Raw genomic sequence first — 576716 nt, 5'->3', positions numbered from 1 at the left:
TCCATCGAAAATAACTTATGGACCGTTCAAGATACCTCATAGAATGGCGCCAATATCCTCTGAGGTAATGCTATTAACTTTGTTTTTAAAATGGAACTACACTGTTTTCTACACCTAGCCTTAAATCTACAAGCATTACAAGTTCAAAACTGTGATTTTTCCAATAATCGATCCAAGTACTTCGCGAGAAAATGTAATGTATTCAAACGTGCTTCAATTGCCAGCTGGGGACTGCTCTGTTCGATTCGCGCTACGTGTGAAACATGAGCCAGCTACTGTATTTACATGCAGATTGCTTAACCTTTTCCTGACAGCTACGTATTCGCTCTGCTGTGCTCATAAAAGCACAACGACCAAATGTATTATTTTACACTTTTAATATCGCCGTAGGTAAGAGCGTCCGTGGCTCAGGAGGCATCGCACCGGCCTCTCACCGCTGGATACCGTGGTTCCAATTCCTGTCACTCCATGTGAGGTTTGTGCTGGACAAAGCGGAGTCGGGATAGGTCTTAATCCGGGTACTCCGGTTTTCCCTGTCATCTTTCATTCCAGCAACACATATTATTATTATTATTATTATTATTATTATTATTATTATTATTATTATTATTATTATTATTGTTACCGTTATTTTTGTGGTAGGTAGAGGTGAAAGAAGGTGCGGGTGTGAACGGGTCTCAAACTACGAAATTAAAGTTAATGTAAAATTTAACAAGGTTATATTTTCTTAGCAAAAAACAAGAAATAACAATAATGGCAGGTACAGAGTAGCAAAACCACGAATCGAGAATGTACAATTACAGGATTTGGGCTCCGAGAGCCAGACACACAATTCTGAGCAATTAGCCCAACTTTACGATATACAGAATTCAACAAAGGGGCAGAAGACCCCAATCAAGCCCAGGAGCACTTGCTCCAAATTACACAGTAAAGCCTCCTCGAGGCATACAACACTCAATTTTCGAAAAAGAGCCACTCGCTCTCAACTTTAAGCCTATCAAAGGCCACACCAAACTCCACCTTCAAGTTGTCCTCTAAGGACATATACACAGGGGTAACATACCAAACCTACTGAGGTCTATTAAGTGAGAAAAGGTTAATTACTTGACCTCTAAAATAACAATTGAGAGGAGGCGATCTGCACTCCTAATACACTTGTTTAAAACCCTAATCTGGCACTAGGCCGCTAATGCAAGGGCTAATCCCATACTAAAGAGGTGACTTAAGAAAGAAACAATTTACATTACTGTTACGGAAGAATCGGTTGAGAAAAATAAGTTCACCTCAGAACAATATGAGTGGGAGATCGAGAGGGTTAAGCACTCTCTATCCCAATATGTAGTTTTGAAAAAGAATAAAGGCTAAGAGTCTTTACATTTTAGGGAAAGTTACATGGTAGAGACGCTTCGGACCCGCCCCGAGAGTTAAACTGCTGAGCTAGCAAGAAAAGAAGTTATTAAAAGGCCATTACCTTGGTGTTGAACTGCTCCCCGAAGAAAGAGGCGCTTCCCGCCTCCTGCTATGCACTTTACACACTGAAAGATGGTACTGAAGTGGCGCAGAGACCCTAAAATCAGCAGTTTATATACTCTCGCGGAAAGTTCGAGGCGTTTTTGAAATGAGAACACCCTCCCACAAGGATTTTATTGGTTCACCAAGAAACCCCCTACACAATACGAGGAAGGAACATATTATTGGTTGAAAATTAATTCGAGAAATTCGGGATTGGCTAAATTCAAAACAAGGGGAAAGAAAGGGTTAATATTGCCAACTTAAACAATGACTGAAAGAAATTTAGCAAAGAACAAACTTTTGAAATTAAATTTTCTCAATAAAAACAGTTCTTTCACTTCGCACTAGGGTGCACCGTTGTAGTTCTTCAGTAGTGTCCTCTAGAAGAGAATGTTCACACTTCTTACTACAAGCAAAACAAAAATACATCGAAAACAACACAGTTCAGAAACTTCAAAATTTCCAAGTAGTAGCATCTTCAGGGTAACTTGAAAATTAACACATAAGACAAAGTTCAGACTTCTCCCAGTAGGGGAGTTTCAACTGGCGCAAAGTTTAAATAAGCAGCGTGGAGGTGTACCGCCCGGTACAATTATTATTATTATTATGATTATTATTATTATTATTATTATTATTATTATTATTATTATTATTATTATTATTATTATTATTATTATTTTCCTACCGCTTTCTTCCCCGCACCTGAGGGACCACAGGTGCAAACTGCGTCGCACATGTGGATTTAGCCATGTTTTACTGCCGAATGCCCTTCCTGACGCCAACGGTATATGGAGGGATGTAATCAGTATTGCGTGCACCTGTGGTGGTTGGCAGTTGTGGTATGTTATCTAAATATGAAGAGGAGAGTGTTGGGACGGACACAAAAACCCAGTCCCCGAGTCAGAAGAATTAATCAGAAGCGTGTAAAATCCCCGACCCGGCCTGGAATCGAACCCAGAACCCTATGAACCGAAGGCCAGTATGCTGACCATTCAGCCAACGAGTCGGATTCATTCCAGCAACACTTTTCACTATCATTTCAATTCATATGTCAGTCATTAACCATTGTCCCAGAGGAGTGCGACAGGCCTCGGCAGCCGGCACAATTCCTATCCTCGCCGCAAGATGGGGGCTTCATTCATCCCATCCCTGAACCGGTCATTGACTGGAAAACAGGTTGTAGGTTTTCATTTTCAGTATCACCGTAGGTAACAGAAACCGTAACGAAAAAACGGACATGCTGTATGTGACAATTTTTATCCTGACGTGATATTAAACCACACAAGACCGAACGAGCTAGTGCCACTAACTAACTGGGCATTCACTCCTTCTTAACACTAATCGATTCTTTAAAGAATGAATAAAAGAAAAAGGACGGCCGCGAAGGCCGTGAAAATGAAAGACTCATTTGGCTTCTCAAACCTAATACCGTCGGGAACAGAAAAAAAGCAAGGGTTGACTGAGGGAAGTCGGATATTCGTTTTTCCTTCACCTGTGTTCGCTGCACGAAAAGCATATATCAAGAAATTTCAGTACATGCTACAAACGACATTCATTTGTCGACACTGCTGGCTCAATCCCACCATTTAAGTATTATCCAACGGGCAAAGCTATTTCATTTGTTTTGCGGTGTTGCAACGTCCACTTTTCTGAACTCCGATTACATTTGAACTAGCCTACACATGTGTAAACCGAGTTCAGTTTTGTACAAAGCGACGAAGTCGTAATCTCAGTTCATTTTCAGAACTAAGTTCTGCCGGGCTGAGTGGCTCAGACGGTTGAGGCGGTGGCCTTCTGACCCCAACTTGGCAGGTTCGATCCCGGCTCAGTCCGGTGGTATTTGGAGGTGCTCAAATACGTCAGCCTCGTGCCGGTAGGTTTACTGGCACGTAAAAGAACTCCTATGGGACTAAATTCCGGCACCTCGGCGTCTCCGAAAACCGTAAAAGAGTAGTTAGTTGGACGTAAAACAAATAACATTATTATTATATTATCAAAACTAAGTTCTAAATTGATCTCCGGTCAGATGTCTTCATGAAACCGGCCCGTTATGTGTTTTCTTACAAGTTGCTCTGACAGAATAAAGAAAGCGTATAGTTTAACGTGGCTGCTAATGTCGTGGTTTTAGAGGGGAGACCTCCGGTTTTACGAGGACACGAACAAGATAGGTCTAATGTTACTATCGGTGTTGATTAGGAGTGTGATGGGTAGCCAGTTTCGATGTCACCCGTCAGTCTGCCTCTCCTCCAGGAGAATTAGGTTACCGTGTACGTAGCAAAAAGCGAAGCAAAGCGAAGCTATCTCCGAACAGGACATGAAGGCCTTCGGAGGAGTGGAATATAACGGCTTCCTTAATACGTAACTAAAGGAGATGTGGAAGTTAGCTCTACAAACGTCTGAAAAATATTAAGCTTTTATTTCATTCAGAACAAAAGTCGCAAAAATAATGTGAGGAAATAGGAACTTCAGAACCCTTTTCTATGAACGTGGGAATATGAGTAAGACAGCACATCACACTCTTCTTTTAAAAAATAAAATAAATAAGAAAAGCACCGGGTAAGTTGGCCGTGCGGTTAGGAGCGCGCAGCTGTGACCTCGCATCCAGGAGATAGTTGGTTCGAACCCCACTGTCAGCAGCCCTGAAGATGCTTTTCCGTGGTTTCCCATTTTCACACCAGGTACATGCTTGGGGCTGTACTTTAATTAAGGCCACGGCCGCTTCCTTCCCATTCCTAGGCCTTTTCTGTCCCAACGTCGCCTTAAGACCTATCTGTGTCCGTGCGACGTAAAGCAACTAGCAATAAAAAGCGCTTGCTGATTGTGTAGGGAAAGAAGACGGATTTGCCCTGTATATATATATTGAGTATGTTATAATCATCTGTTAGTAGGGTAATAATAATAATAATAATAATAATAATAATAATAATAATAATAATAATACCCGTGTGGGGATTTACCGGTTACCTCCATCGGGCGCGTCCCATTGGAATTGGGGAAGCTCGCTGGCTCTGCCGCCAGCAGAGTTAGAGGGTAGTACGGACATAAAATACCACCGTGAAAAAAAACTGGTCCCTTGCCAGGGTTATGGCGAAGACTGGTAAATGACCAGAAGCCAGAAAACATCTTGAGGCAACCTCTAGGGCTAACAACCCTAGTTGTAAAAGGATGGGTACCCGTCCAAAGCAAAGTCAAGTCAAAAAGCATGATGGCACAACATTTCAAGAAACATACCCCAGGGGGTAAATCTTCGGATAAATCCCTCGTCGTGAACGCCAAGACGCACGAGTCTCGTTCGGATTCTGGGGGAGACTCGACATCATGCAAGACACGAGTCGGAGCGTCTCGGTGTACCCCGAAGTGTCAAAAACTCAGGCCAAAATCTAAAACCTTTCTAGCAACTTTCAACATAAATTCACTTACACAAACTGGCAAGCTGAAAATCCTCACCAAAGCTCTTCACGAAAATCAGATATCCATAGTGGCCCTACAGGAAACAAGGTACCCAGATGAAGAGATTTTTGAATCTGAAGGCTACTGATTTTTCAAGAGCAAAGCGCAAAGAGGAATCCTCAATGGAGCTGTGATGCTTGGAACCGCGTTTGCTGTTAGAACCAAGATCCTTAAATCGGTTGCAAATTTCGAACCTGTGAATGACAGATTGTCTATTCTCACAATTAAATGCGCGAACAAAACCTACGCCCTAGTTAACGCACATGCTCCTACAAACGATAAGAACAAGTCTGATCCAGACGAAGTTGATAATTTCTGGGACCTACTGGATGAAAAATTGAACAAAATCCCCAAACACCATGTCAAGCTTCTTTTGGGTGACTTCAATGCCCAATTAGGTCGTGAGCAGAAGTACAAGAAAGTTATAGGAAATTACCCTGCTCACAAAAGAACCAATCCCAACGGCAAGAGACTGGTGACCTTTTGCGAAAATCACAACCTGCAGGTCATGTCGACCCACTTTCGCCATCTACCCAGAAAGCAAATGACTTGGCGTTCTCCCGTCCAAGCTCTCGGAGAGTTCCAAATTGATCATGTTGCGATCTCCAGGAGAAACAGCCCTCAGATTATGAATGTCAAGGTAAAGAAAGGCATCAATGTGGCCTCAGATCATTATATGTCTCTTATCAAGTTCAAACCAATTCCCGCAAACACAAGGAAGACAACCAAACAGATCACACGCTTCGACAATGATAAACTTCGGCAAAGGGTAGAGAAGTTCCAGGAGAAGGCTAGACGAAATGACTGTGACTTTAACAACGTCAAAAGTCTCCTTGTTGAGGCCGCCAAAGACGTTGCAGAAATCAAGAGAAGCAAAAAGCATGCCTGGTGGAATAGTACCTGCGAATCAGTCCTCCAAGAAAGACTCAATGCGTGGAAACAGTACAACTCTACGAAATCAGAAAATGATTGGGAAACCTACAAAACCCAACGTGCCCAAGCAGCTAGGGTGTTCAGAACTGAGAAGCGTAAATACGAAAAATCTCGTATTGAAAAGATAGAACAAAACTTTAGGAAGAATGAAAGCAGAGAGTACTACAGAGCCTTCAAACGCAAACTCACTGGCTATAAACCACCAGCTCTATGCTTTGAGCGAACGGCCGGCACACTGGCGACGTCAAATGAAGAAAATTGCAGCATTCTGGCAGATTACTTCAAGAATTTACTTAATTGCTCTAAACTGCAAAGCGCCATTGAGACCAAGGAACCCTTACTCAGGTACCCAGATTCCAGACCACCCGACAGAGATGAAATCAAGCGCCACATTGCCCGTCTCAAAAATAACAAAGCGCCGGGGGAAGACTCAGTAGTAGCAGAACTATGGAAATATGCCCCAGAAGAATCACTTGATATCTTGCAAGAGCAAATAGAAGAAATTTGGAACAAGGAGACCCTACCCGAAGATTGGAAAATAGCTTTGATCCATCCATTACACAAAAAAGGCAGCATTAAGAACATCAACAACTACAGAGGAATATCTTTGCTACCCGTGACTTACAAAATTCTATCACTTGCCATCCTGGAGCGTTTGGAAGCACAAGTCGAACATCAAATAGGTGAATACCAAGGAGGGTTCAGAAAAGGTCGCTCAACAGCTGAACAGATCCAAAATCTAAAAACGATCATCAGATATTGTACACTAAGGTCCAAGCAGTATGTGTCTGTCTTTGTGGACTTTAAGAAAGCGTACGACTCCATTGACCGGGAAGTCCTGCTAAACATCTTAAATGAATTTGGAGTTGATTTGAAACTGCTGGCATTAATTAGAGCCACCCTGACCGATACAAAATCCAAGGTGAAGTTCCACGGATTCCTCTCGCATTCCTTTGACATCAAAACAGGAGTCCGACAAGGTGATGGGCTATCCCCGATACTCTTCAACTGTGTTCTTGAAAAGATCATCAGAACCTGGCGGGCGAGATTACAGGAAACCAACTACAGTCCATTGAGAATAGGAACCAAATCTAATGGGATCGCAACAGACTGCTTAGCATTTGCCGATTATATTGCTGTTCTCTCAAACGACATAGAAACCGCTAGAGGTCAAGTTGAAATTTTAAAGGAAATTGCCGAACAAACTGGTTTGCAGATATCGTTTGAGAAAACAGAAGTAATGACTAACATCAAAGAGGCTCCACCAAAACTCCATACAAAATACGGGGACATCACCCGAGTAGACAAATTCAAATACCTGGGTGAGATCATCATGAAAAATGGACTGGACAAAGAAGCACTTCAGGAGCGAGTACGCAAACTGGAAATAGCCTACCAAACATCCCGCACAATCTACAACAAAAAATGCCTTTCCCAAAACACCAAGATACGTCACTATGAAACAGTTCTGAAGCCAGTAGTTCTATATGCAGCCGAAATCCTGTCTCTAAATGCCAACAAAGGACTCCTTGAAGAACTGGAGAAAAGGGAACGCAAAATTGTGAGAGGAATCTTGGGATCAAAGTACAGAAATGGAATCCATCAAAAGAGATCCAACAAGGAAGTCTACAGCAAAATAGAGAAAATTACCGACACAATCAGAAAAAGACGGGCATGATTTTACGGTCATCTGAAAAGAATGGACAGAAGAAAGTTAACTAAAGAAATCTTTCACTTTTTTTATTCAAACCCCAAAATCACAATTCCCTGGTTTAGAAATACCAAAGAAGACCTGAAAATGCTACAAATCTCAGCTGATGACGCCCTCAATAGAGATCTATTCCGCAAGAAAATATTGACGAACGGGCTAAACCGAGACGAGCAACCGAAGAGAAGACACGGTGCCCCTTGGACAGAGGAGCGTAAGCAGGCCCACTCACAAAGAATGAGGGAAATTTGGGCTCTAAAGAAGGCCAAGTTCAGTGTCAAATGCAACAAGACTTAACGTGGTCCTTGATGGCCCCAGCGAATTATATATAATAATAATAATAATAATAATAATAATTCCATGTGGCTATTTCTAGCCGGGTGCAGCCCTTGTAAGGCAGACCCTCCGATGAGGGTGATGATAATGAACATATTGGAATTTAAATCAAACACCTTCAATGTGAGACAAAACCCAGTCACATTGTAACTAAACACAGTCAAATTGAGACTAAATACATTAAAATTGAGAATGAAGTTTTAAGACAGGGAATAAGTATAAATTCAGAAAACTTAACCAGTTGCCATTATTGAAAGAGGCAAAATTTAGCAAAATGAAAGTTAGTATAGACCTACTGATTTACATAACCTTATCCATTCAGTTTAGGGAATCTGGAATAAATATTCGGACGTTAGCCGTATACCTCGCACTATTGTTAGTATTTATTGTGTTTATGGTTGCAATCACAATTTGTTTCTACCTGACGAATCTGAAACTCAGTTTGGAATATATTTTCCTTGTCTGTGCAGCTAAAATTTTTGGTAAGCCGGGCTGAGTGGTTCAGACGATTGAGCCGTTGGCTTTCTGAATCCAACTTGGCAGGTTCGACCCTGGCTCAGTCGGTTGGTATTAGAAGGTGCTGAAATGCGTCAGCCTCATGTCGGTAGAGTTACTGTCACGTAAGAGATCTCCCGTGTGACTAAATGCTGACACTTAGGCGTCTCCGAAAACCGTGATTGTAGTTAGTGGGACGTAAAACAGATAACATTATACACATACATTACACACATTATCATTATAGACCGTTATGCCTTTCAGCGTTCAGTCTGCAAGCCTCCGTGAATTTACTAAACGTCGCCACAATCCTCTATTTGCAACTAGTGCTGTGGCCTCATTTAGTTCTATACCTCTTATCTTTAAGTCGTTAAAAAACTGAGTCAAACTATCGTCGTCTTGGTCTACCTCTACTCCTCTTACCCTCCGTAACAGAGTCCATTATACTCCTAGGGAACCTATCCTCCTCCATTCGCCTCACATGCCCCATTGTCGAAGCCGGTTTATGCGTACAGCTTCATCCATCGAGTTCATCCCTAACTCAGCCTTTATCTCCTCATCCCGAGTACCCTCCTGCCATTTTCCCCACCTGTTTGTACCAGCAATCATTCTCGCTACTTTCATGTCTGTTATTTCTAACTTAGGCAAAAGATATCCTGAGTCCACCCAGTTTTCGATCCCGTAAAGCAAAGTTGGTCTGAAAACAGAACGATGTAAAGGTAGTTTCGTCCCGGAGCTGACTTCCTTCTTACAGAATACTGTTCATCGCAACTGCGAACTCACTGCATTGGCTTTACGACACCTTGATTCAATCTCACTTACAATATTACCATCCTGGGAGAACAAACAACCTAAATACTTGAAATTATCTACCTATTCCAGCTTTGTATCACAAATCTCACATTAAATTCTATTGAATGTCTTACCTACTGACATCAATTTAGTCTTCGAGAGACTAATTTTCATACCGTACACATTGCACCTATTTTCAAGTTCCAAGATATTAGACTGCAGACATTTGGCACAATCTGCCATTAAGACCAAGTCGTCAATATAGGCCAGACTGCTTGCTACACTTTCACCTAACTGAATCCCTCCCTGCCACTTTATACCTTTCAACAGATGATCCGAGTAAACTACGAACAGCAAAGGTGAAAGATTACAGCCTTGTCTAACCCCTGTAAGTACCCTGAACCAGGAACTCATTCTACTATCAGTCCTCACTGAAGCCCAATTGTCAACATAAATGCCTTTGATTGATTTTAATAATCTACATTTAATTTCATAGTCTCCCAGTATGGCGAACATCTTTTCCCCCGGTTCCCTGTCATATGCTTTCTCTAGATCTACAAAACATAAACACAACTGCCTATTCCTCTCGTAATATTCTTCAATTACCTGGCGCATAATGAAAATCTGATCCGGACAGCCCCTCTGTGGTATGAAACAACACTGGTTTTCATCCAACATACTCTCAACGACTGATCGCACCCTCTCTTCCAAGATGCGAGTGAATGCTTTGCCTGGTATACTAATCAATTAGATACCCTTGATAGTTCTTGCAATCCTTCCTGTACCCTTGCTTATAGATAGGTGCAATTACTGCTTTTGTCCAATCTGAAGGTACCTTATCAATACTCCATGCTAATCCTATTACTACCGAGCGCGATAGCTGCAGTCGCTTAAGTGCGGCTAGTATCCAGTAATCGGGAGTCAGTGGGTTCGAGCCCCACTGTCGGCAGCCCTGAAGATGGTTTTCCGTGGTTTCGCATTTTCATACCAGGCAAATGCCGGGGCTGTACCTTAATTAAGGCCACGGCCGCTTCCTTCCAATTCCTAGGCCTTTCCCATCCCATCGTCGCCGTAAGACATATCTGTCGGTGCGACGTAAAGCAAATAGCAAAAAAAAAAAATCATATGACTCTATGAAGCCATTTCATCCCTGACTTCCCACCATACTTCACCATTTCAGGTCTAATTTCATCTATTCCTGCTGATTTATGACAATGGAGTTTATTTACCATCCTTTCCATTTCCTCAAGCGTAATTTCACCAATATTATTTTCCTCCTCCCCATGAGTTTGGTTATTCGCGACACCGCCAGGAAAATTTCCTTTTACGTTGAGAAGATGTTCCAAACATTCCCTTCACCTCTCCAGTGATTATCTGGAATCTATTATGAGTTCACCTGAATTACACGAAACAGTGTTAATTTCCTTTTTCCCTCCCTTCCTTCTTTATTACTGTCCAGAAAGTTTTCCCTGCTGCTTGACCTAGCCATTCCAGGTTATTACCAAAATCTTCCCATGACTTCTTTTTGGATTCAACAACTATTTGTTTTGCGCTGTTTCTTTCATGTACTTATAACTCCCTGTCTGCATCGGCCCTTGTTTGGAGCCATTTCTGATAAGCCTTCTTTTTACATTTACAAGCTGCTCTCATTTCATCATTCCACCAAGATGTTCGCTTTTTCCCTTCTTTACACACAGTTGTTCCTAGGCATTCCCTTGCTGTTTGAATTACAGCATCCTTGTATGCCACCCATTCCCTCTACATATATTAAACCTGCTTACTGTCTACTGTTTGAAACTTCTCACTGATCATATCCATGTACTTCTGTCTAATTTCCTTCTCTTGGAGATGTTCTACCCTTATTCGTTTGCAGACAGATTTCACTTTCTCTCTCCTAGGCCTAGAGATACTTAGTTCACTACAGATCAGATAGTAGCCTGTATCATCGAAATATCCCCGGAAAATTCGTACATTCGTAACAGACTTCCTGAATTCGAATTCGGTTAAGATATAGTGTATTATGGATCTGGTACCACTAGCCACCTATGTGTAGCAGTGAATGGCCTTATGCTTCAAGAATTTAATCATAACAGCTAAACTCTACTAGAAGTCCAGCAAACGCTTCCCATTACCATTAGCTTCCATATCTTCCCCACATTTACCAATTGCTCTTTCGTATCCTTCAGTTCTATTCCCAATTCTCGCATTAAAATCGCCCATTGGCCCTATTCTATCCTTGCTGTTGACCCTGACCACGATGTCACTCAATGCTTCATTCATCTTGTCAACTTCATCCTCATCTGCACCCTCACATGGTGAATACACGGAGACAATTCTCATCCAAATTCCCCCAACTGACAAATCTACACATATCAATCACTCATTTACAGTACATGCCTAACAGAAACTATTTAGCGTGCAATGGTATTCCCGATAAACTGTCCTACCCCATACTCTGCCCTTTTCTTTCTAACACCCGTCAAGTACACTTTATAATCTCCTATCTCTTCCTCGTTATCTCCCCGTACCCGAATATCACTTTCTCCTAGCACATCCAGATGCATTATTATTATTATTATTATTATTATTATTATTATTATTATTATTATTATTATTATTTCTTTTTTTCTTAATCTGCTTACCTTCCAGGGTTGGCTTTTCCCTCGGACTCAGCGAGGGATCCCACCTCTACCGCCTCAAGGGCAGTGTCCTGGAGCGTGAGACTTTGGGTCGGGGATACAACTGGGGAGAATGACCACTACCTCGCCCAGGCGGCCTCACCTGCTATGCTGAACAGGGGCCTTGGTGGGGGGTGGGAAGAGTGGAAAGGATAGACAAGGAAGAGAGAAGGAAGCGGCCGTGGCCTTAGGTTAGGTACCATCCCGGCATTTGCCTGGAGGAGAAGTGGGGAAACCACGGGAAACCACGGAAAATCACTTCCAGGATGGCTGAGGTGGGAATCGAAACCACCTCTACTCATTTGATCTCCCGAGGCTGAGTGGACCCCGTTCCAGCCCTCGTACCACTTTTCAAATTTCGTGGCAGAGCCGGGAAACGAACCTGGAACTCCGGGGGTGGCAGCTAATCACACTAACCACTACACCACAGAGGCGGACTCACTCTACCATTACCTTTGCAAAAACATGTACCGTATGCGACAGGCATTTACACAATGCATCAAACTGGCATACGGTTATGTAAAAAGTACGTGTCAATTATCAGCTTTCAGTAGGGTATGAAATGAACGCTAAAAGCGATGGCATACTGATAGAAAACGTGTGCACATTTGTGAAGCGGTAGTAGTAGTCCATCTAGTAGGCTTACTGGAAACATACTCGGTGGATTCCCCGTGGAATTATACGTTAAGTGCGGTGCTGATAATACAGCTCCGTTTGGTATGTGGGTTCGAATCCCACTTGAGCCTGTAAATTCTATTCGCAATTTGTTATTCGAGAATCATCCACAGAGCCAATGTATTCGAATGCCCTCACGTCGTGGGTTATTTATTTATTTATTTATTTATTTATTTATTTATTTATTTATTTATTTATTTATTTATTTATCATCATCATCATCATCATCATCATCATCATCTGTTCACCCTCCAGGTTCGGTTTTTCCCTCGGACTCAGCGAGGGATCCCACCTCTACCGCCTCAAGGGCAGTGTCCTGGAGCTTCAGACTCTTGGTCGGGGATACAACTTTGGAGAATGACCAGTACCTCGCCCAGGCGGCCTCACCTGCTATGCTGAACAGGGGCCTTGTGGAGGGATGGGACGACTGGAAGGGATAGGCAAGGAAGAGGGAAGGAAGCGGCCGTGGCCTTAAGTTAGGTACCATCCCGGCATTCGCCTGGAGGAGAAGTGGGAAACCACGGAAAACCACTTCCAGGATGGCTGATGTGGGAATCGAACCCACCTCTACTCAGTTGACCTCCCGAGGCTGAGTGGACCCCGTTCCAGCCCTCGTACCACTTTTCAAATTTCGTGGCAGAGCCGGGAATCGAACCCGGGCCTCCGGGGGTGGCAGCTAATCACGCTAACCACTACACCACAGAGGCGGACTATTTATTTATTTATTTATTTATTTATTTATTTATTTATTTATTTATTTATTTATTTATTTATTTATTTATTTATTTATTTATTTATTTATTTATTTATTTATTTATTTATTTATTTATTTTGCCACTGCTCTAGGCCATTACGGCTGCTTATGTGGATGTTTTGTAAGGAGGGCTGGACGAGGATAGAATGATTGGGGGTTTGAATCCGCTTGACTGAGCAACAGCCTGTTAGCTCTGTAAGTGTTCGAATAGATGGCCTTCTGCAGTAATGCACGTTTCAGCACGCCGTCGAACTGCCATTCTGGCTCTTTTTAGCATTGTAGGTGTTACGGATTCACAGGCTTCCATAATAAGGTTTCGAAGGCTTTCAGGATTTTCCGGCTGCTGAGCGTACACTACATCCTTCAAATAGCCCGATAGGAAGAACTCCAGTGGCCTCATATCGGGCGGTCTAGCAGACCGGGTAACAGATCCTCCCCTTCCTATCCATCGACCGAGATGTGTAACATTCAAGTAGTTGCGAACACCTGCTGATATGTGAGGAGGAGCTCCGTCGTGTTGATACCACAAGGTTACACACTCACCCAGGGGCACATCCTCTAGCAGCAATGTTAGTAGGTCTTGAAGAAAATGTAGGTACCGGGCTCCTGTCAAATGACCCTCGAAAATATGGTCCAATTAGATGATCACCCAGTATACCACACCAGACATTTAGTCCCCATCGTGCCTGAAATGCTGCCTGCCTTACCCAATGGGGATTCTCAAAACTGCAGTAGCGTATACCGGTATCATGACGATTCACAGAGCCATTGTTATGAAATCATGCCTCGTCCGAAAATAAAATGTGAGATACAAACACTGGATCATTTGCCACTTGCGTCAGTATTCACGCACAGAAATCAACACGAGTTTCGAAATCCCGTCCGTGGAGTTCTTGATGTAGTCGCAGGTGATACGGGCGAAGAAAACTGGAGTCCAATATCCTTACAACAGACGACTGGTTGATGTTGGCCTGTTGTGCTACTGCCCGGGTACTCCTGTGAAGATCCTCCCGGAAAGTGTCCAAAATCATCTCAGCAGTTTCACTGGACGTAACTGGTGGCTCTCTAACAGGAACTGTTCGGGAAAGTGACGAAGATATACACAAACGTCACTCCAACCTCCTAAACGTATTTGCGTTTGGTTGTTGTCTGTCTGTGCTTCCTGTGCGTTCTGTCTTGCTTCGCCGTAGATGACGAGCATGTCGACATACTCATCTGCTGAATACATAGCGAAGAAGTGACCAGAACTGCTAGGCTACACCAAGTGTCATGCCACTACACATTCAACATGCATGCTATTGGTCGAATGTGGCACGAATGGCCTCTTATTTGATCCTCAAAGTTTAAAATGTAAAAATAAATATCGCTCGTGTAATTCGAGCACACCTACGAACGGAACATGCATCAAAACGTCTGCGATTAGTCCACTACACCACGGTGACTACTGCCTGCATTTTATCAGAAAGCTTACTTGGTGTAAAACTACGTCCCGCTTCGCAAATACACGCACATTTTCTATCAGTATGCCATCGCTGTCCGCCTCTGTGGTGTAGTGGTTAGCGTGATTAGTGCCACCCCCGGAGGTCCGGGTTCGATTCCCGGCTCTGCCACGAAATTTGAAAAGTGGTATGAGGGCTGGAACGGTGTCCACTCACCCTCGGGAGGTCAACTGAGTAGAGGTGGGTTCGATTCCCACCTCAGCCATCCTGGAAGTGGTTTTCCGTGGTTTCCCACTTCTCCTCCAGGCGAATGCCGGGATGGTACCTAACTTAAGGCCACGGCCGCTTCCTTCCCTCTTCCTTGCCTATCCCTTCCAGTCGTCCCATCCCTCCACAAGGCCCCTGTTCAGCATAGCAGGTGAGGACGCCTGGGCGAGGTACTGGTCATTCTCCCCAGTTGTATCCCCGACCAAGTGTCTGAAACTCCTGAACACTGCCCTTGAGGCGGTTGAGGTAGGATCCCTCGCTGAGTCCGAGAGAGAAGCCGAACCTGGAGGGTAAACAGATGATGATGATGATGATGATGATGATGATGCCATCGCTTTTAGCGAAAATTTCATAACCAATCGAAAGCTTATAATTTGTACGTACGTTTTATATAACCGTATTGCATTTTGATGTATTGTGTAAATATCAGTCGCATACATGTTTTTGCAAAAATCGTGCAGTGATGACGCAGTAAGTGCTTTAAAGACGACGGTAGCTTGGTATACGGCAAGGGAAAATCGACCATCATCCCACTGACGTTCGTTGGGATGCCTGAAAGCAGAAACGTCAGGCGCGGCTGACTCACCCGGTATATCGAACTGGAAAGGCCCGATGTTCCTCCGTTCAAATTGGTTTTGATTTTTCACACACCGATATGCGGTAGCTTTGTTGACTCCTACCGCATTGGTCAGTTCTATCCAATCGCAATTATTGTTAACGATGGCTCATATTTTGTGTTTAAATCTTTATGTAAGACATATTAAAACAAATTTCTCGTTCAATATTGAACAAGGATTGTTGCACACCAATAAGAACATTGAAAACAAATGCAGATTAGACACCCATAATTCATTTCCGGATTTCAGAGTATTTAATACCGATATGAAAGTGATTCATCTCAATTTGAAATTGTTTGGTCCTAATTTGAAATTGTTTAATCTCGATTTGCAGTTATCCGTTTTCATTCTGAATTCAAAAAGGTGTAGTGGAACGCTTACAAACTTAAAGGAAAATTTGGTCAAAAGGTTTCAGCGAATCCCTGTTTGGAAATGAAGCATATGCTAATGGCTATAAATAATCAAAATGCAACGAGCAAGGACATGAGCAATTAGCCATGGGACTATGAAGTTGAAAAATCCCCATCTGTATTGTTTATTGCTATTTTCTTTACGTCGCACCGACACAGATAGGTCTTATGACGACGATGGGACAGGAGAGGCCTAGGAATGGGAAGGAAGCGGCCGTGGCCTTAATTAAGGTACAGCCCCAGCATGCGCCTGGTGTGAAAATGGGAAACTACGGAAAACCATCTTCAGGGCTGCCGACAGTGGGATTCGAACCCACTATCTCCCGGATGCAAACTCACAGCTGCACGCCCCTAACCGCACGGCCAACTCGCCCGGTCCATCTGTAATCACACGCCAACGTAGTGTTGTAAGACTTCCTATAAGGAAGCCATGAAACACCGTTGAAATAGTCCCTGCTATGGATAGAATACTTCTTGGATAGACTACAGTATATATCGCGGAGGGAACAATTGAGCAAAAAAAAAAAAAAACAACGCATAACCCAAGGATGAGACTGAGACAGGTCAATGAATATAACAAACCTGACCTAGCCCATAATAGAAGGAAGAGATGAAAGTGAGTAGCCTGGCACACGTAAGTGGAAGGAACGCCTGGACTCAGCTAAGGGTCCCGTGTTCACCAACCCACTCTCTCCTGGCCCCTGGAGCCAAATTGAGTCGCCTATTACGACAAGCAGGGGACACCATGAGTGTTATTCTACCACCCCCACCCACAGGAGGAGCTATCTGGTGGAGTAAAACAGAATGTCGAGATGGACATATGGACGGCCTAAATTTCATCAAATCAAAAAACACTGGCGGAAAAAGTATTCAAACACCAAGAAGGGATAGCACTAGATTAACGAACGTTGGTAAGCCTGTTTATACATCTGAAAGATGACGTTGATTCAAATGTTGCGCAAATCGCATTAGCATGACGCATGTAGCCGCACCGGGCGAGTTGACTGTGTGGTTCGGGGCGCGCAGCTGTGAGCTTGCATCCGGGAGATAATGGGTTCGAACCCCACTGTCGGCACTGTCGGTTTTCCGTGGTTTCCCATTTTCACACCAGGCAAATGCTGGGGCTCTACCTTAATTAAGGCCGCTTCCTTCCCAGTCCTAGGCCTTTCCTATCCCATCGTCGCCATATGACTTATCTGTGTGGGTATGACATGCAAATAGCTTGTAGCCGCCCCATGACGCTACACATCAGGTATGCTTTAAATACTGGCTGTACTGTGAGATTGAACGGAGGAACTGTGAGTGGGTCATGAATGCCTTTACGACGACGAAGAGGCCGGTATCAACAGCTCACTGCGGTTGAACGAGGCCGTATAATAGGGCTGCCTGAAGGTGGGTTTGCCTTCCGTGCTATTGCAGAACGACTTGGCAGGAATGTCTCCACTGTGCATGTGTGCTGGCAGCAGTGAAAGCGAGAGGGTAAGCTCGCTAGAAGACCAGGCTCCGGAAGTCCCCGTGGTACCTGCGAGAGTATTCGGCGTATGGCTGTGGCGCTGCGGACTGCGTCTGCATCAGCAATTCGAGCGGCAGTTGGCACCACAGTGACGCAACGAACTGTTCGAAATCGGTTACTTGAAGGACAGCTCCGAGCCAGACGCCCTGCGGAGTGCATTCCATGTACACCAAACCACCACAGTCTGCGACTTCAGTGGTGTCAAGCGAGAGCTCACTGGAGGATGGAGTGGAGATCCGTTGTGTTTTCCGATGACAGTCGGTTCTGACTTGGTGCCAGTGATGGCCGTGTGTTGGTTAGGAGGTCAGGTGAATGCCTGTCTGCGGCGTCGACACACTGCAGGAGCACTCTCGTGGTTATCCCACTCGCCCTGACTGCAGATGTTCACGTCCGTCTGGTGATTCGACCTGTTGTGCTGCCATTCATGAACAGCATCCCCGCGGGTGTTTTCCTACAGGATAATGCACGCCCCCATGCCACTGTTGTAACTCAGCGTGCTCTACAGTGTCGACATGTTGCCTTGGCCTGCTTGATCCTCCGATCTGCACACAATCAAGCACGTATGGGTCATCATTGGCCGACAACTCCAGCGTCATCCACAACCGGCATTAACCGTCCCTGTATTGACGACCAAGTGCAACAGGCATGGAACTCCTTCCCACAAGCTGACATCCGGCACCTGTACGACACAATTCATGAACGTTTGCATGCCTGCATTCAACAGTTAGGCGATTACACCAGTTATTAATGGGTCAACGTGGCACATTTCCGATGGCTTTTCTCGCGCGGATATTAACCTGTACTCTTGTACATTTAGCCAATTAAACATCTTACCTCGAAAAATATATAGCCAAAATTTCCGTATTCTTCATTCCTTATTTCACGGTGTTTGGATATTTTTTCCGCCAGTGTACCTGCATACGATTATTATTATTATTATTATTATTATTATTATTATTATTATTATTATTATTATTATTATTATTATTATTATTATTATTATTATTATTATTATTATTTATTCATTCTTCCTTAATCTGTTTACACTCTAGGGTTGGTTTTTTTTCTCGGACTCAGCGAGGAATCCCACCTCTACCGCCCCCAGGGCAGTGTCCTGGAGCGTGAGACATTTGGTCGGCGTTATAACTGGGGAGGAAGAACAGTGCCTCGCTCAGGCGGCCTCACCTGCTATGGTGAACAGGGGCCTTATGGGGGATGGGAAGACAGGAAGGGATAGACAAGGAAGATGGAAGGAAGTGGCCGTGGCCTTAAGTTAGGTACCATCCCGGCATTTGCCTGGAGGAAAAGTGGGAAACCACGGAAAACCACTTCCAGGATGGCTGAGGTAGGAATCAAACCCACTGCTACTCAGTTGACCTCCCAAGGCTGAGTGGACCACGTTCCAGCCCTCGTACCACTTTTCAAATTTCGTAGCAGAACCGGGAATCGAAACCGGGCCTACGGGGGTGGCAGCTAATCACTACACCACAGAGGAGGACATTATCATTTATTTCTTTATATATTTACATCGATGCAGTTATTTACAAAAAACTACCTGCCTCTCTTTTTTAGGGTGACACCTGTTTGTTGAAATTGTAACCTCACGCAACTTTTCAGCCGTTCTTCGGCCGATATGTTCCGCGGTTCAGCAGGTTCTTTCTCTGTATCATCCCTCAACCCCGCAGATGGTCCTCTCCATTATGTCCTCTGGTCTTATATAACTAACCGCATGTGTGCGTGCTCCTCATCCAGCCAGCGAGATTATTATTATTATTATTATTATTATTATTATTATTATTATTATTATTATTATTATTACTGTTCCGGGGATTCTGTGGAACGCGGAGGTATAAGGAGGTACCGGGATGAATAGGCGGACAGAGAAAATATCGAAGCATAATTTAAAACATTAAATTGTAACATTTCTTTCTTTCCTTTCATTTCTCTGTCTTTTAATTGGATAGAACAATGGTGAGCTTGTTAGCTCTTATAGCAATAGTGATTTGAAAACCTAGAAACAATCAGGTACTGTAGACATAATGATTTCGAAGAGATAAGTTTATCTCTCAAAGTTACACAATCATCGAGTGCACTTTTGTTCCTCTCAGTTAAACTCTAGGAGACCGAGCTCCAGTATCTACAATATGCCAGCCTCTCAAAAACACAAGTTTCTAATCCAGATTTTACATTAGATTCCTTTGACCACAACGTCACTGTCATTTCGCCTCAACAGTCAGGTCCACAATAGACTATGAGTAATTAAAAATTCACAGAGGCAACAAGTACCCATTCCACATGGCCTTAGTGATCAAAAGAGAAGGTTTAAGAAATCAGCCATAAACAAAATTCTAGGAGGCGAAACACATGCGCTCGTTTTGAAATATACCTAGAAACACTTAAGATCCTATGTGGGCTTAAGGCCCTAAGTTACAGAGGCTAAGCCTATACTACAGAGGGTGACTAGATGGAGAAAAATATTAAGTTCCAAAAGAAGACATGAAATTTAAAGTTTTACAAAATCATAGTCACCTCAATACCAAGTGGAATGGGAATTAAAAGAGGAGGATCACTCTTTATTCCCTAAGTATCATATTTCCCTGCAGGGACTTGAATAGAGTTCTGAGATTTGCTTGACAATTTACATTTAGAAATTTACATCAAGAATGAATTTTGAAAACTTCCCCTCAAGTCAGCTTTCTGAAACTATCACATGAGTAAGAGACCTTGAGCTGGTGGGCCTTCCGTCTAGTATGAATGCACTCTAAACCAGGGTCAGCCAACTGCTTGTACGTGTGATGTCAGGTAACACGTCACACTCTCTGCTCGGGCAGCGAAACGAAGTACTTAATACTGAAACTGAGAAGTGAAGGCTAGAGGGGCGAGGGGAAACGCAACTTCATTCGTAGAGGGAGGCCCAAGGGCTGCAGGTAGTACACTGCGGTATGTGTAGTACATATTTCTCTCCACATAATTTATTGCAACGTAACTTTGTTATGAATTTACATAAAAGTTATAAAGCAACTTTATTTCTACATATACAAACTAAACTAGCTTTTTCCGGTGAATCTTCGGAACTGATATTGAACACAAAATTGCTGTGTTTTACAATATCACCCACTGTAAAAATAGTGCTAATAGTAACAAACAGCACAGTTTTACAACGCAAATAGTACAGAGAGTAATCTGTAAACTCAAAACATACGTTTTATCTCATGATATCGATACTCAGTTGCCACTGGTGGGTTTCTTTGATTTTTGTAGTCTTGTTTCATTTACTAGTTTTGCAATATTTGGAGTTAATGTGTGAGGAAACACTAAGTTTAAGAGCACACTTCAAATCGCGATCTGACAACTGGCTTCAATGTTTGGTTTTGTTGATTTAAAATAGAAAAGATTCGTTCACAGGCATACGTGGAACCTAATATACTCAACCTTCTCGCTGCAAACGTATGCATTTGGGGAAACCTTTTTTTAAAAATATTATGAGCCCAACTACTCCAGAATTGCGCCCTACCATAGAAGGTGCACCATCTGTTGCTATTGAAACTAGTTTGTTCCATGGCAAGGAAGAATTTTCAACAACACTTACAATGCAGTTGAAAATGTCGATGCCTTTCGTGGTATCCTTCATAGGCACTAAATCCAGTATTTCCTCCCAAATTGTAAAGTTTTTGTCAACCCCTCGTATGAAAACGGCTAGCTGGGCCGTTTCAGAAATATCTGTGCCCTCGTCAATTGCTAAGGAGTATGCCCGGAAGATTTTTGACAGTTCTAATAATTGTAGGTGGACATCATCAGATAGGTCTTGAATTTTTGTCGAAACTGTGTGCGCGGACAAGCTGGTAGCTTCGAACTCATGAATGATATTTAGGAAAAACTCCTCACCTGCTAGAATTAAACATTCCTTTACGAATTCTCCACCACTGAACGATTTAAGTTTCTTTGCAATTAAATATGAAATTTTATAACTCAGTCGAACTGCTGACTCACTGATCGAATGCTCGACATGGTTATTTAATTTACCTTTTAGTTCTGTAATTACACGTACCCTTTCCTCGCCTTGATACCGATCATAATCTGCAGCGTGACATAAACTGTAGTGGCGTTGTAAATTATATTTTTTTACATACTATAGCTCTTTTCTACAAACTAAACATTAGCTGTAGCAATCCTATCATTTTCAACAAATAAATAATAATCTTCCCGTAAAGATAAAAAGATCGGAGGCGTAGATAGCTTCTCGCACCGTGATGTGCCCGGTTCGTCCATACTTATGTACTGTACTGTACCATTAACACCATACGGCTGAGGATATTGATAGGTATTGTACCGGTAACGGCGGTACCAAACTAAGTCCCCGTAATAAAAATTTTAAAACTTACGTGTTACGCTCCGGGCCGCCTACGAAAGACTGACTGGACGACGAGCAACAGCTGTGTGCGTGTGACGTAGAGAGCGGGTGACGTCACAGCATGCCTCGCCGCAATACAGAGCCTAGACTGATGTGGAATGTTCTTCGAGTTTCTATGGGTAATAACTTTCCCCACAATAACAATTAAACAAATTTAACAACATCACCATGTAACTCGATCCCTTATCTATGTTCCTGCCGAGTTTCGCGTAAATCTGACATGAGGCGATAATGTTATGGAACGAGAGGTGAAGGCCCGGATCAGATATAAATACGTACTGCTTCGCTCAGCAGACCAGTGTGTTGCCAGAGTGTGTACGTACACGCTAGGCAGTGGAGTTCACACAGTCGGTTCGCGAGCACCGTGATCGAGCGTGAAGCAGATATTAATCTTCGAGTCCGTGGACTTTAACCTAATCGCGTCGAATATAGACTTGTACGGATTTCTTTATACTGTGAGTGACAACTTTTTACTCCGACGGGACGTGATATGAATTGTGCTTCGTCTGAACATTATCAAGTGACTGTTATTCTACACGAGTGTCTAAGACTTGCGAATGTTTTCGAGTGCTCGTAATTTGAAGTTTCATGTTATGGACAGGACTTAGAACAGTTTGCTCCTTACAGAGTACTAAATACTTCGAGTTTATGAGACTGTGTTTGAATCCAAATTTACTTTACCATTTCATGAACTGTGTAAATATTTTAGGTCATGAACTGTGAACTGTGAACTGTGCATATGTGAACTGTGCATTTCAATTCTACTAAACAGCACATTTCAATTCTACGAACATTCAGTTTACGAACAGTCGAACCGAGGACTGTCAATACTCGATTTATTTTATCTTTTGATTTCATGTTGTTATCAATACGTGAATGAGTTCTAATTCACGAGTGGAACATTTTTATTTTCAATTAAATTATGTTGAACAGTGCTTCAAAGAACTAAGTCGTGCGGCATTACTTTACATTGTACCAGGTGCCACAAACTTTAAGTGACTCTGTTAAATTCGACGATAAGTTTCGAGTGGACTTTTATTTTTATGAGTATTAACTTACATGCTCATTCGAGTCTAGTGGCCTTCTTTCACTTAACACGGGACAAAATTTAGTGACATTTCACCGTGTGATAAACTCTCAAGGATACATTGTTATGTGTTTGAACCTTGTTAAAACATTAATAAACTTTCCTCTCATCTGTGCAGAAGCAGTCTTTGCATTAACTCGCCCCAAGGCTTAACGATGTTCATTCACGTTCATCATTCACGAGGACTACCTCAACGCCCTTCATCAGCATCGTATGGATCTTCAAGACGTCGAATGGATTTTCTAGAACTTCCATCGGGGGATGAATGGTGGTTCACTGGTATGGGGAAAGGAGCTGCCGGAATCCAAGGACATCGCCAGCCCTAGGACGAGGAACGTTTTCTACTGTATCTGCTGTACAGAGGTGACATGACTTTGAATTTATTAATAAACTCAGAGGAAAAAATTTTAAGATTTATTTCTAAACAAACCCTCTCCCTCTGTACGCACTTCAACGAATGGTACACGCCCTGCGTCTCATGTCTACCGAAGTACCACATTTACTGTTACAGTATGTCAAGATCATTAAAAAACCTTTATTAGGAATTTGATCCTAGATTTAACACTTTGGAGTGTCTGGAAACTTATATTCAACTTTTAACCACGCCATTTTCAGTTGTTGCAGATAACGTTGATCTAGACCTACAGTTAGAGTTATTAGATTTACAGTGTAATAGAGAACTAAGAGATAAATTTTTAAGAAGGATTTGTGTGGCTTTTTATGAAAAGTGTCTATAAAAGCCGTAGCCACCAGCATGTATGACACTTCACGTGTTTACTACAAAGCGAGGCTGTCTCTTTGTCTCTAGTCTACGACAGCGGCTTCCCACCTTCTGCGCTCTTACGTCACATGGTCTCTCCGACGTCACGCGGTCTCTCTTACATCACACGCCAGCCAGTTGGCCGACTCTGTTCTAAACCTCTAGACTAGAGCGATGAGTAAGACAAGATGGCCCAAAAGCTCCCAGCTTTTATAGCAGAGGAGAAGGTTTCAGAACTCTCTAGTCTGAAGACCTTTACTGAACCCTTGACTTACCGTTTCATCGTTGGTCGGCCACAGCTGCTACAGTAGAGCAATGCATATAAATCTTGGGGTCGTTACGGGAAGAATTCGGTCACGATCTTAACCAAACGATGGGGTTCAGAAGAGAGCCTAACTACTTGAAATGAGGAGCAAATACAGGGTGGCCCACTTAAACTTTTCACCTATGTTGTTCTGCATCTGGTGGCTTCAATTATCTGAAATTAACAACTGTCTGCAAAAGTATAAGTTGAAAAGAAATAAATGGCAAAAAGATCACTTCTTCATAAGTTTCGAATAATTTGCTGCAGCAATATTAAATCTTGGAAAAAAATAGAAATACCAAAATAGAACAGAACACAGCGAACAGTGTAAATTTTATTCCACTTTTACACTTGCTCAGCGAAGAATTTGCCAACGGGGGAAACTGTCATATCTGTGCGTGTAAACAAAAACTCAGTACGTTGCCTTTTCAAGTTCCAATTTCGCGGAACATTGTTAATTTCCTAATGAAGTATGTTAGTTGCCGTGTGATGTGTGATCATAATTCCCTATTCTAACATCCCCTGGTACATAACTCGTTGTATAAATTTACTAACTTTAAGTTTGTCTAACTTGCTAAATATTAGAATTCTTCTAAGTTAAAAATGGAGAGGATGCATATTAAGTTAGGACTACCTTGTATAGTATATTGTAGTAAAGCACCAATTTCGGTAGTTTAAGGGAAGTACGTTTCAGCATTTGCTGCATGACCGATTATTATCCATCCGCTCAAAGAGTTTCGGCCCTTCTCATAAATGGGACTTGGACCACATCGCGCCGTGCCTGCTAAGCGTAGGCCTATTGAAAATTTAAATCAGCAAGTGAAATTCACAAGAAATTGGCATAGCATGGAAAGTTACTATATTTTATTACCTTCTTTAAGGTCCAACAAGAATGCCAATGCTTTCGGTGGCGAAGTAAGGAGAAGACTGGAGAAGTCGTAGTCGTGGTTCTAATTAAGGTTCATTTCCTGACAATTTCTTGACAATTTATTCGCTAGTTAATGTGTGGCGGTTTATCCACACTTCTTCTTCTTCTTAATCTGTTTACCCTCCAAGGTTGGTTTTTCCCTCGGACTTAGCGAGGGATCCCACCTATACCGCCTCAAGTTGCAGTGTCCTGGAGCGAGTGACATTGGGTCGGGGATACAACTGGGGAGGATGACCAGTACCTAGCCCAGGCGGCCTCGCCTGCTATGCTAAACAGGGGCCTTGCGGGGGGATGGGAAGATTGGAAGGGTTAGACAAAGAAGAGGCAAGAAAGTGGCCGTGGCCTTAAGCTAGGTACCATCCCGGCATTTGACTGGAGGAGAAGTGAGAAACCACGGGAAAACACTTCCAGGATGGCTGAGGTGGGAATCAAACCCACCTCTACTCATCTGATCTCCCGAGGCTGAGTGGACCCCGTTCGATTACTCGTACCACTTTTCAAATTTCGTGGCAGAGCCGGGAATCGAACCCGGGCCTCCGGGGGTGGCAGCTAATCACACTAACCACTACACCACTGAGACGGACTTATCCACACTTTGCGTACAAAATCGGTACAAGTTTGCACTTCTTCGCTTTTAGAACAATTTTAAATTCACTACAAATTGATCTAAACGCCGTTAATCACTTTCTTGACATTGTAGTTGGCTAAGTGTGTATTAGACACATTTACAGTATGCTAAGGACTAAGACAAGACCATAACATGGGACAAGTTATGAAGAAATTGGTGCTGATTCTTGTGCACAAGAGTCCACTCAGTTTCATGTATCAGGAAGTGAAAAGTTCCAACACTTTTGGGATGTAAAAATGGGAAACCACAAAAGCCCATCTTCAGGGCTGCCAACTGAAAACTGTGAACCTACCGTAAGTTCTTAGTCACCCGACACTTACCGCGCAGCCATCTTGCACAGTAATCCTTAAGCACAGTGGTCTTTCTTGAGAAGGAGTGATTAGGCAACGTAAAGAAAAACAACGTACCTTTTTATAATAATTTTTCTGTTCATCTTTGTAGAAATAGTACTAGCTAGTTCATTGATGGTAGTATATCTATTAGATTAGAATTTTGTTGGCAATATTTCCATTCTTCTTTCCTATGGGTAATGGTAGTGTAGTTACATTGTGAGAGAATGATTTGTTGAACTCTATTTGTGTAGTTAGTCAGTGAGTGTCTTCTGATATTGTTTTGAATGTCCCTCCGAATGCTTAGAATGCTATTTAAAAATAATAGACCTCTTCGATAAAAGATAATTTTATGTGAGATTAATTTAAAATGTGTGAACTCGTGTGGGACAAAATTACGTCACATTTGATATGTTGAATTTCAGAGTATATTCCACCTTACGCATTTCATTGGATTTTATGCGATTTAGTGTCATCAGATTCAGTGTCGAATTCAGATTTTGTGAAATTAATAGTCAGCAATAATAATAATAAAGTTGAAAACCGAGTTAAATTGAAATGTAATGGTCATGAGTGGTATATGTTACTTGCTATTGTTGTGTTATGTTTGATGTGTGCTCTATTAGTGGATTATGAGCCTGGAATACGGCGGATCCTGAGGGATTAATTGTATAATTTATTTAGGAAGTATGTGTCTAGAGAACCACGTCTTCTACGAATTTTGGAGCACGTGTTAAATAATGTGGATGAGATTTAAAGGTAATAATAATTTATCGCGACTCATGAACCTCATGTCCGATGATGTTAATGTTTAACCAATATTTATGTGCGAGTTATTAGTCGACTAATTCTTCTGAATATTGAATCACTGATTTTCTCGATGATCAACGTTGTAATAACTATGTTATTTTTTTTAACAAGTGATTGCCCAGATTTAATCACATTTCTATGAGTGTCGTGTGCTACTATTTATCTGATACCGTCATCTGAATATTCCATGGATAGGGGATTAAAAATCGAAACTTAATATTCATATTTCATGATCCGATTGTAATATATGTAAATAATAATCGTGTATCATTTGTGTGATTGTGGAATGAGTGCAGTAGTAAATAATATTTTTCTGTGATTTATTGAAATGTGGTTCTGACCTGGCCACGTGTTCATCATGTTGGACGCAGGTTATTCCAGCGTTGTTTGTGATGATTTATTTTGAGATGGTTAACACCTTTAGTAAATTTTATTTGAATTTTACGTAAAGTTGATGTTAAGGAACAAGCCAACAATGAAAAAGTGCGTAGTATTTCCAATGATATGAGCAAAGTACCAAAATTGTAAATATTGTAAAATTCATTTTCAAGGCGTCGAGTAACATTAATTAATGCCATATATTATTCAAAGCAGTTTAGAAGGATTTTCGTGGAAAATCATAATTCTTGTGAATGTTATTAATTTTGGCGAGGTGTGGAATAGACATGATTCAGTAAAATTATGTAATAAAGATATTTCAAGAGTATAGTTCAGTAGAATTCACACCAGAATAACGAAATAATGCTATTGGAATTTATGCACGAAGAAGGAATATAATTATGTAATATTTATGATATTATTTGCGAAGTTTAATGACGCCGTTATTGATTAAATTCCTCATGAAATTAAAATTTATAAATTAGTTTTGTGTAAAGTTAGACGCTATCGCGATAGCCTAGGATAGTTTATGAAAGTATGGAAAAATTTATTGCCGTTTAATTTCCTGATTTGCTAATAATTCAACCAGTATTAGGAGGAGGTTCTCCCACAATAATTGTTATTCAAGCCAAATATGGGCTAATGGTTATTTATTTTATATTACAGTAAAATGCAGGCTTCAGTATGGTTGGAGAATGAAGGTGTAGTGTATCAGACAACTTGTGGAGAAGAATCTGAACTAAAACCATCAAGATTTATTTGTAAAATTTTGTTGTTTTGTGTGCTAGTCGTAATAAATGCCAAATCTATTGTTTTTATGTTTTTTTTCTTTTCAATTGTCGTCAGTCCTTATATCTTACCTGCTCTTTAAAATAAGCAAAGCCCGACAGCGAACGATCCACATCTGAGACGCTCGCTCTCCGGCTGAGCCGACCGGGAATAAAGCGGGCAATATATATATATATATATATATATATAACGAAGACAATTGTAATAAAAACAGCTCGTTGAAGATTTTAACTGTATATAGAAAAATACTTACCGTAATAAAATTCTAATAAAAAAGCTCCTTTAATAGAAGAATTATTGTACATAATTGATTAGCGGTTTTTGATCGCTAGTCAAATTTCCATATGTTTTACAGTTATTTTTCTAGAGTTTTATGTGTTTTAATATATTTTAATATTCTCTAGAGTTTTATATATTTTAAGATATTTTTGTAGAAAACTAGCTTATGTACCCGTGCTTCGCTACGGGATTCTCAGAAAGGCTGACTTTGTGGCTTTCCTAACTGAAGTTAACATAGGTCATTACAAAAACGGCAGTAGGAAAGTAGCGATTAAAAGCAATGTTATCATATAAAATATTCGATCAAATAAAAACTGCACATTTTCTCACTTCTAAAATAATAGTACTACGGTGCCGATCTAACAGTCCAAAGTTCCAGAGCTGGAATGACCAGGATGCTATTTTTTTGCTACTTGCTTTACGTCGCACCGACACAGATAGGTCTTATGGCGACGAAGACCAGGATGCAGACAGCCGTGGACACTCCTTTGACATTATTCCATTAAATATGCAAACTGCCCATTACAGTCAGTGCCTCAGAGTAGGGATTGAATACCTCGAATGCTATGATGAACCAGTGTGTTATGTACCAGTAGTAACAGAAAATTTATGAAAATGATAATTTATGCTAACGAAGAACGTTATCTAGCTCCCCAGCCACTTCCCGCCAACATTCAGGTAGACTGTTACACTCGGTACGACCGGGCGAGTTGGCCGTGTGATTACGGGCACGCAGCTGTGAGCTTGCATCCGTGAGATAGTGGATTCGAATCCCACTGTCGGCAGCCCTGAAGATGTACTCCGTGGTTTCCCATTTTACACCAGGCATATGCTGGGGCTGTACGTTAATTAAGACCAAGGCCGTTTCCTTCACACTCCTAGCCCTTTCCTATCCCATCATCGCCATAAGACCTATCTGTGTCGGTGCGAAGTAAGGAAAATTAAAAGAAAATACTCGGTACGCAGCAGTAGTACTATGTATCGGAGATGAGTGGCAACAGAAGACACAAAGCACGTCACAACAAACAACGGCCAATATAATGTTATTGTTGATAAATTTTATGAGCTGTCTGTATTGTAGGCCTTCACATTTAGTTTTCTTCCGACTCTGTGATATTAGGGGGTCTTATAAAATTGCGTTGACTGTAGTTCCTTATTCTCCGACTTTACATATGGATTTTCATTAAACCCTGTTTACACATTTCCTCGTGACTCGGCACTGATATGGACTTAGTAACAAAAGTCCAAATGCATGAATATCTCTGTGATTATAGCCGGTACGGTAACAATGTATAAGACATAAATGATTGGAAATTTAATACCGGTACTATATAATTTTAGTTATGTAGGATTTATCGATATGACCACTAATAACATTATTATTTGGTAAATAAATGTTAGGCCTCCCCCTAAACTACCATTCCACTCAGCGCGAATACAATTATTTATGGCCTAGATTATAGCGACTTATTCCCCGACTTCACCTACCGATTTTCATTAAGATAGGATCACTAATAACAAATATTTGAAAATTCCATTTTAGGCCTTCCACTAAACTATCATTTCTCTCAGCGCGAATACATTTATATATGGCCTAGATTGTAGCGACTTATTACTCGACTTCGGCTACTGATTTTCGTTAAGATACGCCCATTAATAACATACTGTAAATATTTGAGAATTAAATGTCAATCCTTCCCCTAAACTACCACTTCACTCAGCGTGAATAAATTTATTCATAACCTAGATTATAGTGACTTATTCTCCGACTTTTCATACCGATTTTCATTAAGATACGACTACTAGTAACACACATATTCGAGAATTAAATTTTAGGCCTTCCCCTAAACTACCATTTCAGTCAGCGAGAATAAAATTATTTATGGCCTATATTGTAGCGACTTATTCTCCGACTTTGCATACCGATTTTCATTAAATTCTCTTTAGCCGTTTTCTCGTGATGCGTGTACATACATACATACATACAGACAGACAGACAAAAATTACGGAAAAGTAAAAAGTGCATTTGCTTGTTACTGTGGACACGACTGATACAGAAATACCATCCTTTTCAAATTCTGAGCAATGTACAGACAAAACTCTTATTTTATGTTTATAGATTAATGATATTTATAATAACATACTGGGGGTCGCGTTTTGCGACCCCTCAATTATGTGCAAAATACAACGAAATTTATTAACAAATTGCAAAAAGAGGTAAGGTTTATATTTTGTTCTATTTTATAAATAGATAAAGACACTAACGCCGAGATTATAGATTTAATCTGTAGCAACAAGATGCATTACCAAGATACAAGAGAAAAATTAAATACTTTATTAGACGAAGAATACCAAGTAGAATCTCTGGATTTAATTTTACTTAAAAATTGTTGTGTAAAAATTACAGTTTACGATAAAGAGAATGATAAATTTGTAGAATTAACAGATTTAAATACACGTAAAAGAAAGATTTATAAAAGAAGGATTCTTAAAGCAATTAACGAAATGTGACATAGAAGAATAGAGTTAATTGAAGTTTAATTACAGTTTGTTTGATTGAGACTTAAGAAATTGATTTAACTTCTATTATAGGAATATTCAGAAACAGGTAGTGATGTGGTTCATACTTTTCCAAGTACATATTCCATAACATGTTAACACTTAAATATGAACTGAGGTACTTGAGATGCCTAATTATCTTACCAGTTTTACCATAATCGTCTACTTGGAATGGAAACGACATACGTACGTTCCTTTGTCTGGTCTTTCTGTCTGTCTTCTTAGCAGCTTATCTTCTTCCTCCACGCTTATCTGTAAGTGACAAATCACTTTTAGATACTGGGAAAGTGATACGTCATAGTTTGGAAGCTCGAATTCCGTACAGTGCAAGGAATACTTACGTGCAAACAACATTCTCGAAATCTCCTGTTTTAATTTGAAATATTGGAATATTGCATAAGAAGGATTTAACATTCACATAACAGTAGTACAGTAAAAGCTATTGTTAATTACCGATTATTTAGGCTTAAATCATTATATGATATCCAACTACTGTATTTTTAAATGAAACAAAAATACAAAATGATTACAGAGCTTACTCTATAATGAAAAACTGCGGCATGTACATGTATCTTTATGGCTGATCTGATCTTCATCTGCTTCTTTCTGGAAGAGAAAGTTATGTTGGGCCAGCTATATAGGTGTCTATGCATTTGCTGGCGCGATCTAGTGTTTACAGGGCACGCATGTCTAATAGTATGAGCTAGAACAAATTTGTTACTTTCATTGACTTGTCTCAGTCTCATCCTTGACTTTGACAATATGAAAGTGACATAAGCGATGCTAGAAATGTCATTCCTTATGCAGCAAGTCCCTGTTATGAATGGTGCAAAAATGCCACTCATAGAGTCAGTTGGGCTTGGCAGACTGATATATAGCACCTTCTGGTTCGGTGAGGATAGCAACGGGAAACAACCTCACTCCTCATTTCCCCAGAATGCCTATTCAGTGACACCTAGGTCATCGTAACAACTGATGGCGGAGTTGTTGAGGATCAAACCAAACTTCAGGCTGAATACCGAGCATACATACTTGTGTCTTGAGCATTTTGTGATAGAATTGCATTAAACTGGGTGACTAGAATTTCCTTAGATGCACAAGATGTCTACCATGCATTTACGTCTGCATCTGCAAATATAAAAATATAATGTTGCAAATTACCTGCTTTGTATTCCATTTTGCATCGCTAGTGAGTCTATTGTGCTGGGTAATATTTATTCATTGTTCAGATTTGTAGGTTATGTCGTAACTCTGCCAAAACTAGTAAGACGTTTAACTTTATAAAATGAGACATACATACTAGATTCTTGTGAAAACTACGCTTTCAAATTATGATAGAAATAAACACATACAAATATAGTCTATTGAGGTAATTGCAGTTTTCAACAGTTATTCTTCCAGGCTTATGAGTTCCAGCAGCATTAACATATGGTTTGCCAGTTAAAAGATTATTCTTAAAATCAAGTATTTTCCATGATGATGGCTGTCATTTTAACTGTGGAACTGGGACATCATCATCGTCACTAGATATTTATAGCATTTACTAATATATTCAGATGTCAATACAACATACATACATACATGATCGTAGCGGGTAATGTTAATTCACAAAATGTCAGTTGGGAAGGAAATGCGAATCACTGGAAAAACGACCAACAAATTATAAATAATCGAAACAAACTTTCACCGTATTAGGTCATGTTCAGGTGCCTTTGGTGAGATATAAAGTTTTAGTTCGTCTCACGAGGCTGAGCCCTCACTCCAGAAATATAATATGTGGACAGACTGGGAATCGAACACCGCACCTCTGGGTAAGATGCAAGCATGTAACCTCTATATCCAGCTCAGAGTTTCTCAAACTATTGTGATATTGTACCCCTCACTCGTTGCTAAAAGTTCAATGTAGCCCCACGAAAACAATCCCTAAAACATAGATTTAAAGATATGCGTACCTGGCTAAATATTGAGGTATTTTTAATTGATTATAAACCATTCGTTTAAATATTCTTCTTCTTAATCTGTTTACCCTCCAAGGTCGATTTTTCCCTCGGAGTCAGCGAGGGATCCCACCTCAACCGCCTCAAGGGCAGTGTCCTGGAGCTTCACACTCTGGGTCTGGGGATACAACTGGGGAGGATGACCAGTACCTCGCTCAGGCGGCCTCACCTGCTATGCTGAAGAGGGGCCTTGTGGGGGATGGGAAGATTGGAAGGGGTAGACAAGGAAATGGGAAGGAAGCGGCCGTGGCATTAAATTAGGTACCATCCCGGCATTTGCCTGGAGGAGAAGTGGGAAACCCCGGAAAACCACTTCCAGGGTGGCTGAGGTTGGAATCGAACCCACTTCTACTCAGTTGACCTCCCGAGGCTGGGTGGACCCTGTTCCAGCCCTCGTACCACTTTTCAAATTTTGTGGCAGAGCCGGGAATCGAACCCGGGCCTCCGGGGGTGGCAGCTAATCACACTAACCACTACACCACAGAGGCGGACATTCTTTGAAATACGGGCCGTAAATAAGACGCGATTGTGAAATTAAATACATTTTATAACACATCACAAGAAATGTAAGAGTTTGTGTCCGTATCATAAACACAGTGGCTCAGACGGTTGAGGCGCTGAACTTCTGACCCCAACTTGGCAGGTTCGATCCTGGCTCAGTCGGGTGGTATTGGAAGGTACTCAAATACGTCAGCTTCGTGTCGGTAGATTTACCCGCACATAAAAGAACTGCGGAACTAAATTCCGGTACCTTGGCGTCTCCAAAAACCGTAAAAGTAGTTAGTGACACGTAAAGCAAGTAACATTATTATTATTATTATTATTATTATTATTATTATTATTATTATTATTATTATTATTATTATTTACTCACTACTTTTCACCCCCGCCCCCCTTTAAGTGGATTTTCCGTATACACAAAATACGTGTTTCCTTATTTTTAAAGAAGATTCTAAATAACAATTTTCACAGGAGATTCCAAATAACAATTTTCACGTCTGAAATCTATTCCGTTTTTGAAACATATGTATCCGCATAAAAAGGAATTCAACTCATTTTACGGTCATTTTTACCCCCTTAGATGGATTTTCCGAAAAAAAGATAACAAGTTCCTTTATTTCTAACGAGATTCCAGATACCAATTTTCACGTCTGTAATCTATTCAGTTTTTGATGTATAAGTATCCCAACTAAAGGACTCCACCCCATTTTCAGTCCCTTCCCCTAAATTTTCCGCAAACCAAAAAAATACGTGTTTCTTTATTATTAAAGGAGATTCCAAATACCAATTTTCACTTCTGTAACATGATAAGTTTTTGACATATACTCATTTTAAAAATTCACACCATTTTCACTTTTATCACTTCTTAAGTAGATTTTTCTGAAAAAAAAATGTGTTTCCTTATTTTTAAACTAGCAAGACACCCGTGCTTCGCTACGGTATTATACTGAAATTTATAATTGAATGCTTAACGTTTTCTATATAATCCGCCGAAATTCGCGATCTGCTTCGTTTTCTGAGAGAATCCGCCAAAATTCGCGATCTGACTCGTTTTCTTAGAGATTAAGGCAATGTTCCTTCCATTTTTCAAACTTTCTTTCTAGCAATCGGTTTCGTATTTCCAGGGCTAGGTCCACGTATTAAATAATAATAATGTTATTTGTTTTACGTCCCACTAACTACATTTTTGGTTTTCGGAGGCACCGAGGTGCCAGAATTTTGTCCCGCAGAAGGTATTTTACGTGTCAGTAAATCTACTGACACGGGATTGACGTATTTCAGCACCTTCAAATACCACCAGACTGAGCCAGCATCGAACGTCCCAAGTTGAGGACAGAAGGGCCAGCGCCTCAACCGTCTGAGCCACTCAGCCCAGCAAGGTCCACGTATTCCAACCGGTCAGTTGGGTCCCTAAATCTTTGCCATCTTTTCCTATAAGCATTTATAATATGGATCAAATCCATGAGGAGATTCGGCGTGGTGTCGTCTTGGGTGCCTTGGCGGTACTGAACCTGCGGCCGGACTGCATTCGCAATCATTACTCGGCCAGGACCCGTTTCTAGCGCGGTCCGCACATTTTGACGACGGTCCACAACATTATTATTATTATTATTATTATTATTATTATTATTATTATTATTATTATTATTAGTATTGTTATTGAACCCTTTTGGTACCTACCTTTCTCACCTATCAGCAAAGTTCATGAGATCTGTCTCTTGGGTCACATCGGGTTCTTCGTCACTTTCAGAGGTAAAGGTAGGGTTCAGTTATTCTAATCTATCTACTCAAATGAAAGGTTGGTTTAAAATGTTCCTATTTATTCAATTTCTTCATGTAGCATTTCTGCTATATCCACGGTATCATTTAACACACTTGTGTCCACTGGACACCACAATTACTTTACACAGAGGGTCATAACACTGGTGTGAGCCTTTGACGAAACTGCCTGATGGGCATTCTTACTAGAAATCATTGTCTCAATTATTAATTAAAGAAAGGAAATTCTGGATATCCTTAAATTCGGCTTCTGTGTGAGACTACATGTACCACCATAGTGATTCTTTATGGTCCAGACCTCGTAACACGAACTCTGGACTCTGGGTATAATTAAGGCAGTCCAATCGGTGTGTGCCACGCAGTGGTTATACGGCATGGACACTTAATTGAATCGATGTGACCTGCGACTATGTCATGGACCGACATCTAAACTTCTAAGTTGCTTTAAAGTCATTGTGGATGATGACCGCAAGGAAATGACGCTACAGTGGCATATGGCCCTAATCTAAGTCACTGAGGTTGATGACCCCGAGACCATCCAAGTTTCTAAGCTGAAGGCTAAACACAATTAAGTTACATCGGTTGATGACCGAAGTTTCCACTTTACTATCCCCAGCACATTCATTGCTCAATCAATCAAAGGTAAATAATACAACAATAGCAATGCTCACAATACTTTGTGGCAGTAAAATCCATTACCTTCGGATATGTCCCCTTAATCGTTATGTTAACATTTACACATTCCCCAGAAAACAAACTAAGATTTCCAGAATGCATCTCCAAGTTATTCGCTTGATTTAAAGTTATTTCAAAATGCGGTTTCACTGAATTTAATAATTAAATAAATTTAAATGATTTAATGAAATCTTAAAGAATAACAAATTATATCTCCGCAGACTAATGGTTTCTTTACAACTTCTACGCAGTTGTGATGTAAAATGTTTATCCTATGATGTTTATCTGTTGATTCCGATACTTGGAAAAGAAGTATTACATCATTCATGTCGTTATATCTTGTTTCATGACCTCACACTTTAAATCTAATCTAACCCTAGCCATTATTAACACTTGGATAACCCTAATAATCTACGTACAAACCAAAAGCAACTCGCCATATAATTACGATGTCATATCTCGTCATAACATTTTATCAAGTTTGCGCACCCCTCACAGGCAAACAATCATCACTACGATCGCTCTATATTTTGGACAACCCTGAATTTGGCTAATCTTGTTCATTATACTCTAAGTCCGTGGCATCAAATGCACATTACGTCCCCAATTAAACAAATTTACAGTATCTAATAACACTCAGGTTATTCCCGGATGAAAATTTCAACTAAATCCAACATTTAACGTTATCCCTGCCGAGAAATACAATCTCAATTCCACGTAACACACTTTGCATGTCTCGTTATCCCCGCGGTGAACCCCTATCAGCGGACGGCATTTCGCCCCCAACCCGCTTAGCAGTGACACGGGACATCTGGTCCGTTCTACCTGACTGGCTTCTCAGAATGCTTCCTTTAAATTCCGCCGAAATAATTTAACAAATACGATATTTCTAACCAACAAAATGCACGTAGATTATACTTCAAAATGCCCACAATAATTTTACACGTCGCAAATTAATACCGCCGTGGATTCCCTACTTCTACTTTTCATCCCCAAACATTATGCAAAACCTTCCTCGGGCTTCCACAAGTCCCGGCTTCATTGACAGGTCTTCAACCTGATTCACAAATCTCATCTCGACTCACACGACAAAACTAGCCTCTGTTTCCCAGCTCACGACTATCACCGACAAAAGAACTGGAATAAAATCCTTACTAGAATCCACGACGTCTAATAACGCACTGCTTTAATAATGAATAACTTCGCATAAAATGATATCGTATTTTTATAAGTGGATTTTCACGAAATGACAGAAAATTTCTACTAAATCTTTTTATTGTCAGTCAGACACAGTTTAAATTGGCCTAGAAAAACGTTTCACTCCGTGACCAAATTCATCACACTATACTCTCACCCGACAGCGCGCTGCCACTCGATTGAAAATGAGTAACCATGGATTTCTTATATTATTTACGTCAAAATTTCAGACAGAAAATTTTTACGTGGAATGAACATCTTAATTTGACATCACAAAATATAGGCAAGTAACACACGGAAATTACGATCTACATTGGACGTGATATCACTTTGAAACCCTATTTAAGAACTTTTTACAACATGATACGGCACTCGCAAGACTTCAAAAATTTATCCAAGTGGTAAATAAAACAAATGACCCTTTTTTCGTCGTATTCTGACATTTACAAAAACCACATAGGGGCGACCAACTGCGTCGTATATACCCCTTTCAAATACACATATTTTAGAGATCAAGAAACAAGATATAATAGGTGGTAAGATGGTAAGTCACATACCTTACGTGGTCACGCCAGTATTCATCATAGGGCTCACCTGCGACCCTGGCATTTTTATTTAGCCATTTTTACATTTCTGGCTTTACAGATCACTTTACCCTTCCGGTTTCCTGGAAATAAAGCATAAAAAAGCAAAATGCCCTTCACTTGTTCTTGTTGAGCGCACACGATGGACTGTAATTATTTCCGCACACGAATTACTTTCTTTATCACATAAAAATTTATTCGGTACTTTGACCGTCCTATCTGGTACAATATTTCCACTCAAGAAAACTATCTCCACATGGAGTCAAGACCCCAACCACAATGGCTAAAATCTGTGGGTTGGACTTGGTCTACTTTTGTCGTTCGATTTCACAGAGCAGCTCAACCCTCTGTCGTCAGCTTCGTAACACAAAATGCAGGGGCTTCGTCAAGGCATCATTTCTTATATATAGAAACTACCCGCTCTCTCCGGGCATCTCCCTTTTGCCGCCAAGAAAATGCTGTAACTTTCTGACTTAACTAAACTGTAATTACAAGAGTTCTAAAGGTGACTACATACTCGCTACATTTCCGGCGGTAGTGTTCATGGACATTTAAAATTTATACATGTTCAATTAGTTGGATAAATGACCTCATTTGATAGGCACTATATTTTCGACTTGGCTTGGGCACGCAATACACACACGCGCTCTGAAATAGTTCACAAAAATGACTTAAGATTTTTCCGCCGTTGACACGTGCGAATGACGTCACGTATCCCAGAACGTGGGACCGAAGGTAATCACCCCCTCGCCACGTGTCAATTCCATGCTATCAAGAATCGAACTTCTTATCCAATTGACAATTTAATACATAATATTCTTAGGGCACAAAGGTCATGGGTTCATTATTATTATTATTATTATTATTATTATTATTATTATTATTATGGTGGGGGATATTAGTTGAATTTATGTTATTATTATTATTAATATTATCATTACTACTGATATTCTGGTCCCCACAGCAAGATGCAAGACCGCTACTTGGCGGTAAATTACATCTGCTGCTATTGTAATTGCTGACAATATGACCACCACCATTGTCGCGCGTAAGCAGGTGCGCGCGGGATTTCTGGCGATACGAATGATATACTTCCGTACATTATTGACCTTATTATAGAGGTGAACACTTGCAAGGTCAATTTCATTCCTATCGTTTATTTAGAATGTGTTTTAATTTGTATTTATATGCCAGGAGAATCTACTGTAATCAAACTTTAAGTTCTCAAAATTTAAAAAATCGCTCTTGAAAACGAACTGAGGAAAGATTAAAATGATCGGTTTATGATCAGAATAAGTACATTATGAACAGTAAAATCAATTGGACTCAACTCCTTTTTCACACCACCGCCGTTAAGTTATTTACCTTTCCAATCAAAAAAACGTAATAATAATGTTATTTGATTTACGTCACACTAACTACTTTTACGGTTTTCGGAGACGCCGAGGTGCCGGAATTTAGTCCCACATGAGTTCTTTTACGTGCCAGTAAATCTACTGACACGAGGCTGACGTATTTGAGCATCTTCAAATACCACCGGACTGAGCCAGGATCGAAACTGCCAAGTTGGGGTCAGAAGGCAAGCGCCTCAACTGTCTGAGCCTCTCATCCCGGCCCAAAATAGAAGGCGTGGTTCTTTATGTTTAAAGGAGATTCCAAATACCAATGTTCACGCCTGTTACCTTCAGGTTTGAGATATAAGTATCCCCTTATAAAGAATTCACTTTTTACTTCCTTTCACACTTCCCCCTCCTTACCTTAATTTTCCGGGAAGAAACTTGTTTCTTTAATAATAAAGGATCTAAGTATATCACGACTCTAACATCTTCAGTTTCGAGGTATGTGCCCTCATAAAAGGAAATCAACTCCATTTCACCCCACCCCCAAGATCATTTCCCCCAACAAAACGCGTTTTTATTTGTTTTTAAAAGAGATCCAAATACCAATTTTCACGTCTGTAACAACTTTAACTTTTCTTAGATGTAAGTATCCTCATACAATTAATACAATTAATTTTTCAATTCATTTACCTCCCCACCCCCCCCCCTCATTGGATTTTCCGAGAATACGTGTTTCTTCACTTTTAAAGCAGATTCCAAATACCAATTTTAACGTCTGCAAAATCTTTCGTTTTTGAGATAATAGTGTCAAAATACAAAAAATCAACTTATTTTTAAAATCTCACCCCCACCCCGTAAGTGGATTCCAGAAAACAAAAAAATACATATTTTCTAATTTTTAAAGGAGATTCCAAATACCAAATTTATCGTCTGGGACATCTTCATTTTCTGAGATATCAGTATCCTAAATAAAAGAATTCAACCCCATTTTCAGTCACTCAAGTGTTTTTTCCGAAAAATTTACATATTCCTTTATTTGCAATAGAGATAAAAATACCATTTTTCACTTCTGTAACAGGTTAAGTTTTTGTGATATACTGTAGAAATGCCCATTATAAAATATCATCCCCTTTTTAGTTCCCTTTAGGTGGAGTTTCCAAAAACAAATCATCTATGTTTCTTTAGTTTTACAGAAGATTCCTAATACCAGTGTTTACGTCTGTAACATTTTACGTTTCTGAGATATACGATAGATATAGTCTTTCTAAAACTTCACCCCAGTTTGTCACTGCCGTTGAACCCCCAATAATTGCATTTTCCAAAAACAAAAAATACGTGTTTATTTTTTTAAAGGAGATCGCAAATAGCGATTTTCAGGTCTGTAATATTTACAGTTTCTGAGATATAAGTATCGTCATCAAAGGCATTCAACCCATTTTTCACCCTTTTTCGCCCCTCCTATTGGGATTTTCCGAAAACAAAAAGTTATACGTGTTTCTTTATTTTTAAGGGGGATGCTAAATACCATTGTTTACATCTGTAAACTTTGAAAGTTTTGAGACTTTTTAAAAATTCACCCTGTTTTCATCCCCCATTAATTGGATTTTCCATAAAGAAAAAATTCGCATTTCTTTATTTTCGAAGGAGTTGCCAAATAACAATTTTCACGTCTGTAACATCTTCATTTTTTGAGATATCAGTATCCTAATTAAAAGATTCAACCCCATTTTCAATCACTTTTACCCCTCCACTCAAGTGGCTTTACAGAAAACAAAAAGTACATGTTTCTTTATTTTAATAGATATAAAAATACTATTATTCACTTCGGTAACATGTTACGTTTTTGAGATATACTGTAGAAATGCTTATTTTTAAATATCATCCACATTTTAGTTCCCTTAAGTGGAGTTTCCAAAAACAAATCGCCTATGTCTCTTTACTTTTAAAGGAGATTCCAAATACCAATTTTTACATCTGTAAACCTTAAAAGTTTTGAGTTATAGATACACACAATTTAAAAATTCACCCCCTTTTCACCGCCAATTAATTTGATTTTCCTAAAACAAAGAAATGCGTGTTTCTTTATTTTTAAAGGAGATTCCAAATACGAATTTTCAGGTCTGTAATAGCTTCAGTTTCTGAGATATAAGTATCCTCATTAAAGGCATTCAACCTCTTTTTCACCCCTTTTCACCCCTCCTCTTGGGATTTCCGAAGAAAAACGAGTTTCTTTATTTTTAAGGAGATACTAAATACCAAATGTTACATCTGTAACCTATTAAAGTTTTAAGATATAAATACACTAATTCTGAAAATTCACCCCCCCCCCCCACTTTTCACCCTCTAATTAATTGGATTTTCCAAAAAATACGTGTTTCTTTATTTTTAAAGGAGATCTCAAGTATCAAATTTCAGGTCTGTAATATCTTCAGTTCTGAGATATAAGTATCCTCATTAAAGGCATTCAACCCCGTTTTCACCCTTTTTCACCCTTCCTATTGGTATTTTCCGAAAACAAAATTGTGTGTTTCTTTATTTTTAAAGCAGATTCTAAATACAAATTTTTACATCTTTAAACTTTAAAAGTTTTGAGCTTTACATACACTCATTTTAAAAATTCACCCCCATTTTTCACCCCCATTAATTGGATTTTCCAAACACAAAAAATACGAGTTTCCTTATTTTTAAACGAGATCCCAAATACCAATTTTCAGGCCTGTAATATCTTCAGTCTCCGAGATATAAGTATCCTCATTAAAGGCATGCAACCCCTTTTTCATCCCATCTATTTTGATTTTCCGAAAGCAAAAAAATACGTGTTTCTTTATTTTAAAAGGAGATTCTAAATATCAATTTTTACATGTGTAAACTTATAAATTTTGAGATATAGATACACTCATTTTAAAAATACACCCCTCTTTTCACCGTCGGATTAATTGGAATTTTCAAAAACAAAAACTATGTGTTTCCTTATTTTTAAAGGAGATCCCAAATACAAATTTTCAGTTCTGTAATATCTTCTTTTTCTGAGGTATATGTATCCTCATTAAAGTCATTCAACCCGTTTTTCACCCTTTTTCACCCCTCCTATTGGAATTTTCTGAAAACAATAAAATACGTGTTTCCTTATTATTAAAGGAAATTCTAAATACCAATTTTTACATCTGTAAACTTTAAAATTTTTGAGATATAGATACTCTCATTTTAAAAATTCACCCCCCTTTTCACTCCTTTAGCGACGGTATATCCAAAAATCCTCCCTTAGCGAGCACCTAAATTCTACTATAGTTGTATCCTCAAAATTTCATTTCTTTATGTCCAGTAGTTTTGGTAGTATGGGAAACTTCGGGATGTCGTGTGGTTTCATAATAGACCTCTGCCAAAATTCCAGTTGTTTACAAAATGTTAACGTGTGGAAAAATACGCGATCATTGGATTATATAACAACTATAGCTTCAGCACGCTCACTATGTACGCAGAACCCTCACGGGGGATTCTGTAAAGGCATTATTTTGATAATAAATTTTAAGTAAACGGCCGATCGATGCAGTTCCGCACATAACAAGACTACTTAATAGTCTCAGACACACATTTGAGCGCATTACCGATGTCATACGACATGTAGAAATATTCATTTAAAAATGGTGGGGGACTGACCGCCCTCTATTGTGCTTGTAGGGCATAGGTTATAAAAAGGGCGGCCATGTTGACACGACATCCACTTGACGCGAAAGATTCAAGGCAGACCCACGGTTCGCTCGTGTTCTGACCTCACGTGTATTTGAGGATGAAAAGATACATTTTGCATCTTCAAAACTATCATAATGTTGTACAAATGATTGTATTGAAAGCGTTTAAGTAACGTGACCGCAAGAACTCTGTTACAGTATTTTTTTTGAAAGTGACGCAACATATGTCAACATCATTAAAGTTGTTATAGTGCAAAGAGGTCCTGGGATTATGAACGTGCTCAGCAGGAATAGGAGTGGATACGAACCTGTGACCAACGTCAGCGCCATGAGAGCTTAAACGACGATAAGGGCCTTTTCCTAGGCCCGAGCCAAGGATTTCGCGACATGACGATAAGGTACAAAAATATAAAATTTTATCTCAATAAATGCACGGTTATATAATATGCAGATCACATAAATTAGGTTAGAAATGTAAATTGCATGTATTCTTGAATTAGAGAGAGAACTTGTGAGTTGTCTTCATATCGTTTATATATTTCTAGATGGAATTGAAAGTCTTATTACATGGCTAAAATTTCGGACATGAAAAATATATCTAATGTAATGCATGTACGTGATTTTATTAAAAAATGAATTAGTCTGAGAGTGCTTAGATTAGGTGAAGAAAATGTAGATTGTATTATTGATAATTTCAAACCGTGATATGTATATTTTATTTACGGGATATTCAAGCCTATTGTGGTAATGCATGGTGACTATTTCTTCAAAATGAACTATCGGCTGATACCATGAAGATAGGAAGGCACTCTTATTTTCACGTAATTTGCATGATAAAAATATGTAGATGGCTGTATTAATTATATGCGTAACTTGTGACAAGCCTGGACAACGAACAAACGCCCTTCCATTGAGATAAGTGTTTTCCTTTAATGTTAAGTATTTCCCTTTCTGTATATGAGAATAACATTATGGATATGTTTAAATCCATATTTGATTTTTTTTAGTTCAAGCTGTAGGAAAACATAGGCTGTGATAATTTCTGTAATCGGATGGATGTGAACCCGGTTATTCTAAGTCTATGGATGTGAAATTGAGAAGATGAATAGTGGCTTGATATTGAATTAAAGAATTGTGTTAGGGCAGTGAATTAATAAGCCAATGGAGCTTTGGAATATGATATGAGGATATCAGTTGAAATGAGATTATTTACCAATGATGGATTCTAAGGGAGACGATTAGCTCTCGCCTTGAGCTGTTGACAAGAAATGTTCTGTCACACCCGGCCATTACTTGCTGTGGCTGGACGTTGTAGGATTTATGACTAAGAGGGGAGCGAGTGAGCTTGTCCCTTTGTAAAGGGTCACTGCCAGGTGTATTGTTCAAGCCTGTCCACTAAGACTGAATGCAGGGAAGTCCGCAAAAAACCGATTATATTTTAAAGAATTCTTTTAACTCTTTCATGTTTAATTCTATAATGAAATTAAATAACTGGAACGCCAGTATTATTATTGATTCGTTGACCTTATGAATAACTGAAAAAGGGAGTTTTTATAGACCCGTTTGTCGATGCCATCCTGGTTATGATCGGTTCGAACTCTGAGGCAGAACTTGGATTTTCTTTGTCACACAATTGATTTTTCTTTTTCATTATACAGCCAGTTGCATGCGTATATTGTTTATAGTTCCTTTTAAAATATGTGTACATATTTTTTTAAATTCTCTCTTTAAGTTGTGTTTTACATTTTCATTTGGATGAAAAAAACGAGCTCTATCTCGTTATTTTGTCATTGGATTCATTGTGATGTGGGTTCAATTTCTGGACCCGACATCAGTCATTTTTATGATTATGATTTTATCGACTAGTATTCACTTATTCTTTTGTTTACTTATTTGTAGTATAATTAATTTAGCTAGGCGACCACTCCAAGTTATCTTCAATTTTTTGTTGTATAGATAATTGTTTCTTCTGATAGTGAAGAAAGTTCGTAATGATCTTCGATATTTCTTTAAGGCACTCGGAATAGCGTACTAAATTGAGCTGGTCATGAACTTAGAAGCCCTTAGGAAATGAGGAATAGGCCAAGAGTCAAAAGATAAGGCCCGTAATAGCATGACGAATGAAGGCCTAAGTTGTAATCTGATATTTGGGTGTGCCAGTAAGAGCACCAGTGTGGATTTTAATAAATGTTGCAGTTGTATTTGAGTTATACGTAGATGAAGTGCTGAACATTGCACTATATGGAATGAATAGACATGTGGTAATTACAAGGGAATTATATAATTAAGAGGGCACCACAAAGTATAGATCAATGGGCTAATTTGCGAGTGAGAGTCTTCAAATGGGTCTGTTTACCAGTTGTCAGTCGAGCAAAATTTATGGCTGCAAAAACATAGCTGCTCAATTTATACAAAAGAAAAAAAGGTATGTCGTTCTGTCGTCACGGCAGGGAAGTCTGCGTTTGTGGAACAATACGGTTTCTGTCAAGGGAAGAAGAGTGCGTTGACCTATTTGTCTTGCTGTTTGGAAGATAAATTTATACACGACTGCATGTGTCATTTAAAGGTGTACGTAACTATTCATAATATGTCTGCACCGTGTAAATAATGTGTTTTATATCATACTATAAGTTGTGTTGTCGCTGGATTCGGTATAGTCTCAAGTTCGATTCCAAGGCGGCTGATTGTGTATTGCGTGTTTAGTTTTAGAGCCTATATATATCACGAGTCCTGTGGCATAGATTCGTTTTAGGAATATTTTATGTTGTTTGTAGATATGGTTTGGCTATGCGGTAACTTACAATTTGATTCTTTTTGAGGGAGCCATTATGCTGACTGTTGCAGTATCAATGGGATACGATGCTAGGAATCTCCTACACCAGGAAACGACCTCAGACTATGAGCCATCCTTTTTTGTATTAAAATTTTATATTTTTCTATGACAAGGTTGTCAATTATGAAAATTTCACATATTAATTTTGGTTTATATCCGATCTTCAACTATTATTGAAATAAAATGGCATTATGTAAGCGAACTTGCAGCTCATTTATAATTTCTTATTTGGCTTGAGTTAGCTTATAACCTGTGCGTATATTCCTCTTCATTTCTTCGTTACGGTGACCCATATTCACCCACCTTTCCCTGTTGACGACTGTGTTACGCCGAGCTTAAGAAGAGGATATTAACGGACAGGTGAGCTACGTGCCAAACGGCACTTACCACTTGGTGAGTGTATTGTCCACTATAATGAACTTGGTCGGATCTCAGCATTTGCTTGACGGCGGCCATGGGCATTATAGGGCAGAGTACAAAGTTCTAATTTTACGAGAAGAGTTTTCTTTTATGTCCTACAAGTAAAATATCTTATACTTCAAAATATTTCTCCCCAATGGGGTTTAGATGGTGATTGACTCCAAAACCTCTACCGCACCATATCATTTTATGGTACGTTTACTTTTTCTGACGTCTTCACGTTCCTAACGAACTCTAGTATCTATGAACTATTACTCTTTCCCACCATGTGTCGTTAGCACTATGTAATCCTTCTCTATTCCGACAGATGGCGTCTTATACGATAGGATAGGTCAAAGCATTTATTTTTGTCCCGTCTTTTTGGATTATCTTTCTGATGGACTTTTTTGAGATCTTTCGACTTGAGAAGATGGAAGGATTCGATTTTCAAGTCGCCTTTATGGCTTATAAAAGATATTTTAAGAAATTCAAGATGTCTTTGTGCACATCTCAACCTTTTGAGTATGCTGTTTGCTTATATAATCGAGGTATTTATTGTTCTTCAATGTCCTTTTAGTTGGGTTAGAAAGGCTTCCCTCATTACGCATTTTTCTGATTTATTCGTGTGCTAACGTTGATTTTCGTTTACTGATCCACTATGTTTATTTTGAGAATAGAAGGTAACACGGATTCATGTGTGTGTATGAGATTGTTTGCTGTGTGCTTCCGAGACCTTTTACCCATGTCGCTTCATTAACATTCCGCTTGAGCTCATGTCGTATTATTTTATCGCGTGTTCTGTATAATTCATATCCATTTCATTGGTCTGGTATGAATTCAAGCTATCTACGCGATTTGCCTGCTTCTGTGTGTTTTGGTGTTGGACACACTCCGTCTCTTTTGATGGACCACTTTCTGGTTCATATTATCAGAGCTCGAGAGCGGTTGTTTATATATTATGTACTGTACGATGACGCTCTTATGCGTCCCTTTATTTGCGACAACCAAGCCTCTTGGCCTCTGTGTGAGCGTGGGTGGTTCCGACTTTTGATTCGTGATACCTTTTGTGCTTAATTTACCTGTTTATTGATCGTTTCATATCGCCGTCATTGGCTTTCCTTACTTATTTTCTAGTTTAATATGTTTTATTCCTTGAGGGTTGTCTTTCCATATTTCCTTGTTGTGTTGCGTGAAACCATGGTATCCGCCCCTTTTCCTTTTTCTCTCTGGTTGAATTTTAAGAGCTCGGTGCACCCTTCCCTCTTCTCCATTTTATGCTCCTTTGACTTAATGTTATTGTATTCTCGGGGGATATGATTTTTATTGTTGAGAGTCTTGATGCCTTGACGGTGGAATCGAATGAGAGTACGTTATGATGTGAGGCTATTACTCTCTAATCTTATGACTGCCTTGACCTGATGTGCTATAAAGAAATGTTTTGTACCGCCTAAATTCATATGCTTCAGCTAATTTATATATATGCCATATCTTTATGCTAAACTGCTTCACGTCCTTTACGAAGGTAAGCGTTTGTGAAAGTACTTTTACCATTGAGTCTGGTGTATTTTAATCACGGGCCACATATTATTTACATTACCCATTTGATTTTTGGCCCCCTTGTTTTACTTATACTATTTTCTTTTGATTTTCTCTCCATAATAAATTTATGTTCTTACCCTTATCACCGTTATGTTTCTTTTTTATTTCTTTGCGTCTCTTATATGTTTCTTTTATCTGTAAGAGGCCCGAGTCTAGTTCCTAGCAGTTTTCTTTTCGCTAGTTTTGACCAAATCCACTGCACTGGGTCTTCATCGTATCCTTACTGTCAGTTCAAAACACAATACTCATTCTTCCGAAACGGTTTCAGGCACGAGCATAGCATTTTACATGAAGGGTGGTCTTCTACATCCTAGAAGTTAATAAATAATTAAAAACATTCACCCCTTAAAAATATTCATTCATCCATTACTATTCGAAGTACAAAATCAAAATTTCACACGTTGGTCGCTTTTACATCCTAGATGTTAAATAAGATAGGGTTTAAAACATTCAAATTCTTCCATATGTGGTTCAAATGAGTGTTAGATCTGAAAATAAATAATCATTCCCCAAAACCGTTTGACGTACGAACTGAGTGCGTATTTTACAGGCTCAGCCGACAGTGAACTCTCCAAAATGTAAAACTCTGAATAATAACTTTCAGTTTAAAACTGTAGCGAATCACGGTTATCTTGCTAGTTAATCTACTTATACATATAAAATAACATATACTGACTGACTGACTGACTGACTGACTGACTGACTGACTGACTGACTGACTGACTGACTGACTGACTGACTGACTGACTAATCCGTTTATCCTCCAGGGTTGGCTTTGCCCCGGACTCCCACCTCAAGGGCAGTGTCCTGGAGCGTGAGACGTTTGGTCCGGTATACAACTGGGGAGTAGGGCCAGTTAGGCTGCCTCACCTGCTATGCGGAACAGGGGATAGGCAAGGAAGCGGGAATGAAGCGGCCGTGGACTTATGTTAGGTACCATCTTGGCATTTGCCTGGAGAAGTGGGAAACCACGGAAATCTACTTCGAGGATGGCTGAGGTGGGAATCGAATCCCCTCTACTCAGTTGACCTCCTGAGGCTGAGTGGACCCCGTTCCAGTCCTCGTACCAGTTTTCAAATTTCATAACAGTGCCGGTAATCGAACCCGAGCCTCCGGAGGTGACAGCTAATCACACTGACCACTACACCACAGAGGCGGACTTAAAAGGTAAATATCCATGAATGCCATTTACTATGCCCATATTTGTGGCTCATTTTCTGTAACATCTGATTTTCATTATAATCATTGAAATACTACTGATGATATTCTCATGAAATGTTGCGCAGTATTGCTCATTTATGAGAACACCACTCTCACGGCTCTTTACTTTGACACAAAAAATGTTATACTTTAAAATAATTAGTAGCGAAATACTTAGGAAAATGCATATAGAAGGTAGGGATTAAGAATAATTTTCTGAAGAAATATCTTTGAGTTCTTAAAGGTGTTGTTTTGAAATAATTTCAGCAAAAAAATCATGCCAATATACGATGCGTTGTAATATTTACAGTACAAACCCCGATTTAGCTGACAAAGATAATATGCAAATTTTATTAAGGTTTTACATGTAACTGCAGGGCTTTTCTAAATATGTGAAAATTATTACATGAATGTTAATCATACACCATTTAATTTAAGTAGCCTTAGTAGTTGCTAAGCTGTCAGAGTTTGAATGTCCCTTAATTTAAGGTAGCGAAAGATGTAGGTACTGTAATTTCCCACCCCCCTTTTTTAAAATAATTACTGGGTGTGCCTCATTTCAAGCATGTAACCCTGAGCACAGATCCAATTGGCATCACTGCTGGCTATATCGCTTTCAGGCCCAAGAGTACCGTATTTACACAAAAAAAGTGATGAATCCTACATATTTCATGTTGGAAAATAATGACAAGTGAGAGGAAGGATGTCAACAAAGAACATTAGCACTATTCATTTACACAATTTTACGACCTACACATTCGTGTGGTTTGGGTTATAACCATTGTTAACTTTTCAGTTTATTTACCTTCACTGTAGATTAATTTTAACCGTAATTACACAACTTTCCTTATTTAGTCAGTCCACAATCCAGGTTTGGTTCCACCTCCAGACTCATCGAGGTATCCCACCTCTACCCCTTCAAAGGGAGTGTCCTGGAGCATCAGATATTTGGTCAGGGATACATCTGAGGAGGAGAACCAGTAACTCTCACCTGCGATGTTGTACACGGGCCATGTGGGGAAGGGGATGATTGGAACGGATAGGCAAGGAAGAGGGAAAGAAGCGGCCGTAGCCTTAATTTAGGTACCATCCCGTCATTTTCCTGGAAAATAAGTGGGAAACCGAGGAAAACCTCGGAAAACCACTTCGAGGATGGCGGAGTTGAGAATCGAGCCCCTGTGCTCAGTTGCTCTCCCGAGGCTGAGTAGATTCCGTTCGAGTCCTCGTAAAACTTTTCAAATTTTGTGGCCGAGTCGGGAAACGAACCCAGACATCTGAGGGTGGCAGCTGATCACATTAACCACTGCACTACAGAGGTGGAACGCAACAATTACTTCTCACTTAAATTATGCACTTATCGGACGAGTTGGCTGTGCGGTTAGGGCCGCGCTGCTGGGAGTTTGCATCCGGGAGGTAGTGAGTTCGAACCATACTCTCTGTAGGCAGCCCTAAAGATGTTTTTCTATAGTTTTCCATTTTCAAACCAGGCAAATGCTGGGGCGGTACCTCAATTAAGGACACGGCCGTTTCCTTCCCAGTCCCATGCCTTTCCTAACACATCGTCGCCTTAATACCTATCTCCGTCGGTGCGACGTAAAGCCAAATGTAAAAAAAGTTATGCACTTTGGATAAGTCCTCCACTTGTAAGGTAGACACACAACTCTTCTTCCCTTCATGAGTTATTCTAAATCCGCTCGTGTTCTTCCAAAGACTCAAATACACACCAATTATAAAATACTAGCAAGATACCCGTGCTTCGCTACGGTATTATACTGAAATTTATAATTGAATGCTTATTGTTTTGTATATAATCAGCCGAAATTCGCGATCTGACTGGTTTTCTGAGAGAATCCGCCAAATTTCGCGATCTGACTCGTTTTCTAATAGATTACGACAAGTTTCCTCCCATTTTTCAATCTTTCTTTCCAGGAATCGATTTCGTACTTCCCGGGCTAGGTCCAGGTATTCCACCCGGTCAGTTGGGTCCCTAAATCTTTGCCATCTTTTCCTATAAGCATTTTTTTTTTTTTTGCTAGGGGCTTTACGTCGCACCGACACAGATAGGTCTTATGGCGACGATAAGCATTTTTAATATGGATCAAATCCTTGAGGAGATCCGGCGCCTTGGCGGTACTGAACGCGCGGCCGGACTGCATTCTTAGTCATTACCCGTCCAGGACCCGTTTCCAGCGCGGTCCGCACATTTGGCGACGGTCCAGAACATTATTATTATTATTATTATTATTATTATTATTATTATTATTATCATTATTATAGATGTTCTGGACCCCATAGCAAGATGCAAGACCGCTACTTGGCGGTAAATTACATCTGCTGCCATTGTCATTGTTGACATTGTGACCAGCACCATTGTCGCGCGTAGGCAAGTGTGCGGGATTTCTGGCGATACGAATGACGTACTTCCGTGTATTATTGACCTTATTATAGAGGTGAACAATTGGACGGTCAATCTCATTCCTATCGTTTATTTCAAACGTGTTTAAATTTTTATTTATATGCCGGGTGAATCTACTGTAATCTAAGAACGTTCTTCGAAGAAAAATAATGCTCTTGAAAACGAACCCAGGAAAGATTAAAAATGATCGGTTTATAATCAGAATAAGTACATCGAAAATCTACAGCCTGTTTCCAGTCATTCGACAGGGTCAGGAATGGAATGAATAAAGCCCCCATTTAGTGGCGACAATTGGAATTGTGCCGGCTGCCGAAGCCTGTCGGACTCCTCTGGGGCAATGGATAATGAATGACAAATGAAATGAAATGATATTGGACAGTGTGCTGGAATGAATGATGACAGGAAAAACCGGAGTTCCGGAGAAAAACTGTCCCACCTCCGTTTTGTCCAGCACGAATGTCACGTGGAGTGACCGGGATTTGAACCACGGAACCGAGCTGTGAGAGGCCGGCGCGCTGCCACCTGAGCAACGGAGGCTCCTTATAAGTAGATTATGAACAGTAAAATCAACTGGACTCACCTCCTTTTACACCCCACCGCCGTCAAGTTTATTTACCCCCCCCCCCATAAAAATTAAAAGAAGGCATGTTTCTTTATGTTTAAAGGAGATTCCAAACACCATTGTTCACGTCTGTTACCTTCAGCTTTGGGATATAAGTATCCCCATAAAAATAATTCACTTTATTTCACTCTTTTTCACACTCCTCCCCCCTCTCCCAAGTGAATTTTCAGGCAAAAAACTTGTTTCTTTAATAGTAAAGGATCTTCTAAATACCAATTATCACGACTCAAACTTCTTCAGTTTTTGATTTCTGTGCCCTCATGAAAGGAATTCAACTCCATTTTACTCCCGCCCCCCAAGATGATTTCCCCCCAAAACGCGTTTTTCTTTGTTTTTAAAGGGGATACAAATACCAATTTTCACGTCTGTAACAACTTTGGTTTTTATTAGATGAAAGTATTCTCATACAATTAAGTCAATTAATTTTTCAATTTTTTCACCTCCACCCCCCCCCCCACTTCATTGGATTTTCCGAGAATACGTGCTTCTTTACTTTTAAAGCAGATTCCAAATACTAAATTTCACGTCTGTAACATCTTCATTCTTCAGATATCAGAAGCCTAATTAAAATAATTCAACACCATTTTCAGACACTTTTATCCCCCCCCCTTCCACCCAAGTGGTATTTCGGAAAACAAAAAATACACGTTTCTTGATTTTTAATAGAGATAAAAAATACCATTTTTCACTTCTGTAACATGTTAATTTTTTTTGAGATATACTGTACAAATTCTCATATTAAAATTTCACCCCCTTTTTAGTTCCCCTTAAGTGGAGTTTCCAAAAACAAATCACCTATGTTTCTTTACAGTTACAGGAGATTCCAAATACCACTTTTTACGTCTGAATACTCAGGTATTCTGTAGATATAATCTTTCAAAAAATTCACCCCAATTTGTCACTCCTGTTTAACCGCCATTAATTGGATTTTCCAAAAACAAAAAACAAAAAACGTGTTTCTTTATTTTTAAAGAAGATCCCATATACAAATTTTCAGTTCTGTAATATCTTCAGTTTCTGAGATATATGTATCCTCATTAAAAGCATTCAACCCATTATTCACCCTTTTACACCCCTCCTATTGGGATTTAGAGAACACAAAAAATACGTGTCCCCTTATTTTTAAAGGAGATTCTAAATATCAATTTTTACATGTGCAGACTTTTAAAGTTTTGAGATATAGATGCAGACATTTTAAAAATTCACCCCCTTTTCACCCCCATTAATTGGATTTTCCATAAACAAAAAAAATACGTATTTCTTTATTTTTAAAGGAGATCCCAAACACCAATTTTCAGGTCTGTAATATCTTCAGTTTCTGAGATATATGTATCCTCATTAAAGGCATTCAACTCGTTTTTCACCCCTTTTCATCCCTCCTATTGGGATTTTCCGAAAACAAAAAAATACGTGTTTCTTTATTTTAAATGAAGATACTAAATACCAATTTTTACATCTGTAAACTTTCAAAATTTTGAGATATAGATACACTCATTTTAAAATTCACCCCCCTTTTCACCCTCCCATTAATTGGATTTTCCGAAAACAACAAAATACGTGTTTCTTTATTTTTAAAGGAGATCAAAAGTACAAATTTTCAGATCAGTTTCTGAGATATGAGTACCGGTATCCTGATTAAAGGCATTCGACCCCTTTTTCACCCTTTTTCACCCCTCCAATTGGGATTTTCTGAAAACAAAAAGTACGTATTTCCTTATTTTTAAAGAAGATTCTAAATGCCAATTTTTACATCTGTAAACTTTTAAAGTTTTGAGATATTGTTGCTACTCTGACCACTACTCTTATACTTACATCTCCTTCACACAATATACATAACATTTGTTTGAGCGCCAGTTGCTTTTTTAAGAAAAACAACAAAATTCGGTAGAGCATACCTCTTATATCAATTATCTCAAGGCGTGAGGTGATAAACTCACATATTTGGCAATATACAGGGATATGGATCAGGAAAATATTAAATTACTATTGCATTTCCACAATTGAGGATTGTACATGGAACTGGAATCACTTATTATAATTAAAAATAAAACTGAGTTTATGACTAAATTTACGTCACATTGAACAATCATTTACGTCTTTTAATTTAACAAAAGAAATATATTGTGAGATTTGCGGTACAAAGAAAAGGAAAATTTAATCTAAACAAAAAAAGCTATTGGCATGAACTTGAAGTGCGATATGATATCGCCGCTGATTACACTCTTCTTCATGTTATGAATGCATAACATGTCTGATGCTTTAATTACCTGTTGTCTGCATACACCGCTGTTGAACTTGAAATTCTTGGGAAAACCTGTGAGCTGAAGTCGGGAGCCGTCTGTTGTTATCTTCTTATATAACAAGGAGTTGGCCTACATACCATGTACGCGTGTAGGGAGCTCCAATGTAATTACGTCCACTCAATATATTATAAGAGATTTGAAAATATTATGGAGACATCTTGTGAAGTCCATCCTCACAAGAAGATGATGTTTCTTTATCAGCATAGTACCCGTCTCTGCTCGGATACAAGCACCACTTGTAGACCTCCTCGATTATTACCGGACCTCTTGAAAACACAACTCGTAGCTCTTACCATCACACTAAGACCACTTCTTCCATTTGATACCTCTGACTGTAACATACGATCTGCACGATATCAACTGCTTATGAACTGAGTAAGAACAGAATACCTCTCCACCGTCGCCTTGACTTTATATAACCTCGCGATGACGACTCATCTCCCCACTCACTGTTCATCCCTTCCACTTCAACATACAGTAGCTAGCGAATACTGACACTTGGTCGCAATCACGTGTCCACGCACTGATGTCATCAGTCATGTGTCGTCTAAGCGTACCCAAGCGGTCCGAGAATGACTATACCGAATGCGTCACCGGGAAATCTCCTTGTACACAACATTCCCAGTTAAACATAGCCTCGATTGCAAAATACTATGCCAGCTCATCTAGCCAAAGTTACAAGCCACAGCATGACAATATGAAGCCAACAAATCTCACTTACTACAATACAGAATAATTACAAACATATTCACTTAACCTATGATGAAATACAATAATATACGTGATACCTAATTATTACAGTCTAAATGATGAGAAACAGAATATATAAATCTAATGAATCGGGTTAATAATGATAATAATAATAATAATAATAATAATAATAATAATAATAATAATAATAATAAATACTGAATGGAATCTGTAACCTAGTTGTACGGTTACAGAACGCCTCCCTCATGAAATAATCGATTAAATGAATCGATTGATTCATGAAATATATACATAACATGTCTGAAATCGAGTACACCATAGATACATGTATAAAAATGACCTTTACAAATTGGGTACATATTTTCATCCATCAGGATGTTTGTTGTTACACATATAAAACATTTATCAATTATCATTTTCACTTTGATTATACAGTATTATTTACATACAGATTACATTTCTTTCTCACTTCTGTCGTTTCAAACGTTCATTGAGTGTTCAAAAGTAATTCTCGAAGACATATCCTTATATACACTGTCTCCAAGCACTGGAGTTTATTGCACTGCCGTGCTTCACTTATTATCACAACACACGCTAATTTCACTGAAGTCCTGTTCTCAATGCCAGCTTCATAAAATATGGTGAATTAACATAATAATGAAAATTAATCAACAAACTCACATGATATATTTCTTAAGATTTCTTATATTATATGTGCCTACGATATTTCCTTCCTTGTCTTCTAGTGAATAAGCACATTTCCCAATCCGTTTCACTACGGTGAAGTATCCCTGATATAACAAGAAAAACTTAGAAAATTGACCAGCTTCTGCTGATGACGGGAGTGGCACTCTGAGTAAAACCTTGTCGCCAAACTCAAATTCATCCAATATAGTCTTACAAAAATTATCATGCACAATCTTACCGTGTTATCCTTCTTAGGTATAATAACAAGTGGATTTAAATTAGGACTACATGATGGTTCAATTATATTATAATCTAGCATAATGTCAATCTGCTCTTCAACAGCGCTAGCGTATTTTAACGGAATGGGATATTTCGGTCCTACAAAAGTTGAGTTATCAATAACATTAAATTTGTGTTCGTAAAGATGTGTTCTACCAGGCCGATCGCTAAAAACATCACTATGTGATATCAATAATTCACACAATTCGTCCTTCTGACTTTCCGCTAAATTACATTTCTCCACTGTCTCATACAATTCATCTCTAGAATCTCTCTGTATGGACACATGGCAGACATCAATATTTTTCCTAATATTAGGAATTTCACAAGATCCTTCCGTACTAGAACACACTTTATTCGCACTAATTTCTGACAAAACATCATATGGTAAACTGACTTCCCTGCTACTCTTTCCCCAAATAAGATTGACATTACACAGATCAAAATTTAATTTAGCCTTGTGACACGTTAACCAGTCGGTACCTAAAATAACGGCATAAACTAAATTAGGCACAACTAAGCATGGTTGGAAAATACATTCTCCACTTATGCTAATGGGGACAGCTATTTGTTTATTCACTCTTTGAGACTTGTTTCCAACAGCTGTTACGATGAACGTATTCCTCACTGGAATTTCCACTACCTCATACTTCTCTCTCAAAACTTCCTCATACAGTTTGGAATTTACACATGACTTCTCACTACCAGAGTCCAACAAAATCTTAACTTTTCTGCCCCATATCAGCAGTTCAATCGTCGGTGTAACAGTAACACTACTTAAATTATCCTCATTACATAATATAAGACCACTTAACAAATCTTGCCTTATATCTAAATTTAAATTACACTTATAAAATTTATTGTCTACGATTAAGTCGTCACTTAAAACATTTGAATTATTGCTACTTAGGTCACAATCATGTTCACTTACAACTATAGGCTGGTCGACATTAACATACTTATCTACCTTATACGTGAACTTACCATTTACGGACTGTCTCAGTGACCTGTTTATACAGTCCGTTGCGCGTTTAAAGTACTTGGTTCGGTTACGACTTGTTGGTTACACACCTCAGTCGGCCTCCCCTGTTGCCTATTTCCTCTAGCGTCATTATTATTATTATTATGGCCTGTATTCTCCCGCCTCCCAGCTTCTGGTTGATTACCATAATCACGCCTCCCAGTCCTGAAATATTCCGAACTATTTTGATAATTTCTCTCCCTGTGGAAATTATTATTAGGTCTCTCCTGATATTCTCTTCTGTAGTTACGATTATTCATAGGCCTGTCCTGATTATTAGATTGGTTACCCCTTCCTTCTACATTCCTATTTAGTGTCCTACTATTATTCAAGCTACTACCTAAAGCATCAAAACTTTCCAACAAAATCTCCATTTCCTTAATAGTCTCCACTCTTTGCATACAAACAGCTTCTCTTATTCTATCGGGATAGTGCTTAGCCATAAGTCTAACTATATCAGCCTCAGGTCCAATACATTCTAAATTTCTCCACACCAAAACATGAGCCAAAAAGTATTCAGTCATTCTAACACCCTCGTTAGAATTATACCTGCCAAACATTACTCTCTCTCTCTCTCTACTCTGAACACCTTCACTCCAAAATTTAGCCATGAATTTCTCCTTAAATTCAGTTAGACTAGACATCGAGCTTTTATATACTTGAAACCAAGACTTAGTCTCTCCTACGAAAGCATTAGATAAGATCTCCAATACAGTTTCCCAGCTAATAATATTGTCTCTTAATTGAACAGCAAATTTCTTCTCTACTACTCTCATAAATTCCATCGGGTTAAATTCTTTCCCAGAAAACTTAGGTAAATCATGATCTCTAGTGATTAAACCATTATTTACAATTATCTCACGTACATTCTTACTATCACGCACTTCTTGCTGGAGTACTCTCTGGCAACTCAGAAATTTTTCTTCCACTGTTTCCTCAGTCTTTTCTTGAATTTTTCTTAATTCCTCCAACTTTTTTTCCGATTCTCTCACCTTCTGTGATAATGATTTCTGCTCACTCCCTAGATCACCCACTTCTCCAAGTTTTCTTTCCACAAGTTCTACCCTACTAATACATTTCCTAGTTTCTTGCCCCACTGTATTGGTTATCTTTTCAAACCTTTCTTCTACTAACTCATTGATTTCTCCTTTATTAGACTCGATCTTGGCGCCTAATTCATCAATCTGTTTGATGCATGTCTCACTAATTTGTTCTATTTCCGCATGGAGATTGCTCCGACCCAATTCCATCTCAGCTCTGATGTCACTACACTCCCTATTTACCTTACTTTCTAAATTATTAATTTGCTTACTTATTTCTAACACCTTATGATCTATCTTATTACTAACATCATCAATCTTCTTATTAATACTATTTATGGCATTACTCTGAGCTTCAATTTTCTCACTAATGACCGCTTCAATTTTCTCACTCATAATATTATTCTGAAATTCAATTTTCTCACTCATAATATTATTCTGAGATTCAATTTTCTCACTCATAATATTATTCTGAGATTCAATTTTCTCACTCATAATATTATTCTGAGATTCAATTTTCTCACTAATGACCGTTTCAATTTTCTCACTCATAGCATTATTCTGCTCAGTCATTTTGGACATCAGCAAATTAAATAAACCCAGGTCAATCACCCCTTTACTTTGATCTTGCGTGACAGCGTTTTCCTCAGTTTCTACTATTTTCTGACTTTCAGCAGGTCCCACCTTAGTCACCAACTTCCTATTTATGTTACCACCTTGGATTTCCTTGGACACAATAACCTCAGCCTCATCACCTGACTGCATATTGCTATCCTTGTCCATCTTCGGTTTCCTACTAATTTTTCGCGATCTCAAAGCTATTTCCCCTTGCACTTCCTCTGACATTACCCTTTAAATACAAACTTCAACAAAATGACCTTCCTAACATTACTCGGTGAATTTAACATGCGCGTATTTATTAAAAGAACTGATCCATGTATATTGCCATTCAGAAACACTTTTTCTGAACCTTTCGAGTCCCACGTTGCTGGCGACACTTTGTTGCTACTCTGACCACTACTCTTATACTTACATCTCCTTCACACAATATACATAACATTTGTTTGAGCGCCAGTTGCTTTTTTAAGAAAAACAACAAAATTCGGTAGAGCATACCTCTTATATCAATTATCTCAAGGCGTGAGGTGATAAACTCACATATTTGGCAATATACAGGGATATGGATCAGGAAAATATTAAATTACTATTGCATTTCCACAATTGAGGATTGTACATGGAACTGGAATCACTTATTATAATTAAAAATAAAACTGAGTTTATGACTAAATTTACGTCACAATGAACAATCATTTACGTCTTTTAATTTAACAAAAGAAATATATTGTGAGATTTGCGGTACAAAGAAAAGGAAAATTTAATCTAAACAAAAAAAGCTATTGGCATGAACTTGAAGTGCGATATGATATCGCCGCTGATTACACTCTTCTTCATGTTATGAATGCATAACATGTCTGATGCTTTAATTACCTGTTGTCTGCATACACCGCTGTTGAACTTGAAATTCTTGGGAAAACCTGTGAGCTGAAGTCGGGAGCCGTCTGTTGTTATCTTCTTATATAACAAGGAGTTGGCCTACATACCATGTACGTGTGTAGGGAGCTCCAATGTAATTACGTCCACTCAATATATTATAAGAGATTTGAAAATATTATGGAGACATCTTGTGAAGTTCATCCTCACAAGAAGATGATGTTTCTTTATCAGCATAGTACCCGTCTCTGCTCGGATACAAGCACCACTTGTAGACCTCCTCGATTATTACCGGACCTCTTGAAAACACAACTCGTAGCTCTTACCATCACACTAAGACCACTTCTTCCATTTGATACCTCTGACTGTAACATATGATCTGCACGATATCAACTGCTTATGAACTGAGTAAGAACAGAATACCTCTCTGCACCGTCGCCTTGACTTTATATAACCTCGCGATGACGACTCATCTCCCCACTCACTGTTCATCCCTTCCACTTCAACATACAGTAGCTAGCGAATACTGACACTTGGTCGCAATCACGTGTCCACGCACTGATGTCATCAGTCATGTGTCGTCTAAGCGTACCCAAGCGGTCCGAGAATGACTATACCGAATGCGTCACCGGGAAATCTCCTTGTACACAACATTCCCAGTTAAACATAGCCTCGATTGCAAAATACTATGCCAGCTCATCTAGCCAAAGTTACAAGCCACAGCATGACAATATGAAACCAACAAATCTCACTTACTACAATACAGAATAATTACAAACATATTCACTTAACCTATGATGAAATACAATAATATACGTGATACCTAATTATTACAGTCTAAATGATGAGAAACAGAATATATAAATCTAATGAATCGGGTTAATAATTATAATAATAATAATAATAATAATAATAATAATAATAATAATAATAATAAATACTGAATGGAATCTGTAACCTAGTTGTACGGTTACAATATAGATACACTCATTTTAAAATTTCACCCCCATTTTCACCCCCTTAACGACGGAATATCCAAAAATCCTCTCTCAGCAATTACCTACATGTTAATATGAATGTATCCCCAAAATTTCATTTCTGTATGTCCAGTAGTTTTGGCTCGGCGATGATGAATCTGTCAGGACAAGCTACTTTATATATACAGGGTGTTAGGTGTATACCTGCAGATATTTCTTCTAGCAATAGAGAACGATGTGACGAACCACTATATATCAAACTTTTAGTAATTCTCGGAAGTTATTTTCGAGAGCAAAGAGATACGATGTTTTTAGAATAGGTAGTATGCCTTGTTCTTGTGAATGAATAGCTTCCCTTTGAGAACAGGCGAGTCACGCGCCATGCGTGCCAAACTGGTTTCTGTTTATGTTTACGTACAACAGCTGAACGCTACCACGAGATGTTACGTAACATCCTTGTCAAACTGGTTTTATGTTTAAGAGCAACTGAGCTACGATAACAGCTGAAGGTGGCTACTACAGTAGCGTATGCCTTGTTACGTTACATTCTCGCCAGGCTGGTTTCGTAGTTGTCAGTATTCAGTTTCCGTCTTAGGGGCTTCAGACAACCCTGGTCATCGGTTTCGGACCCTGGATGTACCGAATTCTCAGTGTTAATACTGGTTCATTTGCTGTTATGTCCTTTAAGGGATTGGGATACGTGTGGTCATCAGCCCCGTGGTCTAGTGAGTATGGAAATGACCTGAAAACCTGAATCGGTGAGGGACCTGTACGAGCGTGTGATATAATTATTGGTTGGTATAGGCGCGCCGGGACGTGAAATACAGTAGATCCCCGTTGTGCATTGCGTAAAGGTACAAGAAAGATGGCAGGTCCTTACGCCAACGAAAGCAGTTATGGGATGCCCAAATGAGTAGGATCGGAATTGAATTATCGAAACACATCGAACGTTTAGTTTCAAAGGAATATTGGACATGTTATACAACTACAGTAAATAAATTAAACGTACCTACATTTCGTGCCTCCTTCCGGGCTGAGTTGCTCAGACGGTTGAGGTGCAGGCCTTTTGATTCCAACTTTACAGGTTCGGACCTGGCCCAGTCCGGTGGTATTTGAAGGTGCTCAAATACTGTAGGTCAGCCTCGTGTCGGCAGATTTTCTGGTACATAAAAAGAACTCGTGCGGGACTAAATTCGGGCACCTCAGCGTCTCAGAAAACCGTAGAAGTAGTTAGTGGGACGTAAAGCACTTAACGTTATTATTATTATTATTATTATTATTATTATTATTATTATTATTATTATTATTATTATTAGGTCATTAAAAGCTGAAATACGTGGAAGAAAATAGTAAAATATGCGTGGTTTAAGAGGAAACAAGATGAAATGTATGTCACGTGAGTTAGCATCGTTCGCAGTAGTTACCTACAGATTACTATGCGTAAAACGAGAACCAGGTCAAGCTCGTGGGGATGAGTCAGCTGTAATCTCGTATTGTGTATAAACATCAAACATACACATCAATAAATATAAGAAACATAAACAAGGTTACACGTTAGAGACATGTAGCTATTAACCTGAACGCCAGGCCGACGGTCGCTTTCATGAGTACAGATGAGTTATCAAATTATACACAATCTACAGATGTCGAACTTATCTAAGAAGATTCCGCCACAACTATATTACATTTTACTATGATGGTGCTAATAACAAATCGCAGCAGCTATTGGCTTTACGTCGCACCTACACAGATAGGCCTTATGGCGACGATGGGAATGGAACGGGCTAGGACAGGGAAGGAAGCGGCCGTGGCCTTAATTAAGGTACAGCACCAGCATTTGCCTGATGTGAGAATGGGAAACCACGGAAAAACATCTTTTGGGCTGCCGAGAGTGGGGTTCGAACCCACTATCTCCCGAATAATGGATACTGGCCACACTGAAATGAAATGTCGTATGGCTTTTAGTGCCGGGAGTGTCCGAGGATAAGTTCGGCTCGCCAGATGCAGGTCTTTTGATTTGACTCCCGTAGGCGACCTGCGCGTCGTGATGAGGATGAAATGATGATGAAGATGGCACATACACCCAGTTCCCGTGCCAGGAAATTTAACCAATTAAGGTTAAATTTCCGACCCTCCCGGGAATCGAACACGGTATCCCTGTGACCAAAGGCCAGCACGCTAACCATTTAGCCATGGAGCCGGACTTAAGCGACTGCAGCTATCGAGCTCGGTAAATCGCAGCAGATTACGCTACAGCGTGTTGAGATGATGTCGGTAGAATACAGTATACCTGTTAAGACATAAGGCTGCAGTAGAAGAAGAGGAAGAAGAAGGTAACGAGAGCCACATAGTCAAGCAGCACACAGCTGAACAAAGTGCACATTAGTGACACAGACATAAGAGTGGCGTGGTCGCGGGAACTACAGTCGTATTCGTAACACTCTGTTGTAGAAAAATAATGAACTAATATACAGTACGGGCTCCGTAATTCCAGGTGGACGGTAACAAGACTATCTCGAATAGAAAAGTACGGATTTACGAACGTACACGAAAACGCCTGTGAACAACATAATGTACCTATGTTAAACATTACAGTACAACAGTTTAAAAAACAAAAACATACAGATTGCATTAAAAGAAATGTTAAACTTTCTTTTGTAAATTAACAAAACACTCTAGGCAATCTTCTTAAGTTAAATGTTAACTTATAGTTCCTATTTCAGTAATGATGAATATAAAACGATTATTTTATTGAATATTTATACGTGACGACGACGACGATGATGATGATGATGATGATTGCTGCCTTAATGTCATCGGCCCTTAAAACGCAAAGTGTCCTCTGTTTTAACTCGTAGGGAATAAGAAATATAATATAAATTGCTGGAAGCCTTTCCCGATAGATTCATGAAGGGCGACCCGTGTTCTGTTCTGCCACACGATACACTAGCAGCATATAATGGTATTCGTGGTATTCATACACTGGCATTATTCAAATACTACTACTGATGCTACTTCTACGAAGTAACTCGCGTACTAGTGCGGACGATAATTCGCATCTCTGACAGCTGTTATTCAGGTCAAGGTCAGACAGACCGGTTTCATGTAGGGGTGGGGAACCCGTCCAGCGACATCTCCGTCGCTAAGAACAGCAGACAACCGGCATGTGACAGGTCTAGTGCTTTTGTCGAACTGCTTACGTGGAATATTCTCCCACAGTGCGATTTCAATATCATGGTCTTTTGGGAGTCTAACTCGCCGTATGCAGAAACAACCCGTGTTGACGTGTACGTAAATAAAGTTTATTACGTCAACGAAAGAATGCATGGGATAGAATTTCAAAGTGAGTAGTATCGGAATTGAAATGTCAAAACACATCGAACGTTTTACTTCATAAAGTAAGGGACATGTTATAAACATAAATTAATTAAACGTACCTTCCTTTCGTGCTTCTAACCGAAGAGAACATGTTTAAATGTAAATGAGAACCTTCTAGCTTACTGCTGATTTTGCAGTGCCTATTCAACGTATCAAAATAAACGTTGCCAGGCTGAGTGGCTCAGACGGTTCAAGCACTGGTTTCATGAACTTAGCAGGCTCGATCCTGGCTCAGTCCGCTGATATTTGAAGGTGCTCAAATACGACCGCTTCTGATCGGTAGATTTACGGGCACGTTAAAGAATACCAGTGGGCAAAATTCCGACACCGCGCGTCTCCATCGGCACGTGAAGATTTTTGATTATTATTATTATTATTATTATTATTATTATTATTATTATTATTATTATTATTGGGCGAGTTGGCCGTGCGATTAGCTTGCATCCGTCGAAAAGCAACTAACAATATTATTATACAAACTGTGTTAGTCTATTATTACTGACTATTATGAAAATAAAAGTTAATCGCCCCAGTCAAACTTCGTAGCTCGTAATCTGTAGGAAAACACTAAAGAAAATTGTGAACTTTTAACAGGTCCGAATTATTATTAATAATATAATTGCAGACATGTCTCAGAAATTACCGAAGCATGTACTTACAAATTGTTTTACGTCGCACCGACACAAATAGGTCTTACGGCGACAGTGGGAGAGAAAAGGTATACAAGTGGGAAGGAAGCGTTCGAAGTCTAATAAAGGTACAGTTCCAGCATTTCCCTTATGTGAAAATGGGAAACTACGGAAAACCATCTTCCCGGGTACCGACAGTGGAGTTCGAACCCACTATCACCAGAATACAAGCTCACAGCTGCGCGCCCCTAACCGCACGATCAACTTACTCTAAGCCCCATTGCCGGTCTGCGTAGCTCGGACGATAGAGCGCTGGTCTTCTGATCCCACCTTGGCAGGTTCGAAGGCGGCTCAGTTCGGTGGTATTTGAAGGTGCTGAAATACGCCAGTCTCGTGTCTGTGGATTTACTTGCATTTAAAAAAGTACTGCTTTACAAAATTCTGGCACTTCAACGTCTTCGAAAACCGTGAAAATTAGTTAGTGGAACGTAAAGATAGTAGTAGTAGTAGTAGTAGTAGTAGTAGTAGTAGTAGTAGTAGGAACATTATTATTACGGACGTTTTAATTAAACGGGTCCGTTACATTACCTATCGGCACTTACTGTCCGGTAATTAGCCTTCTGTCCACCTCTGTGGTATAGTGGTTAGTGTGATTAGCTGCCAACCCCCGTAGGCCCGTGTTCCATTCCCAGCTCCGCCACGAAATTTGAAAAGTGGTACGAGGGCTGGAACGGGGTCCACTAAGCCTCGGGAGGTCAAATGGGTAGAGATGGTTCGATTCCCACCTCAGCCATCCTGAAAGTGGTTTCCCGTGGTTTCGCACTTCTCCAGGCAAATGCCGGGATGGTACCTAACTTAAGGCCACGGCCGCATCCTTCCCTCTTCCTTGTCTATCCCTTCCAATCTCCCCATTCCCCCGCAAGGCCTACACAAGACCCCTGTTCAGCATAGAAGGTGAGGCCGCCTGGGCGTGGTACTGGTCATTCACCCCAGTTGTATCCCCCGACCCAATGTCTCACGCTCCAGGACACTGCCCTTCAGGCGGTAGAGGTGGGATCCCTCGCTGAGTCCGAGGGAAAACCAACCCTGGAAGGTAAACAGATTAGGAAAAAGAAGAATAAGCCTTCTATTAGAAATGCCCGGCGGCAATTCCATAGTAGACCGAGCTCGATAGCTGCAGTTGCTTAACTGCGGCCAGTATCCAGTATTCGGGAGATAGCAGGTTCGAACCCCACTGTCGGCGGCCCTGAAGATGATTTTCCGTGTTTTCCCATTTTCACACCAGGCAAATGCTGGGGCTGTACCTTAATTAAGGCCACGGCCGCTTCCTTCCCACTCCTAGCCCTTTCCTGTCCCATCGTCGCCATAAGACCTATTTGTGTCGGTGCGACGTAAAGCATCTAGCAAAAGAAATCCACAGTAGCTATTGTTCCTTCGAGCAATGTTCACGCATGGTTGCAACTACGGTTTTTGAAATCTGTCTCATTAATAACAATATGACTGAATACTTACAGCCTTTTCTTTCAGTGTCCACCGTCCTTTCATTGACCTGAAAAGTTTATGAATAAGCATAGACAACTCGCATTGTCTATTGTCAGAAATTCATCGTAGACTGTCGCAATACGCTCATTTTTCATTTACTTATTAACTATTTCCTTTCATTTTGTCAGGTTGGATCACTGAGTAATGCCATTGACGTCTTATAAATCACACACAACTACACAATACTTTATTCGCACGTATGTGCTGGTGCGTATCTTCGAGGTCACTGTAAGGATCCTGTGTACATTTCACACAGAGTACCCTAGACCGGTTTTCGAGTACAGCAAGTGGCCTGGCACGTGAGTCATCCTCGCCTACTTGCCAAGCCTTTAGGGGAAGTGCACAACAACATGTGTTGGCCTGCGATAAGAAACAGGTTCAACAAGCCCTAGACTCTGCTACTGTACTTCCACTACGCGTGGACAGAATGACGTAACCGGTATATCCTGCTACGGCCGTTCAAAACACATTAGGTCCTGAAATATTTGGCTCAGTTATGGGCAAACTAATAGGACAAGATAAAAAGTACATAGCATATATTGTGAGATGTCTTTCTCTTTGCCGACTAGCTTAATATCTGCACGTATACACCTAACACCCTGTATAGATTTTAACAGTTAAATAACGTACTTCATCAGAATTTCTAAGACAGTCTGCATCCCTTGAGAGAAACAGATACACTTCAACATTTCAAAACCAAGTACTGTAGTTCCTTATTGATTACTGGAACATTAAAAGTTGAGAGAACAAAACCTCTCAAAATAGGTATTTCAAAGCCTAACGGGAAATATGAAGCCGGAAAGATACATGTTCCTGCCTACGGTGTGCAGAGTCTTAAATCGACATAACAGTACAACTGGTGTTACAGAATTATTCTATTTTTATGGGATGTAATTGGAGTTTATGACATGGTCAAGTACTATTTGCTAGTTGACACCATTCTCACAGTTCAAAGTGATCCTCTATGTTGTAATGTAGGCACTTCACAAGACTTGGATATAAGCTGCTAAATTATTTTTAGTTGTTACTATATAATGGCCCAACTTTAACTTCCCACAAATAACAATGTTAATGGCTTTACGCCCAACTAACTACTTTTATGGTTTTCGGAGACGCCGAGGTGTCGGAATTTAGTCCCACAGGTTTTCATTTACGTGCCAGTAAATCTACTGACACGAGGCTGAGGTTTTTGAGCACCATCAAATATCACCGGATTGAGCGAGGAGAGAACATACCATTTTGGGATCAGAAGGGCAGCGCGTCAACCGTCTGAGCCACTCAACCCAGCTTTAGTTTCCCCCTTAGAACATGTACTTGCCTTATTTTCAATTTTCATTGGACTATCCTGAAGAGCCACCATAAATCCTTCCGTTTAGAATAATTGCACACTTTTGTTTAACAACACTGCGTGTTGCTTTATCATTTCCAAGGAACTGAGTGAGTTAGTATTTCCAGTGAACTGTTATTTCTTCCATACCTCTTCCATGGCATCATCGAATCACCACTGGCACAGTTCCCAACCATTCATTGAGCCTTGTAGTTCAGGAAGTTCTATCGGATAATGTACCCGAGAACTGGCGTGCCTTATTATTATTATTATTATTATTATTATTATTATTATTATTATTATTATTATTATTATTTGAAAATTGGTAAGAGGGCTGGAACAGGGTCCATACAGCCTCGGGAGGTCAACTGAGTAGAGGTGGGTTCGATTCCAACCTCAGTCAGCCTCGAACTGGTTTTCCGTGGTTTCCCACTTCTCCTCCAGGCAAATGCCGGGATGGTACCTAACTTCAGGCCACGGCCACTTCCTTCCCTATTCCTTGTCTATTCCTTCATATCTTCACATCCCCCACAATGCCCCTGTTCAGCATAGCAGGTGAGGCCGCCTGGACGAGGTACTTGTCATTCTCTCCAGTTGTATCCCCGACCCAATGACTCATGCTCCAGGACAATACCCTTGAGGCGGTAGAGGTGGGATCCCTCGCTGATTCCGAAGGAAAAACCAACCCTGGAGGGTAAACAGATTTAGAAAGAAAGATTATTATTATTATTCTTATTATTATTATTATTATTATTATTATTATCTGCCCCCCCCCCCCCCCGCCCGCTCTCGGTTATTTGAGGTCAGCACTGAAGTAGCGTAAGACAAGTTTTACGGCCGGATTCAATTTCTGACGCCAACCCTATATGCATTCACTAATGCATATGATGTAGTGGTTGGTTCCAGGGTCCTGCAATGGGTCGGCCAGTCCAGTGCCGCTTCATTTGCGTGCATAAAGTAGCAGTCGGGATGGACGACTCACCGCATTTCTCGCTGGCAGTCGCCCCAAGTATAGCTAGTATCTCAGGGGCACGATCTACTGTATTATGCTACCCTCGTAGCAGAGCAAGCCGTGTCAGCGTGGGTCGGTAAGAAACGAGGAGTGTCTCCGCACTGCTTGCTAGTTGCGCAGGGCTTGAGCTAAAAACTAGTAGTGGCAGTACTATTCATACAATCTCTGCAGCAGTTATCCGTCCACCGAGCTCGATAGCTGCATTCGCTTAAGTGAGGCCAGTGTGCAGTATTCGGGAGCCCTGAAGATGGTTCTGCGCGGTTTCCCATTTTCACACCAGTTAAATGCTAGGGCTATACCTTAATTAAGGCCACGGCCGCTTCCTTCCCACTCCTACCCCTTCCTGCCCCATCGTCGCCATAAGACGTACCTGTGTCGGTGCGACGTAAAGCAACTTGTAAAAAAAAAAAAAAAAAAAGTTAGCCGTCCGGGAAAGATCATGTCCGAAATTCATATCTGTTGCTTCATGTTCACATATTCACGATGCTTGGGGAGAGAAAATAACACAAGCAGTCTGTAACCAAGAAGTAGAAATACTTATATTCTGACCGCAAAAGCAGCAGAAGGATAAAGCAGATGGTGTTCTAACTAGCAAATCTAGAGAATTAGACTAGAACAAAAATCTCTTTCGAAAGTCCTTGGCTGAATGATCAGCGTTTGGGCCTTTGGTTCAGAGGGTTCCGCGTTCAATTTCCATTGGGGTCGGAGATTTAATCGCTTTTGATTAATTCCTCTCACTCGGGGATGGGATTTTGTGTTTGTTCCAACGCATTCCTCTTCATGTTCACACTATATATAACACTATCAACGAATAGTAACAGTGATTACATTATTACACCAACCAAATGTGACACGTAGTTCACGCCTGCGATCCCACAGGGGTATTGGACAAACGATATAGGTCTTGATAATGGCCTTCAACAACAAAATCGTCTGTGGAATTCCACAACATGTACGTAAATCAACATAATCTCAGATTTATTTTTCTTTTACAATTTGCTTCACGTCACACCTACACAGGTAGGTCTTATGGCAACGATGGGCTAAGGAAAGGTTGGAGTGGGAAGGAAGTGGCTGTGGCCTTCATTAAAGTACAGCCCCAGAACTTGTCTGGTGTGAAAATTGGAAGCCACTGAAAACCATCTTTAGGCCTGCCAATAGTGAGGTTCGAACCTACTATCTCCCGAGTGCAAGCTGGTAGCTACGTAACCCAAACCGCGCGGCCAATTGCTCGGCTTAAAATGTTTAAACAAACCGTCAATTACATTCAAATGTCTTCATAAAATACACACTAAGCATTACAATTTTCGGAAATAACAATATTTTATATTTATAATATTTTATATTTATATTAAATAATAATATTATATTGATAGCTCCCCATCGAATTCCATTTCGTTCGCCAAGTTGTTTCCAAGGAGACCCTCGCCTGTCAAATGGGAGTGGGACTCCGTTACTCCCATAGGTCCGAGGCGTGCTTAAAATGTTCTGAGCTTGGTAAATTCATGAAGCAGGATGCTGCCCTACTTGCACATAGTCCAAGCGAGGATCTCTCCTCTAACGGGTCATGGACCACCGGTGAATTGTATAGTCCTAACCGCCTGAGCACAAGGAGGGACATGACTCAGACTATGTCCGAGATGCCCACTCCCATTCCATAGCAACTGGTATCCCGGCTCTCAGGACCACTTACTAGGCCACTCAGCCGTTGCCCATGGTTCACGAACTAGGACGTGACTACAGTAACCCACACCATGAACCATCAGCAAAGAGGATGCATCTGGATGTGCTAGCAGTAAGTGATATGGCGGTAAGAGGAGATAACGAGGAAGAGATAGGAGATTATAAAGTGTACTTGACGGGTGTTAGAAAGGGAAGGGCAGAGAGTGGGGTAGGGCTCTTTATCAGGAATACAATTCCACGCAACATGGTTTCTGTTAGGCACGTAAATGAGAGAATGATGTGGGTAGATTGTCAGTTTGAGGAATTAGGACTAGAATTGTCTCCGTGTATTCACCATGTGAGGGTGCAGATGAGGATGAAGTTGACAAGTTTTATGAAGCATTGAGTGACATCGTGGTCAGGGTCAACAGCAAGGACAGAATAGTGCTAATGGGCGGTTTCAATGCGAGAGTTGGGAAGAGAACTAAAGGATACGAAAGGGTGATCGGTAAATATGGGGAGAATATGGAAGCTAATGGGAATGGGAAGCGTTTGCTGGACTTCTATGCTGGTATGGGTTTAGCAGTTACGAATACATACTTCAAGCATAAGGCTATTCACCGCTACACATGGGAGGCAAGGGGTACCAGATCCATAATAGACTATATCGTAACCGACTTCGAATTCAGGAAATCTGTTAGGAATGTACGAGTTTTCCGGGAATTTTTCGATGGTACAGACCACTATCTGATCTGTAGTGAACTAGTATCTCTAGGCCTAAGGTAGAGAAAGTGAAATCTGTCTGCAAACGAATAAGGGTAGAAAATCTCCAGGACGAGGAAATTAGACAGAAGTACATGGATATGATTAGCGAGAAGTTTCGAACAATAGACAGTAAGCAGGTTCAGGATATAGAAAGTGAATGCGTGGCACACAGGGATGCTCTAGTAGAAATAGCAAGGGGATGCCTAGGAACAACTGTGTGTAAAGATGGGAAAAGGCGAACATCTTGTTGCAATGATGAAGTGAGAGCAGCTTGTAAACGTAAAAAGGAGGCTTATCAGAAATGGCTCCAAACAAGGGCCAGGCAGACAGGGATTTGTACGTAGATGAAAGAAACAGAGCGAAACAAATAGTTGTTGAATCCAAAAATAAGTCGTGGGAAGATTTTGGTAATAACCTGGAAAGGCTAGGTCAAGCAGCAGGGAAACCTTTCTGGACAGTAATAAAGAATCTTAGGAAGGGAGGGAAAAAGGAAATGAACTGTATTTTGAGTAATTCAGGTGAACTCATCATAGATCCCAGGGAATCACGGGAGAGGTTGAGGGAATATATTGATCATCTTCTCAATGTAAAAGGAAATCATCCTGGTGGGGATGCGAACAGCCAAGCTCATTGGGAGGAGGAAAAATATGTTGGTGAAATTACGCTTGAGGAAGTGGAAAGGATGGTAAATAAACTCCATTGTCATAAAGCAGCAGGAATAGATGAAATTAGACCTGAAATGGTGAAGTATAGTGGGAAGGCAGGGATGAAATGGCTTCATAGAGTAGTAAGATTAGCATGGAGTGTTGGTAAGGTACCTTCAGATTGGACAAAAGCAGTAACTGCACCTATCTACACTGACTGACAGAGCAAATGCAACACCAAGAAGGAGTGGTCAGAACTTTATGCCAATTGCAGGGTAGACTGACGTCACTGAGGTATGCTCATGATGTGAAATGCACCGCTGTGCTGCGCACGTAGCGAACGATAAATGGGACACGGCGTTGGCGAATGGCCCACTTCGTACCGTGATTTCTCAGCCGACAGTCATTGTAGAACGTGTTGTCGTGTGCCACAGGACACGTGTATAGCTAAGAATGCCAGGCCGCCGTCAACGGAGGCATTTCCAGCAGACAGACGACTTTACGAGGGGTATGGTGATCGGGCTGAGAAGGGCAGGTTGGTCGCTTCGTCAAATCGCAGCCGATACCCATAGGGATGTGTCCACGGTGCAGCGCCTGTGGCGAAGATGGTTGGCGCAGGGACATGTGGCACGTGCGAGGGGTCCAGGCGCAGCCCGAGTGACGTCAGCACGCGAGGATCGGCGCATCCGCCGCCAAGCGGTGGCAGCCCCGCACGCCACGTCAACCGCCATTCTTCAGCATGTGCAAGACACCCTGGCTGTTCCAATATCGACCAGAACAATTTCCCGTCGATTGGTTGAAGGAGGCCTGCACTCCCTGCGTCCGCTCAGAAGACTACCATTGACTCCACAGCATAGACGTGCACGCCTGGCATGGTGCCGGGCTAGAGCGACTTGGATGAGGGAATGGCGGAACGTCGTGTTCTCCGATGAGTCACGCTTCTGTTCTGTCAGTGATAGTCACCGCAGACGAGTGTGGCGTCGGCGTGGAGAGAGGTCAAATCCGGCAGTAACTGTGGAGCGCCCTACCGCTAGACAACGCGGCATCATGGTTTGGGGCGCTATTGCGTATGATTCCACGTCACCTCTAGTGCGTATTCAAGGCACGTTAAATGCCCACCACTACGTGCAGCATGTGCTGCGGCCGGTGGCACTCCCGTACCTTCAGGGGCTGCCCAATGCTCTGTTTCAGCAGGATAATGCCCGCCCACACACTGCTCGCATCTCCCAACAGGCTCTACGAGGTGTACAGATGCTTCCGTGGCCAGCGTACTCTCCGGATCTCTCACCAATCGAACACGTGTGGGATCTCATTGGACGCCGTTTGCAAACTCTGCCCCAGCCTCGTACGGACGACCAACTGTGGCAAATGGTTGACAGAGAATGGAGAACCATCCCTCAGGACACCATCCGCACTCTTATTGACTCTGTACCTCGACGTGTTTCTGCGTGCATCGCCGCTCGCGGTGGTCCTACATCCTACTGAGTCGATGCCGTGCGCATTGTGTAACCTGCATATCGGTTTGAAATAAACATCAATTATTCATCCGTGCCGTCTCTGTTTTTTCCCCAACTTTCATCCCTTTCGAACCACTCCTCCTTGGTGTTGCATTGTCACTGTCAGTCAGTGTATAAGCAAGGGAACAGGAAGGATTGCAACAACTATCGAGGTATCTCATTGATTATTATACCAGGCAAAGTATTCACTGGCATCTTGGAAGGGAGGGTGCGATCAGTGGTTGAGAGGAAGTTGGATGAAAACCAGTGTGGTTTCAGACCACAGAAGGGCTGTCAGGATCAGATTTTCAGTATGCGCCAGGTAATTGAAAAATGCTACGAGAGGAATAGGCAGTTGTGTTTATGTTTCGTAGATCTAGAGAAAGCATATGACAGGGTACCGAGGGAAAAGATGTTCGCTATACTGGGGGACTAAAGAATTAAGCGTAGATTATTAAAATCAATCAAAGGCATTTATGTTGACAATTGGGCTTCAGTGAGAATTGATGGTGGGATGTGTTCTTGGTTGAGGGTACTTACTTGCTGTTCGTAGTTTACATGGATCATCTGCTGAAGGGCATAAAATGGCAGGGAGGGATTCAGTTAGGTGGAAATGTAGTAAGCAGTCTGGGGTATGCTGACGACTTGGTCTTAATGGCAGATTGTGCCGAAAGCCTGCAGTCTAATATCTTGGAACTTGAAAATAGGTGCAATGAGTATGGTCTGAAAATTAGCCTCTCGAAGACTAAATTGATGTCAGTAGGTAAGAAATTCAACAGAATTGAATGTCAGATTGGTGATACAAAGCTAGAACAGGTAGATAATTTCAAGTATTTAGATTGTGTGTTCTCCCAGGATGGTAATATAGTAAGTGAGATTGAATCAAGGTGTCGTAAAGCTAATGCAGTGAGCTTGCAGTTGCGATCAACAGTATTCTGTAAGAAGGAAGTCAGTTCCCAGAGGAAACATATCTTTACGTCGGTCTGTTTTCAGAATAACTATGCTTTACGGGAGCGAAAGCTGGGTGGACTCAGGATATCTTATTCATAAGTTAGAAGCAACAGACATGAAAGTAGCAAGAATGATTGCTGGTACAAACAGGTGGGAACAATGGCAAGAGTTTACTCGGAAACGAGGAGATAAAGGCTAATTTAGGAATGAACTCGATGGATGAAGCTGTACGCATAAACCGGCTTCGGTGGTGTGGTCATGTGAGGCGAATGGAGGAAGATAGGTTACCTAGGAAAATAATGGACTCTGTTATGGAGGGTAAGAGAAGTAGAGGTAGACCAAGACGACGATGGTTAGACTCTGTTTCTAACGATTTAAAGATAAGAGGTATAGAACTAAATGAGGCCACAGCACTAGTTGCAAATCGAGGATTGTGGCGAAGTTTAGTAAATTCACAGAGGCTTGCAGACTGAACGCTGAAAGGTATAACAGTCTATAATGATAATGTATGAATGTATGCATGTATAATATTATATTGTGGAGTTTACTTCAGTCACTATTTGGTGTTTTTTGACATTTCGATATATTCCTTTCCTTTGGCCAAATGTAATCTCTCTTTAGGAAATAAAGAACATTCTATTATTCATTTAAAATAAATCAAACTGAACTAATCTTTAATTTAAGAGCAGGCTGTTAGGAAATAAAGGAAAACTTATCAACGATGTGAGGACTCCGGTAACATTGACAATAAACGCGTGCCAAGAAACGAAATAATATCATCAACCTTGTGCCTGCAGCTAGAAATACTCCAATCGCATGCATAGAAGACACATACAATCAACATAATAAAATAATTATCCATATGCTAACATCTCGAAGAAACTTTAACATAAATAAAATAAATAAAATGCCGCTGGTTGTCATTTCGAAAATCAATAAATGTAATTAAATAAAATACTCGCCTCAAGCTTGGGCGTCAATTGAATTCTTAATGTACAATTACATATAATAAACATGGTCCACCTGTGTGGTATAGTGGTTAGCTGCCACCCCCCGAAGGCTCGGGTTCGATACCCGGCTCTGCCTCAAAATGTGAAAAGTCGTACGAGGACTGGAACGGAGTCCACTCAGAATCGGGAGGTCAAGTGAGTAGAAGCGGGTTCGATTCCCACCTCAGCCATCCACGAAGTGGTTTTCCGTTGTTTCACACTTCTCTTTCAGGCAAATGCCGGGATGGTACCTAACTTAAGGCTACGACAGCGTCCTTCCCTCTTCCTCGCTTATCCCTTCCGATCTTCCCTTTCTCCCACAAGGCCCTTGGTCAGCATAGCACGTGAGGCCACATGGGCGAGGTACTGGTCCTCATCCCCTGGTCTCACGCTCCAGGACACTGCCCTTGAGGCGGTAGAAGTGAGATCCCTCGCTGAGTCAGAAGGAAAATCCAACCCTGGAGGGTTAACGGTTTAAGAAAGAAAGAACGATAATGAACATACAATAAATAAATGGAATTATTAACTGAAATTAACTGAAATGTCCTCTCTGAAAACGATTATAAAAGGTAGGGGAGTGAGGGGATTGTTGTGAACCCTGCTTTTGTCCGTTGGAGAGGGGAGGGTTATGTTGCTTCTTCAGGCTATAGTGTATTTTTATGTAATAGGGAGTACCGTTAAATGTAAGTTAATGATTTTCATTAAATAAAGTATGGAACTGAATTAGAGAGTATCTTGTAAGACATTATTGTTAGAGGTAAATAATAACCTACGTTGCAGTTATGTTATAGGGTTATACGCGTTATAATTAATGTTTTCGATAGAGTGAAGAGTCTTAAAGTTACATTAACTAAGTCGACACTTGAAAATACGACTTCCTTATTAACAGAAAGAAAACTTCAAATTAATGAATTATTTCAGGCTAGTCAGTCAATAGACGTGGATAACCATTTAATAGATAATTAAAAGCTAAAATAGCAAAACGACTTCTTCGCAGTATTAAGGCATCTGAATTATTTAAGGTATGTGTGAATTTGTATATGAACGTGCTGTATTTACAATGATAAGATAATAGATAATAACTGGACCCCACAATCTACTGTGGAGTCATAGTCCAATATTTTGAAGTAGTTAAGGTACGTGTGAATTTGTATATCAGGGTGTTGTAATGTTAAGCTAGTAGTAAACTCAACCCATAGTATTTTAAGCCATAGTGTTAAGCACTGGAAACACTTAGGTTGTGTGTGAATTTTTATATGATGATACTGGATTTAGAATGTTAAATTAGAAGTATTTCTTGTAATATTTCCTTCCCATAGAATTGCTTGTTCTACTCTTGTAGTAGTAGTAGTAGTAGTAGTAGTAGTAGTAGTAGTAGTAGTAGTAGTAGTAGTAGTTGCTGTTATTCTTGTTAATGGGTACCGGTAACTATATTTTAACTTTATTATCACACTACTGTAAGGGATCATTACCACCGGGATATTTGCCAATGGCGATGTCTTTGTTAATAATAATAATTCAGGACCCTGGGGAACTGAGTAGTAAAGGTTTCCACTATCCTTAGACTCAGCACTAAATGGGATTAGCCCCATGCCTGACTGCCTTTGCACACCGAAATAAATCTGGTAGGGCTTTCTCATTTCTGGTCTAGGGTGATTGAATGCTTGGAATCTGTCCCTTTTCAGAAACAGGAGTCTCGCTTCTAAATTTCTCGACTTACTAATGGGAAAACCTTCTTATTCTTATTCTTCTTCGTCTTCTTCTTCTCAATACTTGAAGAAAGGTTCAATCTAGTGCACTGATTCGACCAGACACCTCTCTTAATACATAAATGTGCACTTGAGATCTGAAGCTAGAGCTAAGAAATCTAGGATAAAAGTTTTCATTCCATACCCGGATAGGGTACGGCGGGCCTTGTAGACGGTTACGTCGTCTCTCAGGCCAGGGAAATCTTTCTTGGTGATGTGATTTATGGAGAAGGTGAGGAGGGTGCGGTCGTGGCTTATAATGTACGGTAACTGTCCCAGCATTCGCCTTAGTGCAGGAGAACGGAAAACCACGGAAAACCATTCTCAGGACAGCCGACGGTTGAGACCAGCCCCTTCACCACCAAACATAGAGCCGTAAGACTAGTCAAAACTAGCCGCTGTTAAGCCGAAGGTAATCTACTCTATGAGAAAGCTAGTGCGGAACGCAGCGAGTAAGCTAACAAACACCATAAGCTATCAAGTAAATCGAAAGTACACAGCCGGGATTCAGTATTCAGTGATAGGTCAGCTTTCACATTGTGCAATATGTCAATTGCAAATATCCAAACTATAAATTTTGAACACAGGCAATATTATGATATCATTTTCAAACATTTGTGATATGAATCACGCAGTTAGTCTGTGTGGACACAAATGCTTGGAAAATCTTCATTTCTAAACATCCATTAATAATAATAATAATAATAATAATAATAATAATAATAATAATAATAATAATAATAATAATAATAATAATAATAATAATAATAATAATAATACGGGGCAAGTTAGCCGTGCGGTTAGGAGTGCGCACCTGTGAGCTTGCACCCGGTTGACAGTGGATTCGAACACCACTGACGGCAGCCCTGAAGTTGGTTTTCCGTGGTTTCCCATTTTCACACTAGGCAAATGCTGGGGCTGTACCTTAATTAAGACCACGGCCACTTCCTTTCCACCCCTATGCGTTTCCTATCCAATCGTCACCATACGACCTATCTGTGTCAGTGCTACGTAAAGTAAATTGAAAAATATAATAATAATAATAATAATAATAATAATAATAATAATAATAATAATAATAATAATAATAATAATAATAATAATAATAATAGTTACCGAGTGAAGTGGCCGGGCATTTGAACGCAGTACGGCTTTGAAACTAAGCTCTGCATTCGTGAGACGAGTGGGTTCGAACCCCACTGTCGGCAGCCCTGAAGATCGTTTTCCGTGGTTTCCCATTTTCACTTCCTGGCAAATGCCGAGACAGTCCTATTCATAGGCCACAGCCGATTCCTTCCACCTCCTTACCCACTTTCATTCACCATCATCCATTTCATCTTTATTAGCTCCTCAACTGAGCTTGGCGTCAGGAAGGGCATTCGGCCATAAAAGATGGCATATAATTTCATAGCACCTCATCCCCGATCCCATATCACCGAGCTCGATAGCTGCAGTCGCTTAAGTGCGGCCAGTATCGAGTATTCGGGAGATAGTAGGTTCGAACCCCACTGTCGGCAGCCCTGAAAATGGTTTTCCGTGGTTTCCCATTTTCACACCAGGCAAATGCTGGGGCTGTGCCTTAATTAAGGCCACGGCCTCTTCCTTTCCAGTCCCATCGTCGCCATAAGACCTATCTGCGTCGGTGCGACGTAAAGCAACTAGGAAAAAAAAAGAACCCATATCAGAAAATGGGACTAAGGGGTAGATATACATACAATAACAATGTTGTTGGTTAGACGTCCCACTAACTATTTTTGCTGTTTTGGAGAGGCCGAGGTGCAGAAAGTGCCGGGTTCGATTCCCGGCCAGGTCAGGGATTTATCTCCCGACCTGACGGCTGGTTCGAGGTCACAGCTTTAAAATTCCTCAGCTCCATATTCATCATGATCCTTACTTTCCTACAACAGGGCATTTTGGTTAATACTTTCACAGTCTTTCTTCATTACGATTATATGCGGACTGACCTGTTTAAAAGTCTCAGGCTAAAAAATATCAGGCTTGGACATCAGTTTAAGGGGGGTCACTACTGAGTTTTCTAAATCTTGCAATTTTCATTTTCATTCACCAAATTTTGAGAGTTAATTTATGACACCAAAATTAAGATTTTTCCAACATCTGGAACAATTTGGTACAATAGTTTCTGATTAATAGCACATTTTAGAGAAATAGTTTGGATAATTTTAAAATATCCCTTGCATGCCATTTTTTGAGTTATTCATTTTAAACATTTTTTGTGGTAGTTCTTAGGGGTATATGAATAATTATTGGTATTGTTATTTGAATCACATTAGTAATGTTATTAAACTACTTTTTCTCTCACCTGTTTGCATTTTTCTTAGAAATTCTCAAATTCTCATATTTGACTGGAGATATCTCTGCGAGATATCATTACTTTTTTTAATGGATACCAACTTGTATGCATCTCGCCTGGTAATATAGGCATGCCAAGTTTAAATACAATCAGGTAAAAACTGTTACACTTAGAGCATTCTGAATACTGAAAAATTCAATTTTGAGAAAAAGCTAATTTTGTAAAAAATATTAGTTTATCTTACAGTAGCTGCATCAAAACTTCCCAGCACCATACATTTCTCCTTCCTTGGCCTTTTTCCTCTCCTCGGCAATATCTTTTAGCATTCTACTCTTCTTTTTTGCAGTTTTTCTCTCCACTTAATCCTTGGTGGCACCTTTCCTTTTCCTTGTTCTGTCACGCTCCACATATACGCTGTACGAAGTGACACACAGTTCTCTTTCTTCAGTTGCCATCTTGTGTTTATTGCAAGCAAGTGCGCCCATATTGAATTCCCCTACAGCATTCACAATTGCCTTATCAACTCTGAATTTGGAAACAAAGGTTTTCTTAGCGCACTTCTGCCAAAGTATAGAGTGTAAGCTCTCATTTAGGTTCTGACTCTTGCCCCTTGCACACTTTTTCAAGATATCATCATTTGCCAGTCTCGAATACAAGGGAATTAGTTTTACAACCAACTTAGGGGTCAACTTAACATGCATTTTATCATGACTCTGTTGTGTTTCGCCTTTCGCTATCGCTTTCCTATAGAAGCACCACGAGTTGAACAAACACATCAACACACGACTGAATATAAACATCGTCACATGCTTCCTGTTAGAGTTCCAAGAACCCAAAACTCATTGATAAATAAACAATATTTTTAACTAATAATACTCTAAGTATCAACAGTAATTAGGCTTCAGTTTATAATAAACATGAAAGTCAGCACAGCATTTATGCGCAAAATTGTCACGTGAAAAAGATTTTAATTTGACTATTTCTAGTGTTTCTCTGTACATATAGCTGTATAAACTGTCCACAGATGGCAGCACAGACCACTACTCCAGGAATAGGTGGGAATTCAACAGCGGAAATACGAAAAACATTGAAATTTCGAAGGTATTCTTCAAGGTAGTGGGCGTGGCCTTTCGAAGGGATGTGCTTGCGTCATTTAAATGCCCCAACAGGACATTTAAAAATGGCCGTACACTAAGAAAAATATACCACCATGTGCCCCAAGTTATATGTATATATATATAGTTTTTTTTGTCGCGCTGTTACACACAAGTCTTGAATCAATGTGTGAAGATGGGAAAATGCAGAAAACCATCTTCAGGAATGCCGACATTGGAGATGGACCCCCTGTCTCCCAATTCCATCTCCGTAGCTATGAGAAGCACATTGCATAGCGGGCTCGCTCTATAGATAAATCATATTATAGTGAAAAAACTTGTTTTCAAATAAAACATCTGTCCGGCTTTCCGGGCGATCATGAAGGTCCAGAAGGAAAATACTTTCATTGGCATTCTTATTTATGTGTTCACCCCCCTAGTAGGCTTAACATGAGTGACAGGGGTTTAATGTAATTTGGAAAGAATGTTTTGCATATGATATATCATTCGGTGGGCATTAGTGAGTTAACACCCCCATGGTCTACCACCCGAGGACATCCGACCTCAGTCTCATTCCTGATGGTCTCGAGAGGGATGTGCGCCTTGGTTATTGTTCCATCAGACCTCTGTGCATTATGGGAGGCTGTGCAGTGGTTGTGGATTAGGATGACTTCCCAACGTTTCCAGTATATTTTTGAACCCTTGCCACTCCGTATCGTCACATTCATCAGGGCGAAATTTGGTCTACATGCTACCAGCCAGGTATCACTGATTCAATTGTTCACTAGTATACGTATTAATCGGAGAAGATACTCTCCTTTAGTCATACCACCTCAATTGAGAATCTGCTATGAGATTGTTCGAAATGTCGGTTCATATTACACCACCTCCATTACATACATGCTCAGTTAAAGGGTACAATCTCAAGAACTTAATTCTTTGAAGCGGAGTATTCGCTCAAAAAAGTTTAGTATAATTATACTCACGTTAGAGGCTGTGTGGCAGAGGCTGAAAAGGCGTGCTGGGATCGTCCACCCTGAAGGACGTGGGTTCAATTCCTCGTCAGGAAGTCGAAAATTTTAAGAAACGAGGTTTCCAATTCCGGAGGTGCCCATGTTGGTCTGGATAGGTTAGGGTAGGGTCTGGACAAAACCAGTGATATGAAGACAAGCAAAGCGGGTCTAGGGGCGTAAGCCCCCAGGTTAGAGCTGCGAAGCGTCTTTAGGCCTCTAGTTACTTGAGGAAACACCCTTGTTCTGCACTGGTTAGGGTAGGGTCTGGACAAGACCGTGTTTTTTTACTTCACGGGTTGGCTTCGCTATGTGCTTCTAATCACTAATGGCAATGACTTCACTCAGCCTACACCAAAAATGAGTACCAGGTTAACTCCTGGGGGCTAAGGCGGTCGTGCGTTATGACAACGTTATGGATAGTGGAAGCCTTCACCTTCCACCCTTCCAATGTCCTTCATGGTTTGTACGAAGATGACTGCTTTCTGTTTATTATGTTTGTTTATTCAGCTGTGGCTGTACCTTTATTAAGGCAACAATCGCTTCCTTTCATTCCAGTACTAGCCTTCTTTCCTATCCCATTCTTCCCTTACAGCCTGTCCTCAATTAGTGTGATTTAAGCCAATATATATATTTTTAAATCTGGTAATGTTGTTTGACTCATTAGTGTCCCTGTACATTTCCTTGGGTTCCCTGATGTGGTGAGCTTGAGATCAACTTGCAAGTTGAAAATATGTTTAAAAACGCCTCTCCCCTACTGCTTATTGAAGAAAGAAGAAAACAACATCCAAGGAAAAGGAAAGACAGATAGGTCCTATGAGCTAAGTCCTTGAATTTTCGGAAATTGCAATAAATTGTACAATTTCTCTCCCTCTCTTTTTAAGAATACTTTTATAGTAATGCGTACATCAAAATAAAGGCAGGAAATGTTAAAAATTAATTTAAACGAGTGAAGTAAAGAATGTATGACTAGCTCAGATGGTAAGCGGTCAGGTTAGTGGGTTCGAGCCCGGCGGTATTTCAAGGTGCTCAAATACGTCATTCTCGTGTCTGTAGATCCACCGGTACGTAAAAGAATTCTTGAAGGACGAAGTTCTGGCACCTCGACGTCTATGAAAACCATAGAAGTAGTTAGTAGAACATTTAACCAATACCATTGTACCGGGAGGTACACCGCAACTCCGCACATTCAAAAGAAGCGCCTTAATGAACTCTATCTATCCAACAAAATGTGAAACTGCTACTACATGAAGTTGGGACTTTAATCAGATGATGTCACTACTGAAGTATTGAGTAATTGTGTTATTGTGAAGTTGCCTAAACTGACTGGATTTATTTGCTTTGTGCTTGTTTACTTCAAGAAGTTTGGACATTTCTCCATAGATGTCACTACCCTAAAACTGTGATCATGCACTCCGGTGCAAGGTAAAATAAGTTGTTATTGAAAGAAATTTCGTGTTCATGGGTTTTCTCTAGTAAATCAACTTTCATTAGTTTTTCTTATATATTTCAAAGGTTTGCAATACTTCTTTCTCATTCTGCCAGTTTTGAAGCTAGCCAATAGGAATTTTCTGTGATTATTTTTCAGCCTATCACAGGCTTCATGTTTGTTCTTTGGGTGTAACTTTTGATTCAACCAATAAAATTAGAAGTTGTATCCGGATTAGTCCAGAACCCTCTAGAACCATCCCCTCGCGTATATAAGCTGCGGCTTTTCTGGCTACTTTGTCCCTTGATGGCCGTTTTTCTGAGTGTGTGTGTGTGTGTTTTAAGACAGGAGGCGGGGTGCCTCATTCTTCGCCAGGCAGACCAGCAGACTTATTTTTCTGTAGCTACCTCCGCAGACTTACACGAGGGGAAGGTCCTAATTTCTAACTATGTAACCTGTTTTCTAAAATGTAAACCTTCTTTCGGCTAATGTAAATGTTCATAAATTCTTAAAACGGTAAATCAGGGATAGAGGGTGTGTTTCCCTTTCAAGTTCCCCTTCAACTTGGTTTGAGGTAACTACGATTTTGTATCTTTCCTGTAATGTATTAAATTTACCTTCATTCGAGTCACCGCAGTAGCTTGGGATTAGCCTCTGTATCATTGGGCCGAGAGCCCCGTTAGGATTTTATTCTTCATTATCTAGGAGTGCAAGCATATGCCTCCATTCATTTTGTGTTCGGGATATTAATTTAACCTATTATTCTTTTTCCACGAAGGCCCAGTAGGTTGGGTACTAGATACCCCTGTGTACTAACTTTTGTTAAGTGCAAATTGCGCCTAGAGAAGCCAGAGATGGTAAGGTTTTGTAATGTTGCCTTGAGCGGGCTGGAAGGAATTTGTTAAAGTTGGAGAGCATGTAAGCTCTTTTCTGTGTTTTCTAAATTCAGCTGCTATACTGAGGTGCGCCTCTGGAAGGCTGTAAAGTTGTTGGAGCAAAGTGATCTTAAATTGGGATATTCCCGTCCTTGTCCAAACATTGAGACTTTGTAAATTGTGTAAACTGGATCTTCTAGCTCAAAATTTGTAAATCAGGGGGTTGAAGCCCAAAATTGTTAAATTCCCTATACTAGGGTTCTCTATTTTATTCCCTAAATTTGTTATTGTTATTTCACAAAGTGAAATATTGTAAAGTTTTTAAAGAAATATAACCTTTATTCGAAGTTTAATTCAATTTTGATATCATAATTAGACACATTCAAGCCCACACCTTCTTTTACCTCTTTCTGCTCCACGGGTTTCTCCGTAACAACCATTATTCTGAATTCCGCAGTGAGCTTGAAAGCCGACCTAATTTCCGTTCACGAAGCTTGAAGGTACAACCAGCCTACAAGCTGAAAATATGCCCGATAATCTCTCTCCTTTACTGTTTATTGAAGAGAGGAGAAAACGTTCGAGCAAAAGAAGGCCATTAAGTACCCTAATTTCTGGAATTTTCGAAAATCACACTTCAAAGACTTATGAAATAAATTGCATCGTTTAGGACATCGCTCTTTTCTAGAATACGGTTATAGTGATGCATATATCAGAATAAAGGAAGAAATGTTGTTGTTTGAGTCATCAGTACACAGAATGGTTTGATGCAGCTCTCCATGCCACCCTATCCTGTGCTAACCTTTTCATTTCTACGTAACTACTGCAACCTACATCTGTTCTAATCTGCTTGTCATATTCATACCTTAATCTACCTCTACTGTTCTTATCACCTACACTTCCTTCAAAAACCAACTGTACAAGTCCTGGGTGTCTTAAGATGTGTCCTATTATTCCATCTCTTCTTCTTGTCAAATTTAGCCAAATCGATCTCCTCTCACCAATTCGATTCAGTATCTCTTCATTCGTGATTCGATCTATCCATCTCACTTTCAGCATTCTTCTGTAACACCACATTTCAAAAGGGTCTATTTTCTTTCTTTCTGAGCTAGTTATCGTCCATGTTTCACTTCCATACAATGCCACGCTCCACACGAAAGTCTTCAAAAACATCTTTCTAATTCCGATATCAATGTTTGAGGTGAGCAAATTTCTTTTCTTAAGAAAGCTCTTCCTTGCGTGTGCTAGTCTGCATTTTATGTCCTCCTTACTTCTGCCATCGTTAGTTATTTTACTACCCAAGTAACAATATTCATCTACTTCCTTTAAGACTTCATTTCCTAATCTAATATTTCCTGCATCACCTGCCTTCATTTGACTGCACTCCATTACTTTTGTTTTGGACTTATTTATTTTCAACTTGTACTCCTTACCCAAGACTTTGTCCATACCATTCAGCAGCTTCTTGATATCTTCTGCAGTCTCAAACAGAATAACAACATCATCGGCAAATCTCAAGGATTTGATTTCCTCTCCTTGTATTGTGATTCCCTTTCCAAATTCCTCTTTGATTTCCTTTACTGCCTGTTCTATGTAAACATTGAAGAGGAGGGGGGACAAACTGCAGCCTTGCCTCACTCCTTTCTGGATTGCTGCTACTTTTTCAAAGCCCTCGATTCTTATCACTGCAGACTGATTTTTATATAGATTGTAGATAATTCTTCGTTCTCGGTATTTGATCCCAATCACCTTCATAATCTTAAATAGCTTGGTCCAATCAACATTATCGAATGCATTTTCTAGATCTACGAATACCATGTACGTGGGCTTGTCCTTCTTGATTCGATCCTCTAAGATCAGACGTAAAGTCAGGATTGCTTCACGTGTTTCTACATTTCTTCTGAAGCCAAATTGATCTTCTCCCAACTCAGCTTCAACTTGCTTTTCCATTCTTCTGTAAATAATTCGTGTTAAAATTTTGCAGGCATGAGATACTAAACTAATGGTGCGGTAGTTTTCACACCTGTCAGTACTGGCTTCCCTGGGAATAGGTATAACAACATTCTGCCGGAAATCGGATGGGACATCTTCTGTCTCATACATCTTACACACTAAATGGAATAACTTTGCCATGCTGGTTTCTCCTAAGGCAGTCAGTAATTCAGAAGGAATGTCATCAATTCCAGGTGCCTTGTTCCTATTTAGGTCTCTCACAGCTCTGTCAAACTCTGACCTCAAAATTGGGTCTCCCATTTCATCACCATCAACAGCTTCTTATTGTTCCACAACCAAATTATCTACATCTTTACCTTGATACAACTGTTGGATACGTTCTTGCCATCTTTCTGCTTTGTCTTCTTTCCCTAGAATTGGCTTTCCATCTGAGCTCTTAATATTCATACACCTATATTTCCTTTCACCAAAGGTTTCCTTGATTTTCCTGTATGCAGCATCAGGACCATACAACCTTCGTCATCCTTGTACTTCTCCTTTAGCCATTCTTCCTTAGCTACCTTGCACTTTCTATCCCCTTCATTCTTTAATCGCCTGTATTCTTTTCTGCCCTCTTCATTTCCAGCATTTTTGTATTTTCGTCGTTCATCAATCAGGTCTAGTATCTCCTGAGTTATCCACTGATCCTTAGTTGATTTTTTCTACCTTCCTAACATCTCTTCAGCAGCCGTACTCACTTCATTTTTCACGAATATCCACTCTTCCTCTATTGTGTTTCTTTCAGCCTTTTCATTTAGCCCTTGTGCCACATGTTCCTTGAAACAATCCCTCACACTCTTTCCTTTCAACTTGTCTAGATCCCATCTTTTTGTATTCTTTCCTTTCTTAAATTTCTTCAACTTCAGATGGCATTTCATGACCAACAAGTTGTGGTCAGAGCCCACATCCGCTCCTGGGAAAGTTTTGCAATCCAACACCTGGTTTCTGAATCTCTGCCTAATCATAATGAAGTCTATTCTTGATACCTTCCAGTGTCTCCAGGTCTCTTTCACGTATACAGCCATCGTTTGTTGTGTTTGAACCAAGTATTGGCAAGGACTAAATTATGATCAGTGCAGAATTCAACCAGCCGAGTTCCTCCTTCGTTCCTTTGTCCCAATTCGAATTCTCCTACTGTATTACCTTCTCTTCCTTGGCCTACCACTGCATTCCAGTCTCCCATCACAATTAGATTCTCGTCACCTTTTACATATTGTATTAAATCTTCTAACTCTTCATATTGTGCCCTTTTCAAGGCAACAACTGCGGTGACTTCTTCCTTCTTCTGTGCGCCGGCTGCTCCTGTAATAAATGACATTTAAATGATACTCACCGCTGCATGTAGACTCTTCTTCCTCAGTCGTGGACCGTCCGGATATCCCCGAAGATCAGGGAGTGAGGAAATGAAAAGTAGGGGTAAACTAACTATAAATGACTGTACCCAAAGACTGAATTAAAATTTAAATAACAAACTGATTTATTGAATAAAGTGCAAAGTGCCAAGAAATGAAAGTAAACTGAACTGGTGAAAATGTAAACAAAGTGTAATGAAATAGAAATTTAAAAAAAGATTGAAGATCTGCCTTACAATAACACAAATGTCTGCCTAATAAAACTGACTGAAAGTCGATCAAAATAATTATGTTCCAGAATATGTTGACACTGTCTTCAAGACGATGACGTGAATAAATTAAAAACTCTGGTCAGAAAATACCATCACATTTGAAGTATAGAATTGTATTACGTAGAAAATGTCTCTCAAATATAAATTAATGTAGTTGAATAATTAATTAATTAATTACGTCATCAAATCAACACTGACTCAGAGGTGTTTATCAAATCTTTAAAACATGTGGCTAGTTGGGAAACACCCAGCTTTAAAATAATCGTGGACTGCGCTAACCATGTGTAACAAGTAAGGAATAAATCAAAGAAAACAGCCATGAACATCGTACACCATTTACCACATAATCACTGTCTTATTCAAACACCTCGTGATTAAAAGGAAATTACTGAAACATGAACCTGAGTGTTACACCACTCATCTAATTATTTAAACTTCACTTGCATGACTGTGATAGCCTGGACTTCTTAAAATAATCCAAATGATTAGGCCAAGTGCCTCATGTTTACATTTCAAATGAAAGCGATCCTTGTACATTAAAATTTACTTAATTTGCCGCTGACTGTATTTCATTATGAATTCATTATTTGTGGTGCCACTATTAGATGGAGGCAGATGCCATCTTATTTACCTCATTCATTTGCGGCAATTTCTATACACCTGGTTTATTAAAGATCGCTTCATTTCCTAATTAAAATGTAGTGGATTTTAAAGGTTTGGTAATTACTGAATGCCTGGGATGAGCATACCACTACTATGGTTTTGACTGTGACCTAATCGATGATCCGTTATCCTAACACATGAAATCTTATTTACATAATTAAATCTGTTAATGGAGAAACACTGCTCCAACCAAAAGAAAACACAGAAATCAAAACTAGCCTAACTACACCTATCTATTTACATCAAATCAAATATAAATAATTCACATACGATCACATCCAACAAAATTACGGTAATAAAAGGTACACACCGAAAGAATAACAAATAAACAAAACTAGATCCCAACAACGCTGCCTACTAAATTAAATAAAGATGAAATGCGCAAAATGTCGGAGCCTACAGGAAAAATTTACCCCGCTACGAGTAGCAAAAAAATATTGTGAGTTTGACGGCAATCTCTAACCTCTGATGACAAATGTCTGGCCATGATACTATTTAACCTTTATGGGCAATAATTACTGTTATTCCATGTCATCCAGGACACTACATGACTATTCAAAAATGCACATTGATTCGTCGCTCTGCTCACATTTACTACGGCTAGCATAAACTGGCCTATTTGCCGAACATCTACTTCCCTGGAATTATTTGAAACAAAATACAGGCTCCTGCCTACAATCATAACCCATGTCGTAACATATTTAACACTCTTGGTTAAATTATTCATCTCTCAATTCTATTTACTCATCATTAATCTCGACGTAGTACTTCATAATACGGCCTCGCTCGTATCCGGCGGGCGAAATATCTGTCGTGCACATTTCTATTTCTTACGACAGTTCATGACATGGTCCAAAATATCACATTTCCATTATCAACGTAGATCATCAGGGATATTGTTCATTTAGCTCGATCTCTAGATCATTCTCTGCTTCACATATCACAAAATATCAGAGCTGACTTATCAACGGCTTCCTGGCACTACCTGTTTACTAAAATGACGAGATTGCTCCTCAAAACACAGCCATTGAAAAATGTGTAACCGCAACTACACAGAAATAAATACTCGCGTCTACAAAAAAAAATATCGCAAAATAAACGGGATAAGAGCTACCAGAAACGGTCATCTGAAGGATGATTCCAAAACATAAAACAAGCTGAATGCGCAAAATAGCAAAATAAGCATTTAAAAATCAGCAAGGCGGCGTCTACAAAATCACAACTCCAACAGAAATATCACTCAAAACCAACGATATAATAACATGATGATTATTACAATTACGAATCGGCATTACACTCATTGAGATCAAATGATATAACATCCTAAACTCTCAAAGTGACATACTACAGAATAATCCATAACAATACGCAAACACATCTACATAAAGGAAGTGCTCAAATAACCCTAGCTAAAAGTACAACATATTATTATTATTATTATTATTATTTATTATTATTATTATTATTATTATTATTATTATCATAACGATTATTAAAATGTGAATTATTTACAATCCTACCTAACAGTCTAAGCTACATTTGATCATCAATTAGGCACGGTCCTACATATTTATTTACATTATTTATTGATGCTCATACCTGGGTGATGGAGGCATGTTGGCTCACCCTCCGGGCCCCGTCATGGTGAATTAGAATTCCATCTTGAAGCTGATGTGGTATTCCAAATTTTCACACACGCAAATTTGACACATTTTTATCATGGCGTTACACACGCTTACATTAACATAAACACTCACACTTTCTCGCACTCCAGTGAAGATTAGACGATAGCAGTGCACGGACTCCTGACGTGAAGACGGAAGTTCCTCTCCGCTACCTGCCTGGAAAAAAAATCACCTGCTGGTCTGCCCACCGCTCTCTCAGCCTTTGTTTACGTACAGCTTACCGATCGTTCACCCCTTCGGACCATAACAGTTTGCTCAAGGTCTTTACCACTGCGGCCTTCATTAAAGGAAAGTCATTCTCCTCCCTGTCTGCCTTAACTAGTTTCTCCCCGCAAACATCTCGCTTGCCAAAACAGTTTATTATAAGTGGTACAAGCAAGCTAAAGTACAGTTTCCAATGATGTGGAGAAATTTATGCTGATCGTCCTCCCAAAATGAAGAATAAAATAGCTTTCCAACAAATGTCAAACTACACGTGGGTTAGAGAGGTTTTATGCAGCTAGGCTGAAAAACATGGACTTGTCCCTCTCGATTCGTATTGTGAGTTCAATTAAGCCAAGTGTTGAAAGTGTAGCTATTGCCTGTCATCTCTGCATAAATTCAAAGTAAAGTAAAGTTTGTTAAAGTGTTCATTTCTGACATTGTTACTCTCCCAAGTAAAATACATGGCTCACTCAGATGCCAACGAGTGTCTCTGATCGCTTTCTTACCATACAAAAGTAATGTTCAAAGCTGACTAACTGAATTAGCTGACATACTCTAAACACACTGAAGATTCAACTAACCCACGAATACAGGATACACAGTGAAACACAGAGTCACACCGTTACACTCTAAACACACTGAATACACTGAGGATTCAACTACTCTGCTCGCTGGTTATGTAATGAGTTCTCCCTCCACCTTGAAAATAGTTCTGTGGAAGGGATGTGGCGTAGTGATCTAGCCCTTGGGAGCGCTTTATCATACATCCGTAGGTTAAAGTTTCAAAATTTCTGTACACAATCTTCCTAATTTCGGTCTGACTTACTTGTTATGTTGCGCCGTGGGAAACGATCACAGGATAATCCACACGACGGCGCGCGTCACCGGCGTTATTTTCTTCCAGCGGATGGCTCCTTCCCGCCATGACAGTTCATTTTCCTGGGCGATACTACACTTCCGTGTGAAGTTAAAATTTTGTTACTCAGGCACTAATTAACCACACCTTCGCACTGATAAATTTTCCAATATTATTAGGAAGTCAGGACACTGTTTTTCACCACTACACCGGGCTTCAGATAGCGAAATACTGACTGTAGATTCCCGCTATGACCGGACATTCAAATTTAGAATTTTGTGATTGGCTGAGACTTTCGCGCTCTTCGCAGAGTGGATGCTTCCATTTCCTCCCGAGGGTTGGTGGGTGCTATCGTTGTCTCTTTGTCCTTGTTAAGTAGGTCAGGCCTCAACGCGTGATTTTCTCGTGGGAAACAAGTAGAAAGTCGCCACTCCTAGGCGGTACCATAAAATTTATTGGATGCAGTACTCAGGGCGGTTTACAAGTTGCTCGTGCTCTAAGAAGAGTTTCGAAGATTTTCTTTGCCGACAGCCTGGCGCCAGAAAGTTCCTTTGTGACTGCTAGCTCTCACAGCCTACTGTAGTATTCGATATGCGAAATATTCAACTTTTAATTTGTAAATTAATTACGTAATTTCGCTTATGGGTGCAAAATATTCTTTCGATTTCCTCATCATCCACTGAACTAGTAGGCATATAGACCTGCACTATTGTGGTGGGCATTGGTTTGGCATCTATCTTGACGACAATAATTCTTTCACTATGCTTACCCTCTGTCCTATTTTTTTATTCATTATTAAACCAACTCCTGCATTTCCCCTGTTTGATTTCGTGTTGATAATTCGGTAGTCGCTTGACCAAAACTCCTGTTCTTCCTGCCAACGTACTTCACTTATACCAACTACATCTAACTTTAGTCTATCCATCTCCCTTTTCAGATTCTCTAACCTACCACAACGATTCAAACTTCTAACATTCCACGCTCCGGCTCGCAGAATGTCAGTATCCATCTTCCTGATGATCGCTCCCTCTCGTGAAGTCCCCACCCGGTAATCCGGATGGGGGACTAGCTTACCTCCGGAATATTTTACCCGGGAGGAAGCCATCATCAGTACATCATTCATACAGAGAGAACTGCATGTCCTCGGGAGTGAGTTACGGCTGTAGTTTCCCGTTGTTTTCAACCGTGTAGCAGTATCAACACAGCTAAGCCATGTTGAGTATTATTACAATTCCATATTAGTCAATCATCTAGACTGCCGCCTTTGCAACTTCCGAAAGGCTGCTACCCTCTTTTCCAGGTCGATGAACCTTTTGTTAGTCTGGTCTCTCAACAGATACCCATCCGATAAGGTTGCACCTGCGGCTCGGCTATCTGCATCATTGGGACACGCAAGCCTCCCCACCACGGCAAGGTCACATGGTTCATAGAAGAGGAAGGAAGAAATATATAACATTAATTTGAGTGAAGGTGAGAAAGTGTGTTTATTTACTTAATTTGAATATCTGGATTATTACATCTTAAGTTTTGTCATTTTACTTGGGTAAGGGAACGTTCATTATCAATGCTTACATTGAGGTTTAGTTATGGTTTTGTCTGGTGATTTTAACATTTAACTAGTCAAGTGATGAGCCATGAAAAATAAAGAACAGGGTGGGGATATTTACTTTCTAGTGTATGGTCTTACGTGACGATTAGCCTACTATAATACTGTTCCCTTATGCCACTTTTTCTTTCTTTCTTTTGTAACCGTCCAGGCTTCCCCAGCCCTACTAATTTAATATAATATCATTTTACGCGATATCATTTGATATCAAGTTTATCCGCCATCGGCAATTATTTGTAATAACATATTTATTCAACGTCAATCATTTGTAATCAAGGCTTTTTGGGAATCATATTGTATATATAATAACATCGTTTTAGTATTTAAATTATTATATTATGTAGGATAAGACTTCATTATGTTGTAAATACGGTCAATATGTTGAGACATAGTTGTTTTCATTTCATCTCATGTTTGTGTATACGGAGGATTATTCTTGAAGCTTGGGATTTTGCGTGAGTCATGGGTTTATTTTATGACCAAGGCTAGTAAACAGCGACCCGTGCGCGAGGCTTGCAAGCTGGTCAGCTATATCATCGCCACGCCTTCTGGACTTGTCCAGGAAGAAGAAAGGGAGTTGATGCTTCGATCTATCGAATCAGATACTTCGTTGTATATTAGTTTTGAGGTTGAACTGTTACCAAGAGTGGGGGTGAACCCGGATATATACTGATTCTCAACACGAGAACGGGACCTTAGGACCTTACAACCTTACAACCTAACTACGAGATACTCCATCACTAGTATTTCTACTGTGAACATCTACTTTGTACGACGTGATTTGATTTTTGAAACAGTGTGTGGTCGCTCCGCGACATAGTTATTTTTGCACAATGTGTTATCGCTTCGATACAGTACTTAGTTGCGGTAATGTTATCGGATCTGCGTGAAACGATACAAGCTTATGGCTTGTGTTATTTTCAGTAAATATTCTGGACGAAGAACTATGTTTAGTTCAAGTCTACGGAAATTTGGTACAAGTCTGTACCGTATAAATAGTATAGCTCAGTTGGATTGAGATTTCTACTAATATGGAAAAATTCATATCTCTGAATTTTCTCCTCTTACGATCAACGCTGATCAGTTATTGCAAGTATAGGGCCAATGTATAATTTAAAGACTAGGCATGTAGGGAGTGTTAGTCCAGATAGCCCGTACCATATCAGAGAAGGAAGGAAGGATGTCCATGGAGCAAAGTCTACATCGAGAAGAAGAGAACGAGTAACCACGGAAACCAGATGACGTCAACGAAAGCTGCAATTGGTGAGCTTCAATTAGATAAAGCAAGCAATTAGTAAATTCAGTAAATTCTAAATCCCTCCACGCTTTAAGGAAACTTTTCCGATTCATCTCATTTTTTTTTTGTATAATAAATTCATTTGTATTTTATATTGCGTTAATTTTCTTTCTTAAGCGATACTTAATGGTTAATTATTTAAAATCCTACCCTTGTGATTTAAGTATAAGTCTCTATGCTAGTAAATATGGCGCCCAAACATTACATAGAGAAATGGGGAACCATGGAATGTTTATTGTTTCTATTTGAGTGGCAATTTGCGGGCAAGCCACAAATAGTTTATTTAATACTCATGTGTCCCAAGACAATAACTTTCATCTTCCCAAGTGTTTTGACGAGAGGGGACAGTTACACTTTCTTGAAAACTGTGTTTGGTGTAATATTTTAGGGTAATAGATTCTAAACCTCGCTGTGTAGGAGTAGCTTGTCTCTTACCCGGAGGGTCCGTGTTCGATTCCCGGCCAGGTCATTGATTTTTACCTGGATCTGAGGGCTGGTTCGTGGTCCACTCAGCCTACGTGATTACAATTGAAGAGCTCTCTGCCGGTGAGATGGCAGCCCCAGTCTAGGAAGCTAAGAATAACGGCCGAGAGGATTTGTCGTGCTGACCACACGACACCTCATAATCTCCAGGCCTTCGGGCTGTGCAGTGGTCACTTGGTAGTCCAAGGTCCTTCGGCGTTGATGAGCCATGTGTTTTTTAATAACTTCTAACCTCGAAGTACCAGCAACCAGAAAAAAATAGGTGATGTAGACAAAGCGTCCTTCCTTCTTGATTTTACAAATCTGGCAACCCTACTTATAAGTAATAGCACTTATAGCTCATCGAGGAAAGCAGCGAGAAACTACATCACTCCTTTCCCTAATACGCTTCTTCAGTGATGCCCGGCCAACCTGTGACAGTTGATACTGGAGCTGTTCGAGGTCCAGTCTGCCTTCGGGGTGTAAATTAAGCATATAGGCTATACAAATGTCAGTAGAATCTAGAAGTAACATGTTGTTTGACTCTTCTTCAGAGTATATCAAGACATTATAAAATAAATACTGTTGTAATTTCCTGTTTAACAACGTATCTCTCTAAATAAATTCAGGGAACTCGATCGTAAATTTATTTAGCTATCTCAATCGGAAGCCATAATTTTTGGTCAACTTACCTTTCTTTTTGAAGTGATTTGTCCTATTTTTCAGAAAGGAATCAGTTCATAATTGCGTTCACTAATCTAAACCCAATGTTACACAATCCGTTCTGTCACTCACATGAGATTGGAAATGCGATAACGTCACGTACAGGGAAACGTAGATAAACGTTGAATTGAGGAGATAACTAATCAGCACCGGCCATCTTCATAAGAACTACATCAGATAGCATACATTACTTATTCAAAAACAGTATATTCGTCACGAATGATGCAGGTTCGAATCCCGGCTCCACCATGCAGGACTTTAAGGACACGTGGTAGAGTTGGAACTAGAATTAAGCACAATAAATGTTTCTATGATGCCACCTTATTTCTATCCTGTTACACATAGAACAGTCAAATTTTACACATGCACTATATAGTTCTGTTTTAACCCAAAACAAAAATATGGCATGATTTATGCATTCATTTCCAGAAAAAATTAATTTCATGTTAAAAGGTAATGTTTTGATGTATTTTTCTCTAAAGGTGCACTTTCCTCAAAATGTGGCGCAGAGAGACCAACTAAACTTCATACATATAATTTATAGACTCAGAGATTTAGATTCTAGGTGAGATACTATATTAATTATATTAACAACTTGGTCATAAAAATACGTAAAACTGGAACCACCATATTTTGGTAAAATTTTAGTGTTTAATATTTTTTTGTGTTCAACATTTTACTTATTTTCAAGATATCTTTCACCTTTTATCCCTGTGAATACCACAAACAAATATTACTTCAATTGGTTCAACGGTTTGCGATAAAAGTGTACCTAGAGAGAAAAATACATTAAATAATAATATTTTACACATGAATTTTTCTTTTTTGGAAATGAATGCATAAATCATGCCATATCTTTTGTTTTGCGTTAAAGAAGAACTATATATTGCATGGTAAATTGTGAGTGTTCTATGTTTAATAGGAAGGGAACAAGGTGGCATCATAAAAATATATATTGTTGTGCTTAGTTATATTTCCAACTCTACCATGTGCCCTGAAATCATAGTATGGATGTTGGAACGTGGGCACTCACTCTCATAAGGATAACTAAGCAGACAATTGGCTTTCAGTTTCAAACTTGGCCATTATAAAATGAGGTTTCTGTTGTTTCTCCCTTCATCCCAGGGAAAGTGCTGGAGTGGTTCATCATCCTTGTTTTACAGTTCCAGTTTTCCTTGTGCTATTGATAAGCCTCTTCCACTGTCCCCTATTGAATATTTTGTTTTTCATGACATCATCCAGTGCCTTTACCCTAGCTGCAGTGACAGTCTTGACCATATTCATCCAGCGGGTTTTATGTCTTCCAACCTGACGTTTTCCTTCTATCTCTCCTTCCAGGCGCATTCGGACTGTTCTTGTAGACTCCATCCACATCACGTGTCCGAATCACCGTAGTGGAAATGTGCTGACTCAGTCTAGTAGAGTTATATTAATCCCAGCTTCCTGTCCGCATGTCCATCCTCGTCTTCTGGAGAGTGACCCAGGAACTTCATCCCTGATGCTTGCAATCTGGGTAAGTCTTCCTTAGAGAGGGCACAAGCTTCGATACTATAGGCCAAGATAGTTCCTAACAAATAACGTAAATTCGCTTTCCTCCTAATCCTATTCCTAGTTGAATACTAAACGGTGTTACCTGTTAATGTTGTTCTAACATATGATTGCTTTTAGGGACTCAGAGGAAGGAGAGGGCCTGGACTGGGAAGAAAGCAGCCGTATCCTGAATTAAGGTGCTCATCAAGTGCCTAGTTCACTAAGGGTCTTAGCCAAAAATGGTTCAGAACAGCAGATTTATATAATCAAATCAAAAACAAAAAATTGACGTAAAATGAATAAATTCCACACTTGGAGACCGGAAAGGAGCGACGTATAAATGGCAGATTTATAACTCAACCAAATTTTAATGGAGAAAGTTCTGTGCCTTAAAAATTTTGCGTATAAATGTGTAAAACAGAAGTAAATCATGTATAACTGAAGTTTAAATGTAATTGTAAATAAATGCACAGGAAAATACAGGAGAGGGAGCGGGTGGACCTCGCCGAGTTTCAAAATGCACACACAAATACGATGGGGGGGGTGGGTGAGGGACACCTAGTCAAGTTTTACTGTTATTGTAAAAACACACACAAATACGGAGGCCATACGTACGTACATAGGCCTACTCACCCAGCATTCTACGACCGCGTAGGTCACGCTTTGCCCTGCAAATTTTCCGCCTTCCGCTACCCTCACTATATCAATCCAGTCTTCAATTATCCCTGTTTCATTCTGATCGTTCTCTAGTTCCTCTCTCCATCTTGCTCTAGGTCTTCCCTGCGCGTCTTCCACCATTACTACCCTTTCTGAGATTCTTGCGATATGATCGCTCCAGAAATTAGACACGCGATTTTCTCTCATTTCGTGTCTCTGTATTCCTCATAATTTGTCCTTTCCCTCGCAATGCTATATAATTCCACTAACTCCGTTACCTTCCGCATTATTTTTCCTTCAAATATATCGAATATTTGCAGCCACTTTTCTTGACTGCCCATACTTCAGAGCCGTAGAGAACAATGGGTCATTTGACGATATCGTAGATCTTTATTTCGGTGTTCTTGGATGCAGATTTTGTTTCTAAGGTGTTTCGGAGAGAAAACTAAAGAATTCCCTCTTACATTTCAAGACGTGACTTGTTCTAGTTAGTTAATCAAGTTATGAGGTATTTAAATTACTGTAATAATAATAATAATAATAATAATAATAATAATAATAATAATAATAATAATAATAATAATAATCAACGGGCAAGTTGGCCGTGGTGTTAGGGGCGCGCAGCTGTGAGCATGCAGCCGGGTGATAGTGGGTTCGAACCCCAGCCCTGAAGATGGTTTCCCATTGTCACACCAGGCAAATGCTGGGGCTGAAGGCCACGGCCATTTCCTTCCCACTCCTAACCATTTCCTATCCCAACGTCGCCATAGGACTTACCTGTGTCGGTGCGACGTAAAGCAAATTTTAATAATAATAATAATAATAATAATAATAATAATAATAATAATAATAATAATAATAATAATAATCAAGTAGACGATCTAGGCATTGCCCCAGCTGATCAGTCATCCTGAGCAGGAGTTAACTTGCAGAGGGAGAGTGGGGAGGAGTAGTTCCTTTCCGTTCCTCCTCCAGCCAACAGCGGGTGGGCTACCCATACAAGTGGTGACGACCCCCATGTTGCTCAACTTTGGAGGCCTCACGTTAACCGGTGTTTCAACACGTCTACACTGCTGGTCATAAATTGCTGTACGGACTCGAAATGCATTCCATCAGCGAAGAATGACTCCTGTTCTTCGTTTCTGCTTGATAACATCATTTATTTAGTTTTTTCTTCACTATTATCAGGCCTACTGTAGATGCTTGTGTTTTTATGCTTGCTGTCATTCACCGTGTTTCTTGGTTGACAAGGTCGTCAACATATGCTAGTCATTCATTTCGACATCCTTCCATTGCGAACAGTACTTTTGCCTTACTGTCCACTCTAGAAATAGCTTAAATATAAAGAAGGTGGAACACAAAAGATTGACTGTTAAAATAAACATTACAAAATGTTCGAGGAAAAATTGCATCACCATGAAGGAGACATGCAGGCAGATAAAAATTATTGTACTGTTTAGATGATTCATTTCTGCCGTATTCCAATGCATTATTATTATTATTATTATTATTATTATTATTATTATTATTATTATTATTATTATTATTGGAAAGAAAACGAGAAATACAGTGGCCAGCGACGATGCCACTCGGATAAAACGCCTCTTTCTTCTCCTAATGCGAGGGGTTACATAAATGAAACACTGAGGCGAAAGGACCTTGGTTCAGTCCAATATGCATCTGAAAGCTGGACGACTTTTTCCCTCCAGACAGCATTGATACTTGTGATTCTGTAGTGTACATTCTTGTAAGGTTAACTAGTTTCTTTGGTGTCGAAAGCATGCCATTATTCTGTATAGAATTTTTCTGTGGACACTATCGCATGCTTTTCAGGTGTCTTTTAAGCAAAGAACTCACGTTTGATAGTGTGCGACGTTAAACCACTAGCAAAAGAGAACCTCACATGTAATACGTATACAGAACCAGAGGCGTGCGCAAGGATTAGGGGGCGGGAGAGAGTTCGGTGTCTACCCTCCAGCCAGATTATTTGAACTTCTATTACTTTCATTGAAACGTGAAACGATTTATGATAAATATTATTAATTGAATCTCTGTGTTAATTTCTCATATTCAAAGTAACACCTGCGGCCAGAAATAATACTACCCTAATACACAGATAATGACAGTCAAAGTAAATCCATCTCACTAAAGGCCATGAAGGATGAAGGAGTTGAAGGTAAAGGCTTCCACTTTCCGTAACCTCTGCAATTGGTGGGTGAGTGGTTAGCCATATGCCCGGCCGCCTTTGCTCCCAGGAATTTACCCTGTGGTCACTTTTGGTGCAGGCTGAGTGAACCTTAGGGCCATACTGCTCCAGAAGTGGAAATCTTGTTAATTAATTTTTTCAACTTCCTGACGTGAATAGAACCCATGTCCTTCCGGGTGAACCAATCATGTATTTACTGCCTCGGCAAGGCAGCCCCTCTAATAATGACAGGAAGAAGAAGAAGAAGAAGAAGAAGAAGAAGAAGAAGAAGAAGAAGAAGAAGAAGAAGGGCACTTTCAAACATACGAGTAATAATGTTATTGGTTTTACGTTCCACTGACTACTTTTACGGTTTTCAGAGACGCCAAGGTGCCGGAATTTAGTCCCGCAGGAGCTCTTTAACGTGCCAGTAAATCTACCGACACGAGGCTGACGTATTTGAGCGCCTTCAAATACCACCGGACTGAGCCAGGATCGGACCTGCCAAGTTGGGGCCAGAAGGCCAGTGCCTCAACCGTCTAACCCGCACAGCTGAGTTACCGTGGCCGTACTGAAGGAATGTGTGCGTGGAGTATTTACGCACTCCTACAGTATACACATCCGCAAAGGAAAATGAGCCCGACGAAAATTGTTCTGCATATTCTACGTGGCTGGGAGGCGTGACCATTGTTAAGGAGATACGAGGTATTAGAACTAGGCCGTCGATATATTACGCAATAAACATCCCTTTCTCGCTTAAACTAACGGCTAAGTAATTATTGCAGTCGAAGGATGCACCGATCTTGGAACCGACCGTCAAACATTACAGACATGGCCCACTGAATGGGAGTAGAAGTATTAGTAAACCTGTGCAAAATACCGAAAAACACCATTTAATTGCATTTTAATAACCATTCATTCACTCTCTCTTGGCGGAATTCTGCATACACCACTCTGCACAGGACTGGTGGTCGCAATGGCCCAGCATCAACAGCAGGAGCACCCTCTGAGCGGAAGCCAGTTTCCTCTACCTAATTGTTTATTATTGGCGTAGGCTATGTATATACTGCCGATAAGCTAGGCCGATACTTTATCAGTGTGTGAGAGAGACAGCGGCTAGCAGGTGAGGCTCGCAGACAGCTGTTCCAAGTTCTACTCCCCTTCAGTCCGCAGTCAGCCACCATGAAGTGGAGGTCTCGAGGAGATCGCAGTGAAGAGGTAAGTCATGTTGAAGTTATTACGAGAACACTTCTGTATAAAAGTGTGGTGGTTTCAAGTGTGCAATTATGTGACGAAAATGATACACGACCCATGGATGAATGTTTCGTAATGACTTGTGTGTGAATAGTGCTCTGCGCTAAGGAATTTTTTGGAGAGGCCGTTAAGAGCTGTCAGATCCAAGGAAGAATCTGAACACAACTGTTTGTTCCTGGCTTCATCGTTTCCTAGGATATTACTTTTACTTCCTGCGAAACGTGTGTTGTTATTCCATAGAAAGTACCTGATAATAATCAGAAGACGTTCTCCTCTCCATTTGTGAAGTATGTTAGAAATGTTACTCCTCAAAGTACTGTACACGCGTTATATTCATATTCTGTGTCTGAGAAATAGATTTGTTTTGTATAAGAACTATCTAGTTCACCGGCTACTCTTAATTATGGTTTACAATATAACTCGGACAGCATTTTCCGCTTCACTTTTGTTGATGTGGACAACTCTGCCTCTTCGAACCTACAATACGTTACTATCAAGAGGCTGAGTGCTCTCCGTACAAAGACGATGGTTCAAAATTCTACGCTGTGTAATATGATTGAAGTGACATCCTCAATGGCGTTTTCCATATCTTGACAGTAACTTAGAATAATCTAAGATAACGAGTGGTAGTCTTTAAATCAACTTCGGTAATGTTATGCAAAAAGATAAAATAAAATCTACAAAAGTAATTCTCATCGTAGGTGAACACCATCACTCTGTTATACTCAGCCTTATTGTAAAACCTAATAGATGAGTTTATCGACAGTCGATTGATTACCGAGTGAGTTGGCTTCACGGTACGAGTCGTGCACCTGTAAAGCTTGTATTCTGGAAAAGTTGGGTTCCAACCCCACAGCTGGCAGTCCTGATAATCGTTTCCCGTGGCTTCCCTTGTTCACACCAGGTAAATGGTGGACCGTATTAGCCGTTTTCGCTCCAAGTGCCGCCGAAAAAACCTGGGTATTGATTGTTTCATAGCATGAGCTAGAAATGTCGAAATTACCAGCTCAGTGTGCTATAGGAGTGTGTTTGAAACCTGCCAGATAATTTGTGTTATCACGATTTATATCCCGCTATATTTTTTTCGGTGAGTAGTAAAAATGGTTGCAAGTACTACCCCTTGGCTAAATGGTCAGTATACTGGCATTCGGTTAAGGGGGCCCCTGGCTCGATTACCGGCCGAGTTGAGGACTTTAACTGCGTGCGGTTAATTTGTCTGGTGCCAAACTGAGTGGCTCAGACGGTTGAGGCGCTGGCCTTCTGACCCCAACTCGGCAGGTTCGATCCGGTGGTATTTGAAGGTGCTCAAATACGTCGGCCTCATGTCGGAAGATTTACTGGCACGTAAGAGAACTCCTGTGGAACAAAATTCCGACACCTCGGCGTCTCTGAAAACCGAAAAAGTAGTTAGTGTGACGTAAAGCTAATTACAATATTAAGTTAAAAACCTTCTCTGGTCAGGGGACAGGGTGTTTGTGTTCATCTTTATACACATACAACACACCATACTACCAATCACTACGGAAGTACATACCGTAATAGTAAATACACCCCCTATATCCGGTCGGCGTTGGAAGGGCATACGGCCGTAAAACTGCGCCAAATCTACAAGTGCCGATCCCAGTAAGTTGGGAAAAAAGGTCAGGAAGTAGAAGAAGAATAAAAATGATTTCAAAATATTTTGAGAGGTGCCCAAGGTTTTTTTTCTGGTTGTTTAAAGTCGCACTAACACAACAAAGGTTTTTGGCGTCGGAAGGATCCGAAAGGGCTAGGAATGGGAAGGTAGCGGAAGTGGCCTTAATTAAGGTATAGGTTAATCCCAGCATTTGCCTGGTGTGAAAATGGAAAACCACGGAAATCCATCTCCAGGCTGTCGAAAGTGTGGTTCGAAACTACTATCTTCCGAATACAATCTCACAGCAAAAATGACCCAAACCACGGAGTAATAAATTATTACAGAAATGAAGTTCACTTGTACAAAAGTGCAGACCTAAGTGGCGTGGTCGATTAGTCATTGTCCTATTTCCAGATAGCGGGTTCGATCCTGGATGAATTCGGTGATATTTTGGGTGTTTAAATATGATAAATTGTGTTGTTCATTTCTGGCACGTTAAATGACTCACGTATGGTACACAATCTTCCTCTATTGAAATCAACAGTGACTTCCAACATTCTTAGTCCGGTTTCCAACCGACAGCATATAAGTATTGTAAATATTGCTTTTCTCTGTATTAGTTTTCAAGTCCGAAGATATTGGATTACAAAACCATCTACCATTTCACCAACTCTCACCGCAGCCTGATAGCTCGAGTTAACATACTAGAAAATAAAACAAGACTACATGCACCCTTCTCCTGTATTCCCGGTTTACATTTACAACATATTAGTTTTAGAAGTATTAAAGGCCGATTATTATTTGAATACAATAAATTCACTAATTTTATACTATTATTACAGAAAATGTTAATAGGTGCATTCTATTCTTGATTGTCGTCTGTCATGAAGTCTTTTTTTTTTTTTTTTTTTTTTTTTTGCTATTGGCTTTACGTCGCACCGTCACAGATAGGTCTTATGGCGACGATGGGATAGGGAAGGCCTGGGAGTTGGAAGGAAGCGGCCGTGGCCTTAATTAAGGTACAGCCCCAGCATTTGCCTGGTGTGAAAATGGGAAACCAAGGAAAACCATCTTCAGGGCTGCCGACAATGGGATTCGAACCCACTACCTCCCGGATACAAGCTCACAGGTCACGAAGTCTTCAGATATATGTGTTATATGTATATATATATATTACAAATTGCTTTACGTCGCACCGACACAGTTAGGTCTTGAAGCGACGATGGGATAGGGAAAGGTTAGGAGTGGGAAGGAAGTGGCCGAGGCCGTAATTAAGGTACACCCCCAGTATTTGTCTGGTGTGAAAATGGGAAACAACGGAAAAACCATCTTCAGGGCTGCCGACAGTGGGATTCGAAACAATTGTCTCCCGAATACTGGATACTGGCCGCACTTAAGTGACTGCAGCTATCGAGCTCGGTCAGATATAATAATAATAATAATAATAATAATAATAATAATAATAATAATAATAATAATAATAATAATAGCAGTTACAAACACTGGAACTGCTGACCTCAGAGACGCCGTGCAGTCGTGGTCGGGTTTTTTTTTTTTTTTTTCGATATAACGGGTTGGATCCCAGTTGTCATCGGTGGTATTTGAGGGCATTTAAATGCGGCAAACCTGTGTCATTGGTTCCCAATGTGTTAGGCTTTAAGAATGCCAAATATGACCTAACTGTATCTTTAGCTTCCCTAACATTGCTCTCTCGTTACAAGTCCAAGAATTTTGTAGCTGTGTCTTGACACAGTAGAAGGTTCAAGCACATTTTCTAGATCGTTGTTTTGCAGACTATGGAATAAGATAAATGAATATATTACCGAGAACTATCCATGACGAAAGTAAACTAACAATGGCGTACAGTGGTAAGCAGCTTCAAAACAAGGGAAGTATGCATATTGTCCGACTCGTTGGCTTAATGGTCACCGTGCGAGATGGCCGTGCGGCAGGGGCGCGCAGCTGTGAGCTTGCATCCGGGAGATAGTGGGTTCGAACCCCACTGTCGGTAGTCCTGAAGATGGGTTTCCGTGGTTTCCCATTTTCACACAAGACAAATGCTGGGGCTGTACCTTAATTAAGGCCATGGCCGCTTCCTTCCCACTCCTAGGCCTTTCCAATCCCATCGCTGCCATAAGACCTATCTGTGTCGGTGCGACGTAAAGCAAATTAAAAAAGACTTAATGGTCAGTGTACTGCCCTTTGGTTCAGAGGGCCTCGGGTTCGATTCACGGCCGGGTTAGGGATTTTAATCGCTTCAGATTAACTCTTCTGGTTCGGGGACTGGGTGTTTGTGCCTGTCCAAACACTCTCCTCTTCATAATCAGACAACACACCACACTACCAATAACCATAAAAACATGCAATAGAGATTTCATCATTCCATCTAGGGTTGGCGTCAACATGGGCGTCCAGCCATAAAACAGGACTTCCACATGTGCGACTTAGTTCGCACCCGTGACCCCACAGGTGTGGGAAAAAGCAGTAGAATAAGAAGATATATTTTTTACGGCTTGCTTTACGTCGTACCTACATAAATAGGGCTTATGGCGACGATGGGATAGGAAAAGGTTAGGAGTGGGAAGGAAGTGGCCTTGGCCTTAATTAAGGTACAGCCCCAGCATTTGCCTTGTGTGAAAATGTGAAACCACGGAAAACCATCTTCAGGGCTGCCGACAGTGGGGTTCGAACCCACCATCTCCCGAATGCAAGCTCAAAGCTTCGCGACGCTAACCGCACCGCCAACTTGCTCGGTAGAGGAAGTATATATATCAGATCTATGCATTTCCACACACAATAGCTCGGGAAATTTTGTAGGGGAATGTGCATGATCGGCCGACACTAGAAAGGTTCAAGATCTGCTGTTGGACAAAACTAACCTGATGCTCTTAAAATCCCTACTAATTGAATGAATGGGTGTTAGAACTAACAGCATTGTCAAACACTATTAAGAACTAGATGTTTTATCATTTTATACTGATTGAATTAGAATAGTCCGCCTGTGTGATGTAGTAGTTAATGTGGTAAGCTGCCACCCTCGGAGGCCCGAGTTCGATTCCCGGCTCTGCCACGAAATTTGAAACGTGATACGAGGCCTAGAACGGGGTCCACACAGCTTCGAGTGGTCAACTGAGTAGAGGGAGGGTTCGATTCCCACCTCAGCCATCCTCGCCGTGGTTTTCCGTGGTTTCCCACTTCTTCTCCAGGCAGATGTCGTGATGGTACCTAACTTACGGCCACGACCGCTTCTTTCCCTCTTGCTTGCCTATTCATTCTAATCTCCCCATGCCCCCACAAGGCCCCTGTTCAGCTTAACAGGTGAGGCTGCCTAGGCGAGGTACTGGTCCTCCTTCCCAGTTGTAACCCAGACCGCTCCAGGACACTGCTCTTGAGGCGGTAGAGGTGAGATCCGACGGTAAACGGATTAAGAAAGGAAGAAAATGAAATTAGAATAGCTGTCCTTCCTAGGATGAAATTAGCTATCCTTTCGATGCAACTTTTAAATACAGGAAATATTTAAAGAACTATGTGCTGTAAGACTGCTCAGATTCGTGAAATAACATTATTTTCTTACACAAATAATGTCAGTGGATTACTAATAGAGAAGACACCAAATTTGTTCGAATTGCAAAATTTACAACAAACAGTTATGAAGTCGCTTGCTTTCGCATCACTACCACTAAAGTGTTGTGGAAGTAGAAATCAAGTTCTTCTCTGACGCGATGCCGCAGGCCAGATCATAATGCGTAATACCTCAGGGCATCGTGTCTCACGTAACATGTAGGCGTGGGAATTCTGCATTGGTGAGGGGGGGGGGGGGCGGGAGGGGAGGTCAAGGAGACTACCTTGAAGAGCTTCCATCTACGCGCACGACCTTCGCAAAGATTTTATTCACGTGGGAGCAACCATTGAGCTCTCAGGGAATCGCACGCGTCGACGACTCGGGGGGGAAAGTTTATTCGTTATTCTCTTGCCACCGGTATCTTGCGAATTAAACTACACTCATTAGTTAACCGCTTTTCTAATTTAGGTTCCTGTTACTAACCAGCTCGGAAGTGTTAATATCAACAGCAAAAAGTATAAATAGTGGTCTACGCCAAGTTGTTACAGTAGGATGAGACAGAAAGTAACTTCCTAGTGATTAATGAACAGGGAATCGAGCCTGTAATATTTTCAATAATAATAATAATAATAATAATAATAATAATAATAATAATAATAATAATAATGCCCGGCTGCATGGCTAAATTGTTAGCGTGCTGGCCTTTTGTCTCAGAGGTCCAGGATTCTTTTCCCGCAAGGGTCGGGAAATTTAACCATCACTGTGTAGGGGTAGCGTGCCTGCCTCTCACTCCGAGGCCCCGGGCTCGATTCCCGGCCAGGTCAGGGATTTTTACCTAGACCTGAGGGCTGGTTCGAGGTTCACTCAGCCTACGTGATTAGAATTGAGGATCTATCTGACGGTGAGATAGCGGCCCCGGTCTAGAAAGCCAAGAATAACGACCGAGAGGATTCGTCGTGCTGACCACATGACACCTCGTAATCTGCAGGTCTTCGGGCTGATCAGCGGTTGCTTGGTAGGCCAAGGCCCTTCAAGGGCTGTAGTACCATGGGGTTTCGTATTGGTTAATTCCGCTGGCACGGGGGCTTGGTGTTTGTGTCGTCTTCATCACCATTTCATCCTCATCACGACACGCAGGTCGCCTATGGGAGTCAAATCAACATACCTGCACCTGGCGAGTCGAACATGTCCTCGGACACTCACGGCACTAAAACCATAGGACCGGGCGAGTTGGCCGTGCAGTTAGGAGCGCGCAGCTGTGAGCTCGCATCCGGGAGATAGTCGGTTCGAACCCCACTGTCGGCAGCCCTGAAGATGGTTTTCCGTGGTTTCCCATTTTCATACCAGGTAAATGCTGGAGCTGTACCTTAATTAAGGCCACGGCCGCTTCCTTCCGATTCCTTGGATTTTCCTGTCCCATCGTCGCCATAAGACCTATCTGTGTCGGTGCGACGTAAAGCAAATAGCAAAAAGAAAACCAAAGCCATAGACCATTTGAATAATAACAATACGAAGGCGAAGCATAAGTATAAGGAGGCGATGACGAAGAAGATAGAGAGATTTTGAGAAATATCTCGGGGTCCGATCAACGAGAACGGTAACCACAAAAGACGGCACAGCCACGTAGAAAATATGGTACAATTCGGAAAAGAAGGACCGCTTTTCATAGGCACGTGAGATGAATGAGCCCTGTTGGAATGGCCAATCAGATCTTCACCTACCTTGAGTACAAGAAAACCATTGGGGACCTGGAAAGAGAGTTGAAGAAACTGGGGATCACATACAAAGGCATCCAGAAGCTTAAGAAGAAACTTCAAGTACCCCTGGATTCCAAGAAAAGCCGAAGCTAAAAACAGGAAAGATATGGGCTTAGGAGAGAGACAGGGGTGGGTGGCTGGGGGGTGGGGGGGGGCAACATCGAGAAAGAATGCGGTGCTAGTGGGTAAAACTGCAGCCCTAAGAATGAGACAGTACAAATTATGCGGTCCATACCTGGCTGAAACGAAAGGAAACGAATTGAATGAATTAGAATGATTAATATTAATAACATTTTCATTATAGACTTTTCTGCATTTAAGCGTTCCGTCTGTATGCCTCTTGAATGAACGCAATGCCTTGATAATAATAATAATAATAATAATAATAATAATAATAATAATAATAATAATAATAATAATAATAATAATAATAATAATAATGGTTTTACGTCTCACTAACTACTTTTGTGGTTTTTGGAGACGACGGGGTGCCGGACTTTTGTCCCGCAGGAGTTCTTTTACGTGTTTGTAAATCTACCAACACGGGGCTGACGAATCTGAACACCTTGAAATACCACCGAACTGAGGCAGGGTCGAACCTGCCAACTTGGGCTCAGAAAGCCAACGCCTTAACCGTCTAAGCCACTCAGCCTGGTGACAATCGTACAACACTATGGCACACTATTTCTACACGTCAAAGCTTTAAATTATAAAAATCTTAATCTAACAAACGTCGCATATATATCATATGTTTTTCTTGTCCACAAAGTCCTAGTCCATTATTATGGAGAAAACCTCTTCTCCTCCGTTCCCCTCGCATGACCCTACATACTATTTCATCCATTGAGTTCATTCCTAACATAGCCTTTATCTTTTCGTTGTTGAGTGTCCTCTTGCACGTTCCAGCAATATTTCTTACTACTTTTCTGTCTGCTGCCTCCAGTTCATTAATACGATATTCTGAGACCTCCCAGCTATCAATCCCTTATAATAATAATAATAATAATAATAATAATAATAATAATAATAATAATAATAATAATAATAATAATAATAATAATAATAATAATAAATGGCGTATGGTTTTTAGTGCCGGGATATCCCAGGACGGGTTTGGCTCGCCAGGTGCAGGTCTTTTGATTTGACACCCGTAGGCGACCTGCGCGTCATGATGAGGATGAAATGATGATGGTTAAAATTCCATACCCTGCCGGAAATCGAACCCGGGACCCCTGTGACCAATGGCCAGCACGCTAACCATTTAGCCATGTAGCCGGACATAATAATAATAATAATAATAATAATAATAATAATAATAATAATAATACCGGGCTGAGTGTCTCAGACGGTTTAGGAGCTGGCCTTCTGACCCCAGCTTGGCAGGTTCGACCCTGACTCAGTCCGGTGTTATTCGAAGGTGCTCAAATACGTCAGCCTCGTGTCGGTAGATTTACTGGCACGTAAAAGAAGTCCTGCGCGAATAAATTCTGCCACCTCGGGGTCTCCGAAAACCGTAAAAGTAGTTAGTGGGACGTAAAGCCAATAACATCATTATTGCTAATAATAATAATAATAATAGCTACGTCATTTTCTTTATTTCTTTTTTCTTTCGTTCTGTATTTATTTATTTAGCTTATGGTGCAAGTTACACCGAGCACAGATTGAAGAAGACCGTGATGAAAATAGGATGAATAATTTGCAAAACAAAATAAATATAAAAATTGAAAGAAAACCCAATATAGAATACAATACAGAAAAGAGAAGGAAACCAGGCGAGTTGGTCGTGCGGTTAGGGGCGCGCGGCTGTGAGCTTGAATCCGGGAGATAGCAGGTTCGAACCCTACTGTTGGCAGTCCTGAAGATGATTTTCCGTGGTTTCCCATTTTCACATCAGGAAAATGCTGGGGCTGTTCCTTACTTATGGTCACGGCTGCTTCCTTCACACTCCTAGCCCATCGTCGCCATAGGACCTATCTGTGTCGGTGCGACATAATAGCAAGTTGTAAAAAACAAAATAGAAGTTTTAATCAACTAATAGGCCTACTTCAATAGAAATACCTTCACGCACTTCAAAGAAGAATATAACTGGTCGTTCTCGCTACCAATCTTATTCTTCTTATTCTTCCTCTACCATTTTTCCCCACACCGGTGGGGTCGCGCGTGCGATCTGTGGATTTGGCACTCTGGCAACTATGGGATAGGAAAGGGCTAGGAATGGGAAGGAATCAGCCGTGGCCTTAATTAAGGTACAGCCCCAGCATTTGCCTGGTATGAATAATGGAAACCACGGAAAACCATCTTCATGGCTGCCGACGGTGGGCTCGAACACACTATCTCCCGGATGGCCCTGTTTTACGGCCGGATGTCCTTTCTGACACCAACCCTATATGGAGGGATGCAATCACTATTGCATGCTCCTGTTGTGGTTGTTGGTGTGATGCGTTGCATGAATATGAAGAGAGGAATGTTGGGACAAACACAAATACCCAGTCCCGAGCCAGAAGAATCAACCAGACGCGATTAAAATCTCCGACCCGGCCGGGAATTAAACTCGGGAACCGAAGACCTCAACACTGACCATTCAGCCAAGGAGTCGGACGGTCGTTCTCGCTACCAATCTGTGTGAACAATTTACTACGGATTTTTTTTAGCTGAGACAAATTAGGTTATAGCACTGCACTCCAGTCAAGTAACTACGATGACGTTCTTAAGCATGGCATCATGAGAGTATAATGCCGGCGTGATTCAAGATGCAGCGTACTCTTACTTCTTCCAGCGCTTTTCCGTCTGGCTCCTTGGCGCGATAAATCTACGACTGTTCAGTTAGTCAATTGGTTAGTCCTCGGTGATACAGTGGTTTCTTTCGCCCTGAAGTCACTAGCCCCCGAACATCAACGATTTATTTATTTATTTATTTATTTATTTATTTATTTATTTATTTATTTATTTATTTATTTATTTATTTATTTATATCACTCAAAAATTATTCTCTAAAATTGCTTATATTTTTTATTTGTTTTATGTCGCACCGGCATAGACAGGTCTCATGGTGACGGTTGGGTACCATAAGACTAGGATTGTGAATGAAGTGACCGTGGCCTTAATTAAGCTACAATCCCAACATTTCTCTGATCTGAAATTGGGAAACAACGGAAAACCATCTACAGCATCGTCAACTGTGGAGTTTGAATTCACTATCCAGCAAATGCAATCTCACTACTGCGCGCTCCAAACCCGGAGCCAACTCACTCGGTCTCCCTCTAAATGAATACATCTTGTCCAGGCGGTAATGCGACTCGTGATGACATGCCCGTTGCTCGCTCCGTTGTTGTCTGCTAACTGCGGTGAACAAACGTTATTGACGCCTCGCCCGAGTGCAATAGTATTTTGAATATGTAATACTCCATTTCGTTGGAATACAGAATGTTTATATCATCCAACTACATTTGACTTCTTGTTTCCAACACTAAAAAACTATTAACAAAAGTTATTGCCCTTACTCAGTTTTCCTGCCCTTGTCCTCGGCCACGTTGTCACAATAAATCTTGTGAGTGCGCAGAAATATTACTTTCTCAGGCATATGAAAAATAAATTCTTATACAGTATATCATGTTTGTTGCACTGGTTGGTTCTTCAAAGTACGATCTAAAAATTGTCCATTCTCTGACAACTACTTCCAAAACATCTGGAGTGTCAGAAGGGTATCCATGAGGCGTGCTTTTGTTGATATGATTGCTGCATACAAAAATAACTTATTAGAGGCAAACCATTCAAGAGAAGAATAACCTTAAAGTGAGGCGTTTGCACGCTATTTTAAATCTGTGTGTACAATGTAAGAATCAATTCTTATTGAATATAAAATTAGAATTATAATATAATGTCCTGTTATTCAGATTGTAGCACGTCTTTTGTCATTTTAATGTTTGTGGGCTTTGTAATATTGAGACTATAGCCTCAAAGATACCGGTTTCTCTAATTGTGAACATATGTTCCAACTTGTAGTTTTAACTTGAAAGAATAACTACTAAATAATACTTGATTCAATAACTCATGATAGTGAAACTATTACAAGTCATTAATGAGGATAAACCCTTTGGAAATAAGTGTTGCGTTGAAACTCGACACTTGACGTCAGAACACTTGCATTTCCACTGTAGACGTGGAGTTACTTTATGGTGTCCGGTTGTTGGTGTTGTTTTTGTTGTTGTTGGCAACTTCAACCACCTTGTATATGGGTGGATTAATACATGCTTGCTTTCATCTTTGACAACCGAAGGTCAAATCCCGGTTACTACAGGGTGAAAAATTCTCCTGAAAAATAATGCGGTATATTGCCTTAAATTTGAAAGCCTCCGTGGCTCAGGTGGCAGCGTTTCGGTCTCTCACCGCTGGGTTCCGTAGTTCAAATCCCGGTCACTCCATGAGATATTTGTGCTGGACAAAGCTGAGGCGGGACAGGTTTTTCTCCGGGTACTCCGGTCTTCCCTGTCATCTTTAATTCCAGCAACACTCTCCAGTATCATTTCATTTCATCTGTCAGTCATTAATCATTGCCCCAGAGGAGTGCAACAGGCCTCGGCAGCCGGCACAATTCCTATCCTCGCCGCAAGTTCGGGGGCTTCATTCATTCCATCCCTGACCCGGTCAATGACTGGAAAATAGGTTGTAGTTTTTCCATTGCCTTAAATTACGCAGGAAATTCACATAAAGGCTCCATGAACGCCAGAAACAACTGGAATGAACATACACAGCACTGTAATAATACACTTGTTTCATTATTTCTGATGTAGAGAGGATAATCCCGGTCTTTGGATGTGAGAATTTTGCTGCACAAAGCGGAGGTAAGACAGGTTTTTCACCGGGTACTCCGGTTTTCCCTGCCATCTTTCATTCCAGCAACACTCTCCAATACGGGGCGAGTCGGCCTTGTGGTTAGGGTCGCGCAGCTGTGAGTTTGCACCCGGGAGATAGTGGGTTCGAACCCCACTGTCGGCAGCCCTGAAGATGGTTTTCCGTGGTTTCCCATTTGCACACCAGGAAAATGCTGGGGCTGTACCTTAATTAAAGCCACGGCCGCTTTCTTCCCACTCCTAGGTCTTTCCTGTCCCATCGTCGCCATAAGACCTATCTGTGTCGGTGCGACGTAAAGCAAGTAGCAAACAAAACACTCTCCAATATCATTTCATTTCATCTGTCAGTCATTAATCATTGCCTCATAGGAGTGCGGCTGACTTCGGCAGCCGGTAGAGTTCTTATCATCGCCGCTATATGGGGGCTTCATTCATTCCATTCCTGATCCGGTCGAATAACTAGAAACAGGCTAAGGATTTTCATTTTATGAACTTGAGAGGACATGATCCGTGAGCGACATCCTCATTGGCTCCTCTCCAGGGTGACCGTGGTTCGAATTCAAACAAATACAAGTAGGATTTCTGAAATGAAAATTCTCCTTGAAGTGGACTTCAGGCCCCATGGCTATGGCCACTATACGAACAGTCATGTAAAACAACAAGCTTTCTTCCTTTAAGACACACTAGTCAGGAAATGAAACTAGAAAGAGCCCATTTAGTTTTGCCCCAAATCCATTGAAAATGTTAGTATGACTATGTATTAAGCAGGTATAGTAATTATAATAACGTTGTTGTTTTTACGTCTCTCGGAAACGCCGAGGTGACAGAACTTTGTCCCGCGAGAGTTGTCTTTCGTGCCGGTAAATCTACCGACACGAGGCTGTCTTATTTGAGCATATTCCAATATCATCGGATGAGCTGGGGCTGCAGTCGCCAACCTGGGCTAAGAGAGCCAGTCCTCTACCGTCTGAGCTACCCACTCCGACTACATATGTGTAGTAATGAACACTAAACGTTCCTGTGATTCACGACATGAGAAATATAAGTTGCACGGTCCAGATTGTCATTTATGATCGAAGGTCGAGAATTTTAATAAACATCTGTTGGATCCTCTGTACGAAAGTAAATGAAAAGGAATGTATCTCAAAATTGCCACTTAATTACCCTAAACATTTTATTCTGAAAGAGAAATTAATATTATTTTAAACTAGAAATGTTAATTAAAACCAAACCCCATGGCACTACATCCCTTGAAGGGCTTTGGCCTACCAAGCGACCGCTGTTCAGCCCGAAGGCCTGCAGATTAGGAGGTGTCGTGTGGTCAGCACGACGAATCCTCTAGGCAGTTATTCTTGGCTTTCTAGACCGGGGCCGCTATCTCACCGTCAGGTAGCTCCTGAATTCTAATCACGCAGGCTGAGTGGACCTCGAACCAGCCCTCAGGTCCAGGTAAAAATCCCTGCCCTGGCCGGGAATCGAACCCGGACCCTCCGGGTAAGAGGCAGGCACGCTACCCCTACACCACGGGGCCGGCAGAAATGTTAATTAATGTACAAAATTTAGAAAGAGAAATAATTTCTAAATTTATCCTAAACACTTTCACTATAATTCGACTCTTAGAATTAATTAAAAGCTCGGTAGATTCAACAAGTGTGGTTCCTACTTGTGTTCTAATGAATTCACTCACGAATTCATGTTGCAAGGCGGTAGCGTCGGTTACATTACTTTAAAGTTCGGTATTTGCTGTCTAATAGAGAAGTTTATAACTGAAATTGACTATGTATGGAAGATATTTTGTGAAGTGTGGTGTTGTATAGAAATGAAATATGGGCAATAACTAGTGCAGAAAGAAAAGAATAAGACACATTTGAAATGTGGTGATACAGAAGAATGTTGAAAATGATATCAAATTCCAGATGTAGAGATACCGAATCGATGTGGTAAGTGGAGAACAATGTAGCGAAACTTCACCAGAATAATAGATAGATTGATAGGACACATTTTGAGACAACCAGGACATGTTCGGCTAGTATTTGAAGGAAGAGTAGTTGGAGAGAACAGCATAGGGAGGCTAAGAATATAATAAACAGATTAGAGTGAAAATTTTAGCTCAAGATAGTTTACTGGCTAGTTTATGGACCGATGAACCAAACAACGACGACGATGACGATAAGCCGGTCCATGATCACCGCAGTGGCCTGTCTGCTGGCTTTCTGCCTACATGGTTGAGATTCAGATGACGAGTTGAAAAATCACGTGGTGTCAGGAAGAATATTCAGCCCCTATCCTTCAGCTAAAACCTAAAATGGGACGCGCTGAAGAAATGTGTATATTACTGTATATTAGCTGGAGTATATAGTATATGGCACATAAATCTTGGTTTAAATTATTAATTCACCGTTAAGAAAATAAAGATATAACATTAGGATTAGTAACGAACACAGGGCTAAAGTTGAATGTTTAAGTCGGCTTCGGTGCCAGGGTGAATAAGGTGTATACTGTAGAAGAGGATGGATGACATAGGAGGATAATGGACTTTGCTGTGGATGGTAAGAAAAGCTAATGGACATTTACCAAGCAATGGTAAGGTCCTACGTTTAATGATTTCAGGATAAGAAGTGCGGCAGCAGGTGCAGCCGCTGATGACCGCCGGAAGTCATTGTGACCTGGATTGAAGCCACTTACGAGTCGTCTCGTGATACATGAATTAATATCGACATCTATTAAGGCCATTTAATAATAACTATTTTTAGGGTTATCGAATTAACCAGATGTGGTTAAAATATCCGACCAGGTGGGCAATAGAACCCGGCACCATCTAAACTGAAGGCCTCGCCGCTGCCCATTAATCTGAAAAGCCGGACAGTCAACGGCACTGTTGTGACCTATACATTTGCGAGTTTTCGTATGTATTTGTGAGTCAAAATGAGGAGGCCTAGGGAACAAGAGCACATTGAAGACAACATTGTAGCTGTACCAGCAACCAGCGGAAATACTGGACAGCACATAGAACATACGGGTAGCCTATCTTAAATAGCCAACGTGACCACGTCGCTCCTGGAGTTGAACTGTGCGAACAGGCTGTTTATGTCTCACTCATAAATCTCAATACAAAGCGAGCCGATGACTAACCTCCATCGTCCAGGCTATGCCTTAAAGTGTGGAAATATGCTCGCTTTTCTGCCACCAGTTTGTTTTCATCGGCCAGTCTTTCGTTTAAGTGAGAGAAGATACTATATGAAATTTGAATTTTTATTTATTCACTTTTTTGGCGTGTAGTCTCCGCAGAGGCTCGGTGCAGATCTTTCGAGTTGACGCCTGATAGGCGATCTGCATGTATGTGAGAATGGGGCCCTACCTATGACGAATTCTAATACTGAAGACCTGAACACACACCCAGCCCCCGAACAATCGGAATTAACCAATGAAGGTTAAAATACCCGTCCGGCCGGGAAACGAATCCGGAACCCCTTGTACCAAAGGCCAGGACGATAACCATTTGGCCATGGGACCGGACAAATGTAAAAGTGACCCTTTGAAAAACATGGATTTTTCATTGAGCACCTTCCACACTTAATTTGAGACCTTTACGAGACTATTTGGTTGCTCTGTTCTTTTTTTCTAGTGGCTTTACGTCGCACGGACACAGATAGGTCTTATGGCGACGATGGGATAGGGAAGGCCTAGGAGTTTGAAGGAAGCGGCCGTGACCTTAATTAAGGTACCGGTACAGCACCAGCATTTGCCTGGTGTGAAAATGGGAAACCACGGAAAACCATCTTCAGGGCTGCCGAGCTCTGTTCTTTAAGACGAACTGTTAAACAAAAATCAGAACTCTTGATGCTTCACATTTGTATGTAGTTCGTTCATTCTCATGAGCGGTGAATGACTGTTAAGAGGCTGTCAGCGAAATATTGTTCTTAAGCTCTGTAATATAGTGATAATTTACATCGTGAGGAATACTAAACATAATGGGAAATTATATTTCAATTATGGAAGGTGCAATATTAAACTTCAGAGGGCCGGTTCTACCACCTACTGGTAAAGTAGCGCGTAATTTGCCCTCGGCGTAAAAGGATGTTTCCGTCCGACCACTCCCAGGTAGCGCTATCGGCAGCATAAATCGTCGTTACCCGGCGCGTAATTTATCGGCCACTTGGAGGGCCCGGTAAGACTTTACCTGCCGGGCAAGTTTTGAGAGCTGAACATTATTAGCTGTATTTCTGGTGATATGCAACTCAAATTAGCTTAGTATACTGAAAAAAGCAGTATACTGTAACAGTGATCGATATTGTAGTGCAGGATTTTGAACATTAATGCTTCCCTTTAGTTGCAACGGTCACACCAGCCTCTCGCATCGGTAGCGCAGGGAACACATTTTATACGCCAAGCTTTCGTAAAGAAACTCTAAAAGGATATAAAATCAAAATATATTTGGAAATCATTTCAAATGGGCTTTAATTTTCTACTTTTTCAGTTTTCGGACACGAGATATATATTACTGTATGTATCCCACCTAATTCAAGCGTTTTGTTAGCGTAATGGTTAACACGCTCGCTTCGTAATACGAAGTGTGCAGGTTCGAATCTTTATTATGACGAATATTTTTTTATTTCCATTATTAGCGTTGTGTTAATCTGTATGCCTCTTTTCATACGTTCTTATCACGATATTATGTCTACTAGGAAAATTGCTTTATATGTATGCTACTTATAGCAAGTGATGTCATGATTAATAGCACATAGGACTGTCGCCCAGGTAGCAGATTCCCTATTAGTTGTTTACATAGTCTTGTAAATTATTTCGAAGAAATTGAAAACTATTCCATTCCCGAATTCCTCTTCCTATGAATGGATATTTATCCCGATTAGTTCTTTACATTTACAGTACCTTCCAACTTTATCTTCATAAAGTTAAAAATTAAAATGAAATGCTTTATCAATAAATGGAAGCATCTGGAACTAAACGAGGTCACAGAACTAGTTGCAAATAGAGCATCGCGGAGATACTTAATCAATTCGTAGAAGCCTGCAGATAGAATGCTCAAAGGCAGTAAGTCCGTAAAGAAGATGTGTGTGTATATACGTATATGGAAGCGCGTAAAAGAGAGTTAAGAACAACGGCAGGGAACAAAAATACATTTTAAAATGTAAATTAGAAATACGATGAAAACCTGCGTACCTTCTATTACGGAGCAAGCGACTTGACCAATCTACTACGAGAATACTTTTCAAAAACGCTGCCTTACATGACAGGTTATAACTGGCGTAAGAAAATGTAATCTCGAGATTTTAATCCCAATTAGGTATTGATATTGAAGATCATAGATTAAAATCACGAAAGCTTGACATGAATCGTTGTCCATAACTCTTAAGACTCCCCTTATTAGGCTTTTTGGTGATAATCAGCAGACGCAAGCACAGGGAAATAAGACAATCGAAATGGGTTTCATGCATCTGACGATAGATAGCACTACACTCGAAAGCGAGAAATCGCTGAAAATCAGTCTAGCCAACTTCGTATATCGGTGTCTAGCTCCGGGTAGCTACCTAGCGCTTGCGCGGAGGTGGTTGGACGCAAGCCAAAGTACCAGCCGATTTACACCTCCAGGTAGTTTACCTCCCGGGCAGCTGCCAGCCACTTTACCAGCAGATGGTAGAGCCGGCCCAGAGTAGAAAGTCCTTATCTACAAAGACATTTAAGTATGTAAATTTACCTATCCTAAATAAAGGTGCTAAGCTCGGTGGAAGGTGTGTTCGCGCTTGTACAAATGTCCCACCAGACACCAGAAACCAGCCGCAGCGACAGCAGGTAAATGGTGAAGGCAGTGGACTGCGTCAGCTCCCACACCATTTCAGCAATGGCGTTGGGAAAACTATCTTTAGAGCTACTGACAGTGGGGTTCTAACTAGAGAACTATACCTAAACTGGTTTAGCCTCGGTTGGACTTCTATCGGTCAGCGATCATAACGCGACGCTTTTAGGCCTACTGCCCAAACCTTTGATAGCAGACTGGTCGGCTCCTCAGTAGCCCAAACCATTGCTTAAGAAACAACACCACGCTGCTACCTGAATACAGCCAAATACAGTGGTTTAACATCGCGTAACTAACATGGACAAATACGAACAGAAATGATGTGTTTTCCCTTACACATTAGTTGAGCTATTACATTATACGAGACTTCTGGAGGATTTTTACAGTTTTATATGCTTCTTTCCTTCTGGTGTAAAATTAGAATTTTATCCTTACGTGGTAGGCCTGTTGGTTATTTGGAAACGACATAGATTGCGTCCAAGGTTCTTCCCATAACTAACTTACAGCCATTGGCTGTTCGACTCTGACCTCAGACTCTGACCTGCTCCTTGCAAGTCGCCCGCTTCTGATCGCAGGAGAGCTTCCCAATGAAGTTCAGAGATTGTGATATGTTTTAACCAAGCAATTATTAGCTCCTGTGTTTCCCTCATACCTCCTAAAACTTTGAAAATAGTGAATGTCGAACATAATAATGTACAATACAATGTACAACGTACAATACAATACAGCTAATCGTATCACAAGACCTTGGTTATAGCTAATAGGAATTCAGTGGACACACTGCGCTACTGAAAACTAAGAAGGCGTTCTGAGTAAAACAAAACAGAGTCATAAATATTACCAATAAACAAGCAAGCGAACGAGATAACAAACAAACAAACAAACACTGTTATTATTATAAAGAGGATCTTATACCAACTGGTAAGTCTTTTCGTCTTCTTGATCTTCTTCACTTCATCCTCCATAACGTAAACCTGTTTGCTTCCACTTTGCCTCACTTTTTTAAAAACATTTTATACGAGCATATGTCCTCATTTACACAAACGTGGCTACCAGATCACACACAAATTAAACTTCTGAGCAGATTAAAATTAAAGAAACCAGGTTCTGTAACACTTCCGGTCCTTTTCGGACAGTAAGTCCGTGATAAGAACAGAAACGTTCCCCCACTGTGACCACTGAGTTGTCGGCTCTGTAAGACCACCATATGACAGGCTTCGAATCCAGGCCCCGAAAACTACGTATTGAGATCTCTTCCTCCTATGTCTGTTTGGAGACCTACCTGTAAATGTGGATGAGTGCTCTTGTAACTTTTAGCCATCTAACCTGTAATGTAATTCAAACCTTTGATATCCAATTTAGTGTCAGTTTCACCGGCAAATGTTGGAAGAGTATCACAGTGTTTTCTTCAAAATAGCTTCAACAGAAGAATCATCTAACTCACGACGTATGACTCAGCACTTCCGTAGCATTTGTGATAAGAGATATTCGTCACTGGTTTCTGTTCGCGTATTCTTGTGTTCGGCATTAAATCAGAAGACGATTAGGAAAGTTCAGCGAAGTATGATGGTTGTGTAATCCTCCTAGAGAAGTGATCTGTGGAAACAAATTATCGAGTGAACCTTGGTTCAGTTTGTGAGTTAAAATGTACTTCATTTCTAGATTCTGAACTTCTAAGATCAAATGTTTCAAGGTGGAGATAGTCACAAGGATACCTTTTTTGGAACACTTGCTTAACTTTTCCCCCTAGCATGCCATACAGTTAATAAGGCCACAAATTTTACTTAAAATTTCATTTTGTTGTTTTAACTGAAGACCATGCATATTTTTGCTATATCCAGACTGTAAAAAATCGTGAGATCGTAACGTGCATTTTTTTTCAGTTTTTTTTTACGTCGCAATGTCACAGTGTTTTCGACTTCTGTTCATCGCGTATTTGGAAGGGTTGAAAAGAAGCTGCGGAAAAATGAAATTGCTCTTTGCCTGCTGAGTATGACAATATTTTTGGAGTTGTTGTCACTGACATGTTCTTAGAAGGGACTGTCATTTCTACATGAGGAAAACCTCAGCTAGGGAAAATAGTAAATCAAAATAGGTTTTTAATACATCAGAGTTGAAATCTATGCAGTTAAATGGAAACCAAATGCTCATCAAATCTACATTTTCAGGGCTGTCAGGATGTTTTCGAACATTGTTGGAGAGGGTTAAAGAAAATGGTTGTCTCTTAAGCCGAGACAAGAACAGTGATACAGGAGAATATAAAAGACATAAAATTGCTTCCAAATAAACTCGGAATTACGGAGGACCAACCTGCAATGCTGTTATCAACATGTGTTAGCTCCAGCTGGCAATATATATATATATATATATATACAATTTGCTTTACGTCGAACCGACACAGATAGGTATTATGGCGACGATGGAACAGATAAGAGCTAGGAGTGGGAAGGAAGTAGCCGTTGCCTGGTGTGAAAATGGGAAACCACGGAGAACCATCTTCAGGGCTGCAGACAGTGGGGTTCGAACCCACTATCTCCCGAATACTGGATACAGGCCACACTTAAGCGACTGCAGCTATCGAGCTCGGTCTGGCAATATTCATAACGATAGTGACAGTGACGGCGATGATTGAAGACAATGTAATGTATTCTATGTTTTGAACGTTATTTTAAAAACGTATTTTGCTCATGAAAGTAATTGGTGTACTTTCTTTATGATCAATATTTGCAATGTAGGTAATCATTGTTATGTTTAAGCCATTTAAATGTTCATAAATGTCACTCAAAACATATGTCAATACATGATTTAGTCCCCAAACTCCAACTTAGACGAGATGATTACTACCATTTCCACTGATAAGAAATTTTTAAAACACAGTGTCCAGATGTGTCTAGTAGCTTAGTACTCAACGAAGCTACATTATATTAATAATCATATCGGAAATTAATTATAAGAAAATAAAATACTTTGATTTCTGAAGTTTTTTACTTTGAAAATAAGCTCTTCAAATTGACTCGGCCGGATCTTTCATAATATGCCAATTGCTTCACAGAAACGATTAGTGGTTTGACGATATATCCGAAGGTCAAACTATTTAATTTAACCTATTGTCTTCACAGTCGGTCATACAGGACTCTTGTTCGAACCCACGATTTCCCGAATGTAAGCTCACAGGTACATACCCCGTACCGCGTAGACAACTCGCTCGGTTACGAACATTTCTGTCTGCGTATATGAAGGTTAATACCGTTATTTTAATGTTGATAAATCTAAGTCCAAGATCAAAAGTCGTGTTTTAGGTAATATACTCGTACATATCCGTAGCCCTGAAGATGATTTGCTGTATTTTCGCATTTTCACACAAGGCAAATGCTGGTGTTTTATCTTAAGATCGCGGTCACTTCCTTTGCAGTTTTTGGACTTCCCTATCCGATAGTCCCAAAAAGTCTGTTTTAGTTTGTGTGACGTTAAACACTAGCAAAAGAAAAATCTTATGAAATCGAGACCTTTCTGACAGCCTGTGTCATTTGGCGATTTAAAACTGTAATTACGCTCTTACTATCTCGTGTCGGTTCATGTGACGTCCAGTTCCATGGCTAACTGGTTAGAACGCTTGGCTTTGGCGCAAAAGGTCCCAAGTTCATTCCCGGCCTAGTCACGGATTTTAACTTTCATTGGTTATTTTTTGGCTCAGGGACCAGGTATTTGCGATGGTTTGAACATTAGATTTCATCCTCGTTAGGACCCCATGCTTACAGACGCGCAGGTCATCCATAGGCGTCAACTTGAAAGACCTGCACCGTTCCTCTCCGAAGGCTATACGCCATTATTATTAGTTCGGCTAACACTTGTTAATTGGTATTAGAGGTTTCACAGTGAACCTGAGTGTGCGGAAATTGTCTAATTATCTGTTACAGGATAAAGTGTGGTTTGTGCAGTTCTACTTATTTGCATGAAGTTTTGGTATTGAACCAGCCCCGTGGTATAGTGTCTCTGTTTCTTACATGGAGGCCCGCTGTTCGATTCTCGGCCTGTCCGAGGGCTTTAAATTCTGCTCTAAGGTTTGTAACTCCGCCTTCACTCAGCCTCCTGAGATCAACTGAAGAACTTCCTGATAGAAGACTGCGAATATGTTAAGAAAGTTGACAAGCGAAGTCCTTGAGGTGTTACACTCAGTCGTTCAAAGTATACATGCTGGTAGCTGAGCTAATGTACATTCCAAATGTGCAAACCGTACGTCCTCGTCGTCGCATCATCACCATCATCACCTATCCGAGTCGGTGCGATGTAAAGCAAATAGCAAAGACACTGTGGTTCAGTTGTAGAGTGTCGGCCTCCCGACCAAGTCTCGCAGATTGTGCAGATTACGAATCAGTGGGGAGATTTTCAATTATAGCCTTATTTATGCACCAGAAGAGAAAGATGATGGATGAACCATCATCCTAAGAGAGCGGCTTTAAATCCGGCAGAAGTGGCAGGATTTTTGATGGGCGGAAAAAAGTCGTACGATGTAGGCTTGCAAATGATTTCTCGTGACACTTTTGGTGTTCACCCAACAAAATTAATTAAAACTCAGCCGTAGACGCGCAAGAGAGATTAGCCTGAAAATCCATGATAAGATGTTTTCTTTGCTTATTGGCAATAAAACCTGCACCCAATATGTGCTCTTTCCTATGACAGCTGTAAAATGCTGTAAAATCTATCCTTTCTAAACCTCCTTGAACTTTCCACCTAATCTCTTGGATTGCAGTGATGTCTATTCTGTAACTATTAATCTGGTCAGCGAGTGAATTGGACGTACAGTTAAGGTCACGTAGGTGTGAGCTTGCATTCGGGAAACTGTGGGTTCGTCCTATCGTCGCAATAAGACATATCCAGTCGGTGCGATGGAAAGCAAATAGCAAAGACACTGTACTGTGTAACATTTTATACCTTGGGAAATTCTCATTTACCGCATAAACATCGTACTGCAACCTTGTCAACTTACGGATTTTCCCACGTAAATGACTAACTTAGCTCACGTGTGGTGACCGTCCTTCAGATCGACAGCCAGTGAAAGCACTTAGTTATCGTTGTTGCTGGAATGACGGTTCTCTCCAATAACATGTATGTTTGTTGGGTCTACAGTGAAGTGCGTAATTGTAATTATTTATATCCCCGGATTTTTAGTCAGTAATATGTTGGAATGCAAACTACAAGGGCACTACGAAAGTTTTGCAATGTGAGTGAACGCTTTAGACTTTTTCAAAATAATTTCCACCACACTCAATACACTTCTCCATACGTCGAAACCAGTCACTGAACCAACTCTGCCACTTTTCTTCGGTTACATTTTCACACTCTTGATCCCATGCTGCCAGAAGCTCTTCGTCGGATGCAAAACGCAGCCCTTTCAGCTTCATCTTCACTTCTGCGAAGAGTGCGAAGTCGCATGGGGCAAGATAAGGACTGTATGGAGTGTGATCAAGCACAGTCAACCCTGATCTGGCAAGAAAATCCATTGTTACATTAGCACGATGTGCTGGAGCATTGTTGTGATGCAAGAGCCAAGTGCTGAGCCGTGACCTTGGACGGAGCTGCTTGAGAGCCTGGATGACCTGAGGCAGACAAGTCTCACTGTACAACTTCGCAGTAACTCCCCTTTGTGTTTCTGGCACAACCCGAGTCAGGATGCTCCGTTTAGTGAAGAATACTGCAGTCATCCTTTTCTTCACTGACTTTGACTGACCCTCATCTTCAAACAGCCACACCGTGTTCTGGGAATTTGTTGGGACATCGTAATAATAAAGCCAAATTTTGTCACGTGTAACGATGCTATTGGTGTTACGCAAAGTCCCATTTTCAAACTGTTTTACCATTTTTCGGCACCATTTCACTCATGTGCCCTTTGTTCCTCAGAAAGTGATTGGGGCACCCAAAGGGAACAAACCTTTCTAACATGGAGATATGTCAACTGCCGATATGTCAACTGCTTCTCTTGCTGCAACATTTTACTCACAGCTTCAATGTTTTCCTCAGTCACTGATTCAGACGGTCGCCCAGAACGAGGATCGCTTACAACCCCAAAATTTTCCCTCTGGAACTCTTTGTACCAGCGGAAAATTGTTGTCCGATGTGGACAGTCTTTCCCAACCACAGGAGTCATTTCCTCCAGGCACTGGTCAACGGTCAATCCACGAGCAAAATTATAGCGGATAATTGCGCGATATTGACCTTTAGAACACACTGACATCTTAACTTACTTTCAATCCCACTGCTTGGTAACAACTGATGTGAGGGTCGCGCCTTGCAGTCTTCTAGACCGGTTTCCACCCCTCTTTTTATCCCTCACCATAACAGGGGTGTCCAGCCAACCGTTTTTGCGTATTGCAAAACTTTCCTAGTGCCCTTTGTAATTTGCTTATTAGGAAGTGTTGTCTAGTCCAGTGGTTTTTAAAGTGTGGTACGCGTACCACACGGGGTGGTCTCAGTGTGTACGCAAAATGATGGTAGGTTCTGTTTTCGGTGAGCAGTTCAGAAAAGAGTTGATCCAACTCATTTTCAATAAAATCTTGTTTTGATTTAGTGTTTTTATCTATCACTACAGAGAGTCCCCATTCCAAACTATTCATTCTAAAATATGTCCGACTCATTGGCTGAATGGTCAGCGTACTGACCTTTGGTTCAGAGGGTCCCGGGTTCGATTCCCGGCCGGGTCGGGGATTTTAACCTTCATTGGTTAATTCCAGTGGCCTGGGGGCTGGGCGTTTGTGCTGTTCCCAACATCCCTGCAACTCATACAACACACAAAACACCTGCTCCACCACAATAACACGCAGTTACCTACAGTTGGCAGATGCCGCCCACCCTCATCGGAGGGTCTGCCGTACAAGGACTGCACTCGGCTAGAAATAGCCACACGAAATTTTAAAAAATTCTAAAATACGTGTTAGTCTGTACCTCCCATTGATTAGGTATGTAAAAATGTTGACTTAGGCTGCACTGATCTTTACTCAGTTGTGTTGCCTGATACTCAGTGTACCACGTTGCAGTCAGATATAATAGCCTTAAATCTGTCGCAGATCCGGGAATCGAGAATGCGTTAGTATTACAGTGGAACCTCGATATCTCGAATCTCCTCGGGAGCTAAATTTTATTTCGAGATATAAAGAATACCGTTTTCGAGCAGTATAGCACATAATTGGACCATACGTATCTTTTCTTTAGAATTGACTTTACGTCCTACCGACACAGATACGTCTTATGGCGACGATTGGATAAGAAGGGCCTAGGAATGGGAAGGAAACGGCCTTGGCCTTAATGAAGGTACAGCCCCAGCATTTGCCTGGTGTGAAAATGGGAAACCATGGAAAACCATCTTCAGGGCTGCCGACAGTGGGGCTCGAACCCACTATCTCCCGGATGCAAGCTCACAGATGCGCGCCCCTAACCGCACGGCCAACTCACCCGGTACCATTTGTATCTACTACTGAATACATTATTTTAACAGTATTTAAAAATATACAAACAAACTACTTTACGGCATCACTTTAATTTTAAACCTTATTATAGAAACTTTATAGAAGACAGGATACAGTACATACAGCAGTGAAACAAGAAACATACCTAGGGGTTAATCTTCGGAAAAAATCCGTTAGTCTCTTCTGTTTGTTACTGTTTACCCTTCCTCCGCATTGAGACTTCTCGTCAATACCACGCAGCCGAAATTCGTAAATGGAGCTTGCCATCCGTGACTCCGGGGGTTGCTTTCGTACGTGGCCGGTATTTAATTCACACCCGAGGAACAGCAAGGCTTCGCCGATTTTCCGATCATAAGACGTTCTAGTTTTTCGGTTCCTATCATATCAGTTCCCAGCATCACTGCAAACCTTTCTTTACTTGTTAACTGTTCCTCACAAACCACAAATGCCATATTGTACAAATAATATTGCAAAAAAATTCGATTTACAGAGTATTTCTTGCTTCAGGGGAGGAAATGTTTCCTTGGAGAAATCGATAAATTCATGTAACCGAATTTCGAGTAATAGAGAAATAAATACACGAGTACGACTCGTTGGCTGAATGGTCAGCGTACTGGCCTTCGGTTCAGAGGGTTCAGGGTTTGATTCCCGGCCGGGTCGGGGATTTTAATCGCTTCTGATTAATTCTTCTGGCTCTGGGATTGGGTGTTTGTGTCCATCCCAACACTCTCCTCTTCATACTGTATTCACACAACACAACACACTATTCTACCAACCACCACAGAAACACGCAATAGTGATTGCATCCCTCCATATAGGCTTGGCGTCAGGAAGGGTATCCAGCCGTAAAACAGGGCCAAATCCACATGTGCGACGCAGTTCGCACCCGCGGCCCCACAGGTGTGGGAAAAGCGGTAGGAAAAGAAGTAGAAGAAGAAGAAGGAGAAGAAGAATAGGACAAACGGCCGGGGAATTTAAGTTACTTCGAGATACTGCAAATTCAAGTAATGGATGTTCGAGATATCGAGGTTTGGCTGTATTACTAGGGAACAGGATGGTGTAGCTGCTTATCTGCTTGCCTGTCATCCCGGCGACATTGGTTTGATTCCAGGTGTTGCTGGGGAGGAATTTTCAGTAGAAAATCCTGTGGTGGTGTCAGAATGGTCATGCGACCTAATAATTATCCCCGGCCACAACTCTTTCATGCCTAAGTGCGCGCAGGGATCCTGAGCAAGCGGGATAAGCTGTGGAAGATGATAATTATTAAAAGGTAATATTATTTGGCTTCCAGCAACAATAATTTGTTATTTCTGGTATAATGGCAATATACTCGTACTTCAGAGGGTACGAAGGTAAAAACAATTGGATTTTGGGGGTACGGAAACCAAAATGTTTGAATACCACTGGTGTACCCGTTCTCCCGTTGTGTAGCGAGAGTAACAATGTTAGGGGTTCTGATGGGCCGTACCCCTGATGTTCATGCAAGACCCATAGCATATCCGTTGTGTTGTCCGCTTCAGTAAGTTTGCCTACTAATGAGAGTAAATGCTAACATTGATGAAAGATTGTTTGTGGCAGGAGAAATGATTGAAGAGGTTAAAACATCTACCTACTTGGGAAGTGTAGTGGCAAGAGGAGGAGGGGCGGAAGAGGATGTAAAAGCCAGAATAAGGAAAGCAAAAACAATTTTGCTTTACGTCGCATCGACACAGATAGGTCTTATGGCGACGATGGGATAGGAAAGGCCTAGGAGTTGGAAGGAAGCGCCCGTGGCCTTAATTAAGGTACAGCCCCAGCATTTGCCTGGTGTGAAAATGGGATACCACGGAAAACCATCTTCAGGGCTGCCGAAAGTGGGATTTGGACCCACTATCTCTCGGATGCAAGCTCACAGCCGCGCGCCCCTAACCGCACGCCCAACTCGCCCGGTCTATAATTTATTATGCTTGTATATATTCCTATATGACATTTGAAGGAATAATAATATTGACGAAAGTAAAGGACTCAGATGTTCACACGGTATTGTACATGTCGTCTCTAAATTGTAAAATCTGGCAAGGTATGAATGCTACACGCATTGTACGAAGTGAAAGCCGCAAACTGTATATACAGAAAATATATTCAGTATCTTTTAATACTACAAATACGCACAAAAAGTGAAAAAACGGAACACAATTCCAGGCCGTCATGCACATATTTTCTTTTTCTTTTCTTTCTGCCAATTTGCTTTACGTCGCATCGACACAGATAGGTCTTATGGCGACGATGGGACAGGAAAGGGCTAGGAGTGGGAAGGAAGCGGCCGTGGCCTTAATTAAGGAAACAATCTTCAGGGATGCCGACAGTGGGAGTCAAACCCACTTTCTTCTGTATGCAAGCTGATAGCTACGTGACCTAAAGCCTGCAGCCACTCGTTCGGTATCATGGACATGACTTTTCTGGATATTCGCTTTCAAAGGCATGGCCATTCAGTGAAAGGAAAATGTCATCCCTTATATTTCATAAAACATTACTTTCAATCTTCAAGGTAAGATCCAAAGAATCTCATTCACGCCGACAGGGGAATTAGTCGCGAAGTCATCTCAAGTAGGCCAATTCACATGACACTAAGTGGCACGCAAAATACAGTTTTACACGCACAGAAATGAATTTCAAGAGAACATACCTGTAAAATGATACGCCTTTGCCCTTTACAAACCTCTTTATGCAGCCATAAACTGCACAGGAGACTGCCATTTTCCTTCAGAGAAGTATGTACTACAACTTATCGGGAAGCTCCAGTAGTGACAGTGCTAAACAATCCAGCTTTTGCCAAACAGCGCGCTCGCTCAACTTTGCACGCGACTGCAGCGCCAATGTTACCTCTAGTGTATTATTTACTAACTCTATGGGATGAATCTCCAGTGAATTACCAGAGCCAAGCTGAGTGGCTCAGACGGTAGAGAGCTCGCCTCATGAGTCCAAGTGGGTGGGTTAGATCTCCGCTCAGTTCGCCGGTATTTATAAGAAATCCGTGGCGCTATAGCCCTGATAGGCCTGCGAAGTGATCGCCGCTCAGCATTAAGGCCAGCAGTCTACGAGGTGCCGCGTGATCGAAAACCACTAAGATCCAAGTAAAAGTCCTTGACCAAGATGGGAATCGAACCCGGGGTCTCCAGATAAGAGGCAGGTTCATTAAACCTAGACCGTGGGGCCGGATCGGTGATTTTTCAAGGTACTTAAACAAGCCAGCTTCATGTTGCTAGATTTATGTGCACGTAAAAGTAGCCCGTCGAGACAAAATTCAGGCACCTCGGCGTCTCCAAAAATCGTAAAAGTAGTTAGTGGGAAATAAAATTGTCATTATTATTAATATTTTAAAAATTCATGGCACCTTAGCGCTGATGGACCTTGGCCTACCATGCGACTGCTGTTCATCCTGAAAACCTGCAGATTACGACGCGACGCATGGTCAGTGCAATGGATTTTCTCTGCCGTTATTCTTGGTTTTCTAGAACGGGGTTGCGATCTGACCGTCACATAACTCCTCAACTGCAGTCACGTAGAGAGAGTGGACCTCGAACCAACACTCAAATCCAGGTAAAAAGTCCTTGACATCGCCGGGAATCAAACCCGGGACCTCTGAGTAGGAGGTAAGCATACTACCTCTAGACCGCGGGCTAGCCATTATGATGATGATTGTTATTATTACTATTATCAATTTAACTACAGAGGCGATATTTCAGTGTTAGTATCCTTAATGTTTAAATTTCCGGCTCCGTGGCTGAATGGTCAGCGTACTGGTTCAGAGAGCCCTGGGTTCCGATTTCTGGCCGAATCAGAGATTTTAACAGTGTATTGTTAAGTTCTCTGGTTCGTGGGCTGAGTGTGTGCACTCGTCTTGATACACTATTCTTCATTTACACACAACACAGCACACTACCACCCACCACAGAAACACACAATAGGATTGGCGTCAGGAAGGGTATCTGGACGTAAAACGGGGCGAAGTCCACATCAAGTTCCAATCCCGATACATTTGGAAAGGCCAGAAAGAAGAATTCTTGATGTCTAATATTTAAATAAAATGCTGTACACGCATTCAAGCAATTCGAATTTTTAGATAATTATGCTGAACTACGCCAAGCTTTACTTGAAAGGCATATAATATCGAAGTGTATCACTGTTTGTATCACAGCAATAAACATTCTTTCACACTGCGTAGTGTGTCCGAACCACATGTGTAACTTTCTTCTATTGCCATGATACAGTCTATTTCACTGCAGGCTCGGAGCTGTCAAATGAGAGCAACGTGTCCATAATGCGTGCACCAGATGGCCGTGGTAGCGACCAGAGACAGCCGACTGTCTTCTTGCTTTCGTTCTGGAACGTCCACTGCTTGTCGTATCGTACTGCGAACATGGACATTCTCTGGTCGGAACTATTACAGTATCTTATATCGTGTCAAATCTTATTGAATGTAATTATAATTACTATATCGTCCGGCTCCGTGGCTAAATGGTTAGCTATCAGCTTGCATTCGGGAGAGAGTGGGTTCAAATCCCACTGTCGGCAACCCTGAAGATGGTTTCCCGTGGTTTTCGATTTTCACACCAGGCAAATGCTGGGGATATACCTGAATTAAGACCACGGCCGCTTTCTTCCCACTCCTAGGCCTTTCCTATCCCATCGTCGCCATAAGACCTATCTGTCTCGGTGCGACGTAAAGCAAATTATAATTTAAACAATGGTTAGCATGCTGGTCTTCGGTCTAAGGGGTCCACGCGTTCGATTCCCGACCGGGTTAGGGTTTTTAACATTTAACGGTTAATTCGTCTGGCTTGGAGACAGGGTTTTTGCACCCTCTTCAACATTAGAATTCAACATACGTAGGACCCCACCTTCACAGACGCGCAGGTCATCTATAGTCAGCTCGAAAGACTTGCACCAGGCCTCTCCGGAGGCCGGCGCCACTATTATTATTATTATTATTATTATTATTATTATTATTATTATTATTTCACTAGCTGATGTGCCCGTGCTTCGCTACGGAATTCTACATTGTATACGGAATTCTAGGTTGGGTAGTGTAAACGTTGTGAGCAAGATTGTATTAAATTGCATAGCTCTTAACGTTGCCCTAGAAACACGACGGGACAGTCACCAAACGTCTTTTCTCGTATGAAGACTCGGTTAGGAAATTTTCATTGCAATGGTAGACCCGCTTGCCCACCAACAGTCACAATCAGGTTGGGGAGTTTTCATTCTAATTGCAGACACTCACTCACCGCCTGCATTTATAGATTCTCAGAAAGACACTTAGTGGTTTTCCTAACCGAAATGAACATGGGTCATTACAATGATGTCAGTAGGAATGGCGCGATTAAAAGCAATGCTTTCATATGACATGACTAACAGTCCAAAGTTACAGAGCTGGAATGGCCAAGACGCAGACATCCGTGATCCGTGAACACTGTTCGTCTTTCTTCGGCGGGGAAGTGGGGGTTGAATAGTGGATAGTCCCAGGGCAAAAACTATGCCCGTTTACTTATCTGTTTCCTGGGAGTACCCGATGAATCGGAAAATCTCAATTCACTACACTGGCGGGGGAAAAACTATCTGACGTGGAGGCAATTTTTCCTCCAAGCCAGAGAAGAACCACATCTTCGCTGCTAATTTGGAATAGAATGAATGTAAATTTAATAAAAGTGAAGAGGAAGAAGCTTTTCTTAAGAAAAGGTTCTTTTCTGGGTTGAATTTTGAGTTATTTAGTGAATTGTGGTACTATAATTTGGAATAGGCCTAAGTTGTAATTCTAGACCAGTTCACACTTTTACTCCTACTAACTGAGCCTCTGTCTTAAGTGTGAACACAGCTCATTCAAAACAGCGCGTTGTAGTAGGTATCGAATTGCTGGAATACCATGATGAACCAGTGTGTTACGTACCAGCAATATTAGAAAATGTATGAACCAGAGGAATGGCATGCTAAAGTTATCTAACTCCCCAACTATTTCCCGCCAATATTCAGTCAGGCTGTTATACTCAGTACGCAGGAGTTGAATGTCAGCAAAAGACACAAAGAACATCACAACAAACAACGGTCAATGTAATGTTATTGTTGATCAATATTACGCGCTTTCGATATTGTAGGCCTTCCCACTCAATTATCTTCCGGCTCTGAAATACCACTCTTATCATAGTCGGTATAGTAAAACTAAATGAAACATAAGTGATCGGAAATTGTATTCTCTATAACTTTTGTTATACTTTGTAGTACTTTTCGATTTGACCAATAACATAGGTATTTCAAAATTCAATTTTTGGTGCCTTCCCCTAAACTACCATTTCACCCAGGGTGAATAAATTGTTTATAGATTAAACTGTAGTTTCTTAATCCCCGACTCTACATACGGATTTTCACTAAATTCTGTTTATCCATTTTCTCGGGGCTCGCGCTGATATGGACTTAGCAACGAAAATCCAAATTCATGAATATCTGTGTTATCATATCATAGCCGGTACAGTAAAACTGTATAAGACATAAATGATCGGAAATTTAATTCTATATAACTTTAGTTATGTAGTATCTATCGATATGACCACTAATAGTATAAATATTTGAGAATTACATTTTAGGCCTTCCCCTAAACTACCATTTCACTCAGCGTGAATAAAATGATTTATAGCCTAGATTGTAGTAGCTCATCCTCCAACTTTACATACCGATTTTTATTAAATTCTCTTCAGCCGTTTTCTCGTAATGCGTGTACATACAGTACATACATACAGAGACAGACAGAAATTACGGAAAAGAAAAAAAGTGCATTTAATGCATTAATTAAAATCGGTATGCAAAGTCGAGGAATAAGTCGCTACAATCTAAGCCATAAATCATTTTATTCACACTGATAGATATGGTAGTTTAGGGGAAGGCCTAAAGTTTAATTTTCAAAAATTTATGTTATTAGTGGTCCTGTCTTAATAAAAAATGGTATGCGAAGTCGGGGAATAAGTCGCTACAATCTAGGCTAAAAATAATTTTACTCACGTTGAGTGAAATGGAGTTTAGGGGAAGGCTTAGAATGTAATTCTTAAATATTTACGTTGTGACTGGTCCTATCTTATTGAAAACTGGTATACAAAGTCGGAGAATAAGTCGCTACAATCTAGGCTACAAATTATTTTATTCACGCTGAATGAAATGGTAGTTTAGGGGAAGGCCTAAAATGTAATTCTCAAATATTTATATTATTAGTGGTCGTATCGATAAAAACTACATAACCAAAGTTATATAGAATAAAATTTCCGACCATTTATGTCTTATATATTTTTACCGTACCGACTATGATAACACAGGTATTCATGAATTTGTATTTTGGTTGCTGAGTCCATATCGACTTCGAGCCACGAGAAAATGGGTTAAAAGAATTTAATTAAAATCGGTAGGCCTATATAGAGTCTGGGAATAAGAAACTGCAGTCTAAGATGTAAACAATGTTATTCACCCTAGGTGAAATTGTTGTTTAGGGGAAGGCGCCTAAAATTTATTTTAAGTACCTATGTATTTGGTCCTATCGAAAAGTACTACACAACAAAAGTTACAGAGAAAACAATTTCCGGTCTTTTGTGTCTTATTCAGTTTTACCGTACCGACTATGATAAAAGTGGTATTTCAGAGTCGGAAGAAAACTAAATGTGAAGGCCTACAACATCGAAAGCGCGTAACATTGATCAACAATAACATTACATTGACCATTGCTTGTTGTGATGTTATTTGTCTCTTATGCTGCCTCTCAACTCCGATGGATGGGATTACGCTGCGTACCGAGTATAGTAGCCTGACTGAATATTGGCGGGAAATAGCCGGGGAGCTAGAAAACTTTCTTCTTTAGCATGCCATTCCTCTGGTTCATACATTTTCTGATACAGCTGGTACGTAACACACTGGTTCCTCATAGTATTCCAGTTATTCGATCCCTGTTCTGACGCGCTGTTTTGAATGAGCAGTGTACATACTTAAGGCAGAGGCTGACTTAGTAGTGGTAGTGGTAGTATGGCCTGGTCTAGAATAACAATTTAGGCCTATTCCAAATTATAGCACCACAGTTCACTAAATAACTCAAAATTCAACCGTGAGAAGAGCGTTTCTTAAGAAAATTTTCCTCCTCTTCAATTAAATTCTACATTAATTTTATTCCAAATTATCAGTGAAGATGGGGTTTCTCCTCTGGCTTGTAGGAAAAATTTGCCTCCAAGCCAGATACATTTTTCCGCCGCTAGTGTAATAAATTGATATTTTCCGAGTCATTGGGTACTCCTAGGAAACAGATTAGTAAAAGGGCATAGTTTCTGCCCTGGGAGTCTGCACTATTCGAACCTCTCCCCGCCGAAAAAAGATGAGTGTTCACGAATCACGGCTGTCTGCGGCTTGGTCATTCCAGCTCAGCAACTTTGGACTGTTAGATCGGCAGTGTAGTCCTGTTCGTTAAAAGTGAAAACTATGCGGTGTTTCATTTGATCGAGTTTTTCATATGAAAGCATTGCTTTTAATCGCGCCATTCCTACGGACGTCATTGTAATGTATATTCATTTCAGTTCCGAAAACCACTAAGATAGTCTTTCTGAGGATGTAAAAAGGCAGGTGGAGAGTGAGTGTCTACCATTATAATGAAAACTCTCCAACTTGATTGTGACTGATGGTATGCAAGCGGGTCTACCATTACAGTGAAAATTCTCTAACTCAGTCCTCATATGAGAAAAGATGTTTGGTGCCTTTCGGTGGCGTTTCTAGGGTAACGTTAAGAGCTATGCAATTTAATGCAATCTTGCTCACAGCGTGTATAGTGGAATTTCGTGAGCAATGCAGCATTCCGTAGCGAAGCACGGGTACATCAGCTATTTTATATATACCTATGTATAGATGTACATTATTCTTATTTCTCTAGTTCCAGTCGTTCAACACGTGATAAAATTAATAGACCTGTTGTGTGAGCGATCAGTTTTAACAATGTTAAATAGAAAGTACTTCTTCCGCTTGCCCTACATCCTGGTGGGGTGTTGGGTACGAACTGTGTGCACATGTAGACTTAGCCCTCTTTTACGTCTGGCTGCCTTTCTTGACGCAAATCCTATTTGGTGGAAAGTATTCATTATTGCGTGTTTCTGTAAGGTGGTCTACTGAAGAGGCGTGTAAATGGACAAACACGAACCCTAGTCCCCGAGCCATAGAAATTAACTGATTGCGGCCAAAAATCGCCGACCGGCCGTGACTGAAACTCACGACACTCTGAACGCTGCAAATTGAGTCAAGGAGCCGGGCAGATAGAAAATAATATAGAATTAATCATTTGTGTTGTAAAGATACTGCAGTGACTCGAAACTGAAATGAAAGAAATAAATGGTTATGAGAGATTAAATAAATAACTGAAAAATGGCAAGTTCCTTTTTTTCTTTTTTTTTTTTTCTATTTGCTTTACGTCGCACCGACACAGATTGATCTTATGGCGACGATGGGACCGGAAAGACCTAGGAATGTGATGGAAGCGGCCGTGGCCTTAATTAAGGTACAGCCCCAGCATTTGCCTGGTGTAAAAATGGGAAACCGCGGAAAACCATCTTCAGGGTGCCGACAGTGGGATTCGAACCCACTATCTCCCGCATGCAAGTTCACAGCTGCGCGCTCCTAACCGCACGGCCAACTCGCCTGGCCCATGTGAGATTTATGCTGGACAAAGCGGAGGCGGGACAGGCTTTTCTCCGGGTACTCCGGTTTTCCCTGTCATCTTTCCTTCCAGCAACACTCTCCATTACCATTTCGTTTCGTCTGTCCTTAATTAATCATTGCCCCAGAGGAGTGCGACAGGCTTCGGCAGCCGGCACAGTTCCTATACTCGCCGCTAGATGGGGCTTCATTCATTTCTGACCCGATCGAATGACTGGAAACAGGCTGTGGATTTTCATTTTCTTACGCTAAGGTAGAAAAGGTGAAGTGAATGTGGGGTTATATGTTTATATTTTCAAAGACAATCACCTTCAGAAGCAACGAAATTAATTCTAATATTAGTTATTAAATAACTCGTAAAATTGTTATTTACAATTTGTTTAATACTGTAGTTACTGTCATGTGGATTTTTTACACTCTTAATTGCTGAACTATATTCATATGATTGAGTGTTAATAAACAGGCAATAACATTACAGACAGACTCGAGTACTCTCTTCGTTAACGAGTAGTGCATCATGCGATTTATGTACGCATCAGATAACGATTTCGGAAGAATGCGCCGTTCCCAGATTTCCTTATACGCTCGTGTGATCATGCGGTTCTAAATCAACACGATGTTCTACAAGAAAGGTGCTCAGCTGGGCGCCCGTTGTTACAATCTACAAAGGTACAGGTTTTAAGCTACGATTTACAATTCCTTGGATGGACATGTCAGTATTTCCATTTTAAAGAAAGTAAAATTCCTGTTATTCATTAAGCAAAAAGTAAAATAATTACATAATTCAACAAGTTTACTGCACAGTGTTGTTGTGTTATGTTGTGTGACTTTCTCTGTTTACTGAATTTCTGAAAATAGTATTTAAAATTTAACAGGTAGCCTCTAAATGGCGAGAGGGAGATTCATCATGAGTGAGGACATATATCGTTTACTATCAAAGATTAAAGTACAACAACAACGTAAATACAGATAGATGTACAGTGTGCCTTCAAATAAATAACCTAAATGATGTGATTCGTGGTAATCACGATTGGATTATTGGTGAGTTTATCAGATAATTTAAACCCAAACAACCACAAGCCGCGGCGTATCCACCTTAACTCCGTATTATATTAGAAATATTTCTAAAGCACCTCTTAAAATTTAATAGTGAAAATTGTAATTCATTACGTACATTATAAAAATATTTGAGGTCGTAGGCCTAACTCTTTATTGTATCCGGTCCAAATACATAAACTTCAATGAACGTAAATAACTTGTTTGTTACAACGTAAATTGAAAATGACATTGATTTCTGTCCTCTTTCTTTCATTATTTTCTGCCTCCCTTTCAAACTGGGGTGTCGCCGCAGCAGTCGAGAGTTACTGGGAGAAATTCGCCCAACCTTCACGTAGCCGCCACGTCACTGTGGTTGAATAGCATACGCTGCGCTCATTGACTGCCAGGCCTCCCACTTGCAGTGCTGGGCGCTCGTGGGACAGAATGCCCAGCGTGAGCACCTCTGGACTATAATCTGACGTTGTTGCTAACACCGCTATAAGCTCCCTGAAATATTGCAACGTTCACTCTTCGTGGAGTAGACATGCTCCATCATTGGTATTGTAGAATGAGACAGATAAACGCAGCTCATTAGTGCAGTGAGAAACAGGTTCCGCTACTCTGCTAACATTGTCGCTTGCTGCTACTGGGCATCAACGACAGTAGTACGCCTATGTTGTATATGACTTACACCAAGATATTCACATAGCCGAAAAATACGATTGCACTTGGGCTAAGTGTTTGCTTATCGTGGTTGATAGATGACAGCGGGGCGTATAGCGTGCACATTAGTGGACGCTGTGCAATCACTACATGAGTGATTACCGACGGGGCAAGATGGATTCGAGGGAACGATTTTCAGTGCTACAAAAACAATACGGCGAATTCAGAAAGGAGTGTGATCGTTCAGGGGCAAGCGACGTTACAGGGAAAGGACAAACTGACTCACTGACTGAGCAGTCATATAGATTTAGCGTGCTACTCTACTTATGACGGAGCCGGTCGTAAAAAATCAGTAGTTCCTGGCAGAGCCGAGTGCAATCATATCTTGGAAGAGTCTGGCCCGCCTTTGTGGTGTAGTGGTTAGTGTGATTAGCTGCCACCCCCCCCCCCCGGAGGCCCGGGCTCGATTCCCGTCTCAGGCCCGAAAATTTGAAAAGTGGTACGACGACTGGAACGGGGTCCAATCAGCATCGGGATGTCAACTGACTAGAGGGGATTCGATTCCCACCTCAGCCATCCTCGAAGTGGTTTTCCGTGGTCTCCCACTTATCCTCCAGGCAAATGCCTGGATACTACCTAACTTACAGCAACGGCCGTTTCCTTCCCTCTTCCTTGTCCATCCCTTCCAATCTTCCCATCCCACATAAGGCCCCTGTTCAGCATAACAGGCGAGGCTGTCTGGGCGAGATACTGGTACTCTTCCCCAGTTGTAACCCTGACGAAACGTCTCACATTCCAAAACACTGCCCTTGAGGTGGTAGAGGTGGGATCCCTCGCTGAGTCTGAGGAAAAAAAAACAACTCTGGAGGGTGAACGCATTAAATAAATAAATAAATAAATAAATAAATAAATAAATAAATGAACAGAGTACCAGCTATTTCGGTACTACATTTTAGAAGAAGTTTGGTTTACGTTACACCGGCAAAGATAGATAGATCTTTTGGCGACGTTGAGATAGGCACGGGCTAGGAGTGGAAGGAAGCGACCGTGGCCGTAATTAAGGTACAGCCCCAGCAGTTGTCTGGTGTGAGAATGGTAAACCACCAAAATCCATCTCAGTGCTGCCGACAGTGGGGTTCGAACCCACTACGTCTGGAATGCAAACTGAACGTTATGTAACCTAAACCGCGGTGCCTGGTACTACTTATCTTGGAATAGTTTTCAACAACTGCCGATATCTGCAGCAATCAATGGGCAGTTATATAGTGTTAAACCGCGGTGCCTGGTACTACTTATCTTGGAATAGTTTTCAACAACTGCCAATATCTGCAGCAATCAATGGGCAGTTATATAGTGTTGTTTCTTATTGTGTCAACCCACATCGTGTGGCACGTTATTGCGTCGTAGCATGTTAAACTACAGGCATAGCGTACGGTCTTTTTCTAAAGCAAACCCATCATATTGCATTATAGAACTGGATCATATTGTGTGATTTCACATTAATAATATAATCGTATTTTATCACGTCTACCGTGTCGAATGTTATCATTTTCTTTTATGCAATGGTCTGATAATAATAATAATAATAATAATAATAATAATAATAATAATAATAATAATAATAATAATAATAATAATAAGCATATACTAAAAGAAATTGCGTTGTCGCTGTAGCCACATCTGACGATCTTCTGTTAGCCTCTTCATGAACCACATGCCAGTACACCGATTGAGTTCCTGATGTGTCGTCCCTTGGATCTCTTTCCTAGTACTTTACCCTTAATGATGTCGGGCTCCATGGCTAAATGGTTAGCGTGTTGGCCTTTGGTTACAGGGGTCCCGGGTTCGATTCCAGGCAGGGTCGGGAATTTTAACCATAATTGATTAATTTCGCTGGCACGGGGGCTGGGCGTATGTGCCGTCTTCATAATCATTTCATCCTCATCACGACGCGCAGGCCGCCTACGGGAGTCATGTTTTACAATTGGCTTTACGTCGCATCGACACAGATAGGTCTTATGGCGACGATGGGATACGAAACGTCTAGGAGTGGGAAGGGAGCGGCCGTGGCCTTAATTAACGTACAGCCCCAGCATTTGCCTGGTGTGAAAATTGGAAACAACGGAAAACCATCTTCAGGGCTGCCGACAGTGGGGTTCGAACCCACTATCTCCCGGATACAAGCTCATAGCTGCGCGACCCTAGAATTTAGAATTTTATTACTAAGTTTGTCTACGGTGAGGAACATTCACTTGGAAATAGTATTCATTCGTTATGGAAGGAACTAACTAGCAGTAGTGGTGATTGTTTATATAAGCTGATAAACCACAGGTGATTAGTACATATTCATCCGGAAGGAAATGAAGTTGACTGTATATTGAAATGAGAAGAAAACATGACTGAATGATCACTCGAAAAATAAGAAAAAAGATACCGGGGATGGGAAGTAAATGTGTGATGGCCAAAAATGTCTTAATCTGCAAAGAATTCCGTCCTTAAAGGAGTACGGCGGGCCTGTTAGAGGGTGACGCTCTCTCTCTGGCGGGAGATGTGAAGCGGTGATTTGAGGTGTGGAGAAGAGTGATGGGGGAGTGGCTGTTCGGGCATTCGCTTTAATGAGGAGAGAACAAAAAATACGGAAACCATTCTCAGGACAGCCGACGATTGGACCGGTCCACAGTTTCCCGAATGCAGAGCTGTAGAGCCACGGCTGGCCGTGGCCTCACTTAAGCCGAAACCTTCGCCGCTCGGTGCCAAAGAACGATCAGTTGTGAATTTATGCTGACAGAGTATTGTTGTTACATGAAGTGTGCACTGCCTCTTCTGCCTCCACTTATCTCCGTTAGATGGAATCACTGCCGAAATTACAAAAACTAACCCGGCAACTACAAGTACACAAGAGCAAATCATAGTAAAATATGTGATTATTACCACGATTTTCATTAATAATAATAATAATAATAAATATCACCATCTTTTTTCTTCTTTCTTAATCCGTGTACCTTCCATGGTTGGTTTTCCCTCGGACTCAGCAAGGGATCCCACATCTACCGCCTCAAGGGCAGTGTCCTGGAGCGTGAGACTTCGGGTCGGGGGCATTTCCCTCGAGAAGTGGAAAGCCACGGAAAACCACCTCGAGGATGGCTGAGATTGTAATAGACGCCCCCCCCCCCCCCTCTACTCAGTTGACCTCGCGAGTCTGAGTGGACCCCATTCTAGCCCTCGTACCACTTTTCAAATTTCGTGGCAGAGCCGGTGATCGACCCGGGCCCCCCGGGGGTGGCAACTAATCACCCTAACCACCACACCACAGATGCGGACAAAATCATGAAGTAAAGAGTCAAACATTTCTGTGAAAGACGCCTGCTAAATATGACATTGGGCACAGGCTAGCAGTTTATAACCCTCATGGTGATAACTGGAAGCTGGGATCACTTACGTTCAAAGATGCCTGCAGAATATAAGATTGAGCACAGGCTATCATTCTGTAGTCATAAACGAGCTAAAGGCTGAACTCATTGAGGGTCTGAAGGTAACATTGAGTAATGAGAAGATTTCATGGCTCAAGGGCGATTTCTGGCGTGTTACACGGTAAGTGTGTTCCAAGGTCTACGTGTGATTTACAAGACCTAAGCGCATGTAGAAGTAATTGTACTCAAACCACCTGACTTTCAGCTAAATATATCTTGAAACTGGTTAGCTGCTTGACTTTTCTTCCTGGGGTTCCGAATCGAACCTTGCCCGGGCGGGTTCTAATTACATGAAGCCTAGGGCTAGCAGTTTTTTTGGTACATTATAGAACAGTTTTCTCAGGATGATATTGTGATTTTCTCTGAGACTAAAGAAGATCTGAAGAAATTGCTGAATGGTATGGACGGCGACAAGGGGATGGGAAAATCCTAGGAGAGTTACGATATCGGCCGTGGCTTTAACTGAGGTACATCCTGGTCTTGCAGAGCGTTGGAAGAAGTTCACTGATATTAATAAGGACTATTTTAGATCTCTAATTATGTTTAACTTCAAGTTACGGCATTTCCCTTTGTAGGGTGATAATTTGACAGAACTATGCTACTTACCTTATATTTCTATCAACAAGTTACTTTACGTCGCACCGACACAGATAGGTTTTATGGCGCCGATGGGACAGGAAAGGGCTAGGAGAGGGAAGGAATTGGACGTGGCCTTAATTAAGGTACAACCCCAGCATTTTCCTGGTGTGAAAATGGAAAACAACGGAAAGCCATCTTCAGGGCTGCCGACAGTGGGGTTCAAGCCCACTATCTCCCGAATACTGGATACTGGCCGCAGCTATCGAGCTCGGTTGGTATATTTCTATCGATTTGGGTTCGTTGATATCAACATTCTTTTCCTTCTTCAGTCGATCTAGCTTTTCCAAAACTAACAATTACTGTGAAGCAACATTTAAATCCTCTGATAAAGGGAGGCTCTTTAAGTTCAGAAGACAAGGAGAACACAAGCAAACTTGTAGTTTTATGCGACAGTTGATATCATGACTTGCAGTTTTACATCGAATCCCAACCAAAATGACGTATCTGTAAGAGAAGGAGAGCTCTCCCAAAAGCGTAATAACCGAATGACTTCGTCGATGGCTTCACAAAACGGCAACCGCGGTTCGAATCCCGACTGACGCATGTGAGATTTTTGAAATGGAATTACATATCCTTGTTGTTTGGATTCCACGAAAAATTGGAGGTCTTGTGGATATGATTACGGCATCAAGAATAACAGATTTTTCTTTCTTTCTTTCTTTCTTTCTCTTCTGAGTGCTCTCTCTGTGTATAAGTTTGCGGTTTCTAGTGCATATGTTGGAAATGAATGTTTCTAAGGTCAGTGGAAACGAAGCTAGAGATAAGAAGTTAGATTCACCACATTCGAGTATATTACGTAACTTCCTCAGTGCTACGTAAGAGAGAGCAAAGTGTTTCAGGGAAATGCAGGAATAGGTCATGGCTATTGTTGGGACGATATGACTTGTCGTAAGACAGCTTCATCAGTACTTGAGCACGCAAATTCTCTTATCTGAGTGCATACCGTACGTAGTCCTACAACCGAGCTCCATGTGGATGCAGTGGACGCTTCTCCTGCATACTTGTCGCTCATTCTTTAGTCTAAAACTGATAACACGCAACAATCAGAACCCTACCAAGCTGTACTGAACTTAACTGTCAACCGCGTAAAATATGTCATCCGTCCGGCGAATATCATGCTTTCCATCATTTGTCCGTGCGGCCGATAGGAATTGAAATTCCTTTATAATTGTCCGGCATTAAATAATAATAGTCATAAAACTTTCGAGTTCCTTAGGCTTTCTCAATCATGAAGCTACCAGCGTTTCGCCCCAGAGTAGCAGTGGGGTCGTCAGTTGGATAGCTACACCTTTCCAAGTTGCTGGCGGCCAGTGCGCCGTTGAGACACCACTACAAGCCTCCTTTGTAGCACATTGCAGTGACAGTGCGCTTGGGGCAGTATGTACCTCCACGTTTATAAATGCCTGCTTTTATATAAAAAATAAATTTCCCAGAAAGAAACAACAATTGATTTTTTTTGTAATAATATTCATGTTTATTGTGCATTTTGAGGTTAGATCCCAAGCTGAACTGGTCTTATTGTAACGTTGGGTTCAGGTCGTATCTCGCCAATCAAAATCAGTAATACTTTATGATCTGAACCAATGTCCGACTCGTTGGCTGAATGGTCAGCGTATTGGCCTTCGGTTCAGAGGGTACTGGGTTCGATTCCCGGCCGGGTCGGGGATTTTAACCTTCATAGGTTAATTCCAGTGGCTCGGGGGCTGGGTGTTTGTGCTGTCCCCAACATCCCCGCAATTCACCAATTCACACACCACACATAACACTATCCTCCACCACAATAGCACGCAGTTACCTACACATGCCAGATGCCACCCACCCTCATCGGATGGTCTGCCTTACAAGGGCTGCTCTCGGCTAGCGATAGCCACACGAAATTATTATTATCTGAACCAATGTGTTGTGGTGAAAGTAATCCGATTATCCCGCAATATCTAAAGAGAATGGCTTTACGTCGCGCCGACACAGATAGGTCTTATGGCGACGATGCGATAGGAAAGGCCTAGGAGTTGGAAGGAAGCGGCCCTGGCCTTAATTAAGGTACAGCCCCAGCATTTGCCTGGTGTGAAAATGGGAAACCACGGAAAACCCTCTTCAGGGCTGCCGACAGTGGGATTCGAACCTACTGTCTCCCGGATGCAAGTTTACAGCCGCGCGCCTCTGACCGCACGGCCAACTCGCCCGGTAAAAGTGAAACTAGAACTGATGGTCTAGATTTTGATTCTGATGAAAGCAGAAGGAAATAAACAGATTTTGCTTAGGCGTCATAGAATTGTAAGTGAAGCAAAATCGTCCGTATAGAGAAATAAATAAATTATAGGATTGTGAGTAACTGCAGAAGGACGTAGACAATGTTGTGAGATGGAGAGCAGAAAATAGTATGATGGTAAACGGGGTGAAAATTCAGGTTGTGAGTTTCACCAAGAGGAGAAACATTCTGCATCAAGTGCGGCAAGGTATTGCACGCATTTCTTAACAAATGATGAAATAATTAAGCTACATTTGTATTCTTCAGTACAAGCTCCTGCAAAGTAAACATCAACACAAAATCGAATTTATCGAGTTGCTTTATGAGTGACAATGTCTTTTCTATCTAACGATTTCTGGCTATGGATTGCTACAGCATTCAGACATTTCATAACAGAGGGGAAATTACTTCCAATGGCCAAGCCTCAGTGAAAACGCGATTACCGTCACGCATAATCTTTATCTTTAAAGTACCACACACACACGCACACGCACACACACACACACACACACACACACACACACACACACACACACACACACACCTTTAATCTCAGCTAAAGTTCTGCTGGTAACTGTTGCCAGCGGGGCAAGCTTCCACTGAAGAAAACGTACACACGCTTAGTGACAAATTGAATTGCCGTAATTCAGAAATGTCGCAAACCGAGTCATTTATCATCAGATACAGACAGTGGTTACAGTCTGCATTTGGTACCAGGTTCTTTATCCTAGCTTGACGTCCATCACACTTTCCAATCATGTTGAGCGCTCGATCGTAACCGGGCCCTCTACATTTGCTTATGTCAATCCCCATTTTACCTAGAATGTCTAAAATCATGCGCTCAAAGCTTTTGCTACTCTGGCTGGTCATTTCCGTAAACCCAAGAAATGTTTAACTTACTGAGTCGGTTTCCACCATTGTTCCAAACTGTGATAACATATCTGATAACTACACTTACTGATCTCTTTTGAAGATGTCTTGTACGGTATCCAAGATAATAATAATAGTTTTACGACCCACCAACTACTTTTACGGTTTTCGGAGACGCCGAGGCGCCGGAATTTTGTACAACAGAATTTCTGTAAAGTGCCAGTAAATCCTTCGACACAAGACTGGTGTATTTGAGCATCGTCAAATACCGCCGGACGGAGCAATTTCGAACCCGTCAACTTGAGCTCTGAAGGCCAACTCCCTATCGCCTGAGCTACCCAGTCCGGCACATTACAGAATAAAATGGTGTCGATCTAATTTCAGCTATTGAACACTTAAGAGGAGACATATATAACCGAGCGAATTGGCCGTGCAGTTAGGAGTGCGCAGCTGTTACCTTGCATTCGGGAGATAGTGAGTTCGAACCCTACTGTCGGCAGCCCTGAAGATGGCCTTCCGTGGTTTCCCGTTTTCACTCCAGGCAAATGCTGGGGCTGTACCTTAATTAAGGCAACGTCAGCTTTCTTCCCACTCCTAGCCCTTTCCTATCACATCATCGCCATTAGACCTATCTTGTGAAATGAAATGGCGTATGGCTTTTAGTGCCGGGAGTGTCCGAGGACATGTTCGGCTCACCAGGTGCAGGTCTTTCGATTTGACTCCCGTAGGCGACCTGCGCGTCATTATGAGGATGAAATGATGATGAAGACGACACACACACCCAGGCCCCGTGCCAGAGAAATTAACCAATTAAGGTTAAAATTCCCGACCCTGCCGGGAATCGAACCCGGGACCTCTGGGACCAAAGGCCAGCACGCTAACCATTTAGCCATGGAGCCGGACAGACCTATCTTGTATCGGTGCGACGTAAAGATAATTGTTTAAAAAACCGAATATAGAAAGCAAACCAATAATTTCCTTCTGGATATCATGATGAAAGTATTTTGAACGTACTTGAGTGTTACATTTCTTACATTTGTTGATGTCCATCCCCGAGCCTCCATGGCTCAGGCAGGAGTGCGCCGGCCTCTCACCGCTAGGTTCCGTGGTTAAAATCTCGACGAAACGGAGGCGGGGAAGGGTTTTCTCCGGGTACTCCGGCTTTCCCTGTCATCTTTCATTCAAGTAACACTCTCCAGTATCATTTACATTCATCTATTCATTCCATTCCTCACTCGGTCGAATTACTGGAAACAGGCTGTGGATTTTTATTTTCATGTCCATCCCCATTTTACGTATAATTTCTAAAATCGTTCACTCAAAGCTTTTGCTACGGTCGCTGGTCATTGCCGTAGACCCAAGAAATGATTCATTTACTCTGAGCCTATTTTGCCATTGCTCTCAGCTATGGTAACATAGTTGAGTAGAGAATCATACCTAGAAACAAGATGTACAGTATAATGTTTCCACTTTCTGTTCCGATTGTCCGTTCACGTTCTCTGTGTCCAGGCAGCTATAAATAACAATTAGTCAAGGTTCGAATTACATCGGTTATGGGAACAGATGTATCTTTCCACTTCTGACGTTCTTCTGAAATTTGATTCTCGATTGTTCTCTTTTTAATCCACGCAGAGTAAGAAACACAAACTTGTAGGTGGCGATAACTATTTTTACAAGTTGCTTTACGTCGCAACGACACAAATAGGTCTTACGGCGACAATAGGAGAGGAAAGGGCTAGGAGTAGGAAGGAAGCAACCGTGGCCTTAAGTAGGGTACAGCCCCAGCATTTGCCTGGTATGAAATAGGAAACCACGGACAATAACAAACGACGTAATTATTTTTATTTTTTGTTTTGCTAATCACAAATACAGCTATCATGCCAGTATTGTCCACCGTTGTCATCGAGAAGCCAGCACGGTCTTTGGGTAATAGCATAACTTGAACTAGTCTAACTTCTGATCAGTTGTTGAGTTGCAACAATAATAATATATGCTAAACCTTTTGCTTGTCATTGTGTCCTTCGAAAACGGTGCACTTGGTCTCCTGGGTTTTGAAACCAGGTTACGAATGTTTCTTTCACAGTTAAGAGGCTCTTTGAAGAGCCCTCTGTCTGTTTCAAAGAGTATGTCAGATACATAAACAGTTATTTTAGAATCATGCGTTTCAATTTTATTGATATTTGAGCTATGTAAATCAATTTCGTTCTCTGTTACCTCTATAATTTTGCTCGGTTGAGGTTCGTCTTGAGTCTGTTCACAATCACTCTCGCAGGTTTTTACTGAGTTTCTTATATTTTATATTTTATCAGTCTACCAAGCAAGACATATCTGCAACTCTCTGCAACTACTTCCAAGAATATACAGTATACCACAGAACACTTATGTACGGCAAAAATGATTTCAAACTTAAGTGTGTTTATAATTCTGTATTTCCCACAAGTCGTTTCTGATGGAACAGTTCTTTTGAAAAACGCGTTGATTTCTGTTAATTTATTAGAGAATTCTTGTTTTTCGTGTTGTATTTTTCGCTTTTCACCTCACTATTTAAATATTTCGGCTTATCTCTCCTAATTAATTACAACACCTAACAGCATTGAAAGAGTCACGCCGAGAAAGAGAAGACGGAGTTGTAAAGCATTGCAGAAACACAACTGGTCTTCGCTTTCCGCCGAACGATTTATGTATGTAGGGTCTATGTATGTATGTATGTATGTATGTATGTAGTTCAGTCCTCAGCCTGAAGGCTGGTTGGATCCTCAACAGCTCCACCATTAGTTCGCATAGATGGCTTAGGCATCACTGAAGAGGCGTATAGGGAAACGAGGAGTGATGGAGTTTCACCTTGCTTTCCACACTGAGCCAGAAGTTGCTATTACATATCAGTCTGCCAAGGCCACAAAAAATTAATTAAAACACTCACTGTAAAGAACTAAATGTTAAAATTCAAATGAACAACAAACATACTGAGAAGGAAAACACAGAGTCCTACAGCAATGCGGACCTGATCTTTCTGTCACCAAGATCCAGTCTACTGTCGGCAGCTTTAAGCAACACACCAGCACTGGCTCATTGCCTTTTCAAATAATGAAAACATTTCCTAGAAAGAAAGGTACCCGCTCCCTGTAGTGAGGAAGTCCCCGCGTGCAGTCGCAGATGGTTAGGAGTCCTTGCTGCATTTCACACTAATAAGCAGGGCATTTCATCTCTTAACTGGTGAAAATGTCGTATGGCTTTTAGTGCCGGGATATCCCAGGACGGGTTCGGCTCGCCAGGCCTTTCCAATAGACACCCGTAGGCGACCTGCGCGTCGTGATGAGGATGAAATGATGATGAAGACAACACATACACCCAGCCCCCGTGTCATTGGAATTAACCAATTAAGGTTAAAATCCCCGACCCGGCCGGGAATCGAACCCGGGACCCACTGAACCGAAGGCCAGTACGCTGACCGTTCAGCCAACGAGTCGGACTCTTAACTGGTATATCGTACACATTGCTAACTTTCTTTCTTCCTTCTTAATCTGTTTACACTCCAGGGATGGTTTTTCCCTAGGACTCAGCGAGGGATCCCACCTCTACCGCCTCAAGGGCAGTGTCCTGAAGCGTGAGACATTGGGTCGGGGGATACAACTGGGGAGGATAACCAGTACCTCGCCCAGGCTTCCTCACTTGCTATGCTGAACAGGGGCCTTGGTGGGGGATGGGAAGACTGGAAGGGATAGACAAGGAAGAGGGAAGGAAGCGACCGTGGCCTTAAGTTAGGTACCATCCCGGCATTTGCCTGGAGGAGAAGTGGAAAACCACGGAAACCCACTTCCGGGATGGCTGAGATGGGAATAGAACCCACTTCTACTCAGTTGACCTCCAGAGGCTGACTGGACCCCGTTCCAGCCCTCGTACCACTTTCCAAATTTCGTAGCAGAGCCGGGAATCGAACCCGGGCCTCCGGGGGTGGTAGCTAATCACACTAACCACTACACCACAGAGGCTGGCCATTGCTAACTTATATACAGTATGTAAAACCTGATCGTGGCCCCTTGATTACACAAATGCGTATTCATTTAGTATGTTTCCATCATTTTCGCCAGTTTTTACTTTTAGATCATTTATTCAATTTTACCTCATTATGTTGTTTTTCGGCAATTCGTTACATTAAATTCTTGTTTTTAAGCGTTACTATTTACTCATTCGTATGCATTTACTTGGGTAATCAATCTATCTGAATATTAACCGAGCGTTCAATATACGAGAATACTCAAACATCAAAAGGTTCCGTACTCAGCTCGAAAACTGTACAATGAAGTAAAATTCTACAACTCTTTGGAAATCTACATCCCAAGAGAGCGTAGGGACATTGCTTGTAATCTGGATGGGCTTGCGATGAGAGTGGGAATCACTGAAAAAAAAAAAAAAAATAATAATAATAATAATAATAATGCATTTACATCCCACTAACTACTTTTTTACGGTTTTCGGAGACGCCGAGGTGTAGTAATTTTGTCCCGCAGGAGTTCCTTCACGTGCCAGTAAATCTACCGACACGGTGCTGACGTATTTGAGCACCTTCAAATACCATCGGATTGAGCCAGGATCGAACCTGCCAACTTGGGCTCAGAAAGCTAGCGCCTTACCGTACAAATTCACATTTCATTCAGGTTGTTGAAATGCCTGAGCAATAACATTTTGAATTTGTTTTACGTCGCACCGACACAGATAGGTCTTATGGCGACGATAGGATAGGAAAGGGATAGGAATGGGAAGGAATCGGCCGTGGCCTCAATTACGGTACAGCCCCATCATTGTCCTGGTGCGAAAATGGGAAACCACGGAAAACCATCTTCAGGGCTACCGACAGTGGGGCTCGAACCCACTATCTCCCGAATACTGGATACTGCTCGTACTAAGCGACTGCACCTATTGACCTCGGTATATCATGATTTCAGAAGCTACTTGCGCCGTATTCGGAAATGATGAGATTCCAGGTCCCACGTGAGTTATTTTAAGTGCTGGTAAATGTACCGACACTAGGCTGACGTATTTGAGTATCTTCATGTATCATAAATACCACCGGTCTGAGCGGAGATCGAACCCGCTAGAAGGCGAGCGCTTTACTGTTTGGACCTCTTAGCCCGGCTGAATTTCTTTCATAAATACTGTTCCCATATAAAAATGATATAGTGTTATGAGCCTCATTCCACTGTAAACTGACTGGGGAATGGGAGGAAAGTGTACTTGTTATGACAACTAACTAACAAAGGCAGGAAGCGAAGGAATAAAAAAGGAAGGTAATTAAATCTGGGACATTCTTTAAAATTTCTTCTACGGATAACGGAAGTGATCTTCATAATTAATGGAAATGCATGTAAGGAAGTCTTATAAATAAGACAGTGTTAGATAGAAATTACAGTCGTTCTTATTACTGTTGTGTGTTTTGTCGGAGATAATGCGATCATCAGCCCTCTGCACTTGATGAGTATTCAAAGTGTCAGCTTGTCTGTGTTTTTGTCTTTTCTCTTTCTTATCTGTTAAACGTTGCATTCATAGGTTATCGACGTCGCTGGGAGAGGAAGGCGCTAGTATAGTACGGGGAAGTTAGGAATTTCTAAATCCCCGAGAACAAGTACGACAGAAAGGAAGAAACAAGTAGCCCTAATCGTAGAGATTCCTTGAACATTCAGTACTCGCAGATATGTCTAAAACTTTGCAAGTAAAGGATAAAGTGTGCGTTCCGTTCCTTGTCAAGCCAAAAAATTATAAGTCTGTCTTCAACTTTCAGCGAGGAACACGGTCCTGTGGTTCACTCAGCCTGGATAAAAAATTAGGCAAATGTGGCCGGACATACAGGTGACCACTCTATCCCAGTTTCTGCCGAGATAACGAATAAATCGCCGGGCTGATTGGCTCAAACGGTTGAGGCGCTGGCCTTCTGACCCCAACTTGGCAGGTTCGATCCTGGCTCAGTCCGGTGGTATTTGAAGGTGCTCAAATATGTCAGCCTCGTGTCGGTAGAATTACTGGCAGGTAAAAGAACACCTGCGTGACTACATTCCAGCATCTCAGCGTCTCCGAAAACTGTAAAAGTAGTTAGTGGGACGTTAAGCCAATAACATTATACTATTAACGAATATTTCAGTAGAAGCCTTTACCTTTCACTGCTCCGAAGGACATTCAAGACCTGTACAGACAAGCAATGATAACATTAGTACGAAACTGCTCGAAGAGCTACCCGTCACTTTCCCTTCATAAAGTTTATTGGCAAAGAAGTTGGCGTTTTTTTCTTAAGTACATGAGTATGCTCAGTCTTTGTTTTAGTAAGTGTACAACCAAGCGAATCGGCCGTGGGATAGGGTCGCGCAGCTGAGAGCTTGCATTCAAGACATGGTGGGTTCGAATCCCACCGTCGGTAGCCCTGAAGATGGTTTTCGGTGGTTTCCCATTTTCACACCAGGAAATGCTGGGGCTGTATCTTAATTAAGACAATTAATGCATGCTAACAGCTACACGCTTCGAACAGCGTCGCAAACTCGCTCGTTAACCCGTGGCTCGGATCACGATACTAACAGTCTCGTAAAACAACAAGCTGACTAAAGATAGAACTGGACACTGAAAAGAAAATTGTAATGGGTTTTCAGAAAGAAAATACTTTGAAGATAAAATGAGGAACGATTGAGTGTATCTACGTAGGCTGATAGGAAAATTTCAAGGCTGAACTTTTTATTATTCCCCAATGTGAGATATCGCAGCACTGTGATGAATAGGGGCCAAATGTTTATGACATGCCATATTTTTTCTTTATATTATTTCCATATAAAATACAAGTTAAGCATGACTTTTTCTACGGTGACTAAAATTATCCAATTTTCACATGTCATATAAAGTCATATTTTGGCTTTTTAACGTTTTTTGTCATTTTACGGTAATTTTTCATGGTATAGTCATATTTCTGCGTGAATGTTCGTATTTTTGTCATATTTTTATATTTGTATTGCATTTTCGCATACCTGCTTATAGTCGTCTCAAAGACGGATTTTTCACAACTCCTAATTTTTGTATGTAATTTCTTACAATTATCTTTATTAGAAATGTATAGTTATGTGAATTAGGAGGGTAAGCCGTATAGAAAGAGACAGATGAATAGAAAAGCGACAGAAAGTTGAGCCTCAATGGAACTCTAATGATTTGACTTAGGCCTATTTCAAATATGCCCCAATAACATTATGCGATGTTGAGCGGTCTCTTTTCCATTAAAAGTAAATGTTGCGTGAAAATAGAAGATCATTCCTATTTGAAAACTTTCAAATATATGTAATTTTCTGTTGTAATTCTTTCTGATCGTCGATCAAAACGTGACATTTATTTCATTCTTTGCAGAGTCAAAAATTACCTCTGGATTGAGTAATTAAATAAAATCAAAATATAATAGATAATAATTAATATATTACTTATTTCGCTCATAGGGTCGGATGGTGCATGCATTTCAGTGGGCTTGGTGGATTGATATGTAATAACAACTTCTGGCCCAGTGGGGAAAGCAACAGGAAACTTCTCGTTTCCCTAGTATGCCTTTCCAGTGACACCTAGGCTATCTATGACATCTGTTGGCGGGACTGTGGAGGATCAAGCCAGCCTTCGGGCTGAATACCTAACATACATATGTATTTGTCATTGAATGTGCTTGATTTTAAAAGTATATTTTCAATTTCATGGTAATTTAAACAGAGGCAATATTTTGAAGATTTCGAAAATGTGACCTAAACATTTTAGTTATATTTCTTGTCATATTTTAATACTTTTGCATATTTCTAACATTTTTAGGTCATAAACATCCGGGCCCTAGTGATGAACGTAGTACGTCGACAGGCGCTTCTGAAGTTGGAGAGTTCGACATTGAGTACGTGAACACAGCGCAAAGAACTACTTGGTTTTTTTCTTGCAAGTTGCTTTACGTCGCACCGACACAGATATATCTTATGGCGACTTTGGGACAGGGAAGGGCTAGGAGTGGGAAGTAATCAGCCGTGGCCTTAATTAAGGTACAGCCCCAGCATCTGTCTGGTCTGAAAATGGAAAAGCACGGAAAACCATCTTCAGGGCTGCCGAGAGTGAGGTTCGAACCTACTATCTCCCGAATACTGGATACCGATCGCACTTAAGCGACTGCAGCTATCGAGCTCGGTAGAACTACTTGCAATCAGTACGTATTGTTATGTCGGACGAGAAAGACGTGTCTGTAAATTTATTTATTTATTTATTTATTTATTTATTTATTTATTTATTTATTTATTTATTTATTTATTTATTTATTCCTTTTTTCAGTGGCGAAGTTAGGGCTCGAGACCCTCTCTTCCACTTAACCACATACTAATCAAAATCATAAATAAAATACTGAGATACTTAAAATAGTTAAAACCAAACAAAAATTAATAGAATTGAGAACAAATTTAAATACATTACTAAGTTAATAATAAAACTAATTAATAGTAAAAACTCTTAATAATCACTAATCCTCAGGCGCGCACACATTCATACTTCAGCCATTCAGTTAGCTGTCCTCAGCAGGTAGTTTCGGCAGGTGACCTTAAATCTTTGTAAAGAGCTAGTTTCTCTGATCTGAGCTGGCAGGGAATTCCATATTCTGGCGCCGGTCACTACAAACGATCTATTAATTTTATTTGTGCGGTGCACTGGAATAGAAAGTGAGGATCTGGAACGTGTATTTAAGTTGTGAAATTATGATAAAAATGTGAATTTAGAAGAAATATACAGTGGCTGACTTTCAGCTAGTACTCTAAACACATAGTTAAAATGTGTAGCTGCCGACGTTTATCAGGCTTCAGCCATGAGAGAGCCTTATAGTACGGGGTAATATGAACATCGTACCCGATATTGTAAATAAATCGTAGGCAGGAATTCAGTGCTCGTTGAAGTTTACGTGTTTCTTCTCTTGTCATATCAACTAGACAATGTCACAATAATCAAGAATAGGGAGAACCAGTGTCTGTATTAGTTTGGCCTTAACCTGAAATGGAAATACATCCCTTTGCCGTTTAAGAGGTTGGAGCGCTCAAAAAATCTTTTTACAGATGATTTTCGTGTGATCAGACCAATCAAGTGTTTCATTTATAATTACGCCGAGATTTTTAACTGTTTTACTGTAGGGAATAATGTTACCATTCAGTAGGATAGGCGGGATTGCAATATTCTTTGAGCAGTTCAGTAATTTTCGTGTTCCAATTATGATTGCCTGAGATTTTGTGGAGTTTAGTATAAGAGAATTTCGTTGTGCATATATACAGAGTCGTCGGAGGTCATTGTTAATATCTTGTACTGTTTCATCTAAGTTTGAAGTCTTGCAGTGTCGATAAATCTGAAGATCGTCAGCATAGAGGTGGTGTGTGTTATTTTCTGTCACAGATGGTAGGTCATTGATATAAATACAGAAAGTAAGGGCCCTAGAATACTGCCTTGTGGGGCACCACTAAGTTTAATTTTCCATTTAGAGACCTTGTCGTTTACTGTTACACGCTGTTGACGGTTACTCAAATAAGAACTAAAAAACTTAAGCGCAGCCAGGTCAAAATTTAGTAGTTCCATTTTCTTTATCATAGTCTGAATGTCTATAGTGTCAAAGGCGCTACTGAAGTCAAGAAGGATAAGTATAGTAAGCAGTCGTTTGTCCATAGCATTTCTAATGTCTTCAGTAACGTTTAAAACTGCTGTCGCGGCATTGTGCCCTTTCTTAAATCCAGACTACAAAGGGTCCAAAAGAGCATTTTTATTTAGGTAGGCCTACTCCAGAACCTGCTCGTATACTAAACGTTCAAAGGCTTTAGAAAGCGCAGGTAGTATGAACACCGGACGATAGTCAGAGGGTGATTGCGGGTCTAAACTCTTAGGTACCGGTATAATATTGGCTGTTTTCCAGCCAGTTGGGAAAGTTCCGTTTAGTAAACAATAGTTCAGTATGTGCGTCAGTATAGGCAGGACAGCACCCATAATGTTATGCATAAAACCAATGGGAATATCATCTACACCAGTGGCCTTTGATTTAATCGAGTACAAAGCCTTTTTAACCTGATTTTCTGTGACACTGTGAAATGTGAATACACCAGAGATGTGTTACTGATTTCTGCGGTAGACTTTGGAAGAGTGATAGTGAAACATTTGGAATGCTACAGTATTTCATATGTTGAGGAACTTGCAAGGATGACAATGCGCAAGTTATTGATAACGCGATCCGATTCTGCAGTTGCGGACGTCATTACTGCTGGTTGAATGTGATCGAAGAGTACGCAAGTTTCCGCTTCATTGAACATCTCTTTTGAACGCGCTCAAACACATAATGGGATAAAATGTACTCCAAAGGTGTCGTGTTTGCTCCAGCTTGGTAGCCAGGCAGCTCTTAGACGAGAAGCAACGACGATTTCAAGTGTGCACGAAAACTAATTGCAAAGTCTCAGACAATACCGCCATTCCTAACCTCGATTGTGACATGCGACGAATCGTGGACACATGCGGATTCTCCTCCGCCCAAAAGAATGTGAACGGCTCCTTCGGTGGGTAAAATGATGCTTCTGCTAATCTTTGTTGCGCAGAGGATAATCTTTCAGCACTGGATTCCCAGCGGAATGACTGTGAACTCTGGTTATTATGCAAACGTCCTGAGGAGCTGTTGGCATAAATCCATGAGGAAGAAAAGACCGGAATTGCTCAAGAAATAGTGGTTCTTGCTCTAGGATAACGCCCGCCCACGTGTTGCTGGTGATCCAATGCAGACACCGACAGGGAATAATAATAATAATAATAATAATAATAATAATAATAATAATAATAATAATAATAATAATAATAATAATAATAATGCTATTTGCTTTACGTCCCACTAACTACTTTTAAGGTTTCGGGGCCGCCGAGGTGCCGGAATTCTGTCCCGCAGGAGTTCTTTTAGGTGCCAGTAAATCTACCAACACAAAGCTGACGTATTTGAGCACTTTCTAATACCACCGGACTGAGCGATGATCGAACCTGCCAAGTTGGGGTCAAAAGGCGAGCGCCACAACCATCTGAGCCACTCAGCCTGGCGCACCGACAGACATGTTTATTGTCTTTGTCCATTCATATGCAGTATGGATAATGTTACGGTATATACTATGTATTGGGTATATAACACATATTTCAAACAGTATTGTAACATTTCACGAATTGGTATACCTTTGATATTTTGTAGTACTTTCAAAAATAACTCCGTGTAATAATTTAGATTACAGTAAACGCGTAGGCCTACTCTCTCCCTGATCATCCGTGACTGGGAGGAAAGAGTATTCATTCATACATTCACTGACAGACATTGGTGGGACAGCACTGAGACATAGCCTACTCCATACAGTGCGGACTTAGTGCCATGCGATTTGATTTCCGGGTATTCCCAAACATGAAAAGAACAATTACGCGGCAAAAAATTCCCTTCAGATAATGCAAAAGCCTCATCCACAGTGATAAAACCGATGTAACAAAATGGACTAGCGGTATTTCAATGTCGGAAATGTTAAAACAGGCTTTTGGTTTTCCTTGGTTTCCCATTTTCAGACCAGGCAAATGCTGGTGCTGTACCTTAATTACGGCCACGGCTGCATCCTTCCCACTCCTAGCCCTTCCCTGTCCCATCGTCGCCATAAGACCTATCTGTGTCGGTGCGACGTAAAGCAACTAGAAAAAAACAGGCTTTAAAAAGGTATTGTGTGTGTGAAGGACGGTACCCGTGTTGCCAGGTCTGTAAATAAGGAATCCGTAGATTGTACATAATAACTTCGAGAGTTTTAATGAAAATTTCGGTAGTTTAGCTAGCACTGAAATATTATAATATAAATTAAAGAATTCAATGGTCATTTGAAGTTATTATGAGAAAAGTATACATTTTCACTCACCCGAACACTTCTCCGCAATCTTCCTTCAGGCGTTGAAATTGTGTGCACATTCTCAAGTCGTAACAGGATGCAGATTTTGTATTCTATATGCGTGTCGGTGATTTCCCTTCGAATGATGCAGTCAAGCCTGAGTTTTGAGTTCATTAAGAGGGGAGAGATTACGTAATTGAAGCCTAAATTGAATCCGGGGAAATACCTAACGAGTGATGTTATCGATATAACGTCACGCTGTGAGGCGAGGGAAGAACATTTCGGCACAAATATATTATGCGCCATTAATTATTATTATTATTATTATTATTATTATTATTATTATTATTATTATTATTATTATTATTATTATTATTATTATTATTAATCTTTTTACCCTCCAGGGTCGGTTTTCCCTCGGACTCAGCGAGGGATCCCACCTCTACCGCCTCAAGGGCAGTGTCCTGGAGCTTCAGACTCTGGGCCGGGGATACAACTGGGGAGGATGACCAGTACCTCGCCCAGGCGGCCTCACCTGCTATGCTGAACAGGGGCCTTGGCGTGGGATGGGAAGATTGGAAGGGATATACAAGGAAGAGGAAAGGAAGTGGCCGTAGCCTTAAGTTAGGTACCATCCCGGCATTTGCCTGGAGGGGAAGTGGGAAACCACGGAAAACCACTTCCAGGACGGCTGAGGTGGGAATCGAGCCCACCTCTACTCAGTTGACCTCCCGAGGCTGAGTGGACCCCGTTCTAGCCCTCGTACCACGTTTCCAATTTCGTGGCAGAGCCGGGAATCGAACCCGGGCCTCCGGGGGTGGCAGCTAATCACACTAACCACTACACCACAGAGGCGGACAATCATTATTATTCATTTTCTTTAATTTTGGATTATAAGAATTTTTCGGGAGATTTTATTTGTTTTTTCCGGTTTTCTGGCGTCTTGCAAAAAATAATCGGGAGTTCTCCTGAAATTTCGGAAGGCAACACTGGACGGTACTTTCAAAGAGTCTCCTGGTTCGGAATTAAAAAATCAATCTTGAAACTTTTCATTCAGTCTAGGTACATTTGACCCCAACAGTTTCTAAAAGGCTCAGTCTGGTGTAAAATAACACAAAACTGCAAATTAAGGGCCTGCATAATGAAACACAACGGTGTTTTCCGCATAAGAATATAATCATGCATTCCGGAGATAAATGGCTGTGTGTAGAATGCTTTGACGTCACTTCTACCAATCATTAGCTCAGCACCAAGCAGCGTGTGAGTAAATACTGATGGCATTTGCAAGATACCTCATTCTTGTCCAATGCTATTTGTAATTATTTCAATAAAAAGGATATTAAAAGTGAGCTCAATAGAAATATTTATTTACTTTTCAGAGAGTGGTAATACCGAATGTCTTCATTTTACCTAATTTTCGTGGTTTTAAATTTATTTATTTGCGGAAGGACAAATAATATATATATATTTTTTAAATCAGTAGGCTACTTCATATTAATCTTATCTGTTACAGTACCCACTGACTAGCAAGGAAGTACTGATTACTTGCAGACGGGAAAACGTATAACATACATTTGGTTCAGTTATTGTAGATAGTTCTGTAGTTTCTGACATGCCGCTATGTAACTTGTTGGTAACCTGTCCCGAGCACATTTCGTTCATTCCGTACCCTAATTCTTGGTACAGAGGTGCTCAGTATAAGACGACACAACTTAGACGTAAAAGCGACCAATTCTAAACAGACGCTTGCCGTAACCCGAGACATCACTGTTCCTAAAACATAGAGATAACAATTCGTGTCCTCATCCCGAGTGGCGCAGCTCCTAGGTACACCCCGCAATGGAGGTGAGCTGCATGTATTAATCACACCATAGCCCTCCTGCCAATTTGACATTTCTAGCAGTTCTAGGAATCGAAGCCGGGCCTCCGAGGACGGCAGCTGATAATGCTGGTATATTCCGAAGATGCAGATACGTAGCATTGAACAGTTAAGTTACCGAGCGAGTTGGCCGCGCGGTTAGGTGCACGCAGCTGCGAGCTTACATTAGGGAGATACAAGGTTCAAACACCACTGTTGGCAGCCCTGAAGATGGTTTTCCATGGTTTCCCATTTTCACATCAGGCAAATGCTGGGGCTGTACCTTAATTAAGGCCATGGCCATTTCCTTCACACTTCTAGCCCTTTCCTATCCCATCGTCCCTATAAGAGCTATCTGTGTCGGGGCGACGTAAAGCAAGTTGTAAAATAAGCAGTTAAGTTGGATTAATTCATGGACTGCAACTGGTCGTAAAAATTGTATTGTTATACCATAACGTGTAGCGAATTTGATAAGAAACAAGTCCCTGAACTTGATAAAATTTGGGGTTGCTGAGGATGTTCTACCGGCCTAAGCTGATGTTTGTTTGCAATTGGCAGGTAAAGACAGGAATACCCGAATGGGTTACTAACCTAACATCCCATCCCTCAAAACCTGCCTCATTTCTCTAGACAATCTAGAATCAGTGTCAGTTTTCAGACAGTCTCAGCGCAGTGCAGTACTAGTAGAAGTGTACAGTGTTTTCTGGGTTAAGTGAGAGGGGCTTTAAGCTAGTCGTTTATGAGGGATTTAAATTTTCAAAAGGTGGCAAGACACAATGTGGTCAAAAGTGGCGAACCCAACCTAACGGAAAGACCGCTACATATACAGTGGGTAAAGTAAGTATCCATACACGTATTGTTTCAAATGGTGAACAAGCGGGAATTATCGGCAAGCGATTTATACTAACACAAAAAATGAACTATTGTTTTACATAATTAATTGTGACGTACATTGGGTGTACGCACTATATTCCTTGATTTGTAAGACAGTATTGTTTAACGGCATACAAAGAAAGGTTTCGTACAATTAGATTGTAGTCATGCATGGTATGTGAACGTCGTCGACTGACAGCTGAAAACAAATCGTTCATCGTGTATCTAGTTTAACAGTGAGTATTACTGCCTGAAATAATGGTGTACAGGTATAGGACGTCGATCGTGTGAGTTGAAGACTGTTGTGAAGGAAACTATTAGTTTCCTTATGGCAAGAGGGACTTAGTTACCGAAACATTGCTGAAAAACTGAACTTCTCGCATGCTGCTGTCCAGTATGTTGTGAAAAAAATACAAACCAACAAGATCTACTGCGAATGTGCGAAGGTCTGGACATCCTAGAGCTCTAACGGGCCGAGAATCGTGGTAAGTAGTACAAAAAGCGCGCAAGAACTCGGGTGTGAGCGCCCGAAGGCCTGCTGAAGACGCCGTAACAGCAACATGCAAAGAAGTAACACCTCAAACCATAAGAAATTATATTCAAGAAGCTGGCTTAAAAGGCAGAGGGGCAAGAAAAGAACCATTCATTAACCGGTGCAATAGGGTGAAATGACTGGAGTTTGCTCGCGCATATCTCAACAAAAGAAGGTTGTATTCTCGGATGAGAGCAAGTTCAACATTTTCAGATCTGATGGGCGAAGTTATATGTGGCGTAAACCAAATCAAGGATTTGACCCTAAGAACATTGTACCAACTGTCAAGCATGGCGGAGATCATGTCATGGTGTGAGGATGTATGAGCTACGCTCGGGTGGGAGAACTGGTTGTTTTTTAGGGTAATACGACTTCTACAGCGCATGTGAACCTACTCCGTGATAATTTTCTGGACAGTGTCGCGAAATTAAATTTTGAAGACACGTTTGTTTTCCAACAAGAAAACGATCTAAGCATATTGCTCGTATAACAAAAGAATTGCTGCTCTATAATGTTCGCGTGCAACTTCCAATGCTTCCACAGTCCCCAGACGTCAATCCCATAGAAAATCGGTGGGCATTGTTGGAACTGAAAGGAAAGAAACAAGACTTCATCGATAATCTGAAGAAGGAATGGTCGAAAATTGATGCCGAAATCACATCAAACCTTGTAAGCTCCATGTCATGAATGCTTCAAGCAGTTACAGATTCCAAGGTAATGCATACGAAGTACTGACTGTCAAACTGTGCGGGTTTGGGGACAGAATTTCAACATGTATGAATATTAATTTTGCGGACGGAAAATTATATTCGTCTTGTTTTGTTGTAAAGACAGCATATTTTCTATCCGTAGGTGGTCCTTCACACTTCGTTAAGAAATATAATGAATGTACTAGTGCATGAAGTATTTGTGTATTTATGAAAGATAAGTGACAAGCCGCACATGCAATGTATAAATATTTATTTTAACCACTGCATGTAGGTTATTTGACAAGGCCGAAAGGCCGCTGCATATATTTACTATATTATCCTGTGTAAGTTTATTGGGACGGTTGGTATAATATATGAGAGAACGATAAGGCTTCTTCGATCCAAGGAAGAAGTTATAAGTTATTTGACAAGGCCGGAAGGCCACTACATGTATACATATATTTAATTTATTGTCCTGTGCCATTTTATTGGGACAGTTGGTATAATATATGTGGGGAAGGCTTCTCGATCCTTCGTTTTGATATTTTAGCGTCGGACCAGCTCGACCTCCCTCCCTGTGCTAACCGTCGGACCAGTTCGACCCCACTAAGAGGTTGAGATCCAAATTCCTATAACCGTTGGACCAATTCGACAACACCCAATTTCCTACACTAGTTGTGCTTTACCGGCATGCTTTAACACTCGGATGTACAATTAAATTCCTCTACTACGGATGCAGCCGACAAGTAAGTATTTCCTCAAGCTCTGTTTTTCGTTTCTCGTAATAGCATCGAATTCGGACGTAACCAGCATTCTTGTATAATTCTTTCTCCCATGTTTTAGGTAATTATGATAACTAGTGATTTTAGACCGGACTTTTCATTTAAGCCATTAGTAAGTCGAGAGATTTTGGAGAGCGGGATGTGCCACCGCGCCGGCAATTAGATCTGAGGACTAGTGTGGTATTTCGAGAACTATACGACATGAACTCTGTAGGATTTGTGTTTTGCATCGTGGCCTTAGGCATCATTTTCCAATTTTTTCAACAGTGGATTTTACATTTTCACTTGAAATATTCAGATACACATCTTGATCGATGATCCCGTCTAAAATGAATATACACTGCCTGACAGTGACAATGCAACACCAAGGAGGAGTGGTTCGAAAGGGATGAAAGTTGGAGGAAAAACAGAGACGGCACGGATGAATAATTGATGTTTATTTCAAACCGATATGCAGGTTACACAATGCGCACGGCATCGACTCAGTAGGATGTAGGACCACCGCGAGCGGCGATGCACGCAGAAACACGTCGAGGTACAGAGTCAATAAGAGTGCGGATGGTGTCCTGAGGGATGGTTCTCCATTCTCTGTCAACCATTTGCCACAGTTGGTCGTCCGTACGAGGCTGGGGCAAAGTTTGCAAACGGCGTCCAATGAGATCCCACACGTGTTCGATTGGTGAGAGATCCGGAGAGTACGCTGGCCACGGAAGCATTTGTACGCCTCGTAGAGCCTGTTGGGAGATGCGAGCAGTGTGTGGGCGGGCATTATCCTGCTGAAACAGAGCATTGGGCAGCCCCTCAAGGTACGGGAGTGCCACCGGCCGCAGCACATGCTGCACGTAGCGGTGGGCATTTAACGTGCCTTGAATACGCACTAGAGGTGACATGGAATCATACGCAATAGCGCCCCAAACCATGATGCCACGTTGTCTAGCGGTAGGGCGCTCCACAGTTACTGCCGGATTTGACCTTTCTCCACGCCGACGCCACACTCGTCTGCGGTGACTATCACTGACAGAACAGAAGCGTAACTCATCGGAGAACACGACGTTCCGCCATTCCCTCATCCAAGTCGCTCTAGCCCGGCACCATGCCAGGCGTGCACGTCTATGCTGTGGAGTCAATGGTAGTCTTCTGAGCGGACGCAGGGAGTGCAGGCCTCCTTCAACCAATCGACGGGAAATTGTTCTGGTCGATATTGAAACAGCCAGGGTGTCTTGCACATGCTGAAGAATGGCGGTTGACGTGGCGTGCGGGGCTGCCACCGCTTGGCGGCGGATGCGCCGATCCTCGCGTGCTGACGTCACTCGGGCTGGGCCTGGACCCCTCGCACGTGCCACATGTCCCTGCGCCAACCATCTTCGCCACAGGCGCTGCACCGTGAACACATCCCTATGGGTATCGGCTGCGATTTGACGAAGCGACCAACCTGCCCTTCTCAGCCCGATCACCATACCCCTCGTAAAGTCGTCTGTCTGCTGGAAATGCCTCCGTTGACGGCGGCCTGGCATTCTTAGCTATACACGTGTCCTGTGGCACACGACAACACGTTCTACAATGACTGTCGGCTGAGAAATTACGGTACGAAGTGGGCCATTCGCCAACGCCGTGTCCCATTTATCGTTCGCTACGAGCGCAGCACTGCGGCGCATTTCACATCATGAGCATACCTCAGTGACGTCAGTCTACCCTGCAATTGGCATAAAGTTCTGATCACTCCTTCTTGGTGTTGCATTTGCTCTGTCAGTCAGTGTATTATACAGGGTGTTTCAAAAGTACTCGGCATCATTTCAGGGTTAGATTCCTCCAATATACAGAAGGGAAAAGGTCCATATAAACATGGGTCCGAAATCGCGTACTTTTCGAGATATCAGACTGTCATGGGCTAGAACCTTAAGTGCTGTGGGCTATATTGCATGTGGTGATGTAATCCTGTCATTACCTTACAAGAGGAGTTAAAAATGCCCACCTCCTACCACACTACAGGCTTATGCTCGACATCGCACGCAGTTACGTACACACTCGAATATGTCCGATGTTGTAAGTGCTGTTTGAAAGGACCTTACAATTCTGCTGTGAAGTGTTGCTTCATCCTCCACAACAGTCGTGTACACCAAAGACTTCGCTTAAACCCACACAAAGAAGTTCAACGGGTTTAGATCAGGTGATCGTGGAGGCCAACAAAGTGCTCAATTCCGGACCCATGCTCATATATTCTTTTTCCTTCTCTGAATGTGGAGAATCCAAACCTGAAATTACGCCGAGTATTTTTGAAACAACCTGTATGCTCCAACTACCAAGATACAGCCGCAGACTAACACAGTAAGCCGACAATGACACAGACGGTTGGCTGTTGACTTGTTCCAATAGTAGTAAGTTAGATACCGCTGAGGTTGGTGACATTTGAGAGTGTTTAAATGTGTCGCTGGCCTGCAGCACATTGAACAATATAGTTAGCTTGTAGTTTGTTTGTTTTACCATTTGCTTTACGTCACACCGACACAGATAGATATTACGGCGGCGATGAGATAGGAAAGGGCTATGAAGGGGAATGAAGTGACCGTATCAAGGTACTTGATCAAGGTACAGCCCCAGCATTCGTTTGGTGTGAAAATGGGAAGCTACGGAAAACTACCTTCAGGGTTGCTGATAGTGGGGATCGAACCCACTGTCTCCCGAACGCAATCTTACAACTACGTGACTCAAACCGCGCAGCCACTCACTCGGTCTTTAAGCTCTTAGTCCATTTAGTCCAAAGTGATTGATCTCGGTTCGATACGCAAAGAGAACAAGATTTTTGTATTCAAAATCCATAAACTATTTACTGTATTGGTGTGTTGTTGAATGAGAGCTTCCTTCATCAGAATTAGCGCTCGATGGGTCTCACTCAAACTACTCTGTCATATTAGTAATATTTCTTCAATATACCTTTCACTTCCGTGATTTCATATGAAAATGAAAATCCACAGCCTGTTTCCAGTCAATTAATCGCGTCAGGAATGGAATAAATGAAGCCCCCATCGAGTGGCGAGGATAGGAATTGTACCGACTGCCGAAGCCTGTCGCACTCTTCTGGGGCAATGATTAATGACTGACAGATGAAACGAAACGATATTGGCGAGTATTGCTGGAATGAAAGATGACAGGGAAAACCGAAGAACCCGGAGAAAAACCTGTCCCGTCTCCGCTTTGTCCACCACAAATCTCACATGAAGTGACCGGGATGTGAACCACGGAACCCAGCGGTGAGAAGCCGGCGCGCTGCCGCTTGAGGCTCGGAGGCTACTCATTTCATACACTTTCTCAAATTCTATCTTCGGCTTCATAAATCAATTCTGGAGCATTTCATGTTCAAGGGCCTCAACGTGGCTCTCTCTCCTTAGTGAATACTTTCTTGTTCTATAAATGACTTATTTTCTTTTAGTTATGCACATCGGGAACCTTAGATTGAGGTTTGATTACAATTTTAACGGTTCCCCTCAATCATTTCCCTTTACACTCTAATGTACTAGGAATTCTCGTTCTTGGAGGTTTGTTTACCCTCTTCTTTTACAGCCTTATTGTGTACACAACTCAACAGTACCGTACCACAGTGAACAGTATTGTACTGCACGCCAAGGCTGTAGGAAGTTCTTTACGATTTGGTTATATTATTCTTAACTCACGTGTTTTATTTCATCGTGACATTAAGCTGCAAGGACACTTGCATAAAACTGTAGTGTGCCTTATAAGAAGCGAATGATTATCTGTTGAATAACATGATGATAATAATCCACAGCCTGTTTCCAGTCATTCGACCGGATCAGGAATGGGATAATAAAGCCCAACCTAGCGGCAAGGATGGGAATCCTGCCGGCTGCCGAAACCTGACGCACTCCTCTGGGGCAATGATTAATGACTGACAGATGAAATGAAACGATATTGGAGAGTGTTGCTGGAATGAATGATGACAGGAAAACCGGAGTACCCAGGAAAAAATATCCTGTCCCACCTCTGCTTTATCCAGCACAAATCTTACGTAGAGTGACCGGGATTTGAACCACGGAACTCAAAAGTGAGAGCAGGCCGCCTGAGCCACGGAGGCTCTTTGAATATCCTGACCGAGTTCGATAGCGGGAGTCGCTAAGTGCGGCCAGTATCCACTATTCGGGAGAGAGTGGGTTCGAACCCCACTGTCGGCAGCCCTGAAGATGGTTTTCCGTGGTTTCCCATTTTCACTCCAGGCAAATGCTGAGGCTGTAACTTAATTAAGGCCACGGCTGCTTCGTTCGCACTCCTATCCCTTTCCTCTCCCATGGTCGCCATAAGACATATCTGTGTCGATGACACGTAAACCCTACCGTGGCTTTACAGCTCTGCATTCGGGAGGCGGTGGGCAGTTCCCACGGTCGGCTAATCTGAAAATGATTTTCCGTTGTTTTCCATTCTCCTCCCTAAGGCGAATCCATCTGTTTAAATTATTGCCCCTACACCCATCAGGTGGGTGGAGTGAGGGATTGTTCCTTTACTGGTACCGATGCGCAAGTTGCGCTTCTCGCCCAGTTTTTTAATTTAAAAAATAATTATAAAGATGTAAGAATTTGAGTTTTGCTTTGGGATTTTTTGGATTACTTTATTATTGCAATAATACATTATTAAATGTTTTCATTAGAGTAGTTGCTATTGAGATGTGGTATACTTTTTGAAATTAGTTGTATTTATACTGACTGAAGTAGGAAATGTAGGTGTTTCATTGATTTTATTTTTTTTATGGATTATCAAATATCCTTTGTAGGCTAGATGGTCGTTAAATCGTGATTGACACAGCATAAATTCCAACGGTGTGTGGTAGACCTGAGCGGTCATCAATCCAGTTATTAATCACGCTCAATATTGCTTAATTTATTGGCAACGGCTGTACCGCTGGCTTTCGCAAACTTATTGATTTATTAGGTTTTCAAGCTTGAATTTCCAGATTCAGTCGAAGAAGAGGCGATAAACTGGAATGTCTGAATTGGCTATGAATGTTAACATATGTTATGCAAAAATGTGCAACGTTGTGTAACAGCATATCTCGAATGCACCGCCTCGGCTTCTTCCCTTAGTTCGAGCGCTTAGCGAGGATATTTAACGGGATTAGCTGGATTAGGCTGCTTGTATATTAAATGAAAGAATGAGAGCATGTTTGACTTGGCGGGAGTAGTTGGGCATGACGGAATTTGAAGGGAGAATGGTTTGGTGGCTGAGAATGGTGGGATTTCTAATCGATTTTGATTTAGTGTTGCTGGAAGTATGTTTATATGGATGTTTTATGCTATAGTGTTCTTTATTTGCCCTTTTTGTCCAGCTCCGTGGCTAAATGGTTAGCGTTCTGGCCTTTGGCCACAGCACTACCGGGTATTCGATTTTCGGCATGGTCGGGAATTTTAACCATAATTCGTTAATTCCGCTGACGGGGGGTTGGGTGTATGTGTCATCTTCATCATCATTTCATCCTCATCACGACGCGCAGGTCGTCTACAGGTGTCAGATCAAAGACCTGCATCTGGCGAACCGAACATCTCCTCAGACACTCCAGGCATTTCATTTTTTTCATTGCCCTTTTAATGAATGGGCAGCCAGGGAACGAAGCGTCATGGCTGCTTTTGCAGTTGGCACACTTCGCCTGGTCCCGCAGCACTTTACAATCAGTGTAGCGGTGAGCACCCCAATATATGTTGCAGTGGGTGGTTTCTGAACAAGAAGCTGCAAAATGACGCAATTTTATTCAATTAAAACAGATGCCTGGAGGGTTCTCTTATAGGCCACGGCCACGGCCACGGCCGCTCCCCTTTCACTTTCTCCGCACCTCAAATCACCGCAACAAATCTCCTGGCCTGCGAGTGGACGTCACTCCCTAGGAAGCCCGCCCTCATCCATTAGGGTAGGGAATTAAAACATTTTAGTAGTAGTAATATAAGTGATACAGAACATAGGCACTCACTTAATAACATACACTACATTTCGGATGATTTGTTGTTTATTTATTACCCGATTTTGCGAACCTATTAAATATTTACTAATACAATAGAAACTTAGAAATAAAGCCATAAACACCGGTGTAAGTTGGTATTTTTACGTGAATATTGACTTCGTGATCATGGCCACGAAAGCTCCAGTTTTACGTGGAATCCCAACGGGGGCGGGGGAGGGAGGGCGTGATTCTCATGTCAAAATCCCACATATATTGGCTAGGATTCGACCCTCGACCGTCTTGGTGACGATGCCGCCCTTTGTCTTGGTAAATTATTTAAGAAAATAGTAATAATAATGACATGTGACCTCCGAAGAGGCCTGGTGCAGGTCATTCGACTTGACGATGGAATGTCGTATGGCTTTTAGTGCCGGGATATCCCAGGACGGGTTCGGCTCGCCAGGTGCAAGTCTTTCTATTTGACTCCTGTAGGCGACCTGCGCGTCGTGATTAGGATGAAATGATGATGAAGACAACACATACACCCAGCCCCCATGCCATAGGAATTAACCAATTAATGTTAAAATCCCCGACCCGGCCGGGAATCGAACCCAGGACCCTCTGAACCGAAGGCCAGTACGCTGACCGTTCAGCCAAAGAGTCGGACAGACTTGACGATGAAGACGGCACACACACCCAGCCCCCGAGTCAACGGAATTAAACTATTAAGGTTAAAGTTCCCAACCCGGCCGGGAATAGAACACGGGATCCTCTGGACCAAAGGCCAGCACGGGAACCATTTAGCCCAGCAGCAGGAGATTTAAGTAAACGATCCACCTGTATATGAAGTCCCAGTCAAGAAAGCCAAGCAATACGCCTGAGAAAGTCGTTACGTTGATTACGTAACATTCGTCTTGACAAACCAAGTCTCCAATCGAAGTGCCACAGGGTTTGTGAACGCACCAGAAATACCTCGTTCTCGCCAAATGGATGCCATTTTCTTTCACGATTGTGGTAATATCTCTTCTCCGACTCACTGGCCGAATCAAGACCAACTACAATATATCAGACCTTAATTGCAGCTATCGATATAGCTAAAATGGCGCCCCGATCGGTTTGTTCAAATGTAAACATGAGCATATGCGAAGCATCTGTTTAGTTCTTTCTGTTGGTTTGGTTTGATTGGGAAACGTTAGTGTAGTGATGTTTTTATTGAAATTTGGTTTTAAAACTATTTTGATATATTAGAACGTGTCGATCGTATTTCATGCCTGTATGTAATTCATATTACAGTAGATGCACTTACATTCAGATCAAGTGTACTTAATGCATCGTGACGATTTCGTTCTTACAAGTAATTTATTAGGGTGCATAAAAACATCATCATCATCATCATCATCTGTTTACCCTCCAGGGTCGGCTTTTCCCTCGGACACAGAGAGGGATCCCACCTCTACCGCCTCAAGGGCAGTGTCCTGGAGCTTCAGACTCGTGGTCGTGGATACAACTGGGAAAAATGACCAGTACCTCGCCCAGGCGGCCTCACCTGCTATGCTGAACAGGGGCCTTGTGGAGGGATGGGAAGATTGGAAGGGATAGGCAAGGAAGAGGGAAGGAGGCGGCCGTGGCCTTATGTTAGGTACCATCCCGGCATTCGCCTGGAAGAGAAGTGGGAAACCACGGAAAACCACTTCCAGGATGGCTGAGGTGGGAATCGAACCCACCTCTACTCAGTTCACCTCCCGAGGCTGAGTGGACCCTGTTCCAGCCCTCATATCACTTTTCAAATTTCGTGGCAGAGCCGGGAATCGAACCCGGGCCTCCGGGGGTGGCAGCTAATCACGCTAACCACTACACCACAGAGGCGGACGCATAAAAACATTCGAGGACAAATTTGTCAATAGAGAGGATGTGTTCCGTGTACATGATGAGCTGTTTTCTTCCGGATAAGGCCAAAACTCCGGGGTTGGTGCCACTCCTAGTACATTTCTCAATTACTATACCCTTTGAGGATTTTAAAGATGAGGTTATAAAAATGTTAAAGCTATTTATTTTATCAGTGAATGAATATTATATTCTCTTTGTTAAATCAGAGGACAAAGTATCAACTGATATACTGTCACTTACAGTACGTTCAGAGGGTCCCGGGTTCGATTCCCGGCCGGGTCGGGGATTTTAACCTTCATTGGTTAATTCCAATGGCCCGGGGGTTGGGTGTTTGTGCTGTCCCCAACATCCCAGCAACTCACACACCACACATAACACTACCCTCCACCACAATACACGCAGTTACCTACAAATGGCAGATGCCGCCCACCCTCCTCGGTTGGTCTGCCTTACAAGGGCTGCACTCGGCTAGAAAGAAATATAGCCACACGAAATTATTATTACGTACAGTACATGTTTACGTTGCCAACGATTTGGGTGTTAAAGTGCTTTATACGAAAATGCATATGCTACCAGAGAACTTCAAATTCATTCTCCTATTGATTATCTGAAGTGAAACATATGTAGCAATTTGGTGCATCATTATCAGAATCATTGTTATGAGATAATTGAAATTCGCGGCAAGGTGATGCCTAAAACAAATTTCTTGAACGAAGTAGGCTATTATATTTAAAAGCGTATGGTAATAGAAAGGTCATTGAAATAAAACAAGTACTGATTTAAAGGAAGAAGAATTACGGTCTGGAATAATTTACCAAGGATGCCCCCTACTGTATCTACACCAATTAGATACATTTCCAACTTCTTTGAAATCACTTAAGAAAAGGCTAGGTAGACAGTTGATATGTAATCTGCCACTTGGACGACAGCCCTAAATTCGTATCGTTGGTGATTGGTTGATTAATTAATTGACTGAATTGAAACGCATCAAATATTCCCCCAGGATTGTTATTTTAGAATGCAATCCTATATTACCTATTTCCTTTGCCATACTAGTTCATAGAAAATGTTTATATTTTTAGTTATCCACATATTGCTTATCTAAAAATAGGGTATTTCTAGATAGTATTGGTCTGTTACCTAAAGTAAATTATTACGTTCGTTATTGTTGACAGTTTAGCAATTCAATACGATAATCAAAAGGTTATGTTTATCTATCACAGGCATGTTTACATTGAACCGATGCGTCGGCCATGTTGATTTTGAATTAAGGGCTGATATTATTGTAGATGGTCTTGGCTGAATGGTCAGCGTTGAGACTTTCGGCTCAGAAGGTCCCAGGTTCGATTCCCGGCCGTGTCGGAAATTTGAATCGCCTCTGATTGATTCTTCTGACCCGGGGACTGGATGTTTGTGTTTATCGCAAAACTTTCCTCTTCATATTCATACAACACACTACACTACCAACCACCACAGAAACACGTAATGGTGATTACATCCCTCCATATAGGGTTGGCGTCAGGAAGGGCATCCGTCCGTAAAACAGGGCCAAATCCACATGTAGTAATCGGGAGATAGTGGGTTCGAGCCCCACTGTCGGCAGCCCTGAAGATGGTTTTCCGTGGTTTCCCATTTTCACACCAGGCAAATGCCGGGGCTGTACCTTAATTAAGGCCACGGCCGCTTCCTTCCAATTCCTAGGCATTTCCTATCCCATCGTCGCAAAAGACCTGTGTGTGTCAGTGCGACGTTAAGCAAATAGCAAAAAAAAATTCCACATGTGCTACACAGTTCGCACCCGCGACCCCACAGGTGTGGGAAAAGGGGTAGAAGAAGAAGAGGATTATGGTAATATCTCCTACCGAACACTTTACCTTGCTGTTTATACCCACAAAATCCATAGCTGTTGTTTTCATTTTTCGGGATTTGGGAGATTGTAGTCATTAGTGGTATGTACTTCTTGCAAGCATTCTATTTTTCTTATAATCTCTGTTTCTGGTTTGGGTATTTTGAAATTCGTTATGACTAGGGTTAGGAAGGAAATGCTCGTGGTCTGCAAAAATGTTGTTCAGGAAATTCAGGCAAGAATTTCAAGGATTGCTGAAGTGGGATTTGAACCCACTTTTCTCCACGTCCGTGTGAAAAATGCGTAACTATATCCCTGGTTTCCCTTAGAATGGAACCAATGATAACGTCATTGGCCTCACGTCCCAAATCAAATCAAACCAAACCAAACCTAATGCCGCGACAACCTCGAAGGGCCTTGGCCTGCTAAGCAACCACTGCTCAGCCCGAAGGCCTGCGGAGGTATCGTGTCGTCGGCACGAGTAATTCTCCCGGCTGTTTTTCTTGGCTTTCTAGACCGGGCCCGCTATTTCACCTTCAGTTAGCCCCTCAATTTGTAATAACGTAGGCAGAGTGGACTTCGAACCAGCCACCGGATCCGGGTAAAAATTCCTTTCCTTGCCGGGAATAGAATCCGCGGCCTCCGGGTAAAAGGCAGGCACGTTAACCCTACATCGCGGGACCAGCGCCCTCATGTCCCAATACCGGAAATTTGTCCCGAAAAAGTTCGTTTACGTGCTGGTTAATCTACTGAGACGAGGCTGGAGTGTTTGAGCACCTTCAAATACCATCGGACTGAGCCGGGATCTAATCCGCCAACTTGGACTCGAAAGGGCAGCGCTCTCCTCTCTGAGTCTCTCTGCCCAGAAACTTCCTTCAGCTTATGACAGGTCCTTCTTGGGTCGCTGGATCTACCAAGGTTCAGTTTGGTTTTGGCCGGGAGTTTTAAGATCGGATTACCATCCTGGCGCCAGGTGATTTTTAAGATGAGAATCTCAACCCAGGATAAACCGGGATTTGAACTTCAGCCTTCCGGATAGGAAGTCAGCAACTGAGGTAATCACGCCGCCCTGAGCCTCTCAGCCCAGCGTAAAATGCAATCACTTAGAAAGAATGTTTCAGAATTACAGGAGTCATTTAGTGCCCGTGGTTACCAATCCAAAACTAGATTATTGACATTATCTTCATTTCATTACCAAATGCATTAACATTTGCATAAACAAAGCAATAGTTTTCGCTGAACGGGTGTGAAAGCCAAGTGATGCTGATACTGACTTCCAACCTAGGTGATCGCAGTCCGTAACCCAACCAATGTTCGTGATTTGAAAAATAAAAAGTCACGTACCTGTGGTTTAGATTCCTTCTTATCTAATATCGGATATGTCCACTTTCACTTTTAAATACATTATATTTGTACGCATTAATACACAGTAATGATAGTTACATAGAGTTAGTTTCATTTATATCCTCCATATTTCTCTTACTAACATTTAATCCTAGAAGTTAAATAATGTTCTATTTTTCAGAATCATTTTACGTAGATCTCAGACTTCTTGTTTAATAATTTGACAATAGCGTCGAATTCGTTACGGTTTCGATTTTAATTTTTGTCTTCATATTACATATATTTAGCGGATCTCTCTTCCTTTCTACACCCCTTTATTATCTGGCTCCATTTCGCACACAATGATTCTCACTACGGGTGTGAAAGCCAAGTGATGCTGATGCCGACTTCCAACCTAGGTGATCGCAGTCCGTAACCCAACCAATGTTCGTGATTTGAAAAATAAAAAGTCACGTACCTGTGGTTTAGATTCCACATGAAACTACAGATTCCGTGGTTATGGTCACGATATCAACATCATCATCATCATCATCCTAGGGCAGTGTCCTGGAGCTTCAGACTCTTGGTCGGGGGATACAACTGGGGAGTATGACCAGTACCTCGGCCAGGCGGCCTCACCTGCTATGCTGAACAGGGGCCTTGTGAAGGGATGGGAAGATTGGAAGGGATAGGCAAGGATGAGGGTAGGAAGCGGCCGTGGCCTTGAGTTAGGTACCATCCCGGCATTCGCCTGGAGGAGAAGTGGGAAACCACGGAAAACCACTTCCAGGATGGCTGAGGTGGGAATCGAACCCGCCTCTACTCAGTTGACCTCCCGAGGCCGAGTGGACCCCGTTCCAGCCCTCGTACCACTTTTCATATTTCGTGGCAGAGCCGGAAATCGAACCCGGGCCTCCGGGGGAGGCAGCTAATCACGCTAACCACTACACCACAGAGGCGGACTCACGATATCAACAACAACCTAAAAAATAAAATTTAAGAAACTTTAGTTTAACGAAACCCAAGCAATACAGCTGAGGATGTCGTCACGCTGGGTTGTATGGTAAGTTGTCAAACTTTAAACTCTAATTAATAATAAAGACCTGTATCTATCCAAAACGTGCTGCAAATTGAAGAGAAAACTATTGCTAATTTTGGGTAAAGAACAGAAGTCCGCCTCTATGGTGTAGTGGTTAGTGTGATTAGCTGCAACCCCAGGAGGCCCCGGTTCAATTCCCGGCTCTTTAACGAAATTTGAAAAGTGGTACGAGGACTGGAATGGGGTCCACTCAGCCTCGGGAGGTCAACTGAGTAGAGTGGGGGGGGGGGGGGGGGTGACGATTCCCACCTCAGCCATCCCCGAAGTGGTTTTGCGTGGTTTCCCACTTCTCCTCCAGACACCTGGTACCTAACATAAGGCCACGGCCGCTTCCTTTCCTCTACAGCGCTGTCAGGGATATAGTTAATTATTTACAGATCAATTAAAACAACATTTCAATGATTTGGTACGCACATCATCCAAGCTGCGATGTCATTGTCTTCCCATGCTGTCCCGCGGGCACCTTCCTTGTGAGAAAAACCATCTTAAATATTAACGTTGTCATGGTGAAGACTGGTGTATATCCAAATTGGTACATTATTTAAAAACCGAGCTCGATAGCTGCAGTCGCTTAAATGCGGCCAGTATCCAGTAATCAGGAGATAGTGGGTTCGAGCCCCTCTGTCGGCAGCCCTGAAGATGGTTTTCCGTGGTTTCCCATTTTCACCCCAGGCAAATGCCGGGGCTGTACCTTAATTAAGGCTACGGCCGCTTCCTTCCACTTCCTAGCCCTTTCCTATCCCATCGTCGCCATAAAACATTTCTGTGTCGGAGCGACGTAAAGCAAATAGCAACATTATTTAAACACTGATAATACACGTCCGCCTCTGTGGTGTAGTGGTTAGCGTGATTAGCTGCCACCCCCGGAGGTCCGGGTTCGATTCCCGGCTCTGCCACGAAATTTGAAAAGTCGTATGAGGGCTGGAACGGGGTCCGCTCAGCCTCGGGAGGTCAACTGAGTAGAGGTGGGTTCGATTCCCGCCTCAGCCATCCTGGAAGTGGTTTTCCGTGGTTTCCCACTTCTCCTCCAGGCGAATGCCGGGATGGTACCTAACTTAAGGCCACGGCCACTTCCTTCCCTCTTACTTGCCTATCCCTTCCAATCTTCCCATCCCTCCACAAGGCCCCTGTTCAGCATAGCAGGTGAGGCCGCCTGGGCGAGGTACTGGTCATACTCCCCAGTTGTATCCCCCGACCAAGAGTCTGAAGCTCCAGGACACTGCCCTTGAGGCGGTAGAGGTGGGATCCCTCGCTAAGTCCGAGGGAAAAACCGAACCTGGAGGGTAAACAGATGATGATGATGATGATGATGATGATAATACACGCCTTATTTTTGCACACGCGCTTAACACTTTTCTCCAAATTAATTCTATGTTCTAATGCTGATTGTTAACCTAATACACTCTCGGTGACAGTTTTACTCTTTTATGGTGCTGTGGCTGCCTGCTGTCATTTCTTGATGGATACAGCACTTTTGCATCCATCTCTTGGCACAGGCCAGAGTAAAGTGTAAAGTGTAAAGTGCTGGGGTATGGGTAGTGCTGAGTAATGACATTCAGAGCACGACTAGTGCTTCTGAGTGTTATGAAAGGTGCTGCTCACAGGGTCAGTCATGCTGCAATAGTACTTTCTGACCCAGTGAGGAAAGCAATGGCAAACGACCTCACTCTTCATCTTGCCTAGTACGCCTCATTTTGGTGCTGCCATTGGTTTTTGGGGTTTCCTTATAATACCACAACCTTTGGTGGTGCTATTTGAGGATCCAACCAGCCTCTGGGCTGTTGACCTAACAGACAGACATGGTGCTGTGACGTTGTCCTGCAGTTACATAATTTCCTATCAGCTGGTCAGCTCTGCTGGAAAAGAAGTGGCCCTTTAAAATCTCGGTCAATGGAATACCTGTCCTAGAAGGTCGGCTAGCAATTGTTTACAATCTTGCCTTCTGATGCATTGTCCTCCGCCTGTCGGGTTAACGGAATATTCTTAATGATCTCAAGGACAGGCTAGCGAACTTGAAGACTGGTGAATACATAAGAGAGGGTGGTATTTACCAATATGTTCCCTCTACTACCTGCTAAGCCTTTCCCCTCAACTGTTTAAAAACAAACTGGCTACTTTTATCTCGGCTCTGTATTTGCATATTGTCTTACGAGATCGTACATTGTCCTAGGCAAAGGCGCATTATTAAGCTAAGAAAGGCATCTGCTTAGAGCCTATCCTCCTAACTGAAAGTAAGTAAATATAGTTTGTGAGTATTCACTTAGATTTCCAAATTACAGTACAGTCTCGATTATCCGACGTAAACGGGACCTGGAGTATGTCGGATCACCGAAAATGTCGGATAATACAGAATAACTTTGAAAATGAACTGAAACCAACAGGAAGGCTAAAATAATGACATGTTTTACGGTGCTCTATTTATTAAATTACCAATTCAATTGTACAGTACATGCAGTATTAAACGAAAACATTCCAGATGTCTTACGAAAAGAAACTTTTCTCCACAGATATTAAGCTACCTAATACCGTACCGTTTTTGCCACCGATCACGCCACCCAGCACTGGCGGGAAAATTAGGGTCCCCTTCATTAAACTCCTTCTGGAAATACACATCCTTTTACTGCAGAATGGTGCCAGATATTGGCAGGCCCTTTTACCGGTGTTGAGATACCAAAGAAATAGTGCTTCACTTACTTTTTCGTACTGACATTTTTCATTGTTTTTCTCTGCTCTGGTAGAGCACAACTTTTCAACTTTTCCCTCTGTTTTTTCCAGTCTCCCACTGTAACACGTCCAACACCATAATCTGAAGCCACATTTTGAAGAATTTCCCCTTTGTCCAGTCTCTTTAATGCACTCAATTTGTGTTCCATAGAAACAATCACTTTCTTCCATTTACTCGCCATACTCACGGAGGATATGAAAACTATAACATCCACGCCCAACCAATACAATGACTGAAGACTTACTGCACCTGTCCTTGAGGAAAACCCAGTCCTACCGCCAGCGTTCAGGCCAGTGCTTGTCCCATGGTCGCACCCTCCACAGCGGGTGTGTCTGAATTTACTCTCCACCAAAAGTTGAAATTAAGTCTAACAGTGTCGGATAACACGGAATGTCGGATAAGCGAAGGTCGGATGAGCGAGACTCTACTGTATATTGATGTAAGTCCTGAATAGTCGGTCGCAAGGCGCTCACTCGAAGTCGGTTGGACACAATTCTCATCACATGGCCACACCACGCATACAGAATCATTGAGCGTTTTGGGGACCGCATCTGATTAAGATACCACAGAAACACGAATGTTTTTACTTTAATTTTTTACACTTTTGCTTTACGTCGCACCGACACAGGCAGGTCTTATGGCGACGATGGAATAGGAAAGGGTTAGGAGTGGGCTGTGGCCTCAATTAAGGTACAGGACCCAGCATTTTCCTGATGGAAAAATGGGAAAACCCGGAAAACATCTTCAGGGCTGCCAACACTGGGGCTCAAATACACTATCTCCCGAATGCAAGCTCACAGCACGGCGAGCTTACCCGGTGAAACACGAAGTAGTGAATACATCTTTCCACATAGGTTGGCATCAGGAAAGGCATCTGACCGTACAACTGGGCTTAATCCGCATATAGTGTCGACCCTAAGCAACTGGCAAAAGGCAGGATGATGCCATATAGAACTCGTCATCTCTTTTTCCGGTACTAAATCCAATTTGTTAGAAATACTTACATCAGTAGGCATAAATACACCACAGACACGCAGATTATATGACAGACTTCACATACATTCAGTAAGCACAATATCGTACAAACATTAACCCAAGACGCTTACACGAATTAGTAGCAGCAGAAGAGGATTTTTTCACTTATGAGGAACATGTGGATTCAGTATAAGCCTACATAGTATAGACTACCAGTATGGAAAGTTTAAAATCGGCAGATGAAGGTCAAATTGCCACTGACAGGTAAAGCTCTTTCGTTCAGTCAGAAAGAACTATTTTTTATATACCTACAGTACACTCATCCTGCAAATATGACTGATATAGTCAACCATTTATACCTCATAATAATAGAAGTGAATGATTCCTACAAGAATATGATTACATTAGCTTTTTTATTGCTTTAAAATTAAAATCGTATGTTTATTGCAGACTATGTTGTATTATGAAACTCCTAGAAGCCTGGATCATATAATGCTCATTTTGCTGTATACGAAATCATTCTGCAAATATAATGGACATACGTGTCAACCCTCAATACCATAGAATAGCCGTTAATGTCTCGAGACAATTATAATATTGCATTTGATTTATTTTCTTCACGTTTTTGTGGGTACAACGGTATCCGAATTAATTAATTAAATGTCCGCGTCTGTGGTTCAGTGGTTAGCGTGATTAGCTGCCACCCCCGGAGGCCCGGGTTCGATTCCCGGCTCTGCCATGAAATTTGAAAAGTGGTCCGAGGGCTAGAACGTGGTCCACTCAGCCTCGGGAGGTCTATTGAGTAGAGGGGTGTTCGATTCCCACCTCAGACATCCTCGAAGTGGTTTTCCGTGGTTTCCCACTTCTTCTCCAGGCAAATGCCGGGATGGTACCTTACTTAAGGCCACGGCCGCTTCCTTTCCTCTTCCTTGTCTATCCCGTCCAGTCTTTCCATCCCCAACACAATGTCCCTGTTCAGCATAGCATGTGCGGTAGTCTGGGCGCGGTACTGGTCCTCCTTCCCAGTGTTATTCCCCGACACAAAGTCTGACGTTCCAGAACACTGCCATTGAGGCGATAGAGGTGGGATTCCTCGCTGAGTCCGAGGGAAAAATCAACCCTGGTGGGTAAGCGGATTAAGAAAGAAAGAAAGAAAGAAAGAAAGAAAGAAAGAAAGATTTTTTTTTTGCTAGGGGCTTTACGCCGCACCGACACAGATAGGTCTTATGGCGACGATGGGATAGGGAAGGTCTAGGAGTTGGAAGGAAGCGGCCGTGGCCTTAATTAAGGTACAGCCTCAGCATTTGCCTGGTGTGAAAATGGGAAACCACGGAAAACCATTTTCAGGGCTGCCGATAGTGGGATTCGAACCTACTATCTCCAGGATGCAAGCTCACAGCAAGAAAGAAAGAAGATGAAGAATAAATTTAATAAATAAATAAATAAAAATGCGTAATAAATACAATCTTCTAAATTATGTGTTCCTGTACTTCTCGATCAATGTCCTTTAAATTCTGATATCATACAGAAATGTTCGTACGTTTACTTGTACAATTATGCCATCCGCATTCCTACAAACTCCGAGACCCGAGAAATCAGTAATACGCTGATGTCTCAAATCGTTATGACCTTCATTCGTATTTACGTACCTGGATAGAAAGTATGTTATATATTGGCGTATACTGATTATATGTAAACTATTCTTCTGTCTGCATTCAGTGCGGTAGTTTTAGGTAAGAAGAAAGGCCTGAACGACCTTAGTAAACTGTTCCATTATCACGACCAGTGGACATGTCAAGGTATCTCCGGCCAGAGCGGCTAGTGTCTATCAATATATTCTAAAGTGTATGTCATTTCATGATAACAGTCTTCACTGACTGAAGAAACATCTTTTACCCAGAAAGTGTTATTTGACACTGACTGAGAAAGTTTGTTTTAAGTTAATTGTTGGCCGTCAAATTCACTTGATCTTATTCTGATCGAACATGCATTATAATGTTCTTTTTATTCTCAGGCTTAGTTACATCACACCTAATATCAAAACGTACAGCATATTTCGTCTTGATTAAAAAACCAAACCCCATGGTGCAAACTCCCCAAAGGGCCATTGCCTACCAAGTGGCCGCTCCTCGGCCCGAAGGCCTGCATATTATGAGGTGTCGTGTGGTCAGCCCCTTAATGTTAATCACGTAGGCTGAGCGGAACCATCCCTCAGATCCAGGCGCAAATCACTCACCTGGCCGGGAATCGTACCCGGGGCCTCTAGGTAAGAGGCAGGGACGCTACTCCTACACCGCGGGGCCAGTATTTCGTATTGATTGCATAGGGATAATTAATAGTATTGTCCGGCTCCATGGCTAAATGGTTAGCGTGCTGGCCTTTGGTCACGGGGGTCTCGGGTACGATTCCCGGCAGGGTCGGGAATTTTAACCATCATTGGTTAATTTCGTTGGTACGGGGACGGGATGAATGTGTCATCTTCATCATCATTTCAAGCTCATCACGACGCGCAAGTCGCCTACGGGAGTCAAATCAAAAGACCTGCATTTGGCGAGCCGAACTTGTCCTCGGACACTCCCGGCACTAAAAGCCATACGCCATACGCCATTTCATTAGCAGTATTAACAATTCGGTCATAATGTTCTGCCTCATAGATTACATGAGAATTTTGAGTGGTCTTCTTGCCTCTAAGGGGCTGCCTGGCCGAGGCGGTAAAGGCGTGCTCGGTTCGCCCGGAAGGACGTGGGTTCGAATCCCCCTCAGGGAGTCGTAAAATTTAAGAAACGAGATTTCCACTTCCGGAGGTGCACATGGCCCTGAGGTTCACTCAGCCTACACCAAAAATGAGTACCAGGTTAATTCCTGGGGGCAAAGGCGGCCGGGCGTAGAGCTAACCACTCTACCCCATCATGTGCCGAGGTTACGGATAGTGGAAGCCTTTACCTTCCACCGCTCCAAGGGCCTGCATGGCCTGTACGGAGATTACTTTGCTTTGCTTTGCTTTTGCTTCTTGCCTCTAAGCGATGGTTAAACGACTCCCGTGATGTATTGTTTTCCTTGTAAGAAACAATAAACTTAATATAATAAGCACAATCGTGCGTCGTGCTATATCGATATTGCACTTGTTTACTTATCCTATCCTCCGAGGAGAAACTGCACAAAGTATGTGAGCTCATTACGTTACTATCTCACACTCCTTTCTCCAGCGGATACTTTTATTTTCCACTGAGAAATTTAAATGAGACGAAAAATGAATTGTAATGTTAGGTAAGACTCGTTATAATTATGAGATTAAATCTGTTCCATTCAGTGTGAGTGAGAAATATTTGTTGCTTTGCTGACATAGTTGCTGAGTGTTACAAGCTCCGGCTGTTGACCCGCATACAAGTCTGATATACTGACCTTATCCTGCCACTCATCATGGGAATGATATCTGACCTTGTGCAGTACTGTGCGACATACTTCGTAACTTAGATTAACACGGCAGTGACACAATTTTCTTTCTAAGCCCTGGTTCCTGCCCAACGTTCAGTACAGTATTGGATCACTATAGCTGTGTGAATTTATTACGTTGTATAACATGAACGGATCTGAAAGCCAAACTAAAATGGATCCTACCCAGACTGTGATAGCTGTCAGTGACACTCCTTTCGTAACCATGCATGTTTGTACACACCTATGGACACTGCCTTAACATATGGTCTCTTTAATCTTGGAGGACTGTCCATGGAATATAATGCAGGAAGAGACAACCAACGTATGGCATGATTACTGAGTTACAAATAGTAAAAATCATTGCAAATTCTTATTGAAAGTATCTTATGATAAATATATGAAATTTATTTCACTTCCACCTATTCAATACAATTCCTTCATTCTTTCAACTCAATTAATTATGGATTTCTCCTCCCTTTCAGAGCTTATACTGTATACGTTGGACAGCTTAACACTGATTAAATCATACCGCAGTTCGACCGCCCCTTTCAACTAATAAACCAACATCCGAATACTCCAACAACAGAAGCACACTATCAACATTATAATACTAGTCAACAGCAGAAAATAATTAATGACACTTCAACAGTCCTCATCAAGTTATTAACTTCATTATTCAACATAGGTTCGATGTGAATTACGACATGAAACCACCGTCTTTCTGCGCCAGGCACACCATTAATACAGAGAGTGATCAACGGGGGTGGATGGCCTAATGACATTTCGGCGAACTCATTTGGTTATTCTAGAATAGATTTGCTCAACGTAAGTGCTCGGGTTGAACACGACTTGAATGCAACGTCTTTCTGGGCTAGTCACAAACTAAAAAACTAAAAAATTATAACTTGTTCGCTATTTTTTAATAGACTACATCAAGTACGACGTGGCAAGGTCAAACCTTACGGAAATTGGCACAGTATTGGAATGCCTTTCCTCATCTCGCACATAAATATTTGCATTGTTCTGTACTCACTTCCACAATTTTGTAATAATACTTTTTAAACTTTCATTAACATTCAGCATCAACCATGGCTCCAGGCCATCAATATTGTTAATTTTACTTATATGACGGCTTATTTAAGCGAAGTTTGTTCGATATATTCATTAGTGCAGTATATCTTTGATCAATTTTATACAAGGTAACGATATAGTTTGTGACTTTTTTAATGTATTCAATTTCGTAGCAGATTTTAGAATAATTTTTAACCAGGTACCTGGTAGGGTTTGAGGTATTGATACGGCTGATGATGCCCCATAGGAAAGTGCGAAACATGTCCCAACTCTCATTTTAATAATGTTTTAACTCAAACTTCAACATTTTGAATTGTATTGAATAGGTGGAAGCGAAATAAATTTCTTACATTTATTATATGATTACTGAGGTTGGCTATACAGGGCTCGGATTTTTTATGACCTAATACATAACAAAAATGACCAACAAAGTGATGAAAAATCTTCAAAATGATATAATGCTGATAAAGAATGAACCAAAATTATGAAGGAAAATATTTAAATATTCAAAATAGTGAGCATGAACATTGACCACATTACCTTTGTTTTTTACACGTTGCTTTACATCGCACCGACACAGATAGGTCTTATGGCGACGATGAGGCAGGAAAGGGCTAGGGATTGAAAGGAAGCGGCCGAGGCCTTACTTAAGGTACAGCCTGGTGTAAAAATGGGAAAACCGTGGAAAAACGTGTTCAGGGCTGCCGACAGTGGGGTTCGAAACCACTATCTCCAGAATGCTGGATACTGGCCGTACTTAAGCGACTGCAGCTACCGAGCTCGGTGTCCACATTACCACTAATTCCTAACAGAGTGAATAAGATTTATAAGTATCTCTAAATAATAATAATAATAATAATAATAATAATAATAATAATAATAATAATAATAATTGTACCGGGAGGTACACCTCCACTCCGCTAATTTAAAATGTGCGCCAGTTGAAACTCCTCTGCTGGAGGAAGTCTGAACTTTATCTACGCTATTAATTCTCTACTTTCTCTGAAGATGTCACCACATGGAAAACTTTGAGTTTTTGAACTGTGTCATTTGTGATGTGTTTTTGTTTCGCTTGAAGTAAGAAGTGTGAACTTTCTCTTCTAGAGGACACCACTGAAGATCAACAATAGTGCAACCTAGTGCGAAGTCAAAGAACTATTTTGTTGGAGAAATTTTTATTTCAAATGTTTGTCTTTGCTAAAAAAAATTTTCAGTTATTGTTTAAGTTGGCTGTATACCCCTCTCTTTCCCCTTGTTTTGCATTTAACCAATCCTGAATTTCTTTGAGTTATTTCCGACCAATCCGATGTATCTTCCCCCAACTTGGATATGTTTCTGTACCCGAGCCAATAAAAAGTTTGTGGGAGGGTGTTTTCATTCCCCTAACGCCTAGAACCTTCCGCGAGAGGATATAAACTGCTGATTTTAGGGTCTCCGGGCCACTTCTGTTCCATCTTTCAGTGTATAAAGTACATAGCAGGAGGCGGGAAGCGCCTCTTTCCTCGGCAGCGGTCATCAATAAGGTAATGGCCGATTAATAAATTCTTTCTTTGCTAGCTCAGCAGTTTAACTCTCGGGGCGGGTGCGAAGCGTTCCTCCATGTAACCTTTTCCTAAAATGTAACGATCTTTTCTTCTATTCTCTTTTAAGCTGCATATTGGGATAGAGAGTGCTAACCCTCTCGAGCTCCCACTCACATTGTCTTGAGGTGAACTTATTTTCTCAACCTATTCTTCGTTAATGTAAAACAAATTGCTCTTTTCTAAAGTCACCTCGGTAGTATGGGATTAGCCCTTGCATTAGTGGCCTAGAGCCAGATTAGGTTTTTTAAAACAAGTGTATTAGGAGTGCAAGATCGCCTCCTCTCAAATTGTTATTTTAGAGGTCATGTAATTGCTCATTTTTATTTAATAGACCTCAGTAGGTTGGGTATTTTACCCCTGTGTCTATGTCCAGTGAGGACAACTTGAAGGTGGAGTTTGGTGTGGCCTGGGAGAGGCTTAAATTTTGAGAGCGAGTGGCTCTTTTGAAAATGGAGTGTTGTATGCCTCGTGGAGGCTTTTCTGTGTAATTTGGAGCAAGGGCTCCTAGGTATGAATGGGGTTTTCTGCCCCTCTGTTAAAACTCGTGTTTGGGGTAAAACTGAGCTGATTGCCCAAGCAGTGTAAAATCAGGGCGCGAAGCCCAATTCCTGTAAATATTGTAACTACCCTTTTTGATTTGCTACTTTGTACCTGCCATGCTTGTTATTTCCTTGTTTTTGAAAAGAAAATATAACCTTGTTAAATTTTAAATTAATTTTGCTTTCGTAGCTGGAGACCTATTCACGCCCGCACCTTCTTTCACCTCTACCTACCACGGAAAACTCCTGTAACAATAATAATAATAATAATAATAATAATAATAATAATAATAATAATAATAATAATAATAATAATAATAATAATAATAATAACAATAACAATAATAATAATAATACCCACCTCTGTAGTGTAGTGGTTAGCGTGATTAGCTGCCATCCCCGGAGGCCCGGGATCGATTCCCGGCTCTGCCACGAAATTCGAAAAGTGGTACGTGGGCTGGGACGGGGTCCACTCAGCCTCGCAAGGTCAACTGAGTAGGGGTGGGGGAGGTTCGATTCCCACCTCAGCCACCCTCGAAGTGGTTTTCCATGGTTTCCCACTTCTTCTTCAGGCTAATGCCGGGATGGCACCTCATTTAAGGCCACGGCCAATTCCTTCCCTCTTCCTTGTCCATTCTTTAGCCTTCCCATCTTACAACCCCCACCCAGGGCCATTGTTCAGCATAGCAGGTGAGGCCGCCTGGTCGAGGTGCGGGTCCTCCTCCCCAGTTTTATCCCCTGACCCGAAGTCTCACGCTCCAGGTCACTGCCCTTGAGGCGGTAGAGGTGGGATCCCTCGGTGAGTCCGAGAGAAAACCAGCCCTGGAGGGTAAACAGATTAAGAAAGAAAGAAAGAAAGAAAGAAAGAAAGAAAGGAAGGAAGAAATAAAGAAATAATAATAATAATAATAATAATAATAATAATAATAATAATAATGACAAAACATTTGGGCCAGACTGTGTGGTTCAGACGGTAGAGCGCTAGCTTTCAGGTTCCAAGTTGGTGGGTCGATCCTGGGTCAGTTCGGTGGTATTTCCATGTGCTCAAATGTGCCACCCGATCTAGAAAGCCAAGAATAACGTCCGAGAGGATGCGTCGTGTTGATCACATTACACCTCATAATCTGCAGATCCGCGGGCTGAGCAGCGGTCGCTTGGTTGGCCATGGCTCCTCGGGGCTATTGCGCCGCGGGGTTTGGTTTCGTTCAAATACGCCAGCCTTGTGTCGGTAACTTTACTGGTACGTAAAAGAACTCCTGTCTGTGTGACAAATATCTGGCATCTCAAAGTCTTTAAAAGCCGTAAAACCGTAAAAGTGTTAGTTTGATGTTAAACAATTATTATTATTATTATTATTATTATTATTATTATTATTATTATTATTATTATTATTATTATCATCATCATTTGCCCCTATTTAGTTTTAGTCCTTTTCCTCATATGCAGTTCTTACAAGCAAAATAACAGAGCCTCTATACCCTGTCATTTTTAGGATATTATGCTCTCCCTAAGAGGAAAATATCTCCCGAGGAAGAACTTCACTACAAGGTACTAAAACTTGTTGCCAAACGAAAACATATCAAAGATAATTTTCACACGTACAGCTTTCAAAAGGTGCTGCCTTTTGCTTGCTAGGTTCACCTGGAACGACATGGGTTTGATTTTTTGTTAGGCAATCGAAACATTTAGAAACGAGATTTCCACTTCTGGGGAGCCAATGACATGCCGCTGAAATTCATCGAGCCTACACCAAAAATGAGTGACAGGTTAATTAACGGGTGACAGGTTAATTCATGGGGGCAAAGACGGCCGGGCATGACGTTAAGCACTCTATTCCACTTATTGACGAGGTTACGAATAGAAAAGCCTGTACTTACCATTGCTCTTGCATGGCCTGTATGGAGACGATTTTGCTTTACAGATTTCAAAATGAGTTAATTTTGCAACGGTGAACATACGCAGCTTCTCGAATGCGAAAGAACGTCCATTGTCTGCTAGCACGTACTTATACACTGAAGACTCGATGATGTTCAGATAAATAATCAACGTAAATGCATGAAAATGGCTATATAATAACGCAGAACAAAGAAACCTGAATTACAAGTAAGAAATTAATAATATGAATTGCTAAATATGACCAAATAATGGCGGAAAATTGAAACAATGGCCCATAAATAATGACAAAGAATGACGAAAGAGGACTCGATAAATACATATTTCTGTAATCTAGGGACCACAATCAGAATATGTATAGAAGTTAGTAATATCTATAAAATAGGGCCTACCAATAAAATGACGACAGTACAGTAGAGTCTCGTTAATCCGAACTAATTGGGACCGGAGTCTGTTCGGATTACAAAATTTTCGGATTAACCGGAAAATATTTTCCAATAATAATGTTATTGTTTTTACGTCCCACTAACTACTCCTACGGTTTCCGGAGACGCCTAGGTGCCGGGATTTTCTCCCGAAGGTGTTCTTTTACGTGCCAGTAAATCTACTTACACGAGGCTGACGTATTTGAGCACCTTCAAATACCACCAGACTGAGCCAGGATCGAACCTGCCAAGTTGGGGTCAGAAGGCCAGCGCCTCAACCGTCTGAGGAAAATATTCTATAATACAGTACAGTATATACTGTAATTTGAAAAGCCCATTATTTAGCAGTTACATTAATAAAAAAACTGTATAAAATTACAGTAGGGTAGTTAAGAACACGTAGAGGAGAAAACGACTAAAACTAGGTTAAAACTTGTCTCCTAAAACTGCTAAAATACGGTAACGGCTTACACTATAATCTCATATTCAGATGCCGCGACCGCCTAGAACTTGCCGTACGCTACGTCGAGCAACACTACGCCCATTGATGTGATGTTTATGAGATTCTGGTTTAACACTGCATCTTCGAGTAGGTTCCAATCACTACGGCAAAAGAAACTAACAGACTTTATAAAGATGAACGCCCAGTGATTGATGGTTTATGATGTGTAATTATGTTTACATTAAGTTATTCTAGTAAAATATGACTAAAAGTGCAAGTAAATCTTCATTCTATAATATGGTCTTTCATTTCAATAAGGACAACTTAAAAAAATGAATAGCCTATTTCAGTTCGGATTAACCGGACTTTCGGATTAACGGGGTTCGGATTAACGGGACTCTACTGTAGTTCAAATCCGAGCCCTAGTTATATATGTATATACATAAAATGCCCTTTCGAATTTTGGCTAATAGTTCGTTTTTTAACTCGAAAAATTATGCTTCTCTGTCTTTTCCAGTAATCGCCTCGTAGTACCCCTCTTGTAAAGTATTATACTTTCGATGGAAGATTTTCTTATACACTGAACTATCTTCTTATTCTTCTTCCTGGCCTTTTTTCTCAGTGTAGTGGTGTCTGCATTTGACTTGGATATGGCCGGCTGCTGTTCCTGACGTGTAGTGTGTTGTATGCAGATTAGGAGAAGTGTATTAAGGGAGCATCAACAACCCAGTCCCGGTCAGGAATCGATCTCGGGACACCTCAGGACTAAAGGCCAGAACGTTGACCATTCAGCCAAGGAGACGAAATGATGCACTTAGCCATGCCTCTGGAAATGAAATATGTTGCCCTCGCGCATGAACAACAAAAATAATGCAAGTTTCCATCTTTTTATAAAGGTAACGCAACTTGTCCTCGCTTTTCTTTCATCCATTTTGCATCTATCTATTCAACAGCCACGCCGCGTCTTGTTGAGGCGAGTCTCAGAACCGAGCCGACCACGGTTACCAGACTAGTCTATTAAGGGGAGGTATGATTAAAATTTGAAGGATTTTAGCGAAAAATATCAATTCCTTTTTTTTTTTTCATTTTGCACAATAAAATAGCCCAGTCCATCCTGTACCAGAAAATAATAAGTTAGTATCCAAGCCGACATCGAAAATGCTAATAACAGCTATAGCAGGACAATTCTGAGGTGAGGATATGGTTGTCCCGTTTTTAAGTGTTGTTTTCTCAGTTTCTCTGTCGACATCTGCAACAGACTCAGATAATCAAAGCTGTCACCCATGGCTTTGCCTTCAACAGCACTGAAGGGATCCATCAGGATACAGAAACATTATTTACATTCATCGAAACCAAGCGAGTTGGCCGTGCGGTTAGGGATGCGCAGTTATGAGCTTGCAATAGGGAAATAGTGGGTTCGAACACCACTGTCGGCAGCCCTGAAGACGATTTTCCGTGGTTTCCCATTTCACATCAGGCAAATGCTGGGGCTGTACTTTAAGTAAGGCTACGGCCGCTTCTCTCCCACTTCTAGACTTTTCCTGTCCCATCGTTGCCATAAGACCTGTCTGTATCGGTGCGACATGAAGCCAAATGTAAAAGAAAAAGAAAGTATTCATCAACATGTTAACTCATAAATTGCGTTACAAATGTCATTCTTTTTCTGTTTGTGATTTTATTTAACTTCCTTTCTTCATAGCTGTTATAGGCTATTTACTTTATGATTTGTTGTAGTATCAGGGTACTTGTTCAACGCCACACGAGACATGATATGTACGCCGATGATTTACAGGTCTATTACCATTTTCCTGTGATTCGTGTTAAGGAATGTATTAGTAAAATAAATGTAGATATAGAAAGGCTACATCAGTATATACTATGTTATAATTTGCTATTAAATGAAAATAAAATCTTAGCTATTTTTCTATGATATCAAAGAAATTGATCAAATTTTTTCACTAGGGACATTTCTCCTTTAATTGTAAACGGTTCTGTAGTCAAGAATGTAGGTATTCGTATGAATAGCTTAATACTCTCTTTTGATCCTTCCATGCCAAACATTTTGTCAAGAGAGTCTCTAGTATATTGCATCAGTTTCGTCGAAACATGCCGTATCTTCCTTTTTCGGTGAGAATGATGTTGATCCAAACTATGGTATTTCCTATTTTAGACTTTTTTTGCTACGGGCTTTTACGTCGCACCGACACAGATAGGTCTTATGGCGACGATGGGATAGGAAAGGCCTAGGAGTTGGAAGGAAGCGCCCGTGGCCTTAATTAAGGTACAGCCCCAGCATTTGCCTGGTGTGAAAATGGGAAACCACGGAAAACTATCTTCAGGGCTGCCGACAGTGGGATTCGAACCCACGATATCCCGGATGCAAGCTCACAGCCGCGTGCCTCTACGCGCACGGCCAACTCGCCCAGTCTATTTTAGATTACGGCGCTGTAATTTACAGCGATATCTCAGAGAAATATAACGCCAAACTCCAGCGAGTTCAGAATGCCTGTGTGCATTTCGTCTTCAATATTCGTAAAGATCGTCACGTAACATTTTACTACAAGGCCGCAGAGTGGTTGAAACTCAGGGATAGACACTCATACTCAGCTGCTTGCTAACTGCTGAGAATTTTAAAAGCTAATGCTCTCTCATACTTGGCCAAGTCCATTGTTCATACGAATCAAGTGCATGATCGGGACAATAGCTTTACAGCAAACACACTTCAGGTTCCACAGCATAGTACCATAAGTGCAGTAAGTCGTTTACTCTCACTGCCTCTGAATTATACAATGACCTTAAACTATATTAAACGCAGCCAAAGTAGCATCAAAACTTTCAAAACATGTCTTAAATACCGTTACCTTTCTTCTTAGTAAGCCATATGAGTGAATTTTTACCATATTAATTAAATATGAGGAAATATCATAATCTTCTAGATATATTTTAGATATTTAGTTTTAATTTTAATTCATCCTCGGCATTTTTTTTTTTGCTAGGGGCTTTACGTCGCACCGACACAGATAGGTCTTGTGGCTACGATGGGATAGGAAAGGCCTAGGAGTTGGAAGGAAGCGGCCGTGGTCTTAATTAAGGTACAGCCCCAGCATTTGCCTGGTGTGAAAATGGGAAACCACGGAAAACCATTTTCAGGGCTGCCGATAGTGGGATTCGAACCTACTATCTCCCGGATGCAAGCTCACAGCCGCGCGCCTCTACACGCACGGCCAACTCGCCCGGTCATCCTCGGCATTAAAATGTATCTTAGATTTCTCTTAAGTGTTCTCTTCCTTGCTATGTTCCTGAAATTATAAATGTAATAATATAATCTGCTAGATGTTTAGTTTTTAATCTTTAATTTATCCTCAGTATGAAAATGTATTTTACTCTCATTTATGCATTCTTCTTACAAGATGTTGTATATTAATTGGTACATTTAAGTTACAGCAGCAGTTAGTTACAGGCAAAGGGACATCTGGTCCTACTTGTAATTATCTTAATTAAATACATTTCTGTTTCTATTTCTTGTGGTCGCCTGTAATTTCAGGCAGTGTAATAAAATATTATTATTATTATTATTATTATTATTATTATTATTATTATTATTATTATTATTTTAATGCATGCATTTTTACACATTAGTCCCGTTTCCTGGGAGGATGAGGAGAGATGAAGTTATATGCCATGCTTTTTTACTGCCGGATATCCTTCTATTGCCAACTTCAGCTGAAGAGCTAATGAAGATGGAATGAATGATAGTGAATGAAAATGGGTAAGGAGGTTGAGGGAATCGGTTGTGGCCTACAATATAAGCTTGGAGGTGAACATGAGAAACGCTAGAAAAACTATAGAAAACCATTCTCATAAGGGAAGTATAGAAACATATCATGTCGGAACCCACTCCTCATTTTGATGGTGCCGGGCTGAGTGGCTCAGACGATTGAGGCGCTGGCCTTCTGACCCCAACGTGGCAGGTTCGATCCTGGCTCAGTCCGGTGGTATTTGAAGGTGCTCAAATACGCCAGCCTCGTGTCGGTAGATTTACTGGCACGTAAAAGAACTCCTGCGGGACTAAATTCCGGCACCTCAGCGTCTCCGAAAACCGTAAAAGTGTAGTTAGTGGGACGTAAAGCAAATAGCATTATTATTATTATTATTATTATTATTATTATTATTATTATTATTATTATTATTATTATTATTATTATTATTATTATTATTATTATTATTTTGATGGTTGATTCCGCGTAGTCTAAGAAGACCACACGGAAAAGTAAAAGCTGCTCTTTTCCACTACAACATCCCTAAATCGAAGTTGGAATCCCTGATGTGACACAAGCAATGTAGCGCGGCTGGGCATTCCTGCGGCGAGGTGTGCGAAGAGCGGGTACACTGCAATGTTGCCCTTTATTCGGGCAGTCCACTTTGTAATGTGTACGATTCCCAACCCCCAGAGTCTGTTCACGGTTGCAGCCTATGCTGATGACGTCACCATATTACTGCAGACACCAACGGTTGCCCCACAGTTGAAGTGCTTAATAACAAATTACGAGAAAGCCTCTAATGCCCTAGTCAGTTATCAGAACTCCGAGATACTACCGCTTGGTAGCTGGTCACAAGAGATGACAATAGCTTCCATACCTATTAAAGATAAAATTAAGACTTTGGGATTAGTCATCACCCCTAATATGGCCCAAAATATTGACATAAACTGGACAACCATAGTTTCAAGGGTACGCGCCACATTGTCAATCAGTTTGAGTCGAAACCTGAACATCATCCAAAAGGTGTGGCATATAAACTTGTTTGCCTTATCTAAATTGTGGTATGTGGCACAAATTCTACCCATGCCGGTAATAATTATAATAATTTCTTGTGGCTATTTCTAGCAGAGTGCAGCCCTTGTAAGGCAGACCCTCCGATAAGGGTGGGCGGGATCTGCCATGTGAGGGCAACTGCGTGTTATTGTGGTGGAGGATAGTGTTATGTGCGGTATGTGAGTTGCAGGAATGTTGGGGACAGCACAAATACCCAGCCCCCGAGCCATTGGAATTAACCAATGAAGGTTAAAATCCCCGACCTGGCCGGGAATCGAACCCGGGACCCTCTGAACCGAAGGCCAGTACGCTGACCATTCAGCCAACGAGTCGGACACCCATGCCGGTAAAAATAAGCCAGCGAGTTGAACTATGTATTAGTTATTATTTATGGCGAGGATATACCTATGTTTCGTGCAGCAAGATCGCAAGTGAGAAAATCAGTAGAGAAAGGAGGACTGGGTCTCATAGCAGTCGGCGAAAAATGCCAAGCGCTTTTAATGCGACAGTTAATGATTGCAAAGACAGGAGTAGTAACTGCTCACGATACTTATTTTTGGAATACACGTCAGCAAAACCCAAAGTATTTAGTGCCGACACGATGTTTTAGAAGAGCGCTGCAAGCGATAGATACGATACAAGTGACAGGGAACAACGTTCCTCCTACAGGACTAATGTACAATCATCTATTAGAGAAGAACGAAACATAACCCCAGATCACGTAGAAGTACCCAAATAGGAAATGGAATGAAATCTGGACAAATTTCAAAGATCCTCATATACCAACTGACTGGAAAGTAGCCACATATAAAGCTATAAACGAAATTATTCCAACAGAAGATAAAAAATTCCGTCACATCACCCAATCCCCACTCTGTAAAGAAATGTCTCGTGGTGGACACACAGAGGCATAAACTTACTACCTGTGGAAGTGCCAACGTTGTCTGGAAATAGTTTTGTTCTGTGCTAAGACAGATGACAGGATCAGCTTTAGAGCTAGATTTCGGTACGCAGCACTTGAAATTTGCGAAAACCTGGCTTGTCATGGGGTATCTTTATTATGTGTTTCATTATAACAGCCGAATGGTCGTGCAGTGGATAGCGCAGTGTTTTTCACGCAATGTGTTTTGTGCCAATGGTTTTCTTTCCTTTATCTTTTCTTTTCTCAGTTGATAATAATAATAACGTACGAGAGAAAATATATAGGCTATTTTTTTTTTCAAGGAGAGAAGGACTTGTGACAAGTGAACATTATACTGTAATAAGAGACTGAGTGCTTTGCTTGTTGTGTTACTGTATCTTGTTATTTGTGAGAAATAAAATCATTTCTAAAAAGTGAGCTGTGCCGGCAGCGGGGAGTTTTTTCTGTGTGTGTTTTCAAGATTACGGATTTTGAGAGATGACGGTAAAGTAAAAATGACTGGCAGTAATGGAATGTTCGAAACACAAGTCTTCTTGACACCATGCACAATGAATAAGCAGTTCATTGCCACGCTATTCCTTGCATAGGCCTATTTTATTTTTCCTTTCCAGGCAGGTCGTTCTGTTACGTATTTCACAGCAAACCGGGAATATTTTATCATTTCACGGAATCTCCGAGATGAGAACTGAAAATGAATGAAAGACTGTAATTTAAGAATAGTGCCTCTGTGTTAAAGTTCAACCTTAATGTCTCGAAGAGAAATAATAAGCTCCGACAACCTGCCGTATAAAGATTTCCAATTCCGGGAAAAGATCTTGTCCACGGGTTGGTTTTCTCCAGTGGTACGGGGAGGAATTTGAAGTAATTCCATGTTTTTTTCTGATGGGATATCCTGATAATAATGTTACTGGCTTTACGTCTCACTAACTACTTTTACGGTTTTCGGGGACGCCGAGGTGCCGGAATGTACTGTAGTTCCGCAGGAGATCTTTTACGTGCCAGTAAATCTACCGACACGAGGCTGACGTATTTGAGCACCTTCAAGTACCACCGGACTGAGTCAGGATCGAACCTGCCAAGTTGGTGTCAGAAGGCCAGCACCTCAGCCGTCTGAGCCACTCAGCCCGGCAGGTGGGATATCCTGAAGACAAGCTGTATCAGTATATGAGGTTTAGGAGTCAAGTATCAGAGAACAACTGTCACCTCAGTACGGAAAGAATGCTTCTCTAAAACACTGCCTTAACTCTGTCTTTCCCATTTTCCGCGATTTTGTAGTTGTGAGACTAATATTATCAGCTTTAAACACCTTTTACAAAACTATTGGGCCGAAGCTTTCTGCAATTTCCTGCAACACAATTAATAATTTTGGCAACAGATCACCGCCCATACTGATCGTAGCCATTATAGTATATGAGTGAGTTATTGCACTGATACCTTGTTTTACAGCGTGTATCTTTCACCAACAAAAGTTAGGGTTCCTTTAGACCGTTTTTCTCGCTCAAATCAACTCTTGTCCCTGTTCTAAACTGAGGACGGGGTATAATTAATAAATCGCCCTTTGACTGTCTTCACAAATTCCCCCGCTAATTCGCAAGTTCCTGCATCATCATATACCAGGGCCTCTAAGGGTGCATGCGTCGGTGCATTGCGCGGCGCAAGGTGCAAAAGACGACTTCGCTTGTTTGACCAGAGCGCAGAACCCTACTCCTCGATTTTGAGCAATAGTGCTATCCCTCTCTTTCCCTGCGCCTGTCTCTTTCATCCTTGCTCTGCAGCGCTCGTTCATCCGATCAGAGTTCAGCCAAGCTTAGCCGAATCGCCCCGAACAGCTCGTCTCCTTTCTCCCAAGTCTTCCCAGCCCAAACTTTGCAACATTTTTGTAACGCTACTCTTTTGTCGGAAATCGCCCAGAACAAATCGAACTGCTTTTCTTTGGAGTTTTTCCAGTTCTTGAATCAAGTAATCCTGGTGAGGGTCCCGAACACTGGAACCGTACTCTAGTTGGGGTCTTACCAGAGACTTATATGCCCACTCCTTTACATCCTTATTACAACACCTAAATACCCTCATAATCATGTGCAGAGATCTGTACCCTTTATTTACAATCATATTTATGTGATTACCCCAATGAAGATCTTTCCTTATGCTGTTGTTGTTGTTTGAGTCATCAGTCCATAGACTGGTTTGATGCAGCTCTCCATGCCACCCTATCCTGTGCTAACCTTTTCATTTCTACGTAACTATTGCATACTACATCTGCTCTAATCTGCTTGTCATATTCATACCTTGGTCTACCCCTACCGTTCTTACCACCTACACTTCCTTCAAAAACCAACTGAACAAGTGCTGGGTGTCTTAAGATGTGTCCTATCATTCTATCTCTTCTTCTTGTCAAATTTAGCCAAATCGATCTCCTCTCACCAATTCGATCCAGTATCTCTTCATTCGTGATTCAATCTATCCATCTCACCTTCAGCATTCTTCTGTAACACCACATTTCAAAAGCTTCTATTCTCTTTCTTTCTGAGCTAGTTACCGTCCATGTTTCACTTCCATACAATGCCACGCTCCACACGAAAGTCTTCAAAAACATCTTTCTAATTCCGATATAAATGTTTGAAGTGAGCAAATTTCTTTTCTTAAGAAAGCTCTTCCTTGCTTGTGCTAGTCTGCATTTTATGTCCTCTTTACTTCTGCCATCGTTAGTTATTTTACTACCCAAGTAACAATATTCATCTACTTCCTTTAAGACTTCATTTCCTAATCGAATATTTCCTGCATCACCTATCTTGGTTCGACTGCACTCCATTACTTTTGTTTTGGACTTATTGTAATACTCTTGTAATCCTTACCCAAGACTTCATCCATACCATTCAGCAACTTCTCGAGATCTTCTGCAGTCTCAGATAAAATAACGATATCATCGGCAAATCTCAAGGTTTTGATTTCCTCTCCTTGGACTGTGATTCCCTTTCCAAATTTCTCTTTGATTTCCTTTACTGCCTGTTCTTTGTAAATATTGAAAAGGAGAGGAGACAAACTGCAGCCTTGCCTCACTCCTTTCTGGATTGCTGCTTCTTTTTCAAAGCCCTCGATTCTTATCACTGCAGGCTGATTTTTATACAGATTGTAGATAATTCTTCTTTCTCGGTATCTGATCCCTATCATCTTCAGAATCATAAATAGCTTGGTCCAATCAACATTATCGAATGCCTTTTCTAGATCTACGAATGCCATGTACGTGGGCTTGTCCTTCTTGATTCGATCCTCTAAGATCAGACGTAAAGTCAGGATTGCTTCACGTGTTCCTACATTTCTTCTGAAGCCAAATTGATCTTCTCCCAACTCAGCTTCAACTTGTTTCTCCATTCTTCTGTGCAAGGTAGCTAAGGAAGAATGGCTGAAGGAGAAGTGCAAGGATATCGAAGTGGTATGTTCCGAGCTGTCAGTGGAGAGTTGGTGTGGGAGGACATCTGTAGAAGAATAAGTTTGAGAGGTGTCTAAAAAGTAGGAAAGATAAAGTTGGAATTCAAGAGGACAAATTGGGTGAAATATTTATTTATAGGAAGGGGAGTTAGGGATTGGAATAATTTACCAAGGGAGATGTTCAATAAATTTCCAATTTCTTTGCAATCATTTAAGAAAAGGCTAGGAAAACAACATATAGGGAATCTGCCACCTGGGCGACTGCCCTAAATGCAGATCAGGATTGATTGATTGATTGATTGATTGATTGATTGATTGATTGATTGATTGATTGATTGATTGATTTTGGAAAATTACAGCGCATAATTGTGGAGTGAGGTTTGATAACCGGATGGCAACTGAAGTTGGCAGTGGGGTATTTAACTTCACCAAAGATGGGTACAGATGGTTCTGTTGTTGGGAGTACTTCTTACAGGACAGTATGATGTGGTGAATGAGAGAAAGGGTGCAGCCAAAACCATCCGCAGCATTAAACGCATTCTGATTAAAGATGAAAGGTGTCTGCGTGTTAGTTTCAATTTCTTGAACCATATTTTCGTTGGTATGGTGGGCTGAATTTTAGCATAGCGCTTTCCTCTTGTAGGCTGTGACATTTTCCAGTACTCAGACCATTTCCTGTCGACCTGTTGTTTGATTATGTGCATAATAAAAGAATGTGGTAAATGTTTGTAAAGACGGAGTTCAAAAGTTGTGGCTTCTTTCGCTAGCTGGTCTACTATCTCGTTCATCATTATACCAGCGTGGCCTTTAATCCATAGGAGATGCACTTCCTGAGCTGTTTTCTGTGCGGTATAGATGTGTATAGATGTACTGATGTGAAGACAGGTCCCAACGAGAATTTTGTAGCTTTTGAAGGGCACATTGTGAGTCAGGAAGTATTAGAATTTTGCGGAAGTGGCTAATTCCATAGCTAATGACTCAGTGGATAGCTCAAATTCCTTCAGTAACAATAGCCGTCTCTTGAAGTAACGAGTACTTTTTTGACACCTGAGGTGCAACACAGAAGAATGCAATACTTCCTGTTAAACTGATAAAACAGAACCAACTCTCCGGCTTACCTCCCCACCTACACTGCTCGCGTTTGAACATGAGCAGACAGGCTGGCAACCAGACAGTCCAACCGGTTGCAGTCACATAATTTGTATTATGTGTAGTTAGGCGCTAGATTTGTCAATCTTCCGTATCAAAGTAGCAGCTCATGTTTTAATGTAGTCTTCTTACACCATGCAATCAATCTTCAAAATGAGAGGTAGGTTCCGAAATAAGATTCGAAAGTTCCCTGTCAGAACAGCCGACAGGGTTCGAACCCACTCGTCTCTCAATTGCAGAACACGGCTCCATACTCGCACAGCGTTAACATGCGCGGTCACTGTTATTAATATTATTATTATGATTATTATTATTATTATTATTATTATTATTATTATTATTAGTCCGTATCGTAACGGCTAGTGTTGAATTATTATTATTATTATTATTATTATTATTATTATTATTATTATTATTATTATTATTATTATTATTATTATTATTATTATTATTACGGGGTTACCCGTGGACGCAGAGGTGAAAGAAGGTGCCGGGGTGAACGGGTCTAACTACACAGTCAAGAATGGAATTTAAAGCTTTAACAAATGTTATATTTTCTTTTCTTTTTAGAATTTCAAAAAACAACGAATAACAATATAACAGGTCCCATAGGCAAGTTAGAAATAAGTCAAGTAAAATACAAGGCAGTGAATTCTACAAGTCCTGGGCTTCAAGCCCCTCGCTTACATTTCCTGAGCTACACGCTCAAATTTACAAAGATCACCACTTTACTTAAGGGCAGAAATCCCCTAATACATGGAGCCCTTGCTCCAGCAATTACAATATCAGGCCTCTTCGAGGCACCTTTACAACACTTGAAAAGAGCTGACACGCTCTCAGTTTTTCAAGCCTATTCAAGGCAATATCAGACTTTACCATTACTTGCCATCAAGGCACAACTTGCACAAATGAAACGGAGGTATCTCGTACCCAACCTACTGGGCCTTAGCAGGAAAAGAACAGGTTAAGTAAATGGCCCGGAACACCAAGTTGAATGGAGGCGTGTACCTGCACCCCTAAACATGCATTCTTAAAACCTAAAAGGCACTAGGCCGGTGAAACAGGGGCTATTCCCAACCTATGGAGGTGACTCGTATAAGAATAATTTAAGACATTACAGAAAGGAAGAAAACCAGTTACAAAACGTTAGTCACCACAAACCAATATGAAGGGGAGCTCGAGAGGGTGCATCACTCTCTATCCCCGAATTGCGGTTACAGATTTTATGAAGTTTTTACATAAGCTGGCAGAAAATTACATTTTTAGAAAAGTAGGTTACATGGTAAAAGTTTCGGAACTTTCCCGCGGGTTAAACTGCTGAGCTAGCAAGAAATAAAGATGTTAAACGGCTATTACCTTGCTGTAGAACTGCTGCTTGATGAAAGAGGCACCACCCGCCTCCTGCTTCACACACACTTCGTTAGATGTTGATCAAATGGCCAAGAGCCGTGAAAATCCACAGTTTATAAACCCTCGGGGAAAGTTCGAGACTTTTCATGAATAATCAAGCCACACCCTCTTACATTTATTGGCTAGCGTAAAGTTACACACCAAATCGAAGAAGAAGCCTGTGATAGGCCGAAAATTAATTACAGAAATTAGGGATTGGCTGAATTCAAAACTGGCGGAAAGAAAAGATCAATATTGCCAACCCAAAAATGAATGAACATAATTTAGTAAAGAACAAACTTATGAATACAAAATTTCTTCAAAAAGGGTTACTTCACTTCGCACCAGGGTGCATGATCATAGTTTTTGTAGTGGCATCTGTTGCAGAAAGTCCAAACTTCTTGATAAATGGTAAAGAAAACGCGTAGAATGTGTACAGTACTAGAACTTCACAATCACAAAATTAAGGTGGTGACATCTTCTGCGTAAAAGTTTAAGTAGGTCTAGTTTCAAGTTCAGTGCTTCTCCTGTAGAGGAGTTCTAATTGGCGCAAGATTTAAATGTGCGGCGTAGAGGTGTACCGTCCGGTACAATTATTATTATTATTATTCTTTCTTTGTTATGCCCATTTAAAGACCGCGTTTGAATTTGGTTGGCCTGATGGATTTCGCCTTCTTATCCTCCCAATATCTCTTCATGAATGCACTGTGTTGCATCTTGCGTTCAGTGGACCACTTCCTACCAGTTTTCTTTTTAGATTTCTCCACGAATTTGTGCTTGGCTACTATTGTGCTAAAAGCTCCAAGATCTTCTATGATGTCGCCCGTGATGTTTATTCTTGGAGGTCGGCCTTAGTTTCCTCCAGGCAGTTTATTTTCACCTACTTTGAGTTGATTACTTTACAGCAAATAATCTTTTGGTGAGTCTGTTGCTGTCCATTCTATAGATATGGCCATAGAATTTCAGGCGTCTCTTGCGTACGGCATCAGTGAACCTGTCAGTTAATGAGTAGAGGTCCGCTGTTCTCCTCTTAATCCACATCCCATTTTCTCTCGTGGGACCATAAATTTTCCAGAGAAGTTTCTTTTCTTGTTTTTTTTTTCAATTTGTATAATTTTGGAGTGACCTACGAGGGATACGGTTTCTGTGGCGTATAAAGCTTCCGACAAAACAACTGTCTTGTAATGTAATTTTGCAATACGCGATATGAATCACTTGTTCTAGTAATTCCACGTGGGCCCAAGACCTTCGATGTTAGGCCCCTTTAAACAACAAGCATCAAGCAAGTAATTCCACGTTAATCTGTACGCCTTATGGAGTTTAGTGGCTCTTTCTATGTTTAGTTCCGATGGTAGTATGATTTCTCCAAGGTATTTGAAGTTGGACACCCGTGAAATTGTGCGTTTTCCATCTCTAGAAGAGTTTTCTTGCTATGTTGATGTAGCTTTTCCATGAACTGGGTTTTCTCGTACGATATCTGGAGGCCTGCCTTCGATGCTATAGTGTGTAATCTCTATACGTTGTATCTGGTTTCATCTTTGGTCTGGGTTATCAGCAAAGGCTAAACATTTCACCTTGACTTTGCTCCCCAAGTTTCCGATGCTCTCACCTTTGACGCCTCTTTCCTATTCTCTAATAACTTTGTCTAGAAATTAAACAGTATAGGGGAGATGCAGTCACTTTGACGAACGCCCGTACATATTTCAAAATGCTGAGAAATTTCCCCAAGGAATTTCACTCTAGAAGTCGTATTTGTGAGAGATTGCCGGATTACTTCTTTGGACTTGCTGTCCACTCTGAGTTCTTCTAGAGCATCGAAAACGGTCTGTCTGCCCACAGAATCATGCGCCTTCTTTAAGTCCACAAAAGTGACTATCGTGCTGGTAGTTTGACGGATCCTTAATATAGTCTTCAAATTCCATATTTTTTTCAGCACATTGTCAACTTTTCCTGAAACCCGCTTGGCACTCGCCGATCAGCTGATCTGTCTGTTTGTCTAAAAGGTTTAAGAGAGCTTTAGAAATAATTTTGTATGTGATCGGTAGTAGGGATATGCCTCTGTAGTTGTTTGGATCCGCCTTGTCGCCATTTTTGTGCAGTGGGTGTATTAATGCGCAATTCCAATCCTGCGAGATCGTTTCAGTTTCCCAGATTTCTACTAGGATTGCATGAATTCTACTTACGAGGTCATCTCCTAGTTCCCACATCTCCGCGATGATGTCATCCTCTCCAGGGGCTTTATTATTTTTAAGTCCGACTCGTTGGCTGAACGGTCAGCGTACTGGCCTTCGGTTCAGGAGGTCCCGGGTTCGATTCCCGGCCGGCTCGGGGATTTTAACCTTAATTGGTTGATTCCTAAGGCACGGGGGCTGGGTGTATGTGCTGTCTTCATCCTCATTTCATCCTCATCACGACGCGCAGGTCACCTACGGGTGTCAAATAGAAAGACCTGCACCTGGCGAGCCGAACCCGTCCTGGGATATCCCGGCACTAAAAGCCATACGACATTTCATTTCATTATTTTTAAGCGATCGGGTGATCTCTGCTGTTTCCTGTATTGTCGGGGGTTGTGAATCAGGGTTCGTCATGGGCTTTTCGAAGTTCAGTCTTTCTTTTGGAGGATCACAGTTGAGGAGGTCTCGGGAGTAGTCAGCTAGAATTGTGCAGTTATCTTTGGTGTTCGTTTATAATGTTCCATCTGCTCGACGGAAACATAAAGATGGTGGCTGATAACTGGATAAATTATCACGGAAAGTTTTGTAGAAATTCCTAGTGTTGTTTTTGAGGAATTCTTGCTCGATTCCTATGAGGCTGTTTTGTCATACGCTCGTTCCTCCCGGCCTCCCATTTTTCAGTTGTTTGATGTCCATTCCACTGATTCCACACTTTCATACGATCATCAATTGCTTTACCACAGGTCGTGTTCCACCACCTATGTTTTCGTTTCCTCGGAGGCTGTCCTAACTTCAGGGCTGATGTTTGAAGTGTTTTACGTAGGTCTGGCCAGCCCTTGGGATCCTGCTCTCGTATGTCTTGTATGAAGGTACTGATGTTCTGTTTAAGGCATTCTGGGTCAGTCAACTTTTTGAGATCTATTTGTGCTTAGGTCTGGATCGGTTGGGTTGGAATCTCAGTTTGATTTGTGTCAGAGTCGACAACTCCCTTCCGTACTCTGATATTTTGGATCTCGCACAGATTTTTTTCTTGAGATTGCAACGTGATCAATCTGGAATTGCCCTAATAACGGGTTCGGCGATTTCCATGTTTTCGTTTTTTGTGGAGGTTTCATAAAATAGGTAGATATGAATTTCAAAGCTTCCCGTGGATTCTGATGGCAGGGTTACCTTTAAATATCCTGTATTCTTCAGAGTAAGAGTGGTTTTCATCTCCGAAATGCGTTTTATTGAGTGCGGCTATTCGAATGTCAAAATTGTCCAGGGTGTCTGTGCGTTTTTTAAGCTTTCCTGTTTTCAGCAGGGTGTTGACTTTAATTGTACCTACGAAGGTTCTTTTCTTGGAACGAAAATAATTTGAGAAGCTTCGACTCTTCTCTGCATGATGCTCCCGGTACCCCAGAATCCGATGATCGGGAGAAAGCGGACTAGGTGTGTGCGGAGCCTAGGGTAGTTGCTGTGATAACGTGTTATCCATCATGCCAATGTTGCAGTTTGAAGATATATGCATGGTTGATCATAATGGTATGATCACAAGATTACAACTCGATTGATCAGATTGAGAGGTGCCTCTTGGTGTCTTCTGGCTAAATTCTTTACCCGGGCTTGGGACCGGCAACAGCAACCACTGATCTACCCAGTCCATCCAGTGACTGCTGCAGGCGGAATTATTATTTATTATTATTATTATTATTATTATTATTATTATTATTATTATTATTATTATTATTATTATTATTATTATTATTGTTGTTTCGTTTCGGCCAACTAAGGACCACGTCATTTCAACTGTTTCCCTTGGGCTTTAATGTTGGTCCAGTACTCCTTCATTCGTATACGGTGTTGCTCCTTTCGTTCTTCCGTCCATGCCTTCCCAGTTTTCATCTTCGGCTTTGGTAGGAAACTCTGATGTTCTTGGAGTTTTTTCTTAAGTGGGACACGCTCCTGGATATCTTCAAATGAGATCCCAATCTCCTGCAGATCTTTCTGAACCTCACTGAACCATGCCCCCTTTACCTTTTTCTCTTGGAGGAAAGTGAAAATGCTGTTGGTTAACCGTGTTGAATTCATTCGGGCCATGTGTCTATAAAAAGTAATCCTCCTTTTTCGCATCACATCAGTTATTTTCTCCACATGCGAGTACAACTCCTGGTTGTGCCGTCTCCTAAACTCGCCGTTGTCTTTGACTGGACCTAAGATTTTTCTCAAAATCTTTCTTTCCTTGGCCTCCAATTTCTCCATCATGCCTTTTTTGTTCATGGCGAGACATTCCGCAGCATATAGAGCCTCTGGCCGGATAACAGTGCAATAGTGTTTGATTTTTGCATTCAGAGATATAGATCTTTTGTTATAGACATTTTTAGTCAGATGGTAAGCCATTTCCATTTTATTCATGCGTGAAGAAAAGGCTTCTTTTTCGGACAAGTTAGGTTCTATCCATTCACCAGGATACTTAAATTTTTCAACTCGCTTGACTTTTCCGTGAGTCCCTTCTAGCTCACTTGGCGCCAGTTTGATGTTTGTAATGAATTTCGTTTTCTCAAAGGAGATTTGGAGGCCCGCCTTTGCAGCTTGTGTTTGAAGCTGGTTGATCTGCTTCGTGGCCACATCCAAGGAATCAGCGAAAACCGCGAGATCATCTGCAAATGCTAGACAGTCAATTGAAAGGTTCTTGTTCTTGTGGCCTAGTCTGACTCCGCTTTCGACTCCTTCATAACTCATTTCTCTGCGCCATTCACGGATCACTTTCTCAAGAACGCAGTTGAACAACAGAGGCGAGAGACCATCTCCTTGCCTAACTCCTGTCCGTATTTCAAAGGCCTCTGAAATCTCTCCTCTAAACTTCACTTTTGAGATGGTGTTGGTGAGAGTCTGTTGGATGATCACTCTTGTTTTACTGTCCAAGCCAAATTCCTTTAAGATCTGAAGTAGGGTAGTTCTATCAATTGAATCATAGGCCTTCTTGAAGTCGATGAACGTTACTACAAAAGGCTTGCTCCTTAGTTTAAGATATGAAAGGACAGATTTCAGATTCATAATCTGCTCTACACATGACCGTCCTTTCCTGAAACCTCCTTGGTAATCACCCAGCTCTGGATCTAGCTGTTCTTCTGCCCTGATTTGAAGAGCTTTCGAGATAATTTTGTAGGTCATAAGTAGGAGGGAGATGCCGCGATAGTTGTTAACATCCGACTTGTCGCCTTTCTTATGAAGTGGGTGGATTAGGGCAGATGTCCAGTCACATGGAAGTCTTTCAGCGTTCCAGATTTCATGTATGATGTCCGTTAATTTTTCCACTGCATTGTCACTAGCAAACTTCCACAATTCAGCTATTATCGAATCTTCACCCGGCGCTTTATTATTCTTCAAGGATTGGATAATCTGTCCGACTTCCTCTTTCGTAGGTGGAGCTGAATCTCGGTGAACTGTTGTTTTATCTTCAAATGTGAATCTGGACAATGGGGCCTCGCAGTTAAGAAGGGATTCGAAGTATTTTGCAAGGATCCGGCAGTTTTCCTTGTCGTTATGGGATAGATTTCCATTGGAATCTCTGAACTGTACGCTCGGTGGGTCATATTTCCTCAAGTTGCTTTTAAATTTTTTATAAAAGTCGCGTGTATTGTTCTTCTTGAAATCCTGCTCAATTTGAGCCAGCTGGTGTTTATCAAATGCACGTTTAACGCTGCGGATGGTTTTGGCTGCACCCCTTTCTCTCATTCACGAAGTTTGTCCAGTTGACTTGGTTCTTTAGCGAGTTCCATTTCTGCCAGGCGAACTGTCTTTGCCTTATAGCTGCATCGCATTCACTGTTCCACCAAGCATGCTTCCTGGCCTTAGTAAGCTGAACCGTCTCTTTAGCTGTTTTGACCAGGGCCTCGCGCAGTTGTTCCCAGTTCTCTGCATCCACCGATTGTAGTTTCTGAGTGAATTCATGGTTAGATCCTAGTTTTTCTCTATCAAATCTTTCAATCCTTTTGGCTCGAACTTTCTTTGTGTTTCTCGGGAGCAGTTTGATTTTTATCTTGGATAGATAGTGATCAGAGTCCAGTTTTGCTTGTCTTAGAACTTCAACATTCTGAATTTCTCTTTGAGCCTTCCGCGCGATCGCGACATGATCAATCTGGAATTCACCAAGGTGGTGATTTGGGGATTTCCAGGTCTTCTGTTTCCTGGGCAGGTGTTTAAAAGCAGTAGACTTCATTACGAGGTTAAATGCCTTACACAGCTCTATTAGCCTTTCTCCATTACGATCTGTTCTCTGGTGAGCAGGATAGTTTCCAACGATGTTTCGGAACTTTCTCTCTTTGCCTACCTGGGCATTGAAATCCCCAAGCATGGTTATGGTATGTTTGTCTGGAATCTTGGATAAAATCTCCTCAAGTTCTTCCCAGAATCTATCAGTTCCCTCTGGGTCTCTCTTGTTCGCTTGGTTGATCGGCGCATGAACGTTCACAATAGTATACATTTTGTTTGTGCTTCGAAAGGACAGAGTCGAGACTCTGCTATTCACAGAGGTGAAATTTGTTATTGAGTCCAGAATCATTTTGTTGACTACAAATGCTGTGCCAAGGTGGGGGACAGTTTGTATGACACGTTTACCAGGTTTACCCTTGAAGATCCTGTAACCTTCAGATTCAAAGGCCTGCTCATCTGTAAATCTCGTTTCCTGAATTGCTGCAATCAAAATTTGCTGTTGCGATAGGATATCTGTGAGCTGTTTCAGTTTTCCTACCTTCTGTAGAGAATTGGCATTAAAGGTAGCAAAGAAATTCTTGGCTCTATGTTTGATCTTTCGTGGAGTCTCCGATACTTCCAAGCATGTCGGTGCAGGCTCCCCAGAATCCGAAGGCCCGCTAACGTCGTACAAGACGACGGTGGATTGGTTACCACCTGGGGTAGTAGCTTTAGCTGAAATTTCCTCCATGCTTTTTTCACAGTTGAAAAACTGTAGAATGGGGTCGGTGATATTTCGCACCGACCAAGGTACTGCCAAGGTTGTGAGCCTTGGAGCCCGCAGCACTGATCGGTTGACCGACCCAGTTTCCCGCTGGGATTGGTTACCCAACCTTCCACTGGGTTGCTCGGCTTAACAGGGGCACTTCTTGTAGGTTACGTGCTGGAGTTGGAGTGAAAGAGGCTAGTTGGATTCTCTTGCTGAATCCAATAGTTTATTGTTGCAGATGGTCGCAACGACGCATTTCACTCCCATTTGCCAGGGCCGTGAAGTCCCTTCCTAGGTTGACTCCTAGGACCCTATTTATTATTATTATTATTATTATTATTATTATTATTATTATTATTATTATTATTATTATTATTATTATTGGCAGTGATACGTGTTAGGTATATCTCCAACTGCTATAGATTTTATAAAACCCTGGAGTGCTGGAAATTTGCCCTGAAAAGGGGCACTCTACCGTGCCAGAAAGTATAAGTCTCTCAAATTTAGTCCTGCTCATTGGCTGAATGGCCAGCGCTGAGGCCGTCGGTTCAGAGGTTCCCGGGTTTGATTTTCGACGGTGGAGGGGGAGATTTTAATCAGTTTTCTTTTTGTTTTTTACAATTTGTTTTACGTCGTACCGACACAGATAGGTCTTATGGCGACGATGGGGCAGGAAAGGGCTAGCAGTGGGAAGAAAGCGGCCGTGGTCTTAATTAAGGTACAGTCCCATCATTCGCTTGGTGTGAAAATGGGAAACCACGGGAAACCGTCTTCAGTGCTGCCGACAGTGAGGTTCGAACCCACTATCTCCTGAATCCAAGCTGACAGCTACGTGACCCAAAACCTCCAGCCACTCCCTACATGATTTTAATCGTGTATGTTCGTCGCAATGCTCTCCCCTCTTCATTACAGTACGAACCATCACAGAAACGCGCAATAGTGTATGGCTACATCCCTACACAGACGGTTGCGTCAGGAAGGGCATCCGTCTGTAAAACAACACAAGTACGTATGTGCGATGCAGTCCACACCCAGGAAACCACCACGGTGTGGGAAAGAGTGGTAGGAACAATCTCTGAAATGTAAGCACTCTTCACTTCCACCCGATTGCTTTGGTATTCATATCCGTAATATTTAGCATAGAAGATGAACACCTAAGTCTAACAGGGTTTCCTTTTTATTTTTCTGATGATATCGTAAGCATAACAACGAGACCTCCAATTTTACGTGAAATCCAATCCACATGGACGTGATTTTCATCTGAGAAAATCCCCCATGCCTGGACTGGGATTCTAACCGTGACCGCAATGGTAAGAAGCCAGTGACTAAGCCAGTCGGCTATCACGCTCTAAGAGCACTTCAACCAGCCACTTTATTGATTCTTCTTCTTCTTATTATTATTATTATTATCATTATTATTATTATTATTATTATTAGCGGACCCTGCACCAGCGGGAAAACGTTAGAAAGAAGAAGAAGAATGTTATGATTCTTAATATTATTAATTTGTTTTAGTATTAAATTTAAAGAAGGAACTACAAGAAACTATTTTGATGATTACTCATTGTTCACAATGGCAGTTAATCATCTGTCTCCCAAGACCATGTATATGTACCCAGTGTACAGTACTGTAATATGTACATTGAACTTTCTCGGTTGGTATAAGAATAGCTCTTTGTTAACCAACTCTGAGAATTAACAAAGAAGCCCATCATCAATAGTGAACGAATTGGATCTGTTCATTCATCTCTTAGAGATATTGACTGACCTCGCTGATATTACAATCGAATGATATCGGGCGATATACTGATTACAACGCACAGATAATGCAACTTGCATGACCAGTGATTCATGGTTAAGACATAACTTATGAGGTTTCACATGGAATACGTTATGTATATGTATGTTATGTATGGATGGGCTGGATAGCTGTACTCACCCGCTGAGGGCGGGGAAGAAAAACCGATATGCCTACGATTACCTACTACTGTAGGTTATTATTATTATTATTATTATTATTATTATTATTATTATTATTATTATTATTATTATTACTGTAACAATAGTACGGCCTCTCCCTATTAATAGGCATCCCTTCTAACACCTGTAAATAGTGAAGTCTCATTGGAGACGGACAGATCTAAATTACGTTTTTTATGTTCATTTAAAGATGTCACTACTGTTGTTTCTGAGTCCCACCTAGGGTCGTGGATTGTATTCAGCTTAGTTGAGAATTGCTTATGTTTTTGGTTTGGCAAATTCTGGCTCGATGCATTTGTTTCTAAGTTGCCTCCACTGCCTGTTAATTTATAAACCAACCAATCAGCACCCAGCTCGTCCCTATAAACTGTAAATTTGACCCTTACGTGTCTATCTAAATCTGACCCTTACGTGTCTATCTAAATCTGGGACTATGCAGCCTTAAGTGAGGTTGTCTTCCCGGGAGACGACCGACGAGATAGGGGCAGCAATAAGGTGGGCGGCAATTTGATCTAAAATGTATCTGCGTGTGACGACGGAAATATAACAGCGTTCTCCTTGGGCATGTAACAGTTAGGGCGTGCTGCGATTACCTGTAGTTTTAATATAGTGTTCTTAGTTCGTACTCTGTAGGTTTCTAGGCTGTCTGTGGAAGGAATGTAAAAACCTTGTGGGCACTATGTAATTTAAGGACGTACGAATGTGTACCCTCGTTTTCCTTAGTAATTTTGCTTTCTGGTGACTAAGATTTTCTAAATTCTAAATGTCTATCCTACGTTTCGGACTTTACCTTCCTTTCTGGTCTTAGTCATCTTGTAGTATGGCCTATCCTCTGTGTCACCGGGCCTTTTGGCCCATTAGGTTTTATGACAGGTCATGTCACGGGATTGCTTGAAGTGTTCAGCATGCCATTTCACTTTGTTCCCGGTCTTTCGATTAACCTTTTGTTTTCCTCGATTTCTTGGGAGTCTAGTTTGGCTTCGGCTCCTCTTTTCTGGATCTTTCGATCCAAATTTTGGATGTGTCTATCCTATTAAGCAAGGGAAGCAAATGTCACATGGTATTGGAGATTGTGAGCTCTTAAGGGTAATATGAGGTACCTGAAGTGCATTCGCCCATTAAAAATTGATAGCGAAATTCTGGGTTTGAGACCCCTCCAATACGTACGTATTTGAAACTGATGATTTCATTCTCCGCTTTTTCCAACTTTGTTTTGGAAGCTCTATTCCCTATTTTTAAACGAATTTTAAGGTTCAATTGCCCCTCTGAAAGGTTAACCTTGTTAATAGAAGCTATGGCCTAAAGTCTCATTCACTTACAAATAATAGTCTTGACTTAAAGGTCGTGTGTTGTAAAATGGCAGCTTCCTCTCCCCTGTTAAAGGTTATGATATTGTAAATACTACGAGTATAATACTAAATTGTACACATAGATATAAAGATTGCCGATGACCTAGATGTTAGGCCCCTTTAAACAACAAGCATTATTATCATCATCATCATCATCATAGTTATAAAGACATATCAAAGGAAAGAAAATGTTTATAAAATAATGCAGAATAAAGACAATTGTCCTGATCCTTATTATTATTATTATTATTATTATTATTATTATTATTATTATTATTATTATTGTTATTATTATTATTATTATTATTATTATTATTATTATTATTATTATTATTATTATTATTATTATTATTATTATTATTATTATTATTATTTACGGGGTTACCTGTGGAGCAGAAAGAGGTTAAAGGATGTGCGGGCTTGAATGGATCTAACTACATCAAACTTCATTTAAAATTTGAACTGAAGGTTATATTTCTTCAAAAAAATAACAACAAGTCAACAAATAACAGAATATCAAGTACAAGACTAGGAAAATCCAAGATTCAGAACTTTAACAATTTTGGGCTTCAAGCCCCTATTTTACAATTTTACAAATGGAAGTGGAGTTACTTAGTTAAGTGCAGAAATCCCCTAATTCAAGAGCGCTTGCTCCCAAAATACAGTACCTAGCCTTCCAGAGGCACTCGTTACTATTACAAAATTTGAAAAAGAGCGAACATGCTCTCCGTTTCTTACTGCCCGCTCAAGCCAACATTATACACAATTCTTACACTCTCTGGCCTCTATAGGCACAAATTACAATTGACATTACTTGTACAGGGGTATTCATAACCCAACCTACTGGGCCTTCATGGAGAAGGAACAGGTTAGATAACTGGCCCAAACACAAAATGAATGGAGGCGTACACTTGCACTCCTCGATAATAAAGAATAAAATCCTAACGGGGCTCTTGGCCCAGAGATACAGGGGCTAATACCAAGCTACTGAGGTGACACGAATAACGATAGAATTAGTGCATTACGGAAAAGAAGAAAGCAGTTATAAAACGTAGTCACCTCAAACCAAGATGAAGGGGAGCTCGAGAGGGTGGCTCACTCTCTATCCACGATTTACAATTAAAGATTTATGAAATCTTTACATTAGCCGACAGAAAAGTTAGAGTTTAGAAAAGCAGGTTACATAGTTAAGATTCAGACCTTCCCCTAAGGTACAGTTGCGGAGACAGCAAGGAAGTTATAAATTATGTGACCATTACCTTATAGATGTTCTAGCTGCCGACGAAAGAGGCCACCCGCCTCCTGCTTAAACACACACTCTCTGATAGACGACAATCAATTGGCCAAGAAACGTGAAAAGCCTCAGTTTATAAACCCTAAGGGAAGGTTCGAGATCATTCAAGAATAATCAGGACACATCCTCTTAAATTTTATTGGTTGAGTTCAAAAGTAACTCTCAAAATCGAACAAGAAGCCTGTAATAGGTTGAAAATTAATTACAGAAATTTTCATTGGCCAGATTCAAAACTGGCGGAAAGAAAAAGGAAATATTGCCAACCCAAAAATAAATGAACATCAATCAGTTACAAAAACCTAGAAATACAAAACTTCTTTAAATTATAAGTTTTTCACTTTGCACTAGAGTGCATGATCATAAATTTTAGTGTTGTCATCTGTAGAAAAAGTCCGAACTTCTTGATGAATGGCAAACAAAACAAGGAGAAATTCAGTCAGTTTAGGAAACTTCACAACAAAACAATTACTTAGTATTTCAGTGGTTACATCTTCTGATTAAAGTTCTAAGTTCCTGTTGTAGTAGTTTTCACTTTAGTTCGATAGAGTTCATTTAGGCTCTAATTTTGAATGCGCGGCGTTGAGGTGTACCTCCTGGTACAATTATTATTATTATTATTATTATTATTATTATTATTATTATTATTATTATTATTATTATTATTATTATTATTAAAAGTTTAAATACAATTGTAAATGTCGGAAAAATATGGAGTTAATAGGAATGGGAAACGCTGACTGGATTTCTGTGCTAGTTTGAAATCCTGCACAACTTCAAAAGACGTGAAACGGCTGTTATTATTTGTGTCGAAAGGCACGAAGTATAAACATGTATCCATTGTACGTGGGGGGTAAAGTCATCTCTCTTCCGTTTTATCATGCATCTATTAACTGATCAAACAGTAAAGTATATTAGAGTTACATTTGTAATTTGTTGTACAGGTTAACGAGATGAGTTTGTTGAAAAGCAGTGAGTTCGAGAAGTAATACGGGCTATACAGTAGAACTAATTTAAAAAATAGAATGAGGAAAAATGAAACTTAAACCATATCACGAGTCCTATGTTTCTCGCTGAGTCAGGGAATGAGTTGCGGAAAGTGAAAATACGGCACGTGTTGAGATTCAAACAAGATTACACAATGAAGGTAAATCAAAAGTGACGGAATGGAAGGGCAGTAAATTGTAAGAAAAGCGATATCAGGTTATGAGAGGATAAATTATAGTCATATGCAGAATTTAATTCCATGGAGCATGTTAGTCGAGTGACATCGTCCCTGGTTTCTCACCAAGACGGCCGCGGTTCGAATCCTGTGCAGTACATGTGGTAATAAAAGTCTCGTTCGTGCGGTTGGGATTTTACATAAACTTGGAGGTCAGTGGCCATGATGAGGATATTAACAGTCACGTACAGCAGTGTTAACATGGGCGAGGGGGCGGGCGTGATTAGTCTGGGGTAGCTCGTGAGGTAGTGCCGTTGTGCCATGGCTCCACCAGTGTAATAAAGGATATGAGATTTTCTTCTCTCACATTAAATTTCAAAAAATGTATGCTTATCTTATTCTGCCCTAATTTGAACGAGCGCGCGAACCGACATGCGCTGTGGAGGCGCTTGTCTAAGGTGTTGAGCCAGATCTGACGGGCACCACTACTGAACATATGGCATTGTATGGAAGACTGTTTGGCTTTGGTTTGGTTGTATTGTTAAGGGCTGAGGTAGTGCCAATGGCTGCGAGAATCGACGCTTCAGTTTCATCCACAAGAGTGCAGCATGTAACAAGCCCAAGCATGGACAGACTAGGCACTCCGACCGAGCGAGTGGCTGTGTTGTTTGACTCATGTAGCTGTCAGCTTGGATTCTGGAGATAGTGGGTTCGAACTCCACTGTCGGCAGCCATGAAGATTGTTTTCCGTGATTTCCATTTTCACACCAGTCAAATGCTGGGGCTGTACCTTAATTAAGGCCACGGTCGCGTCCTTTCCGCTTATGGTCCTTCCCTATCCCATCGTCACCATAAGACTTATCTGTGTCGGTGCAACGTAAAAGCAAATAGTTAAAAAATAGGCTAGGCACAAGTCAAATCTGCTTTATATTTCAACCACTAGAGAGCAGCTTATGGCAAACACATGTAGGCAACACCTAGCATTACCAATATATGATTCTGTCATTGTATCTCTCGGCTATTATCTCTTAACGACGAGATATTCTTTTTTCTCTCGTGTTAAAATAGACATTAGTGAGTATTTAAAAAAAATCGTATTAGTACAGGAAAATCTTTCTCAACTTGTAATGTAAGATCTTAGCAATGACTTTTTCCTCTTTTTCCGTCACGTAAGTTGGCAACATAGTTATCTTTACTTACCAGAACGCAAGTACAAAATATAAAAATTGCTAACTTCTCTGGTGTTCATCTTATGCGTTTAAATATACATCGAATGGTTTACCAACCCCTTTGCGAATTAGTTTTATGCATCCCGAAGTTTTTACAACAATTTTGAAATAAATCGGTCCCTGTCCCTGAACTGGGGTAATACAACGAGACGTGTATTTACGGGCTAAGAGACAGCAGGAATCGTGAGCGCCACTATTAATTCGTTATGGGTGCCTCGAATTAACCCGTAAAACGAGCACAGATACGAAGAACACGTACCTTTAAACAGAAGGTGAACACACAGACCAGAATCAGGTATTGTACGAGAAGCTGGAAACTGCGCGCTGTATTGTCAAGCCTCGCAATAGCTCACAGAGTTATTTAGCTAAGTTGTTCTCAAATAAATCGTGAATCGTTCAAGATATCTACATTCTGTTTTCACATTCAGTAATGGCACCAAAGGGCTCATAATCGGACTTGCATAAATTTCCCATGAAGTCAATATCTTCTGAGATAATGGTACCGGTACTACAGTCGAACCCCGATATCTCGAACCTCCATTACTCGAATTTTCAGTATCTCGAAGTAACTTCAATTTCCCGACCGTTTGTCCTATTCCTCACGTGTACTTATTTCGCTATTACTTCAAATTCAGTTACACGAATTTCTTGATTTCTCGAAGCAAACTTTTCCTCCCTTTAAGCAAAAATTACTCTGTAACTCGAATTTTGTAAAACATTGATTGTGCAATACGGTATTTGTGGTTTGTGAGGAACAGTTAACAAGTAAAGAAAGGGTTGCAGTGATGCTGGGAGCTACTATGATGGGAACCGAAAAAACAAACTTCTAGTGATCGGAAAATCGGCGAAGCATCGTTCTTTTTCGGGTGTAAATTCACTACCGGTCACGTACGAAAGCAACCCCGGAAGTCGTGGATGACAAGCTCCATTTACGAATCGTGACTACGTGGTATCGAACCTACATACAGACTCAGTCGAATATAAATGACAGTGATTCTCCCAGCATTAAATGTTGTTGAAAAACATGTGAAAGGAAAGGAGGTTAACAGTAAAACCAGAAGAGACTAAGAATTTTTTTCCGAAGGTGTTAACGGAGGTATTTTTCTTGTTTCACTACGGTATGTACTGTATTCTATCTTCTAACAATGACTTTAATAAGGGTCATAATTAAAGCGATGCCGTAAAATACGAGGTTGTTAGTATAATTTTTTTTCTAGTTGCTTTACGTCGCACCGACACAGATAGGTCTTATGGCGACGATGGGGCAGGAAAGGGCTAGGAGTGGGAAGGAAGCGGCCGTGGCCTTAATTAAGGTACAGCCCCAGCATTTGCCTGGTGTGAAAATCGGAAACCACGGAAAACCATTTTCAGGGCTGCCGACAGTGGGGTTCGAACCTGCTATTTCCCGAATACTGGATAATGCTGGATAATGGTCGCACTTAAGCGACTGCAGCTATCGAGCTCCGTAGTATACTTCTAAACACTGTAAAAAATACTGTATTCAGTATAAGCCCGTAGATACATATGATTCAATTATGCGCTATACATGCTCAAAAATTGTATTCTCTATATCTCGAAATTTCAATAACTCGAAATAAAATGTAGCTCTCGAGGTGATTCGAGATATCGAGGTTCCACTGTAATTTCGGTTCTTTCTAATGGAACTATGCTGTTTTCTACACCTGGTTTTAAACCTACAAACATTACAAATTCAGCGCCGTGATTATTTTGAAAATCGAATTTGTACTTCTCCATAAAATGTAATGTATTCAAACTTGCATCATTTGCCAGCTGGGGGCTGTCCTGTTCGATTCGCGCTACGTATGAAACACGAGCTAGCTGTTGACATACAGAGTTACTTCACCTTCTTCTTACAGATAAGTATTATCTCATATGAGCACCTTCAAATACCACCGGACTGAGCCGGGATCGAACCTGCCAAGTTGGGCTCAGCCACCCAGTCCGGCAATAATAAGTAATAGCGGGAACGAAGTTTAAGTGGACTCAGGATGTCTTATTCATACCACCAACCACCCATGGCGCAGCAGCCGCGAAGGGCCGTGGCCTTCCAAGCGACCGTTGCTCAACCCAAAGGCCTGCAGATTTCTTTTTTTTTTTTGCTAGTTGCTTTACGTCGCGCCGACACAGATAGATCTTATGGCGACGATGGGACAGGGAAGGGCTGGGAGTGGGAAGGAAGCGGCCGTAGCCTTAATTAAGGTACAGCCCCAGCATTTGCCTGATGTGAAAATGGGAAACAACGGAAAACCATTTTCAGGGCTGCCGACAGTGGGGTTCGAACCTAATATCTCTCGAATACTGGATACTGGCCGCACTTAAGCGACTGCAGCTATCGAGCTCGGTGCCTGCAGATTATGAGGTATCGTGTGGTCAGCACAGCGAATCCTCTTGGCCGTTATTCTTGGCTTCCTAGACCGTGGCCGCCATATCACTATCAGATAGCTCCTCAATTGCAATCACGTAGGTTGAGTGGACTTCGAACCAGCCCTTCAGGTAGAGTAAATATCCCTGACCAGGCCGGGAATCGAACCCGGGGCTCCAGGTAAGAGGCAGGCACACTACCCCTTACATCACATAAGCTGAAGGAAACAGGCTGATTCTTTTTACGTACAGGTGGGAACAATAAAGGGACGGCGCTCGCAATGAAGAGATAAAGGCTAGTTAAGAATGAACTCGAGGAATGAAGCTGTGTCTATGAACTGATGAAGGGAATGGAGGAGGATATGCTACCTAGGAGAATAATGGATTCGCATTTGCTACCTTCATGTCTGTTACCTTCAGCATTATGCACGTTCTTACCGTTTCCCTACAACCCCATAAATTTTGGTGGTGCTGTTTGAGAGTTGAATCAGTATTAAGGCTGAAGATTTACCAGACATACACAGTGTAATAATAGTGATGATAATAATAATTATTATAAAATTATTATAAAATATAAAATAATAATAATATTTTTACATAAAAAATCACGTGACGTCGGGAATGGCATCCATTCTTAGGGCCCCGGCCGAAACCAAAATGAGCCAGGTGACTCAAGCAATCTCAAGAAAACCTTGGATAAACTGAAGAAAGAGAAAAATATTGGTTTGACTTTCCACAATATTTACGGATTTCGGTGACGTTGAGGTGCCAGAAAATTTCCCCGCGGGAGTTATTTTACGTGCCGCTACATCTACAGGCCAAGGCTCATATATTTGAGCCCATTGAAACACCACTGGACCGAGCTGGGTTCAGAAAGCGAGCGCTCTAACAACTGAGCCATTCAGGCCGGCTGTATGTAGGCCTATGTATGTACTTCTCTCAACACGGAAGGGTGGAATGGTGAACGCAGGACGCCTAGCTGAGCCTGACATTGCTTCTTTTGATATTATCAGGTACCGCATTTTAATCTTCCCATCTGACCTCCCTTGATAATCTCATATTCCCTTCCAATCTCGACAGGTTTCCGAGGCCAAGGGTGTCTTGCATTTTAACATAACCGAGCGAGTTGGCTGCGTGGTACGGGCCACGTAGTTGTAAGCAGGTGTGTTCAAACCCCACCATAGGCTGTCCTGATATAATTTTCTCGTAGTTTCTCATTTTTACACAAATAAATTATGAGCCTGTACTTCGATTAAGGCCATGGCTGCTTCTTTCTCATATCTAGTTCTTTCCTATCCCGGGGCCGATGACCTGCGGTGTTAGGCCCCTTAAAACAACAAGCATCATCATCATCATCATCTTTCCTCTCCCACCGGCGTCGGAAACCTATCTAAGTTACCATGACGTTAAAAAACTAGCAAAAAAGAGTATTTTTAACATAATCCGTACCCGCCCTTCCCCCTGCCTTCTCATCTGCTGATTCCTTAATTCTTCCTTGAGTCAATTTTCTTCCTCTTTGTCTTATAACCAGATCGTTTCTTTCTTTCTCAATCTGTTGACCCTTCAGGGTTGGTTTTTCCCTTGGAATCAGCGAGGAATTCCGCCTCTACCGCCTTAAGGGCAGTGTCCTGGAGCGGGAGACTTTGGGCCGGGGATACAACTCGGAAGGAGGACCAGTAACTCGCCCAGGCGGCCTCGCCTGCTAAGCTGAACAAGGGCCATGTGAGGGGGGAGGGAAGATTGGAAGGGATAGACAAGGAAGCGGCCATGGCCTTAAGTTAGGTACCATCCCGGCATTTGCCTGGAGGAGAAGTGGGAAACCACGGAAAACCACTTCCAGGATGGATGAGATGGGAACCGAACCCCTCTCTACTCAGTTGGACTCCCGAGGCTGAGTGGACCCCGTTCCAGCCCTTGTGCCACTTTTCAAATTTCGTGGCAGAGCCGGGAATCGAACCCGAGCCTCCGGAGGTGGCAGCAGCTAATCGTGCTAACCACTATGCCACAGTGGCGGACATAAGCAGATCTAAGAGAGCATAAATATCTCGTATTCTTCTTTAAAACAATAGGCACCATCACCTCCACTAAGTTGTACGTAAGATTTTAGAGCGTATTGCCATGCACACAGCAGCTGTATTTGTTACATATTGTTCGAGGTCAAGTAACTATTGATCTTATTTGAATACCAGACTCTGTTGCTACTACAAACAATATCAGCATCGCGGCTGTCTTTAGCCGTATACTCCTCTCATTGAACGTAAAGATGTTTACTACACATAGTGGATTTATAGCGCTTTGGGAAGATTCACGTGCATAATATTTCTGTACTTATAATTGTGTCAAGTTGTTCACAGTGATTTTATTCTCATGTGGAATCGATTCTACCGGGCTAGGAGGCTCAGACGGTAGAGCGATGGCTTTCTAAGCCAAAGTTGGAGGTTCGATTCCAGCTCTAGGTCCGATGGTTTATCATGATACTCAAGTACGCCAGCCTCGTGTAGGTGCATTTAATTACTGACACGTTAAGGAACTTCTGCGGGACAAAATTCAGCCACCTCACGGTTTCCAGAAACTGGAGAGGTAGTAAGTGAGGCGTTCATTATTATTATTATTATTATTATTATTATTATTATTATTATTATTATTATTATTATTATTATTATTATTATTATTATTATTATTTTGCTAGGGGCTTTACGTCGCACCGACACAGATAGGTCTTATGGCGACGATGGGATAGGAAAGGCCTAGGAGTTGGAAGGAAGCGGCCGTGGCCTTAATTAAGGTACAGCCCCAGCATTTTCCTGGTGTGAAAATGGGAAACCACGGAAAACCATCTTCAGGGCTGCCGATAGTGGGATTCGAACCTACTATCTCCCGGATGCAAGCTCACAGCCGCGCGCCTCTACGCGCACGGCCAACTCTCCCGGTATTATTATTATTATTATTATTATTATTATTATTATTATTATTATTATTATTATTATTATTATTTTGCTAGGGGCTTTACGTCGCACCGACACAAATAGGGATTATGGCGACGATGGGATAGGAAAGGCCTAGGATTTGGAAGGAAGCGGGCGTGGCCTTAATTAAGGTACAGCCCCAGCATTTGGCTGGTGTGAAAATGGGAAACCACGGAAAACCATCTTCAGGGCTGCCGACAGTGAGATTCGAACCCACGATCTCCCGGATGCAAGCTCATAGCCACGCGCCTCTACGCGTACGGCCAACTCGCCCGGTATTATTATTATTATTATTATTATTATTATTATTATTATTATGATTATTATTATTATTATTATTATTATTATTATTCGTTGCGTGGATTACTGTAGTCACGTCATAGTTCGTGAACCAAGGGACCGAGCTCGATAGCTGCAGTCGCTTAAGTGCGGCCGGTATCCAGTAATCGGGAGATAGTGGGTTCGAATCCCACTGTCGGTAGCCCTGAAGATGGTTTTCCGTGGTTTCCCATTTTCACACCAGGCAAATGCTGGGACTGTACCTTAATTAAGGGCATGGCCGCTTCCTTCCCATTCCTAGGCCTTTCCTATCCCATCGTCGCCATAAGACCTATCTGTATCGGTGCGACGTAAAGCAAATAGCAAAAAAAAAAAAAGTGAACCATGGGCCACGGAAGAGCGGGCTGATACTTGATCCTGAGAGTCGGGATACCAGTTGCTATGGAATAGGTGTGGGCATCTCAGACATATTCTGTGCCATGGCCCTCATTTTGCTGAAGCGGCTATGACTATACAAACCACCAGTGGTCCTAACCCATTAGAGCAGAGATTCTGAATGGGACTATGTGTAAGTAGGGCAGCATTTCTGCTGTACAGAATATTTACCGAGCATGCTCAGAACGTTTTAACCAAACCTCGGACCTATGGAAGTAACGGAGTGCCACTTTCCTTTGACAGGTGATGCAACTTGGCGAACGAAATGGAATTCAATGGGAAGCTATCAGTATTAATGGGGCTTATGGAGGATAGAACTGGTTGAGTCAGCAAGAAGGATGCGTCTGGATGTGTTAGGTGTTAATGACATTCGCATAAACGAACATAACGATGAAGAGATAGGAGATTCTGAAGTGTTCTTAACAGGTGTTAAAAAGGGAAGGGCAGAGCGTGGGGTAGGACTATTTATCAGGCAACATAGTTTCTATAAGGCACGCAAATTACCCAGTGATATGGATGGATTCGGTAATAACCTGGAAAGGCCTGGTCAAGTGGTACGGAAACCTTTCTGGGCAGTAAAAAAATGATCCTAGAAAGGGAGTGAAAAATGAAATGAATAGTGTTTTGGGTAAATCAGGTGAACTCATAATATATCCTAGAGAATCACTGTACAGGAGGAGGGAATGTTTCGAAAATCTTCTCAACGTAAAAGGAAATCTTTCGGTTGACTTTCCGATCATCCGAGCTCATTGAGAGGAGGGCAATGATGTCTGTGAAATTACGTTTGAGTGAATGGAAAGGATGGTAAATAAACTCCATTGTCATAAAGCAACGGGAGCAGATTGAACTCGACCTGAAATGATGCAATAAAGTGAGAAGACACGTATGAAATGGCTTCATACATTAATAAGATTAGCCTGGAATGTTAGTAAGGTACCTTCTGATTAGCCTATCTATTATCGAGGAAATAGGAAAGATTGCAACACCTATCGAGGTATTTCATTTACCAGGCAAGGTGTTCCCTGGCATTATGGAAGGGAGAGTGCAATCAGTGGTGAAAGTAAATTGAATTAAAACCAGTGTAGTTTCAGACCGCAGAGAGACTCTCAGGATCAGATATTCGGTATGCGCCAGGTAATTGAAAAATGCTACGAGAGGAATAGACATTTATGTTTACGGTACGTTTCGTAGATCTAGAGGAGGCGTATGACAGAGTACCGAAGGAAAATGTGTTATCTGTACTGGGGGATTATGAGATTAAGTGTAGATTATTTAAAAGCAATCAAAGGCTTCCGAATGCAAGGTTACATATATGCCACCCTAACCATGCGGTTAACTTACACGGTCCGGTCTGTTTTCAGATCGACTTTGCTGTACGGGAGTGAAAGTTGGGTGGACTCAGGATATCTTATTCATAAGTTAGAAGTAACAGACATGACAATAGAGAGAACGATCGCTGGTACAAACAAATGGGAACAATGGCAGGAGCGTACCTACTCGGAATCAAGAAACTCAGGCTAAATTAGGAACGAACTTGATCGATGAAGCCGTTCGATAAACTGACTTCGGTGGTGGGGTCATGTGAGGCGAATGGTGGAGGATAGGTTACATAGGAGAATAGTGGACTCGGTCATGGGAGTCAAGAGGAGTAGAAGGATGGTTAGACTCAGTCTCTAATGATTTAAACGAGGCCAGAGAGCTGGTAAGAAATAGAGGATTATGGCAGTATTTAGCAAATTCACAGAGGCTTGCAGACTGGACGCCGAAAGGCATAACAGTCTATAATGATGTTTGTATGTATATATACTAACTACACAGTGTTGTTTAGGCAGATAGATGGATAGATTGACAGATATCGTCTTTATTGGTGGTGAAGTTACGGCTTCGGGACTTTTTTACACTTAACCACTGTTCCATAATTTGAGTAAATGCTACAAAATCAAGCAATATAACAACTGATGGGAATAATAATAATAATAATAATAATAATAATAATAATAATAATAATAATAATAATAGAGGCTGCCTGGTCGAGGCGGTAAAGGCGTGCTCGACTCGCCCGGAAGGACGTGGGTTCGAATCCCCGTCAGGAAGTCGTAACATTTAAGAAACGAGATTTCCACTTCCGGAGATGCATATGGCCCTGAGGTTCACGCAGACTACACCAAAAATGAGTACCAGGTTAATTCCTGGGGGCAAAGGCGGCCGGGCGTAGTGCTAACCACTCTACCCCCTCACGTGCCGCGGTTAACAATGGTGGAAGCCTTTACCTTCCACTCCTCCAAGGGCCTTCATGGCCTGTACGGAGGTGTCTTTGTCTTTGTAATAATAATAATAATAATAATAATAATAATAATAATAATAATAATAATAATAATTGTTAGAAAATCATTAACTTTGAAGCTAACCCTAATGCATAATTATCTAAGCACTACAATAGTTGACCATTCACTCACATACTCACATATTCCTATCTCTGTCATTCCACAAGTCAGTTTGATGAATCAAGCAAGTACTTTCGACAGTCCACCTTAAATTTATTAAAGGAAGTTACGTCCCGGATGTTGGGAGTGAGGGAGTTCCTTGGCCGAGTAGCTGAGATTGCGAAAGAGTGGTTGTAGACCGTAGGGCAGTGTAAAAAGGTATAGCAAGAGAGGAACCGGATTCTGTACTGTGATGATTTGATGAGAGGAATTTAAAGTGTTTAGAAATGTAATTTGGTTTATCTGAATTGAGCATTCTGTGGAGAAGTGTTAGTAAGTTTACCAAGATACCCTAAGCTCCTTACATGAAACAATGACTTACTATGTAATGTTAATGGTGTAACAGAATTTTCGGCATTTTATAATTATAAGATCAGAGGAATGTGCACATGGTGAACGCCTAGTTCCGGACTGCAGCGATATGTAGAGGTAGGCCTACACTGAGACCGTACACCAAGACACTCCCACTTACCTACCTTCTAATTTTCGTTTTCCATTTCATTATACATAATTAGTACCCGTTCTGACTACCTATTTGAAAGTCCACTAAATCGAACGAATTCCTTCCATCATTCTTATATAGTTACTGCATCGAGACTCTGAAATGCTCCCCAATGGTTATTCGGCACTTGACATCCTCCCTTACATTCAAATCTGCCTGCCGTAAGTTTTTCCTGGGCACATACAGTATAACTGAGTTGTATGAGTCAGTGCATGTATGTTACAAACATGTAACATGTTTGTTATGAACTTCAGTCATTATTATTATTATTATTATTATTATTATTATTATTATTATTATTATTATTATTATTATTACTATTATTATTCGTATTACTAGTATTTTCATTCTTATTGCCCTACCAATTTGTTACGCGATCTTGCCGGGCTGAACAACTCAAATGGTAGAGCACAACTTGACTGGTTCGATCCTGGCTCAGTTCGGTAGTATTTGAAGGTGCTCAAGCACTTCAGCCTCGTATCGGTAGATTTACTGGCACGTAAAATAACTTCTGCGATACCAAATTCCGTCATCTCGGCGTCTCCGAAAACCGTAAAAGATGTTAGCGGCGCGTAAAAAATAATAACTATATTGTTATGTTACGCGATCTTACATCATGCTGTTCGGTAATTAATATGTATAACAAACAACTGTAGTTTTGGTTTCCTGCTATATATCATAATATCAATCAATCGATCAGTCAATCAATCAATCAATACTGATCTGCATTTAGGGCAGTCGCCCAGGTGGCAGATTCCCTATCTGTTGTCTTCCTAGCCTTTTCTTAAATGAATTCAATGACATTGGAAATTTATTGAACATCTCCCTTGGTAAGTTATTCCAATCCCTAACTCCCCTTCCTGTAAATGAATATTTATCCCAATTCGTCCTCTTGTATTCCAAATTTATCGTCATATTGTGATCTTTCCTACTTTTAAAGACGCCGCTCAAACTTATTCCTCTACTAATGTCATTCCACGCCATTTCTCCGCTGACAGCTCGGAACATACCACTCAGTCGAGCAGCTCGTCTCCTTTCTCCCAGTTCTTCCCAGCCCAAACTTTGCAACATGTTTGTAACGCTACTCTTTTGTCGGAAATCACTCAGAACAAATCGAGCTGCTTTTCTTTGGATTTTTTTCCAGTTCTTGAATCAAGTAATCCTGGTGAGGCTCCCATACACTGGAACCATAATCTAGTTGGGGTCTTACCAGAGACTTATAAGCCCTCTCCTTTACATCCTTACTACAACCCCTAAACACCCTCATAACCATGTGCAGAGATCTGTATCCTTTATTTACAATCCCATTTATGTGATTACCCCAATGAAGATCTTTCCTTATATTAACGCCCAGATACTTACAATGATCCCCAACATTATATGTGCGATATTAAGCATTTAATTTTAATTTTATTTATGTTGTATCAACCGTGTTGCGTGTCTGTCCCTAGTATTTAGTTTTTTGTTTGTAGAATTTTTATATCTTGTTTTTATTTTTATGTTTACATTTTTTACCTAATGTTATTACTGAAAGTGGCTAAGTGTAAGAGTGGGCCGTGAGCCTTAACTTCGCCACAAATGTAAGTTGAGAATAAATAAAGTAAATAAATAGTACCAGAGGCCATACCGGACAGTAAAGGTAGTGTCGCACCAAATTATCGGCTAAAAACCATCCGTAACCCTTAACTTGTAATTGAGCTGCGATGACAGTTTCCGTTAGGCAGACTGCACCACCGTGCAGCCATCCTCCCGATGGATCGAGGCAAAGTGCCATCTAGTGAGGCGAATGGAGAAGCATTGTTTTTTTTTGTTTTGTTTTTTTGCTATTTGTTATTTGCTTTACGTCGCACCGATACAGATAGCCTATGTCTTATGGCGACGATGGGATGGAAAAGGCCTAGGAAATGAAAGGAAGCGGCCGTGGCCTTAATTAAGGTACAACCCCTGCATTTGTCTGATGTGAAAATGGGAAACCACGGAAAACGATCTTCAGGGCTGTCGACAGTGGGGCTCGAACCCACTATCTCCCGAATACTGGATACTGGCCGCACTTAAGCGACTGCAGCTATCGAGCTCGGTAGCATTGTGTTCAATGACGAGAAAATGTTCTACGTAGTGGTAATGATGGTTGATTGCGTGCGCCAAGTCGACCAGGTGAGCTACACGATCTGCAGTGTATGGAGCAGGGACGTATGGTTTGCGGAGATCTATAGTGTTTGTGCGGGGAGCAACACTGCATAGAACATCTAGAAAATTGTCCCTCCGATTTGCTACCATTCGTTTAACAAGAGGAAAATATGTTATTCCAGCAGGATTCCCTCCCCTCATTTTCAGTACTGGAGTGGGGCAGTGTTGATTGTTTATATCGGGACACCATTTCTTTGCATGCGTGTACAACCTAGCAGCTGCTTGCACGGCTCCCACAATCAGTCACAACTAGTGAAGAGGTGCACATCTAAACAGATATAACGTTTTAACAGTTTTATTTTGCCTAATGCCTCGTTCTACTCAGTGCATTAGATTATGCTGAGGGCTGATGACCTAGATGTTAGGCCCCTTTAACCATCATCATCATCATCATCATCATCATCATCACTATTAGGGAGAAATACGTTATTTGTATACAAACGTCTTGAGCTAAGTAAATACGTTTAATTATTCATTAGGTCATGCGTAGGACACAAACGTAATTATTTTGACATGTGAAAACTAAATGCTCCTTTGACTACTACCTGTACTCATAGAAATAATGCAGAGTAACAAACAAACGTGAAGTTTGTTTAAAATTACAGCACGGCAATTGAACTGTACGATAATGAAATGGCGTATGGCTTTTAGTGCCGGGAGTGTCCGAGGACAAGTTCTTTCGATTTGAATCCCGTAGGTGACCTGCGTGTCGTGATGAGGATGAAATGATGATGAAGACGGCACAAACACCCAGTCTGCGTGCCGGCGAAATTAACCAATTATGGTTAAAATTCCCAACCCTGCCAGGAATCGAACCCGGGACTCCTGTGAGCAAAGGCCAGCACGCTAACCATTTAGCCATGGAGCCAGGCTGTACGATAATACTGCGTAAACATAATATAATCGGCCAGGTACATAGCTGTGGGTTTGCATGTGCCTTGACTCCGCATATCGCCATTTAGTGTTTACAGCACTAGAAGTCAGCTGTTCTCCGCTCTTCCCGTGCTCATGCCGTTAGCATGAGGCTCTCACATTGCTCACATATGATCTACATTGACGATCACCCTTTCCCAATTAATCCACCAAGTAAAATGTACATAGAACTCCATTCCACAGGGTGATGAGCGCCACCTCTACGATCGCTGTCATCCGAGAGCTCTAGCCTACAGTGCTACTAAAAGAGGGCACAAAACAAAGCCACTGTTGTCATGTTCTCTCTTCTCTCTGCATGAGGAATCCATTCCTGAAGTTGTGTCGTTGAATTTCGATACACCGTGTATAAGAAAATTATCTTTTTTTTACAAGTAGCTTTACGTCGAACCGACACAAACAGGTCTTATGGCGACGATGGGAGAGGAAAGAGCTAGGAATGGAAAGGAAGCGACCGTGGTCTTAATTAAGGTACAGCCCGAGCATTTTCCTGGTGTGAAAATGGGAAACCACGGAAAGCTATCTTTGGGGCTGCCGACAGTGGGGTTCGAACCTACTATCTCCCGAATACTGGATACTGGCCGCACTTAAGCGACTGCAGCTATTGAGCTCGGTACGAAAATTATCATAGAATACCATACTACTATTCTATTCTATTCTATTCTATTCTATATACTACATAGTATATCGAACTTCTGCACCAGTGAAGGTGGTTACATCATTACATACAACAGCCTATATGATATCGTATGATATAAATAGTACGTACCGAGCGAGTTGGCTGTGCGGTTAGGAGCGCGCAGCTGTGAGCTCGCATCCGGGAGATAGTGGGTTCGAACCCCACTGTCGGTAGCCCTGAAGGTGGTTTTCCGTGGTTTCCCATTTTCACACCAGGCAAATGCTGGGGCTGTACCTTAATTAAGGCCACGGCCGCTTCCTTCCCATTCCTAGGCCTTTCCTGTCCCATCGTCGGCATAAGACCTATCTGTGTCGGTGCGACGTAAAGCAAATAGCAAAAAAAGAAAAAATAATACGTAAATATGGCCACGTACTAAAATAATTCATTGTAAGAGACTAGATATGCCTATAATAATTTCGTGTGGCTGTTTCTAGTCGGGTGCAACCCTTGTAAGGCAGACCCTCCGATGAGGGTGGGCGGCATCTGCCATGTGTACGTAAGTGCATGTTATTGTGGTGGAAGATAGTGTTATATGTGGAGTGTGAGTTGCAGGGGTGTTGGGGACAGCACAAAGGCAAGCCCCCGAGCCACTGGAATACCAATGAAGATTAAAATCTCCGACCCGGCCGGGAATCGAACCTGGGACCCTCTGAACTGAAGATTAGTACGCTGACCATTCAGCCAATGAGTCGGACTAGATATGCCTAAGACACAGACTATAAAATATGGTTGAGATTTTTCTTTTTTTTTACATCGCACTGATACAGATAGGTATTATGGCGACGACGGGATAGGAGTGGGAAGGAAGTAATCGTGGCCATGATTAAGATACATCCCCAGCATTTGCCTGGTGTGAAAATGGGAAACAACGGAAAACCATCTTCAGGGCTGCCGACTATTGGGGTCGTACCCACTATCTCCTCAATGCAAGCTGACAGCTACGTGACCCACAGCGCGCGTTGAGAAAGTCATCGAGCACAATCGGCTATCAAAGGAAGAGAAAAGAAAGATCATTTTCAATATGAAAAGGTATTCCTACTTGAAGTAAAATTCCTGCACAGTGCAAATTGGGTCTATTTATGTATGGCGACAGCTTTTCAGGTATTTGTATACGGTAATCTGACAAGGCATGTCCTCTTCTTTTCTTCTTCTTCTCCTCCTCCTCCTTCTTCTTCTTCTTCTTCTTCTTATTATTATTAATATCACTGATGGCAAAAGTACAAGATGAAAGTAACTGGGATGAATTACAGTTGCCTGAAAAAAGATTTTCCTCAAGTACAATTACACATTGCTTTTTCAAAAAGTTTTAAAAAATATATAAAATGCTGTTTATTCGGGGCGTCGACCTAGAAAGATCTTTTGCCCCTACTTTGCACCATATGTTATGAACCTGCGTGTATTTGGAAATTTCGGAAGTGTAAAGTGTTGAATGTGACGAAATTAACGTTAAGGAAGACACAAACACCCAATCCCCACTCCAGGGATATTAATCATTTACAAGTAAAAACCCCTGACCCGGCCGGGAATCGAACCAGGGGCCGCCGGGTGACAGGCGGACGCGTTGCCCCCTACACGGCGGGGCCGGACTTTCAAGCATTTAATCAGGAAAGTTACAATTACAATTACTTCACGGAACACCAGTCTTAAGGGAATCGCTGACATTTTTTCGCATGGGGCTGGAATGATGCCAAAGTGTGTAAGGAAAATCGTATTACTTCATTTCGTCTACATCTTCCTGGAAAAAATACAAAGTAGTTGGTACTTAAAATTCTCATCGCTAAGCCTCGACGGCTTGGGGAAAGCACAGGGTGTTTGATAAGCAACGCCCTATCTTCAAATTACTGTAACGTTTTTATTAGTTATGTGATTCTTTGAAACCAAGGCATTGCACACAGGGGACCTTAAGGTTTTGCTTGCCATTGGCTCTATTTTCACATAAGCCCCTGCATTGGCAGCACATTTTCGTAAGCGATCCGGTATGCTTGCAACTGCCGCTCTGAACATATCGCGTGGAACACAGCGGTGAATGTTGCTTGCAGTTCATTCAAGGTTCTTGATTTCTGTCGAAACAACTCTTCCTTCGCCCATCCCCAAAGGAAAAAGTCGCAGAGTGTAATATCTGGACTGCGAGCTGGCCATTCATGTGGGCCACGTCCGCCAATCCATTGACCTGGGAAATGGTCATGGAACCTCTCGCGAACGTCATTTGCGAAATGTGGGGGTGCACCATCATGTGTAAAGTGAAGTTGTGCAATGTTGTCCCCGTGAGCCATAAACGATCTTGCATCATTTCCGGATACATGTCACCATTCATTGTTGTGCGGCGAAAGAATGGACCAACAATTGAAGACGATGTACCACACCGTTATATTCGTTACCTTTCCAACTTAAATGTGTGGATTCTCACTCACCCGGTAATGACAGTTACGCTTCGGCAGCCGGCACTTTTCCTATCCTCGCCGCTAGATGGGGGCTTCATTCATTCCATTCCTGACCCGGTCGAATGACTGGAAACAGGCTGTGGATTTTCATTTTCGTGTGTTGTGGTCAGGTGAGGCGGTCTTCGGGCAATCAGGATCGATATTCTTCTGATTATTCTACATACTGAGGGCTGGCTTACTCCTCGTAAATCAGCGGAGTCAATTTGGAAGTTACCTGAAAACCATGGAAGTGCGAAAGGCTATTGTAATTACCATTAGAATGCATTAATCTGTACTGATCATCCCTTAACCTAACTAGATAACACAATGAGTAGAAAGTGCAAAAACTTTGCACTACAGTAACAACAATTTTACTCTTTGTTGTTGTTGTTGAGTCATCAGTCCATAGACTGGTTTGATGCAGCTCTCCATGCCACCCTATCCTGTGCTAACCTTTTCATTTCTACGTAACTATTGCATCCTACATCTGCTCTAATCTGTTTGTCATATTCATACCTTGGTCTACCCCTACCATTCTTGCCACCTACACTTCCTTCAAAAACCAACTGAACAAGTCCTGGGTGTCTTATGATGTGTCCTACCATTCTATCTCTTCTTCTCATCAAATTTAGCCAAATCGATCTCCTCTCACCAATTCGATTCAGTATCTCTTCATTCGTGATTCGATCTATCCATCTCACCTTCAGCATTCTTCTGTAACACCACATTTCAAAAGCTTCTATTCTCTTTCTTTCTGAGCTAGTTATCGTCCATGTTTCACTTCCATACAATGCCACGCTCCACACAAAAGTCTTCAAAAACATCTTTCTAATTCCGATATCAATGTTTGAAGTGAGCAAATTTCTTTTCTTAAGAAAGCTCTTCCTTGCTTGTGCTAGTCTGCATTTTATGTCCTCCTTACTTCTGCCATCGTTGGTTATTTTACTACCCAAGTAACAATATTCATCTACTTCCTTTAAGACTTCGTTTCCTAATCTAATATTTCCTACATCACCTGCCTTCGTTCGACTGCACTCCATTACTTTTGTTTTGGACTTATTTATTTTCATCCTGTACTCCTTACCTAAGACTTCATCCATACCATTCAGCAACTTCTCAAGATCTTCTGCAGTCTCAGATAAAATAACAATATCATCGGCAAATCTCAAGGTTTTGATTTCCTCTCCTTGGACTGTGATTCCCTTTCCAAATTTCTCTTTGATTTTCTTTACTGCCTGTTCTATGTAAACATTGAAAAGGAGAGGGGACAAACATTCCTAAGCCACCAGCATTGAATTCCCAGCTAAATTAAAGTAGATGTAACATGGATTATTTGTAAGAATTATGCTGAATGTTTCCTTATCTTCATTTTTATTTAATTGACCTTTGTTGGATCCTTCTCTTCCTGTGAACTGCACTGTGATTGTTGGACCTTGATGTTTTCGCATTTTCGCAGGTGGCGGGACGCGCAATCTCGTTCTACAACAGCAGTCATGAGGAAGGACCGGTTGTAGCCCAAGCCGGCGTGTTTCGTGTGCTAGACGATAGCGCTCCCAGTGAGGAGAAAGGAAACGCAAGGCAGCAGTTTGTCGCGAACGTAAGCAAGCCGGAGAGTGAGCCCAAGCGCCAGCCACAGACCGTGCGGGAAGACAGTGTGCGTGACAGTGGTCGAAGTGTCAGGGGGGCGATGACAGACCTGCGACTTTTGAATCCTGCGCCCGTCATAGCGCCCGCTGTTTCTTCTGAACCAGCTCTAGGACGTTCAGGAAGTCCTGCATCTAGCAGCAACGGCAGCTCCTACTACCTGTCCGAGACATCGGCGGAGGGCGCACTTCGTGCCACCCCTATGGGCTCCACCACCGGCCTCATCGACAGCTCTTCATTACATTCCACGTTCAAGGTAAGATGCATTATTTAGAACTTTCATTAATTATTTTTGTTCCTAAGAAACATTTGTTGTAGGGACGTTTAGGTACTAGTATTGCATCCTACTGCTCAAAATCTATTACAGGAACACTTAAAAAAAAAAAAAAAACTGAAATAATTATTTATTTCCATCGAAATTGATTATTCATATACTTTTCGTTACGTGATGTTAAATAGTGTTGTACGTTTCTCAGCTTTCGGTATTTCTTTATCTTCGTTCATATAGAAAATAATGTATGTATATTATGGTGTTCTACTGATTGTTTTGAGCAATATTTTTAAAAGAATGTACGTAGAAGGCGGTTTGTGCAAACAATCGGTCATTTAAATTTCAGTGACCCCGGCATATTCTGTTAGTACACCTGCCGAGTTCTGTGCTGCCCATATCTGTCAATCTCTTCATGATCTCTTTTCATTGACCCTTATATGCATGTCTAGTTTCTACATAACTAATACGTTACAATTATTTGTGCAGTAATATTTTAAATTTGGTTTTATTTTGTTCCGCCAGAATTTGGGATTTAAAAAAGATGTCTTGAACTAAACACATTGTCCTTTTTTCTGCCCATGCAAGTTGTATTCTTTCGAAACATTCACGAATAAATTATTCCTATAAAGTGTTCTCGTTAAAACCTCATTTGAGGTTGAATTACTCAAATTTAAGATTTATCATGCAGGAGTAGTATTTTCTTCCCAAAAACAATAAGTTGTAATGCCTGTCAATGTAGGTTAAATATTGCCTGTTCCAATCGAAGTGAGCCTCTACATTGTTAAGCAATAATCCTCTGGCGATGAACGACTGGAAACTTCTCGGGGATAAAAAAGTAAATACGTGGAATATGCGTTTATGATTTAGTGGCCTGTAACACAGTAGTGGAATAAGTTATCTCACCACCGCACCGCAGTTGACCTTCATGGCTTGTCTGCCGCAGTTCTTTCTCCATTCCACTACGAAACCCTTGTATACTGCGAGTGACTGTCATATCTCCATATCACTACACCAAACGGTGTACTAGCACGTGCTCACTATATCAGCTTGTCCTCACAAAAGTGACTGCGCGAAACATTTCCTCAACAGTTTCAGGAAACCGGAACGTCTGTATTCACTGTGTTATTGAAAATTACAGGCATGTTTGCTTCAAAACTACAACGCGTCATAAATGGACCGTAGCACGCTGACAAAGCGTGTCTCGCTATAAACCTGAAGGCTGGTTGAATCATCGGTATTCTACCACTGGTTGGTTGAGTGGCGCTGTTGTTAAGCTCTCGCCTCCTGTAATCTAGGTGGCAGGATTGAATCCTGGTGCACTCAATTCACATTTAGGAGTGTTTTAAAGCAAGAAAGTCGTCTCGGTAAATATATTGGCCCTTTTAACATCCCTGGGACCCTCCGTGGCCCAGGCGGCAGCGCTGGGTTTCGTGGTTCAAATCCCGGTCACTACATGTGAGATTTGTGTTGGACAAAGCTGAGGCGGGGCAGGTTTTTCTCCGGGAACTCCGGCTTTCCCTGTCATCTTTCATTTCAGCAACACACTCCAATATCATTTCGTCTGTCAGTCATTAATAATTGCCCCAGAGGAGTGTGACAGGCTTCGGCAGCCGGCACAATTCCTATCCTCGCCGCTAGATGGGGGCTTCATTTATTCCATTCCTAACCCGGTCGAATGACTGGAAACAAGCTGAGGATTTTCATTTTTCATTCTTAACATCCCTGTTCTTAAAAGTACAATTGTGGTACTCTAGCGTTACATAGGCCTAACAGCCGATAGTGGACGGTTCGACACAGTTATTATTATTATTATTATCATTATTATTATTATTATTTATTATTATTATTTTATGTCCGACTCTTCGGTTGAATTGTCAGCGTACTGGCCTTCGACTCAGAGGGCCCCGGGTTCGATTCCCGGCCGGTCGAGGATTTCAACCTTCATTGGTTAATTTTAATGGCCCGGGGGCTGGGTATTTGTAACTGTCCCCAACATCCCTGCAACTCACAGACCACACATAACACTTTTTTTTTTTTGCTAGGGGCTTTACGTCGCACAGACACAGATAGGTCTTATGGCGACGATGGGATAGAAAAGGCCTAGGAGTTGGAAGGAAGCGGCCGTGGCCTTAATTAAGGTACAGCCCCAGCACACATAACACCATCCTCCACCACAATAACACGCAGTTACCTACACATGGCAGATGCCGCCCACCCTCATCGGAGGGTCTGCTTTACAAGGGCTGCACTCGGCTAGAAATAGCCGCACGAAATTATTATTATTATTATTATTATTATTATTATTATTATGATTATTATTATTATTATTATTATTATTATTTCCAGACATTCCAAAGAGATCTTGTCAGACAAGGTTGCATTGCAGTTTTTCCCTAAAGAAGGTGTTCTTCTACGTGCTAATACACTACTAAGCTCGCATTAAATCACTCTCAGTGTTAACCGATTGCTCCGAGAATCGCTTCCACAATATCTTAGAAGGTAGCGCCTCAACCAACTACGCTGCAATGCCGATCAGGTGACCCGAGGGTGACTGTGAGTGTGGGTGGGTTTGGGAGTAAAGCAAGACTTGATTTTGTACAAAGAAACGCCAACATAAACTACGTTGTTGCCATTGATGCTTTTACGGCCCGTACTTATAGACATGATACTGTATAGGCTTTTGGGCTTATGCCGTGTCAAGAAAATAAGGTGAAATTTGGTCTGTCCACGAGAAAGGCTTCTCAAACAATGTGTTTTTGAAATTCAGACGATGAAACGTCTAAATTTCACTTCATTTTCTTGACACGGCATAAGCCCAAGTATCATGTCTATAAATTATTTTCTTTCTACTCACGTCATAGTTGATCAAATACATACCCGTTCTATAAGGCAGCTTAGGAATTCCCTCCTTCTCATGTGAGCTACAAGGAAAGTCAAAATTAAGAACGGGTAAAAAGAGTCGAAGAGGTTACGGCTCCAGGGGTGATCGGCGTAATTGAGAGGAGCTTCACGCTTTTCAGTGGGACACCCTCGGGGCACTTGACTAGCTGAGCGCTACCAAACCAAAACCCACGACGCAACAGTCCCCAAGGGCCATGGCCTACAAAGCGAGCGCTGCTCAGCCCGAAGGGCTGCAGTTTACCAGGTGTCCTGTGGTTGGCACGACGAATCCTCTCGGCCCTTCTTCTTGACTTTATAGATCGGAACCGCTATCTCACCGTCAGATAGCTCCTCAATATTATAATCGCGTAGGCTAAGTAGATCTCGGACCAGCCCTCAGATCCAGGTAAAAATCCCTGACCTGACCAGGAATCAAACCCGAGGCTTCCGGGTAAGAGGTAGACACGCGAAGTCGGCACAGCTGAGCGCTAGAGGAGTCTTAAATACCGGTGCTCACAGTAGTTTTCTTTCCTTCTTTCCTTCTTAATCCGTTTGCCCTGCAGGGTTGGTATTTCCTCCGGATTCAGTGAGGGATCCCACCTCTTCCGCCTCAAAGGCAGTGTCCTGGAGCCTCACACTTTGTCTGGGGGATAAAACAGGGCAGGAGGACCAGTACCTTGCCCTAGTCTTGTCACCTGCTATGCTGAGCAGGGGCCTTGTGGGAACATTGGAAATGATAGGCAAGGAAAAGGAAGGAAGCGGCCGTGGCCTTAAGTTAGATACCATATCGGCATTTTCCTGGAGAAGTGGAAAACCAAGGAAGACCGCTTCGAGGATTGCTGAGGTGGGAATCGAACCCGCCTGTACTCACTTGACCTCCCGAGGCTGAGTGGTCCTCGTACCACTTTTCAAATTTCGAGCCAAAGCCGGGAATCGAACCCGAGCCTCCGCGGGTGGCAGCTAATCACACCACAGTAGTTTTTTTTTGCTAGTTGCTTTACGTCGCACCGACACAGATAGGTCTTATGGCGACAATGGAATAGGAAAGGCCTAGGAGTTGGAAGGAAGCGGTCGTGGCCTTAATTAAGGTATAGCCCCAGCATTTGCCTGGTGTGAAAATGGGAAACCACGGAAAACCATCTTCAGGGCTGCCGATAGCGGGATTCGAACACACAATTTCCCGGATGCAAGCTCACAGCCGCACGCCCCTGATCGCACGGCCAACTCGCCCGGTCCACAGTAGTTTAGACGGATCTAATCACCTCTTGCGCTCTTCAGAGCAACCCCATGGTTTGACCTTCAGTGTTGATAGTTATTAGGCTATATTTCTTCCTTTGCATGAGGATTTCTTTCCATGTGGATTTAGCCCAGTTTTACGGCCGGATGCCCCTCTGCATTCCAACACTACGTAGAAGGATGTACGGTATTCAGTAGTACATGTTTCTGTGGTGGTTAGTAGTATGGTGCATGATAAGAAAAGTGTGTACTATAAGAAGTCAGAGTCACAGGAATTAACCAGACGCGAACCTGAGACCCACTGAATGGAAGGCTGACCAATCAAGTAAGGAACCAGGTATCACAATTATTATATGAACATAGGTTTTTCATAGATATCAACTCGTGCTGAACTTCCAAATTAATTAAATCAATTTAAACTTCAGACCCCACGTAATTGGGGGAACGCTTGGAAAGAAGAGGAGGAGGACGACAAGAAGAATAAGAAGAAGAAAAGACTACCCCTCTGTGGTGTCCCCGCAGGTCTAGGTTCAATTACTAGCCCTGCAACGACAATTTGAAACGTGGTACGAGGACTCGAACGGGGTCCACTCAGCCTCCGAAGGTCAGTTGAGTAGAGGGGTTCGATTCCTACTTCGGCCATCCTCGAAGTGGTTTTCCGTGGTTTCCCACTTCTCCTCCAGGCAAATGCCGGGATGGTACCTAACTTAATGCCACGGTCTCTTCCTCCCCTCTGCCTTCCAATCCCCACACTGGCCCCAGTTCATCATAGCAAGTGCGGGCGAGTTACTGGTCCTCCTGCCCAGCTGTATCCCCGACCGAAAGATTTACGCTCCAGGACACTGCCCTTGAGGCGGTATAGGTGGGCTCCCTCGCTGAGTCCGAGATAAAAGCCAACGCTGGACGGTAAACAGATTAATAAGGAAAGAAAGGAAGAAAGACTGTGAATTTAAACAATGGAAAAGCACTTGTTAAGAAGACATAAATCATGCCCGTTGTCTGATCCAGTCCCATGGTAGCTTGTGTGCCTTTTACCCGGAGGGCTCGGGTTCGATTCCAGCTTGTTCAAGGATTTTAATCCTGGACTGAGAGCGGAAACAGGCTTTATTTAGCCTCATGTGTTCAACTAAAGTTTTGTCTGATATGAGAGACTGCTGCGAATATTAATACGGCTGAGAAGTTGCCACACTTGCCTGCCGACACTGAAAAATCTCCTGCCTCGGTAGCAGTCGTCTTGACAAGCCTAGGCTGTGTGTGTTAAGTATATTGTTTGATTATGTTTGATTATTTTATGTTTGAGTTACTGTCAGGAAACTTAAATGAATGACGTAAGGCAGTTAGCCTTTTACGTATTTCATCTCCAATATCTTCAATGTCAGTTTTTAAGTTATTTGAATTACTCGCCCACTTATATTAAACTGTACATTCATCGCGTGTTGGTTGACTGAAAAAAAGAAACACGCTATTATATATTATCTGCGCACTTTTTAGCGATAGATTTACACCCTAGTGCTGAATCGGTCGACTTTGGTTATCTTCGAGATTCGTATTCGCAACGCCGGGCTGAGTGGCTCAGACGGTTAAGGCGCTGGCCTTCTGACCCCAACTTGGCAGGTTCGATCCTGGCTCAGTCCGGTGGTATTTGAAGGTGCTCAAATACGTCAGCTTCGTGTCGGTAGATTTACTGGCACGTAAAAGAATTCCTGCGGGACTAAATTCCGGCACCTCGGCGTCTCCGAAAACCGTAGAAGAGTAGTTAGTGGGACGTAAAACAAATAGCATTATTATTATTATTATTATTATTATTATTATTATTATTATTATTATTACGTATTCGCAACCTTTGAAACACAAACTAAGAATCGCTTATCATCCCTGTGCGACATCTGGCGTACACTTTAAGTACTCGTACTGTTGTTGTTTACACAGCAAAGCCAAACTATAGAATTCATGCTAGGAACACGTTTCGCATCGGGAAATGTTATATAGTATTAAATATTGTGTGTGTGACACCGTTGTTGGCGTAAGATAATAAAAGTTTAGAAAATTCATATCGATCGATCATATTATCGATCCAATTCAGATTTCATTTCCATTCAGTTGGCAGTACTACCGGAACCGGCAGTACTCCCTTCTTACTCCTCAACAGAGTACAAAAATCTATCACTAAAAAGTGCGCAAACTATACAAGTCACTTTATTGTGATATCTCTTGTGTAAACTATCTCAGCCACAGACCCTGTAGTAACATAGGTTATCAAATAGTTTTCTTCTTAGCCGATCTTTGTGGCGTAGTCTATCATTGACCTTTTGTTCAATCCCTGCAGAATTGGGGTGTTTAAGCGCACATATACAATATTTTTGGCTTTCTGAATATTACAGAACACATGCGGGACATAATTCCGACAGTCTGGGACCTGTTTCATAAAGCTACAAGTCTACAAGTTACAAGTAATTTTTCATACAAGTTGTTGAAAAAAGTAATTACTGTTTCATAAAAGCACTTGTAGGTACAAATGTATTTATACAAGCTACAAGACTTGTCCGCAAGTCAAAATTCATGTTGTGTTTCATGAAGATACTTGTAGAGTACAGGAACTTGTAGAAAATACTATTTCCTTATAAGTTGTTTTAGACATGTAAGGTTGAATACAAGCCTGTGTAATTTGCTGTAAAACACTCAATAATCAATTAGATTTCAAGCTTTGTGTTAATTTTTGTGTGGAAATGTATTTGTTATATAGTAGCAACGATAGTGATGAAGATATAATAGGGGATGGACAAAGACGTAAAAAAAAAAAACTTTCAGAAGTAGGGTTAACATGGCTTTCACAAGCTTTTATGAATACAATGAAAGATTTAGAATGAGTTCAGTAAAACTGGAGTCACTTCTCAATATGCAGGCAATCAGCATGAAACTAACAGAAACTGTGCTCTATCCCAAAAATAAGTTACTTGTAGCATTACACTGGTTAGGAAATGGAGGGCAATAGATGATAGACTATGTATGGTGTATCAAAATCTAGTGTGTGCAGAGCAGTTCATTCAGTTGTGAATGCAGTGAATATTGTCATGGTTCCCACAGTTTTTGACTGACCAGAGCAAACTGGCCACGTATGTCGAGAGTTCCATGCTATTGCTCGTATGCCTCAAGTATGTGGATGTATTTTTTTTTTTTTTTTTTTTTTTTTTTTTTTTTTTTGCTAGTTGCTTTACGTCGCACCGACACAGATAGGTCTTATGGTGACGATGGGAGAGGAAAGGGCTAGGAGTGGGAAGGAAGCGGCCGTGACTTTAATTAAGGTACAGCCCCAGCATTTGCCTGGTGTGAAAATGGGAAACCACGGAAAACCATTTTCAGGGCTGCCGACAGTGGGGTTCGAACCTACTATCTCCCGAATACTAGATACTGGCCGCACTTAAGCGACTGAAGCTATCGAGCTCGGTTGTGGATGTATTGATGGAACACTAATAAACATTGGTGCTCCTGGGGTAGTACATGAGAGCGACTTTATTTATAGGCATGGGAACCATTCCCTAAATTGCATGGTAGTGTGTGGATCAAATCTTCAGTTTTACTCTGCAAGTGCTAACTGGCCTGGAAGTGTGCTTACCTAAAATATCAAGTGAAATAATATCTTATAAAGGTAAAATATAAAATAAAATAATGCCATATAAAAGGTAGCTATTTATACAGACAAACTCCTTTAACGTTTAATACAGAGGAGGTAATCTATATATATAAAGTAGCTTGTCCTGACTGACTGACTGACTGATTCATCATCGCCGAGCCAAAACTACTGGACATAAAGAAATGAAATTTTGCAGATATATTCATATAAAGATGTAGGTGCTCGCTAAGAGAGGATTTTTGGATATTCCGTCGCTAAGGGGGTGAAAAGGGGGGTGAAATTTTAAAATGAGTGTGTCTATATCTCAAAACTTTAAAAGTTTACAGATGTGAAAATTGGTATTTAGAATCTCCTTTAAAAATAAGGAAATACGTATTTTTTTGTTTTCAAAAAATCCCAATAGGAGGGGTGAAAAAGGGTGAAAAAGGGGTTGAATGCCTTTAATCAGGATACCGGTACTTATATCTCAGAAACTGAAGATATTACAGACCTCAAAATTGGTACATTTGATCTCTTTCAAAAATAAAGAAACGCATATTTTTTTGTTTTTGTAAAATCCAATTAATGCGAGGGTGAAAAGGGGGGTGAATTTTTAAAATGAGTGCATCTATATCTCAAAAGTTTTAAAGTTTAGAGATGTAAAAATTGGTATTTAGAATCTTCATTAATAATAAAGGAACACGTATTTTTTTGTTTTCGGAAAATCCCAATAAGAGGGGAGAAAAGGGATGAAAAAGGGGTAGAATGCCTTTAAAGAGAATACTTATATCTTAGAAACTGAAGATATTACAGACCTGAAAATTGTTGTTTGGGATCTCCTTTAAAAATAAAGAAACGCGTATTTTTTTTGTTTTTAGAAAATCCAATTAATGGTGGGGGGTAAAAGGGGGATGATTTTTTAATATGAGTGTATCTATACCTCAAAACTTTTAAAGTTTATAGATGTAAACATTGGTATTTAGAATGTCCTTTAAAAATAAAGAAACAAGTATTTTTGGTTTTTGGAAAATCCAATTAATCGGAGGGTGAAAAGGGGGTGAATTTTTAAAATAAGTGAATCTATATCCCCAAACGTTTAAAGTTTGCAGATGTAAAAATTGGTATTTAGAATCTTCATTAAAAATAAAGAAACACGCATTTATTTGTTTTCGGAAAATCGCAATAGGAGGAGTGAAAAGGGGTGAAAGAGCGGTTGAATGCCTTTAATGAGGCTACTTATATTTCAGAACCTGAAGATATTACAGACCTGAAAATTTGTATTTGGAATCTACTTTAAAAGTAAAGAAACACGTATTTTTTCGTTCTTGGAAAATACAAATATTGGGGGGTTAAAATGGGGGTGAATTTTTTAAAAATGAGTGTGTCTACATCTTAAAACTTTAAAATTTACAGATGTAAAATTGGTACTTAGAATCTCCTCTAAAAATAAAGGAACACGTATTTTTTTGTTTCCTTAAATCCCAATAGGAGGGGTGTAAAAGGGTGAAAAATGGGAAAAATGCCTTTAATAAGGATACATATATCTCAGAAACGAAAGATATTACAGAACTGAAAATTTGTATATGGGATCTCCTTTAAAAGTAAAGAAACACGTATTTTATAGTTTTTGGAAAATCCAATTAATGGCGGTTAAACAAGAGTGACAAAATGGGGTGAATTTTTTGAAAGACTATATCTACAGAATATCTTGGAAACGTAAAATGTTACAGACGTAAAATGTGGGTGTTTGGAATCTCCTGTAAATGTAAAGAAACATAGGTGATTTGTTTTGGGAAACTCTACTTAAGGGGAACTCAAAAGGGGTGAAATTTTAAAATGAGAATTTTTACAGTATATCTCCAAAAACTTAACATGTTACAGAAGTGAAAAATGGTATTTTTTATCTCTATTAAACATAAACACATATTTTTAGTTTTCGGAAATACCACTTGGGGTAAAAGTGACTGAAAATGGTGTTGAATTCTTTTAATTAGGCTACTGATATCTCAAATATGAAGATGTTATTGACGTGAAATTTGATATTTGGAATCTGCTTTAAAAGTAAAGAAACACGTATTGTCGGATAATCCAATGAATGGGGGGGGGGGTGAAAGAATTGAAAAATTAATTGAAATTCACTTGGGTAGGGGGGGGGGGGGAAGTAGTGTGAAATGAAGTGCAAAAAGTAAATTATTTTTATGGGGATACTTATATCTCAAAGCTGAAGGTAATAGACGTGAACATTGGTGTTTGGAATCTCCCTTAAACATAAAGAAACAAGCCTTCCTTTAATTTTTCTTGGGGGGGGGGGGAGGTGGCGGTACATAAACTTAACGGCGGTGGGGTGTAGAAGGAGGTGAGACCAATTGAGTTTACTGTTATTAATGTACTTATAAGGATCCTCCGTTGCTCAGGCGCAAGCGTGCCGGACTCTCACAGCTGGGTTCCGTGGTTCAAATCCCGTTCACTCCATGTGTCATTCGTGCTGGACAAAACGGAGGCGGGACAGGTTTTTCTCCGGATACTCCGGTTTTCCCTGTCATCAGCCATTCCAGCAACACGTACTAATAATAATAATAATGTGCGGATCGCGCTGGAAACGGCTCCTGGACGGGTAATGACTAAGAACGCAGCCCGGCCGCGAGTTCAGTGCCGCCAAGGCACCCAATATGACACCACGCCGGATCTCCTGAAGGATTTTATCCCTATTAAAAATGATTATAGGAAAAGATGGCACAGATTTACGGACCCAAGTGACCGGGAGGAATACCTGAGCCTAACCCAGGAAGTACGAAATCGATTGCTGAATATGAAGATTGAAAAATGGGAGGAAACGTGCCGTAAAATAATAGAAAACGAGTCAGATCGGGAATTTTGGTGGATTCTCGCAGAAAACGAGTCAGATCGCAAATTTCGGAGGATTATATATCTAAAACAGTAAGCATTCAATTATAAATTTCAGTATAATACCGTAGCGAAGCACGGGTATCTTGCTAGTAATATAATATAAATGCAGAATCATACATTAGCTTCTTCAGTCACCACCTCTCTTTTACATTCTCATCACAGTTTGTAAAGTCCTTTGTGTATTGAGACTTGGGTAGGCCCAAGTCTCTCAAGTTTCAAAGCTTCCAGTTTTGATTTATAGATTTTTATTCCTAACAGTTCAATCTGAAGGGCTATCTTCTTTCTCCTCTCAATTTCCAGATAATCTGTGGGGTGAGGTGAAGCCTCAGAGGAAATTCTCTTCCAGAAATAAGGCAATATTATGAATATTCCTCCACTCTCTAACTTTGTCTTCTTTCGTGAGTGAAGTATAGAAAGCTCCAAACAAAATTTATTTCGCTTCCCTGATATTATTCAGGATTAAAATTTTATTTGCAACTTTTTGCTGTTTAGGATTACTCATGTTTGACTCCACTTGGCTATCTCACAGAAATCAGCTGACTTGTAAGACTTGTAGTGAAATGTACCAACCTTACAATTGTAGAAATATTGTTCAAGAAACAAAAATTTCCTACAAGTGTAGGAACATCCACTTGTAACTACAACTTGTACGCTTGTAGCTTTATGAAACAGGCCCCTGATATTTGGTTGAAACCGTTAGTAGTATTAGGAAGGACATTAAACAAATAACTTGCTGAAGTCGGTGGCATGTCAGGGGAAAATGTTGTGAGATGGACAGCAGGCAATGGTATGTTGATAAACGGGGTTAAAAGTCAGGTTGTGAGTTTTACAAGTAGGAAAAGTCCTCTCAGTTTTAATTACTGCGTTGATGGGGTGAAAGTTCCTTTTGGGGATCATTGTAAGTATCTAGGTGTTAATATAAGGAAAGATCTTCATTGGGGTAATCACATAAATGGGATTGTAAATAAAGGGTACAGATCTCTGCACATGGTTATGAGGGTGTTTAGGGGTTGTAGTAAGGATGTAAAGGAGAGGGCATATAAGTCTCTGGTAAGACCCCAACTAGAGTATGGTTCCAGTGTATGGGACCCTCACCAGGATTACCTGATTCAAGAACTGGAAAAAATCCAAAGAAAAGCAGCTCGATTTGTTATGGGCGATTTCCGACAAAAGAGTAGCGTTACAAAAATGTTGCAATGTTTGGGTTGGGAAGAATTGAGAGAAAGAAGAAGATCTGCTCGACTAAGTGGTATGTTCCGGGCTGTCAGCGGAGAGATGGCGTGGAATGACATTAGTAGACGAATAAGTTTGAATGGCGTTTATAAAAGTAGGAAAGATCACAATATGAAGATAAAGTTGGAATTCAAGAGGACAAACTGGGGCAAATATTCATTTATAGGAAGGGGAGTTAGGGATTGGAATAACTTACCAAGCGAGATGTTCGATAAATTTCCAATTTCTTTGAAATCATTTAGGAAAAGGCTAGGAAAACAACAAATAGGGAATCTGCCACCTGGGCGACTGCCCTAAATGCAGATCAGTATTGATTGATTGATTGATTGAAAATGAGAAACTCAATGTCTTACATGGGACCAGATAAGGGCACATCACTGTTCTTGATGAAGAATAAAGAATAATGTAATGTGTTGCAAACGTTGCATCTTGTACACAATATACACTTTCCGACAAAAAATGTGTTGTGGTTTCTAGTTCGATATTCAGGGGCAATGAAAAATTGCTCATTTAGAAGTTGCCATCATAACTGGAATATCTAAGAGGGTGCGAAGCATATAGCTAGATAGAACTGTTTCCGTTAGATGGCCTTAAATACGAGCTTGGCGAAAGTTAGCAGGCAAACTAATAGGTGTGTTCAGCATGCCTGTTCGTGAAGTGCCGTAGCCCAGTGAGTAGGGACTCAGGCTCACAGTGGGAAGGTGACTGGTTCGAATCCTCTTGGGATTTTTCATTCCTCCGGCAACAACAGCGGGCAAACAACTCAGTTTGCAGGCTGTCTCCACCACGCTGATTACGTACAGGTAGGTCATTCTACCAGCAACTATGGCGCACGAAGAATATAGAGCTCTAACCGAAACAGAAGCTGGACGAAGCTCCAGCAACCCACAGAGAACGGCGACGCGTTCGATAACATGTTTTCGAGAATCGGGAGACATAAGCCGACGCTCTGGGTCGGACTCATGGTGGGTCTCGAGCCGGGAACAGGACGATCCCTCGATTGCCAAGGCCCATTTGACCCCGTTTAAAAACGCCATGCAGCTACGCCACGCCGCGCATTTTCCCGGCATCTGGAGGATGGCCGTGAGACGCTAAGCGGCTAATTATAAGAAACAAAAGCTCACTGATGAGCAGAAGGTGTACCGCCTTGCGTTTGCCGAGGATAACGTGCTACGCGATTGGTCTAATGCCATATTCTCCGATCAGAGCATATTTCCCTCGGTGAACGATAGGCCGGTACGCGTATTTCACCCTTTCGGCACCCGACAAAATCCAGCGTACGTGGCCGAGCATCGGTGCTCGATCGTGTATATGTTGCGTGTTGGGGTTGGATGACCACTCGCGGGAGAGAAATGTTGCAAAGAATCGAGTAACATCTCACCGCCGGGCAATATGTGCATATTTTAGAGAATACTATGGTACATTCAGGGGCTACCTGGCTGAGGCCGTAAAGGCGTGCTCGGTTCACCCAGAAAGACGTGGGTTCGATTGCCTGTTTAAGAAACGAGATTTTCACTTCCGGAGGTGCACATGGCCCTGAGGTTCACTCAGCCTACGCTAAAAATGAGTACTAGGTTAATTCCAGGGGGCAAAGGTGGTCGGAGCTAACCACTCTACCCCGACAAGTGCCGAAGTTACGGGTAGTGGAAGCCTACACATTCCACCCCTCCAAGAGTCTTCATGATCTGTACGGAGATGACTTTGCTTTTATTATGGTACCTTCCGTGCTGGTGATTCATCCCGCCGGTGTTATGCAATTTCAGCAGGACCTGTCTCCGATCCACAGGTCCCGATTAGTTCAGAAATGCTTCGTAAAGCAAGGTCAGGTCGAGCGTACCGACTGGCCGCCTTGTGGAGCAGACATGAATCCCATCGAGAATGTGTCGGCCGAGACGAAGAGAGTAATTGATTGATTGATTGATTGATTGATTGATTGATTGATTGGTAATGTTGGAGCCCTGGTCCGAACCCGCTCCAAATACGAACGACTCTGTCTGGGCGAACTGGCACGGTTACATTCTCTCTGCCCCCCGGTGCATTTTGCGCTGCCTCTACAGCCGCGCGAAGCACATATTCGTTTGCAGGTTCATTTTCTTAACAAAATTGTATGACCTAGCGTTTTTTAAACATTTATTCCTGTTTATGCCTTCTTGAGATAATGGCTATTTTATCACCGGCAATTGTCGACTGACAGATAACCTTGCAGTATTTTTTAGGGTCTGCACACATTCGATCGCAGTCCTGGTTTCGCATTTTTAATCACGGGAAAAGTCCCTCGTGAATAGGGATTGGATAAAAATATAAGAAATTCTTCGTCTGCTTCTCAATGGAAATGAGGTAAGGGTAGTGCCTCTACAGCAGCGCGAAGCACATATTCGTTTGCAGGTTCATTTTCCTAACAAAATTGCGTAACCTAGCATTTTTTTAAATGTATTCCTCTTTATGCCGTCTTGAGATAATGACTTTTATCACCAGCAATTGTCGACTGACAGGTAACCTTGCAGTGTTTTTTAAGGTCCGTCGCATTCAATCGCAGTACTGGTTTCGCAGTTCTAATCGCGAGAAAAGTCGTTCGCGAATGGGGATTGGATAAAAACATGTCTGCTTCCAAATGGAATTGAGATAATGGTAGTGAGGGTAAATTTAGACAAACTGCAGGTCACGTTGTGGAGTAAATCCAAAAGTACTAACTGCAAAATTTTCAGGTGTATCTTCTGTGGTTAAAAGACTAATGGCATCACAAATACATCGAAGACTTCAATGCTACAACCGGAATAGCCTTTCCACTACTGAGCGAGTATGCTGTGTGGTCAGAGTCGCGTAGCTGTTAGCTTGCATTCGGGAGATGGTGTTTCGAATCCCGACCTCAGCGGCCATGAAGATGCTTTTTTCATGACTCCCGTTTTCACACCAGGCAAATGCGGTGGCTGTACCTTAATTAAGGCCACTGGCGCTACCTATCCTTATTCTTTCCCATCCTTGCGTCCTTGCGTCGTGTTAGTGTGACGTTACACTACTTGCATTCCACACTCACATGTGCAGTGTGAACAATTTGTGCAACCCTACTCTTAAGTACAAAATAGAGCTCCGACGGTTTACTTATAACATCTTATTACTTCAAACAAATTTCCCATTCTTTTTATTTTTTAATTAAACTGAGCCTCTTCTTATTTTGTTTTATATTTTCAATTCAATTTATTTGGCAATGGATTTGGATTTGGCCCATTTTACGGCTGGATGACCTTCCTGACGCCAAGCCTATGTGGAGGAATGCATTTATATTTACCTGGTTTCTGTGGTAGTTAGTAGGGTAACTCATTGATGTGTTTAGATGACGATAAGGTAATTATCACGAACATAAAAACTCAGTCCCCAAGCAAGAGGAATTAACCGTAGGCTGTTAAAATCCTCTGCCAGTCCAAGATCCTCTGATTGTTCAGCCATGGAGGCGAAATAATTGTAACCACGGTATCTACGTTATTATTTCCCTGTCGGCTGTCTAGAAGAGTGTGTTAGAAGCACATTTTCTGTGCGCGATGTTACGTAGTTGAATTGGTATTTGAGAATTCTTAAATGTTTAACGACATATTAACACAAGGTTTTCGGCAAACCTGCCATCTCCAGAATTGAAAGCTCACAGCTACACGAACACCGCGTAGCCATCTACTTCATTTACTCGCCTGAAAAAACACCTTTCCAGGCAAATTTCCGACAAAAATGTATAATTGTTGAAAGCACATTGGTTATTATTATTATTATTATTATTATTATTATTATTATTATTATTATTATTATTATTATTATTATTATTATTATTATTATTTATTATCGTCATCATCTAACGACAGCTGTAACTGCTAACGGTTTTGACAGTGGTGTCGAATGATTGTCCCGCAGGAGTTCTGAAACGTGCCGGAAGACAACGGGCACGGAGTTTTCATTTAAACACTCAAATGTCAACTATCTCAACCGGTTTCGAACTTGCTGTCTTGTAAACAGAAGGTCAACGACTAACAAATTCTTCTTCTTTTTCACTTGCTATACTTATTTTCGGCTTTCACCATTTGCTTGAAGTCGGTTACATCCCTTTATACAGCATCATTCTTCAGGTGAGAATCTTTTGGGTCGTGAAGTGATAAGTTCGAACCTCGCTGTCGGCATCCATGAAGATGGTTTACCATGATTCGTATTTTCACACCAGGTGAATGCCGCAGTGCTAGCTTGATTACAGTCACCTTCTTCCCAATCATGACACTCTTTTCTTCGTGTCGAGGGAAACCTTGTGATGTTATTATGTTAACAGAAAAGAAAGAAAAAACGGGTACAGTCTCAACCAGTAGACATAACAAATTTAACTACAGTCAAAGGGATGAGAAACCATGTGAAGTATTCATCCTGCTGCGTCTTATGAGTTTCTAGTGTTGCTTATCTGGGACTTTTGACGTAGTGTGCCCTTTTGTTTATTGTCGTAAACAATCGTTATCTCTTGACGATAGCGAGACTGAACAGGTCACCGATAAGGATGTGCTAATGGAGTGACTTATCGCTGGAATCTACCTTTGTGCCCACGTATTTGACTTCCGGCTGAACGAGCTCCTGTACATTCCTTAAACATGTCTGTTATTCCAGGGATTTTTACCTGGATCTGAGGACTGGTTCGGGGTGATGCCGGAAAAGTGCGAACATGGAAATTTGCGAACACATCATTAAAGCGGAAATTTGCGCACACTAGGGATTATTGCTACCTGACTAGGGTTTCCCAAGTCTTGGTAAATATTTCGTTGCCGGAAATATGCGAACACTATCCTGAGAATCCCATATACCCTGGATTAGCTTTCCGATTTTAACACTGGCATTGTATTTGCAACCTCTCATACCATATCACAAACATCTACCAGGTAGATTTTTTAACTAATGCTGCGGCCGGTGCGCCCGCCAGTTCGGAGGCATACCCGTACTTTTTTCACTTTGATGCTATCGAAGAATGAAAAAGCACTTTATGTATCCGAACATTTGTGAGGACCACCTGATGACGCCGCTCAAGAAGTGAAGAAGCAAGTGTGTAATGCCAAGAAGAGGGCTCGAGAAGAAACTACACAGTTATGTGAAGTATACACCGATGAAATAGGAAACCTACATAATAAAGATTAGTAAACAAACGTCCTTATCCAAAAACTTTCGTATTTTATTAATATAAAGTGCATGTGCCGTACGGTAAAATAAAGCAAGAATGAATTTTGTATTACAAATTATATTATAGGTCAAGAAATAACAATACGTAATGTGTATTTACGAAAATTAATATATTTACTACTAATAGTGTACTATTATTTGGCACAGCCTGTACATCCGGAAAAATTGTTGGAGTTTTTCTACTCTCTTGACGAAAAGTGTTTTTTGTGTGATTTTTAGCTTTAAATGGTACTTAGGTGCAAATTTTGACTGAACAAAACTTGCAGAGCGTTATAAGCTCTACAAAATTGTTTTTTTTTTTTTATGATTTTTAAATGCATCGTAAGGTCAGAAATGTTTTAATTAATCAATATGGCCGTTTCAGGTTATAACATTCTGACAAATCGATGAAGAGGACCTTGCGAAATCAGCGGAGTAACAAGCGTGGAAATCAACAAGAGCCAAAAGAACGTGGAGACATTATTCTCAATGAAGAAATCTTGAAAATGGCCATGGTAGCAGTTTTCTCCTTGTTGATGACGGACTAGAAGAAAGAACCCTAGTTTTCAGCGGAGACAAAGGAAAATAATGTTTAAAAAGATCTACACAATTTATTATGGATAGTACATGTAGGTGCTGAAGCAAACAGTTTGCACAAGTCTACACTGTTCACGCAGACCTAGCAGACCGGCCTGACGAAACATATATGTGTTCCCTGTGGTATTTGCCCTATTCCCTAATAAGAAGAAAGAAAAATACATTTGCCTGTTCCTTCTTATTAAAGAAGTAGTTCCACAGTGGTGTCCCAGTAAAGTCAATGTCGATTTTGAGGCAGCTGCAATATCGGATCTACATCAAGTTTTCCTCAACTAAAGTGAGTGGCTGCCACTTCCATATGAAGAAATGCTTATGGATACAAATTGCAAAGTCTGGGTGCACAGGAGGAATACCGTTAGAATGAAGAGTTAAGGCTTCACGTCACCATGTGTGCGGCACTGGCATTTTTGAAACCGGAGGACGTAGATGACGTATGGCTCCAGATTCATGCGGAAGCTTCCGACAACCAAAAATTCTTCGAGTTTTTTTGGCTACTTTGTAGATACATGGTTACAAAATGAAGAGATCCCCATCGAAATGTGGTGTTGCTACGGTAAGGGACACAGAATCACGAGTGTTGTAGAAGGATAACACAACAAATTAAATACTGTCGTTGGAATCCGCCACCCTAGAGTCAACATGCTGGTGGAATGTTTGAAGAAGGAAGCGGAACACACAAAATGTATGTACACGAGGTTAGAAATGCATCTTCAAGGGAAGAAGAGAAAGAGGAAATACTTGAAACTGGAGACAGGATTGAGAAAACCATAAAAGTATATGAAGAGACAAAGATACATTCAGAAATTGGACTGAATTACGGTAACCCACATGTAAATATATACGTATGTAAACATGACGAAGCCTATAAAAGTCGATTTTAAACGACAAATGTACTCTATGAAAAAAATGACGAACCCTATGAAGGCTGATTTTCAACACCCCAAAATAATAAGATGATAATTATCATTTTGACAATCTAAAGCCTGTGTTAAGTGTGATGGAAATTAGATTCACTACGTTGAATGGATTAAAGATTTATTTATTTACAGAGGCCGCTTACATTACATGTATTGTTTCTTTTTTTTCGAAGATAGTGTTCGCAAATTTCCGGCAACGAAATATTTACCAAGATCTGGGAAACCCTAGTCAGGTAGTAATAATCCCTAGTGTGCGCAAATTTCCGCTTTAATGATGTGTTCGCAAATTTCCGTGTTCGCACTTTTCCGGACACCGGTTCGGGGTCCCCTCAGCCTACGTGATTACAGTGGAAGAGCTATCTGACGGTGAGATAGTGCCCCTGGTCTTGAAAGCCAAAAATACAGTACAATTTGTTTTACGTCGCACCGACACAGATAGGTCTTATGGCGACGATGTTATAGGAAAGGCGTAGAAGTGGGAAGGAAGCGGCTGTGGCCTTAATGAAGGTACAGCCCCAGCATTTGCCTGGTGTGAAAGCGTGAACCACGGAAAAACATCTTCAGGGCTGCCGACAGTGAGGTTCGAACCCACTATCTCCCGGATGCAAGCTCTCAGCTGAGCGCCCTTAACCGCACGGCCAACTCGCCCGGTGAAGCCAAGAATAACTGCCGAGAGGATTCGTCGTGCCGACCACACGACACCTTGTAATTTGCTGACCATCGGGCTGAACATCGGTCTCTTAGTAGGCCATGGCAGTTCGAGACTTTTGCGCCATGGGATTTGGTTTGGTTTTGGCTATTCCCAGGAACCTTTTCTAAAACTGCAAATGCTTCCAATTACACTGACACAGCATTTCCTTTGTCTTCACCAATTATTAACTCAGTACGACTGATTGGTTTGTTAGCCATCTTTCCTGGCCCCTGACGTCTAACAGGATTGTGCTTCAAACACGTGTCGGTTCTTTGTTACTTGTTTCAGGAATGGTAGAGTTGATTGAGGTCCTTAAACATAGTCGCAGTCTATTGCTTCCTGCTGATGTTTAGGCTATCATGTGGTCTTGGATATGAAACTTCTGGCTATTTTCGTGATAGCTGAAATTCAGAACTTTTATAAACAAGAAATGAAATGAAATATCGTATGGCTTTTAGTGCCGGGATATCCCAGGACGGGTTCGGCTCGCCAGGCGCAGGTCTTTCTATTTGACTCCCGTAGGCGACCTGCGCGTCGTGATGAGGATGAAATGATGATGAAGACAACACATACACCCAGCCCCTGTGCCATTGGAATTAACCAATTAAGGTTAAAATCCCCGACCCGGCCGGGAATCGAACCCGGGACCCTCTGAACCGAAGGCCAGTACGCTGACCGTTCAGCCAACGAGTCGGACTTATAAACAAGAGATGAAGTGGAATGCGTTACGAATTCGAGAGGATGCATTTCAGAGAACACTGAAAATTACTTCTGCCATACACCAATAATTTTTTCACGTCGCACAATCACAGATAGGTCTTACGGTGACGGTGGGATACGAAAGGTATAAGAGTGGGAAGAAAGCGACCGTGGCCTTAATTAAGGTACAGCCCCATCAATTTACTGGTGTGAAAATGATAAACCACGGAAAACCGTCTTCAGGGTTGCTAACAATGGTGTTCGACCGAACCCGTTATCTCCCGAATGCAAACTGATAGCGACGTGACTCAAACCACGCGGCCACTTGCTCCGTCCTATACCAGTACAGAGGACTTTTATGAATTGCGGTTCCAATGCGCATTCTAGGTGCACTGTCCACGTTAACGACCATCAGGTCTTTGGAATAGTTCTTACAATTTCCTCGTTAACGACCGGCACGCTTTTAAAGACTAGCTGACGACTGTGTTTACATTCCTTGTCCGCGGTGTGCTAGGATTTCCCCAACTCGAGACAAAGCGTTGTCAACTGTCCGTTTTAACTACTTAGCCCCTGAGAGCGAGCAGCGGGACTGGACAGAACTGCAGGCAGCTGTGCAACACCGGCGACCTGACAAGCAAGCCGGCTTCAGAACCGGCACGCTTTGGAAGTACTCTACGTTGACTGCCGCTGACAAATCAAGCATGCTACTGGTCGATGGCCATCTGTTATTGGTCACAACAGAGACAACTCTTGACAGTCATAAATCTGCTTACTGTCGGGGTGTGGTACTGCTTAACGTTTGAGTCGCCGCCGTTAACGAGGAAACTGAGAGAACTAAAGGTGGCCCAAAAGTCCGTTAACATTTGACGACGGAATACTTCACGGAAAATTGGAGGTAGTGAGGAAACAATTGACACACATGATTGGAATTACATGGGGTTTTATTGCCACCAAAATAAAGTACACAAAATTACCAATTATTACCTCCCTACCTCCAATATTCCGTGAAGTATTGCCTCGTCAAATGTTAACAGACTTTTGGGTCATCTTGTATAACAGCAAGTGACAATGTTAGTGGAAAAGCCGAACCTGTTTCTTCTCGCCTCAGCAACAAGCTGGTGGTGGTTCACTTGTCTCATTCTGTAACAGCAGTGATGCAGCAGTACACTGACGTTAACATGTCACTCGTCTTCGATTGGGCGTTGCAATATTTCAGGGTCATTGAGGGGGGGGGGGCTTATAGCGGTGTTTGCAACAACTTCTGCTTGTAGTCCATCGTGTCAGAATAAATTTATGCTAAACAACCGCATAACCACACAAGCGCAAAAGGAAACGTGACAATAACGCATTTTTCGGAACTCTGTAGGTGACGTAGCCTTGGATCGCTAGATTTGCAACGCGTTAACGAAGATAATGCGCGAGTAATATTTTTATTGATAGATATATCTATTACACCACCGGCCTGTCCATGTTGAAACATCGGATCCTGTGAAATCTCCGAAGTTCAGCTTCGTATGGCATGGTCACCACCTGGATGGGCAGCTCCCGTGCGGTAGGCTAGAGGAGTAGAAAGTAAATTCGTCACCCCATTGCAAGTAAACTTCGGCTCACGATGCCTGATCAATGTTCTCTGCCTTAGCTTTGTGCAATGGCTTGGTCGTAAACGTCCTAAATCGGATAAGGCACTTGGTGGTTATGATTAACTCTGCCATGGAAGATGTAGGATCTAGAAGGGCAATTGTGCATGTAAACTATATTGAGTCTTCTGACGGCAAATTTCGTTACTTCTCTCCCATGAAGTAATGTTAAACACAGTCCAGTTTAATTGGGGATGATAACAGTCGGTCACACTCTTCAAAGGCAATGACTTCAGGCCACAGCCAAAGTAATGGAATTGTGGCTGTTGAGCAGAGCTCCTAATACCTGTTGAAAGTAATCCTATGTTCCTTAATCTAGATCAGCTAAGGAATTCGTTGTGATATTAGCATAATAGGATCTTGAAGCACGAAGTGTTTAACGAAGATAATCTTGAGATAGCTATCACTTGCAGGTTGGAGACCGATTTTTGAACCGAGTAAAAATGGTGTTTTTGCTGGCTGTTTATTGTAACACTAACATAGGAAGGTTTACGGTGACGACGGCGTGGAGAAGTTCTAGAACTGGGAAGGTGGCGATTGTAGACATAATTAAGGAATAGCCCCGCCATTAGCCTAGTGCAAAATCAAGAAGCCGCGGGAAGCCATCTTCACGGCTATGGACGACGGGTTTCAAACTCGCTATATCTCGAATGTAAACTTAAATATTGACGCAATATAGTAAACCATAAAACTATGAGAAGAGCACTAAGCAAAGGCAAGTTGTCTACGTACAGGCAATGGAAGCCCCTGGAAAAGCTGAACATAAAGGCTAACACTACTCGCAACCTCGGCATTAAGTGGAATAGAATGGTTAATTCTGTATTCCCGAAAATTAACTACGTACTCATTTCTGGTGTAGGTTGAATGAACTCTTGCCTCTCCAGAAATGGTAGTCCTAGCTCCAAACGTCTCGACTTTCTGACATGTAATAGAACCGATATAATTCTGTGTGAACCAAGCACGTGTTTACTGCCTCAGTCATTTATGATTTTTGAAATGAATATCTCATTCTTAAAGAAAGAAGCGAGCTCGTTTTTACTTGACTGAACTTCTGGTTAGGCGAGGAAAGCAACCAGAAACTATCTCGCTCCTCATTTACCTAGTATGCCTCTTCAGTGACGCTTAGGTCATATATGGTAGTTAATGACAGAGCTGTTGTTGACGAAACCAGCCTTCGCATTGAATACTCAACAACGCTGATACTGTGATCATAGCCACGGGAGTTTCGGTTCTGTGTGAAAACCGAACTGCAGGGACGTAACTTTTCATTCAGAAACACACGTGCATTGGTCGGGATTTGAACCACAGTCGCCTTGGTGAAGAATAACGTCACGCAGCTATCACGCTCGCCAGTTGCATTTTCTTCTTATTTATTTAATATGATAATTCAGAATCCTCGAGTTCCAATGTGGTCTCTTTTTGTTTATGTAGTTCTATTGTGGTGCACACGTGTGGGTTGCCAGATGATGATGATGATGCTTGTTGTTTTAAGGGGCCTAACATCGAAGGTCATCGCCCCTGGGTTGCCAGATATTTGCGGTCAAGGAGATTTGCGGTCACTGAAGTATACTTGTGCCGACTCAGACATTCTCGAGCAGTGCAGTCACAGGAGATTTGCGATCACTCCAGCAGATCCTCGTTAGCTTAATCTCGCGGTATCCCCGCTAACCTGCCTGAGCTCCTGCTCGTTCGCTTCCAGAACAACATTCTTCTCCCGGGCGCATTATTTAGAGAAACAATATCTTCAAGTGGACGCATCCTTGAAACACGTTTAAAAGCGGACACTTTTTGCGTTCCACCTGCGATAAAAAAGTATTTCAATATAAATTACACACTCCAAACCTACATGACCTAACGTGAAATGAAACGAGGAAAATGATGGCGTCATTGCATTATTTCATAAACAACCTCCATATTCGAGTACACAATATTTTGGTCGATTCGAGTGATGACCGCACTTCTTCGGAGACATTATATCTCTCGCACCTCGGCCGACACAAGCCGGGCACAAACATAATTTCAGTGACCGCAAATGTCCGGATAGCCATGTGTGTACTTCTAAAATGGATAATGAGAAATGGAATTGTGCTTTGTGATAAACTATTCTGCGAATATGAGAGCAAAGATACATCATCATCCTATTTTTAGTGTGGAATGAAAGTGCATGTTCACTTCCCAGAAACACATCGGAAAGGGAAGAGATCGCAGCGTTCCTGGAAGCCTGTTGTGGAAGGGTAAGTCACGAACTCCAAATTCCCTTGGGGTTAGAGGGCGGGGGGTAAGATCACTTATTACGCAACGCAACGCAACCCTGAGGGGAGAGGGATATCGACCGCGCTATGTGTTTACAACGTGCGCGTCGAGGAATTTTAAGAGCAGCATGCGTGAGTATTGTTAAGATATGTTCGGCCTTAGATGTTCATTATTCTGGTCTAGTTGTCGTATCTGGCACTGGCGGCGTGTTTTGGTGAGATGAAGAGCGTTATTGTGCCAATAAACTGAATAATAATGTTGTAGAATTTACGTCCCACTAGCTACATTTACGGTTTTCGGAGCCACCAAGGTGACGGAATTTTGTCTCGTAGAAGTATTTTTATGTGCCAGTAAATCTACCGACACGAGGCTGACGTATTTTAGCACCTTAAAATAACAATGGATTGAGATGGGATCGAATCCGCCAACTTGGCCTCAAAAGGCATCCTCGCTGATACCGTCTGAGCACCGGGCGAGTTGGCCGTGCGCGTAGAGGCGCGCGGCTGTGAGCTTGCATCCGGGAGGTAGTAGGTTCGAATCCCACTATCGGCAGCCCTGAAGATGGTTTTCCGTGGTTTCCCATTTTCACACCAGGCAAATGCTGGGGCTGTACCTTAATTAAGGCCACGGCCGCTTCCTTCCAACTCCTAGGCCATTCCTACCCCATCGTCGCCATAAGACCTATCTGTGTCGGTGCGACGTAAAGCCCCTAGCAAAAAAGATACCGTCTGAGCCACTCAGCCCGCCTCAAGAAATTGATTCACTAGGAGACAAGCTCGAGAACTTTTCCCGGGCTGAGTGGTTCAGACTGTTGAGGCGCTGGCCTTCTGACCCCAACTTGGCAAGTTCAATCCTAGCTCAGTCCGGTGGTATTTGAAGGTGCTCAAATAAGTCAGCCTCGAGTCGGTGAATTTACTGGCACGTAAATGAACTCCTGCGGGACTAAATTCCGGCACCTTGGCGTCTCCGAAAACCGTACAAGTAGTTGGTGGGACATAAACTAAATAATATTATTCGAGAAATTTTCTCTTAGGAATATAAAATAATATTAATACTGGTATAATCTGGGCCTGTACAATTAATCCAAATAGTTCAACAGCCAATCAGAAATCCCCACTTCGACCTACAGTAGTCAGCCAATAAACTGCTTAGTCTGTTGGACGTACGTGACCCAAAAAGTGATTGACCCTGATAATAGAGAGCTCGCCTTCCGAGCTCAAGAACGTAGGTTCGATCGCAGCTCAATCTGATGTTATTTTAAGATGCTGTCAGACTCGTGTCTACAGATTTATTTTTATTATTAACAAATACATCGCAAATGAGAAATATCCCGGTGGCAATGGTCACTTACAGTAGTGTCCCTATTTGCTTTACGTCGCACCGACACGGATATGTCTTATGGCGACGATGGGAGAGGAAAGGCCTAGGAATTGAAAGGAAGCGGCCGTGGCCTTAATTAAGGTACAGCCCTGGCATTTGCCTGGTGTGAAAATGGGAAACCACGGAAAACCATCTTCAGGGCTGCCGACAGTGGGGCTCGAACCCACTATCTCCCGATTACTGGATACTGGCCGCACTTAAGCGACTGCAGCTATCGAGCTCGGTTTACAGTAGTGTAATAATAAATTAAATTTAACATAATTACCCAACAAACAAACAAACAAACAAACAAACAAAACAACACGAGTACAACAAGCAATTCCATGGAAAGAGAATATGACAAGAAATACTACTAGTTTAACATTTTAAATCCAGCATCATCATACACAAATTCACACACAACGTAAGTATTTCCAGTACTTAACACTACGGCTTTACAATACTATAGGTTGAGCTTACTACTAGCTTAACATTACAAGTGATAATAAAATACAGTTTAAAACGTTTGTAATTACCCATGTAATTACTGCCACGAGAAAGAGCTCGTGCAGGATTAAATTCCGGCAACTCAATCCAAAAACCGCATAAGAGGTAGTTAGTGGGATGCACAAACAATAACGTCATTTCTAGATCGGCTAAACATTTTGGGACCGGGCAAGTTGGCCGTGCGATTAGGAGCGCGCAGCTGTGAGCTTGCATCCGGGAGATAGTGGGTTCGAATCCCACTGTCGGCAGCTCTGAAGATGGTTTTCCGTGGTTTCCCATTTTCACACCAGCCCACGGCCGCTTCCTTCCCACTCCTAGGCCTTCCCTATCACATCGTCGCCATAGGACCTATCTGTGTCGGTGCGACGTAAAGCAAATAGCAAAAAAAAGAAGGGGGCATAAAAACTATAATATCATTATTTGATCGGCTGGAAATTCCCGGAAGTAAAAATGACATTATTAATTGATCGGAGCCGACCCCGTGGTGTAGTGGTAGCGTGCCTGCCTCTTACCCGGAGCCCCCGGGTTCGATTCCGGGCCAGGTCAGGGATTTTTACCTGGATCTGAGGGCTAGTTCGAGGTCCACTCAGCCTACCTGATTATAATTGAGAAGCTGTCTGACGGTCCCGGTCTAGAAAGCCAAGAATAACGGCCGAGAGGATTCGTTGTGCTGACCCTGGAAAATCTGCAGGCCTTCGGGCTGAGCAGCAGTCGTTTGGTATCCCAAGGCCCTTCAGGGGCTGTAGTGCCATGGGGTTAGTTAGTTTTTTAGTTAATTGATCGGCTGGAAATGGCTGTCCTCGAGTCAAGCACGGCCGAAAGGAAGAAGCATATTTTCGTGGAGATCACTTGGCCATTTAAAACCGCGAGGTAAATGTACACTTTGGCAGGAAAATAGTGCACCTCTATATATTTAGAAAAAGTTTAAATTATAACACCGAGCGAGTTAGCCATGCGGTTAAAATAGCGCAACTGTGAGCTTGCATTCGGGAGATGGTTGGTTCGAATCACTCGGTCGGCAGCGCTCAAGATGGTTTTTCGTGGTTTCACATTTTCAAACCAGGTGAATGCTGAGGCTACATCTTAATTAAGGACACAGTCGCTACCTTTCCAATTCTAGACCAATCCTAGAAAAACATCATGATCATCATTCACTGTAAATTGTCCTAGACGCTACTTGTCACTGTACTAATAATAATTTCGTGTGGTTATTTCTAGTCTTTTGCAGCCCTTGTAAGGCACACCCTCCGATGAGGGTGTGCGACACCTGCCAGTAAGTATACCGGGCGAGTTGGCCGTGCGCGTAGAGGCGCGCGGCTGTGAGCTTGCATCCGGGAGATAGTAGGTTCGAATCCCACTATCGGCAGCCCTGAAGATGGTTTTCCGTGGTTTCCCATTTTCACACCAGGCAAATGCTGGGGCTGTACCTTAATTAAGGCCACGGCCGCTTCCGTCCAACTCCTAGGCCTTTCCTATCCCATCGTCGCCATAAGACCTATCTGTGTCGGTGCGACGTAAAAGCCCCTAGCCAGTAAGTACAGTAAGCACATTGCTTACTGTCCAAATGTTTTTCATCTCAACTATCTTTATACAGCTGAAGTTGACCACTAAGTTGTCGAAGCATGTTCTGTGTGTGCTAATAAATTTTTTATTTTGCCCAAGGCAAAAAATAAAGTATCGATTAGGTGGTTTTTAAATTAATTTGTTGATTGTACTCATCGATACGGTCATGAAGTGGACGGCTTGCAATTAACCATTTGAGGTTAAAATCTCCGACCCGGCCGGGAATCGAAGCTGGGACCCCTGTGATCAAAGGCCAGCACGCTAAACATCTAGCCATGGAGCCGGACACTGTACTAATATAACAGCCCGAAAGTGTCACCATCATTCCCGCATGGCATGTGTCGGTAAAAGAGAGCGCAATCGCAGTCACACCTTTCTCGTTCGCTTGCGGAAAATCCATCAACTTTGATGAACGGGTAATCAGTATTTTAAAAAACCATTTGCCCCATTACAGTAAATGTTGAAAATGCTCTTCCTTAGCCTGTAGACAAGCATTGTAGCGTGCGATGGTATTCCGGTCCTCTCTCTGCAATTAAGCTTCATGAATTTTCAAAATTTCGGTGCGAATTGCATTAAAAAATCTACATCACGAGAAAGTGCCCTGTTAAACACTTAATTCATAAGCTATGAAACTCTCTATAGGAAGCAATCGCGCTGTACATTGACTAGCAGAGGCTATGTAGACCACCGAGCGAGCTGTATGGGTCAGGTGCTATTGTATCATCCACACGCCCAGACACTGCACAGGGAATGACCGGCAACTCGACTGAGGATCGCACTGTAGAGCTACGCAAGCTTATTGGCAAGGTGTGAGTTGGACAGTGCAGATCGAAGTATAAGACAAGAAATATCTTGAAATACTGCATAGGATGACATACACAAAATTATCTGTAATTCTTCCGAACACGAATCTGCTCAGTTATTGTGCAAGGAAGTGCAGTTACTGCGAAAAGAGGGTTAGCTATGTCCTCAAGGATAACGTTTCATTTTATTTTCTGTAACTGCACATTGTTGAAGTGTTGGACTGAGAGTGGAAATTATCTCGAAAATGTTACGGTATGAAATTGCGACAAATGCCTTATTGGTTAGAGCGAGTCTAAAGCTCAAGAATGAACCCCATAAAATGCCTGTGAATAAAAAGTCTAATTTATATAAATATTTCATTTCACACTAAAATGGACCAAACAAAAATATAAACCAATCCGGTGAAGTGTCGATTGATCTTTTTGTGGTGATATACATTGGCAAATTAGATCATTCTATCAACGATGATAGTTTCCTTAATATATGCTTTATGACACACACACACAAAACCATACTCAGGGCTGCCGACGGTGGAGTTCAAAACCCACTATCTCCCGAATGCAAGCTGATAGCTACGTGACCAGAACCGCGCAGCCACAAGGCACAATAATAATAGTACTATATTTCGTTCCTCACCTTCGATGTTGTTCCTTCCTAACCTAACACTTCGTATTTCTGTGCTTCCCCTGGTGTTTCCTATCTTGTATTAATAAATGGTATATTAAAGCTAAGACTGGTGGCCGAGTCTCACATTCGACATACGAATCACAGATACACTTACTGAAATTAGATTTTTTTTTACAAGTTGCTTTACGTCGCACCGACACACCTAGGTAATATTGCGACAATGCGATAGGATAGGCCTAGGAGTGGGAAGAAAGTGACCATGGGCTTAAGATACATCCCCAGCATTTTCGTGGTGTAAAGATGGGAAACCACGGACAACCAGTTTCAGGGCTGCCGACAATGCGGTTCGAACCCACTATCTCCCGAATGCATATTCACAGCTGCGCGCCCCTAACCGTACGGCCAACTCGCTCGGTAAATTACAGAACAGTTTTCGTTGTAAGCTTTCAGCAGCAGGTAAAACGAAGTATACTATTATAATACAGTGCTCAGGAAGAGTTTTGCATATTACGATTTCACCCGGCATATGTCACGATACATCAAACCTTTTTTACAGTTCACGTTATAGGCAAAGGTCTGAGGCACATAGTGACGCCAAAACCACATGAGATTCGGTATTTGTACGGTAGGAGGCATGTGTGTCTTGTCGATCATTTTAACATCATCACTTGCGAGGTCGGTGGTGTGTAGACAGTGCGTGCAGGACTGAGGTAAACACGGCAAGTGTACCATTTCTCCTGCTGACGGTATTCGAGTTACGAAATGAAAGTATGAAGAATTTCACGGCCGGAGTCAATATAATAAAAATCTTCTGGGTTATTCTTCAATGGTCTACTCTCATTCCTTCCAGACTTTTCGACTACTAAGTACTCTCTCCTGTGTCCAGACGCTGCCATAGAAGACGACTACCGCAGCAGTAGTCGAAACGTCTGGCAAGAATGACGGGAGTATGGCAGAATAACCCAGAAGATTTTTATTATATTCGAGTTATGAGACTGCTGCAAGAATGATGGCGAGAAGTGGATGTCGCAGCTTGAATTTGAGTGAGTCAGAGTGATGTCTCCAGAGTTTGGAAGAAATTCAAGGCGAGACAAATGTTCGCTGATCGAGGGCGGAGGGAACGGATAGGCATTTTTCGCTTTGAGCGCGTCGAAGCCCCACTGCTAGTGCCACCGCTTTCCGCCAGGATATTCGGAGGGCCACCGGAGTGAATGTATCAGATCAGACTGTGCGAAATCGGCTGCAGGACAGAGAACTGACATCAAGGAGTTCTGTCCCAAATGCTCCTGTTAAACACACCATAGGGCAGCTCGTGTTACATGGGCAACAACTCATTGCCTAAGACATCGGAAACAGTGGAAACGTCCGCTCCTTTCTGATGAGATAAACCTAAACTTGAACTCATACAACAGGAGCATAAGGGTCTGGAGTCGATTCGACGAAGAATGGAACGAACCCTTCACGCCGGAACGCAATCAGCAGCAAGGGGGGTCCGTTGTATTTTGGGGATCGGATCATGTTTCGGTCGACGTACGCCTCTAATTCCTTTCCAGGGTAACAAGACTGGTCTGGTATACAGAGACAACATCCTTCAACCTGTAGTTACATGATTCGCTGTCACTGTGGACGAAGGCTTTGCGTTAGTAAATGATAATGCTAGTGTCCATCGAGCTAGAGTAAGCAGTCAGTTCCTTGAGAGTCATGGTATACAGCGAATGATGTGGCCACCATATTCTGCGAACATGAACTACGTTGAACATGCATGGCGTGAACTGAAGAGAGCAATCAACCGACAGAAGCTGCTATCCAAGAGCGGGATAATCTGCCCCAAAACCAGTTGGATTCTTTGGTGCTGAGTATACCTCGTCGTGTTCAAGCGTGCCTCACGGCCCGAGGTGGCTATGCACGGAATTGCTTTGCCACACAATGAACGATCATTTTGTGTTTAAAATCTCATGCTACCAATTTCGTGATTTTATTGCGTTTCTATTGCTTTTGTATAGCTAACTGCATATTGTTTCCTTTGTATATACCTTTTGGAATGTATACTAAACGTGCGTACGTACGTACACATAGCAAAACAAAAGGTGTACTAAACCAGAATATGCAAAACATTTTTGAGCTATGTACCGGGTGTCCACAATTGAAGTTATGGTATTCAGCGCGGTACAGCTGTAATGATCGTAGGAGTCTCAAATTTCGTAGATATGCTAACTAAGCAATGCGCTCGCGAATTATGCCACAAAAATTATTAGTTCCAAGTTATGCCACCAGGCGAATATATGGCGCTGTAAGCGGTCAGAACATACAATATTCCGTAACTTTGACGTCAAAATATTTTTCCGGTATAATTGCGTTGTGTCAGTTCCTTGGATGTTGCTTGGTGACTCATGTTGATTCCTTTTCTGAAGTGAATTTTCGTTGTCACGTAAGAAAGTTGAACTTTTCCGTGTGAAACGTAATGCCTATTGGGCAGAGAGGCCTAGCACTACTAGGGAAGTTGTTTTTATCAGAATGGCAGCAATAGCAACGCTGCATTGCGATAATATCGCAGACAAAAACAGCAGAGAAGAGGTCCCAAGACAAGTAAGAAAATGATTAAGAAATTCAAGGAAACAGGTGAATTAGGTGTCGCATCAGTAGAGGACGGTGGCCCATCCCCATGGATGTTGTTGATGAAGTTGCTGTAGCAGACCGTGCAGCACATTCTCCCAATTCTGTAACCAGTGCTCGAGCTGTCATGTGAATTGTCGCTACCCCGGTCAACAGTTCACAAGATTTTGCGGCGCATTTTACACTAGTATCCCTACAAACTTCATAGTGTTCATAAATTGAAACCCCAAGATGTTGCACAACGCCGTGACTTTGCCCTTCGGTTTCTGGCGCACGTGTAAGTGGACATGTGGCCGGGGAATATTCTGTGGACTGACAAGGCGCATTTTACTCTGGAGGGTGCATTGAATGCACAGAACTGTCGCATATGGGGTTCGACTCCTCCGAACGTTGTGCAGGAACAACCATTGCATTCAGCTTAAGTGACTGTTTGGTGTCTCGGTCCGTTTTTCTTTGAGGAGATCACCCCTCACGGGCCTGTTAGGTGTACAGTGACATCTGCAGGTTATAGGGACCTCCTTGTGCAACACATGATTCCAGCTTTGCAGGAACACAATTGTCACCACACCGTTATTTTCATGCAAGGTGGGGCAACAACATATATCACTCGCCAGGTGAAAGAATTGCTTCGAGAAACCTTCAGTAACGACCGCATTATCTCTAGACATTGTCCAGATGCGTGGCCTTCGAGGTCCCCCGACCTAAATCCATGTGACTTCTGGTTGTGGGCATATTTGAAAAATCGTGTCTATCAGAGACATGTCCGTTCTCTGCCTGATCTAAAGGCTAGCATACGACGCCATGTCGCTCTGATTTCACCCGATATGCTGCGGGCAACTGTCGACCATGCCGTGTTACGGATACAGCATGTTGGTGAGTTCGGAGGCAATATTGAACAGTGTTTGTAACCATAAATGCTACTAAAAATCTCACAACCACAGTTATCATGTGTTTGATCTTTCCTGCCTTTTTATGTGACCCCTACCATTGCTTACAGCGCCATTTTTCTCCTGGTGGCAAAACTTCTGTTATTTTCTGCCATCATCCAGGAGCGCATTGCTTAGTTAGCATACCTACGAAATTTCAGACTCGTACGATCATTACAGCCCGTGCTGTTACACGCTGAGTGCCATAACTTTAATTGTACACACCCCGGTATTAATCAGCGACCAGGAAAGGTTATGGAGTTAAGCATTGGCCAATATGGATGGCAGATAGCGTTGAATCTATCGTCAGCAATACTTGAAAGATCTTTCCTTAGTAGACATACTTCAACCATGTAAAAATATTTCGATAACACATTTCACATTTTTCTCATGGTAAAGACAGTCTTCCAATCCTAGGCATTTATCAGTTGTACACAATAGAACAGCCGTAACAGGAGTTATAAGGAAAATTCCAACGAATTAATTGCATAGCGCTGCTTACCACTATGTTCAAAGTCTCTCCAAAATAATGTGCAACTACCCAACATAACTCAGTTACTCGTATTTAGCTTTAAAACTTGGGTAAATATTATTATTCAACGTTTTCTTACAGTAATTTAAAGTCGTTCCAGCAAATACTTTCTAACTGTTAATTATACCTTGTCAAATATTTCTTTGTGATCTTATTTAATACAATGAGAAAGTATGAAAAAATTCATCTTAATCATTTTATCGTGCTGGCCAAGTACGCTCTCAAACATCTTTTAGAGCATCTGGGCGGGCATTATCAGTACATCACCTTCCTGTTGCAAGAATAGTAGCATAATTGATTGGACAAGGTTACGGCGAACGAGAATTTAACTTAATGGCACCCCACAAGATTACTTCAGGGATTGGGAATATGTTTCATGTTGTGGACGAACACACTCTAGATCACGTTGCTGCTCAAGTATCCGACAATCGCTTGCGTGAATCAACTTGCTCTAAACTGCACAGTCAGATACCCCGGATACTCGGTCCCAACGCTACTGAGACACGAAGAAATTGGAAATTAACGGTTCTCATTGGTCCGTGGGACAATTCTGGTGCAATGCTTTGGAAGGTATGAGATATGGCACTTCTGCCTGCGTGACAAGCCAGACCCTGGTCTATTAATATAGGAATATTAAATTCGTCGCATTTGTCATGAAAGTACCATCAACTCATCACATCTAGCATTGTTGTCCGACTCCTTGGCTGAATGGTTAGCGTACTGGCCTTCGATTCAGAGGTTCCCGGATTCGATTCCCGGTCGGGTCGGGGATTTTAACCTTAATTGGTTAATTCCCATGGCTCGAGGGCTGGGTGTGTGTGGCGTATTCAACATTAGAAATCATCCTAGGTAGGGCCCTCATCCTCAGACATGCAGGTCGCCTAATAGGCCGTCTACTAGAAAAAGACCTGCACCAGGCCTCTTCGGAGGCCATACGCCATTATTATTATTATATATATATTGCGAATGAGCCCATTAGGACTACGCAAAGTACTTAGAGGCAGGCATTTGCCTTTCTTTGTGCCCACACTTCCTTCATTCGTTTGCTGTGTGCTTCTTTTCTCTCTTGAGACCATGTTGTTCCGGTCTTCTTCTTTGGTTTTCCCTCTTGGTCAACTTGCCACTTATGAACTTTGGTTCTGAAGATAACCCGGCTTTGGATGTCTTCAGGTGTAATTCCTGCCAGTTTGAGATCTGTTTTAATTTCGCCAATCCATTTTATTGTGTCCGTTTTAGCTTTACTTCGGTTTTCATAAAATTCAACTATTTGCTTGGTAAGTCTATCTGGGTTCATCCTTTTTATATGTCCAAAGAATCTTAATCTGCGTTTTCTGATGTCGCTGTGAATGTTAGAAAATTGTTTGATTTCCTGTTTCCCTCTAAGGCGGTACTGTTCATCTACGAGTTTCGGGCCTAAAATTTTTCTAATGATCTTGCGTTCCTTTTTCTGAATATTTTCTAGATCAGTTTTCCTGTTCAAAATTAGTGTTTCTGATCCATAGAGGCATTCTGGTTTTATAACTGTATTATAGTGTCTTAGTTTAGCATGCTTGGAGAGACACTTTTTGTTATAGATATTTTGGGTGAGTCTATACGCAGTTTCCATTTTTTGGCATCTAACTTCATTGGCTTTTGTTTCCATTCCATTCTCCTGAATTATTTCACCGAGATATTTGAATTGCTGGACCCGTTTTATTTTGCCATATTTTGTCTCCATGAATTTAGGGGCTTCTTTGCTGCAGGTCATGTATTCAGTTTTTTCAAACGATATTCGGAGGCCGACTTTTTCCGCTGTTTCTTTCAGGAGTTCGATCTGGTTTATGGCTGTTGAAACGTCACGAGTTAAGATTGCCAGATCGTCTGCAAATGCCAGGCAGTCTACTGCTAATTTGCCCCTACCAAGAGTGATTGGTTGGTCAATCTTGAGGGCAGACTTCTGTTTGCGCCATTCCTGTATTACCTTTTCAAGGACGCAGTTGAAGAGTAGTGGAGAGAGCCCATCTCCCTGTCTTACTCCTGTTTTGATCGGAAAAGTGTCTGAGATTTCCCCCATGAATTTAACCTTAGATTTTGTGTCTGTCAATGTCTCTTTTACAATTGCGAGTGTTTTCCGGTCTAGACCCTGTTCTTTTAATATCTGAAACAGTGATTGACGATCAACTGAATCATAGGCCTTTTTGAAATCAACAAAAGTACAAACTACATTTTTGCTACAAATTCTCTGATGCCTTAGGATTAACTTTAGGTTCAAAATTTGCTCTGGACATGAACGGCCTGGTCTGAAACCTGCTTGATATTCTCCAATTTTTGGTTCTAGTTGCTGTTGGGCTCTATCGAGAAGGCACTGAGATAAAATTTTGTAGGCAACAGATACCAATGAGATTCCTCTGTAGTTATTTACGTCTGTTCTGTCTCCTTTCTTATGTAAAGGATGAATTAGTGCACTTTTCCAATCTTCTGGAATTTGTTCTGTTTCCCAAATCTCTTGGATGATACCGGTGAATTCTTTTATAGTATTTGGGCCTGCTGATTTGAGAATTTCTGCTATGATCCCATCCTCACCTGCAGCTTTATTCATTTTAAGTCGTTTTATCTGTCTGGTAATTTCTTCTTCATCCGGTGGTACTGAATTTGGGTTTGTGAAGTCAGGTTCCTGCGGTGGAAATCTTTGTGTTGGCTCTGGGCAGTTAAGCAGTTCTTCAAAATACCTTGCAAGTTCGGTGCAGTTTTCTTGATTGTTCAGTGCAAATTGCCCATTTACTTTCTTAAAGCAAAGGTTTTGTGGCTGATACCCTGTTAGCTTTGTTTTGAAGTTCTTGTAGAAATTTCGTGTGTGGTTTTTCTCGAAGTCCTTTTCAATTTCCAGTAGTTGATCTTTCTCGAATTTCCTTTTGGTCTGTCGGATTAATTTCGCTGCCTCTTTCCTGACTGCCAAAAACATTTTGTGATTCTTATCGGTCTTTTTGCTGTTCCACTTATTGTATGCATTCTGCCGGGATTGGATGGCTTGTTCACAGTCTGCGTTCCACCAAGGGTGTTTTTTTCTTTTCTGCAGAGGAATCAGTGTTTGTGCTGTTTCAATTAGTTTGGTCTTGAGTTGCTGCCAATTGTTGGACTGCTTTTTCTCTAATTCTTCGGTGAGAGATGGCTGGATCCGACTAGTATCAAATTTCGGAATTATTTGCTTCCTTCTTCTGAACCTTTGGGGTATCAACTGTAGTTTGACTCTTGTCAGATAGTGGTCTGAGTCTATGTTTGCACCCTTCCTTACTTGGACATTTCTAATTTCTCTGTGGTTTGGGTACGAAATTGCCACGTGGTCAATTTGAAACTCGCCCAAGAGGGAGTTGGGTGATCTCCATGTCATTTGTTTAGAAGGTTTCTTCCTGAAGTGAGTCGACATGACTTTAAGGTTGAATGCCCTGCAGAATTCGACTAATCTCTGTCCATTTTGGTTCGTCCATTTATGTGCTGGGAATTTTCCAACTGTTTTCCTGTATTTCCTTTCCTTGCCTAGCTGAGCGTTGAAATCTCCTAACAGAATTTTGACGTGGTTTTGAGGAATTTTTGATGCTGTTTCTTCTAGTATTTCCCAGGATTTGTCTACCTTCTCGCGATCTGTTTTATTGTCTTCATTGACTGGCATATGTGCATTGATCAGTGTGTATGATTTGTTTGCACACTTTAGGGTGATTGTCATTAGCCTATTGTTTACACATTTCACACCTGTTACTGAGTTAAGTATGCTCTTCTTGACTGCAAATGCAACTCCTAAATGGGGTGTGTTTTTGAGAATCCGTTTGTCTGTTTTACTTTTGAAGAGTCTGTAGTTCCCGAAATCCATTGCGTGTTCGTCAGTCAGCCTCGTTTCTTGGAGTGCCAGTATTTCTATTTTTTGATCATTTAGGGTTTGCTCTAGTTCGTACAACTTCCCTGCCCGCAAGAGAGAATTTATGTTCAGTGTTCCGAAAAATGTTTTGCTGTTTGGGCGAAGTTGGCCAGAGGTCTCCGACTCCCTCTGTTTGCGTGTCCAGCCAGACTCCCCAGAATCCGATAGTCTAGTTGTGCTGCTAATGTCAGCAGTGGATTGGTTACCACCTGGGGTACAAATTTGTTTTCTGCCACGCCTCATGGTACTTGATTATCCAAGTATTGGACCGTAGTCCAGTTTCATAGGACTGGAGTGGATAGTTCCAGAACATACATTTCCAGCCGCACCTCTGGTGAACAGACGCTGACCACTTTGCCGCTATTATTTGCCATTATTATTATTATTATTATTATTATTATTATTATTATTATTATTATTATTATTACTATTATTATTATTATTATTATTATTATTATTATTATTATCTAGCAATGTTCAGTGATTATGCGGTATGAGTACCCAGCTTCTCGAAATATCGCTACAAGATCCCCTGATTTTTTTATGAATTAAGGAGGCATTTTTCGTCTGTGTGTCATGGCACTTACTTGCACTGGACTGTTTCTCTCGAACCTTACTGGTCTCTCCGAAAACCATAAAAATTCAGTTAGTGGGACGTAAAACCAGTAATATTATTATCGAACCCTTCTGATGCCCATGTCCCGGCACAGATCGCTACGCGTGATCCTATGTGTAACATGCATTATTACTCTGAACGTTTATTTAAAAGATCTGCTACCTCTCGGCATTCATGTGCTGTAAGCACGCCAAAATTAATCTTCCGGAGATACTCTTTTCGACAGTGCGTCACTGTGCTGCCAACTGCCACTCGAATTGCTACTGCAGACGCAGTGCGCTGCACCACAGCCACACGCCGAATACGGCGGTCCTTTCTCTCGGTGGTGTCACGGGGACGTCAGAAGCCCGGTCTTCCTGCGAGCGTACACTCGAAATCTTTAGTATCTCGTGGCCAGAAATAATTTCAGGCAACAAATCGGTACACCCCTCAGAACCACCCAGTACCGGCTTACACACTCTCTCTCATTGGTCACATCTATTAGAGGCGTTAACACATGTACATATCTGAAGAGTGAGGGGTGGTGGAGAAAACGAAGTACGAGGATATTTAGCATGAACGAAACACGCGGAGAGGAAGGTACTTGCTTCCCCTCCTGCCCACACGTCTCACTGGCTCGACAATGAAGGGAGAGGGGAGTGCAGGGAGGAACCAAACGGCTCCTTCAAGGCAACACACGTAATGTGTATGTCAACTCATTGAGGGTCATATTCTCCAGTTTCTTTGTAATTCTTGTGTGCAAAGTCTGGCTGAAATGTTAGCGGTCTCGACTATGACTTCATTATCAAATGGCATCGCGCTCAACCGCTGTTAGAAAGAATGACCCTTATTTTCGTCAATATAGGCTCTGTTAAATACTACTACTACTACTACTACTACTACTACTACTACTACTGTTTATCCTCAAAACCAAAGAAAAAAGTAACCTGGCATTAAATAATTACGATTATCAGAGACGCAATGGCGTTTGGAAAACCGTTCCTATGAAGTTATTTTCAGCGCTGATACAACAATTAAATGTCATATATTGCGATGGGATTACATCGCGCACACTTTATCGCAATTAAATTACAGTTATTTAAATGTTTTCCTTGATTAGGAAAAGCTAGTATAGCTAGAATGTTTAACCATAGAAACATCTTAATCAGTTCCCCAAAAAATGGAGTTGAGAGTGACCTGAGTGCTCAACGTCGCAAGCCACACCTCCTGGAAGACGAACACACGTGATATTGCTTGGTTAATTCTCCTTCATCCTCAGGGTTGGCCACAATCTTCGCCCAAACGCTATCAGTTTCCTTTTCCACCCAGAATTCTTGTGATCGCGATTGTACCTTCTCGTGACCACTGCTTCCAGCACGCATGCACAGTGGAGACATTCCTGCCAAGTCGTTCTGCAATAGCGCGGAAGGAAAATCCAAATTCACGTAGCCCTATTATACGGTCTCGTTCAACCGCAGTGAGCTGTTGATACTGGCTTCCTTTCACTCCAACAGTCTGTCGCTCTTCATTCTCTCACATATTTCTTTTCACTCTACCAATCTGCCATTTTCTTATTTTCCCACACACTCACCGACACACGCAGCTGTTCCTTTAAATTAAATGTTTCTTTATATAAAACTTAAATTTTGGAAGAGGCAGGATCTTGACATAGCCAGATAGAGTCCCATAGCTTTCCTGAGGGCCAATAAAATCCTTTCTGGAAGGCAGAGATACGGGCGAAAGGCGGAACAATCGTAACCACTTCTCCTCACTGTGCTGAGCGTTAAACAAGTGATAGACTTTGTAAGTGATCAATATCTATAGAGGAAGAGATGTATTTCCGGAGAAACATCAGGTCATTCTGTTTAGCTATCGCCTTAATGGAAGGTTACCTTATTGGATGGAGGGGGAGTGACGGTTAACTAGCTCTTCCTCGCGGTGCTGTACTCTTAAACACAATTAATTTCATGCGAAAGTTAGAGAGATCAATTTTTAAATATCCTGTATTATCCTAATAACTGCTTATTATTATATTGGTGATTTCGCTCTTTATGAGAGCTGAGCGAGGCAAGTTGAGTTGTTTCAAGTCAATACATGGTAGAAATTTATTGTATGCTGAAGTGTCAATAGTATGGAAAGCTCCACTCTGTTGTGTTTTGATTAACAGTGGCGCTTACGACGACTTCAGAGTCCTGAGTAAGCTGCATGTGTTTACAATGCCATAATCACATAAATAAATAAATAAATAAATAAATAAATAAATAAAATGTTTCCAGACCCATCTCCATATAACATATTTTCTTCTTATACATGTGAGGAATGTGCCCCAAAAGTTTGGCGATTAAATTTAATAATAAGCTCTGCGCCGAGTTTCTCTTGAAACACTTTCAACTTCGCCACTACTTCCACGTGGATTGTGAATAACGTTTACAATATTTTTGTGTTGATTGAATAGCTTTTCCAGCGTTCTACGAGCACAAAACAGAGCCTGCGCCGGCTTTTATGTTGATTAGTAACTTCACGATACACTTCACCCATAACTTTTGTCTTTTCTTTTTCTTTTCAATTTGCTTTACGTCGCACCGACACAGGTAGGTCTTATGGCGATGATGGGATAGGAAAGCTAGGAGTGGGAAGTAAACGCCCGTGGTGTTAATTCAGGTACGTCCCCAGCATTTACCTGATGTGAAAATGGGAAACAACGAAAAACCATCTTCTGGGCTGCCGACGGTGGGGTTCGAACCCACTCTCTCCCGAATGCAACCTCACACCTGCGCGCCCCGAACCACATGGCCAACTCGTTCGGTAATATGCTTGTCTGGTTGTGGTACATATTTTGATAGAAGTCTGAATGGGATATTGCAGCCATAGAGAGCCGCGGCGAAAGCGAGATCTATATTTTGCTTTGTGGAGCCATTCATTCTGTCACAAAAATCTGTTATCTGTCGTTTATCCATGGAAGAGTTAAAAATTAAAGTGGCTCTAGAGGATCCAAGGTCAATATTGACTTCGCGATACGAAGATATGAAACCTGACACTGCATATATGGCTGAACAGGGATTGGGGCTAGGGCTTGCAACTGGAGCTGGAGGATCATCTATGTCAGTGGACATTTCCGAGTCTGATCGATGTACAGTAGAACTGGAACTCTGTTGTGACGGTTGTAACAGTTAGTTCGCGAACTTTTGCAGGAGTTCGGGTACAGACTTTTCTGTGAGCTTTCACCCGCTCCCTTGCTACGAGGGTTGAGCATAAATCATTGCAACTATTTTTATCGCACGATCTACCAGACAAATGGAAATATACGGATGGGAGTGGAGAGCGCAAGGTGCAGGGGAATGTATGGAAATACCGAGTAGGTTTACCAGGTGTGGGATACAAAGCGATGAAACTCTCAGCCAGGAAATCCTTGTGCTGCACAATGTTAATTCTTGGTAACCTTTACGATAAACCCTCAAAGTAGTCCCCTAGATTATCCACAACTCGTTGCCAATAATACGGGAGACGTCGGATATCAATCTCCTCGCCATGTGCAGTCTCACGTTTCACGGCGTTGTCAATGTCCTCCCGTGCCCCAAACAGTCTCCCACGCAATGGTTCTTTCATTCTGGGGACGAGATCAAAATCGCACGGGGGCAAGTCCGGTAAGCATGGCGGGTGTTCCAGTACTTCCCACGCTGTTCTTGCTTCGTCACATCCATTCTGCACGGAGCCTGACTCACTTTCAGCTGTCCCATCGCCCTGTGGGTGGTACCTGTCCAATACACCGTCATCTCGTGCTGTGTCCATGTACTATGAGTGTCATGCTTTCCATTGTATGGTAGCACCGTGAAAATGTGAGGAAAAAATAGTTGCTATTACTTATGCCCCAACCCTCGTATATATTGTTTACAGTTACTCCACATTCACAACACATGGCACAGTTCCTTACGTTCCAGTTTAACCCCCGGTGTCCCGTGCTTGTCATAAGAGGCGACTGAAAGGGGTTCCACCGGCTCTCAACTTGGGAGCGTGGTTTGGCGACCACGGACCCCTTTACTGAGTCCTGGCATTGCTTCCACTTACTTGTGCCAGGCTCCTCAATTTCATCTACCCGGTCCGACCTCCCTTGGTCCACTCTTGTTCTTTTCCGACCCCGACGGTATTGGAGCATTCGAGGCCTAGGGTGTCTTTCATTTTCACGCCTCGTGGCCCTTGCCTTTCTTCATCCGTTACTTAATTTTTCGAAGTGACGGATCTCAACGTTTTTCTTCTTTTTTCTTTCTGTCTAACCCCTGTGGGTGGGGAACGCAGACGAAGGTATCCCCTGCCTGTCGTAAGAGGTGACTAAAAGGAACGACCAAGGGATGATGACATAAGAATCATGAAACTTGTTGTGCTTAGTACCATTACGTGAGGCACACCATGGGTCAACGTTACTTGAAGTTAGTACCACCATGTGAGGAACACCACGGTTCTGTGGTTAGTAGGTTATACTATCGTGTGTATTCCACCGAAGCGGGGGAGCGGGCATCGGCTGCGCGAACTAATGTCCATCTGCCGTAATGCTGTGCTGGAATGTGTCGGTTCCCCTGGGTTCAGAATAAATCTGCGCTACCTATGAGTTGTACCACTTTACGAGAAATACCACGAGTCCACGTTACCTGTGATTATAGGTGGGCCGGCATAAGGTTGCACTTGACAGTTGTAAGTCATGTTGGCACCACTACAAAAGTGAAATGAAGAACGTCACCCGTCAGTCAGAATCACCAATCCACAACTTTTTATGTCAGATACAGTTGCGCATTTTATTCATGTTAATTCGTATTTAATTCCGTATAGTGTTCATAATATTTTATTTGCCTACACAAATATGAGCATTTAAAATATATTATAAGGTTTTTTTGTTTGTTTTCTAGGGGCTTTACGTCGCGCCGACACAGATAGGTCTTATGGCGACGATGGGATAGGAAAGGCCTAGGAGTTGGAAGGAAGCGGCCGTGGCATTAATTAAGGTACAGCCCCAGCATTTGCCTGGTGTGAAAATGGGAAACCACGGAAAACCATTTTCAGGGCTGCCGATAGTGGGATTCGAACCTACTATCTCCCGGATGCAAGCTCACAGCCGCGCGCCTCTACGCGCACGGCCAACTCGCCCGGTATTATAAGGTTTAAACGAGCTACAAAACAAATACGAACTATTTTCAGTTGATTGTTGTTGGCAATATAGGTAGTATAGTGGTGCCATCTATAAGTAGCTTGACTACTGTATTGAAGTGTTGCCATTTTGTCTGTCGCCGCTAGCACGTGGTCGGGTGTGATTCGCGCGTTTATGAAAGTTTTGTTTTCATTTTGAGATAATTGTGAAATTTTATTTTAATTAATGCAGTGCAATGTCTCGGAAATGACAACATAGTCATGAAGCGCGAAGTGATAATCCTTTGAGCCGCGGAGTGTCCCTTAATAGTCAGGCATTAGATTTAGTGCGGAGAACTCGTGAGTTTTACGAGAGGGAGACGAAATTCGCACGCTTGTATAGCCGTCTCTCCGTTCCTGTAGATCATGTTGTGGATCGCATATCTCAAACATTAGGGCTTTCAAAGCGTACTGCCATTCAAACAGGTGTTCGCCTCCAAGAACAGAAGGAAAAAGTGACTGGGGTACATAGCAATAGCGAAAACGGGGCTGATAGTAGGGACTTGTTTCACGGCACTCCGGGAAAGAAACGAATTAAGCTATCTCCTGTAATAGGAATTAATTCTTTCCAGGCTGATGCAATACGAAGACACGAGTACGATTTTTACAGCTCAAAGTCCCATCTGTCATTGTTATGGACAATGCACGTTACCACTCCGTAATAATGGACAAGACCCTTTCTTCGAGCGCCCGTAAAGAACTGTAAGTGGAATGGCTGCAGTAAAGAAATATCCCAGCGCATATGTGTACGACTAAATTAGTCGACACCGGGCGAGTTGGCCGTGCGGTTAGGGGCGCGCAGCTGTAAGCTCGCATCCGGGAGATAGATGGTTCGAATTCCACTGTCGACAGCCCTGAAGATGGTTTTCCGTGGTTTCCCATTTTCACTCCAGGCAAATGCTGGGGGTGTACCTTAATTAAGACAACGGTCGCTTCCTTCCCATTCCTAGGCCTTTCCTGTCCCATCGTCGCTATAAAACCTATCTGTGTCGGTGCGATGTAAAGCAAATAGCAAAAAAAAAAAAAAAAAGTCGACGAGGTAGCGAAGGAACAAGGGCACGAGGTTATTAGGTTGCCGCCGTACCACTGTCATTTCAACCTCATTGAGTTGGTACGGTATGGGGTGAAGTAAAACATTACGTACGCACTAATAACACGTCCTTCACAGTTACTGAAGTGGAAGGACTGTTCCGGGAGAGTATTGCTCCAATGGATGCGGCTTTGTGCAGGAAGAAATTTAGCCATGTCGCAGCATTCATTAATTCGGCAATGGCAATACATGGCATCATCAGTGACTCTCAGGAGTTGATGATCTGCCTAGACGATGATGACAGTGACAACGAAGGCGACGGTAGTGATGGCAGTGAACTGGAGGGTATCGAGCCTCTGCCTTTGTGAATCAGGTATGAAAATAAGGTTTCTGAAATTTCGTAAATTTTATAGAATTTACTTGAAACATTTTGTGTTAGCACCGGTGTATATTATTCTAACATTTATTGGTGAAGGTGTATATGAAGTGAGATCCTTGTCGGCCGATTTCTTCCGTGTTTTCTAACATCGCGACAATAAGAACTTCGTAGTATATTTATCTCGTATAATTTTGTGTGATGAATAATCGGCGAGTTGAAAGTTCAATTTTTGTCGGCAGATTTAATTTGTATTGTGTATCATCGCGATGACATTAAAAACATTTCTCCCATGTTTTTAAAAACACATGTGTCGTGCAATCAGCTGTTGTTACAGCGGCAACATCGCTTCGTGCGCCATTGCAGTGTGACCAATATTGTGCGCAGCTGTCATGTGCAACCTTACGCCGGCCCACCTATAGTACCACTATAGGAGGTACACCGTGGTTCTACCTCCCAGTGATTAGTATCATTATGAGGGGCCGGCGACCTGGATTTTGGACCCCTTTAGATAATAATGCATTATCCCAGTAATTCAGACTTTGTGAATTAGATCCACTGATTGTTTTTGTTTCACTATCATTTTTTTCATCATCATTCGTTCTAGATTCTAGTCAGTCGATAAATTTTGAAGTTTTAATTTTCGTTTCGTTCACCTCTTACAATTAGGGGCCGATGGCCTAGCTGTTAGGCCCCTCTAATCATCATCATCATCTTCATCAACTGGAATAAAACGGAGTTCCCCGCACACACTATGTAAAGGTCGACTATCGTGATACATAGTAATTTCTGTCAAGATAGACCACACCGCCGGGCTGAGTGGCTCAGACGGTTAAGGCGCTGGCCTTCTAACCCCAACTTGGCAGGTTCGATCCTGGCTCAGTCCGGTGGTATTTGAAGGTGCTCAAATACGACAGCCTCGTGTCGGTAGATTTACTGGCACGTAAAAGAACTCTTGCGGGACTAAATTCCGGCACCTCGGCGTCTCCGAAGACCTTAAAAAGTAGTTAGTGGGACGTAAAACAAATAACATTATTTATTATTATTAGATAGACCACTCTCAGAGGGGAAAAATGGTGTTAACATAAATGCCTTCAGCTTTCTACTGGAGCCAAGACGTCGAGTTGAAACAATAACAGACTAAAATAACATGTGCAGTTAATATCGGCCTGGGTTCTGCATTCCGTTGACAAGTGGCAAACTTTGAGTTCTGCACAATCAGCGTCGACGTGGCTTTTATTATTTCCGCACTCTGATGAACGACCGACCGACGGTTCACATCAGAGGCAAGCACTGCAGAGACTTGCTGCGGGAAGCACCTTCCCATGTAGTACAGCAGCACATGAAGGTACTCAACAGTGCCATCGGAGTGAGGCAAAAACTCCGCAGTTTGTAATGTTCCAATAAATGAATAAAGGTCATGTACACAAAACAATTACAAAAGTAGTGTTTTTAAAAGCCTTTCCGTTTTGCAGTACAAATAAAGATAAGCAATGCAAACAGTCACATGTTATTTTATTGTCCAATTTTTTTATGCGTATTGCATATTTTACGAGTTTTTTACATTAATTTACGTAGGCCTATTACGTAGAAAACTGTTTTTGCGCGTAACAGCGCAAGTCTAGCCAGGACTGAGAAAATGCGTTCCAACTCCTTCCGTTATGATTACCCCCATTTCACCGTATTTCACAAAGAATCTTGGGACAATTGATATATTCATCCAACTTTTACTATAATTCCGCTGACACAATATCATATGCTTGGTTCAATATACTTTTACCAATACGACAGATTGGGAGCCTCAGCAGGGGTTGCTAATGTCGACACCGTTCCTCACAGATGCTGCACTTCCCCCAAGAGATGACAACAGGTGTATTTAATATACAGTATTTTCCATTCAGACAAATTTGCTCATTATCGTAAATCCGCCGTAAACTGCTGTCAAGCTGCATATCTGAAACTCACTAAGAGAGAATATATCCCTAAAAACCAAACCAAACCCCATGGCACTACAGCCCTTGAAGGGCCTTGGCCTACCAAGCGACCGCTGCTCAGCCCGAAAGCCTGCAGATTACGAGGTGTCGTGTGGTCAACACGACGAATCCTCTCGGCCGTTATTCTTGGCTTTCTAGACCGGGGCCGCTATCTCACCGTCAGATAGCTCCTCAATTCTAATCACGTAGGCTGAGTAGACCTCGAACCAGCCCTCAGGTCCAGGTAAAAATCCCTGACCTGGCCGGGAATCGAACCCGGGGCCTCCGGGTAAGAGGCAGGCACGCTACCCCTACACCACGGGGGCCGGCGAGAATATATCCCTACTCCTTGAAAATTGGTGTAATGTGGAACCAGAGGAATATTGGTTACGAAATGATACCCTTGCGTAGTAGGGTGGCATTTATGGCATGCTAGAGACTTTTCTGTAGATTTACTGGAACGCTACAGAACGGTATTCACAGCAAAACTATGGCACTCCACAGTCCATTAGAATCATAAGTAGGTGAAGGGACGTTAAATGCATCATCACCATCATCATCATCATCATCATTTACTCATTCAGAGACGGATACTGGAAGGAAAACATCGATTTCCTCAAAGTCTCAATGAAAGTTAGCATTGTCAATAGTCATTGCTGTCACCTCCTTTAATCAGTTGAAACCTCAAGATTGGGGAATGCAATCACGTAGGAAGCGTAATTATTGCGTTCATTCACAGTTTCATGTTTTATTTACTTAGTCAAAATAACTATTTCTATGCAACCGCTGTTTTTATAAAACCCGCCCAAATTATCCTGCTCCTTGGCTGAAAAGTCAACATCGAGGCCTTCGGTTCAGAAGGTCCCGGGTTCGAATCCGAACGGATGTTAATCGCGTATGATTAATTCTTATGTCCCGGAAAATGGGTGATGTATTCGACCCAATACTCAATATTGAACACATCCCTCTACTTAGGGTTGGCGACAAGAAACGCATCCGACCGTAAAACAGGGCCAGTTCTACATGTGCAACACAGTTCGCATCCGCGACCCCACCAAGTTATGGGAAATGCGGTAGAGGAAGTTTAAGAAAATACAAATTGCTTTACGTCGCACCAACACAGATAGGTCTCATGGTGACGATGGGACAGGAAAGGGCTAGGAGTGGGACCGAAGCGGCCGTGGCATCAATTAAGGTACAGGCCCAGCTTTTCCTGGTGTGAAAATGGGAAGCGAAGAAAAACCATCTTCAGGGCTGCCAATATTGGGGCTCGGACCCACTATCTCTCGAGTGCAAGGATAAGTTTTTCTGTTTTGTTTTGTTATTTGCTTTACGTCGCACCGACACAGATGAGTCTTATGGCGACGATGGGAGAGGAAAGGCCTAGGAATTGGAAGGAAGCGGCCGTGGCCCTAATTAAGGTACAGCCCCAGTATTTGCCTGGTGTGAAAATGGGGAAACCACGGAAAACCATCTTCAGGGTTGCCGACAGTGGGGCTCGAACCCACTATCTCCCGATTACTGGATACTGGCCGCACTTAAGCGACTGCAGCTATCGAGCTCGGTTGCAAGGATAAGAAAACCCGCCCAAATGAATTGGGAACCTTATCGTATACTGACTGACTGAAATTTATTTTAACTCAATAAAAAACTTGTAGTGTTACGTGGTACCGGTAACACGGGGATGTGGTTTTTCATTTAAGGAATCTGACGTGCATTTGCCGGGATTCGACCCGCAGTCGCTTTGATTGAGAAGTTAGTGACATTGTCTCTGAAGTAAGGCGTCGGCGACGTCTGATAGCTGAATGTGAAAATATCGACTGAATAAAGCGCTTCTCGAGTAATTCTAGTAACGCTACAAAGTATTCATTTCTCATTGCTTCGGTGTAAGTTAGGTCTCATTCTCCTCCTTAATTGCCTGCTGAGTTATTTACTCCTCAGAAGCAGTAATTCTCTGGAAACGGGTTAAATAGATATATCTACGATGAGGAGACAACACGGTCAAACATCGGATAGATTCTCTCTTCAACATTTTGAAGGATTATTGTGGAAATATCCGTACTGTTTATACCACTTAATATTTAACGAAAGGAATTTTAATATTAGCAAGATATTTACGCACCGGCTAAAGTGAACCTACCAAGGGATTTTTTTCTCTTTCTATGCATAGGCTGTCAAGTTACTGAAAAAGAATTATGGTTACAAGTAATAATTACCCGTCACTTGTGATCACGGTCTGTGATTAAGGCATGGTGGCGTTTCCTGGTCCAAACTGTTAATACTACAATATTACTTCGATGCCCTCACTTAAGACGTTACGCATAAATTACTTCCAAAGGAAAACGATCTTCGTAAAGGTCTTGGAGACACTTGGTGGAGTGAAAATAGCTAAAGGCTTCTATTCCCCATAACTTTGCCACTAACAAGGGAAGCTTTCGTACCTCACGACGACAATCGTCACGAAACTTCTCGGGGTGAACAAGCAAGAAACGAAAACAATTCTTCTGAAGGGCGACATTTCAGTCACCTACAAACCATAAAATAAGATTTACGAAAGTAAGGCGTGCGACTGTAAAGTCTATAGCAGAGGTGCTCACGCTGGGCATTCAGTCCCCGGGCCCCCAGCACTGCAAGTGGGCGGGCTGGCTGGCGATGAGCGTATGCTTTTCAACAACTGTGACGTTGTGGCTACGTCACAGCCCATGAAGGTTGGGCGAGGTTCTCTCGGTCACTCGCGATCACTGCGGCGATACCAGAGTATGAAATGGAGGCAGAAAGTAATGAAAGAAAGAGGGCAGAAATCAACGTCATTTTCAATTTACGTTGTAAGAAGTAAGTTATTTACGTTCATTGCAGTTTATGTATTTTGACCGGGCCGATGACCTTCGATGTTAGGACCCTTAAAACAACAAGCATCATCATCATCATGTATTTTGACCGGATGCAATAAAGAGTTAGGCCTACAACCTCAAATATTTTTATAATGTGCGTAATGAATTACAATTTTCACTATTAAATTTTAAGAGATGCTTTCGGAAACAGTTGTAATTTAATACGGAGTTAAGGTGGAAAACTGTGGCTTGTGGTTGTTTCGGTTTAAATTATCTGATAAACTCACCAACAATCCAATGATGGTTGCAGGGAATAAAATTAGGGCATACTGTATCTGGTAGATATATTTACATTGTTGGTGTACTTTAATCTTGGATAGTAAATATCTATGCTCTCATTCGCGATGAAACTCCCTCTCGTCATTTAGAGGCTAGCTATTATCAACAGATACCTGTAAAAATTTCAAATACTATTTTTAGAAATTCAGTGAAAAGGGAAAGTCTCACAACAATACAACACTGTGCAAAATCATTGTTGCATTATGTAATTATATTCTTTTTGCTTAATGATCAGCAGGAATTTTACATTTGTAAAATAATGGAAATGTTGTCATTCCCATCCAAGGAATTGTACAATAAATCGTAGCTTGTGCGTTTAAACCTTGTACCTTTGTAGATCGTAACACAAAAATTATAACGTGTCAGTTTTCTTTTGAATGAAGAAATATAAGAAAATAAAACAGACTGTTTATATCGAGGGCAGTATAAATAAAACCGGAATATCTGGAATAGGTCAGTTTTTGTTTGTTGCGGTTATAAAGTTTTATTTTAAATAATCTACACCAACCAACATTTCGCTGAATAGTGGAGGAGACCTTCGTAATCACAATCGAACGTCGATGCTCCCTCACTTCCCTACAAAGTGTGTTTGCTCTCTCGCTTCACGTGTGCTTCTTACGTAAGCTGCCCGCATTTACGTCACGCCAGCCCGGCCGCACTGGGCTAGCCTCAACGGGCGCCCAGCTGAGCACCTCTGGTCTATTGTCATAAAGTGTAAACAAAATTGTACCTGAGGGCTATGATGCCATTACGTGATACTGAGCATTCCTGGCCGGTATCCTGCCTTGTGTACACCAGCGACCGTTGCCTCAGCACTCTGAGTCAGGGCATGGTCCTGTTCCTAGAGTACTGTATGTCGAGTTTGTGTATACTATCGTGTGTTGAATAAAATGATTTGTAAACCCCATGCTGTGGTACAGATACCGGTGAATAAGCGATGCATAAATACCAAGGATACATAGACAGGCACATTACACGGGAAATGCACAACCTACTGGAGCAACATAGCCATGGTGGTGCTGTCATGTGGGAAGGACAGATATTGTGTGATAGAACGCTGGACACTTTATTTGAAGATAAGTGATAAGCCGGGAACTCTAGCACACGCCGTGGCAAACAGTTCCAGTTCCTGTGAATCATCCTCGCCGTCCACCCCTACCCCCGTCCGTCCAGAGTGAAACGGAAAAGTATCCAGAAGTTTTCTGAAATACCAGTGCAAAATATTTATCACAGTGTCAGTATTGCAAAGAAATGCGTTGCCGCAGCTGCCCCAGCATTCGCCTGGTGTGAAAATGGGAAACCACGGAAAACCATCTTCAGGGCTGCCGACAGTGGGGTTCGAACCCACTATCTCCCGGATGCAAGCTCACAGCTGCGCTCCCCTAACCGCACGGCCAACTCACCCGGTGTGTACCTTAATTAAGGGCATGCGCACTTCCTTCACGCTCTGAACTCTTTCCTATCATCGCCATATGACCTATGTGTGTTGGTGCTACCTAAAGCAAATTCTAAAAATAATCTACATTACGAACATACGAGAAAATAGCCTGTATTTGCCATGGAGGTTGCCCAGTGCTATTCTTGAATAACTACGGTGCCTTTCATGATAATTAATATCTGGTAGGTCTAATTCAAGAGAAGTACTGCTAATTTTAACTTGATAAACAGGCTAGTCTCACCTGAACTTGGTTTAGTGACCTTAGGAGCGTTATCTTGTCATGGACGTCACTCTTTAATTATGGTGGAAGTCGTACTTTTGTTGGTGTGTGACTGTCTGGAAACTACCGTCTCAAGAGACCCTACTGTGGATAGATTAAGAATTTCTCCAAATACGTCCTTGTTATGGCAATTTAAATTATAGAAAAATACAAAAGTTTAACAAGAACACCTGTCATGTGTAATCTTCTACTATGCAAGATCGTTACTAATAAAACCTAAATTGAAAATTCACTTGCTAAGGGCTAATTGTCTGGATACTGACTCTCTGATGGTGCAGGAAGTATGAATGAAAAGTAGCGGTGCCCGAGCTGGCCTGTACTGTAGTTTTACAGGACTGTCGATATCGTGACCATTGCCATTGGCCTCCAGTTTTACGAGGAATCTTAACCGCAGAGATGTAACTTCGTATTTCGAAATCCCTTACGCGTTGACCAGGTCTCGAACTGCAGCCATCTTGGTGAAAAACCAGTGACTACGTCTCTCAACTATCACGCTCCATATCGTGTTAATAACGTAGAATAATTCGTTGTAATACACAGCTTAAAAATTTTGGGGAACATGTTTTATTTTTTTTTACCGATGAAGTATACAAAAGAACACCGATGAATTTGCGTTCATTTTCAGAACACTAACGGAAATGTCCAAATAGGGGCGAAAACAAAGTGATAAGTCCTCCAGGGTGGATTTTTATCACAGTTGGAGAGCTTCAGTATGGTATATGTCCTACACGAGCATTTACAGAGCTTGGCACCTACGTGGCATGCTCCGTATAAGTCGACGGAGGTCACGTTGCGGTATGAGGTCCCATTCTTCAGTGAGAGCCTGTCGAGCCTATCCCACACATGCTCGATGGGATTAAGGTCGAGACTCACTGCTGGCCATTCCATCTCTTTGTCCAGTTCTCGCAAGACAGCTCTGGTGATGCGCGCTACATGAGCCCAGGCATTGTCGTGCATGAGTACGAATGCAGGACCAACACCGTATGCAGCAACCAACAGGCCTCAGAGTAATAAAATGATCGCGTGTGGCCTCCGAAGAGGCCTGGTGCAGGTCTTTCGAGCTGACGCCGTACGGGTGACCTACGCTTCTATAAGGATGGGGCTCTATCTGTGATGAATTCTAACGATGGAAACGGCACACACACACACACACACACACACACACACACACACACACCCAGCCCCCGAGCCATCGGAATTAACCAATGAAGGTTAACATCCCCTACCCGGCCGGGAATCAAACTCTGGGCCCTCTGGACCAAAGGTCAGCACACTAAACATTTGGCCAAGGAGACTGATCTTCGTCCCGAGGTGGTGCAGTTCTTTTCAGGCACACCCCCGATGGAGGTGAGCTGCATGTACTATTTTAAACACATACCAGCCCATCTCCCTTTCGTAAACATCTGGCAGTACCAGGAATCGAACCCGGGCCCCCGAGGAAGGCAGGTAATAGTGCTAACTGTTACGCTACGGAGGTGGACACCTGACATAGTTTGAAAGAGGCCTCATTGTGGATCCCCGTTTGGTCGGCTGGTCAAATCGTGCAATATCCAGACTTGTGGGGCATTCGGATGTGACAGTGGCCCAGTGTTGCACTGCATTGGAATGTGAGGGCAGGCATACTCCTCGTTAAGGTTCTGGTCGACCACGTCTGACCCCCACAAGGGAGAATCGCCGTATTGTGCACCAAGCACATTGTAGCCCCTTCACAGCTGCACCTGCCATCCGAGAACAAGTAATGGACTCCGTGCAACATTCTGTGTCATCCCGCACTAATGGTCTGAGACTAGCAGCACACGGACTAAGGAATTACCGTCCCATGCGTAGGCTGCCGTTAACGCCACAACACAAACGGCTGCGTTTGGAGTGGTGGCGTGACCGGAAAGCATGGACTGATGATGAATGACGTAGCATTTTGTTCTGCGATGAATCGCAGTTCTGCTCTATCCCGGATGACCACCGTCTGCGAGTATGGCGGCGACCTAGGGAGAGGTCCCATTCTTCCAATGTTTTGGAGAGTCATAGCGGTGTTACTCCTGGCGTCGTGGTGTGGGGAGCCATCGGGTATGACTTCAGGTCACGGACATTCTGTATCCTCCTGTGTTACCTCTTATGCGAGAGTGCTCTGGTGCCAATTTTCAACAGGACATTTCTCGTCCATACACGGCACTTCTCTCTATGAAGTGTCTGCGTGATGTTGAGGTACTCCCGTGGCCAGTAAGTTTCTAGATCTGTCCCCGATAGAACATATGCTGGGCCAGCTAGGACGTCATCTCATTCCCAGCGCCAGTATTCAGGATACGAAGAACCAATTACAGCAGTTCTGGGCCATCTTGGTCAGGAGAAGATACACTGACTGACAGACAGAGCAAATGCAACACCAAGAAGGAGTGGTCAGAACTTTATGCCAATTGCAGGGTAGACTGACGTCACTGAGATATGCTCATGATGTGAAATGCGCCGCTGTGCTGCGCACGTAGCGAACGATAAATGGGACACGGCGTTGGCGAATGGCCCACTTCGTACCGTGATTTCTCAGCCGACAGTCATTGTAGAACGTGTTGTCGTGTGCCACAGGACACGTGTATAGCTAAGAATGCCAGGCCGCCGTCAACGGAGGCATTTCCAGCAGACAGACGACTTTACGAGGGGTATGGTGATCGGGCTGAGAAGGGCAGGTTGGTCGCTTCGTCAAATCGCAGCCGATACCCATAGGGATGTGTCCACGGTGCAGCGCCTGTGGCGAAGATGGTTGGCGCAGGGACATGTGGCACGTGCGAGGGGTCCAGGCGCAGCCCGAGTGACGTCAGCACGCGAGGACCGGCGCATCTGCCGCCAAGCGGTGGCAGCCCCGCACGCCACGTCAACCGCCATTCTTCAGCATGTGCAAGACACCCTGGCTGTTCCAATATCGACCAGAACAATTTCCCGTCGATTGGTTGAAGGAGGCCTGCACTCCCGGCGTCCGCTCAGAAGACTACCATTGACTCCACAGCATAGACGTGCACGCCTGGCATGGTGCCGGGCTAGAGCGACTTGGATGAGGGAATGGCGGAACGTCGTGTTCTCCGATGAGTCACGCTTCTGTTCTGTCAGTGATAGTCACCGCAGACGAATGTGGCGTCGGCGTGGAGAAAGGTCAAATCCGGCAGTAACTGTGGAGCGCCCTACCGCTAGACAACGCGGCATCATGGTTTGGGGCGCTATTGCGTATGATTCCACGTCACCTCTAGTGCGTATTCAAGGCACGTTAAATGCCCACCGCTACGTGCAGCATGTGCTGAGGCCGGTGGCACTCCCGTACCTTCAGGGGCTGCCCAATGCTCTGTTTCAGCAGGATAATGCCCGCCCACACACTGCTCGCATCTCCCAACAGGCTCTACGAGGTGTACAGATGCTTCCGTGGCCAGCGTACTCTCCGGATCTCTCACCAATCGAACACGTGTGGGATCTCATTGGACGCCGTTTGCAAACTCTGCCCCAGCCTCGTACGGGCGACCAACTGTGGCAAATGGTTGACAGAGAATGGAGAACCATCCCTCAGGACACCATCCGCACTCTTATTGACTCTGTACCTCGACGTGTTTCTGCGTGCATCGCCGCTCGCGGTGGTCCTACATCCTACTGAGTCGATGCCGTGCGTATTGTGTAACCTGCATATCGGTTTGAAATAAACATCAATTATTCATCCGTGCCGTCTCTGTTTTTCCCCAACTTTCATCCCTTTCGAACCACTCCTCCTTGGTGTTGCATTGTCACTGTCAGTCAGTGTACAACGGCTTTATGACACCCTTGCTAACCGATTCATGCAGACCAGACATGGGGTACGCCATACTGATAGGTGGGTTATTACTGCCAAGTTCTCTGTCGATTTAACTTGATTTAATAACTGAAATAACATCACATACCCTTTCAACACGTGGAGGTTCATTTAGTTTCCTCCTTCACTTCTGGGTGCTTCAAATTGTGTCAGGCAGTGTACTGTATTTGGATTGAGATGGTTGATTTAAGATTTGACAGAAATCCTTCAACCTTAGTATGGCACCTCGAGCTCCCAGTAAAAGTCCATAAAACTTGATTGTCTCAAAGTGGTATTTATCTCTGAAGAAATTAACTGTTGGCTCATAAATACTCTTCTTGGTGTACCACTGTATCCTGTTCATTTCGCAAGTCAAATTTTATTGTGGGATCCACAGTTATGCCTCGATTTGTGTTTTTAGATTACGCTATCGTGTCAATCCTTCAATTTGAACCATTCACAGCAAGGCAGGAAATTTACTCTTCTACTGTCCAGGCCTTTTCCCTCAGGGTGTTAGCAGTCGCTTTCAGAATGACATTTGCGTCTCTCAACGAAGTTTCATTAAAGTACTAACTGACCTACAGTACCTATCATTTTGCTCCTTTTCCACTAGTACTGTTCTTCCATCATAACCACTGATTCAGTTGTAAATTTATCACTGTTAGGTTCTTCAGTCTGCCAAAACTAATTTTGAGCAATACATTTATAAACTATCCGAGAAAGAAAACATGTGGTAACAGTATTATATAGGGCGTGATCAAAACGTTTCCGTTTGATGGCGTTGCTGCAGCGGGAAGGCAACTTAGCGCGACTCCGATGCGGGTATATAAGCAGCGACATGTTGGAAAAGGGATTCGTGAGGCAGTCATGTCTTGCCGAGATACGTGCATTAAATGTGGCCACGTGAACTATGGCGACGTTATAACTAAATGCGTCCAAACAGGACCACCGTGCTGTTTTCTGTTCTTGGTTGCCGAAGGGCAAACACCGGTGGACATCCATCGGAGGATGAAGACTGTGGAAGGGGCAGTACGTCTGTCAAAAACTACCGTTGTGGTATGGTGCACCAAGTTCCGTGCGGGTCGCGTTTCGACTCACAAGATGTCGGTCGACCTGAGAGGCCAGGCTCATCCAGCGAAGTGGGAAACACTCGAGCAAGCGCCCAACAGTCCCCAAGCGATTATCACGCATTCAGTCCCCTCAAAAAGGCCTTGAAGGGTCGACGCTTCCTGTCGGGCGAGGATGTGCAGCAGGCGGTTACGGACTTCTTCACGCAATAGGACAGGTGTTTTACCACGCAGCGTTCTTCAACCTGGTGCGCCGGCGGGATGAGTGCCTCAATGCTCACGATGATTTTGCCTGATTGGCATCCCGATTAAAGACTGTACGGTCGTCGAACGGAAACTTTTTGATTATCCCTTATTACTTGAAAAATAAACAACTTAATCAAAATAGAATGACTTGTTTCGTTCATCAGATTCTATGAAGTCACTCAAATATTTAGAAAAGTATAAACATTTATGTTTATTTCTCCACTCCAATGGAGAGAAAACGACGACTTCATTAAGATAAGTTCCAGATTTTCAAATTCATAAGTATTTAAACAGAAATAAATGGAAATATTTATACTTTTCTAAAGAGAAATATTTGAGTAAGATTTGATAGAATCTGATGATGTTCCTTTAAGAACGTAACATATCATTCTATTTTAATTCAATTGTTTCTTTTTCAGGTATAATTCTGTTTCAATATGTTTTATTTTTCAGGTAGTTTATAAATGTATTATTCAAATTATTTTCGGCAGACTGAAGAGCGTAACAGTTATGAATTATCTGAGTCGAAACTGAAAAGAGATGGCTTCAGATATTACAAGAATAACATCGGTTGTAAATGACAATGCTGTGAGGGCGGTAATTGAAAATGTCTTCAAAATTTCAACAATTTGATATACAACGGTTTTCCTAAATACGAATTATCTCCCATTCCCGCTAATAACCAAAAGAGGCGTAGCTTGTTAACGATCGACCATAGAGCATTGCATATGTTCATGGGTAGCTTTTGTGTTATTTTGGGGTGTACTATCCATATTCCTATTTTTTGTTTGTTTACTGTTTCCTTTACGTTGCACCGGCACAGAGAGGTCTTACGGCGGCGAAAGGACAGGGAATGGCTAGTAGTGGAACGGAAGCGGCCGTGGCCTTAATTAAGGTACACACCGAGCTCGATAGCTGCAGTCGCTTAAGTGCGGCCAGTATCCAGTAATCGGGAGATAGTGGGTTCGAGCCCCACTGTCGGCAGCCCTGAAGATGGTTTTCCGTGGTTTCCTATTTTCAATTTTTTACAAGTTGCTTTACGTCGCACCGACACAGATAAGTCTTATGGCGACGATGGGAGAGGAAAGGGCTAGGAGTGGGAAGGAAGCGGCCATGGCCTTAATTAAGGTACAGCCTGGTGTGGAAATGCGAAACCACGGAAAACCATCTTCAGGCCTGCCGACAGTGGGGTTCGAGCCCTCAATCTCCCGAATACCGGATACTGGCCGCACCTCAGCGACTGCAGCTATAGAGCTCGATCCATATCCCAATTTCTTTCCACATATTTGGAAAAACCCTGTACATATGTTACCAGCAATGTTGGAAATTCGGGCATTGTAGATAATGCCTACACAATGCATACAATTTCAATGTGGTTTTTTTTGGTTAGGCTGGAAAATGAATTATAATATATTATCTACTTCACGTAGGAAATGTGTACATTGCCTAGAATAGAGAGAGGTAAAGCTATTTATGTAAAATACCTTACTGCAAAAGTAAATCACGACAGAGTTATTTCTTTTATTTTTCTTAGTTCAGATTTTATATCTAAAAATAATATCATGCAGTAATTATTATTTAATCAGGAGGCAACGAGGTATTAAATGCGAAAACCTGCTGTTTTTGCCTGTTATATGTTTGGCATTTTTAATGATCCCTGCGCGATACTGTTAATGATACTTATTTCTTACTCTGCTTCATGGATTTAGGTATTATTTAGATTGTCTTGGGAACACCTGCAATGTTGTAAAAATGTATTATTTACATTTTATATTATGAGCAGAGCCTATCGCCACCATCTACAGTATATCACTTTCCTATTCATACACAACCCATTTCGTTATAAAGAGTTCTATGTGCCTGTATACTTATGGAAATTATTGATTTATAGTTGTGTGCCGTGAATGTAATAACAAGAAGTAAACACTCAATGCACATTTTTTTTGTTATTTCGAATAATTTTTGTTTACACAAGTACAAACTGTATACACTCCAAAACTTCAAGTCACTTCGTTATTCATACACTAGTATAGATAGCGTCATCCGATAGCATTGAACCGGGCATACGTACTGTAAGTTGGTGGGGTGTGAGGAGAGGTGTTGCTGGTTGTTTTCGTCTTAGACCTGTGAGAGTGCTGGTAGAAATGGGCAAGGGTAAAGAGCTGAAACAGACAATTGTCAATCTAGCACTTCTAGGGTAGACCATACGAAATATAGGAGTCATGGTGAAGAAGTCATGCCACTGTTCAACATGTCCGACTCGTTGGCTGAACGGTCAAAGTGCTGGCCTTCGGTTCAGAGAGTCCCGGGTTCGATTCCCGGCCGGATCGGGGATTTTAACCTTAATTGGTTAATTCCAATGGCACGGGGGCTGGGTATATGTGTTGTCTTCATCATCATTTCATCCTCATCACGACGCGCAGGTCGCCTACGGGAGTCAAATTGAAAGACCTGCACCTGGCGAGCCGAACCCTTCCTGGGATATCCCGGCACTAAAAGCCATACGACATTTCATTTTACTGTTCAATATGTCGTGAATAAGTTTAAGTACGAAGGGTTGGTGAAGAATGTGCCAAGAAAACCGAAACAAAAGAAACTAAGTCTACAAGCAGAAAGACTTACTGTGAGGCGAGTGAAATCCAACCCTCTGATAAGTACATAAGTACTCTAAAGCTGCGGGCAGTGCTGGAAGCTGCTACTGGAAAGAATTTTTTTTAATGTAGTATTTAATCGTTCAGCATAAATACATGCTATATCAGATTACTGTTGACAAGAGATAAAATAAAAACAATCAAACAAACAACAAACAAAAATCTTAGTACATAACAAAACAAGGCAAAATAATCACTTACTAAGGACGAGATTTGAAGTCGACCTCCTGGAGGCCCTTCTGTAACTAGAATAAGTGAGGAGAGTTTGTAATAAAGTGCTGGAAAAGATACACACACAGATAATATTTTTTTTTTTAAAGCAATTGGTCATTAACACATACGGATGTTCCAGTTTTTCTAGTCAAGTTAACTCGTATTTTCTTGGTAATGCGTGTTATACTAATATTTCACTGAGAAGTAAATTGGTAGTTGAATAAAAGAAGCACTGAGCAACAATAGCACTCGAGTGGAAATTCGTACACGTTGATTTATTTTATTTTTGATATACACAAACACTCACTGTTCATCTTCAGATTCTTCTCTGGGCGAAAGTAAAAGATCTTGGGGAAGTCTACTTTTAATCCGGCGTGGAAGTGTGGATCGTTTTCCAAGGGCGAAGAACACAGCACCAGGCACATTTTGGAGTTTCTTGAAGAACGTCTTGGCGTGCATTGAAATCACGTGTTCCAAAGTGTCTAACTGAAGTTCACGATGTAACTGTTTGTTTCGGACGTACCAAAGAGCGTTGGTGATGGTACGGAGAACTTTGTTTTGGAATGATTGCAAACGTCTGATAGTGGTTCGAGCCGCCCCTCCCCAGACTGGACAGGCGTAGGTGAATAAAGGACGGAGCAGTGATTTGTAGAGAAGTAATCCACATTCAAATTTGAGGGAAGATTTCCTGTTTAGGAGAGGATATAGTCGTCTTAGTCGTGCATAACTTAGATTTAATTTCTGATTTATATGGTATTTCCATGATAAGCGACGGTCAAGGAATACTCCCAGGTACTTCACGGCCTTGTCGTTAGGCGTCCATTGGATGGCAGTTCCATTTAGGAAGATTGGTGGTGGGAGAGGTGGACGTCGAAGAGTAAAGATCATGGTTTCACATTTTGGTACATTCAGTGAAATTCTCCAGTCATCTAACCACGTTGATATGGTTTGCAGAGAGGCTTGCAGTCGACGAGTGGCAGTTAAAATGTCATGGTGGGATGTGAAGACAGCAGTATCATCTGCATACATTGCGACGTTGACGAATGGAGGTGATGGAATGTCATGGGTATAAATGTTGAAGAGGATTGGACCAAGAATAGAACCTTGTGGGACGCCGGCGTTAATGAGCCGAGGTGTTGAAGACGTGGAATTGATACGTACGCGAAAGATACGCTGACCCAAGAAGCTGTAGATGATGCTGAATATATAATGTGGAATTCCGATTGTGTGCAATTTGTATAATAGGCCTTTATGCCAAACTTTGTCAAATGCCTTTGTAAAATCTAAGAAGGCTGCAAGAGTGTGATGTTTGAACTCGAAACCTTGCGCAATGTGTTCCGTAAGACGTAGTAGCTGATGAGTTGTCGAATGCCGTTGACGAAAGCCAAACTGGTGATGTGGAAGGAGAGATGTGTCCTCTAAGAAATTATTTAGACGTTTAAGGATGATTTTCTCAAATAATTTGGATAATGTTGGTAATAAACTTCTTGGTCGGTAACTCGTGGGTAGTGTCGAAGGTTTCCCAGGTTTGTGAATTGCAATTATTTCTGCATGCTTCCATGTGTCGGGAAAGTACCCAAGACGAAGAAGAGCATTGAATATAGACGCAAGGAATGATAGTGCTTTTCGAGTGAAGTGCTTCAAGGCTATGTTAGGGATGAGATCATGTCCAGCAGCTTTCTTGATGGGCAGGTTCTTGATCAGATTTCGTATTTCTCCTGGTGAGGTAAATTTGATTCTTTCTGGAACTGTAGGGCAGAATGTTGGAAACGCTTCTATTTCACTGTTATACTCGTGATTGATTGGTGGGTTTGGAGTGAAGGAAGCTTCAAAAACATCTGCAAGTATATCAGATTTTTCAGAATCACTCAAATAATGGGTATCAGATGCTTTCAAAGGAGGAATAAGGCTTGGTTCATGCAGTATTCGTTTGGTTTCCTTCCAGAGTGTACAATCATCTGGCGACAGACCAGAGAGATGATGCTGGTACGAAGCATAACGGTGATTATCTAAAGTTGTGCGTACTAATCTGATAAGCTGGTTTAATTTATGATGTTGCCAAGGTAGGCGCTGAGCCTGCCACAGACGTCGCATTTTATGTTTAGCCTTGATGAGTCTTAAAATTCTGAGGGGAAATGTTGAGTGAAGAGGTGGCTGTTGTGGCCTCCTTTGGGACAGAGTAGCTGCTTTGAGTGAAGTAGTGATAATGGTGGTGAAGTGGCAAATGGCATTGTCAAGATCTTCTCTAGTCTTGAGGGGCATATTTGGTTGAAGGCAGGAGTCAAGCTGGTGATGATAAATGTCCCAATTTATATAACCATGAGTAAGAGTACGTGGTTGTTGAACGAAAGTTTCAGCAGAAAAGGATGTAATTACTGGACAATGATTCGAATCCATTTCAGCCACTGGTCTCATATAAATGGGGAAGGCGACGTTTTTGATTAGGGCTATGTCGAGAATATCCGGCTGGTGATTGAAGTTAGATGGGTAATGAGTCGGTTCGTCTGGAGCAGCGACGTGGATGGCATGAAGTTCAGTTGCTGCTAACAGCTGTCTACCATTGGGAGTTGTTACACGACAGCCCCAAATCTCGTTCTTGCTGTTAAGATCTCCCATTAGGATGGTTGATGACTGGTCTTGAAACAATCTTATATCTTCAACGTGGAGTCGAGCTGATGGGGGTTTATAGGCTGCTATGACTGTCAAAGGGGTTCCATTGCGTAATTCAATTTTAACAGCACAAGCTTCGATAGTCGTTAACTGTGGTAAGAATATCGGATAATGTTTAAGTCTTTTCTTTATGATGACGGCCACTCCACCAGAGGCAACAGGAGCTTGGCGATCACATCGGTAGTTGTTGAAACCAGGTGCTGTAAAACGTTCATGTTCAACGAGATGAGTTTTAGAAATGCATGCTACATCGATATTATGGCGGGACATGAACTCCAAGAAGGAGGCACGTTTGACCTTCAAACCGTTAGCATTCCAGTTGAGAAATGTGAGATGGGAAAACAGAGGATTGGCACTAACAACCATTGTTAAGGAGTTCTGAGAATAATTTCATGATAAATGATTTGATTTGGGGGATGAAAGGCGTAAGAAAGGCTATAATCTGTTGGACAAGGCTGGAAGACGATGCAGGTTGAGAATAATTTTGCGGTGGATTCTGAGCTGAATATACTGGGTTTTGCGGAGAAGGTTGAGAAAGCTGGCGTTGCCATGCTGATGGGTTAGGAGTTTGAACGAGCGAAGGTCGAGATGGTAACGGAGGAAAGTTCGTAGCATTATTAGCTGGTGGTGTGGGGGCGATGATGTTGGCCTGGGTGCTGGTGAACATCGGTGTTGGAGGAGAAGTACTTGCACGCCTGAGCTTGTTCTTCATATTGAGATAATATGGGCAGCCTTTGTAATTTGCAGCGTGATCTTGGCCGCAGTTGACACACGTTGGAGGTACTTGTCGTGGTTTATTGCATGCTGAATAGTGATGATTATTAGGGCATTTGACGCAGCGTGGATTTAAGTTGCAGAAGTTTTTAGTGTGACCGAACCGTTGACATCGGGTACACTGTGAGATGTCTTGTGGTTTGCGACGAAGTTCGACCGAAATAATGGCACGCTGAATGTGTGTCAAGTCAAAAATTATTTTTGCATCTTCCGTGTTGTCCAATTCAACGGCGCAGAGGGGCATGGGCTGCTTATCTTTGAAAAGAAGCCGAGTAACTTTGCGTACCGGGAAGTTAAGCTCTTGTAACTCTGAGTGGAGTTCCGAGTCAGTAACAGAGTATGGGACATCACGAATGATAACTTCAAGTTTTTTGGTGGTAGGGTCCTGGAAGGTATGAAATTGAAGCTCGGATTCTTCTAGAAATTTGGTGACGGAACGATAATCGCTGATAGTGGTAGTATTTATCTTGAGAACTTTGCCGCGCTGTTGCGTAGTGTAATCACTGCTGATTACAGTATTCAAGTCTCTAATAATTTGCTGATAATTATTTACTTCGTGGAGAAAGATTGGTGGCACGTTAACTTTAGGTGTTAATGGGGCAACAGTGTCACCTGCAGTGTTATCATCCATGTGTTCAAGAGGAGCATACTTATTATGAACGGCTGTGAGATCTACCATGTACTTATTGTTTAATCTTGCAGCGGATACAGTTAACTTTTTACTGGGAGTCTGAAAACCATCGTCCTGTTGTAACGGGGGATCGGGAGAAGCAAGTGCTTCGTGCGCACGTTTAAGTTCCGCAAGTTTACTTGGTTGTAAAATAGATCGTGATGAGGTTGAAGACATAGAACGTTGATTAAGAAGTTCTGGACTTACATGATGATGTTCCCGTCGTTGTGAATGCTGCTGCTGTGAAGCTGCTTGTTGCTGTAGATTTGAGGAAACTTTCACTAAAGGCTGGTTTGTGTTGACTTGTTGACTGGGTTGAATTGGTTGCGTTGAATCCATGTCCGCTGACGACGAATAATATGTTAATAAACTTTCTTTTAAGATAGTCCCCGTATCAGGGTTTATTCCATTAGCCATGTTGAGAGAAGTGTAAGTTTGTAGCGTGAAAGCACACAAAGTTTAATGACACAAACACACTGAAGAACGAACACACAATACACGTTATGCTACACTGTCAACACAAGCGAGAGGTAAGAGCTCGGAGTGACTTGCTTCGGCTGAAGCTCGCTAGCGACTGAAAGAAAATATGTACTCAGACGGTGCTGCGAGTCTTAAATCGACACGGTTACCATGGCCATGTACTAAGGCAGAGACCCTATGTCAGTAAGAAGAACCATGCTGCAAGACTGCTCTCTGCGAAAGAACACGTAAACAAGAGCCAGCAGTTTTGGAACTATGTCATCTGGTTCGATTAAACTAAAATCGACCTGTTTGGTTCCGATGGTGCCCGTAGGGTGTGGAGAAAGACGAATACAGACAACGATGTGGCCAATACAATTCCCACACTGAAACACCGAGGTGGATCGGTTATGATGTGGGGTGTATGTTGGCACAAGGTGTAGAGAATATTCAATTCATTGAAGGCACGATGGACAAAGTAGTGTACAATAATATTTTGAAAAACAATGTTAAACAAAATGCTGAAAAATTGGGAATGCTGCCGACCTACATGTTTCAAGGGGAAAACGAGCCCAAACATACCACGGTTCTAAACAAGGAGTGGTTAATTTGGAACATTAAAAAACAATTTAAAACACCTCCCCAGTCTGCTGACATAAAACCTATTGCACATTTATGGATGTTTTTGAAGTCTAGGCTTCACAGTAGATATGTTTCATCCAAGAAAGTTATAACGAGTGGTGACCCAAGAATGGTACAATATCAGCCATGAAACGTGTGCGAGGCTAGTAAATTCCATGCAGCGTAGGTGTCAAGCTGTCATATAAAAGCCAAGGGTTACTCCACAAAGTACTAGGATTTGTTCTAAGGTTCATTTCATTCATATGTTTAGTTGAAGAACTGGCATCTGTATGAATAACAATGTGACGTAGGAAAGGGTCATGTTTTGTTATATTCTCCAGTATTTTTTACTATATGCTGTTATAATTTGTATTTCTGTGTGGTATTGTAAAGAAATCTACCAGGGATAAATTTCTTAAGACAATTACTGTAACATCCATTTGGATGTTTCACAATATGAAACAGTATGAATAAGAAAGTGACATGCTGTAGGTTTGGAAGCAATTGGACCACGTAACAAAATATCCCGAGTCGCTCTTGGACATGTTTACCTGGTCAGTTTTTCTTTACGGCTGCTCCTAGTCGGGCCCCTTTCGTTTGATTTGTTAAGAAATTGAAATAACTCTAGTCGAAAGAATCTTAGTTCTACGGAACACTCTGAAAAACCTAGATTAGTAAGATTATGACAACATATTATAACTATTTATTATACGACTGATTGTTCAAGTGAGAATCCTCCATCATCAATTGTATATCCCTTGGGTGTATGATGATTGATGTTGACAAATACTGTTTTTTCGCTCGTATACTTGTTTTTTAAAGTACAATTTGCTTTACTTCGCACCAATAGATATGTCTTATAGTAATAATAATATTAATAATAATAATAATAATAATAATAATCGTATGACCTCAGCTACCGTGTGCAGACATTTCAGTTTGACCCTATCTGGCTGTCTGCTCGTCAATTTCGACGTAGCGTTTTACTCTAGGCCTACTGGATGGCAGACCGAGTAAACCAAACTCTCTTGGGCGTCTATGGCTGAGGTTTAATGATTTTGCCGGTTAAACACCAAATGTGTCACCAGAGATCTTTTACATGCCGACATCGTACGACATGGAGTGTCGAATGGACATTTTCCGCCCTTCAAAAATTCAACTACCTCTGCCGGGTTTGAACCCGCTCTGCAGGCCGACACTCTACGACTGATCCACAGAAGCAGCTGGTCTTAATGGTGACGATGGGATAGGAAAGGGCTAAGAGTGGGATGGAAGCCACCGTAGCCTTATCTAAGTGCCCCAGCATTCGCTTTGTGTGAAGATGGGCTGTAGACAGTGGGGTTCGAACTCACTATCTCCCGAATGCAAGCTGATAGCTACGTGACCCAAACCGCACAGCCACTTGCTCGGTCTCTGTCGAGTTGCTAAGATGACTCATTCCCTACGCAACACACACTTAACGAGAGCTCTCTCATCTACATTTGAATGTTGTTCTGCATCCCATTAGTTGACCAATTAGTCACAAAGACGTGGATGGGGGCAGCATCTAACTCTGGAAATTAGAGGCACAGAATGGGCGGTCCATCCATCGAGGTAGCGGATTTCTACTACTCTTATAGAATCACTGTAAAACCTTGGTTATTTGCTCCTTGATTAAGCTTTCTTGCAAAAATGTGACACTAGAATCTGAGTGAGTTGGCCGTGCGGTTAGGGGTGCGCAGCTGTGAGCTGCTATTCAGGAGATGGTGGGCTCTAATACCACCGTCGGCAGCCTATAAGATTGTTTTCCGCGATTTCCCATTTTCATATCAGGTATATGTTAGGGCTGTTCCTTAATTAAGCCCGCGGCCACTACCTTCCCAGACCTAGCCCTTCCTCACCCTTCCGTCACCGAAAACCTTCGATGCGGAAGTGCTAGTTAATATTGACGTGTGGCCTCCGAAGAGTCCTGGTGCAGGCCTTTCAAGTTGACGCCGTAGAGGCAACCTATGCGCTTATGATGAATTGTGTCTGAGGGTGGGGTCCTAGCTGTGATGAAGTATAATGAAGAAGACGGCACACACACCCAGCCCCAGAGCCATCGGAATTAACCATTGAAGGTTAAAATCCCCAATCTGACCGGCAATCGAACCCGGGACCCCCTGGACCAAAGACCATCACGCTAACCATTTGGCCATGGAGCCGGACGGGGTGACGTTAAACCAGCAGCAAAAAATCCAACACTAAATCAAAGAACTCAATATTTAATTCGATACACGCAAATGCTTGTTATCGTCCTATTCTCTTTTTCACTTACTTTCACCCGTGTTGGGTGATGATTAAAAAAATTCATCGAAACCCCTTGTTCGAAAATTTCCTATTTTCTGAGTCAAAATACTGGAAGCAAATTGTCGTAAGGAACACTCCAGAGTCTACATTTCTTCGAACACCTCGTATGTGTTGCTTTTACTATTGCAGTTTTCACAAGCGAGAGACATCAGAAACATGCATAATGTCCCATTGCTCGTTTGTTTTCTGCTAGTGACTTTACGTCGCACCGACACAGATAGGTCTTATGGCGACGATGGGATAGGAAAGGCCTAGGAGTTGAAAGGAAATGGTCGTAGACTTAATTAAGGTAAAGCCCCAGCATTTACCTGGCGTGAAAATGGGAAACCACGTAAAACCATCTTCAGGGCTGCCGACAGTCGGATTCCAACCCACTCTCTCCCGGACGCAAGCTCACAGCCGCGCGCCTCTAACCGCGCGGCCAACTCGCCCGGTGTGTTCCATTGTTGTCAGCCTCGGTTAGAGGGTACGTGTTACCAGTCTAGCCGGGCTGAGTGGCTCAGGCGACTAAGGCGCTAGCCTTCTGACCCCAACTGGGTGGTTAGTGGGAAGTATTATTATTATTATTATTATTATTATTATTATTATTATTATTATTATTATTATTATTATTATTATTATTATTATTATTATTATTATTATTATACTGGCTCGCTCGCTCAGTCTACAGTATCTGATAAACACGTTTTGAACTGTTTAGGCCTATGTCTAAAGAGAAGACATACTGCTGGAATTAAAATTCAGCAAACTCAATCGTCAAAAATTACCAGTGTTTCGCCCAGAGTGCGGCATGGGTTCATCAGTTGGATACCGCACCTTTTCCCAAGACACTGGCTGGCTAGCACGCCGGTAGCGACACTACTGCTGGAGTTTCGTCTTGAAAATGGACAGTTTAGGGTGCCAGTTAAGGCAAAAGGGCTCTCCTTCATGCTAGTATATTGTATCAGGATTTGATCCCACGGCGTTGAGAATACCAGACTAGCACGTAGCAAAGTACGCTACGCAGCTGGTCCAAAGTGATTGTGACAGAAAATGAATTCACTTGTTTCTTATTCTTCCAATCTGCTCTCCCATCCACCGGGTCTGGCCAGTTCCTAGACTAGTGATGATATTGTTTTTCATCCCAGTAACTACCTTTACGATTTTCGGAGGCGAAGTGCCGGAAGATTTCTACCGACTCAAGGCTGGCGTATTTGAGCTCATTCAAATACAATCGGGCTGAGTCGGGATCAAACCCACCAGCTTGGGCTCAGAAAGCCAGTGTTCTATCATCTGAGCCACTCAGTCCGGCTCCTAATTTAAACTATTACATGAAAAAATCCTACCGTTCCCTGCATTGTACGCCTATACGCCATTGTACGTTCCATTCCCATCCCATCTAATATAGTCGTGGGTTTACAAGGAAAACACATTAAATCAAAATATCCTAAATAGGTGTGAAGGCTTTCAGACTTTCAATGCAATACCTGCTGTCGGAATAAGGTATCTCTATAAAATTATGTAATGAGTTCGTTAGAGTACCCAGAATAGCGTTGTGTAACTGAAATTTTATTAATATATTTTATGAATGAAATTCCTCTCTCGAGACTTGGCAAGGAAACGGAAATAAGAAAATTAAGAACCTAAAAGGACCTCATTCGATTTGATTGATATAATCTGTGAATGGAGCAGAGAAAATCACATAGGCTGGTCTGAAAATAATCTCAGAAAACTGACGTAATATATTTTACTTGTTAGCCCACGATATTTTCAGTAGTGCTCCTACAAATACTTCGATCTAACAACACCAGACCTAGGCTTTTACATGTCCGTTGAGGGAGTACCTTGAAGCCTCCAGCCTTTGTCCTCTCCTCTCGCGGTCGCACAGGCTGGTCGTGCGAGCAGTCCAGATACGGGCAGCCTGATGTCCCCTGTGGCAGCTGCCTAATATAGAAGAGTCTCACATGGAGGGACTGTAGAACCTGCCGTGCAGTAACTCAGGTCCCTGCAACACGGGAAGAAGCTAACCTTGATAATTATTTCTCTTACTGGCCCAAATAAAGCTTGACTATCATTGTCGGTGCGACGTAAACTAATTAGAAAATAATAATAAAAATAATAATAATAATAATAATACAAAACGGTCATTACTCCATAAGAAATCTCACGAAAGACTGATGTAGAATTAATTATCCGACCACCTAGAAGTGGCTAGGAAATAAAATGACAAAAGTGCAGCCATCAGCTTCGTTCATCCTCAAGACTCCGGGAGGATGATGTCGATATGCTGACTCTGACACTCCAGTATCTGCAGGACCTCTGTCTGGGCAGCAACCGTCATGGCAGGCTAATACCTTGATGGGTTGTTACACTACGCGTTTAATAATAATAATAATAATAATAATATAATAAAGATTATTAATTATGTATTTATTTTTATTATTATTATTATTACTATTATTCCTTAGGCCTATTTTGTCATTCTCAGCAGCATACATTATAAGACACCATTGTTTTTCAGTAGGAAATTTATCACTACCTATCTATCACTGTTCGTTTCTGTGCCTAGTCAATATAACCTAAGATTTTTCCGGTGCCTGAAGGCACGTGTGTATGCGCAAGCAGCAATCACTGCAACTGCATCTGTACACATCAGTTCACTGTGGCTTCTGGACGTATTCTGTACGCATAATGTGCAAGAACCAAGTCTAAATACATCACTGCTCTGCAGTTTCATGTAGTATGCATGGGGAAGTTGTATGGAAATATTCTGCATACAAGAAGACTGTTTTCATACTGGAAAATATTGTAAAGTATGTCACCACAGCCTTAAGTCTTTCATCTTTAAATTCTCGTACTACCTGAGCTACAAACATCATATTTTCAACTTCGCTTTTTATTTTCAAAATGGGACATTATTTTGACGTCATATGTATTCAGGGCCTTACAAGAACAGCAGAAAGAAAATTCTTATCTCCCGGACACCTGTATAATATACAGTTCTTAGCTTTTATTTTGAACTTGAAATGTACAGCTGGTTTCGTTGAGTGATATACACCGCATGGAGATCGAACCACAAGAAAGCAGAAAATGTAGAGGTCTTATCTGCACAAAAATAAATCATACTGCCAATAATAGCTCCCTCTATGGACCAGAACCCAATATTGCGGATTCAGGCCCAGCAGAGTTAGTCGGATTATTCGCCACTGAGTTTCGGCATGTAAAACATCTCTGGTGACGCATTTGGTATTTATCCGATAACTTTAATTAAACATTACCCAAGCTATATCCGGATTGAAAACCCATTTGGTATTGTAAAACGGAACATCCAAGTGGACGCGGAGGCAGGCTGGATGGCCATACGATTATTATTTTATTTCCAATATTCTTTATTTATAACAATAAATTGTGTTAGGTTTGATTCGATTCGTTAGTACAGATTTAGAAATAGCGGAACTGAGTGACTCAGACGGTTGAGGCACTGGCCTTCTCCCCCCCCCCCCACCTTGGCAGGTTCGATCTTGACTCAGTCCGGTGGTATTTGAAGGTAGGCTAATCAGATACGCCAGCCTCGTGTCGGTAGATTTACTGACACGTAAAAGAACTCCTGCATGACTAAATTCCGGCACCTCGGCGTCTCCGAAAACCGTAAAAGTAGTTAGTGGGACGTAAAAACATTATTATTATTATTATTATTATTATTATTATTATTATTATTATTATTATTATTTGGGGAAGGAGGATTTACGTATCCAACGGGTAATGGTACCCATCTACTTTTCAGAAGTTGGCGGTACTATACAGAGTGAAGCGAAATTCGCGCGCTCGGGCGTCGCAGCGCGACTCCTCGCATGCCAGCAATAAAAAAAATTCTCTCACAAAAGCTCGTCCTGCGAGTATATCCGGGAGAAAAAGGACGTTGAAGAGTGGCAATCTGGCAACACTGTAACCACATGTAGGGTAATTACCACTTTCAGCACACATTACTCGTACTGTACAGTTGGTGCAGTGGATAGAGTTTTGGGTTAGCATGCAGGAGGTCGAGGGGGTCGATCCTGGGTTGAGGCGTATGTTTTATTATTTCATAAATATAGTGCAGTGCCGCCTCTGTGGTGTAGTGGTTAGCGTGATTAGCTGCCACCCCCGGAGGCCCGGGTTCGATTCCCGGCTCTGCCACGAAATTTGAAAAGTGGTACGAGGGCTGGAACGGGGTCCACTCAGCCTCGGGAGGTCAACTGAGTAGAGGTGGGTTCGATTCCCACCTCAGCCATCCTGGAAGTGGTTTTCCGTGGTTTCCCACTTCTCCTCCAGGCGAATGCCGGGATGGTACCTAACTTAAGGCCACGGCCGCTTCCTTCCCTCTTCCTTGCCTATCCCTTCCAATCTTCCCATCCCTCCACAAGGCCCCTGTTCAGCATAGCAGGTGAGGCCGCCTGGGCGAGGTACTGGTCATACTCCCCAGTTGTATCCCCGACCAAGAGTCTGAAGCTCCAGGACACTGCCCTTGAGGCGGTAGAGGTGGGATCCCTCGCTCAGTCCGAGGGAAAAACCGAACCTGGAGGGTAAACAGATGATGATGATGATGATGATGATGATGAAATATAGTGCAGGTGGTATGGTATCTGGCATCTTAATCGTCAACAGCGATTGCAGCGCGACCTCTAGAAACCATTTGCACTTACATACTACGATCCTAGAAATGCACGAACATTCGTTTTCTTTGGTCAGCTTTGAAAGACTCCCTTTCCACGTCGTGGGCGTGAATTTATTCGCACCACTTAATCTACTAGATGCGTTACAACGTGTTCAGCGTTACTAAATTTTGTAAATGTAGGATACATGTGACCTAAGAAACGGTGTCTTACTGTATTACCTACTGTCCGATGGAAGTTAGCAAATAAAAAAGTGCGCCTCAACCCAGGATCGACCCCTCGACCTCCTGCATGCTAACCCTAAACTCTACCCACTGCACCAACTGTACAGCACGTCTAATATGTGCTGACAGAGTTAGTTACCCCCACATGTGGTTACAGTGTTGCCAGATTGCCACTCTTCAACGTTCTCTTTCTGCCGGATATACTCGCAGGACGAACTTTTGTGAGACATTTTTTTATTGCTGGCATGTGAGAAGTCGCGCTGCGACGCCCGTGTGCGCGAATTTCACTTCACCCTGTATAGCTCTGTTCACTGTCTTAAAAACTTGCGACGATATCGGTAACTTCAATTCTGTCGAATCTTGTCGTGGGGACGCGCTGTGTTTTATATTTAATCTTGAGTTTTCGTCCTGTTGTGAGAGTTTACTGATTTTGAGAAGTACGAAGTAGCACATTTATTTAGGAATAATGTAGCATGGCCTTAAAGTACAATTAATTGGGTGCTAATTCCAGTTTAGAGAACTTTTATTTCCTGCTTGCAAAACCTTTCACACCGTAACTTCTCAAATGACGTCATTGGGGGTAATTGCGCGCGGCTGTGGGTCTCAATACCCATCCTGCGTCCCTGTGTTAATTAACACAATGAGCAGCCTTAATATGGAGCAACATAAATATTATAGTATTTTATTCTTTTTAAGCAATGTCTGAGCACACATATACTCATTACAGATAATATGGACTCACATCAGAACCACTGCAGGCTTCTTGGAGAGACGAACAACTTCAGGCTGCTATAGATACATTTAAGGGAGGCGAGAATTTGCGAGCTCTAGGCGACTGATTTAATGTCCATGTAGCCACATTACCGTACGTAAACGCATTGAAATGGGTTTAGTAGGAGGTTCACAGATGGGGAGAAAAACCATCTTCAATAAATTACTAGAAGAAGAAATTAGTCATCATTTCTTACATTTGGCTATATTATTTTATGGTGTGTCGTTAATCGAACTTCGGGGATTGACGTTCGAATATGCTGACAGGAGCAAAATTCAACATAATCTTGATAAAACAACGAAGCTAGCTGGGGAAGATTGGGTACAAGGGTTTCTTACGAGAAATTCCAAATTCAGTTTGCGGAAACCCGAAGCTACTTTCATCAACAGAATACTTCCGTTTAATAAACAAGCTGTTACGAATTTGTTCATTAACCTGGAGACTGCCATGGACTTCCATATATGCAAGTTGACGAAACAGGGATATCCACAGTTCAAAACCGCCCTTAATTTTTGGACCAGAAAGTCAGAACCAAGTATGAATTTCTACAAGCTTGCAGCTTGGAACAAATGTTACTGTTTGTTGTGCTATGAGCACTACAAGAATATTCTTACCACCCACGTGTAATAGCTAGGCCTATAGCTGGGATGACACGTGGTAGTCCACCAGGAAGCATTTACGAGATGTCAAAATCGTAGTGGGTAACTGACGATTTGTTTCACACTCAGTTAAGGCATTTTGTTTCGCATACTTAATCTTCAAAGAAGACCCCACCTTGCTAATTTTAGACATTCCTCTTTGCCAGCATACCAATTTTGCAGAGAGAATGGCAATGTGGTAGATTTATTTCCCTCGCCACACAGTCACAGACTGCAACCACTTGATCTGGCCTTCTTTGGTCCATTGAAGGCAGCTTAAAACAGAAAATGTGCATTATTTTTGAAAAACAATGGATTAAAAAAGTTTGAGTTGTTCCATTGTTGTTTAAAATATCATTTGAAAATACTGCAAGAGTTTCAAAAGCTGTTTCGGGGTTTGGTAGACCAGGAATTTATCCACTGAATACAGATGTTTTCACCGATGATGACATCCTTCCAGCAGCTGTTGGGGTTACTGAAAAAGAAACCTGATCTTGAAATTCAAGCTACCTCCAATTCAATTATTAATGTTTCCATTACGCAAATAACTCCCGTACCACAGCCAAGTACGTCGAAGGGAACAGATATCCAGAACGAAAAAAGGAGAACTAAACAGGAATCAGAAACCGTCACTGCAATACACAGAAAAGTAATCCTTGATGAGGTGAACAAAAAGAGGAAACAAAAAGTGGAAGCAGTTGACATCAGGATGAAAAAAACAAAAGAAGATACGAAGAGAGCAAAGAAAGTTTTTCAGTTTTTGGACGATAGTTCATCTAATGAAAGAGAAGAGGAAATATTTAAAGATTTGGTTGATGATGACGATCATGAAATTGCCTATTTGAACGAGGATGACATTCAGGGGGAGGAAAATAACGGTAACAACAAGTTCTTATTTTGTCTTGAAGTCGGTAAGGACAATGAGCTCCGGTATCGTAGTGTTGTGTGTTCGGGATGGGTTCACTCTGACTGTAGTGCAGCTTATACTCCACATAATTTTGTTTTTGATTATTGCCAATGTAAATAGCCGAGAGAAACAAAAACAAAGAATATTTTTAACCGTTGGTTTGATTTCAAGGTCAAGGTTATTTATGTAATATAGTAGGCCTAATAAAGTCGTCTTATGTAATGTACCGGTACCTGTAAATGTTAATTTAAAACACCCATTTCGTCATCCTGCTCAAATAATGTGCCTGTACTATTACTCCACAATACTGCGCACCATTACCCCTTAAGAGTGGGTAATAGTACGCATTACCATTTTTTAATTTTCTATCAGCAGTGAAGAATCTACCAGGAAATATTGTTTTGTAAAATGTATATATTACAGGAGACTGTTTATGGTCTCTAGAAGTTTCGAAAATACACAACAGCTGTCTTCAGAAATACAATGCGATAAAGTTAGGTGCGTGCAATTACACCTCCTTCCCATATTATTATTATTATTATTATTATTATTATTATTATTAGATTTAGACATAATAGTGTGATAGAAAAGTCTGCTAGTGAAAATAACTTAATTATCGCATGTATGCTATCCGATCAACAGTATTCGGGCTCTGTAGTAGTAATCTGAAGCCCAAATGTCGCTAGGACTGTACATGAAAATGGAAATCCACAGCCTGTTTCCAGTCATTCGACCGGGTCAGGAATGGAATGAATGAAGCCTCCATCTAGCTGCGAGGATAGGAATTTTGCCGGTTGCCGAAGCCTGTCGCACTCCTCTGGGGCAATGATTAATGAATCACAGATTAAATGAAATGACATTGGAGAGTGTTGCTGGAATGAAATATGGCAGGGAAAACCGTAGAACCCGGAGAAAAACATGTCCTGCCTCCGCTTCGTCCAGCACAAATCTCACATGGAGTGACAGGGATATGAACCACGGAACCCAGTGGTGAGAGGCCGGCGCGCTGACGCCTGAGCCACGGAAGCTCTAGGACTGTACATACCGATATAAAAGGAGGCAGAGTGCTATGTGTTGTTCATCAGTAAAAAGTCCCAGCACAATGGGTAAGTCAGGAGAGCTCGCAGTCATTTTCGCAGCTCGACTTTTTATTGGTTGCGATATCAGCAATAAATAGGTTATGGATATTTTAACCTTTATCAAATTGCCTATGTCGACCTTTAGTGTCGTGGTTGTGGTTTAGAAACGTGGGTGCATTGCAATGACAAAATCACGACCAGGTAGACCGCGTGTAATGACAGGCATGGGCTGTCGAGGATTGCACCAGGCGTTTCACGAAATCGGCAGATATCGAGTGAATTTTATTCATTTTTTTTTTATTTTTTACAAGTTGCTTTACGTCCCACCGACACATATAGGTCGTATTGCGACGATGGGACAGGAAAGGGCTAGGAGTGGGAAGTTCACAGCTATGCGATCCAAGCCACGTGGCCAGTGTAATGAATAAAGTTGCTGATGTACTGTCCTTGCATTTCGCTGATTTGATTTTCTATAAAGAACTCACGAGTCATTTTTTCCTTACTCGCTAAAAGCGTGAGTAAGCTAGTAAGCTTTTCCTTTAAGTACAGGAAATAAGTACGAGAAAAAATGTCTGTTCTAAGAACTTTTGTAGACAGTATTGCCAATGTGCATGTGAAAATATGCAGTTTCCTCTATAGCATTATCAGATCCCTGTACCTAAGTCACCTACTGATGATTTTCCTTGCCTAAATTATTTTTCTCACAAGTCTCCTTTTATAGATCTCTATACAAAAGTGCCCACCGAGCCAGCTGGTTACGTGGTTTGGGTTACGTATCTGTCAACTTGTATCCGGGTGATAGTGGGTTCGAACCTATGAAGATGGGTTTTCCGTGGTTTCCCATTTTTACACCAGGCAAATCCTGAGGCTGTACCTTAATTAGGCTTCCTTCCCAATCATTGCCCTTTCCTATCTCATAGTAGTCATAAGACCTGTCTGTGTTGGTGTGACGTAAAATAGGAAGAAACCCCACCACCGGCTCGTGTATTCAGTGCCTGATAACCTCTGTGCTTGTGGTGTTTGTTTCGGTATATGTATCTATTCGTATTCGAGTAAGCATTGGAAACGCAATAAGCGTGGTTCATATCTTAAATTCCATCCTAAAATCTGCCTGGAGATAAACTAGGTAAACTACGGAACACCATCACCTGGGTTGTAGAAGCTAGGGGTTCAACACGTCTCTACTTAATTTCGTTGCAATGAGTGCACTTCGTACGAAGCTCTCAAACCTGCCTTTCTTTCCTTTTTTACAATTTTCTTAGAGCAACAGTGGGATAGGAAAGGCCTAGGAGTGGGAAGGAAGCGGCCGTGACCTTAATTAAGGTACAGCCCCCAGCATTCGCCTGGTGTGAAAATGGTAAATCACGGAAACCATCTTCAGAGCTGCCGACAATTTGGTTTGAACCCGCTATCTCCAGGATGCAAGCTCACAGTTGCACGCCCCTAACTTCACAGCCAAGTCTCCCGGTGCTCTAAATTTGTAACCGAACCAGAAACAGAACCTAATAGACGGCAAATGCTCTGTAAGTTAAACTGGAGCATTTGTACACATCTGTATAAGAAAATTCATAACTTTGCCTCTGCACTTCAATTTTTTCTACACGTATACCGTTTTTATCTCGGCTTGGGTATACAAAGTCGAAAGCAGTTTCAGTTCAATTCTTGTTTGTTTGTTCGTTTATTTGTTTGTGTCAACGTCATGGGAAAACGGTTTAATATAATTTCTCGAAATTCATTATTTAAGTTTAGGTTATACAGTATATTATTTTACTAGTATACAATAGCGTAGCAGTATCGAGGGGGCTAAAAACCAAAAAAAGATGAATTTCTCCGTTAATATTAGCTCATATCGAAATAATGAAAAAATAATATTGACTAGAAGTTATAAAATACAGGGTGATTGCAAAACAACGTAATTCCGGGTCTTTGAGCGTTAGAGGGTTTGCCATAATGATAAATACTGGGTGTATGCATAAGTTTTTGCCGGGTTTATGTGGTAAAGAAAACACGTAATTTTCGAGGGAAATTCATTCTTTGTTTATTCAAAATACTGACCATCGGCTTCTACACAGTTCGCCCATCGTTCAGTTAAGTTTTGAATACCATGCCAGAAGAAATGCTTGTCTTTTGCGGCAAACCACTCGTCTAGCCATTTTCTAACTTCCTCGAAATTGCTGAAGTGCTGCTCTGCGAGCGCGTGCCCCACTGATGCGAAGAGGTGATAGATTGCGCCAGGTCTGGGCAGTACGGCGGGTGCGGAAGGTTGTCCCACCCAAGCGATTTCAAGGTGGCTTTCACTGGTTTTGCTGTGTAAGACGGCTCATTGTCGTGTAACAAAATCACTTTGCCATATCTCCTGGCCCATTGCGGTCGTCTTTCGATCAATGCGTGATTTAAATTAATAATTTGTTGGCGATAGCGTTGTGCATTAACGTTTTCGCTCGTCTTCGCACTTGTGAGGTCTACCAGAGCGCGCACTGTCTTTCACATTGAAATCACCACCTTTTAAAATGGTCGAAACCATGTCTCACGTGTTCTAATCGATGGAGCGTGTTCACTATATATTTCTACCAGCAAACGATGACTTGCCACAGCCTTTTCCTTTTGATTAAATAAGGAAAGCAATGCGTGCCGCAAATGTTCTTTTTCAGGCACAAGCATAGACATGATCACTGAACGACACAACACAGACGCTAGTGTTTGGCGGACTCAACTTGTGTGTGTTGGTAGGTTAATGTCAGACGAGCAAACTGACGTATTTATAAAATTCATACGCTGCGTACTGTTCGCTGGCGCCATCTCTTAGTGAAACAGATATCGCGCACCGTTGTCATTTAATCAGCTGCTGAAGTTAGCCAATCAGATCGCTTCGCGAGCGAATTCAAATGGGCTTAGTGAGGCGGTGTTGCTTAATCTGCAACTGGTTTAAGACAGGCCAATAGAAGAAGAAACTTGGCCAGGGCAGAGATTTGAACACGGACCTCCGAGCTGACAGGGTCGCGCCTTAGCTACAGTGACACCGGCTGAAACTGATGGTGTGTTGTGTTTTGATTTGATATCTTGGTTGCTCTCAAGGCGGTCTTCGGCTACGTATAGATTTAGAAGTGAAACAAAAACAGACACGTACACCTTCATATACAAGTCTCATTGAAAGGCATCATCGCACATATTTTAACACTTATGACTAGAAAGTGCACACAAGTTGTGCTATATACAAATAGATATCTGTTCCATGATGTTAAATAACATTTATTTACTCTCGCTTTAGTTAAGGGCCATCCTTGATGTCTAATGCAAGTAATGTGAGTTATGTTATTGATGAAAGTACGTAATGCACGAATACATCAAAAGAACTCGCGTATATTGTAAGTAATATACACACAACGTCAACATAGATTTGCCATTGTAAACTGTACAATCGCCTGTACGGCTTCGTGGGTGAAGGAGCACAACCAAGAGTTTACTACTGAAATACTTTACCTGACAGTCCCTTTGGCATGGTCTAACAAATTACCGTTGGTGATACCAATTGTACAAACTTTCACCTTCTTCTTATTCTTTTCTTCTTCTTCTCTTCATACTGGTCGTTTTCCCTATTTGTTGGGGTCGGCACTTGGTGGGGATTTGGTCCAGATTTGCGGCCGCATGCCCTTCCCGATGCCAACCTTGCAAGGGGGATGAATTCACCATTGCGTGTTTCTGAGGTGGTTGGTAGTGTGGTGCATTATAGGTAGATGAAGAGAAGGGCATTAAGAAGAACGCAATAGCCCAGACCCCAAGCCAAAAGTCTTAATCATTCGCAGTTATAATCCTCTGCCCGGCCAGTTGTCGAAGCCCGGGCCCACAAAACTGAAGGTCAGTACGCTGACAACAGCCAAGGAGCCGGACGTTAACTTGCATATATTTTTTCTAATTTAACCATTATTATTTGAAAGTTAAATTACTTGTGTTAAGGGAAAGAGGCAGTTGCATGCTATTTATGGGCCTATACGGTGAATACAATAAATTACTATGCAAAACTTCATGCAGATATCTGTAATAGTTGTTGAAGTAATGGAAACTATGAGAAAAGTAATGGAAATTATTCCAAATGAGCTTCAAACATATGCTAGAGTGGGACGTAGGAAGTGGCGTAGACCTACATGGACATTTACTAATATATATTTTGAAATGTTGGAGAGAAGTATTGTTTTCCGACCAGATTAAATAACAAAGTACAGGATGCGGCAGAACTTACAGTACTTGAAATTACAAACATGTCCTGAACACTGAAAGTCGCCAGAAACATGCTACTGCAACGAAGGGTGCAGCAAGATGGACCTACAGCCTACAACGCGACAGGGTCACTTGCCGTTCTGCAAGAAAGCTTTGGAGATCACTTAGTTTCTCTAACTTTCCCACTCCAGGGATCTCCGCCCCCAGATGGCTACATTTATGCCTTTACCCGTCAGATGACCCACGTAAACTCCGTTCACGGAGTCTGGGATGTGGCTATGAGAAAACAGGCCGTAGCTGGCTGGTCCAGTGAGTAGTCAGCCTGAAAGATATAGCACTGGAGAGGGACCATCACTTTGACGCTTACGGGCTGGAAAAGAGAAAAGGAAGCATGCGCGGTCAGGCTCCGCGCTCTCCTGAATGACGTCATGTGCGACCTTACTTCACAGATTCCGTGAACAGAGAATAGGAATGCTCCCGGATTACGACGCCGGACTGTGTAGCTCAGACGGTAGAGTGCTGGCCTTCTGAGCCCAACTTGGCAGGTTCGATCCTGGCTCAGACCGTTGGTCTTTGAAGGTGCTCAAATACCACAGCCTCGTGTCGGTAGATTTACTGGCAAGCAATAGAACTCCCGCGGAACAAAATTCTGGCACTTTAGCGTCTCCGTTAACCGTAAAAGTAGTTAGAGGGACGTAAAATAATAATAATAATAATAATAATAATAATAATAATGGCGTATGGACTCCGGAGAGGCCTGTTGCAGGTTTTTGGAGTTGGAAGCCATATAGGGGATCTGCACGTCCATGACTTTTAATTCTGAAAACGGCACACACACCTAGCTCCCGAACCAGAGGAATTAACTAATTCGAGTTGAAATCTCCGATCCTGCCTGGAATCGAACTCGGGACATCTTAGACCAAAGGCCAGCTTGCTAACCATTTAGGCATGGAGCTGGACATTCCTGTGATTTCAGTATTGTTCATTTTGCCGCATACTGTATAGTCTATTAGATAATTCGTAAAACACATTTTTTACCCATAAATGATCTTTCATTCCCTATCAGTCTGGCTCTTCCACAATGAGGAGTGAATGTGGTAATTTGTCAGTCTCTGGACAACAATTTATGCGGTCTAGTGTATCTCGAAGATAACGGAATTGGAGCAGTAGGCCACGGTTAGTAGAGCACCATATAAATCCGAAACTGAAAGGAAATCCAGTAACTTACTGCCAAAACTAGAGCGAAGTGAAACAGTGATAGTCTTTACGCATATTGCAATAGCATCCGGGAGATAGTGGGTTCGAATCCCACTGTCGGTAGCCCTGAAGATGGTTTTCCGTAGTTTCCCATTTTCACACCAGGCAAATGCTGAGGCTGTACCTTAATTAAGGCCACGGCCGCTTCCTTTCAACTCCTAGGCCTTTCTATCCCATCGTCGCCGTAAGACCTACCTGAGTCGGTGAGACGTAATCCACTAGCAAAAAAAAGATATTGCAATAGGTAAAAGTGGGAAGCCCAGTATATTATTCCTCTACCCGTTAACTGATATTCTGTCACTGGGAAGCCTTGCCGTTCGTAAATCTGAGGTGTGAATCCCGACACTTACCATACGTGTCCCGACTGTGGTTTTTCTCCGAGCTTTCTTCCTTATCTCCGTGGAAATTGTCGGACAGTTCCTTGTTTATATTTCCGTGGCCCCATTCTCAATGTATAGCCCTAATAATTAGATGCACAACAACATAATTCAGAAGAGCATTAATCAATACACATTGATTGTGCACTCTAGTAAGAGTGTTGATCAACAAAGGTTCTATAAAACCTTATTACGAATGAATAATGCCAAATTCATGCTTGTTGAACATGGTGTATATAGACTTGATCATTAGCCGCAACAGTGCTTGGGCGAAAACCTCTCAACTAAGGATCCCTTTGAACAGTAACTAATCGTCACATAACTTATGTAATAAATACAAAGGAAGAATACCTCTGTAGACGATTTTTTTTTTTTTTTTTTGCTATTTGCTTTTACCTCGCACCGACGCAGCTGGGTCTTATGGCGACGATGGGATAGGAACGGCCTAGGAATGGGAAGGAAGCGGCCGTGGCCTTAAGGTACAGCCCCAGCATTTGCCTAGTGTGAAAATGGGAAACCACGGTAAACCATCTTCAGGACTGCCGACAGTGGGGTTCGAAACCATCATCTCCCGGATGCAAGCTCACAGCTGCGCGCCCCTAACGCACGGCCAACTCGCCCGGTGTAGACAAATAAGCTTGAGTGGAGCTTTTAAAGGTAGGTAGGTATTGAACCCATGACCTTTGTGCCCTAAGAACATTATGCATTATATAACAATTAAATTAAAAGTTGGATTCTTGATAGCATGGATTTGACACGTGACGAGGGGGGTGATTACCTTCGGTCCCACGCTCTGGAGTACGTGACGTCAACCACACGTGTCGACGGCGGAAGAATCTCAAGTCATTTTTATGAACTATTTCAAAGCGCGTGTACACGGCGTGACCACGCCAAGTCAAAAAAATATAGTGCCTATCAAAGGAGGTCAATCATCTCACAAATCGAACCCGTAAAATTTTTAAATGTCCATGAACACTACCGCCAGAAATGTAGCAAGCATGTAGTCACTTTCAAAACTCTTGAAATTACAGTTTAGGTAAGTCAGAAAATTTATAAAATTTTTCTTGGCGGCAAAGGGAGAGATCCGAAGAGAGGGGGTAACTGCTATAAATATGAAGGGACGCCATGACGAAGCTTCCTTCTCCGGCATTTGTGATACAAAGCGGACGAAAAATTGTTGAGCTGCTCTGCTAAATCAAACCAACGAAAGTAGACTGAGTTCGACTGCAGATTTTAGCCAGTGTGGCTAAGTCTTGACTCCATGGGGAGATAGTTTTCTTGAGAGAAATAAGTGTATCAGATAGGACGGTCAAAGTACTGAAATATTCTAATGTGATTAAGTAATTCGTGTGCCGAAATAATTATAGTCCATCGTGTGCGCCCAGCAAACAAGTGAAGGGTATTTTCTTTTTTTTAATGCTTTATTCCAGGAAACCTGAAGAAACACAATGATATGTACAGCCATGAATGTAAAAATGGCTAAATAAAATGCCAGGGTCGCAGGTGAGCCCTATGACGAACAATGGTGTGACTACATAAGGTAATGTGACTTTCCATCTTACTACCTCTTATATCTCGTATCGTGATTTCTAAAAGTGTATTTGCATGGGGATATACGACGCAGTGGTCGCCCTACTAAGTTTTGTAAATGTGAGAGTACGACTAAAAGAGTCATTTGTTTTATTTTCCACTTGGATAAATTTTTGAAGTCTTGCGAGTGCCATATAATGTTGTAAAAGGTTATTGAATAGGGTTCGGAAGTGATATCACGTCCAATGTAGATCGTCATCCGTGTGAGTGTACTGCCTATATTTTGTGATGTCAAAGTAAGATGTTCATTCGACGTAATATTCTTCTGTCTGCAATTTGACGTTAATAATAATAATCCATGGTTACTCATTTTCAATCGAGTGGAAGCGCGCTGTCGGATAAGAACCTAGGGTGATGAATTTGGTCACGGAGAGAAACGCTTTTATTTAATGCCCATTTTAAACTGTGTCTGACTGACAATAAAAGATCTAGTAGAATGTTTCAGTCATTTCTCGTAAAAATCAAGTTATTAAATACGATATCATTTATGCGAAGTTATTGATGAGTAATGCATTGTGCGATATTATACGTCGGTATTTCTAGTGGGGATTTTATTCCAGTTCTTGGTCGATGATAATTGTGGAGCTGGGAAATAGAGGTCAGTTTTGTGAATCAGGTTGGACCTGTCATTGAAGCCGGGATACAGAGCCCGAGGAGTGTTTTATATGAGTTGAGATGAGATGTGCGAATCAGGTTAGAGTCCTGTCATTGAAGCCGGGATATGATAACCCGAGGAATATTTTATAATGTTGAGAATGGAAAGAAATTCATAGAAATCCATAGCGGTATAATTGGCGACGCGTATAATTAGTGTGGGCATCTGGAAGCATATCTGTGCATTTTGTTGGTTAGAATATCGTATTTGTTTAATCATGTCGGCAGAGTTTAAAGGGAGCATTTTGAGAAGTCAGTCAGGTAGAACGAACCGGGTGGTTTATGTAACTGCCAAGCGAGCATGGGGTGAGAGACCTAGGCGGACAGCGGGGATAATAACGGGAATAGGAGTGGAGTTGAGATTGTACTGTATTCTCGGCCAGGGGATGTGTTAAAATGCTGGATTTAGTTGAAAATGCATAGCCGGTAATGATCTAAGTATTGTGAAATACTGTAATTGGGGACGTAATGAACATTGGAAACCATGAACTTTGAGTATAAGGAACAGAGTAACCCAATTTCAGGGTTGTCCAAAATATAGAGCGATGGTCGTGATTAATCGGTTTGTCTGCGAGGGGTGTGCAAAATTCAGTGATGACGAGATATGACATCGTAATTATATGGCGAGTTGTTTGGTTTGTACGTAGATTATTAGGATATCCAAGTGTTAATAACGGTTAGGATTAGATTAGATTTTAAAGTGTGATATCACGATACGAGATATATAGCTGGACATGAATGATGTAACAAATTCTTTTCCAGCCAGATAAACATCGCAATATTGAATTCATATCACAGCTGCGTAGAAATTTGTGAGGAAACCAGAGTCCGCGGAGATAAAATTTGTTGTTTGTTAATATTTCGTTAAATCATTTAAATTTATTAAATTATTGAATTCAGTGAAACCGCATTTTGAAATAACTTTAATCAAGCGAATAACTTGGAGATGCATTCTGGAAATTTTAATTTGTTGTCTGGGGAATATTACAAAAATAAAGTAAAGATAAAAGGGACATATCCGAAGGAAATGGATTTTATGCCACAAAGTTTGTGAGCATTGTTGTTGTTGTAATTATTGAACTTTGATTGATTGAGCAGTGAATGTGCTGGGGATAGTAAAGTGGAAACTTTGGTCATCAACCGATGTAACTTAATTGTGTTTAGCCTTCAGCCTAGAAACTTGGATGGTCAGGGGGTCATCAACCTCAGTGACTTAGATTAGGGCCATATGCCATTGTAGCATCCTTTCCTTGCGGTCATCATCCACAATGACTTTAAAGTAACTTAGAAGATTAGATGTCGGTCCATGACATAGACGCAGGTCACATCGATTCAATTAAGGGTCCATGCCGTAGAACCACTGTGTGGCACACACCGATTGGACGGCCTTAATTATAACCAGAGTCCAGAGTTCGTGTTACGAGGGCTGGACCATAACGAATCACTATGATGGTACATGTGGTCTCACATGGAAGCCGAATTTAAGGATTTCCAGACTTTCCTTTCTTAAATGATTAATAATTGAGATAATGGTTTCTAGTAAGATTGCCCATCAGGCAGTTACCGGTACGTTAAAGTCTCACACCAGTGTTCTGACATTTATGTAAAAATGATTGTGGTGTCCAGTGGACACAAATTGACTATGACACCGTTGACATAGTAAATTACTTCAGAATTTTCCTGAATAAATAGGAATCCTTTAAATAGACCTTTCATTCCAGTAGATAGATTAGAATTAATGAACCCTACCTTTACCTCAGCAAGTGACGAAGAACCCGAAACGACCCAAGAGACAGATCTCATGAACTTTGCTGATAGGTAAGGAAGGTAAGTATCCCTCGATATGGACCTAAAGGGTACATTAAAATGTCGCACCAACGATGGGGCATTAGTCACGATAACGATGAGGGAACCTAAGTCACGATAACGATAACGATATTTTGGAAAAATCGTGTACTAGAGGAAAAGAGAAATAATGTTGAGGCTATGCCACATTATGGATGATAAAATCGTGCGCCAGAGTTGAGAGTGAACTCGAAGAAATAGATAAACGCCCGATGAGTAAGGCTAGGAGATACCACTATAAGAATAATTTATCTACTGAATGAAAGGTATAATTTAAGTGTGTTAGAGTAATTTCCCAAATTTTTGAATACTGGTTTGAGTGTTTTGGCTGATCACTTTGATCGAGTGAACATTGAATTTCACATTTCATTAAATAAAATTTTAGAGAATATTGCATTAACAGTGTGATGTGTTAGATAGGAGGATGTTGTGATGTTTATCGTTGTAGTCTTATTATACGCCGTTGAAGTCTCGGGCTCACCGATGACCTATCGTTTTCTGTTAAATACAGTATGTTTATGCAGGAGGGAGAATTGGCCCAAGGGCAGGTGGTCCAAATGATGAAGGACTTCATGGAGAAAATGGAGGCCGATAGGAAGGTTGCGGAAGCCGATAGGAAGGACTTAAGTGAGAGTATTAAATCTATGAGTGTAAGGTTGGAAACAGTGGACAATAAATTAGATAGTGCAGATGTAGAATTAAAAGGTATGAAGGAGGTCGTACAGGACACGCAGGATAGTTGTAAAGAAGCTAGTGGGGATATTAGGAAGGACATTGGTGACTTAAATGTGAAGGTGGAGCAGAACACTAAAGCACAGGTTGACTTTAAACATGAAATAAATCAGCAGTTCAAGGAAACTCGCGAGCTACATCGTGTTCTCAGTGAAAATCAGGACATAATTAGAGGAGACCTCGATAGGCACATCAACGAAAGTAGGGAACTACATCAGCAGTTGATGTCAGATCAAGCTGGGCTTAAGGCCGATCTGAAGACAGAGGTAGAGAAGTTCAACATCATGCGTGAAGACGATAAGTCAAAGGTCTTCACAGCAATGAATGAACATAAGGAAATGTTGTGTAAAGAGATAGCCGTCGTAAATGACAAAGTAGACCAGGTAGCCGAAGACGTCAAGGCAACTGTAGACCAGCGTATTGAGGCCATTGACTGTAAATTAATCCAGATGAATAAAGAGGATATGAGAAAATTAGGTACAACTCAGGAAGAAACGGCTAGGAGTATTGAGGAGGTACAAGCAGATATTGAGGAACTAGGAAAGGATTTAGGCGATACAAGGGTAGACCTATCGAAACAACTTAAAGATACCCAAGATAAGGTCATAACACTGAGCGACGAGTTGACATCTGTTCATGAGGCTCTTAAGGGGGAAGTTAGTGCCCAGAAATTAGAACTGGATGGGTTAGTGAACAATATCGTAGGAGTCCAGGCCAAGATAGAGGAAGTGGTTAGTAAATCTCGCCGCGCCTCAGATATGTCGTTCAGTTGCCCTAGCAACGCTAGTAGTCCCATACATCCTGCAGGGAACGGACACTTTGACAATTCTACCCATTCTCAGGGGCAAAACGTCACTAATGTTATAAACATGATTCGTCTTAAGGAAGATCAGCCTAAGAAATTCGATGGCAGTGGTACCCAGACGCCAAAGGGTTTTCTTAGAGAACTTAGAGAGTATATTCGCGATAATAGGATACCTGAAGAGAGGCAACTAAGGACTGTGGAACGGTACCTAGACGGAGTTGCGTCGCTGTGGTTCAAAGGTTTCCGATATAGCTTTGACACGTTCGAGGAATTTCAGACCGCATTTTTGGGCAAATTTTGGAATTCTGAGATTCAGCAGAACCTAAGGCTAGAGTTATATAGTCGCCGGTATAACACAGCAGGACCGCCGAAATTTTCGCTTTACTTTACCGAACAATTAGTTAAGTTCAAGGAACTGGAATCAGCCCCAAGTCAGCAAGAACTGGTTCAGGCTATCCAGAAACAGTTCCCACCGGATATCCAGAGAATATTAATTGCTGCGAAGGTCGAAACCCCGATGCAGGCAGAATTGATATTGCGACAGCTGGACCAGACCCATTCGCATCAATCAGCCCCGCGAATAGTCAGGCATTCAGAGCCCCAGGTGAATGTCGTAAATCACAGCCAGGAGAGCGCGCCAGATAGGGAAGTTTCACGAGCACCGAGATATGAGAATGAGGGGCGGCGGTTCGACACCAGGCCATACCAAGGCAGGAAGAACTGGGAACAGCCCAGATACCATCACGAAGAGTGGGACAGACGCCGAGAACAATGGAGAAGAAACCAGGGTCGATACCAGGGGAACTCAGATCTAAGACGAAGGAACCCACGCGGGAATGAAGGCAACAGAAGAGGGGACGGTTACGAAAATTCCAGACGTTCTGACCGTTGGCACGGGCCTGAAGAGAGAAGGAGAGAAGGGGACCAGTATTTGAGAGAGCTGAGGTCAGGTACCGGACAGGACAAATGGAAGAACAGCATCCAACGAAGGGAAGTCAACACTGACTGTGTAGGAGCTCAAGACATGTCCCATACTGGAGCTATCCGAAAGACCTACCACCAGGACAGGGATTTGACCCAGAAACTTCGCATTTTGATGTGAATGCAAGTTCGTCGAGAAGTTGGAAGGACAAACCACCTAACTTCCAATAAGTCAACTACCATTCACTGGAGATCTACCCCGCAACCCCGAACTCTCCAAGCAACCAAGAACTACCAGGAAGCTGAAGGCATCAACCAATATCCGTACACCAGAAGATGACCAACTGCATAAGAGAGAAGAAAGGAATTTACATTCAAAGGTCATGTTTCATCAGACGTCAAAATTAGAAATTTCGCCATCTGGAGTATTTAAAGGAAATTCCTTGTCACTGCGCGAAAGGAATTCGTGTCTTGGGGGAAATATGAACCCATGACCTTTGTGCCCTAAGAACATTATGCATTATATAACAATTAAATTAAAAGTTGGATTCTTGATAGCATGGATTTGACACGTTACGAGGGGGGTGATTACCTTCGGTCCCACGCTCTGGAGTACGTGACGTCAACCACACGTGTCGACGGCGGAAGAATCTCAAGTCATTTTTATGAACTATTTCAAAGCGCGTGTACACGGCGTGACCACGCCAAGTCAAAAAAATATAGTGCCTATCAAAGGAGGTCAATCATCTCACAAATCGAACCCGTAAAATTTTTAAATGTCCATGAACATTACCGCCAGAAATGTAGCAAGCATGTAGTCACTTTCAAAACTCTTGAAATTACAGTTTAGGTAAGTCAGAAAATTTATAAAATTTTTCTTGGCGGCAAAGGGAGAGATCCGAAGAGAGGGGGTAACTGCTATAAATATGAAGGGACGCCATGACGAAGCTTCCTTCTCCGGCATTTGTGATACAAAGCGGACGAAAAATTGTTGAGCTGCTCTGCTAAATCAAACCAACGAAAGTAGACTGAGTTCGACTGCAGATTTTAGCCAGTGTGGCTAAGTCTTGACTCCATGGGGAGATAGTTTTCTTGAGAGAAATAAGTGTATCAGATAGGACGGTCGAAGTACTGAAATATTCTAATGTGATTAAGTAATTCGTGTGCCGAAATAATTATAGTCCATCGTGTGCGCCCAGCAAACAAGTGAAGGGTATTTTCTTTTTTTAATGCTTTATTCCAGGAAACCTGAAGAAACACAATGATATGTACAGCCATGAATGTAAAAATGGCTAAATAAAATGCCAGGGTCGCAGGTGAGCCCTATGACGAACAATGGTGTGACTACATAAGGTAATGTGACTTTCCATCTTACTACCTCTTATATCTCGTATCGTGATTTCTAAAAGTGTATTTGCATGGGGATATACGACGCAGTGGTCGCCCTACTAAGTTTTGTAAATGTGAGAGTACGACTAAAAGAGTCATTTGTTTTATTTTCCACTTGGATAAATTTTTGAAGTCTTGCGAGTGCCATATAATGTTGTAAAAGGTTATTGAATAGGGTTCGGAAGTGATATCACGTCCAATGTAGATCGTCATCCGTGTGAGTGTACTGCCTATATTTTGTGATGTCAAAGTAAGATGTTCATTCGACGTAATATTCTTCTGTCTGCAATTTGACGTTAATAATAATAATCCATGGTTACTCATTTTCAATCGAGTGGAAGCGCGCTGTCGGATAAGAACCTAGGGTGATGAATTTGGTCACGGAGAGAAACGTTTTTATTTAATGCCCATTTTAAACTGTGTCTGACTGACAATAAAAGATCTAGTAGAATGTTTCAGTCATTTCTCGTAAAAATCAAGTTATTAAATACGATATCATTTATGCGAAGTTATTGATGAGTAATGCATTGTGCGATATTATACGTCGGTATTTCTAGTGGGGATTTTATTCCAGTTCTTGGTCGATGATAATTGTGGAGCTGGGAAATAGAGGTCAGTTTTGTGAATCAGGTTGGACCTGTCATTGAAGCCGGGATACAGAGCCCGAGGAGTGTTTTATATGAGTTGAGATGAGATGTGCGAATCAGGTTAGAGTCCTGTCATTGAAGCCGGGATATGATAACCCGAGGAATATTTTATAATGTTGAGAATGGAAAGAAATTCATAGAAATCCATAGCGGTATAATTGGCGACGCGTATAATTAGTGTGGGCATCTGGAAGCATATCTGTGCATTTTGTTGGTTAGAATATCGTATTTGTTTAATCATGTCGGCAGAGTTTAAAGGGAGCATTTTGAGAAGTCAGTCAGGTAGAACGAACCGGGTGGTTTATGTAACTGCCAAGCGAGCATGGGGTGAGAGACCTAGGCGGACAGCGGGGATAATAACGGGAATAGGAGTGGAGTTGAGATTGTACTGTATTCTCGGCCAGGGGATGTGTTAAAATGCTGGATTTAGTTGAAAATGCATAGCCGGTAATGATCTAAGTATTGTGAAATACTGTAATTGGGGACGTAATGAACATTGGAAACCATGAACTTTGAGTATAAGGAACAGAGTAACCCAATTTCAGGGTTGTCCAAAATATAGAGCGATGGTCGTGATTGATCGGTTTGTCTGCGAGGGGTGTGCAAAATTCAGTGATGACGAGATATGACATCGTAATTATATGGCGAGTTGTTTGGTTTGTACGTAGATTATTAGGATATCCAAGTGTTAATAACGGTTAGGATTAGATTAGATTTTAAAGTGTGATATCACGATACGAGATATATAGCTGGACATGAATGATGTAACAAATTCTTTTCCAGCCAGATAAACATCGCAATATTGAATTCACATCACAGCTGCGTAGAAAGTTGTGAGGAAACCAGAGTCCGCGGAGATAAAATTTGTTGTTTGTTAATATTTCGTTAAATCATTTAAATTTATTAAATTATTGAATTCAGTGAAACCGCATTTTGAAATAACTTTAATCAAGCGAATAACTTGGAGATGCATTCTGGAAATTTTAATTTGTTGTCTGGGGAATATTACAAAAATAAAGTAAAGATAAAAGGGACATATCCGAAGGAAATGGATTTTATGCCACAAAGTTTGTGAGCATTGTTGTTGTTGTAATTATTGAACTTTGATTGATTGAGCAGTGAATGTGCTGGGGATAGTAAAGTGGAAACTTTGGTCATCAACCGATGTAACTTAATTGTGTTTAGCCTTCAGCCTAGAAACTTGGATGGTCAGGGGGTCATCAACCTCAGTGACTTAGATTAGGGCCATATGCCATTGTAGCATCCTTTCCTTGCGGTCATCATCCACAATGACTTTAAAGTAACTTAGAAGATTAGATGTCGGTCCATGACATAGACGCAGGTCACATCGATTCAATTAAGGGTCCATGCCGTAGAACCACTGTGTGGCACACACCGATTGGACGGCCTTAATTATAACCAGAGTCCAGAGTTCGTGTTACGAGGGCTGGACCATAACGAATCACTATGATGGTACATGTGGTCTCACATGGAAGCCGAATTTAAGGATTTCCAGACTTTCCTTTCTTAAATGATTAATAATTGAGATAATGGTTTCTAGTAAGATTGCCCATCAGGCAGTTACCGGTACGTTAAAGTCTCACACCAGTGTTCTGACATTTATGTAAAAATGATTGTGGTGTCCAGTGGACACAAATTGACTATGACACCGTTGACATAGTAAATTACTTCAGAATTTTCCTGAATAAATAGGAATCCTTTAAATAGACCTTTCATTCCAGTAGATAGATTAGAATTAATGAACCCTACCTTTACCTCAGCAAGTGACGAAGAACCCGAAACGACCCAAGAGACAGATCTCATGAACTTTGCTGATAGGTAAGGAAGGTAGGTATCCCTCGATATGGACCTAAAGGGTTCAGTATGAAGATAAATTTGGAATTCAAGAGGGAAAATTAGGGCAAATATTCATTTATAAGAAGAGGAATTAGGGAGTGTAATAATTTGTCAAGGGAATGTTCGGTAAATTTCCAAGTTCTTTGATATAATTTAAGAAAAGACTGGGTAAACAATTCATAAGGAATCTGCCACGTGGGTGGCAGCTCTAAATGCAGGCCAGTGTTTGTTTGTTTGTTTGTTTATATTACCCCCTTTGGAGGTTTGTGGAGGAGTGGAAAATACAAGCTTTAACTATCCCTAAACTTAGCACCAAGTAGTTGTGTGGCCCCAAAGGGCACACACAAATGGTTAGTGGAAGGTGGGACGCTACCGCCTTTACTCCCATATTAACCTGGTGTTCATTTCTAGCTTAAGTGAACTCCAGGATGGCCGGTATTGTGGCATTTTTAGTTAGACACTCACCTTCTATACTTGAGGTTGAGAGATTGAATTATGACGCAGGTTTTTTTGTTTAAATGTTGCTTTACGTCGCACAGACACAGATACGTCTTATGACGACGATGGGATAGGAAAGGGCTCGGAGTGGGAAGGAAGAGACAGTGACCTTAACTAAGGTACATCCCCAGCATTTGCTTGGTGTGAAAATAGGAAAGCACGGAAAACCATCTTCAGGGCTGCCGGCAGTGGGACTCGAACCCACTAATTCCTTAATGCAAGCTCACAGCTGCGCGCCCCTAACCGCACGGTCAACTTGCTCGGTCAAGACGCAGTTCATTTGAATCTAAGACGGCGTGATTGCGAGAGGCGACGCGTCATTAGATTTGCAGGCAATTTAAAGAATTCGTTTTAGGGTGAAATTCAATCACTTCACCGGCCCCTAACGCACATAGTAGTTAAAGACACGTTAAAGACTCAGCGTCATCATCTTAACTCCAGAGTCACGTGCCTTCCAGGAAGTTTCTCAATTACCCGATTTTCTGACTCGAAATCGAACCCATCTCCTTCCAGGTGAAACAAGTGCTCCTTTGACTCATTGGCTACGTAGCTTCCACTTCATAGATGCTAACACTGCGAACTTGTAAACTGATAAAGTTTATCCCTTATACAGAGAGAATCTCTCTTGTATGACAGCAAGCAAGGTGGCGTTAAGGAAGATAAGGAAGCAAAGATGTATAGTCCAATTCAGTACGGGTTCTATACTAAAACTGTATGCTGCAATTATTGTGCATCCAGGCCTGCATCTGATAACTGTTGAGCAACTGTCAGACCTTGGTAACACTCATAACATACGCAGTTTAAGTGTAAGTATGAATAGTGGGTGTGTACGAGATCTTTTCGTCTGCCAGCCTGCGGGCAAAGTGGTGATGAGTGCGCCTCCTGTAGCAGAGTCTATACGGGGCAGGGTGAGAAACGTCACAGCAGTTGCTCGAAGAGACTTCTGTCGGCACGCTAGGGGCAAAGCACAAGATGCCGGCTTCTCTTTTGATAAACTGTAATTAACACACGGTAGGCCTAGTAGTGTACTGGACCATAGGTCATACTATCCTCCTTACACTTCCTCAGTCACCTCCCTGTGTTTTGCCGTAGATGAAAAACTCACGATAGGGTATTGTTATATTGTTTGCTACTTGCTTACCGTTGTACCAACATATCGAAGGTTTCTGGCGACGGAGGGACGGGAAAGGGCTAGGAGTGGAAAGGTATCGGCCGTACAGCCCCAGCATTTGCCGGAAAAAACAGGCAGTCGCAGAAAACCATCTTCAGGGTTGGCGACGGTGGGATTCAGCGGCGTTTGGATGTGTGAACTACATGTGGTTGGCTTGGTGAATGTTGAACAAATCCTGGGGGACGAATTTCTGACATCTCAGCACATTTTAAGACATTGGTAGTTGGAACTTACGTTAAATAAGTCAGAATAATGTACTGTAGTGTATTGTGATTAGGAGGGGCTGCAAGCGCGTCTTTGACGTCTTCTCTAACGATTGCCTTCTTATGAAATTATGGAGAAATCAGCCGAAGACATAGCATTAAAATAATTTAGCCTTCAGCAGTATGTCTTAACCTTCACGGTTGAGAGATGGCTGAAGTTCAATGTTACTGACGACAGCATAATCCCTGCGAATCCCTGTGATTATTCTTGCTCACGATTGTTGTTGGTGGTGGCGATGATAGTGATATTTTTTAGAAACTGCCAGATAATAGGCATACGTGTCGCTGTGAATGGGCTGTTACAATTCGTGTTACTGTAATAATTTGGGCCTTGGTTTTGAGACGGGGGCGTGATTAGGGCAGTGGCTTCGCAGCTGGCTTTTCATCCATACGGCCGAGGTTCGATTCCTGGTTGATTTTGAGTTGGAATTTTCATCTGAAAGCTCACGTGGTGTCAGGAAGGAAATCCGGTGTTAAAATCTCGGCAAAAAAGGTGGAACTCTGGTTTAATTTCCTGTCCGAATCGGGGATTTAACAGCTGGCTCCAGTGATCAAGAAATAACTTGGATAAGCTGAAGAAAATTATTAGTGAGGAAGCTCCTTCGCCGATTAATAAAAATTAAATAGCATATGGCTTTTATTGCCGGGAGTGTCCGAGGACATGTTTTACTCGCCAGGTGCAGGTCTTTTGATTTGACGCCCGTAGCGACCTGCGCGTCGTGATGAGGATGAAATGATGATTAAGACACAACATACAACCAGTTCCCATGTCAGCAGAATTAACCAATGATGGTTAAAATTCCCGGCCCTCCCGGGAATCGAACCCTGGACCCCTGTGACTAAAGACCAGCACGCTAACCACTTAGCCATGGAGCCGGACTTCCTTCGCTGAATAGTCAGAGTAGTAATCTTCGGTTTGGAGGGACTCTGGTTTAATTTCCTGTCCGAATCGGGGATTTAACATCTGGTTAATTCCTCTGTGTTTTTGTTCGTTTTAATACACACATCTTCGTTTATATGCCATGCATTACACCACAAACCACCACAGAAATACACGATAGTGAATATATTCCTCCACATAGGATTGGCACCAGGAAAGGAATCCGAGCGTAAAATTGGGCTTACACTACCTGTAGTAATTGGGAAAAGGCTAAGAAAAAGATGTGCCTTGATTTTGAGAAATGTGTGGGGTATAAGATAAAACCAAACCAAACCCCATGGCACTACAGCCCTTGAAGGGCCTTGGCCTACCAAGCGACCGCTGCCCAGCCCGAAGGCCTGCAGATTACGAGGTGTCGTGTGGTCAGCACAACGAATCCTCTCGGCCGTCATTCTTGGCTTTCTAGACCGGGGCCGCTATCTCACCGTCAGATAGCTCCTCAATTCTAATCACGTAGGCTGAGTGGACCTCGAACCAGCCCTCAGGTCCAGGTAAAAATCCCTGACCTGGCCGGGAATCGAACCCGGGGCCTTCGGGTGAGAGGCAGGCACGCTACCCCTACACCACGGGGCTGGCGGTATAAGATAAGGCAATATTAAAATATTTTGTCTGGATTTAATGTGGACAAAACCTCAGACAAATTCGAACTCTAGACCTCTGAAGAGCGAAAGCAGCTTCGCAAGCCGTTCGTGAAGCAAACTTATCAGCTAGACACGAAGGTGATTATCATCCTTATACTGCAAATAGGCAATTGTGGCAGTGGTGGTGGTAACAATCAACATCAAATCTCCAAGAAAGATTATGATTTCCAAGCTCTCGATGGAAGAAATGAGGCATGAAAGGAGGGAAGCATCGCACTTTGCTGAGCCGTTAGTACAGCCCTCAGTCCCGCAATGAACTGCAAAGTGAGACATGTTAATTGCGGTCATACTGTAACAGAACACCGCTCCTGTAAACTGATCTTCCATTTGCTCAGCGTAGCACCTAGCACCTCATTTTGTTGAAATCTTGGCTACAATCTTGTTCAAGTGTTGAATAAAAATGAACATATGCTAATTAATTAATAATCAACTTTTTCTAGGATATAATCGAATGTAAGTCATCTCCGTACAGGCCATGAAGGAAGGATGGAATGTAAAGGCTTCCATTATCCGTAACCTCGGCATTTGATGGGATAGAGTGGTTAGCTCTTCGCCCGGCCGCCTTTGCCCCCAGGAAAATTACCTCGTACTCATTTTTGGTGCCAACGGCCGTAGCCATGTTGAAACACCGGATCCCGTGAAATCTCCGAAGTTAAGCAACTGGCCACCCTACCGCAAGTAAACTCCGGCTCAGGAATACCTCTGCGGAGGTTCGGACCTGCCTTCGGGCAGAACAACCCCTTACCTTACCTTACCTTACCATTTTTGGTGTAGGCTGAGTGAACCTCGGGGCCATAATATATCTCCAGAAGTGGAAATCTCGTATAGTCGAATGTAGTAATTGTTACTGACATGTAGCCGAAAGAGAATCAGTATGGATGTTGTCATAAATCATTATACAAATGATAACGGTGACACGAATTGCGGCACTTTGTTGTGGACGAGGCGTAGGACTCGCAGACCTGATACTGCAGAAGTCAGAAGAGAACAAGGGTTGATCAGGATATGTTAGGTAGGAAAGATGAAAGAGAGGAGTTAAGTCGAAAGAAAAGACTGCATTAACCCTTAAATGCACAGCATTGCATATGTGCAAAGGAGAATATACTTGATTGCTATATCTGCTTTATGATTTTACAAGTGTCCTTTTACTTCTGCCTTGCAGACGAACTCGCTAGTGGTCGCTAGTGTATTAAAAATGAACAATCCTTTACTTTATGAGATTTCTTGCTAATCAGCTGGAGTGGTGTAAACTTTAAACAGTTAAGGTAAAACAAGTAAAATGTTGTTTACCTCAGAGAATTCGTGAGCCACGACATCCTTAACACTCAGTGTGGCAGTAGCTACAGTAATCGTACAGTTTTGCATATACTGATGCTTCAAACATTCAGAACTCTTAACATTTTGTCTGATACAAATAAAAATTTATTAATTTTGACAAATAATATTTTAAATATTTTTCTGGTAACAGTCTATTATTTTTATAATGGAAAACCATCATATTTTAAAGAAATATTTAATTGCGCATTTAAGGGTTAAAAGACTGATCTGGGACCACATTATCGCGTGAGGGTGCACATTTTGAACACATGCTTTACTGGTGCAGTTAGATACGTGTTGCCGACGTCACCTTGCATGTTACAGTAACGTATCTTGATGTTCGGAGCATGTTTGAAATTTCAGTATTGGATAGTTCTGCCGTATAGGCTACTGTATGACCTCAGTACTGTAACATTCTAAGCATCTGTGTTCAGCCCTTGCTGCTCAGTTTGCATCCACCACCACTGGTAGACTACAGATTCGGTTTGCCAAGCTGATCTTATTTCTAGAATTTAAGACAAATTTCGGAGAGATTTAAACAAATTTCACACTGGTGATTTGCAGTTTGAAAATGTTGACTAGTTGACAAAAGTGTAATTAGTGCGATAAACGCCGCAAAAGGAGTAAGAGTACATTAACGGTCAGTGATTTTATGAATACCCTGTAAGAAAATCCCAACTACAATACTGATTTAAGGGGTTGACCAGTCTTGTAAACTTGTCTGTACTGAAACCGTTTGATAACGGACATCATTGTGGAAGCGATAGTGTGTAATAATGAAATTATTTGGACCTAGCTTTGAAAATGGTAATATCACAGGAGTTTCGTGGAATGAGTGGCATAAACTTTGAAGGACTATGTTCTCAGGACAGCCGTTGAAGGTGTCGGTATTTGCTTTTTTGCTTTACGTCACACCGACACAGAAGTCTTATGGCGATGATGGGAATGGAAAGGCCTAAGGATGGGGAAGGAAGGGGGCGTGGCCATAATTAAGGTACAGCCCCAGCATTTGCCTGGTGTGAAAATGGGAAACCACGGAAGACCATCGTTAGGTCCGTCGACAGTGGGGTTTGAACGCACTATCTCCCGGATGCGAGCCCCCAGCTGCGCGCCCCTAACCGCACAGCCAACTCGCCCGGTGTCGGTATTTGTACCTGTGATCTTTAGACGATGCATTTACCATTGTGCTGATTTTTGGACGTGATGCTTATTCCAGGTTGGATGATTTATGCTGCATTCATATAGCACTATGATCCTCGAAGAACTTGGATCACTTTGCTACGACTAATGAAACATATCCATGAATTCCTTGCATGGAATATTTGCATGAATCTGATATTCAAGAAATGTAATTCTAAAATTCAAAGAATTCAGATCTATCTTTAATACGTGCGGCACATTTAAAGGGCTCTTAAAGAAACAGAAGCCTTCGAGTTTGCATTCTTTTCAGTTTGAAATGAACGACAAATCTCCGTCAATATTTTTCGCTACAAGTTGCTTTACGCCGCACCGACGCAGATAGGTCTTACGGCGACGATGGGACAGGAAAGGGCTAGGGTTGGGAAGGAAGCGGCCGTGGCCTTAATTAAGATACAGCCCCAGCACTTGCCTGGGGTGAAAATGGGAAACCATGGAAAGCAATCTTCAAGACTGCCGACAGTGGGGTTCGAACCCACTAACTTATCTCCCGAATACTGGATACTTGCCTCACTTAAGCGACTGCAGCTATCGAGCTTGGTCGATAATTTTTTCAATGCTACGGAACTGCAGCCATTCACATCAATTAACTGAGGTGAGTAATTAGGTGAAGTTCAACAGTTTGAACTGGTCCACACGAAATTTCGTGTTTCATCCTAAGTATAATTTTCTCTGTTTTGTGCTCTCTTATTTGAAACAAGAGACGTTTGAACAAGCTTCTGGTAACATGTGGGGTATATTTATGAACATGATTTTCTTAGCCTGTAAGCAAAACAGAAAAATCTAATTTCTAAGTAAAATAATAGTTGTTCTTTTTTTTTGCTTCACGTCGCACCGACACATATGTCTTATGGCGACGATGGGATAGGAAAGGCCTAGGAATTGGAAGGAAGCGGCCGTGGCCTAAATTAAGGTACAGCCCCGGCATTTGCCTGGTGTGAAAATGGGACACCACGGAAAATCATCCTCAGGGCTGCCGACAGTGGGGCTCGAACCCACTATCTCCCGATTACTGGATACTGGCCGCACTTAAGCGACTGCAGCTATCGAGCTCGGTAAAAAAAAAGGCTAGTTGACAGTAACCTAGGCCTAAGTATAGAGCTATTGCATAGACAATTATTAACTTATGGATGTGATAATCATCTGCTTCGGAAATAAGAAATACGCGAGTCTGAAGCTTGTGAGGAATGATAAGGTAGAACGATGCTGAGCACGTATCGTCCTCAAGATGGTCACATTTCAGTAACTTGTCATGAAATATCTCTCTCTTAGTATAGAGTTCATCCGGTTAGAATAATTGGCTGTATTATATTATGTACTTTGTAATTAAATTCAGGCAAATAAACCCGTGAGATATGCATAGTTGTGAGGTAGTTATTGGTCCATTCCCCGCCATAGTTCTGGAGACACCATTGAATATTGCTAAAGTGTGCTACATTGTTAAATTGTTTTGAGAGTGGTATCGTACATATAATTCATCCTATGACTTCCGGCTGCAAAATAATGTAGGCTATAAATTTCATACCGATTACAGCATGCCAGGCTAACATAACATATCGACTTACATTGCTCATAAAAACAGAACACCTTGAAATACTGGTGATAGAAATTTCATATCCACAGGACATGTTCATTAGTATGTTCTGCAGAAACGACTAGCATTTCAGTCACCTAGGTTCAGCATGTGTCCTGTTGCCTAGTAGGCACTGGATCCTCCATAGGCATTGATAACTTGTTCCATGCCTGATGGCATCGACGCGTAGAAGGTGCGAATGGCGTCCTGGGGTATAGCCATCCATGCGGCATTCACCTGGTTGCACAGTTCATCTTTGGTGGTAGGCACTGGGTCACAGCGTCGCGCCCGTCGTTTCACCATATCCCACGCATTTATCGATTGGCGAAACATCCGGTGATCGGGCGGGCCAGAGCAACAGTTTGACATCCTGTGACAACAAGAAGGCACGTGTTCTTGCATCAACATGCGGTTGCGCATTATCCTGCTGAAATAGGCGTCTGAGATGTCATGCAGGAAGGGTATGGCTACGGGTCTCAGGATGTCATTCACTGGTCACAGTGCCCTGGACACGCACCAACTGTGATTTGTGCTTGTACCCAATAGCACCCACCAACATAAGGCCTTCAGTTGGCGCTGTATGTCTTGTGCGAATGCAGTCAATGTGATGCCTCTCCCCCTGTGTGCGGCGAACCAAAATGCGGCCATCATTTTCAAACAAATAGAACCTGGATTCGTCCGAAAACACTATCGGCGTCCATTCCTGTCCCCAGTGGCCTGATGTCGTTCCATACACAATTGCAGTCTAGCATGTTTATGCACATTAGTCAAAGGTAGGCGGAGAAGTGGATGACGCACCGGTAACCAAGACCGTAATAAAAGGCGACGGACTGTCACTCCTGATTATAGTACGATGTGTTCCACTATTCCACCGTTGCGCCAGAGCCGAGAAGGACGCAGATCTCTCCTGCAATGCCATTCGGATGAGGTGTCAATCATCTCGGGAGGTGGGGGGGATTTGGTCTGGGTGGTGCAACCAGACCCATCTCGTCGTGTTCTACGGCCTTCTGTGAACCATTCTGTACACACCCGTTGCACTGCCGACACACTTCGTCCCACACGTGCAGCAGTTTCCCGGAGGGATGCATCACGTTCTCTCATGGCAATAACGCGCCCTCTTTCAAACTCGCTCATTTGACGGTACGGTTCTCGCATACGTCTGCGAGGCATCCTGCACGTCTGCTTAAGTCACACTGATCCATTACCTTCGGTTTATAGCGACAACTGGTCACACATTTTGAAATAATACTTGAGATACCTGTACCGAGCTCGATAACTGCAGTCGCTTAAGTGCGGCCGGTATCCAGTAATCGGGAGATAGTGGGTTCGAATCCCACTGTCGGCAGCCCTGAAGATGGTTTTCCGTAGTTTCCCATTTTCACACCAGGCAAATGCTGGGGCTGTACCTTAATTAAGGCCACGGCCGCTTCCTTCCCATTCATAGGCCTTTCCTCTCCCATCGTCGCCATAAGTATCTGTGTCGGTGCGACGTAAAGCAAATAGTAAAACAAAAAACTTGAGGTATCTGGATAGAACCCTGCCTTCATAAAAGAATAGACTAGGCCTATAGACTACAATGAAATGAAACCAAAGTGTGTGTTAGTACAGCTGAGTAATACAGGAAGTCAGACAGACAAGGAGATTCGTAGAATTGAGCTGTATTAGTGGCTACGTAAGATTATCCGTGTGAAACGACACTCCTGGAGCGGAAAGATAATAGAGAAAACGTTAACTCAGCTTATACACACAATCGAAAAGACAGCATTCTATACAACGGATCCTTTTGATTCACATATAAACAGCATTGCATAAAATAAAGCAGTGTCTGCGATTTCGACCGAGAATAGGTTTATTATCAGCATTCCCTCGCAAATTATTTTCTTACAGTATATCTAGTATATTTCTAGCCTGCGTCCTCTGTCTACTTTCTTCACCATAGTGTATGGGTAACATTGTAGCTTCCCTTGCCCAGTTGGCCTCGGACCAGACCGAGCGAGTTGGTCGCGTGGTTGGTTAGGGACGCGTAGCTGTGGGCTTCATTTCGGTGGTGGGTCCGAATCCCACCGTCAGCAGCCCTGCAGATGGTTCTCCGTGCTTTCCCCTTTTTCACACTAGGCAGCCACTGGGGCGGTACGTTTATTAGGCTACCTTCCCAATCCTAGCCCTTTCTGATTTTTTGCGTCGCCGGAAACATTCGATGTGTTAGTGCGACGTTAAACCACTAGCAAAAAAAAAAAAAAAGAAGCAGCATCCGTTCAGTGTTTGGTTCTGCTTCTAATTTGCTACTGCAGCAGGGTACGCCCAGCCTCTGAGAGCACAATACAATAAAATAGAAAATTCATCTTCGAACATAGCATAAAGGCCCTTGTAGATCGCCACTCTACACGAAGCCCCGGAAGTAAGTGGGATTATTTAATAAGTTACATCTTTTCATATCTGTCCGGCTCCATGGCTCAATGGTTAGCGTGCTGGCCTTTGGTCACAGGGGTCGCGGGTTCGATTCCCGGCAGGGTCGGGAATTTTAACCATCGTGGTTGATTTCGCTGGCACGGGGGCTGGGTGTATGTGTCGTCTTCATCATCATTTCATCCCTCATCACGACGCGCAGATCGCTACGGGAGTCACATCGAAAGACCTGCCACCTGGCGAGCCGAACTTGTCCTCGGACACTCCCGGCACTAAAAGCCATACGCCATTTCATTTATTGTCATGTCTTTCATACAATCATCATCATCATCATCATCATCATCATCATCATCATCATCTAAGCTGGGCCGAATGGGTCAGATAATAGAAGCGCTGGCCTTCTGAGCCCAGGTTAGCAGATCGATCCTAGCTCAGTCCAGTGTTATTTGAAGGTGCTCAAATACACAAGGCTTGTGTCAGTAGATTTAGCGGCACCTAAGAGATTTCCTGCAGGACAAAATTCGAACCCCATTGTCGACAGCCCTGCAGATGGTTTTCCTTGGTTTCCCATTTTCACGCCAGGCAAATGCTGGAGCTTTACTTCAGTTAAGGCCACCGTCGCTTCCTTTCCACTCCTAGTCCTTTCCTATATCGTCGTCGCCGTAACACCTATCTGAGTCACTCCCTGTGGATGGGGGACGCAGACGAAGAATACACCCATGGTATCCCCTTCATGCCGTAAGAGGCGACTAAAAGGGGCCCCAGGGACTCTCAACTTGGGAGCGTGGGTTGGCGACCACGGTGTCCTTAGCTGAGTCCTGGCATTGCTTCCACTTACACCGAGCTCGATAGCAGCTGTCGCTTAAGTACGGCCAGTATCCAGTATTCGGGAGATTGTGGGTTCGAACCCGACTGTCGGCAGCCCTGAAGATGGTTTTCCGTGGTTTCCCATTTTCACACCAGGCAAATTCTGTGTCTGTACCTTAATCCCACGGACGCTTCCTTCCCATTCCTAGGCCTTTCCTGTCCAATCGTCGCCGTAAGACCTATCTGTGTCGGTGCGACGTAAAGCAAATAGAAAAAAAAAGCAATGGCTTCCACTTACTTGTGCCACGCTCCTCACTTTCATCTATCCTGTCCGACCTCCCTTGGTCAACTCTTGTTCATTTCCGACCCTGGCGGTATTAGAGCATTCGAGGCCTAGAGATTCTTTCATGTTCACGCCCTCGTGGCCCTTGTCTTTCTTCGTCTGGTACTTCATTTTTCGAAGTATCGGATCCCTTATGTTTCCTTTTTTCCCCTCTCTACCCCCTGTGGGTTGGGGATGTAGACGTAGACTACACCCACGGTATCCCATACCTGTCGTAAGAGAGGATTAAAATGGGTGACCAAGGGATGATGGCATTGGAACCATGAGATTTCTTGTGATTAGTACCAGTACGTGCGGAACACCATGGGTCGACGTTACCTGCGACTGGTACCAGCTTGCGAGAGTCTACATTATATGGGAGCAGCACCATTCTGTGCGGAACATTATGGGTCTTAGTGTTGCTTGTGAAAGAGGTCGTCATGTGTATTCCACTGTGGTCAGTATGGTCTGCGTTACCTGTGAGTTGTACCACTTTATGTGCAACACCATGGGTCTACGTTGCCTGCGGTTAGTATTACTATATGAGAAACACCACGGGTTTGCCTGACGCCCGTGATTAGTACCACTATTTGAGGTTTGCGTTGCCAGAGAGTAGTATTATTATTATGTGAGAAACACCACGGGTTTGCCTGACGCCCGTGATTAGTACCACTATTTGAGGTTTGCGTTGCCAGAGAGTAGTAGTAGTAGTATTATTATGTGAGAAACACCACGGGTTTGCCTGACGCCCGTGATTAGTACCACTATCTGAGGTTTGCGTTGCCATAGAGTATTATTATTATTATTATTATTATTATTATTATTATTATTATTATGTGAGGAACACCACGGGTTTGCCTGACGCCCGTGATTAGTACCACTATTTGAGATTTGCGTTGCCAGAGAGTAGTATTATTATTATGTGAGAAACACCACGGGTTTGCCTGACGCCCGTGATTAGTACCACTATTTGAGATTTGCGTTGCCATAGAGTATTATTATTATTATTATTATTATTATTATTATTATTATTATTATTATTATTATTATTATTATTATTATTATTATTATTATTATTATGTGAGAAACACCACGGGTTTGGCTGACGCCCGTGATTAGTACCACTATTTGAGATTTGCGTTGCCATAGAGTATTATTATTATTATTATTATTATGTGAGAAACACCACGGGTTTGGCTGACGCCCGTGATTAGTACCACTATTTGAGATTTGCGTTGCCATAGAGTATTATTATTATTATTATTATTATTATTATTATTATTATTATTATTATTATTATGTGAGAAACACCACGGGTTTGGCTGACGCCCGTGATTAGTACCACTATTTGAGGTTTGCGTTGCCAGAGAGTAGTATTATTATTATGTGAGAAACACCACGGGTTTGCCTGACGCCCGTGATTAGTACCACTATCTGAGGTTTGCGTTGCCAGAGAGTATTATTATTATTATTATTATTATTATTATTATTATTATTATTATTATTATTATGTGAGGAACACGATGGGATTGTGTTGCCTGGGGGCGTTACCATAATGAGTGAGGCAACGTGGGTCTGCATTGCCTAAGATTAGTACCACTATGTGAGCGACCCCATGAGCATTCGTGACCTGTGATTAGTTCCACCAAGTGAGGAACACCACGGGAATAACGGCGCCCGTGATTAGTACACCTAGGTGAGGAGCACCATGGGTCTATGATGCTTTGTGAATGGTGCCCGTATGTGCGAAACTCCATGGGTTTGTGCTACCTGCGAGTGGTGCCATTGTGTGTGTGTGTGTGTGTGTGTGTGTGTGTGTGTGTGACATACCATGGGTTTACATTACCTATGATTCGTTCCAACATTAAAAAAAGCAATGAGTCTACGTTACCTGTGTTTATTACCAATGTAGGAGGAACACCATGGTTCTGTGGGGCCGGTGACCTGGATTTTGGACCACTTTAGATAATAACAATCATCCCAGTAATTAAGGCAGTGTGAATTCGATCCACTGATTGTTTTTGTTTCACGATCATTTTCTCATCACCATTCGTTTTAGTTTCTAGTCAGTGGATATATTTCGAAGTTTTAATTTGCATTTCGTTACACCTCGTACCATTAGGGGCCGATGACCGAGCTGTTAGGCTCCTTTAAACAACAAACATCATCACTTATCTGAGTCGGTGCGACGTAAAGCAAATTTTAAAAAACTCTTTCCCCTTTTTACCCCTTAACTTTAGATTACAGAGTGAGAAAAACCGATGTCTTCCTCACCTAGGTAGTTATCAGATTATGTGTTATATATTTAATTATTTCAATCATTTTATATATACACTGTATATATCATTGAAAATTGAGAGAGCAGTAATGAAATACAGTAGTAGCATTTGTCGGAAGGAAGGAAGGAAGGAAGGAAGGAAGGAAGGAAGGAAGGAAGAAAATCGGACAAGATGTTCTGAGAGGTTGCTGTTTAACGCTAGTGAAGCAGTGACGACGTGGCGGTAGCATGTGGCCTTGCGAAGCACCTTGAATATTTGAATACAAACAAATATTGTGTTATCTCCACACCTGATACGGAGACGAAAATCTCCCGCTTAAACACTGGTAAACAAGTTGTCGAGGAAGTTTCGAGAAAGATGAGTAAACCTAAGAATGCTTTCTATGTAGTTGTTAAGAGCTAGAAATAGGAATTGTGTAACTTGATGTCGCTTCTTCATTGGGACTGGGTACATCCTAGTCGAGCTAGTTGTATCCCGTGTTTCTTGACCTGTTTGATGGATCGGCACCATTTCTCTTAAATTATATTCATGCCACCCCCTTAAGTTTGCAGCTGTGTATTAGAAGAAAATTATACTAAGTGAACAGTACAAATCAAATGTATTTTTTTTTTGCTAGGGGCTTTACGTCGCACCGACACAGATAGGTCTTATGGCGACGATGGGAGAGGAAAGGCCTAGGAGTTGGAAGGAAGCGGCCGTGGCCTTAATTAAGGTACAGCCCCAGCATTTGCCTGGTGTGAAAATGGGAAACCACGGAAAACCATCTTCAGGGCTGCCGATAGTGGGATTCGAACCTACTATCTCCCGGATGCAAGCTCACAGCCGCGCGCCTCTACGCGCACGGCCAACTCGCCCGGTCAAATGTATTTTAAAATACTAAATCTTTGAGGATGGTTTAATAATGTCACTTGCTTTACGTCCCTCTAACTACTTTTACGGTTTTCGGAGACGCCGAGGTGCCGGAATTTAGACCCGCGGGAGTTTTTTTACGTGCCAGTAAATCTACCGACACTACCGACACGAACCTGCCACGTTGGGGTCAGAAGGCCAGAGCCTCAGCCGTCTGAGCCACTCAGCCCGGCTAACAATGGTTTGAGCCTCATAACGCAGTTTAAAACTACGCGTGGCATATACTGGAAAATGTATGCAGTCAGTACTTTAATAACTGAAACCAAAATAAATATTTGAACCATGCATTTGCGTGATTGCTTTTCAAACCTCTTTTCTTGATGTAATCTTCTGTTCGCGTTTTAGGCAAGCTAGCAGCCAGTGTATCGTCCGTTTTGGTACAATTCATTTCTTCAAGGGACTGGTTTTCTTCAAAATCACCTTTCTCAACCTTTTCAACTTTTTCCTTCTTATTACTTCTTTGATATTTAAAATACCTATGCAGATAATTTTTTCAATTGGTGGCATTTGAAGGAACTTAAGGGGACAGTCTGGAGATAAACAGATACATATTTACGTAATGTTTTAATTTTCAGGAAATTCTCAACGAATCTTCTTACTGGCCTTTGACACGATGTCAGTTGATGAGACAATTTTTGGCGACAGTAATCTTCTAATTATTGCAGGACAATCGCTGGCCAAGCGAGTTGAACGAGAACCCGTTCACACGAGGAAGCTATTGCCACGCCAGTAATGGCAAGAAAAAGACGAGTGCGCAGCGCCTGTAGTACAACCCATGCGGAATTAAATTTATTTTGTAGTTATATATGCCGGGAATTTCAAATCCCGGTCACTCCATGTGAGATTTGTGCTGGACAAAGCGGAGGCGGGACAGGTTTTTCTCCGGGTACTCCGGTTTTCCCTGTCATCTTTCATTCCAGCAACACTCTCCATTCTCATTTCATAGCATCTATCATTCATTAATAAATCACCTTGGGCGACCCCATCGTACTAACAGCCTATATCTGTTTCATTCATTACATCCCTGACCCGGTCAATGACTGGAAAACAGGTTGTAGGTTTTCATTTTCATATGCCGGGAATTCGTTGTTGATTCATGCAAAGTTTTGACCTCAATCACACCGAATCCTTGAATGTTAATTTTATCGAAAATCTCAAAGTGTCGCTTGACGAGCATTTTTGTCTTGGTACCGGTCTTCATGCTGGCCCCACAAACATCATCGTTCCCTATACACCATAGCGAATTTTAATTTAGTATCATCATCCTACTTTGCAGCCATAATTACGCGAACAACTTGCAAATAATTTAAAAATTAAAGTATTTAAATGATCAAGACCACGCAGGCCGCTTCACCTCTTGGTTGACACAAGCGAACTGGTACGAAATAAATATACAGCTACTGGACTGTCACGTTCGCACGGTGCCAATTGTCGCGACAGTACTGAGCTCCGGGTGGTGGGGGTTGCAGCTGGGCCCAGTTGGTTGTCCTCTGTCTACTCCTGGACACAAACCATTGCCTGGTAATTGTGAGGGCAATTGCCTAGACAACTGAACCGAAGTGCTCACACGTAGGCAACAATTGTATGACAGTCAACTGTCTTCTGACAATTGTCTCGTCGACTGTCATCGTGTAAACTAGGCATTATTCCCCATTTACCTGGAGTCGGCACTTTTAATTGATTTAGCCTAGATTTAAGGCCAGCGACCTACCATCTAAGGTATTCAGCCCCGCCATACGTTATCGCGTTATTTTAGAAATCCAGCAACCTCCACCGTGTTTGAACCTGAGAATTATACTGCTTACTAATTGCCTCTCATCTACCAATTCGGTTACCAATTTGAAATGTGTATTTTACAAACGACATGCAAAATGATATGACTTCCAAGATATAATGATGTGAGGCCTTAGATCGAGATTCTGTCCTTGAGTTTTCCCCAACACGTCTCTTAATAAACTGATGGGAAAGTATGGATTGCAATAGAGAGTAAGAAGTGTTCTGGTTCACAAATGAATGTTCCACTAAAGATCAACTAATACAGTGGCTTCACAGTACAGGTATAATTTATGTAATTTCGTGTGGCTATTTCTAGCCGAGTGCAGCCCTTGCAAGGCAGTACAGTACAGGTCGTGTGGCTGTAGGCTTGCTGTCGGGAGATGGTGGGTTGAAGATAGTTTTCCGTGGTCTTCCATTTCAAATACCGGGGCTTCATCTTAATTAAGGCCACGGCCATTGCATTCCCAGGCCTAGCTAGCCTGTCCTAAAGTCGCCGGAAAGCCACAAGTGCTATTCAAACATTGCACACATAGATCAAGAAGAACTGCTGCGTGCTGTGTATGCAGAAAGGTCACTTTTATGAAGGATAGTTATCAGCAGAAGACAAACTTTAAGTTCTGACAAAAATGAGCCAAGTCAGACAGTGAAATGTTTCAGATGACCAAGCAAGTGGGCGATGATCAAACAACAACGCTCCTACAGATTGCTGTGTATTGTCCAAGATAAACTGGCAAGCCACGAGTTTCCTTTCTACCGAGCGAGTTGGTCGTGCGGTTAGGGTCGCGTAGCTGTGAGCTTGCATTCGGGAGATACAGGTAGTGCTTGCAAGCTGACAGCTCTGCAACCCTAACCACATGGCCAACTCACTCGATACAGGTAGTGAGTTCGAACCCCACGGTCGACAAACCTGAAGATTTTCCGTGGTTTCCCATTTTCACACCAGGCAAATGCTGGGACTGTTCGTTATTTAAGGCCACGGTCATTTCCTTCCACTACTAAACCTTTCCTATCCCCTCGCCGCCATAAGATTTATCTGTGTCGGTGCGACTTAAAAGCAATTTCTAAAAGAAAAATTCTGACCTCGCAACATGCAATTTCCTTCTCTTTCCTCGCTTGGAAACTAAGCTACTTCAGCGTGGACTAGAGTCGATCGGGGAGGTCATGGCTGTAACAAGGGAAATCGAACGTGGATCTCCCTACCTATATCATTCACCAGTGTTTTCAGCAGCTATACCTATGTTGGCAGTCTTCATAGCAGGCAAAAGCGCATATTATGGGGAAGATGTAGATATGTTTTGCGAATATTTTTTATACGGCGTGACAAACCACAGTCCCGCGAAATGATTAATAATAATAATTTCGTGTGGCTATTTCTAGCCGAGTGCAGCCCTTGTAAGGCAGACCCTCCGATGAGGGTGGGCGGCATCTGCCATGTGTAGGTAACTGCGTGTTGATGTCGTGGAGGATAGTGTTATGTGTGGTATGTGAGTTGCAGGGATGTTGGGGACAGCACAAACACCCAGCCCCAGGGCCACTGGAATTAACCAATGATGGTTAAAATCCCCGACCTGGCCGGGAATCGAACCCGGGACCCTCTGAATCGAAGGCCAGTACGCTGACCATTCAGCCAACGAGTCGGACGCGAAATGATTGATTGCACTAGATATATGCATCTTGAAACTTCTGTAAATTAACAAAACACCTCTGCTTGTAACTAGCTCCGTGGTCTCATTTAGTTCCATACCTCTTATCCTTAAAGTGTTTACAACTGAGTCTATCATCGCCTTGGTCTCCCTCTACTTATCTTACCCTCCATGGCATAGGTAACCTATCCTCTTTCATTCGCTCCCGTGACCTCACCACCGAAGCCGGTTTTTGAGTACACCTTCATCTATCGAGTTAATTCCTAACTTAGCCACATTACCAGTACCCTCCCGGTTATTCCTCCCATCTATTTGTACCAACAGTCATTCTCGCTCCTTTTATATCTGTTACTTCTTACTTATGAATAACATATCCCGATTCCACCAAGATTTCACTCCCGTAGAGCAAAGTCGGTCTGAGAACAGACTGATGTGACGATAGTTTCGTCCGGGAGCTGACTTCTTTCTTATAGAATACTGTTGATACCAACTGCAAGCTTTCTGCATAAGCTTTGCTTCACCTTGATTCAATCTCGCTTACTATAATACTATCCTGGGAGAATGCACATCCTGACATTCAATCCCCTTTGGTTTCTTCCCTACCAACATCATCATACTCTTGGAAAAGCTCATTTTCATTTCATACTCGCTGCACCTCTTTGAAAGTTCCAATATATTAAATTGCAGGCTTTTAGCACAGTCTGTTATTAAGACAGTCGTCGGCATAGGCCAAACTGCTTACTTCATATCCACCTAACTGAATCCCTCCCATCCCTCCCTGCCATTTTGTACGTTTCAGTATTTGATCCGTGTGAAGTATGATCAGCAAAAGTGAAATATTGCATTTTTGTCTAACCCCTGTAACTACCCTGAAACAAGAATTCGTTCTATTAGTTCTCACTGAGGCCCAATTGACAACATAAATTATTTTGTTTGCCTGTAATAACTGACCCCTGTCCATCTCCTTAGCGTAATGGTTAGCGCTATTATCTGCTGGCTCTGGCAGAGAGGACTGGCGGGAGGGCTGTTATGTGGTTAAAATGGTACATGCAGCTCACCTCTACTGGGAGTGTGCCTGAAAAGAGCTGCACCGGGCGAGTTGGCCGTGCGATTAGGGGCGCGCAGCTGTGAGCTTGCATCCGCGAGATAGGGGGATCGAACCCCACTGTCGGCAGTCCTGAAGATGGCTTTCCGTGGTTTCCCATTTCACATTACAAACCATTATTCTCGTCATTGTTCCGTCTTGAAAATAGCTAATCACAAAGTTTACACAAGGAGTAATTGTAATACCACCTATTCAATACAATTTATTCCACTATTGTGTGGTCAAATACACATAGAAATTACCAGAATTTTAAAGGTACACGTTTCGCCCACTTTTTACTGGGCATCATCAGCCTCATTCAATCTTAAAACACACGCTGGTCTGAGGAATCTTAACAAATTAAATAAAACGTATTGATGAACACGTAATGGTATTCTTACTGTGGTTACGTAATAATTACAGCACAAACATATTTAATAAAATAAATACACATACTAAAATCACTTTGAAAAATTAAAACGTTCGTCTAAAAATAATTGTCACATTGTACTGTATTGTAAGAATAATCCATGTCTGACACTGAAATGGATCTTCTTGATAAAAAGCTTGAAAAATATATATCACGTCTGGGGAACAGATTATCAAAACCAAGGCTTCACAGGATAAGAATAGTACAATTAAAATATATAGTGTATGATGAGGTTGAAGTCTATTATTTAAAATTAGGATGAAAATACGTAGTCGAATTGGAGACGGTATGGATTAAGACATCTTGCAATGTTGGGTAAAAATTGTAGTATGCTGAGAAGCGCTAGTAAACATTGAAGCATTTTTCGAAAACGCTGCTAAAATTATTCAATCAAAGAGGGAAGGTCTAAATAACAATTTCGTGTAACCAGAAATGCCCTATGTAGACGTGGATGACCGTATCCAACATTCCAAGATGTCTTAAGTCATACCGATTCCAATTCGACTACGTATTTTCATCCTAATTTTAAATAATAGATTTCAACATCATCATACACTGCATCTTTTAATTGTACTATTCTTATCCTGTGAAGCCTTGGTTTTTATAATCTTTCCCCCAGACGTGATGTATATTGTTCAAGCTTTTTATAAAGAAGATCCATTTCAGTGTCAGACATGGGTTATTTTTACAATACAATGTGACACAATTACTTTTAGATGAACGTTTTAATTTTTCAAAGTGATTTTAGTATATGTATTTACTTTATTCAATATTTTTGTGCTGTAATTATTATGTAACCACAGTATAAATACCATTAAGTGTTCATCAATACGTTTTATGTAATTTGTTAAGATTCCTCAGAGGAGTGTGTGCTTTAAGATTGAACGAGACTGATGATATCCAATAAAAAGTGGGCGAAACATGTACCTTCAAAATTCTGGTAATGTATATGTGTATTTGACGACACAATATTGGAATAAATTGTATTCAGTAGGTGGTATTAAAAATTACTCCAACTTTGTGATTCCCATTTCACACCAGGCAAATGCTGGGGCTGTAGTACTTTAATGCCACGCCCGCTTCCTTCTCACTCCTAGCCGGTACTCTGTTATATGCCTTCTCTAGATGTACAAAACATAAACATTTCTGTCTATTCCCCTCGTAGCATTTTTCAATTTCTTGGCACATACTGAAAATCTGGTATTAACAGACCCTCTGTGGTCTGAAGTCAAACTGCGTTTCACCCAAATTGTTTCAGCCATTGTTCGCTCCCTCTTTTCCAAAATACCAGTGTGAGAAACCTCGATAAATGTTGCAATCCTTCCTATTCTCTTGATTATAGATGGTGCAATTACTGTTTTCGTCCAGTCAGAATACCTTACTTATTTAAATTACATGCAAATCCCGTTATATCAAGCCTTCCCACTAGTTTCCACCATTTCAGGTCTAATTTCAGCTATTCCTGCATCTGTTCCTAATTGACTACGCAAATTAAAATTCGTATGACGTCACTGAGACACTATAGAAATGTTCCTCTACATTTGCTCTTTCTCGAGTGAGTCAACTAATTAGCTCTCACTGGATAACTCTTCTAATTTTCCGCTCAGAATAAAACTGAAGAGTTCATTCGTGAAAAGAAAATTTTATAGAGTATCCTTTTTCTATTGGTTCAAGGTCGCAATAACTCGCGTTTCTTCTTTGCGACAATGGCGTAGGAAAGGGCTAGGACTGGGAAGGAAGCAACCGTGACCGTAATTGACCATAGCCCCAGCATTCGATTGGCGTGAAAATGGGAAAACGCGGAAAAACCTCTTCAGGGATGCCGATAGCGGGCTTTGTAATCTCCCGAATCAGAGCTAACAACAACACGGCTCAACCCGCGCAGCAAACTCTCTCGGTAGTTTATAGACTGTAATAGTTTAGTTCGTGGGCACACTATTATTATATTATTATTATTATTATTATTATTATTATTATTATTATTATTATTATTATTATTATTATTATTATTATTATAAGTCCCTTCAATTGCTGTAGACTTTAAGGAGTGCCAGAATGTCTGAAATTTGTCCCACATGAGTCTTTTAACTCGATTCACTCAGGAGGATATGTGTTAGATTCTTCTCCAGGAAGGTGGCAAACTTAAAAACAAGATTTTCGCTTTTAAAGAAGCCATGGCCTTGGTTTTCCTCGACCTAAACCAAAAATTAGTACTAGGTTAATTCCCGAGGGCAAAGGCGATCGAGCAAAGATCTGATCACTATGCCACTCAATCCTGAGTATACTAATAACAGAAGCCTTTACCTTTCACTTCTCCAAGGACTACCTTGCGAGTTGGCCGTGCGGTTAATGGCGCGCAGCTGTGAGCTTGCATTCTGGAGATAGTGGGTTCGAACCCCACTGTTGGCTGCCCTGAAGATGTTTTTCATGGTTTCCCATTTTCACAACAGGTAAATGCTCGGACTGTACCTTAGTCAAGGCCGCGGCCACTTCCTTCCCACTCCTAGCCCTTTCCTACCCCATCGTCGCTCTCCAGGGGCTTTCATGTACGGAGATGGCTTGGCTTGGCTTGGCTTGGCTTGGCTTGCCTTTAATTTGATTTGCATTCGTGGAGTTCTGATACCTTCAAATTTCACAGACTTCAACTATGGACGAACTAATTTGCTGGAGAGGCCATGGCCCTGGTTTCACTCAACGTCCACAGAAATGAGTGCCAGTGCCAGTACCAGTACTTAGGACAACAAATAACAGACTACGCTGCCGAAGACGACTTAGAAAACAGTTCTAGTGAACAATCTCCTTAAAAGTAAACATGCCGGATAATTATTCTGGTATCACACTTCACAGAATCTATAATGACAGTCATATACTACCTCGTAAATCTTCTGTCTATTATGTCCTATAAAATACAGGAGGTATTAGACAATAAGAAGCCCATCAAAAGCATATTTAATACATTACATAAGGAGTAAATAGAAGACGGTATTTTTTAGTAAGTCAGCCAATCTGGATGAAGATTACATTATGTAATAATACAAAGTGCTGAGCAAAGGAAGACGTGTGTGTTATTAGGTTGTCATCTTGCAGCATTATACAGGAGAAGGAAAGGGGCCCATCAATTTGTTAAATTTTTGAATTTAAATTATAAGTTGAATAATAAATAAATCCATAGCCTGTTTCCAGTCATTCGACAGGGTCAGGAATGGAATGAATGAAGCTCCATCTAGCGGCAAGGATAGGAATCGTGCCGGCTGCCGAAGCCTGTCGCACTCCTCTGGGGCAATGATTAATGAATGACAGATGAAATGAAATGATACTGGAGAGCACTGTCGGCAGCCCTGAAAATGGTTTTCCGTGGTTTCCCATTTTCACACCAGGCAAATGCTGGGGCTGTACCTTAAGTCCACGGCCGCTTCCTTCCCACTCCTAGCCCTTCCCTGTCCCATCGTCGCCATAAGACCTATCTGAGTCGGTGCGACGTAAAGCAACTAGCAAAAAAAAAAAAAAATACTGGAGAGTGTTGCTGGAATGAATTATGACAGGGAAAACCGGAGTACCCGGAGAAAAACCTGTCCCACCTCCGCTTTGTCCAACACAAATCTCACATGGAGGGACCGGGATTTGAACCACGGAATCCAGCGGTGAGAGGCCGGCGCGCTGCCGCCTGAGCCACGGAGGCACTTAAATTATAAGTTGAATCAAGACTAATATGAAAATTCGACAGAGAAAAGAGAGATTGTAAAGAGAATAACAGGATTTGGGTATCGACGTACAGGGTGTTATAAAAGAAACTGACATACAGAAATCTTTTGGAAGATTTAGCCTGAGTTACCGAGAGTCATAGTATTCGTCATCTTCATCATCATCTGTTTACCCTCCAGGTTCGGTTTTTCCCTCGGACTTAGCGAGGGATCCCGCCTCTACCGCCTCAAGGGCAGTGTCCTGGAGCTTCAGACTCTTGGTCGGGGATACAACTGGGGAGTATGACCAGTACCTCGCCCAGGCGGCCTCACCTGCTATGCTGAACAGGGGCCTTGTGGGGGGATGGGAAGATTGGAAGGGATAGGCAAGGAAGAGGGAAGGAAGCGGCCGTGGCCTTAAGTTAGGTACCATCCCGGCATTCGCCTGGAGGAGAAGTGGGAAACCACGGAAAACCACTTCCAGGATGGCTGAGGTGGGAATCGAACCCACTTCTACTCAGTTGACCTCCCGAGGCTGAGTGGACCCCGTTCCAGCCCTCGTACCACTTTTCAAATTTCGTGGCAGAGCCGGGAATCGAACCCGGGCCTCCGGGGGTGGCAGCTACTCACGCTAACCACTACACCACAGAGGCGGACTGATAAAGATATAGTCGCCATAATAAAAGTGAGAAGGCAAGTAAAATATTGAAGTCATGTGATAATTCTTAAGGACTGTACATCCTGCCGCCATAATCGAAAAGTGAAAAAAGTTTATAAGAGGGTTCAGTGTTTGTAAATAATTTATCATTAATATGTCTGATGTTGACCAAAAATGAAGAAGCAAGCCTAATATGACGTTTCAAGAGAATAAATTATTGAATTTGGTGGTAGAAAACATGAACATCATAGAGAGTAAGAAAACACATTATAGTTTACACATTGTATACTTCACTCAAAAAATAAGGCAATAATTCCTAGATATTCACTAAGAAACATAGGCACAGGCCACAGCAAAATATAGCTTCAACAGAAGTCCCAGTCTCATCCATGGCTGTGACGGTAGGGGTGGTGCTCAGTAATGACATTTGTTATGAAAGGTGTTGTTCGTAGGGTCGGTCGCCCTGCAGTAGCACTTCCTGGCCCAGTGAGGAAAGCAATGGCAAACTACCTCATTCCTCATCTTGCCTAATATGCCTCATTTTGGTACTGCCATCGGTTTTTGTGGTTTCACTATAATCGCGTAACCTTTAATGGTGCTATTTGAGGATCCAACCTTCTTATGGACTGATGACCTAACAGACAGATCGTGCACCATACAAGATATAAGCTGTAATCGGGAATTCATCTTACCAATTTGTTCGAAATTCACGATCAAGTTCGATCATAGGTAAGACAGTGTCAAAGCTTGAGATAACTTAAAATGTGTTTCAAATCAGTGTCATCTTAGTCCTCAAGGTATTTAACACGTTATTTCTATCCGCCTAGGACGTTTTATTGCATAATCTTGGTCATATCCCCCGTCGCTCCTCGTCGCTGTGATTTTTCTCTTTCAGTTATATATTCCAGTTGTCTACGAGCTGCCATCTGGAAAGGCTATTATCTCAGATTTCCTGTTTTAGCGGCCAAAGTTTCTCTGGTAAAATTTAAACCGGGATAATACCAACTATCCGAGATAATATTATTGGTGAATACAATTTTAACTGTTATCTCGCTTTTCTTAGCTTCAAACCCAGATACGGGCCTCAGAAACCCAGGTTCGAATTTCAGATCGGCCGGGCTGAAAGTGGATCAGACGGTTGAGGCGCTGGACTTCTGACTCCAACTTGGCAGATTCTTTCCTGGCTCAGTCCGGTGGTATTCGAAGGTGCTCAATTACGTCAGCGTCGTGTCGGCAAATCAACACGTAAAAGAACTCCTGCGGAACAAAATTCTGGCACCTCGGAATCTCTGAAAACAGTCAAAAGTAGTTAGTTGGATGTAAAAAAAAAACGTTATTATTCGAATCTCAGATCGTCGAAGTTCAAGAACGTGGCTCACTTATCGTCGTGAAGTCAACAGATGACCTGTCTCGTAAGGAAGGTTCTTATTTTTTCTTACTTCATTGTTGAGTCAGAACAGAAAAGTAGAGTACTTACAGTAGTTGCAATATATTTACTAGCTGATATGTTTCCCCTGAAGAGCCTCCGTGGCTCAGGCGGCAGCGCGCCGGCCTCTCACCGCTGGATACCGTGATTCAAATCCCGGTCACTCCATGTGAGATTTGTGCTGGACAGAGTGGACGTGGGACAGGTTTTTCTCCGGGTACTGCGGTTTTCCCTGTCATCTTTCATTCCAGCAACACTCTCCATTAACATTTCATCTGTCAGTCATTTTACATTGACCCAGAGGAATGCGACAGGCCTAGGCAGCCGGCACATTTCCTATCCTCGCCGCTAGTTGGGGCTTCATTCATTCCATTCCTGACCCGGTCGAATGACTGGAAACAGGCTGTAGATTTTCATTTTCATGTGTTTCCCCTGTCCAACTGTAGAAAGCACGACTGGCGAGCCGTTGTCTCAAAAGGCCCGTCTTCGCATAACGCTTCATCGTCAGTCTTGCATGATCATATCAGATCGGTCATGAAAAACGGGAAATGGACGGGAAATGTGACGTTTGGCTGAACTGAATTAGGTTTAAAGAGCGCATTAAAGAATGGCGGATGAGAGCTTTTTTCCATGCAAGACGGAAAGGAATGTCGCTACGAGTAAACGCATTCGTCTCGTATCATAGATAAGACAGTGTCGAAGCTTGAGATAACCTAAAATCTGTTTCAAGATCAGCCATCTTAGTCTTCAAGGTATTTAACACGTTATTCTTATCCACCTAGGTCTAGGAAATTTTATTGCATCAGCTACGAGTGCTAGCGAATGAGTAGTTTTTCTGGTGTATTGCTTTCATTTACCTGCATTTTAAAAATGCCAAAATTAAGACAACGGTCTCGTAATTTTTTCACCGAATTCATCTATTTATACCGCAGTTTCCCTTGCCCGTGGCAAGTAAAATCGAAAGATTGCAGTAACAGGGATGAAAAAATCGGACATAAGTCTTGCTGCTTAACAAGTGTAAAGAAGTGGACCGTGCGGCAGGGATACTGTTGTAATAATATAAACTGTGTTGACACTACTTATCGTAAAAAGCTAGTGAAAGTGAAGAACTCAGTGCATTCTGGGGCTTCTCCAGAAAATGCTTACAAACCTGCCCTCTGATGTTCCGATTTGTTTTCCTGCCTGAGCGAACAAGAACTGCCTAGAGAACCAATAAACGACATCCACAGTGATCCTCGTAAATACTGAGCGGGAGACTGAACAGTGTGGATGCGTATTTTCCACCAGTCTTATCTGCCAGTTTTGGTTGATCATCCAAGAAACGTCGCATGTAGACAGATCTTAACATCTGGGTGTGTGGCTGGACAGCAGTTGCCTAGGTACGCACAAGAGTGTTCAAATGCTGTAGAGGGATAGACAGAATGAAGGACAACAGAAATGATAAACTAGAACAGAGGTACCCTCCCGTCCGAGCTGAAAAATTTCACTCTCTTCCGATACAATAATTAACATTTCTTATGCTCTCAGCGATGAGCTAACAGCTGCTATCCTAAGTGAGATTTCCCTCACTCTTCCCCGGACGGTCCCTTTTAGAGATTCAGGGCATCTAGGCCGTACTACATGCTACAGAAGACCTCACCGTAACATAGGCTAACAGATTACTTCTACGCTATCTAAATCAAGACCAAGGATTTCTCATCTCCAAGAAATGAACCAAAAACTACAGATCGTCTCCGACATCTCTCGCAACAAAAGGACACGATGTTCAGAAATCAAGTCAACATTTCCTGGAGGAAGTAAGAGATTTCCAGAGATGTCACACCGGCCTGCTTGTCCTGCAACCTAGCCGCCAGCAATACAGATCCATTTCTTTCTGTAAGGTTACGTCATCAGACTTCCAGCTGGAATAGAGCACTTTTTATATCACTTCCCTCCATGAAATGGTTAAAACTTTGCGTCCTCTTAAACTCCAGCCACTGTAGGAACGTTAAGTGTTTTACATTTATTTTAGTGTTCAACGAGTTTGACAAATTCTCACCGCCAAGAATTTTAACCTACCGAATGAAGGAAGAGCAGGGTTGAAGTGCCTCTTTGTAACAAGCAGGCTCTTGAGCTGTTAAACACAGAGTGATTCAGTTAAAATGGTCAATTCGTAAACTGCTGACAATATCTACCGACATTTTAATTAAACTATACAGTTTATTTTTACTCCTGGCATTAGAGTTACGGACATCGCAAATTCAGAGGTGTAATTATTTTTCAAAATCCAACCAGTACTTCCAGAAAGAATGTAATTGTTCATTTTGGAAATTGAAAAACGACATGCACTTTGGAACAGCATGTTACAGGAGTACAGTGATAGAAATGTAAGAAAGGCTATGTGGGAAGAAATAGTACAGAAATTTGGGGGATAGGAAGTGAATCTGGAAGAAAAAAGAAACTTGGTAAGTGGTTACAAACAATGCATGTATTTGTTATATATGTTACATGGCTTTCTAGTTGTAAACTCCAACAAAGTATTACGCAAAAATATCTCAGTAAGACACTGGTTTCCTTGTATTTCTTGCAGCATCTCGTGTTCTCTGTTGTAAAGAAAGATAATGTAGAGAATCATCATAACTTATACCATCTCTAGTGCGAATGAAATTGTATAACACACAACACGCCTTCACCAAGTCAATTGCAAATTCTATTTGGACATCCAGTGGGCGATGAAACATTCGCCACTTGTTAGCTAAAATTCCGAAAGTACATTCAATGTACCTTCGAGCACGGCTGAGCCTGTAGTTGATGTTATTATCGTGGCTTAAATTGCTGGCAGGATATGGCCGCATCAAGTTTTCTAACAGAGGAAATGCTTCATCGCCAACAAAAACGTACGGCATGGGTGTATCATTATTAGTCGATATTGGACTCTTATCTGGGATTTTCAGTTCCTTCCTTAAAAGTTTCTCATAGATAGCGGATTCTTTGAAAATTGAAGAATCGCCTCATTTGTCATATGCTCAGTATGATGTATAAATCAAATCCAGTGTTGTGTAACACACGGTAATTGTCCAGAACAACGTATCTTTGGCACTAGAGAGTTACGGAAAAGTCCATTCATTGTAAATAGGTTATTGGAGACTCTCGAAATTACGAGAAAACATGTTGTGTCATATTCTTTTAGAAGCCTGGCCAGGCAACGTATATAAAGAGGCAGTCTTGGAAGTTGAGTGGAGTTGTTTTAGTGAGAGTTATGAGTGCAAGTCGATGATCGATATGTGAATTTGTTGCGTTGGTAGTTGATTGACATGTAAGTGTTGCAGTCTTCTTCTTCTTCTTCGTAGCAGTCAAGTGTTCAGAATGGTGGTTTATTGATGTGTGTGTGTAATGTGTAAATAAAACTGTATACAATTTACAGCATTTTGTGTGTCACTTTGTGGTAAGAACACCAGAACCGTCGAGCTAGTTTTTTGCGTCGACGAACGTGATTGAAGAACAAAGCTAGTATCCCTTCAACCTCCATTTTGATACTGAAGATCCTTGTCGCGCCTTGTCGTATGTAGTAATCGCGTCATTGTAAACCGCGCGGCTAGCCGCTAGCGACTAGTCGCGGCAGTGTGTTGTGGCCCTTGGCTTCCTAGACCGGGCCACTATCTCACCGTCAGATAGCTCCTCAACTGTAATCACGTAGACTGTGTGGACTTCGAACCAGCCCTCAGATCCAGGTATAAGTCCCTCATCTGGCCGGAAGTCGAACCCGGGGCCTCTGGGTAAGAGGCAGGCATGCTACCCCTTCACCGCGGGTTCTGCCTTTACCTGTTACATACGACGATATATTTTTTTTACAATCATACAATGTTATCGTGGTGTACTAACGTGCACATTAGAGCGAATACCTGCCTGTACTGTACAATAGTAACTGGGAGACTGGCACGACCTCTCAGTAGACCACTCAGAAGCCAACACCATGAACAAATCCAGAGAGTATATTAATATGATACCTCTGTGTAGACCTACTTTTGAAATTCGAAAATTGGAGTAGATTCCTTCTCGTTTGTACAGCCCTCAACATCAACTTGATACACGTTACCATCTTGACACTTAACATGGACATCTGGCTCAAACAGCTCATCCCGTCCTGCTCATTCTCCATCCCCCGGCCTGAGTGGCTCAGACGGTAAAACACAGGTCTTGTGAGCCTAGTTTGGCGTTCAGCTCGATGATATTTGGAGCTCAAATACGACAGCCTCGTGTCGCTAGATTTACTGATGCATTGTTTAGGGAAGATAACTCACAGGAGGTGATTACACGGTCTAGTTGTGAACACCCTTTATCGTCCTACGTCACCGAGCAGGTTGGCCGTGCGGTTAGGGTCGCGCAAGTGTGAGGTTGCATTTGGGAGATAGTGGGTTCGAAGTCCACTGTCAGCAGCCCTGAGGGTAGTTTTCCGTGGTTTCCCGTTTTCACATCAGGCAAATGGTGGGACTGTACCTTAATTAAGGCCACGGCTACTTCCTTCCCACTCCTGACCCTTTCCTATTCCGTCTTCACAATAAGACCTATCTGTGCCAATGCGACGTAAAGCAAATTGTAAGAGAAGTCCTACGTCACGTCACGTTGTCAGCGAAACAATATCTTCAGCCATGTTGCTCGATTTTCCTGAATCTCTCCTCTGCTTCTGTTAGACAGTTCCCCTGCTGAGCTTATGAGACCCAGTGAACCTCGTAATAGGTACGCTACTTATTGTAAGCCTACAACGGAACTTGTGAGGTAATGTTATAAGGCATTAGGCCCTATGTAATATAGAAAGCGTTAAATTATTTCATTCTCTTAAATGATAGTAACTATAGAATGTAAATCTTCTGTATTAGATAGTTGTTAATTACAAGACTTGGTTGTGTTAAACGTGAACTACTTTATTCTGGGTATGAATTTCAGATTTTCTGGTTATGTTTTCAGCGTTCAGTTTTTCCTTCAGTCCTCCAGTTTAACAGTCAGTACGAATGCTGTAGCAGTCCTGGTGATTGTGAGGTGTTACGTGTGCTATGTACGTGCTTCCGGCCCGTGTTATTAGCATGTCGTGATAGACCTATACTCCAGCACCATAAAGGAGTCTGCCTTGCCACAGGAAGTACGAGAATGAACAAATTGCACGACCACAAGTACACAAGACGATGAATGATGATGATAATAATAATAATAATAATAATAATAATAATAATAATAATAATAATAATAATAATAGGGTTGTCGCATTTTAAACGCCCTCAAACACCACATACTTGAACTGGCATCGAACCTGCTACCTTGGGAACAGACTACGTTACTGATCGTAGCAGTGCCCTGTAAATGCAATTTATTTTATTTCTTAATTTATAATTTGTTCGCCTCTTTGGTGTAGTGGTTAGTGTGATTAGCTGACAACCCCCAGAGGTCCGAGTTCGATTCCCGGCTCTGCCACTAAATTTGAAAAGTGGTACGAGTGCTGAAACGGGGTCCACTCAGCCTCGGGAGGTCAACTGAGTACAGGGAAGTTCGATTCCCTCCTCGGCCATCCTCGAAGTGGTTTTCGTGGTTTCCCATTTCACCTCCAGGCAAATGCCGGGACGGTACCTAACTTAAGGCCACGGCCGCTTCTCTCCCTCTTCCTTGTCTATCTCTTCCAATGTTCCCGTCCCTTCGCAAGGCCCCTGTTCAGCACAGCAGGTGAGGCTGCCTGGGTGGGGTACTGGTCCTCCTCTCCAGTTGTATACCCCGACCCAAAGTCTCACGCTCCAGGACACTGCCCTTGAAGCGGTAGAGGTGAGATCCCTCGCTGATTCCGAGGGAAAAACCAACCCTGCTGGGTAAACGGATTAAGAAAGAAAGAAAGAAAGAAAGAAAGAGAAAGAAAGAAAGAAAGAATAATAATTTTATAATTTTTCTATTGAAAATGTCCTTCCTGAGAAAGATGTACTTCACATTTGATCTAGAGATGATTCATTGAAATAATGGGAATCTCGGTTATATTAGTGGCGTTCTTCCGTCAGCCGTTGTAAACGCCCGGTAGGATACGTGCAGTGTAGTAACACTAAAATCGCTATAATTGCACTCTCTACGGAAATCTTTAAAGTCCTATGACATCACTAACGTCTTATCAAATATCTGCCAGTTTAATATCTATATCGACTCAGAAAAGGACCACGCCCCATATTAGTTTCGTCTCATTTTACTGTGATCGTATCTAGTGACAATGTTCTCTCGGGTGTTATGCTACCGTTCAAGGCCGTTCTGTACACTCTCACTCCCCAAATACCAAATCTGAATTCCTCTGTATGCAACTAACCACGAGTGATGTACTCCGTTAGCTTTGACGCTAGAATACATTGAAAGAAACTATCCACGCTCTGAATGAAACTTAAAACCTGTAGTATTCGTACAAAGTTATAAAAGTCTTCTCTGTGCGCTGATTGGGGGTAAGAGTTCCTTTTCGGGTTCATTGTACAAGTACCTACGTGTTACTATAAGGAAAGATCTTCATTGGAGTAATCACATAAACATGACTGTAAATAAAGGGTACAGATCTATGGTTATGAGGGTATTAGGGGTTGTAGTAGGGATGAAAAGGAGAGGGCATATTAGTCTCCGGTAAGACCCCATCTAGAGTATAGTTCCAGTATATGGGACCCTCACCAGAATTACTTGATTCAAGAACTGGAAACAATCCAAAGAAAAGCAGCTCGATTTGTTCTGGGTGATTTCCGACAAATACAAAAATGTTGCAAAGTTTGGGCGGGGAAGACTTGGGAGAAAGGAGACGAGCTGCTCGACTAAGTGGTATGTTCCGAGCTGTCAGTGGAGAGATGGCCTGGAATGACATCAGTAGACAAGTTTGAGTGGTGTCTTTAAAAGTAGGAAAGATCACAATATGAAGATAAAGTTGGAATTCAAGAGGACAAATTGGGGTAAATATTCGTTTATAGGAAGGAGAATTAGGGATTAGAATAACTTACCAAGGAAGATATTCCATAATTTCCAATTTCTTTGCAATCATTTAAGGAAAGGCTAGAAAAACAACAGATGGGGAGTCTGCCACCTGGGCGACTGCCCTAAATGCAGATCAGTAGTGATTGATTGATTTATTGATTTATTGATTGATTGATTGATTGATTTATTTATTTATTTATTTATTTATTTATTTATTTCCATTCGTCACGTCATATCGTACGATTTTGACATGTAAAAGATCTCGAAGGACAATTTGGTTTTTACCCTGCAACATTTAATACAACACAAGTTTTAATGAAACTGTTATAAATCTGTGTTTCTATGTCATATGGTAGAGTAAAATGGAACTTCAAAATTGACACATAGGCAGACTTGATGGTATGAAATAAAATGCTTGAACCACGATAGCTGAGGTCATGCAATTATTATTACGGTAAGGAAGTAATTTATATCAACTTCCGTTTATCTGACATCCTTAAGGTGACTTTCATGACACACAATCACCCTTCACCCATTTTCGCAACAAATGTATTTTAACCGTGCTTTTATACGTTTATCTGGGAAATCAACTGTGAAGAAACAACGGTAATTTTTCAACCTCGTGAAATAAGTTTTTCAGGTAAATTTAAGATATTGATGATGAAAATCGTAAGAGAAACAGTGTGTTGTAGCTAATAGTATCTGTTTTCTTAACACAGCAATCTGTATAATTAAATAAATAATTCAGACAATGAATGAAGTTATGCGTGGTCCGTAAACGTTCTTTAACGATACGTCCATTTTGGTAAACAATACCATTAATTTTTTTTGAAATGCCTGTCCCTGTAAAGAGTCTCTCTCTCTCTCTCTCTCTCTCTCTCTCTCTCTGTCTCTCTCTCTCTCTCTCTCTCCCTCTCTCGGTGTGTGTTTTTATTTGATTGTATAACCTACCTCTATACCCGTAGATGTGTAACTTTCTTTTTGATTGATAATAATAAATAAAATCATAAATACAAATATATAAATAAAATTACTCAAAAACTTAATAAAATTAATAAGCATAATTAACCGAAATGTCCGTAGTATGAGCGCCAGAGTTCACCAGAATGGATCCCTCGAATTTAGATAAGAGCATGATAAACTTTATATCCCAGGGCGTGTACATAATGCTGCGTACTGGTACATCTGCTGCAGGCCTTACCTAACCTCCTGAAAACGACTAATTAGGTAGGAACTGCACCTAGGTTCATCAATAACACTGATTCTAAAATAGCTAACTATATTCTTAACAAATTCCGTGCATGAGCACCTCATCAACATACAACATTATACATATAATACACACATAAAATATTGCTGGAAGACTCCATATTTGCAACAACAACAACAACAATAATAATGAAAATCGTGGGAAAACGAAAGCGAGAACTAAGCTACCATTTGTAGATGGTCCGATGAACAATGTACATTTATGAAGATAAATACCCTTCACTGTCTCTTTATCAATTCGACTTACCGATTCTCATAATCGGCAGTTATCACATCACACAGATACTGTACCTTGTACTACTGTGTTCACATATTTTAACACTTGTTGTAAAGATATATACACACGTCTGTCGATCCTCAACATAAATTTATGGAAAGTCTGAGATAGCTTTCACCAACATATAATGCTAGGCCGCCACAAGTGCTACCATACTTAATGCGCAAGCACTTCTCCACAATCAGGCACTTTCCACAAACATAACAAGACTACGCTCCACGAACGTTTGAAGTCCAGTCCATTGCAGCCGTGTCACTCCAGTACCGTGTATCAGCACCACTTCCTTCCCGTACAGTGCGTCAGTTGTCGTTGTAGTTGTAGTTGTAGTTATCTTCCTTCTCGTTCCTTTACAGTCACCTCTACAATCACCCTTACAATGTTTCTTTACAATCTCCTAATCTCCAGGTTGCCGCCGTATCATCAACCTTTATAGACATCAACATCCCCCTCCTCTCAGATGAGACGTCTGGATTGGTGCTTGCCCACCAATCATGAGTGAACCTCTTGTCAAGACCAAACCCTGAACTACTTCTTCCTCCCAAGACAATAACAAACTCTGGGGTATATTCCATGAATCACCAAACTTTCCCTGGTACAACAACAAGCTCATCTCATCAGGCTGGGATATATACATGACTCATGAATTTCCCGACACAAGTACATCACAACACACACTGGGGTAGCCAGATGACTCATTCAAATTACCAGAGTTATTAAAGCAAGGTTTTCCCACTCGTGCAAAACAAATTACTCATACCTACATATGTGGATATCTTCCAGCTTACCAATATAAATGACAAAACATACAAATGAAATACCGATAATAATAATAATAATAATAATAATAATAAATCGAATACTGACAATAATATCTCTACCTTCTACATATAATTCGGGGGTGTGATATATGTACTATCACATAACGCCCCCTTGGTGAATCGATGATATCACATATTATGATTCACCATAAAACAGAACTTCATACATAACCTTATAATGGCATAACTGAACACATAATTTACTGTAATAATGATATATACATTGCGTCTACTGCATTGTATTCGCACACATGAAATACAATTTGTCCAAACAACAATAATAATAATAATATGGCTATATACACACAACTCTGATTGTTTCACATACCATTGAACACAATCCCTTCTTGCTACTGTACACATACATTAAAATTGATAATATATACATCCAAGGTGCAGATCCTATCTCTTATATCTGCGAGGGCTATAGATATTAAATGTCCCAAGAACCTTATTTTCAGCGGTTAGGAGCCTATAAGCACACTTGCCTATTCTACTGTCCACAGTATACGGACCCTGATATAATTGAAAAAAATACATATAAACGTAATATCGACATCGATAAGCGAGGAATGCGTACCGTAATAAAAACTAACTACGTCTAAAATACACTCTATCTCACACACAAACATTCATCCCATCCAGTCACACAAGAATCATACAAACTTTCATTCGGAACATTCATAAAAAGGAAATCCCTCTTTCTGAAATGCGCGGGAATCTCACTACGTTTACTCTTCCACAAAACCATAATTAATGCAAGCAAACAGATCACATACTTTTTCACACATTCCACATCGATATCACTCAGCACGTCGTTCACATCATCCACACATCTCTCAGAATTAAATAAAACATAACACACTCGCTTGGATAGACTTTCCTTCATCTCACGCACACTTCCATTCTCAAACACGCTCACACTATTATTGAAATTCTTACCATAATACACTTTGAAATTGCTGTCATTACTACTTAATGACCCAACAATTAATCCATCTTCACCACCTTCCATATCAGCTCCTACTTGCACCACTTTCATGCCAACAACACTGCTACTTTCGACTCTCTTATCAGAAGTTTCATTAATCTCAAAGTCACCATTTTTACACATAATGGACCTAACTTTACTCTCCTCACATACACTTAAATCAACAAAAACATCCTCATGATGTATACTCCGTGAACACTTTTCACTCACAAAACAACCTTCCTCAACTTCACATAAAACTTCACTTTCAATTTCAGAAACTTCCACAAGATTATCGATCGCAACACCGCTATTACCATCACCACTAGCACAAAGTAAGTCATCCGACACAGCTTTCTTACCTTCATCACGCCCCCTATTCTCAAAATCTCCCTGAACACAAAACACATGGTCATACAATAATTCCTCTTTCACGTCTACCTCGTAACTTACCTGTTTCATCGCGTGAATAGGAATTTCGGTATCGGACTGCCTATCTGACCCAACTAAGAAGTCCGATTCCGGTTTAAATTACTTGACGTGGACTGTTCACTATTATCATGTCTCTCCACTTGATCTGGAGGTCTTTGATCCGTACGCCCCCTACTTTCTGATTCCCCTTGATTAGGTCTTCTGCCACAATATTCCTGGTGATTACCTCCTTGGTTAGAGTGCCTGTTTCCCCTTCCGGAATTACCACCCTGATTCCCTTGCCTAGAATGACTGAAATTCTGATTATTCCTATCTCCCGCTAGCTGATTACCTTTTCTCCCATTATCCCCGTAATTTCTACCTTCACTTTGCCTAGTCCTCCCTTGCCCTTCCAAAGCATCAAACCTCTCTAACAGCTGCTCTAATTCCTTGATCGTAACAATATTCTGCATACATGCAGCTAATCCGACCTTCTCAGGAAAATGCCTCAACATCTGGCGGACTGTATCTCTCTCCGATGCTAGACCTTCAATATTCTGGCTGATCAGAACATGCGCCAAGAAATACTCCGTCATAGATACACCTTCCTGAGGTTTATACTTGCCAAATAGCACGCGATCTCTTTCCCTTCCCTGAATAGCTTCACTCCAAAATTTAGAACTAAATTTCTCCCTAAATTCCTCTAAACTCGAAATACCCTGTCTGTAAACTTGAAACCAAGATCTCGCTTCTCCAACAAATGCAACATCCAACAGCTCATCAACCATACTCCAATCAATCAAACCATCGTCAAGATTCTTGGAAAACCGTTTCTCCACCGTTTTCAAGAATTCCATCGGATTAAACTGCCGACCATTAAATTTGGGTAATTCAGAGTCCTTTGTACAAGATACGTACCTATTACATATACTGCTACCTACTTGGATTTGACTGATCTCCTGCCTTAACTTTACATGACATGCTTTAATTCCTTCTTCAACTACCATTCTGGCATTTCCTTCTACTGACTTGAGGTCATCTTTTACCGACTTAAGGTCTTTCTCCAATTTCTCATCCTTCTCATCTATACGCTTCGCTAAAACGTTCTGATTGGATTTAATTATATCTATTTCTTCGACTTTATCTTCCACTATTTTTATTCTCTTATCACATTCCTTGCTGTTTTCAACAAATTCTTTCCTAACTACATTAAATCGGCATTCAATTTTCTCAGTCAATTCCAAGCATTGAGCTTCTACCTTATTATTGACTTCCTGAATTTCCCTGCTTTGATGGTCAAACTTTTGGTTTAATTCATCTATTCTACCATTCACAGCACTACTTAAACTATCAATTTTACTAGACAATTCAACACTAGCTAAATTTAACTCTGCACTCTGCTTCTCAATCTTACTGGACAGCTCCGTACTAACTGAATTTAATTCACTATTAATACTGTATATTTCATTACTTAAAAAACTCAGTTCACTCTTCAACTCTTTACTCTGACTATCAATCTTGCTAGACAATTCAACATTATTATTATCGATTTTACTGGTAACAGCATTTAATTCAACACTCACTGAATTTAACTCCCTACTTTGACTATCAATCTTACTGGACACTTCATCACACTTACTATCAATCTTAGTGTTAACAACATTTAATTCATCCTTGAACTCTTTATTCTGGATAAGAATCAACTGTAGCAAACTACGAATGGAAGCCTCCTCTAAATCCCCTACATTCTGAGTTTGAGACGGGTTACTCGGTTCCTCACCCATCGTTGCCAATAGACCCTTCCTACTATCAGCCATTTTGCTACTCTCACTTAAATTAGATAAACTCAATGTGGTGGAATTCTTTTGCCTTCTCTTCTCCTGATTCTTAATGCCAGCAACTTTAGAAACCTCTCTATTTCTTAATTTTATAATACTCGACTCGCTACAACATTTCTTCATACTCCAGCATACATATCACGTACATATAAAACACTTCACTGACATAGTTTGCAGAATTCCAACCACACCTGACAAGTGCACCTACGCTTATAAGCCAAACAGATGTACCAATCATTCAGCCACACGTTGGGAAGCCAATTGTAACTTTCTTTTTGATTGATAATAATAAATAAAATCATAAATACAAATATATAAATAAAATTACTCAAAAACTTAATAAAATTAATAAGCATAATTAACCGAAATGTCCGTAGTATGAGCGCCAGAGTTCACCAGAATGGATCCCTCGAATTTAGATAAGAGCATGATAAACTTTATATCCCAGGGCGTGTACATAATGCTGCGTACTGGTACATCTGCTGCAGGCCTTACCTAACCTCCTGAAAACGACTAATTAGGTAGGAACTGCACCTAGGTTCATCAATAACACTGATTCTAAAATAGCTAACTATATTCTTAACAAATTCCGTGCATGAGCACCTCATCAACATACAACATTATACATATAATACACACATAAAATATTGCTGGAAGACTCCATATTTGCAACAACAACAACAACAATAATAATGAAAATCGTGGGAAAACGAAAGCGAGAACTAAGCTACCATTTGTAGATGGTCCGATGAACAATGTACATGTATGAAGATAAATACCCTTCACTGTCTCTTTATCAATTCGACTTACCGATTCTCATAATCGGCAGTTATCACATCACACAGATACTGTACCTTGTACTACTGTGTTCACATATTTTAACACTTGTTGTAAAGATATATACACACGTCTGTCGATCCTCAACATAAATTTATGGAAAGTCTGAGATAGCTTTCACCAACATATAATGCTAGGCCGCCACAAGTGCTACCATACTTAATGCGCAAGCACTTCTCCACAATCAGGCACTTTCCACAAACTTAACAAGACTACGCTCCACGAACGTTTGAAGTCCAGTCCATTGCAGCCGTGTCACTCCAGTACCGTGTATCAGCACCACTTCCTTCCCGTACAGTGCGTCAGTTGTCGTTGTAGTTGTAGTTGTAGTTATCTTCCTTCTCGTTCCTTTACAGTCACCTCTACAATCACCCTTACAATGTTTCTTTACAATCTCCTAATCTCCAGGTTGCCGCCGTATCATCAACCTTTATAGACATCAACATCCCCCTCCTCTCAGATGAGACGTCTGGATTGGTGCTTGCCCACCAATCATGAGTGAACCTCTTGTCAAGACCAAACCCTGAACTACTTCTTCCTCCCAAGACAATAACAAACTCTGGGGTATATTCCATGAATCACCAAACTTTCCCTGGTACAACAACAAGCTCATCTCATCAGGCTGGGATATATACATGACTCATGAATTTCCCGACACAAGTACATCACAACACACACTGGGGTAGCCAGATGACTCATTCAAATTACCAGAGTTATTAAAGCAAGGTTTTCCCACTCGTGCAAAACAAATTACTCATACCTACATATGTGGATATCTTCCAGCTTACCAATATAAATGACAAAACATACAAATGAAATACCGATAATAATAATAATAATAATAATAATAATAATAAATCGAATACTGACAATAATATCTCTACCTTCTACATATAATTCGGGGGTGTGATATATGTACTATCACAGATGGAACTCGAAATTACCGGGTGCGTTGGCCGTGCGGTTAGGGGCGCGCAGCTGTGAGCTTTCATCCGGGAGATAGTGGGTACGAGCCCCACTGTTGACAGCCCTGAATATGGTTATCCGTGGTTTCCCTTTTTCACACCAGGCTGTACGTTGAGGAAACGGCCGCTTCCTTATCCTACTAAGCCTTTCCTATCCCATCGTTGCCATAAGACCTAACTGTGTCAGTGCGACGTAAAGCCAATTGTAAAAAAAACTGGAAATATAAAGTTCGATCACCAATCATTGTTAATTTCAGCAACCAAACGAAACTGTGGTTTTCTTCTGTTTCTCTCTTCTTCTCCGCTTTAATTTCAATGCATAGAAAAGTAACTACATCTACACTCAAAAACCAAATTGTAAAATTTTAAATAAATCGAGTGTTCTTCAAATTATGCTGCTATGTTTTCAGTACGGATTAGTTAATCTTCAGTGAAGTATGATGTAAATGTTATGAACAGACTGGTAATGTAGACAGTATAAAATCCTTAATCAGGTTGATGCAAACATTAGAACATCGTAGGATGTATGCGTTATGAGCAGACTGGCAATACAGACAGTATAGAACCCTTAATCAGCCTGACACATTTTGGTCCATACTGAAGGATACCTACCTTTCTTACCTATCAGCAAAGTTCATGAGATCTGTCTCTTGGGTCTTATCGGGTTCTTCGTCACTTGCTGAGGTAAAGGTAGGGTTCAGTAATTCTAATCTATCTACTCAAATGAAAGGTTTGTTTAAAAAAATGTTCCTATTTATTCAAGTATTTCATGAAGCATTTCTGATTTATCAACGGTATCATTTAACTCAATCGTGTCCATTGGACACCACAATTATTTTACATAGAGGGTCATAACACTGGTGTGAGCCTTTGACGTAACTGCCTGATGGGCATTCTTACTAGAAACCATTGTCTCAATTATTAATTAAAGAAAGGAAATTCTGGAAATCCTTAAATTCGGCTTCTATGTGAGACTACATGTACAATCATAGTGATTCTTTATGGTCCAGACCTCGTAACACGAGCTCTGGACTCTGGGTATAATTAAGGCAGTCCAATCGGTGTGTGCCACGCAGTGGTTATACGGCATGGACCCTTAATTGAATCGATGTGACCTGCGACTATGTCATGGACCGACATCTAAATTTCTAAGTTGCTTTAAAGTCATTGTGGATGATGACCGCAAGGAAAATGACGCTACAGTGGCATATGGCCCTAATCTAAGTCACTGAGGTTGATGACCCCGAGACCATCCAAGTTTCTAAGCTGAAGGCTAAAAATCGGTTGATGACCAAAGTTTCCACTTTACTATCCCCAGCACATTCACTGCTCAATCAATCAAAGTTAAATAATACTACAATAGTAATGCTCACAATACTTTGTGGCAGTAAAATCCATTACCTTCGGATATGTCCCCTTAATCGTTACGTTAACATTTACACATTCCCCAGAAAACAAACTACGATTTCCAGAATGCATCTCCAAGTTATTCGCTTGATTTAAAGTTATTTCAAAATACGGTTTTCACTGAATTTAATAATTAAATAAATTTAAATGATTTAATGAAATCTTAATGAACAACAAGTTCTATCTCCGCGGACTAATGGTTTCTTTCACATGTTCCTGCACAAGTCTTGACATAATTTAATTTCATCATGTCGGATGTCTGTCGTTGATTCCAGTAGGTGGAAAAGAACTATTACATCATTCATGTCCAGTTTATATCTTGTTTCATTACCTCACACTTTAAATCTAATCTAACCCTAGCCATTATTAACACTTGGATAACCCTAATAATTTAAGTACAAAGCAAAGTAATTCATCGTATAATGTAAGCCAATTACGATGTAATATCTCGTCATAACATTCCATAAAGTTTGCGCACCCCTCACAGACAAAACTATCATCACTACCATCGCTCTATATTTTGGACAACCCTGAATTTGGCTAATCTCGCTCATTATACTCTAAGTTCGTGGTCTCAAATGCACATTACGTTCTCAATTAAACAAATTTACCGTATCTAATAACACACACGTTATTCCCGGATGAAAATGTCAACTAAATCCAACATTTAACGTTATTCTCTGCCGAGAAATGCAATCTCAATTCAATGCGTCACACACTCTGCATGCTCCGTTATCCGGGCGGCGAACTCCTATCAGCTGACGGCATTTCGCCCCAACCCTCGCTTGGCAGTGATATGAGACATCTGTGTGTTCTACCTGACTGGCCTCTCAGAATGCAACCTTTAAACTCTGCCGACATAATTACACAAATACGATATTCTAACCAACAAAATGCACATAGATTATACTTCAGAATGCCCATAATAATTGTACACGTCGCAAATTAATACCGGCGCGGATTCTTGTATACTGCTTTCCATTCCCAACATTATAAAATCTTCCTCGGGCTTCCACAAGTCCCGGCTTCATTGACAGGTCTCCAACACCTGATTCACTAATCTCATCTCGACTCACACGACAAAACTAACCTCTGTTTCCCAAACTCACGACTATCACTGACAAAAGAACTGGAATAAAATCCTTACTAGAATCCACGATGTCTAATAACGCACAGTGTTTTAATAATGAATAACTTCGCATAAAATGATATCCTATTTTAATAACTGGATTTTCACGAAAATGACTGTAAAATTCTACTAAATCTTTTTTATTGTCAATCAGACACAGTTTAAATGGGCCTAGAAAAACGTTTCACTCCGTGACCAAATTCATCACTCTATACTCTCACCCGACAGCGCGCTTCCACTCGATTGAAATTGGGTAACTATGGATTTCTTATATTATTTACGTCAAAATTCAGACAAACATTTTGCGTCGAATGAACATCTTACTTTGACATCACAAAATATAGGCGCTGAACACACGGAAATGACGATCTACATTGGACGTATTATCACTTCGAAACCCTATTTAATAACTTTTTACATCATCATACGGCACTCGCAAGACTTCGAAAATTTATCCAAGTGGAAAATAAAACAAATGACCCTTTTTCCATCGTATTCTGACATTTACAAAAACCACATAGGGACGACCAATTGTGTCGTATCTACCCCCTTCAAATACATGTAATTTAGACATCATGAAACAAGATATAATAGGTGGTAAGATGGTAAGTCACATACCTTAAGTCACGCCAGCGTTCATCATAGGGCTCACCTGTGACCCTGGCATTTTTATTTAGCCATTTTTACATTTCTGGCCGTATAGATCATTTTATTCTTCCGGTTCCTGGAAATAAAGCATAAAAGAAAAGAAAATGCCCTTCACTTGTTCTTGTTGAGCGCACACGATGGACTGTATTTTTTCCGCACACGAATTACTTTCTTTGTCACATACAAATTGATTCGGTCCCTCGACCGTCCTTTTTGGTACAATTATTTCCACTCAAGGAAAACTATCTCCACATGGAGTCAAGAGCCCAGCTACAACGGCTAAAATCTGTTGGTTGGACTTAGTCTACTTTTGTCGTTCGATTTTACAGAGCAGCTCAGCCCTCTGTCTTCAGCCTCGTGATACAAAATGCAGGGGCTTCATTATGGCGTCACTTCTTATTTATAGAAACTTCCCCCTCTCTCCGGGCATCTCCCTTTGCCGCCAAGAAAATTTCTGTAACTTTTCTGACTTAACTAAACCGTAACTACAAGAGTTTTCAAGGTGACTACATACTTGGTACATTTCCGGTGGTAGTGTTCATGGACATTTAAAATGTATACATATAAAATTAGCTGGATAAATGACCTCATTTGATAGGCACTATATTTTGTCGACTTGGCTTGGGCACGCCTTACACACGCGCTCTTCTGAAATAGTCCACAAAATGACTAAAGATTCTTCCGCCGTCGACACGTGCGAATGACGTCACGTATCCCAGGGCGTGGGACAGAAGGTAGCTATTCCCTCCGTGCTATCAAGAATCGAACTTCTTATTCCAATTGACAATTTAATACATAATATTCTTAGGGCACAAAGGTCATGGGTTCAATACAGAGAACCATCTTTCTATTTTTTTACGTTCATCTTTGATCTGTTGGACGAAAACAATTATTTTCAATTGTTTTGTATGTTAGCAAATGTCCACATACACTTATTACGTCCAGTCTCAAATGCATGTTACTAATTTTCCGTAATATTCGTCCTTATTATGGCTTTCATCGTAATTCAAAAACTGTTGAAGTTATTTACATTAAATTTTGTAGGGTAGTGTGTTTTATTTATATAGTGCGAGCCTCAGTCTAGTTGCTCGCTGTTCCCTGTGCTGTGCCTGGTCGAGTGGATGATGCAATAGCCGCTTAACACACATAGCTCGCTCAGTGATGTCATGGTCTCGGCTCTTCTGCTATTAGCTTCCATACAACGTACAGTATAACGTGATTACCTCTTACACAGCAATAATAGATCGGTTTTTCTGCGTTTTATGGCTTCTGAATTAAGTGTCGAACAGTGTATTTTCGTGTGCTATGGATTTTTAAATGCAATTTGAACCGAAATGTTGAAGTTTCACGATGCTGAATTAGAGTGTGAACCTGAATATAATCACACGTTCCAACGCCTGTCTACAGGCTGAGGGAAGCATCTTCAACCCTTAATATAACGGGGTAAGTTTTATTGTCTTTCTGTCAGTTCTTCAATCTCATTATCCATTCTTCGAAGGGGGGTGGGTTTTTTAGGGACGTATGGGATTGGTTTGACTGAGACCGCGATCTCGTTTACCGACACACGGCACTCAGGAAGGACGGCAACTCTTGAGGGACTCGCCTTATATGAACAGCTAGTTTTTGGCTTTCTTCTTTGGCATCAGTGATTTAACCCGTAAAAATAATTAGTAGAGAAAAAATTAGAAGAATTGATTTAAAAGGTAACGATTAAGAAAAACATACTTTTTAAAGGAATGAATTAGAGATTGTGTATTTATGTTGTTGATAAGTCTGTACAACATTTCAGCAAAAGGATAATATAAATATTAATTGAATTGTAGTAAACATATTGCAAACGTCATTTATTTGGAAATTTGATTTGATTTTTTGATTTTTGATCTGATTTAATTTTTTAAATTTACTAGGCTCCTTAAAACTCTGAACATTATTTCATGAATGGTAATGAATATATGTTAAGCGGACACAATTTTCATTAAGTATTATTTGTAGTTGTTGAGCTATAAAATTTTGAATTTTACTACATTTAAGCTAGCGATCGATGTACCTCCCACCTTATGCAGAAATGTGGATCACGAGTTGTTAATTGAGGGAGTAATATAGATTGTAATTGACCACCCTTCTCCTCCTTCCACCACTTTTCCCACACTTTGGTGGGGTAGCGGGTACGAACTGTGTTGCACATGTGGATTTGACACTCTTTCGTCTGGATGTCTTTCCTAACGTCAACCCTGTGTTGAAGGATCGTTTCGCTACTGTGTTTTTCTGTGCTGGTTAGTAGTGTGGTGTGTTGTGTGAATTCGAAGATAAGTGTGTTGGGACAAACATAAAAACCCAGTCCCCGAGTCAGAGCAATTAATTAGACACGATTAAAATCCCCCAACCCAGCTGGGAATCGAACCCGGGGCCCTTTGAACCGGTAGCCTCAACTCTGACGATTCAGACAAGGAGCCGGACTAGAGGAACTGACCACTCTACCTGAAAAGTGGTCCACTCGGTCTCAAACTTGGTCGCAAACGTTCATATTTGGACTGTTCTTACTTGTATGTTTCTCAACAGCAGAAACATTTTTAGAGTTAGTCAGAAATTCCAGCATATTCTTTGAATGATACACTTGACTTCACATACTGTAATGTTTGTAGTTTATCGCACACTAGCTATTGCTTCCGTATATTCAGGAATTTTGTTTTTAAATAACGTCATTGGAATGAATGAGCTGGAGCAGAGCGTCTTGCCTTCAAATTTGGCTAGCTATTTTGCGAGTGAACACGCCCCTACCTGCTTCTTGCTCATGGTTCATCCTTGTTCACGAACGATTTATTTATCAAGTTCTTTCTGGTAAGATCTCTCGAAAAGAAATACGTCCCGTAAAATGTATTTTCATCGTCATTAAAAATCCATAGTAAATACATAAATAAATTACATGTACTCGCCTGTGGAGAAGGTTATTTTCACAAAGTGTCTCAGACATTCCCAATAATCATACAAACATATTGCTCTTATGTAAATAGTAGAGACGACACACTAAAAACACCTATTGTGAGCTATTTATTGGAGTCAGGTGCGTGTTTCCAATTACTGTTTCATACATGTAAATAGGGTCTGAAGATCATTTCCTTGTTTCCTTTACTCTATCTGCAACCGAGCTCAATAGCTGCGGTCGCTTAAGTGCGGCCACTATCCAGTATTCGGGAGATAGTGGGTTCGAGCCCCACTGTCGGCAGCCCTGAGGATAGTTTTCCGTGGTTTCCCATTTTCACACCATGCAAATGCCGGGGCTGTAAAATAATGAAGGTCACGGTCGCTACCTTCTCACTCCTAACCCTTTCCTGTCCCATCGTCGCCATAAGACCTATCTGTGTCGGTGCGACGTAAAAGCAAATAGCAAAAGAAAAACCTCTATCTGGAATAGTCTGGAAATGACAGAACTTTTAAGGTCAAACGTTCTGATTCAAGTAACAATTGAAACATTGGAAAATAAGAGCTCTCTCTAAAATATTCAGTTCAAATGTAAAGAAATCAGTTATAAAATATAATGTAATACAGAGTGTTCCAAAACAACCCAAAGTCCCTATGAACATATGCCCCACGATCTATTATTATTATTGTATACATTTACGAGCTGATAGAGGGCCGGCTACGTGGCTGAATGGACAACATTGAATCCTATTGTTCAGAGGATTCTGGGTTCAATTCACGGCCGGGTCGAGGATTTCAGTCGCGTCTAGTTAATTTTTCTGACTCGGGGACTGAGTGTTTCTTTTTGTTCCAACACACTCCTCTTCATATTCAATCAGCACATCATCACACTACCAACCACCATAGAAACACGCAACAGTGATAATATCCCTCCACATAGGATTGGCTTCAGGAAGGGCATCCGGCCGTAAAACAAGGCCAAATACATATGTGCGACACAGTCGCACCGCGACCCCAAAGATGTGGGGAAAAGCGGTAGAAGAAGAAATGCCACATCCCCGTGTTCTGAAATCCATGTGAAAATGGTGATCCCTTTGCTGTGATCACCATATCAACATTCACGTGAAACAACAAGCTTCCGCCCTTCCTTCCTTCCTTCCTTCCTTCCTTCCTTCCTTCCTTCCTTCCTTCCTTCCTTGATGATCACTGAGCTATCACCTCAACGTTGGGTATTATTGATCTGATACATGAAATCAGAAGCACTGCTGCAAACTGCATATTTTCAAGACAGTTCTTTAATGACTCTTGTGAATTTTAATCGCAGAATGCAACTGTTAATACATGAATAAGAAACGATACAAAATAAGCATAGTACTATTGCTGGTGAGCAGCATCAGTGGTGGGATGGAAACTACATGCCATTGTAATCCGTTGGACCAAAGGTTAACCTACTACTACTACTACTACTACTACTACTACTACTACTACTACTACTACTACTACTACTACTACTAAGCAGGGACGAGTGGCTCAGACGGTTGAGCCGCTGGCCTTCTGACCCCAACTTGGCAGGTACGGTCCTGGCTCAGTCCCATAGTATTTGAAGGTGTTCATATACGTCAGCCTCGTGTCAGTAGATTTACTGGCACGTAAGAATAGCTACTGCGGGTCAAAAGTGGTTAGAAAGACATATGAGTAGTATTGTGGTTCCGTGGCTCACAGAGGAATAGCAAGCGCTTAGGGTGAATGGCTGGACCAGGGACCACTTACAGCAAAAATTTACTGAAACAAAAATTGGAAATTTCGTTTCTTTCCTTTCTTAAAATCCAGATAGAGTAATTTAATAATAATAATAACAAGAAACAGTTGAAACTTTACTTGAGGATATTCACCTTAAATAACGAGCTCGTCAGCTCCAGCAATATACTGGAAAGAGCATAATTACTCCTTAACGAAAATTCGGGAAGAGACAAAAACCTAATTTAGCTTAAAGCACAATGACACAGAAGCTAATCCCATACTAAAAAGGACGAATAAGGGGGGAAAATTTAAAGGCCGAACCAAGATTACCAAAATTAAGAAGTTGAAAACTTTAGTCGCCCAGCTCAAAAGTAGAATGTGAGAGTACCGAGGGCCACCATTCGTGCTCCCTTACATTAAACATTTTTCGTAGTAGGGAATATATAGTCCGAAGACTGCACAGAAGGTCCTATATTTCACTCTAAAAATAAAAGATTGCATTTTAAGAAAACTGCCGAAATCTTCCCCTCGAACTCAGACGCCGGCACAATCACAGGTTTAAGTAAATTCTGCCAGTACCGTTTAGCGCTGGATCTTCTTCAATCCGGCCGCGCCTTGCCTCCTGGCCCTTTCTAACCTCCGTCAAGTCGCAATCTCAATAACCGGAGCATATCAGACAAGACGGCCCCAAAGCGCTCTCCTTAAATAGCTCCGCAGAAGAAAGTTCCGGATTAACTATAATCCAGAGCGCTGATAAGCTAAATCATCCCTGAAAATGGTTTTCCGTGGTTTCCCATTTTCACACCAGGCAAATGCTGGGGCTGTACCTTAAGTAAGGCCACGGCCGCTTCCTTCCAACTCCTAGGCCTTTCCTATCCCATCGTCGCCATAAGACCTATTTGTGTCGGTGCGACGTAAAGCCCGTAGCAAAAAAAAATGTCCATATACTCCCCCGGGTATGATTGGCTAGAGAACCTAGTCACGGGCATGTGATAGGCAGATTATATTAGAGGAGGAACCAAGTGCAATGTTAACAACTTTGGGACATCATAAAAACAATAACCAGAAAAAAAGTTTACCAATTACAATACATGAAATGTCTCCTGAAATTAATTTTGGCCTAACCCACTAGGGACCGCTTAACTTTTCTTTCTAGTTGCTTTACGTCGCACCGACACAGATAGGTCTTATGGCGACGATGGGACAGGAAAGGGTTAGGAGTGAGAAGGTAGCGGCCGTGACCTTAATTAATTTACAGCCCCGGCCTTTGCATGGTGTGAAAATGAAAAACCGCGGAAAACCATCTTCAGGGCTGACGACAGTGGGGTTCGAACCTACTATCTCCCAAATACTGGATACTGGCCGCACTTAAAAGCGACTGTAGTTACCGAGCTCGATGTAGATCCATCTATCCATCGGAGAATAAAGTTTTAGAAATTCTTAAAAAGTTCTTGGTCACTATCATAGATGGCCACAATGAAGGCGAGCGGTTTAAATAGCCGGGGAAGGTGTACCCCTGGTAGAATTATTATTATTATTATTATTATTATTATTGTTGTTGTTGTTGTTGTTGTTGTTAATGTAGTATCTGTACGGCCTCATCCTAATTGTAGGCAACACTTTTAACGCCCAGAACTTTATGAAATGCACTTAATTTTCTACTTTGTTTATAGAAGTCACTGTGGTTGATTTTGAGTGCCACCTACGGGATTGGAATGTATGAGCTTTAGTAGCGTATTCTACCCATTTGTAGGATGGCGTTCGTGAACTCTTTCTAAGTTGCCAATACTGTCTGTTCCATTCAAATCAACCAATCGGCGCCCACTTGCCCCTATAAATACTGATAATCTTGAACCTTATATATCTCTCTGGATCTTGAATTGTGCGGCGATCAGTGCGGTTCCCCTCACAGGAGGATACGGACGAGCTGGTGAATTATGTAAGGTAGGCGGCAATATTTGATCTAACATGCGAATTTATTTGCGTATGGCGACGGGAAGATAGCAGCTTTCTCCTCTAACATTCACTGACTGACAGAGCAAATGCAACACCAAGAAGGAGTGGTCAGAACTTTATGCCAATTGCAGGGTAGACTGACGTCACTGAGGTATGCTCATGATGTGAAATGCGCCGCTGTGCTGCGCACGTAGCGAACGATAAATGGGACACGGCGTTGGCGAATGGCCCACTTCGTACCGTGATTTCTCAGCCGACAGTCATTGTAGAACGTGTTGTCGTGTGCCACAGGACACGTGTATAGCTAAGAATGCCAGGCCGCCGTCAACGGAGGCATTTCCAGCAGACAGACGACTTTACGAGGGGTATGGTGATCGGGCTGAGAAGGGCAGGTTGGTCGCTTCGTCAAATCGCAGCCGATACCCATAGGGATGTGTCCACGGTGCAGCGCCTGTGGCGAAGATGGTTGGCGCAGGGACATGTGGCACGTGCGAGGGGTCCAGGCGCAGCCCGAGTGACGTCAGCACGCGAGGATCGGCGCATCCGCCGCCAAGCGGTGGCAGCCCCGCACGCCACGTCAACCGCCATTCTTCAGCATGTGCAAGACACCCTGGCTGTTCCAATATCGACCAGAACAATTTCCCGTCGATTGGTTGAAGGAGGCCTGCACTCCCGGCGTCCGCTCAGAAGACTACCATTGACTCCACAGCATAGACGTGCACGCCTGGCATGGTGCCGGGCTAGAGCGACTTGGATGAGGGAATGGCGGAACGTCGTGTTCTCCGATGAGTCACGCTTCTGTTCTGTCAGTGATAGTCACCGCAGACGAGTGTGGCGTCGGCGTGGAGAAAGGTCAAATCCGGCAGTAACTGTGGAGCGCCCTACCGCTAGACAACGCGGCATCATGGTTTGGGGCGCTATTGCGTATGATTCCACGTCACCTCTAGTGCGTATTCAAGGCACGTTAAATGCCCACCGCTACGTGCAGCATGTGCTGCGGCCGGTGGCACTCCCGTACCTTCAGGGGCTGCCCAATGCTCTGTTTCAGCAGGATAATGCCCGCCCACACACTGCTCGCATCTCCCAACAGGCTCTACGAGGTGTACAGATGCTTCCGTGGCCAGCGTACTCTCCGGATCTCTCACCAATCGAACACGTGTGGGATCTCATTGGACGCCGTTTGCAAACTCTGCCCCAGCCTCGTACGGACGACCAACTGTGGCAAATGGTTGACAGAGAATGGAGAACCATCCCTCAGGACACCATCCGCACTCTTATTGACTCTGTACCTCGACGTGTTTCTGCGTGCATCGCCGCTCGCGGTGGTCCTACATCCTACTGAGTCGATGCCGTGCGCATTGTGTAACCTGCATATCGGTTTGAAATAAATATCAATTATTCATCCGTGCCGTCTCTGTTTTTTCCCCAACTTTCATCCCTTTCGAACCACTCCTCCTTGGTGTTGCATTGTCACTGTCAGTCAGTGTATAACGGGTAGGGCGTGCCACGTTTACCTTTGTTTGATGTAGGTTTTATAAAATTCTGTTAACTTGTAACATGTAGGTTTGTAGGCTGTCTATGGACGGGGTGTAATCCCCTAATGGTTATCGTGTAATTTCATAAGGATGTACGGGTGTGGCCTCTCGTTCCCTTGTTCACTTAGCTTTTTGGTGACTAAGTTTCCTGTTTTCTAAATTTCTATCTTGCATTTCGTTATTTAATATTCTTTCTTGTCTTAATCGCCAACGTAGTATGGCTTATCCTCTGTGTCACCGGGACTTCTGCCCCATTAGGTTTTATGGCAAGTCATGTCATGGAATTGCTTGAGCGGGTTCAGCATTCCATTCTACATTTTTCTCGACCCTTCCATTAACTTTTTCTTGTCCGTTTGTATGAGCTTCGGCTCCTGTTTATTCTGGATCCTTCCGATCCATTAATTGAGTTTTTGCTACCACTGAATTAAGGGTAGCGAGTGGCAAGTTGTGTAAAAGCTGATAAGCTTGGACATGGAAAAGTGCCTGAATTGTGAAATTTAGACCCGTGAGGTTAAAAGTTTAACATACTTCCCAAGGGAACAATCGTCATTGGAAGTTCTAGCTTCTTTTTTAACTGTTAAAGCCGAAGTATTTTGTCATACCTAAGATGTATTTAAGAATATCAAGTCTTGTCAAATGGAATCTCCTTCTCTCCAATTAATGATTTCGCTCTAAAGCTTATTTTATTATTTTCCCTTCTAAATATTTGGTATCCCTTTTGTTAATAATTGTTATTTTTGCTATGGAAAAAGCGTATTGAAATATTACAAGAAAGAAAATAAAAGATAATTTCGGATATATCTTCAAAATGTAAATATTTGTGTGGTATTTTTGTCAGGCTGCCTAGGACCTGCCGCTGCTTCCCCATTACTTCCTCTGAACTCAGTAATAATATTAATTAATCATAATAATTAAATTACGATTAGTTTTTTGCTAGTTCCTTTACGTTGCACCGACACAGATAGGTCTAATGGCGACGAAGAAAGGGCTAGGAGTACAGCCCCAGAATTTGTCTGCTGTGAAAATGGGAAACCACGGAAAACCATCTTCAGGGCTGCCGGCGGTGGGGGTCGAACCCACTATCTCCCGAATGATGGATACCGGCCGCACTAAGCGACTGCAGCTATCGAGCTCGGTATATTATTATTCTCTTTTATTTAATTCGTTTACCTTCAGGGGTAGCTTTTTCCCGGACTCAGCGAGGGATCCCACCTCTACCGCCCAAGGGCATTGTCCTGGAGCATGAGGCATTTCGTTGGAGATACAACTGGGGTGAAGGACCAGTACCTCACTCAAGTTGCCTCATATGTCATGGTAAACAGGGGCCTTGGAGGGGATGGGAGGATTGGAAGGAATAGGCTAGGAAGAGGGGAAAGAAGTTACACCATCTGGGCATTTGCCTGGATAAGAAGTGAGGAACATTTCGAGAATGGCTGTGGTGGAAATCGAAACCGCTCTACTCAGTTGACCGCCCGGGACTGAGTGAACCCCCTTCAAGTCCTCGCACTACTTTTCAAATTTCGTGGCAGAGCGGGGAATCGAATCCAAGCCTCCGCGGGAGGCAGCTAATCGCACTAAACCCTACGACGACGACGACGACGACGACGACGACGACTACTACTACTACTACTACTACTACTACTACTACTACTACTACTACTACTACCACTACATGAACGACCATTCCAGCCGTCATCGTTTGGGTATATTAGGCTGCAAAGAGAAACAGGAATTACTTCTGGAAAATGACGAGTTTCCAGAGAGAGGAATGACCACAACGCCGAGAGGACTTATAGACTACGAACAATGCGAGTACTGAACTCTCTCCACACGAGGTACCGTCATTTAATTAAGAGTAGAACGGTACTCGCTTCCTGAAAATTGTTCCGCCACTTCGTGCAAACTAGCTTCATTCCGTAATCCATTTCTTACTCATACATTTATCTCGCTTCCTTGTTCAGTTCTTGGAGGCATATGTTCAAAAGTTAGCCGATACGATAAGCTGGGTAGTTGATATAGCTGCATGGGGAGATTAATTACCTCAGATCCAGTAGGGGTATTTCAGTCGCCTTGACAAAGAATACTGCAATGTATTCAAAACGTCGGCAAAATGTACGGAAGGTACAGAAAGCAATAATTTTCCACTCCCAGTTGGTGCTGAAGAAGTGCTTGAACAAGCAGCATTGTTGTTATTGTTTTACTTTTATTTCCGCTATTATTTGAACGTCACAGTAACATGCACACAAACCGAGATCGATAGCTGCAATCGCTTAAGTGCGGCCAGAATCCAGTATTCGGGAGATAGTGGGTTCGAACCCCACTGTCGGCAGCCCTGAAGATGGTTTTCCGTGGTTTCCCATTTTCACACCAGGACGCTTCCTTCCCACTCCTAGCCCTTTCCTGTCCCATCGTCGCCGTAAAACCTATCTGTGTCGGTGCGACGTAAAGCAACTTGCAAAAAAAAAAAAAAATGCACACATTTTTGGCGACACTGAGGTAGGAAAGTGATAGGATTGGGATGATAGCGATGGTGGCTTTAACTGCCCGACTCTACGGCTAAGTGGTTAGCGTGTTGGCATTTGGTTCAAGCGGCCCCGGGTTCGGTTCACGGCCGGGTCGAGGATTTTAACCTTAATTGGTTATTTCCACTGGCTCAAGGACAGAGAGTGTGTGTGTGTGTGTGTGTGTGTGTGTGTGTGTGTCTCGTCTTTAATGAAATGAAAATCCACAACCTGTTTTCCAGTCATTCGACCGGGTCAGGGATGGAATGAATGAAGCCCCCATCTAGCGGCGAAGATAGGAATTGTGCCGGCTGCCGAAGCCTGTTGCACTCCTCTGGGAAAATGATTAATGAATGACAAATGAAATGAAATGAAATGAAATGATATTGTAGAGTGTTACTGGAATGAAATATGACAGGGAAAACCGGAGTACCCGGAGAAAACCTGTCCCGGCTACGCTTTGACCGGGATTTGAACCACGGAACCCAGCGGTGAGAGGCCGGCGCGCTGCCGCCTGAGCCACGGAAGCTTTGTCGTCCTTAAATAGAATTAAAAAGGATAGAATGAGAAAAACTAGGATAAAACCTCGGCATTTGCCCGAAGTTGTGGAAAACTTCTGGCCTACGGACGATGGGGTTTAAACTCTCACCATCTCCTGAATGCAGCCTCATAGCAACATGATCCATACCGTGCAATCAGCCCGCTCCGTATTATTATTATTATTATTATTATTATTATTATTATTATTATTATTATTATTATTATTATTATTATTATTATTATTATTATTGTCTTTCTTTCTTAATCCGTTTACCCTCCAGGGTTGGTTTTTTCACGTCGGGCTCAGCGAAGGATCCCAACGCTATCGCTTCAAGGGCAGTGTCCTGGTACGTAAGACTTCGGGTTGAGGGGCTATATTTTCTTTTTTTGTTATTTGCTTTACGTCGTTCCGACACAGGTAGGTCTTATGGCGACAATGGGACAGGGAAGGGCCAGGAGTGGGAAGGAAGCGGCCGTGGTCTTAATTAAGGTACAGCCCCAGCATTTGCCTGGTGTGAAAATGGGAAACCACGGAAAACAATCTTCAGGGCTGCCGACAGTGGGGTTCGAACCCACGATATCCCGAATACTGGATACTGGCCGCAATTAAGCGACTGCAGCTATCGAGCTCGGTGGTTGAGGGTATAAAACTGAGGAGGAGAACCAGTACCTCGCCCGGGCGGCCTCACCTGCTATGCTGAACAAGGGCCTTTTTGAAGATGGGCAGATTGGAAGGGATAGACAAAGAAGAGGGAAGGAAGCGACCGTGGCCTTAAGTCAGGTACAATCCCAGCATTTTTCTGGAGGGGAAGTGGGAAACTACGGAAAACAACTTTCAGGATGGCTGAGGTGGGAATCTAACCCTCTTCTACTCAGTTGACATCCCGGGGCTGAGTGAATCGCGTTCCAGCCTTCGTACCACTTTTCAAATTTCGTGGCAGAGTCGGGAATCGAACCCGAGCCTCCGAGGTTGTCGGCTAATCACACTAACCAATACACCACAGAGGCGGATTATTATTATTATTATTATTATTATTATTATTTATTACGTCATCTGTACCCTACAGTAAACGGTTCTCGAAACTTATCGCACATGTTAAGCTGAGTTGAGATATGAAAAGGACAAATTAACGAATATATGGTCAAGAACATAGCGTTAGTTTCTTTGTTAGCATTATTATCGCCACTACAGCAAAGTGGTCTTTTCTTTGGCCTCTCAGCCAAGGTGGACACGATTCGAATATAGACCAATATATGTGAAATTTTAGAAATCAGATCTCGCATCGCTGTGTCAGACTTCTTGGCTGAATGGTCAGTGTTGATGCCTGCAGTTCAAAGTATCCCGGGTTTGATTCCCGGCCGGAACAGGGATTTTAATCGCGTCTGATTTATTCTTCTGGCTCGGGAACTGGGTGTTTGTGTTTGTCCCAACACTCTCCTTTTCATCTTCAGACAACACACCACACTACCAACAACCACAGAAACACGCAATAGTGATTATATCCCTCCCCATAGTGCTGGCATCGCTAAGGGCATCCGTCCGTAAAACAAAGCCAAATCCACATGTGCGACACAGTCGTGCCACGAGTCCACAGGTGTGGGAAAAGTGGGAGAAGAAGAAATGTCACGTCCTCGTGTTCTCAATTCAATGTAAAAGTGGTGATCCCTTGGCTGTGACCACGATATCAACAGTCACGTGAAACTGCAAGCTTCCTTCCTTCCTTCCTTCCTTCCTTCCTTCCTTCCTTCCTTCCTTCCTTCCTTCCTTCCCTGATGATCACTGAGCTATCACCTCAATCTTGAATATTGTTCATCTGATAACTTACATGAAAGCCGAAGCACTGCTGCAAGCTGCATAATCTCAAGATAGTCCTTTAATCGGTCTTGTAAATTTGAATCGCTGAATACAATTACTGTTAATGCATGAATAAGAAACAAAAAAGCAAGCATAGTGCTATTGCTGGTGGGCAGTGTCAGGTCAGTCGTGGCCGGCTCCATATCTAAATGGTTAGTGTGCTGGCCTTCAGTCCAGGGGTTGCCGGTTTCGATTCCCGGCCTGGTCGGGGATTTTAACTTTCGCTGATTAATTCCGAAGCCTCGGGGGCGGTTGGGTGTGTGCCGTCTTCATCAGAATTCATCATAGGTAGCGCCCCATCCTCATAGACGCGCAGGTCGCCTACAGAGCGTCAACTTGAAAGACCTGCAGCAGGTCTCTTCGGAGGCCACACGCCATTATTATAGCGTCAGTCGTGGGAAGGATACGGCATGTCAGTGTAATGTACGAGTTACAAAAATGTTAAGGCCGAACTAATAGCCTATCTGACTTCTGACGCGCAGTACTGAACATACGCGCTTAAAATCATATGACATGGGCGGGATCTGAACCTGAAAGCCTATGTACTTGTGAACCACGCACAAAGACCCTCTAAAACCAAGCCCGATGGCGGTACAGCTCTGATGGACCTTGGCCTGCCAAGCGACCGCTACTCAGCCCGAAGGCCTGCATATTACGAGGTGACGCGTTGTCAGCGTGAAAGATCCTCTCGGCCGTTATTCGTGGCTGCTTGTTTTTACGTCGCACCGACACAGGTATGTCGTACGGCGACGATCTTGGCTTTCACCACTGGAGCTGTTGTATCACCGTCCGACAGCTCCTTCATTGTCCTCATGTAAGGTGAGTGAACATTGAACCAGCCCCCCCCCCCCTTTTTTTTTGCTATTTGCTTTACATCGCACCGAGATAGATAGATCTTATGGCGACCATGGGACAGGAAAGGCCTTGGAATGGGAAGGAATTGCTATGTCCCTAAGGTACAACCCCAGAATTTGCCTGGTGTGAAAATGGGAAACCACGGATAACCATCTTCAGGCTGCCGACAGTGGGATTCGAACCAATTATCTCCCGGATGCGAGCACACAGCTGCGCGCGTCTAACCGCATGGCCAACTCTGAACCAGCCCTTAGATCCAGGTAAAATGCCTGACCAGAACAGGAATCGAACCTGAGGCCTCCAGGTAATAGGCAAGCTTGCTACCTATAGACGCGGTACTGGCATCAGCAACCGTTGCAAGTCTAAAATGTATTTCTGTTCTGAAAATCGAACCTGGACTTCCAAGGATTGCACCGTAAGTGCTAGTCGTTACATACGGATGATTTCTCTCGCTGACTGCTCAATAATATGAGGAACGATCTGTGGCAGTGTATTTACTTGCAATTTGCTTTACCTCTCACCGACACAGATAGGTCTTATGGTAACTATGGGATAGGAAAGGAAGCGGCCGTGACCTTAAGGTACAGTCCCAGCATTTGCCTAGCGTGAAAAATGGGAAACTACGAGAATCCATCTTCAGGGCTGCCGACAGTGGGATTCGAACCCACTATCTTCCGGATAGAAACCAGTGGCGGTATTACATACCGGCGCATACCGTCTCACCCCCCACACTGCTTATGCTTATTGATAAGTGGCTGAACTAGGATTACGCTGATTTGATTAGCCGAAGGGGGAGAAATGTGGTACACCTGAAACCGCACTGACTCATATAAATAATGAGGAGCGCCTGGCAGAGGCGGTAAAGGCGTTCTCGTTTCACCCGGAAGTACGTGGGTTCGATTCCCCGTCAGGAAGTCAAAACAATTGAGAATCGAGATTTCCACTTTCGGAGGTGCACATGGCCCTGAGGTTCACTCAGCCTACAGCCCAGGTTAATTCCTGAGGCAAAGGCGGCCGGGCGTAGAGCCCACCTCTCTACCCCATCAAGTGCCGAGGTTACGGATAGTGGAAGCCTCTACCTTCCACCCCTCCCAGGGCCTTCATGGCCTGTACGAAGATGACTTTGCTTTGCTGCTACTCGCAGCCACACCGCTCAAAACCATTGCTCGGCTTTCTTCAGTGCCTATTATGAAAAGGAAATAAGTGCGAATTCAAGAGTTAACTCGCATGGCTCAGAATTCAAAGAAACGAGACAAGAAAACGTTTGCCCTATGTTGCCTTTATCCAGTGTTCTCAGCAGTGTCTGTGGCGGGCGTGTTATTATTGTGTTTAATTAATTTGTGTTCCAGAGTTCCGTTAAGTGATATTCTTGACACGACCTCTTATGAAGGTTCTCGACTTGGGAGGTAACAGGATTGTATAACAAACGGAGAAAGAAACCCACTCTGGTCTTTCTTAGCGAGAGTACGCTAATGAAGGAGATGCACGATACATAAATGTTTAATTTCATAACACGTGAGTGGATGAAGCATTTAGTCGTGGAGGGTGTTACGCGACAGTCTTCAGTCTGTTATAAAGAGATTAGCTTTTGTGGTACCATGCTGCGTCAAAACCCACGTCGGTCTGAACTCCGTTCGACGTCGTTCCCATTCAATCTTCGGCAATGTCAGCTGCGAGTTTCACGTTCTTCTGGCTTACGCAAGGGAAGTGTAAATAATGTTCTTGTTTTTACGTCCCACTAACTACTGTTGCTGTTTTCGGAAACGCCATGGTACCGGAATTTAGTCCCGCACGTGTTCTTTTACGTGCCGGTAAATCTACCCACACTAGGTTGACGTATTTGAACCCCTTCAAATACCCCCGGACTGTGCTAGGATCGAACCCAATGCAAGTGTTTGAGCAGAAATATTCTACATTATATTATATTTCTTCAGAGTCAATTGATAACTTACCAGTTATATTTCAAACCCGCTTGCTGTTGCCTTGAATGGAAGAAGTTCATTCTAGAACCCTTTATAATAATAATAATAATAATAATAATAATAATAATAATAATAATAATAATAATAATAATCATCTAAATTTTGGAGTTTGTTTGATAGCCCCATGCCACAGCAGCTTAAAACCCTACTTTTTTAATAATTTACTTTACGTCGCACCGACACAGATACGTCTTTTGGCAACGATGGGATAGGAAATGCCTAGGAATGGGAAGAAAGCGGCCGTGACCTTAATTAAAGTACAGCTCCAGCATTCGCTTGGTGTGAAAATGGGAAACCACGGAAAACCATCTTCAGGGTTGCCGACAGTGGGGTTCGAACCTACTATCTCTCGAATGTAAGCTGCTAGCTACGTGACCCAAACTGCACAGCCACTTGCTCGGTAAACCCTACTATAGGCTACTACGTAACTCTCAGCACGTTGTTACAAAGACAACGGGCATAGAAATGCGACGAAGTATTTTCAAAGGTATGGATTTGTAACTATCCTAAAATGAAGATGCTCGTTACTAAGGGATAATAAAACTAGTTTATATAACATCGACTTTTAATACAACGCGCCTGTATAATAATGTTAAAATTGTAGATGTAGTGAAATATGTGACAACTATTTAGGAAGTAAACGACAGTACACCCATTTTTTTCCTTTTGAGCCGAAGTAGTATGCACGTTTTTCTGTACCTCGAATTTTCTATAGTTCGAAGTATCCTCAGCCTCCGCAAGCACTTCCAGATATCGAAGTTCATCTGTATATTTTTATTCGTGACCTAAGTTCCAAGAGCAGAGCACAATGGAATTGAATTACGTATCGCTCGCAACATGATCTGTTACGACAGGATGTTGTTACATCAGCAGGAAGCTGGAAATTGTTTATTTAAGTACTCTGCCTCCGTTGCGATATTTTCTTTCTTGGTCATTTAAATGCTCACTCACCTTCCGAGGATGAGTTGCCTAGCCGAGACGATCAAGGTTTGCTCGGTTCACCCGAAAGGACGTCCGTTCGATTCCCGCCAGGAGGTTGAAAAATTTTAAAATGAGATTTCCACTTTTGAAAAGGCACATGAAACCTAGGTTTTACACCAAGAATAATACTAGTTTAATTCCTGGGGGCAAAGGCGGCCGGCAGTAGAGCTAACCATTCTATACCGCTCTGTGCAGAGGTTACGGAAGCCTTTACCTTCCATCAAACGATCCAGCCCAGTTATCAAGTTGTATTCCATTCAGACCTGAAAGTAAGGATGTAAAAGAGAGGGCATATAAGTCTCTGGTAAGACCCCAACTAGAGTATGGTTCCAGTGTATGGGACCTTCACCAGAATTATTTGATTCAAGAACTGAAAAAAATTCCAAAGTAAAGCAGCTCGATTTGTTTTGGGTGATTTCCGACAAAAAAGTAGCGTTACAAAAATGTTGCAAAGTTTGGGCTGGGAAGACTTGGGAGAAAGGAGACGAGCTGCTCCAATAAATGGTATGTTCCGAGCTGTCGGTGGAGAGATGGCGTAGAATGACATTAATAGACGAATAAGTATGAGTGGTGTTTTTAAAAGTAGGAAAGATCACAATGTGAAGATAAATTTGGAATTCAAGAGGACAAATTGGGTCAGATATTTTTTATAGGAAGAGGAGTTAGGGATTGGAATAACTTGCCAAGGGAGATGTTCAATAAATTTCCAATTTCTTAGAAATAATTTAAGAAAAGGGTAGGAAAACAACAAAATAGCAATCTGCCACCTGGGCGACTGCCCTAAATGCAAATCAGTAGTGATTGATTGATTGATTGATTGATTGATTGATTGATTGATTGATTGATTGATTGATTGATTGATTGATTGATTGATTGATTGATTGATTGATTGATTGGAAATTGGAGGTGTGAATTTTTGTTTGTACGTCAAAAACTGACTTAGATATATATATATATATATATATATATATATATATATATATATACTTATAGTTTATTTTACAAAATAGAAACTAACATCTGAAATAAAGCACTCTCACCTCTCACAATTGTGCGCGTCAGGACTTAATTCGCTCCTTTCAAAAATGTCAGCTCAGTACATGTGAATATACATATGTACATGATCAAATGTTTTATTGTACAGTGTGGAACAATTTAAAATAATTAATATCCTTGTTCAAACAAGTATACATTACATTTCGTACATCGAGTACGAGTTCTGCTTTTACAGTCCTTTTGGCTGTAGCACCCAGCACTCCCGTATGCATGGCCTGTAAGGAAACCTAGCCCACACAATCTCACTAACCAATGTACATACTTAATTGATTACCTTCTGATATACAGTGAAGCTTCTAGATTGGTAAGAATGCAATAAATAAATAAATAAATAAATAAATAAATAAATAAATAAATAAATAAATAAATAAATACTTTTGGCATTACTGCTTCCCGCCATCTCGCCTATCAACTGTATTTTTAAACTCTTCTTTCTGCACCCTGGCGGTCAAGCGCTAACTAAAAACAAACTGAAGTACATGCTACGTGTCCCGCACAAGCACTGCAGTCCGGTCTAGCGCTAAGAAAACGTCAAATAAGCTCGTACATAAATAAAACACGAACCCGCACAATTGTGCATACATGGTCTGGAAGAGGTATCGGTTCCATGCGTACAGAGGACTTGGTTCAAGGTGCTTACAGGAGTTAGAGTTCATAGTTGTTCATAGTTAACGTGAATCATCCAGTGAAAGGTATAAAGTGGCAGGGCGAGATGCAGTTACGTGGAAATGTAGTAAGCTGTTTGGCCTGTGGCTGCGACTTTGTCTCATTGGCCGATTTTGCTGGAAGCGTGCAGTCTAGATACTTGGAACTTGAAAATAGGTGCAGTGAGTATGATATGAAAATTAGCCTTTCCAAGGCTAAAGTGATGTCGGTAGGTAAGGAACCTAAGAGAATTGGATGTTAGGTTGGGAATACAAAGCTAGAACAGGTAGATAATTTCAAGTATTCATGTTGTGTGTTCTCCCAAAATGGTATCATAGTAAGAGAGATTTTTTTAAATTTGCTATTTGTTTTACGTCGCACCGACACAGATAGGTCTTATGGCGACGATGGGACAGGTAAGGCCTAGGAATGGGAAGGAAGCGGCCGTGACCTTAATTAAGGTACAGCCCCAGCATTTGCCTGGTGTGAAAATGGGTACGTCAGTGAGATTGAATCGAGGTGCAGTAAAGCTAATGCAATGAGTTCGCAGTAGCGATCAACTGTATTCTGTACGAAAAAAATCAGCTCCAGGACGAAACTACCTTTACACAGGTCTGTTTTCAGACCAACTTTTCTCTACGGGAGTGAACGCTGGGTGGACTCCGGAAGTTAAAAGTAACAGATACAATAGCGAGAATGATAGCTGGTACAAACAGGTGGGTACAGTGGCAGGAGGGTTTATGAATGAGGATGTACGCATAAACCGGCTTCGATGATGGGGACATGAGAGCATTATGGAGGAGGATAGGTTACTTAGAAGAATAATGGACTCGGTCATGGAGGGTAAGAGAAGTAGTGTGAGACCAAGACGGCGATGATTGGACTCAATTTCTAATGAGTTAAACATTATAAGAGGTATGAAACTACTAATGAGTTAAACGTTATAAGAGGTATGAAACTACTGTAAATGAAGCCACAGAGCTACTAAATTAGTAATTTAGTAAATTCAATAATAATAATAATAATAATAATAATAATAATAGTATAATATAACAATTAATATAATAATTTATTATTATTATTATTATTATTATTATTATTATTATTATTATTATTATTATTATTATTATTATTATTATTATTATGTTATTGGTTTTATGTTCCACTAACTACTTTTACGGTTTTCGGAGGCGTCGAGGTGCCGGAATTTAGACCCTCAGAAGTTCTTTTACGTGCCGGTAAACCTACCGACACGAGGCTGACGTGTTTTAGTACCTTCAAATACCACCGGACAGAGCCAGGATCGAACCTGCCATGTTGGGTTCAGAAGGCCAGCGCCCCAACCATCTGAACCACTCAGCCAAACAGTAAATTCACAGAGGCTTGTAGACAAAGTTTAAAGGCACAACAGGCTGTATTGAAGACGTATGTATAATGATGATGATGATGATGATGATGATGATGATGATGATGATCATGATCATCATCATCGCGTGTGGCCTCCGGAGAGAGCTGGTAGAAGTCTTTCGAGTTGACGCTCTATAGGCGACCTGCGCGTCTGTGAGGATGGGGCCCTACCTATTACGAATTTTACTGATGAAGACGGCACAAACACTCAGCCCACGAGCCAGAGGACTTAACTAATGGAAAGTAAAGATGCCTGGTCCAGCTGGAAATCGAACCCGGGACCTTGTGGACCGAAGGCCAGCATCCTAACCATTTAGCCATGGAGCCGGGCAAACTCGTGTCCTCGTCCCGAGGTCGTGCAGGCTCATTTCTGGTTACACCGCCAGTGGAGGAGAGCTGCATGTACAAACAGGTGGGAACAGTGGCAGGAAGAGCGATTGATGAGGCTGTACGCATAAACCGGCTTCGGTGGTGGAGTCATGTGAGGCGAATCAAATAACTGTAGCTTTGGAAATATGTACACGTACTACCGTCAAAAGTGCTTACGAACTGTGAACTGTCACAGTGCTGGGAAAGAAAAGTGGATGATACGTTTTCACGAATGTTGTAAGTAAACACGGAATTTACCATTTCTAAAATCTCTGGGAGTACCGGAATTCGAACCCGTGCATCTCTAGGACATCAGCTAATAACGCTAAACGGTACGCTGTGGAGGCACACTAGCTTCACGTCAAGATAAGTAGCTCGGTTATCGCAGTTTCGTTATCAGCAGAAGCTTACATTGGGGTAAAGAGGTCGAGGACATGGCGAGTGATTAGAGCCGTAAGACGGCTAAAAATGTGTTACTGCTGTTATTTCAATTGAATCGATTATTTCAGAAACCAGTCAAGCGCCAAGTCTGTCAGTTTTGGGAAAATGAAAAAACTGTCTAGCGTCATACAAAATGTTATGGTAGGGGTTTTAATATTTTAGCTTGAAAGTATTATATCTCTTAATACTTTTTATCTAAGGAAAAATATTTTGTGCTTATTAACTTTGCTGTAAAAAATTCCGAAAAATTGTCCACTTAACTGGTTTCTGAAATAAACGAGTGTTGCAAACATATTTTTATGGGATAATTCTTGAATTTTGAAAGGATTTTGTCATAAAACCTACATTTGTGAAAGTAGAAAATATTTTAATAGGTTTAGACTGCATTGCTGATACAAGTATAATAATTAAAAGGATGAAATCAGCAATGCCTGCTCATCATGACAGGAGGTAATCAATCCTCATAAACAAACTCCACAGCACATTCTGTCTCTGCAGTAGGCCATTGTAAAATGCTCTCATAAAAATATTCATATTCCATAAGGCAAGGTTTTAAGGCATGTAGGTCACGTATCTTGATATTGATAGGTACCTAAAACAAACAATAACAAAGAATAATGTAGGGTTCAAACCAGGTACTTCCTTGCCTGAGTAAGAAATTTAACCTGCTCCTTTTACCCTTGCATTCCGAATATTAGTATGCGTGTGAGTTCGTTTGTCTACCACTCCTCGTTTGTTTTTAGATACAGGTTCGTCTTCTGAACTTTCGGATATATCACTACGATTATAAAAACAGTGCACTAAACAAAAGAAACTCTTTTTGAATCAGTTGTTCACAAAACTACGAACATGCGATTCCAGAAACACAACAATAACAATAAAAACAGCTGAACAGTTGGGATTGTGGATTCAGAACAGAAGCGCCAACCGGAAAGGTGCGGCACATCACAAAATGTACCAGCAGTTTATTGCAAAAACCAGCCAAGCGGTGTCACTTAACTGGTTTCTGAACTAAATACGAAACTCAACGTAATGCCTGACCATTATAGGACGACGTTTCTTGACTTGTTTCAGTACCAAAATGTGCGTATACCCTCTTAGTAACATATTCTGCCTTTAACTCATTTTTCATTTTTTGGCACTTAACTGCTTTCTGAAATAATCGATTCAATTACAAGCTTGCGACACAGTCATCAACGCATTGCACTTACTGCTTGTGTGAATTCTGTTTCAGAATCATCCCTATTGTGGTATGATTGCATAGATGCCAGTTTTTCAGTATCGTTAACATAGAGAATATTAAAAGAAATCGAATCTGTCCAACACATTTCAGTATAAAATAAAAATTAAGGTAGGACAGTTTAACCAAATAGTGCGTTTAGCTGTCACCCCCGGAGGCCCGGATTCGATTCCCGGCTCTGCCACGAAATTTGAAAAGTGGTACGAGGGCCGGAACGGGGTTCATTCAGGCTCGTGAGGTCAAATGAGTAGAGAGGCGTTCGATTCCCACCTCACCCATCCCCGAAGTGGTTTTTCGTTGTTTCCCACTTCTCCTCTAGGCAAATGCCGGGATGGTACCTAACTTAAGGCCATGGCCACTTCCTTCCCTCTTCCTTATCTATACCTTCCTATCTCTCCCCCGCCCTCCCACAAGGCTCCTGTTCAGCATAAAGAGGTGAGGCTGTATCCTCCGACCCAAATTCTCACGTTCCAGGACGGTAGAGGTGAGAGCCCTCGCTAAGTCCGGGGGGAAAACCAACCCTGAAGGGGAAACAGATTAAGAAAGAAAGAAAATAATTAAGGTAGAAATGTTTAACCAAAACGTTATTGAACTTAGAATGGCTGTCTCGTCCAAACAAGTGTACATATTCAGATTATAATATCAAATAGGCCTAAATATAACTTTGGAAATATGTAAGAGTACTACGCACAAAAATGTTTACGAACGATGAACTGTCGCAGTGCTGAGAAAGAAAAGTAGTTGTTAAGTTTTCATTAATTGTGTCGGTAAGCACGGAATTTTACATCAGAGATCTTTTACATTCTGATATTGTATGACATGGAATATCCAATGAACATTCTTCAGCTCTTCAAAAAACTGACTATCGGGTTTGAATTCGCAATCTTGCTATCCAGCGGCTACCATAGATTCACGGAGGGAGCATACACACACCTGAACTATTACTAGATTGAATTCGCACATTTAGTAAGTACAAGGGTCTCATGAAATCGAGGCGTACTCTGTGACCCTACCCACAATGTCTTGCAGTCCCTACAGACTGCACTGGTCTTTCTGATTTTTTTCCCGGCCCCGCGAAGAAAGGTTGTCAAGCTTGCCTCGGAGGCTTCAGGTTCGATTCCAGGTCTGGTCATGGTTTTTTACTTGGATCTGAGGGCTGGTTCTAGGTCCGCTCAGCGCCTACGTGTGAACAAAATAGGAGCTATGTAGCGGTGAGATAGCAGCACCGTTCTAGAAAGCCCAAAATATTCGTCGTGCTGATCACGCGTTACCGTCGAGCTGAGCAGCAGCCGCTAGGTAGGCCAAGGCCCGTCTGGGCTGTAGCGCCATGGGGTTTGGTTTGGTTTGTTTAGATGTTCCCTCAATCAAAACCATTCTTAAATACTGCATTTTGAACGTTCAGTCTTGCGATAGCCAAGAATGAACATTAGGCTGTTCATACTGCAAGCGTGTGACAACATATTGTATTTATAAGTACCATAGCGTGAGGCACGATATCACACAGATGTTTACTGCATACTCCAACTCAGACCACGGAACAGTTTTCACTTGAGTATCCGACACTTACTTTGGATTGTAAGGTATTAAGCACACGTTGAAGAACATTCACTGTCTGCTATGGGCTAACATACTGATGAATTACTGAAATTTACGTATGATAATAAATACATTTACAAAAAGATACGAAAGTTCAAAGCTGGAAAAGCAGCTGGGATTGATAAGATTTGTGGGGATATATTAAATCCTATGGATTGGGATGTAGTGCCGTATTTGCAATACTAATTGAATTACTGTTTGCATGAAGGAGCGACACCAAATGAACATAAAGTTGCAATAGTAGCCCCATTGTACAACGGAAAGTGTGACAAAAATAAAGTGGATAATTACAGACCAGTCAGCATCACATGTGTTGTTTGTAAGCTCGAGGAAAATATTATTTAAATAATAATGCCATTTGTCTTCAGTCCCACTAACTACATTTACGGTTTTCGGAGAAAAACATTTTTTCTGATTATATTAGACCAAAAACAAAACAAGAAAAACAAACCCCACGGCACTAACGCCCTTGAAAGGGCCTTGGCCTGCCCAGCGACCACTGCTCAGCTCGAAGGCCTGCAGATTACGAGGGGTCGTTTGGTCAGCACGACGCATCCTCTCGGTCGTTATTCTGGGCTTTCGAGACCGGGGCCGCCATCTCACCGTCAGATAGCTCCTCAATTCTAATCACGTAGGCTGAGTGGACCTCGAACCAGCCCTCAGGTCGAGAGAAAAATCCCTGACCTGGCCGGAATCGAACCCGGGGCCTTCGGGCGAGAGGCAGGCACGCTACCCGTACACAGTACTACAGTAACTGGTTTGATAGAAGGCAGTTCGAGTTTAGGAAAGGTCATTCCAGTGACGGTCATCTTGTAGGATTCCAGCAAAATACAGTCGATATTTTTGATTCAGGAAGTCAAATGGACCATATCGCTATTGACCCATCCAAGGCCCTTGATAGGGTAAATCATAGGAAATTAGGACGAAAATGAGGGCTATTCAACTACACAAGAGTGGATGAATGGGTGGCTACATTTCTAGAAAATGAACTCAGAGAATTACAGTAGGGGAACTGTTATCTAATCCTGTAATTATTAAGGAGGAGTGCCCGCGGGGCAGTATTATCAGACCTTCGTTTTCTTACGTATGTATGTATGTATGTATGTATGTATGTATGTATGTATGTATGTATGTATGTATGTATGTATGTATGATATGAGTAAAGAACTAGAATCACAGAGTTAGAGTAGTAAATGGGTTGCAGGATTGTGAATGACTGCAGGTGAACCTAGAAAGTGTTGTGAGTTGGACAGCGGATAATGGTATGATGGTAAATGGGATGAAAAGTGAAGTTGTAAGTTTTACCAAGTGGAGATGTCCTCTCAGTTTTAATTACTCTGTTGATGGGATGACAGTATCTTATGGGGAACACTGTAAGTGCCTAGGTGTTAATATAAGGAATGATTTTTATTGGGGTGAGCATAATAACGAGGTTGTTAAGAAAGGTTCGAGATCTCTTCACATGTTTGAGTATTTAGGGGTTGTAGTAAGAATGTAAAGGAGAGAGCGGGCAGAACCCAGTTAGAGTATACTTCCATTATATGGGACTCTCACCAGGACCACTTTATACGAGAACTGGAAAAGATACAAAGGAAAGCAGCATGCTTTGTTCTGGGTGATTTCCTACAAAAAAAGTAGTGTTACGTAGAGGTTGAATACTTTGGGCTGGGAAGACTTGGGAGTAGGGAGACGAGGTGCTGGAATATGTGGTATGTTTCGAGCTGTCAGTGGAGAATCGGGTGGAATGACATTGGTACAAGAATACCTTTGAGATGAGCTATTAAAAGCAGACAAGATCATAAGATGAAGATAAAGCTAGAATTCAGGACGACAAATTGGGGCAAATGATCATTTATAGGACGAGGAGCAAGGGAAACATTAGACAAATTTCCAAATTCTTTGAAAACGTTTAAGTTAAAGCTAGGTAAATAATTGATGGGGAGACTGCCACATGGGCGATAGCCCTAAATGCATATTATTGATTGATTGATTGATTGATTGATTGATTGAACATTGCATTTATTGTAGACATACTGTATTTCGACGTGAATGATGCTGAATGTTCGTTCTGAGAAGCACGTGAAATACTGTATTTAGGTGATGGATATCCTTATAGAAAGTATACTACATATCGGCTCGTGCAATTTGCTTTACGTCGCACCGACACAGATAGGTCTTATGGCGACGATGGGACAGGAAAGTGCTAGGAGTGGGAAGGAAGCGTCCGTGGCCTTAAGTAAGGTACAGCCCCAGCATTTGCTTGGTGTGAAAATGGGAAACCACGGAAAACCATCTTCAGGGATCGAACCCAATATCTCCCGAATACTGGATACTGGCCTCATTTAAGCGACTGCAGCTATCGAGCTCGGTGTCCAATTTGATCACCAGTTCACAGGTACCGTCCATTCTTAGATGTAATAGGCGTGGGCGGACAAGAATCTCGCATTCGAGCAGATCGGGTGTCGCTGCCTGGCAGTCATGCACTCTTCCCCGCCATGGTCCTCTGTATCTCCCTGCCTGTACAGTCAGCTGTCACGCACTGATGGAGTGCTCTGTCCCTACGTCTTTGCCCAGAGCATTTTCTTTCCCTATCGTGCTTTAATTTTTCTATCAAGTTCGTCATTAAGTGCGAAAACTGGACTAAGTAGGACCGTTGGAAAGAATGACAATATTAAAATTTTGTTATGCAAGAGCCATTTTATTGTGCTGTTGCCAGTCGGAGAAACAAATATAACTGCGAAAAAAATGAAATGGCGTATGTCTTTTAGTGCCGGGAGTGTCCGAGGACATGTTCGGCTCGCCAGATGCAGGTCTTTTGATTTTACGCCCGTCGGCGACCAGCGCGTCGTGATGAGGATGAAATGATGATGAAGACGACACACACACACCCAGCCCCCGTGCCAGATAAATTAACCAATGATGGTTAAAATTTCCGACCCTGCCGGGAATCGAACCCGGGACCCCTGTGACCAAAGGCCAGCAACCTAACCATTTAGCCATGAAGACGGGCATAAATGCGAAAAATGTATGCACATGGTCGAACGCTAGCTTCTTTGGAAATCGTCGTCGGTTATGTTTATTCGCAACCTCGATTAATTAACTCTTACGTGAAGAGAAAAAACCTATACATCAAAATAGTTTGTATCACCTCGGAACAAAGAGTTTCTTATTTACGATAAAACGAAAGCGAGACACACAGAAGTACCACATCAACACTATTTGTTGTCCAATCAAACGACAAATGAAAGACCGGGCGAGTTGGCCGCTGCGGTCAGGGTCGCGCAGCTGTGAGCTTGCAACCGGTAGATAGTGGGTTTGAACTCCAATGTCGGCAGCCCTGAAGATGGTTTTCTGTGGTTTCCCATTTTTACCCCAGGCAAATGCTGGGGCTGTACCTTAATTAAGGCCACGCCTGCTTCCTTCCCACTCCTAGGACTTTCCAATCCCATCATCGCCATAAGATCTATCCGTGTCGGTGCAACGTTAAGCAAATTGTAAAAATTAACATAAAACAAAACAAGTGGGAGCCCCTTCAGAAATACAGCATTGTTTTCTCAGTTTGAGTTACCGTAGTGGATACAGCACACGCCAGTACCTTCAGTACCGAGTAACACGTCCCCTTCCATGATGCATGCGTGAATTCCGTCTTGGCATACTGCCGACTAGTTTATCAACGTAATGCTGGTCCAAATTGTTTCACTCCTCAATGGTGGTTCGGCGTAAATCTCGCAGATTGGTTGGCGAGTCATGACATCCATAAACAGCCTTCTTTAATTTATCCCAGGCATGGTCGATAGGGTTCATGTCCGGAAAACACGGCGGCCACTCTAGTGGAGCGATATCGTGATAATGAAGGAAGTCATTAACGAGAACCGCACGATGGATGCGCGTATTATCGTCCATTAAGACAAATGCTCGTCCAAAATGTTGGCGATACAGTGTCACTATGTGTTGGAGGATGTCGTCCCTGTGTCGTATACCCATGACATTGCCCTGCAGGACTAGAGTGCCGTACGGTGGCCCCACATAATGGGAACTACCACTTTGCTTCACGTGCTGGGCAGTGTTTCAGAGACGTGAAGCCTGACCAGACTGAGTACAAACACGTTGACAACGATCGTCAAAAACAAGGCTTCTGCGACACTCATCGGTGGAGAGGACTCAATGCTGCACGAATATCATTATTCATCATTGTGGCATTGCGCTCAGGGTTACTCCGAGCTGAAATTCGAAGGTAACTGACATCGACTGCAGCCATAAGCCACTGGACGACCTGTACGAGACAAGTCATCAACAGGTCCTGACTCCATGTATCGCTTCCATGTTTGAAACACATTACTTTCATTACGGCCCATACGTCGAGCAACTTGTGAGGGTCATCCAGCAGCGTCGCCATCAGCACGACGAACTTACATCGGCCGCACCATTCTATTGCTCCGTCGAAAAATCTCTCGCGCATAGATCTGCTTCACATGGTACTAAAAATGTTACAGCTAAACATGAACAGCAAGCAGATGGATAGATCAGGCGAAGAAGATCACTGGGCTACCACTTCAGGTCATATTAACGAAATGTGAAAACCGCTCGGGATGGAGACATCTTGTCAAAGTTGCAACAAGAAAAAGATGGAGTTATGAGGTCACGACGCTCAGTAATGAGCACAACGACTAATGATGATGATGATGATGATGATGATGATGATGATGAAACATGAACCAATCCTGCTTACATACTGCCAGTCTCCCGTGTTCTAGAACTATCGCATGATTACTTCCGACGTGGTTCGAACCCCACTATCGGCAGTCCTGTAGATGGTTTACCGTGGTTTCCCATTCTCACACCAGACAAATTCTGGGGCTGTACCTTAATCAAGGCCACGGCCGCTTCCTTCCAACACCTAGCCGTTTCCTATCCTATCGTCGCCATAAGACCTATATGTGTCGATGCGACGTAAAGCAAATTGTAGAAAAAGTTAAGAAAAACCTTCCGACATCACATTTTACCTCGAGCTTAGTGATCTGTAACCTTGTGTTGACGTGTGGTGTGGTGAATGCTAATTACGTATCAGACTCCTCCGCCGGACTAATATATATATATATATATATATATATATATATATATATATATATATATATATATATATATATAAATATCAGGCCCAGCGGTTGAAACTCATTCACTTGTTTGTACGAATAAAAACTACACACCTCCTAGTCATTTTTAAACGACAGCGAGGTCAAATCTCGATAGGTAAACACAATATTCGTGTCACGGCTAGCCTACCCTGGCCACAACAGCTGTTATCGTACCTCCGCCAGTAGTGACTTGCTGTGCACTTGCAGGTATGCTGTTTCGCCGTGGAACGGTGTGCAACGTTTGCGTGCCCTTTTATTAATGCTACATATTTGAACAATCCTTTAGAGTTCCTGACTCTTTACAATAAAACGAAAGAGAGATACATAAAAGTACCACATCAACACTTCTCCAACAAAACAACAAATGAGACCGGGCGAGTTGGCCGGTGGGTTAGGGGCGCGCAGCTGTGAGCTGCGAGACATTCCAACGATGTTCTAAAAATTAAACACGGGCATTTCTTCCAGTGCCCCTGTGCGGCGTCTCTTCAATAAATGCAAAGTTGTACTCTACCCCTTAAGATTAAGACGTCGAGGATTATCGATGAGAATTTTAAGAACCAATTAATTTAATTGCATAGTAAATGGAAAATAATTTCAGCGCTAAAAGTCATTAACTAAAATAAAAATGATGGGAAAACGAACATATTTTTTTTTTGCTATTTGCTTTACGTCGCACCGACACAGATATGTCTTACGGCGACGGAACGTTTCTTAAATTCCAAGGTTTCATGTTTGGTCTCACGTAGTGAAGATATCCGCTTAATGCCTCGATGCTAAAAAGACATACAAAATGAAGTAATATATTCCATTTACTTGCAAACTTGTGTATTATTCCAGCCCCAGACGAAGAAAATCAGTGAATTCCCTGAAGACTAACATTCTGTAAAGTAATTGTAATTTTACTGATTAATTTTGGGAAATTAATTTGTACTCGTAATTGAGTAAAATTTTTCTCAAGTAACTGCAGTCGAGACCAATGACTTTTTGATTGTACCAGATCAATGATGTGAAAACGAATCTCTGCCGACATGCATGTCAACATTGTAAAGTACAGTTCCACTGAGCCACATATGCTTCTGACAAATACTACTTAATAAAATCACACTTGTTATCCAGGATCTATGCCTTTGCTGGCAGGACCTAGTGTTTACTGTGCACTATGTCTACTGGTATGGGCTAGAGCAATTTTGTTACTTTCATTGATCTGTCTCTGTCTTATCCTTGGCTTTGACAATATGAAAGTGACTGAGGTACGAGTGATGCTAGTAATGCCATTCCTTATGCAGCCAGTCCCTGCTATGATTGGTGTGAAAACGTTGCTCATAGGGTCAGTTGGTGCATGCATTTCAGTGGGCTTGGCAGACTGATATGTAATAGCAACTTCTGGCTCGGTGAGGAAAGCAACGGGAGACTACCTCACTCCTCATTTCCCTAGTACGACTCTTCAGTAATGCCGAGGCCATCTATGACAGCTGATAGCAGAGCTGTTGAGTATCCGACCAGCCTTAGGGCTGAAGACAGACCATACACATCAAGGATCTCTGATAATAGCAGAGCCTAGTGCTGTATTCACGTATTGTAATGATTGGGAGAGTTGTGGAGAAACATAGGGGTGGGTATCCTAGTTATCGCGGCTGCCATCAGGATTAAGAGAACAGCATGATAATAATGTGAAACATCAAACCTCCAGCCACTGTGCCATCATTAAGAGAAAAGGAATATACACTGACTGACAGAGCAAATGCAACACCAAGAAGGAGTGGTCAGAACTTTATGCCAATTGCAGGGTAGACTGACGTCACTGAGATATGCTCATGATGTGAAATGCGCCGCTGTGCTGCGCACGTAGCGAACGATAAATGGGACACGGCGTTGGCGAATGGCCCACTTCGTACCGTGATTTCTCAGCCGACAGTCATTGTAGAACGTGTTGTCGTGTGCCACAGGACACGTGTATAGCTAAGAATGCCAGGCCGCCGTCATCGGAGGCATTTCCAGCAGACAGACGACTTTACGAGGGGTATGGTGATCGGGCTGAGAAGGGCAGGTTGGTCGCTTCGTCAAATCGCAGCCGATACCCATAGGGATGTGTCCACGGTGCAGCGCCTGTGGCGAAGATGGTTGGCGCAGGGACATGTGGCACGTGCGAGGGGTCCAGGCGCAGCCCGAGTGACGTCAGCACGCGAGGATCGGCGCATCCGCCGCCAAGCGGTGGCAGCCCCGCACGCCACGTCAACCGCCATTCTTCAGCATGTGCAAGACACCCTGGCTGTTCCAATATCGACCAGAACAATTTCCCGTCGATTGGTTGAAGGAGGCCTGCACTCCCGGCGTCCGCTCAGAAGACTACCATTGACTCCACAGCATAGACGTGCACGCCTGGCATGGTGCCGGGCTAGAGCGACTTGGATGAGGGAATGGCGGAACGTCGTGTTCTCCGATGAGTCACGCTTCTGTTCTGTCAGTGATAGTCACCGCAGACGAGTGTGGCGTCGGCGTGGAGAAAGGTCAAATCCGGCAGTAACTGTGGAGCGCCCTACCGCTAGACAACGCGGCATCATGGTTTGGGGCGCTATTGCGTATGATTCCACGTCACCTCTAGTGCGTATTCAAGGCACGTTAAATGCCCACCGCGACGTGCAGCATGTGCTGCGGCCGGTGGCACTCCCGTACCTTCAGGGGCTGCCCAATGCTCTGTTTCAGCAGGATAATGCCCGCCCACACACTGCTCGCATCTCCCAACAGGCTCTACGAGGTGTACAGATGCTTCCGTGGCCAGCGTACTCTCCGGATCTCTCACCAATCGAACACGTGTGGGATCTCATTGGACGCCGTTTGCAAACTCTGCCCCAGCCTCGTACGGACGACCAACTGTGGCAAATGGTTGACAGAGAATGGAGAACCATCCCTCAGAACACCATTCGCACTCTTATTGACTCTGTACCTCGACGTGTTTCTGCGTGCATCGCCGCTCGCGGTGGTCCTACATCCTACTGAGTCGATGCCGTGCGCATTGTGTAACCCGCATATCGGTTTGAAATAAACATAAATTATTCGTCCGTGCCGCCTCTGTTATTTCCCCAACTTTCATCCCTTTCGAACCACTCCTTCTTGGTGTTGCATTTGCTCTGTCAGTCAGTGTATTTAGTGAATTAGCCTGCACATCTCCTGAAATATACACAAAATGCTTCTTGCTGATTTTTTTTTTCAACAAGCGAGGTAGAGATTGCAGCTTCATGTATAGAATTTAAGATGTCAAGGTCAGCAGCCTAACCCCTTAAACTCAGAAAGAGACTGACTTTTCTGATAACATTTGTCGATGAAATTGAGATAAAAACTATTTTCGGGATGGTCAAGAGTGTGAAATTTTTCTACTTATCTGATCTGTTATGTTACCAAAGGCTTAGTATACCAGTCTTAAATTGGTGCCAGTGTTGTAAATAGAACCCAGGTCTGCTGCATTAATCCCTAGGCAACGGTGGTAGTTGATAATGTGCCAAACGAGAAATCGGGTATTAGAGTGACTGTTGTAAAGTTTCTCTTCGTCCGTCAAACATGTTCATATAACTGGATACAGTTTAGCCTCTTTAATTTGAACTGAGTCAACAATAAGTTTTTCACTGAATCCTCTCTTTTTCTGGAGTCCACTGTGCTTTCAATGAACTCAAATACGTCGGCCTCGTGTCGGTACATTTATCGATACGTAAAAGAACTCCTTTGGGATAACATTTCGGGACATCGCAGTCTCCGAAAACCGTAGAAGTAGGTCACCATCCCATGGCTGGATCCTCAAATGGAACCAGCAGAGTTTGTGCGCTTTATAAGGAAACTGCAAAAACCATTGGCGGCACCAAAATGAGGCGTACTAGGAAAAATGTGGGATAAGGTAGTTCGCCATTGCTTTCCTCACAGGGCCAAAAGGTGATATTGCAGCACCACTGTCCCTGTGAGTAACACTTTCCATAACACTTGGATGCAATAGCCGTACTCCAAATGTCATTATTCGGCAAAACCCATACATAAGCAGCTTCCTTGTTGTCACAGCCACGGATGAGACTGGGACTTCTGTGGAAGCTACGTGCCACAGTACTGCATTCATCAAGAAATTGTATAGCTGAGACGGGCAAAGCGTACCCAGCGGCATTCAAAGAGTTCGGCAAACGTTTGATCTCCCTGGCCACTCACTTGCCTAGCAGGGGGTGATTTATGACGGCAGTGGGCTTTAAAACGGAAGTTCGCATTCCCCTTCAGAAATCCTCACAACTCTGTTGCCAATGCACCTCTTGTTAAACAGACGTCAGTCTCTTTTTTCAGCTCAGACAATTCACACTTGCTTTGTTCGCTGTTTGAAAGTTTTGGATTATTTCTTTGCTTCGTTAATTAATATTTGTGAAGTGTGTTGCTTTTCATTTCACTTCATGCAGTGATGTGGAGACCATGGGAATCACACCTGGAAATTATACAACCGGGGAGAATGACTAGTACCTCGCCCAGGCGGCCTCACCTGCTATGCTGAACAGGGGCCTTGGTGGGGGATTGGAAGATTGGAAGGGATAGGCAGGGAAGAGGGAAGGAAGCGGCCGTGGCCCTAAGTTAGGTACCATCCCGGCATTTGCCTGGAGGAGAAGGGGGAAAACACGGAAAACCACTTCCAGGATGGCTGAGGTGGGAATCGAACCCACCTCTACTCACTTGACCTCCCGAGGTTGAGTGAACCCAGTTCCAGCCCTCGTACCACTTTTCAAATTTCGTGGCAGAGCTGGGAATCCAATGCGGGCCTCCGGGGGTGGCAGCTAATCACACTAACCACTACACTACAGAGGCGGACAATTATTATTATTATTGTACCGGGCGGTACACCTCCACGCCGCTAATTTAAAATGTGCGCCTGTTGAAACTCCTCTGCCGGAGGAGGGCTGAACTTTATCTACGCTGTTAATTCTTTACCTTCTCAGAAGATGTCCCCACGTGGAAAATTTTGAGTTTTTGAACTGTGTCATTTTTGATGTGTTTTTGTTTCGCCTGAAGTAAGAAGTGTAAACTTTCTCTCCTAGAGGACACTACTGAAGATCAACAATAGTGCACCCTAGTGCGGAGTCAAAGAACTATTTTGTTGGAGAAATTTTTATTTCAAATGTTTGTTTCTTGTTAAATTTCTTTCTGTTATTGTTTAAGTTGGCTGTATACCCCTCTTTTTCCCCTTGTTTTAGATTTATCCAATCCCGAATTTCTTTTAGTAATTTCCGACCAATCCGATGTATTTCCCCCCAACTTGGATATGTTTCTGTAACCTAGCCAATAAAATAATTGTGGGCGGGTGTTTTCATTCCCCTAACGCCTAGAACCTTCCACGAGAGGATATAAACTGCTGATTTTTGGGTCTCTGCGCCACTTCTGTTCCATCTTTCAGTGCGTAAGGTACTCAGCAGGGGGCGGGAAGCGCCTCTTTCTTCTCCAGCCGTTCAACACAAGGTAATGGCCAATTAATAACTTCTTTCGTTGCTAGCTCAGCAGTTTAACTCTCGGGGCGGGTTCTAGGCCTTCCACCATGTAACTTTCCTTTAAAATGTAAAAACAACTGGTATCTATTCTATTTTCAAACGACATATCGGGATAGAGAGTGCTTAACCCTCTCGAGCTCCCTCTCACATCGTCTTGAGGTGAACTTATTTTTCTCAACCAATTCTTCCGTAATGTAATGTAAATTGCTATTAAGTCACCTCTGTAGTATGGGATTAGCCCTTGTATTAACGGCCTAGTGCCAAGTAGGTCTTAAGCAAAGTGTATTAGGAGTGCAAGTTCGCCTCCTCTCAAATTGTATTTTAGAGGTCATGCATTAACCTTCTTGTCATTTAACAGACCTCAGTAGGTTGGGTATTTTACCCCTGTGTATATGTCCTTTGAGGACAGCTTAAAGGTGGAGTTCGGAGTGGCCTATGATAGGCTTGTATTTTAGGGGGAAGTTGCCCTTTCTTGAAAATTGTGTTTCTGCCTCAAGGAGGCTTTTGGGTGTAATTGGAAGCAAATGTTTCTGGCATGTTTGGGGGTTTTCGGCCCCTTTGTTGTATGGTGTTCATTGTAAGGTTGGGCTCATTGCTCAAGAATTATGTTTCTGACTTTTGAAGCCCCATGTAAATGTATTTTTCAATCGTGTTTCGGCTACTAAGTACCTGTTCTATTTGTTGTTACCTAATATTCAAAAGAAAATATAACCTTGTTAAATTTTAAAATTAATTTCACTTTAGTAGCTTGAGACCTATTCACCACCCAGCACCTTCTTTCATGCATAACTACCGCTAAAACTCGGTAACAAGTGGTAGCAGAGCGTGGTTGAATGGGTCTCAATTTAGCCCCTTGTGACGGCTAAACATTATTTTTTTTCCGAACTCTAACAATTTTCTCAGTTGCTGGAATTTTTCTTGATTTTGTTTCAAAATTGTTCTGTCACCATGCCCGGCCCTCGCGATGTTCTCCATCTTAACTATTTGCGCAAGGAGGAGTTGATATATGAATTAACTATTAGAAATGTACAATCTGGAGGCAAGGTTGCAGTAGACACTAACAAGCTTAGAGAGTCCCTTGATTTGCCCATTTCCATCCCCAATTTGGGAGAGAAAGAAATTGATGACTCTCTTTCCACGATCGTCGAGAATATTACTGGGCTAGCTTCTGTAGTTAGTTTTTTTGATGAAAATGATCCGTCTCCTAATCAAATTAAGCGTGTGCAAGGCAGGCTATATCATTTTTCGAATAGGGTTAACGATCTGTTGTCTCTAAAACTGAATGACGTTCAGAGGAAGGAAGCTAGTACGCTCCTGGAAAATATTTCCGAATTATCTAGTAAGGTCACTCTATTGTTAACTGGGGAAGTTCCTCCCAAATCTGATCAACCCACCATAGTGAATGCAGGTAGTGAGGAAGCGCCTCCCAAGGGAGAAGTTAATAGGATAACCGTTGCTGCTCAAACTATCCCTGCCCCATTGGACAACGAATCTGAACGTCGTGCATCATTGAGTAACATCCGTTCTGAATTAACTTCCTTGCCATTGAAACCTTTACCTACTATGTCACCCGGGTTTAGCAGCTTGCCTCATCCTTTGGCAATGTTGCTCAGAGGTATCTCTAAGTTTTCGGTTAATACCACCAGTGAAGTAATTTCATTTTTAAGATTTCTGGTTGAATTTCAGGATCATGCCCTCGTGTTTTCTCTTTCTCCATGTCAAATTTTGCAAATCATCTATCCTTATGCTATTGGTATTCTCTCTGATAAAATCGTAAGAGCCATTGCCGAGCAATCATCTATTGAGGATTTCCATGCCCACTTGCTAGCTAACTTCATCCCTGCTAGGGCCAGGTCCTCCCTTATTCAGAAGTACTATTATCGGGTACAGCGCTTGGATGAAAACTTGGCAGACTTCATCCAAGATATTAAGTTTTATACTAGGGTGTTTGCCCTTCATTTTCCTGAAGATCAGATTGTACAGGCTATTGTAGAAGGCATTTCACCATCTTATAGGCCATACTTGTGTTTCGCGGCGTGCCCGCAAACTTTCTCTGAACTTGAAGCGTTGGCCGTCTCAGCGGAAGGAGTTAGGTACGCCGATTCCTTGCGTGTGGCAAAAGAACCCCCTCCTTCGTTTAGTATTACTCGGCCTCCACCTCGCCGACCAGTCACACCCCGTAAATGTTATGCTTGCGGGTCGCCTGACCATCTTCGCAATAAATGTCCATTGGTCAAAAGTAGTAGGGCAAATAATGGAGCTGGTTCAGCACAAGGCTGTTTTAAATGTGGGGCCTTCTCACATATCGCCAAGAATTGCCCAAACTCGAATAGCACCCCCTCCTGCTCAACTTCTGGTGCAAATTCTACCTATGCCAATAATAAAAAGTGACTAGTGGCTTCGGCTGAGTCGACTAATCCATCTTCCCGAGACTCAGCCCCTGGTAAACAGGTTGTAAATTCAAGGAACGAGCAATTTTCAAATTTATCTTTTGAAGGTCCCAAAGAGTGTCTTAGGATTGCGGCGGATTCCCCCGCACCGGTTCCTTTTCTTAAGATTGAGTTAAATAACGAGCCTATTACAGCTCTCTTAGATTCAGGCAGTGTTTGTTCGATTATTTCGGCGGAATGGTATTCTAAATTGAAATCTGTTTGTAAACTACCTGCCTATGTCTCATCTCCTGTTCAATATGTTTCGGCTAATTCATCCCCATTAGAAATTCTAGGCTCCTCATTGGTCAAAATTCGTATTTTTAAATTCACTTGGAGAGTTAAATTGTTTGTGGCCAAGCTCTTGTCTTGCCCCATTATATTGGGAGCGGACTTTATTTCTCACACTGGTCTTGTGCTCGATCTTCAGAGTAGGTCTTGCACTTTCAAATTTGCCTCTAATTGTAACATCCCTTTATTAAAGTGTAACTCTGCATCATGTTCTTCTATTTCGCCTACCCAGGATGAGATGTTGTTAGACCTTAGACATCTACCTGAGGAGCAGGCTGATAGTATTCGCAAATTGTGTCAGTCGTTTCCCGAGGTGTTCTCTGATACTCTTGGTGTTACTGACCTGATCGAATACAAAATTGAGGTCACGGATTCGATTCCTGTCCGTTTTCCACCGTATAGGCTATCTCCACCTAAAATGAAGGCTCTGAAAGAAATTATCGATCAGATGTTGAAGGATGGTATTATTAGGCCCTCTAAGTCGGCGTATTCTTCGCCTATTTTTCTAGTTCCGAAACCCCAAGGAGGCTTCAGGCCTGTCATTGATTATAGGGCTCTCAATCGGAAGGTGGTGTTGCAATCTGTGCCCCTTCCCGACCTTCATTCTTGTTTTTCATGGTTTCGTAAGGCCAAGTTCTTTACTATCTTGGACTTGAATCAGGCCTATAATCAAATTCCCCTTGCCGAAGAGTCTAAACACCTTACAGCGTTTGCCACGGACTGGAATTTATATGAATACAACCGCGTGCCTTTCGGGCTCCCCACGGGAGCAGCTGTACTCACTAGGCTACTAGATAGGGTCTTCTCCGACATCAAATTTGAGTACTTATATCACTACTTGGATGATGTCGTCGTATTTTCAGAGACTTTTGAAGAGCATCTAGATCATCTGCGAGAAGTTCTCGATCGCCTTCGTAAAGCTGGGTTAACTGTTAAGTTGTCCAAGGTTGCCTTTGCTAAGCCCTCTATGTCTTTCCTAGGGCATATTGTGTCACCTGATGGTGTAGCCGTCGATCATTCTAGAACACAGGCCATCCGTGATTTTAAACCTCCCAAGGACATCAAAGGCATCGCCAGGTTTATTGGTATGGTGAATTTCTTCAGGAAGTTTATTCCTAACTTCGCTAATAGAGCGGCGCCCTTAAACCTTCTTCGTAGGAAAGGCATCAAATTCGAGTGGGGACCTTCTCAACAAGCCGCTTTTGAAGACCTTAAATTAGCTCTTTGTAATGCCCCTGTACTTGCTATGCCTGATTTCTCGAAGAAATTCATCGTCCAAACCGACGCGTCGTCGTCAGCTGTAGCGGCAGTCCTTCTTCAAGAGACTGAACTAGGGAGGCGCCCCATCGCCTATGCGTCTAGGACATTGTCGGCTCAAGAAGCCAAGTATTCCATCTATGAGCTCGAAGGTTTGGCAGTCTTATTCGCCCTAGAGAAGTTCCGTCTCTATCTGGAACATGTCAAATTCGACCTGGAGACAGATAATCAAGCCCTAAGCTGGGTCTTAGGTAGGCCGCGTCGTACTGGTCGTATAGCCCGCTGGGCCATCCGTATTTCTGCCTTCCAGTTTGATGTTAGACATATCAGAGGTACCGAAAATATTGTCGCTGATGGACTCAGCCGTATGTTTTCAAACGACGTCGAGACCCAAGAACCGGTCGACAGTTTATCACCTCCCGAGTCCATACTATCTGATGTTAATGCCATCTTAACGGATGCCCCCATGCTCTTTAGGGATATCGAGAAATACCAACATGAAGATCCGACGCTGGCTCCGATAATGGAAACCCTTTCTTCTGGGGAACATGTTGTCCCTTATGTTCTGAGGAATGGTGTTTTATGTTGCCCTTCGAGGCATGATAAGATGATGAAAGTTGTCGTTCCAGCTGTTCTTGTGCCTATGATCTTCAAGTATTATCATGAAACCCCATTAGGAGGGCATCTGGGTATCTTTAAAACTCGTGAAAGGATTCGTGAAATGTTCATCTGGAAAGGTATGGACGGTGAAATCCGTGAACTAGTAAAGGCTTGTAAATCCTGTTTGCTTAGTAAACCGACCATGTCCACCAAGGTAGGCCTCTTGTCTTCCCAGCAAGCGTCGCGCCCCATGGAACGCCTGTATATTGATTATGTAGGACCCTGCCCCCAGTCGAAGGGAAATGCCAACAAATTCATCTTTGTATGTGTAGATGGTTTTACCAGATTTTCTTGGTTATTTCCGACTAAGCTGGCTACCGCTCAGTCTACCATTACTTGCCTAAATTCTATTTTTGCTTCTTTTGGTCCGTGCCAATATATTGTATCTGATAATGCTAAGGCTTTTACATCTAATTTATTTCGTAAATTCTGTTTTGACTTATCCATCTCTCATGTAACTACTTCTGCGTATTACCCTCAACCATCTCTGGCTGAACGGGTTAATCGTAATCTCAGGTCCGCACTAATTGCCTATCATCATGATGATCATTCCAGGTGGGACACGTCCCTGCATTGGTTAGCTTTTGCTTTGAATTCGGCGGTTCATGAATCACATAAATTCACTCCAGCTTCTTTGATGTTCAAGTTTGTTCCCAACTCGCCGCTCTCTAACCTCTGGTCTCTGAGTGACATTCTACCCGAGACAATAGATCCGGATAATATTAAAGATCTTTGGAAGAAGGCTAAAGCCAATCTTAAGGTATCTCATGAAAAGGTTAGGGATAAGTATGATCGTGGACGGAGACCCACCACTTTGAAGGTAGGTGACCAGGTGATGGTCAAGAATTTTGTTCCCGCGGGCAAGCTTGCCCCCAGATTTCATGGGCCATGCATCATTCTCGATTTTCTTACTCCGGTTACATTGTTAGTAAGCAATCCAGCCACCGAGAGGATATTTAGGGTTCACCTGTCACAGGTGAAACCAGTGTAAATTTTGTGTCCACTTGCTTCATATAATTTGAAAGGAATATGAAGGTTATATTTTTTTTTGAGTTCAACTTTTAAGGCTTTCTGTCCCTTCTATAATATTTTGTCTTATATGTAAGCCTCTTGTAAAACCTTCCCCGATCCGTTAAACTGCCATTCTGTCCTTGCCTCGGCCATTACCACGCTCCCGTCTCCTGCTCCACTACACACAGTGGCTGGCTTAGATGAAATGCCATGGATATCTGCACGCCGCTGGCCCCTCAATCTCTCTACATGCCTGTGCCCTCAAAAGAAACATGATGGTCCAACACAATTCTGCCGCCTAGCTTAAATGTTTCAGTGCCCCCGCAGCCGCGCGGCGCTGTGCCGCGGCTGGGTTCGAGGGCGGGCCCCCTCGGCCCCAGCGAGGACGACATGTGCACGGCGAGCCGGAGCTCTCCTCCCGGCCTAGGCTGATGTGCGGCGCACGTCCTGCTACTTGCCCGCAGCCTGTATTCCTTCACCGCGGGCGCGGCGTGTTTCAACACCACTGCTCCCCTCATAGTGCGGGCGAGCGGTATCTCAGGGTACTTGAGGGGTCCGAGCGGCCTCCTTTGGACGCAAGCCGCAACGGCCGGTCTGGCCATCCCACTTCATCACCATCAACTACATGAACAGTTACTATAAGTAATGACTACACTTGGGAATTTAACTGCAATATTTGGTGGACTATGCAAAAATTTTCATCACTTTTAAGTATTAAAAGTTTATCTTCAGAACTCAACTTCTACAAACATAAAGACTGTACTTCACCTGCAACAACAAATGTTGAAACTGAATCAAACCAAATTAAGAAATCTTATAAATGCTTCTGCAATCAATCTTCATATCCACAGCATAACTTGGACCTTGTTTCAAACAATTTCATGTGCCACCCCTGGAGGAACTTTTGGGGGGGGAGGTCTGTACCGGGCGGTACACCTCCACGCCGCTAATTTAAAATGTGCGCCTGTTGAAACTCCTCTGCCGGAGGAGGGCTGAACTTTATCTACGCTGTTAATTCTTTACCTTCTCAGAAGATGTCCCCACGTGGAAAATTTTGAGTTTTTGAACTGTGTCATTTTTGATGTGTTTTTGTTTCGCCTGAAGTAAGAAGTGTAAACTTTCTCTCCTAGAGGACACTACTGAAGATCAACAATAGTGCACCCTAGTGCGGAGTCAAAGAACTATTTTGTTGGAGAAATTTTTATTTCAAATGTTTGTTTCTTGTTAAATTTCTTTCTGTTATTGTTTAAGTTGACTGTATACCCCTCTTTTTCCCCTTGTTTTAGATTTATCCAATCCCGAATTTCTTTTAGTAATTTCCGACCAATCCGATGTATTTCCCCCCAACTTGGATATGTTTCTGTAACCTAGCCAATAAAATAATTGTGGGCGGGTGTTTTCATTCCCCTAACGCCTAGAACCTTCCACGAGAGGATATAAACTGCTGATTTTTGGGTCTCTGCGCCACTTCTGTTCCATCTTTCAGTGCGTAAGGTACTCAGCAGGGGGCGGGAAGCGCCTCTTTCTTCTCCAGCCGTTCAACACAAGGTAATGGCCAATTAATAACTTCTTTCGTTGCTAGCTCAGCAGTTTAACTCTCGGGGCGGGTTCTAGGCCTTCCACCATGTAACTTTCCTTTAAAATGTAAAAACAACTGGTATCTATTCTATTTTCAAACGACATATCGGGATAGAGAGTGCTTAACCCTCTCGAGCTCCCACTCACATCGTCTTGAGGTGAACTTATTTTTCTCAACCAATTCTTCCGTAATGTAATGTAAATTGCTATTAAGTCACCTCTGTAGTATGGGATTAGCCCTTGTATTAACGGCCTAGTGCCAAGTAGGTCTTAAGCAAAGTGTATTAGGAGTGCAAGTTCGCCTCCTCTCAAATTGTATTTTAGAGGTCATGCATTAACCTTCTTGTCATTTAACAGACCTCAGTAGGTTGGGTATTTTACTCCTGTGTATATGTCCTTTGAGGACAGCTTAAAGGTGGAGTTCGGAGTGGCCTATGATAGGCTTGTATTTTAGGGGGAAGTTGCCCTTTCTTGAAAATTGTGTTTCTGCCTCAAGGAGGCTTTTGGGTGTAATTGGAAGCAAATGTTTCTGGCATGTTTGGGGGTTTTCGGCCCCTTTGTTGTATGGTGTTCATTGTAAGGTTGGGCTCATTGCTCAAGAATTATGTTTCTGACTTTTGAAGCCCCATGTAAATGTATTTTTCAATCGTGTTTCGGCTACTAAGTACCTGTTCTATTTGTTGTTACCTAATATTCAAAAGAAAATATAACCTTGTTAAATTTTAAAATTAATTTCACTTTAGTAGCTTGAGACCTATTCACCACCCAGCACCTTCTTTCATGCATAACTACCACAAAAACACGGTAACAATTATTATTATTATTATTATTATTATTATTATTATTATTATCTCAGTCCCTAGTTCGTGATTTTACTTTTCCTTTGCTGGGCGAGTCGGCCGTGTGGTTAGAGGCGCGCCGCTGTGAGCTTGCATCGGGAGATAATGGGTTCAAGCCCCACTGTCGGCAGCTCTGAAGATGGTTCTCCGTGGTTTCCCATTTTCACACCAGGAAAATGCTGGGGAAGTACCTTAATTAAGGCTACGGGCACTTCCTTCCCACTCCTAGGCCTTTCCTAGCCCATCGTCGCCATAACACCTATCTGTGATGGTGCGACATAAAACAAATTGTAAATAATTGTTGTACTTTTCCTTTCTTTACTGAAAGCGGGACACTGATATTAGCAGCATGAAATTACGTATAATATTTTAATAGGCCTACTTTGGTATCAATTTAAGTTTAGTCTTTGTCGAGTTTATTTGCCAATTCCTTCTTCCTGTTTTTCTTTCTTTCTTTCATTCTTTCTTTCAACATCTGCGACTACCGCACGTGTTAACCACGAAACAAATTATTCTGCGATATCGGTGTGTCCTGTGGTTCATGATCAAGTTTTTATATTTATATTTTGACTTTAGAATAAATTAAATGTTAACACGTTTAAATAATCGACGCAAAATATGACAACCTTGCTTTTGACAGAGCTCACTTGCCTTTTAAACGACACGCGCCTCTTGTGTCCAGAGGAAAGAAACCGACTGACAACTCTCATTATCACTAGGGCGGGCAGAATGACAACCCTCATTATTACCCGGGTGGGCCAAGTTTTGAGATCAGAGGATACCGCGTGGGTATGCTTTGAGCGTCAGGACTATAACTGGCGGAATAAGTAGTTGCCGGCCCCATGGTGTAGGAGTAGCCTGCCTGCCTCTTACGCGGAGTCCTTGGATTCTATTCTCGGCCATGTCGGGGATTTTTACCTGGATCTAAGGGCTGGATCGAGGTCCACTCAGCCTACGTGATTACAGTTGAGGAGCTACCTGACGGTGAGATGGCGGACCCGGTCTAGAAAGCCAAGAATAAAAGCCGAGAGGATCCCTCATGCTGACTATACGACACCTCGTAATCTGCAGGCCTACTGGCTGAGCAGCGGCCGCTTGGTAGGCCATGGCCCTTCTGGGCTGTTGCATCATGATAAGTAGAACCAGTAGCAGGTAAGAATGTACCTCGTCCAGAACTGATGCTGCTGGTTCTGCTCTAGCAGAATTGAAAAAGTTATCTTCATCATAATTTATTTTTTCACATTTCTGCTGCCTATCATTTACTATAATGTAACGATTACAATTTTATTTCAAGTATTAAAAATTACAAGTAAAAATTACCTTTAATTAAAAGTAACGATTACAAGTAAAAATGACCAAGAATATAATCGTTACAAATAATTCCATTAATTTTACTCGGTTACTTCCCAACTACGAGGGTGAGTCAATAAATAAGTCGCAAACATGTGTGTTCCTTATACCATTTGCAATTACGCGCGCAAGTTTTGCCAGCAGATGGCAGCATATGTATGCTTGTCGTACAACATGTCGCAGGCACTCAGTCAGTCAGAGGCTGTTAGTGCACGATGGCACATGTGTTGCACGACTGTATACCAGAAGAACAGTGTGCAGTTATGCGTTTCTTGTGGGCCAAAGGACTGTCCACAGAAGAAGTGCATCGCGAAATGCATCCCGTCTATGGTGAAAACTGTTTCTCACGGAAAGCTGTACTCAGTTAGATCCAGAATGAATGAATACTGATCTGCATTTAGGGCAGTCACCCAGGTGGCAGATTCCCTATCTGTTGCTTTCCTAGCCTTTTCCTAAATGATTTCAAGGAAATTGGAAATTTATTGAACGTCTCCCTTGGTAAGTTAATCTAATCCCTAACTCCCCTTCCTATAAATGAATATTTGCCCCAGTTTGTCCTCTTGAATTCCAACTTTATCTTCATATTGTGATCTTTCCTACTTTTATAAACTCGTCTACTAATGTCATTCCACGCCATCTCTCCGCTGACAGCTCGGAACATACCTCTTAGTCGAGCAGCTCTTCTTCTTTCTCTCAATTCTTCCCAACCCAAACTTTGCAACATTTTTGTAACGCTACTCTTTTGTCGGAAATCACCCAGAACAAATCGAGCTGCTTTTCTTTGGATTTTTTCAGTTCTTGAATCAGGTAATCCTGGTGAGGGTCCCATACACTGGAACCATACTCTAGTTGGGGTCTTGCCAGAGACATATATGCCCTCTCCTTTACATCCTTCCTACAACCCCTAAACACCCTCATAACCATGTGCAGAGATCTGTACCCTTTATTTACAATCCCATTTATGTGATTACCCCAATGAAGATCTTTCCGTATATTAACACCCAGTTTAACCATGGGAGGAAAAGCATCAGAGATGGGGAGTGTCCTGTTCGTGCTGCGGAGATCGCTTGGAACATCCACCGTACAGTCCTGACTTAGCCCCCTGTGCTTTTCATCTGTTTGGGCCCCTAAAAATCATTTGGGTGGCCGTCATTTTGATACAGATGATGCCGTAATCTGAGGTTACACGTTGGCTGCGACATCAAACAAAGGACTTCTTTGCTGCTGGCTTTCAAGGACTTGTAAAGGGATGGGGTAAGTGCCTGAATGTACAGGGTGAATATGTGGAAAAGTGAAATAAATGTCAGAAAGTTAATTTGATTTGTTTTGCCTCAATTCAGTTTTGCGACTTATTTATTGACTCACCCTCGTATGTATGTATGTATGTATGTATGTATGTATGTATGTATGTATGTATGTATGTATGTATGTATGTATGTATGTATGTATGTATAGTATCTATAAGTTCAAGAGTTTGAAGGTGTTGGGTAAAAGTTACATGTAAGCACTGTCTTTCTGAACTGGCAATCTTATTAGCTCTCTTGTGAATCCAAAATAACTCATCCGAGATTAAATGCGATTTGATGTTATAATTATTAATATTCATCAGTTTGGAATGACAGATAAAGTGAAAGCTCGAGACAAAGGTGGGTCATAAGAGCACTTTTCATAAAAGAAGTGGATCCACTGAAGGGGTTGTCACTCGGGACTGGACCTGCAGTTACGTGCTGTCACAATACTTATTGATCTCACATTACACAACTTGTCCTGTGAACATCGTGATCTTACGATTGTCAGAGGTAATGTTCTTCAGGGTTACTCTTGACGGGTCAAAGAGCGCAGCTTGTGGACTAACATTGGTAGTGTTACGCATGTGTCTACTCCATTATTCAACATGCAACTGAGTTCAGTACGGCATGAGTATGGTCAAAACAACTGTTAGCCAAGGACAACCCAAAAGATGTTCCGAGACAAAAGCAAGCATGAAATAATAATTCAGTAGTATTTAAAAAGGCTAACGTGTTGGTCTCCAGAAAATGTATAAAATGAACGTATGTATCCCGGTTAGACAGTTTGAAGCATTTGAAGGTTGATTATTTGGCAACTAATGAAAATCAAATAGTTGTTTACAATAAAACATAACACCTTCAAATTCTTGAACTTATAGATACTATACATACATACATACATACATACATACATACATACATACGAGGGTGAGTCAATACTTTCATAGCATGAAAACGTTCTGCAATGACAAGGTTGGTTTTTTTTTTGGTTCTCCACTATTAACCAATAACGGGTGTTTTATTTTTTAGTTTTATTGATGTATTCCCTTACATTCAATCATCAATAATATAATTCACGTTACTTGCACTGGATGTCACAGACGCATCGTAGCTGAAGAGGGAGCCTTATGTACGCCTCGCCAGTCTCGGTCACTGAAGTCCCGTCTGCATTAATCTGTGTCAGTTTACTCCCAACTGCGAAATGTGTCAGTCTAGTTTTACATACCTACCGCAGCCCCTTTGCGTTACCCAGGTGACATCGCGGGGAGGTGTGCTCAGTGGCCTCCCAAAAATATAATTTCTTCTGAATGTCTAAAAGTTGAAAGTCAAAGTATTCGTGTTTCAGCGGGCAAAGATTTATAAAGTCAAAAAGTTATATTCATATTTCAGTGGACAAAGATTTATACGTTAGAGTTATGATGATGGTGATCATTGTTGTTTAAAGGGCCTAACATCTAGATCATCGGCCCCTATCCAGCGATTTATTTGGACGAGAACGAGGTCTGCTTCTCATTTCTATGTAAGTTTCACTTTCAGTCTGTATATCCTTCAAAAGCTCGATTAAACAGAATATGTTTCAGTGTGCGTTTGTTACTAATCTACTTAATTTGGAATGGAAATATTCGCAGGTGTTTGCCGTGCGATTCAAACTGGTTGTAACCGAGCGAGTTCACATTGCGGTTAGGGTCGCGCAGCTGTGAGCTTGCATTCGGGAGTTAGTGGGTTCGAATCGCACCGTCGGCGGCCCTAAATATGGTTTTCCATTTTCAAACCGTAATTAAGGTCACGGCCGCTTCCTTCTCACTCCTAGCCCTTTGCTATCCCATCGTCGCCATATAACCTATCTGTGCGACGTAAAGCTAATTGTAAAAAAAATTGTTGTGAATTATACAACGTCCTGAACTTTTGAAACGTTCAGTTATTGTTTCCTTGACCTCCTTTTAAATACCGATACTCTTAGCTTCATTACTTCTAATAGTCGAGAGTAAATCACCTAATCGGATGCTTGCCTGTAATACACAGATCTAAATAGATATATTGACTATTAATTACTGACTGTGCTTTATGATTCATTGGTGTCCTATCTGAAAACTTCACTTTGATACCTATACAGGGTGATAGGGAATGTTGTACAGAGATCATAACGGTATAGCAGAGAATGATATTTGCAAGGCATACGTAAGAAAAAAAAAAACAATTTTAATTTGCAGACATACTGTAGAAAATGTGATGGTGCGTTGTAAAAACATAATCTTTTATGTAAGGTAACGCAACAGGTACGAACACGCGCTGCAGTAGGCTACAAGGCTTGCTTTTGTATGCTGCGAGTCACTCCAGTTGTTAGGGCAAGCGACCTGTTGTGACAAACTCAACATCTGGACGAAGGTGAGACTAGTAGAATGACTCCGACAAGCACACGAACTGGCTATGTAACTTGATGTTTACAAACACTCGCTGTGTGTCACTGACACAGACATCATTGCCTTGGTTGTTTATCTGACGGTCACCCGTGTGCAGCGAGTACGTACGTGTTTACAAACAATCGCTACACTTGCGACGTAAAGCAAACTGGAAAACATTGACTTTTGTCCGTCTGGGCAGTAACAGGACGTTGGCAGCTTTACCACATTCTTAACAAATACATTTCTTAACCCCTGACGTTTTCGGCGTAACTTTTTCTTACGTTCTGTATGTTGTTGTTGAGTAACTAAAAACTTTCCATGCTATTCTACTTTGATCCAGAGCAAATATGTTTGTGACACATTTATGTACATATTTCGAAAGGATTTCACTGCAGCGGATTCCAGCAGATCACGAATCGCACTTGCACGGTCCTCCTTCCCTCTAAGCGCGTTGTCAATTGTACTTTCACGTTGTAACCCCCACCCAGAACCCGCAGTTATAAAATAAATCTAAAAAATTACTTTAGTGTCTTCAAATACTTGAAGAGCCAAGAATTCTGTCAACGTCTTCTGATGTGACAGGATTTGCTTATCCAAGTAAGTCTGATCACTGTGGGTCACCTGTTCCCAGAGAGAGATTATTCATCACCTTACCTGAAGCCAGAGAACAAGTTAAATGACGGCCCTGTATTTTCCAAATACGTAATAGCTATTCGAACCGGGCTGTTAGGGGCGCGCAGCTGTGAGCTTGCATCCGGGAGATAGTGGGTTCGAACCCCACTGTTGGCAGCCCTGAAGATAATTTTCCGTGGTTTCCCATTTTCACAGTAGGCAAGTGATGGGGCTGTACCTTAACTAAGGCCACGGCCGCTTCCACTCCTACGCCTTTCCTATCCCATTGCCATAAAACCTGTATGTGTCCGTGCGAGGTAAAGCAAAATTGTAATTTAAAAAAAAACACCTTTTTGAATGAACATAAGCTATTCATTGTATTTCTTGTCAAATTCTGAACCATCGAGCTGTTGGTTAATATTGTCCTAATGGTTTTTTGTAAGCAGCATGTACCCTTCTTGTGCTTGAGAAGAACAAAATAGGAAATGTTAGCAGCAGTCATGCGCATAGTTTTCTCGTATCTCCCGTGCCATCGCCCCCAAGTACTTCAAACTTTCCACGTAGATGTTTAACGGGTTACATATGCAAAATGTTTAAGTTTTCAATCACTATAACAAGTCATATCTTGTTATAATAGGTGATTCATGGCATTCTTTATCCCCGGGTATGTAGCCATACTCCTATATTTCACACAAACGAATTCCACTTAATCAGCCGTTCTCATGAAGAATGGCTCGTGGAAGAACTATGCAGGTGCATTGGTGAAGTGTGTATAGGACGAAAGTATATTAATGAGTAAGGCAAGAAATATTTAATAAGGAAATACCTTAGCACGGAATAATGTATACAAAGTTCGACGCTGATTCTTCACTCAAGATTTCGCTCAGTGTACATCACCTGCAGGAAGTGACCATGTACAGTAGATTACTATCTTGTTAGGAATAAAACACTGTTTTATTGATCTAATTTAATGTAGACACACACACACACACACACACACACACACAATTATATTTGAGAATGACAACAGCTCCCTGATTGCTATCTATTTACATATGTCTAATGCTCACACAGAAGGCTGTCCAGCTCTCCATCCTATCCATCCTTAAGGGCACGACCACTTCCCTACCACTCCTAGCCCTCTTCTATCCTATCGTCGCCGTAAGACCTATCTGTGTCTTTGCGAAATAAATCAGATTGTGAAAAAACATACCAATGTCCCATCGAAATAGAGACGGCACATCACTGCTAGCCTCACTTTCATAACACCGAATATAACATCAATTATACCGTCCAGACATCAGTTATTAAATGACGGAAATATGGTCAAACGTTGAGATGTTTGGTGTGAGCCTCTTGCAGCACAGTAAAACGTCATAGAAAATGACCCCTGTCATAAACAGACACTGTATTGGTGCACGAAGACACTGGATTGCACTCTGGCAACCGCATACAGTTGCTACGATGCTGTTGATGGGAGGTAATAGACCATCCTGTCCAGTCTTGGCATCGACTGATATCCATCCTATTGGACCATATCTACATGGAAGCGGATTATGACCTAACAGCGATTTCAGCAAGCCGTCGTATCGTGACGTCAGATTTCTGACTTCTTCCATGCCCGGTAAGATTCCTTGTTTTAACGTAAAAACAAGTACTTAGACAAATATCAGGATAATGTGTAAGAACAATACGTAGGTTGCCCAAACTGCGAGTATGTTTTGTACGTACTGTATATAAAGGAGTTGTGCCTATTTAGTCGACAACAGGTCCTGTCACGTTATTTATTGAACCACTATCGTTATACTGTATAGTATATAGCGAATAATTAAGGTAAGGTATTTAAAGACAGTTTTAATTACCGTTTGAGTGGCTGCGCGTTTTAAATCTCGTAGTTGTCAGCTTGCATTCGGGAGATAGGGGGTTCGAACCCCACTGTCGTCAGAACCGAAGATTGTTTTCCGTGGTTTCCCATGTTCACAACAGGCAAATGCTGGGGCTGTACCTTAAATAAGGCCACGGTCACTTGCTTTCCACTCCTAGCCATTCCCTATCCCATCGTTGCCATAATACTATCTGCATCGGTGTGACGTAAGGCAGCTTGTAAAAAAAGGGGGGGGGGATAAAAACAAATGGTATCAGATTTGCTGATGACGTAATACTTCGAGACTCGCAGAAAGAAAAGAAATTAATAGAATGCTGCAAGTGTTATCAGACCCTCTTAAAAATGGAAAATAGCAGTCAACAAAATGAAAAAGAATTTACTGATACTACGAAAGAATATTAAGGAAATCAAGACCAGTACGAAAGTCGATGACGTCAGAATTCATCAGACGAAACAATTCTGTTTTCTTTGCAGGATGATCACAGAAGAAAATATATGTTTGGTGGAGGTGAAGAGAAGTATATCACTCGAAAAATTGGCATTTATGACGAACAAAAGAATTTCAGCCAGCAGACACATTAATATAGATATCAGAAAATTCTTTGCAAAATTATTTGGATGGTATACATTGCCCTGTGGAAGTAAAAGTTGGATTCTCGGAAAACTGGGATGGAACTACCTTGAAGCTGCAGAAAATTAGATGTGACGCAAAATACCAAGAACGAGCTGGGTGGTAGGAAAAACCAACCTCGAAGTTTGAAGCGAAAAAAGTATTAAAGGAAATGGAAAAGCGTAAAACCAAATTTACTGGACATCACACAACACTTTCATCATTAATGTTCTTGAAGGGAAAGTATTGGGGAAAGGAACAAAGAGATTGGCGTAGGAAGAAGTACTTCGAAGACATCGAGAAGAGACTAGGATGTAACAATTACTTCGCAGACTTCGAGAAAAGACTAGGATGTAACAATTACTTCGAAAACTTCGATAAGATTTTTTTTCCTAGTGGCTTTACGTCGCACCGACACAGATAGGTCTCATGGCGACGGATTACACATGCATACCAGAAATTGTATTTCTTACAACTTTTGTTATGTACTGGTAGTAGACAGAAATTATATTTGCGGATATAATTGGACGTTTGTGAAAAATGTAATAATCACGGTTACCTCCGTTATTATTCCTCATGCGTTAAAAACGCATGAATTCTTATGGAAAGAGGTCCTCGACCAAAAATCTCAGAACTTTGATAAATGACAGTCCTTAATGTGAAAATAATTGTTAACGTATCCACAAAGACGCACACGAGATGGTGTCAGTTGGTACAATTATTTTATTCACATCTATTTACAAATTAAACACACACATAACCTTAATCACCGCTGTCACAAACAAAACACTCACATCACGAGCCGCCATTTAAAAATATGCCAATCGCTGCACATGGAGGTCGCAACCTTAACACACAGTTCAAACAGACAACTGCATAAAAGCATGTCACAATTATAATCTTGCTACACCATAACTCTACTGAACAATAACTCGCTAAAAAGTAACTCTCTTCCAATAACTCCCGAACCAATAATTCTCGTCACCGTCAAGATCGTCTCCTTATATATGTCCTGGCCAGGCTTCCAGAAAGATACCTTACAAGAAATATCTTCGTGAAAATTCTGGAATGGGCCGATGACCTTCGATGTTAGGCCCCTTAAAACAACAAGCATCATCAAAATTCTGGAGTGCCTAATACATAGATTATAATCTACAGAATATTTTCAATCGTTCTCTTTTATTACCATTCTGGAAGTTAGTGTGTTTCACAATTATGGATTATAAATTATATACAGGTAAGAATAAATTATAATATTAATTTACAAGTACCGTACTCACATTAAATGAACGCATATGAATATTTATGTCCAGCACATATTTCATGACATAACCTCACAAACAGCGCAATCATATCGTAATAATAATCAAATACTAACTGGATGTAACCCTTCATAGCCATACATACAAGTAATAATAATAACCGTAATCGTAAAATAATAATAATAATAATAATAATAATAATAATAATAATAATAATAATAATAATAATAATAATAATTCGAACACGATATTTGCATTGGTTACCCATGGGTGAGAGAATATTGTTTTCAAGTTTATATCTGTTTATCGCACTTGCGTTAGTGTTAGTGGTCACAAAGTCCAAAATCTTACAGTTCGGTTTTCCAATTACAGCAGTTTGAAGTTGACAGTTGTATCGTAAATGGCTCTCGGCCAAACTATTTGAAATTTTGCTAAATGATAGCCCTTACTGTGCAAATGAAAATCGGCTGTGACTATGAATAGGAACTGCCCTGGAATTTGCCTTGAATTCAAAATGGAAAACCGTAGAAAATCCATTCTCAGGACAACCGATGATGGGGTTTGAACCCACTCGTCACCCGAATGCAGAGATCGACTCCATAGCCGTAGCGCGTTAATACCCGCGCCCGTACATTCATTACTCTTCATGTTGTTCCTGTTGTTGTTGTTGTTGTTGTTGTTGTTGTTGTTGTATTTATAATTAATACTCACTATAATAAGGAAGAATGCAAAGATACAAGCAAGTTTTATTGTACATGACTGTCTGTTTCAAAATCATAGCCATGAAGTCCGACTCGTTGGCTGAACGGTCAGCGTACTGGCCTTCGGTTCAGGGAGTCCCGGGTTCGATTCCCGGCCGGGTCGGGGATTTTAACCTTAATTGGTTAATTCCAATGGCACGGGGGCTGGGTGTATGTGTTGTCTTCATCATCATTTCATCCTCATCACGACGCGCAGGTCGCCTACGGGTGTCAAATAGAAATACCTGCACCTGGCGAGCCGAACCCGTCCTGGGATATCCCGGCACTAAAAGCCATACGCCATTTCATTTTCATAGCCATGAAACCGTATGTGTTATGTGGAATTTGAAGTAGAGGGACATGAATTTTCATTTCCAAAATCCCCCACTTATTGGTCAGGATTCAAATCAGGAATACCTTGAAATGAAGACAGGAACAATGTGTCCCAGCTACCTGCTCCAAAAGGTAGAAAATCCCTGTGCTCTTGATAAGATGCTACCCAGTAACGTGCCTGTAGTTGAGACAGGAAACTAAAGAAACACATTTCGACGATTGATTTCCAATCTATCTGGCTTCACAGTCAAGAATACTAGTGCTGGTACGCATTATCTGTTATTCAAAATACGATTGCACTTGGTCGAGGAGGCGCTAGTGTTGGTTTCTCGCAGTGGGTAGAAGGCAGCGGGGCGAGTGGCGCGCACGTCCGTGGACTGAGTACAGCCGACAGGACAACACGGACTTTTTACAGAAAAATCTGTGAATTTTCAAGAGCAAATTGATGATGATAATGTCTGTCTGTTAGGTCATCAGCCCAGAGGCTGGTTGGATCCTCAAATAGCACCACCAAAGGCTATGCAGTTATAGGAAAACCACAAAAACCAATGGTAGTACCAAAATGAGGCGTACTAGGCAAGACGAGGAGTGAGGTAGTTTGCCATTGCTTTCCTCACTGGGCTAGACAGTGCTATTGTAGCACAACTAACCCTATGGGCAATACCTTTCATAACATTCAGACGCACTGGTTGTGCTCTGAATGTCATTACTCAGCACTACCCATACCCCAGCAGCTTCCATATTGTCACAGCCATGGATGAGACTGGGACTTCAGTGGAAGCTACACTTTGCTCTGGCCTTTGCCAAGAGATGGAAGCAAAAGTACTGCATCCATCAAGAACTGACAGCAGGCAGATGATGATGATGATGATGATGATGATGATGATGATGATGATAGGGCAAATTCAAAATGGAATTTGTATGGGTCGTTCAGCGGTTAACGACGTTAGAGCGGAAGGAACCACAGCATCACCAAAGGGCAAACCGACTGACTTAACTGATTATTCATAGATTTAGCATGCTACTGTACCTGTCGACAGAGCTGAATGACAGAACGCTGGGCGTAAACAATTAGTAATTCATTGAATGGCCAATTGCAGCCATGTTTTGAACACGTAATGACATTTAAATAGATTAATACCGGCGTGTATAAACTGAACTGACCTAACACACTTGATTGTCACCTGGAGAATTGTAGCTGTCATGAGACGTTAAGAACTTGTCGTTTGTTTTAAAACACATCTGTTACTAATATCGTACAAATTGAATAGAATTGTATGTGCAACTTCAGCCTAACATGAATTTGGCACCGAGCAAGTGGCTGTGTGGTTTACGTCCCGTAGCTATCAGCTTGCATGGGAGATAGTGGGTTCGAACTCCACTGTCGGCATCCCTGAAGATTGTTTTCCGTGGTTTCCCATTTTCACACCAGGCAAATGTAGGGACTGTACCTTAATTAAGGCCACGGCGGCTTCCTTCCACTCCTAGCCAATTTCTGTCCCATCGTCGCCATAAGACCTGCCTGTGTTGGTTCGACATAAATTAGACTGTAAAAAAAACTGAATTTTCCACGAACCTACTACGCTGGCGTAGCAGAGGGAGAGGTGATACTCCCACGTGGCGCGTCCCAGGTGGCGGATAGGGGGGTCCTAACCGGCTTGCCGGCGGACTTGAGGGAAATAAAATGCCTCTTGCGGACCAAACACACAACCCCCTGTGGGTGGGGGACGCAGCCGAAGAATACACCCACGGTATCCTCTGCCTGTCGTAAGAAGCGACTAAAAGGGGCGACCAAGGGATGATTATATTAGAACTATGAAACTCCTAGTGATTAGTACCACCACGCGGGGAACACCATGGGTCGCTTTCACTTGCACGTAGTACCATTGTTTTAGGTACCAAATAGGTTTGTGATTACTAGCAAACGAGAGCGCGACGGCTTTTACAGTACCTGTGATTAGTAGCACTATATGAGCGACACCATGGGATGACGGAACCCATGGTTCTGGCTTGCCTATGATTAGTATCCACTATATGAGGAACACCACGGGAAAGTACGAGTCCCTGTGGTTAGTACACTTAGGTGATGAACACCATAGGTTTGCGTTGCCTGTCAATGGCGCCGCAGTGTGCGAAACACATTTGGTCTGTAATACATGTGCGAATTTCACATAATTAGTAGTAGTACCATAATGTGTGGAATACCGCGAGTCTTTATTAGTACCGCAACATGACAAATACCATGGTTGTACTTTTCTAGCGATAAGTACCATTGTGAGGGGCCGGTGACTTGGATTTTGGACTCCTTTCGACTACAGGCATCATCGATTCAGTATCGTGCTATAGAAGCAGCCCCTTGGTCAGTAATACTATTATTTTACGCCAGCTTCTGTGCATGCGAGGCACTGTGGGTCGGTTCCACTGATAGTTTTAAATTCATATCCATCCATCCATTCATTTTCCTCACGTTTTGAATTGTGATCAGTGGAGGATTTTGGATTTTTTAATTTCATTTCGTCTCATTTCGTACCATTAGGAGCTGATGACCTAGATGTTAGGCCCTTTAAACAACAAGCATAAATCAATCATCAAAGCTGAATTTGACCGACCAAGTAATATTTAGAAAGTTATGAACATGGAGGAGAACACACAACAGGATAAATACAACGCCATGCCAACGTGGGAATAGAGAAGAAATTGGAAAATTTAAAAGGACAAACATGAAAACACAAAACAAAGGCAATCTCCATAGCTGGGAGTAAGGAGACGAGGTGCTCGACTATGTGGTATGTTTCGAGCTGTCAGTGGAGAGTTGGCGTGGAATGACGTAAGTAGAAGAATAAGCTTGCGAGGAGCTCTTAAGGTCCGTATTCACCTACATGAGCAACACGCTCTCTCATAATAATTTGGCGGAAGACTTTTTAAGAAAAAGCAATGCAAATTGGTATCAACATATCATATTTTAGACCGAATATTTCCTGTTACTGTTTCTTCCGCAAAACTGTCATTTTCGAACCTCAGACTTATAAACAACTAGCTGCGTAATGATATGATCCAAGACAGACTCAGTGAACTCAGCATCGAATGTCCAATTATGTAATTTAAATCGCCAATGCTGCACCCGAGAAAGCGTGCCGCGTGGTGCGGTTCTTCCAAACTCTGATGTGAGTACAGTAAAGTTTCAAAATGGTAAAAACGAAAGATAGAAAAATATTTTTATTTGTATCGTATTCCAATCCCTAGAAAATGTTTCATTTTCAAAATAAAATTTATGAATAGATTAATTAGTTTTATAATTTTACAGTAAGTCCTTTGCATATATAATAAAGGTATAGATTGCATTGAAATTATACATTTATCTGAAGCAGATATCTGATTGCCGTGTGGTTAGGGGCGCGCAGCTGTGAGCTTGCATCCGGGAGATAGTGGGTTCGAACCCTACTGTCAACAGCCCTGAAGATGGTATTCCGTGGTTTCCCATTTTCACACTAGGCATTTGCTGTGTCTGTACCTTAAGGTCACGGAGGCTTCTTTTCCACTCCTAGTCTTTTCCTATCTCATCGTCGCCATAAGACCTACATGTGTCGGTGCGACGTAAAGCAAATTTTAAAGTATATATATACCATTGATAGGTTTTGTAACATTTCTTTGAGGAGGGCCCAATATTGTTCCCTGCAGACGGAGCCGTATATATTTTTTTTACAACTCGTTTTTACGTCGCACTGATACAGATAAGTCTTAAGACGACGGTGGGATAGGAAGGGGCAAGGAAGCGGCCGTGGACTTAAGATACAGCCCCAGCATTTGCCTGCTGTGAAAATGGGAAACCATGGAAAACAATCTTCAGGGCTGCCGACATTGGGGTTCGAACTCGCTATCTCCCGAATGCAAGCTCACAGCTGCGCGCCCTTAACCGCACGGCCAACTCGTCCGGTCCGTATTATATTCGTTACGCCTCTGGATAGACTGCAAAAATATGTAGCCTGTAATTGCAAATGGCTCTTTACAACATCTTCTGTTTTACTAATGTAGATATCTTATTTCAATTGATTAAATAAATACACCCCGAAAGGCTACTAAGCTGGTATTAACGTGACTGATAGTCAAATCACAAACTACCGTACCTACTATTTTTCGTGTAATCTGAATCATTGGGACATGACCAGTAGCGGCGATTATGGTGGCGAGGGGGAGGGGGGGGGCAGGCGACAATTTCCACCCCCTATCCCACTTTCTGGAGGAAAAAATAATTTTTATTCCATTTTACTCACCTGACTATTTTTAAGTTTCAGCAGACTGAAGAACCTAACAGTTATTTTAAAAAAACCGCCTCAAACTAGGAATTATACAACATGTGACAATAAAGTTCTGTGAATAGTCCTGTACTATCAATATAGATGAACAATGCACGACAGTGACCTTACTGTCCTTCGAAATAGTCCCCTCCCATAACTATGCACTGCTGAGATCGGCAATACATGTACTGGAAACTTTGCAAGAAGGCTTCCTTTGGGATAGTGTTCAAAAGCCTCGTCACGTTTCGGTGGATGTCAGGAATATCGTCAATTCTCTTTCCTTTCAAAGCGAGTTTGAGTCGTGGGAATAGGAAGAAGTCTGGAGGATTTAGATCTGGCGAGTATGGGGGATGTTAAATTTGCACCTCCCCCTTTTTTGCCATGAACTGTTTGACGATATTGGCTGTGTGTGGGCAAGCGTTGTCATGGACAAAAAGCCATGAACCTTGTTATGCGTACTGAGGTCGTACCCTGCGTAGACGTTTCATGAAACGGGTCAAAATTTCAATGTACCGTGCAGCATTCATTGTCGTTCCCTCAGGTAGAAATTCCTTGTGGATAATGCCTTGACTGTCGAAAAAGGTGATGAGCATCGTTTTGATGCGTGACTTTTCGGCTCTAACCTTTTTCCGACGAGGAGATCCCGGAGAACGCCATTCCATGCTTTGCCGTTTCGTTTCAGGGTCGTACCTGAGACACCAGGTTTCATCCTCAGTGACGATACAGTTCCAGAAATTTGGTGTCGCATCCGCCGTTTCTACAAAATCCGGTGAAGCCTCTAAACGTGCCTACTCCCATCGTCAGTCAAGTGATGTGGCTCAAGACATCACGTTTTTCTCTTCCCTAACTTATGGGTAACGATTTGTCGTACGGATTCACGGTTAATCTGCAATTCATCCGCTATCATGCGCACAGTTAATCGCCGATATTTCGTGATTAATGTCCTCATCTTCTCATTGTTTTCGTCACTGACGGCAGTCGCCGGTCTTCCGCTACGGGGTTTGTCAGAAACACTTTCCAGGCCTCCTCGAAAACGGGCGAACCACTCGTACACAAGCTTCAAGGACAGTGCTTGATCTTCATAAACACGTACCAGCATCGCATACGTTTCTTTCGGTGTCTTACCAAGCTTAAAACAAAACTGTACATTGATCTTTTGGTCGTTCATGTTCCTGTTCGCAGTTCAGAACCAACGCACCATACACGCACTGTGTCAAACAGGTCTTACTCGGCACACACACGATGCTCAACTGAACAACGTTGGGAGCAGGTGGTCAAAACCTGCTGCTACGCAGGTGCAGCGTTGCGTGTTGCCAGTGTTGCCGGATCGAACGTTCTGACTTCATTCACAAAACCTTGTGACAGGTTGTAAAAAAGGCAATTTATACAGTCCATGTTATTTTTCAGCTAACTCCTTCCTTTAATTTCTTTAATTATTAAAAAAAAATCAGCGGAAATGCGCACATAATGTCGTTCGTTGCAGCTAACCAGTTCGTTCAGCGCGACGGCAAATAGTGGAGACTCGCGCAGCAGCGTGTAGTATGTATTGAGATTAAGGGTAGCAGGGGTCTATTTTTTCCAAGGTCATGGACGGTGAGGTATGATTCCTCCGCTTGTTGCGCGCATTCGTTAGTCTGCCAGTTTCGCTCTGTAAATGTGTCTGTGCAGTTCTGTCTAATGTCTGTTACTTTGTTAGTATGTAGCCATATACTAAATTATAATTTAATTCTGTAATCGCGCCGAACTTCTATTTACAGTAATTGTAATAAGTGTGTAAGTATTATATAGTACTATTATTACCGCACTAAAGATGGTAGACTCAACCTTTACATTTCTGTCGAAATTTGCTCACGGAACATACCACTTTGTAGGTTGTTTTTCTTTCCAATTTTGATGTTCCCCCTACCCCCCCCCCCCCCCGACTGCTATAGCTCCCAGTCCCGGTGCTTTTAGACCCCTCCCCCCCTCACTTCTAACTCCCAATACTGGACATGACTACCCTTCGAAAATCCCACTTGGATTGACCAGTATTCCAGTCACGGCTGTCTGGATGAGAAGCTAGTGACTAATTCGTTCAACTGTCACGTGACACCCTTCCAAATCTCGACAGGAAGTAGTTCTCGCTATGGACAGCAGTGATAAGAAAGGAGCTCGAAAGCTTATCACTGCTAAGTCATGTGGGCTATGCAAACTATTTAGCTGAAAACCTGTTACTCTTTCTTCATGGCTGTGATTTCTTGTCATCTGTTACTTGGCAGAGATCAAACCAAAACGTAGCTTCACCCGAAGTCCCATTTATGGCTGCGTAAGTATGGATGATGCTGAACAAATAATGTTCGGATTAAGACAAGTGCGCTAGAATATTACGGAAGGTGTACTCATTGGGACGGTCGTGCTGCCATGGTACGCTCTGGTCCAGTGAGGAAAGCAACGGCAAACTACGTCACTCATCATGCCTTGTACGACCGAGCGAGTTGGCTACGAGGTTTCAGTCGCATAGCTGTGAGCTTGAATTTGAGAGATAGTGAGTTCGAACCCCACTATCGGCAGTTCCGAAGAATGTTTTCCGTGATTTCCCATTTTCACACCAGGCTGTATCTTAATTAAGACCACGGTCACTTCTTCACAATCCTAGCCCTGTCCGATCCCATCGTCGCCAGATCTGTCTATATTGGTGGGACTTAAGAATAATAATAATAATAATAATAATAATAATAATAATAATAATAATAATAATAATAATAATAAAATCGGCTGAGAGAACTTGAAATGTAATTTCCTTCAGTTCGTGTCAGGATCATTATGACAAATAAAGTTTCTTCTATGTATCGTTAATCAAATACTCTTTAATGACACACATACAACTTGCCTTGCGTAACTAGTGTCGCTCCTTGTACGGTACAAACTGCCGGAATTAAGATAAACATCATAGTAAAACAAAATGTCCGTACTGTACTATACTTGAAACATGTACATTACATGTGATAAGGGTCTCCATACCTCGACATTAGCACCATAATTATGAGACATGCCATTCAGCAGATTCATTAAACCACTGTAGACGGTCAGTCATCTCGAAATAGATTGAAAAAATGAAATGGCGTATGGCTTTTAGTGCCGGGAGTGTCCGAGGATATGTTCGTCTCGCCAGGTGCAGGTCTCTAGGTCTCTTGATTTGACACCCGTAGGTGACCTGCGCGTCATGATGAGGATGAAATGATGATGAAGACGACACATACACCCCGCCCTCGTGCCAGTGAAATTAACCAATTATGGTTAAAATTCCCGACCCTGCCGGGAATCGAACTCGGGACCCCTGTGACCAAAGGCCAGCACGCTAACCACTTAGCCATGGAACCGGACTCGAAATAGATGAATATTATTGTATTACAAACATGGTAACAGCAGTATACAGAAACAAATCTGTAGATGGATGCTCATATAACTTTCCCTGGAAACAGGAAACGTTTCAGAAAAGGCTCCATATACTGCGAAGAGGAAAATGGTTTGACAATGACTGAATAGCTTTACTGTACTCAGTGTCTCAACAGTTACAGACAAGCGTTATAACTCTTCTGTCGGTTTTGCCATCTTCTAAAAGTTTCCATTCCCCTCCCAGAAGGGGGGAGGCGGATCACGAGTAGGTAACGCCTACACTCTGGCCAGGAGATTTAGGCGGGTTTGAGAAGGAACGAAGTATTTAGGAGATGGATGATAGGTGTTGCGAAGGAAGGAGGAGGAGTGCACTGGGTGGTTGTGTTCGACCTCTCAGCTAAGTATTTTGTTACCGGGCGAGTTGGCCGTGCGGTTAGGGGCGCGTAGCTGTGAGCTTGCATCCGGCAGATAGTGGGTTCGAACCCCACTGTCAGCAGCCCTGAATATGATTTTCCGTGGTTTCCCATTTTCACACCAGGCAAATGCTGGGGCTGTACCTTAATTAAGGCCACGGTCGCTTCTTTCCCATTCCTAGACCTTTCCTGTCCCATCATTGCCACAGACCTATCTGTGTCGGTGCGACATAAAGGAAAGAGCAAAAAAGGTGTTGTGTTGGAGTTACTTTTATATAAATTTCTGTAAAGTCATAAACATATTAGTATATGGAATTGCAACAATAATTATACTGAAGATGACAGATATATTTTTCCTCTTTTTCTTCCTTATTTCCATTTTTATTTTTGTAGTGTATATGAGAATTTTATAACTGGGTGGAAACAAGCCATATTTTCCATTCTTTTACAAGATACTCAGTACAGAATTTTTGTAAAGACAACCTTTAATAATTACTAGAGGACCAGTTATAAATAGGTGAAATAACGTGCCTTGATATGAAATTGCTCCACGCGTTGCCCCGCTACTTTCCTGAATGTTGATTTTTAAGATTTATATTACCTGTTAATTTTGTGTCAAGTGAATGTTTGTCAATTTCTTTGTGACGTTGATTGATATTTCCAGGAACTGTTTTGTCAGTTTAGAGTTATTGTTGTGTGTTTAATTAAAAGATTGTTTTCAATTATTTTGTTTCGCGTGGAAGTTTGTCCTTGTTGAAGCCCATATTGTCTGGGAAATATCCGGTCCTTTCAAACAACTAATAAAATTAAGTGATAATAGTATGCATTTACGTATCCCGCTATAGATATGACGCACATGATCCAAACTGTCACTGGGACGGTCACCAACTAGCCTAGCGAATTCGAGAATTGTGGGTTGAACACTAATCTGTCATTTTGGACATTTTTTTCTTCACCCCTTTTCACCCCCAAATCCGATAGACTTAAACGGCACCCATTGGTGTGGTCATCTCAGCTATTCGACACGGATATTGGACATTTTCAATTTTTTTTCATGCCATTCCTTCGCAACCCCCAACCGTAAGGGTGCTAAAGGTGTCTTACACCCACAATATCTTTCTCCAGATATTAAGTCATACAATACGTGTACAAAGTTCCCCTATAGACGCCTGTCACTTTTAATCGTTTGACTTCGCCGATATCATTACGTGAAGACGTTACTCCTACCGTGGAACCTGCTTAAGTGTCCGGCTCCATGGTTAAATGGTTAGCGTGTTGGCCTTTGGTCACAGGGATCCCGGGTTCGATTCCCGGCAGGGTCGGGAATTTTAACCTTAATTGGTTAATTCCCCTGACACGAGGACTGGGTGTATGTGTCGTCTTCATCATCATTTCATCCTTATCACGACGGAAATCAAAACGCCTACACGTGGCGAGCCGAAATCCTCGGACACCTCCCGGTATTAAAAGCCATACACGCTTAAGTAGAGAATGTATTGCGGGCTAGGCCAATCCTTCGCCGGCAATTTTTGGAGTGGTCATTTAATGTGTTAATTTTAGGATTACTCAAAGTTGAATGAAATTAGAGACCTACTAATGCCTGATGATTAACCGGCGGGAAATTCTGGGGAGTATTTCGATCCAGTACAACGGCCGGACGGACTGGACAAAGCTGTTTTTAGTAAACCTTTTTAATATACAGTAGGCCTATAACTAATGATTTTTTACTAGCATATTACTAAAATATTTAGGCATATGTTCTAACCCAATGTTGAGGGATGTATTCACTTTTCCGTGCCCTGGTGGTGGTTAGTAGTGTGATGAGTTGTGAGAATATTATTATTATTATTATTATTATTATTATTATTATTATTTTTAATAATAATAATAATAATAATACCGAGTGAGTTGGCCGTGCGGTTACGATCGCGCAGCTGTTGTTTTCGGGAAATGGGGTGTGTGTGGGGGGGATGGGGGAGGTTCGATTTCCACTGTCGGCAGCCCTGAAGACGGTGTTTCATGGTTTACTATTTTCACACGAGGTACAGACCCAGCAATTGCCCGAATTAAGGCCACGGCCGCTACCTTCACAGTCCTAGCCTTTCCCCATCCTAGCATCGCCGAAAACCTTCGATGTGTTAGTGCGACGTTAAGCCACTAGCAATAATAATAATAATAATAATAATAATAATGATAATAATAATAATTTTACGCCACACAGACTGCTTTTACAGTTCTCGGAGACGCCGAAGTACCAGAAATTTGTCCCGCAGGAGTTCTATTACGTGTCGATACATCTACCAGTACGACACTAACGTGTTTGAGTACCTTCAGATGCTGCCGGGCACAGCCGGGATCGATCCCGCTAATTTGAGCTCAAGAAGCCAGCGCCGTCTATCGCCTGAGCCACAGATCACGGTGCTGGGAGTTGTGTTCGCCGTATAACTCATCTCTCCATGTTCACGCAATTTGTTAAGAAGAAAGCCATACTTTTCAGTGTCGACTCGGTTTAAATGTAAACTTGAAAGCTTTCCAGTGTGCCGAACACACAATATAAATATTACACTAAAACATACCTGTAAAAAAAATAATAATAATAATTTGCCGGGCTGAATGACTCAGACGGTTGAAGCGCTGGCCGTCTGACCCCAACTTGTCAGGTTCGATTCTGGCTCAGTCCGGTGGTATTTGAAGGTGCTCAAATACGTCAGCCTCGTGTCGGTAGATTTACTGGCACGTAAAAGAACTCCTGCGGGACAAAATTCCGGCACCTCGGCGTCTCCGAAAACCGTAAGAGAGTAGTTAGTGGGACGTAAAACAAATAACATTAAAATTATTAAACAAGGAATAACATTCTCCTTTAATAGTGTGTATTTCATTCCTTGTTTAATAATGTTTTATTTTTACAGGTATGTTATAGTGTAATATTTATATTGAAATTGTGCGTTCGGCAGACTGGAAAACTTTTAAGTTTATATTTTCACGCAACATATCGAACTACCCACACCACAGAAACAGCGAAGAGTGCTAGTGAATATATCGCTCCAAATTGGGCTGCCGTCAGGAAAGGTAACAAACGGGGTGCAATTCATATGTAGAACCGATCCCAAGTGAGGCCAACAAACTAGAAGTTACCATCCGAACTCATTCTTAAAGCGTGAAAGTCCTTTTTTTTAATTGGCCAAGTGTTGAAAAACCTCCCATTATTAACTAACCAAGACATCTCTGACAATATGCTCCCTCCTTTCGGTCGTGCCCGTTATTAGGTGATCACTTGGGCTCAGAAGTTAAGGAAAAGTTATTTTTTCTCGAGTGTTCGAAGACGAGACATATGTTCATTCCAGGTCAATGTAGGCCAGAAAATGCTTGGTTTTAGTATTGTCCTTTCCTGCATTTTACGGCTTTTTTTTTTTTTTGGCTCATTGGTCCTTTCTTAGCCTTCCTTTCAGGTCTTACCGGCATGTTTTGCAACATCACTTTCTTTCGACTACATTTTTACTGCTCAATTCGAATCCTCATTCGTTCATCCATCCTCTCTTAAACATCCCTTCTCTAGTAAATACACAAGTTATATTTGAGCCATATCTGAAAAGAGAGAAAATGAAACGAAAATGAAATGAAATGCAAAATGAAACTATAACCTAACCTAACCCCATGGTACTACAGCCCTGAAGAACTTGACCTACCAAGCAACCGCTGCTCAGCTCGAAGGCCTGCAGATTACGGGGTGTCGTGTGGTCAGCACGACGAATCCTCTCTGCTGTTATTCTTGGCTTTATAGACCGGGTCCGCTATCTCACCATCAGATAGCTCCTAAATTCTAATCACGTAGGTTGAGTGGTCCGCGAACAAGCCCTCCGATCCAGGTAAAAGTCCCTGACCTGGCCGGGAATCGAATCCGGGGCCTCCGGATAAGAGACACCACGGGGCCGGCAGAATGAAACTAGTGCTTGAAAAAATTAGGGTTATCAAATTATGTGCAAGATCAGTGAAATATTGAAAGGAGAACAGTTTGATGTGAGTGTTTTTGAATCATCATTTCACTTGATTCAAGTATGAACCCTTAACATCTGTGGATGTGGAGAGAATTGTCCTGATTTTTCGCAACGTGCTGTCTGAAAACGACGGTCCTTTACACGTAAGAGCCCGGAGATGACCATTGTCATATACTGCAAAGCAAACTGATGTAAAGTTTCCGAATTCCAGTTTCTGTAACCTTAATGTGGTTATGCCAAATATGGTTCCAGTTATACTTTCTTTCTTTCTTTCTTTCTTTCTTTCTTTCTTTCTTTCTTTCTTAATCTGCTTACGCTCCAGGGTTGATTTTTCCCTCGGACTCTGCGAGGGATCCCATCTCTACCGCCTCAAGGGCTCCAGTTATACACATTTCAATGTTTCTCCAGGATGTCCATTGCGGGTTCGCTGCATTGATTCTAGGTGGAAAAAATATTTCATTCTAAATTCTGCAGGTACTTTTATAACAAACACGGAATTCCTTTTTTATTAAGTTATTTTAACCTAAAAATATATACTGTCTGGAGGAAGTATTTCACTCATATTTTTGTACTGTATATTGCATACCACCAGAATTTTGCATTTTTTTAAATGTTATATTCCTTCATTATATATCTAATTAAAACCAAAATTATGAATGATTATAGATCTCATTTTTACGTCTTTTCTGCCAGGTTTAAGTAATTTTTTTTGATATTTAACTCTTTTTATAGATCTTTTTATAAGTCTTCAACTTCCGAGCACTAGTGATCACTTTTTGTATCAGGACGTGTATATAGAAGCATGCATTCGCACGTACATATCAGCAGCAATGACCATACAGCAACAAAATTCAAGCGATAATTTCTGTGAAGAACATTCGGAAAATGCGAAGTATGCCACGAGAGGAATGAAACTAGATCTAGTTCTACGCAGGATGATTCACTAAGAGCTGCTATCATGCAGGAAGCTATTTTTTGAAGGTATTTTGGAGGGGGAAAAGAGTCGTCTTACTGGATTCTGTTCATGGATCGTTTGTGTGTTGCTAAGGATATCGAGACGAACGGAGTTATTCCTCATGGGGATCACTGTAAGTACCTCGGTGTTAATATAAGGAAAGATCTTCATTGGGGTAATCACATAAATGTTATTGTAAATAATTTACAATTTATTTGCTGAACATAACAGGTTTCCGCCCAAATACATGTTCCCATTCAAACCAAATAATAAATTAAAATAAAATAAAATAAAATAAAATAAAATTCTAAATCTACTATGTGGGCACTCACATGGGCGGGAGACCGAGCCACATGTAAGTGCCACCCCTATAACTCTAAATATCTTAACTTAATCTTGTGATCCCACACACAGGCGGTAACCAATCCACATGTGAGGCGCCGCACCTACAACTAGTGACCGGGCGTGCTGTTCCACCCTGGTGAGGAAAAAAGGAACCACCCTCCCTGAAACAACACGCCGGCCCCCCATCCATTTGACAAAGTTAGATCCACACCATTCCGTTTGGCGGCAGGTCACGGGTGCTGGCACCCAGTTCCACATGTATCCTGCCTCTCTCTCTCCTTCTCTCTCTCTCTCTCTCTCTCTCTCTCTCTCTCTCTCTCTCTCTCACTCTCTCCTCTCTCTCTCTCCTTCTCTCTCTCTCTCAACCTCTATGTATTAACACTTGTCAACCACACTAGGGATAGGATCTCCCTACGCATCCCTCTCATGACGTTCCCTCCCCACTACCCTTCTTACAAACAATAATAAAATATGTTAATAAATACAAAAACAATATAATAAACAAAAAGATATATACTGAGTCTACTGTGTGGTCACTCACATGGGCGGAAAGGCCAAGCCTCATGTGAGCGCCATCCCTATAACTAACTTACTCTAAACTCTTAGCTTATTAAATGACACCTCACACCGGCTGATGACCAGACCCCATGTGAGGTTCGATCCCTAAAATTACTGCCCGCCCGTATTCACAATGCCAATAATAATAATAATAATAATAATAATAATAATAATAATAATAAAGAGAAATTAAAACCAGATAGAAATAATAATAATAAAAATATTAATAATAATATAACTGTTACAATTAAATCCAATAAAACTAATGATGATAATTGAATACCCTACAATCCAGTCCTAAGTAAATCTAATCTAGCCTTTCTCTATCCTTACATTCTACACGCAGCACTTATTTTAAATAAAGTGTACAGATCTCCGCACATGGTTATGAGGGTATTCAAAGGCTGTAGTAAGGATGTAAAGAAGAGGACATATAAGTCTCTGGTAAGACCCCAACTTCTTTTACAAGTTGCTTTACGTCGCACCGACACAATTAGGTCTTATGGCGACGATGGGATAGGAAAGGCCTAGGAGATGGAAAGAAGCGGCTGTGGCCTTAAGGTACAGCCCCAGCATTTGCCCGGTGTGAAAATGGGAAACCACGGAAAACCATCTTCAGGGCTGCCGACAGTGGGATTCGAACCCACTATCTCCCGGATGTAAGCTCACAACCGCGCGCCCCTAACCGCACGGCCAACTCGCCCGGTAAGACCCCAACTAGAGTGTGGTTCCAGTGTATGCGATCCTCACCAGGATTATTTGATTCTAGAATGGGAAAAATAATCCAAAGAAAAGCAGCTCCATTTTTCCTGGGTGATTTCCGGCAAAATAGTAGCGTTACGAAAATGTTGCAAAGTTTGGACTGGGAAGACTTGGGAGAAAGGAGACGAGCTGCTCGAATAAGTGGTATGTTCCAAGCTGCCAGTGGAGAGATGGCGTGGAATAACATTAGTAGACGAATAAGTTTGAATAATGTTTTTAAAAGTAGAAAAGATCACAGTATGAAGATAAAGTTGGAATTCAAGAGGTCAAATTGGGGCAAAGATTCCTTTATAGGAAGAGGAGTTAGGGATTGGAATAATTTACAAAGGGAGATGTTCAATACATTTCCAATTTCTTAGCAATTATTTAAGAAAAGACTAGGTAAACAACAGATAGGGAATCTGCCACCTGAGCGACTGCCCTGAATGCAGATCAGTAGTGATTGATTGATTGATTGATTGATTGATTAAACGTATTTTATTAATCTCCAATATTTTGATGCAAAATTTAACTGTAAAATCCTAAGTCCTTAGAATTGATTTACTGAGTGAGTTACTACCCTGTTTGGATCACGTAGCTGTAGGATTTCATTCGGGAGATAGTGGGTTCGAACCCCACTATCGGCAAACCTGAAGATGTATCTTTTCTGTCGTTTCCCATTTTCGTACCGGGAAATTGTTGGGGATTTACATTCATAAAGGCCACGGCCGCTTTCTTCCCGGTCTTTGCTATTTCTTATTCCGTTGTCACCATATGACTTGTCTGTCAGTGCGACATAAAACAAATAGCAAAACATAAAATTAAAATAGAATGGAGTCATTTGTAACAATTGTTATGATAAGTGTGCCAAAATAAGGCAACTTGGTTGTTAAACATTGATGAAGAAAGTATGTATTAGAAATTAGACTTTGACTTACTTTGACTTATTTCCTGTTGCTCCTCCTGGAGCACATGGCTTCCGTGAAACACTTCCATCTGTTCCTATTGTTGGATAACCTCTTTTCATTCCAAGTTTTTCCCACTGTTAGTCATTCCTCTTCGATCGTCCTTTTCCAGGTCTTCTTCGGACGTCCGCGCTTTCTAGCGCCTTGGGGGTTCCAGTCGAGCGCTGTCTTTTCAATGGCTCCAGCGGGCATCCTTAAAAGTATGTCCTATCCAACGCCATTTTCTCTCCCTTATCTGCATTTCAATTGGCTGCTGGTTAGTTTCACCCCATAGATCTTCATTTGAAATAACATCCGGCCATCTTCTGTTGATGATGCGTCTTAGACAGCGATTCACGAAGACTTGCAGCTGTTTAGTCGTCTTCTGGGTAACTTTCCACGTTTCACAGCTGTAAAGCAGAATGGACTTAACATTTGTTTTAAAAAGTCGTAGCTTAGTTTTTCTAGAAATGTTCTTGTTTTTCCATATAGGATACAATTGAACAAAAGCACCATTTGCTTTCCTGATACGACTCTTAATGTAGTCTTCTGTTCCTTCAGTCGTAGTAACCATACTCCCAAGGTATATGAAGGAGTCTACTTGTTCTACCTCTTTATCATCTATAGACAATTTATCATCAATCTTGGAATTGACCCTTATCTCCTTGGTCTTATTAATATTTATTTTAAGTCCAGCATCCTCTGCCTCCTCCTTCAACCGCTTAATCTTCTCTTCCATATCTCTCCGTTGAGTCAGTAGGCAGATGTCATCTGCAAAAACAAGGTCTTCTAACCTATCTTGTAAGCCCCACTGGATCCCCCTTTTCCGACGTCGATACACTCTCCTGAGCACACTATCCAACACAAGTAGGAAAAGCGTCGGAGAAAGAATACAGCCCTGTCGAACTCCCGAGGTCACATCTATTGGTTCAGTAAGATCTCCCATATGCAGAACCTGACATGTATAACCCTCGTACATATCCTTTATTATATTCAGAATCTTTTATGGTATACCATATTCTTCAAGTGTTTGCCACGTAACTCTTCTATTTACAGAGTCGAAGGCCTTCTCAAAATCAATGAAAGTCAAGTAGAGGGTATTCTGCCATTCTGTACTTTGTTCCAAGATGATTCTCAAAGTGTTTACGAGATCGACACAGCTACGGGGTTTACGAAAACCAGCCTGTTCCCTCCTAATGCGCAGTTCCACAACATTCTTCACCCGCTTTAAGATGATCCTTGAAAGCACCTTACTTGGTACCGACAACAATGTAATTCCTCTCCAGTTATCACACTTAGTAATATCCCCTTTCTTTGGTATCTTAAGTTAAGAAATTAAAGAATGCTCAATTTTTTTTCAGCTTTAGAACAGTAGCCAGAAGAGTCTGGTTAGAAGCTATGACTTTTCAGAGTCAACTCTTAACAGTGAACCTTAAAATGATCTTTCCAGTTAGTTGAGTACAAATCTTTAAAAGAAAGAAAAAATATTATAAAACCGGAGCAATGTAATATGTTATTAAATACAGGAGGGCTATTAATCGAAGATGTCTACTACTGTAGATTGATCAAATATGTCATTCTTTGTTTATTAACGATTTCCTTCAGCCTTTATGCCTTAACATTCCCTCTTTTTTCTGTTTTGTGTTCAATGCGTCATAAAGGTTTTTTCATATTTCTAAAACGATAATTTCGTATATTTACTTCTCTTTTTCTCTTTGGTCTAAAACACTGGTAAGTATTCAAACTAGCAGAGAGATTTTTTTTTGCTAGTGGCTTGACGTCGTACCGACACAGATGGGTCTTATGGCGACGATGGGATAGGAAAGGCAAAGGAGTTGGAAGGAATCGGCCGGGCCCTTAATTGAGGTACAGCCCCAGCATTTGCCTGGTGTGAAAATGGGAAACCACAGAAAACCATCTTCAGGGCTGCCGACAGTGGGATTCGAACCCACTATCTCCAGGATGCAAGCTCACAGCCGCGTGCCTCTAACCGCACGGCCAACTCACCCGGTAGCAGACAGTTTGAACCTGGCTTTATATGACATACTTTGTCTTAATAAATGGCAATAAGATCTAATGAATCGTCTTGTTATAGACTGGAAAATTACTGCTGCGGATAGTGGTTTAACTTTCGTCAAGTAAGTTTTTAAGGACGTCACTATCCTTTTCTCTCCCTCTGAGGTCTTTTAGTGGTGAAAGAGGTGAACGTAGGGTATGCAAGTTCTGACTTGTAAAGGTGCGTCCACACTTATATCAGATCAGCATATCTGTATTAAGAATTGATATGCGATCATGCCTTTGATGACAGGACCTAGTGTTTACAGTGCACTATGTCTTCTGGTATGGGCTAGAGCAATTTTGTTACTTTCATTGATCTGTCTTTGTCTTATCCTTGGCTTTGACAATATGAAAGGGACTGAGGTATGAGCGATGCTAGTAATGCCATTCCATCTGCAGCCAGTCCCTGCTATGAATGGTGTGAAAATATTGCTCATAGGGTCGGTTGGTGCATGCATTTCAGTGGGCTTGGCAGACTGATGTGTAATAGCAACTCTGGCTCGGTGAGGAATGCAACGGGAAACTACCTCACTCCTCATTTCCCTAGTACGCCTCTTCAGTGATGCCTAGGCCATCTATGACAGCTGATGGCAGAGCTGTTGAGGATCCAACCAGCCTTAGGGCTGAAGACTGAACATACAACATACATACATGCGATCATGGCACAGACGCCGGATCTGTGTCATCTATGCGTATCTGTTCGTTTTTCACTCATCGGGTCCCACAAAACGGTCTTTTGTTGATCAACTGTTCATCGTTTTACATGGACTACTGCGAATCAATTTTTCTTCTAATCAGAAGATCCCCAAACAAAGGTTGATGCAAAATTAAACGAAATCGGAAGGACGGCGAATAGAGTAAGGGCGAAGGGGGAGTGACTGGGGCTCTGAGCATGCGCAGCACACGAGGCGATGATACGAAGTGCTGATTGGGGAAACGCTCCGTATCTGTATCACGTATCTTCCCTTTGATGCGACGGCAAAAGACTGACTTTTCGGTGGGAACATCCCCGATCCGATCACTGTATCATATTCGATACACGATCTTGATACAGAATTCTGTTTCCACAAGGCCTATCATGATACAGATACGCTGATGTAATACAAGTGTGGACCCGGCTGTACGGAATATTGATACTTTCCATGTTATATGGAAATTGACTTCAGTAACGGTAAGCTTCCCGAATGTTTTGTACGTGAACAGATAATGAAAGTCAATATTCAGGATGTTTCGTAAGACACTGTACAAAATTCATGGGTGTAAAGTGGAGGTAAAAAAAAACCTAAACGGCTATATACAACGTCTTCTCAAAATTGCTTTCTTTCGGAGTTACGCAACACAAACGGAATACATTCTTCCCAGAGTCACGGATCGTAACAGCGACTAAGGTGCTGTAAACTTACAAGCAAATACACATGCGCGCACGCATGCACCGTCCGGTATGACGTCTCATCGCTGTAGTCTATATAACTGAGCGGCCAGTCGTGGACTCGTGGTTTGTCACGAATATTTCAAGTTGTACAAACATTCATCATCATAATCATTTTTTCAGCTCCAGTTTCTCGGGTGTGGTGTACAAGCGCTCGCCATTTCTTTCTGTCAGAGTAGATTCTTCTTCTTCTTCTTCTTCTTCTTCTTCTTCTTCTTCTTCTTCTTCTTGCGTTCCGGCCTTCTAAGGACCACGTTACAATTTCAATTGTTCCTCCTTAGTTGTTCTTTCCTTTTCTTCCAGTATTCTTTCATTGTTTCACTGTGTTTCTTTTTCCTGTCTTCAGTCCACTTTGTGCCTGTTTTCTTTTCCTTCCTCCCTTGGAATCCTTCCATTTGTAAGACTTTCTTCCTAAAAATCTTTCTTTCCAATAATTCTTCTTCTCGTATGTTGTTCCTTTCCAGGTCTTTCTTGACTTCTTGAATCCAGGTGGTAGTTGATTTCTTTTCCCAAAGGTACTTGAAGATTCGTTTAGTTAGTCTATTGTCATCCATTCTGTAAATGTGTCCAAGAAATAGCAATCTCCTTTTTCTTATTGTTTCTGATATGTTTTCTACGTTCTAGTAAATTTCATTGTTACTTCTTAATTTCCAAAACTCTGCAATTCTTGGAGGACCTAATATTTTCCTTATAATTCTTCTTTCTAATATTTCTAATTTATCAAGCTTGTAGTTCAGTGCTAGACATTCGCTGGCATAAAGGCATTCTGGTTTCACTACTGTGTTGTAGTGCTTTATTTTAAGTTTCCTTGATAAGCACTTTTTGTTGTAAGTATTCTTAGTTATACCGTATGCTCTTTCCATCTTTTGTATCCTCTCCTCTATAGCAGATTTTTCTAAACCATTTTCTTGAATTGTCTCACCCAAATATTTGAATGTCTTTACCTTTTCTATTCGACCAATATCCGTTGCTAAAAACTTTGGGGCACTTTTTATATTGGTCAAAAATTTTGTTTTCTCGGCAGAGATTCTCAAGCCTGTCATGTTGGCTGTCTTTTCAAGGAGATTGACTTGCATTGCTGCATCTGTAAGGCTTTCTGAAAGTATGGCAAAGTCATCTGCAAATGCTAGGCAATTTATTGCAACACCTTTGTTCTTCTTCCTCAGCATGAGTGGCAATATTTTAGATTCTTTCAGTTTTTCATTCCAAATTCTTACAATTTTCTCCATGACACAATTGAAAAGGAGTGGAGATAGACCATCGCCCTGCCTGACACCTGTATTTATTTTGAAAGGTCGAGATACTTCACCCATAAATTTTACTTTCGAGATAGTGTCTGTAAGTGTTTCACGAATTAGGTTTGCCAATTTAGTTTTAACTCCAAATTCACGGATTACTTTATCTAGGGTTTCCCTATCAACAGAGTCAAAGGCTTTTTTAAAGTCAATAAATGTTACAACTATGTCTTTGGAGTTTATTAATCTGTGTCGAATTATAAATTTCAGGTTGAAAATCTGTTCGGAGCAAGATCTTCCTTCTCTAAATCCACCTTGATATTCACCCAATTGACTGTCCAGTGTCGATTTTACTCTATTTAGTAGTATTGTTGAGAATATCTTGTAAGCAACTGGCAAGAGAGATATACCTCTGTAGTTGTTGACATCCTGCTTGTTACCCTTCTTGTGTAATGGGTGTATTAGAGCCACTTTCCAATCCTCTGGGATCTTTTCTGTTTCCCAAATTTCTTCAAAGATTGTTTGTAGATCTTCTATAATTTTTGGTTTAGCCCATTTTAAAAGTTCAGCTGTTATGGAGTCTTCCCCACTAGCTTTGTTATTTTTAAGATTTTTTATTGCTTCCTTTATTTCTTCCGCTGTTGGAGGTGAATCAGCTTCTAGATTTTCCTGAATTTCTGAAAATTCTAATTTATGATTTGGCTCAGGGCAGTTCAGCAGGTGTTCGAAGTGTTTTGCCAGAATCTCACAATTCTCGGCATTGTTAAGGCCAATATTACCATTTGCATCTCTGAAGCAAATGCTCCGGGATTGATAACCTTTCAGGTTATTCTTAAAGGTCTGATAGAAATTTCGGGAGTTATTTCTTACAAAATTATTCTCAATTTCTAATAGCTGCGATTTTTCAAAAGATCTTTCAACCTGCCTTATTCTTGTTGTTTCCTTTCTTTGTTGTTTAAATAGCTCATAGTGTTCATTCTTTCCGGAACATTTCCGTTTTTTCCACTTTTTCACTCTTTCCATAAGTGCTTCCTCACATACGTTATTCCACCATACTTTCTTTTTAGTTTTAACTGATCCAAATACTTTCTTCGCTGCACTATTAATCTGTTTAGATAATTCTGGCCATTTGCCATGCTGAGTTATTTTAATTTCTTCCTGAAAGTTTTCTATAGTTGCTTGTGTAATGTTGAGTCTATCTATGTTGTATATCATTAATTTTCTCGGCCTTCTTTGATTACTGCGAGGTAGAAGCTTTAGCTTAATTTTAGAGAGGTAATGATCGGAGTCAAACTCCCCACTTCTTATTACTTTAACATTCATAATTTCCTTAATACTTTCTTGAGAAATAGCTACATGGTCCAACTGAAACTCACCTAACATCGGATTTGGGGACACCCATGTTTTAGCCTTTCTTGGAAGTTTCTTAAAGAAGGTCGACATTAATTTTAGGTGAAAGGATTTACAGAGATTAATTAGTCTCATGCCATTTTTGTTTGTTCTTTTGTGTGCCGGATATGCCCCTACTGTTTTGCTGAAAACTTTTTCTTCGCCTACCTGTGCATTAAAATCACCGAGTAGAATAATAACATTTGATTTTGGAATTTTTGACATTTCATCATCTAGAAGACTCCAGAATTCTTCAGTTTTACTTGGGTTCTTGCTATTATCTTCATTTATTGGTGCATGACAGTTAACAAATGTATACTTTTTGTTCTTGCATTTAAGTGTGAGAAGAGATAACCTTTCTGAACTACATTTAAATTCCATAACATTATCAACTATTGCTTTATGGACATAAAAGGCGGTACCTAGTAGTGGCATTCCTTTCATAATTTTGACTGCTGGTTTACCTTTAAAGATTCTATAATTTTTGGTTTCTGTTACATTCTCATCCATAAACCGTGTCTCTTGAGCTGCTAAGATCTGGATTTCATGTCTATCTAAGAAAATTTCCAGTTCTTTCTGTTTGCCGGTTTTTAGCAAGGAATTTACATTAAGAGTGCCTGCAAAGAATTTCCTCTTAAATTTAAGTCTGAAAGGATTCCAAGGATGCTCCGACTCACCCTTATTGCAGATGTTGAGACTCCCCAGAACCCTAGGTCCCGATGCATTGCATAACGCAATGGTGGATTTCTCTTCCGAGCTACCACCTGGGGTAGTGCTTTCATTCAGCGGACTTTCCATTCTGCAATTGAAATTGTACATTGTACAAGGTAGGAAATTAATTCCAAGATAAGATCGGATTGTTAGTCCGAAATGATTTTTTATTCGTGCTTTACTCCACTAGGTTCTTCCGCTCTCTCCGCCGTTGGGACATTAAATTCCTCATCCGCCTTCGAGACCGTTGACCAGGTTTCACCTGTAACCCTAGGCAGGGGCCCTTACAGGGTGCTACCATCCGGAGCCAGATGGACCCAGGTTTTTTTACGAGGTTGTTACTCCTCCCCCTCCTCCTTCCCCATCACTTGCAAGATGGGGCCCCGGGCTTGGGACCGGCAATGGCGGAGTTGTAGATTATTATTCTTATTATTATTATTTATTTATTTATTTATTTATTTATTTATTTATTTATTTATTTATTTATTTATTTATTTATTTATTTATTTATTTATTTGCTTTACGTCGCACCGACACAGATAGTCTTACGGTGACGATGGGATAGGAAAGGACTAGGAATTGGAAGGAAGCGGCCGTGGCCTTAATTAAGGTACAGCTCCGGCATTTGCCTGGTGTGAAAATAGGAAACCACGGAAAACCATCTTCAGGGCTGGCGACAGTGGGGTTCGAAGCCACTATCTCCCGATTACTGGATACTGGCCGCACTTAAGCGACTGCAGCTATCGAGCTCGGTGTCAGAGTAGAGTTTTTGTTCCTTTTTATCTTCCCATTTCACATTTTGGTCCTTTCCCTCTCACCTCTCTGTCATGGAAACCCGAAGGATTTTACGTATACTAGGTGATTTAGAACAACGTCATCGTGAGATGTGTTTGCACACTGCTGTGAAAATTGTTGGTGTTTGGGATAATTATAAGGATTTTGTAATTATTTGCAATCAGTCTTATCACCTTTCCCTCAAAAACCAACGTGAGTGTGAAAGTCTCATTTCTCCGGACGGTGAGTACGCTGATTATTATTATTATTATTATTATTATTATTATTATTATTATTATTATTTATTATTTATTATTTATTATTATTATTATTATTATTATTATTATTATTATTATTATTATTATACATACATACATACATACATACATACATACATACATACATTATCATTATAGACTGTTATGCCTTTCAGCGTTCAGTCTGCAAGCCTCTGTGAATTTACTAAACGTCGCCACAATCCTCGATTTGCAACTAGTGTTGTGGCCTCATTCAGTTCTATACCTCTTATCTTTAAATCGTTAGAAACCGAGTCTAACCATCGTCGTCTTGGTTTACCTCTACTTCTCTTACCCTCCATAGCAGAGTCCATTATTCTCCTAGGTAACCTATCCTCCTCCATTCGCCTCACATGACCTCACCACCGAAGCCAGTTTATGCGTACAGCTTCATCCATCGAGTTCATTCCTAAATTAGACTTTATCTCCTCATTCCGAGTACCGTCCTGCCATTGTTCCCACCTGTTTGTACCAGCAATCATTCTTGCTACTTTCATGTCTGTTACTTCTAACTTATGAATAAGATATCCAGAGTCCACCCAGCTGTCGCTCCCGTAAAGTAAAGTTGGTCTGAAAACAGACCGATGTAAAGATAGTTTCGTCTGGGAGCTGACTTCCTTCTTACAGAATACTGTTGATCGCAAGTGCGAGCTCACTGCATTAGCTTTACGACACCTTGATTCAATCTCACTTACTATATTACCATCCTGGGAGAACACACAACCTAAATACTTGAAATTATCGACCTGTTCTAGCTTTGTATCACCCATCTGACATTCAATTCTGTTGAATGTCTTACCTACTGACATCAATTTAGTTTTCGAGAGGCTAATTTTCATACCATACTCATTGCACCTATTTTCTAGTTCCAAGATATTAGACTGTAGGCTTTCGGCACAATCTGTCATTAAGACCAAGTCGTCAGCATAGGCCAAACTGCTTACTATATTTCCACCTAACTGAATCCCTCCCTGCCATTTTATACCTTTCAGCAGATGATCCATGTAAACTACGAACAGCAAAGGTGAAAGATTACAGCCTTGTCTAACCCCTTTAAGTACGCTGAACCAAGAACTCATTCTACCATCAATTCTCACTGAAACCCAATTGTGAACATAAATGCCTTTGATTGCTTTTAATAATCTTCCTTTAATTCCATAGTCCCCCAGTATGGCGAACATCTTTTCCCTCGGTACCCTGTCATAAGCTTTCTCTAGATCTACAAAACATAAACACAACTGCCTATTCATCTCGTAGCATTTTTCAATTACCTGGCGCATACTGAAAATCTGATCCTGACAGCCTCTCTGTTGTCTGAAACCACACTGGTATTCATCCAGCTTCCTGTCAACGACTGATCGCACCCTCCCTTCCAAGATGCCAGTGAATACTTTGCCTGGTATACTAATCAATGAGATACTTCGATAGTTGTTGCAATCCTTCCTGTTTCCTTGCTTATAGATAGGTGCAATTACTGCTTTTGCCCAATCTGAAGGTACCTTACCAACACTCCATGCTAATTTTACTACTCTATGAAGCCCTTTCATCCCTGCCTTCCCACTACACTTCACCATTTCAGGTCTAATTTCATCTATTCCTGCTGCCTTATGACAATGGAGTTTATTTACCATCCTTTCCACTTCTTCAAGCATAATTTCACCAACATCATTTTCCTCCTCCCCATTTGCTTGGCTGTTCACAACACCACCAGGATGATTTCCTTTTACATTGAGAAGATGTTCAAAATGTTCCCTCCACCTCTCCAGTGATTCCCTGGGATCTATTATGAGTTCACCTGAATTACTCAAATCACTGTTCATTTCCTTCTTCCCTCCCTTCCTAAGATTCTTTATTACTGTCCAGAAAGGTTTCCCTACTGCTTGACCTAGCCTTTCCAAGTTGTTACCAAAATCTTTCCAGGACTTCTTTTTGGATTCAACAGCTATTTGTTTCGCTCTGTTCCTTTCATCTACGTACAACTCCCTGTCTGCCTCGGCCCTGGTTTGGAGCCATTTTTGATAAGCCTTCTTTTTACGTTTACAGGCTGCTCTCACTTCATCATTCCACCAAGATGTTCGCCTTTTCCCATCTTTACACACAGTTGTTCCTAGGCATTCCCTTGCTGTTTCTACTACAGCATCCCTGTATGACACACATTCACTTTCTATATCCTGAACCTGCTTACGGCCTACTGTTCGAAACTTCTCACTAATCATTTCCATGTACTTCCGTCTAATTTCATCGTCCTGGAGATTTTCTATCATTATTCGTTTACAGACAGATTTCACTTTCTCTACCCTAGGCCTAGAGATACTTAGTTCACTACAGATCAGATAGTGGCCTGTATCATCGAAAAATCCGCGGAAAACTCGTACATTCCTAACAGATTTCCTGAATTCGAAGTCTGTTAAGATAGTCTATTATGGATCTGGTACCCCCTAGCCTCCCATGTGTAGCGGTGAATAGCCTTATGCTTGAAGAATGTATTCGTAACAGCTAAACCCATACTAATTAAACCGATACTAATTATTATTATTATTATTATTATTATTATTATTATTATTAGGTACATACATCAGTATAGACCGTTAAGCCTTTCAGCGTTCAGTCTGGAAGCTTCTGTGAATTTACTAAATGTAGCCACAATCCTCTTTTTGCAACTAGTGCTGTGCCTTCATTTAGTTCTATACCTCTTATCTTTAAATCGTTAAAATAACGAGTCTAGCCATCGCCACCTTGGTCTCCCTCTACTTCTCTTGCCCTCCATAACAAAGTCCATTATTCTCCTAGGTAACCTATCCTCCTCCATTCTCCTCACATGACCCTCCACCGAAGCCGGTTTATGCGTACAGCTTCATCCATCGGGTTCATTCCTTAGTCTTTATCTCCTCATTCCGAGTGCCCTCCTGCCATTGTTCCCACCTGTTTGTACCAGCAATCATTCTCGCTAATTTCATGTGTTACTTCGAACGTATGAATACGATACCCTGAGTCCATCCAGCTTTCGTTCCTGTAAAGCAAATTTGGTCTGAAAACAGACCGATGTAAAGATAGTTTCGTCCGGGAGCTGACTCCCTTCTTACAGAATACTGTTGATCGCAAGTGCGAGCTCACTGCATTAGCTTTACGACACCTTGATTCAATCTCACTTACAACATTACCATCCTGGGAGAACACACATCCTAAATACTTAAAATTATCTACCTGTTCCGGCTTTGTATCACCAATCTGACATTCAATTCTGTTGAATTTCTTACCTACTGAGATCAATTTAGTCTTCGAAAGGCTAATTTTCACACCATACTCATTATACTTAATAATAATAATAATAATAATAATAATAATAATAATAATAATTATTATTATTATTATTATTATTATTATTATTATTATTATTATTATTATACACACAACTCATCACACTACTATCCACCACTGGAACACGCAAAAGTGAATACATGGGGTTAGGAAATGTGTCTAAATATTTTAGTAAAATGCTAGTAAAAATTATCTATATATATATATAAAAGAACTTGTCCTGACTGACTGACTGACTGACTGATTAATCAACGCTGAGCCAAAACTACCGGACATAAAGAAATGAAATTTTGGGGATACATTCATATTAAGATGTAGATGCTCGCTAAGAGAGGATTTTTGGATATTCCGTCGCTAGCGGGGTGACGAGGGGGGTGAATTTTTTTTTGCTAGGGGCTTTACGTCGCACCGACACAGGTAGGTCTTATGACGACGATGGGATAGGAAAGGCCTAGGAGTTGGAAGGAAGCGGCCGTGGCCTTAATTAAGGTACAGCCCCAGTATTTGCCTGGTGTGAAAATGGGAAACCACGGAAAACCATCTTCAGGGTTGCCGATAGTGAGATTCGAACCTACTATCTCCAGGATGCAAGCTCACAGCCGCGCGCCTCTACGCGCACGGCCAACTCGCCCGGTGGGTGAAATTTTAAAATGACCGTGTCCATATCGAAAAACTTTAAAGTTTACAGATGTAAAAATTGGTATTTAGAATCTCCTTTAAGAATAAAGGAATGCATATTTTTTGTTTTCTGTAAATCCCAATAGGAGGGGTGTAAAAGGGTGAATAATGGCTTGAATGCCTTTAATGAGGAAACATATACCTCAGAAACTGAAGATATCACAGAACTGAAAATTTGCATATGGGATCTCCTTTAAAAATAAAGAAACACGTATTCTTTTGTTTTTGGAAAATCCAATTAATGACGGTTAAACAGGAGTGACAAATTGGGGGGGGGGGGGGGTTGAAAGACTATATGTACAGAATATCTGAGGAACGTAAAATGTTACAGACGTAAAAAGTGGGTATTTGGAATCTCCTGTAAATGTAAAGAAACATAGGTGATTTGTTTTTGGAAACTCCACTTAAGGGGAACTAAAAAAGGGGTGAAATTTTAAAATGAGAATTTCTACAGTATATCTCAAAAAACTTAACATGTTATAGAAGTAAAATGGTATTTTCTATCTCTATTAAAAATGAAGTATTTTTAGTTTTCGGAAATACCACTTGGGTGGAGGGGGGGGGGGTAAAAGTGACTGAAAATGGTGAATTCTTTTAATTAGACTACTGATATCTCAAAAATGAAGATGTTACAGACGTGAAATTTGATATTTGGAATCTGCTTTAAAAGTAAAGAAACCCGTATTCTCGGAAAATCCAATGAAGGGGGGGGGGGGGTGAAAGAATTGAAAAATTGACTTAATTGTATGAGAATACATACATCTAATAAAAACTAAAGTTGTTACGGACGTGGAAATTGGTATTTGGATCTCCTTTAAAAACAAAGAAATACGCGTTTTCGGGGGAAAACCATCTTGGGGGGGGGGGGGGGGGCGGGAGTGAAAAGGAGTCGAATTCCTTTCATGAGGACACATACATCAAAAACTGAAGAAGTTAGTCGTGATAATTGATATTTAGAGGATCCTTTACTATTAAAGAAACAAGTATATTTTGCCAGAAATTTCACTTACGGTGGGGAGTGTGAAAGGAAGTGAAAAAAGTGAATTATTTTTATGGGGATACTTATATATCAAAACTGAAGGTTATAGACGTGAACATTGGTGTTTGGAATCTCCTTTAAAGATAAAGAAACACGCCTTCTTTTAATTTTTCTTTGGGGGGTAAATAAACTTAACGGCAGTTGGGTGTAAAAGGAGGTGAGACCAATTGATTTTACTGTTCATAATGTACTTATAAGGAGCCTCCGCTGCTCAGGCGGCAGCGCGCCGGCCTCTCACAGTTGGGTTCCGTGGTTCAAATCCCGGTCACTCCATGTGACATTCGTGCTGGACAAAACTGTGGCGGGACAGGTTTTTCTCCGGATACCCCGGTTTTCTCTGTCATCATTCATTCCAGCAACACTGTCCAATATTTCATTTCATTTGTCATTCATCAATCATTGCCCCAGAGGAGTGCTTCGGCAGCCGGCACAATTCCTATTGTCGCCGCTAGATGGGGCTTTATTCAATCCATTCCTGGCCCTGTCGAATGACTGGAAACAGGCTGTAGATTTTCGATGGTACTTATTCTGATCACAAACCGATCATTTTTAATCTTTCCTGGGTTCGTTTTCAACAGCCATTTTTTCCTTCGGAGAAGGTTCTTAGATTACTGTAGATTCTTCTGGCATATAAATAAAAATGTAAACACATTTGAAATAAACGATGGGAATGAGATTGCCCGTCAAATTGTTCACCTCTATAATAAGGTCAATAATGCACGGAAGTGTCATTCGTATCGCCAGAAATCCCGCATACTTGCCTACGCGCGACAATGGTGCTGGTCACATTGTCAACAATGACAATGGCAGCAGATGTAATTTACCGCCAAGTAGCGGTCTTGCATCTTGCTGTGGGGTCCAGAATATCTCTATAATAATAATAATAATAATAATAATAATAATCCTATTCTCTACCAACACCTATTTTGATTTTTTGTTCACCCTGAAGTTTATATTTTAATTCTTCCAGGATTTGCCATGGTCTCTCATATTATTAGCCAAGAAAGAGGGGAAAAAGGAAGCATTTGGTACTTTAGGAATAATTTACGCAATAATAGCAATTGGTCTTCTCGGATTCGTCGTATGGGCACACCATATATTTACTGTAGGAATAGACGTAGACGTATTATTATTATTATTATTATTATTATTATTATTATTATTATTATTATTATTATTATTTTCTGGACCGTCGTCAAATGTGCGGACCGCGCTGGAAACGGGTCCTGGACGGGGAATGACTAAGAATTCAGTCCGGCCGTGGGGTGAGTACCGCCAAGGCACCCAAGACCGACACCACGCCGGATCTCCTGAAGGATTTGATCCATATTAAAATGCTTATAGGAGAAGATGGCAAAGATTTAGGGACCCAACTGACTGGGTGGACTACCTGGACCTAGCCCGGGAAGTACAAAATCGATTGCTGGAAAGAAAGATTGAAAAATGGGAGGAAACTTGCCGTAATCTAGTAGAAAACGAGTCAGATCGCGTATTTCGGCGTATTATATATCTGAAACAATAAGCATTCAGTTATAAACTTCAGTATAATACCGTAACGAAGCACGGGTATCTTGGTAGTATATATATATTTAAAAACGTTTACAGTAAACAGCTTTGTCCAGTCTGTCCGGCCGTTGTACTGGATCAGAATTCTCTCCGGAATTTCCCGCGGGTGAATCATCAGGCATTGATAGGTACTCTTAATTTCAGTCACATTTGAGTAATCCTAAAATTAAATCACTATATGACCACTCCAATAATTGCTGCCGAAGTATTGCCCTAGCCCGCAATACATTCTCTACTTAGCGGGTTTCACGGAAGTAGTAATGTCTTTACGTAAAGACATGGCCGAAGCTGAACGATTAAGTGACAGGCGTCTACAGGCAAACTTGCAATTTCAACTAAACCTGATACACATATGACTTCATATCTAGAGAAATATACTACTGTGGAAGTAAGACACCCCTAGCACACCTACGGTTGGAGTTTGGGAAAGAATTGCATGAATTTTTTTTAAATCGAAAAATGACAGATATTAGTGTCGCATCCATATTTTCCGGGATAGCTCAGATGAACAGTGACACTCAGGATGCCGTTTAATTGTCCATTGGTATTGGGGGTGGGAGGGAGGGGTGAAGAGGGAAATGTCCAAAATGACCGAGATTATGGATGTGTGCGTATGTTCCAGCATAGCTCTCAAACAAACTTGGTATACATATGACTGTGGGAATAAGACCCCCCCCCCCAGTAACCTAACTTTTGGAGGTTAGAAAGGAGTGACACTTAAGTCATCGAGAAATATTAGTGTCTGATCCACATTTTTCTGGATTGCTGAAATGAATTGTTAAACTCTGGATGCCATGTAAGTCAAAGTTCAGCCTCTATCGGCATGGGAGTCAGAAGGGTTGAAGGAAAAATGTCTAAAATGACAGGGATTAGTGTTGAATCTGTAGTTCTCGGATTCGCTAGGTTAATTGGCGACAGTTCCAATGACGGTTTGAATCGTGTAGGTACATCATATTTCTAATAATAATAATAATAATAATAATAATAATAATAATAATAATAATAATAATAATAATAATAATAATAATACATAATATGTTATTGGCTTTACGTCCCACTAACTACTTTTTTCGGTTTTCGGAGACGTCAGCCTCGTGTCGGTAGATTTACTGGCACGTAAAAATCTCCTGCGGGGCTAAATTCCGGCACCTCGGCGTCTCCGAAGACCGTTAAAGTAGTTAGTGGGACGTAAAGCAAAATAACATTAAATTAATTAATTAAAATGGAGGTCTTGAATTTACGTCCCTTTAGAACTAAAGGGGGGTAGGAAATGCAAATTATGCGGACCGACGTAGGCTAGGTTACATTGTAGGTGATGAAACTTTCAATTACATTGCGTCACTTTGGATTCAATTTTGTTCTTATTTTTCTGGCATTCTTCTGGTATTCGTTTCCTTTTCCGCGCGTAATGATTTGCCTGCCTCTAAATTTCTTCATCAAACGTCGCCATTTGCACTAATATTCGCCACTATTACAGAAAACTGCACAAATTACGAAACCACGATCGAAATAGCAGAGTCGCGCCACAATCGGTAAGCGGTCACGTGATACGCGCGCGCCGGGCTATTGGTCGTTTGGAGTTGCGGCACTTTGGAAATAAAAACGGCGGGGAGTTGCGTCACTTTGGAAATAAATACAACTTTTAGATGCCATTTTTAACCAATATATACTCCACTTTGGAAATAAATACGTTTCCACATGATAAAGAACTATTGTGGGAACACATTCCCTCATTCAGTTTGAAATCCGAAAAAAGTTTATTTGCGTCTCTTTGTAAATAAGCCCTTCAATGATTAAAGTTTATATTTACTAAATTAATTTAATTATTCCTCCCTGACAAAATGCAAACAAAAATCATTGACTGTAGGATTAGTTGTACCGGGCGAGTTGGCCGTGCGCGTAGAGGCGCGCGGCTGTGAGCTCGCATCCGGGAGATAGTAGGTTCGAATCCCACTATCGGCAGCCCTGAAAATGGTTTCCCGTGGTTTCCCATTTTCACACCAGGCAAATGCTGGGGCTGTACCTTAAGGCCACGGCCGCTTCCTTCCAACTCCTAGGCCTTTCCTATCCCATCGTCGCCATAAGACCTATCTGTGTCGGTGCGACGTAAAGCCCCTAGCAAAAAAAAAAAGGGTTATTTGTCTTAAAGACCCCGCCCTTTCTCTCTCTCTCTCTCTCTCTCTCTCTCTCTCTCTCTCGTAGCTCCTACTGCTGTAATTTTCAGTAGAATTGATCATCAATGAGGGATAGAAAACTGTATTTCATTTCATTGCCGATTTGGATGACTCAGACTGGGCGAGTTGGCCGTGTGGTTAGGGGCGCGCAGTTGTGAGCTTGCATCCGGGAGAAAGTAGATTCGAGCCCTACTGTCGGCAACCCTGAAGATGGTTTGCCGTGGTTTCAAATTTTCACACCAGGCAAATGCTGGGGGCTGTACCTTCAGTCTACGGCCGCTTCTTACCACTCCTAGACCTTTGCTATCCCATCGTCGCCATAAGAACTATGTATGTCGGTGCGTCGTAAAGCAAATTCCAAAAAAAAAAGTTTCCTGTATGAAAACTATATCTTTACAGTCAAGTGCAAACCATCGTGAATATAAGTTAAATCAAATACTTGGAAGTAAGAATGAAAAGCTGAAATAGGGCCGATGACCTTAAATGTTAGGCCCGTTTAAACAAGTGCAAAGGTGAAATAGTATGTCCTCTTCACGTTGCAAGTCTGTTAATTGCAACCTATACAGAAATATTCAGTGCTAGAAGTGTTGAGACGAGTTGACGAGGCTTGTTATAGACTTTATTTAAGCCATATTTCAAATTTTTGAGTTAATACTTCACGTAGGAATTTTCTGAAACCTCCGCGTCTACTTAAAAAAAAAAAAAAATCTCGCGCAACTTGTGTTGTGAACTTCAGGTTTCGTCCGACCAGAAACTTATAGCCTGGCATAATACATGAATGTGGGCCAGGTTCACTGACTCCCCACTTAGGTAGCAGGCGTGACGTCCTCAACGCAACAATAACCCCCACAATTAGTGAAGGCAGGCAGGCACATGCAAGACTAGGATCTTAATCATCATACTCGTAACAAAGGAAGAACCTCTTGTTTACCAGCCACTGGTCTTCCCTCAATTCAGTATTTAAAAAACAGTGGTTAGCGAGGGGGTAAGATTGAGCCTGCTCACATTCCTGTAAAACCACACATCAAAAGTATTGTTCACCTCTCGTAAAATATCTGAAGCCGGGCTGAGTGGCTCAAGCGGTTTAGGCGCTGGCCTTCTGACCCTCACTTGGCAGGTTCGATCCTGGCTCAGTCCGGTGGTATTTGAAGGTGCTCAAATACGTCAGCCTCGTGTCGGCAGATTTACTGGCACGTATAAGAACTCCTGCGGGACTAAATTCCGGCACTTCGGCGTCTCCAAAAACCGTAAAAGTAGTTATTGGAACGTAAAGCAAATAACATTATTATTATTATTATTATTATTATTATTATTATTATTATTATTATTATTACGGGGTGACCCGTAGATCAGCAGAGGTGATAGAAGGTGCCGGGGTGAACGGGTCTAACTACAAAGTCAAAGTTAATTTAAAAGCTTAACAAAGGTTATATTTTTCGAAAAATAACAAAACTTTAACAACTTTTCACTTGGTGAAATAACAATGACATAGCAAATTAGAAACAAGATTTACAAAGATCCAAGATTTCTGAACTTGAACATTCTTGGGCTACAAGTCCCTAGTTTTACAATTTTTGGGTAACCAGCTCGATTTTACAAAGAATATACATTTACCCAAAGGGCAGAAATCCCCTAATACCTGGAGCACTTGCTCCCAAAATTGCAATATCAGGCCTCCCAGAGGCAATTTTACAACACTTGAAAAAGAGCTCACACGCTCTCAGTTCTTAAGCCTATTCCAGGCAACACAATATGAGAATCTAACAATCACTGGCCTTACAAGGCATTATTTACGAATAGCCATCTTATTACACAGAGGTATCTAGTACCCAACCTACGGGGCCTTGGTGAACAAGAACAGGTTCAATAAACGGCCCGAGTACAACCGGAATGGAGTCAAAGATTGAGCTCCCCCCCAAAAATTTAAAAACCCATAGGGCACTTTGCCAACGAAACAGGGGCTAATCCCAAACTACTGAGGTAGCGCGCGTGGAGATAACTTCAATACATCGCAGAAACAAATGCGGTACCTCAAACCAAGATGAAGGGGAGCTCGAGAGGGTATATCACTCTCTATCCCCGATTTACAGTTAAAGATTTATGAAATTTTACATGAGCCGATAGGAGATATACACTTTAGAGAAGTTAGTTACATATTTAAGGTTTCGGAACTTTCCCTCAGGTTAAACTGCGGGGCAGAGAAATAAAGATGTTAACTGGCCATTACGTTACTGAAAAACTGCTGCCTGATGAAAGAGGCACCTCCCGCCCCCTGCTTGACATACACACTAAGTTAGACGACGATCAAATGGCCAGGAGACGAGAAAATCTGCAGTTTATAAACCCTCGGGGAAAGTTCGAGACCTTTCACGAATAAAACAGCCACACCCTCACAATTTTATTGGTGAGTGAAAAGGTTACACTCAAAATCGAAGAAGAAATACGGGATTGGTTGAAAATTAATTCCAGAAATTCTTGATTGGCTAAATTCAAAACTGGCGGAAAGAAAAGATAAATATTGCCAACCTAAAGATGAATGAACAAAATTTAGTAAGGAGAAAACTGATGGATACAAAATTTCTTCAAAAAAGTTCTTTCACTTCGCACCAGGGTGCATGATCATAGTTTATTTAGCGGTGACAGCTTTGAGAGAATGTCCAAACTTCTTGATAAATGGAAAACAAAACAAGTTGAAATTCACACAGTACTGGAAACTTCACAATAACAAAATTTTAGTGGTGCCATCTTCAGAGAAAATTTATAAGTTGGACCAGTTTCAAGTTCACTGTTTCTCCTGTAGAAGAGTTCTTTAAGATCTGAAAGCCTGGGTGACGAGTTTAAGAAAGAACTCAGAACAGTAACATACGTTTAACTTCTACATCTAACTGAAAAATCGACTACATACATGCATGTATATTTTTATATTTATTTATTTATTTATTTATTTATTTATTTCATTATTAGATACAGTCTATGGAGGGCCATTTTACACTAGTAAAGTAACACATTTAAGTATAATAAGATAACAATCTGTATAAACAGCAATATTAAGTTTCAATAATAAATAACAATAACAATGTAACAGTGGCAACGATAACTCGCAAGGGTCAGCTACAGTTAGCAAGAATAAAGTTCATGGGTTGGAAGGGCGGAAGAAAATGGAAACCTGGCTTGCTTGTTGTTTAGATGGGCCTAACATCTCAGGTCATCGGCCCAGGAAATCTGAAGAGGACTGCAAAGGAATCTTTAAATTCTGTGTTTGAAGGATGCGAAGGGTGTGAATATGTCAATATCGGGTAGTGAGTTACCAAGAGTTCGAAGACGGTATAAGATAAAGCGTTGTTGTAAGGTTGCCTTTCAGCGTTAATTCTGTAAGCCTCTGTGAATGAACCAAGTGCCTCAAGAACCCTCTATTTGCAACTAGCACTGTGGCCTCGTCTAGATCTTCGCCTGTTGCCTTGGAATCATTAAGTACCGAGTCTAACCATTGTTACCTAGGTCTCCCAATGCTTCTCTTACCGTCCATGGTCAAATCCATTAACAACCTATTCTCATCAAAACAGGTTCATATGCACCGCTTAGTCCAACGGTTCGTTACTAGTTGGTGTTTATCTCCTCGTAACGAGTGCATCTTGCCACGCTTTCCTTCTGATTGAAGCAATAAATGCTGGAATTTCTTAAAGTACACTAAGCAACTTGTGTTTATACACAAAACAAGTGAAGGCTCTTTTCATTTTTCGGTTGTTTCGGCTACAAATTATCGTTCCTTTCTCGCCGTATTTCCTAAACGCTTTTATTACTGGATCGTTTGGTTGTATAGCCTATAGGGAGAATCTCCCAACATTTGTTAATGTTTATTGAGCGTGTTTCTATTCCTTTTTTCTTCTTTTTTTTTTTTTTGCGTGTCGATGAAGTGCGTATGCACGGATTATGGTTAGGCCTATAGTAGAATATCTGCATCCGGAAGATAGTGGGTTCGAATCCCACTGTTGGCAGCCCTGATGATGGTTTTCCGTGGTTTTCCATTTTCACACCAGGCAAATGCTGGGGCTGTACCTTTTTTTTGCTGTTGGCTTTACGTCGCACCGACACAGATAGGTCTTATGGCGACGATGGGACAGGGAAGGGCTAGGAGTGGGAAGGAATCGGGCGTGGCCTTAATTAAAGTACAGCCCCAGCATTTGCCTGGTGTGAAAAGGGAAACCACGGAAAACCATTTTCAGGGCTGCCGACAGTGGGGTTCGAACCTACTATCTCCCGAATACTGGATACTGGCCGCAGTTAAGCGACTGCAGCTATCGAGCTCGGTGTGTACCTTAAGGTCACAGCCGCTTCCTTCCAACTTCTAGGCCTTTCCTATCCCATCGTCGTCATAAGACCTATCTGTGTCGGTGCGACATAAAGCCATTAGCAAAATATATTTTAGAATATTTGATATCTTTTAGTTTAGAGAAGTTATTGAAAAATCTAGGTGCAATTCCCATTCGCTTAATCGTGTTTAGCGAGTTAGGTAAGGCCCGTGGTGGACGTACCAGTACGCAGCCTCATGTTCACGCCCTGGGGAGAAGAGGGAATTATCTTGCCCTATGTAAATTGGAGGGACCCATTCTGGTGAATCCTGGCTCCAGAATCACGGATATTTCAGTTAATTTTATTTATTTATTTATTTATTTATTTATTTATTTATTTATTTATTTATTTATTTATAGATCAAGCCGAAGTAAAAGTCAGTAAAATTACAATTGACGCAAGTATCATAATGATATACAGGATTTCTTAATACATTTTCGGATAATACCATATGAATGTATAATAATAATAATATAATGATGATAATAATAATAATAATAATAATAATAATAATAATAATAATAATAATAATAATATTTTACGTCCCACTAACTACGTTGACGGTTTTCGGAGACGCCGAAGTGACGAAATTTTGTCCCGCATGAGTTCTTTTACGTGCCAGTAAATCTACCGGCACGAGGCTGACTTATTTGAGCATCTTCAAATACCACCGGACTGAGTCAGGATCGAACCTGCCAAGTTTGGGCTTGAAGGCCAATGCCTCAACCGTCAGAGCCACTCAGCCCGGCCTATGAATGTAGATGATACGGGCTTTAGTAGCAGAAAATTATGTCTGCATGTTCCACGAGGAACATTAAACTGTCGTTAAACTATTAATTTCTTACATTGCACAAACTATCACACGCTTACACCTCACCGTTTTCAGGAATCCTGTTCTGATACCTGCAACCTCGCAACCTGATAACAAATGACTATAGTATGTGAAATGTACATAAATGACGCACGCTAAAACGGTTCAGGCTTAGACAAGGTCATTCACTACGTGTTTTCCGATGCTGAGCTACTAATCACAGAGAGGTGAGTGAGGAACTGATGACTTAGGTGCCGTTATTACAGGAGATAATGATGAGATGACACCTACGACTACACTCCACCGTTCTGTTAAATACTTGTAGGTTTACGCGACTTTTGATACCATGGTCATAGCAACGGGGATCCCTAGTTTTACGTCGAAAAGAAATACAGGGACATTACTTTTGTTTTTGAAAGATCCCACTTGCATTGGTCGGAATTCGAACCACGGCCGCCTTGATGAGTAGCCAGTGACTATGGCTCCCAACGAACACGACCCCATTGACAACTGAATCTACCAGTTGGAATTCTGAAATCTCTGCTTTGACTAAAAGAAGTCGCTGTCATGCTTCAAAATAAACAATAATGGCTATAGCCTACCGTCGATAACTTCAGGTACGAAACCTTCCTCCTGATGCACATCCTCTCAAAACAAAAATAACCATCGATTGTCATTCCTCTTGATTCGTTCATTCTTCCATATGTCTTGGATATCCTAAGTAATCCGCTCTATAGTATATTCATTCACCGCATTAATACTTTGGTTTTCAGCAGCTCCATGGATGTTATTATTTGTAATTCTTATCCTAAGTTTATACGATCTCTGCGATTCAAATCCCTTCTGTCTGTCTGCCAGATCATCAGCCCAGAGGCTGGTTGGATCCTCAAATTGCACCAACAAAGGCTCTGCGGTTATAGGAAAACCAGAAAAACCAATGACAGTACCAAAATGAGGCGTACTAGGCAAGACGAGGAGTGAGGTAGTTTGCCGTTGCTTTCCTCACTGGGCCAGACAGTGCTATTGCAGCACAACTGACCCTGTGAGCAACACCTGTCATGACACTCAGACGCACTGGTTGTGCTCTGAACGTCATTACTCAGCACCACCCATCCCCCACCAGCTTCCATATTGTCACTAGTGATGGGTCATTCGATTCATTTTACTGAACGATTCATTTGATTCCGTTCACGTTACTGAATCGATACAGTGATCCGATTCACGGCACATTAGAGTCACCGCTCCTACTGCATCTGTGTAGTATGTAATGGTAAGACAGCAGCAACAGCATTCATTGTTCGCTGCTGCCATTTGGTCTTCATAATATGAACTCCTTTCTTAGAAAAAAATGCTAGTCACTCTAATACATCGAAGGTTTTCGGCGACTCAGGATGGGAAAGGTCCTGGATTAGGAAGGTGGCAGCCATGGCCTTAAGGTACAGTCCCAGGATTTCCTGGTGTAAATATGGGGAAACTGCGGAAAACCACTTTAACGGCTGCCGACGGTGGGATTCGAACCCACTATCCCCCGAATGCAAGCGCATAGCTACGCGATACTAAACGCACGTTCAACTCGCTAAGTCATTTTTGAAAATATGTACTGTATTTTTCTATCAGCAGAGGTTTTTTTAAATCGTCATATTTTGTGTAGGGTACCCGAGATGTACAGTAGCCCACTGGTTTTCTGATTCAACATACTGTTGGTTAAGTTATTGCGTCAGTCGGCTCACTTACTGTCCATATATTATTGAAGTCTTGTGCAACGATGTGACATACGAACTGAGACAATACTGAGCCGATGTTCCCAATATAAAACAGGTACTTTTGAGTAGTCATGAGCATGACTCATAGTCATAGAGCAGGCTAGAGTCGAGTTTAATTAATTGTCAAATGTCAACTAAGTTATAGGCTAATACTAAGATTCATTAAACTAATAGATAGTATAACCTAATAGCCTACCTACTTACTAGCTACTTTAGAATTGTTTTGACTACATTTTTAACACTGAAAATAACTCCATTTATTATTTAAACCTCTCTGTAAGAAGAGGACAGTGAATGCAAGTGGGTATTATTTTCAAATGAGCTGAGCTCGGGAGTCCATTTAGCGTACGATTCTTTCAATGTACCATGGCTCTGTATGTATTGCTTCAGAGGAAGCCCGGCTCTCCGCCAGTGTCCACTGTCCAGTGTGCCGATAAGGAGCCGTGTGTATCTTGTGTCTCACTGACCCGTGCTCGTTCACGATTCTTTCGTTGTGCCATGGCTCACTGTATGTCTCGCTGCAGCGGAAGCTCAGCTCTCCGCCACCCGCCAGTGTCCAGTAAAGGCTTGGTTTCTCAGAACTGACGCATGCGAGGTGCGAGGTGCGAGGCCGACGTTGCGTACTTTCATCCCAATGACGCTGCGAGGCTCGTGGTTTCCCAGGCTGCGAAGCGGATCAGTTGCCGAGCACATGTCTCGCAGCCTGTGCGCTACTGTTGGAAGAGGAAGCGGATTATGTGTCAGTACTGGAGGGTTTTCTTCACCCCTATAGCAGTATCAATGGAAACTGTTGATCTTGTGATGTCAGCCTGTATCGTCCACAACCTTCTCCGGAATGAGCGAATTCCTTGCCCAAATTAACACTATTGGCTATTTGGAATTAACAGAAGAAAGCATGATTCCTCTGGCAGCTGACAACGGAGGTAATTCTATACATGATGCTTTCATGATAAGAGACAGCTTCAAGAAATATTTTTGTAGCAGGGAGAGAGAATCGGTATGACAAAGAGAATATGCTAACAGGGTGGAGTGAAAGTTTTTTTTCTAACGGACAAACATGTATTTGTTTACCTATAGTTTACTTTTTTCTGTGACCCAATTAGCATAATAACGGAATGAACATCGTTTATAAAATAAAACACGTGATTTTATTAAATGAACAATACTGAACTCAAATTTTGTAAAATTATATATATTGGCACATTTGATATTAAAGTAATGGATTTATTGGTTGATATATTTCTAAATCTGTTAATTATTTAATCCTTTGAAACTGAACTCATATTTGTTATAAGTAACATCAATAATAATAATAATAATAATAATAATAATAATAATAGACACTCTACCACCGATCCACAGAAGCAGCTACCACATCAATGAAAAAAAAAAGAATCCCAAGAACGGGGTTCCAAATGACAGTAAATTAACATTAATCGTCTGGTACCTCCGTTTTTGGAGTTTCTATTTTTACGAACTCTTTCCTTCTCAAGACCATCGTATCATACATAAAACTAGCAACATTTATTAGCTGTTCTACCCAACTTCAGTGATATCATTTTCCATAAGTTGTCTTTCACAACGTTGTTTTTGTAGCTCTTGTGTTGTAAGTTACACAACACTGGGTGTATTCGAACTTCTTTAATCAGTTCCTCGTCCACTTCGTCCGTAAAGCTCATCGTGTTGCTTAAAACAGTAAAAACAAGAACAGAAACAATGTCGCCTCGCACTGCTGTCGCCTCGCACAAATCTGGCCGGACGAATCAGTGCGCGGTGACGCTGCGAGGTCTCACTGCGAGGTTGCGCACACTGCGCACCGCGCAGCTTGAGAAACCACTTGCATAAGCTCGTGTAGTCTGGATTTGTGCGAGGCGGGCCTCGCACCTCGCACCTCGCATGCGTCGGTTCTGAGAAACCAAGCCTTAAGCCGACAATGAGCCGTGTGTATCTTGTGTCTCACTGACCCGTGCTCGTTCACGATTCTTTCGTTGTGCCATGGCTCACTGTATGTCTCGCTGCAGCGGAAGCTCAGCTCTCCGCCACCCGCCAGTGTCCAGTAAGCCGACAATGAGCCGTGTGTATCATGTGTCTCACTGAGCCGCGCTCGTTCACGATTCTTTCGATGTGCCATGATTCACTGCGTCGCTGCAGCGGAAGCTCGGCTCCCCGTCAACGTCCAGTGAGTGCGCCACTCAGCACTGTCCGCTGGGAGTAAGCTGAATCGTGTGCCGTGAGCTCGCCGTTCCTGTGAATCGATTCAAACGGACACTTGAAATGAATCGATGCACTGCTTCGAATCATGCATTCAGTAGCCAACACTAATTGTCACAGCCATGGATGAGACTGGGACTTCAGTGGAAGCTACACTTTGCTCTGGCCTGTGCCAAGAGATTGATGCAAAAGTACTGCATCTATCAAGAAATAACAGCAGGCAGTAAAATCCAGTTATTAAAAGTTAGCATCTTTTTAAAATTATTTTTCTTTTTTTGCCTGCCAGTTTCACTTAGTTTAGCCTATAGAGTGCTTTTCTCCCTATGGATTCTTCAGTGATGTCCGTCCTTTTAAAGATAAGGTATTGTGAGGGCTTTTCCTGTATTTCAAAAAGGAACTTCAGAGAATACACGATGATAACTGAACATGTTTTTTAGCCTTTTTCCCAATTTGAAGGGACTGTCTGGCCGAGGCGGTAAAGGCATGTTCGGTTCACTCGGAAGGACGTGGGTTCGATTCCCCGTCAGGAAATCGTATAATTTAAGAAACGAGATTTCCACTTCCGGAGGTGCATATGGTCCTGAGGTTTACTCAGCCTACACCAAAAATTAGTACCAGATTAATTCGTGGGGCAAAGGTGGCCGGGCGTAGAGCTAACCGCTCTACCCCATCAAGTGCCGAGACTTTATCTTCCAACCTTCCAATGGTCTTCATGACTTGTACGGAGATGACTTTATTTTGCTTTGCTTTTCCCAATTTGGCATGGATTTGGCTTGGTTTTGATGCCGTTCCCGACGCCAATCCTATGTGCAGGGACGTATTCACAATTGGGTCTTTCTACGTTAGTGTCGTGTTTGCATGTAGATGTGTGTTAAGACGAACACAAACATCCAGTCCCCGACCCAGAGGAATTAACCATACGCAGTTAAAATCGCCGGCCCGACCGGGGATCTAACCCAGAAGTCTCTCAACCGAAGGTCAGTACGCTGATCATTCAGCCGAGGAGGTCGCAGTGATCCTGGTCATTGTATATTATTTAACCAAGAAGATCAGATACAAGGTCATTTCTGTCCCATTGTTTATCTCAATTATTAGCCTGTCAGAGTTAAAAGGGAAGTCAAGGCTCATTCCCGGGCTGAGTAGCTCAGACGGTTGAAACCCAAGTTGGCGGGTTCGATCCCAGCTCAGTCCAATGGTATTTGAAGGTACTCAGATATGCAAGCCTCCGTGTTGGTAGATTAACCAGCATGTAAAAGAACTCCTGCGAAGCGAAATTCCGGCACATCTGTTTCTCCGAAAATCGTAAAGACAGTTAGTGGGACGTAAAGCCAATAACATTATTCAACGCACAGGGAGCTCCAAAATATACAATAAATATCAGAGAGAAACCGATGATATAAAACTCCAGGTGTTATGAAAGTCACAGGTCAATGTTTTAGTACTACATGCTGTATAGACATGTCCGCCTCGAAGCACTGTTAAGCCCACGGTTGTTAAGCCTCTTCCCTGTGCCTCACCCCGTAGTGTTCATGAGCTCAGCATACAACGGCAAGAAATGGGCAGAGAGTTCCAAGAAGAGACTACTCAAACCATAAGGTACTGATACAAGCAAAAGCAATACATAAAGCAATAGTCTATTTTCATGGAAGATACATTCAGGACTCATACCTACTAGGCGTCTTTTCCCCTCGTTATCCGTGCTTCCCTATGACCCATTTTTGCTTTAACCTCTAATTGAGATCGATGGTTTTGATAGTCCTTAGAATTGGGTTCTTTCATTTCGTTTATGAGGAGATCAGTCGGTCCGCCTCTGTGGTGTAGTGGGTAGTGTGGTTAGCTGCCACCCTCGGAGGCCCGGGTTCGATTCCCGGCTCTGCCAAGAAATTTGAAAAGTGCTACGAGGGCTGGAACGGGGTCCACTCAGCCTCGGGAGGTCAGTAGAGTAGAGGTGGGTTCAGTTCCCACCTCAGCCATCCTGAGTGATTTTCCGTGGTTCCTCACTTCTCCTCCAAGCAAATGCCTGCATGATGCATAACTTAAGGCCACGGCTGCTTCCTTACCTCTTCCTTGTCTCTCCCTTCCAATCTTCCCATCCCGCACCAAGGCCTGTGTTCAGCATAGTACGTGAGCCCGCCTGGGTGAAGTACTGCTCATCGTCCCCAGTTGTATCCCCCGACCCAATGTCTCACGCTCCAGGACACTGCCCTCGAGGCGGTAGAGGTGAGATCCCTCGCTGAGAAAGGAGAGCAATCGTATGTTTGACGTAGAATTTTGATTTGCTGCTTTAAAAAGATATTTGTGAAATGAGAAGCTATAATTTCCATCCCAAAGTTTACATCTTCAAGAAGTTAGTTTTTGAAGTCAGTGAATCGAAAATGAAATGAAATGGCGTATGGCTTTTACTGCCGGGAGTGTCCGAGGACATGTTCGGCTCGCCAGGTGCAGGTCTTTTGATTTGACTCCCGTAGGTGACTGGCGCGTCGTGATGAGGGTGCAATCATGATGAAGACGACACATACACCCAGACCCAGTGCCAGCGAAATTAACCAATGGCGGTAAAAATTCCCGACCCTGCTGTGAATCGAACCCGGGACCCCTGTGAGCAAAGGCCAGCACGCTAACCATTTAGCCATGGAGCCGGACAATGAATCGAAATACGCTTGTGACAATGAAGTGATGAGGTGGGGTTGAGTGGCTCAGACGGTTGAGGCGCTGGCCTTCTGATCCCAACTTTGCAGGTTCGATCCTGGTTCAGTTCGGTGATATTCGAAAGCGCTCAAATATGTCAGCATCGTGTCGGTAGATTTACTGGCACGTCAAAACTCCTGCGGGACTAAATTCCGGCACCTCGACATATCCGAAAACCGAAAAAGTAGTTAGTGGGACATAAAGCCAATAACATTAATTATTATGAAGTGATGAAGCACCAGGGACTAATTTTAGAATGCATGAATATATGCCTATATTTTTTAAAGAATTACTTGCTCAGCTAGAATCTTGAAGCATTCAACAGCAAGGAGACGTGGGGCTAGCAACACACTTAACTGCTTCACTATAATTAAGATTGTAATGTCGTTTGTGTTGGTTGACTCTGAGAGAGAATAAAAGGAAGAAAGTAACAATTAATAGGAAACGAAAATTAGTCTTGTAGCGAAATTTCAGTGAGATGTCTCACGAAGTGCCTCTAGTAAACACGATGATGAAGTGCTTGGTAAGTGAGGGAAGAAATGTAGAACTTGGAGAATTAAATTGTGCTCCTATAGTTCGTAACGTGTCTGGCGGAGGAGGTAGATGTGTACTCAATTCATCTGGAAGGATATGGGTTCCGTATACCGTCAACAAGTCCAGAAATGTTGAAACGGGACTTCCAATTCTGGTAAGGCACATGGCCCTGGAGTTCACGTCGCCTAATGTATGTATGTATGTATGTATGTATGTATGTATGTATGTATGTTGTGTCCTCGGCCCGAAGGCTCGTTGGATCCACAAGTTTGATAAAAATGTTTCTATCATTTCAGCCATATAAAAATAGCTCTGAAACTTTAAAAGGACGACACCCCCCTCCCACCGCCACACACACACACACACACACACACACACACACACACACACACACACACACACACACACACACACACAGAAAAAATTTCTACGCCACAGAATATCAGTCAGCCGTCACTGACAGCGTAGGCGGCACTGCTAGAGAAATAAGTGAGGTTGTTTCCTGTTGCTTTCCTCACTGTGCCAGGATGTGTTGTTACATACCCCTAGGGCGTAAATATGTGTGGATTAGGGCGTCTGAACACCCTAACAATTTGTAATAATAATGTAAAATGGGAACCTTAATTATTATTGTGTTTAAAATCCCACGAAATTAATTGTATGACGCCCCTCTCAATAAATGTTTGATTGACAGCTCACTCAGTCGTTCTATACCGGTTGAATTTTACGCTGAAGTTTTTCTGTTGGCAACTAAGTCGAAGTAGTTTCCCGTTTCTGTAACGACACTGAAGTCGAGTGCTCCTGGAATGTTATGAGTGATGTGTTAGAAATTACTGTCAATGGATACATTCATATTTAGCTGCAAGTAAACTACTACTGCTAAAATGTTTTCATTCCTCCTCTGAAGGGGGAGGCGAGCCTCTTAGACGGTGACGCCGTCTCTCAGGCCGGAAGATTCCTTACGGTGAAGGAGATGCTCGGAGAAGGTGAGGGGGTGGGCGGCCGTGGCCTCTACTAGGAACTGTCCCGGCATTCGCCTTAGTGCAGGAGAATGGAAAACCACGGAAAACCATTCTCAGGACAGCCGACGGTTAGGGCCAGCCTTGAGGTCCAGCCCTGTCCCGTCTCCCGAATGCAGAGGCGTAGAGCCACGGTAGAGCCATGGCCACCTCTCCTCTGCTCGGTTGGCCTGTCAGAGTGCAGAGCTGTTGGACCGCGGACCAGCCGTGGCCTCTTATGGTCTGAGACCTACTCTACATCTACCGACCGCAAGTTAAGCCTTAATTTAATGTTAGTCATAACTAGAAACCGGATTTGTAGGTAGAGATATAAATGGTATATATTTCGAACGTGCAACACACAATTGTGAGAAAACCGCAATACTAAGACTTGTGTGTTATACATCAAAAGAAAGATCTCCATCTCAGGATTACTAAATAAATATTATTTCCTTCATTAACTCCTTTATTGTCCGCGTCTGTTGTGTGGTGGTTAGTGTGATTAGCTGCCACCCCCCGGAGGCCCGGGTTGGATTCCCGGCTTTGCCACAAAATTTGAAAAGTGGTACGAGGGCTGGAACGGGATCCACTCAGCCTCGGGAGGTCAACGGAGTGAACGTGGGTTCGATTCCCACCTCAGCCATCCTCGAAGTGGTTTTCCGTGGTTTCCCACTTCTCCTCCAGGCAAATGCCGGGATGGTACCTAATTTAAGGCCACGGCCGCTTCCTTCCCTCTTCCTTGTCTATACCTTCCAATCTTCCCATCCCCCCGGAAGGCCTCTGTTCAGCATAGCAGGCAAGGTCGCCTGGGCGAGGTACCGGTCATCCTCCCCAGTTGTATCCCCGACCCAGATTCTGAAGCTCCAGGACACTGCCCTTGAGGCGATAGAGGTGGAATCCCTCACTGAGTCCGAGGGACAAACCTACCCTGGAGGGTAAACAACTGCAGTCGTTTAAGTGCGGCCAGTATCCAGTATTCGGGAGATAGTAGGTTCGAACCCCACTGTCGGCAGCTCTGAAGATGGTTTTCTGTAGTTTCCCATTTTCACACCAGGCAAATGCTGGGGCTGTACCTTAATTAAGGCCACGGCTGCTTCCTTCCCGCTCCTAGCCCTTCCCTGTCCCATCGTCGCCATAAGGCCTTGTCGGTACGACGTAAAGCAACTAGCAAAAAAAGTGATAAAAATGAAATGGCGTATAGCTTTTAGTGCCGGGAGTGTCCGAGGACATGGTTCCAAAGGCCAGCACGCTAACGATTTATCCATGGAGCCGGATATTAAAGTGATTTATGACTGTTGCAACCATGCACAGGAAGATTATGATTGGGCAATTGCCAAGGTTAAAAAATTCCATATTTATAGTCACAAAGGAAGTGTGAGTTTTAAGGCATATAAGTGGTTTTTCGTAGTTCAGTATATTTACCGTTACTTTTCTCATGTTTCGTTTATCACCAGTTTCATTTTTAGCTTTATGTTAGCAGTTGTTGCTGCGACAGGCCACTAGTAGGTTAGAATGTAAACTTTCTGAAGCGAGATACAAGTATACACTACCTGCACAACGGTTATGCTATGATATGTGCATAAACATCAGGCGTATGGCCCATCAGAATTCCCAAGAATTTGTTACTGTCGCTATATTGTGTGAGCCTGAACTCCACTGACAAACCTTCGGACGTTGTTCAGGGATACCTTCTGAGTATATTTGTATAAGGGACCCGTGGTGTCCGGTGGCTTGTTACAGAGTAATTGCATTTCGTTTCGTTGGTTGCCCCTGTTAGTTTTGTATCTGTATTGCACTAAAATTAATAATATTGTTATTTGTTTTAGGTTCGTCCTAAATGCTAGTTACTGACAGACGCCAGGGTGGCTGAATTTTATCTCGCAGGAGTTATTTAACGTGCCGGAAGCCAACGACATGGAACTGTTACCTCTAAAATACCTTTTAAAGGCACATTACAGACTTTTTCACTGTTGTGAAAGCATTTTCACAGAAACATACTCAGAAAATATCCCTGAGCAAGCCGCGAAAATTTTTCGTTGTAGGCCTAGCTTGCTTGTTGTTTTAAGGGGCCTAACATCGAAGGTCATCGGCCCATGTTGTAGGCCTATAACGGAAGTATGGGCTAGGCGATACGTCCTACTAAGCAAATGAGTTAGCATTCTAACTTGTTGTTGTTGTTGTTGTTGGAGTCTCCAGTCCATGTGTCCTATCATTCTATCTCTTCTTCTCGTCCAATTTAGCCAAATCGATCTCCTCTCGCCAATTCGATTAAGTACCTCTTCATTTGTGATTCGATCTATCCATCTCACCTTCAGCATTCTTCTGTAACACCACATTTCTAAAGATTATTCTCTTTCTTTCTGAGCTAGTTATCGTCCATGTTTCACTTCCATACAACGCCACGCTCCAGATGAAAGTCTTCAAAAACATATTTCTAATTCTTATATCAACGTTCTTGTGCATTTTATGCCCTTCTTACCTTTGCCATCGTTAGTTATTTTACTACCCAAGTAACAATATTACTTATTAACTTAGATATTACTACCTAAAAATTTAGGGTCTGATTATAACACCTGTAGTTTGATAAAAATGTTCGTGCCATTTCAGCCATATAACAAAAAGTCCAGAAACATAAGGACAATCCACCCCAGCCTACACCATCCGATCCGCAGTGCGATACTTCATCATTCATCACAGAGACTGGTTTCATAAGGAATGGCGTTACTAGCATCGCTCATACCTCAGTTACTTTCAAATTGTCAACGCCAAGGATGAGACCGAGACAGATCAATGAAAGTAGGTAACAAATTTGTTCTGACCCATGTCAGAAGAGACAGTACATCGTAAAGTCTATATTTATCAGGAATGGATCTGGGCTTAGTGTCAACAAATAGTGACAGCATACTTGGTTTCTGGTACACAGGGCTGTATTCGAGGGTATACGCGGATATACGGTGTATGCCCTCTGGTTGACTCCACTTATTAGAGTATGCCTTCTGATTTGTTGCGTATACCTGCTACTGTGACTTATTTTCTTTTTAATCTCTCCATTCTGTCAGTGAGTTTTAAGTCTACAGCTACGCTCGTAATCGTGAACATTGAAGGCTCAGCTTGATGAATAACATTATCAGCCATCGTTTACTTAAGATCATCAGTCATCACTGTTCGTTGCTTCGTCTCCAGCCTTACATTCAATAATTCAAATGCCTCCCCACTTGACCGATTTAAATTTCAGAAATAGATTAAGACGTGGCTGCAAAACCACCGTACTCCATCATACACCAATTCAAGAGTTTCTTCCAGTGAGAAGTGTGATCGCAAATGAAAAGCGACGCCTTGGATTGTTTTTTAATACCTAGCTAGAAGTAGGTCCGGTAGAGTCCGGCCCCGCGGTGTAGGGGCAACGCGTCCGCCTGTCACCCGGCGGCCCCGGGTTCGATTTCCGGCTGGTTCAGGGGTTTTTAATTGCCAATGATTAATATCCCTGGCCTGGGGACCGGGTGTTTGTGTCGTCCTTTACGTTCCTATCCTCACATTCAACACTTTACACTTCCAAACACACGCAGGTTCGTAACATATGGTGCAAGTAGGGGAAAAAGATCTTTGTAAGTCGATGCCCCGAACAAATAGGATTAAAAAAAAGGTCCGGTAGAAAACTACTGTGTAAGCAAATTAAGATTTTCAAACTAGTGCGTTAAAATGTGGATTTCTTCTTTGTCATCATAAAATGTCTTCTATATGCCTGATTTATGCCAAACTGAGGGAAGTTTGTTGTAACTAGCTGTAACCCACTAATTTTAAACGTCAGGATGGACTTGCATCCAGGATTTGACATGCCATCTCTTGAGTATACCCTGTGAACATTTTGGGACTACAGTGCTGCCTGTACAACTCAATCTTTAGTCTCTTTAAGTTGTCCTCATTCATTCACTCGTTCTACATGACCCCACCAAACCCCAAACCCCATGGCAATACAGCCCTTGAAGGGCCTTGGCCTACCAAGCGACCGCTGTTCAGCCCGAAGACCTGCACATTACGAGGTGTCGTGTGGTCAGCACGACGAATCTTCTCGGCCGTTATTCTTGGCGTTCGAGACCGGGCTATGACCCCACCATCTAAGTCTATTCATACACTCGCTGTGTTCATTCTGTTACGTTTATACTCCTATCAGTGTTCCGCCAGATCATAACAGCAATCATCATTGCTACCTTCGCATTTATTACTTCCAATTTACGAATGAGATACTGAAGTTCACCCACTTTTCACTTCCGTGCAAAAGATTTTGTCTGAAAATAATTTGGTCTGGAAAACCTGTATTTCTCTCGCTCGCTCACTCACTCACTCACTCACTCACTCACTCACTCACTCACTCACTCACTCTTTAAGCCTTAATCTTCGAAAAATGCACAGCCCGCGTAGGCTATTTGAAATGGTTCACCTCCTCCGGTTAATCCCTTTCGCAAGACATTCAATTTTATTTTAATTTTACTTTTTTTCTAGTGGTCTAACGTCGCACTAACATATCGATAATTTTCGGCGACGGAAGGATGGGAAGGTTGCGGCCGTAGCCTTAAGTAAGGTACAGCTCCAGTATTTGGTATAAAATGGGAAACCACAGAAAACCATATTCAGTACTGTCGACGGTTGGCTTCGAACCCACCACCTCCCGAATGCAAGCTCACCGCTGCGCGACCGTAACCGCATGACTCTCATTCGGTACATTCAATCTTCTTACAAGGGACGCTTCATTGACATCACATCGCAATTTACCTGAAAATTTTCTTGATGCACTGGATATAGTGTAAGAACATCCTGCACCAGAAATCTGCTGGTCGCCGTTAGTTCGGTGATGTCATTGAAGATTCTCCTTGTCAATCTATATTCACACATCTGAAGAGGTGCCGATCAAACTTAGTCTTCTGTTGTATATCGTATCTATAATCTTCTCAATCTATTTTATTTTAATATATGCAGGGTGAGTGTCTCCTATGTAGCAGAAAGCAAGGAGGTGCTATGGAAGTTAACAAAGTCAAGATGTAAGGTTTAGTTCACTACCGTTGATGTAGGGCCTACGACTGTATGCTGTTGAGGCAGCAATTGCGCATCCAGGTCTGCTTCTAATGACGCTAGAGCAACTGTCAGTCGGGCTGAGTAGCTCGGACGGTTGAGGCGCTGGCCTTCTGACTCCAACTTGACAGGTTCGATCCTGGCTCAGTCTGGTGGTATTTGAAAGTGCTCAAATACGTCAGTGTCGTGTCGGTAGATTTGCTGGCATGTAAAAGAACCTGCGGGAAAAAATTCCGGCACCTTCGCGTCTCCGAAAACCATCAAAAAGTATTCAGTGGAACGTAAAACCAATGACATTATTATTATTATTATTATTATTATTATTATTATTATTATTATTATTATTATTTATAGCCCTTAATAACACTCATGGGCAACTTAAGCGTAAATATGAATAGTGGGTGTGTACGAGCGTACTGCTGATGATTGGGCCTCGTGTTACGGGGTCCACACTCGGCCGGGTGAGAAACTTCATAGCAGTTACGCGAGAGGCAACGCAACGCGGTGCGCGTTCTCCTCCAACTTATATTACTGTTTGTTAATTACAGTTTATCAATTATCAGACCATACTTCTTGGCTTACTCCCTTCCTTATCATGGCCGAGTCCACCTCACATGGAGTAGAGGCTGGCCCAGTACCTTCATTTTTCCTCTTCCTTCATTTACCGCCCGTTCTTTTCTCCGGTCTGAAGAGCTTCCTTAAAATATTTCTTTCTTCCTTCTTTAGTTCTTCTATTTCCACTCTCTTGCCCAGTATCAGGCTTCTAAATTATAGAAACTTAACAACCGTCTTACCTATTCTCTTGTATTTCTATAATGCACTAAGGTAAGGGTTATTCTGCCCGAAGACAGGTCCGAACCTCCGCAGAGGTGTTCCTGAGCCGGAGTTTACGTGCGGTAGGGTGGCCAGTTCCTTTCCGCTCCTCCATTCCCTCACCCCCCACCAACAGCGCGTGGCAACCCATCCAACTCCTGACCACGCCCAATGTTGCTTAACTTTGGAGATCTCACGGGATCCGGTGTTTCAACACGGTTACGCCGTTATAATGCACTAACATATACGCTAATTGTACCTTTCATGTTCATCCTTTATTTGCATCATTATAAAGCCCATTCGGTTTTATCCATTCTCAAAGATATTCGAATTTAACTATTCTCTTGATTTTTCAAACCGTGTAGGCCTATTCGTATATGTAAATTCTTCTTTTCTTCGTTTTCTACCGCTTTTTCCCACATCTTTGGGGTCGCGGGTGCAAACTGTGTCGCACATGTGGATTTGGTCATGTTTTACGGCCGGATGCCCTTCCTGATGCCAACCCTATATAGAGAGATGTAATCACTATTGCGTGTTTCTGTGGTGGTCGGTAGTGTAGTGTGTTGTCTGAATATGAAGAGGAAACTGTTGGGAAAAACACAAACGCCCAGTCCCCAGGCCAGGAAAATTAATCAGAGACGATTAAAATCCCCGACCCAGCAGGGAATCGAACCCAGAACCCTCTGAACCGAAGGCCTCAACGCTGACCATTCAGGCAATGAGTCGGACTCGTATGTGTAAATGAATTACTGTTATTAAATAATAATTATTAAATAATTATACTAGTAATTATATTAGTAGTCCGCCTCTGTGGTGTAGTGGTTAGTGTGATTAGCTGCCACCTCCGGAGGACCGGCTTCGATTCCCGGCTCTGCCACGAAATTTGAAAAGTGGTACGAGGGCTGGAACGGGGTCCACTTACTCTCGGGAGGTCAACTGAATAGAGGGGGATTTGATTGCCACCTCAGCCATCCTCGAAGTGGCTTTCCGTGGTTTCCCACTTCTCCTCCAGGCAAATGCCGGGATGGTACCTAACTTAAGGCCACGGCTGCTTCCTTCCCTCTTTCTTGTCTATCCCTTCCAATCTTCCCATCCCCCACAAGGCCCCTGTTCAGAATAGCAGGTGAAGCAGCCTGGGCGGGGTACTGATCCTCCTCCCTAGTTGTATCATCCGACACCATGTCCGACGCTCCAGGACACTGCCCTTGAGGCGGTAGAGGTGGGATCCCTCGCTGAGTCAGAGGGTAAACGAACCCTGGGGGGGTAAACAGATTAAGAAAGTAAGAAATAATTATATTAGTAAATATTAGTAATTATTGAAAATGAAAACCTACAACAGTCATTGACCGGGTCAGGGATTTAATGAATGAAGCATATATAGGCTGTTAGTACGATGGGGTCGCCACTCCCAAAGTGATATATTAAGGACTGATAGATGCTATGAAATGAGAATGGAGAGTGTTGCTGGAATGAAAGATGACAGGGAAAACCGGAGTACGCGGAGAAAAACCTGTCCCGCCTCCGCTTTGTCCAGCACAAATCTCACATGGAGTGACCGGGATTTGAACCACGGTATCCAGCGGTGAGAGGCCGACGCGCTGCCGTCTGAGCCACGGAGGCTCCAATTAGTAATTATTATTATTCTTAATAAATAATTCCTTTTTACTGTTTAATTTTGCACTAACCTATTAAAGCTTATTCATTATTCTTTTTCTTTTAGGTGGGTTGTCGTTGGATGCCGACTTTAGCCTCATCTATAGCGGCGCTCTCCCTGGCTGCAAGTTTCGGCAATATCGTAAGGCTTCCGCGCATCGTCGCGTACAATGGTGGAGGTACGTACTATATTACACCTATGAACAAAGGAGGAGATCCACTTAATTTTCTCCGAAGTGTTTGATATGTTTAAGGTTATTCGAATGCTGTTATAGTTCAATTTTCATTAGAATATTTGACTTTTCAAATCACTTTATTGTAACTTATGTCACTTCCAAAAATGTCACCCGTACTACCTTTAGTGACAGTAGGTCTGTATTTCAACTCCCTTTACACACTATCCTTAGCTAGTACAGAATTTTAGACTTTCATTACTTTGAAATTTTCGTCATCCTCAACATATCTCTGTATTACTCTCTTTAATAAGCCATGCCAATTTCTTTATTATCCACTAATTATTAAGCTTAATTGCTTTTATTATTGTTGTAGGTGTAAATTTACATCTACTGCATTTCAACTGCGATCTCTTTACTACGATACTATATGTTTTCAATTTGCTGATCCAGTTTTATATTATATAAGTCCTCCTTGTACGATGGCAAAGTTGACAATGTGCAGGCTTCTTAATCTTAAAATAACCAGCGTTATTCTTCCGATAACAATGTGACAGTGCGATCATTGGCGCAGTGTTAGGATCTCTCATGGATAACCTGCCAGAATTTACGGCAATACATACTCATTTGCCAACAAAAAGTGTGCACCATAAAGGAGCCATCGCAGGGGCAAATAAGTGGGGCACAGGTACAGAATTTGATAGTACGAGTATAAAGAAAACATCATAATATTGTATACTGCACCAAGCATTTATTATTGCAGGGTAACAACCATTGCAGTATGCACTTAGTACGGTATGGAGACAGGTGGCGGTACGGTCCAGCATACAGACATCGGATATTGTTCTGGGAAAGATCCCGCCATAACGGGCCCAACTGACCCTCTATATCTGCCGCAGTTGCTGCTGGCCGAAGGTACCGTCCAATCCTGCCCCAAACGTTATCGATATGCGAAGGGTCTGGAGAACTTGCTGGCCAAAGAAGCGTGCTGATATCATGAAGGCAGGCCAGTGATACCTGAGCTGTGTTAAGTCGGGCATTATCCTACTGGAAAATGGGGTTGTCAAGCTGCACCACGAAGGGAAGCATATAAGGTCGAAGAATTTCCTGAACATACCGCCGCGCCATGAGGATTCCTTCAACCACCAACAGTGGGGAGCGAGAATCGAAGGAAATGCCCCCTACCCCCACCCATAATGACACCTCTCGTTGTGGCCGTGTTCCGCTTTAGGATGAAGCGTGGATCAATGCACTGGCCAGGAAATCTCCAGACTCGAATTCGACGTTTGTCTTTATCCAGATAGAACTCTGATTCGTCACTGAACACCACTCGTCGCCAATTTGTCCTCCCCTGACAAAAGTTCTAACGTACTCTGCGATTCTCAGGGACGCCGTAACGTCAGATTCTGCTCTGCTAGCCACCTGCATATGGTACTGGTGGGCAAAGATGTATCCCCTGCTACCGTAACATGTCTCTGGATGGTGCATGATCACTCCCGTGGAGTACTCACAGTCTGTCGCAGGATGAAAGGATCCTCACTGCTGGTGGTCCTTGGGGCTTGACCAGAGCCTTCTCCACGTCTATGTGTACACTATCGTTACCATTATGTCCAACACCAACGCGCAGTGTCGTCAGGACGATTCAAGTGGAGAGCATTGCGTCGAAACATCCAAACTGTCTCTCTTCGCCTCACGATCCGGCCTCTCTCAAACGCATCTAGCTGGTCAAATCTTCGTCGAATGTGCCGTCGGGGCTGCGAGTTCACTGAACTTAGCTTCGTGGCTCTCACCACTACTAGGGCCTTATTCGGTGTCTTGCATCTACAGGGAGAGGCAGCGAAAAGTTACGGAGAATGGCCCTATGTTTTATATTGCAGTTAACTCGAAATGTTATGTGCAAAACAACTGTAGCCATTTTAAATGTTAGCTGAGAAAGAAATGCATCTTGAAGCCCTCGAGTATGAAATCAGACGGCTGATGCGTGAAATTTGAGAGGCGGAGATACGAGTTTTTCGGAATTGTTTACACCGATGCAACGTTTGTATGGATACCATTTTCAACAGCAGATTTCAATGCAATCCTGTTCAAAATATTCTGTGAAGTAACATAAAAGTCAGTTTCGATCGGATGTGATTTTGAAGTTACAGGCAACGTCACGAAGTGGTACGCAGTTATCTTCCGTAGCCTATTGCTGTTTAGCTTTTTAAGGTGCATTCAAAACGTCAGTGGTATTTAATAGTGTATGGTGTTATGCATATCGGTGAAGTGAATTTTATCTTGCGCTAGAGGTGAATAACATTTAAGACTTCTAATCCTTTATGAACTAGTGTAGATGTATGTAAGTTCGGAACTCACGTCCCACTGAACCCAGCATGGAAGACTTAGCGACAATGGGTAAAAGTTGTGTGAATACGGACTGCGGTACAGGGATTACAGAAAGTAGTTGGTAGTGTTCAGTTGAAGAACTATTTAAGGCTCCCTTCTTTTCGTTACCATTTCTTGCGAAATTAGAAATTGTTGAAAATGATCCAGCAAAGGTAATTCTTTTTTTAAAGGCATGTACTCGACATTTCAAAGAGCGCATTATTTTTATAATGTACTGGTACTATACCGTGGCTGTTAACAAATACAATGTATTGTTGATTCTCTCTTTTATTTGTGAAAAAGAAGGAACGTATGTAACATCCATGGATACGACGATTTGAATAAAATTGATAAAGCAGATACAAGAGGTAGAAATTACAGTATTTCAATCATGTTGTCTATCTAAAACCGCTTCAGTTATTTGAAAAAAAATACACTAATTGAGTTTTGTTTTTAAGTGAACAGCATAAAATAACTAGGAAAAGCGCAATGAAACTGTTAACCGGAACAGAAAAATTATGTCATCATTCAATAACTGCTGTTGGGGCCGGTGACCTATATGTTAGGTCCCTTTAAATAGCATACTAATAATAATAATAATAATAATAATAATAATAATAATAATAATAATAATAATAATAATAATAATAATCGATAATTGCTCTTTTCTTTCTAGACTCTCAGGGACTTGCTTTTAGGGGTCATGGCGAATGTAGTCTTACTTTTGAACCGAGACCTCTATGTTCAGAGCGTGGCCTATGTTATAAGACAATGCCTGGAAATGAGGCGTGAACAATGCGAGTGATGGTTCAATCTCGTTCTGCATTTTGCCGCTAGGTTCGCTTCTTGGCGCCCTTAATCGTATCGTTTGTATTGCGTACCATCTAAATGGTGTCTCCATACTTGACGGTAAAGAAAATGTCTTAGAGTGAGAAAGCTGGGGTGAGTTTAAAACTAACTAGCGAAGCGTGTCGTATTATATACTTAGTTAGGGTCATCGGACTGTTGTTTGACAGTGAATGAGATGGCTGCTAAGTCCTGTTTGGTAAGAAGACGCAACGAAAAAGCAAGTTTTTCGAGTGAACTGGCGTAAATGTGGCATAAAAAGATCACAGAATGCTATTTCTATAGGTTTTCTCTCCCCCTCCCCCCACCCAAAATGCTTTACCTTGAACCGACACAGATAGGTCTTACAGCAATGCTGGGATAGGAAAGAGCTAGGAATAGAAAAGAAGCGACCGTAGCCTTACGTTAGGTACAGTTCCAGAATTTGGCTGATGTGAAAATAGCAAACCACGGAAAATCATCTTCAGGTCTGCCGACAATGGGGTTCGAACCCACTATATCCCGAATAGGCCTACAAGCTGACGGCTAGGTGACCTAAACTGCTCGGTCACTTGCTCGGTTATTTGTAGAGTAAGTTATACTGTGTGTAAATGACAGTATTGCGACGTGTGTTTATTAAAAATGGTGTATTGTAGTGTGCCGTATTGTAAATCTCGTCAAGTTAAAGGCAATGGACTTCCGTTTCATAAATTTCCATTGAACGATGACATTAAGAGGAAATGGTTTCTGTCTGTTTCACGTGAGGGGGTGGGGGGTGGGGGGAAGAGTTTTTGTGAACACCTTAACAGTATTCTACAACTTCTGGCAAAGCGTTCCAAGGGTTCTGATTACAGTATAGGCCTAGGTACTACAAAGGGAACGCTCTTACCAAACGCACTTCCGACGGTTGTTTTGAGGACTACCCCGAACATAAACAAGTGCAAGTACATGATGGCAAGCATATTTGGCAGTCATACAAACTGTAATGAAAAATGGAAGGGTAAATGAAATGAAATGTCGTATGGCTTTTAGTGCCGGGATATCCCAGGACGGGTTCGGCTCACCAGGTGCAGGTCTTTTTATATGACGCCCGTAGGTGACCTGCGCGTCGTGATGAGGATGAAATGATGATGAAGACAACACATACACCCAGCCCCCGTGCCATTGGAATTAACCAATTAAGGTTAAAATCCCCCGACCCGGCCGGGAATCGAACCCGGGACCCTCTGAACCGAAGGCCAGTACGCTGACCGTTCCGCCAAAGAGTCGGACAATGGAAGGGTAAATATAGGTATTTAAGGCAGAAACACGTTCCAAGAAGGACATTCCAGGAATAATTAATGGACAAAGGGAGTGTGTACGGTATGTGAGGATCTTCGAACCCGGCACCCCTGTGACCAAAGGCCAGCACGATAACCATTTATCCATGGAGCCGGACATTAAAGTGATTTATGACTGTTGCAATCATGCACAGGTAGATTATGATTGGGCAATTGCCAAGGTTCAAAAATTCCATATTTATAGTCACAAAGGAAGTGTGAGTTTTAAGGCATATAAGTGGTTTTCCGTAGTTCAATATATTTACCGTTATTTTTCTCATGTTTCGTTTATCATCAGTTTCATTTTTAGTCTTATGTTAGCAGCTGTTGCTGCGACAGGCCACTAGTAGGTTCGAATGTAAACTTTCTGAAGCGAATAACAAGTATACACTACCTGCACAACGGTTATGCTATGATGTGTGCATAAACATTAGGCGTATGGCCCATCAGAATTCCCAAGAATTTGTTACTGTCGCTATATTGTGTGAGCCTGAACTCCACTGACAAACCTTCGGACTCCAAAGTATAACGTTACATTCATAGCTCTCTTAATCATCTCATTGGTCCCCATTTCTTTGAGGGCCATCTGACCAGCCAATACTATCTGCGGTTTCTCCAAGATGAACTACCACCGTTTTTGGAAGATGGGCCACTCCGTGACCGCTGCAGGACGTGGTTTGAAAATGACGGAGCTCCACCACACGTGGCGGTGGTCATCCGGAGCCATCTCCATGGGACGTATCCTGATAAATGGATAGGAAGGGGAAGACCTGTCCCCTGGCCCGCCATATCACTCCACTAGATTTTTTTTTTCTGGGGGGGCCATGTAAAACAACTGGTGTATGCACAGGAGCCAGCCAGTCCTTGTCACCTTAGACAGCTCATCACCGAGGCATGCCGATCCGTTTCACCAGAGCAACGGGCCAGACGGTCCTTACAACATCGCGCGCATCTCTGTATCGACCACGGAGGTCGTCAGTTCGAGCAGGTGCTGTGTTAAACGACGTGGATAACTGAAATCCTGTAACATGTTTCCTAGCCTCTATCAACCCAGCTCCATACCAACAGCCCTTTTCAGGGCCAAATAAACAAATCAGTCTGTGAAAAATACCGGTATTAAGTATACAACATTGCAGCATCCCAGGCAACTGGCTGTTAAAAAATTAAAAAAATTCTTACGCGGGATTCGAACCTCCTAACTTGAGCACTGTCCACTATCACATACCTTCCCGCCCGCTTGCCATGTGAGCTACTGCGACACTTGACCTACAGCGCCCACTTCCCAGCCTATACAGAACCGTGCTCCTGGTCTGTGCATCCATCTCCTGTTTTAAAGTACGTGTTCTTTGTATCTGTACTCGTTTTACACGTTCATTCGAGGTACCCATATTGAATTAATAGCGGCGCTCACGATTCCTGCTGTCCTCTAGCCCGTAAACACTCATCTCGTTATATTACCCCGGTTTAGGGAGAGGGACCGATGTCTTTCAGAATTGTAATAAATGTGAAGGGATGCATAAAGCTGGATCTCAAGGGGCTGGTGGACCACCCGGTATATACTGTATACTCATACATTCGAGCCTTTCTCTGTTTTAATGCCCCACCTCTCTTATAAAGTGTCTTTACTATTTGTCTCACTTTTTCCGGTGATGCATTCAATTTTCAGGCAGTTGCTGCAACAGTTTCCTTTGCAACCTTGATATTGTTATAAATTGCATTTTTTTTCTTTCAGAAAATTGTTTGTGGATAGGCTACTACTCCATTTCACACTGGAGAGTGATGGTTCATTGGAACTGGTTGCCGCGTTTTGCACTAGAGTCCCCGGCTTATCACTATTTTCAGATGAAGTGTTCAAACACTGCAAGTGGTTGCACAGTTTGGGTCATGCAGCTATCAGCTTAGATTCGGGAGATAGTGGGTTCGATCGAGAAAGATGGCCCTGCAGTTAGGGTTGCGCAGCTGTGAGCTTGCATTCGGGAGATAGTGGGTTCGAACCTCACTGTCGGCAACCCTGAAGTTGGTTTTCCGTGATTTGCCATTTTCACTCCAGGAAAATGCTGGGGCAGTACTTTACGTTGGTTACTGCTAACAGTGTTCGTTTTGCTGCCTGACCGCGCACTCTGTTCCCACCACTCAGGGCCAAATCAAGCATATCCCTAGTCCACCTGCTTGGCAGCACCAGCTAATGTGCCAGTAACTTTCCGCTGCCTCTCCCTGTATAAGGGATAAAATGCCAACGAATGTTTCCCTGCTCCAGAATCAAACTGTTGCTTTCTAACTGTCTCATAAAATTCTGCCTTAGCACAGAGGGTTGTTTCTGATATTTGTGACCATGGTAAAGAATTATTGTAGTCGCATCTATTGTGGTCTGACAAATTGGTGAAGGTTTTCCAAATTATTTCCAAAATATGTTACATATTATATATTATATTTTTGCAAAAGAAAATGATTTTATGGTACTTAACTGAAATCAGTGATACTTCCGTATCATATTCTAAAAGTACTAAACAATTATTACCCAACATTTTTTTAAAAACTCCAAAGTTGTTTACATATAGCATAGTTTTAAATCACTTCACTAATTTTAGGAAAATATATCTATATATTTTTGCTAGTGGCTTTACGTCGCACCGACACAGATAGGTCTTATGGCGAAAATGGGATAGGAAAGGTATAGGAGTTGGAAGGAAGCGCCTGTGGCCTTAATTAAGGTACAGCCCCAGCATTTGCCTGGTGTGAAAATGGGGAAACTACGGAAAACCATCTTCAGGGCTGCCGACAGTGGGGTTCGAACCCACCATCTCCCGGATGCAAGCTCACAGCTGTACGCCCCTAACCGCACGGCCAACTCACCCGGTTTTAGGAAAATAATAATGCCCTGGGAAATTGATACCCCTCATAAATTCTACCAGTTAATTGGTGTTAAAATACTGAAATGGTGTTAAAATACTCAATGTATCCACTTTTTTGCTGTAATGTTGAGTGTCATCATTCATAGAAATGTTCATATTGAAGGTAACATCCTTAAAAAGATTGAGTGATTCATCAGTATTGTCATGGTCATGGAAACACATGAACTTTGTATATAGTTGTTATACTGTTTCTTCTTTTTGTTGCAGGTCCATTCCTTCTCGCGTACATTGGCATCATGATAGTTTTTGGGATTCCCCTGGTATTCCTGGAAATTGGCCTAGGGCAGTTCTGTCAAGATGGCACCACAAAACTGTGGAGAGCAATTCCACTCTTCAAAGGTGTGTTCAAGCAGTAGGTATGAGAAAAAAGAGGGAAGTCAAATTATCATAGCATGTTTTGGTCATTTAAATTTCTCTCGCGTATTAATATGGTTGGAGTTAAAATAGTGTTGCCTGGGTTCATATGAGGGTCTTTCTAGGAACTCAAATCTAATAGAGAACTTCTTCTAATTGCCTTCTAATTGTTTTATAAAGATTATTAAATGTAAAGTTACTTCATTCAAGAAGGAATACTGTTACAGTGAGCAAATTTTTATATGAAGTTCCCAAGTAAGTATACTGATATTGTATTGCTTAAACAGCAAAACACTGTGTTGCAGAATTGTGTAAGCATTTACCAAAATATTAAGAGTAAATATTGGAAGTTACGAGCTTTCTTGACACGTATATACAATAGCAGCGATTTCGTGGAGTAAAAATTACATTTTATTCCATATTAGCCGCCTAAAGCTAGGAATTATAGGAATTATTTAAAAAAAGCTATTTCTAGAAGCCCTTTCCTTTATTTTCTTTTATTATTAACAAAATTATTGCAGGGCCAGTTGGCCGTGTGGTTAGGGGCGCGCAGCTGTGAGCTCGCATCTGGGAGACAGTGGGTTCGAACCCCACGGTCGGCAGCCCTGAAGATGGATTTCCGTGGTTTCCCATTTTCACACCAGGCAAATGCTGGAGCTGTACCTTAATTTATGCCATGGCCGCTTCCTTCCCATTCCTAAGTCTTTCCTGTCCCATCGTCGCCATAGGACCTATCTGTGTCGGTGCGACGTAGAGCAAATAAAAACCCGGAAATATTCACAAAATGTTATTTGTTGCTGCTAACTGATTTGTATAGCGCCACTTTGCACGTGCTGTGAGGAAGAGTAGCAGGGGTATATTATTTTTCCAAGGTCATGGACACTGATGTATGATTCACTCACTTGCCTTGCAAATTTGTCAGTTTGGCAGTCTCTTTAGTGTCTGTAAGTTTCTTAGTGTGTACTCAAATACTAAATGATTTTTAATTATATAACCACACCATCCTTCTGTGTAATTCTAATGCATGTGTAATATTGTTCCTTTGGTGAAAGTATAGTATTGAATGAAAATCTCAACAAAAAAAAACTATTATTCCTACACTTAAGTAGGTAAACCGTCAACCTTTACCTGTCTCTTGAAATTCACTCAGAGAGCATAAAGAAACTTACCATTTTGTAGGTTTTTTTCCATTTTTGGTTTTGATGTATATACCCCGCCTCCTATCCCCCCACTTCTAATTCCCATCACCGCTACTGGGTATACATACATACCAGTGGTGTGTGGTTACATTTTTGGAGGGGACTAGCTCTAAGGATGCTGACGTGACAATATCTGACAAATATACATAAAAAATAAATTTTGAATAACTAAACTGTTACTTAGGAAATATCAAAACTATGAGTATAATGAAGCTTATCTCTTCTATTTATACTGCAATGACATCCTCCTGTCCTCTTTTTGGGCAAATTTCTCTCTGACTGCACCATAGAAGCAGCTCTGATTTTTAAGTTTGGTGATAGGCCCTTCAGATTATCACCAATCTTCATGCTGAGTGTTTCGAACATAACATTTTGCAGGTTTCAGGCAGCAGAAAGTATGTTCTACTGTCAAGGTACTCACTGGAATAGTAAACTCAAGGAAACATAATTTAATTTAATTACATCCAGGTACACTACTTCTGCCAAGTCTATGTCTTTAGGAACATTGAAATCTGTCATTATCTTGCCAGATAAACCTGATAATCTGTGTACGGTACACAGCGAATACTTCACTACACAAAGTATCAAAATGAAACACAGTTTTGTAAGCTGAGCGAACCTTCAGGAAACTTGTTTTAAAGGACTGGAACTTCTTTGAGTCAATTAATTCAGAAAATTGCAGTTTCTCTAAATCATGAAATCTCATTCCCATTTGGTAGACTATGGTAGGGTGACAAGACATCCCTTATTTTACAAGATTGTCCTTTATTTCTGTAATGTGTCCCATTGTCCCAGCAAAAAATATATGGGATGCATATTGTCTCGTTTTTCATGAATCTACCCATATATTTTAAAATACAGTGTTTAAACTTTATTCATCACAAAACTCTGATTTATATTTCTCATTGGGTAAAGTAATTACAGTTTGTTTGGTTGACACTACATGTAACAAACCAGTGAGACAGACGTATATAAAATGTAAAAATGGCAACTTATAATCCTGCACAGTGAACATGGTTTGATGACATTTGATATACCGTATTTGTTATGTACTGGAATTGGGCTACTTCCATTTTTAATAATAATAATAATAATAATAATAATAATAATAACAATGATGATGATGATGAATGGACTGGTTTTCTATAGACAAATGGTACTCTTTCCAACGTCTGTGGCTCATGTTAAAACATTCTAATCTTATATAGGGTCTAATAATCAGCAGCAGTCTAAGTGTCCCATATTTTCATGCTTGTAATCTGCTCACCATAGACTGTGACATTTATGATTTCATTTTGAATACACAGACATCTCATTCTGGGATCATCTGATTCATTTTCCCACAATGGCACTTTCTAGAAGGTTCATTCTCAGTACTTTCTTCTTGCATTGTATACATTGCATCAACATTATTTTGAAATTCTTGAATGCAGGAAATGGTCTTGTTCATTTTCTTAATGTAATACTTAATATTGAAAGTCTTAGCCTGGGGAATGTTGAGTGACATATCAGTGAGTGAAAAAAATTTGGCTAAAAATTTCCAGAAGATAGGTTGAAATATTTCAAAGCAGAAATAAAGTATCCCCATCCCAGAAGTTTGGATCTTCAAAAAATGTAATGGTTTCTGTTCCATTTTCATCCATTGTATTCACAATTCTAGAGTTGTAGTTCCAACTTGCTGTAGCTATTGCTGGAAAATGCTTCTTTCCTTCCGATGAATTCAGTGCATGCAGATGCTTCGAGGAATTCGAAACAAAAAAAATGATGGAATTTCATTCAAAGTCTTCAAAATTATCTTGCATTCCTTTACGAAATTAACTGACTGAGACAAGATTAAATTAAGCCGATGTGCATAACAATATATGAAAAGTGATTTGTGCCACGTTTTCTTCACTACTACCTACAGACCACTTATGTGGTCAGGAAATGTTGCCACCCCATCACATTTAACGCAGCAGCAGAGTGATCTTTGCTGATGTCAGTGAAACCTAAAAATCATTCCTGAATTTTGCCCTCTTTTACATGACAAATTACAGTGGAAAGTTGCAATAATTCTTCAGCATCTGTAGTTTTGTCAAGTATTATTATAACAAAAGGTGAATTTCTTGTTTTATTGTGTCTAGAATTACATCACTGGTGCTTTCAAAAAGGTCATTTTGGATTCGATTTGACGGACCTTTGAATACTTCTGCACTTTTTAAATGTGTGTCCAATTTCATATCATACTTTGATAGTAATTGCAAGAACTTAACATAGTTTCCCGGATTAATAGATTCCCTATGCGTCTTATGACATCTGAAAGGCAGTTCTTGTTTTGCTAATAGGAAACTTACTTACATTACTGTTGATAAACCTAACCATAATAGATATTGGTATTTGTTCCTGTGCTGACTTGTCTAAAGCTATCAAAAATTATTTAAAATAGTATGTGCTTGGTCCACCTTGTATAAACACTTTTATAATTGAAAATCTTTTATTCAAACATGTTCCTGATGTATGAGAAACATTTTTCCTGAAACATGTTTGAATAAATGATTTTCAGTCAAGTCTATTGACAAGGTGGACCAAGCACATACTATTTTAAATAGTTTTTAATAGCTTTATATAAATCAGTTGCTTCAATATTTCTGTGTTGGAATCAATTTCAGCATTATGCTTTGAAACATCCGCCCTGTGTTGTTCACTTAACTGAAAGTCTATTCTTGATGTACCAAAAGTTTTCCATCTCGTTACTGCCAGTAAATGTGACAGTCTTTTCATGATGGATCTTTGCTTTATAATAATTATTGAAACCAGTACTGTTCCATACTCCTCTATCTGTTTTGAAAAGAGAACAATGCCAGCAAAATAATTTATTCTTAGATTGGGATGCAGTTAACCATTTTTAAGAATAAGTTTCAGTCCTGAAATGACGAAAGTACATCTTCATTTGCATACTTATACTAATGTCCAGAGTGGGCCTAACTTGTACTATGATTTCTTGCTAATCCTGAAAATTCAAGGCCCCAGAGGAATTATTTAACATTATTTAACATATATAAACAAATATAACATTTTGACTGTTGACAAACATGACTGGATTGTGAATGTCAAAGTACAGCAGCCCCACTCCCTGCTGCCGATGACACATGAGGCAAGGGACTAGATTCTTGTAGAGAGTCCTTTTTCATCTTCATTGCACAATGTGAAATACACAATACTGCTGGAAATCATTGTTACACTGCACTAAAACCCTAACTTGAATTAGTTAATAATCCACTACAAATATTTAGCACCAAAGAATTCCTCTTAAGGAACACGGGGTTACTGAAAAATTGTTACGACAGAATGCCAGTTCATACAGAACTTACATCTACAAGAGAGGACCAGGAAACAAAACCAAGTCCCTTCAGCTTCAACCAAGTGGGAGAGTGGATGAGTCCAAATCTACACGTGTGCTAAGGAGAGCGAATAGAATTTGAGTGATCGCATGGGGTTATATACGTAAATCATTATAAACTGTTATGCATTTCAGTGTTCAGTCTGCAAGTCTATATGAATTTACTAAACACAACAACAATCCTCTACTTGTAACTAGGAACGTGGCCTCTCTTAGTGACATAACTCTTATCTTAAAATTATTAGAAACTCAGTCTAACCATCATTTTTGTCTCCCTCTACTTCTCTTACCATCTATGGATGAATCAATTATTATCCTAGGTAACCTATCCTCCTCCATTGCCTCACATGACCCCGCCACCGAAGCCGGATAATGGGTACAGCTACATAGTTCATTTCTAACTTTGCCTTTATCTCCTCATTCCGAGTACCCTCCTGGAATTGTTCCCACCTGTGTGTATCAGTGATCATTCTTGCTATTTCCATGTCTGTTACTTCTGACTTACGAATAAGATGTCCTAAGCCCACCCAGCTTTCATTCTTGTAAAGCAAAGGCCGGTGTAGATACAGTCCCGTATGGGAGCGGATTTCTTTCTTACAGAGTATTGTTGATCGCAACTGCGAGCTCACTGCATTTGATTTTCTGCACCTTGATTCACTCTCAGTTATTATAATACAATCCTGGGAGAATATACATCCTAAATACATAAAATTATTTACCTGACATTTAATTCTCTTAAGTCTCTTACCTACTGACATCATATTAGTAGTCGTCGTCATCATCAATGTCCCACTCCAGTCACCCGGTAGTGGTTAGCGTTAGTCATGGAAAGTTTAATTTTCATATCACAATAATTGCACCTATTTTCAAGTTCCAAGATAATAGACTGAAGACTTTCAGCACAATCTGTGATTAAGACCAAGTTTCCACCTAACTGAATCCTTCCATGCCACTTTATATCTTTGTTTATGATCCATGTAAGCCATAAATATACCGAGCTCGATAGCTGTAGTCGCTTAAGTGTGGACATTATCCAGTATTTGGGAGATATTGAGTTCAAACCCCACTGTCGGCAGCCCTGAAGATGGTTTTCCATTTTATCCTATTTTCACACCAGGCAATTTCTGGGGCTGTAATTTAACTAAGGCCACAGCTGCTTCCTTCCCATTCCTAGCCCTTTCCTCTCCCATCATCACCATAAGATCTAACTGTGTCGGTGTGCTGTAAAACAACTGGTAAAAAAAAGAAAATTATAAATAACAAAGGTGATAGATTACAACCTTGCCTAATCCCTGTAAGCACCTTGTACTAAGAACTCCTTCTAGCATCAATTCTCACTGCAGTTCAATTGTCAACATAAATGCCTTTGATTGCTATTAATTATCTGTCCTAAATCCCGTAGTTCTCCAGTGTGGCTAACACTGTCATACCCTTTTCTAGATTTACGAAACATAAACATAAGACAACTAATGGAAAAGCATTGGGAGTACAGGAATGATATGGTGATGACATTCATTGACATTGAAAAGGCATATGACAGTGTCCCCAGGACGAAAGCTTGGGACAGTATGGTGCAAAAAGGAATTGGACAGGGATTAATAAAAATGATCATGGCATTGTATAAGGAATGTTGTAGTTGCGTGCAAACACAATTTGGCAGGACAAGTTGGTTCAAAATAACTAGTGGGCTGTCACAGGGAAGTGTTCTATCACCAATCCTGTTTACAATAGTAATGGATGACATCACGAGAACAGCAAAAGCAGCATATGGAGGAAGAGAATAACATGATGTTATTTGCAGATGATATTGTGATTTGGGGAGAAGACGACAGGAAGGTTCAAGAACAGTTGAATGTGGTGAATGGGAAGATCAAAGAATGTGGATTGAAAATAAGTGTAGAAAAGAGTAAAACTCTTGTTATGACTAGAGGGGAGAAAGAAGGGAAAGGTCAGATTAGACTTGCAGACAAGCCCCTGGAAGTAGCAGAAACGTTTAAATACCTGGGGAGTGAATTAATGGAGAATGCTCGACTGGATGCTGAGATTAGTAAAAGGATTCAAGCTGGAAGTTGTTTCTATCATAGTGTAAGAAACATGTTATGGGACAAAGGTGTGCCAACGGAAGCAAAGGATACTATGTACAAGATGTATTACGTACCCATAACAACTTACGGAGCAGAAACTTGGACGATGACAAAGAAGGATGAGAGTCGTATACAGGCAGCCGAGATGAAGTTCTTGAGGAGTACGATACAGAAGAGTAGAAGAGACAAAATAAGGAATGAGAAAATCCGGGAGGAAATTGGAGTGGAGAAAATGAATGATAGAATAGAGAAGAGCCGACTAAGATAGTTTGGGCACATAAAGCGGATGAGCGACAAAAGAATGCCAAAAAAGGTGATGGAAATGCAAATCCAAGGAAGAAGAGGCCGTGGACGACCACAATTGAGATGGAAGGATACCATCCAACGCAGCATTATAGAAAGAAACCTGGACTGGGACACAGTGTTGGAGGAGGAGTGGTGGAAAGACCGAAGAAAGTGGGGAGGAACCATATTTGCCCCTATCCGGCTACAGCTGGATAAAGGGAAATGATGATGATGATGATGATGATGATGATGATGATGATGATGATGATGATGAAACATAACTGCCTATTCCTCTCGTAGCATTTTTCAATTAATTGGTGCATACTGAAATCTGATCCTGACAGCCCCTCTGTGGTCTGAAACTACACTGATATTCATCCAACTTACTCTCAACCACAGATCGCACCTTTCCTTCCAAAATGCCAGTGACCACCTTTCCTGGTATACTGATCAAAGAAATATCTCAATAGTTGTTGCAATCCTCACTGTTCCGTTGCTTATAGATAGGTGCAATTACTGCTTTCATCCCTGGGATCTATTATGAGTACACTTGATTTAGCCAAAATGCTATTCATTTCCTTTTTTCTCCTCCATTTCTACAATTCTTTTTTACTGTCCAGAAAGGTTTCCCTGCTGCTTGACCTAGTCTTTCCAGGTTATTACCAAAATATTTCCACGAGTTCTTCTTGGATTCATTTCTTCCATAAGCCCCATAAATATTTGGGGCCTGGAACAAACGTGTTTGGAATTGCAAGTAAAGCTATTTAATCTAGTGTCATAAACTGAGAATAGTGGCTTCAGGATCCATTTTGTTGACCACGTAACACTTGTTATCCCACCCAAAGAAGGCTTACCTTAGCTCGTGTGGCATGTAATGCAAAATACAATTAAGTTTAGTGTTTCGATAATGATGCTGATATCACGAATGCCAAAGCCAGAAACTTCCATATGGTGGGTTGTGTGAGGTGGAACACTATATGTAGCCCTTAGCATCAGAAACTTTGGAAGTGTATGCTCTATTCTGCTTAGATCACCATAAGCTTCCACTCGTACAACATGAACTGTGTAGAAGTTAAGAGAGCAACTGTCCACCATCCTAATCCTCCTGCTAACATTCAGCAACTGAGTCCCTCCCCTCCAGGGTTAGCGAACCTGCCTCTTTGTCAAAGAACCCCGGTGCGATTCCTGACTGTGTCACAGGTTTTTATCTGGATCTGAGGGCTGGTTGAAGGAGCTATCTGATGGTGAGAAAGTGGCCCCAGTCTAGAAATCCAAAAATAATTGGTGAGATGATTTGTTGCACTTACCACATGTTACCTCATAATCTGCAGGCCTTTGCCAAACAGCGGTTGATTGGTGGGAATCCAGATCCTATTGGAGTACCACTTGCTACACCTACTGCTAGACAAGGGACTTAGTCTTTATAGCTCTCTATTAGGGTTACCATATTTGAAAATGAAAACCCGGGAGGTGGGGGAGAGGGTTAGGATAGTGTAAATTTTAAGAGGAATTCATATCCAGTGGTTTATTTCACACATTTTTCACTGGTTTGGAGTTTTTGTTTTAGAAAATCCATTTTAGAGAGCATGCTATCGCAGTACAATTAACAGCCATTTTATAGCTTCAATTCCAAGCTTATTTTGCTCATCCGTCCACTGAAAATTTAGAAGAGAAAATATTATCTCTACAGCTGTGTTATGTGCAGGTATGGCAAAGCAGTACTGTACCACTCTTAGCAATTCAACACAATCAACATTGCACGTTGCAGGACATATATTTGTGACATTTCTCTACAGAACTTTTCCCTGCTAAAGTTAGACATTTCATCTTGTAGTAAGTTCTTAAAACACATACTTCATCAGAAAGTCAGAATCGTCAATAATAATATTAACACCCTTTCAAAATATCACACATTTTTCCACTGCTTGCCAGTCTGACTCTTTTTTTAAGAGGTAACCAGTGAAATACAAACAATAATTGAGTGGTGCCTTCAGTGTTGTCAGCTTTAAACTGAGTTTAGGAAAGACTCTTCAGAGGGCAAACATGATACCAAATGTACTCAAAACTATAAAACTAAAATAAAATAGAATAAAATACAAAGTGTGAATAATTAGCTAGAGGGCTAGATGATCGTAGGTAGTTGTATTCCCCAGTATTGACTGTCAGGGATCAAAACAAATTCAAATGATATACTGTATTAAATAATTTTATGGTAGACTAAAAAATTGGGAGGAACGGCGGGGTGGTATAACAAAACTGAACAGGGCTATATTCGTGTGTTATTATTCGTGTGTATCTATTAGACCATAATACTAATAATAATTTGTCTAAGCATTTAGCTTCGTTGGTAATATTTGAGTACAGTAGTTCTTGCAAATTTCATTTCTGTTGTGCTTAGTTTAGTGACATACGGTACGGTACCAGTATGGTAATTAGGATACATCTGAAAGTAGTTTAAAATTACTGTAGTGTACTGTACAGTAGTATACGAGTAATATCCTATTAGAATTTAGTGTGATTATTTTATTATTGTAAAATATTTATGTAGTACTGGTGTAGTAGAGGTATCCGTAGAAACTCTTACTAAAATAGGCTACTGTTGTTGTAATTAGAATAGGCTTAATTGCAGTTTGGAATTGTGTAGTTCTTGTGTAGGCTATTACTTTCGATATTCAGTAATTAACAGCAGTTTTTATCCTGTCAGGGGTTGTAGGATAAAAAAATACAGGACGACTAAGTAGTATTGTAGTGTAGTCGTATATTAATTACCTTATTGTTGTGTACTATCCCAGACAATATATCCCTCCATTCATTTATTTTTTGCAAATAAGTTATTTTCTTTTTAATTTCATTTTTTTTCCTCGTAAAGAATGGCTACGGAGTGTGAGTGTACTTACTGTGGGTGTGGCGAGGCATTGAGGGGTATGAGGGAGGAGTTGGAAAGTTTGAGGGAGATAATTAGGATTCTCACAGAAGACAGGAAGGAAGATGGGACTCCCTCAAACAATGTACAGGTTACAGTAGCTGTACAAGAGGGAGGGGAAGGAAAGGGAGGAGTTGTAGAAGACAGGTGGTCTAATGTTCTAAGCAGTGGCGGCTCGTGAAAAAATCGTCCTACGTGCTACAAAAAACAAGCTAAATACGCTGTTTTAAATCTACATATTGCCATGATGAACAACGCATACTTCAAACTTGGTACTACTACTACTACTACTACTACTACTACTACTACTACTACTACTACTACTACTAATAATAATAATAATAATAATAATAATAATAATGATAATAATAATACAACTTTTCTCACAATTTATAACTCAGAACAAACAAAAACAACATTAATTTGGAAAGATGAATTCTTCGACAACTGTCTACGAGATAAATAATTCATTCGAGAAATATTGTTTTTACTAACCTAATGGCGCAACTTACATCAGTGCAAATAGAATCGTGGGAATATAGATCCCCACTAAGAACACTAATTTAATTTCACTTTATATACACTGCAGTTAATAAATAATTTGATAAATCTTCGTATACACTTTAGCACTAACACAATGACAGAAAAAACACGCACCAGTAATATAACTGCGAGATTAAAAACCGCACAAAGCAACTGAAAGAGCTGCCAACTGATTCACTGAGACCTCCCCTATTACCAGAGTAAATGTCCGGCTCCATGGCTAAATGGTTAGCGCGCTGGCCTTTGGTCACAGGGATCCCGGGTTCGATTCCCGGCAGGGTCTGGAGTTTTAACCATCATTTGATGTACGTGTTGTCGTCATCATCATTTCATCCTCATCACGACTCGCATGTCGCCTACGGGAGTCAAATCAAAAGATCTGCATCTGGCGAGTCGAACATGTCCTCGGATACTTCCGGCACTAAAAGCCATATGCTATTTCATTTCACCAGAGTAAATTACATTGTAATGCGGGATAACATTTAGGGTCAGTCAAAGATTCTTTGACTCACCTACGAATTCCTTATTTTTGACACAAAAGGAAGATGGATATTTTAATAAGCATGTGTGAGATAGATTGCCTCCACTTACGCTTTACTTTCGAACTCAGACGATGCTAATCTCTAGTGGCAGATTCGCTTACCACGTTCAACATAAGCACGGCCGACTGGATCCCTCGCTGCGCTCCGGGTAGCAGGAGACATTGAGTAATTCTACCCCCTTGCGGGAGAGGAAGTAACTATAAACGGGATCAGTGAAAGTTGATCCCGGTTTACGGTATACTCCGCCGGCTAGGGGGAGTGTTGCAAGCTTGGCTGCGCCTGCGTATTGCTTCCTTCAGGCTACAGGCAAGGGCTCACTTCACATGAGCACGAGCCTTGTTCCCCGGGAGAACGGCGCTAGGTGTTCGACAGATCTCGTCCTGATTTGCACAAAACACAAATTCATATCGTACTCAAAACAACGAAAAGGCACCAGGATAATTGTACTGTACATAAATAATATTCCTTACAGTTCCAAGCTACGTGCTGGAGCCCGGTAGCACGTACTGACCGGCCGCCACTGGTTCTAAGGGGAAGGAGATTGCAGGCTAAGGGCTCTATTCAGGATCAGAATTCAGGACAGGTGTCTGTGCGAAATCGGTACGAGTCACTCCAGGTAGAACAACAGAGGGAAGATGAGGGACAGGGAACTGTTGCTGAGATGTGTGGAAGTAGGAGGAAGGGAAAAGGTAGGAAAGGAAAATGTAGAGTAGAGGATAGGAAAAGTCAGGTGGAACAGGGTCATGTGAAGGAGAAAAGGGAGGAGGAAGTAGCTTCTGCAGCTATCAGGAAAGATAGGGCTGACCAGGAGGAGAGGGGATCAAATGTGGTGGGTAGGGTTGAGGCTCTGATCATGGGGGATTCCATCGTTAGACACGTGGGGAAAGTGTGTGGAGGAAAGGGTACCAGGGTAGAATGTTATCCAGGAATTAGGTTGAGGCAGATGTTGAGGAAAGTAGAAGAGAGGGAGGAGGGGAAGGAGAAGGTGGTAGTGTTTCACGTTGGTACCAACAACGTAAGGCAAGCTGATATAAGTACCAACATAGTTGGAGATGTGTGGGATCTGGTAAATGCAGCACGGGTGAAGTTTAAGAAAGCGGAGATTGTTATTAGTGGAATACTGTGTAGAAGGGATACTGACTGGAGGGTGATTGGTGATTTAAGTGAGACTATGGAGTGGGTATGTGGGAAACTGGGAGTGAAATTTCTAGATCCTAATGGGTGGGTAGGAGATAGGGATCTGCGCTCAGATGGCCTTCATTTAAACCGCAGTGGTACGTATAAGCTAGGAAATTTGTTTGGAAGGGTAATAGAGAGGTACATTCAGGGAAATGGGATGGCCTAGGGAGCGGTGATAAGGGAACAGGGAACTGGAAATCAAGTAGGGATGACATAAAATTGTTAGTGTTGAACTGTAGAAGTATTGTAAGGAAAGGAATAGAATTAAGTAATTTAATAGATATATATTTACCAGATATTGTAATAGGAGTTGAATCATGGCTGAGAAATGATATAATGGATGCAGAAATTTTCTCACGGCACTGGAGTGTGTATCGTAGAGATAGGATAGAAAGGGTGGGAGGGGGAGTGTTCATTCTGGTGAAAGAAGAATTTGTAAGCTACGAAAAAGTTAAAGATGAGACACATGAAATTCTAGGTGTAAGGCTCATTTCTAAAGATAATAGGCAACTTGATATATTTGGAGTGTACAGATCGGGAAAGGGTAGCACTGACACGGATTCGGAATTATTTGATAGGATAGTCAGCTATGTGGGAAACGACATGGAAAGAAATGTGATTGTAGCGGGAGATCTGAATTTCAGATCAAAAATTAGATGTATGGCTTTCCAGGCGTTTGCTCTATTAACCAGCATTTCGTCTTAGATGTCAATTGGGAAGGAAATGCGAATGACAGGAAGCATGACCAACAAAGGGCAAATAAGTTAATATGGGAAGGACAAAAATGTAAACAGACTCTGGGATGGGTTTAAAGAAATTGTTGAGGAATGCGAAAACAGGTTTGTACCTTTAAGGGTGGTAAGGAATGGTAAAGACCCACCTTATTATAATAGAGAAATAAAGAGACTAAGAAGGAGGTGCAGACTGGAAAGAAATAGTTAGAAATGGCTGTGGATGTAAGGAGAAATTGAAGGAACTTACTAGAAAATTGAATCTAGCAAAGAAGGCAGCTAAGGATAACATGATGGCAAGCATAATTGGCAGTCATACGAATTTTAGTGAAAAATGGAAGGGTATGTATAGGTATTTTAAGGCAGAAACAGGTTTCAAGAAGGACATTCCAGGAATAATTAATGAACAAGGGGAGTGTGTATGTGAGGATCTTCAAAAGGCAGAAGTATTCAGTCAGCAGTATGTAAAGATTGTTGGTTACAAGGATAATGTCGAGATAGAGGAGGAGACTAAGGCCAAAGAAGTAATAAAATTTACATATGATAACAATGACATTTACAATAAGATACAAAAGTTGAAAACTAGAAAAGCGGCTGGAATTGATCAGATTTCTGGGGATATACTGAAGACAATGGGTTGGGATATAGTACCATATCTGAAGTACTTATCTGATTATTGTTTGGTTGGAGGAGCTATACCAGATGAATGGAGAGTTGCTATAGTAGCCCCTGTGTATAAAGGAAAGGGTGATAGACATAAAGCTGAAAATTACAGGACAGTAAGTTTGACATGCATTGTATGTAAGCTTTGGGAAGGCATTCTTTCTGATTATATTAGACATGTTTGTGAAATTAACAACTGGTTCGATAGAAGGCAATTCGGTTTTAGGAAAGGTTATTCCACTGAAGCTCAACTTGTAGGTTTCCAGCAAGATATAGCAGATATCTTGGATTCTGGAGGTCAAATGGACTGTATCGCGATTGACCAGTCTAAAGTATTTGATAGGGTGGATCATGGGAGACTACCGGCAGAAATGAAAGCAATTGGACTAGACAAATTAGTGACTGAATGGGTTGCTATATTTCTAGAAAATAGATCTCAGAGAGTTAGAGTAGGTGAAGCTTTATCTGACCCTGTAATAATCAAGAGGGGAATTCCTCAAGGCAGTATTATCGGACCTTTGTTTTCTTAAATATGTAAACTAGCATGATACCCGTGCTTCGCTACGGTATTATACTGAAATTTATATTTTAATGCTTATTGTTTTATATATAATCTGCCGAAATTCGCGATCTGACTCTTTTTCTGAGAGAATCAGCCAAAATTCTCGATCTGACTCGTTTTCTAATAGATTACTGGAAGTTTCCTCCCACTTTTCAATCATTCCTTCCAGCAATCGATTTCGTACTTCCCGGGCTAGTTCCAGGTATACCACCCGGTCACTTGGGTCCCTAAATCTTTGCCATCTTTTCCTAAAGGCATTTTTAATATGGAACAAATCCTTCAGATCAGGCGTGGTGTCGTCTTGGGTGTCTTGGCGGTACTGAACCCGCGACCGGACTGCATTCTTAGTCATTAGGGCCTACCCGTCCAGGACCCGTTTCCAGCGCGGTCCGCACATTTGACGATGGTCCAGAACATTATTATAATTATTATTATTATTATTATTATTATTATTATTATTATTATTATTATTATATATGTTCTGGACCCCACAGCAATATGCAAGAACGCTACTTGGCGGTAAAATACATCTGCTGCCATTGTCATTGCTAACAATGTGACCAGCACCATTGTTGCGCGTAGGCAAGTGTGCGGAATTTCTGGCGATACGAATGACATACCTCCGTGTATTATTGACCTTATTATAGAGGTGAACAATTTGACGGCCAATCTCATTCCTATCGTTTATTTCAAATGTGTTTAAATTTTTATTTATATGCCAGGAGAATCTACTCTAATCTAAGAACGTTCTCCGAAGGAAAATATGGCTGTTGAAAAAGAACCCAGGAAAGATTAAAAATGATCGGTTTATGATCAGAATAAGTACATCACAAGTCTACAGCCTGTTTCCTATCATTCGACAGGATCAGGGATGGAATGAATAAAGCCCCATCTAGCGGCGACAATAGGAATTGTGCCGGCTGCCGAAGCTCCCCTCTGGGGTAATGATCGATGAGTGACAAATGAAATGAAATATTGGAGAGTGTTGCTGGAATGAATGATGACAGGGAAAGCCGGAGTATCCGGAGAAAAACCTGTCCCGCCTCCATTTTGTCCAGCACGAATGTCACATGGAGTGACCAGGATTTGAAACACGGAACCCAGCTGTGAGAGGCCGGCGCGCTGCCGACTGAGCAACGGAGGCTCCTTATAAGTACATTACGAACAGTAAAATCAATTGGTCTCACCTCCTTTTACACCCCACCGCCGTTAAGTTTATTTACCCCCACCCTCCAAAAAATTAAAAGAAGGCGTGTTTCTTTATGTTTAAAGGAGATTCCAAATACCAATGTTCACGTTTATTACCTTCAGTTTTGAGATATAAGTATCCCCTTAAAAATAATTCACTTTTTTAACTTCCTTCCACGCTCCCACACCCTCCCTCACAAAGTGATATTAAAGCAAAAAATACTTGTTCCTTTAATAGTAAAGGATCTTCTAAATACCAATTATCACCACTCTAACCTCTTCAGTTTTTGATTTATGTGTCCTCATGAAAGGAATTAAACTCCTTTTCACTCCCGCCCCCCCCCCCCCCAAGATTGTTTCCCAACCAAAACGCGCTTTTCTTTGTTTTTAAAGGAGATCAAAATACCAATTTTCACGTCTGTAACAACTTTAGTTTTTATTAGATGTATGTATTCTCATACAATTAAGTCAATTAATTTTTTCTATCCTTTAACACTCCAAATCCCCTTCATTGGATTTTCCGAGAATATGTGTTTGTTTACTTTTAAAGCAGATTCCAAAAATAAAATTTCACGTGTGTAACATCTTCATTTTTGAGATATCAGTAGCCTAATTAAAAGAATTCAACACCATTTTCAGTCACTTTTACCCCCCACCCCCCACTACCCAAGTTGTATTTCCGAAAACTAAAAATACATTCTTTATTTTTAATAGGATAAAAAAATGACCATTTTTCACTTCTGTAACATGTTAAGTTTTTTGAGATATACTGTAGAAATTCTCATTTTAAAATTTCACCCCGTTTTAGTTCCCCTTAAGTGGAGTTTCCAAAGACAAATCACCTATGTTTCTTTACACTTACAGGAGATTCCAAATACCCGCTATTTACGTCTGTAACATTTTACGCTTCTCAGATATTCTGTAAATATAGTCTTTCAAAAAATTCACCCCAATTTACCACTCCTGATTAACCGACATTAATTGAATTTTCCAAAAGCAAAAATATACATGTTTCTATATTTTTAAAGGAGATCCCATTTACAAATTTTCAGTTCTGTAATATCTTCAGTTTCTGGGATATATGTATCCTCATTAAAGGCATTCAACCCATTATTCACCCTTTTACACCCCTCCTATTGGGATTTAGAGAAAACAAAGAAATACGTGTTCCTTTGTTTTTAAGGGAGATTCGAAACACTACTTTTACATCTGTAAACGTTTAAAATTTTAAGATGTAGACACACTCATTTTAAAAATTCACCCCCCTTTTCACCCCCCATTATTTGGATTTTCCAAAAACAAAAAAATACCTGTTTCTTTATTTTTAAAGTAGATCCCAAATACCAATTTTCAGGTCTGTAATATCTTCAGTTTCTGAGATATAAGTACCGGTATTCTGATTAAAGGCATCCACCCCATTTTTTACCGTTTTTCACCCCTCCTATTGGGATTTTCTGAAAACAAAAAATACGTATTTCCTTATTTTTAAAGGAGATTCTAAATACCAATTTTTACATCTGTAAACTTTCAAAGTTTTGAGATATAGATACACTCATTTTAAAATTCCAACCCCCTTTTCACCCCCTTAGCGAAGGAATATCCAAAAATCCTTTCTTAGCGAGCACCTACATCTTAATATGAATCTATGCCCAAAATTTCATTTCTTTATGTCCAGTAGTTTTGGCTGGGCGATGACGAATCAGTCAGTCAGTCAGTCAGTCAGGACAAGCTATTTTATATATAGATGATATGAGTAAAGGAGTGGAATCGGAGGTAAGGCTTTTTGCGGATGATGTTATTCTCTATAGAGTGATAAATAAGTTACAAGATTGTGAGCAACTGCAACGTGACCTCTATAATGTTGTGAGATGGACAGCAGGCAATGGTATGTTGATAAACGGGGTTAAAAGTCAGGTTGTGAGTTTCACAAATAGGAAAAGTCCTCTCAGTTTTAATTACTGCGTTGATGGGGTGAAAGTTCCTTTTGGGGATCATTGTAAGTATCTAGGTGTTAATATAAGGAAAGATCTTCATTGGGGTAATCACATAAATGGGATTGTAAATAAAGGGTACAAATGAAATGAAATGTCGTATGGCTTTTAGTGCCGGGATATCCCAGGACGGGTTCGGCTCGCCAGGTGCAGGTCTTTCTATTTGACGCCCGTAGGCGACCTGCGCGTCGTGATGAGGATGAAATGATGATGAAGACAACACATACACCCAGCCCCCGTGCCATTGGAATCAACCAATTAAGGTTAAAATCCCCGACCCGGCTGGGAATCGAACCCGGGACCCTCTGAACCGAAGGCCAGTACACTGACCGTTCAGCCAACAAGTCGGACATAAAGGGTACAGATCTCTGCACATGGTTATGAGGGTGTTTAGGGGTTGTAGTAAGGATGTAAAGGAGAGTGCATGTAAGTCTCTGGTAAGACCCCAACTAGAGTATGGTTCCAGTGTATGGGACCCTCACCAGGATTACCTGATTCAAGAACCGGAAACAATCCGAAGAAAAGCAGCTCGATTTGTTCTGGGTGATTTCCAACAAAAGAGTAGCGTTACAAAAACTTTTTTCAATGTTTGGGTTGGGAAGAATTGAGAGAAAGAAGAAGAGCTGCTCGACTAAGTGGTATGTTCCGAGCTGTCAGCGGAGAGATTTCGTGGAATTACATTAGTAGACGAATAAGTTTGAATGGCGTTTATAAAAGTAGGAAAGATCACAATATGAAGATAAAGTTGGAATTCAAGAGGACAAACTGGGGCAAATATTCATTTATAGGAAGGGGAGTTAGGGATTAGAATATCTTACCAAGGGAGATGTTCAATAAATTTCCAATTTCTTTGAAATCATTTAGGAAAAGGCTAGGAAAGCAACAGATAGGGAATCTGCCACCTGGGCGACTGCCCTAAATGCAGATCAGTATTGATTGATTGATTGATTGATTGATTGATTGATTGATTGATTGATTGATTGATTGATTGATTGATTGAAGGGGCTCATAAACCCTGTAAAAACAGGTAATATGATAAACCTGCGCTCTATATACTAAAGAATGGCAAAATCAGCTGATATGCTCACCAGAACCCAGGGAACCATTAGTAATGGGTGGATGTCACACTCCCAAATGCTAGTCGTGAATAAACCACCTATATGAAAGTCAGTTTAAAGATGGGGAGAGTTGAAGATAGGAGCTCGCTTCGGGCAGCAAGAATTGAAACACAAGTAATACAGACAATGTTGTTTAAAGGATGATATACTCGTGAACTCCAAAAGTCCAGTTCTACTTCCTCTTCTTTGAAAAGAATTACTTACCATAAATGATAAACTGCATATCATTATTTGCAACTGTATACACAAATATCTAAAACAGACATGTGAATATTTAAATTGAAGGGGAAAAAGGTATTTATTTTAACAAGTAAATTGCTGCTAAACGGCAGAGACTAAATTATTTGCACTCTGAGAAATATACATTACAATCAATACATTGTAATTATCATAAGCAATAGTATGATTCACAGAACTACAGAATTAAATAACAAAGGAAGGTATTAATTCTAACACAGCTTTTTTCACAGTGAATTACATTTGATGTTCTAAATGAACAAAATAGTATTATTCCCCACAGCTTCATGCATAAACACAGTAGCGGCAATTGGGAATTGAAAGTGCGGGGGCAAAAAAATATACAGACAACAAAGAGTACTCGGGTTTGTGGGATGTAGTGGACGGGTAGCGGGATACATCAAAATTGAAAACGAAAAGCTACAAAATGGTAAGGTTTTTCATGCCCTCTGAGTGAATTTTGACAGAGAGGTAAAGGTTGACAGTTTACAAGTTTAAGTGCGGTAATAATAGTTTTTTGAGATTTTGATACATTACTATACAATAAAACTTTAATCAAAGTAACAATATTACACATTTATTACAATCAAAAAGAAGTATGATGTGATTATACAATTAAAATTAGTGTTTGACTACACAGTAAGAAACTAACAGACATTAAAGAGACTGCCAGACTGTTGAATGTGCGCAGCAAACAGGTGAAACCATACCTTAGTGTCCATGACGTTGGCAAAAAAAAATAGTATACCCCTGCCACCCTTCCTCACAGCACATGCAAAGTCTCCACTACTTTCTGTGGTGCTATACAAATTGGTTAGCCGGGATGAACAATATTTTGTGCATATTTCCACTAATAATTTTGTAATTTCGTTAATAATTAAAGAAAATAAAGGAAAGAATTAGCTGATAAGACAACAAGGCTTCTACAAATTGCTTGTTTTAATAATTCCTATAATTCCTAGTTTCAGCTGGCCAAAATGAAATAAAAATGTAATCTTTTCTCCAGAAATTTAGTCACCACTACTGCATAAACATATAAAACGCTGATGAATTTATAAATCAGAAGAGAGAGAAGCAAAAATAATATTAAGTTGCTAGATCTTTGATAAATGTAGGGAACAGAATTATGTTTTCTTAGAAACATTAAGTAATACAGCACTCTACCAAAACGCAAAGAAGCATACTGATTCTAGAATCAGACATTTGCACGAGAATAGCATCCACAGCTTTGGGTGATAATCATGTTATTCTCTCTTGTACAACTATACCTGCCTTCCTAAATATTTTTGCACTGGAAGTACTGGTGGCTGGAATACAAAGAACTCTTTTGGCCAGTATAACTAATTTTTGGTACTCATGTTCATGTATTCACCACCAGGAAATAATTTATTTTTTCTGGAATATTAATGTCAATGATTATAGAAATATATTTATCTTCATTGCTTCTCACAGGAGCTGGGGGCTGTTCGTCAAAGTCAGGGTCGGTTAGGCTTCTTTTCTCTGACGGTTCTTCTTTAATTTTTTCTGAAAATTATTGTTAAAGTATTAGTTATAAAAATATGGTTATAGTTTTATATCTTAGTTAGGCTACGTGATTTAACAGTTACCTTCTGACATATCTCTTTCGACATTAAAATAAACTTCTTCTTTCTCCTCAGACAAGAATAGTTTTAAATGAGGTAAAGGTGGCCACAGAAATGTTGCTGTTTTGTAGTATATGAAATGACATGCTCTTCTTTTCAGTGTCTTCACAGCCTGAAATGTCACATAGCGGAGTTAGCAGGCATAGTTTTAAATTCATTTTTAAAGATATATCAAAATATTGCTCCTTAAGCAGAAACCTATCTGACAATTGTCTACTATTTCCTCCAAAGTTTTCAACAGCTTCTGTTGGCAAAGGAGAACCAAATGAAGAGTAGGAAAGTTTTCTCTTTCCAGTCTCTCTGTAATTTCCTTAAAATATTGCAGAATTAGATCACCTGCTGGGATAGCTCTTGGTTGAAGTCTTCCATTTTTGCTAGCTAATAACAGTTTATCATTATATTGGTTATCAATGGACTCCAGAATCTTAACACAGCTGTTTCACCTGGTCTCTATGTTGACGGACAGTTGATTTTAGTTTTGTTATCAAACCAATCTGTTTCAAATGAGTCACAGTGCATTTCAATGCTTCTGTATTATTATTATTATTATTATTATTATTATTATTATTATTATTATTATTAAAGTTTTTTGGATACAATGTGTTTTGGAATATATTTTGAGGACAGATACAGACTTAATACTGTACAACTAAACATCCATATTTTCATGTTAAGCTTTAGATAGCTATTGTTTAATGACAGTACTATATTTTACAATGGGAACATTTTCAACTTCAATGATTACTTCAACATTAAGAGTAAATTAATATTGTCTTCTGGGAGAACACTTTCAAATAGCATCACTGTCAATAATTGGCTCATCTTCCTCCTCCTATTGTTCTTCCTGCTCTTGGAAGTTCATTTATCTAGAATTTGTCAGTTCCTTATAGAAGCTGAGATCTGGATTATATACTCATTCACTTCCATAATGCTCTTTGAGTTGATTAAGAATGTCATTGACTTTCGTAACTTACGGGTTTGGTTCACTAAATATTATTTTGATTTATGTTCTTGCCTCCCCACCAGATTTCTGAAATATGTTGCTCCGTCCCGAATATTTACTGTGGTCTTGTTTCTTTCTATGATGAATCTTTTCATGGGAGCAAATTTGAAATGCCAGTTAGCAGGTGGTTTTAAAACTTTACTGACTAATTTCTTCGAATTAAAAACTAGAAAATCATAACAAAAATTGACAATAGGATTATGAAATTTGGTATTGATAGATCAGGATTAGATTAAACTTAAGTTTACAATTACTGGCTACTAATTCTATAAATGAGATGTATCTATTTATGCACAGACATATACAAACAGATATGGTGCCAGATTGACTGTGTGAAATAAACTACCATGCACAATTTCTCATTTCCTCTTGTACTGTTTATGAGGAAATTCTGTTGCTAAGTGGATAGGATATGCCCTTTTCCAGAATTCAGACCTAGCTGTAGGTTTATAAATATTTTTGGAATATTTTTATCTTCAGTGCTGATTGTCCTTTCATTTCTTGAGATATATGACTCTATTTTTTCAGGTGTTGGCTATGTGAAACTAGCTACGTCACTCTTTGTCGCTTTCTATTATCCAGTACTAATGGCCATCTCACTCTTCTACATGATCTGGTGTGTTAAAGGACCAGTCCCTTTTAGTGAGTGCATCTTTAAACGTGATGATGGGGTAAGTACATTTTTGACACTACTCGGGTACATATTGTACAGTTATTAAATATTTTTTTTTTTTTTGTGGGTATTATTTAGTATTTCTTGATCTTGTATTCGTTTCAACAGACAGGGGAACTGAAAGGTTATGTGCTTGGTTGCTTTTGCCTTAAGAGAGCTATGCAGAATTTTTTATATCCTAGACATATGAAAAAGTGGATTCCACTAGGTTCCATGTCCCCCCCCCCCCCCCCCCCCCGTCTTGTGTGCACGCATGCTCTATCTCTTAACTTTCACAAGATGAAAAATGAAAATCCACAGCCTGTTTCCAGTCATTCGACCAGGTCAGGAATGGAATGAATGAAGCCCCCAACTAGTGGCAAGGATAGGAATTGTGCCGGCTGCCGAAGCCTGTTGCACTCCTCTGGGGCAATGATGAATGAATGACAGATGAAATGAAATGATATTGGAGAGTGTTGCTAGAATGAAATATAACTGGGAAAACCGGAGTACCCGGAGAAAAACCTGTCATGCCTCTGATTTGTCCAGCACAAATCTCGCATAGAGTGACCGGGTTATTTATTTCTTAATCCGTTTTTTCATCCAGGGTTGACTTTCCCCTTGGACTCGGAGAGGGATCCCACCTCCACTGCCTCAAGGGCAGTGTCCTGGAGTGTGCAACATTGGGTTTGGAGATACAACCGGAGATAAGGACCAGTTGCTCACCCAGGCAGCCTCATCTGTGATGCAGAAAAGGGGCTTTCTGGGAATGGGAAGATTGGAAGGATAGACAAGGAAGAGGGAAGGAAGCAGCTGTGGCCTCCAGGTGTGGCAGCTAATCACACAAACCATACACCACAGAGGCGGACACAAGATAAATTTACTGTATCTATATATATAAAATAAGAGTTTTGTCTGTACATTGCTCAGAATTTAAAAAGGATAGTATTTATGTATCGGCCATGTCCATAGTAGGAAGGAAATGCACTTTTTAATTTTCCATAATTTCTGTCTGTCTGTATGTATGTATGTATGTACACGCATCACGAGAAAATGGCTAAAGAGAATTTAATGAAAATCGGTATGTAGTGTCCGGTAATGTCACTACAATATAGACCATAAATAATCTTATTCACGCTGAGAGAAATGGTAGTTTAGGGGAGGGCCTAAAATTTAATTCTCAAATATTCGTGTTACTAGTGGTCCTATCGACAAATACTACACTACTTAAGTTATATTAAATTTCTGATCATGTATGTCTTATACATTTTTACCGTACTGGCTATGATAACAGAGATATACATGAATTTGGATTTTTGTTACTAAATCCATATCAGCGCCATGTCACGAGAAAATGGGTTAACAGAATTTAATGAAAATCGTTATGTAAAGTCGAGGAATAAGGGACTACAGTCTACACTATAAATAATTTCGTAAGATGCCCTAATATCACAGAGTCGAAAGAAAACTAAATGTGAAGGCCTACAATACAGAAAGTTCATAACATTGAACAACAATAACATTACATTGACCATTGTTTGTTGTATCTTCTGTTGCCAGTCATGTCCGATAGATGGGATTGCTGCTGTATACAGAGTTTTTTTAATCTGCTTTACGTCGCACCGACACAGATAGGTATTGTGGCGACGATGGGCTAGGAAAGGGCTAAGAGTGGAAAGGAAGCAGCCCTGGCGTTAATAACGATACAGCCCCAGCATTTGCCTGGTGTGAAAATGGGAGACCACGGAAAAGCATCTTAAGGGCTGTCTACAGTGGTTTTTAAACCCACTACTTCCTGAATGCAAACTCACAGCTGCGCACCCCTAACCGCACGGCCAACTCGCCCGGTTGTACCGAGTATAACAGCCTGCCTGAATATTGGCGGTAAGTAGCTGGGGAGTTAGATAACTCATCTTAAGCATACCATTCCTCTGGTTCATAAATTTTCTGATACTACTGGTAGGTAACAAACTGGTTTAGCATTCGAGCTATTCAATCCCTACCCTGAGACACTGATTGGAATGAACAGTGTATATATTTAACGGAACATTGGCAGAGGAGTGTTCACGGCTGTCTGCGGCCTGGTCATTCCAGCACTGAAAGTTTGGACTGTCACATCGGCATCGTAGTACTGTTCGTTAAAAGTGAGAAAATGTGCGGTTTTTCATTTGAGCGAGTATTTTATATGATAACATTGCTTTTAATCCCTACATTCCTACTAACGTTTTTGTAATGGCATAAGATAACTGTAGTTAGGAAAACCACAAAAAACAGTCTTTCTGAGAATCCCGTAGCAAAGCACGGGTACATCAGCTAGTATAATAATAATAATAATAATAATAATAATAATAATAATAATAATAATAATAATAATAATAATCTATCGTATAACCTCGACCAGGTATCAGTCAATTTTAGCTGCCTAGGGAAACTGATTACTTTAGATCAAGTAGGGGTACATCTGTCACTATGATAAAGAATTCTGTAATATATTCGAAACAGCAGCACTCTGTATGTAGCATACTGTCATTAATTAAATATTTTCTTTTTTTAATGTATTATTTAGTATTTCTTGATCTTGCGTTAGTTTCAACAGACTGGAAAGGTTATGTGTTAACCTAATTCAAGAAAATGGCTTCCACTTTAACAAAACATAAATAATCTGTACCATCTGAAAATACTGGTGAATGAGCGGTTTCCCATACATGGCAGTTGCCGCCAATCTTCACGGGAGGGTCTGCCTTAAGTGGGCTGCACAATACTAGCAATAGCCACACAAATATTTTTTTACAAAGTTTACAAGGCCACTTAGCCATTGCCTGTGATTCACAAACTAGGACATGACTACAGTCGCCCACACCACTGTAGATGGGAGGTAGGACTGAGTGAGTCAGCAAAGAGGATGCACTTGGACATGTTAGTAGTTAACACTCCATTACACGCAGGGCGGAGATTTCCACTGTTCAAACGTTTTTGTGAATTTTATTGAGATGCTTGAAGGGTTGTTCTCCAGGACATCGTCCACACAGAGTGGAGTCATTGTTAGTCACTGCCGAGGCAGGCACACAAGTAGACATTTGTTATTCTTCTCCCGGGCGGCGAGTTCCTGCCTATGCGTGTGACCGTGTGACTATTGTAAGTTATATTCTTGACTTTCGTTGGTGTTACTCTTGTTATACCTTCACCTATTACTCATGGTTCTTTTTATATTCCTCTTTAGGAATGGTATGCTTTAGAGCATATGATGAATTTTAATGCTCTCAACGAATATGTGAATGAATTACACTGTACATATTTTTAGTTATTTTCGCTTTGTGTATGTTACATTTACTACTTTACTTTTACTTACTTTTATTACTCTTACTATTTTTTGCTATTGTTATTATTTTACTTGTTCTTTATTGATGTGAATTTTACTGTAGTGTTTATTATACATTAAAAAACTAGATAAATGCAAAGATGTTGTAAAATGAACACTGCGGGGGAATCTCCGCCTATGCGTGTTAGGAAGTATAAAAAATCAGGAACATGAGCAAGGGAATATTACTTCCCCTTCTCATTTATTTTAATTCAGGTTATAACAAAAATTAAATAACTTTAAGTAAACAACAGTACTGTGAGGAAGAAGATTTAGGCCCTTTCTCCTTCAATAGAACAAAAGAGAGACAATTTATTCATTTACTTTGTGCATGAAGAGGGAATCCCCGCCACGTGTGTAACCACGATACAGTTATTACATGTGTAACGGAGTGTTAATGATATTCAGGTAAGACACGAGATCGTATCGTGTTCTTAACACCCATGAAAAGGGGAAGGGTAGAGTGTGGGGTACGATTCTTCATCAGGAACACCATAACACTTAACATAATTTCTGTTAGACACAGGAATGATGTGGATAGATTTGTTGTACAGAATTTTATCTTTAGAAAATGTATAGGCATTTCCATCTTTCAATACTAATGTAATTTAATCTTGTACTCTAAAAACTGAAGCTTTTTGTCATGATTAGAATTTTTAAACTACACGTCTTGGCACTCTTGAGCCTACTTCAGCTGAAGGCCAAAAATCTTCAATTTTTAGAGTACAAAATTGAAATATAATAGTATTGAAAGATGGAAAAGTGTATATATTTCTTAAAACAAAAATTCTGTACAACAATTTTGTTTGTCAATAGGGAACAATTATGAAGTTCATTACTTGTGGACAGATTTAGCATTGGAGGAATTAGGACTGGGACTGCTCAAGTGTATTTACCATATGAGTGAGCAGTTAAGAATGAAATAGACGAGTTTTAGGAAGCACTGAATGACATCATAGTCAGGGTCAACAGCAAGGATAGGATAGTGCTAATGGGTGATTTCAATCCAAGAGCTGTAAATAGGAATGGGAGTATTTACTGGAGTTCTGTGGTAGTATAAGATTAGCAGTTACAAATTTATTTTTCAAGCATGCGACTATGTAATTTTACACGTGGAAGTGTAGGGACAGCAGATCTGTAACAGTAAATTATATTATAATTTCATAGAAATTGTTGGCCTAGCATTTATATTGTTTTCAGATCATCTTATTCTAATGCCAATACTTGATCCTTTCAGGTGGTTCTCCAAAATAACGGTGTGATATGTCTGAGGTAAGTAATATTGAGTACCTATACTTCCTATAACATCATGTTTTCAACACACTCTCCAGTGAATTTTACGTAGTTAGTAAAAACCTAAGAGATGCTCTTTGCTCTTTTACACATCTATATATATAAAATAACTTGTCCTGACTGACTGACTGACTGACTGACTGACTGACTGACTGATTCATCATCACTGAGCCGAAACTACTGGACATAGGGAAATGAAATTTTGGGGATACATTCATATTAACATGTACGTGCTCGCTAAGGGAGGATTTTTGGATATTCTGTCGCTAAGGCGGTGAAAAGGGGGGTTAATTTTTAAAATGAGGATAACTATATCTCAAAAACTTAAAGGTTTAGAGTCATATAAATTGTTATTTGGAATCTCCTTTAAAAATAAAGAAACATGTACTTTTGTTTTTGGAAAATCCAAATAGTGGAGGGTTGAAAGGGGGGTGAATTTCTAAAATGAGTGTATCTGTACCTCAAAACTTTCAAACTTTACAGATGTAAAAATTGGTACTTGAATCTACTTTCAAAATAAAGGAGCACTTTTGTTTTTGTTTTCGGGAAATCCCAATAAGAGGGGTGAAAAGGGGTGAATAATTGTTGAATGCCTTTAATACGGATCCTTATATCCCAGAAACTGAAGATGCTACAGATCTGAAAATCAGTATTTTGGATCTCCTTTATAAATAAAGAAACATGTATTTTTTTGTTTTTAGAAAATCCAAATATTGGGGGTGTAAGGGGGGGTGTACTTTAAAAATTAGTGTATCTATATCTCAAAACTTCAAAAGTTTGCAGATGTAAACATTGATATTTAGAATCTCCTTTAAAAATAAAAGAACACGTATTTTTTTGTTTTCTGTAAATTCCAATAGGAGGGGTGAAAAGTGTGAATAAGGGGTTGAATGTCTTTAATGAGGATACTTATATCTCAGAAACTGAAGATATTACAGACCAGCCAGTTAGTATATGGAACTACCATCACACTGTAGAGTGCGTTTAAGTTGCCCGTTGAGGGCCAAGTCAATGAATATCTCCTTTAAAAAAACACAGAAACATTTATTTTTTTGTTTTTGGAAAATCTAATTATGGGGGTTAAACAGGAGTGACAAATAGGGGTGAATTTTTAGAAAGACTATATCTACATAATATCTCAGAAATGTAAAATGTTACAGACATAAAAACTGGTATTTGGAATCTCCTGTTAAAGTAAATAAATAGGTATTCTCGGAAAATCCAATGAAGGGAGGGGGGGTGAAAAATTGAAAAATTAATTGAATTAATTGTATGAGGATACTTACATCTAATAACAAATAAAGTTGTTACAGACGTGAAAATTGGTATTTAGATCTTGAAAAATAAAACGACGCGTTTTGGTGGGGGGGGGGGAGAATCATCTTTGGGGCGGGTGTGAAAAGGACTTGAATTCGTTTCATGAGGACACATATCTCAAAAACTGAAGATAATCGGTATTTAGAAGATCCTTTACTATTAAAGAAACAAATATTTTTTGCCGGAAAATTCACTTAGAGGGGGAGGGGGGAGTGTGAATATGTGAAAAAAGTGAATTATTTTTATGGGAATACTTATATCTCAAAATTGAAGGTAACACACGTGAACATTGGTATTTGGAATCTCCTTTAAACATAAAGAAATACGCCTTCTTTTTTTGGGGGGTGGGGGGTAAATCAACTTAACCGTGCTGGGGTAAAAACTGAGGTGAGACCAATTGATTTTACTGTTCCTAATGTACTTTTAAGGAGCCTCCGTGGTTCAGGCGGCAGCACGCTGGTCTCTCACCGCTGGGTTTCGTGGTTCAAATCCCGGTCACTCCATGTGAGATTTGTGCTGGACAAACGGAGGCGGGACAGATTTTTCTCCGGGTACTCCGGTTTTCCCCGTCATCATTCATTCCAGCAACACTCTCCAATATCATTTCATTTAATTTGTCATTTATTAATCATTGCCCCAGAGGAGTGCGACAGGCTTCGGCAGCCGGCACAATTCCTATTCTCACCGCTAGCTGGGGGCTTATTCATTCCATTCCTGACCCGGTTGAATGACTGGAAACAGGCTGTGGATTTTCATTGTACTTATTCTGATCATAAACCGATCATTTTGAATCTTTCCTGGGTTCGTTTTCAAGAGCAATCTTTTCCTTTGGAGAACCTTCTTAGATTACAGTAGATTCTTCTGGCATATAAATAAAAATTTAAACACATTTGAAATAAACGATAGGTAAAAGATTGACCGTGCAATTGTTCACTTCTATAATAAGGTCAATAATACACGGAAGTATATCATTCGTATCTCCAGAAGTCCTGCGCACTTGCCTACGGGCGACAATGGTGCTGGTCATACTGTCATCAATGACAATGGCAGCAGATGTTATTTACCACCAAGTAGAGGTCTTGCATCTTGCTGTGGGGTCCAGAACATCAATAATAATAATAATAATAATAATAATAATAATAATAATAATAATAATAATAATAATAATAATGTTCTGGACCATTGTCAAATGTGCGGACTGCGCTAAAAATGGGTCCTGGACGGGTAATAACTACGATTGCAGTCCGGCCGCCGGTTCAGTACCGTCAAGGCACCCAAGACAACACCACACCGGATTTCCTCAAGGATTTGATCCACATTAAAAATGCTTATAGGAAAACATGGCAAATATTTAGGGACCCAACTGACCGGGTGGAATACCTGGACCTAGCCCGAGAAGTACGAAATCGATTGCTGGAAAAAAGATTGATCAAGAATAAAAAAAGGGCATATTTTTCTTCATCTGTTAAGAGCAAACTGCAATTTTGGAAACAATAATAAAGAAACAGCAAGAGCCAAATTTTAATTATACAATACACCTGCAACATTTACAAGTATTGTATTAAGATTTCTCATTGATATCTTACATTTTTAAGGAGCTCTTATTAATTCTATGGAACCCTGGTATCTGCGAACATAGTGGACTGAGAATCAAGTGCTCCTCATTGTTTGTGCTACAAGATGTTCAACACTACAACTATAGAATACTCTAAAATTTTAAGTTAAAGGCATATTTTACAGCAAATTTTATTTCTTTTTAAATTTGTATGTTGCTGCATATGGGAGGAAGGGGAGAATTTGTAAAGTTAAGTCAGGCCAGCAATAGGCGGGAGTGAGAAGAGGGATGCACAAGGTGGATTCAAGGGCGGTTGCTACATTCATGATATGTTCTACTACTACTACTACTACTACTACTACTACTACTACTACTACTACATAATTGAATATGTTATATAATTCTTGCATGACAACATTGCAGTCTGGCTCATGATAGTTTTGTATCTTCACCTTCAATTACGGTAGTTCTAAACTCCTTTTTTCACTGTGATTAAAATATATTGTTGTTTTCATTTCACCTGCTTTCAAATGGAATATAGGATTCAGAGTTTTAAAATGTTTATAATTTACTCTTTTTTATTTATTTTTTATTAATTTGATCCACAGGGATACATTTCTAAAATCATATGATGATGAGGAGTTCATGTGGTTTGGAGTGAATATAGCACTTTTGTTTCTGCTCTGGGCACTATGCATGTTATGGTAAGTATTGCCCGTTGAAAGAGATAAGTATAATATTATTAAATAACAGGTGATAAATACTCATATTTACTCATTTTCACTGTACTTATATTTGCTGATTTTCTACTGTATTTTCCATATTCTTTTTCAGTATCTTCAAGAACAAACACTCATACAAAATAGCAGCCTCAGTCGTCCTAACACCCATCATAGTGTGCCTAATTCTTCTTCTTCTTCATAATCTTCTGTGGGATAAGCCAACACGTGGTTTAAGTCTTCTGCTTACTTTTGATTGGAATATTCTTCTCGATATCAAGGTATATAAACTTGGTTGTGTGACTTCAGAAATACAGGTACCTTAGCAATAAAAGTAATCAGTTTCATCTTTACAGTGTTCTTTTGAATTCTGCTATCTACAGTAGCGGCGACTAAAGGGGACGAGGGGGGCGGTCGTTCCCCTCCCCCATTTTGTGCAGAAAACATTAAATCTTTATTCCATTTTAGCCGGCTGAAACTAGGAATTATAGAAATTATTTTTAAAAAATTGTACGAGCCCCGTTGTCTTATCGGCTAGCTCTTTAGTTTATTTTCTTTAATTATTAACGGAAATACGTACAAAATGTCGTTCATCGCGGCTAACCGATTTGCATAGCGCCTTATTAAGTAGTGGAGACGTTGCATGTGCTATGAAAAAGGGTAGCAGGGGTATGTCTTTTTGCCGAGATCAAGGTCACTGAGGTATGATTCGCCGATTGTCGCGCGCATTCATCCATCTGGCAATCTCTTTATTGTCTGTTAGTTTCTTAGTGTGTAGTCGTTTACTAAATGATTTTTAATTGTATAATCCTGCTGTACTTCTATTTGATTGTAATACACATGTATATTGTTCCTTTGGTGAAAGTTTTATTCTGTAGTCTAGTATTGAATCAACATCTCAAAAACTGTTATTACTGCACTTAAATTGGTAAAACCTTTACCTCTCTCTGGAAATTCGCCCAGAGAGCATAAAAATATGTACCACTTTCTAGCTTTTCTTCCAGTTCACATGCCCGCTATATCCCATTAACCCGGGTACTTTTTGTTATTCGTAATTTTGTTTCCCCCCCACTTTTAATTCCTAGTCGCCGCTACTTGTTATCTAGGTAAAGCACTGATATGAAAGAAATGTATAAGAAGTAAAGAAAGAAGACTGGAAAATATTCTCTTATACTGTACCTTATCCCTTTATTTCTACATAACTACTGCATCTTAGATTACTTCAATCTGTTATTATGCCCCTCACCCTAGACTTTCCTTAATAAGCAACTGAACAAGTCCCAGGTATCTCAAGCTGATTCCTACCAGCCTATCTCTTCTTTGGTCAATTTTTTCAAAATTGTTTCTTTCACCAATTTGATCTCTTCATTTGTGATCTGATCTACCCAGTTTTTGGTCATGTTTCACTCATGCATTGTCAGCTCTGCTCAAACGAATATGCCCACCTGTTTGAAGTGAGCATATTTCTTTTCTTAAGGAAGGCCTTCCTACCGGGTGAGATAGCCATGTGGTTGGGGGCGCACAGCTGTGACCTTGCATCCGGGAGATAGTGGGATTCGAGCCCCACTGTCGGCAGCCCTGAAGATGGTTTTTCGTGGTTTCCTATTTTCACACCGGGCAAATACTGGGGATGTACCTTAAATAAATCCAAGACCGCTTCCTTCCCACTCCTAGGCTTTTCCTATCCCATTGTCACAATAATACCTATATGTAATACCAATATAAATGGTCCGTTATTGGACATTATTGGACCTATATGTGTCGGTGCGACTAAAAAAAAAAAGTCTTCCTTGCTTGAGGCAGTTTACATTTTATGTCATCTTCATCTCTCATAATGCCTCTATTTCACTACCTTGTTAAAGATATTATTTTACATCCTTATCATCCTTCTCATTACCTAGTCTGATATTTCTAGCATCACCTAAATTAATTTAACTGAATATAATTACTCGTGTTTTCGATTTATTTATTTATTTAATTTTGCTTTGTATTTATTCAAGCCTGTGTCCTTACTTTTGAGTATTTTCTTGAGGTATTTGGTACATGGTGTGGGATACAGTAGTCATGTCCTAGTTTGTGAACCATGGGCAACAGCTGAGTGGCCTAGTAAGTGGTCCTGAGAGTCGGGATACCAGTTGCTATGGAATGGGAGTGGGCATCTCAGACATATTCTGAGTCATGGCCCTCCTTGTTCTCAGACGGCTAGTACTATACAATCCACCGGTGGTCCCTAACCTGTTAGAGGAGTGATCCTCACTTGGACTATGTGTAAGAAGGGTAGCATCCTGCTTCATGAATTTACCAAGCCTCGGACCTATGGGAGTAATGGAGTTCCACTCCTTGGAAACTACTTGGCGAACGAAATGGAATTTGATGGGAAGCTATCAATATTAATGGGGCATATGGAAGAAAGAAAGTACAACTTGTTGAATAAGCAAAGAAGATGCATCTGGATGTGCTAGGAGTAAGTGATATTTGGGTAAGGAGAGAGAACGAGGAAGAGATAGGAGATTATCAAGTGCACTTGACGGGTATTAGAAAGGGAAGGGCAGAGTATAGGGTAGGGCTTTTTATCAGGAATACCATTGCACGCAACATGGTTTCTGTTAAGCATGTAAATGAGCGAATGATGTGGGTAGATTTGGAAGTTGAAGGAATTAGGATGAGAATTGTCTCAGTATATTAACCATGTGATGGTGCAGATGAGGATGAAGTTGATAAGTTTTATGAAGCATTGAGTGACATTGTAGTCAGGGTCAAAAGCAAGGATCGGATAGTGCTAATGGGTGATTTCAATGTGAGAGTTGGAAATAAAACTGAAGGATATGAAAGGGTTATTGGTAAATGTAGGGAAGATATGGAAGCTAATGGGAATGGGAAGCGTTTGCTTGACTTCTGTGCTAGTATGGGTTTAGCAGTTATGAATACATTCTTCAAGCATAAGGCTATTCACCGCTACACATGGGAGGCTAGGGGTACCAGATCCATAACAGATTAAATCTTAACCGAGTTCAAATTCAGGAAGTATGTTAGGAATGTACAAGTTTTCCAGGGATTTTTTGAATATACAGACCACTATCTGATCTGTAGTGCACTAAATATCTGTAGGCCTAGGATAGAGAAAGTGAAATCTGTCTGCAAATGAATAAGGGTAGAAGATCTCCAGGACGAGGAAATTGGACAGAAGTACATGGATATGATTAGTGAGAAGTCTCAAACAGTAGACAGTAAGCAGGTTTAGGATATATAAAGACAATGGGTGGCATACAGGGATGCAGTAGTAGAAACAGCAATGGAATGCCTAGGAATAACTGTGTGTAAAGATGGGAAAAAGCCAACATTTTGGTGGAATGATGAAGTGAGAGCAGCTTGTAAACGTAAAAAGGATTATCAGAAATGGCTCCAAACAAGGGCCGATGCAGACAGGAAATTGTATGTAGATGAAAGAAACAGAGCAAAACAAATAGTTGTTGAATCCAAAAAGAAGTTATGGGAAAATTTTGGTAATAACCTGGAAAGGCTAGGTCAAGCAGCAGGGAAACCTTTCTGGACAGTAATAAAAAATCTTAGGAAGGGAGGGAAAAAGGAAATTAATAGTGTTTTGGGTAATTCAGGTAGACTCATAATAGATCCCAGGGAATCACTGGAGAGGTGGAGGGAATATTTTGAACTTCATCTAAATGTAAAAGGAAATCTTCCTGGTGGTGTAGCAAACAACCAAGCTCATGGGGAGGAAGAACATGGTGCTGGTGAAATTATGCTTGAGGAAGTGGATAGGATGGTAAATGAACTCCATTGTCATAAAGCAGCAGGAATAGATGAAATTAGACCTGAAATGGTGAAGTATAGTGGGAAGGCAGGGATGAAATGGCTTCATAGAGTAGTAAGATTAGCATGGAGTGTTGGTAAGGTACCTTCAGATTGGACAAAAGCAGTAATTGCACCTATCTATAAGCAATGAAACAGGAAGGATTGCAACAACTATTGAGGTATTTAAACATAGGAATTTCATTTTGTCCGTATTGAACTGAGAAAGGATGTTAGGAAAAACTTAAAACGGTCCACCTTTTCAATACAAAAATGTTATATTTATTTATAACATGTATTTGCACTTGGAATTAGTTTCGACGCTGTGTTTGCGTCATCATCAGCCAGAATGTGGGAAATAGGCAAGATGTAGGCATTTATATTACACAAGGCGTTACATTAAACAATACACATCTTATAAGGAGATAAAGACAGGGACGAATATAGAAACAAATGAATCGTTGAGAAAACAAAAGTTATACATATTAAAAATAACCTTAACCCTTAACCACATATCTTGCAGTGCGAAAGTGTTCTTCTTGAATGATTCCTGAATATAAAAACACACGCGCACACATTTCTGGAGAGCCAGCAGGCAGGACAAAGTAAAGTGAAACCTTAAGAGTTCTTCTGAGAAGAGTTCCTCATTTTTTCTATGTTCCGACTAACTAATGAAGTCTCCCTTGAGTTCCTGATAAACATACATAACAGGAAATTCTCCTTCATTCTCAACAATAGCTCTAAAGACCAACGGTAAAATTTTTATTTTAAATATTGTGCAGAGACGTGAAAGCATGATTTTGAACATGATATAACTCCTTCATATAACCCAGTTTTTTAATACAAGGTGTTGCATTAAATAATACACATCTTACGAGGAGATAAAAACAGGGACGAATGTAGAAACACATGCATCGTTGAGAAGGCAAGTTATACATATTAAAAATAAGCTTAACCACATAACTTGCATTGCGAAAATATTTGCCTTGAATGATTCCTGAATACAAAACGCGCGCGCACACACTTCTAAAGAGCCAGCAGGCAGGAAAAAGTAAGGTGAAACCTTAAGAGTTATTCTGAGAAGAGTTAATCATTTTTTATGTTCCCACTAACTAATGAAGTCTCCCTTGAGTTCTTGATAAACATGCACAACAGGAAATCCTCCTTAACTTTCAACAATAGCTATAAAGACCACGGTAAATTTCATTTTTAAATATTGTGTAGAGACGTGAAAGCATGATCTTGAATATAATATAACTCCTTCATTTAATCCAATTTTTTACACAAGGTGTTACATTAAACAATACACATCTTACGAGGAGATAAAAGCAGGGACGAATGTAGAAACAAATGCATCGTTGAGAAAGCCAAAATTATACATATTAAAAATAAGTTTAACCACACAACTTGCAGTGCGAAAATATTTGCCTTGAATGATTCCTGAATACAAGACGCACGCGCACAGGAATCATTCAAGAAGAACACTTTCGCACTGCAAGATATGTGGTTAAGGTTATTTTTAATATGTATAACTTTTGTTTTCTTAACGATTCATTTGTTTCTATATTCGTCCCTGTCTTTATCTCCTTATAAGATGTGTATTGTTTAATGTAACGCCTTGTGTAATATAAATGCCTACATCTTGCCTATTTCCCACATTTTGGCTGATGATGACGCAAACACAGCGTCGAAACTAGTTCCAAGTGCAAATACATGTTATAAATAAATATAACATTTTTGTATTGAAAAGGTGGACCGTTTTAAGTTTTTCCTAACTATTGAGGTATCTCATTGATTAGTATACCAGGCAAAGTATTCACTGGCTTCTTGGAAGGGAGGGTGTGATCAGTGGTTGATAGGAAGTTGGATGAAAACCAGGAGGAGGAGGAGGAGGAGGAGGATAAGGAGGAGGAGGATAAGGAGGAGGAGGAGATAGAGTATTCATACTTTTAAAATTTATAGCTTGATTTACATATATAAAATCATTAATAGTAATGGTTGGAAACTTTCACATAATGATTCCATGCCTCTAGAATAGAATATTACAGGATATTGAACATTTAATTTCTTGAAATATATATGGATGGTGTTATGCATCACTTGACCAAGCGCCAAAAGTAGATTTTGAGATATTGACACAAACGCAAAATCCTTTGTATTAATTCACATTTCCTGTTAAATGTGAGGTATTCTATACCAGAATGAAGACAGAAATATAAATTTTCTTCTTAATGTATAAAATTTAGGGATATTGGAAGTATATTGTCGTAATCTGAGTTAATGGCGCTTGGTCACTTGATGCTTTATTGCGGTTACCTTAGTTTTTTGTTTTGCATCACTTGACCAACAAATAAAATTGTCATTTAGTGATCGAATGGACTTTAAAAAATTCAGTGCAGTGTAAAATATGATACTTGTTAACTAATGTTATTGCTTATTTAAGTTCAGGATTAAGTTAGGCATAACAGAATACAACATGACATAGAAAAACATGAATTTTAGAATATAGTATAGAAATTACACTGGTGTAACATAATGCAGGATTTTAAGAATTTTCGAGTTCAAAATCCATATTTCCACAATCATACCCATCTATATCATCGTCTATTCCAGGATCACTAAACAGGTCCTTATAGAAATGCTTAGCATCATTGGGAATTAGCTTCATGAGGGAGCGCAGGTCGTTCAGCTTCGCTTCTGAGACTGGTTTGCCATTGGGCCATAACAGAGTGAGCAGACAATGTAGAGCTGATCCATTTTCATTCTGAAGTCGGCGATGAACTTAAATAGATCAATGAAAATTTAAGTACATTTAGTAACGCATTTAACATACCTGAAATTCGTTTACTGCAGTCAAGTGTTGTTGGTTAACTTTTGGTGGAGAGAATGTTGTGGGATCTACACCTTCAGTTGCACGTTTCTTATCAGATTCTTCCAAACCAATTGGAACAGCTTCCTCTGTTGTATTATTTTCCTTGAATAGTGGTTCATCGATTACAAAAAAACATATTTTAGGGAAAGCTAGCAAACGTGCATACACATTTTGAATTCCTTATTTACAAGTGTGTTTAACAGGATATTGTATCGTGACATATGATATCTAATAGGTGTAACGGTAACGGGCCGCACCAACTTACCACAAATTCGCATAATGTAACCAAAGAATTTCGGTTATCTGTCAATGAACTCAGCGTTATGAAGCTGTTCGTCGACTGCCAGTGATCTGCGTTTATTGAAATGGGCATAGCGTTTGCAGGTGTGATGGAACCCTCTAAAATATCCTTGGATTCCTAAGATAGGAACGTATTTTAAATACATAAAACAATACCTATAAGCTCTGATTTGTGAATTAACAGAAGATCATTGAAGCATCTGATTCTTCGCTAACAAGAGAATTCGCTTAGACCAAGATATATGATGATAATGTTCCATTGCTATGTTCTTAGACTTAAGCACTTATTACCAAAATGAGGGATTTCAGTGAATAAAGAAATGACACATTGCAGAGAAACAATGCAAATTTGAAAGCTGTGTAACAAGGAAGAAAACCTGCGCGTGAATCTGCAACACGGGAATCCACATTTAGCATCATACGACCAAGTGACTGCACACGTGTCGTGTGGTTATTTGATGCATAATTCAGACTCAGAAATGGTGGTTGGTCACTTGATGCAAAACTTCAATTTAATGATTGAGAGGTTGGCCTTTGGTCAAAATGCATTTCCTGCGAAATCATCATTGAGAATAAAAGTCCGAACTATAACCTATGTAAAGTTTACACCTTTAGCTACCAGATGGGGCAATAATCTAAAAATATCCATTTTGGCGCTTGGTCAGTTGATGCATAACACCATCCATATGACAGGATACCGAGGGAGAAGATGTTCGCCATACTGGGGGACTATAGAATTAAAGGTAGATTATTAAAATCAATCAGAGGCATTTATGTAGACAGCTGGGCTTCAGTGAGAATTGATGGTAGAACGAGTACTTGGTTCATGGTACTTACAGCGATTAGACAAGGCTGTAATCTTTCACCTTTGCTGTTCATAGTTTACATGGATCATCTACTGAAAGGTATAAACTGGCAAGGAGGGATTCAGTTAGGTGGAAATGTAGTAAGCAGTCTGGCCTATTGCTGACAACTTGGTCTTAATGGCAGATTGTACCAAAAGCCTGCAGTCTAATATCTTGGAACTTGAAAATAAGTGCAATGAGTATTGTATGAAAATTAGCCTATCGAAGACTAAATTGATGTCGGTAGGTAAAAAATTCAACAGAATTGAATGTCAGATTGGTGATACAAAGCTAGAACAGGTAGATAATTTCAAGTATTTAGGATGTGTGTTCTCCCAGGATGGTAATATTGTAACAGTAAGTGTAGAATATGTCGGCTAGCAATGCATGAGGCTTGACACAGGGTGTGTCCAGTCTCTATCTGAATTGTTACAGAAGAGAGGGTAGCAAGAAATAAGTTTTTAAGTTTGTTGAAGTGTTTCTTCGTAAAGTAAAGGTCAAAATTGAACATCACCTCATTACAGTGGTTGCAGTAAGTGTCTCTCTCCGGATGGGCTGGAACTGGTACACTGCGGGTTCGCAATGTTCACTTACAGCTGCACCATCTTCCGAGAAGGTCTGGAATATCTCGAATTTCTGGAATATCTCGAATTTCTGGAAGTTCTCGTCATTTTAGGAGCACTTTTAGAAATGGGTACGATACTGCACTAGTTTTCGAACAAACTCGTAAGGTATTCAATCTCTGCACAAACAAAGTGATTATTATTATTAACAATTTCAAACAGATCACAGGTAACGATAGACTATCCCTAAAGTCTGATCGCACTTGATAATTATGATATAACGTCACTGACGTCGAAGTTAACACAGTCAATAAAATAAGAAATCAAATTGAACTCTTAATGTTAATTGAGATTGAATCTGTGATGTATCAGCCACTTACGAAAGAAAATAAACAGGTCACTGTATCACAGTCAAATATGAATAATGTGGGCTGAATAATAACGCAGAAAAGAAAGTATTTCACTTGTTATCACTTTCAAGTTCACACAGTTTTATTTCGAATTGATCCTTGAAATAAACTGCAACTAAAGAATCTTACTTTGTGAATTTAGTTCTGTTCACAATTAAATAATGTTGAAATGAAAACACTGTTTATTTTAGAACTGTACTGAGTTCGACGCAAGTCCTATCCTATGAAATAATAATAATTTTGTGTGGCTATTTCTAGCCGAGTGCAGCCCTTGTAAGGCAGACCCTCCGATGAGTGTGGGCATCCTATGAAATAATAAATGTCGTATGCACGTTAATTACACCAATTTATTTAATCCCAGATTTGAGACTAAGTTCTACCAAGAATCTGATCACTTGGAAAAAATCTAAGTTCGTTGACACTGTTAAACTCAGTTAATTATGTCAGTAACCTGATAAAGTAAACGTACAGTTCGAAGAAATATTCTATCACCTTGGTAAATTTAAGTACTAAATCGTGTACAGTTTGATGTTTCACTGTTAGAAAAAGTTCTAACACTTGTACATGATTCAGTATTTAAATTTAACAAGTCGATATTTCACTGTCAGAAAAGTTTTATCACTTTTAGAATTCAAATACTGGGTTATGTTAAATCACTTTGTCAAGGAAACGTACAGTTTGACGTTCATTGTCATACAAATTCTATCCCCTCATGAAATTCATACATCAAATTATGTTCAAGTAGTTGGTAAAGTGGAATCGTACTCGTGAGAGAAAATATAAGTTCGAACCACACTGTTCACGTAAATAATTAATCACTTACAATGCACACGCCTTGTAGTGGAACCTTTATTGTCACACGCAACACGATGCTGAAATATTCTAAGCCTGATCAAAGCATTGCAGAGTCAGAGTTCCATAACGCGGACTTAAAACTTTTGTCGAGGTCGAACTGGAGACTTACATTACGGCGGCGGAGTATGACCAACAGGCAACTGACCGGCCTCGACTGTGGCACAAAGTAGACTGGTTTGACAAGCGAAAAGCCTGCCTTTTTATACAGGATCTCGGAGAATTGAGGCTATTTTATCTCATTCAATATCTCCCTTAATATTTGACATATTTCTTCCAAATTCGGGGATAATGATCACGCAAAATTGGGCTACATGATGATGTAGTTCATTTTCCCCTACGTTAATCCAATCAAAAGATATTGATGATAGAATGTTTAGAATTTTCTTTCGGCTGACGTAACTTGGCCTTGACCGAGTTCCTCAGGTCGTGATGTCACAGCTCCACTTCGCTCTCAACTGGCTTGCTTGCAGGCTACCAGATATGATCGCTTGGCATGAAATACAACTTTATACATCGGGGACTCTATCTCGGACCATCATTCCTGGTACAATATAGTAAGTGAGATTGAATCAAGCTGTAGTAAAGCTAATGCAGTGAGCTCACAGTTGCGATCAGCAGTATTCTGTAAGAAGGAAGTCAGCTCCCAGACGAAACTACCTTTACTTTGGTCTGTTTTCAGACCAACTTTGCTTTATGGAAGCGAAAGGTGGGTGGACTTGGGATATCTTATAAGTTAGAAGTAACAGACATGAAAGTAGCAAGAATGATTGCTGGTACAAACAGGTGGGAACAATGACAGGAGGGTACTCGGAGTGAAGAGATACGGGCTAAGTTAGGAAGCTGTACGCATAAACTGGCTTCGGTGGTGGAGTCATGTTAGGCGAATGGAGGAGGATAGGTTACCTAGGAGAATAATGGACTCGGTTATGGAGGGTAAGAGAAGTAGAGGTAGACCAAGACAACGATGGTTAGACTCGGTTTCTAATGATTTTAAGATAAGAGATATAGAACTAAATGAGGCCACAGCACTAGTTGCAAATAGGGGATTGTGGCGACATTTAGTAAATTCACAGAGGCTTGCAGACTGAATGCTGAAAGGCATAACAGTCTATAATGATGATGTATGTATGTATGTAAAATCTGTTTTGTGCATGAAATATCATAAGGTAGGTATTAATGCATTAATTATAATGAGTCTGAGGCTACAGATAGTGTGTCTCAAAATGTACTGAAAATATACGGTACCTAAATATAGTTTTTCCCTGAGACAAAAATAATAAAGTTTAAAACTGTATATTTCCAGGTATGGTATTTTGCCACAATCCAGATGTTCTTTTCTACACAACTTGGTTTTGGAAATCTAACTACTTGTGCTGGGAAGATATATTCCAAACATAATGCAATTTGGTGAGTATTCTAATATAAAATTAATAGATAGATAGATATAGCTTAATTTACTTTCTTCACATGCCTACCTGTTCCATTTGAAATCATACTCAGCTGTCAATTTGTGTTGAGTGTTGTTATAAGCAGTTCGGTAAATTACAGTTTAGTGGTGCAGTAATGTATGGGGTTGCAAATCCATACAAAAAAGCTATGCTGTTCATCTATGTTTCCCTTTTCCTTTTGACACTATATCTCCTTTTGTAATCTGTTCACTGTAAGTCGTTACAGTTTTGTCAGTTTATGAGTTAAATTGATTGTCACTATGTTTAGAATGGTAAATGAATTCCTTCACTGTAGTGATCTCCAGTATCTGATGCATTATTTTCCTCTGCAACCAACTCCTGGGACAGGAATCTTGATTTGTATGAAACATCATGCAAAACTGCCTTCCTAACTGCAATACTAAAATGGACGTGAAAGCTCTCAAGTGTTTGAAGTTCTGAATAGTTCATATCACAATGAATCATTATTTGTGGTTGGCCATAAAAAAGCTAAACATCTTCCAGATGGATAGACTTAACCATTTTCTGAATACCTTTGAATTTCTTTTTATTAACTCTGATGTTTCTTCCACTGTACAGCTTTTCCAAACCAATAAGAAATGAAGCAGTTTAGTTTTTGCAAGATTAAGGGAGTGAATGACACAGCTCTTTATTAAAGGGTAGGCAGTTACCACTCCAGGTTTCGTTGATTCTTAACAAAATTCTTTGCACATTGACACAGAAAAACTTTGCTGCCTTTCTTGGTGAGGAAACTTTCGATGTGCCATTTCCCTACACTGTACTTTTTTGTATTAAAAGGCCGCAATGTGTTAAAATCCATTTTGACATACGCTTTAGGGGTGTAAACACTGTCACTTTTCCATATTTCTCTCTTCAGTGTTCCAAACATGTGGTCACAGGGGATAAACTGAATGATTTGAAAAAAATGTTTATCAGTGTCTGTCAATGCATTTTAACAGGGTGCTCTGTCTGAAAACATGTACTTCTTTAACATTCTTCTATATGTAGTTTCCAACATAGTAAAACAGGAATGAACTAACCTCATTTGCTCCCCTTTTGGCTTCACCTTCGTGATATAGGTACACTGTGGAATGTCTGGAATTTACATCGTAAATGCAGAAACAGTTAATCCATAGCTGACTTAAATAGTGCTTCCAGCACAATAATATTTTGCAGTAGCAGACTTTTGCATAGTCAACAGCTAGTCCAATGATGTCATCCCCACAAACATATTCTTGCTCAGTTATTTTAATGAAGTTACAAAACTTCCTGCTGCACTGCTTGTAAATGTCCAGCTCATGTTGAGCAGCTCTTTTACTACTGTCACTTATATGTAGACGTTTTAGCTTAGCCTCAAGTTCCTCACATTTGCCACGTACATCAATTTGAGGACAACCGAAAAAAATTTTTTAATGTTCACGAAAATGTTTCTTACAGAAGTCTTATTTCACATTTAATTATGAATACTTAATGAGGAACATTTCATGCATAGCTTTCAGATCCGAACATGCTTCTAAGTATTTCATTTCCTTCACAGTACAGTGAGTTTCTTTGAGTGGGTGAGATCTGATGTGTCAATCCATCAGATTAATTAAATTTTCAAAAATTTTGGTAGTGCATGGATTTGTTGCGCACGTGTCCTTTGGAATTTGACCTTTAACTAGCTATTGACAAATATGGAAAGCATGTTTCTGTGATACAGCCTGAAGACTGAGAAAAGCACGTTTGTGGACACTAACCCGTTGTTTCTTGATGCTATCGATTTCACAGACAATTTTTCTTGGCCTCTTTTTTGTAATGTCACCTGCCACGACTAACCATTTTAGAAACACATCCTGACTGTTTTTGTTGCCAATGTGTAAAGAGTTTGAAAACATCTCGATGCAATCATTCTCTCTGATACATTCGGCATCTGAAATGAAGTAATCACCAAGCTGTGGATTTTATATCACATTAAACTTATTAAGTGGGTAAAGAACAAAACATTTAATTTACCTGCAATCAACACCAATAGATTTTCCAGGAACTGCTTTCCCACTATGGCAACCCGTGAACTCTTGCTTCTTTAATTCTCTCCCTCTTGTGCTCACTGTCATTTTGCTTTCATTTGGGAGACATTTTGAAATACATGTTGAACCTAATAAATTTTAGACATTTTGAAATTCTACATTCAGTAATTTACAGCAACCATCAACAATAACAATATGACACATCACGAAGTTGGCACCAAGTTAACACTTCATTAATAGTTATGGATCCAACTTATCACTAATTGTTTAGCTGAAGATGATCAGATTCTTTATCGAAACTAGTACTAAGACGGTAAGAACTTTGAATGAATACAAAAGTTAATTTTAATTATCTCAACTCTGATGTATTGATTAGGTGGATCTATAACTCATATTTCCGTTAATAAAGTCATATCCATCAGTACAGGCCTCAACATGAAAATAAAGTTAATTTACTGGTGCATTAAGCTTGCTGTGTGTTGCAAGCTGTTGGCAATCTGTCAGTGGGACGTGACGTGTGGTGGAGAAAGGAATAAAGTCGCTGACGTAGTTCCTTTCTCCTCAGTATGTAAAAAAAATCAACCTCTTGTTTCTCCCACAGGGAGCAGCCAAACATAGTCTGTTTCATGATAGTAAGGTGCGTCTTGGTCTGTATAATACGTTTACATAAAGGCAATGGACAAAAAGTGAGTTACAACTAGTTCCTTTCTCCACCAACCGATTCAATTAACATCAACACCATGCAATCCACATTGAAGTTCTTGCCATTCCTTCAGTAAGAAGTGTTTTCACTTAACTCCTCCTTTATTCACTACTGTTTACACTCTGTAGACAATTACCTGCCAATTAATGGGTAATTGGATGGGATTGTAAATAAAATGGTTGATATTTTACATACTGAGGCGAAAGGAATCAAGTATCTGACTGCACGTCACCTCCCAACAACAGATCGCCCACAGCTTGCAGCGCGCAGCAAGCTTAACACACCAATAAACAAATGGGATTGTAAATAAAGGGTACAGATCTCTGCACATGGTTATGAGGGTATTTAGGGGTTGTAGTAAGGATGTAAAGGTGAGGGCGTATAAGTCTCTGGTAAGACCCCAACTAGAGTATGGTTCCAGTGTATGGGACCCTCACCAGGATAATTTGATTCAAGAACTGAAAAAAGTCCAAGGAAAAGCAGCTCGATTTGTTCTGGGTGATTTCTGACAAAATAGTAGCATTACAAAAATGTTGCTAAGTTTTGGTTGGGAAGACTTGGGAGAAAGGAGATGAGCTGCTCGACTAAGTGATATGTTCCAAGTTGTTGCTGGAGAGATGGCGTGGAATGACATTAGTAGACAAATAAGTTTGAGTGGTGTCTTTAAAAGTAGAAAAGATCATAATCTATATATATATAAAATAGCTTGTCCTGACTGACTGACTGACTGACTGACTGACTGACTGACTGACTGACTGACTGACTGACTGACTGACTGATTCATCATCGCCGAGCCAAAACTACTGGACATAATTAAATGAAATTTTGGCGATACATTCATATTAAGATCTAGGTGCTCGCTAAGAGAGGATTTTTGGATATTCCGTCGCTAAGGGGGTGAAAAGGGGGGTGAAATTTTAAAATGAGGGTATCTATATCTCAAAACTTTAAAAGTTTACAAATGTAAAACTTGGTATTTAGAATCTTCTTTAAAAATAAGGAAACACGTGCTTTTTTGTTTTCAGAAAATCCCAATAGGACGGGTGAAAAAGGGTGAAAAAGGGGTTGAATGCTTTTAATCGGGATACCGGTACTTATACCTCAGAAACTGATGGTATTACAGACCTAAAAATTGGTACTTTTGATCTCCTTTAAAAATAAAGAAACACATATTTTTTGTTTTTGGAAAATCTAGTTAATGGGGGGTGAGAAGGGGGTGACTTTTTAAAATGAGTGTATCTATATCACAAAACTTTTAAAGTTTATGGATGTAAAAATTAGTATTTAGAATCTCCTTTAAAAATAAAGGAACACGTATTTTTTTGTTTTCAGAAAATCCCAAAAGGACGGGTGAAAAAGGGGTTGAATGCTTTTAATCAGGATACCGGTACTTATATCTCAGAAACTGAAGGTATTACAGACCTGAAAATTGGTACTTTTGATCTCTCTTAGAAATAAAGAAACATGTATTTTTTGTTTTTGAAAAATCCAATTAATGGGAGGGTGAAATGGGGGGTGAATTTTTAAACTGAGTGTATCTATATCTCAAAACTTTGAAAGCTTACAGATGTAAAAATTGGTATTTAGAATCTTCATTAAAAATAAAGAAACACGTATTTTTTTGTTTTTGGAAAATCCAATTAATTGGGGTGAAAAGGGGGTGAATTTTTAAAATGAGTGTATCTATATCACAAAACTTTTAAAGTTTATGGATGTAAAAATTAGTATTTAGAATCTCCTTTAAAAATAAAGAATCACGTATATTTTTGTTTTCGGAAAATCCCAATAGGAAGGGTGGAAAAGTGTGAAAATGTTTTGAATGCCTTTAATGAAGCTAATTATATTTCAGAACCTGAAGATATTACAGACCTGAAAATTGGTATTTGGGATCTACTTTAAAAATAATAAAGAAACATGTATTTTTCATTTTTGGAAAATCCAAATAATGGGGGTGAATTTTTAAAATGATCGTATCTACATCTTAAAATTTTACAGATGTGAAAATTGGTATTTTGAATCTCCTTTAAAATAAAGAAACATGTATTTTTTGTTTTCGGAAAATCCCAATAGGAGGGGTGTAAAAGGGTGAATAATGGGTTGAATGCCTTTAATGAGGATACATATATCTCAGAAACTGAAGATATTACAGAACTGTAAATTTGTATATGGGATCTCCTTTAAAAATAAAGAAACACGTATTTTTTTGTTTTTGGAAAATCCAATTGATGGCGGTTCAACAGGAGTGACATATTGGGGTGAATTTTTTGAAAGACTATATCTACAGAATATCTGAGAAACATAGAATGTTACAGACGTAAAAAGTGATATTTGGAATCTCCTGTAAATGTAAAGAAACATAGGCGATTTGTTTTTGGAAACTCCTTTTAAGGGGAACTAAAAAGGGGTGAAATTTTAAAATGAGAATTTATACAGTATATCTCAAAAAACTTAGCATGTTACAGGAGTGAAAAATGGTATTTTTATCTCTATTAAAAATAAGGAAACGTGTATTTTTAGTTTTCGGAAATACCACTTGGGTGGAAGGGGGGGAGGTAACTGAAAATGGTGTTAAAGTCTTTTAATTAGGCTACTGTTATCTCAAACATGAAGATGTTACAGACGTGAAATTCGATATTTGGAATCTGCTTTACTACTACTGTTATTTGCTTTACGTCCCACTAACTACTTTTTGTCTTCGGAGACGCCGAGGTGCCGGAATTTAGTCCCGCAGGAGATCTTTTACGTGCCAGTAAATCTACCGACACGAGGCTGACGTATTTGAGCACCTTCAAATACCACCGGACTGAGCCAGGATCGAACCTGCCAAAAGGCCAGCGCCTCAACCGTCTGAGCCACTCAGCCCGGCGAATCTGCTTTAAAAGCAAAAAACGCGAATTATCGGAAAATCCAATGAATGGGGGTGGGGGGGGTGAAAGAATTGAAAAAATAATTGACTTAATTGTATGGGAATACTTACATCTAATAAAATCTAAATTTGTTAGGGCCTACAGACATGAAAATTGGTATTTGGATCTCCTTTAAAAACAAAAAAAAAAAAAAAAAAGCCCGTTTGGGGGGGGGGGTAAATATCTTGGGGGGCGGGAGTGAAAAGGAGTTGAATACCTTTCATGAGGACACATAAATCAAAAATTGAAGAAGTTACAGTCGTGATAATTGGTATTTAGAAGATCCTTTACTATTAAAGAAACAAGTAATTTTGCCGGAATATTCACTTGGGGGGGGGGGGGAGTGTGAAAGTGAAGAAAAGTGAATTATTTTAATCTCAAAATGGAAGGTAATATACGTAAACAATGGTGTTTGGAATCTTCTTTAAACATAAAGAAACACGCCTTCTTTCAGTTTTTTTGGGGGGGATGGGGGATAAATAAACTTAATGGCGATGGGGTGTTAAACGAGGCAAGACCAATTGATTTTACTGTTCATAATGTATTTATAAGGAGCCTCCGTTGCTCAGGCGGCAGCGCACCGGCCTCTCACAGCTGGGTTCCGTGGTTCAAATCCCTTTCTCTCCATGTGACATTCGTGCTGGACAAAACTGAGGCAGGACAGGTTTTTCTCCGGGTACTCCGGTTTTTCCTGTCATCATTCATTCCAGCAACACTGTCCAATATAATTTCATTTCATTTGTCATCCATTAATCATTGCCCCAGAAGAGTGCGACAGGTTTCGGTTGCCGGCACAATTCCTATTGTCGCCACTAGATGGGGTCTTTATTCATTCCATTCCTGACCCTGTCAAATGACTGGAAACAGGCTGTAGATTTTCGATGTACTTATTCTGATCATAAACCGATCATTTTTAATCTTTCCTGGGTTCATTTTCAAGAGCCATCTTTTCCTTCGGAGAACGTTCTTAGATTACAGTAGATTCTCCTGGCATATAAATAAAAATTTAAACACATTTGAAATAAACGATAGGAATGAGATTGTCTGGCCAATTGTTCACCTCTATAATAAGGTTAATAATGCACGGAAGTATGTCATTCGTATGGCCAGAAATCCCCCACACTTGCCTACGCGCGACAATGGTGCTGGTCACATTCTCAACAATGACAATGGCAGCAGATGTAATTTACTGCATCTTGCATCTTGCTGTTGGGTCCAGAACATCTATAATAATAATAATAATAATAATAATAATAATAATAATGTTCTGGACCGTCGTCAAATGTGCGGACTGCGCTGGAAACGGGTCCTGGATGGGTAATGACTAAGAATGCAGTCCAGTCGCGGGTTCAGACCGCAAAGGCACCCAAGACGACACCACGCCTGATCTCCTGAAGGATTTGTTCCATATTAAAAATGCTTATAGGAAAAGATGGCAAAGATTTAGGGACCCAAGTGACCGGGTGGAATACCTGGAACTAGCTCGGGAAGTACGAAATCGATTGCTGGAAAGAAAGATTGAAAATTGGGAGGAAACTTGCCGTAATCTATTAGAAAACGAGTCAGATCGCGAATTTTGGCGGATTCTCTCAGAAAAAGTCAGATAGCGAATTTCAGCAGATTATATATAAAACAATAAGCATTCAAATATAAATTTCAGTATAATACCGTAGCAAAGCACGGGTATCTTGCTAGTATGAAGATAAAGTTGGAATTCAAGAGGACAAATTGGGGCAAATATTTGTTTATAGGAAGGGGAGTTAGGGATTGGAATAGCTTACCAAGGGAGATGTTCAATAAATTTCCAATTTCTTTGAAATAATTTAAGAAAATGCTAGGAAAACAAGTAGGGAATGTGCCACAAGGGCGACTGCCCTAAATGCAGGTCAGTAGTGATTGATTGACCAGTGTTCCATGAATTACATTATGCATTTCAGCCAATTAGCAGCCATTCATTTATAATTTTCTAACAAAGAGAGAGTGAGTAAAGCAAATTACTTCTTCGTTGTAGCTTAAATACTCTTGTGCAATGTTCACAGGTTGAATATTTTGCTTGTCATTCTCAGTTCCCCACACAGGTAAGCAGATATAATTTGTGAATCAATTAGACTGCAGAAGCTTCATGGATGAATTCTTTTTTGCTAGTGGTTTAACGTCACAGTAACGTATTAAAGATTATCAGTAACACAAGTATGGGAAAGGGCTGGTATTGGGAAGGTAGCGGCCATAGCCTTAATTGATGGATGAATTATTAATAATAATGTTATTGGCTTTATGTCCCACTAACTACTTTTACGGTTTTCGGAGATACGAGGGTGCCGGAATTTAGTCCCGCAAGAGTTCCTTTACGTGTCGGTAAATCTACCAATATGAGGCTGATGTATTTGAGCCCCTTCAAATACCACCGGACTGAGCCAGGATCAAATCTGCCAAATTGAGGTCAGAAGGCCAGCACCTCAACCATCTGAGCCGCTCAGCCCGGCAGATGGATGAATTAAAGTGACCTTCAAAATTATCTCTAATGCATGAATTGCCAACAATGTCAGAATCTGTTTAGAAAGAATGATATAATGTAGCAAACTCTTATCTCACATATTAAAATTTAAGTTAAAAATAGCACTAAGTATAGCATCAGAATAATGGTTGCCGGCATCGCTTGTTGCGATATGCAGTTTTTGTTTCATCCAAAAGGTGACAGTAATAGTCTGCATTAATTGTCCTTTGTTCGTGAAGAAAATCCACCAGCAAAATGCCCGCGGAGTCCCAGAAAATGGTTGCAAGCACCTTTCCAGCGGATGCGATTGTTTCGGCCTTGACCAGACCTTCTTCGTCTCTTCGCCGCCACTCCATGCATGCTTGCTTGCTTTGACTCTGGGGTGTAAAGATGCACCCAAGTTTCATCACAAGTCACAATACGATGCGAGAAATCCTCTCCTTTCTCCTCGTAGCGACTCAGGAGTCTCTGACAAACTTCCAGGTGTGAAGTTTTTTGTTCCTGGTTGAGGAGACGAGGAACCCAACTGGCAGACAATTTTCTGAAATGGAGTTCATCTCGGATGATGGTTTGAACACTTTCGTAACTTATTCCTACGGCTAAAACAATTTGCAAAATTTTTTATTCGCTGATCTTCAACAATAATATCACGAATGGCAACAATGTTATCTGCAGTGATGCTTGTCTACGGTCTCCTTTCATGAGGTTCATTTTCTACAGCTTCTCTTCCTGCCACAAATTTTTTAGCCCACTCATGCACTCGAGTCTGTGAAAGTGATTCTTTCCCAAACGTTTGCTGAGCCGTCTCAAAATTTCGGAAGATTTGGTGCCCTCTTTTGTGAGAAATTTGATAATGATGCATTGTGCAACAGACGTGTGGATCTCTTGCTCACTCATGGCGTACTGAAGCAGCCCAGCTCTCCACCATCGTATGCGCATGCAAACCCCTTCTCCAGACACCCCCACCAACATCCTGGCGAAGCCTCACCTTAAAATTATTACTAACAGCATCAGTACATTCATATTCCCGTTTATATTTGATCAGTGAAATTGATATGGGAAGTTTTCTGGTTACACATTTAGTATTATGTACAAGAAATGATTACCGATGACAGGCCACTCGGATATTTTGAATACGATCACACTCTAATAATACCATCTATAAAAAGATAGCATCATGCGCATCCATGGCTGAGGTGGCAGCTCACTGTCCTCTCACCTCTGGGTTCCTTGGTTCAAATCCTGGGCTCTCCATGTGGGATTTGTGCTGGACAAAGTGGAGACAGGACTCCAGTTTTCCCCATCATCTTTCACTCCAGCAACACTCTCCAATATCATTTCATTTCATCTGTCAGTCATTAATCATTGCCCCAGAGGAGTGAGACAGCCTTCACCAGCTGGCACAATTTCTACCCTCACCGCTAGATGGGGCTTCATTCATTCAATTTCTTACCCAGTCAAATGAAATAGGCTGTGGATTTTCTAAAAGGTAGCAACATGAATAGGAACATACAATAGGATAAACACAATTACAGTCAGCATTGGAAGAGGGAGCAATAGAAAAGGAGACAAGGACAAACTTGGAAATGGAAAAGGACAAGGAAGAACTTCATATCTTCATGCACTGCTGTCTTCAAATAAATCCTGATCATTCCCTATTCTTCTATATCCATTTCTTTTCAGCCTCTGATGAACTTCATACTTCCCCCTAGCATCATCAGGAGGGCAGCTTCACACTCTTTTATTTTTTCCTTCTGCTTTCTTATTTGTATACAATTTGCTTAACGTCGCACTGACACAGGACACAGGTAGGTCTTATAGCAACGATGGGATAGAAAAGATCTAGGAGTGGGAAGAAGGTAACCGTGGCCTTAGTAAGGTGGTGTGAAAATGGGGAAACCACGGCAAACCATCTTCAGGGCTGCTGACAGTGGGATATTGAACCCACTATCTCCCAAATGCAAGCTCACAGGTACATGACCCAAACCATGCGGCCACTTGCTCAGTTTCAACACGATTATACTACTTTGTGTTCCTATTCATATTCTTATATTTCCATGCATGACTTGATTTGTTACTTGTTCCTTCCTTTCCATTACTTTTCATGCAGTGTCAGTCTTGCTATCTCTAAATAGTGTCTGAAACTTCCCAGTGCAAAATGATACTCAGGATATACCGAAGAGCCATTATACAGGGTCCGACAAAAAGACCGGACATTTTCACACCGGCTTTAGCTTTGATTTGAAAAGATGCATGCAGACTGGAGAGGAGAGGATGCCATTTTATTCATGATGGAACTGTGGAATGCTATGCATTGGGCGTTTGTTGTGGAGCATTATTTTGAAGATAGGCGACTGTAACTTTTATGCAGTGAAAACTCTGGCGGCATTTCAATGTGGGTTGAAATGGCAGACTTCCCAGCCACAATATGATATTGCTGTGGGTTAAAAATTTCTGAATGGTCACTGAGGAGACTCCTACATAAAGACTTAAAGTTTTGCCCCTAAAAAACTGGTGGCTGTGCAGAATTTGAGTCCTCGTGTTTATGAAAAACTAAGAGATTTCTCAGTGAAAATGCTGGAAATGATGTGTGATGTCCTGATTATCATGATGAGTGACAAGGCACATTTCTATCTCTGGTCTGACACGAAACCACACAGCCTGCATGATCGTCCCCTCACAGTGTGATGGTTAGAGTAGTGTGGTGAGCAGCTTTGGGATAATTGGACCATATTTTTTTGATGAGGTCGTTCCTGCTGTTACAGTGAATTCAGATCCCTACATTGAAATATTAAGCAGCTTTCTGGCACCAGAACTACACAGATGCTGTACTGATAAAGGTCAACATTGGTTCCAGCAAAATGGTATGACAACACATATCTAGATCTTCAATGGCAGTTTTAAGCCGTATGTGCCATGGACGTGTCATTTCCTGCCGTACTGATGTTCCATGGCCTAATAAATAATAATATTGTTTAAGTCCCACTAACTATTCTTACGGTTTTCGGAGATGCTGAGGTGCAGGAATTTAGCCCTGCAGGTTCTCTTTTACATGCCAGTAAATCTACAGACATGAGGCTGATGTATCTGAGCACCTTCAAATACCACCAGACTGAGCCAGGATCGAACCTGCCGAATTGGGATCAGAAGGCCAGCACCTCAACCGTCTGAGCCACTCAGCCCAGCGTTCCATGAACCTGCTCGTTCGCCCGATCTCAGTGCGTGTGATTTTTTCTTTGTGACTACCTCGAAGGGACAGTTTATAAGGCCGTGCAACGAATTATCTCAAGGAAGCAATTCATCATGAAATTTTGGCGATACCTGAAGAAATTTTACGGCATGCTATGGGGAACTTCAGAAGCAGGCTTGAGGAGTGCGTGAGAAACAATGAGCATAATTTGGAGGGTGTTATTTTCAAAACTTTATTGTTGTTCCAAGACATTTCTTCCTGGCTCTTATTAAATTGCAACAATGTTTATTTTCAATGAACAAATAAATATCAACATACATTTAAGTAGGTCTTTTTTTTTTTTAATTTCAAAAACCATCAGATCTTTTTGCTGGCCCCTGTTTTATGAGCACCCACCCAAAGATATTTATCATTCCAGCAACATAGGAGAGGCAAACTTGACAAGCTGGCAGCATGGTGTATATAGTACAGGTCTCCAGGCTCGTTAGTTGTATCCCCAGTTTCAGAATAGGAAAAGCATGCGATGCCTCCAAATTTGGTAGAGATCAGATTGCAGTGGCACAGTAAGCAAAAGGCATCTTGCCTATTTACATTACCAAAATAATGAGTACTAGGAAGTGATAAAATGTTAAAATTCTCAACTAACATATCAATCATCTTTGTACTTCTGTATGATAATCCACTTAACGTAACCTCACCTGAGATAGAGAGTTGGGTGTTTCATTCAGTACATTGCTTGCAGATTATGAAGTTCAGATTATAAATTAAAGACACATCTTGTCATTTAAGCAGTTTTTAGATCACAGAAAACACAATTAAATGCTACAACTGAACCAGATACATGATACACTATGAAAGTAAACCACCACAGGACTATCATAAGAATAATAAAACTATCCCAAATAATGGGATGAATACTAGGACAATAGTGACTAAGAAAAATCACACAAATGACTACAGAATTGCTGATGATCTTATACCAGTTGAAAGTATAATTATATTTGAGCAAAAGGCATCGCACTTGAAAGTGGAGTCATGACCTTCTCCACATTTTATTTTAAATTTTTAATAAGATTTAAATGTTAGCAAATTTTGTAAGATGAGTCAGCTGCAGATAAAGCAAATAGCCTCTAATATTAGAATGAACGGTTCTGGAATTGAAAGTATAGCCTCACTGTAAGGTTAATGACATTTTTTTCAAGAATAGGTTATAAAGCAGGACTGCATGAGAACAAAAATTCCAGCACAGGCTCGTGTATAGAAAAGGAGCATTTTCCTTGTGGGATAGCGTATTAATCGTTTTACTCCTGCAAAGCAAGAGCAGAAGCATAGCCATGAAGATGACTGCATGGGGCGGCTTTACCAGCTCACTGTATCGGAAACTTCCGCTCTCCGCTTTCTCTCTCACATTTTTTCATGTTGTTACAACACAATGAGTTGATTTTTTTCTTTTTAAATATTGTTCGGTCAAATATAATTTCATATGTTTTAATCAGGTTCATTTATGTGTAGCTTCCCTTCCCAGCTTCTTCAAAGTCTCTACCTGGTATGAGGGTAGGAACTTCCTCCACAGTATACAGTTTCTCCAACATACTGGAATATAGTACCAGAACAATTACCTCTTAGACAGTGACGCTGTCTCTCAGGCCGGGAGATTTGTTACGGTGAAGATGATGTGCGGACAAGGTGAGGGGGTGAGCTGCCGTGGCCTATACTACGAACTGTCCCGGCATTCGCCTTAGTGCAGGAGAATGGAAAACCGTTCTCAGGACAGCCAACGGGTGGAGCCAGGCGTGAAGTCCGGCACTGTGCCCCAGGCCTGTCTCCTGAATGCAGAGGCGTAGAGCCACGGTAGAGCCGTGGCCAACTTTCCTCTGCTCAGTTGGCCGGTCAGAGTACTGTGCTGTTGGACCACGGGAAAGCCTTGGCCTCTTAAGGAACGAAACCCAAGGGCCGAAACCCACTCTGCATCCACCGACCACAAATCGCTATGAACAGCGTCATTATACCCTCATTCCATATGAAAACTGCAGAGAGGTTTGGAATGTAATCTAGGCTTTTGGCACACAGTCTAATGATTAAAAATTACCCTAGTGACCAACATTCTGATGGTGAATTTGTTTTCCACCAACAGGACTCAAACTGGCTAACGGGTGTCAGAACATATAGCCACCAGGTGGGCTCTTTCCTAATTGAGGGGCATAATGGTTGAGTGGCATAGTTGCTGAATTCTCACCAAGGTGGCTGTGGTTCAAGTCCCAGCAAATAAATGTTATATTTTTGAAGGTGAAAACTTGTCACTGTGGTTCTGATTCCATGTAAAACTGGAGGTCACTCAGCAATGATCATGACATCAACAGTGTTATAAAACTGCAAGTTACCGAGCTCGATAGCTGCAGTTGCTTAAGTGCGGCCAGTATCCAGTATTTGGGAGATAGTAGGTTCGAACCCCACTGTCGGCAGCCCTGAAAATGGTTTTCCGTGGTTTCCCATTTTCACACCAGGCAAATGCTGGGGCTGTACCTTAATTAAGGCCACGGCCGCTTCCTTCCCACTCCTAGCCCTTTCCTGTCCCATCGTCGCCGTAAGACCTATGTGTGTTGGTGCGACGTAAAACAACTAGCAAAAAAAAGAACTAAAAGTATGCATGATTTCCTGATAGAAGTTGCTATTCACTATATACAGTACAGTTCAATAATAGAACAATCTGCATTAAGAGATTTGTTATGGTTTAGATTATACTTACCCTTGATATATTACAACACTTGAGATGTTTTTAAATTGATTCTTAAATATTTTGTAACTGAAGTTCTTCTTCATGACATGCTTTCTTTTTTAAATTTGAGATCTAAGGGTACAGTTGTTTTATGTTCTTCATGAGCCTTTCTGACAATATTTTCAATAATTTATATTACTGTATCTGATTTCATTACAGGGTAGCCATCTTGTATGTTGTACTAAATCTCCTAATAGGAATTGCATCTGTTTGCATTGTGTACCTATGGATTGGCCAGCTTGAGTCTGTGGGACATGAGGTTTCTACTGAAATACTACCAGACAGTATTCCTGAGACATTCATATACACTTTAGTGTATGATGTTGCTATATATTGTATCGGCAATATTGATAAACATTGGTTAGCAGTTGTGTACTTCACATTTTTATGCGGAGGATTTGCTTCCATGGTGAGTTGTCCTGTTTTTTTAATATGGATTTTCCTTCATTCCCTGTTACAGTATAATGAAATTAGATTTTGAAATTATATTTAATTTAGAAGAAAATTTGGTGCTTATATTTTTAAAATTCTATTTCTTATATGGATGATGATTCTTATTTATTTTGAACTGATCCTGAGAACTTGTAAATGTTAAATACAGTTATGTGACCAAATGTGTCAACAATAGTCCAATAACTACTCCATCTTCACTATAAGACACGCTCAGCCATCATAGTCACTAGTCTTTTCGCCAATCAACTAACCCTTTCTCAAACATTTGGATTACATTTTGGCAGGAAAACAGTTCAGCCATGAAACAGCTGTTAAAAATGTCTTCATTCAGATAGTTGGATTTTCATAAAACCATTATGAATGCACATTTATCTCAGTGGAAGAAGTGTTCTGTATCTAATGATGTCTAATTTGATAGATAAAAACACACTGTTACAGGGTTCTCATTGTTAGAAATTTCACTACAAAAGCTGACATCTATATATATAAAATAAGAGTTTTGTCTGTACATTGCTCAGAATTAGAAAAGAATTGTATTTCTCTATCGGTCATGCCCACAGTAATAAGGAAATGCATTTTTTACTTTTCCATAATGTCTGTCTGTCTGTCTGTCTGTCTGTCTGTCTGTCTGTCTGTCTGTCTGTCTGTCTGTCTGTACAGGCATCACGAGAAAACGGCTGAAGAGAATTTTATGAAAATCGGTATGTGAAGTCGGGGGATGAGCCACTACAATCTAGGCTGTAAATAATTTTACTCACGCTGAGTGAAATGGTAGTTTAGGGGAAGGCCTAAAATTGAATTCTCAAATATTTATATTATTAGTGATACTATTGATAAATACTACATAACTGAAGTTTATAGAATTAAATTTCCAATTATTTATGTCATACATTGTTACTGTACCAGCTTTGATAACACAGATATTCATGAATTCGTATTTTTGTTGCCAAGTCCATATCAACGCCGAGCCATGAGAAAATGGGTAAACAGAATTTAATGAAAGTCGGTATATAGAGTCGGGGAATAAGAAACTACAGTCTAAGTTATACACAATTTTATTCACCCTGGATGAAATTGTAGTTTAGGGGAAGGTGCCTAAAATTTTAATTTTTAAATACCTATGTTATTGGTCCTATCGAAAAATACTACATAACAAAAGTTATAGAGAACGCTATTTCTGACCATTTATGTTTTATTCAGTTTTACCGTACCGACTATGATAAGAGTGGTATTTCAGAGTCGGAAGAAAACTGAATGTGAAGTCCTACAATACTGAAAGCGCATAACATTGATCAACAATAATATTACATTGACCATTGTTCGTTGTGGTGTTCTTTGTCTCTTACGCTGCCGCTCAACTTAGATAGATGGGATTACTGCTATGTACTGAGTAGAACAGCCTGACTGAATATGGTGGGAAATAGCTGGGGAGTTGCAAAACTTTCTTCTTTAGCATGCCATTCCTCTGGTTCATTCATCTTCTGATACTGCCAGTACGTAACAGACTGGTTCATCATAGTATTACAGCTATTCGATTCCTACTCTGACGCGCTGGTTTGAATGAGCAGTGCGCATACTTATGGCAGAGGCTCACTTAGTAGTAGTAGTAGTAGTAGTAGTAGTAGTAGTAGTAGTAGTAGTAGTAGTATAGTAGTAGTACAATAATTTAGGCCTATTCCAAATTATAGCACTACAATTCACTAAATAACTCAAAATTCAACCCTGAACAGAGCCGTTTCTTAAGAAAAGCTTCTTCCTCTTCACTTTTATAAATTCTACATTCCTTTTATTCCAAATTAGCAGTGAAGAAGGGGTTTCTCCTCTGGCTTGGAGGAAAAATTTACCTCCAAGTCTGGTAGATTTTTCTGCCGCCTGTGTAGTGAACTGGACCTAGGGAAGGTTTTCATTCTCCTCCCCGAAGGGCCACCTATAAGGTAATGCCTTTCTCTGGCCAGGATAGTGAACTGAGATTTTCCAACTCATGGGGTACTCCTAGGAAGCAGATTAGTAAAAGGGCATAGATTTTGCCCAGGGAGTCTCCACTATTCGACACCCCCACCCGGCTGAAATAAGACGAGGTGTGTTCACGGATCACGGCTGTCTGCGGCTTGGTCATTCCACTCTGGAACTTTGAACTGTTAGATCAGCAGCGTAGTACTGTTCATTAAAAGTGAGAAAATGTGTGTTTTCATTTTAATCGCGCCATTTCTACTGACATCTTTGTAATGACCTATGTTCATTTCAGTTGGGAAAACTACTAAGACTGTCTTTCTGAGAATGTAAAAAGGCAGTGGAGAGTGAGTGTGTGCCATTATAATGAAAACTCCCCAACCTGATTCTGACTGATGGTAGGCAAGGGACCTACCATTACAATGAAAATTCCCTAACCCAGTCTTCATATGAGAAAAGACGTTTGGTCACTTTCCCATCGCGCTTCTTTTTTTTTTTTTTGTTTTTTTTTTTTTTTTTTTTGTTTTACATCGCACCGACAATAGATAGGTCTTATTGCGACAATGGGATAGGAAAGGCTTAGGAATTGGAAGGAAGCGGCCGTGGCCTTAATTAAGGTACAGCCCCAGCAATTGCCTGGTGTGAAAATGGGAAACCACGGAAAACCATCTTCAGGGCTGCCGACAATGGGGCTCGAACCCACTATCTCCCGATTACTGGATACTGGCCGCACTTAAGCGACTGCATCGCGTTTCTAGGGTAACATTAAGTGCTATGCAGATTTATACAATCTTGCTCACAATGTGAACACTACCTAACCTAGAATTCTGTATACAATGTAGAATTCTGTAGCGAAGCACGGGTACATCAGCTAGTTTAGTATACAATATTGGTATGATAGTTAAATTATTAGCTTCATTCATGATTAAAACTTATAAAATCCTATACATCATGAAAGGACATCAGAATATTTCTATATGTTTTCAGTTTGCGCTGTTATATACCGCAGTCCAAGGACTTGTCATGGAAATTCGGAAATGGGAATGGTGGCATGTATCTGGTTGTGTGTGCATCATTGGATTCATTATTGGAATAGTACTCTTTGTACCTGTAAGTAGGTCTCCTGTCCCATTAAATCTAAGGATTTTTTTTTTTTTGGCTATTCTACCCTGATATTTAATGTTCTTATGTTTTTTCTTCTCTTTTTTTTCTTTCAGTCACAACTGATGATGGTTCATGTCATCGACCATTATGTGGTTGGAAGGATGGCTCTGGCATCTACGGCTCTAGAAGTTATAGGTTTTGCTTGGATCTATGGTAAATTATTTGATCATATCTCATCATACATATGTTTCTGTTGTGCCCAAATTAAAGATAACTGATTTCATGCAACACATATTTATTAACAACACAATTAAGTCATAATTAAAGAAAATCTGGCTTCCTTTACAACCAATGTCCGCCACCCCAAAGAAACCAAATCTATAACTCTCAATACTGAAATCCACTTTCATTATATAGAAAATTAGCAAGATACCCGTGCTTTGCAATGGCTTGAGAATTAAAGTTATTATTCAAAGTTTTCCAGTTTGGAGAGTCCACTGTCAGCTGAGCCTGTACAATACGTCCTCAGTTCGTACGTCAAACGGTTTTGAGGGAATGATTATTTATTTTATAATCTACCACTCACTTGAACCCCATACGGAAGAATTTGAATATTTTAAACTGTATCTTATTTAACATCTAGGACGTAAAAGCAACCAACCTGTGAAATTATGATTTTGTAAGTCAAACAGTAATGCAGGAATGAATACTCTTTTTAGCGGTGTATAGAAGACCACCCTTCTTAAATAAGTCACCTGGGCAGTGATTTTTCCTTGCAGATCAATTCGGTGCTTGTTACTTGCTCAGTCTGTGGTATGTTGACAGATTAATTAATGATACTGGTGATCCCTTATCCACTTGAAAGGGTACCTGTTGCTGTTGCAGGTCCAAGTTAACCATTACTTCACATGCGTTGTCTTCCTGAGGACCAAGTTTACCATATTTGGTCTACTTCAATTTACACATCCTGCTTCCTTCCTGCTTAGGTCTGTGTACCTTCTGGTGTCTGCTCTGACAAACTAACTGTATATGACTTTTCTTATTACACTTGAAACACTAAGCCTTCAAAAATATACAGTTGCATTTGTCATGGTACCATATGTATAGCAACCTCAACATGATTTAAGTTTTTGGTTACTTGGTTATCTGGTTCCTTAGAGATTTCTTTTCAGTCTACTCCTTCCATAACTTGGTTGTCACTCTATGTGCCCCTGTTGTTCTGTTTGTCTTTCATTTCTGAGATGTGAGTTATTTCTGAACATTCTGTGATCTCTGCTCCTATCTTCTTCATCATTTCGTAAACTTTTGCCTATTCTCTGTACCTCATCTAATGGGAGGTTGCTTCTATTCACTGCCTCAAAGTGAATTTTTTCTTCTGGAGTACGTACCACTAATATGTCCCTTATGAGAGAGTTGGTGTATGATGTACCACAACCTTCCTTGTTACAAACAAACAAACAAACAAACAGACAAAGAAGATTTTGTAGTACCCTGTAATTCAGCGATCCAGTCTGTATGTGTCTGTCCTATGTCAATCAATCACTACTGATCTGCATTTAGGGCAGTCGCCCAGGGGGCAGATTCCCTATCTGTTGTTTTCCTAGCCTTTTCTTAAATGATTGCAAAGAAATTGGAAATTTATTGAACGTCTCCCTTGGTAAGTTATTCCAATCCCTAACTCCCCTTCCTAAAAAAAAATATTTTCCCCAATTTGTCCTCTTGAATTCCAACTTTATCTTCATATTGTGATCTTTCCTACTTTTAAAGACACCACTCAAACTTATTCGTCTGCTGATGTCATTCCATGCCATTTCACCACTGACAGCTCAGAACATCTCACTTAGTTGAGCAGCTCATCTCCTTTCTCCCAAGTCTTCCCAGCCCAAACTTTGCAACACTTTTGTAATGCTAATCTTTTGTCGGAAATCACGCAGAACAAATTGAGCTGCTCTTCTTTGGATTTTTTCCAGTTCCTGGTGAGGGTCCCATACACTGGAACCATACTCTGGTTGGGATCTTACCAGAGACTTATATGCCTCCTCCTTTACATGATTACTACAAGCCCTAAATACCCTCATAACCATGTGCAGAGATCTGTACCCTTTATTTACAATCATAATTATGTGATTACCCCAATGAAGATCTTTCCTTATATTAACACCTAGGTACTTACCATGATCTCCAAAAGGAACTTTCACCCCATCAATGCAGTAATTAAAACTGAGAGGACTTTTCCTATTTGTGATACTTGGAACCTGACTTTTAACATTGTTTATCATCATACCATTGCCTAATGTCCATCTCACAACATTATCAAGATCCTTTTGCAGTTACTCACAATCTTGTAACTTATTTATTACTCTGTACGGAATAACATCTGCAAAAAGCCTTATCTCTGATTCCACTTCTTTACATATATCATTGATATATATAAGGAAACATAAAGGTCCAATAATACTGCCTTGAGAAATTCCCCTCTTAATTATTTCAGGGTCAAATAAAGCTTTGCCTACTCTAATTCTCTGAGTTCCATTTTCTAGAAATATAGCCACCCATTCAGTCACTCTTTTGTCTAGCCCAATTGCTCTCATTTTTGCTGGTAGTCTCCCATGATCCACCCTATCAAATGCCGTAGATAGGTCAGTCACGATATAGTCCATTTGACCTCGTGAATACAGGATATCTGCTATATCTTGCTGGAATCCTATTCATTCATTCATTCATTTATTTAGCTTCCATAGACTGTACAATTACATATTTTGAAATATGCCAACAGTATAGGAGTTGTCAAGTGATTTCCTAATACTAACAATAATATATGCACAACAATGAACATTTTGAAAAAGAAGAACAGAAACACCACATACCTCAATGTTAGGACAGCACATCTTAATTTTTTTAATAATATTAATAACCAATATTTACAAGACAAAATAAAAATATATTGATGTGGTGTTAATAATGTGAACATAGTCAATGTGACATTAACATATTTTTAAGGCTATATACTAGATTACAAGTTAATAAGTAGTAGCATCATTACCAGCACTTCATCATGTATTCTTCTGTACTGTAGAAGCAGCTACTCAGCAGGAGATTTTTTAAAGCTGTGGTAAATGAACTGACGGGACTAATATCTTTAATCATATTTGGAAGCTTATTATACAATCTGATTCCAACAGAGTCTACATGTCTCAAGGCAATGGTTTTACTCTTGTGTTCGATAAAAATATTATTTCTTGTTCGCGTCTGGTAATTGTGATTGTCAAAATTCTTTCTGAAGTGATCAATATTTTTTTTCACTTGTAGAATGCATTGCATGATGTATATACTTGGTACTGGGAGTATCCTTAGTCTCTTAAATAATGGTCTGCAATGATCTAACCTGTTACGTTTCAATATAATTCTGATAGCTCGTTTCTGTATTCGAAAAATAACATCAAGATTTGATTTGTAACAGCCCCAGAGACTAATAGCATAAGTGATGACTGAATGGAAATATCCAAAATATGCCATTCTAACATATTCTTCACTACAACTATTAGACAAAATCCTTAAGGCAAAACAAACAGAACTCAGAGACTTCCCAATTTTTTTAATATGACAATCCCATCTTAATTTTTCATCTATATGGACACCTAAAAATTTTGTGGTCAACGTATTTTCAATTGCATTTGCATTTAATATAAGGTTGTGTTTTTTTGCAGTTTTGTCATGGTAGTTAGATGCCTTGAATTCCATGTATTGGGTCTTTTTAAAGTTCAATGTTAATTTGTTTTTCCTGAACCATGATTCTAACCTAGACAGGACTGTATTTGCTGTAGTTTCTATAGACGTAGGGTCAGGATTATTAATAATTATGTTTGTATCATCAGCATACAGAACTGCTGTTTCTACTTGATTATTGTGAGGAAGATCCTTCACATAGATCAAGAAAAGAACAGGCCCCCAAATACTACCCTGCGGAATACCTAAGTCTATGCTTTTTACCTGAGAGTGATATGTCTCATTATGCCCTTTACTGTTACAATGTGTAATTTCAACAAACTGGGATCGTTTATTCAGGTATGATCTAAACCAGTCATTAACAATTCCTCTAACTCCAATCTGATATAATTTGTGCAACAATATTTCATGATCAACAGTATCAAATGCCTTTGAAAGGTCAATAAATAGTCCTATCACAATTTCAAAAAAGGCTTTCACAGCCGCAGATCTTAAAATCACAGGAATAGAACCAGCTTTTGGGTGGTTAGGCCGTGTGCATTATGCAGAGTTTCGTCCAGACGTGCCATTTGGACTCATCAGCTGGAATGGCACGCCCCTCCAGGACTCTGCTTAGCAGTGGCAGACCAAACTGTGTGGCCCCGCCGTGTTAGCAAATCAAGTTTGCTAACCTGCTAAAGGAGAAATGACTTCTCCGTTTAAAAAATGCTCCCCCATTGGAGATACAATTTCAAAAAAGGCTTTCACAGCCGCAGATCTTAAAATCACAGGAATAGAACCAGCTTTTGGGTGGTTAGGCCGTGTGCATTATGCAGAGTTTCGTCCTGGAGGGGCGTGCCATTCCAGCTGATGAGTCCAAATGGCACGTCTGGACGAAACTCTGCATAATGCACACGGCCTAACCACCCAAAAGCTGGTTCTATTCCTGTGATTTTAAGATCTGCGGCTGTGAAAGCCTTTTTTGAAATTGTATCTCCAATGGGGGAGCATTTTTTAAACGGAGAAGTCATTTCTCCTTTAGCAGGTTAGCAAACTTGATTTGCTAACACGGCGGGGCCACACAGTTTGGTCTGCCACTGCTAAGCAGAGTCCTGGAGGGGCGTGCCATTCCAGCTGATGAGTCCAAATGGCACGTCTGGACGAAACTCTGCATAATGCACACGGCCTAACCACCCAAAAGCTGGTTCTATTCCTGTGATTTTAAGTCCTATCACAGTTTCATCATTGTCAAGAGCATTTACGACCAACTGTGTAAAATGTGATAAAGCAGACAAAGTACTTCTGCCAGCTCTGAACCCATGTTGTGCATTATTTAACAAGTTATATTTGATTAAAAATTTAGTAAGCCGATCTTTCATAGCACATTCAAATATTTTTGAAATAACAGTAAGTATTGATATTGGTCTGTAGTTATGTAAATCGTGTAAGTTTCCACTTTTAAAGACTGGGATAACATTAGCTATTTTTAGGAGATTAGGAAACTGACCACTAGAAAATGATTCATTGATGAGATAAGTTAAAGGCTGTACCAGATAGGGAGCACATTTTTTAATGAGTTTTGTGGGAACTTCATCTACACCTGTGGAAGTTTTGTTCTTCAAAGATTGTATGATTTTAAAAACTTCCAGTTCTGTTACTGGAGTTAACTGCATAGAGTTTTGCACAAAGGTTGGGAGTTCTGGTAATACATCTGATTTATTTGCATTTTCAAGTTTGTATGGTAGGGATAGAAAGAAATCATTTATATAATTAGCCAAATGATGAGGGTCATTCATTTGTATTCCCTTATCATTTTTTATGGCAGCAACTTTATTTCCAACTGCATGTCTGTTGGTTTCTCCCTTGATTACCTTCCATATGGTTCGTGATTTATTGCACGACTCTTTAACTTTCCTGTTATTGTGCATTATCTTAGCCATCCTAAGAACTCTTCGATAGACTGATTTGTAGTTTTTAACATACTTACAAAAAACCTGGTCACAACTCTGCTGTGCTAATCTACTTAGTAATTTACATTTTTGACTTGAGATCCGTATACCCTTCGTGATCCATGGCTTTTTTGAAGATTCATTAATTACTGCAAGTTTTTTTGGAAAATGTAATTCAAATTCCATTAAAAAAATGCTTAAAAAGGTTCTATACTTTTGGTCAATGCTATGACCGAATGTTATTGGAGTCCAGGTCTGAAGTTTAAGGCTTTCAATGAAACTGCCACATGCAGCTGCAGAGAAAAAACGAGTTAATTGTGCTTGCTTTATTTTGGTTGAATGCTTGCTAGCATTCTCAAATTCTAGTTGTAAAATTTGAGCATGATGATCTGATAATCCAAAATTTATATTGGATGCTTGCATTTTAGAACAATGGAAATTAATACAAATGTTGTCTATCGTTGTAGCTGAGGTGGCAGTTACCCGAGTGGGTGTAAAAATTAAGTGTTTTAGATTACAGCTTTGAAGAACATGCAGTAGTTGTGATGTTGATGGAAGGTTTTCTTCAGCAAAATCTATGTTAAAATCACCACAAAGTATTACTTCTGCGCTGCTATTCCTACCGAAAATGTTATGAAGGACTTGATCTAATTTTTCTAAGAAAATCTCCATATCAGCATCCGGTGAACGGTACACGGTTAACAGAATTACCCTTTTACCATAGGGAAGCTTAAATTCCACTGAAGTTAGTTCAAAATCTAATTCAGAATTATGCACTTCAAGATCCTTCCTTTCTTTACATTCAATTCCTGACTTAGCAAAAGCTACAGGGTGGCTTTCCTAAACCTCAACTGCTTTCTATTGAACCAGTTATTAATTTTGCAAACATGTCTAATATATTCAGAAAGAATGCTTTCCCAAGGCTTACATGCAATGCATGTCAAACTGACTGGTTCATCCTACACTGAAAAACCGAGCTGTTGCAACTTGGAATCTTTTATTAAAATGTGCTGTCAACCTTCCAATCAGATCTGCAAGCTATACCCTTCCAATGTCTTCTTCTGGTTTGATCTATCTATCTATCTATCTATCTATCTATCTATCTATCTATCTATCTATCTATTTATCTATCTATCCATCCACTGTATTACATAAAAAGAATAATACAGATCCATAAGTACATCAACAGAAATGGTATGTCTCGCACAACTGAAAGATTAGATTTGTACATCTAAACTCTTGATCTAATTCACTGCTTCAGCAGTAGCCACGATCAGGTCCTCCAGACTTTCAGGGAAGGCATGGAGCGGACAGTCTAACACTATGTGTTCCGTTGGGTGGTGTGAATTAAAATGAGCACGTCATACTCTTTACTCGTGAATTTAGAGCAGACACTTACAATGAGGAGAATAAAAAAACTGCTGGTCGGTAGCAGTCACTCACAAACAGACGTGTGCTTTTGAGCACACACTCCAATTCAACGAGTAGCAGAGTGGACACACCAGATTTCTGGTGATTAAAGGTAAAGCAGGCATTCATTCCAGTAAGCGCTTGTTCATGTTTCCTTGAGCTAATTCAATAGGCGACTCCAAGTGATAGTGTCAAGTTCAATAGCATGGCAGAGTTTATGACAATGGTTAATCGGAAAAGAAAAATAAACTTCGCAGAGAATCATCTCAACTTTATTACAAAGTGTTATGTAGGATCAGTAAGGAACATGCTGAATAATTAACGGAGCATTCTCATGGGCACTCCAAAGAAACAAGAGGCGGGACTCTAACAAACTAAGAAAAAATTAGAATCTTCTTGCGTTATATTGGTGATTTTGAGTTTCAGAATGGAGTTGGTAAATACATAGTTGTAAGTTGGAGCACTGTGTCAAAAATATTTTCTGCAGGTTTTGATATAAATGTAAATGAAAGCAGATTAATGGATAAAATTTCCAACAAATGTTGTTCAGATGCAGGAAGCACAGGCTAAGTGGCAAGAACATTTTACTTTCCCTTATGTTATTGGAGCTGCGGACCAAAGAGGATAGAATACTGCGGACTGTACTCATTTACAAATTAAGAACCTACATGTTCATCGGGATGAGTGAATTTACAGAAAAGTTGTCTCTAGCATTAATGTACAGGCCACTTTCAATGGAAGGAACTACGTTAAAATCGATACGTTTCATCCCTAGCGGGACATCAGATTGTATTGTAAAGGTGAATACGTGATAAGAATTGCCAGTGATACTGATGACAATACAGGCTTAGCACAATTAAATTTATTGTATGTAATTCCTGGGGTTAGGTGAAGAACGTCTTCATTTATGCTGTTGCAGTCATCATTGAAGGTACTTATTGCTCTGTTATAGTTCTTTTTTTTTTTTACAATTTATTTTCTTTACATTGCACCGACACAGAAAGGTCTTGTGGCGATGATGGGATAAGAAAGGCCTAGGAGTAGGAAACAAGCAACCGTGGCATTACTTAAGGTACATTTGCCTGGTGTAAAAATGGGAAACCATGGAAAACCATTTTCAGGGTTGCCGACAGTGGTGTTCAAACCCACTATCTCCTGGATGCAAGCTCATAGCTGCGCACCTCTAACTGCACAGCCATCTTGCCCAATCTCTGTTATAGTAAGATGAAGAATTAGTCTACACAATAGCCGAAAATGTGACTTACCAATGAATCATAACTTATGAAGTCATTAGGAACCCTTATAATATCATTTCCTATTTCACTCTTAATTTAATTATTTCCTAATTGTAGTGGCCTTGTCGCAAATTCCTTTTCGGAAGACTTTGCTTGCATATTTGTCTTCAAGTGCAATACTTTAATTTTTGGCAATATTTGAGGATTCTGGACACAAGCCTGAATTACCTAAGCTCTTCCACCTATGGATACCACAAGAAAAACACGTTAAAAATATGATAATCTCACCACCCATTTCTTTTTCATACCTCATAATATCAATGAAGATTACTTGTAATGCAGGAATTATTGAAGCTTCATAAATAATAATAATAATAATAATAATAATAATAATAATAATAATAATAATAATAATAATAATAATAACTGACTTTTGCAAAACGTCTGCTTCTGAGCTTTCCCATTTAGTACATAAAACTGAACCTTCTGTTACTGGAACAGGCAAACCAAACATTTTATGAATTGTCTTACCATCTGGTAATAACAAAGCTGCAATTCTTGTCCATGCAGCAGCGATTGCAATCTCACTTCTGCTTCTAATTCCATATACTAAACTTGAATTCTAAAACAATGTTTTCCCACAGCCTCCTGGTACTTGTAAAGAAAATATATTCTGACATTATTTCACAGAGCCATCTACTGGACTAAGATAGAAAGATATGCATAGACAACTTTCAGAGAGCCATCTACCGGGAATATACGGTTAACTGCAGTGACCTAAGCATTGCATTATTCGAATAAATGACTATGTTGTACAAATAAAGGGCTTTATGAAATGAATATTATTTTTCTAGTAATCCAGAGATGGAGACCTTTCTTTTGATTTGTATATCACATAGGTGTTAGTACTGCAGTTTTGTCATAATATTGTTTTACTTGTTCAAATTGAATATACAGATAGATAACACCATTTAAAATTCTATGTACAGTTATTGACAGTTCTTCCACCTATCATCATAAGCTCATAGGGCCCTCACCAAGTTTGCCTATATTCAGTCTTTCTGGATTCACAATGAAGATATATCAGGTTGGGGGATGGATTATTGATTGATAATCACTGGCACTGTCCATAGGTGAAACTTCCCAGTTACTGCTCAGTCCACCTAGCAGGTCCACCTTTCTACAGTGCAATAAACCCTTGTTCCCATGTCAGGTGTCAAGAGAACCGTTCGATAGCAAGTGATGCTCTCCACTGCTGGGGTCCACCTTGTGTTCCATCCCAGGCTGTGACCGTCGTCCACCAGGCTGCGCTCAACTTGCGCCTGAATCTCTGTCATAGTGTAACACAGCACTCTCCTCCATGAAGCTCTGGCTAAAGCATGTGAAGTTCAATTTTCACTGCTGCAGTTGCCTTATAAAGACATCCAGAAATCCACTGTGGTTTTGAATCTGCTAAGAGTTACTGATACCAGGATTTCAGCATGCACCTAGTAACTGAGAAATATCATGAGAGGGTTAGACAGTTATATTTACCATCGGTAGACTGAGAGACTACATAAGCTTGAACACAATGCTCACCTTTTTACCTGACAGTATTATCTAATGCTACACAATATGACTGGGAAGCTATACCATTTGGAGATCTCATTCTTTTGAATATAAAAATTTGCAATTTTTTTTCAAATAAATGCAAGGATAATACCTTATTTCAAGTGTTAGTGCAGCTAAAATCAATCCTGTGTCCAAGTAAATACAGTTTCATTGTTTGTCACAGATGTTGAAAAAGAACAGGTATCAGACACTTCTGTACATACAGACATGCACATCTGGACTGAGTAGTTCAGATGGTAGAACGCTGGCCTTCTGTGCAAAATCGAATGGGTTGGATCCTGGCTTAGTCCAGTGATATTTGAAGGTGCTTAAACCTGTCAGCTTATGTCAGTAGATTTATCGGTATGTAAATGAACTCCTGAAGGACAAAATTCCAACTCCTTGACATCTCCAAAAACCATAAAAGTAGTTAATGTGATGTAAAACTAATAACATTATTTATTGTTACATGTGCTCAGGACTAATGGCTATAGATGTCTCAAAGTCAAAGATGATGGAAGTAGAGTAAGAAACATCATCTGATGAAGATTTTGTTAGACCTGAACATTCATAATACTCTGGAAGAGTCTTTATACTATTTACAACAATAGTATGTAGCCAAAATAATAACGAAGGCTTTTTAACACCCAATTAGAACATTTTTGGACACGAGTTCTTATTACAGACGACAGTCTGCCTCCATGGCTAAATGGATAGCGTGCTGACCTTTGGTCACAGGGGTGCTGGGTTTGATCCCCGGCAGAGTCAGAAATTTTAACCATCATTGATTATTTGTGCTGGTACGGGGGCTGGGTGTATGTATTATCTTCATCATCATTTCATCCTCATCACAACGTGCAGGTTGCCTACAAGTGTCAGATCAAAAGATTTGCACCTGGCGAGCCGAACATGTCCTCAGATACACCAGACACTAAAAGCCATATGCCATTTCATTTCATTTCATTTCATTTCATTTCATTTCATTTCATTTCATTTAATTACAGACTACAATAAATTGTACAGAAATCTGTGTGCAAAAAGTTTTGATGACAAATCCTTGCCTGGATACACACATTTCCACAGGAGATAATTAACCATTATGACTTAGATGTTAGGTCCCTTAAAATGAGGACAATGATTAGTCTTTTATCCTGTCACTCCAAATATCTACCATTCAAGGTGACTTGAACTAGAAGTTTCATCAGTTTATTAAGGCTGTAGGAAAGAAATAAAAAATTTATTAGTGTCAGTTTAATACCAGCATTAATAGTATAATCCTTGATTGCCTTTCTTATTGAATAAAAGTAGTGTATTTCACAACATGGATTTCTAGTATAACCTTCTACTTGGTTTCTTTACAAATCCTAGGAATTAATAATAACTGTTTACCAGTTTGTATAATATGTTTCATCGATGTTCAGAAAATAGAAATTAGTAATGCTGCATTCTTTATTTACAGGATGTGGTAGCCTATACAATGACTTCGAGTTCATCCTGGGACAGAAACTGAATTTCCTCTGGAAAGTTATTTGGTTTATTACTCCACTTCTTCTCATAGTGAGTAGAATACATTTTATACTTTTGATATACCATACATATACACTCTGGGCGAATCAGTAAGAAACTCCATCTCAGATATTTCCAGATCCGTTAAGATTTCCACATACATGTTTCATATTATTAACACTAGAAGTACTTGCTTGGAGAGATGTTATCCAGGAATTAGGTGTAGGCAGGTGTTGACACAACCACAACCATAGGAGAATTCCTCACCACTCAATTTAGAAGCCATGCTTGGGGAGTGGAGGGGATTGAAGAAAGACACCTTGTGCCTTTGTGTCTAACCAGAAAATAATGCACAACACAAAGAGCAACACACACTCGCCATGGCAGTGAAAGTCACCGACACCCAGCGTGGGCGAGTTTGTCATTGCAGCGGTGCAGGCAATGTGTCGTGTAAATCAGAAACATTTAAGATGTTTTGTGTAGGTGTTATATATCGGTTCAATTCTTTGGTGCTTGATGGCAATCAAATCTTTTCCAACATGTGTAACGGGAATATGCTGGATTTAGATTGTTGAGAGAAAATGCAAAAATACAGTATATGATAAAGAATATACGTAATTTCTATTTTTCTGTATGTTGCCAGTGGCAACAACGAAAACATAGATGCCACGCCCCTGTTATTGGTTATTGTTCTAGAATCATCTTTTTCATTATGCAGTGAAGGAGACCAAACTAGTCCTACAAGTGAAGTAAAAAGAAGCAAAATAATGCCGGTACAATAATTTGGGTCAAATTGGCATGGCCATTCTTAAAGGTTGGAGAAAAAAATCATAAATGTTTTGGTCTGTACATACATGAAATTTTGTATTTAATTAGACATCCAATCTTTATGTCCAGTAATTTATTCAGCATTTGTTGGTCATGCTTTATGTTGTTCACATTCCCTTCTTCCATGGGGTGCATTTTCCAGACATTGAACAAGCAGGAACAAGGCCATAAATCACTGCAAGTGTACAATCATAAAATAAGTCCACTGCATCTTGAACTTCACCCATGTGCAACAGATGACATGGTAAAAGGGACATGGTACAATTAAGTCTGTCAGTTAACTTTACGCCACACAGGCACAGAGCTCCTAAGGACAGGTTGACGACATCTCGGAGCATGGGGATGATGAATCGGTCAGTCAGCCAGGACATGTTATTTTATATATATGTATATATTGAAACAGGAACGCCCGTACTTCAGTTTATCGGAGAGCATGAGAAACGACAAGGCGTGTACGGCCCATGCTAAGAGAGTGAGAGAGAAGGGTAGTGAAAATTTTTTTTTATGATTAAGTGGATCCTTCAGTTTATCCAATAGATATGCAAAGAATTATGTCACCTTTTACAGCTGAATCGTGGGGTTGTCCTTGAAGGCGTGGAGGGGACGTCGTCCTGCGGCGTCTGCGTCGTCTTGCGGTCGGCGTCGGTGTTGTCTTCCGTCGTTGGTGTTCTCTCTGTATTAGTGTTGATGGCGACTCGAACCTGAGGCAGGAACGGGGAAATGTGGAGCTTCCGCATCGGACGTCATGGGACTCTGGTGTGACACCTTTCTAAGGCGAAGCACACCGAAATAGTTCCCACAGTCAATGATGTTGAACGCACTTTAGCAGCAAGGATAAAGTCAGAGTCACAGTTCCATGAGAATAAGATGGAATTATCGTATTTGGAATAATAAACAAACAAAAACAATCTAGGACCTTCCGAGGTGCAGTGATTAAGCACTTCACAAAGAAAATTAAATTCACCGGGTACAGTCTCTGCACTGTACACCATGAGCACAATATTCATACACTTGTTGAAATAAACGACAGTCCATGTTCTGTTACGTCGTAATTTTCAGAAGATTATCACTGACACTTAAGATCATACGTGATTCAGAACAGGTTATGATGGGAATTGGCATGGTCCCTCGGAAAGAAATTACGATACCGTATTCCACAAGTTAATACTGTCTAAGAGGGAATGTTGGCACAGTTTATTACGAACACAGTTCAATGGATAGACACAGTCTTTAAATGAAATGAAGGCTGGCACAGTTTTATTACGAACACAGTTCAATGGATAGACACAGTCTTTAAATGAAATGAAGGCTGGCACAGTTTATGTTAGAAACATTATCGCTGTTTTCACACAGTCTTTAAATGAAATCAAGGTTGGCTCAGTTTATGCTAGAAACATTCATAGTCCACAAACGAAATATAATCGCCCAGTCGTACAGACTGATAAAAACGAAATTACGTTTTTGTTCATGCACAAAGTTCAAGCCCACGGAGAAAGCTTCCAACACTAACGTTTCCGAACTCAAGTACACAGCCGGACCGAGTGACGAATTATATCGCGACGTGCTTACTTGCACACACACACTGAACTCACGGCTTACTGCCGACTCCTCTCACTCTCCCTGCCTACGGCACACTGCAGCTGCACACTGCCCACACTGCACACTCTCTGCTTTACCCCAGGCTGGCGATTTGCTTATATTGCCGAAGGTCGGTGGGCGTGGCTACATCTGTGGGCCCCAAGAAAATTTTATATCTTGGCCATCTTTACACTGATTGACATGAAATTTCGGCTAGCAGCGTTCAATATTCCTGCCTGCAAGGTGACGTTATGGAAATATTGATATCACATTTCGTTCATGCTGCAATGCTATGGAACACGAAAGAACCTTCTGCGTGATGTCGCTTGACCTTGGCCGGTGTTCTGGAACAGCGCGAGCTTGCTTGCAATTCCCACAATGCCTGTGCGCTCGGCGCAAGTTTTAAATGCTTACGGCCGGGTGTTAGCGAGTTCCTCTTAATAAATGAATGAAACGTGAATGCTCGTAGGGCGTTCCCATTTCATCTCCCCCCTGCTCGGGAAAAAGAAAATTGCTGGGCGATTTTCTTTTCGCTCATCTCCTAGTAAAGTATTTCTTGAGGTTGGCCGAGTTGAAGATTCCCTCAACGTCGCTATCTGCCCTTCCTACTTCGTAGGCACCATTATCTAGTGCGGTAAGTATCCTGAAGGGTCCTATGAATAAGGGACAAAATTTGGCGTAAATTCCCTGGTCGGGGTGCGAAACTGCAGGCTTGCGTATTAATACCAGGTCACCCACTTGTAAGGGTTGTCGAAACTTGTGATGTCGTAACTTCTTTTCTCGGATTTGAGCAGCATGTCGTAATTGCCGAAGTGCCTTGGTAATGCGAGCTTGTTGGCTCACCGCTGCATCAGGTTGATCAGGCAAAATTCGATCCCAAGGTCTGTCAGGAGTGAGGCCTTTATGTACACTCAAAGGGATGTCCTGAATAGACTCGTGCATGATGGTATTGACGATCCTTTGCATAATGGGGAGAACTTCAACCCACTTCCAATGCTGTTGGCCACAATACAATCTACAGAATCTGGCAATTTCTCGCATAACCCGTTCGGCTGGGTTGGCTTCCGGGTGTCGGATGGAGTTCATGATATGCCTTATCTCAAATTCTTCCAGTGCAACTTGGAATTCCATGGAGGTAAACTGACTTCCATGGTCTGTTAAGAGAAATTCCGGCTTGCCCATCTCAGGAATGATGTTTCGACGAATCCTGCGGAGAATGTTCCCGGTGTTTGCCTTCTGAATTGGAAGCAACATAGTGTATTTAGAAAATGCATCTATGGTGACAACAATGTATCTGTTGGCACGTAACGCCTTGGGCAAAGGTCCATATAGGTCCATTGCGAAGATCTGGCCAGGTTTTTCAGGTATTAAAGGTCGTGGGTATTCCCGGAGGAGCCTGTTATTGGGCTTGATTCTTTGACAAATATCACAAGTCCTAATGGTGTTACGGATGTCACGGCGTAAGTATTCCCACGTAAACCTTTCTCTAATCAGGTTTATTACCTTGTCCGTACCGGCGTGTCCAGAAATGGAATGGCAATGCCATATAATAGCGGTCCTTATTCGAGGAGGAGCATAAATACGATCTGTTGTTCTAGCGAGGTCGACGTACTTGTGAAGTAGGCCATCATGGTAGCAAAATTTTTGAGCTATCCTAGATATACGAGGATACTCGTCGTCGTCTTGAGGGATAAATCCGTAAAAAAGAACGAATCGGCTCATGGTTTAGAGGATCTCTTCCTTGAGCTTGCGCTAGGTACTTTAGTCGTCGCAAGAACTCTTCATCTTCATCATTCATGACTTCAATCGCATGGATCGAAACCTCATCTGTCGGACTCCGAATTAATGCGTCGGCTAGGATATTTTTCCTTCCGGGCCTGTGAATGACAGTGATATCAAATTGCTGTATAAACAGCGCCCATCGGGTTATCCGTTCGCTTGTAATGTCTGATTTGAGAATAAATGTCAGTGCTTGATGATCTGTGACGAAGCAATAAAGAGATTGCCTGAAAACCCGGAGGGAGGAGAAGTAGTATGTAGCGCACTCATTAACCATTGGTATTTAGAGGATGCAGATTTACTATATGAGGATTCAACACCACGACAGCCTCTGATAAGTTCACCTGCATACACCCCAGCGTCAGTGGGTAGGGTCTCACACGTCCCACTCTGAGTCTAGTGTCAGACCTAAGACAAAACACTGGTTAATAGAGGAAACGCCTGAAAAGCCTTATATCTGATATGTTTTTGACATTTTTGACATGCTCTATTGGTGAAAAATATCTAATTCCCTCCATGGGAATTTAGAATTTTCCATGCATTGTATTGATGAGAAGTTTCAACATGAAGGGAGGAAAGGTTAACACTAATAAACAGAAGAGACTTAACAGATTTTTTCCAAAGATGTTAACAGAGGTATGTTTCTTGTTTCACTACTGTATATACTGTATCCTGTCTTCTAAAAAGTTACTGTAATAGGGATTATAATTAAAGTGATGGCGTAAAATAGTTTGTATATATTGTAAAATGCAGTTGAAAATAGTATATTCAGTATAAGCCCGTAGATACATAAAATTCAGTTAGGTGTTATACATGCTTAAAATGGTATTCTCTATATCTCAATATTTTGATAACTCAAAATAAAATTTGGCTCCCGAGGCGATTTGAGATTCTACTGTAATTTGATATCTCGCATGTTGTCATTTAATCAGGTGCTGAAGTTAGCCAATGAGATCACTTTGCGGGCGAATTCGAATAGGTTTAGCGACACGGTGTTGCTAGATCTGTACATGGCTTAAAACCGGCATGAGAGCACCAGTCGAAAAATGAAACTACACCAGGGGAGGGGCTTGAATACAGACCTCCAAGCTGATAAGGATCACGTCGAAGCAAGTATGCTACGGTGACACTGAGGGGAAACAATGGTTGATGCTGATTTCTCGGCATGGCTCTCAAGCTGTTCTTAAGTCACGTACATATTTAGCAACATTGCCACGCAAAGCCCATTTGAATTTCCCCACGAAGCGATAAGTTGATAAAATGACAGTGTTGCGAGATATCAAATTATTTCTTTAAATTATTTATCAGCATGACAACCCTCTAATGCTCATATACCCAGTTCATGTCATTTCTGACTACCTTGTATAAATTGATTAGTAACACTGTTTATAAACAGTTATGGAGCGATTGAGTGAGTGTAATTATTTTTATTGTTTACACTTTCTTGGAAATCTGATTTTACCCTCATTCTGTTTGGTAGATGCTGGAAATATGGTCTGTAGTTGATCTTCCACTGAAGGGTGCAAGCCAGAATTATGATGATCATATATGGGTGTTTGCCCTAGGATGGGGCTTGTATGCCCTCATGTGGATTATATTCATCTGTACTGCCATACATCAAATACTCTCACAAGTAGATTACAATTTTGCTCAGGTAAGCTTAGCAGCAGTAATATTCTTACATTTACAGACTAATTCACTATGTGCATTTTTTTTCTCATGAATATTTGAGCATTATGTATTACTGCTGACATAACTAGAACTATTAGATTTCAGTTGAGGTGTAATAGTTTATTTTATTTTTGCATCATTGTTGACCATTACATAGTGATAATAATTTTATGGAATTGAGTGTTTTATCTTATTATTGATGCTCTCACGGCCCGTTCTTGTAAACATGATGTGGGCTTTTGTGCTTATGCCATGTCAAAAAAAAACAAGGTGAAACTCCTCGCATTTCGCAGAGAAATTTGCTCTGCATCTTCAGAAGAAAATCTCGACTGTTCACGAGGAGGACTTCTACAATAATGAGGGTTTGAATTTAAGAATGCTTTACCATTGCAGCTGTAGTGGTATGCTCATTCATCACCAGGTGGCTCACTGTATGCTGGCACAGCCCTCCAAGGAGGAGCTGATGACAGCATTAAGCTCCAATTAAGATGTTATATCACACCGTGTGTGCATGAGAAGTAACAGGGACACTGGCTATCTATTAAGTAATACGTGGTTGCCAGGCATTAAGGATTTATGGAGGTAGTTCTCTTCAGTATCCTTTCTATATTATTTTGTTTCAGCGTTTTCCAAACTTGTATGTTCATCATCACCAAATGGTTCATTCTAAGCTAAGTGTTTTGTTATTAAGTGTCATAACGTTCATAACATGTAAACACTGGTAATGCCACTCTCCCACACTGTCTCACATCATTATCATCTCCTGGTTTTCATCACATACTTTCTTTCCATTCTTCAGCTCTGTTCTATTCTATCCTCATGTCTTTTGTTGCATTTTATTTTATTTCCGTTTCTATTTATTTCTTCTACCATATTCGTCCCTGATTTGTCTGGCGTCCTCTCTGTTACTTCTCAAGCACACACGGTGTGATGAACATCTTAACTGGAGCTTAATGTTGTGGTCCGTTCCCACTCGGAGCGCTGTGCCAGCATACAGCGAGCCACCTGGTGACGAATGAGCGTACCACTACAGCTGCGGCTGTAAAGACTTCTTAAATCATTTAAGGAAAGGCTAGGAAAACAACAGATAGGGAATCTGCCACCTGGGACACTTCCCTAAATGCTGATCAGTATTGATTGATTGATTGATTGATTGATTGATACCCTCATTATTGTTGAAGTCTTCCTCGTGAACAGCCGAGATTATTTTCTGCAGACACGGAGCAAAGTTCTTTGCAAAACATGAAGAGTTTCACCTTGCTTTCTTGACACGGCATAAGCCCAAAAGCCCACATCTTGTCTACATGTTTTATCTAGTTTGGAGTGCTTTCAACTGCTTTCTGCATGGCTGTCCTCAGAAACTGTCTCTTTGGATAGAAACACTTTGGCTTTTGTGTCCATTACTAACAGTGTGATTAGAAGGGCCGTTTTTTGTGATAGGGTTGTGATTTGAATAGTGTCTCCTCTTTGCAAATCGTGCATAATTTTATTTTTGTCATATAAATTGCACCTTAGCTACCTACAGTACTTCATTTTGTTTTATATCTGAGCTGCTTATATGCACTAGCAGTTCTAGACACGGGTAATTATCTACTCGGTTCCTTACGTGGCCAATTTTTTTTTTTGATAGATCTGTCTGGCCAGTTACCCCACTTCGGTAATGAGCAGACCATGCAGCCAGTGTCTCAATGCAGAGTGCTGGGCATGATAAATAATCTTATCCCCTAAGATGAACAATGGCATTGGCCAGATGAGTTTCCTTAGGTGGGGTAATGATCTCCTCAGTGAAAGAAATTACACTGGAACCCCAGTTTAGGGGTGGCTGCACAAAGCGTCTGTACTCCATGTTAGGAGCGGCCTGATCACCTGCTAGCAGTAGCTTTAAAATGCCTTTGAGAGTAGCGACCCCACGATAATAATAGCCTAAAATGAAAATTGCACTTTTAAATGAGCCTTGGAAAAGGATAGGGTGTTTCCCAAAAGCAATGCTGGGGGAACTATGAGAAGTGGGCGATCAGTAGAGAATGTTATGAAGGTGGCAATAATTAACCTCATGTCACTGGAAAATCAGAAGAGGTGATTGATTTTATGGAGAAGGAGCATATAGTATTGCTATAATATTTTTCCCCTTCCTTTTTTTTAAATGGTGTTTTAACGTCACACTAACACATGAAATGTTTTTGGCGATACAAGGAAGGGAAAGGGATAAGATTCAGAAGGTAGCAGCTGTGGCCTTAATTATGGTACAGCCCCACAATCTCCTGAATGCAAGCTCAGAGCTACGCAACACTAACCGCATGTCCAACACTCACTTTTGATGGGATTGAGTGAGGTTAAGTGGAGAGAAAGATGAAATAAGTTGAAGGAGGAAAACACTCTACTGAAGGCAAAGAATGGAGTGGAGATAATAACAAACAAGATTTTAAATGAGTATGTAGATAAAGTAGACTATATAAGTGATAAAATAATCAAGGTACACTTACATCAAATACAGAGAATGAAGTAAAGAATTTTGTTCAAGTGTATGCACTCCAGACTGGATGCAAAGAAGTTGATATGGACAAATTCCTGGAGACACTGGACAGGGAAATAAAGGATGTAAAAGTGACTGTCGTGGGAGACAGTAATGCAATGGCTGGATGTGACTGAAAAGGAATGGAAGAAGTAACTGGACTTTTGGATATGGAGAGAAGAATGAAGAGGGAAAGAAGTTGGTATATTTTTGTGTAAGAAATGGGTTAACTCTGGGCAATACATGGTTCAGGAAAAATAGTAGAAATATTACAAGATATGGTTTGGGAATCAGAAGGACAAAGACAGGACTCGATGGAAAGAGCAAATCATTCACATTTGTTAGATGTAACAGCCTTGTCAGAGGTTGCCTTTAATGGAGACCATAGAGTAGTGGTAGCAATAGTAGGAAAAATAGTGCAAATGAAAGAAATATGAGAGAAGAAATTGAAATTAAAAGCTATAGAAATAAAAGAAAAATGCCAATATAAACTGAAACAACACTTGCCAAGAACTGAAGTGGAGAGTGTGGAAGAATTTTGTGAGCTGTGCAGTATGCTTGTGGCAGAATAGCTGAAAGATAGTCTCCATGATGGAGTGAGAGGCTAAAGGAAGCATTGAAAAATAAGAAAACATGGTAAGTTTGGAATGGGAATAAAACTGAATAAAGTAAAAGAAAAGAAGATGCAAGAAAGCAGGTGAAAGAGGAAAAAAAAGGGAGAGATAATAACACCATCAATCATCAATCACTACTGATCTGCATTTAGGGCAGTCACCCAGGTGGCAGATTCCTTATGTTGTTTTTGTAGCCTTCTCTTAAATGATTTCAAAGAAACTGGAAATTTATTGAACATCTCCCTTGGTAAGTTATTCCTGTCCCTAACTCCCCTTTCTATAAAAAAAATATTTGCCCCAATTTGTCCTCTCTAATTCCAACTTTATCTTCATATTGTGATCTTTCCTACTTTTAAAGACTCCACTCAAACTTACTCTTCTACTAATGTCATTCCACACCATCTCTCCACTGACAGCTCGGAACATACCACTTACTCAAGCAGCTCGTCTTCTTTTTCTCAAGTCTTCCCAGCCCAAACTTTGCGACATTTTTGTAACACTACTCTTTTGTCGGAAATCACCCAGAACAAATCAAGCTGCTTTACTTTGGAATTTTTCCAGAGTTTGAATCAAGTCATCCTGGTGATGGTCCCATACACTGGAACCATACTCTATTTGGGGTCTTACCAGAGACCTATATGCCCTCACCTTTACGTCCTTACTACAACCCCTAAACACCCTCGTTACCATGTGCAGAGATCTGTACCTAATATTTACAATCCCATTTATGTGATTGTCCCAATGAAGATTTGTCCTTATATTAACACCTAGGTACTTACAGTGATGCCCATAAGGAACTTTCACCCCATCAACGCAGTAATTAAAACCGAGGGGACTTTTCCTTTTTGTGAAACTCACAACCTGGCTTTTAACACAACCAGAGGAGACAAAGAAAAGATGGAAGGATTAATCTGATGAACTCCTGAATGCAGTAGTGTAGGCAGGATCGACCGCTGGGGAGGGTGTTACAGTTACAAAATGACGATAGAACACAAGGAAGGTGCTTGTGTGGTGTGCGCATACATGACTTGTGTCATTATAAGGTCACTAATACAAGTGAACATATGTTCATTAATACAGAACAAGAACAATCGGTCAAGGACAACAGTTTTACAGCGAGTGGCATGTTCAGTTTACAATCTAATATCGAACTTTCGAGGCTTCTTAGAAAATAGATTTCAACAGATCTGTTCATTCTACAATTATGTGTCTGAATGTTTATTTAGTTTATTGTTTATTGTTAGTTTCAGTTTATTTTTGTTTTTGTAAAATTTCCATGGGGAGAGGAGAGGGTTTTAACCCCTAGTAACCCCCCCGCTACACCCACGGCTGAATGTGAGAAGGGGTGTAGATGTGATGATAGAGGCAGTGTGTGAAGAGACAGAATGTGAGAGTGAAATCATAATGGAAGAAATGTGAACTGTTGTCAAACAAATGAAAGTGGGAAAAGCAGCAGCAATGCTTGAATTGTGTGTGGAAATAATAAAAGCAGCAGGACCTGTTTTTCTAAAATGGCTGTATCGACTATCTTGATCTATGTGGAAAGAAAATTCTGTGCCACATGACTGGAGTAAAGAAGGGTGACGAGAAGATTTGGGATAATTATTGAGGAATTGCAGTTGTATCTCAGGTAGCAAAAATATTTGAAAGGGAACTAGAAAAGAGAAGGAGAAGAAATTTGGAAGGACAATTGCAAGATGGCAAATATGGCTTTTGAAATGGAAGATGAACACTAGATAGCATTTTCAGTATGAGGTAGTTAATGGAAAAACACTGAGAATACAGAAGAGAGATTGTGATGACATTCCTTGATTTAGAAAAGGCTCGTGATAGTGTACCCAGAGCAGAGGTATAGAAAGTATTGCAACAGGAAGGATATGGAAAACAAATGATAGGTACTTGTAGAATATGTGCAAGAACCATACAAAATGTTGTGGCAGTGTCCAGACACCTGTGAAGAAAACAAGAGTGTTTTTGAAAAAAAAAAAAAAAAAAAAAAGAATTACAACAAGGAAGTATGCTGTCGCCACTGTTATTCATAATGGTTAGAGATGAAACTGTGAAGGAGACAAAGGTAAAATACAGTGACAGGGAGCTGAAGTTAATACTGTTTGTAGATTATATAGGAGGTCTGGGGAACAAACAGCAAAGAAGTACAAGACCAATTTGATGCACTGAATGAAAAAATTGAAAAGTATGGTGTGAATATCAGTACAGGGGAAAGCAAGACCATGGTGACATCAAGAGGGAAAATTGGTGGTAAAAACCTTGAAATTTTGGACAGTTTCAAAAACCTAGGGAGTGAATTAATGCAGAATACAATGCTGGAATAAAGAAGGACCAGGGAAATGTAAAGAGGTAATGTACAAAATGTATTATGCACTCATATTGACTCATGTGTCTGAGACCTGGACAGTCACAAGTAGGGAGAAGAGTAGAATTCTGGCCAGTGAAATGAAATACCTAAGAAGTATGTTGGGAAAAATGAGGAAAGACGGAGTGAGAAACGATGATGTTAGAAAGGAAGTCAGAAAAGAAAATCTAAATGAGAGAATTTATAGGAATAAACTAAGATGATCTGGACATATAAAGAGGTTGGAGAAGAAAATAATACCAAAACAGATGATGGAGATGAAGATTGAGGGAAAGAGAGCGAGAGAGAGAAACCTAGAACAAGGTGGATCGATTCATTAAAGAGGAGTGCAAGTAGAAGAAACCTCCTGGACTGGGGCAACATGATGGAAGAGGAATGGTGGAAGGAGATAGGAAGGTGGAGAAGTACTATAAATGCCCCGATTCAGCAGTATAAGGGGAAAGGAGGAGGAAGGCAGTGGTGGTGGTGGTGGTGGTGGTGGTGATGATGATGATGATGATGATGATGATGATGATGATGATGATGATAGGAAAGACAAGAAAGGACAGAGTATGACACGAGGACATCCAGGAAGGAAATTGGAGAGGAAAAACTTTGGATGAAATGGAGAGGAATAAACATGTTAAGAGGATGGAAGAGGGAAGGCTGCCAAAGTGGATGATGGAAATCCAGATAGGTGGGAAACTCAGACTAAGGTGGTTGAAAACAATCAAGAATAGTATAATTAGAATAAACCTGGATTGGAACACAGTTAAGGAGCAACAATGGTGGTCTGATAGAGGAAGGTGGAAAAGTGCCATAAACATCCCAATCCAATAGGAGATTTACTTCTTTGCTTAAGGTCCGAAGTCAACTTAAAGACATCATATTATGACAAGAAGATCACAACCATTACTTTGTTATTATATGTATTTTAATGTTATAATTATTCCTGCAACATTGTCTTTGTCTGGTATACGTATGTTTTAGTTATCACACGATCTGTTTAATTTTTATTTGGCTGAAGATGGCCGCTAAGTGGCTGAGACGAGTCCCATGACTGATGTAATATTATTTACTTGATATACTTGTCAGTTTATTTCTTTTACCCGTAGGAGCTAGACGAGGGAAATGGATGTGGTGGTGGTGGTGATGATGATGATGATGATGATGATGATGATGATGATGAAAAAGAATAACTACAGTCTGGTTATCTCTTTCACAAGAAAAAGAAAGACCTAAAACATCTCTCATATAAAAAACAATGTGGCTACACTATTATTTCTGGTAGATTGTATGAATAATGTGTACAGCTAGTAGCTAGAAACTGTTGTATCCAGTAACAGTGATAATAAAAGCTACCGTAATTGTTTGAGGGTTAGCAGCATAGAGAGCTTGCATTGTCAGTGACATGTGCTGCAGTGGAAGTGTTGACATTGCTGTAAACTTTCATGCTGGTTTTTGACATGTCAAAACAAAAGAAATATATTTATTGGATTATTCCCAACAATGATTCTTTTCCAGAAACATGAAATGTGCAAATGTGACTTGTAAGGAAGTTAAGTGCATTGTTTGATAGTACCAGTTTGTTATTTCCAAAATGTTGCTTTAATTGGGTGCACAATTTGTTATAATGGTTGTACTTTTTACATATACTCATGTGCTGCTCACCCAGTTTTACCTCTGCCATTGCCTATATGCATTAAAATAGAACAGGTCACATTTCTTGTGTGATTGAAAGTTACCTCAAAAGAAATTAGACCAATTCTTTCACTACATCACGTAATATACTGGTAGAATTTTATGCTACAGTCTTAACATTTACTGTAAAATTGACTTTGCTTTACAAAAAGAATATATTTCTCAACAAGAATATTTATTATCTAAGACTAAAATCACAATCATTCAGTGTGAGAAACATTGTATTGAACTTGAATTATCTTTGAGTTAAGGCTTCCATGGTCTATTGAATCACTATTACATTCTATGTCTGGATTGGACCACGATATTATTATGTACATTGTGTACAGTTTAGGTGACACTTCAAATACTTGCATTATTCCTGATCACTGACTGATATGCCCTACTTAATCTATGGTGTTCAGTCTCCCCAGGCAGCTAAAATTACTTGAGCCCAGTAGATATTATAATCTGTGGTCAGAGGATTCAGTGGAGAGACTGGAACAATAGAGAGAGGTACAGGGATTTCCCACAAAAAAACCAACTGATCGATTTTAGCTGCTTAGAGAGATTGATTGCCTCAGATCAAGTAGGGGTATCTAAGGCATCTTGATAAAGAATACTACAATGTATTGGAAACATTGGCAATTTGTACATAAATACATAGAACAATGACACAGTCCAACCTAAATAAAGAATGTTATTGTAAAATTTAAATTATTTTGCATTTGTAGTTTGTTTATTGGTGAAAGGCACAATAAGATAATTTATTCCACAATCAATCAATCAATGCAACCTATATTACTTTTTGTTGAAAAATGTATGTCTAAAAGGCTATCTCATTCTCTGAATATTACAATTTGTTTTTGACAGAAATGTATAAGTTCACTGAAGCCATCCCGCAATTGGGGTCCAGTGGACACTATTACACGTCACCGGTGGATTCGTTGGAAAGACTGGAACAATAAAGAGGGACACAAGGATTTCTCACTAAAACGGCAAGGTACCAAAGACTACACGGCTTCTATTCGCAAAGGAAATACCCCACTGACAACCTATAGAACTACAGTTCAAATTTCGAATGGAAGTTTCCAGAATAACCGCAATTCAGTCAAAGAACCATTCAAAATCAAGGTAAATGAAGCAGATCATGTTTGCTGGCGTGGAGGCACGAGAAAGGATGACAATCTGAATACCTGATCGGTTTGTTTATTAATTTATTTGTGTTGCATTAACAGTGTACAGACATGTGTTCGTTGTGATGGCTCGGATAGAGAATCTGCATTCTGTGGATGTACGTGTAGAGTACAATTAAATTCTTTTTTAAAAGATGTTTTACAAATAAAAATGTCTCATAGCTAGTCTTAAAAAACTGGAAACCACCTGCTTTAAATATTTGAATAAGACTGAATGTTATGTAGAATATTGTAATATATGGAAATTATACAAAGTGTTTTATATATGTAAATAATGTGTTAGATATTCGTAAGAAAGTATGTGCCTTCATTGTACTGTTTCATTACTGAAAAGTCCTTTAACTTTACTGTCATTGTTAAGAGTTCACCCTTTTTGTTACTGATATAGTTAAGTAAGGCTTGTGTGTTCATTATGTTCATCTCATTTCCCATTCAACCATAGCCTGCATAGTTCATTCTCTTTATAATTTTGAAAATGCTCATGTACACTGTTTTCTGTATCTGTGTTGTCAGGTTTGTGTTACTGTAATGGTAGTAGACATTTTATTGTCTACCAATTCTCTACAGATATCATATACTTTATATTTCTCCTTTAAATTAAACAAGTTTCAGGTATTTCTCACTTTCAAGTATATGCTGAATTTGGAATAGTTGATAGTTAAGCAAATTTTGGTAGTATAAAGGGGAAATCTCACCTTTCTTGTACAGGCTGATGAGAGTACAGAAATCACATATACCATGGTAAGAGACGGACTTAATGTAATTATGATTAATTCTATTTTAAGAAATTTTCCTCATACCAAGTACTTGTTACAGACATGTTACTTGCCTTGCAAGTAAGGCACGTTAGAAGATCCAATGTTCTGAACTGATGACTTAGATGGAATGAATGATTATGTTAACTAAATTGATTGTGGCACTAGTAGAAAGAATTTGTCAACATATACAAACTGTGAATGCTAAGTGAAAGGTGTTGTTAAATGTTATTGTATGAATTTTTCTAATAACTGCAGAAAAGTCACTATTGTCTAGTCACCTGCTGGTGAATATGAAGTACAGTAGAGTCTTCATTACCGGGCGAGTTGGCCGTGTGGTTAGGGTTGCGCAGCTGTGAGCTTGCATCCACGAGATGGTGGGTTCGAACTCCACTGTCGGCAGCCCTGAAGATGGTTTTCTATGGTTTCCCATTTTCATGCCAAGCAAATGCTGGGGCTGTACTGTAATTAGGGCCACGGCCACTTCCTTCCCACTCCTAGCTCTTTCCTATCCCATCGTCGCCATAAGACCTATCTGTCAGTAAAGCATTTAAGCCCGTAGCATTTAAAAAAGGAAGTTTTTTTTAAGACGGAAGCCATACTTTCCAGTGTCGACTTAGTGAAATGAGACATAGAAACTTTCCACTCAGTCAAACATACAAAATTTCAATATAATTGTAACACTATAAACATACCTCTAAAAAAATACACACTATTTTACAAAGAATGACATGTTTTGTTCTACAAGAACATCTTCAGATTCTATTAAATCATTTTAATCATGCGTAAATATGTACAGTATTGTTTAAGTTTCATTAACTTTCCAATGATAGAGAATTAGGTGATGATATGAACAAGTATTAACAAATAATGATGATTTTATAAGAAATCAACCATCACCGTATTAATATAACGAAAAGAATGTTGTACTTATCTGTATTGCCGAAACTTAGTTCATTGTCTCCAAACACTAAAATCATCATTATTTGTTAATATTTGCTCATATTATCACCTAATTCTCTATCATTGACAAGTTTACGCAATGTAAACAATACTTTTACATATTTATGCATGATTTAAGTGATTTGATAGAATCTGAGGATGTTCTTGTAGAACAAAACATGTCATTATTTGTATAATATTGTATATTTTTTAGAGGTATGTTTATAGTGTTATAATTGAAGACCTTGGTGCAAGAAGGTGTTAATTCATTTCCAGTGTTAACACCTTCTTCCGAAATCAAAATTTCTTCCATGTAACAAAATAGCACTTTTCAGATACAACACCTTCTTCAAGGCAAATATCTCGGCCTCTGCTGACATCTGGAGGATTTTTGTAACATTATAAGAAAGAGACTGAGTTGACATCTTCTTGCATAAATAAAATTCAAATCTAAAAAATAAAAAAAATGAGTTAACAGCTTCTTGCATTTAAAAAACAAGAAGCATGTAATACTGTTCAGTAATTGAAAGCTCATAATTTCATTAAATAACATCTTTAACAGCCTTCTGTTTGATTAGGCTGCCTTGCTTTTGCGCTACCATTTTGTGCAGATGTCGCAGCACATTAGGTTGGCCAGTGATATTTCATCGTACTGTTCCGCTTTTTCTGATCACATTTGAATCATCACAATTTATAAATCGCATATTTTAAATCCTGTATTGGCTTTAAATCAACTAAGGTCAAAGGATTTTGCCCACCTTGCAATCCCTTCCAATACTATTGGGAAAATTCCTTTGACCTTAGTTTGAATCATCAATATGAGTGATATTTCTTTCTACATTGGTTATGTTGCCATTGTCTTCACCATTTTTATCTTGGGATACCAAACTTTTAACATTTAATTCATACTCTTCATCATATCACTTTCTTTTTCTACTCATTTGATTGACTGCTGACATAGTACTACATACCAACAAATAAAGCTGCAGTTGAATTGTAGTAATTGATAAATAACTTGAACCACAAACTAATGTAGATGTTGTGTTGTGCATTCAGTCCGATACCAATTAGAAGGGAGCATTTAGACTCAAGCCGTGAAACAATTGAATTGTTTGGTGCTGATGGAAAATCGATCATCATATATTTTATTGGGCTCGGATAACACAGAACCTCGGTTAGTTGAGACATGGATAATCAAGACTCTACTGTACGGGTAACTTCAGTTTTAATCAAAAATTCAAGTTGATTACTTTTTATAGATTTCTTACATAGATGATACTGTGTCTGATGATCTGATAGGTGTAAAAGTTGCTCGATTTTAACTGAATTTGAAATTATAAGTGCTGAGGTCGGCTTGGTTTTAATTTGCATAAACATAAGTCTGTAATTTGTACAAAATTAAGCAATACCTTTCTCATGCATTGGATATTTCCATTTCGATAGAAACTACATTCCAACAGAAGGAGAGTGTCAAAAGTTGTTTATATGACTATTAAATAAAATGTGAGAAAAATTGAAATTCTTTTAAAGTATTGTTTAGAATTTTCTAATACTTGGTAAACCTCTGTGGACTTTGTTGTGACTTAATGCCACAGATGGAGTAACTTAATTAACAAACTTCTTGTCAGTTCAGGTAATTCTGTCTGGGATTGGTAGAATCAGTGAGGTATTCTCAAGTGCAGCACAGTTTTAACTGTATTTTAGATACAATTGTTCTTTTTTAACTATATTATTTCTTTCACAGAAATTTGTATTGGCACTGAGATTTTATCTATAGTTCTTACTAAATATTAAATGTGGAGATGAAGTTTATTTGTGATGCAATAAATTGTGTGAATGCAGGAATGTGTTGTTTATTTTTCTGAAGATTTCCTCTGTAATTAAGTAAAATATTCCTGGTAAAGTATAAAAGCACATAATACCTTTCATTAGATAATTATACCTAAAATGCAATCAGAATAAGGAATCTTCTTCACTTGAAAGCTTGCTTTCTTATCTCGGTAAGGCAGTTGTTCACACAGGTCAAGACTACAAATTAAGTGGTAGACAATATTATTTTTATTTTGTATTAAACCCCAGATTTTTTTGTTAAGCGACTGCTGCTCAGCCTGAAGGCCTGCAGATTATGAGGTGTTGTGTGGTCAGCATGACGAATCCTCTCAGCCGTTATTCTTGGCTTTCTAGACTGGGGCCGCTATCTCACCGTCAGATAGTTCCTCAACTGTAAGTACATAGGCTGAGTGGACCTCGAACCAGCCCTCGGTTCCAGGTAAAAATCTCTGACCTGCCAGAATCAAACCCGGAGCTTCCGGATAAGAGGAAGGTACGCTACCCCTACACCACGGGGCCAGCTACAAAACACTATAACATACATGTAAAGAGCAAAATACATTAATAAACAAAGAATGACATGTTTTATTAAAAAAAAAACATCCTCGGTTTCTATCAAAATACTTTTAACCATGCACATACATGTATAATATTGTTTGCATTACATAAACTTGTGAACGATTGTGAATTGGTGATTTAATGAACAATCAAGACAAATCTGTGAATGCAGAAGTCCTCCATTGTTACCTTAGTAAATCTGAGAAAGTTTTCTATACTTCGCTTAAGCTGCTAACCATCAGTTACCGCCAGCGACTATGTTTAGACTTAAGTCAGTTCTTGTGCTCGGGTTGAGTTTTGCTATCTAGGGCGGCGAGGGGAAGGTGGTAGGCAACAAACGTGTTCAGGAGAGAGGAGTGCTACTTGGTTATATTACATACTATGTGCATTAGCGAGTAAATGCACGATAATAATTTTGAATGAAAATGCAGAAATGTATTAAAGAGTACCTTGTACACATTCCAAATGTTTGGCATCAAGAGTTGCATCCTGTAGGATCCATTAAGCGCTAAAGAAAAAGGAATGGAAAATTCTAAATTCCCATGGAGGGAATTAGATATTTTTCACCAATAGAGCATGTCAAAAATGTCAAAAACATATCAGATGTAAGGCTTTTCAGGCGTTTGCTCTATTAACCAGTGTTTCGTCTTAGGTCTGACACTACAGTCATCACAGTGGGATGTGTCAGACCCTACCCACTGATGCTGGGGTGTATGCAGGTGAACTTCTCAGAAGCCCTTCTGGTGAGTGTAGTGTCAGACCTAAGACAAAATGCTGGTTAATAGAGCAAACGCCTGAAAAGCCTTATATCTGATATGTTTTTGAAATTTTTGACACGCTCTATTGGTGAAAAATATCTCATTCCCTCCATGGGAATTTAGAATTTTCCATTCGGAATTGCTAGGTGGGCAATAATTCCATTGTGGAGATTTATCTCCCATATGCAGTTATCAGACTGTGCCTCTTATAAGGGCTTCTGATAAGTTCACCTGCATACACCCCAGCGTCAGTGGGTAGGGTCTGACACATCCCACTCTGATGAGTCTAGTGTCAGACCTAAGACAAAACGCTGGTTAATAGAGCAAACGCCTAAAAAGCCTTACATCTGATATGTTTTTGACGAAGAAAAGGGAAGTATGAAATATTGTCCTGGTTTGTTTTGTAGGGGGTGAGGGCAAGGTGGAAGACAAATTTACTTTGGTCAGCAGAGATGGGAATGATTAAATTTGTTTTGATGTGTGTGTTAGGGTGTAAATGCATGATGATGATTTTGGGTGAAATATAAATGTAGTAATGAATTAAAGATTACCTTATATGACATTGTGCTCTATCAACTCCATTTTCACACCCCTCAGTCATGCCTTGTACATTGTTGACCTCAGATAAGTTTTTATTAGTCCAAGCCTCGATAAACTTCTTTTACCTCTTGCCTATGTTACCAGTTAGTAAAATTCTTAGTGTTACACTTTTGCAGGCGCAAAGTCATACTTGTATATTAGTTTCATTGTTTCAGCTGGTCTACTTCCAGGCTTCACCAATGTCGAGACCACTTTCAGTTTTCCTTTTTAAATCAGTAGGTAAAGCTACTAAGAAGAAACGCAATCTTTTAGGGTTAGAATTCTCTTTTGTTTGGAATTGAACTTGTGATCATGGGTCGGACACCATCACTGATCTACCAAGGAAGCTAATAAAACAGTCAATGAAGTGTATGACCGCAGGTAATGCTGTAAAATTCTACGTTTTAGTTTGATGATGAAAATAATAATAATAATAATAATAATAATAATAATAATAATAATAATAATAATAATAATAATAATAATAATAATAATAATAATAATAATGATAATGATGCATAGCCTCTGGAAATGCTTGGTGGTGACCCAATGAGAATGAAATGAATGGCAAAGACTTCACAAATACCCAATCCCCAAGTCAGGGGAATTAAGAGTACGAGGAGGTTGATCCCAAGAATTGAACCGGGACCAAAGGCAAGCATTCTATCCGTTCAGCCACAAAGCTGGGTTTTAATTTGCTTAACACTATGCTACCATTTCCACTGATCAGGCGTAGAGTATTGGTAGTGGAAGAGGCCTAGACAGTAGCTTGTAAAACAGCCTTGATAACTCAGCAGGCTACTCCAGTGTCTCAAAACGCTTAAGACTTGATGTTCAACTAAGCCAACTGTCGAAATGGTGGTGGAGTGCTGGGGGGAAGGGGGTGGAAGGGGGGGGAAGGGGGGCGGGGGAGAGAAACCTAAGTGTAGTGGTAGCCCACGTCTTGTTCCCAGCATATGCCACTGGTTTCTCTAGAGTTTCTTTAATGCAAGTTCTAATTAAGTTATTCAGTACACCAAATAATGTTTAATACTTATAGGAACCTTGGGCCACACTGTAATTTACATTCATATTCATCAAAAAGCATTGTACTTTCTTGAAATTGTTTATTACAAACAAAGGTGCACAAACTGTACTTCAGGCTTGCCTGCCCCCAGCTGCTCTGCAACAAGCAAAGCAGCTTAGCTTGAGCATCAACGAAATAAGAGTGTGCACGTACTGAGTGCGCTAGTCATAGGAAACCAAAACCTGCCGGACAGGTTGCCTGGGACCCGTTCGGACTGCCGGACTTGACAAGAGTGAACGTGAAGTTTGCTATCGATGCGACGTGAATGTGCCATTATATATTAGTGTAGCTACATATTGCGTCGAGTGCAGCTCCGTTGTAGTTAGAGGTGCAACTAGCAGGAAAATGAACAAATGAACTGTAAAGGAAATTGAAGAAACATTAAAAAATGGTGAATTTATTCTAGCAACAAAATAGGGCTCAAATCTAGCATGGGAAATATTTTCATGTGTTCATGAACAAGTATAAAATAAGTTGGTAGGTTACTCGAAATGCAAATTTTGTAAAAAGATACTCAGCACCCATTCAAGAATCTCAAGTAGTTGCAACATGCCTGCAGATCTGACCCAAATTTGCCACAGTCTAAAAATATTTTGAAAGAGCGCAAAGACTGGGTGACTGACAAGTGCGTCAAGGACTTAAGAGACCGTTTATAACTATTGAGGGTGAAATATTTCTAGATTTAGGGCAAACGCTGATAGAAATGGGCAAAAAGTATGGCTTGGTGGATATTAAAATTGTTATACCCTCTCGAGTCACAGTTGCTAGGAAAGTAGGAAAGTACAAACCTTCTCGGACAAAGTGCACAGTAAAATGCTTCCCGAAATAGTGCATGCTATCCAATCTGGTATCTGTGCAAGTACCACTGACCCGTGAACAGATAATTACAAGGGTGTGCACTATAAGTCTATCTCAATGCACTATATAAATTCAGATTGGTCTCTCAATAAGTATGTATTAATATGCTTGGCCTTCCCCGACTGTCCAAAAACTGGTGAAAATATTCGCAGTGAATTGGAAGATTGTTTGAAAGGACTTGGCATTTCTCATGAAGATGTTTACAAAATTACATTTTTAACAGACCAGGTAGCAATATTGTTAAGGCCCTCAGCATATACAAGCGTCCTCCAAGCATGGCTCATATTATTAATACAGTCTTGAAGCATGTTCTGAGTGAACCCTTTTTGAAAGAAAGTGTTCCTAATGTGTTAGCTGTTATTCATTCAGTGAAATCTCTGGTTTTGTACTTTAAGAGAAGAGGCCTATGTGTGAGGTTACAATCATCTTTGAAACCGTGTTTTTCCACTCGGTGGAACAGTTATTTTGACATGCTGCAATCAGTTCACTCCCAGACAGATGCTGTGAGAACTATTTTAGAGAAGGAGGGTGCCTCTGATAAAGTGCCCGGTTATGATCAGGAAATTACTGGCCTGCTTATAACATTTCTTAAGACATGTAAGGAAGCTAATTGACCTTGAGGGTGATGAGGAGCTAACTTTACATCTGGTTCTTGCGTGGTTTTGTGCCTTAAAAACCCATTGTACTCTACAGGATGACGAAGAGGTAATATTTCAATTCTTTTATCTTTAAATGAAAGTCTCCTCATATTTAAATGTAAAACTGTTTTCATACTAAATTAATTTTCAATACATGAAGCTTCCTGGAGCAGAAAATGGAAGTCGCTATGTTACACAAAATTCCAACATCTTTGGTGCCTGAATATCGCACATTAAAAAAACTAAATGCAGGAGAACAAATGTCTGTTTTTGATTAAGCTCGACAAATGTGTGCTGAAGGTAAGATTCTGTGGTTATGTCATTATTATTATTATTATTATTATTATTATTATTATTATTATTATTATTATTATTATTATTATTATTATACCTATGCAAATTAGATATTTATAATATTCTAATATTAACATAAAATATCAGTTTTGGCATATATATTTTCAGAGCAGCTACCCAATCAAAATGAAGAAAATTCAGTGCAACGTTAGAAAGCAAAATTTGATGATTGGGCAGAAAATTTGCCAATGATACATGATGACGTCAGTAGGTACTTGCAAGCAAGGTTTATTAGTGACTTGCCTGTGTAGCGAAAAAAGTGCTTAACATACCTCCAGCGAGAGGGACTTCAGCTGCTTGGGAAATTTAATCAGCGAAAAATGTTCCCGTCTTGATGCGCAAAGACTTAATGACCTCATAGTAATACACACAAACGATAATGTGTCCGTGCATTAAATATTGGTGTACAGTATGTACAGCATGAGGCGACCACAAGCTAAGAGAGCAAGTGGTAAATTTTACTTCTAAACTGATTAGGTTTATAATAATTTCTTCTAGTTTTGTGAGGAAGTGGTTCCTAAATTATTAAATTTATTTCAAAAAAGTTACCTATAAAATGAACCTTTTTTAAAGATATTTATGACCTGTACCTACATTATCTATATCTTTGCTTCTAATTTTCTCAAACAATCCATAACACATTATATTTATAGTCATATTTACACCAACTGTCATTATGTTTATTTAAATATTCAAATATATTGTTCAGAGAACCTACTTTTTATTAAGTAACTCTTTTAGACTGAGAGAAATATTATTTGTTAATTAATTACATAAGGCGTATGAATTACAAAATGAATTTAAACATAACTTTGTAATGACTAACATAATACTAAATAACCATATAAAATAATATTTGTGTTGACAAATCCTATGTAAATTCTAGCATGTAACAACCCCTTTCCTGTCTGCATTCACGCGAGTCTAATATCAGCACAATGAACGAGCAAACATCGATTAACGCAGCAGGAAGAAGAAAGAAAGCAAGCTAATCTGTAGCTTGCGCCCAAGTTGGGCTGAACTTGACCTGGCCAGGAGTGTAGCAGCCTGCCTGTACTGTTGTTTATGAGTGGCTAGCTTGCTTGCCTGCTCTCCAGGCAAGCATGGGCAAGTTAAATGCAGAGTTTGTACACCTCAGATTACAAAGTGGTAAAGATTGAAGTATTATACTGTTGCAAATAAAACACAAACTGTTTTATTGAAGTAATTTAATTTTATTGAGGATAACCCAGTTAGTATACACCCATATTTATACTCAACAATGAATGATAACACTCCACTAATTACTGGCTATTTACAGAAGTCTTGTGTCCTAACTGTGGTTCTTTGAATGGCAGTCTTTCCTGGAATGGGCAATCCTCGATAATCTTGACTGACAGGTCTCACCTTTCACTTTGCTGCCACACACTAGCCTCTTCACACAGCAGCTCCAAAATGGCATGACCTTGAACTACCAGAGACCACATCCAATCGAGAACGCAGTCTTCCCTCGGTCTTGAGGATGCATTCCTACTTGCCAGTACCACTCTTCCGATCCAGTGTAAAGAACCACTTCGACCCTGATATTGCATCCAGAGTGTCATCAGTCTGGGGTAGTAGGTAGCTGTCTTTTATTGTGACATATTTCATTCCCCTGCAGTTCAACACACAACTGAGTAGAGCCATCTTCGTCCTTTATCAACACCACAGTGGAGCTCCAAAGGCATTCTGAGGGTTTTATTACTTGTCGCACTCTCATTTTCATGAGCATCTGATCCACTTCATCCCGTTTTGCAAGCAAAACATGTCAAAACAGACCCCTGATGGCATTCTCGTCATCCATATTAATCCTATGTTGGACGAGTTTTGTCCTCCCAAAGTCATTGCTGCCCTGGGAGAAGACATTCTGATACTCCAAGCAGTAGGTTTTATAGCTTCTCTCGTTGCCAACTTTCTAATTTGTCACTGGATTCCTTGTACACCTTCCAGAGGGTCTCTGGCTTTCATACTAATCTTACTCATATATCTGGTTGCAGTAGGCAATCTATATAACAAGCTCTCAAACAGCTGTGCTTTGCCTTGGATACCGATGTCATAATTGTTCAAGTTGGACAGTTGAAAATCAGGCTGATGAGAGGTGTTGATCAGGGTCTTGGTAATCAGTAGTTCCTTTGTTTTAATATTTTGGCACTAAGGCTGCTCAGTGGCTGTCAAATCACCAGCAGCTCCGTCCACCTACATAGCCATTTCCTCCTTGGTCCTAGCTGGGATGGTCAGTTCATTTTACAGCTTCATCTGGTGTAAAGCAATGGCTTCCCATGCCAGTTGCATAATATCTTCAACCCTATACTGAGGAATGCTAGAAAACATGTGCAGGATGATTTTATCCTAATTCAGGAAGTAATAATAATGGCGTATGGCCTCTGGAGAGGCTTGGTGCAGGTCTTTTTTCTCGTAGATGCCCTATTAGGCAACCTGCATATCTGTGAAGATGAGGACCCTACCCAGGATGATTTCTACTGCTGAATATGCCACACACACCCAGTCCCTGAGCCATTGAAATTAACGAATTAAGGTTAAAATCCCCAACCCAGCCGGAAATCGAACCCGGGACCCTCTGAGCTGAATGCCAGTATGCTGACCATTCAGCCAAGTCGGACTAATTCAGGAAATGAAGTATGATGATTATCTCGTCCATGATGTCTGCCACAAGAACACAGTGTTTCACTGTCCTCTGCCCAACAGAGAATTTAATCACCGTCTCACTGTGGACAGATGTCATCTTTCTAGTGGCATTCGCTGGGCTAAGGTTCACCTGCATGTGATGAATTCCCCACCACTGTGCAACCGTTGGCTTGACAATAGTCCTTATTGCTCTGGTGTTGATTAGCATACTCCGCTCTAACCTGTTGATGACTCCATCTACCATCAGGCCACTGCCATCGTATCAACCCATTAATGACTCCATCTACCATCAGGCCACTGCCATCGTATTGAATTCTTATTACATGGGCCTTGGCTGCTGGGGCCTGACAACTATCCTGAGCCAATCTTTGCCTCGTAAGGTTGACTGGTACAACTCTTGGCCATCTAGATGTTAGTTGGAGGTGCTTATCTTCGATCTTCCCGGTTGCAGCTTATGCGGCCCCTGTTACCACAATTCCAGCAGATGGCAGATCTTGGGGCATCCGCTGGCTTGAGCGTTGTTCTGTTGCCTCGTTTGCGAGGTTCTGCTTGGCTTCGTCGAACTTTCCTATGGTTTCAAGAAGTTGGTCAGGACTTATCTTCCTGTGGCCACAAATCTTCGTCCACTTCCAGGCAATGTAGCCTAGTCTGTAGTCTTGATGCTTGCTTCGAGACCTTAAACTCCAACACATGGCCAAGAGCATCTCCGAGTGCCTTGTAGTGGGCGAGGTGAAGGGCCTGTTGGGTATCCGAGTCATGTAGTTCATCTGTGAAAGTCTGTTTACCGAGCTGTTTGAGAAACTGTTCTCGTCTTGAGAGGTACTTCAGGTGGACGACACAGACAACATCTATCTCTGAACTCTTGAAGGGTCTCTGTACTCCTCTGAGTCCTGGTCACGAAGCTGTGTCTGATAGGCCTCTTGGAGGTAATGATCACTGTATCAGGCGTCCATGTGGGCTAGTAGCATGGTGTAGTTGCTCTGAACACCTTCTGATATCGTCATCAGGACATTGAGGGTGTTCCTTCTCAGAGACATGTTGAGTGCTGTAGCTTTGTCTCCTTTGCTCCAGTGGTTAGCCAAACAGGCTGACTTGAACTGCCTCAGGTACATACTCCATGATGCCTTCCTGTCCAACTTTGCTTCACCTTCATTGAACTCCTTACTGCAGATGCTGGCTTCTGTACCTAGGTCCTGTCTTGTACGTTAATACATAGCTGGAAGACTTCTCTCTGCAGGTTCTGGCAAATAGTGATAAAAGTTTGGTCAACTGTGTCTATTTTCTCATCAGCTGTGCATATTTTTTCATCAGTTTTCTCATCAATCTCATGTTGTTCTATATTTATTTTTTCTTCAAATTTATCATTCAGTTTCATTATTTTTGCCTGTAGAACATGCTTTGTCTGGCCTTCGTCCATCTTTTTCATAATCGCCTCAAAGTACGCATTTAACAGATCCTATATTTTCCTGTAGGTTCTGGTCTCAGTTGGCATGCAGTAAATTACGACACAAGGAAACCTAAATGTTTGTGTGTTTTTATTTGCTATACAGATGTGGCCAAGTAATTAGAATCAATCAATCAATCAATCAATCAATCAATGATCTGCATTTAGGGCTGTCAACTTCTGGGCAGATTACCTATCAATTATTTACCTAGTTAATTTTTAAATGATTTAAAAGAACTTAATTGAGCAGCTTGTCTCCAAAGTTTGCAACATTTTTGTGACTCGACTCTTTCATTAGATATCGCCCAGAACAAATCAAGTTGCTTTCCTTTGGACCTTTTCCAGTTTTCATATCAAGTCATCCTGATGTGAGTCCCTTGCACTGGAACCATACTCTAATTGGGGTCATACCAGAGACACATACACCCTTTACTTTACATCCATACTACAACCTCTAATTACCCTCATAACCATGTGCAGAGATCTGTACCCTTTATTTACAATCCCATTTATGTGATTACCCCAATGAAGATCCTTCCTTATATTAACACCCAGATACTTACAATGATCCCCAAAAGGAACTTTCACCCTATCAATGCAGTAATTAAAACTCAGAGGACTTTTCCTATTTGTGAACCTCACAACCTGACTTTTAACCCCGTTTATCATCATATCATTGCCTGCTGTGCATCTTGCTACATTATCAAGGTCATTTTGCAGTTGCTCACAATCAATCAATTTATTTATTACTCTATGCAGAATAACATCATCTGCAAAAAGCCTTATCTCTGATTCCACTTCTTTACTCATCTAAAATAAGATGTCCTGACTGACTGACTGATTCATCAACGCCGATCCAAAAATACTGGACATAAAGAAATGAAATTTTGGGGATACATTTATATTAGGGTGTAGATGCTAACTAAGGGAGGATTTTTGGATATTCCGGTGCTAAGGGGGTGAAAAGAGGGGGTAAATTTTTAAAATGAGGATATCTACACCTCAAAAACTTAAAAGTTTACAGACATAAAAATTGGTATTTGGAATTTCCTTTAAAAAATAAAGAAATGCATATTTTTTTGTTTTTGGAAAATCCTATTAGGGGGGGGGGGGGGGGTGTGAAAAATGGGGGAAAAGGGGTTGAACACCTTTTATGAGGAGACTTCTACCTCAAAAACTGAAGATATTACAGACATGAAAATTGGTATTTGGAATCACCTTTGAAAATAAAGAAACATATTTTTGTGTTTTGGATAATCTGATGCATTTGGTGTGAACAGGGGTGAATTTAAAACAAAGACTATATCTGAAAATTATCTCAGACACGTAACATATTACAGATTTGAAAACTGCTATTTGGAATCTCTTTTAAAAATAAAGAGACACGCATTTGGGGGGGAATAAATTTGGTAGCGGGGGGTGAAAATGGAGATTAATTCCTTTTACGAGGAGACATATATCTCAAAAACTGAAGATGTTACAGTCATGATAATTTGTATTTGGAAGCTCTTCTAAAGAAACGGGTACTGTTTATTTTTGGAAAGTTGGCTTAAGAGGGGAGTGTGAAAGGAAGTGAAAAAAATTGAATTCTTTTTCTGGAGAAACTTATATCTCAAAACTGAAGGTTGCAAACATGGAAATTGGTATTTGGAATCTCCTTGAAAAATAAAGGAACACACATTTTTTTTGGTGGGGTGAAAAAGGAGTTGAATTCTTTTCATGAGGATATTTCTATCTCAAAAACTGAAGATGTTACAGACATGAAGATTTGTATTTGGAATTTTATTTCAAAGTAAAGAAACATGTAATATTGTCTTTGAAAAATCCACTTTAAGGGGGTGAATTAATTGAAAAATTAGTTGAATTCTTTGTATGAGGATAACTATATCTCAAAAACTAAAGATGTTAAAGACGTGAAAACTGGTATTTGGAATCTCCTTTAAAAATAAAGAAACACGCACTTTTAGGGAGGGAGGGAATCAACTTAACGGGTTGGAAAAGGGGGGGGGGGGGGTGAAAAAGGTGTTGAATTTCTTTTATGAGGATACTTATATCTCAAAAACTGAAGATGTTACAGATGTGAAAATTAGTATTTGGAATTGCCTTTAAAAATAAAGAAACACAAATTTTTTTGTTTTTGGAAAGTCCACTTAAGGCAGGAGAGGGGTGGAAAAAAGTTAAGGAGAAGAAGAAGAAGAAGACGAAGAAGTTGAATTATTTTTATGTATACATTTATCTCAAAAACTGAAGGTGATACAGACGTACAGACATGAAAATTGGTATTTGGAATCTCCTTTAAAAATAATGAAACACTTTTTTTTTTTGTTTTCCAAAAATCCAGTTAAGGGGCTGAAAGCAATTGGAAAAGCAGGTGAAATTTTAAAATGAGTACTGGTATATGTACATTATATGTCAAAAACTTAACATGTTAAAGACAAGAAACTTGGTATTTGGAAAGTCCTTTAAAAGTACAGGAACACGTACATTTTTATTTTCAGAAGAGGCACTTAATGGGGAGTGAAAAGAAGTTAAAAATAGTTGAATTATTTTTATGAGGATACTTATACCTTTAAAACTGAAGATGTTACAGACATGAAAATTGGTGTTTGGAATCTCCTTTACAATTAACCATGTTTTTTGTTTTTGGAAAATACACTTAAATAGGGGGTGGGGGGTGGGGGGGAAGGACTGATCAAGGGGTTGAATTTTTTTTATGTGGATACTTACTGTATGTACATCTCAAAAACTGCAGATGTTACAGATGTGGGAATAGGTATTTGGAATCTCCTTTAAAAATAAAGAAACGTGTATTTACTTTTTCGACTTGAGAGAGAAGACTGTTTCTCACATGTACAGTTTTATGTTGCTTGTTCGTCTTAGCCCCAAAAGGTAATACCATAAACATGGTTTACAAAGAATTTCTGGGCTGAATGAAACTAAATTTTGAGTGAGTTTTTTGTACTTTAGGAATTTTCAGGTAATGTCTTAGTTAAATGCCAAGGAACAATTACTTTGATCAAATTACCGTTATGAAATCCACGTGAGCGAAGCCGCGAGTAATTGCTAGTATCATATATATATACCTACAGTGTGATTCAGCAGCTCCTTCCAATATTGTTTGCTGCAGCCCAACTAGCGTGTACATGGTTATAGGGGTGCTATTCCCCTGCAGGCGTACTGTATGGTACTGATTTTCAGTGAGCATATTTTGCACATGGTTCTGAACCCTAGCAAAATTTTATATCATCCGTTTGCATAACATGACACCTTGAAATCTTGTAGCGATCGACGGAATATGCCAGCGAAGGTTTGAATCCTGCTTCTTTCAAATATTTTTGCATCGGTATGATGTTTGAATACAAAAACACAGTCCGCCTCCGTAGCGTAACAGTTAGTGTTATTAGCTGCCGTCCTCGGGGGCATGGGTTCGATTCCCGGTACTGCCAGAAATTTAAGAATGGCAGGAGGGCTGTTATGTGGTTCAAATGGTACACGCAGCTCACCTCCAATGGGGGTGTGCCTGAAAAGAGCTGCATCACCTCGGGATGAGGACACGAGTTAAATTTTCATAAACACAGGCCCACGTTTGCTACATTCAAACAGTAGAATGACGCTGTTATTCATCTTGTGCCTTGCGTAATACTTCACTGGTTAGGGCCTGAATGTACTGTAATCTCTGCTGTCATTTGGCGTGTTTTCCATAGAGGAATACGTTGACATGCTCCTCATTTATGGGGAAGCAAGACAAAGTGCATGCGAGGCACTACCTCTGTATTAGGAATGGTATCCGAACAGGAGACACCCAGCTGCTACAACATTCCACCATATTGAAAGACGCATAAGGACAACAGGCGTGATTTCCAACCAGCCACCAGTCCGCGATAGGCCCGTTACAACGGGTGAAACAGAAGAGGCCGTTCTGGAGGCAGCTCGTAATAATCCACACATCAGTACAAGGATGACTGCACGACAGGTGAACACCAGCCAGCCACCCGTCTGGCGAATACTGCATGAACATAAATTTCACCCATACCATCTTGAGCTACACCAAGAGCTCCATGGGCAGGATTTCGAAGCTCAAATGGAGTTCTGTCGGTGTCTAATAAACAGGCTGGACAATGATGCAGCATTCGTATCGCATATCTTGTTCTCGGACAAATCTCACTTCAACAATAATGGGAACGTCAGTAGCCACAACGTGCACTATTGGAGCCCGGACAATCCTCACTGGGTGCTACAGGTGGCCCATCAAGTTCGATGGTGAGCGAATGTTTGATGTGGAATCTTGGGGGATTGCATGATTGGACCTTATTTCTTTTAGGGCTATTGGACGGGCCCACGCTAC

At 41.2% G+C, this 576716-nt stretch overlaps 1 protein-coding gene across 1 annotated transcript; it reads left to right on the top strand.

Annotated features, from left to right (window-relative positions):
* The first annotated feature begins 99638 nt into the window (after positions 1 to 99638).
* LOC136863997 (sodium-dependent nutrient amino acid transporter 1) lies at positions 99639 to 563467 on the top strand. Its single transcript, XM_067140491.2, has 15 exons — positions 99639 to 99742; positions 227820 to 228263; positions 467591 to 467702; positions 475324 to 475455; positions 497269 to 497411; positions 501988 to 502022; positions 505524 to 505619; positions 505750 to 505915; positions 516590 to 516693; positions 530972 to 531221; positions 534203 to 534325; positions 534433 to 534532; positions 545668 to 545765; positions 551380 to 551553; positions 559603 to 563467. Exons 1-15 carry the CDS (start codon positions 99707 to 99709, stop codon positions 559927 to 559929), a joined length of 2340 nt encoding a protein of 779 aa, XP_066996592.2. The 5' UTR covers positions 99639 to 99706; the 3' UTR covers positions 559930 to 563467.
* The last annotated feature ends 13249 nt before the right edge of the window (positions 563468 to 576716 follow it).

This window comes from Anabrus simplex, chromosome 2 (genome assembly GCF_040414725.1).
Source record: "Anabrus simplex isolate iqAnaSimp1 chromosome 2, ASM4041472v1, whole genome shotgun sequence".
Taxonomy (NCBI): domain Eukaryota; kingdom Metazoa; phylum Arthropoda; class Insecta; order Orthoptera; family Tettigoniidae; genus Anabrus; species Anabrus simplex.
Note: the sequence above shows the minus strand (reverse complement) of the source record. Positions and strands in the feature narration are given on the sequence as shown.

Bases quoted from the DNA above. Each gene is read 5' to 3' on its own strand.
- LOC136863997 (XM_067140491.2), top strand. From the start codon at position 99,707: ATGAAGTGGAGGTCTCGAGGAGATCGCAGTGAAGAG. The intron at 228,264-467,590 runs GTAAGATGCATT...TTTTTCTTTTAG, and splicing joins CATTACATTCCACGTTCAAG to GTGGGTTGTCGTTGGATGCC. The intron at 467,703-475,323 runs GTACGTACTATA...TTTTTGTTGCAG, and splicing joins CGTCGCGTACAATGGTGGAG to GTCCATTCCTTCTCGCGTAC.